Here is a 576,716-nt window from a genome sequence, read left to right as displayed (position 1 = left end):
TCAACTCTATATCCTAAACTGATCAAATGTGCCACACTATGTAAGAATTTTCCTTAGGAAAAAATCACCCAAGACCAAGAAGCACAATAACTAGCATGAAATAGACCAATAGAGTATGATCAGAATAACAATATGATATTCAATTGATTGTATAGTACACTAGAGGTGCATGTGTATAAAGGCCTCTAAGATGCATCTAGAATGTCTAGGAGATGGCAATACAATAAGTCTTACAACTAGGCACATGTCCACCAGGAGTGGATTATCCTTCATTAAGCACAACAGTTAGTGCGATGATGAGAGGATAATCCTACAAACGTGTAGCATGTAAAATTATGTTGTAGACACCATGTGCTAAAATAATAGTGTGAACAACTATGTTGTCTACATGATGACTAAGTTTATTATACAAACTCCAGTGTTGTAGACACCATGTGTTAAAATAGAGTTACTTACTCCTATGTTGTCAACAAGACATCTCATATGAGTACGCAAACTCTTAGGTGTCTAACCTAAGAAATAATAAAATAATGTGTTTATCCTAAGTAAACTTATGTAAAGCATAAATAATAATTATTTACACTAACACCGCCCCTTAAGTGAAACTTAGGGGAATGCACTTAAGCTCAAAAAAGCTAAGATGAAATGCATAATGGGTCTTGGCTACTAGGCCATGTTAGGTGCCCAAGTACAATGCAATGAAATCTCTTTAAAACTAGAGAAATAGGGAAAACCTCATGGGAAAACCCCTCCCCCAAAAAGAGAGATATGTACAATATAGAAGAGAAGGATCATGTGACCCCCCCTGGTGAAAAATCCTTCACCCCCAAGAGATCTCGCAAATGAATATACTTGACTTCTATGAAGGACTTGGTGAAGATGTCAGCTACCTACTGCTCAATAGGACAATACTGCAATACGATGACCTGTTCATGGATCAGATCTCTAATGTAGTGCATATGAACCTCAATATGTTTGGTGCATTGATGTTGCACTAGATGTTTTGAGCTTTCAATATCACTTTGGTTATCACAATGGATGGTTGTGGGTCTAGGTAGATCAAATCAAAACTCCTTCAGAATCTATTATAGCCAAATAGCCTCTATTATTGCATTCATAGTGCCTCAATACTCAACATTAGTCGATGAAAGAGAAATGGTGTTTTTCTTTTTACTCTACCAACAAAAGGGGCTAGAACCAAGATGAAACATATATCCTAAAGTAGATGTGTGAGAATCAATATCTCCTACATGGTCTAAATCTGTATATCCCACTAACTGAACTCATATACTAGCTACATAATGTATCCCATGTGTATGTGTACCCTAGATATAGTGCAAGATTTGCTTGGCTGCCTTCCAGTGAAGTTCAAGTGACTATTGCATGAAGCGAGAAACCATGTCAACTGTAAATGAGATGTCAGGGTGTGTATGTGTCAAGTAGATAAGGCTTTCAACCAACTATCTAACAAAGTCACATCAACAAGTGGAGTGGAACACTTAGTTTCTAACTTAACACCTAAAAGGAATGGAGTAAGTGCAACCTTGTAGTCACTCATGTGAAACTAAGCTAGAATATCAAGGTCATACTTCAGTTATGATAGTGTTATCCCTGATGAAGACTGATGTATCTCGATACCAAGGAAATAGTGTAGAAGACCCAAGTCTGTCATCAAAAACCTATCCTGTAATGTAGCCTTGACATTGTCAATAATGGACATTGTGCTCCCTGTAATGATCAGATCATCAACATAAAGCACAAGAAGCAAAGGTGAATCATCCCTCTAAAGAATGTAGACATTTAGATCAGAATGACATCTAGTGCACCCTGCTGAGAGAAGAAAGGAATCCATCTTGGTGTACCAAACTCTAGGAGCTTGTTTAAGTCCATAGATAGATTTCTTTAATTTCCAAACCATCTTAGAATCCTGGATGAATCCCTGTGGCTACTCCGTATATATCTCCTCATGAAGATCCCCATTCAAGAATGCACTTTTCACATCCATCTGATGAACAACCCATTTCTAACCTATTGCTATAGCAAGTGTCAAATGAATGGAATTCATCTTTGCCACTTGTGCAAAGGCCTCAATGTAATCAATGCTCGGTACTTGAGAGAAACCTTCTGCAACAAGGCGAGACTTATGTTTATCAACACTTCCATCCACTGAGAATTTGGTCTGATAGATCCACTTACATCAAACCAAATTTCTTCCCTTAGGAAGAGAGACTAAGTCCCATGTTTCATTTCTCATAAGAGAGTTATGTTCTTCCTCCGTTGCACTATCCTATTCTAGAATACCTGATGCTTCTTTAATGATTTTGGATCTAAATCAACTGCAATATAAGCATGTGGGAATGAGTTGTGCTATGATCTTGTATCAGAAGGATTCCCTGCCAATGGTCCTGCTGCACCAATTTCTGCTTGGACCATCTAGGTCTTATGGAAGAAGATGTTGTAGGAGTATCCTCAATCTCAACTATCTAATGCCTATATTTAGGTCAAGGAAGAACATCTTCCAAGTCACTATTTTCACTATCACTCTCTCCTATGAAGGAGGAAGAAGGAGGAGTTGAAGAAGAAAAGCTTGGACAACTTTATTCAAAATGTACACTCCTCTCATAGAATATATCATGTGTCTCAGGATCCATTAACTTGTAAGCTTTATGTGAGTCTACATATCCAACAAAGATGCAAGGTTTGCTTTGTGCTCCTGATACCTTGCATTTCTATGGAGGTATTCTAGCCCATGCTGGACAACCAAAGACTCTAAAGTGCTTAACCATAGGTTTCCTACCAGTCCATGCTTCAAAAGGAGTTACATCATTAAAAGCTTTATAAGGACTTCTATTATGTATATAGTTAGCACAATTCATTGCTTCAACCCAAAAGATTTGATCAACAGACTTGTTTTGTAGCATGCAAGTGGTCATCTCCTTGAGATTTCTATTTTTCCTTTCAGCAACACCATTCTGCTATGGCATATATTCTAGTGAATTCTAAAGGTAAATGCCCTCTTGAGTGCAAATTTCTATTAGTCTTGTGTTCATATACTCCCCCCATTATTTTTTTGAAGAATTTTAATGACTTTCCTTAACTATTTTCTAGATGAGCCTTGAAGTTGAGAAATTTTTCATATACTTCACTCTTTTGAGCCATGAAGAAAACCCAAGTAAAGCAAGAGTATTCATCTATGAAGGTGAATGCATAGCGTGACTTGCCAAGTGATGGCACTAGAAATGGGGCTGCCACTTCAATATGAACCAATTCAAGAACACATTGTGCTCTCCAAGACTTCCCCTTTTCATACAATTTTTTTGGATGTTTTCTAAGTGAGCCACCTGAACAAACACCTTCTAAAAATTGAACTTGAGGTAGACCATTAACCATTTTCTTTTTGTTAAGATATTGAAGATATTTGTAGTTGAGATGTCCAAATCTCTCATGCCACAGTTTTCTTTCTACATTTGAATGTAATAACAAGGCTTGTGCATTTGATGTAGGAACAAAGGAGGAGAAAGTGTAAAGCCTTGAATCATGATTGGCTTCTCCTATTGCAATCATAGAGTCATCCTTGATGCTTTTCACTACCACTAAGTTGGGAAGAAATTCAACCTTATTTCCATCTCCATAGTGAGTCATTTGGTAGATAGAAAGAAGGTTGGAGGTAAGATTAGGAACATATAGAATATCCTTGAACACTCACTTTTTCATTTCAACTTCACCATTACCTTCAACTTCCACCTTAGTATCATCACCTACAAAGATGTGTGGTACCTCTAAATGTGTCATGGAAGAAAAATATCACTTTGACGTACCCATATGATGTGCGGCACCTGAATCAATGATCCAATATCCTTGACTAATAGTTTTTGTGAGTAAAGCATGCCCTTTGCCTTTAGAATTGAAGGATGAAGTTCCTTTTCCCTCATAAGCATTAGGCACTAGAACATTTTGCTTCTTCATCATTTTCTTCAACTCATCAATTTGTTTATGATAGCACTCATATTCATTATGACCCTTCTTCTTACAATAAGCACACTTTTTCTTCTCCTAATTACTGTCTCCCTTTTTGTTGGTATTTGAGGAATACTTGCCTTGTTGATTTGATGTTGGTGTTGTCTTTTCTATATCCTCTTGTCCTCTTGTTTTTTAGTCTTCCACTTCTTGTTTTTGCCCTTTCCTTTCTTTAAACTTTGACCAGCTGAATTTTGAGAACCCTCATTATTAGCCACCAATGCCTTGGACTTTGATGACTTGAGAATCCCCATTGTTTGCAACTTAGTTTTTTCATCTTCTAACAATTGAGCATAATCATCAAAAATGATTTTCTTATAGGCAGCCCCTAATGTAGTCTTTGTGATGTTGAAAGAAGAAACAAATGTGGAGTACTCAGATGGTAGCTTATTATGAATAAGATAGATCAACCTGTCATTTTTCATAGGACTTCCACAATCATCTAGCTTTGTTCTTAATTCATTCACCTTAATAATAAAATTATTTATAGAATCAAAGGTTTTAGGATCTAGGGAGACAAGTTGATCTTCAATTTTGTAAACATCCTCCTCAGTCACTTGACCATATAGGTTTTTGAGGGCATCCCAAGCTTCCTTGAATGTATTATACTCCATGATTTGATAGAGGATCTTGTCTTCAACCCCCATCCTAATATCAATTAGGGATTTCCTATTTGCTAGTTCCAAAGCATTGATATCATTTTTGGATACTTGATCACCTGTTAGTTTAGGAAAGGAACCATCTACATATTCAAAAACTTCATTATGCATCAATTGACACCACATTTCAATAAACCATGTGGCATAGTTATGTGGTGTTAATTTTGAAAACTTAAGATTTCCTATAATGTAGGAAATGAAAGATAATAGTAGAAAAAGAGGAGCACAACACCAAGAGACACCTCCCTACTTACTCAATCAAGAAACCCCCCAAAATGAAAGATTTTGGCACTTTATACTCAGTGTGATTACAATAGCCACTTGCCAATTGTGGCCTTAGTGGTCTTTTGATTTGTTGTTTACAACCTTCTTTTGGAGTTCAAAACTAGAACATTACAATGTATCTTAGATATACAACAATTCTAAAGTTATATCAAATCATTTTAATACAGAAAATGATGTAATTCTAAAAGTGGTATTTTTGTCCACACAAGCCTATAATCTGATTGTAGATCTAGAAAGTAGACAAACAATTATTAACTTTCAAAAAAAAAAAAACCTGATTTGGAGTCTAGATGAGCCCATACAGAGCATTTGTAGTCGTAAAATGCAGGATTGGATAGGTACAGTCATGAAAAACTACAATTTTTGACAAATTCGTGCACCAAAACCAAAAAAGAATAGCACCACTAAAAAGTTCAAGAAATTCTACCCAAAATCAAAAAAATTGCACCTAATTTGGAGCCTGGATGACTGAGATATGGCCTCCCAAAGTTGGACTGTCAAATCAAAAATGAATCTGGAGAGCAGTCTAATCAAATAAACATGAGGTTAAATTTGACATCCAAATGGCCATCGCAATAGTTCTATTCGGCCTCTAGATGAAGGTCAGATGATTGTCAAATTTAATGACGGGGTTCATTGATGTCAACAAAAAAGTCCACTAGGGTGACGTGGCAGATAATGTTAGTTGTATTGTCAAGGTGATATCAGTTGTACGGTCAAGGTTATGTGGTGTATGGATAGGTATAGATTTGCTGATGGGGTTGCTGACATTAGGTCATCGAGTTATCAAAAAGTTGATGTGTTCTGCTTCCTCAAATTGTGTCAACATGGTTGATGAGGTGTTGATTAGGTGCCAGGTGGCCCTGCAAGAGTTTGTGTTGGTGTCGAAGTAGGTCCACAGGGGTACACATGTTCTAACAGAGAGTTTTTCATTGCATGTCAAGGTGATTGAATGTGGGATGGCCACATGGAGGGGTGGTTATGTAATGAAGCAGCAGCGTGGCATCATTGGAGAATACAAAAATGAAAGTCGTTAAATAGTTTCTAGTAGAGGATGCACAAGTGGGAGGGTCGCTAGCAAATAGTTTAGTGGTGGCCAACTTTCATCGTCGGCATTAGATAGGTCCACTAATAGGGGGAATAAACTAGTCCCACATCCACGGTGGGTGTTAAAAGAATGATTTTTAAAACTTTGATGTTGTGGAAGTTAAAATAAAGTTGAGACCACCTGTTGTGTAAGGAATCCGCCAATTTTTTGGGTTGCTTCACCGAATTTGGTTGTGCTAATGAGATAAACATGGTCGATCGGTAATGTGTTAAGCTATTGAATAAGGAATATTCCTCTTGCAAGGGCTGAGATTTCACCAACTGGTTCCTACAAAAAAAAAATTCTCTACAGACCTAATAGGATAGAAATATTTTCCAAAAATTGCTCCAAAAATAGCAAAATAATGCAGTGAAAAATAACAATGTAAAACAAAATAAATTACAGATCTAATAGATCATACCGTACTTGCAAATTGGGTCTTCAGGTGTTAGTTTGCAAAAAAAATTGCCTCAAAATTGACTATGGCCCAATATAGGTGAATTTATAGTCAATTTTCACTGAATCGACACTCCAGACATAATGGTGAGGCTCGCTTTGGCTCTAGATGCTCCCAATATTTGTGGATACTCTGGGTCTAAGTCAAGGTTTCCTCAAAGAGGTGAAGCAAGAATGGTCTCCAATGGCTTTGATATGATGCCTCTATGGCTCTAATACCATGTACGAATTTTCCTTAGGGAAAAATCACCCAAGACCAAGAAGCACAATAACTAGCACGAATATACCAACAAAGTATGATCAAAATAACAATATGATATTCAATTGATTGTATAGTACACTAGATGTGCCTATATATAAAGGCCTCAAAGATGCATCTAGAATGTCTAAGATTAAGCAATATGATAAGTCTTATAACCAAACAGATGTCCATTAGGAGTGGATTATCCTCCATTAAGCACAAGAGTTAGTGAGATGATGAAAGGATAAGCCTACAACGGTGTAGCACATAAAATTATGTTGTAGACATCATGTGCTAAAATAATAGTGCGAACAACTATGTTGTCTACATGATGACTGAGTTGTTTATGTAAACTCCAGTGTTGTAGACACCATGTGTTAAAATAGAGTTACTTACTCCTATGTTGTCAACAAGACAACTCATATGAGTATGTAAACTCCTAGGTGTCTAACCTAAGAAATAATAAAATAATGCATTTATACTAAGTAAACTTAATTAAACCATAAATAATAATTATTTGCAATAACACACTCAATGAGTTATAATTTAGGCCTTCAACCCAGTATACATCGTCACACTTGATCTTATCATTTAGTATAATTTATCCTTTACCTTTCAAATAACATGGTGCGTCATTTCCAAACTTGAAACTACTTCCTCTATAATGTACTAGCTTATCAAACTTACTTGTATCACTAGTCTCATGATGTGAACATCCACTATCAATTATCCATCTATAATTATTTCTTATATGTGAGATTAGAGCAATTTTCTCATGCATTTCTTCATCAGATTCATATTTCATAGAAATATACACAACTTTTTCATCATTATCATTAGTATAACTATCAATAGTTTCTTCATCAATACAATAGGATTTCTTACCTTTTCCTATGTAGTCTCTATTTCCTTGGTTGTCTTTGTTGTCTCTCCTTCCTTAGTATTTATTGTCCTTTCTTTCATCCTTTACTTCTCTTTCAGGATAACTTGCTACAATATGACCAACCTTGTTACATGTAAAATAAATGATAGGAAGTTTACCTTTTTATTTTCACTTTCCTCTTGGTAGCCTTTTAGCCAATAATGCCTCAACTTAATCATCTAATTCATTGTCACTATTCACATACTTTATTTTCTTCTTTCCTACTTTCTTTTCTTCTTTCCTCTAGATTCATCAAGAATCAATTTTTCTTTAAAAGCAGTTTTAACATTAATTAGTGTGTGAGTCCATTTCTTCTTTCATTAAAGACCCCTACTGAGTCTTTATACCCACTTGAACAATTTCATCATATCCTTCTAGTTCACCAACATCTATTAAAAAAATTAGAGTAAAAAGAGGAAGAATATCTTTCTGGAGGTCACCTTAACCTTGTTGACCATTTGTGTTCTAAGTAACATTGAGTGAACATAACAATGACGAGTGGAGTAGAGCAAGGTGGATTTTTGAATCGAAAGTTGGGTGGGAACATGGAGAAGACGGGAAATGGCAATCAGATTGTAGGGTCAGAGTAGGACAAGGATGGGAAATATGTTGATGCTATAGATGATGGGGACCCACATGATTTGCAGCCACGTCCAAGCAAAAAGAATATTTTTCATCCTTTTCCTAGGACTTCAAGAGGAGAGGCGCCAGGACCCTAGGGTTGGTGGATGAATCTCTTTGGAGTCAAAGCTTTAGGTAAGTCAATTTTCCCCAAAGTCATTGATAAATCTAATAAAGAAAAGGGGATCTTTGCTCTGGAAGTATCCACTAAAATTATCGACCACAACATCTTGAGCATGGCGACTATCCTAGTGGGTAAATTAATTGGACTGGACCAAACATTGAACTTGTTAAGATTTTTACAAGGAAAAAATGGGAGTTCAAAGGGTAGGTTGAAGTAATGGCCATGGCTAAAGGTTTTATGTCATTTGAGTTCTCTTGCCCTGAGGACTACTCCAAAATTCTATGTGCAAGAAACTAGTTGATGGGTAAGTTCACTCTCGTCCTTCAAAAGTAGACTTCCAACCTTGACCTAAACAATGGCTTCCTCATCTAGGCCCCGGTTTGGATAAGGTTACCAAATTTTCCCTTAGAATATTGGCATGAGGATGTTATGGAATAGCCAAATCCTTTGGATAACTTATTTCAATTGATCCTGATACTATAGCCAAAAAAAGACTTACATATGCTAGAATATGTGTCAGGGTGGCTAGGGTTCAGGATATGCCCCAAGTGATTGAATTTTAGTCATGGTTGGGAAGAAGGGTTCAGCAAATTGACTAGGAAAATGTTCCCTTCACCTGCTTCAATTGCAAAAAGGCAAGACATTAATTGAAGATTTGCCCAATCTTTAAAGAGAAGGTTAAGACTGGTAAAGCCCAGAACAAACTAGGTAAGAACAAAGCAGGTGCACCCAAAAAAGTGTGGAAGGAAAAAGCCTTACAAGGAAAGAACCCAAGGGGAGATGAAGGTAAAGATAAGAAGGATTTACCAAAAGATAGGAATAGTCTGGCAGATGTCAAAGAACCTGAGGAGTTGGACCACTCTATGAATAGCAATGATTTGTCTGCTATTCCTGAATCAATTAACCTTATGGTTGAGAAGGGTGGAATCCCCTCTTCTCATATGGGTGGGAAGTGCTCTACTTTAGATACCAAAGTGAAGGAGATTGATATATCTTTTGTTCTAGATTCTTAGGTAGGGCCTATTGGAGAACTGCAAGAGTAACCTCTCTCTTAGGAACCAAACACTAGCCCAAATAAAGGGATTTCCCCTGCAACTATGAATAGAATCCTTGAAAGGTTGTCATCTACTACCCTTGGGAACCTCTCCCAGTTAGAGGCTCTCTTTGACAGTTGTAAGGAGGTAAATGAGGCCCTTGGATATCGGTCAGGAAGAAAAAGAAGAACAGCAAGGATCCTTCCCCAGTCTCTTTAGCTACCACTAGGAGTAGGGTGAAAGCTAACCTTGGAAACAAATCCAACATCCCAAGAAGAAAAAGAAAGAACTAAATCAGAAAGGAAGAAACAAGAAGGAATCTAATGGATGGGATGCAAAGAACCATCTAGGAATCATGCACTTCAATCAAAGCACGAAGATCATTTCCTGGAAAATTCATGGGCTCAATGGAACCCACAAATAGGAAATAGTTATAAATATGGTTATGAACCATAGACCAGATGTTTTTTTAATCCAAGAAACCAAAATGAAGAAGGAAAAAATTGAGAAGATTTCCTTTGGGAAAGGCATGAAAAATGTGGCTACAAACTCGGAGGAGGCTTCGAGAGGGCTGCTTACCATATGGAAGGACTCTTTGGAGGCTAGTATCTTATTTAATGAAGGTAATATTTTTCTCATGAAATTTTTTTATCCTAAAGATCATATGAGATGGTTTTTTTTGAATCTCTATGCTTCTAATACCAAGAATAGAAAAAATATTTTTTGGATCAAAAATTTGGATTTGGTTAATAATTTAGGTGATACCAAAAGCATTATTATGGGGGACTTTAACACTCCTCTCTTAACTACTAATAAGTTAGGAGGGCTTCCACCTGATGTTGAAAGTAGACAACACTTGGTTGATTTGATTAAGGATATGGCTCTTCTAGATGTGGACCTTGGGGGTTGCAAGTTTATCTAGTCCAACAAGAGAGTTGGCTAGGATTACATTTAGGTAAGGTTAGACAGAGCTCTTATTTCTTTGGATTGGTTGGGCAACTTCCACTATAAGCTTTCTACTCTTGCGAGGCTTGGTTTAGACCATTCTCCTATTTCTCTTACTCTACACAAAATCAATAGAAAGAAGGCCTTCCATTTAGATTTGAAAAAATATGGTCAACTCACCCTGGGTTGCATAAAAAAATCAAAGAGTGATGGGATATTGAGGTGGATGGGACTGCCATGTTTAAGGTCGCTAAGAAACTTAGGTTCATAAAATTTGAGATTCACAAATGGAACAAATCAAATTTCATAAATATTTTTCAAGATAAGGAGAGGATCATTTGGAACCTAGTTGAGGTGTAGAACAATATCCAGACTTGGGGTTATGGTGATAACTTTCTTAACTTTGAGAATCTAATCTTGGTTGAACTACACAACATTGTTGGGAAAGAGAAAATGTACTAGACGCAAAGGTTGAGGTCGGTATGGCTCAAGGAAGGGGACAAAAATTCCAAATTTTTCCACTTGTCCACTATGAAACATCGGGCTACAAATAGAATTAGTGAGATCAAAATGGGTAATGGTACTTTAAAAGAACATAATGAAATTACAAAGGAGGCTATCAAGCATTTCTCTTCGATTCTTATGAAAGATCTCAACTTGGATGGTGAGGACCAGAATAAGGTTGTTAACTCCATCCCCAAGATCATTGGTAATGCTTAGAACTAGGTCTTACTAGCTATTCCTAAGTATGATGAAATCAGAAAAGTAGTTTTTGATCTTTTGACTGAGAAGGCCCCTAGCCCTAATGGTTTCCCCACTTTATTCTTTCAGTTGTATTGGGATATTATTCATGTTGATATTGTTAAAGTTGTCCAAGAATTATTTGGTGCTAAAGACCTTCTAAAAGAAGTTAATGCTACTTTTCTAGTTCTGATTCCTAAACTTACTAGGGTGGATTCCTTTGGTTCTTTTAGGCTTATTAGTCTCTGTAACTCTTTTTATAAGATCTTTGTGAAATTTCTTGCTAATATACTTATCAATCTTCTTTCAGAGATCATCTCACCCCAACAGTCGGGCTTTGTTCCTGGCAAGAAAATTTTGGATTCCATCATGGAAGTTCGTAAAGTTATCCATTCTTTGGAGGTGGTGAGGTAGGAAGGGTTTCTTCTCAAGCTAGATCTTTCCAAGGCTTATGACAGTCAAAGGAACCAGCAACTATAAATATATTTTTCTTTTTCAATGAAAGCATTTTTATTTTATTTTATTTTTTATATGTATTTTCTCTGATCTAAAATATTGATGTACATTCCTACAATACATTTAACTAACTTCACTAACCACTTTAGTTCCTTCCAACCAAAACATTATTTGAAATTCTAACAAAATGTCTTTATAACCAAATGTATCAATTTCAAATGGAGACACACATTTTCTCTTAGAATCATTTTAGAAACAAAAACATAACTTTACTCATTTCTATATACTATAGGATAGTGCATGATATATAAATTTCTTTAATCACTGAATGTAGCAACATATCAACAAGTACAGTCCACTTATACAGTCCACTTATACAATTTTCCAGCTTACAAGCTGTCATAAAACACAATATTGGGAGTTACCCAAGGGTGACTCTCCCTAATACAATAAGAATTCACTTGGAAGTATGTTTTTGTTGCACATGAAAATAAGACAACATCCTTCTTCTCTTCAAGTCTTCAATCCATAGATCACAACCTGCAGTACAACACACACAAACAAGCCCATGGTACTCTCCTCCCAACCTTAGGCCTTTTAAAGGCCACCCCCGAGTAGGGAGAACCTTGACTAGGTGGACATACATTACTAACAACCATTTACAACACAATGTTCACATTACAAAACTGTTCACACATTTTACAATTGACAAATAAAACCACAAAAATTCCCAACCAAGGTAGACCACTTAGGATCACATGTAGATCCATCTGAAGGGGTAAGGGTGGAAAATGAATGTTGAGGAGACTCCACCTGCAACTATGCCTTCATTAGGCTATACACTTTATACACATGCCTTCACAAGGCAACCCAACACCACATACATGCCCTCACATGGCATCTTTACAATACTTATAACTCCAGCAAGGTGGCATATGGGGCCCATAACACCCATATGGCATCCCTCTCCTACTCTAGGAGGGACTCTCACCGAACACTTTCCCTATGCACCCCTTACCCTCACAAGGCTCTCTTTCCCTCCCAAGAGATGAGACTCACCTTGTCACACCCAAAACAGAAAACTGCAACAAGAACATATGAATTCACAACACAAAGTAAATCACAATACACACATACACCAAAACTGAAACATGGTCCCTCAACCTCACACAACACAACATTACAACACACCATATTACAACTACATTACAGAAAACTCACATGCATAACATAATAAAAATAATCTACTTAAGAACAAACTTTCATAGCAAGGGTACATAAGGTTACCAACCTAGTTTCCAAGCAAATTTGAGCTCCCTCTCTTTTTACCAGCAATCCTCCTCCTAAGCTATCTTCTTCTCCTTGTTTTTTTCCCCTTTTCCAAAATTTTTACCCCACTTAGATTCTTTTTCCAGATCTATCCAAAAATTCTCCCCCCAAGAACTCTCCAACCAACTCTCTCTAAAGAATGTTTTCTTTTGATGCTTAAGTTTCCAAATTCGGCCAACTTGGGAATACACAATTTTTGGGTGCTCTTTTCAATTCCTATGGAAGCTTATAATACTTAAAAATGCCCCTACCCCCTAGGTATATCATATGGGCTTTAAAATAAGACCTCAAACTAGCCCTAGGGATGGTGTAAACCTCCTAGAAATTCACAAAAGGTGTGCATTCGACCTAGCATGGAAAGAATCCCTCTTGGACCCATAAATACACCTAGGGAAAAGAAATCCTACCAAAACACTCCTTGGTTCACTCAACCACCTACCATCGCACTAAGCATGCTACAAAGGAGAACATGTGTCAAGTGACACCACAATACACACAACACACTTGGCAAGCCATCAAGAAAAACAAATTTACTTTTATAGAATCACAATAATACACACAAATTGGTTTTACAAATAAAATACAAGGGTAAAAAGGTTATACCCTCCTTAGGGTTAACCTTGGTTTTTCCAAACACCTAGCAAGGTTCTCCATAAATCCATGGGCTTCTTTCCTGCACACTTATTGCAAATATCAGTAGTCCAAGAATAAGGTGATAAAATGATAATGTAAATATAAATCACATAGATTCTATCATCAATGAATAACATAACTAATATGAAATATGTATTTCCATTCATATCACATTACACACTTCACATTTGTAGCAATTCTCTAATCTAGATAGTAAAACATTATGATCATTTATTCTTACAGAAAATTATGGAATTAATCTACCTTAAGCAATGCATCAAATATAATAATATAAGTATACAATTCTAGTTTATTCAAATGATACATGAATTCTCAATGTTACTCTAAATATGCTAAGACATGATAATCTAGCACCATATGGAGACCACAATTCAAAAATCAAACATTCACTTGAGTATAACATAAGCTTTAATCATGACATATGGATCATCAAGAAGGTAAGTAAGCATATCTGAATAACATCATAAAAACTACTTGGAATATTAGTGTCCTAGTAACATCATAAGGAATCATCATATAGCCTAATGATATAGGTATCAATGTCCCAATAACATAACATGAAATCAAATAGTCTAAGGATCAAAATATCAATGTCCATAGGGGGTAATAATGTGTCATCTAGAGTCTAACTATCAAAGTCCAAAAGAAACAAAATGTCAATAGTGCTATGATGGTCGGGGCGGGACATGACATCCTCCCCCTCTAGGCATGAACTTCCTCCTAGAGTTCATCAAGTAGATAGGGGTAGTCACATCTCATCTGCATCGTGTCCTCCCATGTGGCTGTGACCTCATCATAGCAATCCCATTGGACCTTAACCTGGTCCACTTCTCTGCCTCGAAGTTGAAGGGTCCTGCGGGCCAATATGCGAATGGGCTCTAGGGACAACTGGCCATCTGGTGCTACCTGCATAAAACCCCAATCTATAACATGAGATGCATCATAAATATACTTCCTCAAGGAAGAGACATGAAAAACATCGTGGATGCGTGATAGGCTAGGTGGCAAGGCTAAGCGATAAGCAACTGGTCCTAAGCTCTCCAAAATCTCAAATGGCCCAACAAATCGAGGAGCAAGCTTAGAGCCCTTCCCAATATGGATTGGACTCTTGTGTGGACGCACTCTCAGAAATACTCTATCTCCCACCATAAAGGCTCGATCTGTCCTATGGGCATTAGCATACTTCTTCTATCGGTCTTGAGCTTCCCTGAGATGTTTCCTAATCAACAAGACTTGCTGCTCCATCTCCTTGACAATCTGTGGTCCAACTGTTACCCTGTCCTCAATCCAATCCCAACTTAATGGTGTCCTGCAAGGTCTGCCATATAGGGCCTGATAAGGTGGCATGCCCAAAGAAGAATGGTGCCCATTATTATAGGAAAACTCTACTAGATGCAAATACTCCTCCCATTTAACTTGATTATCCATCACATACATGCGCAACATGTCCTCTAATACTTGGTTAACTCTCTCAGTCTGCCCATCTGTCTGAGGGTGGTATGTTGTGCTCAAGTTAAGCTTAGTCCCTAGGGCTCCCTGTAACTCTCTCCAAAAGGAGGATGTAAATATAGAGTCTCTATCAGAAATAATCTTGCGAGGAATTCCATGGAGTCTCACAATGTCTCGCATGAATACTTGTGCTACTGTAGGAGCAGTGAAAGTGGTACGTATAGGTGAGAAGTGGGCCATCTTGGTCAATGTGTCAACTGTCACCATGATGGCATCATGGTGATGAGAAGACATAGGAAGACCCACAACAAAATCTATAGAAATAACATCCCACTTCCACTCTAGAATCTCATGAGGATAAAGTAACCCACCAGGATGTCCATGTTCTGCCTTAACTCTCTGGCACTCTAGGCATCTAGCAACTATCCCTGCAATATGCATCCTCACGCCGGGCCAATGAAAGAGTCGTCTCAAGTCTGCATGCAACTTCCTAACCCCTGGATGTGCCGCATAAGGTGCCCTATGAGCCTCAAGAACAATAAAATCATGCAATCCTCCAGTAGAAGGTACATAAATGCACCCTCGGTGACGTAGAAGTCCATCAGACTCTAACACATAGTTGGAGAACCTCCCCTGAAGAGGCCTCTGAGATATAATCATCTGACACACATCCCTATAAAAATCATCCTCTGGTAAGTGTTGCATTATTCTCCCCCTCAAATCTGTGCTGGTGACCATGGATGACAACTTATGGCGTCTCCGACTTAAGGCATCTGCAACCACATTCTCCTTCCCCTTGATGTAGTGTACATCAAAGTCATACTCACATAAAAACTCCATCCATCTCCTTTGCCGAGCATTAAGGTTCGGTTTAGAGAAAATATACTGAAGGTTGTGATGATCTGAGTGGAGTTCAAAATGGTGTCCCAAAAGGAAATGGCACCATCTAACCAAGGCATGTACTACTGCTGCGAGCTCAAGATCATGGGTAGGATAATTGAGTTCATGAGTCTTAAGTTTCCTAGACTCATAGGCTATAACTCGCCCATTCTGCATGAGTACTGCCCCTAACCCATCCAATGACGCATCAGTACACACTAAAAACTCTGTAGAGGGATTAGGTACTACAAGAATAGGAGCACTAGTGAGGGCCTTCTTCAACTCTTGAAAAGATCTCTCACATTTTTCTATCCACTCAAATTTCTTCCCTTTTCTCTGGAGAGAAGTAATAGGATGTGCTATCCTTGAGAAACCCTCCACAAAACGCCTGTAGTAACCAGCCAACCCCATAAAGCTCCTGACTTCTGTAACTGTCGTCGATGCTGGCCAGTCTATAATGGCTCTAATCTTTGATGGGTCAACTAAGATCCCATCACCTGATATCACATGACCTAGGTAGTTGATCTCTGTGCAGAAGAAAGAACACTTTGGCAAATTGGCGTATAATTGATTATCTCTCAAGCATTGAAGGACTTGTCTCAAATTTTCTTCATGCTCCTGTTCATTCCATGAATAGACCAATATATCATCCAGGAATATCACCACAAATCTATCCAAGAATGTATGAAATACTCCATTCATAAGGCTCATGAATACAGATGGGGCATTAGTGAGACCAAAAGGAACCACTGTAAACTCATAATGCCCATATCTCGTGCGAAAGGCAGTCTTATGGATGTCACTCTCCACAATCCTCAACTGGTGATATCTTGACTTCAGATCAATCTTTGAAAACACTCGAGCACCTTGAAGCTGGTCAAATAAGTCATCAATTCTAGGAAGTGGATAACGGTTCTTAATGGTTAGCTTATTAAGTTGGCGGTAGTCTATGCACAACCTCAAGGATCCATCCTTCTTCTTGACAAAGACAACTGGTGCTCCCCATGGTGAGACACTAGGACAAATGTGCCCCTTCTCCAAGAGTTCTTCTAGCTGAATCTTGAGCTCATTGAGCTCATTACTAGTCATCCTATATGGAGCTCTAGATACTGGTTGGGCCCCTGGAACCAAATCAATATGGAAATCCACTGTCTTGGGTGGAGGCATACCTGATAATTTAGAAGGAAATACATCTCTAAACTCTTGTAACACTGGGTAATCCTCGAGACATGGCCCATTCTCCTCTCCCTCAAGATCATTAATGGTAATAGCATATAACTGACACTCTTTTTTCATACATCGCTTAAGCTGCATAGCGGAGATCATGCGGAGGGACACAGGTCTCTGAACGCCTGAAATCACTATAGGTGTACCATGATCATCATTACACTCAACCTCCTTCTTCCTACAATCCACCTTGGCATGGTGAGCACATAGCCAATCCATACCAAGGACTACATCATATGATCCTAAGGGGGTGATACATAGATCTACACAAGTAGTGATATCCCCAATTTGAATAGGACAATTCCTGACCATGGATCTAACCAATACCTTAGCACTTGAGGCTAACTCTACATCCCAGCTAACATCTTGCTTATTTGCCACCAGCCTACAATGCTCCACAACTAAGGGTGATACAAAAGAATCAGTAGCTCCTGGATCAAACAATATAGATATACTACTACCACCAATAATACCTATAGCCTCTATCACGGTAGCCTGATGCTCAGCCTGTCTGTCATCTATTGCTGCAAATACCCTATGAGAATGTCCCATGTCACCCACTGTTGGTTCAAATGCAGCTACCCTCTGTCTATGTGGACAATCCCTAGCAATGTGACCCATGCCACCACAAGAATAACAAGGTTCGCAGGTCTGAGTCTGTAATCCTGTAGATCGGGGCTGCTGGTGTCCCACTGTCTGAGTAGATCTACTAAAACCACCTCTAGTGGGCTGCTGAGTCCGTGCTGGAGGTGTATGAGAAGCTTGTGATCTATGATCCTGATGAGAACCCTGTGCCTGCCTCTACTTGGGTTTAGTGCCCTGGTATCCCTGTGGAGGCTTCTGCCTCTGATCTTGCTATGATTGGGGGCCTCTAAAAGATCCTGAAGAGTGTCGTTGATTTCCCTTCCATTGTGACCTAGGTGGAAAGGGGGTAGTACCCCGACGCTGAGATCTATCACGAGTATCCTGATCCTTATTGCGTATATCCTCTGCAATAAAAGCCCTCTCCACTGTATCTCTGAAGCCTACTGGTGCTGCCATGCGAACCTATCCTGCAATCGAGGGATTAAGACCTCTAATGAAACAGTTAATTCAGAGCTTCTCATCTCTCATATAGTCAACATAAGGGAGGAGCTCTAAAAACTTATTCTCATACTGTGTTACTGTCAATCCCCTCTGTTGTAAGTCATGGAACTCATCAATCTTTCGCTGCCTGTAATGCTCTGATAAATATCTCTCTTTGAACCTTTGTAGGAAGGTATCCCAAGTGAGAGTGTCCATATCAATATCCCCCATAGCCTTCTCCTCATCCCACCATTTGGAGGCTGGTCCTCGCAAAAGGTGTATAGAAAAATGGGCCCTTACATTACTCCCAAAAGGACGCACCACATAACATCTCTCCAAACATAACAAGAAGGATTCTGCCTCTGAACCATCTGTGGACCCATGAAAAGGGGGTGGCTGAAGACGAAGCAATTCTTTAATCTCGTCTCCTATATCCCGAGGTGCTCTCGATACAGGTCAAAGTTCTACCCCTGCTGGAGACTCAGGTCTGTGGACAGACTCCCCCTCGAGCTCAGCATGACTCCCAATACGACTAGGTGGAGGACTCCTTGTCCTCTCTCTGATAACAGTCCTATGCTCCTCTGACATTTGCTGACTAGGGTGAGCTACTGCTGCAGGCAACCTCTGTTGTACTACACCAATAAGATTTTGGATAGCATCTAAAATGTCCTAGCTGGGGTTCCGGGGCTGTTCCCCCTGTCCAATCTCTATCTCTGGCCCAACCTTAGCTTCTTGTGCCATACTAGCACCATGCTCTACACTGGCATCCTGCTCTACCTGTGCATCTCGTGCACGTCTACCACCTCGTCCACACCTATGGGCGTTACGAGTGACCACTGGCATCCTACAAAAAAAAAAAAGAGTTTAAGAGTCAGGGTCAAGAAGCTTTAAAGTTCATTATTGGAGTCTCAAACAACTAAGACAAGGTAATTCCTCTTTTTTTTCTTCTTTTTTTTGTGAGGAATCATGGCCAAAGTCAACTTAGGGTGGGTGTCCTGCCACCATAGTTGCTTAGCCAACGTCCCACATTGGTTAGATATATTAAAGTGTTATCTTCCATTGCATATGCATATATGTATATTTATTTATTTATTCATTATTTTTTAATATTATTATTTTTAAAAATATTTTGTTATTATTTTTTTTTTTTTTTAAATATTTTATTATTAATTTTTTTTTTTAAATATTTTTTTTAATTTATTTATTATTATTATTATATTAAATTATCATTAATAGGTAACTTCATGGACATGAAATTATAATAGCACTTATTCATGATTACTAACACATTACCACTTAGTTGCTTCATTATCAAAAACTTATTTAAATAATTATCTCTTAAGTAGTTTCAATAAAAAATAAAACTCATGTGGGCAAATAAAATAAGTGCATTTTAAATTTGTGTAAAAGAGGAAGATGGCATGGTGGGAGTGGGATTTGAACACATGACCTCTTGAATTTCACCTTTTCCACCCACCCCACTAACCAACTTTCCCTCTTTTACTTCATGTTTTCAAAAGAAAACATTTTAATAAGGGGGATCCCATTTGAATTTGGGTCAAAGAGTCAACTTATGATCAATTTGAAATTCATTTCTTTATCTTTCTCTTCCAACCCTAACCCTAATTCAAAATTAGGGCTATGACAAAGTATAAAAGTAATTTTTCCCTCTTTCTTATGTTATTTTTCATGTTCCTTCCATAGGGTTTCAAACCCTTATGCATTTCTTTGTTTTTCCCTCTTGTTATTGTGTGTATGTTTCTGTTTTTGTTTTGTTTTTTTTTGTTTTTTTTTTGTTTTTTTTTTGTACAGGTACTTGAATGCTATTGAAGATGGAAGCAAGCTTCCATGGAGGATAAATGATGTGTATATGTTTATCTTTGATATACACACACATATCCTTGTGTGGATATATGTTTGAGATGGATAGAGCTCAATATTTGTAGAGGGATCCATGTTCAGCCATGCATGAGTTCTCTGATATATCCTATGGCATTATTATGGCCATAATTTGTTGCAGGTTTTTTTTTTTTTTTGTTTCATGGATATAAAGATGAGCATTTTATTATTAATTTCTTGTGCTAGAGTTTACTAAGAACCAAGAGGAGAAAGATGCACTTGTGAAGAAAGGTACCCATTATCTCTCAAGTTCCATCAAGCCTCTGTGGAGATTTTTGCTCTGTGCCATCATCAAATACATTACTCTAGATACCAGGTTTGATTGCATATGCACTTACCACTTCATGCTCCTCAACCATTTAAAGTATGAGGAAAAAATCTCTATCCCCTTTTACCTTTACTCATCCATGAATGATAATATTAATGAGTATAAAGAAAAGAAAACTAGAAATCTAGTGCTTCATGTGGGGTTTTTTTGTTAATCTATGAATACTTCAAAGCTAGGACTATTAGTAAACAAATCAAAGATAGGAAAGAGGGCAAGAAGATAAAAGGGGATTCTAATGAGTTCGAGGAGACTTATTCACCTTTGGATAAAGAGGAAAGCCTTGAAATGCACATGGATTTAGAGGACTTTGGGTACCCGTAGAATGGCTCAGGGAAAAAAGCCCTCAAAATTGACAACAAGGAGAAAATTGGGCACCTCGAGCCCACACAAGATATTGACACTTCTTTGAATAGGGATTATAATGAATGGGTTGAAGGGATGGACGCAGGTGAAGAAAGTGTTGGGGAAGAGGAGAGAATCAGGGAAGGGGAAGGTAAGGAAAGAAGAGTAAGAGGATCATCACTATCAAAGTGTCAACAAGCAAAGAGAAGGAGGTCATGGTGTTAGGGAATTGAAAAAGGAAAACCTCGGATGACAACAAGGATAAACTAGGGGAGGAGAGTGAGAAGGTGGAAGGGGACCCCATTAATAAAGAGGGACTTGAACAAGGCTACAAGGACTTTGGCACTAGTACCTATAGATGCTTGATCATGGGGAAGGATAGGAATGTGGTGCGGAGGAACATTGACTCTTTTTCAGCCAATATGGGCATTAAACTGGAGCTAATCAAAACTCACATCAAGGAAAATGAAGAAGGAAGAATCCAACTATAGGAGTTGATTGATCCTGCTCTAGTCATCTCAGTGACATCACTAAGAAGAATCTGGACATGGATGTCCTTAACAATATGAAGAACAATGTGGTGGATAGCTTCTGAACCACTAAGTGGCTTTTCCATGAAATTCTTGACCTCAAACACCAAATGAGCACTCTAGAAAGGTAGACCTATAGCTTAAAGAACATGGTCAATGAGGATGAACAAAGCATGGATAGAAGGGTGGAGAAAGTTAACAATAGAACTCAAGCGATGGATAGGACAATGCAAGGTATAGTTGAGCAAAGCTCTAGCATCCTCAAGGACAATGAGAACATCAAGATGTTCATCCACTATAGGGACAATCAGAGCATTAACAGGGAGTAGGACCCTAAAACCCACAACTTAAAGGATAGGACTTTGGAGGAAGGTGCAAGGAAGCAAACTAGATCCAACACTAGGAAAAAGGATATCCTAGCCACAGATCAGGAGCTTTCTGAGATGAAGGACATAGTAGGCAAGCTATTAGAGATGAAGATCAATGCAACTGAAATGTTGAGAGACATCGTCTAAGTGCCCTAGCCTTTTTTGTGTAGCCCTATTTTTTTGGCATCTCTCCCTGGCTTTAGTTCTATTTATTTCTTTGTTTAGAGAGGTATTTTTTCTTTTTTCCTTTGGGCTTGGTTTTTAGCCTTTTGTGCTCTATTGTAGACTAACTTTTTATGTTTAGATTTTAGGGCCCTTTTAAAGCCTATTTTCCTTAATCAAAAACATTAGGTGGTGTGTAATTATCAAAATTTTCCAACTCAAAAGTTGTGAATCTACCAACTAGACTATCCAATGTCAAATCAGTACCAAGTGTACATCTAAGTTATTATATTGTAGAAACTCTAATAGCATATATAGGAAGTAAAGTTCTCAATACCTTGTTGATCACTATTTCCTTAGATATGATACCATCAACACTCTTGATTGTATTCACCACTTCTTTGACTCTTCCAATATATTGTGCCACATTTTCACCTTCTTTCATCTTCATGTCATCAAAATTTCCTCTTAAACTTCATGCCTTAGCCCTCAACACATTTGTCTTCTCCATAGATCAATGCTAGCTTATGCCATAATTGCTTTGCATTTTCACATTCTTTCACTTCTTCAAATTTAGAATATCTTAGGGAGGATGCAAGTTCAATCATCATTTGGTTATGCTCATGCTTCTCTTTTATTTTCTCAACTATCATAGGTCTAAGAACTTTAACATACTCATTCTCGAAATAGTAAAGTATATAATCTCCAATACCAGAAAAATGCAACTTCATTAGCCTTTTCCATGTTGAGAAATTCTTCTTTCTCAACTTGGGTACCTCTCTCTTATACATCTTGATCTTTAGCTTTAATTCCTTCAAACTTTTTCATAAACACCAATTCTCTAATACTAATTGTTAGAATATTTAGAATAGCTGGGGGGGGGGGTGAATCAGTTATCCTCAGGTCCATATGTATAAAATCAACTTTTAACAATCCTAGCAAGCTCAACCAAATTCATGAACAACATAGAAAATAAAATTGTTCATCACCATTCAACTTAATCATTCCATCTTGCTCTTTGTTCAGTAAGTTTTGACTAGTAGAATAATATCATAGTTAACAAGATAGTTCAAACTTAAAATAGTAAGTAGCATAAGCACATAACAAACATCTACACAAATATATGATGCCAGTATTTAACATGGAAACCAAATTTGGAAAAAACTACCAAGTAACATGTTGCCACTTTTCACTCTTCTAAAGTGAGCTCTGTTAGGAGCCAAGCATGTTAAAGGTTAACAAACACATTATTAGGTGTGGCCCTATTAAAGGATTTAAATCATTATGTTAGGGTTAGCCTTGTTATAATGTCACCTTGTTGATGGATTTACAAATGACTATTAGTTCAACCTTAATGAAAAGGATTTTACTACTACCACAATGATTAGAAAGTAACAACTTGGTTTGATCTAATAACATTTAACTCACTTTGCAAATTCAAATCTTCATTGAGCTAAATACTAGTTCATTGAGTGGACTCCATATCTCTCAATAACCTAGATCTTCTTAGCAATTACTCAAGAAATCCCCCACATCAAAAACTTTGCACTTCTCCTTTGCAAGTCTATTCTCATATGCCTCCTTAAATAGGTAGCTTTGATCTTCTATTATAAAAAAAATTCAATGAATCTAGCCATCTTATTTTCTTCTTCTTCATTATTGAAATTTCTAGAAAGTTCTCTTCAAATCTTTTACGTGCATTAAATAATCCTTATCATCAACATATTTTTATTATTTCAAGAACTCAACTATGCTAGCTACAAATCTCAATTCTTTTCCAAACTATTAGTTTGTTGTCACTTGGTCATAAATACACTTGGTTGCTTGGTCATCACTGGATCACTCAGTTGTCACTAAATTGTCTTTCTCAATTTACAATGTGCAACTCAATCATTACTGTCACCCAGCCAATATTGATGCTTGGCTAACATTGTTCCTACTTAGTAATACTTAAGTTCCTTAATCTTCTGCTTTAAATACTTGGTTGCTTCACAACTCTTTTTCTTCTCAACTAATCTTTCTTCATTTCTTATTGCAATTAATAAACAACACATTATCTTGTCAAGTACTACCTTATCAAGTTCCCATTGTAATTCTATCACACTTTTACATTTCAACTCAACCTTTCACAAGGTCATCTTGTGCTCTCTTCTTTTCAAATCCTCTTCATCAATCAAATGATATGACTCTCTACACTATTAGTAAATTTTTTACCATTAAGGTTTGAAAAATTATTCCACAATTGTAGTTCCAATAGTTAGCACCCATAATTGGATGGTTAATTAGGACCTATTAGACCTATTTTATTGATTTCAAGATCCAAATGTGTTTTATGCTTGATTCTAGAAAGTTGAACTATCATTTATTTCTCCTTTTCACTCTCTCTAAGCTTTAGTTCAAATTTGATCCCACTCCCTAGGGTACATGTCACCAATAGCAACATGTCCCTAGGTTTTGGGACATAAATTTAACTTGAGGCCAAACGCAATGGTTTCTCTCTTAGTATTTCATTTCATATTTAAATTTATATTCTTTATAGGGGTAGCCTAAGGCAAAACTCCTTTATACAACCTTTTCCCATTTTTTCTACATTCAAAAATATGGTGGAAATATGTTACAAAGTTGTTAAATTAAATTTGAGAAAATCTGGTATAGTTGGAAGGTATTTGAAAATTTCAAACCAAAACATCATGAACACACCTCCACTATTGTCATGTTCAGAACATTTTGATCTTAGATTTATCTCATAAGTTATATTTCAATTCTAGTTTCTGGTTTGCGAACTCCACTCTCTAATAATATGTATTAGTTTGTTTTGATCATTTTTAATGACTTTTCTAATAGATCATTTATATTACTTGATCACTCTCATTTCATTCAATTGTATTCCTACTCTATATTATTAGTTAGATCCTATTTGCATGATATACTATACATGAACTTTGTATTAAATCTTTAAATTTGATAGTTGGATTTTCTTTTCTTTAAAATAAAATTGTTAGCTTCCTTAGGTGAATTACATATATCTTTCAAAACATGTAAAATTTAATTTTTCTTCCTTGTTCACATTTTTTTCTACTTTAAGTCTCATTTATAACATTATAATTAGGAGAAGTCTTAGACTTATGTTTTCTTTTGGTCTCAAGCCTTCTATTTTCTGTAGGAATATTAGTGAGACAAATATGCATCCTAATGACATAAATCCTACTATAGAGAATAAATCTTATCCTTCTTCAAATTAGGGAGATGAAGTCTTAAGAGTCCCTCCTATGAAAGTTCAAACACTTTCTAATGGCTTTTTAAAAAATGAGAAATTGTTAGGAAAAGAAAACTCTAATGTTGAGATTATTTTTTAATTCATAAAGATGAGCATGGTGTTAGCATCTTGTATAATATCTCTCATCTCATTGATAAAAATGTCAAGCCTATGAAAGATTCTACTCAATATCTAGGTTCAACCTGGCCTACTTCTAGAATTGAGACCTCTGTCTCTATTTCTATATTTTTCTACTCCCATATGTAGGAAATGTCATTGAATAGTAGGGAAAATCCTCTCTATTCATAGGCAATAGATATAATCCTTCTTGTTCAAGGGATTTCTCTATCTACCTATGCTCCCCTTATCATGACAACTTACATTCAAAATCTTAATCCTACTATTAGCATGCTTAATCCTATTTCTACTATTCCTTCAAGTGTTCCATGTGTTTCTTTTCCTTCAACAATGTCCACTTATAATAGTGTTCCCTTTTCATATTCTACCATTCCTTCCATTTCCCATAATGCTCGAAGAATTTCAAACATATCTCCTCCTATAATTATTTCTACTAATTCTACTATTAGTATCTTGGTTTAAACTATATAATCATTTCAACAACAAAATTATTCAATGAATCAATCCATGTTCAACATTCCTATTTATGACATTTCTATCCCTTTCTCCTTGGACATTGTCTATGTCTTTAATCTATAATACATGGAGATTCCTCATCTTTAGACTTATTATGGTAAAGGTGATTCTTTGACCCATATAGAAACTGTTTAAACATCATGTAGTGAATTTTCTCATGATAATAGGTTCATGACTAAACTATTTACTAGAACACTCTAAGATAAATCATTGCAATGGTGTTCTTATTTTTCTCCTTATTTTATCAATTCTTTTCAAAAACTTGCTAAAGATTTTAATAAACATTTTCAAAATAAAATTGGTCCTAAGATTTCTTTAACTACTTGAATTTTTTGTAAAACAAAAATTAAAGAGAAAGTGATTAACCTCATTGGTAGATTTAAGCATCTACGTAATCATATCTCTTATTGTACATGTCTAATATTGGTCTAGAAAATATTTTCATTTCTATTTTACATAAAAATCATTAGAGATAAGTTTTTCTTTCTGAATTTTCCTCTTTTACTCAACTATGTGTAGTGCTTCATAATTATCATTTTCAAGTGAGTTTTAAGGAACTACCCCAATTTATTAGGTTGATAATATTGATGTCGTATCCCAAATTTAAAAAAAAAATAGAAACTAAAAAACCTCATTACGATCAATAATTCATCGAACAATATTGATGAGAAAATGGAAAAAACATCCAAAGGTGTGGCTCTCCATGTACTTTTAGACCTTCTTCTCATCTTTATTAATTTTGGCATAATGTGATGTTGAAGTTAATTAATACTAAAGTTTTACCTCTTTTTCTTGTTAAACAAGTTGACACATTTAAACATTTTTCCAAATTATCTAATCACATAGCTTTTTGTCAATACTCTCATCAACTCAATCATGATCACTAAAACATATTTCCATTTAAAATATATTACTCAAGAACTCATTAATTTTAAAAATATAATTTCTAAGAGGTGTTAATGATTTTTAAGAATCCTAATTACATGATGACAATGGTGTAAATTCATGTAAATCTCTCTCTTCAAAACTCAATAAAATACTTTTTTTTCTCATTATTATTGATTTTTGGTGATGAAGTAAAAACTATTAGAGGAGTGATATTCAAATGGCACTCCTGACTATGGCGATGACTAGGGTTTCTCCCTGCAATATGCCTGGTGGTGACCGCAAATGGAAGGCTCTCTCTCCTTTGGTTTTAAACAAAAATGTTCAGGTTAATGGTGGTGCTAAGAGCACACAAGGAAACGAGAAATGGATGAACACAAGGACTGAGTCAGGAAACATTTCTTCTATGGGTAGGGATGCTGCACAAGCAAAGATAGGGGTTGGTTTTATTTTTGCGAAGGGCAGGGATTCAAATGCCTCCATAAAATAGATGCTCCTCCAAAATGATGGACATAGGTCCTTAAACAATGGAGGGCCTGGGATTTTTGTTGCAGATTTTAGAACGAATTATGGAAACTAGGTTGCACAATTCAAAGATTGCCCAGAGAAAAATGGGAAACAGCAACAGAACTATTGATGGGGGCAAATGTGTAGGGGTTTTTAATGGTGGAAGCAGTAAAAACAAAAAAAAATTCAATCGCAATGGCAGTAAAGGCGACAATGTGACTAATTTTAATGCTGATAGGGGTGTTTTTCATGATGATGGTGTGGAATAGGCTATAGGAAACAATGAGGAAGAAGGGTTTTTTGGAGTAGAAAATCACAATCACCATGGAAGGCCCCCCTATGCAACAAAAAGAAGGGGGTTTGTCTATAGTTTTAGACACAGATGCAAATGAGGAAGTTGAGCAAAATGTTTCAATCTTTTCTGCGTTTGGATTAATCAGAAGGTTTAGTGGTTTGTGGCCAAGCTTGAGTGAGTTGCACAAATAGATTTCAGAGAACTGGGGACCCCTTTTAACAAGAATAATTCAGATTTACCCTGCAGCAAAGGGGTTTTTTATTGTAGTGTTTGAGAACACCCAAGATAGAAAGATGGTCCTATGTGAGCATTTTTTGTGTTGGGAGGACCAAACTACCCTTATGCTGAAACCATGGCACCCAAATTTTTGGCCAGATACAGAAGGTTTTGATAAAGTCCCAATATGGGTAAGACTTCCCTATTTTCCTTTGAACTTATGGTTTAATTCATGTTTGGAAGTTATTGGGAATACATTAGGTGAATTTTTAATGGTTGATGAAAGCTCCTCAAACCTTTTACATTCCAACTATGCCTAGATTTTAGTTGAAATAAATATTTCAAGTGGATTACCGGAAGACATTGAGGTCAAAACTTCAAAGGGTTGTTGGTCTCAACCCTTAGATTATGAAGGCATTTCATTTAGATGCAGGAGATGTCACTGAGTGGGACATATGGCTTCAAAGTGCTCAAAAGTGAGAATTCGGCGAGAAGCATCTTGGTGGAAAGATAGTGAGGAACAACACTATACGGTTGTGAAAAATGTGGAAGGGGGTGAGATTCAAAAGAGTATTTCCCAAGTTTTTATAGAATCTCCGAAAAGGTTACATTTAGCAACCATGTAGGAGCCTTGAAAACTAAATAGAAACCAATCAACAGAGGGAGGAATGGGCAAGCAATAGGCTTATGCAGGCATGGAAACACCTAAAGGACAGGAGAAGAGAAAGAACTATGAAAAGATTGTTGCTCAAGAGACATTACTAAGAAAGGATAATGAAGGAGCTTTTCCTTCTTAGATGCAATTGGCATGGTAGAAGAAAGCTAAAAAGGTGGAGGATGGATGGCAAGTTGTGAAGGGAAAAAAGGAGAGACCGGGGATAAAAGAGTCATTCGAGATGATTCTCCGGACGCAGTCTCAAGGTAAAGGAAAGATATAGTTCTTAGCCCTTGTTTCAATTTTTGGGTCTTTCTTGTTGCGTTGCTTTTTTTTCCAGTTGGATGTATTTTACCTCTTCGTTACTGGTTTGGGCCAAGATTAACCCAGTTTCATCTTTCAATAAACTCTTATTATCAATCAAAAAAAAAAACTCAATAAAATACCAACTTCAAGGTTCTGGGAGGTTATTTTTCAACTAACTAGTTAGCTCAATTGAAGATAAATATTTCTATTTAACAAGTACATTTTTTTTCTGGTGGAGGGTGGAGGGATATCTATTCATGTACCTGTAAGAGAAAAGGAATGATATTTGAGTCATTTCCTTTCAATTCCTCACATGGTGTGTCCCTTATCTCTCCCTCCACTAGGTACATTCTCATAGGCATGAAATCAAAATCAGAGAAATATAACATATCTAAATCATCCCTATTTGTTATTTTTGTCCACCCTTCCTTCTCCTAATCACTCAAATCCTCAATTTGAATTGGTTTCTCTTCAATGGTGGGAAAATTCTAGGTCTAAATTCTCATTTCCTAATCTTTTGCATCCCTAGCCAAGAATGTCCTCCTGTTTAATGGGACCTATTCACTCGGATCCTCTTCCCCTTCTTCTAGATATTCCAATATATTTTTAGGGATAGACAGTGACATATTGCTACTCCTCTTCTTCTTCTTCAATATGGCCAACAACTATTATACCAATACTCTTCTTCTTTAGAACTGATGGGGAGGCTTTAGAGTGAGCTCAAGGCTCTTATGGGTATCCTTCATTCTCTATCACTCTCTCCTTCCTCTTTTTTATTTCAGTCTTCTCCTCCATCTAGAATTAGAATATCTCCTAATCACGTTAATATATTATTTTAGGTCTTACCAAAGACTTCTCTTTCTAGGTGGGGGTAGTGACCTTCGCACCTTTTCCTTTCTTAGGTCATGTTTCTACTTTGAGTAAGGGTACAGTAGTAAATGGGTCTAATGGGAAGGGTCTGTGTACCCAATCTCCGATCATTTTGATCACATGTTGAAGCTCAGTGTTGTATGTCATCAATTTCTTCCCTATCCACCTTGGCATTCATTATTGGGCAATAAAACACTTTATCCTTAGTATAAGTTGGATCTAGAATGTTGGGAATACCCTTATTCTAAACTATGTTGGATATATGTGGCCCTAAGACCTTTTCTGCTAGTGTTAGATCCATTTTGCAATAGTGTTGATTTGGACTTCATAATCATCCACACAATTGATCTAGTGATTTATAATGGATGCATTCAGTATGAAATCCCTCCCTGCAACATGTTTAAACATTCCTATGTTGTCAAAATATGGGTAGGTCACTGGGTACTCCTCCAAGGGATACTTATCCCATTCCACCTCATAAGAAACAATATCTTTCTTTTCTTTTATCTCATAAGCTCCAATGCAAATAGGCCATACCGATGTCTTCCTATGTTTCATGAAGATCCTAGCCATCCCAATCTATTAGAAGGATAGTGTGGTAGTTTCATTGGGTGCAATACTACTATGTTAGCCACCTGGATGTATGTTGAAGTATGCAACTGAATAAACTACCCTCCAACTTGGGTAACCTTGGCCATTTCTTCAACTAATAACATCTTCATATAATCCCCTTTAATGCACTGGATTACTATAAAGATAAAGGGGTCATTAACTATTTTGGATTCTAGGATGTTATCTTGAAGCTCTTTCTACACCAACTAAGGGTACACAATATTTGGCCATGCATTATCATCTTGTATACCTCCCCTCTTAGTAAACCCTGGGTATTCTATGTCAGTAGAAAGAAAATACACTACATATATATGTAGAAGCGAAGGTCAATTTTGACCAAAGTAAACTAGTCATCCAAGGATTCACTGATAATATTGCCCCAATCAATTGTATTGGCCCTAGTTCTAATCTTCTCAATAAAATGAACCATCTAGATTTCCAGGCAGCTAGGTAGAGGAGGTCCCATTACTTTTCTCAACACTATTATGAAATGACCAATGTCTACAATTGTATGGCCCATATTCATATCAACTTTATCATGATTTCTATGCAAGGTCTGAGTAATCAAATACTTCTCTTATACTATAGAATTTTCTTCTTCTTGGTGTTCCTTATTCCCTTATCTTCACTCTCATATAAAATATCATAGAATTCATCCAAGATGGGTAGATGGAATACTCTATCTATGTTGTCCAACCATATGTCTAGGACAATTTCTTTGATGACATTGTTCAGTACCTCCTCATCAGAAACATAATGTTGCACCAGAGTCATGATCAATTATGATGATTACACAGTAGGATGTAATGCAACATTGACAAGTTTGTTTTGTATTACTATTGAGATCATCTTTGATCTCTCATGTGGTTTTTTGCATAGTACCAAAAACTTGTTCCAATCAATATGTCCCAATTCCATGTCCCAAATCTCTAAATGTAGGTTGATAAATCTTGACTTATTTGGCAACCCTTTGAACTTAAAGGTCACTAGTTTTGGGGATATCTTCAATTTCAGTACTAGAAATGAGCTGGAATCCATGGTTACTTGCATTAAAGCATGTTGTTAGTAGCTTTTTTTTACAGTTGAAATGAAAAGATGACTCAAAAAAACCTCAGAGAAACCCTTACCGAGGACTTAAACTAACAAGAAAGAGAAAAGGGGAGTTGCACACATTACATGGGTGCACACATGGACAACCTATGCAATGTGCACTAAGTGGAAGCATGTAAAAAATTTAAGGGGGGGTCATGTTGTACAAGTGCACACATGTGCAACATGCATAGGTTGGTTGTTGTGTAGAAAGGAAGGTGTGAATGGGACAAAGGGACATGTGTGGGTTATGCACATGCACACTTGCACATGGTGCGAGGACACTCACACTTAGTGAGTGGAGTTATAGACTCTACAGAGATGATGAGCTGATGAGGAGTACAACTCAAGGTTCATCGGATACTGATGAGACATTCTGATCTCTTCTCCCTCCTTATAGGTGATTGGAGTCTCCATGATGTCAGCAGACCTATGTAACTGCATAAATGCACAAGTATGCACCTTTTTAAGGTGCATAGTAGTTGGTAGAAGGGGGGGTTTTCACATGTATGTTCATGTGCAAGTGCACATCTATATAGAAAAAAGAACTTAGTGAAAAAACTAGGAAATAAAACAACTAAAATGTCATCTCTAGTTTCTTAGTATCCCAACTATCGAGACCTCTTAGGGGAGGCCTTATTTTGAAGTTCAAGATGTTAGGTTATGCAGTGGAAAAAGTATGGGGTGTCCCTATTTTTGAATTCAAATATGGAGTGTGCATTGTGTAACCACAACAAATAGCCCCAACAAAAGGAAGAAATGACAAAGGCATTTCTTTGTCTGCAAGAAATATAAAACCTTGGTCGAGTTCCATCCCCAATTTTAGATGTCACAAGAGGCTATAGATTATTTCAACCAATGATTAAAATTCTTATTCATATTTATTGTGTGTTCAATATCTTAATCCTAATTCTTAGGTGCTAGTCACCACAAGTGTGCGGTGGCATTAAACTAATCTTTCACTAACCAACAAGAGCTTAAGTAATCCCCATGAGCCATTTTTTTATCATTATTTGACTAGATGTAAGAATCCATTCTAAGGACTCTTTAATGAGTCATTGTAATTGTCCTTTTAAATTTTGGTGATCAAATTGATACCCTCATAGATCTCATGTATTTCCACTTGATTCTTCCTTGAAGTTGTTTATTTTTATGATATAGTGGTTATGTTGTGTTATCCTCACTTGATTATTTTCTTTCTTTCTTTTGGTTAGTGTTGGAGTTCATTACTTTAATTTTTTCTTCTTTTTTTGTGGTAAGACAATGATTAGACTATGTGGTCAAAGTTGTTTGAGAACTTTCTTTGGTTTTGCTAGCTTTATGACTCTTGCATTCCTCTTTTAATGAATTCTGGGAAACTCACATGCCAATAGGTGATCTCCATAAGCTCATGGGAAGAAACCTTAACTCATACTAGATAGCTCAAACTACTCTTAGCTACTAGTCATTGTTGTTGAGAAAAACCTGTATAATCATTTTAAATGTGCAAAGTGTTGAGAACGATCATTTTAGAATCTAAGTTGGTGACTAGAAAAAATTTTGTTACCTACATATGACACCTATATGTAGGTTTTCATAAGAAAAAAGGTCATTAAATTTCTTTGATGAATAAATACTTCTCCTATAAATTGAGGCCATTTTGGATGGTCCACTTAGTGGGGGAAATCCCTAGAGCACATTGACTCCCTAACTCAAAGACACAAGTACAAACAAACAAAAAACAAGATAACTTGAAAAGACTCATGTTTTCATGTACCAAGCTTCAAAATAATGCTTGAGAAACTAGTCATTGATTTTAAATGGGATCAATTCTCCTTCTAAAGTACCCAGCCTGAAAGTGTTTTCTCCTAAGATCTTTGCAATTCGATAAGGAGCAATCCACAACTATTGAAAATTAGTATGACTACCTAGTTTTTCTTTTGCCTTATCCCACGTGAGGACAAGATCATAGAAACTAAAATTTTTGAAAATTTATCTCTTGTAAATCCACTACTTGAAAATACCTTGATATTTTCTCATGTGTTCCAATGTAATAGTTCTATTTTCATCCAATTTCAAAGGGTTTGTCGGCCTGACTTGGACCCTGTCTTCATTTTCAACATACCCTCTCATGAATTTTAAGATGGAAATTTTTAGATTCATGGAAAAATAGATCCTTGACCATGGATGAGTAAATAAGGTGATGTACCTAAGGCATTCTTGAGTCTGAATCTATCAATCCATAGTACATATTTCAACTATGTGTGCCAATCCTTTTGGTTTTCATCCAGCAATTATTTCACCATAGCAATCAAGTTTTTGTTTATAGACTCAACAAATCACATTCCTTAGAGATAGTAATTATAAGATAATTTAATCTTGGTCCCATTGCATGAGCATCAATGATGCAAAAGAGGTTTTTTTATCACATACTAGAAAAAAGGGCATTTCAAACCATGTTACAATGTGTTCTAGGAAACTGGTGAAAACCTAGGTAGTGCAATTTGGAAGCATTTCATATTTATTCATTGAGTGTAGTAATTTGTTAAACTAAGAATGTAATTATTTACCATTGAAGAAGGAAAATTTAGTGGTTCAGTGAAATTGATCCCCAACTTGGAGAAGGGAAATATCTAATACACTAGTTATAATGGCATTGTGGGGTTCCTTTCTTTGTTTGTGCTTGTCTAACATACATAGTAGGAATGAAAATGATCCTATATATCTTTGAAAAGCATACGCCAATATTATTCTGATCTTAGGATTTAATGTATTGTAGGAGCCATGCCCAATACCATATTTGTCATGAAACTATTCCAAGACCTCACTCACCTCATTGTGGTTTAAGCATTTTAAGCATATGGCTTCATAATTTCTTAGTATAGATGTCCATCATTTATCATGTATGATGTGCATTTAATCCTTAGTACTCTATGTTTAGAACTATTCATCCTCTTGGGGCATCTATTTTGCAACAAATGATAGATTATGTCTTTGCACTAGATGTGTAAAATGATCGCCTCATTAATATACACATATGCAATTAGGACCTTTTCATGTTCAGTGACAATGATCATCTTGGTTATACCTTGCCCTTAGATCATCTTCATGGGTTGGATCTTGAGTTTGAAATCCTGTAGTATGGCCATTTATTTTCATCTCCTTTCTCGTAGCTCATTTTGCATTAGTAGGGACTTGACTGTGGGATTGGGCATAATGGCATAGATTTTTACTAGTAGGATATAGTGCCTAAATTTCTTAACTACTTTTACCAAGGTAGAGTATTGATTATCCATATTTGGGTAGTTTAGCTTAGAATTATTCAAGGGACATCTCATAAAGGCTATGGACCTGTCATCTTCACCATCCTTCTTCTAGATTAATATGTCAAAACATGAATATTCTGAAGCAAAATAATACACCTTGAATAGAAATTGGTAATTTAGGCTTGCAAGCATTGGCGTAGTAGAAATTATCATTTTAATATCTTTAAAAGACTTCTTGCCCTCAGGTGTGCAGTCAATTTTAAAGTTATTCTTGAGCATGTCATTGAGGGGATGCACTATCTCTGAAAAATCACTTATGAACTTTCGTGCAAAGTTAATCTTCCCAAAGATATACTTCAACTCTTTCCTACTATTGGGGTCAACAACTTGAGAATTGCCTCAACCCTTTCTAGATCAGTGGAGATGTCAATTTCAAATCTTATATGTCCAAAAATTTTACCTTTGGTGACCCCAAATTAACACTTCTTGGGGCTAAGCAAAATCTCATACTTGTGACATCTATTCAATACCTATGTTAGATTAGCAATGTGATCGGATCGATTATTTGAGAATAATGTGAGATCATCCATGTAAATTACTACAGACTTGTTCAGTAGTCCTTTCAATACTTCATCCATTTCATGTTAAAGGGTAGATCTAATATTAATCAGTCTAAAAGGCATGTTCTTGTTTGCAAATGTTCCCCAATTAGTTTAAAGGAATTTTTCAATCTATCTTTTTCTTGAACCATCACTTAGTTGTAGCCAAAGTAACCATCCATAAATGACATCATCTTAGACCCATTCATAATTTGGAGCACTTCATCAAGTGAGGCCACCCAGTAATTATCCTTTTCTGAAGAATAATTCAAGTTTCTAAAATCCACATGTTCCTTGATTTCTCCACTTTTCTTATTTACTAGAACCAAATTTGTGACCTACGTGGAGTGAAAAATTGGAAAAATAATCTTTACATCTAATACTTTATGCACCTCTTTTATGATTAGTGGCTCAATGACTATATTTATAGGACATTACCTTTGATGAAATGGATTTGCATCTAGTTTGAGAAGTATATTATGTACTATTACATCTAGATCATATGTTTTGAGGTCCTTGTAACTCCATGTTTTGACATCCTTATACTTTTCCAGTAGTTGCAACATTTATTTCCTTTCCTAGTGATTGTAGACCTTTGCAATCTTTAACATTCTGGGGTCTTTGACAGAACCCAGATTGTATGAATCACAATTGCCATTTCCATCCTTGAGGAGAGGTCTTTTATGTCTTGTAGATTCATATTTATCAAATATATTTTCAAGTTCAACCATCCCTCTATTAATGGTATTTGTTTTCAAATTTATTATTCCATTAACATCCTCAACCTCTTCCTTTTCTTTAGCTTCTTATGGTTTGTCATCGATCCTCTCTCCTTTAAACATTCTACTACTCATGAAAAATTCCAAGATGTGTTGATCATATACAAAGACTTGGAAGTTTTTTATGTTGTCAAGGATGGACCAGGATACAATCAATTCCATAGAAAATATTTTAATTTTGGTTTTCTCTATTGGTTGTAATTCACTAGCTAATGTGACCAATGCATCCACAACTACATTTCTCCTTTGGAGAATCAATCTTATATTAAAGGCTTGAAATTCTTCCACCAAATCCCAAAGTCTTATCATTGCATGAATATGTTAACCTAATTGTCTTTTATCACCAACTAAGAATCTCCCTGCACTATGAGCACTCTCATGGATTTTTCTAAGGCTAGTATAAGACCTTGAACCAAAGCTTCATAATTTGCAACATTATTAGTACATTAAAATTGTTAGCGATATGTTGCATAGTAGGACTTACCTCTAGGGCTAATTAGTACCATCCTAGTTCCTACTCCTTTTTTGCATTTAGAACCATAAAATCATAGGTTCCATACTCCATCTATGTCTTTGGTTGGTTTCATGTTCATCTTAGTCTTTACCTTGGATTTTAACTTGTCCTTGAAAGACTTGAATGTAGGCCTCCATTCCATCTTGCCTTGGGTAGCATTCTTGGTCTCTACAAGCATATTTCTTTGTGTAATTTTGGATAGAGGTTTGTTGCACTCTCACTATTTCTCATGAATTTCACTTATGAGTTCAATGACTTTATAAGTTTCATCTTTAAGTCTAATAACAATGGATTTCTAGCCTTGACCTTTAACAAAATATCATCACCTATAGATAGTTACCATCCCTTCAAAATTTGATGGAAGCCCTCCTCCATCTAAAGAACTATCATTCCTTATTTGAGAGGAGTCCTTTAGGAAATGAATATTCAGTTCTTAAAATAATATCATTGGCGTTAGGCCCACTACTTTTGTCAATAATTTTTTTGCTATCGATTTCATGAATTTCATTTGAAATTGACCAGTTACCAACTAGTAGTATAAATCATAGGGTTGGTAGGGTGATGTCTATAATGAAATCAACATCTTGTACCAAACTTCTTGGAGATGCTACTTTTGATAGTACTTTTGATACAACATCTTAACAACATGACCATTCAAATTCATAATGTCTTTCCCAATGAAGGTGGCAAAAAGTAGGTAGCAAGTATATTTGGATCAGAATCTTGTCCAAGATATTGCATGTTAGATATCATGTTGCCCATGAATTTTTTGAAAGTGCTATCATTAAGTGAAAACTCTTATATCCAATCTACAAGGATCCCCTCAAAGATTTCCTACAAATCTAATGCTAGAATGTGGTATGACCACAAATCATGCAAGTGAAAAAGGACATCATTAGGAGTGTTAACCTCGATGACTATTGTCTTTAAATTAGGTCCATGTCGATCTTGATTTGTTTATTCAACCCCTTCTATGGCAGCTATAGTTGGGGGAAATTATTTTAGAACTATCCCCCTAGATACTTTGTCTATTCTATACTCAAAGGCATCCTATACATTTCAGGAATATCCACCACATGTAGGTCAATTACATCATAAATTCTTGGATCGCCTGTGAGTTTTATGTGCACATATCTTAGTATGCCAATTACTTTGACTTCAATCTTATCTAATTGTATTATAACTATATTTTTAGGTTGTGGTACTACTCCTAGCCATTGCGAAATTGAGAGTGACATGATGTTGTAGCTAGCACCTGAATCTATTAGACAGTTTTGTAGGTTACTTCCAAAAATCTAGAGGCTTAGAAAAAATAGAGTTGCCTCCAATTTGTCTTTAAACATGGTAGTCATAGTCTCTTCTATATTAATATTTGAAGTGGGTGTTTTCTAAGAACCAGGGGCTATTGCGGACTTTGCAATGCTTTCAAAATGGCTTCCCTTTGGCTAGGCCAGCTTTATAGCATGTCAAATATGGAAATGTTATCATTTACTCTCTTAAGTTCTTTAATATAATTGTATCTCTCTAAAGACAATGTTAGATTCCTCGTGGGAGGATTATTGAACATGTGGGCCCCTTGGATTGGTGTTTACGGTGACACTGTGTTTTTACTTTCCTGTGGCTCTAGGGGAGTAAGGTGTGACCCTAGAAGGATACCATCAATTAGTGGTTCTCTCCAACTACGTAAGTCATAACTTTTCCTATTTTCATTGTAGAAGGAAAACATTTTTTCTATTTTTGGCTCATCTTCATGGTTGAAAGGAAACACAAACTCCTTGTTTGTTTAATTCTCATCCTTTGTGGAGGTGTATCATAGGATTCTAACACCATTGCATTGAACTAGATAAAAGACGTGTTTTAATCTTGGTAATTTTAATTTTAGATGTTATTATCATCATAATAATAGTTATCTTTGTTGTTTTGTGTATTTTTGGTAGGTCCAACAAAGTGTGCCTCAACAAAGTTGACAAGGTTAGCATTCTCAGTGGGGATGCTACCATTATTGAGATGAGTATTCTACTAGATTTTTGGATTTGGTACCCCTATCATTCTTTCTTGCACATTGTGACTATTCCCACCATTGTTATTGTTATAGGAACCATAGGTTCTATTTTGGTTTTGTGCATAATTATTGTTGTTTTGAGCAACAACTAGGTATTGATAATTCTGATTTTGTCCTCAAAATAACTTCATCCTTATCAGGTCATTAGAGATTTGTTACATTGTTTTCTTCATGACCTAAAACTCATTGACCATGCTATTAATTTTAGGTTTAGTTAATGGAGTAGGTTTTTGCTCAAAAAAATTTGTTTTTGGGGGCACGTACCTCAAATGTGTAAGTGTTGTTGGTGGAGCACCAGCAAATTATTCTGGGGAAGTAGAGATGTATTGCATGGAAAAGGTACCAAATGGCTGAAATTGAGATAAATATACTTGTGGTCTTGCTAGATATGGTGGCATTACTCCAGTGGTATTCTCTAGCAAGGGGATCTTCATGCTTCCCCCTTGATTAGGGTTGGCTTACTTGGTGAAAGTGATAGCTTCTTTGTAAACCTTCTCAAGGGTATCAATGTTTGTAGTGGGAAGCCTTCTTCGAAAAATAGTTATATGTTGATCCATCAAGTTAAGATAAATTTCTATTGCAACTTTAAGTAGAACTATATAAGGGGACTCCATCATTTGGTACATCATGTGGAATCGATGATTGAATTTAGAGATGGTGTTTTGGGGGTCCCTCTTAATGGAAATAAATTGATGGTAAAATATAATCAGATTGATGAAAGCTTTGAATTGGTCCAAGAACATAGATACCTAATTGGTAATAGAGGTTGACGACAAATTTACATATCAACTAAATATTTTTTCACCCAAGGTGTAAGGGAACAAGTGAATAACCATGTCTTCATGCCGAATCCGCTTCCTTTTGAAAATTTCTTTAAAACTTTAACATGGTCCTTTGATGTTCATGTCTCTTGATTAAAAAAAACTTTGGGAAAAATCTCTCAAGGTTTTTGGAAAGTTCATGATGTTGCCCTTGTTGGCTAATCAATAAAACCTAAGCATTGGAAAAGAAGGTCATTGGTGGAGGTGGTTAATTTTTTTGTTGATGGGGAGGTCTAGATTATGTGGAAATGAACAGTTGTGAAGTGGATGTTGGTAATATGAATGGTAGAGGTGGATGAAATTTGGGAATCCCTTTATCACTATGAGACTTTCAAAAACTATCAAGTTCTAGGAACTTTTACATACCTAGACAAGCATGTGCTCATGTTTAATGTGATGTAGTCAGTCGAATGCTCTTACCCTTCTTCTGGATCTTCCAATATAGTTTCAAGTATAGAGGTAGACATGGTGGCACTCCTCTTCTTCTTATTCAATCTACCCATGGACTACTATCTCAGTCCTCTTCTTCTTCAAAACTGATGGGGAGGCTTTAGATTGAGCTCGGGGCTCTTCTAGTTATGTTTCTTCCTCTATCACTCTCACCTTCCTCTTTTTTTCTTTTGGTATTCTCCTCCCTATGGAAGTAGACTACCTCTCGATCATTCTAGTATATTGTTTTAGGTCTTATCAGAGACTTCTCTGTCCAATTGGGGTTAGTGACCTTGGCACCTTTTCCTTTCTTAGGTGATGTTGGTTCTTTAAGAAATAGTTTACTGGGCAATGGGTCTAATGGCAAGTGTCAGTATACCCAATCCCTGGTCATTTGATCACATGTCGAGCTTGATGTTGGATTTCATCATTTTCTTCCATGTCCACATTGGCATTCATTATTGGGTGATCAAACACTTTATCCTTATTACAAGTGGGATCTAGGATGTTGGGAGTATCTTTATTCCAAACTTTGTTGGATATATTCATCCCTAAGACCTTATTTTCTAGTGTTAGATCCATTCTTTAATAGTCCTTGTTTTGAAATTAGTAATCATCTACACAATCAAGTCAGTGATATTCAATGGATGCATCAGGTAAGAACTCCCTCCCTTCAATGTGTTTAAACATTCCTATGTTGTCAAAATACAAGGGGGGCACAGGGTACTCCTCTAGGGGATACTTATCCCATTCCACCTCATCAGAGGCAATACCTCTCATTTATTTTACCTTATATGATCTAATAAAAATGGCCCATAACTATGTCTTCCTATGTTTCATGTGAATCCTCATGTAAGTTAACTAAGTTACCAAAAAATCTCTAGCAAGATCAATCTATCTAAAGGATAGTGTTGTAGTTTCTTTGGGCGCAATAGTGTGCTAGCCACCCAAATGTATGTGAAACTATGAAACTAAATAAAATACCCTCCAACTTAAGTAACCTTGGTCATTGCTTTGACTAATAACCTCTTCACATAATCCCCTTCTATGAACTGGATTACTATGAAGATGAAGGCTTCATTAACTATTCTATATTTGGGGTTGTTGTCCTAAAGCTTTTTTTCTACACCAACTAGGGGTACACAATGTGTGGCCATGCATTGGCATCCTGTATGTTTCCCCTCCTAGTAAGCGTTGGGTATTCTACCTTGTCAAAAGAAAATACACTACATATGATGTCATGTAAAAAGTGAGAGTCATTTTTTACCAAAGTCAATTGTTCATCCAAGGAGTCACTGATAATAGTACCCCAAAAAATATTGTTATCCCTAGTCCTAATTTTCTCAATAAGAGCACCATTCATGTTTCCATATGACTAGTTGCAAGAAGCCCCATTACTCTACTCAATAGTTATATGCAATAACCAATGTCTACAATAATATATCCCCTAGTCATATTGACTTTTTTGGGCTTGTTATGTGGGGTCTCAGTTATCAAATACTTCTTCTGTACTATAGAATTTTCTTCTTCTTAGTGGTCCATGTACCACTTGAGTGCACTGTCATATGAAATCACATAGTATTCATCTGAGATGGGTAGATGGAACACACTCTCTTTATTTCCTAGCCTTATGCCTAGGATAATTTCTCTAGTGACACTTTTACTACCTTCTCATTAGGAACATAATATTCTGCCAGAGTTATGATCAATTATGATGATTGCATAGAAGTAAGGTGTATCACAGCATTCATGAGTTCATTTGTATTAGTGTCAATTTCATCTTTGATCTACCATGTAGTTTTTTTTATAGCACTAGGAACTCATTCCAATTAATATTTCCCAATTCCATGTCCTAAATCTTTGAATGTAGGTCAATAAACCTTGACTTATTTGGCACCCCTTTGAACTTGAAGGTCACTAGTTTTGGGGATATCTTTGATTTCACTATTGAGGATGAGGAGGAAGCCATGGTTACCTATATTAAAACATGTCATTAGTAAAAATTTTGATAAATAAACATATGACTCATAAAGATCTCAAAGAAATCCTTAGTGGGGACACAAAACCAACAACAAGCTAAAAAGTCCCAAAAAAAGGGAGTTGCATCAGTGTGCACCTGCACAAGTACGTGACTTGTACAATATACACTAAGTGGGAGTGTGTAAAAAATAGAAGAGGGGGTGCATGCTTCACACATGCACACATGTGAAACCTATGTAGGTTGGACATTGAATAGAATAGATGGTGAAAATGAAATAAAGGGACATGTGTGGGTGCATGTGCGTACATGCACACCTATGCATGTTGCATGCATACCAGCATTTAGTGAGAAATACAGTTGGCATTGTAGAGTTGATGAGGTGTGAAAGTGTGAAACTCAGGACTCATTGGAAAAAAATGACCCCTTTTGACCCATTCTCCCTCTATTTATAGGCAACCGCAAGCCCGCTAATATCAAAAAACCTATGCAAGTATGCAATTGTGCACCTCGACAAGATGCATAGGAGTTGGTAGAAGTGTGGGAATTGTGCACATGGGAAAGTGTGCACCTACACTAAAAAAAGGACTTGGTGGAAAAAATTAGAAAATAAGATGACTAAAATGTCAGTGTAGTTTCTCGGTATCTTGACTATCGAGACCTCTTAAGAGAGACTCTATTCTGAAGGCAGGATGTTGGGTTACATAGTAGAAAAAGTATGGGGGTTCCCAATTTTTTACTTCGAAGTATGTGGGTTCCTCCATCTCATTCAACCAAATGTTGAGTCTACACAATCTTTTCCTTTTTCAACCCATGTTATTGACCATGATGATAAGTCTACACAATATTTTCCTTCTTACATCCAAATTTTAAATTCAACTAGTATCCCCATTAAAAAAAACATTTAGGGATTGTTTAAGAGAATTTTTAATGAAATCCACTACTTTTCGTTCATCAAACTTGTAACTTTACTATTTTGATATATGGTACTCATCTATATGGTTTCATTCTAATGAAAAATGTACATTTAATAAAATTAGAGTAAACTTAGCTTCCTTTGAAAGTTATTTTAGGTTCTTACATGGATTATATAGGAAGTATGAAGAATTTTTATAAAAATTATATGGAAACCCTTATACATATTGGTTTTAGCAGAACTTTATTTCTAAAGCCCATGTCCACCATGGAAAAATAATATAACTTGGTGAAATGTTATTATTAGGTCCACTCTATTTGAAAAGTGTGATTTCAAAGAAAGATATAGTGATTGAAGTGAAAAAAAAATTGTCCTAGGCCTACTTTCGAGTGTGGCAGGCTAATGTACATGACTGTGAATGCATTTTTAAAGTTGATGCAAATTAAAGAGGTTTAGAACCTACTAACTCATGAATTTTATAGTTTCAATTCAATAATTATGTCACTATTCTCTTGGTTGATAAGTGTAAAGTATTTGTGTGGTATTCTTTTTGAGAAAGTGGCCTAGTTAAGGCCTAAAAACTAAAACAACCTTCTTTTTTATAGATATATTCCAAAGGAACTTGTATCAAGTTTTGCATGTATTTTAAGGCTCTATAAAAGGTATTCATTTTTTTAGGGCAAAGTTCGGAAGTTTACAACCCAAAAAATAGTTAAATAGGGTTAGAAGGCCTAATCCCTCTTAATGAAGTATCATTGTGAGTTTTTTATATCTCTATCGAAGGTTGAAAAAGGTTTTTTGATGTATGTTAATCCTCAAAAAAACCAAAAAAATAGCATGACCCATTGATAGTATTTGTTCAAAATGTAAGTATCATTGAATCCATGTTTGGTTTCCTTAAGGATGCCTTGTTGAGTTGTTAAATGTAACCCACTTGTGAATATGGTAGCCCTACCCATTTTCTTTTGAATTTTATCTTATTTTCATCCTCTCCTTGGATATACATCACTTAGTGATGAAAATAATGATCTGTATTCAAAGCATGGTCCTTGTTTGGAACTATTATTGTTCCATCCATCATTCTTGTTATTGTTTCTCTTGTGTATTTCCCACCTTGCCTAAATAATACAGACTAAGATGGAAGGGTAGGTAGTATTCTTGACTAGTTCCTCCCTTATAGTGAATTCTTTTTGTTTTTATATTATTATAAGCATCCCCTATGGTTTTTCTCTTAATATCTATTTTGTTTAGATTTCTTATAGACAACCCATGTTTGTTTGTTGGCAAAAGGTGATAAAGGAATCAAATTGTCATGAAAATTTTATCATAAGAATGATATATTTAGTGACATGGAAAAGAATGATGACTAAGGATGATGAGTCACACACCTCATAGGATTTCTTGTAGGTTTTCTACATGGCTCGTGTAAATTTTGAGGCCTTGACAGGATGACTTGAGCAAGTTATGAGACCATAAATCATGACTAGTTGACTTATTGCCTACCAATAAAATAAAGTTGTAGTGATTTTTTGGTCCACATTTTAAAGATCAAATCTTTGGTGGAACAAAAAGGATTATATCAAGGATATAATGATATGTCTTTATTTCAAATGGTTTATAATTATGAATGTTTGCAATGTTTTTTTATTTATTTTGGTTGAATGTTCAATGTTCTTGAGGTCAAGTAAGAACTATTGGAAAATTCAATGGATGAGATGGATTTATTTGTTTATGTAGTTTTCATGATTCCTAAGGACTCCCTTGAATTATGTGTCTGATGATTTAACAGTCTACATTAACCAAGGTATGAGATTTATAGGGTTTTTCTAGTTATAGGTGATGGTCTTGATTTCTTAGTTGGCATGTTAGTAAAATTGAGAAAATATATTATGGATGGTCGCTAAACATTTTTTGGTAGAGTTGTGATCAAAAGGAGGTTGTCAAGGATATATAATGTATGTTTATTTTACATTCTTTGATTAGGATCAATAATTTTGGCATAGTAAGATGAAAGTTAAAAGTTAGGTACAGTCAAACTAGTTCTTTATCGAGGGTGATGAATTAGGAAAAAGATCATTTGTTGTGCAAGTGAAGGAATGATTGCAAAAATTTGAGATTTCTTATGAGTAAATTTTGCATATCTAGTGAAATTTTAATTTCTCATCTAAAGGTATTAGGGAGAATCACAATAAGAGATCTTATTGTACTTAATTGGAATTTACCTGGTCATAGTTAGATGCTACTATAGAATACAAAATAGTACATTATTGTATAACTTGTGCTTGGAATACATTGATTCTTCCATGGGATTATATCCCTTTCTATAATTGAGGAGTGGGATCAACACAATATTCCTTAATGTGTGTGCATTTCTCCCTTGGTACAAGCCTATAATTCTAACTTTGTATTAGTCTTAATGTGGATTCATGTTGCACTATGGTTTTCACCCTAGTGTAGGTTTCCAAAATAAAAATTATTTTGTAACACATTTTGAATTATTTAAGTTTTTTTTCCATGTTTAAATCATTGCAAATAATTAATAAGGGTTTTTAGTACATAAGGATTTCAAGAAATATTAAAGTCTTAGGACCAACTATTTCATACCCCCTAATTGCTTGCTATTTATTTATTCCAATTGGTATTAGAGATTGGTACCTTAAAGTAAGCATAAAAACTTGAGGGAGTTTCATAGATGTCATCACAAGAAGGATAGTTCAAAGTTTGATGGAAATTACTTCACTTTGTGGAAGAGTTGCATGATAATACATCTTAGATGCATTGATGAAGATTTTCATAGGATTACTAAATCAGTTTACAATGCTCCTACAAGCCCCACTACTCCATAAAAGATCATTTAAAAGATCATTTATGACAAAGAAAATATTAGAGAAAAGGAATCTTTATTGAGTGACTTGACAAATGTTGAGATGACCAATGTCATTGAATTGGAGATGTTAAATGTGATATGGAAAAAAATGGAGACCTTGCATGAAGGTGAAAAGGAAGTAAAAGTTACAAAGTTGTAGAGTTTAAAGGGGAAATATGAAATATTGAAGATGCATGAAGATGAGAATATTACATCATTCATAATTGGGGTAAATGAGGTTGTGACTTCTATTAGATTTATCAAAGGAACATTGGAAGGATATGTGATTTTCCCCTTCCTACAATCACAAATTTACAACCATTGAAGAGATTAGGGTTGTGACAATTGTAACAAGAGACAAGATGGTTGATAAGCTTACTAATTTTGAATTTAGTACTTTTGATGATGTATTACCTATAGTTAAGATTGTATTCAAGTCTAGTACACCTAGGAAGGACATGTAGAGATAATATTGGAGTAAATAATCCTCAAAATGGATAGAAATATATGAGAAGGAGAAGAAGAAAATGGAATAAGAAGATAGAGAGCTTAAAAGGTTAGATGCACAAATGTAAAGGATATTACCTAGAGCTATTACCTATAAGTTCAAAGGAAAATTTTGTCTCAAATGTTTTTCATGCAATAAGATAGGACATTTTACTTCTAGATGTCTAAGGAGATACTAAAAAATGGAAAAATGGACCTATTTTTGTGAAGAGTTACTTTGTTATGAGTAATGATGAACATATTTCTTGTGATGAATCTGATATAGTTGATAAGGGTGATGATAAATTTACTTTTTTCTCTAATGGAGAACACAATTCCAAGACTTAATATTTTGTGCCTTCTAGTTCTACTAATTTTGATGCAAGAGAAGATAAGTGAGTGATTGATAATAAATTCTCGCATTATTTAATTTGTGATAAGAAAAATTTTGTGAGAAATGTGAATTATGATGGTAGTATTGTGAAATAGGTAGACAACACTTGAGGAATTATCAAGGGTAGAGGTTTTATTACTCTATATAGAAAGAACAATATAGATGATGTATTGCATGTGAAAGGTTTGAGATAAAATATGCTTCATTTTGGTCAGCTAACGGACAAAGGATATGGATTGCATTTCACAAATGACATGTGGAAAATCCTAAACGACTATGGAAATGAGATTTTTACTAAATAAAATACTTGTTTATTTACTCAAATAGATGAAACATGGTTGTGGAATGAGATATTGTCATGTTAACTTTGATAATATTATGGAAATAAGTTCTACAACTATTTTTACAAATTTTCATGGGATGGAGAAATATGCTTGTGACTAAATTTCCAATGACATGTTACAATTTAGCCAGAGCATTATCTAATCAAAATGAGTGTACCTTTTATTAAATCCTTAGCGTTTATATTCGTAAAATTCAACAATATTTCATGATACATCAACTGGAAAAACAAATATTTCATGTTAACTTTGATAATATTATGGAAATAAGTTCTACAACTATTTTTATAGATTTTATAGGATGGAGAAATATGCTTGTTACTAAATTTCCACACACCTATTATAATTTAGATAGAGAATTGTCTAATCAAAATGAGTGTGCCTTTTATTAAATCATTAGCATTTGTATTCTTAAATTTGAACAAGATTTCATGATACATCAAGTGAAAAAACAAATCTTTTCTTTTGTTTTAAACAATAAGATATTTATATGTCATCAAATTTATAGCATGACTATGACTCTTATTCTTGTTATGTCATCAAATTTTGAGCATGAATGCCCATAATTTATCACCCCAGATATATTTTCTATTTTTAGAAAAAAACATGAACACTTTGAACCTCTTTCTCATTCCTCATTTTTGTGTGCATACTCCAAATTTCCTTTGATCTTATACAAAATGATGATATTGTAAAAGAGATTGCTTTAAATTTTATATATCAATACTTAATTATTTGAAAATTCATTTAACAATGAACTACATGTTTCTATAGGGGTTATGTAATTCTATTCTAGGTAATCCTTATGTATTTTCCTTTGTCATATTTCTTTTTTTGTGGGATTAGTGGGGTTTATAATGGCTTTGGGCAACTTAAGCCCAACAATTGAGATTAGTGTTGGAATTATTGTAATAGATTCTCATCGCATCACTGTTGAAAAAATGCCCTTCAAATTTGTTCCAAAAATGTGTCACAAGGTATGCCCTCATGTGACATTATGGGTCAAGTTCAAGATTTTGATCATGTGTGTGAATGGATAGAAAAACATACTTTGATAGGTTGTTTTGTGGGTAAAATCCCTCTTGAAAGCATGTTACAACAATTGGTAGCCGAATCTTAGACTCCTCATGGATTTTGGCTTGATAATATTCAAAGCCTTACCAAAGGATTTTTTATTTCATTTTTCCAATCCTTCCCATGTTGAGGATATCCTCTCTCATGAGCAATGCTCTATTTGGTCTTCCTTGTTGGTTTTTCAATGTTGGTCTAAAGAATTTTGTATCTCAAATGATAAGTGTACCATCTTAAATTGGAGGCACTCTATTTAGTGATAATTCAGCACACATTAGTGTGAGGTTATCAATTTCCTTGCTCCTCTCCTTCTTTCCTCTCTTTTCTATCCTTTCTCCTAGGTGGAATTGGGGTAAAGCCTAATAGATCCTCTATAAAGCTCCTATTTTCATGGTGTTAAGCTTGAGATAGGATATATCCTCCTAGGTATTCCCTTCCCTTTATTTATTCACTTGAAATATGTTCTCCACACTAAAACAACTATGTCTCAAACTCTGTGCCTAATTTATAGAATCTAGGAACTGTTTTGGGATCCTAAAGGGATCTAGGAGGTTGTAGGCCATGATTTTCGGGGATGCACTGCACCCCTAATGGGCTAATCAAGGATGCATTGTGTCTTGTATTGGGGCCTATTATGAATCCTCTATGCAGGTCTTGTCTCTGGATAGCTTTGGGGTCTTAATTTCTAGGTAGGTCATCCTATGGGAGTTAGTCGATTCCAAGCCCTTTATAAACCCCTCCATTTATTCATCATGATATCTAATCTCTCATATGTGCAATTAATCGATCTCTCAAGTTCTCCATTCTCCATCATTCTTCAAGCATTCAAGACATTCAAGTAACCTCTCCATTGAAGCTCAAGGATTCATGCATTCAAGCTATCGAAGGAGGTTATGCTAGATCTTATATTGCATTTTCAACACTCAAGATCTCCTTTCATACATTCAAAATCCTTTAATTCATCTTCTACATTTATCCTCTCAAGATCTGCATTCATCTACATTCATAAGGTGGATTTCAAGAACATTCATTCATGAAGTTTTTGGTTCACTTTGATTTTATTTATAGGGTTTTTTAAGTCAAAGCTATTGCATCTATATATTTGATTACATCCTAAATTCAAAACAATATTCATAGATTTACATTTCTTCATGTTAGATCTATCACTACTACTTCTAGTGTTCTCTCTTTATTTCAATTCAAGGTTAAGTCCTGAATTGGGGTTTGATTGAGGCAACCCCCCCTCCCAAAACAAAAAAATAAGAAAATCTTGTATTTTTTAGGTTTTGGATCTTAGATTGGCAAACAAGTTGTGGATTTGGATACCCTTTTTGGCTTTCTTTGGAGCTAAAAAATCAAAATCAATGTTGCATGCATTTCTTCAAAGTCGATTATATCACCTGTAATCCTTCAATGGTAAATAGATTACCCCTAATGATCCATTTTGACCCTAATAGATTGCCGAATAATTTCTAGTTTTTGTTTGTTGCACAATTTTTAGCCTAGATCTTCAACAATTTTTGATATCATTTGACAACCCATTTTCAAGTTTGTATTTTTTGGGGTATATCATCTTCCCCTTTTTAATTCCAAACTTTACATTTCAGCATTAAATTATCTATCTTCTTTCTTAAATCCTTTTAAGGTGGAGATGAGAGGAAAACTAACCCAATTTATTCATCCTTTTGCATTTAGGTTTACATTGATATCTCCTCTTGTGTTAATAAAATATAATCCAAGGGGTGGATCTGTTGGAAGTTTATTGAGAAACTGAGATACTAAGAAGGGTGGTGAATAAGGATCTATAAAAGTTTTATCCTTCAAAACAACTTTACTATTTGCACCATGTTAACCATCTCATATATAGTTTATGCATAACATAACTTGAAATATCAAATGCTGAAATAAATCTAGCTAAGTATCACATCCATGAAATGTAAACACATAACACAAAAGATTTGATGAACTACCCTATTAGGGGTCTACACTGTTAAAAGCTTTACAAGATTATTAGATCTACCTTCATTAAAGGATTTAACACTAATGATGAAGTAAGGGCTCTATTAGGAGATTTAAAATGGTCTATTAAAACCACTTTGTTAAGATATTTTCCCTAATTCAATCTGTCAAAATTGATTCAATAAATGATCCTTTAGTCTGTACTTACAATTGTTGATTACCGATCTTCTCCTTCCAATCTCTGATTTGATCTCTTATATGATATATCTCTACTTTGTCCTTCACTTTTATTAGGTCACTAACTATTTTCTTCACAAATTTTGCATGCAGCATCGAAAACCCCTTTACATAATACTTCACTCACTTCGCACACTTCGCATTATCATCCTCTATATCATCATATCAAAATAATGTTTGGATCTTCTCTTTTAGAAACATCTCTAGAGTCTTCTAGAATAAGATAAATGATCTAGATGTTTCCCTTTTTCCCTCTTCATCTAATTGGTTGCTCATTCCTCATAGGGATCGGTGATCCATGTCAAAAGATGTGACAACCATTTTAGAAAACTCTATGATCATTAAATGTCATTTACATGTCAGCTCAAAAATGGTTTACCTCAAACCTTGTACCATTCCAAAGATTTTGTTCACTTTGTGTTACTCAGCACACACTATCTCTAATGCTTAGTCGTAATTATTGTTTCTATCATTGCTCAGTCTTAACTTACTTAGCTCCTTCTGTATAACTCAGCATCTATGTTCTCTATCTTCTTGGCATTCATTGTGCTCAGGGACCAAAGACTTGCTTGACTTCTATAGATCTTGGCATATACATGATTATTTACAAGTCTTTACATGACTCGGGCTATATAGAGTAACTCAGTCGCAATGATGACTGACTAACTCTGCCTTATATGTGACTAAGTGTTTGACACTAATAGACCAAAAAACTTAGAGATACCAGCAATCTCCCCCTTTGACATTAGTAGAAAAAACACTTTGTCATGATTACAACTTTACATAATTACAAAAACAATAGTACTCTCCCTAAGCCTATGACTTTGTTCTTGTAAAACTTCAAAACTTCCTTTTACAACATAGTTATACAATGCATATGTTACATGAATAAAAATAGTTTGATTACAGCTTTTTCATACCTCCATTGCCTTCTACCTTTCTAAGCTGTATTTCTCTAATTAATCATCTTTTTCCATTCTTTCCCCTTTATTTTTGTTTTATCTACCATCTATCCATAACATTCCATATCATCTATACCCCTTATATATTTTTCTCATCTATCCATCTTGTTTTTCTCACTTATGTTTGTTATTGGGGTTGAGTAGATGGAATCAAACCATATTTATCAATGAATGGCTTATGGGTTTGGATAATCATGGAAAGAGCATGATCCCATGTGGTAACATGAGTCTTAATCTCCAAATTTGCAGCTAAGTCAATTAAGTTGTATCAATTGAAAGTTTAGGATCTCTACGAACTAGATCCTTTGCTGAAGCTAACTCTCATTACATAACCTCCAAGTGAGGTATCTATTAGAATATATAGTCCACCAATATAACTAGGTTGGGGGGGGGGGGCGGGGTCTGGGGGGGGGTTGTGAATTAGTTATCCAACTAATATCACAATTATCAACCTTATTAAATTTTAACCATATGACCAACATAATTAGAAACCGCAACAAGATACTCATACACAATAACACCAGATATGTTAACTAGGGAAACCCTTGATCAGAGGGAAAACCCCGATGTGTATGGTACCCACAAGATGATGTAATAATATAAATATTCTTTGTTAGAGGATGGACCCTATTAGGAGTCTATGAATACATTCAATACATATGATTCCCTATTAAGAGATTTTGAATCCCTATTAGGAGATCCCAACCCTGTTAGGAGTTGTAGAAGACAGTTGGACCCACTACCCAAACAACTTCAAGGATAAGACCAATGAATCCATTATCCAAATGATCTATGTATTATTCCTTGCATAATAATAGAAATTAAATGCACTTCCTTCCTCTTCCTCTGTCCTATCAACCGGACTTCTCCTCCTAATCTTGTAACTAGTTCACAAATATTGTATCCAATAATCCCTTGGATCACTTACATGCATTTACCAAACACTCTACTCCTTTTTGCACTTCACACTTCATATAATGATCACTACTCTTTACAATCAAGGAAAACATCTTTCCCTTATACCATATCTTCAAAATAATTCCTTGAGTCTTCCTTGAGGCTTTCCCAAATAATTATAATAAGATAATTAATTAATTACAATTACAATAGCATTGTTATCTCACAGTCTATACAAAAATTTACACATGTGATACTAGGTCTTTTACACTTGCTAACATCACCAATAGACTGTCCTTTGTCACTACCTGACTGTACATCTTCTCATTACATCTTAGATGAAAGATAAAAAAGAAAACATCAAGAACTACTTTCCAGATGTTCTATCTCTAAACTTTTCTCTGTAAGTTATGTACAACTTTCACACATCTCTGACTTAGACTCTATGTGTTGAACCACATCATTAGGACACTGTGTTGAACATGTCCATGACCGTACATCACCAAATAATCAAACCATTGTCTCGATGACTAAGATCTTTGTCTGCTACTCAACCAATCTTTAAAGAAACCATACTATATTGACATTAATGACAAACATAGTCATGAATGCAACATGTCAATACTTTTCAATTCTTAGGATACTCCCCCAAAGTAGTATCATCAGCATTCATGCTAACAATATCAACATAGACTAGATAAAGATAAGTTTGGCCCTGATTCTACTATATGTTGTTTATAGCTTGGCCAACCTCCCTTGTGCAAAAAATAATCTGTTATAGTACATTGAACTTGATCCTATTGACTGAGAGATAGAACTTCTTGATAGCTTTATGTTAGCTTGAATCTTTTGAATCTTTTCCTACAATTAATTAGTAAATCTTGGTACATCACAAGTAATATTGTACAGATTTTATACCTTCTTCACATGTTCTTCTAGGTTCTGTACTAGTGCCTGCAACTCTACTTTTCTTACTGCAATGACAGTAGAAACTTTCTCTATTACTTTCTTTTCAAAATTCTTCTCAGACCAAGGCATTAATTTTTCATTTGCTTCAATATTCTTAATGTTGACTTTTTCAAAAATTTGTACTAGATGAGAGATAATGGGGGTCTTTTCATCAATGGTCTATATATCAAAGGCGTCAACAAATATATCCTTGATATCATGCAACACTTGTTTATGTTGATGTTCTCTTTTCATTTCTTCTTGTCTTTTCTTTCTTACTAAAATATATTGTAGGATGATAGTTTGTTCAAATGTGAGATTAGTTAGATCCCATTTTGGCATTTCTATAACTTCATCCAGAGTAACAGTGTTATCTAGAGAACTGTCTTTTTTCTTCTTTCTATTTCCTTTCTTTGGAGTGATGTTTCTTGGTACATCTTGAATTAGAGTAGGTGAGGGGGTGTCACCACTCAGTCTCCCCTATATTTTAGTGCTAGGAACAGCAATAGTAGCACTCGACACTACCTAAGAAACTACATTCTCTTTCTCTTGTTCTACTTCATCCTGAGCTATTGAGACATGTGGTCTTGTTTGACCTATAGTAGATGGCTCTACATTTGTTTCCTTTTTTGGTTCCTCAGCCTCCAAAGTATTTTTTTGTTCATCAACAACTTGGACTAGAGTTTCTTTGTCCTTAGGATAGACCCTTATTTTTTTTAGAATAGGAGTGTCGGGTGTGGATGCATGAATAGGCGATATATTTCCTTTTGGGCTCAGCACACTTGAATCTTCTTCATCACTTTGATCATCTTCAATTGCTACAATTTATTATTCTTTCTTCTATCATTAGTCCAAAAATAAATACTCTTCCACAATAATTCATTTTGTTGTACAAAAACCTCAATTTTATTTTGTAAAATCATAAATGTTCTAAATTTAGGAACAAATTGGTTCCTATACTTCTCCAAAAATGTTGTCTTTTTCTTATTTGTCAACTCAGGCATAATTTTGGCTTATGTGCCTTCTCTTATTTGCTTCTCAATTTTAGTTGCTTGTTGCCACTTTTCGTCAAGTCTATTATACAAATCACTTGGAATCCTATTTTCAACTTCTATAGGTGATAGCTTATTGTTAGCCATCATTTCTAACATGGCCTCCTCTACCTTGGATTTATCATCATGACTCAATTTATCATACTTTACATATCTAAAACCTAATAGGCCTATAGAGTTTCTAATGTTGGAACATACATCGTTAATAGTTCTAGGCTTTGTAGGCATAGTGACTCGGTGATGACCAAGTTCATCTAACTCGATCCTCTCTGCATCTTCCTCTTCAGCATCTCTTTTCTCAGTCAACCTTCTTTTCTTCTATTGACCTATAGTGGCTAGCATTTTCTTCTTCACTACACTTGTGCCACTTGGTTTTGTGATCTTTACCACTCCTTTCTTTAATGGTGGTTCAGCACTAGCTATTGTTGCTTGTGGTGCAGGAGGAGAGAAGGGCTTAGTTGTTACCATTTTTGCATCCTTCCTCACCTTAGGCTTAGTGGTTTTTAGTGTTTTATCCTTCTTCACTAGTTGGGTGACAAGTGTTAGGGCTTTACCCTATTTTTTTGCACTCTCCTCCTCTTCCTCTACATCACTATCATTTTCTTTATCCTCTCCATGACCTTTTCTCATCATTAAAGGTAATTTTACTTTTGTTTGTGTGCATATCTTTCCTTCTAGGTCTTCAACCATTTTCTTCCTTTCCTTAACAGTAGAAACAATCTTGACACCTATAGTTATTCTGGCTTTTGCTTCTTCATATTTGCCAAAGAATGTTGCCTTTGAATCAATTTCTTCATTTAGTAGTGCAGAAATTATTGCACTCACATCATCAATCTCAATTTCATATCCAAAAGGTTTAAGCTAGGCTATCCTCAGCTTAATTGCCTATACAAATGTGTTATTAGTATCAACTAGAAAACATGCATCATTATAATGCTTCTCAACTAACAATGTTGACATCCTTAATTGTTTTCTCATCTTCTATTTGAATTCTTCAAAGTATCCATCAAGAACATTCTCAAAATTTTCTCCCAAATGTGTTATATACTCACTAATCTTCCTTGTAGTAGGTTTGTCTTGTTCCCATTCAACATTCTCAATAGCTAGAAAATAATTCTGATTATTAAGGAAAATACACATAATCAATGATCCAAACTTATATATTGAATTCTTTGCTTTCTTGATAGATATCAGGTTCTCTGCTAGTTGCAACTATTGTAACATGGAAAGATCATATTCATGATCTTGCATCACAATCTTCCATTCCTAATCAACTTCCATACATGGCACACTATTTAATCGACTTGACTGATAAAATTTATGAGAGATCACTCTTACTTTAAACTCGATCAATGGATTAGTAATGGTTGAAATAAATATGCCACGTCCATTCCACTCGGCCATGGTATTTGCCTGGACAACTTCTTAGCTTTGACAATGCAATGCTTCTTCTTATCAAATGTTGGATAACTAGTAATAGAATGAGTTATCTTCTTTGTAATCTTAACTGGTTCATTCTCTAACCACAACTCCATATCATGAATTCTACTTAGCACAACTTTAATTCATTCAATCTTAAATTTCTTGGAAAAACTATGGCATGAGTCAACCCTTTTCATCTCAACAATTTTAAACTCATCCTTTAATATTCCTTCATCACATAATTTATCATAGGCCACACGAATCTCATAGTCTCCAACTTCACCAATTTTGCATATATAACAACTTTGTATGTCATGGATCATAATAACCTTAGGTTGTATTGATGATAATGCACCCATTGAATCTCCTTTCATGAAAATTTTAGGATTAGCACGATACTTAGGTGGAGGAAAAATTTCACTTTTCACCGATTGAACATTGCTTATCTCTTCTCCTTGATTCTTCATTGTAGATGATAATGATGATGATGCCATTTTTCTTGTTTTTAACAATTGAAAATCAATATTTGATCACACTTCCATTCTAATATGCTTTCAATCACCTTAAAATTGTTTTGCAAGTTGCTCAAATTACTTTGTGCTCTCAAAATCTAAATGTAAGGTGTATAAAATTTCTTCAAATTCTTGATATATACCTCAATTCATTCAAGTTAGGGCCTCCATAAATGCTTTTTCCTCTATTAGGTGGAATCCAGCTGCCTTGGTCATTACTAAACTTTTGAACTCTGTCTTTATTGTATAGCTCGGTCAATACCATCTAACTGGCCTATACATCAGTTTGACATTGGGAATACTCGGTCCATATTGCAATGCTTGGTCAATACTTATTTTTTCCTTCAGCTCTCTCATCCTGATGATGGATCACAGAGTGTGATCCTAAACATTGATGCAAAAATTGTAACACAATCTACCCAGAAAACACAACTAAGAATTCTAATGGATTGTGGAAAACTACTATCTACAATACATATTGTTTTACTAATGCTCGATACACAAAATGTAGACAATTCTATTGTACTATTATTTCCATAGATTTGTTCTAATGCATCTTTTCTCATGCAGATATCAACTTTGGCACAATCTATGTTAGGGATTGATGTAAAATAAGTGATTAAATATATAGTTCTTTAAATACCTTTCTTGATCAGTTTGAGGTGGTGTGATCACCTTCTCCATTGGATTAGGTGATCTTAACTTCATTTGTTCCACTGCTTCCAACTTCTAACTTTTTCTTCCAAGTTTGATTCATCTCCTTTGTTTGTTCAGCATCTAATTTTCCTTTACCCTTGATGTGTTCATTATTTGGTATTGATGCTTACATCCTTTAGCTTTTATTCGCATGTCCAACCTTGTGACAATTAGAACAAACTTTCTTAGGTACATTGTCCTACCTTGTGGTTATCCAATTAGGTTTTGCCTATGATTTGCATTCATATGCTCTATGTCCAAACTTTTGACAATTGTAACAATATCCCTCAAATCTAGCTGTAGTATTGTCCATCCTTGATCTACATTCATGTATTTGATGTCCTTGCTTCTTACAATAAAAAAAGTAACTAGTAAACTTAGGTTTAGGGTTTTGCATACCATTATTGCCTCTACAATGTTTGTAGGTTGCCCAAGTTTACCACAATGATAGCATGTAGGTTTGACTTTTTATTTTGTATTCCTTAGCTCTCCACTCTTGGATGATTCTCCTTTTTTAGTAGATGATTGTTGCTTTATATGTCCTATTCCATAGGTGCTACCAGATGACCTAGGTGATCTCATCAGTCCTTCAAAGTATCTTATTGCTTCACTAGGCTTGTTCATCCTTTCCACAAGTTCTTTCTCAGATCTTAACTCATTCCTTAGTAAGTCACTCTGTGATCTCAGATTTTTTGTCTCAATGTCTTTCATATTTAGTTCCTAATTTGCAATCATCAGTTAATTCATCATGTATAGCTAAGTGTTTGTAATCTTTTGTACATTAAATTACCTTTCTTCAAGTCTAATAGCCATTTGTCTTTTGTCTTTTTCAGCCACAACTTTTTTTCTTCATCTTTCTTCTTTTGTCTGATCACTTCACATAGCCTTACTAACTGGATTTCATGTTCTCTTTTCAGTCCTCTGAATTCTTCAATATCATTCTTCTCTAATAGATCTGCAATAGCAACGTCACTTTCACTAGAATTTCCATCATCAAGTAGTCCTTTTGTATCAACTTTTTGATACAATGTGTCATTTTGTTGAATAGCCATATCTTTTCTCTTCATTAGGGATTTCCTCAGTTCCTCTCTTGCTGCTTCAAGTTGTTGCAGTATGAATTGGATGTCAATCACTTGGTTTTCAATAATCTTTCCCAATTTGTAAACCTCCATCTCCAAGATCTGGACTCTCAAGTTGTTATACTTCTATTAAGAGAAAAATTCTCTTATACCAATTATTGGAAGTTTATTGGGAAACTGAGATACTGAGAGGGGGTGAATCAGGATCTATAAAAAATTTATCCTTCAAAACAACCTTACTCTTTTCACCATGTTAACCATCTCATATCTAGTTTATGCATAACATGACTTGAAATATCAAATGTTGAAATAAATCTACCTAAGTACCACATCTATGAAATGTAAACACATAACATAAAAGATTTGATAACCCAAAAACCCTTCAAGGTGAAGGTAAAACTAGGTTGGGGACGACACCCACAAATCTTCATTACTGTAGTAACAAATTTAGCATGTTAGGACTACAATTTTGATCACTTATGATGATCTACCTTATGAGGGGTCTTCCCTATTAAAATATTTACAAGACTATTAGTTCTACCTTGATTAAAGGATTTAACACCTACAATGAAGTAATGACTTTGTTAGGAGATTTACAAAAGTCTGTTAAAACCACTCTGTTAAGAGATTTTTCCTAATTCAATATGTTAAAATAGATTTAGTACCTAATCCTTTGCTCTACACTTACAATTGTTGATTGCAGATGTCCTCCTTCCAATCTTTGATCTAGTCTCTTATCTAATATATCTTTATTCTATCCTTCATAGTTTCATTAGGTCGCTAACTCTATCATTCACAACTTTCACTTGTAGCATCCAAAACTCCTTCACATAATACTTCACTCACTTTGTACACTTGTATTATCATCCACTATATTATCATATCAAAACAGGGTTTGAATCTTCCCCTTTAAAGACATCTGTATAGTCTTCTAGAATAAGGTCAATAATCTATATGTTTTCCTTTTTCCCTCTTCATTTTATCAGTTTTTCATCCCTCATAGGGATCGGTGATCCGCATCAAAATTCGTAACAACAATTGTAACAAACTCTATGATCATTAGTTTTCATTTACATGTTGGCTCAAAAATGTTTTGCCTCAAAGTTTGTAGCATTCCATACATTTTGTTCACTCTATGTTACTTGGCACACATTTTCTCTGATGCTTGGTCGTAACTATTGTTCTTATTATCGCTTAGCCTTAACTTACTCAACTCCTATATAACTCAGCATTTATGTGCTCTATCTACATGATATTTACTATGCTTGGCTTATACAAAAAGTACTCGATGACCAAAGACTTGTATGGCTCCTATAGAGCTTGGAAACATGATTATTTATAATTCCTTACATGACTCGGCCTATATAGAGTAACTTAGTCGTAGTGATGATTGATTGACTATACCTTATATATGATTAAGTGTTTGATACTAATAGACAACAAAACTTAGAGATATCAACAAGATCTTGGTCTTCCCCCTTCATAAATGTGTGGGTTTTTCTTCTTCCATTTCACAGCCCTACATTAACTAATGAACTCAATGTGCTCTCTTATTTGAGTTTGGAGTTAGATTCTTACATTTTCTTGTTCACCTTTCTCCATAATTGGTGAACTCGACTTGTTCTCTTTTTGGAGTTAGATTCTTTGCATCTTCATCTTCATATTTTTGTTCTCTTGGTTGGCTTACATCTTGCATGATGAAGATCTTTTGGTGTATGGCTATCTTTTTCAATTTACTCCTTCTTGTATCTTTTTATGGCATGTATGATGTATATGAGAGTTTCATGCATTTTATAGAATTCATGACGCTTCATGCTCTTCTTTCTTATGATATTATGAGAATAAGTAGTACATATTTTTCTTCTTTCAAGTTTATGATTAGATCTTTATGTGGTTCGCTTATTTCTTGTTTTGATTATGTGCAATATTTAGTTGATAATGCTCCTAATTGCCTAACCCTCCTCCTCCTCTTCCATCTTCATCTCCTAGCACTTCTTAAACATATGTTCTAGCTCAAACCTTATTTCATTATGGATATGTTACCACATTCATTAATGAACTTTCTCCTCCTTCTACTCATAATAAGGGGAAACTTAAAGTTCCTTTTATTTCTTCTCTTGTTATCATTCCTTACACTACCTTTTCTCATGATTCTAGTAAAAAATATCTTCTTATTGATATTTTGACAAATAATTATCCTAAAAGATATTACATGATCACTAAACAAGGTTACAATGGCTTATGAATCGATATTAATGAACATGATATTAAAAATCATATTCATATATCTCTTAAGGTAGATAAACATGGTATTGGTTATTCTCCTTCTTAAATTGTGCAATATTATCATGGACAACCTCCTCTTCATCTTCTCTTACCTACTCTTGATCTTGATTATCTAGATACTTGTAGAGATTTGGATTTGAAGGTGTATATTCAAGTAGTTATTGTTGAACCAAAAAAAATAGCATTCCTCTTCAAGATTTTATTTTCAAATTTTCATGTCCTTTTCACTATGATAATTCTCACATGATTGTTGATTGCATCAATTTTTGTTTCTATATGCACAAGGTGCTACAATTTATTCATAACTTTACTTTGTCCTTCTTCTCACCTATTGGAGTGAATTCCCCATTATTTTATATAACGTGTATTCAGAATCTCCAAATAAGTCCCTTTTTCTTGTTCCTTTTTACTAGGGAGCAAGGATTACTTGTTCTTTTTTCTTTTTCTTTTTCTTTTTTCCTTCTCAGAATCTCTTATTTTTCCTATACATAGGCATCTTACAAAATCATATGTGGGAGAAAGAGTTTGTTAGCCTTTCTTTCAAATATTTTCTTGAATCTATTTTATCTCTTGTCTTCTTGAAATTTGGTGTTCTTGATAGCATTTCCTCATTACATGATGACATTCTTCTCTTACATCCCTTTTCATTGCATGGGTGGGTTTATTTCTCTGTTATGTTTCTTTTGATGTTATAATTGCATCATTTCCTCTCTCTATTTCATTTCTCTATAGATTTTTTTTGTTTAATGGAACATTCTTATCTCTAGATATGTATTGCTTTGTTACATACATGCCTGTGTATTTTTGCCTAGCAAAGTGTCTTATCATATCTTAGATCTTAACGCTTCTCATATAACAATAGTTTATAGCTTACTTTATCTATGATATTCTCTTCTAGCATCTTATGTTTCTTGAAATTGATTATCTTATGATGTTTGTATGCCCTCTATGGTGTAGCATTATATCTCCCGTGTTGGATATTAGGTGTTTATATTTTGTGCATGGCTATTGGTTTTTTTCTTATTATTGGTGAATAGATGTTCTTTTATTTAACTCTTTAAATACCCAATGTTTGTGAATAATGATTTGATTACAATAGTTGGGAAATCATAATTGAATGACTGACTTCCCTCTGAGTTTGTAGGTACAGCTCCCTTGAATTTTTTATTTTCAATGAATTTCTTTGTTCCTAATTCTAAATGGGGTTTTTCCTTGACCATAGAATAGGAGAGGTAAACCAAGTTAGGCCTAAATAGGAACTAACTCAAGAAAGGATTCAAGTTTTAATACTGATCAAATTTGTGAACTCATACATCTTATGAACCCACAAAAATTGGCAATATAGTAATGAAATCTATCTATGAATTAGCTACTTAATAGAATGCTTCTAACTCTAACATGAAAGGGACTAACTTAAGGAATAATTCTGGACATAATCTCTTTTAACCTTCAATAACACTATTATTATCTTCAGTTTGCTACATTGAATGGGGGAACAAAACTCTTTTTACTCCTTAACTCAATTCAACTAAAAGAGATATTTTAAACTATCATAAACAATGGAACAGTAAATAATTGATATAAAACACATTCAACTTATCTCTACAACATGAAGTATTTCACACCAAAAATTATTCAACCTTTCATTAATCTTTCAATTAGGTACAGATAGGATTGACCATTATAAATTGTAACTTAAACTAGTTCATCTCCTCAAAATGACAAATGGCAAGGAGCCAATCGTCTATTACAATCAAACTAAAAAAGGGCAGGATAAAGATCACTTCACCTTCTTTCCTTTTTCCAACTTCACCTTATAGGCTTTGGCAACAACAATGATTGGGATCAGCTCCTCATGTCTGTGGACATGGATGTTGGTGTAGCTCAAGAGCCACTTGGAGTGCTCTATGGCTAAGTCATTGATGGAATTCAACTGCACTTGCATTTCCTCCATATCCATGTGTATACATCTATTGAGATTTTGGAGCTCTGACACTCTATTTTGGGGGTAGACTTCTTTGTCAGAGTATCTAGATAACTGGAGAAACTCTTTTTGATAAGAGCAACTCCTACTACTCCTTTCCCTTGTCTACTTGTTTGAGAGTCAGTGTGCAATCCTTTCAGCAACTCATAATCTTTATCTTGCTCTTCTTTGACTTTGACCTCCTTTTGTAGTCCATCTTCTTCCATAAAGATCATCTTAGCTTTGAATTGCAAACTCTGTTGCCATTCAAAAAAGGGCTCATCTCCCTTCTACAAGATCTTGGCTTCCACTGCTTTCTTTGTCTTCATTTGGATTACCAAATTCAAGAGCAAGATGCAATCTTTACTCTTTGCCCTTTATATTGATAGATTAGCCCTATTGGACAAGATATTATCCTTTTCTATTTCCAACCTCAACATTGCATTAACAAGTTGATCTATAATTTCAACTCCTTTAGACTTGAGTTTCTCACTCCATTCCCTACAAATTTGCCCAAAATTTTTGTCTTCTTGCAATTGGGAAATGATAGCTTGGATATAAGTGGTTGTAGGGTCACTTCCCAAAATACTTGGTAGTGGGGAAATTAGTTTCCTAATGAAGTGGTTGAGTTCATGGATCTTCGGCTTCATCCTGACTTTGGCAAGATTGAGCCCTTCAGGTTCCTCCTCTATCACTTCACTTGTTGACTTCCACAAGCCCACTTTGGTGTCATGCTTAACTTCTCTGAGGTTCAGAGACTATAATGTGAAGTCATCTATAGTTAGGTCTTCAATTCTCCCCTCCTTGGCGAGCTTAGAAATCTCCATAGTTAAGTGTCATATATTAGGGTCTCAGTCGAGAATTGACAGTCTTCTGCTTCTTAACATTACTCAATGTCGACCCAGAATTGATAGCTAGAGAAAAAGTCTCTTTACTTGGGGCTCCCTCCTCTATCCTCTTCCTCTTTCTATCTAGAGTATTCTCAAGCCATGATTCAATGGCAATTACCTTAGACACAGTCCCGAGTGTATCCACATTGAACATTTTCCTCTTAACTAGAGTTAATGTCTTTGAAGCTAAAGAGAAAGGATTCTTTGGAGCCTAGGAAATAAGTTATGAAGCTTCTAGACCCTTCTCTGCTTTTTTTGTCTTCTTTGTTGCTTCATTAGACTTTGTAGATTCACTCTCACTACTCCCCCCATATCCAAGGTCAACCACTTGTATTTGGGGACTACTTGGTAGGAGTAATGGGGCACTTATGGATGGAATAGGACTATTGTCGAGTGAGAGAGCTACCATGACTACACCATCTTTCATCTCCTCTGCCTTCTTCTTTTTGACCTCTATTTCCATTCTAATCATTGGCACTAAACCATCCTAACAAGTTTTATCAAGTGGGATGTTCTTGTCAGGAGGTTGGTTGCCTCCACTAGTTAGTTGAGCAAGTCCTTGAGTGATAGGCAAGATTGTGCCTGAAGCACTACTATGAGAAGATGAGGTTGTTGCTACTTTTGAGGAAGACCAAGTGGATGCACCTTTTCTCCTACTTCTCTATTCTATGGTCCATTCCACCCACTTTCTAGTTCTCTTGTAGATTCTGGCCATCATCATATCTACATCCTCCACAGCATCTTCAAAAGGTTCCAAACTTATGGGAGTATTCCTCAGCTTGGTCAAATAAGTATTGCTATACATATTTTGACCATCACCTTCAATTCCATCTACATCTATATTCACCTTATACATTTTCACTTCATCAACTATCAAGCTAGTGAAGGCTCGATCATGGCTCTCAAACTCATCTTTGCAATCAGCCCAATAATCTTCAATTGTGGTGATATGCTTTATCACGCTCTCGATTTGTAGAACATCTCTGGCATACCCGTTTGGGTCAAACATAGGCCTCAGGACTTCATACATGTCTAGCTTATATTTCTTCTTGAACACCTTCATCATGTTCTTGGCATTGGACTAGGTGTCGCAACTGAAGGCTCAAACCTTCATAGGAAATTTGTATCCCTTCTTCTTCAGGCTTCCGCTCAAGATGTTCACTTGCAGAGCTTTTCATATAATCTCAATCAACATGATCATGTCACTTGGATACCTTAGTAGCTTAAGGAGAAACCCATCAAATGCTGCAAGATGCAAATAAGAAAATGATGAGAACTAAATAAAGTAACATCCAAATTCACTGAGGCAAGCACCTACAATGCATTGGTAAATTGCGAGCCTCTCATCGGGGAGGTCTTGGGTTTGAATCTACTCATGATTAACACATAATAATAACTAATCTTAATAATAATAATAAATAACCCAGGCTTCAGCCATTTACCTATCCAAAAAAAAACATCCAAACTGACTGATGGTGGCCATTGCTTTAGGGTTGAATCTTCTCTCCAGGAATCCTTGTAGTTCCTTGCAAATCCTTATGGTAAATGTGTCATTCACCTTAACATAATCTGCATAACTATTATGTAATTAGGACTTGATCCTAGTCAAACCATCAAAACCCACGAACTTGGTTGCCATAAGCTGATGAATAAGATTTTGAATCAAAAAGGTGAATAAAATGACTGTAAAAATTTGCCTAAGGGAAAAATTCACCCAGGAACTAAGAACTCAAACACAAGCACACAGTAGATCAAAGAGAGAGAGAGAGAGAGAGAGAGAGAGAGAGAGAGAGTATGATCAGAATGACAATGTATTCAATATGTCATGATTAGTGCAATGTCAAAGTACACTAGGAGTGCCTATATATAAAGGCCTCTGAGATACATCTAGAATGCCTCGTAATCAACACCATGATGTGTCATACAACCAAGCACATGTCCACTAGATATGGGTTATCCTCCATTAAGCACAGAAGTAAGTGTGATGATGAGAGGATAAGCCTACAAGGGTGTGACACGCAAAATAGTGTTGTAGACACCATGTGCTAAAATAGAGTTGCATACTCCTGTGTTGTTTACATAACAACTCAAAAAGGTGCACAAACTCCTTAGTGTCTCACAAATAAAAATAATTAAATAATGCAAAATAATTAAATAATGCATTAACCTAAGTAAACTTAAGTAAGTGTAATAAGTAAATACTTATTTACACCAACACCCCCCCTTAAGTGCAACTTAGGGGAATGCCCTTAAGCTTATGAACTAGGATGAAGATGCATAATGGGTCCCAGCTACTAGGCCATATTAGGTACCCATGTACATAATGAAATGCTAATCTCCCATAAAGTGGGGAAAGAGGGCAAACCTCATGGGAAAAACCCTCCCCCAAAAAGAGAGATGAAAGAGGATGCATGGATGCATGGAGTAATCAAGACCCCCCCATTACGACATACATCCAGTATATACAAAAGAGAATGAAAGAAGGAAGAGAGACAGAATAGGCTCCCCCCTCAAAAGAAGAATGCCGACAAGTGAAAGCTGCTTCGATGAAGAAGCTAGTCCATGAATGAAGAATGGTGTTCCTCCCCTTGGGAAGAAACAAAGGCAAAGGTAAAATCCTAAAGATGTGTGCTAGCCCTAAAACTCGCTCAAGTATCCCTGTATTGATGCTGAAGTTCACCCCTTCCAACTATGTTGAAAAGAACGAATGCAGATCGGTCAAGGATGGTTGTTGAACCTATTCCAATGAACCATATGTCTCCTCAACTGACAAAGAGACCTCCACTAATTGTTGTTCATTAGGATCCACAATCATGCCAACTTGTGAAGATTCATCATGTAGAGAATGGACATGAGGGTCAGAGTAAGCCCTCGCAACAACTGTAGAAGAATCACCATCATCAATGAGATGTAAGTCCTCAAGTTTGTCTCCCAAGTGAACTGAAGGTGGAGTTGGAAGATGAGATGTATCATGTTGTGATGGACCTTTCACTATGGTAATATAAGCATGTGGACTGGACTGATGTGACCTCTCACTGTAACTATCGACAGAACCCCACATGTCTGAACCTATTGAAGCACTATCATTGGTGTCACTATCAGTTTCCACTATGTATGATGTGCAGAGAGGAGTAGAGGAAAAGCTAGGAGAATTTTCCTCAAAGTGAACATCCTTCTCCACAAAAATCTCATGTCTCTGGATCCATTAGTCTGTAAGCCTTCACATTGTCTTCATAATCGATGAAGGTACAAGGCCTAGGTGTTGGTGCCTTGCAACTCCTGGAAGATAGGTTAGCCCATGCTGGACAACCAAAGACTCTAAAGTGACTCACAACCAATTTTCTTCCACACCATGCCTCAAAAGGAGTCTTTCCATGTAAGGTTGGATGAGGAGACCTGTTAAGTATGTGAGTAGCACTGCTAATGGCTTCAACTTCTAGTGTAGAATCGAGAGACTTGGCCTTAATCATGCAACTTGTCATGGTCTTGAGAGTCCTAATCCTCATAGCTACAACATCTGTCTTGTGCGGACTGAATGCTGGTGAGTTCTGAAGATCAATCCCCTCAATTTTACAAAGGTTCTTAAGTCTTCTGTCAACATATCTATTCTCATTGTCAACCCTTAATACTTTGATGGCTTTCCTTGACTTGTGTTCAAGATGAGTCTTGAAGTCTTGAAGCTTATGAACATATTCATTCTTATGATGAAGGAAGTGGACCCAAGTGAATCTCGAAAAGTCATCAACAAATGTGAGTATGTAGCAGCCTTGGCTGACTGAAGTCACTGCAAAGGGTCCTGCTAATACCATGTGAACTAGCTGAAGAACAACTGGAGCTCGAGAAGACTTCCCTTTATCATACTTCTCCTTGAGATTCATATCCACTGAACAAGATGAACATTCTCTTTTAGAAAAGTTGATATTAGGTAGACCTTTGACCATGTGTTTTGAGCAAAACTGATGAAGTGAGCGAAAGTCAAGGTGACCAAACCGCTCATGCCATAAGTTGATGTTTCAATTAGAGTGAGTTAACAAGGCTTGGCAAGGACTCTTAGGCACAAAGTGGGAGAAGGAATAAATCCTCTTGTCATCATTGACTTTCCCCACTGCTACCAATGAATCATCTTTTAGACTTTGCACCATCACTGAATCTGAAAGGAACTCAACCTTATGACCATCTCTAAGGTGAGTGATTTGGTAAACTGATAGGAGATTGGAGCTTAGATTTGGAACATAGAGAACATCTTTGAATTCCCCATCTTCCATTTCCACATCTCCTTTCCCTTCAACTTTCATCTTAGTATCATTTCCCATGAAGATGTGTGGTACCTTTGACTGCTTCAATGAAGAAAAGTCTTCCTTTGAAGAACCCATATGGTAAGAGGCACCTGATTCAAGTATCCATTCCAAAGAAGAATTTTTGTTTGCCATAAGTGCTTGACCTTTACTCTTTGAAGAGGTTGGAGTGGAATCCTTGGAAGTACCTGGCACTAGAATCTTGTTCTTCTTGAGTAGATTTTCTAACTCATCGATTCTTTTTGTCTTGCAATGATGCTCGTCGTGATTTGGCTTTTTGCAGTATGCACAAAAGAGTTTGTCCTTCTTTTCATTACTTCCCTTCTTGTTTGAAGAAGAATTGCCTTGTTGAGAGGAGGATTGTTGTGTCTTAGATTGTGTTGTCTGCTTCCACTACTTCTTCTTGTTGCTTTTTCCCCCTTGACTAGATTTTTGATCATCACTAGACACCAAGGCTTTGGTCTTTGATGACTTGAGAAGTCAAAAATCCACCAAGTGAGATTGTTCAACAATCAACATGTCTGCAAATCCATCAAAGGAAGGCTTCAAGTAAGCAGATCCCATGGTCAACCTATGAGTATTAAAACTTGAAACAAAGTTAGCGTACTTAGAAGGTAGCCTCTTGAGGATGTGATGAATTAACTTGTCATCCTTCATGGGATTTTCACAATCTTTAAGAAGTGCCCTATACTCATTGACTTTGATGATGTAATCCTAAATTGTGTCATAATTCTTAGGATCCAAGAGAAGTAGATCATCCTCAATCTGAAATCCCTTTTCTTCATCCACTTTACCATACAACTGTTCAAGTTTAGCCCAAGCTTCTTTAGATTCTGAACAATTTTTAATGTGAAAGAGAAGATTTCCATGTACACAACTCCTGATAACACATAAAGCTTGTTGGTCTTGAATTTGTCAATCAATGAGTTCTTTAGCATCAGTAGGTTTGGTAATTGTACCATCAACGTAAAGACTATATCCTTTTTCCATTAATCTACTCCATGCAATATCTTTCCATGTAGAATAGTTGCATGAAGTTAGAGGAGGACATTTAAAACTCATGATGCAGAAATGAAAAGAGCACAAGAGAGAGACACAAAAAACATAGTACACACCCCCCTTTTCACTCAATCAAAAAACCCCCCCAAAAAAGATGCTTTTGGCACTTTATAAGTAGTGTCTTTACAATGGGCCATTTGTCAAAATGAACAAAGTGGACTTTCTAATTTTTCTTTTAAAACTACCTTATAAGGCTTAAATTTGTCACTTAAACACTATAGCTTAGATTTACAACAATTTTGAAAAAGAATCAAAGCTTTACAATGCCAAAGAAGGCCTAATTCTAAAAGTGATAAATTTGTCCACACAACTCTAGAAACTAACTTCAGATCTGAAAAGTAGACAAAAAAATACGCACTTTCAAAAAACATAGAACTTGAAAAAGTGACCAGATGTGCCCGTATGGAGCTTCTGAAGTTGCAAAACGTAGGATTATGCAGGTACAGTCACCAAAAAATGTAATTTTTGCAAAATCTATGAACCAAAACCAAAAAACAACACCACCACTAGAAAATTTAAGAAATTCTACCTAATTTTCAAAAAAAATTGCACCTGAATCAAAGTTTGGATGTCCAAGATATTGGCTCGCAAAGTCAGGCTACCAAACTGAAATGCAATCTAAAGAAGGGTCTAGAAGGAAAACTGCAAGTCTAAATTTGACGGTCAAATGGCTGCCTCTGCAATTGGAAAATGCCTGGGTTTGACGGTCAAACGGTCATCAATTTTATCCTCATGAAAGGATGATGTCAGCAAAAAATTCACGCCCTAGGATGATGTGGCAGCTGATCGAAATGTTTGTACTGTATGGAACGTACACGTGTCTAGACGTGCGATGATGTGGCAAGTGCTACCAGGTTCCACAAGTGACGTGGCAATTCTGATTGTCACTATTGATGTGGTAAGGAGTTTGACATGTCAAAGTTTACACGTGTCGAGGTTCTCAACTGGCTGCATGGCTATTACGGATTAATCTGCATGGAGCCCAAGTGTCATAGTCCTTCGGTGGGTAGGAACTTCTGAAAAAATAGTCGGCAAAATAAACACAGCGATTGATGGAATCTTTTCCCTTGTCGAAATATGCCAAACGTGCAGGGGCCAGTGTTGTCGGGAGGTTATGCAAATGCCGATGATGGATCTCCCTTTTGCCATGCCGGAGTCTTCACCTATGCCACTGGGAACTTAAAAAAATGACACGGGAAAATGATTTTTTGTTCGTCAATTTTGGGAGTTTAATCCCACATCTGTGCTGTGTTGGAACTTGAGGGTTTTAAAATACAATGCAGCCCACAATTCAAACAAATTGTAAAGCCCGTCGGTGTTTGTGGTTGGGCGGGTCACTGTGTGGCCGAATTTTGATTTCTACGGGCGACGTAACCACCAGTGTTAGTAGACTTGCCCGCTGTTGGCTAAAACTAGGCGGATTTAATCCGTAGTATGGCCACAAAATTTGTAGAGTCTGAATTCGTACTGTGCCTATTGTGCAAAAATAAATACCCCTACGCTAAATAAAAAAATTCAAAAAAATGGCAAATCTGAGGTGTCACTGCCCAGGTCTGTTGAAAAAAACAAATTTTCTCTAAATTTTTCGTAAATATCCTAATTTTCTCCGAATTTTCGTAAATATCCTAACGAAAAAAAATTTGTAGAGAAAAATAAAAATGTAGATCTCAATAATTAAATTACAGATCTAAAAAAGACCATACTCATACTACAAATCGAGGTCTCTGGGTCCCGGTTTGCAAAAAAAAATTGCCTCACGATCAACTTTAGGCCAAGGTAGCCAAGTTTATAGTCAATTTTCATCGGTTCAACATTTTGAATGCAATGGCGAGGTCAGATCTGGCTCTAGACACTCCCAATTTCTAGCACTATAGATTCAGGCTGAGGTGATAAAGCATGTGTGGTCTCGAACAGCTATGTGATGAGAAAATCTCCAAGTTGCTCTAATACCATGTAAGAATTTGCTTAAAGAAAAAATTCACCCAGGAACTAAGAACTCAAACACAAGCACACAATAGACCAAAGAGAGAGAGAGAGAGTATGATCAGAATGACAATGTATTCAATATGTCATGATTAATGCAATGTCAAAGTTCACTAGGAGTGCATGTATATAAAGGCCTATGAGATACATCTAGAATGCCTCGTAATCAACACCATGATGTGTCATACAACCAAGCACATGTCCACCAGATATGGGTTATCCTCCATTAAGCACAAAAGTAAGTGCGGTGATGAGAGGATAAGCCTACAAGGGTGTGACATGCAAAATAGTGTTGTAGACACCATGTGCTAAAATAGAGTTGCGTACTCCTGTGTTGTCTACATGACAACTCAAAAAAATGCGCAAACTCCTAAGTATCTCACAAATAAAAATAATTAAATAATGCAAAATAATTAAATAATGCATTAACCTAAGTAAACTTAAGTAAGTGTAATAAGTAAATACTTATTTACACCAACAATGACAAATGCAACAGTCACAGGTGTTCAAAAAGCTATTTGTATTGATAGAATGAGAAATCAAAGAAATGAGGTAACTCTTTCAACTGCTTGTGTGCTTTTATATGAGAGTCTTGATTCATCTATTATTCTTCAGAATTCATGCCAAATGGATGAAATTTAAGAAAATACCCGTTGGATAGTAAATACAAAAGCTCAATGGACATTTATGGGTCCTTTCATTATTCTGTTGAGCACAACAGTAACTTTTTATAATCCTATTACTTATTTTTTTGTTTTCCTTTAAGTTTTGGAAAGTTGCCATTGGGGTACTTCATTGATGAAAATCTGCCACGTGAGATTATGACTATATCTTCTTTCCATAATGGCACGATATGTTCTAATATCATTCTGGCATACTCTAAATCTAGTGTGGGGAAAAAATTCACTTGTTAGCTCGATCTTTTATAAGCAAAAAATTGCCTGCATGGGTTGGGCACCTGCTGAGGAGAAGGAATTTTCCATTTTTCTGCTAATACTTCCTTATAGGTTGAATCTTCAACAATTGCATTTCTGGCTATTAAGGATGCTTAATTAAGGTGTACGGATCTATTTGGATAATATTTAACTTTTTTTTTACCTTTAGCTACTTTGTGGAGAACCATCTTCATGGGTTGGAAACCCACTATGGAGAAGATATTTTTAGGTTTTTTACCAAGGCTTAATGTTTGAATGATGATGAATCCAAATCATGTTTAGGAGATTTGTCTTGGATTCAAACATCAATATAGAATTATGCACCCTTTGCATGCTTTTAAGCTATATATGCCTCCAAGTGGTCTTTTTCAGGAAATCACCTTCATGGGTTGGAAACTCGTCAAAGAGAAGGAAATTTCCAAATTTATGCTAATGCTTGTTTATCAAGAGATGGTACATCACGAGAAAATAGAGAACATGTTTGATCTGTAATGAGTAAATTTGATCTCTATCAAATTAGGTACTAACTTACCCGACCAATCACAAGGTTAAACAAACACCCACCCGGCTATAAAGAAAGAGAAGGAAAATTGGGAAAATATGATAGAGATCACCTACCCTTTAGGGATCTAGACCTAGACTCAAACAAAAATGAGGACTAGACTCACTTCATCTACTACACAAAACTCACTTCTGTCGATAGGTTAGAAAATAAAAGTGGGGTAACACTTATGACTTATCTTTTTATTTTCTCACACTTGGGGGGAAAGAAGCTTTGTATATTATTTATCTCTCCTTCTAAGGATTTACTTTTCTATGCTTAAGTGGAACTTGTTTATTATGTGTCCTTGTTCTTTTTTTATGAAGAATTGTGTCTTGGCTATGGATTTCCTCTTTTTTCAAGAGGAGTATATTATAAGTGATCACCTCTTCTTTATCAAGTAAAGCTATGTCCATTATATGCACTTTTCCTTGTTTTGAGATCATTGTCCTTCATCCAAGAATCCCTATTCCACCTACATAGGGGTTTGAATAGGTGCATTCTTGTTCTTCTTCCCTTCTTCTTGGAGATGTTTTCTTAATCAAGTACTCCTCTTAGGTAGATGTCTTGTTGCTTCTCCCTTTTGAGGATCTTCTTTCCATAAGGGATATATCATTTTCACAATTTGTCTATATTCTAAGATTGTATGATTTAAGTCTCTTTTCTATGAATGTAGTCTACATTGTTTCTTTAAGGATATCTCCTTGTTGCGTAAAGTATGTATCCTCTTTCTCTTCCTTCTCATGTCTAGTATCTAGACATGATAAGGAGGGGGGCATTTATACACCCTCCCTAGATATAGTTTTTCTCTCATGTGGTATAAAATATGGATTTTGAGCATGGATTAGAGTACTTTATCCCTAAATTCTTGGTATGCTTTATAAGTTATTCTCAAATCTATGCATGGTTACTATCTCTTTCTCTTTTGCAACGAAAAACACGTATGCTAAATCTCATCTATGGGTAACACATAACAATTTGCTAAGTCCCATATGTGGGTAATGCATCCTAACATATATGCTAAATATTATATATGGGTAATGCATAAAAACTTGCTAAATATCAATATAAACAACACATTCAAACACAATATGCTAAGTCTCATACACGGGTAACACATTTTTACAGGACCATGTTGTGTTGATGCGAAGGATGTTGATCTATGGATGGAACTATGGTAGGTTGACTAGTGGGTTACCACCCTATTAGACTATTCAACATCATATTTTTTAGCAACTCTTTTTGTGATTGACAGTAGGGTGGACACTCTACCTGGTGAGGTGATCACTTTCTCTCCCTTCATTCTCTTTTTCTTCCATGCTAGAAGAGATAGATCCTAAAGCTATGTTTTTAATTATGTTTCTCTTTCATTTATTATGTCATCACTTATGCTCTTGTGATAGCTTTCCAAATATGATATTACTGGGTGGGACATTTCTTCAGATGAGGTCTCTTTTATTGGTTTATTTGGAATTTTTTCAGAGTACTAATCCCTTGGTGTGTCTTTCTTTTTATCTTTGTTTCTTTTGTTTTTATTTACACCCTAGTACATGGATGTGGAGTTAGGACCCTTGGTCTTAGGGTCTTATTCCCTTTGAATAAGTGATGTTCTACCTCATAGTAATTCATCAGATTCTTCTCTTCTTCTTCTCTCTACTTTACTGCAAGTGTGGGTCAGTCCACACTCTCACCAAAGTGGGGGCTAAATCTACCCTCTTAAATTGGAAGTGCTCCAATTCAGTGATGATTTAGCACCCATTTAGTACAAGGTCGTCAATCTCTTTGCTCCTCTCCTTTTCTCTCTTTTATATCCTTTCTCTTAGATGGTATTGGGGTAAAGCCTAATAGATCCTCTATAAAGCTCCTATTTTCATGGAATCAAGCAATAGGATCTATCCTCCTAGGTACTCTCTTCTCTTCACTTAGTCACTTGGAATCTTTTCTCCACACTAAAATGGCTATATCTTTAACTTTGTGCCTGATTTCTAAGATCTAGGGCCTGGTTTGGGATCTCAAAGGGATTCTAGAGGCTCTAGGCCTTTATTGTTAGGAACATAGTGTGCCCCTAACAAATCAAGGTGCAATGCACCCCTAATGGGATAATCATGTATGCAGTGCATCCCTTATTGGGCCCTATTGTGGGTCCTCTGTTTGGGTCTCGTGTTCAAATAGATTTGAGGTGTTAATTTCTAGCTAGGTTAGTCTATGGGAGTTGATCAATTCTAAGCCCTTTATAAACACCTTCATTTTTTCATCATGATATCTCATCTCTCATATGCGAAAGCACTCAATTTCTCAAATTCTCAAGCATTCTTCAAGCATTCAAGGCATTCTAGTAATCTCTCCATTAAAGATCAAGGATTCACACATTCAAGCTATTGAAGGAGTTTATGCTAGATCTTCTATTGCATTTTCAACATTCAAGATCTCCCTTCATACATTCAAGATCCTTTGTTGCATCTTATATATTCATCCTCTCAATATCTACATTTATCTACAATCATAAGAAAAATTTTAAACATATTTATTCATGAAGGTTTTGGTTTCACTTTGACTTACTCTAGGGTTTTTATGTTGAGGCAAATCTATTACATCTACATACTTTATTACATTCTAAATTCAAGAGCATATTCATAGATTTAAATTTCTTCATGTTATATCTATGACTACTACTTTCTAGCATTCTATCTTTATTTTAGTTTAAGGTTAATTCCTAATCTGGAGTTTGACTAAGGCAACTCCCCCACACACACATACTATAAGAAAAATTGCAGCAAAGAATATAACTATTTCCACATAACCCATAATAGATATAAAATAAATATAGAATTAAAATCCATGTGCAAAAGAATAGACAACATACCCACAAAAATTGTGACACAAGATATACCTTAAGAAACCTTCATTGAGGGAAAAAACTAGCCTCCAAAAGCATCAATCACCATGTATTATTCAGCAAAAATATCATTGCAATACAAACATGGAAGCCTTCAAAGCCATAGCCACAATCAAGCAATCCATGTGAACAAGCATAAATCCACACATCTCATGTCATGCTTCCAACTTTCACAAATGCCTCCTTAGCTAACCTGTCAAGCCTTGTCCCGCTTGACTCTTATCTTTTTTGTCTTCTATCTTCTCACACTAACAACTACCCTTGTGGCTGCTTATATAGTAGCAAGTCTCACAAAACCATCAAGTCGTATTATATAAACCATGTGCTAAAACCATGTGCTACTTAACCCATTGACCCCACATTTAATATTGGAATTTTAATTATTTTCCCTAATATTAAATAATTACAAAAAATATTATCACATTGTTACAATACAACTCATCAAGCATATCTCATAAGAATCTTTACACGGTACACGTCCATCTAGCTGCTCCTAGATACAACATTACATAATAAAATAAAATAATATAATATAACAATATTATGCAATGTGTGCAACACTCATTATCTCAAAAATCTCCCACTTGTTGTATACATTGCATATAGTCAATCTGTAGCCACATAAATGAACAAGAAAATAATTCCTCCCAACACATCCACCATCATGGATCAAAGTACACCATGTGCTCCATCATAGTACCCACAAAAAAATAAAGTATCTAGCATCTCAAATATGAATGAAGCCACCTTCTATTATGCCACTACCACCATAGATACAATCCATCCAAAGAGAAAGCCACCCAACTTGTCGCATTAGAATATCATAAAATCCTGTACCAACTAAAATTCCAATCACAAAAGCTTGATCCAAAGGTAACCACATGTATCCATAGTTGTCAAAATATACATAGCTGAAATAGCACCCACATCAAGTGTCAAACCAATCCAACTATCCATACTTCCAAAGGTATACCAAGTGAACCTCACATCATCAACATATCCAATCTATAACCTGTAATCACAAGACTCAAGAACAATACCTACGACATATACACCAATAAGCTCCCACTATAAAAGATAATATTGAATTTATAACCAATCCACTCATAACATATCAAAGAAGTGAATCCATGTAGTCTCAAGGACATCTACAATACATAAACTAATAATCTACAAGAATAAATCTCATTAAAAAACCTCCAATAGTCTCCCAAGTTCTCCACAACCAACAAAGGAAAGTGATAAAAGAATAACCATGTCACCTCTCACATGACATACATGAGCACAAACCAGTGATCACAATATCTAACCAATCTCAAATCCAATATAAGGAAAAATTGAACATCTAGTAAGATAACCAAGACCAAAGAGAAACCATACAAATCATAACCTGTATCATGTCTTTCTACACACACCTCTAAATGTAAATTGTGCAAGTATGATCTCCTCCATAAAAACCCAACAAGAAGCCACAACAACACCCAAACCACACCATATAACCAATCATGGATGTAAGCCTCTCACAAGAAGATCAAACTCATAAACCATTCCTAATCCAAGGAATATGCCCAATATAAAACCATCTCCCAAACTCAACTAGCATAAAAACAACATATGCAAATGGAGATAACCAATGCTAAACCATCTCTCAAATGAACCCTCTAGAACTAACTCATGTACCATAATGAGAATGCTCATCAAGATATCCAAGTCTCTAACCAAGACTCAACTAAGAATAATCTCCTTTCAAGTCCATATCAGGTGAATGCCCCTCAAAATTCCTACTGAAACCAACCAACTGTCTCAACAAATACTTCTCTAATCCAAGAGAAATCAACATCACAACCATCTCTAAGTATCCATGAGCACCTATAACCAATCAATTGATGCCAACTCCAAATACAACATAGAAATATCATGAAGTATCCAGCTTATGATCAATGTACTTAATACCAAGAAACTAAATCAAGATCATTGTTAAAGTTCTAACTATGGGCTCAGGAACATAAACATGACAACATGATTTTACCATCTCAAAAGAGACAACATGCTCCATATGAACATACTATAACATGTAAAAACTTTAAATGTGTATCAAGAGTATACTATGACATAAAAATGAAACCATCCTAACACCAAGGATAACATGTTGAATGAAAGCATAAACTACACATTTACCAAGAACCCTATGTGTCCTCAAGATGCAACCATCTCCATACACCATGAAGAAAACCATCTCCACATACCATGAAGAACTATCTCCACACACCATGAAGATAACCAAGAACCCTGTGAGTCCTCAATATCTAACCATCTTCACATACCATGAAGATAACCAATTCCACCATGCAAATGTCAAAGACACTTCTACAGAAACAAAATCTAAGACAAATCTCCAACATATGCAAACACTTAATAAATATATCAATGCCAATAACTCCCACTCAAGCATGGTACCAAGTCACCTATGGCATCATAAAATCCATCTCCTACATGAAAATCTTCCAAGTCTACACTCACACCAAAGTGTTAATACTATGTGAAACCAAGATCACTAAACCAAGAAGATACAAACCAAACTAGGAACTAATCCTACATTGTCACCCCATCACTGTCACAAGCTCCTACTAAACTGTGTATCCAAGCTATCCATGACATCATGATAGAAAAATTCATCCCCTAACCATGAGAATCAACCAAGGTGTCAAACCATCAAAGAACTCAAAGTGCACATCATGAGCTCCTCAAAAGAAATCAAATAACCATGATCATCAACCAAGAAGATATACCACCATAACCAAAATAGAAATTTAAATCAATGATCATCAAGGATGTACCTATATATCCAATCATGTTATGCCAAAATTCATGGCACCATGATCACATCCATGAATCAAGAATATGACTCTCAAAGTGTCCAACCTGTTAGCATAAAATAGTCAACTACAATCATCCACCATGACTAAACTTGGTAACAACATCTCATCCTTTCTACATGAAGAAAAAATTAACAAATCATGTGACTTAGGGCATAGAAAATCCAAATCCAAGCCACCAAACTAAATATGCATCAATAATGAAAGGTCAATAGGCAAAGGCAACTCATATCCAAGCTATAAATGTAACTTGTAAGTATAGACTGCTTACAACACTACACAACTTGTAGACCCAACAAATTATCATACATATTCAAACTAAACACTAATAACCATATCATCATGAGACCAATCTGAAATATAAACTGAGTATACAATGACATCAAATCTTAAATCTCTAAACACACAATGTCATAAACTCATAATGTTACCATAGTCAATATATAACATAAACTATTTAGATTAATATATCACCAAATAAACCATGTCAAACCTACACCAAATTTGAACCAATGTGTAGAGCTCTCCAGAATTTTTTTGTTGACTACTCGAAGTCTAAAATCTGACTCTATATGCCCAAGTTATGCCCTAGTCTATGCTTAAAATAAATAACATCGAACTTTTGGGCTCTTAAAAACTAACAAAATGTTAAAATCACAAAACCAAACCAACACCAAGTTGTAATGCTCTGAATTAGTTTTCCAACACCTATAAAAATTTTAAAATTTGATATCTTGAGAGAAAGTTATGATCGTTTTACTAAGACAATTTTTTTACCATTTTCACTGCAATTTTTTTTTGTGACGAAAATTTTGACTAGATTAAATTTGATGGCCATCAAGGGTTGAAAATAAAAAACTCTTTCATTTCCTCTAAACATGGCCAAACTAGGGCATATTATATATCAAAATTTATGAAAACATCGACTCAGATCCAATGGTGAGGTTTTTTTTTACACAGGAGGTCATTTCTACAAGCTCCCCCTAAAACTCTCATTTAAATGAAACATCTGAAAAACCCTTTTGTCCAACAATTTCGCATGCCCAAAATCTACAAACATATCATCATAACAACAAATCCAAAACCCTTGAATCTACAATAAATAACTCATATATCTTGACCTTTCTTTTATCCTCTCATACATTCTCATGGATTCAATCTAGGGTTACAACAATAAAACCATAGCTCTAATACCACTTGTAAGGAAACTTGCAATAAATAATATAAATGTTTCAACATAACTCATAATAGATCTAAAATAAATATAGAATTAAAATTCACATGCAAGAGAATAGCCAACATACTTACAAAAATTGTGACACAAGATATACCCTAGGAAACCCTTATTAAGGGAAAAACCTAGCCTCCAAAAGCATCCATCACCATGTATTATTCAGCAAAAATATTATTGCACTACAACGATGGAAGTCTTCATAGCCATAGCCACAACCAAGCAATCCATATGAACAAGTATAAATACACACATCCCATATCAAGCTTCCAACCTTCACAAATGCTCCCTTGGCTAACATGTCAAGCCTTGTTCCACTCAACTCTTGCCTTTTTTGTCTTCTGTCTTCTCACACCAAGAACCACCCTTGTGGCTGCTTACATAGTAGTAATTCTCACAAAACCACCAAGTGGTATTACATAAACCATGTGCTAAAACTATGTACTACCTAACCTATTGACCCCACATTTAATATTGAAATTTAAATTCTTTTCTCCAATATTAAATAATTACATGAAATATTATCACAATGTTAAATACAACTCATCAAGTATATGCCATGGGAATCTTTACATGTTGCATGTCCATCTAGGTGCTCCTAGATACAACATTACATAATAAAATAAAATAATACAATATAACAATATTATGCAATGTGTGCAACACTCATTATCTCAACACACACTCCCCTACCATCAACAAAGAAAAAAAATCCTTTATTTTACAAGTTTTGGATATTAGATTGGCTAACAAGTTGTAGATCTAGATACCCTTTTTGGCTTTCTTTAGAGATGCAAAATTAGAATCAGTATCGCACTCATTCCTTTAGGGCTGATCAAATCACCTTTGATGCTTCAACAGTAATACTGACATATCACTCAATGATTTTTTGGTTTTGCCTATCGCATAGTTTTCATCCCAAATCCCAAATTACAATAGTTTCTGACATTATTTGACATCATGTTTTTAGGTTTTTATTTTGTGAGGTATATTATCTTCCCCATTTTTATTTCTATACTTTATATTTTAGGTTTACATTATTTATTTTATTTCTTAAACCTATTAGAATATTTAGAGTAATTGAGAGGGGGGTGAATCAGTTATCCTTAGGTCCAGATGTACCAATTCAACTTTTACTAACTTCAAACAACTTATTCAAACTTATAAAACCACTCAGTCCATATAGCAACTTATCAGCAACTTAATATATTCATTCATCACTTAGCTCCTTGTTCAATATATGTCAACTAATAGTAAATAGCATGCATCACACATATATGACACTAGGATTTGATGTGGAAACCAAATTTAGGAAAACCACCAAATAACATGCTACCACTTTTCACTCTTCTGAAGTGAGCTTGGTTAAGAGCCAACTTGTTAAAGGTAACAAAACATATTGTTAGGTATGACCCTATTAAAGGATTTAATCACCCTATTAGGAGTGGCCTATTTAAAGGACTTTGGATCATTCCATTAGAATGACACCTTGATTGAAGAATTTGCAAAATGACTATTAGATCAACCTTGATTAAAAGATTTTCGCACCCACAATGGTTAGAAAGTAACAACTAGGTTTGATCTATGTAGATACGAATCACTTTGCAAATTCGAATCTCCATTTGACTCATTTGTTGGTTCATTGATTGGACTTCATTATCATCTCCTTCACTGATATTCTTGGAAACCCTTCAAGCAATCACACTTCACCAATCTTCTCACTTTTCCTCTACTACTCTATTCTTCACAAGTTCTCTACAAAATCGTCAATCAACAATGAACCAACCTTAGAAAACATCTCTAATGCCTCCTTAAATAGGTAGCCATAACTTTTTCCACTTAAACATCATCATTGATCTTAGGGTTTGGCTAGATTCAATGAATTTATCCATCATTTTATTTTTCTACTCTTTTCTTGATACTTCTAGAAACTTCTCTTTAAATCATTGTCTTTGATCGCATATCAAAATTAATCGGTGCATTTAATATGCCAGCTCATAAATCCCTATCATCTACACATTTTAACTAATCCAAAAATTCAACTATGTCAACCTCAAACTTGATTCTTTCACAAATTGTTAATTTTCTAACACTCAGTCATCGATGTATTCTTTTGCTCGATCAACACTGTGTAGCTCGGTCTCTACTATTCTGTCTCACTCAACTTACGCTAGCTCACTGGGTCTTCACTACACCTGATTGCTACTACATTTTCTTCTTCATCTTGTTCGACCATAACTAACACTCGGTTATATTGTTTACCTGTCTAACTCTTAAGTTCCTTATCTTCTACTTCAACTCCTTCATTGACCTAGTGAAACTATCACTCAGTCAAGCTTAGTGTTTTACTTGACTTCTTGTCTTCTCTTCTACACATCAACTCAACTATCTTCTTGACTTCATATGATGGTTAAACAACATATTATCTTGTTAAAGACTAATTGATCAAGTGTCCATTGTAATTTCAACATACTTGCTTCTCTTTACTCAACAACTTCACTAGTTCATCTAGTTATCTCTCTTTTCAAATCATCTTCATCAATCAACTAATATGGCACTTTACACTGTTAGTAAATGTCTCTCTAGTTGGTTTGACATCAATGATAAGATAAAAATTGTTCCAATTGTAGTTTCCAACAAAACCCTCTTAAGGTGGAGATGAGAGAGAAATAAACTTGAGTTATTCATCCTTCTACATTTAGGCTTGCATTGATATCTCCTCTTGTGCCAATCAAACCTAATCCAAGGGGTGGATCTTGGTCTTCCCCCTTCATTAATGTGTGCATTGGTCTTCTTCCATTTCATAACCCTATAATAATAAATTTAGGGTTCTTGGGTGGGTTGAGTTCCCTGGTCTCCTCTTCTTATGTTGGCCTTTCATGCAGACCATTGTTTAGTCTTTTGGCAAGGTAGCTTATCTTGTAACTAACTAATTTTTTAATCCTCGACCTCAAAAGAGGGTTTTTTTCAAGGTCAATCTTTCAAGGGACCTTAAAGAAAATATGGAGATTCAAGTGGGTAGCCACACCTTCACCCATAAGGTTCTCTATTTAAATATTCCTAGCACCTTCTATAGGTGTCATTCGGTGAAGCAAGATCAAAGATTATCCTCTAGTTTTGTCACGATCAAAGCCTCCTCCTAAGGAGTTTGGTTCTTGTCTATGGAAATAGGTTAAAAAAGTGAACAATGGAATATGGTGGTTCTAAAAGGAAAGAAATCATATACTTTAGCCTAGAAGAAACCTATCAATTCCTCTTCCAAAACAACTTTGGAAGATCCCAACCTGGCTTCTTCCTAGGTGGTATTCACTCCAATTTCAAACCTTTTCCGACAAGGGAAGGAGGCATCTTTAGGTTTTTCTCAACCATCTTGGGTCCGCACTTCACAGTCAACATCTTCTATTGGTGCTTCATAGTCTATGTGTCATTCTTGCAGCTCTTCTGGGCATACTAAGGTTATCAATAGTGGTTTAGACAAATGACAAGTCATCTTAGGGAGTGATTCTTTTCATAGCTTCAAAACTAGTTTAGAATTATTGTGCAACAATTTCTCCTCTCTAGGGGACAAGGATGAAATGGAATATTTTCTTTACATGAATTACATCTCATGGAATATTTGAGGTCTTACTGACCTCCATAGAAAGTATTATTTTTTAGATGTTCTTCAAACAATTTCTAGCCTAGATGCTCTCTATCTCCAAAAATTTAACCTTAGGGGGTGATGCTCTTCCTCGCTTTAAAACTAGTTTAGAATTATTATGCAATAATTTATCCTTTCTAGGAGATGAGGATGAAATGAAATTATTTTTTATATGAATTACATCTCATGGAATGTTTGAGGTCTTATTGACCTCCATAGAAAGTATTATATTTGAGATGTTTGTCAAAGGGTTTCTAACTTGGATGTTCTCTATCTCTAGGAAGTTAAAATTATTGGTGGCATGCTTAATGTTGTATGTCATGTTATTTAGTTGAACAACCTTATTATTTCTTCTCAGCACAAGGTTTCTCGAGATGGAGTCACTACTCTCATTTACCCTTGTTGGCATTATGTTATTATTTCTTAAGATTTTGATCTCATGTAGATAATTTTATGGGTTTTAATGTTATTAGATAATCATTCCTTTGTGGTAGTTAATGTTTATGCTCTTAATGATTTTGTTGAAGGATTAGATCTATGATGATGGTTTACATACTATTTTGCACTTGCAACTTGGATCATGTGTGGTGACTTCAATATGGTTGAGGTGGATGAAGATAAGGAAAAGATTTTGCCTTTTTTACAGATAGCTAGATAGAGGGAATCCTGGTAGAAGATGTGTAATAAATTAAGGCTTTTTATCCCAATACAAATCATCATTTCCCTAGTGGTATTTTCCATACTTAGTCTAATTATAGAGTTGGTTTTGACACAATTTTTAAAAGGCTCAATTATACTATGGTTAGTGCACAATGTTTTTCCACCTTTTCAAAAGAGGGGGAATGACATGTCATTCCCTTAGTTGACTTTTGTTGTCATAACACTTTTCTATTCTTTTTTTTTATCATTGAATGGTAGAAAACTAATATGCATGCTTCAAGAATTCAATTCTTCTTGAACATGTAATTTCTTAATCATTAACCCGCTATGGCCCACATTCAACGGGTTTGGACTCTGGAGCCTAGGCCACATTAGGATCTTTGCTGGATTAAGTAGTGGAATGATTGTATAGCTAGCACAAATAGATTCTTACAAATTTATGGTTTCCAAATTTCCATGTACAACAAGAAATCCTATGATGCCAATAACAAATATTTTTGTGTTACCACTATATCTTTGGCTTTGAATCATTTCAATTTGGACCTTCAAGTTAAGTTAGCCCACATTTGGCATAGAAAAAATTCACCAATACCTACTCAACTAGATGTGCTTAGATCATATTATGGCTTCCATGGCTTAAGGTTGGGGACAGGGCCTCTAAATAATTATTCTTGTCCATGTGGGCTTATCATACCTCCATAGGAATTAAGAAGATTAAAGAAGGTAATGTTATTCTTACCAAGCTTCCTAAAATTCTTCAAGATTTTTTTTGACATTATGAGAAGGTGTTCACAACGTAGAGAATTTGACCTACTATTGACTAAGCTATGAAATCTTGTATTATCATTGTGCCTAAGTGGCTCTTGGATGAGAAGAAGATTTTATGTGATCAAAAGATCACCATTAATGACCTTAGGGTTTATTTGGCTATTGGAATTAGTTAATGGTAAAATTGTCAAATTTTGGAACTTGATAATTCAATAAATTTTTAATCTAGAATATCGTTGGAACTATTTGATTCACCTATAATTTACAATGAAAAATGATTTTTCTACATTTGATTTCATAATTCTAAAATTGGAATTGGAATACCTCTACAACCATTTCTACTTCTAAGGTCTTCCCCATTTTCTGAACTTCGATTGAGTAAAAATGTTCAGAAGTTTCTAGAAATCATTGAAAACAATATAACTATGGATTCGTCAAAAGAGATTTTATTCAGTTAATACATGTAAGTCTTCTAGTTGTATCTCAATTATCGCCTCAAATAATTTCAAGATCTTAATTAATGAAGCCTTTAGGTTTCTTTTTCCTTCTCTATCAATTCTTGAAAATGTCTATACCTATGGACATCCTCTATCATTACTAGAAACAAGTGTGGACTACTAGAAGAATATTGCCCTTTTTGATATGTTCTCTCTCTTGTACTCAAGTAAATGAGGAGCTCCATTGAAGTTCAAATATCATGGATTTTAAGTCGTCTGTTTCAACCTTCTATTTCATGCCCTAATACATACACATTCATTCTCCAATTTTTGTTTGTTAAAATATTAATCTTGATTCATATTGCTCTAGTTCTTGGATCTTGTCAATTTCTCTCCAACTTCAAATTGTTTGGTTGATTTGGTCATCATATGATCTTGAATTTGTGTATGGAAATGACTAGTTCAAATTACTTTAGTGGGAAATAACTAGGTGGTATTACCAAAATGAGAAGTAGAACCAATAATTTATAGGCCATGGCTCTCATTGTATCATGCCCTCATTAATTTTTTAGGGAAACTATCTCTACATTTCTAGCGTATATAAATTTTTGAAAATAATGTGATCAGATTTCAAAAATTATAAAATTTCATTTAAAATCAATCTTTGTTTTAGTGGAATCATACTTGATTTTCCAATTCCACTTATTTAGACAGAAGATTCAAATCTAGGTTTCCAAGGTAAATGGAAATTAACAAATGGCTATTCTATTTTTAATATTTTGGAAACAAACTGAAGATGTCAATTTCGTAATTTGGAAATGCTGATTGTAGGTAAATTCCCACAAACAAATGGGCCCTTAAGGAAAATGCCTTTTTTATGGAAGATGATAAGGCCCCAAGATGCAATGTCTTTCCTTGTGAGTTCTACAATGCCCTTTGGCAACTTTTTGGCCCAAACCTTCACAATATTTACTTGGAAGATTATCAATTGTTGGGAAAATTTATTAACAAAGACCACATTAAGATCATTCCTAAAGTAGGGATCATAAAGACATTTTTAATTGGAGGCCTATTAATTTTCTTAACGTCTCCTACAAGATCACTTCCAAAGATTTATCTCTTAAGATATGCAATATTCGTCCTTTATTGGTTTGGCCTAAACAAGTTGGTTTCATTAAATCCTAGTTCATTCTTGATAGCATCATTATCGTTTGGTAAATTATTGAATGGGCTTGAAAGTCCAGAAAAGTTGTACTTTTTATAAACATCAACTTTGCTAAACCATATGAGTATATTGAATGGCTTTTTATTTTGTCTATGCTTCAATCTCTTGCTTTGGACCTAGATTCATTCAGGTTGTGCAGATGCTCTTTGGGGATGCTTCTTCTTGCATCAACATTAATGGCTAAGAATCTATGGATTTTGGCCTTTTCAGACCTATCCACTAGGGTTTTCCTCTAGCCCCTTGCTTACATTTTCTTGCTGTAGAAGGCTTCAGTTACTTGTTGGCTAATGTAGTCCCTTTTGGTCTTCTCAAAGGCATTTCCATGCTTGATTTGCCTACTCAACTTTCCAATGGGAACTTTGCAAATAATTCCTTTCTAACTCTCATTGAGGATGAGATTAATGACAAAGTTTCTCTTGGAAGTTTGGACACCTTTTGTCTTTCTTTTAAGTTTGTAGTTTAATGGAACAAGACTTTATGTCACAGTAAATTCTTTCTTCTTTTCTATCTTGGATTTCCCAATATGGCTAGAAATGGATTTGATATGGGGAAATATTTCAAATTCTTAGGCATTACTTTTGTCTTTCAAGTTTCTCTTGTTGACCTCTAGAATACAGTCATTGTTAAACTAAAGAAAAAATTGGACTACCAGATTACAAAACCTCTTTCTCTAAATGGAAAGTCTAGATTTTCTCTAACATTTTGGCTACTGCCCATGTGTACTATTCTTCATGTTGGGCTCCCTCCAAGGCCTCTTACATGAAGCTTGAATAACTCCTTCAGGATTTTGTATGGGCCTCTAGAACTTATCATCATAGGTGCCATAGAGTTTCTTGGGAGTATTGTTGTCCTCCCAAAGATTCTAGAGGGTGGGCTTCCTTTCAATTCAAATATAAGAACTTTCCTTATGTTCCAAAAGGATTATTCATGTGTTTACCATGGATGAGGCCTAGAAACTTCTTCTATGACACTACATTTCTTCAGGATTTCCTAATTATAGGTCATCCTAGAATGGGATTAGATTTCAAACCCTTCTTTTATGAAGGACCCAATTCATATCCAAGGTACCTTCATTGCCAAAAGTATTTGGAAACCTTGGGTAGATATCAAACCTTGGCTTCAATGGGATGGAGATGGGTTTTGACATGGGAATTCTATGAATCAACACAATCTTTATCGTCTTCTCTTATTTCTCTATAAGGTGTTTTACTTGCCAAGATTTAAGGGGTCAGTGCTCTACATTTTCAAAAATGAGGCACTAGGACTCCCAAAGATCTTTTTCCTAGATTCAAACATGGGATGATATCCAGGTCAATTTTTTCCTTGGTCGTCTATATCAGTGGACTTTTGATTTGCTTGTTTTAGCTTGGCCTATGAATTTTCTTCACAAGCTCGATATCTAATCTATTAAACTTGTGTGGAAGTATTGGAAGTGGTATCATTGGACTTCTCTTTCAAGTTATGAACCCAAAATGGGTTATTACTAGTTGATGCCACATTTTCCTATGGTAACCATTCTCAACCAATGTGTGCACTTGCAATCTTGTCAAAAAGCTTAGAGCCTTAGGTTTATTTTTGTTTGGTCCACCACCACAAAACCCATGGTTGTACACTTTGTTTGGTGTGTACTTTTTTAAGGGCTTCCCTTGGGTTCCAGACTCAAACATTTGGGGGTTCCTAATCTCAAATGTTGTTTTTGTGGGTAACCAAAAACCTTTCTTCATATTTTCTAGTTTTGTTAGTGAGCTCAACAATATTAGAGATGGATTCATAATTTTTTTAGACTATTTAGGCTTACTCAGTGACCCTCCTAGAGTCCCCCTCAAATTCTCTTAGATTTTGTACGCTTTCAAGATAGAGAATCAATTCCCTTTTTGGAAGGATAGGAATGATGCTATTTTTACTCACAACTTTCTTGACATAAATGTCTCTATGTATACTAAATCTTGTATATGTAAAAATATGATGATGCAGATTCGAGTTTAGGCTAATAAAGTGGCCTTGGAGGTAGCTCACTTGTAGGATTTATTATAGCATTTGGGTAATACCCCTTGTACATTGTCAAAGTTTCAATGAACTCTATTATTATTGACTGCACTCCACCTCATGGGTGTCATCATGGCTGGAACTCTTATGCATGTAAGTCCCAGACCCATTGTCCCAACCTCATTATTACTCTCCTAGTTGTGGTGGCTATGAGTGAAAGATTCGCTCAGCTTCTTTGACACATTATGACTCTTTCAAGAGGTGGTCCCAACCTTCTATTCCCCACTTTATTTGTGTTTCTTCTCATTGTCCTGATGTCAATGGAGATTCTACTTGGCCTATTAGCACCTCTTCCAAGATGTCATTTCCTCACTTGGTTCTAAAAATTTTGCGTCTAAGAAGAGATGAACGAGAAGATAAAGAAAAAATATTGAAGAGGTGGTATCTTCTAGACCACAACCCTAGCCCCCCTAATTTATGGGGTAAAGATGATCACCAGGATCCCCCCTTGGTCAGTATTGTAGTGTCCAAGATATGAACAATAACTAGGAACAAATATTCCTCTACTCAAAGATCAGACATCTCAACTAGAAGTCATACCACAACCTAAGACATCATTTAATTACCAGGCCAAAGATACTAAGTTTGAAATGGGTATGCACAATATACACACTAAACTCCTCTTTCAGACATGGAATCTACCCCAAAGACTATTATGCTAGAATGTAAACACTAGAAATGAGATTACTATAACTCCTACCGTAGGAAACAAAACCTGTTAATATTTTAGAAAAAAATATAAATGTGTTCTTGGTGGCTATAGGAACAACAGATAGCTTTGTATTTCTACCTATTGTAGGAACAATCACATTGAGTTTCTTATGAAAAAATAACTGAAAGCACAAATAGAAAACATTAATAGCTAACCTATTTGCTGAAAATGAAAGAGAGACAATTCCCTAAGCGAGACTCCTTAGGTAGTTTCCAATCAAACACACCACATTAAGATCACAACTTCATGAACTTTATTGATAAAAACTTGCACAGTACATAGAACTTGCTCACTATTACAACCTTGCTATTAGTAAACTATGAATTGCTCTATGTCTTTGTTTATCTGAGGGAGAACAAGACTTATTTATGCATATCCTAACTTCTAACTAACTATACAGCTATTCCCAAGGAATAAGGAAATACTTATTACAAATTTAATCTCTTTACAATGAAAAATGAACACGAGAAGAAAGACTAAGTTAGATCATTTTAAGAAGTTATTGAGCCATTATCCTAGATTGTTGGATCATAAAAGGCCTCCTCTTTTGGACCTGTGGAGCTTTAAAAAATGTATTAGATGGGTTTTATGCATTCCATCCAATGGAAAATGTTCTTCTATATGTTTCCTTTTCTATTTTTCAGGACTCCTTGTTTGACATGGTCCTACAACAATCTAAAGATAGCTACATATCCTCCTCGACAGTTGGCATCTGCATGATCTAATAAGTAGTCCTACAACAGTGGGTTAGTTCAACACAAAAATATCATATATAACTCATCATCCCATTCATGTGTTCATCAAGAATTAAATAGAATTAAAGAAATAATTCCTATGTCAACTACAGAACTCTTGATAATAATGGATACAAGAAAATACGTCATCTCATGAACTTAGAATTCAAAACATATTTCACACTACTTTCAAAATAGTAAGTAATTAACCATGAATAGTATAAAGACATATCATAATAGTATATAATACTTATTGGAAAAGGTCCACATATTATCCATAATTGAAATGTAAAGTCTATCCACCGATATAAAGTTCATAAAAGAGTGTCTGAAAACATGAGAAAAGTATTCTAAATATGAGCCTAACTATGCCAAAAATATGGCATATCATTCCCCTTAACCTAATATGTTGTTGGTCCCTTCGGTAGTTGGAGTTCATCCTCCTGGAAAACTCTCACATATCCACATTCATTTGTTGTCCACATCCATTTTTAGCAAAGCTCCAAAAGTGACCTTTCATTGCCTCTAGATCACGTCAATGCCTTTCCTTTGAATCCATGTCATACATGTCAATTTCACCCTTCATAGAAAGCAACGACCAAACAAGAATAGGGGGTTGAATTACTAATAGGAGACAATTCACTTTCCCTTCTAAACCATTCTATATGTATCGTTCATCTCTTATGGTAGCATCTCGAAGATGACTAGGGGAATGAGCTTCTTTCCTCTATTGATGTACTGGCGTATCTCCCCATCTGGCATAGTTGTGAATAATAGTAGCACAGAGATCATTACTAACAATACTATTATACTAATCTAGTACATTTATCCTAAGGGGTTCTATTATGGTTTGGACATTTGATTGGCCCATAACTTCTTCCAATCAAAATATATTACTTGCTTCTTCTTTGATTACTTTCTAACTAGAAGAGGTTGGATGACCTCTACATACTTGTATGAATGAAGATTCTTTACCCTAATGAACTCATTTTGAATCTAGGAGATCAAAGCATTGATATGAATGTCGCCCACAGATTATAACAGATTCCAGTATGTGTCTTGTGGTACAACAAAATCATGTAAGTAGAATTCACAAAGTAAATGTTCGATATGCTCAAGAGAATCTCTATATGCCTCATAGAACTCATAAGGAGTTTTTAGTGAGGGGTCTTTACATTTCCAAAGTCTAATCATTTGGAAATTTAAATACAATTCCTTAAGATACATTGCATATACCAGAGATGGTGATCGATATTCAAGCATTTGTAGAACTAATTTGATTACATAGTTAAAATTGTCCTTGATATTGGAAATCTCCACATCCTTGTCTTGAATGATTTTCTTCAACTTACAGATTTCCATCTCATATATGGTCTATTTATCAATTATCTCAATCTAACATTCCATCCCTATGGCAAAATTTGTTACATGAAGAGGTGGTTTGATTGTGTCTTATTTTTCTCCCTCTTCATGCATTTGCCCCTTCTCATGTTGATCATCCTGATCATGAGTTTTGGTTGGTTGTTCATTAGGGTTTATTGTGGGAATTTCTTCTTTCATCCCTTCAAACTCATTATTACCAAAGATATAATTAGCTACAACTTTTCTTGCTACATTTTCTGGTTGAACTAGATGCTTTGTTGCACTATCAGACTAAGTTTCTTGTGAAATGTGAGGTATATTTTCCTTTGAATTAAGTGGGACCTCACTAATTCCATCCCTATTTTTTTGAGCACCTCCTTCTACATGTTTCTTTTTTTCCTTTCCTTCCTCTGACATCTACACTACTCCTTCTTGAAGAGGTTCCTATGCCACTTGTTCCTACAAATGCTTTGCAAGTTCCTCCTATTCCATCCTGTCTATCCTTTAAGGAACTTATGCAATTATAATCACTTTAAGTAAATTCTCATCTAGCATTACATGATCCTCATTTTCTATAGGTACCTCCTTGGCATGTACTTTTACCCTTTCACCTCCTAATGTTGTCTGATTAATTCATCTTGTAGTTTCTCTGTAGCTTTTGCCAAATCATCAAGCTTGAGTCTCGGATTCATTTCTTCAACTAAAATATGTTCTACTTCCTCATGTACTATATGTTTAGAATGTGGTTAAGGAGAGGAGGAGACTATAGGTTATGTGGAAGAGGATTTTTGGGATGAGGAACTAGACTCCAGGTTTACAGTAAACTACACAAGTATTGTTTGGCAACGTATTCTAGTACTTCTTCTATGAGGAGTGAGTACTGACTTAGTTTTCTTGGATATGGTGGCTCTAGGAGAAGAGGTTTTCTCTTGTTGATTTTGTTTAATACCCTTCTTAGTAGTAGTTTTAGGGATTGGCTCTTGTGGAGGCTCTTCATACATTTTCCCTTTGCCCTTACAATCAGAAGGTCCAGCTTCTAAAGATGACGCTTTTGATTTTGATATGGACATTCTTTCAGACAAAGGTATGTGACCTAAAGAATCTAATAAGCCAAATGTGGAGTACTCAAATTGGGAAGATTCATATATAAGGGTTCCTAAACTTGAAAAAAATGATATTTATGGGTAAGAGGCTAACCCTTAGGGCCAACATTTTGGGGTTTAGGTCAGACCTTCTACAAACCACAAATTCCTCCCAGGTCATCTAAGAAGCATTCCTAAGTGACTTCTCTACAAGCAACTTAATTAAACACTGATGGGAAATAGAATTCACTCTGCCTTTGTTATACTCAACAAAAGAATTTTTTAAAGCAAATTGTAAAGAAACTTAGGAATATACATCAACCCCCTTATTGTAAATGAGACAATATCTTAAAATGATGAGAGTGTAAAACTAAAATTCTACCTTCACAAGTGATATACATTATGGTGTATGTTTCTTGAGGGATCCATTTTGGAGGAAGACTCGCCCTCTTCATTCCTTGTTTATCAGTATCAAGAGGAGGGTCTCTTGGTCGAGTAAACTCGACTCATACACTTCTTGCATCCTTCTTTTGAGGAAATAAATCCCCTTCTTATGGTAGACTAGTAACTTTGGCAATATGGTCAATAGAGGAATCAACTACCACTCATTTCACCTTATCCCTTCCATTATTGGATATTTTGACAAACTCCTCTACAATATCCTCATCAAACATGACCAAATTAAAAAAATAGTCAAGCCAGCCATACCTTTGAAATTTTAGAAAGTGCCCAACGTCTTGCAACAATAGATGGTGGTATGTTGGTTCATGTTTCATAGGAGAACCACCCATTCTATTCATTCTAAAATTCCCACAAAATATCCAACTAAATGCTCTTTCACATTAATTACTTAGAGAATTTTCCCAACCACAAAAAAAACTCTAATAAATTTTAGCCTATTACTGAAATTGTTGAACTACGTTCAATAAATTACTTAGGCAAGATTAGAGCTAAGTAGAGCAAAAAGTTTGAATATGTGATTGGTTTTGCAGGTAGTAAATAAGAAAGAGAGTGAATTTAAAGATAGTTAATAAGTTCACGTACAATTGTTTTGACAGAATTAAAACTATAAAATCTCCTCATATGAGGGGAATATCAATTTGTTTAATAATGACAAGCACATGTGACAACATAAGGTATAATGAGATAAGATAGTGGAAAAAAGGCAAATACATGTGAATTAATCAAAAAGATTGTAGCAAAAAATGGAAGTAATTGCTAATGTTAAATGTTTGGTTAAAATATGATAAATGAAAGAATAATTCAATATAAGTTAATTGTGAGTGTACCATTTGATGATGTGATTGATATGACTTTGTACTTGCATCTCATTCATTATAAAGAGTGATTTTAGAAAAAGGTGGTGTGATAATGAGTTGGAAATTAATGAAATGGAAGAAAGATGGATGAAGTGAATGAATATAGATGATGAGGTAGAGTGAAAAGAAATGAGGGTTAAAAGGTAACCCTTTTATTATGAAAATTTGTGTACCTTTAATTAGGGCCTCGGGAATTGAATTGAGACTCAATGCCTTTGGCTCACTTCTTGCATTTCTTAAAATTGTCTTAGAAATTCATCCCTATTAATGGGCATTTTGTAAGGCTTTAATCGGTGTACATTAACTAATAACTTAAATCTAGCATCATCAATTATGATGAGTTATACAACACCATTATCAAACACTTCAATTATCTCATAAGGTCCCAGCCATCTTGTCTTTGATTTCCTTATATCATGAATCATATAATATAGCCCAATCACCAACTTGGAACTTTTTCACTATGATATACTTATCTTTCCATTTCACTCTTTCGTTTTGAATCATCTATATGTGCTGCAAAGAAATCTTTCTTAACTCATCCAATGCATTTAGCTACATGATCCTCTTTGTTTGGGTTGTAGTAAGATTCATATCCAATTGCAAAGTTGTCCTACGAGTCTTATGCTCAAATTCTATGGGCATGACAACTTTCTTCCTGTGAACCATTTCAAATGGTGTGAATCCTGTGGTAATTTTCTAGGTTGTTCTATAGGCCCAAATAGCTTCAGGAAGTTTGTCAACCTAATCCTTTCTATGAAGGTTTACTATTTTCTTAAGGATGGCTTCAATGTCTCTATTAGTTATCTCTATCTGGTCATTGGCTTGAGGATGATAGGGTGTAGACTTCTTATGTCTTTTGTTGTATTCATTGACTAAGGTTGTAATAAGTGTGGAAGTAGATTGGGCCCTTTGATCTATTGTATTTTCTCTAAGGACTCCAAATCTAGTAAATATTTCCTCACAAAGGTATTATGCTACATTACTATCCCTAGCATGTCTCATAGGTCTAGATTATGCCCATTTTATAACATAATTAGTGTATACAAGTATGTAGGACTTACCATTTGATGGTGGATCAATAGGACCTACAAAGTCCACACTCCAGTTGTCAAAAGTTGTATTAACAACTTGTGGAAACAAGGGCATTTCATCTAATCTGGTTGGCCTACCCATCTTTTGGCATGTATGATAGTGTCTAGTGTACTTTGTTGCATTTTTATGTAATGTTGACCATAATAGCCAACATTTAGAATCTTCATTATTGTTTATTTGGCAGTAAAATGTCCACTACAAGGCTCATCATGGCATGCATGAAAGATTTCATAAGTGTCATCCTCTCTCACACATCTCCTCATGATCTAGCCTAGTTCAGTATAAAACATACAATTTGCAATCCAAGAAAAATTAAAACTTTTCTCTACCAACAATCTCTTCTCTTTAGATGAGAAATGATTAGGCGTTCTTCCTATAACCAATTAATTAGCCATATATTCATACCACAGTTGAATTGTTTGGATTGCAAACAAGTGTCACAATCATTTTGACTCGCTTCTTGAGTAGATGTAACATCTTCTAGAGAGTTCTACCTCCACCAAACCCTTTAGTAATTTACAACTTGCAAAAGGTGAAGGTCATTCTAAACATCTAATTATTTATTAAGGAGATACAAAAGAAGGCCTAGATAATTGGATTGATCTTTTTGTCTCAATCTTTGGTGAAACACTTTTCTAAATGAAAATATATAACCCTAGCCACTCTCAAACCTTTCCTCCATTAAATAGTTGTAGAAAAATTAGAGTGTAGACCTCATGAGGAATAACTAGCATGAATATTTGGATGGTTGAAATCTTTTATAGATAACTAACAAATATACTTAATAGTAAGGGAAGAGACCTAGTAGTCGCTCAAACTAACTTCGCCCACCTAGAACACTTTATTTGTATGTCAAAATTTGCCAATTTTTTGGTGAACCTCTGTAGGTGACTGAAGAGCTTAAAGCTAATGTTTAGGCATTTCTACATTTAGAAAGCTCTTTGTAGAGGCTATGGAGTGTGAAGTGGTCAAAAGGTGTCATTTTAAATCATTCACCTGATACCTGTTATGTTCACCCCCAATAGTCACTCACAAAAAAACTAGTACTTTTGGCACAAATTGACCAATCAACAACCAAGAAAGCTAAAAAAAATCAACTATTAGTACACGTGTGATTGGCTATTAGTACAAGTGTTATCGACTATTAGTACATGTGTTATCATTTTGGGGGGTTTTTTAAAAGCAGTAATTAGGGGGTATCTATAACAATATTGTATCGGTCATTCGACCCCACAACAGCTACTAGGTCTCTTCCCCTAGTTAACAAATGCACTTAATCATAGTTGACAACCATGAGGATTACCACATCCAATTCACATAACTATGCTAAATGTGCCACCGATATGTGCAAAAAATTATTATGTATTCAAGAGACTAAAAAATAGTACTCTAACTTATATAAGTTGGGCTTAAGATCATATAGACCAAACATCAAATTCTATGTATTAACTTCTAAATTTTAAGGTCAAATCCAAATATCATTATCCATCATCCATCAATCTTAAATTGGATAAATGATTGAAAAGCATTCATAACAAGATTTTTAAAAATGGTTATCTTATATATAAAAGAGGCAAACTAAACTAACTCAAATTGAGTTTCCATCTAACCACTTGATTTATATGATAATGTTAACATTCATAATCTATATCCACCTCATTTTTCCTAAATTCTATATGGACACTTCTTTCAAAATTGAAAAAGAATCCTTCACGAGTTCTACATTAGTCATTTTACATATTTACAACCAAGTTTGGTTTTTATCTAATGTACTTACCACACACACACACACACATACCTAAAGGCATAATTCATAACTTCTTTGTTTTACTTTAACATGAGAGGACAAGCTTTAGACTAAATCTTATTGGCTAAGAGCTAATAACAAAGAGGCTGTCAATTTCACCAAATTACACCCCGAGCTAAATACCTCCATCCTCATCCCTTATAATATCGGCTCTGGCACTTAGCAAGGCTCGAACCAATATGCCTTCTAAGAACCTTTCAACTTTACTATACTATAAAAGACTTTTTTAAAAGTTAAAAAAAAATCCTTATAATTACTTAATTTTCATTTATTATATTCACTATTAATATAAAATTATTTCTGTAAAAAGAAGAAAGTCCCCTCACAAACAATGAGTTAATGATTGTAGATCTTGACAAACAATGTATAAATAGACAATATCTCAAACAAATTAATTTCTATTAATATATTATTTTCAAGCACATAATGGTACATCTAATACATATAATAAATTTTAAAAATAAATAAAAAATAAAAAATAAAAAATATCTATATTAAAAATTAAATTAATATTCACACTTGAGAGATACATTAAGGTGAGGTTTGAACTTTAAATGCATGTGGAACTTCTACATGGATTATTAGAAACTGGTAATTTAGATGTTACTTGTATGATTATTATCTACTATATAAAAGAAATGCCTACAGCTATACAAAAAAATTAATAAATTTACTGCCAATAAGAGAGAATGTATTATATAAACATTAAGTTTAACATACAATAATAAATATACTTAACCTAGAATGTTTTAAAACATATGCACAAGGCAGCCCTGAGTCGATCTTGCCATAAAGACATTTAAACAGAGCATACAGTTTGATACTCTTGCTATAAAGATACCAGAGCAGTGACACACAAAAATATATACAACACGACCAGAATTAGACACAAAATCCTAGCGAAACAAGGCCAATGCACTTGCCGTAACTGGGTCATCTGAGCACGGCTCTACATTCAGATCAAAATTCCTCAACTGCTTAAACTTACCGGTTTCAGCATCTGATTCTTGGGGTGCCACGGGAGCGCTTGCACTGTTAATTGTACAACAAGTCACATCCCCAGGTGGGCTTGGCCCATCTTTCCTCACCATTTCAGCGAAGTCATCCCACTCAAAACAGGGCTTCCATGGAGATTTACCTTTGTTAACAGGACTGTCCAGAGAGCAATTCGTTCTTTTCCTTTTACAGAGCTTCCCCATTTCTTGGATTCTGTCTACCAAGCTGATAAAAGCTTGGATTTCATCTCCATTGTCATCTACTGTTGGAGAAAGTTTGGTCTCCTTTTCTTCGCTGCTCTTTTCAAAGCTCGTCTCCTTTAGTCCACTGTATTCCATGGAGAAGAGGAACAGAGGAAAATCAGACCAAGCTCTTACTTTCACCCAGAACCATCTCTACAGAGAAGCACAAGCATATGAAAAACAGGGTCACATGCAGAAACTTAAATGGAAGAGGACAAGGAGGTGAGAAGATTCCTCGAATATTTGGCTGAAGACTGACGTGAAAGAGAAAAGACCGTGTAGCAGGTACTTTGCAGAAAATGAAGCCACCGACGGGTGTAAATAGAAAGCGACCCGTTCACATGTTCGCGCACCGGACGGCTTGAGCAAGCTTAATTGTAGCAGAAGTCACGAGAAACAACCGTATGACATAAGGCGCTATGACGTCAACGGTGCAATTAATAGTTCTAAATTTTTTAATGATGGAGTCACATCTTTATGGATTACCTATGACAATTCTATATCTAAATTATAGATTCCTTTGCATTACAACAATTTAAGAGACAACTCATGTTCCGTGTTTGCATTTCCGTCGGTCTCCCGGTGCCGTTTGCATTTCCGTCAGTCTCCAACTTCTCTGACACTTCCGTCCTCTGACACTTCCATCCTCCGTCCGGCACCGGCTACGGTGCAACTTATTTGCACCGGCCGGCTGGGCAACGTCTATACAGCCACGAAAATGCACTTCCATACAAAGGAGAGGACTTAGTCAATTTTTTTAAAAGTTAGAAAAAGCAATGTAAAGGGAGTGCATTTCCGTCGCTGTATAGCCACGGGCCATCTGCCCCAACTACCGCCGCTGCCCCAACTTCTCTACCAAGTGATGGGATGGACATGTCAGGATTGATGGGACAACAAGTCATAAATATGTTTAACTGTGAAACCATTTCATAATTTTTAATAAATTACATCATATTTTATATTTTGAATTTTGAATATGGAGAAATTTTTTTAGAATAAAATTTTGAAATTGAAAAAAGATTAATTTCATAATTGAAATGAATTTAAATTTTTTTTTTAAAATAAATTGTATTTTATTTTTATTATAATAATAGACTTTATTATTGAATTTTATTTTGTGTCTTTACTTCAATAGTAGTACAACTAATAAAATATTGTTATTATTATTTTGAATATAGCATTCTAATCAACATTTAGTGTCATATTCTAATGTTTTTTAGATCACATTTTACTATGAAATAAGTACATTGTTGAATTTTTTTTAACATGTAGTTAAAAATGTACACCAATCATGTTTTTACCTAAAAGAATCTTTAAAAAAATTCTAGACACAAATAAAAAATGCACACAAATAAAGAACTCAATAGTATAACCATCTAATTTTTATAATCCAATGAAGACTCTATATCACTAAATCATGTTTCACCATCAAAATATGAACTTACTCTTCAAGAGTAAAAAAATTCTAGACACTACCATGTTTTTACTTAAAAAATCTTTAAAAGAATTTTAGACACGGATTAAAAAAAATGCACACCAATGAAGAACTTCTTTTTTCTAATGTAGAATATTTAAAAATTTTAATAAATAAAATTTGTAAGATTCCATTCGAAATGTTATAAATGAAGTAAAATATATATATTCGGAGTGTAATATATATTACGCCGAGATTAATCGTTCTCGAGGCGCCTATTTTTATTTAATCCCAAAGTTATTTTAATCGAAGTTGGGATTAATGAAAATAAAAATAGGCGCCTCGAGAACGATTAATCTCGGCGTAATATATATAGAGGTATATATAGCTAGTGGCAGTCGCGGCGCAATAGGAAAAATATTTACTTTTTATTTTTTATTTTGATAAGGTTACTATAAAATTGTTAATTAATTTTTAATTAGAGTTGTATGGAGTTAGTATAAAATTATGCTTCAAAATATTTTTAAAAATTTAATATAAGGAGTTTAATATAGATTAAAAATATATTTTTTATTTTTGGGATATTGTAATGTAAAATGTTATAGTCATACATAGATATATGGTTAGGGACAAAGTTACCATTATAGTTAATGTTAACCTTAGGGATAGAATTAGGGTTATGGTTAGCATTAGAGTTAGGGTTGGAGTTAGGGTTAGGGTTTGAGCTATGGTTAAGGTTAGGGATAGAGTTATGGTTATGGTTATTGCTAGAGTTATGGTTATGGTTTAGATTAGAGTTATGTTTATGCTTAAGGTTAGGGTTAATGTTATGGTCATGGTTAAGGTTAGGGTTAGAGTTATGGTTATGATTAGGGTTAGTGTTAGGGTTATAGTAAGGCTAACGTTAGGGTTAGGGTTAAGGTTTGAGTCAAGGTTAAGGTTAGAGTTTAAAGGGTTAGGGTTTGAGTTAGGATCAAAATTAAGGTTAGGGTTAAGGTTAGAGTCCAATTATGGTAGAGTCAAATCCAAAGTTAGAGTTATGCTCATGGTTAAGGCTAGGGTCAGACTTATGCTTATAGTTAGGGTTAGGGATAGGGTTAGAATCCAATTATGGTAGAGTTAGAATTAGGGTTAGAGTTAGGGGTAGAGTTATGCTTATGGTTAATGTTAGGTTTAGAGTAATGCTCATGGTTAAGGTTAGGTTTAGAGTCATCATTATGGTTATGGTTAGGGTTATAGTGGGGATAGGGTTAGGGATAGGGTTTGAGTCAAATATATCTTTTAATTTAATATAAGGAATTTAATTTAGATAAAAAAAAAAAAAAAATTTGGGATATTGTAATGTAAAATGTTATAGTCATACGTAGATATATGGTTAGGGACAAAGTTAACATTACAGTTAATGTTAACCTCAGGGATAGAATTAGGGTTAGGGTTAGCATTAGGGTTAGGGTTGGAGTTAGGGTTAGGGTTTGAGCTATGGTTAAGGTCAAGGATAGAATTATGGTTATGGTTATCATTAGAGTTATGGTTAAGGTTTAGATTAGAGTTATGTTTATGGTTAAGGTTAGGGTTAGAGTTATGGCCATGGTTAAGGTTAGGGTTAGAGTTATGGTTATGGTTATGATTAGGGTTAGGGTTATAGTAAGGCCAGGGTTAGGGTTAGGGTTAAGGTTTGAATCAAGGTTAAGGTTAGAGTTAGGGTTAGGGTTTGAGTTAGGATCAAAATTAAGGTTAGGGTTAGGGTTAGTGTCCAATTATGGTAGAGTCAGATCTAGAGTTAGAGTTATGCTCATGGTTAAGGCTAGGGTTATGCTCATGGTTAAGGCTAGAGTTAGAGGAAGGGTTATATTTAGAAGTTTTCTTATGGTCACAGTTATATTTAGGAGGGGAGTAAGGGTTGGGATTTTAGATTATATTTATTATTATATAAGGTGCCCTATATAATAATATGTATATTCCCACGCTCATGGATAAGGTTAGGGAAAGAAGTAGGACCATGGTTATTAGTGTTACATTTAGAATTTCATTTAGGAGGGCATTGTGTGCTATTTTTTCCCCCTATTCAACCCATCACTGATGTCTGATATGAGAGACCTTAAATGGGATAGGTTCTTTGCAAAGGGTTAACATCACTAAATTTGGCAGCTAACATTTTGTGTTGGCTCGATTTCTTCATTGACCACGCTGGATCATTTTTTCTTGGTTGGGTTGATTCATGCTGCGAGATTTGATAACTCTTATTTCTTCGCGAGCTATCTTCCCATCTTCCCAAAAGTGCAAGATGTTGCCATGCATTCCCATTCTAACTTTTCTTTATACGCTAATGTCTTCGAAACACTCTAAAGCCTAGAATTGCACAAGATGCTACCATGCATCTCCATTCTGATGCATCGTCATGCTACATTGTTTCTTCAATTCTCTGAAGCCCAAAATTGCATCATGCTACCACGCATTGCCTTTCCAACATTTCCTCACTCCACAATTCTTTCATGAGTCTTTGAGACCCAAAATTGTGCCACATGGAGGGGGTTCACACCTTTTGTGCTATCTTCTTCGTTTGTTGGGAGGAATTTCTTCACTACATCTTAATCATCCATTGGAAATAAAGCCAATCTTGATCGACGAATGTGACTTAATCCTTCATTGGGAGGAGTTTCCTTGTTGCATCTCAGTCATCCTTTTTGAGGGGAGAATCTACATCGACGGTTGTGATTTAATCCTTCATTGGTGAGGATTCACGATGCATCTATGCCGTCTATTTCGAGAGGAAGACCTTCATCGATGACCATCATTCATTTTTGGGGAAACCAAATTCCCCCTTGGGATCAACCTTGCATTTTTTGTGGAAGGTTAAGACATCATGTTATCTCTTTTCATAGTTTTTTGCTAGCAACATGAATGTCTTTCCTCTTCTTTCCATGAGTCTCCATTCTAGCGCCTCCTTACGCTGCATTGTTTCTGCAATGCTCTAAAGCCCAAAATTGCGTCATGCTACTACATGTCACCTTTCTGACATTTCCTCACTCTGTAGTGCTTTCGCGAGGCTCCAAGACCCAAAATTGTGCCATGTAGTGGGGGTCCCCACCTTTTGTGCTATGGTTACAATTTAGATTTTAGGGTTATGGTTAGAATCAAGGTCAATTCTAGAGTTTATAGAATATTTAGAGTTAAGATTAGGGATTAAATATACATGAGGGTTAGCATTGGATTGTATGATAATTAAAGTTAGGATTATAGTTAGATATATCATTTAGATTAGGTTTTAGTCAGGGTTTAATTAGACTTAAGATTAAGGTGAGGATCAAGGTGAAGTCTATATTAGGGTTCATATCATGGTAGGATTGAAACTAATGTTAGGGTTAACATTGAAATTATGATTAGGGGTAAGGTGAAGATTTATATTTGTTCATGATTGTGGTTTGTGCTAGGATTAGGGTCTAAGCTATTATTAATTTTATGATTGTACCTTTAGGGTTAGGGTTTTGTTTAAGTTTATGATTATGGTTACAACTATGGTTTATGGTTCAAGTTTAAAGTTGGGAATGTGATTAGGATCAGGGATTAGTAAATTTTTTAAGAGTTCGGTTATAGGTTTACACCATGGTTAGGACCTTGGGACTGGATTTAGAGTTTAATATCATGGTTATCCATATAGGTAGGTTTAGGATTTTGATCAATATTTTGGAGTTTTTTTTTACATTATGGTTAAGGGTTAGATTTTAGGGTTAGGACTATAACCAATATTAGTGTGTAGGTTTTTGGTTTAGATTATGGTTTGGACTAAGATTTTCGTTATGATTAGAGTTTAGAATATCAATAGGGATATGTTTTAGTGCTATAATTATAGTTTAATGTTGGATTATAGTTATATTGTACATCATTGTTGGGGCTAGGGCTAAGGTAGGGGTTGTTGTTAGGGTTAACTAAGGATGACAATTAGGATGGTTTATCTTTTCAAGTAGAAAAAATTGATTCAAAAACAAAGAAATTATACTTCGAAAATATTTTTCTATGTCATAATAGATTCATTTATTTTAATTATTGTATTAGTTAATTAGTTGTTTGATGTTTCAAAGTAAACATGGCTTATTTTATTTAAATTTAAATAATATTATTGTTTTGAATTGAATTTAGCTTAATTGTTAATGATCATATTTATATTTCTAATATTAACTCCAATTTGATCAAAGACCAAATATATTTTTGGTATTTTTGTAAACAAACTTGCTTAACACTTCCCTATTTCAAAGTTAATAAAATATCATTTCTATTGTCTTAGATTTGAGAGTAAGTATATTAAATAAGTAATAATAAATGAACATTATGATTAATATATTTCTAAAATAAAAATATATTACTTAAAAACTTGTTTACTTTAAATGAATAAAGTACTCATTTACTTGTAAATTTTAAAAATAGAAATTAATCTACATATATAAAAAATATTTATTCTTTTTCCTATTTGCATACAAATTAATTAAAATCTAAACTTTAATCTACATAAATATTTTTAAAATATATATCCATCAATAAATAGTTTAGAATAAAGTCAAATCTAAAAATTAGACACATATAGAATCTTTTTAATTTCTATATACATGTTTTTCTAATTTATTTCTACAAACATGCAATTGATATTTCTATTATCCATTTTTTTCCATTTAAAAAAAATCTAGATGTAAATAGAATTTTTTTAGATGCATGCAATCTTTCTAATTTTTTCTACATACATATATTAACATTTCTATTTTATATTTTGTTTTTACATTATGGTTATTTCAATCAAAATATGTAGATGTAAATAGAATTCTTTTCAAAAAGATTTATTTAAATTTAAATAATATTATTGTTTTGAACTGAATTTAGCTTAATTGTTAATGATCATATTTATATTTCTAATATTAACTCCAATTTGATCAAAGACCAAATATATTTTTGGTATTTTTGTAAACGAACTTGCTTAACACTTTCCTATTTCAAAGTTAATAAAATATCATTTCTATTGTCTTAGATTTGAGAGTAAGTATATTAAATAAGTAATAATAAATGAACATTATGATTAATATATTTCTAAAATAAAAATATATTACTTAAAAACTTGTTTACTTTAAATGAATAAAGTACTCATTTACTTGTAAATTTTAAAAATAGAAATTAATCTACATATATATAAAATATTTATTCTTTTTCCTATTTGCATACAAATTAATTAAAATCTAAACTTTAAACTACATAAATATTTTTAAAATATATTTCCATCAATAATTAGTTTAGAATAAAGTAAAATCTAAAAATTAGACACATATAGAATCTTTTTAATTTCTAGATACATGTTTTTCTAATTTATTTCTACAAACATGCAACTGATATTTCTATTATCCATTTTTTTCCATTCTAAAAAAATCTAGATGTAAATAGAATTTTTTTAGATGCATGCAATCTTTCTAATTTTTTCTACATACATATATTAATATTTCTATTTTATATTTTGTTTTTACATTATGGTTATTTCAATCAAAATATCTAGATGTAAATAGAATTCTTTTCAAAAAATCTAGATGTATATAGAATTCTTTTAATTTTTTACATACATAAAATCTTTCTAATTTTTTCTACATACATAAAAGAATAATTTCTATTTTCTATTTTTTATTTTCTATTTAAAAAAAAAAGCTATCATAAAGATTGATAAAAAAATTGATTGCATATGCATTCTTTATTTTGTGCACTAAATGCACAAAATAAACTATATAGATTAAAACTTCCCGTGTTGGGCATGAGAATATACAATAGAAATATCAGTTAGCAAGAATAGTCGGCCATAAGCAATCAAATCTACCTTGCCACTGGAAATAGCTTCGTTACCATCATCCCGATCATAACCCCCTGTAGCCAAAAATGTTCCCTTGAATGCTGTTCTTATGGGAATCAGGCTCTTTTTAGATGTAAATAGAATTTTTTTAGATGCATGCAATCTTTCTAATTTTTTCTACATACATATATTAATATTTCTATTTTATATTTTGGTTTTACATTATGGTTATTTCAATCAAAATATCTAGATGTAAATAGAATTCTTTTCAAAAAATCTAGATGTATATAGAATTCTTTTAATTTTTTACATACATAAAATATTTCTAATTTTTTTCTACATACATAAAAGAATAATTTCTATTTTCTATTTTTTATTTTCTATTTTAAAAAAAAAGCTATCATAAAGATTGATAAAAAAATTGATTGCATATGCATTCTTTATTTTGTGCACTAAACGCACAAAATAAACTATATAGATTAAAACTTCCCGTGCTGGGCATGAGAATATACAATAGAAATATCAGTTAGCAAGAATAGTCGGCCATAAGCAATCAAATCTGCCTTGCCACTGGAAATAGCTTCGATACCATCATCCCGATCATAACCCCCTGTAGCCAAAAATGTTCCCTTGAATGCTGTTCTTATGGGAATCAGGCTCTTTTCACTCGCTATTGTCGTCTGCGAATTATCAATCTTGGGCTCAAAGAAATGAGCGTACAATATCTTATATTTATTCAGAGCCTCTGCCATGTGAAGTCCCAGTGCCTCTGGATTTGAGTCATACGCTTCTGCATGATCCGAAAATGGAGAAAGCCGAATTCCCACATGCTCTGCTCCGATTTCCTCCACCACTGCTTCCACAACTTCAAGTGCAAATCTGCAACGATTCTTCAATGTTTCGCCATAGCCATCTGTTCGATCATTCACGCTATCCTTCATGAACTGGTCCACAAGGTACCCATGCGCCCCATGGATCTCAACACCATCAAACCCTGTTCGTAAAAGGACTAATTATGTCAACAAAAGGAACATTCTCTTCTTCAAACCAAGATAGATCAGAATAAAAAAACATACCTGCATCTATTGCATTCCTGGCAGCATTTCGAAAATCAACAACTATATTGGGAATTTCCTCTGTTTTCAGAGGCCGGGGAGGAAAGAAATATGCCACATCCTTTCAGTTCGGAAGAGGGATCTTTCCAGAGATTGGTTTGCTTGTGGAGGAAACTGGAGATTGGCCATTAGGCTGATAATCTGCATTCCAATGCACCCATTAAATACACAATACATTGTTTGTTGTGGAGGAGAGCCAACCAAATTGAAATTAATTAAAATTGAAATCTAAATCAAAGTAGAATATTATAACTAATTTTGAATTTCAATTTACATCTACATCTAAATCTAAATGAAAATGTAAATAAAAAATAGAAATCTCACCTGCAAAAATGTTACTCCAAAACTTCAATTTACTCCTATTCAAAAAATCCAATCTAATCCTCCAATAACCTCCACCTCTTCCTTCCTGCAAAAACATAAAATGAAAATGAAATGAGGAGCCTTGGTTTTATAACTTCTGAGAGGCTCCTCATATCCCCCAACAGACGTCTCTTCACATTCCACGAATTTGTTTCAAATTCCCCCACTCCCCGCAAAAAAAAAGCATGAATGTGCATGCAAAATTATATTTAACAAAAAAAAAAATCATATTGAAATTATTTCGCCCCTATTTTTTCGGGCCCTATTTTTTCGGGTCCTACTTTTTCGGGCCCTACTTTTTTGGGCCTATTATTTCGGCCTCCATTTGGCTTCCTATTATTTCGACCAGCTATTATTTCGGAAATTCTTTTTTAATTACGCCGAGAGGCGTTCTATACAATGGCAGCACAAATGCCCAGCACGAGAATATGCCAAGATTCCTGTCAATAAAAAAGAATTGGGAGCAGTTACAAACTTCCAAATTAAATATTAAAAAAGAATTTCCGAAATAATAGCTGGCCGAAATAATAGGAAGCCAAATGGAGGCCGAAATAATAGGCCATTGTATAGAACGCCTCTCGGCGTAATTACATAAAGTAAAATCATATTTTGATGGCAAAACATGATTTAGTAAAAATATAAACTTATTCTTCAAGAGTAAGTCCTTCATTGGTGTGCATTTTTTTATTTGTGTCTAGAATTCTTTTAAAGATTTTTTAAGTAAAAACATGGTTGTGTTTAGAATTATTTTACTCTTAAATAATTATCTTAAAATAAACAATTGCACATCAAAAATTATCATGTGTGGGATAAGGCATTTGATGTGAAAATAAGTTTATTTTAAGATAATTTTTGATAAAATTATCTTAGCATGAATTCTTCATATGTAGCTTAAAGTTCAAATAATTTTACAATTAATAAAATATTATTATTATTATTTTGAATATGCTATTCTACATAAGTATACAATCTTTCATTTATTAAAATATTCTACATTAGAAAAAAAAATTTAAAATTATTTGAACTTTAGGCTACATATTGGCAAATGTACAACACTAGATGCTTCTTATTATATGAACTTACTCTTCAAAATATGAACTTACTCTTCAAGAGTAAAAGAATTCTAGACACAAATAAAAAAATGCACACCAATGAAGAACTTAATATTATCATGTTTTTTACTTAAAAGAATCTTAAAAAGAATTCTAGACACAACTCAAAAAATGCACACCAATGAAGAACTTACTCTTGAAGAATAAGTTCATATTTTTTACTAAATCATGTTTCACCATCAAAATATGATTTTACTTTATGCAATTTTACTTCATTTATAACATTCCGAATGGAATCTTACAAATTTTATTTATTAAAATTTTTAAATATTCTACATTAGAAAAAAGCTATAAAAAAAAATTGAACTTTAGGCTACATATTGGCAAATGTACAACACTAAATAATGTTATACTATTTGTTTCTTAAAAACATGGTTGTGTCTAGAATTCTTTTATTCTTTAAGCGTAAGTTCATATTTTGATGATGAAATATGATTTAGTAAAAAAATCATAAGTATAGAGTCTTTATTGAATTATAAAAATTAGATGGTTATACTATTGAGTTCTTCATTCATGTGCATTTTTTTATTTGTATTTAGAATTCTTTTAAGTAAAAGCATGATTAGTGTGCATTTTTAACTACATGTTAAAAAAATTCAACAATGTACTTATTTCATAGTAAAATGTTATCCAAAAAAAATTAGAATATGACTCTGAATGTTGATTAGAATGCTATATTCAAAATAATAATAACAATATTTTATTAATTGTGCCACTATTGAAATAAAGACACAAAATAAAATTTAATAATAAAGTCTATTATTATAATAAAAATAAACTACAATATCTTTACAAAAATATTTAAATTCATTTCAATTATGAAATTAATCTTTTTTTTACTTTTAAAATTTTATTCTAAAAACATTTCTTCATATTCAAAATTCAAAATATAAAATATGATTAATTTATTAAAAATAATGAAATGGTTTCATAGTAAACTTTATAGTTAGAAATATATTGCTCATTCAAGATGAAAAAATATTTATAAGTATATATGACTTGAATAAAACAATACATATAAGTATTAGAATATGATTAAAAGCAAAAATTCATTTTCTGACATGTCTGTCCGACATGTCTGTCCCATCACTTGGCAGAGATGTTTGGGCAGCCTCAGAAGTTGGGGCAGCCGAACGGTGCAAATAAGTTGCACCGTAGTCGGTGCCCCTCTGTCCTCCTGTTTCATCTGACATTGTGTGTTGTTTCCAAAATTAGTATTCTTTATTGTTTTATATATATTCTTTATTGTATAAATTTAAAGTTTTGACTTACGTCTAACATGGCGAATGTGTTAGGTGTTAGTAGGGGTATTTTCAAATCCCTTATCATCATCTCCATTCTATTTTTCACTAAGATTAATCTCATTTGGGTCCATATCTTTCTTCTTATGTTTCTGCAGGAATTGATATATTTACACTTATTGTAAAAGGTGTGTCTTCTCTAAAACAGACCGTTTGAAAAAGAAAACAAGAACATTATTAGTTTAGAATCTAACCTACTAATCTACATTATTGTTGGGATGTGGTAAGAAAATAGTCATTTGTGAACAAATTGATATAGCAGTTTTATTTTTATTTTTATGATTAAATTATAAATTGTATGTTTTATTATGATTAAAATATCAAAATATTGTAGTCTTATAATAATTAAATGTTAGACTATTATGATTATTTTACTTTTAGTAAAATTAAATCTAAAAATATAAAGTATATTGATTACATGTAAATTTTTAAATTGATTTTTTCACTTAACAATATTTTGGATTTAAGCAAAGTATATGCCAAAAATATAATAGTTAGCATTTTTAAGCATTTCTAATTTTGTAATGCTAGAAATTTAATGGGAGATAAAAATTACTTTTTAGATTATAATTTAAAAAAATTTAAATATTAGTAAAAAAAAATATTTTATATTTTATATTTTACTATTTTAATATAAAATATTTAAAATTATTTTTAAATATTAGTAATTAAAATATAAAATATAAAATATAATTAAGATACTAAAATATAAAATATAACATACTATAAGTTTGCATTTACGTCAGTCTCGAACTTAAAATAAAATAATGAATTAGAAAATAAATTAGACTTAGGATAATCAAATCTTTAGAATTGTTGATTTGTGTAAAAGATAATAACATTCTTATCTTAAAATTGAGATAATTAATCTAACATTTCCGTCAGTCTCGAACTTAAAATAAAATAATGAATTAGAAAATAAATTAGACTTAGGATAATCAAATCTTTAGAATTGTTGATTTGTGTAAAAGATAAGAACATTCTTATCTTAAAATTGAGATAATTAATCTAATTTCTAAATGATTAACCTATAATTTTTCATAACATAAATAAGAACATAATTATAACCCCAACCATAATACTAATCATAAACCCTAAATGTTAATCTTAAGTGATACCATAATTTCATAATTTTAACCCTAACCTTAACCACAATTCTATTCATAACCATGACCATCAACCCAACCTTAACACTAAATCATAATCATGACCATGATATAAATTGTAATCTTAAAATTTAACCCTAATCAATTTAACTTATTCAATGTTGTCACGCACGTTGTGGGTGCTACTAGCTAATAGATACTCTATATGTTAAATACATCGAGATGCATCAAGGTGTTGAATTTTTTCATCATTCACTTTTAATATGCATTAAAAAAATTCAATGCCATAATCCATCTCGGTGTATTTAAAAAATCTACTACAATCAAGATTTTACTTTAAAAATCACTAAAAATGAAAATGAAAAAGAAAAGTTCATAAACTTAAATTGATTTGGATGCAACCAAAATATTGTTTAAATATGTTAAAAAATATAAAGATCATATTAACATATAAAAGTTAGTATTAAAGTTGGTAAGAATATAATAAGTGCTTCATTAACTTCTAATAAATTAGGGTTGTTCAGTAGATCTTAAGTAAATTTTAATCCTATTTTTTTTTATCTTACATAAAAAAGGGTCACTTGATAAATTGAATCCTAAATATAACCCTAAAATTGAGCCTACCTATAACCTTTGCATTAAAACCCTATTTTAAAACCTATTTGAAGCTTAATTTACATAAAATTAAAACAAGTTGGCCTAAATCCTAAATTATAATATTAAGTTTTAGATAGGTGCATATATAAACACATGCATGATAACCAGACCCTAATTTGAATACAAACAAAATCCCCATTTGAATCATAACCAAAGCATAGTTAGAACAATACCCTTAGTCCTAATCTTCATCATAATTCTTACACTAACCATAATTATAACTCTCGTCCTAACTCTAACCCTATTTCAAAAACTAACATGAAACCCTTTACCTAACCATAATCCTACAATTGATAAATCTTAATCCTAACCATATTTATAAACTCAAATCCCTAATATTAATCCTAATCATAACTGCAATTATAATACTAACCATTCATTGTAGACACACACACACACACACACACACACACACACACACACACACACACACACACACACAAACCTTAACCCTGACCATAAGAATGGATCCTAAAGATAAACCTTGATCTTAAAATTTAATTTCTAAACCCTTATTATAAATGATAAACCCTAAATCATAATCTTGAACCAAATCATAAACTTATATGCTAAACCCTTATCCTAAATTCTTAACCATGGACCTTAATATTAACCCCTAAATAATGCTAAATTATACTCGTATAAACCCTAACAATGTCATAACCCTAAATCTTACCCTAAAATTGAGCCTAATTATAACCCTTATACTAAATCCCTATTTCAAAACCTAATTGAGGCCTAACTTACATAAAACTAAAACAAGTTAACCCTAATCTTAAGTTATAATATTACATTTGAGATACATATATACATAAACACATGTACATACATGAAGCATGACCCTTGTTTAAAATGATATGTAACCCAACTTGAAACCTAAACCTCAACATTATCCTAAGAGTGATATAAATAATTTATTACCCTAATTGAACTCTATTAATACCCCCCAAAGTATAATAAAATTCTAACAATAAATTAACTCTAACCATAACAAAACTCTCAACTTTAAAAGTTATCTTCAACCCTAACTATAAATCAAAGATTTTCCCTCTAATTTGCACCTTATCCTAAGCTAACCTTAACTCTAACCTTAATTTTCCTTAACTCATAACATTAATTAAACTAATATATCCCTATTTTAACCCTAACTATAATTTAATCTAAACTTTAACCATAACCTTTAACCCAACCCTAACATTCATGATAACCATACCCTAATTTGAATCCTAACAAAAGCCCAATTTGAATCATAGCCAAAGCATAGTTACAAAATACCCTTACTCCTAACCCTCATCATAATTCTTATATTAACCATAATTATAACCTTCATCCCAATAATACCACTAACCCTAACCCTTATGATAACCCTATCCCTATATCTAACCATGATGTACACCCTAACTCTAAACTTATTTCAAAAACTAACCCTAAAACCATTTACCTAACTATAATCCTAAAATTGATAAATTTGAATCCTAACTATATTTATAAATTTTAATCCCTAATAGTAACCCTAACCCTAACTGCAACCATAATACTAAGAAACCATTATAAATGCATATGCAAACCTTAACCCTAACCATAACCATGGATGCTAAAGATAAAACTTGATCTTAAAATTTATTTCTAAGCCCTGATTATAAATTTTAAACCCTAAACCCTAATATTGACCTAAATCATAAACCTATATGATAAACCTTCATCCTAAATTCTTAACCATTGACCTAACTATTAACCCATAAATTATACTAAATTATAATCCTAAATACAACATTGACCCTAACAATTCCATAAACTTAAAACCTTTATCCTAATTCTAACACTAGTACTAAAAATAATGTAAACCCTAACCCTAATGAAAATCCTTTAATTCTAAGCCCTAATCTTAGACTAATTGAAACCTAAATCTTAACCATAATACTAACCATGATGTAAATCCTAACCTTGAAGATAATCCTAATCCTAAGCTATAATCTCAAACCTAATCAAGATTTCAATCCTAACCATAATACAAACAATGATTTAAATAGACACTCTAGCCATAGTCCCAAGCCTAACTCTAGGCCTAAATGTTAAACTTTAACCCTAACACCAACTCTAGATATAGTGATAATATTAACCATTCTATTAACATAATCTTTTATCCTAACCCTAGCAGCTAATATTGATCATGACATAAATTATAGTCGTAATGATAATATAAGTCCAGTGACCCTAACACTATCCCTAATTTAAATATTAACACTAAGCACATTTCTACTCGAAAACACATTAACACTAAAGCTTATCCCTAATTATTATAATAATAAATATATAGTAATAGTAATCCTAATACTAAACCTAACAATGATATAAATTGTAAAGTTATATTTTAAACATAATAAATTAATTATTCAATGTGTTATGCACGTAGCAGCTGCTACTAGCTAATATATACTCTATATGTAAAATACACCGAGATGCATTGAGGCGTTGAATTTTTTCATTATTCACTTTTAATATGTATTAAAAAAAATTCAACACCTCAATGCATCTCGGCGTATTTTACATATAGAGTATATATTAGCTAGTAGATGATTATTATTAGTAAATATTAAATTATTATGATTATTTATAATTCTATTTATTAACTTTTTTTAAAATATATGTTTAATTTAAATAAATTTTTAATAATAGTTATTCATATACCTTATTAATAATATGTATCTAATTTAAATAATTTTCGTATCAGTTGTTGGACCCTAATTGCCTTTAAGGTGGTTTGGAAAATGTTGCATTAGAATTCTATGTTTATTAATATAGTATAATGTATGAATATATATAACATTATAGATATTTTGATCTATTTTAAGAAAGCCAATGTGTTTTTGGTTCAAACAAATCATGTTGTATTTCTAACATGTGTGAGAGATTATAGTTATAAAAATATAATCAAAGTGATCCACAATTATCTATTAATCATCTAAATTAGTTATTTGTTCTTATTTATGTTATGAAAAATTATAGGTTAATCATTTAGAAATTAGATTAATTATCTCAATTTTAAGATAAGAATGTTGTTATCTTTTACACAAATCACCAATTCTAAAGATTTGATTATCCTAAGTCTAATTTATTTTCAAATTTATTATTTTATTTTAAGTTAGAGACTAACGGAAATGCAAACTTATAGTATGTTATATTTTTATATTATAGTATGTTATATTTTATATTTTAATATCCTAATTATATTTTATATTTTATATTTTATATTTTAATTACTAATACTTAAAAATATTTTAAAATATTTTATATTAAAATAGTAAAATATAAAATATAAAATATTTTTTTACTAATATTTTTTTTAAAAATTAACTATAATCTAAAAAGTAATTTTTATCTCCCATTAAATTTTTAGCATTACAAAATTAGAAATGCTTAAAAATGCTAACTATTATATTTTTGGCATATACTTTGCTTAAATCCAAAGTATTGTTAAGTGAAAAAATCAATTTTAAAATTTACATGTAATCAATATACTTTATAGTTTTAGATTTAATTTTACTAAAAGTAAAATAATCATAATAGTCTAACATTTAATTGTTATATTACTTTAATCTAAGACTACTAATATTTTGATATTTTAATCATAATAAAACATTAAATTTATAATTTAATCATCAAAAATAAAAATAAAATTGTTGTATTGATTTGTTCACAAATGACTATTTTCTTACCACATCCCAACAATAATGTAGATTAGTAAGTTAGATTCTAAACTAATAATGTTCTTGTTTTCTTTTTCAAATGGTCTATTTTAGAGAAGACACGCCTTAAAATAAGTGTAAATATATCAATTCATGCGGCATCCATTACACAACAATCATTCTTGATATCAACAATAGTTGGAGGAAATTAAAACATAAGAAGAAAGATATGGACCCAAATGAGATTAATCTCAGTGAAAAACAGAATGTAGATGATGATAAGGGATTTGAAAATACCCCTACTAACACCTAACACATTCGCCATGTTAGACGTAAGTCAAAACTTTAAACTTATACAATAAAAAATATATATATAACAATTAAGAATACTGATTTTGGAAATAGCGCACAATGTCAGATGAAACAGGAGGATGGAGGACGGAAGTGTCAGAGGAGTTGGAGACCAACGAAAATGCAAACGGCACAGTGCAAATAAGTTGCACCGTAACTGGTGCCTTTTGTCTTCCATTGCGTTGGGGTGTGGACCTTACACAAGACCAGTTTCAAGACATAGTGGAAAGAGCGCCCTCCCCCATGACGGTGTCCTCCCCTACCAAGGTTCTAACCAATGATAATGTTATCTCTAACACCCCCACCCCCTCCCGATTTTGTAGGATGTTGCTATGGCTCCGATGGATGGTAATCAGCGTGGAAAATAGAAGGACCCCTAAGAGGCTCAGAACCTGGCTAGCAATGAACTAAGGGAGAGAGTGTATGCCCTAGAGGAGAGAATGAGACTTTTGGTCAAATTTACTATCAAGGTGACACATGTTGCGGCTACTACTTTGCACCTTCTGAAAGACAACCAGGGAGGAGATTTGACCAATGAAGATTCCAAAATGTTGTTTGACTTCCTGGTTGAGGATTGAGCTAACGTCCTCCTCAAAGGGAAGAATGAGAAGAAGCCCAATTAGGGTCGTTTCCTCCTTGTGTTTTCTATGCTTTTAGTTTGTTGGTTTAAGAACTCTGTTAGTTTTAAGGCAGTTGTGCCTTTGTTTAAAAACTTTTTTAGTTTTAAGGCAGTTCTGCCTTTGTTTTAAAAAAATTAGTTTTATAGGCAATAGTAATTTGATGCCTACTAAAACTCTTACTTTGATCTTTCAAGTGATTTTTTTGGGTTTATGAGCTTCAAGGGATTTTTTTGACTATTGGTCTTCTACTAGTAATAGTCTGTTTTTTCTATTGTAAGGGCCAGCGCCCTTGTTTGGCTACTTTATAATTCAAAAACAATTTGAGTAAGAATACATCTAAATTACAAGTTTCCTTTGCTAAAATAATCATATGGAGGGATCAAGTTCATTAAGGGCCCATTTGGTTGTCGAAATTGGAGGGGAATAGACAAATCCAACAGCTTGAATTTGGTAATTCGGTGTTTGGTTAGGCAAATGAAAATTAGAAGTAGAATTTATTAATTATAATTTTAGCCCAAATTGGGCATGGCAGAATTCCCACTAAATAGGTGGAATAGGAATAACCTCTTCCCATTCCACTATTTTGTAAACCAAATTTTATATGTGGTCAGGTCCGGCTAATTTTTGGTGGGAAAAATTAGGGTTTGTGAAAGTCATGAAAACCATTTGTCATGTGCAGAGCCCATCCATCATTTTGAGCAGATGTTTTTGTCAGGTAAGCGGCCAAGAAATCAAGCTTATAGGGTGCCGCCAAGAAATCCAACTTATCATCTGTGTGTGCCAGGTACAAGAAGCTCGCCTTTGTTTTGTTTTCGCGACCAGAAGTAGATGAATAATATTTTGTTTTTATTGTCTTTGTTGGGGTTTGAAATGGGCTTTGAACTTTTCCTAAAGAAGAAGAGAGATTGTGCTTGCAATTATGCCTTGATTCTTTGTTTCTTCCACCCACTGTAAACATGTGCTTGCAATTAGGGCATTGAAACCTTGCTTGAAGAGACTTACATTTAGTTTTGTTACTCAAATAGTGATATTTAGCCTCTCCAAAACTATAATGAGGACAAACTAATTTGCAGAGCTTGAAGAGACAATGCACTGCCTTCTTCACCTCCTTGAGTAATTCGTAGAATTCAACCTCCAAATTATCATTGAGAAGTTGGAGTAAATGGAGAGGATTAGATGACCCACTCTCTTTCCTATTCTCTTTCAGACATTATAGGAATTCCATGGTGAATGGCGCCTCTTCTCAAATGACCCATCTTCTATATTAACTGATTTATTTATAGGGCATGAAGTAGAGAACAGTTAGATTTATCTGAAAAAAAAAGCACCAAGAAAAAAATACAAGATCAACAACTTTTATTTTCTTGCTTCACAAGTAATCATTTGAATAGTGCATAGACATATCGCATACGAAGATTTGAACGAATTCAAACCTGATTGATATTTATTAGTCCCTGCCTTTTAAAAGGCAGAGACTAATGTTTTCGTATGAAATATAAATGATTAATCTTCTTTCAAAACTTTGAATAGAAAAATATATCTATAGTTGAGAGTGTTTAACATTTCCATTTTTGACGTCATTATGAATTTCTTTCTTTTTCTATTGGTGCATTCTATTTTACCAGTGGTTTAATTAATTTTCTGGGAAAGAAAAATCTAATAAAAATCAAAAGAGAGAAAAATGTGGAGGGGAAAAATGTGCGGCCTAGTTGGTGGTCACACAATTCAATATTAATTATGTTTGTATTTGTATTCATTCTTGCATTCAAACCTGCAGTTGGCTTCGCTGGATGCAGAGTTTAGGATTAAATGCTGGAAGTAGCTTTAATTCCCCTTTGCTAGTTTTCGAGGACAAGGTGGAGATTTCTTGATCTGGTAGTTGTTGTTGTTGTCTGGTTCTATCAAAATTGGTTGTTTGTATTTGTTGGGGTGGGAAGCTCGAAAACTAGTCGGTAGGGTGATTTTATGTTGATACTGGAGATAATTTGAAATTGTTTTTTCTGTCTATGCTTTTTAAGGGTCTTTGCTGTTGTATTTTCACATCTTTTGTTGAATTTGGAGTTTTTGTGTTTGGCAGAATACGAGGGGATTTCTATTTAGGGTTCATTTTCAAGTCTGAAACGTCTGTCAGTGGGTGGCCAGATCTCTGGAGAAGTTTTTTATATAGGTGACTTTTAATTCGACTTTTTAAATGCACAATTATTGTTCTGTTTTAGAATGAGTTGTCTGAAACATGGTTGTGGCTGCAATCTTAGAATAAGTTTCTCTAAAATTGTAGTCTGACTCTGTGTGAGAATTTTTTCTATTGTAAGAGTATTTTTAGGAGGGTTTTGTGGGCAGAGGACTTTGAAGCATTTAATTAAGATGTTTTGATTTTCATTTGGCTATAAGTTCTGGGTGCTATTGAGTTTTAAAAATACATTTATTAATATGTTAAGAATTTTTTGATATGCTGGAGGGTTAAATGTATACCCGAGAATCCATCACATTTTCAGGATTCGATAACATTCAAAGCTAGTTGTCACGAATTTTGCTAGGTGGGTATTTTTTAGAAAAAGATTTAACTCATTGGGTTGCATCTAGTTTAAGGTATTTTGTTTACTTTTCATGAATCAATACCTGGACTTGTGCAGCACAAATTGTTTTCCATAATCTTATCCAGAATGTTGAAAGCTTCTTTTGGCAACATTTTTTATTCATATTTTCTTTATGAAGAGTGAGAAATTTATTTATTTATTTTGTCTGCAGAATATTCATCCTAACAATTGGATTTTTGTTGTTGTTTTGTGTCTTTTGCCAATACTCTCTTTCTCTTCAAAGGTTAAGAATCAAAATTTTGCCTATAAAAGAAATCATAGTTATGGAAATGGTTGTAATGTCTTTGGACTCAAGTTCTGAGGAGCAGAGTCAGAACCCTCTACACTCAAATGTTTATTCTGCTTATGCCAACTCCGTTCCTTTCTTCCCCCGGACTCATGCTCTCCAGATATCTTCAACAAACCCCATTTTCTGGACTTGACATTAGTCAGCTTTTTTTGTTCATGTTTCAATAGTGGTACATATCAACTATTTATTACATTAGTGTATATCAACAGCCAATAGTCTTAGAATCTGATCATAATCAGTAGCAGCAGTGCAAGGTAAAGTATAACCAAAATATTTTGAATCGAGCAGCAGGTTTCAAACACAAGTATCTTTAAAAGTTAAAATTTATGAATTCTGTTGTTTAGTCACTCCAAGTAATATATAAATAGAAAATTTTGTTAGATAAAAGTTAATTTTGTCAAAGGTGCAACTGTTCCCACAACCACTGTGTTTGTGGCGACTATCGCACTGCCACCAAATTGATGTCTGAGATAGTTAGAAGAGAGATTATTGTTAGGGATATAAATCGTTTCCATCATTTTAATGATAGATTATGTTCTTGTGGAGATTTCTGGTGATGGTTTTTTGCCAAAATTTTCTGGTCTAACTACAATTTTTGGTCAAAAAATTGGTTCAAACAATTCTCTAGGAAAAAAAATAAACTTTTTCGAGTTGTTTGAACTTAGTTTTTCCCTGTGCAGTTTCAGATTTCTTCAACTTATTTTCTAAGTTGTAATTGCTCTGTTTCAAACTGAAGAAAAAGAATTGTACCGAGTAGTATGTTGAGGATATTTTGGTTGCTCCGCTAACCCAAGGTCTTGGCTTTTTAATGTGGTTTTGCTAAAATAGATTATAGGGCAGGTATTATTCTTTTCGTTTTCTTCCCTTACAGAATGACTAGGGTTAGTGTGATTTTGTTTCTTGAGGAAATGGCTGTGCCCAAGAAGGAGGATATTGAAATTGATGAGGGCCTTAAAGCCACTGCATCATTTCTAGATTAATCCAGATATTCTCATTCTTAGGGCTTGCTTTTTTCTTTTTTCTTTTTTGTTTTGGGTGATTAATCTTAGCATTTGATTTCTGTAGGCTTTTCGTGGGGAACAAGTTCAAAGCGTCATGGGAACCGTTCACGTAACTTTTTCAGTAACATATATTAGATGATCAAAATGTCTTTATATTGGTTGAGGCAGTTGTAGGGAGGATATGTTTGATTTGTCTTAATTTAGATAGTCTTTAGTTTATGTCCCTTTTATACAGTTGTAGGGAGATTATGTTTGATTCGTCTCATTTTACATAGTCTTGATATAGTTTTTAATATATTTCCCTACAAATTCTATCCTTTTTCTCTCATAGGACTACTGGTAACAAAGACAATTTGGAAGTCACTTGTCATGGTTGTTTTTTTCTATAAAATGTAAGCTTTGTGTTTTACTCGTAGAGCTTCTAGTTGTCAAATGTCATCAGTTTCAACCAACTCCAGCTTTATTTTAAAGGAAGCCACCTCCATGGGGATTTCAACCTTAGTTTTTGCCTTTATCCGATAATGCCTGCAAAACAACCACGTTGTTCTCACTAAATCCTCTATGTTTGACCATGATGAAGGCTTCTATAGATCTTGTCTTATGAAATCCTATACATTTGATCATGATGAAGATTTGTGGAGATCCTATCTTTTACATCTGTCGCTTTGAGCTAATGTCAGTCGGAGTGACTAACTATGAATAATGTTGAACGAATTGTAGGGGGTAAAGAATTAAAATGTCACAGTTTAATTTGAATGCCCCCATGAAATTGGATGAAATATACATCAATAGGCTTCTAATAAATCCGTTCTCCTTGGTTGGAAGCATTTTCAAAGTTTCCATCTCCCATAGAGGATGCTTATATACCCCGGCTTCTTTATATAGTTTCAAAGATTCACGAGTCTATAATCTGATAGACTCAACTCTTTTTACTTATACTAGTATTCTCTCTGGATTTTATTTATTTATACAGATATCAAGCTTCTTTTCAATTACTTATTAAATATGCTCGGGCATGACATTGTTGTCAAATGTATATTTATTAAGGTAAATGCTTATTTCTGTTACAGTTTCCTTTGACATAGTCTTTCTATATAGAGCTTTTAAAACTACTATTGGTTTTTGATATATTTTAACCATCATAGGAATTATTAGCAATTGTTTGAGTCATGTTCATTCTGGAGTCACAGATGGAAAATGCATTCAATTATGATTGCTCATGAGAAGGGGCTCCATTATGTCAATAGGTTTGATAAGTAAATTTATTTAAAGTTTCACTATAAAGATTGTTTTAGTAGAGATGTGTTTAAATGGATCTTATTTCAAATATAATAGATGAAAATGATGTATCTTAGCAAGCCACTTGTACGAACAAACCTTATGATGCAAGTTTTTATTCCAATGTTTTCGAGTAAGTTTAATAGCATTGTCAACCTTGACATACTCCTTAGACTGGTAGATAACGATACCAAACTAATCGTCAAAATTATGATTTGAATAGAGAAAATAAATCTAATAACCTTATGATAGAAACTCACCACTAAAACTTTAATCCTGTAGGTGCACAAACATCTCTCTGAATTTTGTATGAGAATGCAAAAAATAGTCCTAGGTTTATTACAGACCAATAAAATAATCAAAGGAATATCCACAGAATCCCTTTCAAGGCATAAATAAATAAAGTAAACTATAGGAGACAATACATAAGTCTAAATCCTAACAAAGGAAAGAGAAAAGAACTTAAGGTGAAAATTAATTGTTTTAATTATGGAGGAATTAGAAAATTTTATTAATGTAATTGGTGAATGTGAATTGGAGAATTAATATTTAAAACTTAAGCAATTTGCTTTTAAAAATCTATGTTTAAGAAAATATATTAAAATAGGTATATTAATTAAATAATACTAAGAACAAAGCCAATTCAATCCACGTATCTAATACTAAAAATGATATTTAAATATTTAGTTTTCAAATAAAAATATAATCTATCAAAAAATTTACAAATATATAATCTAATTTTATTAAAACATTATTTTCTAAATCTTAAACTAAACTTACGACATATTCATTAAAACAACTTACAAATAATAATAATAATTTTAAACTTACATATTCAATCTATTAGTTTTTAATTGGACTGAAGTAAAATATTTATTTTAAAATTATAAAAACAAAATTAAGCTTATATTTCTACCGAGTTTAGAATTGAAGTATAAAAAAAAATCTCCCTTTCAATCCAATTCCAAGAGAAAGGTCCATGTTTAGTTCTTATAGATGCATCCACTTCTTAACATGAATAACATAAATAATCCATATGAAACTATCACCAACCATTTGAGCATTTTTTCCCACATTTAAATCTAGGTGTGTTCGTGAATCTTATGCATAAGGAGACCCATTTAAATCTAGTTGTCTTCATGAATCTTATACAAAAGAAAAGCCATCAGGGAAGGAAGTCAAATTTCTATTGCTGATGGATTCACAATATCCAATGAACCTTAGTGGCTAAACAAAGGCTTGTGGTCCCATACTAGTGTCTGAAATTTTCCATTACATTTAGTGCTTGCAAATTGTTAGTAGTTTTGCCAATGAAATGATTAACAACCACTTTTGAGGATCCATTAAAAGCTATAACGTGTATGTTTTTGGACAGAATCATCTCTAGCAGGTGGATTATATCCCTATTTAAGAGAAACCCAGGGTCATTGATGCGTAGACAGGTTCCATGGAAAATAAACTTATGCATTCCACAATGTTTTTTGATGTCCCATATTGGCGATTCTTTATCCATTTTAAAACTCAAATTTCATTGTGCTAAGATAACACAATTTAATAAAAGGTTTTTATTTCCATGGGCAAAATTGTTGGAAGAGTGATGACCTTGGACATTGCTTTTCTTGGAAGAAAATTCCAAGAAATTGAATAGAATTTGCAGCTTCATGCTATCAAGAAATTTTCTATCATATTTGTATGGCTTCCTTTTAATTTAATTTAAGTTTATTCTGATTTACTTTGATGTATTAATGTTAAGGCTACATAAACTGTCTCATTATCTGTGTAATAACTGTTGTATTTTATGAGCTCAAAATGGGCAATGTGCTTTACATCACATGCCCTCTGAACTGACTTCTTCTAGAATAATAGAATGTATGTTCTTATTATTCAATTGAATACTCTATATGTTTAGTTTCTGTTTACATAAACAGAATAAGTTCATAGTATATTGATGAAAAAATGGGGTTGTGAAGAAATTACCGTGTATGGACCTAGAGAAGAGCAGAAAGACATTAGTTCCAAATTTAATGGGAATCTTGGTTCATATAAGTCGTGACCCACTTCTAGGCTTGCTAGACTTAATTGGAATCTTGGTTCATATAAGCCATGACCCACTTAAAGGCTCGCTAGCAGTTGAGTGTAAATTTGATGGTTGAAAGAAGAAATAGAGATTTTGTGTTACAAAACGGCTTGGTTTGGATGACTTCTTATATAGGAGCTCTGCAACATTTATGAAATGGTGATTTTCACTGGAAATGAGAATAAATTCACTGATGGAATTCATGAAAACAATTTTACCCCAATGGAGGGATAATTTCAAATCCCTATTTTTAAAAATATGCAGTACCCTGATTTGAAAGCCAAAGTATGTTAGTTCTAGAATATCCTTTTATCAAGAAAAAAGCATCCCTGTTGTCTGATGTCAGTTCTAGAGTGCCTTTCATATTTTTTGCACTAGCATTTAAAGCACATCATAGCTTAAGGATTTTGCAAAGAGTCTGTTTACTTTTTATAGTATTTTATAAATTGTTTGGTACTGTATCTGATACTCTTATCTAATATAAAATTCTTAGGTTCTACTTATACTTGATACCAGTAACTCTTATATCACTTCGGATCTCATATTGACATCTAGTAAGGTAAATCCATTGTCATACCTTCTTCTTATGCATGGATATGTATTAAGTTTTGATGTTTAATATGTTTACATATATTCATTTTTCATATAGAGTAATAATTGTCTTTGATAGATACCTTTACAAATTAAATACAGTTAATGCTTAATGCAATTTATGTTGTCCCTAAATAGTACATGCAAAACAAGAGATAGCAAGGAGTTTTAATCCAATCCTAATATTTGATTTTTGTAGTGAAGACTAATCTTCTATAAATCATTTCATAGACTAATGATTATATATGGATGTAAGACTTAAGTTTCCTTTCTAAAACGATTTTTGTCAATTGTAAAAATAATTTATGTGCTATAAATCTATTTGATCTATTATTTATGTAATAGAATAGTACCAACTTTAATAGACTATTTTAGTTACGTAATACTATGTTTATTAACTAGAACTAGCACAAAACTGTTAATTTTTTGCTAGGATAGCTGCTACTTTATCCTCAATCTAAATGTTTATCCCAAGGTAAATATGAACATGGTAGAATATCAAGAGAATTAAAAAAGCCTTTGATGTTTTTGTCTTCGTTCCTTACCATCGAACGAGTCCCTATAGGTTGAACCAAAATACTGCAATTTATATGCTTTTAACTTCATATTTTGCCTCTCAAAGTCAGGGTTAAACCATGTGTGGTGCACTATGTCTACCAAATAAGACTCAAATTTCTTGGTCAAGTAGTTTCATGATAAAGTTGTTCTTCAACATCTCGCATATGGATTTGGTATGTATACCATTTTTCCACATACTTGCTTTCCATACTATATCTAGAATCATAGTCAGTTTCCTTTCTTTGTGTTATACAACCAAGATATTTCTCTCCTTCATATAGTTGGCTTAATCTTCTATAGCCTTCTATATTTCTGAACATTCTCATTTGCTTCCTTCTGAAATCCTTCAATTCTTCTAAAATCTTCTCCCATCGTTTGCCCATGGATTGATAAGAATCGTAGATTGTAAAAAGCCCTTGTAGTAACTTCTATGTGCATGACCCTCTTTCTATCTTAGGTTTGCAAAATATGTCAACTTTGACATGTCCGATATAAATATACTTGAACTTAAAAGAAGTCGCAAACTTGATCATAAGATAGGCTCGCATAAAACCTATTCCGAAAGTAGTTACTAGCCCTATAAAGATCATAATTTTCTTTCCTTACCTTAGGATATGAATATTGTTTTAATAGTACTCTATGAATATTGATATATCTAGACACATAGAGGTTAATAACTTTAATAGTGTCAAATAGTTTTATCCCTTCATTGTTTGCCATACTCTCCCTTATGTTCTACCTATTGAGATTTAGATATATGTTAGTGTAGGTAAAAGATTTAGCAGCTCAATGTTTTGTCCTGATACCAATTATAGCCTCCATTCCAGTTAACAAGCATCAATCTATAGCCATTTTTCAAAAACTAAAATTAAGATTACGGTGTTTACAACTAAATAGAACTATGGCTCATTCCATCCTCCATATAAGAATAATACATATATAAGATACATATCATACGTCTTACAGAATTCACTCAACTTTTCTAAATGCATGAATTTCAAATAATTTTGTCTTCTCGAATTTGTCTTCTTCATGCATAAGTGAGGATCAACATATCTTCACTTGAATGGATCAAAATCTTTCTCATGTCATGCCTTTCTATCAATATTTCTAGAATATGTTTTTATCAAGAAAATGTACCACTTTTATCCGATGTCAGTTCTAGAGTGGCATTCATATTTTTAGTACCAGCATTGAAGTACAACATAGCTCAAGGATTTCCTTTTACAGAAGTATGTTTATTAGTATTCTTTTCCAAATACAAATGTTTGACATCTATATATTGGAAAGATTAGAGCTTGACTTAAGCAGATCTAGAAAAAAATTCAAAAACTTGTTATGTGGTCAATATGTTAAAGAAGCTCAATCAAAATTATAACGAAACATTAGATTTCAATTCTTGTCTTCTTCTTCTTCTTTTGATTTCCTTATGGATATAATTAAGATTCATATTAATGAGTATAACTAACTTGAATAGAAATTACTACATTCGTATAATATGCTAAATGAGCATTTATTTACAACATAAGTATCTTTCAACTTATCTGTCATAATTACAAGATCCATTCTCTTAAATCCCAACTAAATGTAACAGACTTTAATGCTTACTTTAAAAATCTAAATCCTCCAATTATATTCGAGAAAGCCCTTGATTCAAAGAATTACAATTTTTGAAACATAGTGTAGTTTCTAGCTTCATTGCCAGCAGAAAGGTAATATTTTGGATGATGTTTCACATAACATTCAAGCTAGGAAGCAACTAGAGAACAAGGCATAAAATATCTCCGCTTTGACATGAAGATGCCACTGATTTGACTAATCTTTTAGTCATTGTATGGGATGATAGAAATTTTCCTTTCCTAATGACATTAAACTATCACATTTGTTATAGAACAAGTAACATTGCATAGATGAAAATGCATGAATCTAGCACTTACACAATACTTTTCAACTATAGTAGGTCATGCATCTTCAATAATAGACTCTAAAAAAATAACACCTAAATAGTCTAGCTTTAAAAAACTGCTTTATATTTAGTATTTTACATGAAACAAGATCTGTTCTGCATTGTTTCACATCTTATCTTTCCATTCTTAGCATTCACAACCTCTTTTGCCAATTATCTTGCAGGGGCTGCTTTGGGAGAACTAGACCTAAGCAATTTCTCATCGTATTTTGATCGAGATCTTAGATTTTGTTGCTATCCTTGTTCACCAACTTTTCGCATTTGCCAACTCATTCTTACTATTATCAAATACTGGAACAAACCCTCTACTTATCTTGAACAAACTACGAATTCATTTTCCTTTTCTAACTAAAACGATGGACACATACATAGCCACACCACATACATCAGGGCAGTCATCAAAAAACCCAATAATAGCAGAGACATACACATCAGATGACCTTTTTCAAACTAGATCAATTGATGATGCTCTTGACGATGTCCATTGCTTTCGAATCAACTCTTTTAACTTCAACATTGGTGATTGTTTTTTTGATACTATACAAGTCTTGCTTCATTGTCGTTATACATCTACTGAACTTTGTAATGGACTTGTTGACTACTTCTTGCACTCCCTCCATCATGGATCTAATGTAGCTTCAACTTCTTTGCAACATGAGCTACACCCTACCTTGCTTTATGATTTGCATAAAGTCACCGACCAAGCCACATACTTGCGAAGAATGCGACTCTCTGCAATTGAAACTAACACACAAGGTGAAACAGGTCTTTAGGGTGACACATTTTGTATTCATTGGTTGTCTCTTTGGCTAAACATACCCATATGTATTTGGTCATTGACACGCAAAAACCCATACCTCCACTTTAATAGAGATGTAGCACATCTTGCAATATCATTTCTTTTCCATGATGCTAACCCATTGGCTGGGCACTATGAACCTATTTTTTCAAGAAAAAGTAGTTGCAATATGATGCAAATTATGGATCAACTGATGCCCCCTTTATTGTCTCCTACAATAGATGTCCCACATACACCTGAAGAAGAATTTGCCCATCTTGGTCTAAAACAAGTCCCTGCATTTACTTCGCCATATGGTGAAAGCATGTTTGGAGCTATTGCCTTCTTGGTTGATAATCGGTTCGATGCTATTGCCTTGCGCTTGTTCATGGCCCAATCATTGGCTAATGCATTAAAAACAAATAACACATTTGCATTGCATTGTTTCCATATGTATAGACAGTTTGCAATGTCAGATGGTGAACTACTTTTACAGGCGCATGCACTAATTAGCAACATTGGAATACAATACGCTGATAGCCATTTGGAAGGCATTGAATTTTGCTTTTTATGGCTTTCATACATCTTTCATATAGCTATACATATTTGGCAACCAAATCCATTATCTAAAGTTCACGTCCATTGCAATTACATCGAACCAAGAGCAAGCATTAATTTGATTTGTTACAAAGATAGCACAAATCATTGCCACTATAGACCACTCCAACCAATAGAACAAAGCTTAATTCCACCCACAACAAATTGCAACAATTTTTTGCAAGTTGCAAATATTGCAACAAGACCGATTGAAAGAAGACCATCCCTTGTAGAAGTCTCCAACATTGCAAACCTTGGAGCTGTCCCTGGCCAGACTTTAAAGACGCGTTCATCTTTGAGACACTTGAAAGCAATGATTCGTAATAGGGAAAGAACCCCACCAAACATGCCCATCAATCAATGAATTGCTACCAACAATAGTGCCAAAGATGAACACAAGTCTACCTTTGAAAGGAAAAAATATGTCTTTCAAAATCCACGTACAATACAACAAGTGACAAGTTATCCATATCAATCTACATTGAACAAAAGACAACAGAAATCAATTAAGGTTTATCTACAAGAAATCAACGATACACCAACTAAAGCATGTACACTCTGTGAAATGTTATGCTTCAAAAAACACATTTGCAAAGTTACTAATGCATTCGTCAATGCTTTCTCTTCGCTCTCTATTCAAATCAATGACAAAATAATTGAATCAAACCAAATGATTTGCAAACACTGTGTAAATGCCATTGTACATGGCAATTTGCCTGATTATGCTACTCCATGGAACATCAAGCGAAATAAACAAATCTCTCTTGTTCAAAACTTAACTAGCCTAGAAGAAAGACTTGTGTCTTTGTGTATTGCTTTTGCACAAATTAGACGATTGGGATACAAAAGAGCGCAATATGGCTTGAATGGTACAATTATAAATGTTCCTATCAATTTCGATAAAGTGCAACATGCATTGCCTAGAGATATAGATGAGACAAATACTATTGCAGTTAGACTAAAACAAAAACTTCAATATGAAAATGCATATGCACAAGGAAATGTCAGGCCCGCCCATGTCATGAATGCTTTATCAATCTTGTCTAAGACACCACTATATACAAAGGAAAAGGTCTCAATAAATGAAGAGTGGCAGTTACTATTTGCAAATAAAAGAGCACAAAACGAAACAAATAGCACCATAGATATCGAGACAGATGCAAATGACATTGCCAATGAAGATGAAGATGAACCTGAACAAGAATCACTAATACATTGGTTTAACGAATCACATTCAGTCAATGATCTTCGTACATCAATTCTTGAAATTGCACCAGCCGAAGGCTTCAAACCTCTTGGCATTTTCCAAGATACTTATTCAGAAGAAATGAACTTTCCAACATTGTTCTTTGGATCTACAAAAAAATTTACATTCCAAAAAATTGTTAAGTGGGAGCTCATGCATAAAGACAACGACTTTTCAAGACATATAACAAACATATTTTTTAAAGCCATTAAAATAATTATTCAACAAATATCCTCGATAGCATGGGTTTGTATAAGGAAAGCTGAACTAAAAGGTGCAAAACTATATGCTAAGGATGTGCACAACCCTTGAAACCTTGAACAAATATTGAAATCTCCAATAGGTTTTAGATCTCTAGAGAGTATTCGAACATCTCCAGACTATTTGAAAAATACGAGGAAAAACATATTTGCAATGATTCGTCAACTTGGTCCTCCAACTTTTTTCGTCACATTGACAAGTGCTGAACACTTGTGGCAGCCATTGTGCAATGCAATTCAACATATTTCAAACATGCAACAACATAGAAAAAATGAAAACTTACATGATAAAGAGCTAGACTTTGAAATTAGGCAAAATCCAGTCCTTTGCAGTCGCTATTTCAATCATAGACTCAACGCGTTTAGGAAAATGATGCCCTCTTTGGCAAAGTATCTGATTTTTTTTTTGTTACAGAATTTCAAAACCGAGGCAATGAACATGTCCACTTCATGCTATGGATCATGGATGCACCTATCTTCGGACATTGCAAAAATAGTGACATAGAAGCCTTCATTGACAAGTACATTTCGTGTGACTCTGCACTGCTAGATCAAAATCTTGTAAAAATGCAAACACACCGTCATACGAAAACATGAAAAAAGTATAAAACATCCAATTTTAGATTTAATTTTCCATTACCTCCTATGAGACAAACAACAATATTGGAGCCATTGATAAACATTGATCCTAGAATCAAGGACAAAGCAAAAGTTTTTTCACACAATTACAGGCCAAATCTTACACGAAGGATTTCACATTTGACAATTTCTTGTATGAATTCGAACTTGAAGAAGCTGATTACATTTCTATGTTGCAAGCAACATTGACTCAAAAAATTGTCTTCCTAAAAAGACAACCGGCTGATATATGGATAAATGCATTTGCTAAAAAAGTTCCCGCACTATGGTATGCAAATACAGATACACAATTTATCTTAGATGCATATGCTACTGCATCATACTGTAGCTCATACATGACAAAAGAAGATAGAACCTTGTCACATGCATTCAACGAAGTGCAAAAACAATGCACTTATACTTGCAATGAAAAGACACATTTCATACGAAAGCTTGGCAATGCATTGCTAAACTACCAACAAATGTCCAGTCGTCAAGCAGTACATATTGCCCTATCCCTACCATTACGCAAAAGTTCAAGAAGCATCGTCTTCATCAATACCTCGCCGCCTGAAAGTAGAATTGTTATGCTAAAGAGACCTAAGCTATTAGACAAGGAAAAATATGACTCTGAGAATATTATGTATGCAACAGCAATAGACAAGTATATACAATGACCACAATTCTTCGAGAAAATGTCATTGGCAGAATACACATCTTCCTACTCAAACAACTCATTGAAGCTCCAGAAAAGAAGGAAACCACGAATCATATGCTATGTCAAATATAATCCACATATTGATCATGAAAATTATTGTAGAGAACAACTCATGCTTTATGTACCTTTTAGAGATAATGAAAACTCATTAATGGTAGGACATGAAACATGGAGTGCAGCATTTCAAGCACACAAACTCCAAATTGCTCATATTGAAAAAATGTTCACCTCAACAACAAATAGTAGATGGGGTGACATTGACAAAGCTGCAACAGAAACTATGAACAATAACCAACCAACAATAAACCTCGATACTGAACATGGCAGTACAAAAGTAGGGGATGAAATAGAGAAATATGACATTATGACCGATATCAAACATATAACAAACTCAAAGAAAAAATGTGGTACTACATCATCACTCTTCATAGAACTTTCCCATCCATTACTTCTTACAAACCAAGAATACTTTACCTTACGCCGACAACTAAATGAAGAGCAACAATCTATAGTTAAAGATTTCCTCATAAAAAAGAGAGCTGCACTTGACAGACCACTATACTTGTTTTTGACAGGAGGTGCTGGCACTGGCAAGACCTTTACAACAAAAGTCTTATTCCAAGCTATGATTCGAATCTATGATAGGCAGCTAACCAGTGACCCGTACAAGCCTAAAGGCATTATTGTGGCTTCCACAGGGAAAGCTGCATTCAATGCAGGCGGTGTCACTGCACATTCTATTTTCCAATTGCCATGTAACTCTTCGAAGATGTTGTCATTGGACTCAAACACTCTTGACAATCTAAGCAAGAGAATGGATCAACTACAGGTCTTGCTTATTGATGAAGTTTCCTTAATAGGTTCAAGAATGCTATATTACATTGACAGAAGGCTTCGAAAAATCAAACATACACTAACAAAACCATTTGGAAATGTTGACATCATATTTTGTGGTGACTTATACCAAGCACAGCCCGTTTGCGACAATTGGATATTTGAAGAGCCAACAATAAATAGTCAAAAAATCCCATGCACATTTTGGCTAGAATATGTCTTGTGTTTTGAATTACACAATGTTGTTAGACAAACAAACAAAAACTTCATTTCTATTCTAAACTGTGCAAGAACTGGTCACCAAAATGATGCAGATCTTAGCTACTTGAACACAACATGTTATCGGACACCTCCTACTGATCCGAAATTCCTGTACTTGTTCCACAAAAATGCAACTGTTGCCGACCACAACAAAAGAATGTTAGACTTGTTGCCTACTAATATTTATATATTTGAATCTCTCGATGAAACAGATTCACACATTGACAATGTCCAGTCCCAAGTGCAAAAAACATCATTGCTTGTTGTACTCTATCTAAAGCCAGGAATTCTAGTAGAGCTAATAGCGAGCAACCTTGACACACATGATGGACTGGTCAATGGCACCGATGGAATCTTCCAACTTCATACAACTCATGATGAAGACATTTTATGGATTCAATTCAATGACCCTACAATTGGCATGTCACGACGCAAAAAAATGCAAAGCTTCTACACAAGTTCTATTCCACCTTCTTGGACCCCAATAACGAAAATAGCTAGGAAAATGAAAGCTGCTACTAAATATATTATCCGAAAACAATTCCCTCTTCAACTAGCATCCGCAAGAACTATCCATAGAGCACAAGGCCTGACAATGGATGGACTCGCTTTTGATCCTCATCTAGTATACCAACACGGTCTTGCCTATACAGCTCTATCTCGTGTCAAAACCATTGAAACATTATATTTAATGCACAAAGTACAACATCGTAATTTCACAGTCTCACATAAAGTGAACAAGGAAATGGATCGACTCCGTAATCAAACATAGTGGAAACTTCAACACAGTCTTCATTTCCTATCACCATTAGAATTTATTCTATGCTCTTTGAATACTCGAAGCCTTCCATTACATGGAGAGGAAATTATCCATGACCATGACTTGCTCAAAGCAACTGTACTATGCTTCCAAGAAACAAGAGACAAGACACATGTACATCTTCAACTACTAAATCAAATATACAATTGTTATTCTTCACTTTCAATTCATGGTATATTGACTTGCTGCTCGAAAACAACTACAGTATTAAATACAAATTCTTTTGCAACAAATTATTTAGAATCAACCACCATTGATATATTGCATTTTGGCCATACTATACGAATCACTAATGTTTATATCACACCTATAGAAACAATCAATAATATTTCACATCTGATACTAAACATCTTCACATCATTGCCAACAAATTCCAAAATCATAATTATTGGCGACTTCAACATTGACATGCTACATGCTAGTAAAAAACAAAGAATGCTTCTAAAACTCATGCAACAATACAAATTTTCTTTAATAGTTGACAAAGCAACAACATTTGCAGGCACTTTATTAGATCACTTTTGGATACACAATATTAATCCCGAATTTGCAAAGTTCTTAATATTAGATACATATTGGTCAGATCATTTGGCAATATCTCTACAACTCCAGCTCTAAATTCCACATCTATAGCTTGAGGAAATGACAACATCTTAGCAAGTTAGATCCACATGCTACTCTAGAATACTATTATGAAGGATGCTTTCATAAGAGCATACATCTTTGACTTCTACCTGTTTAGGTAACTATTAGTTTTTCTCAAATTTGCACTTTCTATCTATTTGTTTCTTGTCAAGTTGCTTGAGTATTGTTCATTAAAATTTCTTCCTACTAGATTATCTCAAATGTGGATAATGGTAGTTTAATCTATGAATATGATGTTGTGCAGCAGGTAAAGGTAAAGCAATTTACATGACATCTACAATGATTTGAAAGCCTTTGGCAGGATTGGGCTTTATGTAAGGATCCAAGAATCTACAACTTTTGGCAAGGTTAACCATCTTCAGAACATATCAAAATACAGCCTTTTAATCAGTTTTCTCCAATCTTTGCTAACAACTAGTTTCAAACAGTTATACGCTTATGCCTACTTGAGTGATCTCCCAAGTTTGTCGATGATAGATGTCAGAAGGATCACTTAAACAATCATCCTACTGTGAAATAAAACTATGCTACAAATCCAAGGTGAAAGGAATAAATCCATCATTGCCTGTGAGGCCATAAAACTCTATGTGATCAGTACTCCATAGCTGTATTCTTCAGAATTTAAAATATTCCTTAAAATCAATTAGCTTACTCAAATGAACAATAAACTCAAAAGAATTTGGCAAGAATTGCGAAACCTTATTGACTAAACTCAGAAGAATTTGGCAAGAATTCGTTGCTCTGCAACTGCAACTTTATTGGGATTATGAATATATTGGTGACTTGTTGAATACCATTTAGATATCTGTAATCACAAATCAAACCTCTTATCTGAGATCAAGTATGAAATTTATTGTTAAACGTAAAATGTTTGTGGTATTTATTTAGCAGCAATAGAGTCCTTTTTTTATTCATTGCTAATTTTATTTTTTTGTTATTAATAAAAGGATACGTATGTTGCATTTTTCCTCAAAATTAATAAAACGATACATATGTTTGCAGCAACTATAGCACATATGAGTTTTATGCCTTTGCATTGCATAAGAAACATAACCAGGTTGGTTAATTGTCTTTTTTGTCAAACTCACTTGCCTATTTATCTTATGCCCAAAAAAAAATTCTGTCCAATTTTCCTGTCAACAGATTTACCATGGACTCATCAGAAAAAAAACAGAATGAAGCTAAAAGTAGTGCTGATACGAACCAGCTGCAAATGCAGACTTCAACACCCACAAAAAGGTATTCACATTATATACTTAATATTACATACCTTTCCATACATCCATTGCTATTTTTTACAGATTTTGTTTCTTTACTAATTTTAACTTTTGATACATTGTCTAGATCTTTGTTCACCTCCTTGTCTAGCTAGCAAAATGTTGCAGGTGATAGCACTGCCTCTCATGACAGACAACCAACAAAAAGGTATAAAATATTTTTCACTTCATTTTGATCTTATTACAGAGCCTTGAACAATATTTCATTCTTCTCATAGGCACATAACAGAAGAAAACAGTGTATCTAGCATAGCAGATATCTGTGCTACACAAACAGCTACTCTATTTGAAGGTGATGTCCTTGTCACTTATGGTCCTGCTTATGCCAAAAATCCGACAAGCCCAACAAAAGCGCCCATAGTTCATGCTGATCTCATTGACAACGATGGACACATGACCATAACATTAAACATTACCAATCAATTAATCGACAAGTTCATGACAAAGGTTTTGCCTGGAGCAAGCGTCCGCATTAAAGACTTCTCCCTCAAGAAGAAAACACAGTATGAAAGAGGTGATGCAGATTTTTGTATCCAGTTCATAGCTCAGACATCCATTGAAACCATTGACCAGGTCTGTCGCCACCAAAAATTGATGCCTAATACAAGAATATGCCAACTTATCCACTCACCTAATAACTACTCAATTGGCACATTGGGTGTTATAGTAGCAGCACATAAGCAGACGCCAAAGGAGTACGAGCTCCACGTCAAGGATGGGGAATCTATTTTAGACACATCCATTGTAATCTTCTCATTCTTTATCGAACTTCAAAGTTGATGCTTTTATCAAAATATAATCACTTATTATACTGACTGTCACATTTATCTTCTTTGCAGGTAACCGTGCCTGAATTCCACAGTCAAGCTTATACACTACTAGATGAAATCCTACATTCCACTACAACACCGCTCCTACTTCTCAAAAATGTCGTTCGTAGTGGGCCAAGAGGAACAAATAGCATAAAAACAACACCATCAACATATGTCGCTCGCCTCAACGATGAAAGTACATTAAAAGCACTAACAAACATCCTCTCCTCCACTATCCAAGTAACACAACAATACCACCTCTTGTCTACCTCTTCATAGCACTGATATCTAGTTGTCAAAACTCAAGAAGTACTCAGGACTTCCATATGCCTATGGTAATATATTAAGTCCTTATTAACTGCTATGAAAAGCATTTAATGAATATCAGTTGTAAATTTCTTCAATATCTTATAAAAGCACTATGACATGGTTATTTATAAGTCACGTTTGACTCTGTATAATTTGGCTGCATTTATGGTTTAGTTTAATGGAAGCATTTTTGGTATTTGCACTACTTATGGTTTTCCAAGCTTGTTTTTTTTCTTGATATGCTTTTACATTCTAACTAATCATGTTGGTTGCATGTATTGCCCTATTGGAGACATCTTACACAGCATTATACTGCATTCCATCATGGCAACTATCTTAAGTAAACCAACAATTATATTTAGTCTGTTAGATGTTTCTTGGGAAGCAATATATGTTTCAGTCTTTGCTATTTGTATTAGCAATCTGTATATATGTTCGTCATTAAGTAAACCACAAGTCTACCTCATTAGCCATAGTTAATTTCTTTTCAATATTTGTTTGTTTTTTCAAGAATGATAACTGCCATCTTAAATGTAATTATTCAAAAAAAAAAAAAAATCCAACACTTTTTCCAGCTTTAGGCATAAAAATACACATTTGACACTAGTGTAGGCATTTGACTTACTTTTTAGGCTGGCTCACTGATATTTTGGTTCCCAATTTTCACTCCATATTTTTCTATCATACTTGGACATACTTTTGAATCACTTGGTTTACACTAATCTAGTTTTCTTTTTCTTTGGCATAGAGGGTTAGCTCCATTTTTCAATCACGATAAGCCTAAAATCTTCAAAATTAGTATTGAACGATATACGAATTTAATTGAATCAAATAAAAAGAAAATATTTGTATACCACATTCATTACCCTTGTTTTCTTATAAATATTATTATCTTCACATTAAACAATCACTCGTGAGGCCATGCCAGTCATGCTTCTAAATTGTCTGCAGTTATTTTAAGCAAATATATACTATGTCTGTGATAGCTTTTCTTGAGATATTATGATGGAGAAATCATCACACCAGATCATTCATCCTTTCAACACTGCCTGTTAACTATTGTAAACAAATATATCCCGTTTCAAACTGAGTAAATGTAAGATAGTGTATATGTTACGGCATATCCTGTAGATACAAAAGCAACACATAAGTCAAAGCTTTAAAGAGGGGGATCTCTTCCTTTTCCTTTGAATTGTCAAATGTTGTAGTGTATTTTTAGTAAAGAATATGCAGTAGACAGATGAATAAAACAAAAAATAGGTTCAAAATGACCTCAATTTTCCCCTATCAATCTTGAGTGCTAGAATATGTAACAAAGATATTCAGTAGATACATCAACAAATTAGAACCAAATTATTAATGGAAGGGACCCCATATCTGTCCGATGAATCTTCTTTGTTAGATGCTGTAACAGAACAGATATGGTACCTGAACAAAACAGATACAATGTATCGAAACAAAACACAAATCAAGTTTTAATTGAAGGATATTGACTTTTCTTGTGAAATTATTTTGATGTCAAGAAACTGTGTCTAGTAAGGGATATCCAGTATACACAAACAAAACATCAATCAAGTTTAAATCGAAGGGAACCTCATATTTCTTTAGTGGAACTTAAATATCGTTTAGGGCATATATTTCTACATGGAAAGCTACCACGATTACAACTTGGCTTAGGATTGAAACAATCTCAATGGCACCATAGCATATGTACTGGTACCTTTTAAAAATTTATATCTAAATTAATTGTCAAGAGCATAGGGAATGTGATGTTGCTATGATATTTTATATTATTTGTTACTTCATTATTGTTTTTTGATGTGCTCCACACATGGTTTTAGTGAACGTCATGATATAACTCATAACTGAATCTTCTTTCATATACTAGGTTACTGGTACCTTGAAAGCAAAAAATGCTTATTTGCAACCTTACCAGCTGCTGTGCATAACATGCAACCAGCCCAGTTCGTCGGCGCCATCCTCAACCACTACAAATGGTCAATGTATTGCATGTGGAAAAAACACAGATTTTGCTTATGGACCCTTTCTACGATGTACTATAGAAACTGATAATAAAATTGTTGACTGTACCATGAGTGGGAAGATTCTTCAACAACACTTGCCGCAGCTTGCAAACATACCTTTTCACACCTACAAACAAAATATGTCAACAGTCGTCTACCTGCTTCGAACATTTGAGATACAAGGGACTTTCTCTATTGCAATGAATGACAATATCATCTCCATTATGGGAGAAACTAGCAGTGTAAGATAATTCATTTTTCTCTTCCTTTGGTTTGATCAAATTTTGATTCTTCTTCCAACTCTTTGCACTTAACAACTCCATATTCCAATGTGTTGCAGATCCATTGAACCTGCCACGCTGAAGTTAACTTTTTCTATCACTTGAAGGCTTCGATCCACATCAACATCTTGAACACATTGGAGACCTTGCAGATGTAATAGCAACAATATTTCCCCTCCATCCGAGATATACTATCAGATTTTGTGATAAATACACACGTTATGAGGAACAATATTAGGCTCGATTCATCTACTCACCTAGAACTATATAAGAAACACTATTTTTTGCTCTTTGCCATTCCGAAGACATAGCTCTTATGTTCATGTTTTTGACACAACTCTATTCAATGACTAGAAATTTGTCTCCTCTCTTGGCGAACAAACAAAAAACATCTTATCAACAACACAATGTCTAATATTTTGCTATTTAATGAAAACCAGTATTTGAACTCAGTTTTGAGATGTTATTATGTTTGTCACAATTCTTTATGTTATTTTTGGTCTTAAATTTCTCATCCCATCTGTCTGCCTCAGTCACAAAATGATAATCTATTACATACTTCAAAAATTAAATTAATTCTTAAAATGATCTGTTGTTGAACATTAATTCATACTGGTTCTTCATTTCTGGTTTGGTAACTGTATGGTTACACAGCTAACTTTTAAACGTAACTACAAATTACACTCCTGATGTATTATCCGTCTCTTATTTTAGGATTATGTCAATCTTCTTATATATTTTGCTTTTAACATTTATCACAGTCTATATGTAAAAAGTATATATGTAACTGTTGTAACCATTTGGTACTGCAGGTAAATTAAAATTCCTTGCTACTAGATTGTCTCAAATGTGTAGAGATATCTTTTCTCTCCCTCACTTTCTAAGAATTTTGCCTGTGATGAACGCTAAACAACCCTGCTTTGCACAAAACCAAGAAAATGTTGTGTCTGATTCTGCTTCATCTTCCTCTAATCTCATCTGATTTTTCTTGTAATATCTGCAATACAATATTTCGCTGCTTAGAGTAACACAATTATTGTTTCCAATATGAAGTTAGATATGTCCAATATCAAGTATCCATCATAGTGTAATAAGTGCGTGTATGACAATATGGAATGATGCAAGGGATGTATTCCAAATACAGTTGTGAAATAATGAAGACTTCATATATTGATGAATGGAAAATGGATTAAGTATGGAATATGATGGCATCTAATTAAGCTGGATATCTAATTATGAATGATGCCAAAGCGATATATATTGAATTTAGTGCATTGTATTTTACATAGTCTTGATATAGTTTTTAATATATTTCCCTACAAATTCTATCCTTTTTCTCTCATAGAACTACTGGTAACAAAGACAATTTGGAAGTCACTTGTCATGGTTAAGCCAAAGCCCATATTGAGTCAGGTAAAATTGTGTAGTATGAATATTGTTGGCCATGCTTTAAATCATCAACAATATTTGAACCTATGAAAAAAGTTGACTGAGACAGTTACTAAACTTGCCTAATTTTTGCTTCCAATATGCTCTATGTTACTTTTATATCTATCTTCATTTGTAATGAAGTCTACACATTTGACTATACATAGTTTAGAAACTTAGAAACATGTAGGCATGCTTTTCTTATTATTGAAATCTAGATTCATGATATAGGCTTTCATTTGGAGCCTTTTCTTATGTCTTCCTTTTCTAGAGTTGACATGACTATTATAACCATTAGTTTTTATTCTGCGTATTTTTCACAATAAGAAACAGACTTTCCAAATGGCATTAATAAACATAACTGCAAGCACTACATCCCAGCCAAAGCATGTCAACTTTTTAATTACATAACAACTGCTTTCATCTGTTTCAGGTCTGCTATGCTTAGACCTATTAATAGCAGCAGGACTCTGCTGAGCTCCCTGTTGCTGACTCATTAATGATGGCTCATCTTTAATTCAAATTATAACTATCCTATGTATCCCTCAATCTGCTGCCAACATTGTAATAGCCAAAAGAAAACTTGTCTTTTCTAGTTACTATTCTTGTATAATTGATATATTATTCTTGACTGTGTATTAATGGATGTATTGGTTTCTGCAGTATCTGTTATTGTTAATGCTTGTGTTTTTGATGAATGTACCTATTGGACTGTTGGTGCTGTCATTCATTAAGTGTCACGAAATTACAGTAGCCTTCATTTTTTTTATTAGAGATCAAAAAGTTGTCAAAAGTTTGGCGCAACTGTTTGTCGAGGGTCAACACATGAGTTACATTATACTTGATAGATCTCACTAGTTGAATTTTGTTTTAGATTTTTTGTATATTTATCAAGTTAGTAGTCCATTGTTGTTAATTAGCTTATGCATTGGCTTATAAATATTGGTTTTCCAACTGATGCCTTGGTGCGGTTTACATATATTAAATCAATACTCATTGTGTTCTTGAATAGCCAATGTTCTCTTCTGATCTATGCTACCTTGAAAAGGGAAACAAAGAAAAGGTGTAGGAATAATATATGAATATTGGAAGCACCAAATTCAATTTCTCTGAAAAACAAGGACGGCTATAAGTATAATAATATTATTACTAGATGTTGAAAAGCTGACAAATATTTGAAAAGCCGACACAATTTCTGAAACAATGAACTCTATCAATAAACCAATTCAAAATTGCTTGTTTGAGAACCTAGAAGAAAGAGTATATGCACAACCAAAATTTGTCTTGATGTCCTACAGTTCAAAAAATGTAATTATTTATTTCCCTTTTCTGGATTAAACAGTGCTTGAAACTTTTCAAACCGTATGATCTGAAAAGTTTCAAATGATGGTTCATTTAGTATGGTCCAAACATTGATGATCGGAAATGTTTGATGATGAAAAGTTTCAAATGATGGATAATGTAGTATGGTCCAAACATTGATGAAAAAATATTTCAGACACAGTTTCATCTAGAAAAATGAAAATACCAACATTATAGGCTGTGGAGATTACATGTCTCACAAAATGATTATGTGATTTATTAAAGAGAAGATATATTGGTGTGCTAATCGATGATCAAAAGTAAAATCCACTTAAGTGGCTAAAGAAGATTGGATACAAGAGAAAAGAGTTCATCATCAAATTCGTGGCAGTGGTAGAAATTTCAGGGTTTGAAGGTACCCTGCAACAAATTAAGCTTGGTTATAACTTCATACAAGTTATGGTTTCTAAGACTCACGTCTTAGTTTTAAGTAGTTCATAATATGAGGGCAGGATTAAAACCAATGCAGGCAGTTTTCTTTATGCTCAAACCTTGTTATATTTTGTATAATCTGCAATGCACCAGTAAGCTAATCTGCTGTTGTACCATGAAGGAGGATATGGCAATACCATTCCAGTACCAGATCTATTTGATTTTGAACAGGCATAAGTACTACTGAATTTGAAAGAATTTTGTGATGGTTTTCACATTGTTGGACACCAAATTTCCTTATCTTAAAGCCTTTCTATTCCTGTTGCTTCTTATAATATATTCATTGGCATAATTCCTTTGCTACAGTGCAAAAACTGAAATATATAAGGGTGCCTTGAATTTAATTCACCCTATAGTATAATTTTTTTTATCAAAATTGGCGACATTCAAATCCCTACTATTCTTCTGGATTAAATATTGTTACGTTTCTGACCATGATCTTGTTCTCTTTAACATCTTTGAAAGCTTGGCATATATGCCCATTTATATTTGTTAATATTGGGCTAAGGGAAGCCCATTGTAATTTCAAGTTTTAGTTCACATCCTCTTACGTAGAACCATGACCAGTGTCCGTATTTGATTTTGTCAACATACCTTATCATAATCAAATTGAATATGTTGTTGTCCTAGCTATTTTCAACAATCCTAAGATCAAGATCTATTAGAGATGTGCTTTGGCTTATGCCCTTAATTGCTGATATTTTTGCACTGATAAAACTCAATTTCAATGAATGAACTGTCATGGAAATGCCAAAAGATATGTTGATACTTGATACATGTTTTGTCCAAAATTAATACTTAAAGAACATCATTTGTTTATGATGAATTGCACAATAATGCATGATCTAATGCTCTTGATTGCATACATGTGAACTTTGCTCATGAATGTGTATTTCAGTTGCTTACAACGTGATAGTTTATAAATATGAAATCATTGGTTGTAAATTCCTTTAATGTTTATCAGTGTAAAAATAGAATTCAATGAACATAAAATTCAGTTTATTCCAATCATCTTTGACAAGCAATGTATATACATCACAGAACATTTACTCAATATAATGTAATGATGATGTATATGAATTCAAATACAAATAGTAAATACACTATGAAAAGATACAACCAAAGCCAGCAAAGCTGAGATCTATTGGTGACATCTTATCAAATCCATAACTGATGCTATCAAGTCTCCACCACTTTGCTTAACTAGTCTGGAAACTACTGTTAAAATACATCTCCATTTCTAAAATAAATAAGTGTTAAAGCTACCTCACTGGTTTCTACATTGGGTAATATAGGCAACAAAAAAATGGATGGTAAGCACTACAGAATGTAGTAGATATTCAACAACGTTCAATATACTAGATTGAAGCAATATGTTGTAAAACTCAAGGAGTCAAATTGTAATGCTCCAACCCAGAAATCAATTGCTGATTGGTTGCTAGTTAAATATTTTGATTATTTTTTCCATAATACAGATAGCTATAAGACTTCAAAATGCATGAAGATTTTAAATTTCTTAGTACATGCCAACCATTTCATCCAACTAGGATCTATTTTATTCAAATTATGTATATTTCCTAAGAAATGCTAGAAAAGCTTTCTTTATTTTTGACAGCTGCAGATGGGAAACACAGTACAAATAGTCTACTTTTCCAAATATATCAAATTTATTTCTCTATTCAAATATAAAATAGGCAGGGACTCCAGCTCCCACAGAGCCCTTGTTATTTTTGCACTTTAGGATTAGTGGAAATAGAATGGTTATACAAATAAGAAAGATAATATGCTAATAATTGAGTCAAGGAATATCTCAAATCATCTTAAATGTGAGATTGGAAGGCGATCAATGTTCATAAATAGGTCGTGAAGGTATCATGTGTTTCATTTTCACTTTAGAATTAGTGAAAGTAGAAGATAGCATGCTACTACATCATGGAGTGTTTAGATCCCAAGTACATCCAAATCAAATACATTGATATTTAGAAACTTGGCCTTGTAATTGTCTTACTTAGAGAGGATAAATTACTTTCGACAATATACCTTTTTTATCAAGATTTATAGTAGAACACCCAATATTGCAAATAAAATAACTATTTTATATAGTTGAGATAAAATCAGTTGGAATGTTTAAGTGCAAATTTGTTTCCATTTTTAGATACCGTAGATAGATTACTTGGTCTCATAGATATCATTAAATTTTTTGTTTTATTTCATTTTAAGCATCTTAGATTTCAAACCTTTTTTACATGTTTTTTGTGTTTTTCTACATGCTTGGGTATTTATAGTGTTAAAACCAAGCCTATCAGTTAACAATCTATGACTTATTTAAATGTTACATTGTTTATATTAGAAATAAGTGCACCGACATTAAAATAATATACATATATACATGCATATGTACATAATGAATAAGATTGTGATCAACATCTACTATTTGGTTTTTGAAACTATATCTAAAATAACAGATAGAAATACTATATTTCATAAATTCTAAAATTATACATATAATTGAATTTGTCTAAATTTGAATGAATCTCAAGCATATAATTTTAATGTCACCCCAACAGTTTAGCTATTAATAACATTTCTTGACTTATATTGGACAACAAAAGTATAAATTCTATATCTCTCAAGTTGAATGAAGTCTAAATATTTATTAGAAAATTTGAATTTTTTTGACATAATTTATTTTCAAGAAATACATTGTGTAGTTTTTAAAACTACTCACCTAATTTCTATCTAGACGCAAGAAAGAGCCTTTGATTGTATTTATTAAATAGTAATAAATTTTATATATATATATATATGTATGTATGTATGTATGTATGTATGTATGTATGTATGTATGTATGTATGTATGTATGTATGTATGTATGTATGTATGTATAAAATTAATATATTTATAAGAAATAAACAAAATAATATTATTGTCAAAACTTTAGCTCTAATTTATTAAAATATAATTATATAACTCTAACCTGAGCACAAATTGAATCGTACTCTTAATTAAACTTTAACACTAATTGAACCCTAACTTTAATTGTTCTATAACCCAACCTTAAGCCTTAATCAAATGAAAAGTCTGATTGAATCCTAATTGTAATTGAATCATAACTTTAACATTATACTTATTCAAAACCTTATTGAATCCTAACCCTATTTGAGTTTTTATCGAACCATAATTATTATCCTAATCTTATACCATAACCTTATTATGTAGAACAATAGAATATTTGTAAAACTCATTTTTATGGAGAAATAAGATTCATATTTTTTTGTCAAAGATGATATGTGATACACTCTTCATCCACCAAGATTCAAAGCTTTGAACGTGTATCCACCATATTCAATCCTTGATTGAGTTTAAGGTCTGTTTGGTTCGTGGAATTATAGAAATCAAGATTTCTACAATTTTTGATTTAGCCAAATCAAGGTTTTGCAAATTTCATTCCTATTTTTGGGATTTTACTTGAACTGTTTGTTTCACTCGAAAGATGAGTGAGAAGATACATTTTTATGCGTAAGCTTGGAGTTGCAAGCATACTCCAAAAAGTAGTCCAATCTATTAGTTTTACACTCCTCAAAAAGTATAACCAGGTTTTGATTTTCAATTCCTAGTTGCATGTAAGCAATCTGAAAACCTGGTTTTGGAACAAAATTAGAAATCCAGTATTCTAATTCCATTTTACCAATTTTGAAACAAATGCAAAAAAATTCAAATCCAGATTATGAAAAAGCCAATTCTTGTCATCTTAGGGTCTGTTTGGTTGTAGGAATTGCTGAATGGGGCATTCGTCAATGCCGGAATAAACTCTCTTCTGGAGTTCATGCATTCTTAAAATAAATTCTGGATTATCATTTGAACATGTTTGGTTGTCCTAGAAGAGGAGTCAGAAGATGTATATTTCATGTTTGGTTGCAACAATTAAAATAGGAATTGGAATTTTTTTTTAAAAAATTTTTAATAATTTAATTATTTTGAGGTCTGGTTATATCTTAAATATAACAACAATTATTTTTAAAAACTAAATTCTTTTGTTAATTATTTTGAAAACAAGTATCCCATTTTATAAAAAAAGTTGACTTTATAGTTAATGTATAACCCAACTTTTGAAAGTATTTAAAATTCAATAAAATTATTTTAAAATTATATTCAATGTATTATATAACTACTTATAATTAGTTTTTAAATTTTTTGTTTATTATTTTAAAAAATAAAAAAGTTATTATTTTAAAATGTATAGTTTTGATATCATTAATGTGGCATTTCAACTTAGTTTAAATAAAAATATTAAAAATCAAAACTTAAATATTTTAAAAAAATACAAATCAGTCATATTTAAATGATCTTTCAACATGATTTTAATTAAAAACTAGACACAAGATTTATTTGTAAAGATAATTTTATAAAAGTTGATAAAAGATCTCAAATTTGATATGAGTCTTTTTTGTCATTTTAGAAAAACCCTATACAAGTTCTACTTATGGATTTTTTTTGCATATGGTCTGAGCAAATAAATGCAATTACAAGGCAAAGGAAACATTGTAAAAAGTAAATTTCAGCCTTCTGAGCCTTGCAACACTTGCACTCTATTCCTCCATCACACATTGTACTTGTTGTTCCTTCATCACACCTTGTTGTTCCTTCATCATGCACAATACTTCTTGTTTGCGCATCACTAACCCAACCATATAATCCACAGCCATCATGTCCCTACAATAGAAAATCTTTATTAGTTCTTAGCATAATAATTAATTATTCATTATGCTAATTTTTAAGAAAATTAATTATAATAGCCACATTTTTACTATTTGAGCAACACCAAAATTTATGCCCAAGATTTTTTGGTGCATTAGAGGTCTTTAACAAACATGGGCCAACACCATAGTGACATGTTGGCTCATTCATTAAAGCTATCAACCCTGCAACATCAAAAGTAAATTTGTCATATGAAAATACACCCTACACAACATTAAATATATTAGCTTAAATCAATGTTTATAAATCGTATTTTCTCTTTACTTCATGGAATCTATATTGATAATACTCAAATCCAATAAAAATGTAAAGCAATTATTCAAGAGTTGTGGATGCCCAAAAATACCTATAATGATTGTGACTCATTCATGGGTGTATTAGGGTTAATCCAATCTCAAAAAGGGAGAAGGCATTATGGATACCTCTAGCGGAGGGATGGATCAAAATTAATTTTGATAGGGCAACAAGGGGCAACCCAGGTGTATTGGGGGTGTGGATGTATGGTAAGAGATCATAAAGGCAACATAATTGTGTTTACAACCAAACAATTGTCGAATGGTACAAATAAAATTGTAAAATGTTTTGCTGCCAAGGAAGTTATGGGGTTAGGAGTAAAAATTGGATGTCAACGTATACATTTGGAAGGAGACTCAGAAATCATTATCAATGGCATTAAGAAAAGAAAGATGTAGGCATGACATCTAGAGCAAAATATACGACAAATCAAGGAGCTACTTCTGGACTTCAAGGATTTTAAAGTTTCATACTGCTTTAGGGAAGTGAATAGAGTGGCAGATCAGCTAGCATATTTAGGTGCCAATACAACATTGGGTCCTTAATATGAAAATTTTGAGAACTTCCATCACCTTGGAGAGTAAATAAAGAGAGGAAACTTGATGGCCATTAGATTTAATAATCTACTCATGGTACCTCAATTTGAAGTCTGAAAGGACAACTCACAAGGGCATTAATCATCCCAGGGTAAGCAAAGATTTCCATGATACCAAGGTATCCCTCATGTGTGTCAAAGGAGTATTTGGTTTGCTTCAATACCTTGTTCCAGAGTTTTATGAGGATGTTAAATTCAGGCAGAAGGTAAGGAAAGATCATTGTTTTTCTCTGAGACAGAAATGGAGGCAAATTTTGCTCTTGGTTCAGATTCACAAATACAAACCTATGAAGGCCAGATATCTATGCGGTGCCTAAAGCACATTTTCGTTATCAATGACCCAAGCTTTCTGAAAGGAGTTTAGTAGTTATTCGAGCTAGAGTATCTAGATGATTTTTGGAATAGAAGGTCAAATTTGGATGTGGCATCATTGTTTTTGGCACTTTCTTTGATGGTGCGAGGATCGAAAGATGAGGTTCAAGAAATGGCTCCTGGGACTAGATGAAATTATTGAGAAAACTATTCTGGTTGAGGGAATTGAAATGGGTACTTAACCTTGGTGGTTGATTGGCAATGGGGAATCCTCCATTCAACTGTTGGTGGTGTGGATGTCTTCAAATTCGTAGGGTTTTCACATCCCCAAAGTAGAATAGGGATGGAAAATGATCATGGAATACTTGGCTAAGTACATTTGGGTGATGAAGGAGGAGGGGCAAGGGTTTGTGAAGGCCACACCGAGGAAGAGCACTTTGGCCCCTGGACAACAACTTCACCATTAGATTGTGAAGAAACATTAGCTAAAGGAGGGGGTGTCCACAACAGAGGGAATGTGGGTTGATGCTTCTCTGCTTTCAGAGGAGGGAAAAGGCAATGGAAAGCACCGTTGGATGGGTCAGGGATTATCAATGGAGGATGATCATGCAACCCCAACTTTTACTCATGAGGAAGCAACAAACTGATTCAAGGAGTAGCTGACAACGAAGGTGGTGATGCTTCTTTTTGTTATAAAGATCAGATAATGTATGGGTGGGTGTTAGTATTATCAAAGTGTTAATACTCTATTTTTTGTTTTGTTTATCTAATGGTATATGTAAGGGCAAAGGTAGCTGCAAATGTAAGGCTTGAAGCCATATTGCCACAATGTACTCTCTTTATTCATATAAATACAAACAAATATTACCAATAAAAAAAAAAAACTTATAATGACTGAGTGAGCTTCCCACTATTATATATTGTTTATGATAAAATCAAAAACACTATCATCAAGAGATGATTTGTTTATATTATGATACTTGCTAAAATGGGTCTTATAATCTAATATTAATTGATCTATAAATTTAGCTCTTCTACATCTCTCAATTGGATCATTTCAAGCCTATGTGTACCCAACTTATGCATCATAGTTCACCTTCAAAAAAAAGATATCATTATCATGTAAAGAAAAGTAGAAAGACAAGGTTATGATGAGTTCAAAATGACAATCATAAAATCAATATAAGCACTCTAGGACCAAGAGAGTAGATATTGTCTTGGAGATCAAAATACTATCATATAGGGCAAAGACTAGGATCAGAGACCATGATGAGCATAGAAGAGAACTCTCTTATGAGAAACACAGTGATCCCACTATCATAAAATTCAAGAAATAGAGTTGTATCAAATGGAGAAAGCAACTTAATAAAGAAAGAGTACCATTTACCATTAAGGAGAAGGCGAATGATTGAATCATGCAACTCAAGAAGGCTTAGGTAGGCTTTAGGCAATCAATAAATTATGCAATCAATCAAAAAATTAAACATTCAATTGAAATCAGAAGGGAAATCATGGCAATAGTTGAAGATCAAGTTTGTCCTTTGAAGTCTACTGAGGTTTTTTTAATTGATCACAAACATTGAAGCTTGATTTCAGAGCGAGAAGATTAATGCATTAGTTTGTTATCTAGGTCTTGAAGATGTATCAAATTGTTGATTTTATGGTGGCCTATGTTTCTTTTGAACTGCTTTCTTATATTTAAGATATGGACCAGAGGATTATTATTCTTTCCTATACAACTCTAGTCATGGTCTACCTAGACCATGGATGTGTAGCTAATGGTTCCATACTAAGTAGGGATCCTTGTAAAATATTTCCAATTGATCCCATCAAATAAGCTAATGCATTCTCACATCGATGTCAACAGATCAACCACCATTTATCTTGTGTATGGCTGCTATTAATCATCTAAACTCAATGTACACACTCTCAATCAACTTAAGCACACAAAACATAGCAAAACTAAGAACAAAAAAAAACCAAAGAAAATAAGCAATCAAAGTGAGAAATAAAATATCCACATCAACTGCTATTCTTGGTGACTAATAAAAAAACATATTAGATTTGAAGGTCTCAATGTATAGAAAGAAAATAATTCTACAACCATAGTAGCAGCTACAAGCATAGTAGGAGCTACTACAACCATAGTAGGAGCTACAAGCATAGTTAGAGCCACTTGTTCAATTTGTAATACCACCAATGGCATAAGGCAACATGTTCATAAAACATAGAAAATGTACAAAATAGTTCAATCAACCATATTTTGAAGGAAACCATATTCAAAGTTGATTCATAATGTATACAATCACAGAGTAAGAACGGAAGATTTATTTAAAGATAATTAAAATTATATAAAAATATCATAAGGCATGCTATCAAAAAACCATAATTAAAGGTGAGTATAATATAAAAATGTCACGAGGCATGCTATCAAGTAGCCATATTTAAAGGTGACCGTAATATAATCAACCATTACAAAATTGGTTGTTACAGTATCTAATCAAAATAGTTTTAACAAAAATCATACATATATTGTGTTTCTTCTAGACTCTAGATTCCTCCAGACTTAAGTAAATGTATTTGATTCTCTCTGGGATAGTCATTCTTAAAAATCCTTTTGCTCTTGTTGTTTCAACTAAAAATGCATTATATATCCTTATCATTGTATCTTTAGTAAGCCCGAGAATGGCTTTGAGGGCTTCATACATTTTCTCTAGAACTGAATCAAAATCTTCTTGATCCATTTTGATAATGTAAGGCTTTGACATGCCCTCATGGATCTTACTCGAGGCTTCATAAATTTTATTCATGGAACTAGCCATGGTTGCCTTCTTCCTCTTTCCCTTCCTTGATGAGAATGGTGATATTCTTTGTTTGGTAGTAGCAGTTGATTGGTGAGATTGAGAAAAATCATCATTTAAATTATCATCATCTGTTAAATGGAATCCCCACCATCATCTAGATTTATGGCCTCATCCATAATGTGCCCTTCTTCCATTTTTTGTGGTGTAGTAGTTGTAGTACGTTCTACCATGTCATTTCCCACAATAAAGGATAACTCATTGTAGTATTGGAATGGTTGCCTTTTGTAGACTTTTGCATTTTTCAATTCCTTCCTCTAAAATGTTGGCAACATGGAAGAAATGGTTATTTCACTTTCAATACTAACTTTACAAGATAAAATTTAACTTAAACTCAAATGAACTTCAAATAACATTTTACCTTCAAAAGGTCATTCCAAACACTATCTTCAACATCCACAGATTGTGTGGCTTCATTCCAAGCAAACCCACTAGTGTTTCTTAAATCTTTCATGATTCTAAATCCTACCTTCCATGTTTTCAATTTATTCTTCAAATTATCTTTGCTCAAATTCTACTTCAAATCTTCTTTCAAGCACCGCTCAATGGCGATCTAAGCTTCTTTTTTTGAATCTGCCTTCACCTTTTCGACCAAGTTGGACTTGCTCCTATAGCAAGTCAAGGAACTTTCATTCCATCTCTCTTGACCATAATACCCTATTCGAAGATGAAGGTACATTGTTGATTTGCATATCGTTAGCCATGCTATTGAACAAAACAAGAAGTCATCACCCATGCAAGCAACATAATATAATGCAAATACAACATGTATGCAAAAAATAAAGAAACATATAAGCCATAAAGAATGAATTAGTCCCCTTGGATAATAAATCTGAAAACTAACATCAGTCCTGACCCATACAAGATACTCAAAAGTGAAATATTGTACTGAAGGATTTGGCTACAAATTTTTAAATTATATAATTTACACTCTACATTGTTGGGAACATGGTATGTAGGAAGCACACATTCTTTAATATGGATATAAATTACTTAAAACCAAATAGAAAACAACAAACATCAACATAAAAGCAAATAGCAAACAACAACATAAAATCAAACATCAAATATCAAACAATAGACCATTCTTCAAATAAAAAACAACATAATAATAAAAGCAAATGAAGAGCAAGAGGTGGACTTAAAAGAAGCCTTTGGCTAGTGACAATATGTAGTAACAAATGGCATTCTAATAAGTTAAATATAATTAATACTTTACACAACCTATTATAGACTTGTAGACATAAACAACTATAGAATGAAATGTTCACTGAATTTTATAAACAACTATAAAATGCCCATTTTGTGCGTACGAAGGATCAATATTCCCATCCCTTATGCATTTCAACTAGCAATCTAGGGGATTTGAGTTTACAGCTATGGTCAAGGCAATTTGGGTTTGCACCTATGCCCCTCCCATATACATCTTGCATGTGGACCCTGAATCTAGGTAAAAATATTAAGAATCCTATCAAAGGTGAGAATCCACAAGTAGTAAAATATTCTTGTGAGGAAAGTATTTTTAGAGACATACATTCAAGATGTGATTTAAGGACACTCACTATCACCTAATATGGATACCACAAACATATATATGATTGTGAAGAAGCGAGAATGATGGAATGTGAGAGTCATAACTAATATGTACCAACTTCAAAATCTACAATTACATAATGTTTGTAACATGTATAGAGAGATCCAATCCAAGTTTAGAAATAGTTAGTCATAATAAAAGCAAAAAAATATGACTGCAAAAAAAAGTCAACTAGTGCCCTTACTTAACAAGATTATTTAGGGGTTGCTGCATCACATTATATAGTTATAAAGTTAATTTTGGTGGCAATGAACTCCATTATATAGTTATAAATTGCAGGTCTCAACAGTAACATACATACAAGAAAATAACAAACAACAACATAAAAGATATTTATATGAACTCCATGATCATATCATAGTTATAATTTCTGGGCATGGAATATACACTCTATACATTATGCTGCAACTAAGATATTTATTCAAGATATTCAAAAAACCACATTATTATGTAAGAACATTAACATAAATATTAAACAATATTATAATTAAAATAAAAATTTCCATTCATTGAAATACATTTACATGAATATCATGCATCATTCAAAGATCATCCAAATGTATAGAATGTCATAAATATGTGATAGCATGTATAATATGTCTCAAGTACAAATAATCTCAAGATCTATAGTCTTCCCATGTCCTCCTTGCTATTTCATCTCGAAACCTCCCCCAGTCATATCTATCTCGTTGAGTCATTCCATATGTCTCAAGTATTGGTCCCATTTACCCCCTCGCGCTCATCATCCTCTTCAATGTCAACTTCAGATGGAATGTCGTCTTCTATTGTAATGAAGTTGTGCAATATGCAACATGCTAAAACAATCTTTATTTGTGTCATGATTGCATAGGATTTTGCATGCCTCGATAGAAAATGTTACTTCAAAATGCCAAATGTACATTCTATTGTATTTCTAAGTGAGGAGTGTCAGTGGTTAAATAACTCTTGTGGAGTATTTATTGGATTATCTCTACAAAACTCCTTAAGGTGGTAGTGTGTACATCGATAAGGGGTGAGAAATCTTGGTACGTTTGGACATCCCACATCAACCAAAATATTTTTCCTATATAAATGCACATAAAGTATATTGTTATAACCTTGAAACATTTCTTGTAAAATTAACTATATAATTAAATAAAAGATGACTCCACATAACATAGGGGACTACTAGTGGATTTGATCTCGATAGAGCAGAAGCAAGAACACGATTATCTGTAGCAGACCCCTCCCAACCAACAAGATTGTATTGGAACTTATAATCAAACGAACACACACCCATAACATTTTGCGATAGATTGCCTTTCTTGTCATGATATTTAGCTTGTATGTCTACATCGACAATCATAGGTATATGAGATCCATCAATTGCTCCAATACAATCCTACACATTGTGAATTTATAATTAAATTTCAACATATAGAATTTCAAGTCAATAAAAGAAATATGTGCCAATAGGACAGTTACCTTGAAGTAGGAATCAAAATGGTCCTTCCCAAGAATTTCAGGAGTGTTTGGAGTAGCAAGTATCAAGTAATCAACATGTAGAGCTAATATAGCCCTTAATATCTTGTGGAAGTGTCAGCTTATTGTCTCTCCTGAGTGACCAAATTTATGGGCAATCTTAAGATTCCTCAAATTGTGGCCAAGGGTGTGGAGGAACATCACTAATTATTCTTCTAACAATATGTTTATCGTATCTTTAAAGCTTCCATTTCTCCTAAGAATTTTTGCTAGGCAAAAAAAAGGCTTTCCTACTCATGCAAATTTGGTCATGACAATCTGTCTCATTTGAATGAATAATATTCTTATAAAATGGAATTCTATCTCTTCTACGCTTACACCTCTCTCCTCTAGCGTCTTGTGTAGATGCTGCAATAGATATTACAAGGGTGACAAGAGCAACTACAACAGTAGGAATGATTCTATTCTTCCTAGCAACAAGTCCATGAATCCTTGGATCATTAGCAAGATCCATCAATGACCTAAATACACATCATAAACAAATATATCAAGATCCATCAAGATTCATTCATTTCCACACAACATTGATCATTGTCTAAGTTGACAGAGTAAATTATTGATGTCAATAAATCATTTGTGTGTACTAATGATTTAGTTCTAACTATACTATATAATTTGATAGAAAAATTCACTAACATATTATGAGGAAATTGTTAAAAGCAGAATCAGTAATCTCTTTCAAACATTAGTGATTCTAGATAGGTTTTAGAGATTTGTTTTTTAATGTCAGAATGCTCTTGCATATAGGTTTTGCAATTACATAACCCATAATAACTATTAGTTACATTCTTCAATAAGACCACAATTACATTTGGAACTTATATGTTGTCTATTCAACCTACCATTTCATGGAAAATTTAAATACCTATTATAGTCACAACAACAAAGCATGTAGTCAAAAATAGATGTGAGGAGCACTCTCATTGGAATCTTGCTCCTTGCCTATAACAGAGACAATGGGTGATTAAGGCCATGTTGATGGAACCTCATGTTTTGGTAACCCATAAGGTGGATTGGACATGGTTAAGTATGTTGACCATTAGAGTACTGAAAAAAGAAACAAGTCGGCAAGAAAATGGGCACAAGAGGGCTATGTATTTGTTGAGATTGAGGAGCCTAGAGATTGAGGAGCCAAGGATTCCAGAGGAGGAGACTGCAATGCAAGCTGAAGAAATTGTAAACTCTAACTCCATGAATTGCACAGAAGAAGAGTCTACCCTAGAAAAAGTTTTTGATATAGGGGAAACATGTATAGAACAGTTGCATCAAAAATGCATGGAAGGTATCTGTAATGGTAAAAATTGAAGGGACCACTTGCCCCTTTATTCAATCACTCAAACATGCAATGGTTTACTACTAACTTACTAATCAAGCCATTAATTACAAAATATTCTCACTAATCACCGACTAACTATTTTACTAATTAATTACTAACTACGACTTGGAAGAGTATCATCAAGGATAGAATGTAAAGCTCAACCATGTCAGATTAGACAACAACAAGTAGTAAAGTTCTATCCTTAAATGTCAAGATATATATATATATATATATATATATATATTTGCAAAAATGTGCAAGCCACTAAATATATTATATTTTTATAAAAGAACTGATTCAAAGCTCAACTGGGAAAGAATAAAAAAGAAAACCCATAATCCTTGATAAATACAAAAGATAAGAAACATCGATATTTACAAAATACCATATCGATGAGATAAGTTTCCTGATTACAATGAAGACCCAATACTTCCTTCAAAACCAAAATCAGTCATCCAATCAAGAAATTGTTAAAATTTCAAAAAATTGATAGTTAAGACAAAACCAACTCTCACTCTTCCATAGCAACATATGTAGGCATGTTGGATGGGGTTGAAACAGTGGCATCCTGAGTTTCCCATCCCCAACCAACATTGGGTAAGGGCTGAGGGGATGAATCGTAGCCTGACCCATGTGATACACCCCAAGGGGCCAAAGATACCGAGGCATCATGAGTGGAGAGAGGCTGGTTTGAATAAGAAAGAAGATGATCCCTCAACACACCTGAAGCATCTTGTAAGTTAGAAAATTGAGTATCTTGCAAATCCACAAACCATTTCTGAGAGACAGGAGTCAACTGAGACGAAATCCATGGAGTGGGAGATGTCAAGGCAGCCAAGTTTCTCGCTTAGCCACATGAAAGCCCAGAGCCCGTGCCATAACTTGTAGAGTATTCTTCATAGGACTGGAGCTCTATTTTTCAAACGATTTTTGGAGAGCCTCGTAAGTAACCAAAAAGTCATGCTTCTGCATGAGCTAGGACCATGTCAAGATATTTTTATTGATGGTAGTATGGTATAATGCTGCTAAGAATTATGAAATGGATTTATAATTGATTTTCTCTACATTTTTGTCTTCATTTATCTTCTCTACATTATCAGGAGCTAAAGTTTTAAGGAGCCTGCATTTTGTAAAATATTTCAAGAATCTAATAATTTAACTGCAACAACTAAAAGAGCACAATTGGAGTAAACTCAATGATGGTTTGAATCAAATAAATTAACATATTTAAGTTGGTGGGATATTAATGATAAAAATATTTTCCCAGAATAATGTTAATCAGGAAAGGGAAACTTATAATCAATATGTACCATGTATCAATGAAACATCATATACAAAATCCTTCTTGAAAACAAAAGAATTCACGTAATGACTGAACCAAAAAAATCCCATAGTGGTGAAGCTTAGAACTCTCTACAGTCTAGCATTCATTGTAGCTAGATTATTTTATTGGTTCTACGTATTAAACTTGTTTCAGTACAAACAAGCACAACCCATTGTGCAAAGAGCCCATTGGACCCATTGAGTGTAGGTTGTAAAGAAATATTTCATTCCTAAAATAGTTCATGAAATAATAGCAATACTCCCATCAGATCATCGAGCAAAACCAAATAGACTAGTCTAGTCCTCATTGTCACTAGATTATTTGATTCGTTCTGTGTATTAAACTTATTTTTTTATTGACAAGCACAAACATAGTGCTCAAAGAGCCTATTGAGTGTCATTTCTAAAGAGTGATTTCATGTCCAAAAAGAGTTCATGGATTGACCTGATATCAAAATAGAGTAAGGGAAGATGATTAAAATATTTCTTTGTCCATATTAGTGACCTGATATAATGTCAAAATAGTGCAAGGGAAGATGATTTATGAATTAGATCCTCAAAGTAAAGTTAAAAGTTGAATACATCAAAACTTTTCCTAATTGGAGTCAACTAGAACACTCCTTCCATTGTTCTCAGAAAATCAATTTTGGGAAGGACTGATTATCATGTCTTGCCAGAACATTGCCTTTCAAATAATTTGTAGCTTGTAGTAAATATAAGTTCTAACAAGCAACCCATTCTCATGTTAAACTTGAAAGATGCACATGGGAGGTTGACTAGTCTCAAATAAGAGAACTGACCAGTTTAAGGGATATACATAAATTTAAAAGAGCTAAATAATTATCATTTAAAAGCATTAGGAGCACTGATTAGGGCAGTGCTTGGTTTGAAAGAGGTGCATATCTTGTAAGGGTTACAAACTTTAGGAAAAAATGTAACCTTTTCTTCCACCATTGAAGATATGAAAGGGATCACGTTGATCATGTGATGTTCTCTACCCCCTATGCCTAACCACAAAATTGTCCCTCTCTACTTGGAGGGTATCTCTTGTTTGTCCTTTTCCCTAATAAGATACATATGCTGGCTAATTGTGCTTGTCCAATATATCTCTCTACTAATAGTTGATCTCCTCATAGGTTAGCCTCATCATACTCTACTTACATAGTAGCAACCTGCATCTATAAGTCCTCCACCTGGTCACTTCTCATGCCTTCAAGGCACCCTTCATCATCTTCCATTCGATATATATAGGGAGATCAATTCAGTTGCAAAGACATCAAGAAATAAACGAATTTAGAAGAAATCGGTATAAATAACAAAGGCTCTGTGGGAGCTGGAGTCCCTGCCTATTTTATATTTGAATAGAGAAATAAATTTGATATATTTGGAAAAGTAGACTATTTGTACTGTGTTTCCCATCTGCAGCTGTCAAAAATAAAGAAAGCTTTTCTAGCATTTCTTAGGAAATATACATAATTTGAATAAAATAGATCCTAGTTGGATGAAATGGTTGGCATGTACTAAGAAATTTAAAATCTTCATGCATTTTGAAGTCTTATAGCTATCTGTATTATGGAAAAAATAATCAAAATATTTAACTAGCAACCAATCAGCAATTGATTTCTGGGTTGGAGCATTACAATTTGACTCCTTGAGTTTTACAACATATTGCTTCAATCTAGTATATTGAACGTTGTTGAATATCTACTACATTCTGTAGTGCTTACCATCCATTTTTTTGTTGCCTATATTACCCAATGTAGAAACCAGTGAGGTAGCTTTAACACTTATTTATTTTAGAAATGGAGATGTATTTTAACAGTAGTTTCCAGACTAGTTAAGCAAAGTGGTGGAGACTTGATAGCATCAGTTATCGATTTGATAAGACGTCACCAACAGATCTCAGCTTTGCTGGCTTTGGTTGTATCTTTTCATAGTGTATTTACTATTTGTATTTGAATTCATATACATCATCATTACATTATATTGAGTAAATGTTCTGTGATGTATATACATTGCTTGTCAAAGATGATTGGAATAAACTGAATTTTATGTTCATTGAATTCTATTTTTACACTGATAAACATTAAAGGAATTGACAACCAATGATTTCATATTTATAAACTATCACGTTGTAAGCAACTGAAATACACATTCATGAGCAAAGTTCACATGTATGCAATCAAGAGCATTAGATCATGCATTATTGTGCAATTCATCATAAACAAATGATGTTCTTTAAGTATTAATTTTGGACAAAACACGTATCAAGTATCAACATATCTTTTGGCATTTCCATGACAGTTCATTCATTGAAATTGAGTTTTATCAGTGCAAAAATATCAGCAATTAAGGGCATAAGCCAAAGCACATCTCTAATAGATCTTGATCTTAGGATTGTTGAAAATAGCTAGGACAACAACATATTCAATTTGATTATGATAAGGTATGTTGACAAAATCAAATACAGACACTGGTCATGGTTCTACGTAAGAGGATGTGAACTAAAACTTGAAATTACAATGGGCTTCCCTTAGCCCAATATTAACAAATATAAATGGGCATATATGCCAAGCTTTCAAAGATGTTAAAGAGAACAAGATCATGGTCAAAAACGTATCAATATTTAATCCAGAAGAATAGTAGGGATTTGAATGTCGCCAATTTTGATAAAAAAAAATTATACTATAGGGTGAATTAAATTCAAGGCACCCTTATATATTTTAGTTTTTGCACTGTAGCAAAGGAATTATGCCAATGAATATATTATAAGAAGCAACAGGAATAGAAAGGCTTTAAGATAAGGAAATTTGGTGTCCAACAATGTGAAAACCATCACAAAATTCTTTCAAATTCAGTAGTACTTATGCCTGTTCAAAATCAAATAGATCTGGTACTGGAATGGTATTGCCATATCCTCCTTCATGGTACAGCAGCAGATTAGCTTACTGGTGCATTGCAGATTATACAAAATATAACAAGGTTTGAGCATAAAGAAAACTGCCTGCATTGGTTTTAATCCTGCCCTCATATTATGAACTGCTTAAAACTGAGACGTGAGTCTTAGAAACCATAACTTGTATGAAGTTATAACCAAGCTTAATTTGTTGCAGGGTACCTTCAAACCCTAAAATTTCTACCACTGCCACGAATTTCATGATGAACTCTTTTCTCTTGTATCCAATCTTCTTTAGCCACTTAAGTGGATTTTACTTTTGATCATCGATTAGCACACCAATATATCTTCTCTTTAATAAATCACATAATCATTTTCTGAGACATGTAATCTCCACAGCCTATAATGTTGGTATTTTCATTTTTCTAGATGAAACTGTGTCTGAAATATTTTTTCATCAATGTTTGGACCATACTACATTATCCATCATTTGAAACTTTTCATCATCAAACATTTCCGATCATCAATGTTTGGACCATACTAAATGAACCATCATTTGAAACTTTTCAGATCATACGGTTTGAAAATTTTCAAGCACTGTTTAATCCAGAAAAGGGAAATAAATAATTACATTTTTTGAACTGTAGGACACCAAGACAAATTTTGGTTGTGTACATACTCTTTCTTCTAGGTTCTCAAACAAGCAATTTTGAATTGGTTTATTGATAGAGTTCATTGTTTCAGAAATTGTGTCGGCTTTTCAAATATTTGTCAGCTTTTCAACATCTAGTAATAATATTATTATACTTATAGCCATCCTTATTTTTCAGAGAAATTGAATTTGGTGCTTCCAATATTCATATATTATTCCTACACCTTTTCTTTGTTTCCCTTTTCAAGGTAGCATAGATCAGAAGAGAACATTGGCTATTCAAGAACACAATGAGTATTGATTTAATATATGTAAACCGCACCAAGGCATCAGTTGGAAAACCAATATTTATAAGCCAATGCATAAGCTAATTAACAACAATGGACTACTAACTTGATAAATATACAAAAAATCTAAAACAAAATTCAACTAGTGAGATCTATCAAGTATAATGTAACTCATGTGTTGACCCTCGACAAACAGTTGCGCCAAACTTTTGACAACTTTTTGATCTCTAATAAAAAAATGAAGGCTACTATAATTTTGTGACACTTAATGAATGACAACACCAACAGTCCAATAGGTACATTCATCAAAAACACAAGCATTAACAATAACAGATACTGCAGAAACCAATACATCCATTAATACACAGTCAAGAATAATATATCAATTATACAAGAATAGTAACTAGAAAAGACAAGTTTTCTTTTGGCTATTACAATGTTAGCAGCAGATTGAGGGATACATAGGATAGTTATAATTTGAATTAAAGATGAGCCATCATTAATGAGTCAGCAACAGGGAGCTCAGCAGAGTCCTGCTGCTATTAATAGGTCTAAGCATAGCAGACCTGAAACAGATGAAAGCAGTTGTTATGTAATTAAAAAGTTGACATGCTTTGGCTGGGATGTAGTGCTTGCAGTTATGTTTATTAATGCCATTTGGAAAGTCTATTTCTTATTGTGAAAAATACGCAGAATAAAAACTAATGGTTATAATAGTCATGTCAACTCTAGAAAAGGAAGACATAAGAAAAGGCTCCAAATGAAAGCCTATATCATGAATCTAGATTTCAATTATAAGAAAAGCATGCCTACATGTTTCTAAGTTTCTAAACTATGTATAGTCAAATGTGTAGACTTCATTACAAATCAAGATAGATATAAAAGTAACATAGAGCATATTGGAAGCAAAAATTAGGCAAGTTTAGTAACTGTCTCAGTCAACTTTTTTCATAGGTTCAAATATTGTTGATGATTTAAAGCGTGGCCAACAATATTCATACTACACAATTTTACCTGACTCAATATGGGCTTTGACTTAACCATGACAAGTGACTTCCAAATTGTCTTTGTTACCAGTAGTTCTATGAGAGAAAAAGGATAGAATTTGTAGGGAAATATATTAAAAACTATATCAAGACTATGTAAAATACAATGCACTAAATTCAATATATATCGCTTTGGCATCATTCATAATTAGATATCCAGCTTAATTAGATGCCATCATATTCCATACTTAATCCATTTTCCATTCATCAATATCTGAAGTCTTCATTATTTCACAACTGTATTTGGAATACATCCCTTGCATCATTCCATATTGTCATACACACACTTATTACACTATGATGGATACTTGATATTGGACATATCTAACTTCATATTGGAAACAACAATTGTGTTACTCTAAGCAGCGAAATATTGTATTGCAGATATTACAAGAAAAATCAGACGAGATTAGAGGAAGATGAAGCAGAATCAGACACAACATTTTCTTGGTTTTGTGCAAAGCAGGGTTGTTTAGCGTTCATCACGGGCAAAATTCTTAGAAAGTGAGGGAGAGAAAAGATATCTCTACACATTTGAGACAATCTAGTAGCAAGGAATTTTAATTTACCTGCAGTACCAAATGGTTACAACAGTTACATATATACTTTTTACATATAGACTGTGATAAATGTTAAAAGCAAAATATATAAGAAGATTGACATAATCCTAAAATAAGAGACGGATAATACATCAGGAGTGTAATTTGTAGTTACGTTTAAAAGTTAGCTGTGTAACCATACAGTTACCAAACCAGAAATGAAGAACCAGTATGAATTAATGTTCAACAACAGATCATTTTAAGAATTAATTTAATTTTTGAAGTATGTAATAGATTATCATTTTGTGACTGAGGCAGACAGATGGGATGAGAAATTTAAGACCAAAAATAACATAAAGAATTGTGACAAACATAATAACATCTCAAAACTGAGTTCAAATACTGGTTTTCATTAAATAGCAAAATATTAGACATTGTGTTGTTGATAAGATGTTTTTTGTTTGTTCGCCAAGAGAGGAGACAAATTTCTAGTCATTGAATAGAGTTGTGTCAAAAACATGAACATAAGAGCTATGTCTTCGGAATGGCAGAGAGCAAAAAATAGTGTTTCTTATATAGTTCTAGGTGAGTAGATGAATCGAGCCTAATATTGTTCCTCATAACGTGTGTATTTATCACAAAATCTGATAGTATATCTCGGATGGAGGGGAAATATTGTTGCTATTACATCTGCAAGGTCTCCAATGTGTTCAAGATGTTGATGTGGATCGAAGCCTTCAAGTGATAGAAAAAGTTAACTTCAGCGTGGCAGGTTCAATGGATCTGCAACACATTGGAATATGGAGTTGTTAAGTGCAAAGAGTTGGAAGAAGAATCAAAATTTGATCAAACCAAAGGAAGAGAAAAATGAATTATCTTACACTGCTAGTTTCTCTCATAATGGAGATGATATTGTCATTCATTGCAATAGAGAAAGTCCCTTGTATCTCAAATGTTCGAAGCAGGTAGACGACTGTTGACATATTTTGTTTGTAGGTGTGAAAAGGTATGTTTGCAAGCTGCGGCAAGTGTTGTTGAAGAATCTTCCCACTCATGGTACAGTCAACAATTTTATTATCGGTTTCTATAGTACATCGTAGAAAGGGTCCATAAGCAAAATCTGTGTTTTTTCCACATGCAATACATTGACCATTTGTAGTGGTTGAGGATGGCATCGATGAACTGGGCTGGTTGCATGTTATGCACAGCAGCTGGTAAGGTTGCAAATAAGCATTTTTTGCTGTCAAGGTACCAGTAACCTAGTATATGAAAGAACATTCAGTTATGAGTTATATCATGACGTTCACTAAAACCATGTGCGGAGCACATCAAAAAACAATAATGAAGTAACAAATAATATAAAATATCATAGCAACATCACATTCCCTATGCTCTTGACAATTAATTTAGATATAAATTTTTAAAAGGTACCAGTACATATGCTATGGTGCCATTGAGATTGTTTCAATCCTAAGCCAAGTTGTAATCGTGGTAGCTTTCCATGTAGAAATATATGCCCTAAATGATATTTAAGTTCCACTAAAGAAATATGAGGTTCCCTTCGATTTAAACTTGATTGATGTTTTGTTTGTGTATACTGGATATCCCTTACTAGACACAATTTCTTGACATCAAAATAATTTCACAAGAAAAGTCAATATCCTTCAATTAAAACTTGATTTGTGTTTTGTTTCGATACATTGTATCTGTTTTGTTCAGGTACCATATCTGTTCTATTATAGCATCTAACAAAGAAGATTCATCGGACAGATATGGGGTCCCTTCCATTAATAATTTGGTTCTAATTTGTTGATGTATCTACTGAATATCTTTGTTACATATTCTAGCACTCAAGATTGATAGGGGAAAATTGAGGTCATTTTGAACCTATTTTTTGTTTTATTCATCTGTCTACTGCATATTCTTTACTACAAATACACTACAACATTTGACAATTCAAAGGAAAAGGAAGAGATCCCCCTCTTTAAAGCTTTGACTTATGTGTTGCTTTTGTATCTACAGGATATGCCGTAACATATACACTATCTTACATTTACTCAATTTGAAACGGGATATATTTGCTTACAATAGTTAACAGGCAGTGTTGAAAGGATGAATGATCTGGTGTGATGATTTCTCCATCATAATATCTCAAGAAAAGCTATCACAGACATAGTATATATTTGCTTAAAATAACTGCAGACAATTTAGAAGCATGACTGGCATGGCCTCACGAGTGATTGTTTAATGTGAAGATAATAATATTTATAAGAAAACAAGGGTAATGAATGTGGTATACAAATATTTTCTTTTTATTTGATTCAATTAAATTCGTATATCGTTCAATACTAATTTTGAAGATTTTAGGCTTATCGTGATTGAAAAATGGAGCTAACCCTCTATGCCAAAGAAAAAGAAAACTAGATTAGTGTAAACCGAGTGATTCAAAAGTATGTCCAAGTATGATAGAAAAATATGGAGTGAAAATTGGGAACCAAAATATCAGTGAGCCAGCCTAAAAAGTAAGTCAAATGCCTACACTAGTGTCAAATGTGTATTTTTATGCCTAAAGCTGGAAAAAGTGTTGGATTTTTTTTTTTTTTTTGAATAATTACATTTAAGATGGCAGTTATCATTCTTGAAAAAACAAACAAATATTGAAAAGAAATTAACTATGGCTAATGAGGTAGACTTGTGGTTTACTTAATGACGAACATATATACAGATTGCTAATACAAATAGCAAAGACTGAAACATATATTGCTTCCCAAGAAACATCTAACAGACTAAATATAATTGTTGGTTTACTTAAGATAGTTGCCATGATGGAATGCAGTATAATGCTGTGTAAGATGTCTCCAATAGGGCAATACATCCAACCAGCATGATTAGTTAGAATGTAAAAGCATATCAAGAAAAAAAACAAGCTTGGAAAACCATAAGTAGTGCAAATACCAAAAATGCTTCCATTAAACTAAACCATAAATGCAGCCAAATTATACAGAGTCAAACGTGACTTATAAATAACCATTTCATAGTGCTTTTATAAGATATTGAAGAAATTTACAACTGATATTCATTAAATGCTTTTCATAGCAGTTAATAAGGACTTAATATATTACCATAGGCATATGGAAGTCCTGAGTACTTCTTGAGTTTTGACAACTAGATATCAGTGCTATGAAGAGGTAGACAAGAGGTGGTATTGTTGTGTTACTTGGATAGTGGAGGAGAGGATGTTTGTTAGTGCTTTTATTGTACTTTCATCGTTGAGGTGAGCGACATATGTTGATGGTGTTGTTTTTATGCTATTTGTTCCTCTTGGCCCACTACGAACGACATTTTTGAGAAGTAGGAGCAGTGTTGTAGTGGAATGTAGGATTTCATCTAGTAGTGTATAAGCTTGACTGTGGAATTCAGGCACGGTTACCTGCAAAGAAGATAAATGTGACAGTCAGTATAATAAGTGATTGTATTTTGATAAAAGCATCAACTTTGAAGTTCGATAAAGAATGAGAAGATTACAATGGATGTGTCTAAAATAGATTCCCCATCCTTGACGTGGAGCTCGTACTCCTTTGGCATCTGCTTATGTGCTGCTACTATAACACCCAATGTGCCAATTGAGTAGTTATTAGGTGAGTGGATAAGTTGGCATATTCTTGTATCAGGCATCAATTTTTGGTGGCGACAGACCTGGTCAATGGTTTCAATGGATGTCTGAGCTATGAACTGGATACAAAAATCTGCATCACCTCTTTCATACTGTGTTTTCTTCTTGAGGGAGAAGTCTTTAATGCGGACGCTTGCTCCAGGCAAAACCTTTGTCATGAACTTGTCGATTAATTGATTGGTAACGTTTACTATTATGGTCATGTGTCCATCGTTGTCAATGAGATCAGCATGAACTATGGGCGCTTTTGTTGGGCTTGTCGGATTTTTGGCATAAGCAGGACCATAAGTGACAAGGACATCACCTTCAAACAGAGTAGCTGTTTGTGTAGCACAGATATCTGCTATGCTAGATACACTGTTTTCTTTTGTTATGTGCCTATGAGAAGAATGAAATATTTTTCAAGGCTCTGTAATAAGATCAAAATGAAGTGAAAAATATTTTATACCTTTTTGTTGGTTGTCTGTCATGAGAGGCAGTGCTATCACCTGCAACATTTTGCTGGCAAGACAAGGAGGTGAACAAAGATCTAGACAATGTATCAAAAGTTAAAATTAGTAAAGAAACAAAATTTGTAAAAAATAGCAATGGATGTATGGAAAAGTATGTAATATTAAGTATATAATGTGAATACCTTTTTGTGGGTGTTGAAGTCTGCATTTGCAGCTGGTTCGTATCAGCACTACTTTTAGCTTCATTCTGTTTTTTTTCTGATGAGTCCATGGTAAATCTGTTGACAGGAAAATTGGACAGAATTTTTTTTTGGGCATAAGATAAATAGGCAAGTGAGTTTGACAAAAAAGACAATTAACCAACCTGGTTATGTTTCTTATGCAATGCAAAGGCATAAAACTTATATGTGCTATAGTTGCTGCAAACATATGTATCGTTTTATTAATTTTGAGGAAAAATGCAACATACGTATCCTTTTATTAATAACAAAAAAATAAAATTAGCAATGAATAAAAAAAGGACTCTATTGCTGCTAAATAAATACCACAAACATTTTACGTTTAACAATAAATTTCATACTTGATCTCAGATAAGAGGTTTGATTTGTGATTACAGATATCTAAATGGTATTCAACAAGTCACCAATATATTCATAATCCCAATAAAGTTGCAGTTGCAGAGCAACGAATTCTTGCCAAATTCTTCTGAGTTTAGTCAATAAGGTTTCGCAATTCTTGCCAAATTCTTTTGAGTTTATTGTTCATTTGAGTAAGCTAATTGATTTTAAGGAATATTTTAAATTCTGAAGAATACAGCTATGGAGTACTGATCACATAGAGTTTTATGGCCTCACAGGCAATGATGGATTTATTCCTTTCACCTTGGATTTGTAGCATAGTTTTATTTCACAGTAGGATGATTGTTTAAGTGATCCTTCTGACATCTATCACCGACAAACTTGGGAGATCACTCAAGTAGGCATAAGCGTATAACTGTTTGAAACTAGTTGTTAGCAAAGATTGGAGAAAACTGATTAAAAGGCTGTATTTTGATATGTTCTGAAGATGGTTAACCTTGCCAAAAGTTGTAGATTCTTGGATCCTTACATAAAGCCCAATCCTGCCAAAGGCTTTCAAATCATTGTAGATGTCATGTAAATTGCTTTACCTTTACCTGCTGCACAACATCATATTCATAGATTAAACTACCATTATCCACATTTGAGATAATCTAGTAGGAAGAAATTTTAATGAACAATACTCAAGCAACTTGACAAGAAACAAACAGATAGAAAGTGCAAATTTGAGAAAAACTAATAGTTACCTAAACAGGTAGAAGTCAAAGATGTATGCTCTTATGAAAGCATCCTTCATAATAGTATTCTAGAGTAGCATGTGGATCTAACTTGCTAAGATGTTGTCATTTCCTCAAGCTATAGATGTGGAATTTAGAGCTCGAGTTGTAGAGATATTGCCAAATGATCTGACCAATATGTATCTAATATTAAGAACTTTGCAAATTCGGGATTAATATTGTGTATCCAAAAGTGATCTAATAAAGTGCCTGCAAATGTTGTTGCTTTGTCAACTATTAAAGAAAATTTGTATTGTTGCATGAGTTTTAGAAGCATTCTTTGTTTTTTACTAGCATGTAGCATGTCAATGTTGAAGTCGCCAATAATTATGATTTTGGAATTTGTTGGCAATGATGTGAAGATGTTTAGTATCAGATGTGAAATATTATTGATTGTTTCTATAGGTGTGATATAAACATTAGTGATTCGTATAGTATTGCCAAAATGCAATATATCAATGGTGGTTGATTCTAAATAATTTGTTGCAAAAGAATTTGTATTTAATACTGTAGTTGTTTTCGAGCAGCAAGTCAATATACCATGAATTTAAAGTGAAGAATAACAATTGTATATTTGATTTAGTAGTTGAAGATGTACATGTGTCTTGTCTCTTGTTTCTTGGAAGCATAGTACAATTGCTTTGAGCAAGTCATGGTCATGGATAATTTCCTCTCCATGTAATGGACGGCTTCGAGTATTCAAAGAGCATAGAATAAAGTCTACTGGTGATAGGAAACGAAGACTGTGTTGAAGTTTCCACTATGTTTGATTACGGAGTCGATCCATTTCCTTGTTCACTTTATGTGAGACTGTGAAATTACGATGTTGTACTTTGTGCATTAAATATAATGTTTCAATGGTTTTGACACGAGATAGAGCTGTATAGGCAAGACCGTGTTGGTATACTAGATGAGGATCAAAAGCGAGTCCATCCATTGTCAGGCCTTGTGCTCTATGGATAGTTCTTGCGGATGCTAGTTCAAGAGGGAATTGTTTTCGGATAATATATTTAGTAGCAGCTTTCATTTTCCTAGCTATTTTCATTATTGCGGTCCAAGAAGGTGGAATAGAACTTGTGTAGAAGCTTTGCATTTTTTTGCGTCGTGACATGCCAATTGTAGGGTCATTGAATTGAATCCATAAAATGTCTTCATCATGAGTTGTATGAAGTTGGAAGATTCCATCGGCGCCATTGACCAGTCCATCATGTGTGTCAAGGTTGCTCGCTATTAGCTCTACTAGAATTCCTGGCTTTAGATAGAGTACAGCAAGCAATGATGTTTTTTGCACTTGGGACTGGACAGTGTCAATGTGTGAATCTGTTTCATCGAGAGATTCAAATATATAAAGCTTAGTAGGCAACAAGTCTAACATTCTTTTGTTGTGGTCGGCAACAGTTGCATTTTTGTGGAACAAGTACGGGAATTTCGGATCAGTAGGAGGTGTCTGATAACATGTTGTGTTCAAGTAGCTAAGATCTGCATCATTTTGGTGACCAGTTCTTGCACGGTTTAGAATAGAAATGAAGTTTTTGTTTGTTTGTCTAACAACATTGTGTAATTCAAAACACAAGACATATTCTAGCCAAAATGTGCATGGGATTTTTTGACTATTTATTGTTGGCTCTTCAAATATCCAATTGTCGCAAACGGGCTGTGCTTGGTATAAGTCACCACAAAATATGATGTCAACATTTCCAAATGGTTTTGTTGGTGTATGTTTGATTTGTCGAAGCCTTCTGTCAATGTAATATAGCATTCTTGAACCTATTAAGGAAACTTCATCAATAAGCAAGACCTATAGTTGATCCATTCTCTTGCTTAGATTGTCAAGAGTGTTTGAGTCCAATGGCAACATCTTCGAAGAGTTACATGGCAATTGGAAAATAGAATGTGCAGTGACACCGCCTGCATTGAATGCAGCTTTCCCTGTGGAAGCCACAATAATGCCTTTAGGCTTGTACGGGTCACTGGTTAGCTGCCTATCATAGATTCGAATCATAGCTTGGAATAAGACTTTTGTTGTAAAGGTCTTGCCAGTGCCAGCACCTCCTGTCAAAAACAAGTATAGTGGTCTGTCAAGTGCAGCTCTCTTTTTTATGAGGAAATCTTTAATTATAGATTGTTGCCCTTCATTTAGTTGTCGGCGTAAGGTAAAGTATTCTTGGTTTGTAAGAAGTAATGGATGGGCAAGTTCTATGAAGAGTGATGATGTAGTACCACATATTTTCTTTGAGTTTGTTATATGTTTGATATCGGTCATAATGTCATATTTCTCTATTTCATCCCCTACTTTTGTACTGCCATGTTCAGTATCGAGGTTTATTGTTGGTTGGTTATTGTTCATAGTTTCTGTTGCAGCTTTGTCAATGTCACCCCATCTACTATTTGTTGCTGAGGTGAACATTTTTTCAATATGAGCAATTTGGAGTTTGTGTGCTTGAAATGTTGCACTCCATGTTTCATGTCCTACCATTAATGAGTTTTCATTATCTCTAAAAGGTACATAAAGCATGAGTTGTTCTCTACAATAATTTTCATGATCAATATGTGGATTATATTTGACATAGCATATGATTCGTGGTTTCCTTCTTTTCTGGAGCTTCAATGAGTTGTTTGAGTAGGAAGATGTGTATTCTGCCAATGACATTTTCTCGAAGAATTGTGGTCATTGTATATACTTGTCTATTGCTGTTGCATACATAATATTCTCAGAGTCATCTTTTTCCTTGTATAATAGCTTAGGGCTCTTTAGCATAACAATTCTACTTTCAGGCGGCGAGGTATTGATGAAGATGATGCTTCTTGAACTTTTGCGTAATGGTAGGGATAGGGCAATATGTACTGCTTGACGACTGGACATTTGTTGGTAGTTTAGCAATGCATTGCCAAGCTTTCGTATGAAATGTGTCTTTTCATTGCAAGTATAAGTGCATTGTTTTTGCACTTCGTTGAATGCATGTGACAAGGTTCTATCTTCTTTTGTCATGTATGAGCTACAGTATGATGCAGTAGCATATGCATCTAAGATAAATTGTGTATCTGTATTTGCATACCATAGTGCGGGAACTTTTTTAGCAAATGCATTTATCCATATATTAGCCGGTTGTCTTTTTAGGAAGACAATTTTTTGAGTCAATGTTGCTTGCAACATAGAAATGTAATCAGCTTCTTCAAGTTCGAATTCATACAAGAAATTGTCAAATGTGAAATCCTTAGTGTAAGATTTGGCCGGTAATTGTGTGAAAAAACTTTTGCTTTGTCCTTGATTCTAGGATCAATGTTTATCAATGGCTCCAATATTGTTGTTTGTCTCATAGGAGGTAATGGAAAATTAAATCTACAGTTGGATGTTTTATACTTTTTGCATGTTTTCGTATGACGGTGTGTTTGCATTTTTACAAGATTTTGATCTAGCAGTGCAGAGTCACACGAAATGTACTTGTCAATGAAGGCTTCTATGTCACTATTTTTGCAATGTCCGAAGATAGGTGCTATCGAGGATATTTGTTGAATAATTATTTTAATGGCTTTAAAAAATATGTTTGTTATATGTCTTGAAAAGTCGTTGTCTTTATGCATGAGCTCCCACTTAACAATTTTTTGGAATGTAAATTTTTTTGTAGATCCAAAGAACAATGTTGGAAAGTTCATTTCTTCTGAATAAGTATCTTGGAAAATGCCAAGAGGTTTGAAGCCTTCGGCTGGTGCAATTTCAAGAATTGATGTACGAAGATCATTGACTGAATGTGATTCGTTAAACCAATGTATTAGTGATTCTTGTTCAGGTTCGTCTTCATCTTCATTGGCAATGTCATTTGCATCTGTCTCGATATCTATGGTGCTATTTGTTTTGTTTTGTGCTCTTTTATTTGCAAATAGTAACTGCCACTCTTCATTTATTGAGACATTTTCCTTTGTATATAGTGGTGTCTTAGACAAGATTGATAAAGCATTCATGACATGGGCGGGCCTGACATTTCCTTGTGCATATGCATTTTCATATTGAAGTTTTCATTTTAGTCTAACTGCAATAGTATTTGTCTCATCTATATCTCTAGGCAATGCATGTTGCACTTTATCAAAATTGATAGGAACATTTATAATTGTACCATTCAAGCCATATTGCACTCTTTTGTATCCCAATCGTATAATTTGTGCAAAAGCAATACGCAAAGACCCAAGTCTTTCTTCTAGGCTAGTTAAGTTTTGAACAAGAGAGATTTGTTTATTTCGCCTGATGTTCCATGGAGTAGCATAATCAGGCAAATTGCCATGTACAATGGCATTTACACAGTGTTTGCAAATCATTTGGTTTGATTCAATTATTTTGTCATTGATTTGAATAGAGAGCGAAGAGAAAGCATTGACGAATGCATTAGTAACTTTGCAAATGTGTTTTTTGAAGCATAACATTTCACAGAGTGTACATGCTTTAGTTGGTGTATCGTTGATTTCTTGTAGATAAACCTTAATTGATTTCTGTTGTCTTTTGTTCAATGTAGATTGATATGGATAACTTGTCACTTGTTGTATTGTACGTGGATTTTGAAAGACATATTTTTTCCTTTCAAAGGTAGACTTGTGTTCATCTTTGGCACTATTGTTGGCAGCAATTCATTGATTGATGGGCATGTTTGGTGGGGTTCTTTCCCTATTACGAATCATTGCTTTCAAGTGTCTCAAAGATGAACGCGTCTTTAAAGTCTGGCCAGGGACAGCTCCAAGGTTTGCAATGTTGGAGACTTCTACAAGGGATGGTCTTCTTTCAATCGGTCTTGTTGCAATATTTGCAACTTGCAAAAAATTGTCGCAATTTGTTGTGGGTGGAATTAAGCTTTGTTCTATTGGTTGGAGTGGTCTATAGTGGACATGACTTGTGCTATCTTTGTAACAAATCAAATTAATGCTTGCTCTTGGTTCGATGCAATTGCAATGGACGTGAACTTTAGATAATGGATTTGGTTGCCAAATATGTATAGCTATATGAAAGATGTATGAAAGCCATAAAAAGCAAAATTCAATGCCTTCCAAATGGCTATCAGCGTATTGTATTCCAATGTTGCTAATTAGTGCATGCGCCTGTAAAAGTAGTTCACCATCTGACATTGCAAACTGTCTATACATATGGAAACAATGCAATGCAAATGTGTTATTTGTTTTTAATGCATTAGCCAATGATTGGGCCATGAACAAGCGCAAGGCAATAGCATCGAACCGATTATCAACCAAGAAGGCAATAGCTAGAAACATGCTTTCACCATATGGCGAAGTAAATGCAGGGACTTGTTTTAGACCAAGATGGGCAAATTCTTCTTTAGGTGTATGTGGGGCATCTATTGTAGGAGACGATAAAGGGGGCATCAGTTGATCCATAATTTGCATCATATTGCAACTACTTTTTCTTGAAAAAATAGGTTCATAGTGCCCAGCCAATGGGTTAGCATCATGGAAAAGAATTGATATTGCAAGATGTGCTACATCTCTATTAAAGTGGAGGTATGGGTTTTTGCGTGTCAATGACCAAATACATATGGGTATGTTTAGCCAAAGAGACAACCAATGAATACAAAATGTGTCACCCTAAAGACCTGTTTCACCTTGTGTGTTAGTTTCAATTGCAGAGAGTCGCATTCTTCGCAAGTATGTGGCTTGGTCGGTGACTTTATGCAAATCATAAAGCAAGGTAGGGTGTAGCTTATGTTGCAAAGAAGTTGAAGCTACATTAGATCCATGATGGAGGGAGTGCAAGAAGTAGTCAACAAGTCCATTACAAAGTTCAGTAGATGTATAACGACAATGAAGCAAGACTTGTATAGTATCAAACAAACAATCACCAATGTTGAAGTTAAAAGAGTTGATTCGAAAGCAATGGACATCGTCAAGAGCATCATCAATTGATCTAGTTTGTAAAAGGTCATCTGATTTGTATGTCTCTACTATTATTGGGTTTTTTGATGACTGCCCTGATGTATGTGGTGTGGCTATGTATGTGTCCATCGTTTTAGTTAGAAAAGGAAAATGAATTCGTAGTTTGTTCAAGATAAGTAGAGGGTTTGTTCCAGTATTTGATAATAGTAAGAATGAGTTGGCAAATGCGAAAAGTTGGTGAACAAGGATAGCAACAAAATCTAAGATCTCGATCAAAATACGATGAGAAATTGCTTAGATCTAGTTCTCCCAAAGCAGCCCCTGCAAGATAATTGGCAAAAGAGGTTGTGAATGCTAAGAATGGAAAGATAAGATGTGAAACAATGCAGAACAGATCTTGTTTCATGTAAAATACTAAATATAAAGCAGTTGTTTAAAGCTAGACTATTTAGGTGTTATTTTTTTAGAGTCTATTATTGAAGATGCATGACCTACTATAGTTGACAAGTATTGTGTAAGTGCTAGATTCATGCATTTTCATCTATGCAATGTTACTTGTTCTATAACAAATGTGATAGTTTAATGTCATTAGGAAAGGAAAATTTCTATCATCCCATACAATGACTAAAAGATTAGTCAAATCAGTGGCATCTTCATGTCAAAGCGGAGATATTTTATGCCTTGTTCTCTAGTTGCTTCCTAGCTTGAATGTTATGTGAAACATCATCCAAAATATTACCTTTCTGCTGGCAATGAAGCTAGAAACTACACTATGTTTCAAAAATTGTAATTCTTTGAATCAAGGGCTTTCTCGAATATAACTGGAGGATTTAGATTTTTAAAGTAAGCATTAAAGTCTGTTACATTTAGTTGGGATTTAAGAGAATGGATCTTGTAATTATGACAGATAAGTTGAAAGATACTTATGTTGTAAATAAATGCTCATTTAGCATATTATACGAATGCAGTAATTTCTATTCAAGTTAGTTATACTCATTAATATGAATCTTAATTATATCCATAAGGAAATCAAAAGAAGAAGAAGAAGACAAGAATTGAAATCTAATGTTTCGTTATAATTTTGATTGAGCTTCTTTAACATATTGACCACATAACAAGTTTTTGAATTTTTTTCTAGATCTGCTTAAGTCAAGCTCTAATCTTTCCAATATATAGATGTCAAACATTTGTATTTGGAAAAGAATACTAATAAACATACTTCTGTAAAAGGAAATCCTTGAGCTATGTTGTACTTCAATGCTGGTACTAAAAATATGAATGCCACTCTAGAACTGACATCGGATAAAAGTGGTACATTTTCTTGATAAAAACATATTCTAGAAATATTGATAGAAAGGCATGACATGAGAAAGATTTTGATCCATTCAAGTGAAGATATGTTGATCCTCACTTATGCATGAAGAAGACAAATTCGAGAAGACAAAATTATTTGAAATTCATGCATTTAGAAAAGTTGAGTGAATTCTGTAAGACGTATGATATGTATCTTATATATGTATTATTCTTATATGGGAGGATGGAATGAGCCATAGTTCTATTTAGTTGTAAACACCGTAATCTTAATTTTAGTTTTTGAAAAATGGCTATAGATTGATGCTTTTTAACTGGAATGGAGGCTATAATTGGTATCAGGACAAAACATTGAGCTGCTAAATCTTTTACCTACACTAACATATATCTAAATCTCAATAGGTAGAACATAAGGGAGAGTATGGCAAACAATGAAGGGATAAAACTATTTGACACTATTAAAGTTATTAACCTCTATGTGTCTAGATATATCAATATTCATAGAGTACTATTAAAACAATATTCATATCCTAAGGTAAGGAAAGCAAATTATGATCTTTATAGGGCTAGTAACTACTTTCGGAATAGGTTTTATGCGAGCCTATCTTATGATCAAGTTTGCGACTTCTTTTAAGTTCAAGTATATTTATATCGGACATGTCAAAGTTGACATATTTTGCAAACCTAAGATAGAAAGAGGGTCATGCACATAGAAGTTACTGCAAGGGCTTTTTACAATCTACGATTCTTATCAATCCATGGGCAAACGATGGGAGAAGATTTTAGAAGAATTGAAGGATTTCAGAAGGAAGCAAATGAGAATGTTCAGAAATATAGAAGGCTATAGAAGATTAAGCCAACTATATGAAGGAGAGAAATATCTTGGTTGTATAACACAAAGAAAGGAAACTGACTATGATTCTAGATATAGTATGGAAAGCAAGTATGTGGAAAAATGGTATACATACCAAATCCATATGCGAGATGTTGAAGAACAACTTTATCATGAAACTACTTGACCAAGAAATTTGAGTCTTCTTTGGTAGACATAGTGCACCACACATGGTTTAACCCTGACTTTGAGAGGCAAAATATGAAGTTAAAAGCATATAAATTGCAGTATTTTGGTTCAACCTATAGGGACTCGTTCGATGGTAAGGAACGAAGACAAAAAAATCAAAGGCTTTTTTAATTCTCTTGATATTCTACCATGTTCATATTTACCTTGGGATAAACATTTAGATTGAGGATAAAGTAGCAGCTATCCTAGCAAAAAATTAACAGTTTTGTGCTAGTTCTAGTTAATAAACATAGTATTACGTAACTAAAATAGTCTATTAAAGTTGGTACTATTCTATTACATAAATAATAGATCAAATAGATTTATAGCACATAAATTATTTTTACAATTGACAAAAATCGTTTCAGAAAGGAAACTTAAGTCTTACATCCATATATAATCATTAGTCTATGAAATGATTTATAGAAGATTAGTCTTCACTACAGAAATCAAATATTAGGATTGGATTAAAACTCCTTGCTATCTCTTGTTTTGCATGTACTATTTAGGGACAACATAAATTGCATTAAGCATTAACTGTATTTAATTTGTAAAGGTATCTATTAAAGACATTCATTACTCTATATGAAAAATGAATATATGTAAACATATTAAACATCAAAACTTAATACATATCCATGCATAAGAAGAAGGTATGACAATGGATTTACCTTACTAGATGTCAATATGAGATCCGAAGTGATATAAGAGTTACTGGTATCAAGTATAAGTAGAACCTAAGAATTTTATATTAGATAAGAGTATCAGATACAGTACCAAACAATTTATAAAATACTATAAAAAGTAAACAGACTCTTTGCAAAATCCTTAAGCTATGATGTGCTTTAAATGCTAGTGCAAAAAATATGAAAGGCACTCTAGAACTGACATCAGACAACAGGGATGCTTTTTTCTTGATAAAAGGATATTCTAGAACTAACATACTTTGGCTTTCAAATAAGGGTACTGCATATTTTAAAAAATAGGGATTTGAAATTATCCCTCCATTGGGGTAAAATTGTTTTCATGAATTCCATCAGTGAATTTTTTCTCATTTCCAGTGAAAATCACCATTTCATAAATGTTGCAGAGCTCCTATATAAGAAGTCATCCAAACCAAGCCATTTTGTAACACAAAATCTCTATTTCTTCTTTCAACCATCAAATTTACACTCAACTGCTAGCGAGCCTTTAAGTGGGTCATGGCTTATATGAACCAAGATTCCAATTAAGTCTAGCAAGCCTAGAAGTGGGTCACGACTTATATGAACCAAGATTCCCATTAAATTTGGAACTAATGTCTTTCTGCTCTTCTCCAGGTCCATACACGGTAATTTCTTCACAACCCCATTTTTTCATCAATATACTATGAACTTATTCTGTTTATGTAAACAGAAACTAAACATATAGAGTATTCAATTGAATAATAAGAACATACATTCTATTATTCTAGAAGAAGTCAGTTCAGAGGGCATGTGATGTAAAGCACATTGCCCATTTTGAGCTCATAAAATACAACAGTTATTACACAGATAATGAGACAGTTTATGTAGCCTTAACATTAATACATCAAAGTAAATCAGAATAAACTTAAATTAAATTAAAAGGAAGCCATACAAATATGATAGAAAATTTCTTGATAGCATGAAGCTGCAAATTCTATTCAATTTCTTGGAATTTTCTTCCAAGAAAAGCAATGTCCAAGGTCATCACTCTTCCAACAATTTTGCCCATGGAAATAAAAACCTTTTATTAAATTGTGTTATCTTAGCACAATGAAATTTGAGTTTTAAAATGGATAAAGAATCGCCAATATGGGACATCAAAAAACATTGTGGAATGCATAAGTTTATTTTCCATGGAACCTGTCTACGCATCAATGACCCTGGGTTTCTCTTAAATAGGGATATAATCCACCTGCTAGAGATGATTCTGTCCAAAAACATACACGTTATAGCTTTTAATGGATCCTCAAAAGTGGTTGTTAATCATTTCATTGGCAAAACTACTAACAATTTGCAAGCACTAAATGCAATGGAAAATTTCAGACACTAGTATGGGACCACAAGCCTTTGTTTAGCCACTAAGGTTCATTGGATATTGTGAATCCATCAGCAATAGAAATTTGACTTCTTTCCCTGATGGCTTTTCTTTTGTATAAGATTCATGAAGACAACTAGATTTAAATGGGTCTCCTTATGCATAAGATTCACGAACACACCTAGATTTAAATGTGGGAAAAAATGCTCAAATGATTGGTGATAGTTTCATATGGATTATTTATGTTATTCATGTTAAGAAGTGGATGCATCTATAAGAACTAAACATGGACCTTTCTCTTGGAATTGGATTGAAAGGGAGATTTTTTTTTATACTTCAATTCTAAACTCGGTAGAAATATAAGCTTAATTTTGTTTTTATAATTTTAAAATAAATATTTTACTTCAATCCAATTAAAAACTAATAGATTGAATATGTAAGTTTAATATTATTATTATTATTTGTAAGTTGTTTTAATGAATATGTCGTAAGTTTAGTTTAAGATTTAGAAAATAATGTTTTAATAAAATTAGATTATATATTTGTAAATTTTTTGATAGATTATATTTTTATTTGAAAACTAAATATTTAAATATCATTTTTAGTATTAGATACGTGGATTGAATTGGCTTTGTTCTTAGTATTATTTAATTAATATACCTATTTTAATATATTTTCTTAAACATAGATTTTTAAAAATAAATTGCTTAAGTTTTAAATATTAATTCTCCAATTCACATTCACCAATTACATTAATAAAATTTTCTAATTCCTCCATAATTAAAACAATTAATTTTCACCTTAAGTTCTTTTCTCTTTCCTTTGTTAGGATTTAGACTTATGTATTGTCTCCTATAGTTTACTTTATTTATTTATGCCTTGAAAGGGATTCTGTGGATATTCCTTTGATTATTTTATTGGTCTGTAATAAACCTAGGACTATTTTTTGCATTCTCATACAAAATTCAGAGAGATGTTTGTGCACCTACAGGATTAAAGTTTTAGTGGTGAGTTTCTATCATAAGGTTATTAGATTTATTTTCTCTATTCAAATCATAATTTTGACGATTAGTTTGGTATCGTTATCTACCAGTCTAAGGAGTATGTCAAGGTTGACAATGCTATTAAACTTACTCGAAAACATTGGAATAAAAACTTGCATCATAAGGTTTGTTCGTACAAGTGGCTTGCTAAGATACATCATTTTCATCTATTATATTTGAAATAAGATCCATTTAAACACATCTCTACTAAAACAATCTTTATAGTGAAACTTTAAATAAATTTACTTATCAAACCTATTGACATAATGGAGCCCCTTCTCATGAGCAATCATAATTGAATGCATTTTCCATCTGTGACTCCAGAATGAACATGACTCAAACAATTGCTAATAATTCCTATGATGGTTAAAATATATCAAAAACCAATAGTAGTTTTAAAAGCTCTATATAGAAAGACTATGTCAAAGGAAACTGTAACAGAAATAAGCATTTACCTTAATAAATATACATTTGACAACAATGTCATGCCCGAGCATATTTAATAAGTAATTGAAAAGAAGCTTGATATCTGTATAAATAAATAAAATCCAGAGAGAATACTAGTATAAGCAAAAAGAGTTGAGTCTATCAGATTATACACTCGTGAATCTTTGAAACTGTATAAAGAAGCCGGGGTATATAAGCATCCTTTATGGGAGATGGAAACTTTGAAAATGCTTCCAACCAAGGAGAACGGATTTATTAGAAGCCTATTGATGTATATTTCGTCCAATTTCAAGGGGGCATTCAAATTAAACTGTGACATTTTAATTCTTTACCCCCTACAATTCGTTCAACATTATTCATAGTTAGTCACTCTGACTGACAGTAGCTCAAAGCGACAGATGTAAAAGATAGGATCTCCACAAATCTTCATCATGATCAAATGTATAGGATTTCATAAGACAAGATCTATAGAAGCCTTCATCATGGTCAAACATAGAGGATTTAGTGAGAACAACGTGGTTGTTTTGCAGGCATTATCGGATAAAGGCAAAAACTAAGGTTGAAATCCCCATGGAGGTGGCTTCCTTTAAAATAAAGCTGGAGTTGGTTGAAACTGATGACATTTGACAACTAGAAGCTCTACGAGTAAAACACAAAGCTTACATTTTACAGAAAAAAACAACCATGACAAGTGACTTCCAAATTGTCTTTGTTACCAGTAGTCCTATGAGAGAAAAAGGATAGAATTTGTAGGGAAATATATTAAAAACTATATCAAGACTATGTAAAATGAGACGAATCAAACATAATCTCCCTACAACTGTATAAAAGGGACATAAACTAAAAACTATCTAAATTAAGACAAAACAAACATATCCTCCCTACAACTGCCTCAGCCAATATAAAGACATTTTGATCATCTAATATATGTAACTGAAAAAGTTACGTGAACGGTTCCCATGACGCTTTGAACTTGTTCCCCACGAAAAGCCTACAGAAATCAAATGCTAAGATTAATCACCCAAAACAAAAAAGAAAAAAGAAAAAAGCAAGCCCTAAGAATGAGAATATCTGGATTAATCTAGAAATGATGCAGTGGCTTTAAGGCCCTCATCAATTTCAATATCCTCCTTCTTGGGCACAGCCATTTCCTCAAGAAACAAAATCACACTAACCCTAGTCATTCTGTAAGGGAAGAAAACGAAAAGAATAATACCTGCCCTATAATCTATTTTAGCAAAACCACATTAAAAAGCCAAGACCTTGGGTTAGCGGAGCAACCAAAATATCCTCAACATACTACTCGGTACAATTCTTTTTCTTTAGTTTGAAACAGAGCAATTACAACTTAGAAAATAAGTTGAAGAAATCTGAAACTGCACAGGGAAAAACTAAGTTCAAACAACTCGAAAAAGTTTATTTTTTTTCCTAGAGAATTGTTTGAACCAATTTTTTGACCAAAAATTGTAGTTAGACCATGAAATTTTTGCAAAAAACCATCACCAGAAATCTCCACAAGAACATAATCTATCATCAAAATGATGGAAACGATTTATATCCCTAACAATAATCTCTCTTCTAACTATCTCAAACATCAATTTGGTGGCAGTGCGATAGTCGCCACAAACACAGTGGTTGTGGGAACAGTTGCACCTTTGACAAAATTAACTTTTATCTAACAGAATTTTCTATTTATATATTACTTGGAGTGACTAAACAACAGAATTCATAAATTTTAACTTTTAAAGATACTTGTGTTTGAAACCTGCTGCTCGATTCAAAATATTTTGGTTATACTTTACCTTGCACTGCTGCTACTGATTATGATCAGATTCTAAGACTATTGGCTGTTGATATACACTAATGTAATAAATAGTTGATATGTACCACTATTGAAACATGAACAAAAAAAGCTGACTAATGTCAAGTCCAGAAAATGGGGTTTGTTGAAGATATCTGGAGAGCATGAGTCCGGGGGAAGAAAGGAACGGAGTTGGCATAAGCAGAATAAACATTTGAGTGTAGAGGGTTCTGACTCTACTCCTCAGAACTTGAGTCCAAAGACATTACAGCCATTTCCATAACTATGATTTCTTTTATAGGCAAAATTTTTATTCTTAACCTTTGAAGAGAAAGAGAGTATTGGCAAAAGACACAAAACAACAACAAAAATCCAATTTTTAGGATGAATATTCTGCAGACAAAATAAATAAATAAATTTCTCACTCTTCATAAAGAAAATATGAATAAAAAATGTTGCCAAAAGAAGCTTTCAACATTCTAGATAAGATTATGGAAAACAATTTGTGTTGCACAAGTCCAGGTATTGATTCATGAAAAGTAAACAAAATACCTTAAACCAGATGCAACCCAATGATTTAAATCTTTTTCTAAAAAATACCCACCTAGCAAAATTCATGACAACTAGCTTTGAATGCTATCGAATCCTCAAAATGTGAGGGATTCTCGGGTATAGATTTAACCCTCCAGCATATCAAAAAATTCTTAACATATTAATAAATGTATTTTTAAAACTCAATAGCACCCAGAACTTATAGCCAAATGAAAATCAAAACATCTTAATTAAATGCTTCAAAGTCCTCTGCCCACAAAACCCTCCTAAAAATACTCTCACAATAGAAAAAATTCTCACATAGAGTCAGACTACAATTTCAGAGAAACTTATTCTAAGATTGCAGCCACAACCATGTTTCAGACAACTCATTCTAAAACAGAACAATAATTGTGCATTTAAAAATTCGAATTAAAAGTCACCTATATAAAAAACTTCTCCAGAGATCTGGCCACCCACTGACAGACGTTTCAGACTTGAAAATGAACCCTAAATAGAAATCCCCTCGTATTCTGCCAAACACAAAAACCCCAAATTCAACAAAAGATGTGAAAATACAACAGCAAAGACCCTTAAAAAGCATAGACAGAAAAAACCATTTCAAATTATCTCCAGTATCAACATAAAATCACCCTACCGACTAGTTTTCGAGCTTCCCACCCCAACAAATACAAACAACCAATTTTGATAGAACCAGACAACAGCAACAACTACCAGATCAAGCAATCTCCACCTTGTCCTCAAAAACTAGCAAAGGGGAATTAAAGCTACTTCCAGCATTTAATCCTAAACTCTGCATCCAGCGAAGCCAACTGCAGGTTTGAATGCAAGAATGAATACAAATACGGACATAATTAATATTGAATCGTGTGACCACCAACTAGGCTGCACATTTTTCCCCTCCACATTTTTCTCTCTTTTGATTTTTATTAGATTTTTCTTTCCCAGAAAATTAATTAAACCACTGGTAAAATAGAATGCACCAATAGAAAAAGAAAGAAATTCATAATGACGTCAAAAATGGAAATGTTAAACACTCTCAACTATAGATATATTATTCAATTCAAAGTTTTGAAAGAAGATTAATCATTTATATTTCATACGAAAACATTAGTCTCCGCCTTTTAAAAGGCAGGGACTAACAAATTCTATCCACCCAATCCTTTTTAAGGCATTGTCCACCTTCAAATCTTAAAAACTACAATAATGTGAGATTTTCCTTGGCTCAAGTATCCAAATTTATTTCTACTCCCACACATATGGTTTTTTTCATGGTCATGTCTGGGGTTAAACTTTTAATATTATAGTGTTATCTATTTCGCCCAAGTTTGCATAATTGTCTTGACCTTTTCTCTAACATATCATACTATTGGATCCTCAATGGCGTTTAGATGCTTTTGACTGCTAATATTCTATTACCCATCTATTTGGTATTTTATTTTATCCACAAGTTTTTCTCCTATTTAACTTTTTATCCACTACTTTTATGGGCTAATAATGTGACTAAGGTTTATATTCTTTCGAAATAACTTAGCAACTAGATTAAAGTTATGCAATATAAGTTAAGAAACACTATTAATGTATAAACTATTTCACATATCTTAAATACATCTATAAATAAAATGTGGCATAAATCTATTTGATCTAATTTTAATTTATTGTGGAGCTCTTTTATTTATGTAAGCATAAAATTTACATTGTTTTCTTATTTTAAATTTTTTGTTTTATTACTAAATACTAATATTTGGCATATAAGAAATCATCAAATTTAAGTTAAAAGGTAAGAGTTTTTGTTAACATACTCGTGTCATTAAACTCCAACATTTTTTGAAATAATTAATATTGAACACAATCTTGTTCACTTAAAAAAATATAAAATGTAGGCATAGGGCCTACTTATATTATATTAATCCAAAAATGAATATTTATAATGTTTTTGCACAAGTTTGTTTGTCATTGATAACCAATATCTAAAATGTGGTGGTAGATGCCTTTCAAATTCCCAAACCTACAAGCTCCCAAAAGACAAAATGGTGTTCATAGTAAGTAACATTTTCAACCATCATGTTATCTAACCCTTCTATTATACCTACTAGGTCCTTAGAAACAAAATGGAGCATAGGAAAAATCGTCAAAGTTATCATTTACATGATTCAATTTATGTTACTATTCTTAATGAAGTCTCATGACTAGTTGAACCCTTCCAATAGTGCAAACCCAAAGGTGTGGATAAGGAAGAGCAAGCACATTCTCACATAACAATTTTGGTAAGTTAGGCATATTAGTGAGAATTAAGGGGTATTTCTTCAGTGTTTTGGTCCCCTTATCCTCATAATGTAAAAGACCCCTAGAAATTTAGATACTATCCTTGTGTGCAACTATCTCAAAACATCATCCATCTTATTGAAAACTAATTTTTCATTGACCTTTTGCATTGAGTCTTTGCCATCTATAATGACTCCCCAACACCTATCAAAATGGATATGAACCTATATGCAATGTTTGTGTTACTTTATTCCTATGACCCATTTTTAAGAACATTTTCCCTAAAAGCCATTCAATTTCCTAGAGGAATAAATAATGATGGTTTAAAAAAAATCTTTAAAAAAAATACTATGTGATCTCCATCTAAAATTCCATCTATTTGTAATTATTATAAAGTAAAATAGGTATATACATTGTCTTATCTACGTGAGAATCTAATGCTCTATTAAGTTGCCAAATTCATTTAAAAAAGGATTAAAAAATAAATAATTCAACTTATATATCTATGGTTCATTAGTCACAATGATAAGTGCCTCCTAACCATGAGTGCCTTGACCACATTGAAAAAGGATATTACAAAGATTTCCACATTAAAACATTATTACTTTTTATAGGAATTTGGAACCTCATCATACAAAACATATAAAATCATGTTGGGCTACCAATCCAACTTGGATATAACAATCCAAATTCTAGATAATGGACATTTTCACATGCTCAACTAAATCATGTAATTAGTTATGATCTTTAAGTGCAGATATCATTTCTTGTCATGGTTTTCCATGATTAATATGTTGGAATCTTTCTAATCACTCTCCAACTTACAAGGAGTGCAACCCTACTATTTATCAACTATCATTTTTATTTCATGAATCAAACTATCCAAACCAATCTAATTGAATTGTGTTCATTCCATGATAAATAACCTTAAAGCGCATGAATAGGGAAACACCTCTTTCGATCATTGTATCCTCATAGTGGCTCACTAGTATTGTACCACCTCAAGTGTAGTTTCTAATTATTGACTATGTATTTTTATTTAACCAAATGTGATGAATAAACAAAGTCAAATCACTTGAATTTCTTGCTTTGAAATTCTTAATTGTATTCTCATCCTTAATCATAAGATCAAGACTTGAAATTTGACTTCATTGTATATCCTTATCATTAATGGGATAGATTCCCCTCCTCTAGTTGAACCCTTCCAATTCCTAACAATACATCGAGCCCTAAAGGTGATAGGGTAACCACACACAACACTATCAAATTTTAGTTTATATCTTTCATTTTGAAGTGGGTAGTAATTCATGTCTTATCTTTATTTGACAATTTCAACATCTTTGACCCCATTAATCATGGTTGAGTGTAATCTCCACCATAATTTTCCCAAAATTTTCTATCCCTAAGTAATTCTCCTTTTTCTTGCATCTTGGCAAGAGCTAGTGTTGACCTTGTGCAATCATAATCTCCACTTTATTCAAAAAGGAGGCCAATGATAGAATTTTATCTTGAAATAGAACTTTTTTTTATTTCCTTCCATAGCTAACGAACCCAAATTGATGGGATTTAAATCCATGTACATGAAATTTGACTCTATATATGGTAGTGGCTAGTCTTTGTTCAAGAAGACTCATAATACCATTTAAAAGGGCTTGAGACCATCTTAGCTTAAAACACAACCATCTCAAACATTCTTGTGCCAATGGGAAATATAATACCATATTATATACATACATACATACATACATGTGCGCGCGCGCGCATGTGTGTGTGTGTGTGTGTGTGTGTGTGTGTGTGTGTGTGTGTGTGTGTGTGTGTGTGTGTGTGTGTGTGTGTGTGTACACACACACACACACACACACATATATATAGAGAGAGATTATTAAACCTTTTTCAATTAAGGTAAACACATATTATATTTCATTTAAATAGTAAATAGTGTAGCATTAACACTACAACCATTAAGCATGGAAAGAAACATAAGGAACATTATAAAAAGTTTTCAATATAATGATATTTCAATCAAAATTAAATAAGAATATTAATAATGTCTATGCTACCAAGAAATCTATGGGATTTAAGGATATTAACTACTTCACTTTATTTTATTTTATTTGCAATCTTGGATCTCCTACTATAAGTCTAGGTCAAAAAGTCTAATATTTGAAGTAGTTTATCCTCTTTTATTAAAACAATCATATACCATCCTAAAAATTAAGAACCCTTGATCAGGTTATATTGTAGCCCCATTTTAGTATGTATGGGTTTCCTCATTGAATTCATTCTCTCTAAATGCTTACTAGACCTTCAAATTAATATTATGGATCTTATATTTATTCTTTTTTTAAAAAACTTTAGCTTAGTTCTTATTTCTAAGTGTGGAACTCTATTTTTCCTCCAATCAAATAATAAATTTAATCACCTAGTCCCTATATGCCTACTTATGGCATTTTTGACCTGTTCCAACCTTAAAATGAGTTGTGTTATGTAATCTTACAACTGCCCTATATTTCTAGCACCTAGACCAAATATTGACTCATTTTCCAAGGTGTGTTTCACCATTTCCAACATGCCCTTGAGACATGTCCCTGTTTCCACCATGTCCCTAAGGATTTGGCCCAAATTGATCCCAAAGTTCCATGATAGGGTTTTGGTGGGAAATTAGATCTTAGAATCATCCTGCCTGAGTTTTAACCCCCTAAATTATGTAAGATGTATATAAACACCCTATCTCTCCTCATTTTGATAACTAGGATGGCCCATTATCAAGTTCAAGAATTCATGATCAAGCAAGCAATTAGAATTCAAAATTTTCTATACAATTAAACATCCAAATCTTCAATACTTAAAATCATTCTTCTTCCTCTTCATCAAGCATTGTGGAAAAGTAAAACATCCAATTATTTCCTTTTAGGTTTGTTTGGAGATCAATCTATTGCATTAATATTTGTGATCACAATCCACTAATAATTATATTGTCAAGGTATAAGGTGATTTACAATTCAAATCTAGCCTCTATTTCATCTTTCCTTGTGCAATTTACTTTCATTTTTAAGTTTGATTCCTAAGTAGGGGTTTTACTAAGGAAAAACCTTCATCCGATCATATTTGGATCTAATTTTCTATGTATAAGAGAAGGTTATGAAGCTGCCATAATGTTGTTGAGTATATTGGAAGTTGTCAAATGATCCCTAGAAATTTAGTCAAAAACATCTAGGGTAAGTCACCATTGTCATTGTATTCAAGAAAATGTCACCATTCCCACAATGTTCTTTGTATTAATCCTATATTTGGCAAGAAGCCACATTGCAACCTCTATATCTCAAGTTTGCAACTGCATGCCATTTAAGGATTCTAACTATTAGGAATTCAGATCTAAAAACTCACTTCTCTTATTTCATTCTTAGGTGCATCCAAATTCTTTTCCATTCCCTTTTTCATTAGTATTCTTAGTTGTATTAAATCTATTTTTTTCTTATTTAATCTCTTTCATATTAGAATCATTCCTCTCCTTCTCAATTTTAAGAAATAAAGGAATAAAAATCATTGAAAAATAGATATCTTGTTGTTATCCTTCTTACCAATTGGTGTTAATCATATTTGTCTTCATTTGGTTTTATATTCCAAAATTCCCCATGAATTGATAAATTAGTCCTTTTATGTGATCCCCTTTCATATTGTACATTTTGGTGAACCCAACTCTTCCTACATACTTTTGTTTTGATGTCTAGATTTAATTTGCATGCGTCACATTGTTGCATTTAGTTTTATCAAATTTAGATGTAGTTAATTTCGACATTTCCTTCACATAACCATATTTGGAAATAATTTTAAAAACCCATTTTGTTTGTTAAATAGAAATCATTGAAATCCGCATAGATCCTTTCATTTCTTCTTTATTCATATAGTTTCATATAGGTCATGTGTGTTTGTTCATTGTAAATATTTTCTATGGATTAATTTCATTTTGTTATCCTAAGGACCCTCCTTCTCATGTAGATGTATTTTAAGGAAATATAATCATCATTTTCTCAATGATCTCCCTATTCTAGATGAACCATTACAAGATGATGTCAATTATTCTCTTGATATTTATCCATAAAGTTGCATTGGTGAAGTAAAATGATGTTATAGTAGAGGAAATTGATATGATCTCATTCCCTTAGGACACTTTACCTTTTGTTAATACCAATGATTCATCCACTACCAATAAAAACTTAACGAGTGACCCTTCTTTTAAGATGTAGCCCCTTATATAAGGATATTTTGGAGCAAGAGGGGGATATTGTAGCTATCTTTCTAATATCAGTTTACGTTCATTTGAGATCCCTTTTAGAGATGGGACATTAATGGAAGCTCCTAATCCTTATTCTAAATGTTTTCCTACTCCTGAGAATACCTTGGAAGAAGAGTATAATATCATGACTAATTTCTTGGATGCTATCTCTTCTAACTTTATAAACCAATCACAATCCATTCCTCGATCGAGTCAATGTTGTGGGTAGCAAAAATTCTATGGTTATGTCCATCTTCATCAAGATACCCCTAAAATTCAAAAATAAACTAATTATTATGGTTAAAGGTGCTCATCATATTAACTATCATGTAAGTTTCCACACTTATAACACAAGAACTAAAAGATAACCTACTTATTCATTTGTCCCTCCTCATCATGCTTCTCAATTGATGGTTACTCCTACATCTTGTCTTCTTCAAAATCTTAGAAAGGGGTATGATTTAGTATAACTCATGTCAAGATATCCATTTGGGATCTTCTTCATACTTCACCTACATATCATGAGCATTAAAATAAACCTTTCAAAATGTGATTTACCTCACCTCCTAGGAAAAACAACAAAACTTCCATTTTTTTTATTGATAAAATGCCTAAGCCATAGTTTTTTTTTTTTTAAATTACATTTTCTCCATTCAAATGGGTATTGGTAGAACAAAACGAAGTGAAGAAAACTTTCAATCTTGCTTGGGGAATTTTGTCCACTCATAATTTACAAAAGTTAAATTATAGTGGTGTTCCCCTATTTACAAAGAATACATCTTTAAAGGCACTCCCTTCTATTACAAAATGTATCTTTCCTCATTTGATTACATGATCTTGTAACTCTTTCAATTTTGATGGACCTTTTTTCATTAGTTTATCCATGTCTTGATTGAACTTGTTAACGTAAATATTCATACAGTGCTTCTTGGCCAAGATCATTGTTAGCTTAATCAAATTAAAAGGAAATCACTAATTATAACTAAAATGAAAATCCTTCCCAAAAAATTCACTCTTAATCTTTCATATTCATTAACTTAATAAAAAATCTAACTGATCTTACTCAAATACCATATATTCCTCATAAAAACAAATTCAATGTTAATTGGCCAATAAATTCAAGTAGTGCTTTTCCTAACCAGCTTATGCCTTATTATTAGCAGTAGTTTAAGAGGAGGAATTTTATTAATCTAGTCTACCAGAACACTTAACTTTCCCTTCTACCATGAAATTACCATGTTCTCATTATACCACCAACTAAACTTAAAGAAGTTTAACTTGTCTTACTTGCATGCAAAATTTAATGATAACGGGCTTAAAATTATCACCTATGTCTAAAAAAAAATAGCATGTCTAAAATTATTGATCCATTTTATGTCATTTCACAACTAAACATTCTAGGTTAATTGAATTAATGTTAATTTACTTGTCTAACTAAGATCAAAAGATAGATTTCCATTAATGTTGTGTCCATACTACCAGAAGATATCAATTTTCAAATTAATCCTAAGCTATAACTTAACCATTTTCACAACTTGAGAAGACCTCAGTGTTAAGGCTACCAGTCCAAGATTAAAATTCAAAAAACTGATAAACTTAGGAATTATTCTAATTAATCAACCTTATTACATGTCATTTATTGTTATTGAGATTCATCATAGTTATTTATGAAACAAGAAAAAGAGATTTGAAAGTTAATTATACTTATTGAGCATTTCTACCCTCATTTTCATCAAATATTAATACTCAATTAATCACACTTGCTAGCTGATATGTTTCCAAATTAATATTAAGACTTCTAAATTAATGATGTATATATAGTGATATTCCCTATTGTTATAGTTATAGATTATTATCAAGGAGTCCATTAATCTCTAAGCATGTGGCATTTATCATCTTTAGTGGGTGTAAATCCACTTTCAGCTATTGGGATTGTATTTAAGGTTAATTTTCTTAGATCTTTAAGAAGTTAGTCAATTTTGGAATCGTTTATTCAACAAATTGAACTTTCTTTTAAGGTTTCCTTGCATTATTTTGAAGTTTTCTATTGTGGTTTAAGATTAGTTGTAGCCCATATTATCCTGTTATTAATTTTGATTGATTTATATAAAAGTTTGTAAAGAAAATTTACTGGCTATTTTGGCTATGATCAGGTGGATTTTCAAATGGACTCTTGTGGTTTATTGCTTGAAGTCTAATATTAATGGTTTTATCTATTTACTGTCACCGATCCAAGATTAAAATTACTAGATAGACCTACAAAATTTTAATTTGAGCTCTCTCATTTGTGAATCTCTTTAAGTGTATGTCTACTTCTAATACTCCATTCATTTCACAACCATATACTCATCAATGGTCGTAGGGAAAAGTGTCAATTTAATATCTGAATCAGACTTTTAATGTTGAATTTTATGATCGATTACTTACGATGCTTTGTATTTAAATTGTTATTCCCATTTCTTGGGTAATTAGCATTGCATACGATGTATAATTGTCTTGAAATGAGACTAATGGCTTATATCCTCCATTACTCTATTTTATATACGTTAATTAAATACTTAAAGTATTAATGGTTACATAATAATCTTAATCTGAAAGACAAATATAAATTTCATGTTTTAATTTTGCCCTTCTAAGATTAACTAAATTGTCTTTCTTTGTATAGCTTTTGAATTCAAAACTAGATAAAAACAAAGCATCTGCTATATTTAATTGAAATAACCTATTAATGGATTTTATCCAAAAAAATAGAATTATACATAAAAAAATTATATTTCATATTAATTTTATGTTCTTTACATTTTCAATACTATTTTCTACCTTTCAAGATAAATCTGTGATTCAACTAGGCTATACATGGTTAACACATAAACTACTATTAGGAATTTTTACACTATCGAGTTCTTTGGAATACAAAGTATGTACATATATACATAAATTTCTTCATTGATATATTTCTCAAAATCTATAAGAGGATAGACCTATTGATGCCAAATAAAACAAACCCTACTATGACATAACCTAAAAGTTGAAGAACTACCTACTGCAACTGATCAGCAAATTATCCCAACTGTTATAATCAAAACCAAAACTAAGGCTACATCCCAAGTGCTAAAGCTACCTTACTAGTGTGAGCTCCTCATCTGAGTCTAAGTCTCTTAAAGGGATTCTTTTAGTTTTTTTTGCTATTGCATTTCAACATTTCTTGATTCTAGTAGCTCTATGGAGGAAAGAAAAGTTGAGATCCAATTTTCTTATGGTTTCGAAGATCCATACTAGGTGGCACTTTAAGTCTAGATTATTTAAGATATGTCTTCAGCCAATTACTATCACCTTCGACGCTATCATGCCAATGTAGAAGAAAATGAAAACTATGTTCCATCTCCAACCATACATCCTAAAAGTTACAAAGTCCTTGATGTAAAGGTTTGGTCACTTAGGAATGTCAGTGTATTCTAGGCCTCCTATAGGCCATGTTATATAGTCTTCAAGGTGGGGAATTTTCCAGGCGATAGTTGATGTTAAGCACCGCATTGCGTAAGCCCTTCAACCAAGTTTAGTAAAAGATCTCTTCAAATAGATAGATGATATCCCAAGGTTTAATCTTGGCATAGAAATCACAAGCTAAGAAACAACCAATGACATTGCTATTGGATCTCTAGGTGTAGCTATAATTAAAGTGCTTTTCCCCCATAGCATTTTTCACATCCAACTAGGTGATATCATCTACCTTCCTAAGAACCCTACTCCACCTCTCTAATATGATCATGTATGTAAAATACATGGTCCTATCCTCTCTAAAATTAAAAAGAGGGATGGTTGTTTCCATGACTAAACACTACAAAGCTAAGCAATATAACTTACTAAACTCTACAAAGCTAAGCAATATAACTTACTAAACTAATATCAACACTAATAATAAAAAGGAGGATATATAGAGCCTTTGAACAAATTCACATGCAAGCAATCCACCGAATCTACTACAACTTACCTAAAGAATCGAGGGACACCACTTTATCATGTAAAGAATGTGAATTTTTTAGTTGGTTAAATAATTGAAGTCTAAGAGAAATATCCTAAGTAGAATATAATATATTAAACGGTGCATCAAAGCACATCTATTTATGATTACAAAAAAGTGCACCAATAGAAAAAATATATCAATATGTATGAAGCTTAAAGCTAAGATCATATATATAAAATAAACCTAAGAATAATATGTTGGTCTAAACATTAAATAGCTCAAAGGTACATCATAAGAAAACAAAGGGATGAATAGGAAGAGGATCGCAAGAAGAATAGAAGAAGAGCTAAATATAGAGTATTGGGGGGATGAGGAAAATAATTAACACATAAATGAAGCCCATAAAGGATTATCTATAGAGAGAAAATAAACTAAGATCCTAAAAAGAAGAAACAAACTCTCAAAGAGCTTATCATACCAAAGATAGAGATCGAGCGGCAGGCTACTAGCTAATATTAACATCTGACCATTCAATGGCAAGCTAGATAGATAACCTAGTAGAGAAAGGCTAAGAAAGGCACATAAGGGAAAAAGAAGAGGATACTTGGCTAAAGAAAAGTTATGGCCACTAAACTAACAAATGCCAAATAAAGGATCAAGGACATAGACTAGGAACCTAAGAGGAAGAGAAACCACAACTGAGGGGAACATAACCAAGGATATACATACCTAAATCCATCCCAAATAAAACCCTATTAAATATAAACTACATCTACCCCTTTATTAGCTAATGTATCTACATCTTTATTACCTTCTTGAAAGATAAGATTTATTCTTATTTATTTAAAGAACTATCCAATATCTATAGTGCATATTCTAGTTTGATTGTAATTTCCAATTAGTCATACTTTTTTCCTTAAGGTATTTAGTATAATTTAAGAGTCTCCTTCAATTCCAAGGTTTCTTACTCGTATGTTTAGACTAAGTATTAATCCTTCAATCAAGGCCTCCAATTCAACTACATTATTTGATAACACCCCTACAGTTTAGCTCGTTTAGTCATACAGGTACCCCTATTCAAGTCAATAATACATCCTAACCTATTTGGGCTAGGATTCCCATGAGAAGCCCCATCAAAGTTAAGTTTAGCTTAACCTATAGGAGGGGGGATCCATCGGCATTCATCCCTCGCATTTTTATTTGATTTTGAATAAAGAATAGGTGGATTAATAAAGTTACACCATTTTTTTCACATTTTTACATCCCATTCAAAAAATGATCCTTCTTCCTTATAAGAATTCATGAGAATGCTATTGGTCACCTCTATAATACAAGCTTCCATCTTATTTAGGGATGTAGGAACATCCATGCTTTTGTTCCAAAGAATTCTTTGATTTCTCTTCTTCCATAATTCCTAAAGAAGAAATGTAGGTATTTAGAGCATAATCATTGCCAATAGTTCCTGGCGAAGTGGAAAATTTAAAAATAGGTGGTTAATAATCTCTGATTCAACTTCACATAAGGGGCATCTAGATGGACCCCTAAAATCTATTTTAGTAAACTAGTTTCCTATTAGTATCCTCTTCTGAAGAAAAACCCATAGGAAAATGCCTTCTTTAGGGAGACAAACCAAGTCCCAACAAATAGTGAGTGGAATATCTAACTTATCCCATTGTTGAGAGTTGACTATCACCTCATATGATCTTTTAAAATAATATGTTCCATCTTTTGAAGCATCTCAAATGAGTTTATCCTCCATGTCTTTATGATTGGCTTGTCTAGCATTTAATAGTTGTTCAAGTATTTATTGTTCTTGAGTCAACAAAGTTGTTTCTGCAAGGGATTTCCATGACCATCCCCCATATTGATTGTTTTTTAATTTATATTTATAATCACTTGCTCGTTGTCCCCAGAGTTTGGTGAGAGCGGCTTTGATGTTTTCTAGTAAGTTAAGACTGTCTAGAGGGGGATGACCATCCCAAGAGTCCTTCCAAAACAAGGCATCGTGTCCTAGACCTATATCCCAAGTAAGATATATTCCTTATTAGGTGATGACAACTCGTCATAAAATTATGAGTTCTAGATTTATTAGGGGGGTTCTCAATTTGAAAGAGAGATAAATGGGTTGTGTTGATCAAATATTTTTAATATAATATTTTTTCCCATTTATTTCCATTTTCTTGGTACATCCTCCATAAAAGTTTTGCACCTAATGCCTTGTTTTGCTAGCTCCATTTTTTAATATCGAAACCACCATATTCTTTAGGTCTATGGATATTGTCCCATTTAATCAATTTGTGTTTCCTCTTTTCTTCATTACCCTACCAAATTGTTTATTATTATTTTCTATTCATATTTCTTTTTACTCCTTTGAAGAGAGGGCGACAAGACATCCGATATGTAGGAACAATAATTAGCACTTCTTTGATTATGATTGTTCTACTAGCTTTAGGTAACCATTTTCCTTTCCAACTCTTCATTTGTTTATCTACTTTATCTGAAATAAGGTTCCAAGTTTTACCTCCTCTTAGACCTTTTTCTAATTTAATATCAAGGTATTCACACAAAAGAACTCCTTTTCTATATCCCATTAGATTGAAAATGTTCATTTTTATTTCCAGAGAGGTGTTAAGAATGAATATTCCTAATTTTGGAGCATTTACCTTTTGAATCGATGCCTCTATGTATGTATTTATAATGTGTTTAAAGTTTTGAGCCTCTTCCAAGTTGCTTTCTCCCAAAAGAATGGTGTCATTTGCAAATCATTGATGCATTATGTTAGAGACTTCCTCAGTTACTCGAATGCCTCTAATTTTTTGTTCTGACTAGGCCTTAGTTATAACTCTTCCAAAAGCATGTTCCATAATTATAAACAGGAAGGGAGAAATTGGGTCTCCTTTTCTTATTCCTCTTGAAATATTGAAGAAGCCTTCTAGAGTTCCATTAATAAGGAGGAATATTTTAGGTGTAGAAATACAATTATAAATAAATTAATCCATTGATGAGCAAAACCAAAAGCGTCAAGGGTTTTGCACATAAATCTCCAATCTACTTTGTCCTGAAATGTCCCTTTTCTAATTTTGTATGATATTTCAATCCTCTAATCAGATCTTCAAGATCAAACAAATAATATCACAAAGATCCACCAAATTTCTCAAGAAACCCCAAATCGGGTATGCTGAAAATAGTGCCAAAAGCTTCAGAACTTCACAAATTATTAATAAATCTGAAAATGGACATTCTTTTACAGAAATTTCAGCAGCATAACAGCCTAAAAAATGAAATTTCCAAATCCGTATAGCCTTTACACAACAGCTCACAAATGTAGGACAAAAACTATGCTCATCAGGCTCTCGAAATTAACACAAAAATGCCCGAAAACACCACAAAACACTAATAATCTATCTCAAAAGTTTAATCACATCCCAATACATATATTCAGCTCTATTTTAACACCTTAAAGTCTGAAATACAGCAGCAACCCAAACTGATATAAAATATTCAACTGAAAACACCAAACTCATACAAAAAACACATCCGAAAACCCACAAATCTGCACTGTTCAGCACAAAGGAAAACTCTGTATGAGCATGCACATGGAATGGCTTCAAAATCTCGTCCTTAGCCTTTCTAGAAACCTGCAAACTTCCGTTCTTGGGTCTCCCTAAAAACCTATAAACTCCTGTTCTTGGGTCTCCTTCTCCACAGGTTTGGCAGCCTCTGAAGAATAACAAAGAAATGAGCAAAATCAAGTTCTGGAATCCACCCAAAATGCCTCCAAACCCCTTAAAAGAGGACATAACCGTAACTCACGTCCAAGAGAGGTTAATGAAACATATTTTAATAATAATTTTCATTTATTAGTCCAACAGTTTCCAAAGATTAACCCCCTTTTTCCGAAACTTCACTTTCTTGGGCTTGCCTGCCTTAGCAAAGATTATTATTTTTTAATTATTTGAAAAGGGGACATGACATGTCCTATGATTTTTGTATGTCTAATTTCATTAGTATACATGAATTCTTGTTAGCTTGGATAGAGTGAATTTATTAGATAATTATAATATCATCAAAGACTAACCTATTTGGGACAAATCCAGTCTATTCTTTTGAGATAAGTTTAGGTAATACTTTCTTTATTCTATTTGTCAAGGCTTTGGATAGCATTTTGTAGATAGATTTACATAAGGCTATGGGTCTAAAATCCCCAAGATCCTCAAATTTTATTTTCTTAGGAATCAAAGCTTAAAAGGTGTTACTTATTTTAGTTAGAAGGCAACCTAAATTTATGGTTTCCTCAATAGCTTTCCATAAGTGATTGCCTAGGATATCCCAACACTTTGGAAAAAGAAATCTTGGAAACCATCTAGACCTAAAGATTTATCTCAATTGAGTTGGAAAAGAAGCTCTTTAATTTCTTCTCTGGTGAATCTCTTATTTCAATTTATATTATCTTCTACCACTACTAGTTTAGGTATATTACTTAGTTTTATTTTGCACTATAAGGTTTGAGGATTCATAATTGTTTAAAATGACTTTATAGTATTTACTAAAGTTTCTTTCTATTTCCTTTGGGTTTTCAGTTATATTTCCTTCTCTATCCTTAGTTTTAGTAATTTTGTTAATGCTTCTTTTGTTGATGTGCTAGAATGAAAAAAATATTGTGTTTTTATCTCCTTTTGACAACGAAGCCTCCTAAGATTTTTGCTTTCAATATATCTCTTCTTTGTTAAAATGTTTTCCTATTTAGGAAGTAATTATTTTTCTCTATTATATTTTTCACTGTCCATTCCTACTCTAATGACTTCATTGAGTTTTTTCAGCTCCTCTTCATTTTTAATTTTTTCTTTAAAATTATTATCAGAGTGGTTTCTATTCAATTTTTTTAAAAAAAATCTTTTAGTTTCTTCAATTTTGCAACAAAAAAAATTATTTTTTATCCTTCAAATCTTTCCTCTTGTCACCCTTGCTCTATATCTAGGAACCTCATTTTCTCACATTTAAAAGGATTTCTAGAAGGTTTGTGAGGATCTCCTATTTGTAATATAATTGGAAAGTGGTCGCAACCAACACTTGAGAGAATGGATAAGTTAAACGATATTTTAGAGAAGTTAAGTCTCCCTTAAAAATAAAATTGTTAAGTCTTTTGGCTATATGGCAGAATGTCGATCTTCTATTATTCCACATAAGTATCCCATTGGAAGTTGGTATATCCATTAGAATATTATCTCTAAACCATTTATTAAAATATAACATTACTTGAGAGATGGTTTTGGAGCCTCCATATGTTTCTTCTAAGCTTAGAAGTGCATTAAAGTATTCTCCCAGAAATATGTTTTCCCTAGAAGTTGTATCCAAAAAATTGTTGATCTCATTCCAGACCCTTAATTTTTCTGCTATTGGAATTGGTCCATATATATTAATAAGAATAAAACTAATCTCACTCTTGAACTTACTTACTCCCCTCCCCCATATAGTTATTGTTGGAAACTAGGGGGACAAAATTGATCTTCCTAGGATCCCATAGAATTCCAATCATGTCTGGAGCCCCATGTGATTCTATCTATTTAGACTTTTAGATTCCTAATTTTTTACTAAATTTTTTCGCCTTAGATTTACTAAGTTTACTTTCTTGTAGTAAAATTATTTTTATTTCAAAGAGTGATAAATTGTGCTTAATCAAGTGCTTCTTTTTAGGGTCATTTAGGCCCCTAACATTCCTTTTTGTAAGCTCCATGGCTTCTTGCGGAGGAAACTATCCTTCCTTGCATGCAATAGATCATTTATCTTCTTTTGATTACCAGTCAAGCCTATAGTTCTTTTAAGTTCAGTTAGTGATTTTCTACCTCTTTTTTTTCTTTTGTTTTCCACATATTGGATGTTTTATACCTTCCATGTTTGCTATAATTACTAAATTATCTTGATTGTTGATCATATTTTCACTCATAGCTATAGATTCATCTTCCTCACTATCACCCTGATCCTTGTCCAATTCATGAGTTATCCTATTACTAATTACATAATCTGTATTGTTTTCCTTGTCTATATTAATTAAGTGTTATGCGTTCATAACTTGATTCCCTTCCTACATTGATTTGTCATCTTCTTGCTATCAATTTAACCATTTGCGGATACCAAATTCATCCCAATATTAATTTATCTCTGTATTATTCTTTATTGTTAGAATGTTTAAAATAACTAAGAAGGGGTGAATTAATTATCCAAGGTCTAGATGTACCAATTGAACAAAAAAACACTTCAACTACTTTAGATATTAACATTCATTATCTCAGTTTCTATAGAAGATTATTAGTAACATCAATTAGCATTCCACTGTTGAAAATATAACAAACTTCTAGAATGTAAAACATTAACAGTAAATCTTCACAAATAACATCCACACAAGTTTGACTCTAGGATTTAATATGGAAACCCAATATGGGAAAAACCATCAAAAACATTTTACCTATCTTTTCACTCTTTTGAAGTGAGCTCTATTAAGAGCCAACCTTGTTAAAGGTTACAAAATACAATATTAAAAATGACCTTATTAAAGGATTTAATTACCCTATTAGGAGTGACCTTGTTAGATGACTTTAGAACATTCCATTAGAATGTCACCTTGATTAAAGGATTTGCATATGACTATTAGGTCAACCTTGATTAAAAGATTTCAATACTGATGCAATGGTTAGAAAGTAACAACAGGTTTTGATTTGACAAATGTAACTCACTTTGCAAATACAAATCATAGTTTGGCTCACATGTTGATTCATTTTCTAGCCTTCATTGTCATCTCTATCTCTAATTTTCTTAGCAACCCTTCAAGAAATCACTCTTCACCTCTTCTAAATTCTTCTTTAGCCTCTTACTAAGTTTTCCAATCAATAGCGTCAATAACTGCTCCGACCTACTAAGTCTTCACCAACTCTCCTAACCTCAACTCCTTCTAAAGTTAGCCCTCACACCTCCTTAAATAGGTAATTCTAATATTTTTCCACTTAAACACCATCATAGATCTTAGGTTTAGGTTAGATTCATTGAATCCTTCCAACATTTGATCTCCTCCTTTTTTTTCTAGATAATTCCTCCAAACTTCTTCTTGAATCCTTGTATAGAAATGTGCAAACATGGTTTCCCTTGATTTAAATAATCCAGGTCATCCATCTTTATCTTTAACGTGCTTTACATATTCCAAGAAATCAACTGTGTCAGTTGAAAACCATGATTTTCTCATAAACTATCAAAATGTTGTCCCTCAGCCAGCACTGTTCTTTGATGCTATGTCAACAGTGGGTTACTCAGTCGCTACTAACATTCTTGTTCAGTACATATACTAACACCTAGTCAATATTGATGCTCGACTGGCACTATTTCTTCTTGGCTTATACTGACACTCGGTCGACACTAGCATCACTTGGTAATCATTGCAAGTTCCTTAATCATCTACTCTTTTTCTCGGTCAAGCTTATGCATTTCGTGAATCTTTGATCACTTCTTCAAGGATTCAATACAACTATCATCTTCATTTGTAGCATGATTAAACAATCACTTTTTCTTATCAAAGTCCAACTAATCAAGTGTGCATTATAGTTTCTTTACAATATCAACCTTTCCTCTAGGTGTTATTGTTATGACCAACTTCTCAAATCCTCTTCATCGATCATCTAGATATGATATTTAAATTAGATAGCAAACTGTCTTACCAATAAAGTTTGATATCAATGACAACATAAGAATTGTTCCAATTGTAGTTTCCTATAGTTTTATAGCTTCCATGTTTGCTATAATTCCTAAATTATCTTGATTGTTGATCACATTTTGAACACTCATAGCTATAGAGTCATGTTCCTTACTATCACCTTGATCCTTTTCCAATTCATGAATTATCCTATTGCTAATTACATAATATGTATTAGTTTTCTTGTCTTTATTAATTAAATGTTTTACATTCATAGCTTGATCCCCTTACTATGCGAATTTGCCATCTTCTTACTAGCAATTTAACCATTCTTGGATACCAAATTTGTCCCAATATTGATTTATCTTATATTATTCTTTCCCTATTATGCTGAATGAAATTCTTGGCTACCTTTTCCCATCTGTCATAATAGGGTCTCGATTTTTATTGGAATAAGGTTACAGTTTTGAGCCATAATAATTTCATTATCTTGAGAATTTGATATTTCCATGACTATTTGGTCAATATATGATGCCTTCATGCCCACTTTTTTTTTCAGCATTTTAGTGAGGCCTGCTTCAACCCATTCTATTTTAGATGTTTTCATCCCGGTATGTTTATCTGTTGTTTTTTTCCTATCATTATCTGATGTTCTTGATTCTGCCATCTCTAATTATTGTCCTTGTTAAGATATTGTTACAACTTTTATTGTTGGGAGGAGTTTTTCCTCCCCTTGTTGTTTCTTCCACTTATCCCTTTTGTTGTCTCACTAGATCTATGGTTTTTTTTGTTGGGGTTACATCATCTCTTATGTATTGTTGTCCCCATTATTTTCTTTTAATATTGAGTTGTCTCTTTCCTGTATTGCACTTTTCTAATTGTCTAAAGTAACGATGTTTTCAATAATCCTTTCTAAAGTTGCATCCTTCTGTAATAATGGAGTGAATGATATTTTTGAATTTACTTGCTCCAAATATTTTATTGACTCTTGTATTATTCTTGGGTTGGGAATGCCATTTTCCTTATTAGTTTTCTTATGAGAGTTGCACTCATTATGCCATAACATTAGCTGATCACAAATGTCATTACAAATAAGAATAATTTCCTTGATAATATGACTATAAGTTCTTATACTTTCAAGAATTTCTTCTATGTATCTTTGTTGTTGATGGCAAGATACACATTGATCTTTTCCACCATCATTTTCCTCTTGGGTGCTAGTGCCTAGCATTTATGTTGTTGTAGTTTTATTAGTTTCAAAGTCTTAGAATAATATTTATGTTAGTTATATTTTATTAGTTCCTTCTTTAACTCTATTGAGTCATTCATTTTTCCCTTGACCTACTAAGACTAGATTGTTTGCTAGATGAATTTCCTTAGATTGTTAGGAGATGATTTATTCTTATTCCTCTTTTCTTCATTATTACGATCTTGATGCTTCCTCTATTCTTCTTCATTGGTTGTTTTCTCCCTTATAGAACATGATTTGGATCTTTCTTTTTTATTTCTTCTTCCTCCTTTTCTTTGGTTGGAATTAACATTTTGTTGGCTAATTTGCATCTACTTGGATGACTACTCATCTTGTGCATATCTTCCTTTGGCACTACACATTGAGGAGTCGAGCTTTTATAATTATGAAGTGACCTTCAGTTTGGATATTGCTTAGATGTTTCAAGATACTTCTTATATAAATTTGATTTCTTATGAATGTAATGATAGTCATTTCTAGAATTGAAGTTGTATAAAGCTATATTATGGATATGTCCATAATATGTAGTGATTGTAGAGTGCATATATATCTATTTGTAATAATTTTAAATGGTTTCAACTCCAAAGAATCAACCCTAATTTTAAATAAAATATTGATTTCGTTGAAATCCATGTAGTGAGGGTCAAAACCTGGGGTTTCTCCTATCGATTTACCTATTCAATTAACTATTTGTTGATGGAATTATTCAATAGGAATGTTCTTAGTAGCTACCTAAGTAGGAAGTAGTAATTTATTCACTCTTTCTATATCAAAGTTAGGTTTCCATTGTATAAAAGTAATGTTACAACCTTTAAAGAAACACAAAGTCTTATTTAGTAATACATTCTTAATCACTTTGCTTTTGCAATGAAGATAAACTATGAAATCAAAGAGGGAATATATACTTACCTATCTTTGGAACTACTTTTGTATCCATTCTAGAAAATTTGCTTTCTTTTCCCTTGAGCCATTCCAAATCGCAAATATGCCCAATGATTTACATCTAAACCAACGCTCTTCACTAAATTGGATGCTAATAATTAATATATCTTCATATATCATTTGCATGTTACTAGCTATGGGTATTGTAAATCTTAAATCATTTGTGCCCTTGGTAATCAAATCGGATTTACCTGCTATAAGATTTTTATTTTTATTCCCTAGATTTGATACATTGTGATTTATCGGTGATTTTCCTACAATATGTTTCTTGGGCAATTCCCTTTCATATAGTCTATTTCTATGATGTTGTTCTTTAGTTATTCCTTTATTGTTAAGTCTAGGGTTTCTACTTGGACCATTTTTATTCACTGTAGTTACTTGACTTGACCGTCAAGGGAAAGAACTCCAATTTGTTGATCCATTGGCTTTTTTTCTTAATTTTTTCTTAACTAGTGTATACTAGCCATCACCAAATAAATAAAATTTTGTGCTTTGTTGCCTAGGGTTTATTCCCTTAAATATTTATTTTTTCTTATGGTGGTTAAACCCCAATTTATCTTGTCCTAGAAGATGTTGCCATTGAGTCTTAGATAAGGGAAAAAACTAACTTTCCTACTCATCCAAACTTTCTTTACTCATCCAAACTTTCTTTTCTTTCCTATTTGGTACTGAAAAAAAATAATGCATGTAAATTTTGATTAGGATATGTTGGGGTATGGCTATTTGTGCATGTTTTCTTCACATTTTGATTGCTTTTCCCCGGAGCTGAGGTTGAGGATCTGGGCTTCAAAGCATTGTGCTTGTTTGGATGTTCAAGGATGGAACAAACGAAATGATTTATAGTGGTAAGTGGATTTTATTTGCTATACTTCATTTTGTTGAACATAAACATTTGTTCATTGATATTGGCAATAGAATTTCCAATTTTTTGGAGCTGAGCCATCATTGAGAACAACATAACTTTTATATTAGAATTCATAATTGGATGTATATATTTCTTTAATGAAATGTGATTATTCCCTTGTCTATGGCTTTAACAATATTTCTAAACAAACCTTGGGTATTACTTGTTGTGATGTGGAGCTTAATCATGCTTGGAGGTTAATTTCCCTCACTTTATTCGGTGTACTTTCCCCTCAAATTATTACTATGAGAGTTTGGGGGTAGTGCCACCAAGATGGAGGCACCCCTTGTAGGGTCCTAGGGTAGAGCCCTAAGTGTGCTCCCTATCACACTACAAGGTGGGGTCGAGGGGCAACACCCCCATAGGATTTTTTGAGGGAAACACCCCCAATGCCAAAAATGAATTTACTATTGTAAAAGGCATCAACTATTATTTTTCTATTGGACGAGTTATTCTAGCCCTAATTTTGTAAGTGGAAAAAAGCTTGTATGAAATAGCTTAGGTGATCTCATAATGCATGATGATATTGTAACTTATTGCAGTGGTGTTGAGCTGTAAGGGATTACAGATTGTAATCATGTTGTAGTCACTAGATAATAAGAATATTGGACTAGTTGTTGGTGGACGTAGCCCATGAGTTGGGTGAACCACATTAAATATTTGTGTTTTGTGTTCTCTTCTGTGTGACTTATTATTTTATGACATTGGTTGTATTTGTATGTAATTGTTATTTCTCTCCATGGTTAATCCTAACAAGTGGTATCAAAACAATGTGTCATCATTTTTTTTAGCTGTCCTCTATAGGAAGGTCTCATGATTGAGTTGTTGTGGTTGAGTGAGAGAAATGGAAGACAAGGGTAAGCTGAAGGTTGAGAAGTTTAATGGGAAGAACTTTCTATTATGGAAGATGCAAATGGAGGACTATCTTTATTAGAAGGATTTATGACATCCATTACAAGGAAAACCCAAGAAACTAACCGCTATGACAAATGGGGACTAGGATATTTTGGACAGGAAGGTACTTGGAAGTCTTCATTTATGCATGGTGCAATTAGTGGCATTTAATATTATGAAAGCTAAGATAATAGAAGAGTTAATACAAACCTAGCAAGGTTGTATGAAAAGCCCTCTGCTTCAAACAAGGTATTTCTCATGAAGTGTTTATTTAATATGAAGATGGTAGAAGGTGGATTTGTTGTTGATCATTTAAACGAGTTTAATATGGCTACCAGTCAGTTATCTTCTATAAATATCAATTTTGATGAAGAAATTAGGGCTCTCTTGATTTTGTGTTCTTTGCCTAAACGTTGAAATGGTTTAGTAATGGTTGTGAGTAATTATGTTTTTGGATCTAATACCCTAAAATTTGATGATGTGATTGGTATTATTTTGATTGAGGAGACTTGTAGGAAAATCTTAGGTGGATCTACAATAGGAAGCGTTTTGAATGCACAAAGCAAAGGCAAAATGATCGAAAGAGGAAATAATTTAGGAAATCGTGCAAAATCAAGAGGAAAATCAAAGGGAAAGAGGTACCAATCTAGGGGAACAAGAGATTGCTGGTACTATGGAAAACCAAGACATAAGAAGAAAGATTGTTGGACTCAAAAGAACAATGAAGGAGATAAACAATAAGGGAACAAGGAGGCAGATGTGGTAAGTAATAAATCTAAAGAGGATGTTTTGCTTCTTTACTCAGAAAGTGGTGATGATTCATGGGTTTTAGATTCAACGGCTTCATTTCATGCTAATCCTCATAGAGGTTATGTAGTGCCTACCCCTAGTTTACTTTCTAGTTATTATTGTTGAACTCTTTTAGGCCAACTTTATGATTATGTTCGATGATTAGTGGTATTTGATTTCCAAATTGTTTGATATTATTTCATACTCAGTTGATTATATGATGAGTTAGCTTGATACTAGTTATTTCATGTATGCATGATTATTCTTTCGATGATGATGCCAGTATACAATGTTTTCAGTTATCTCATGATGATAGTTAGATGGATTATTTATATACATTTTCTATGGATACTTACCCCATACTTGCATGTGTATAGTGTACCTATATGTTTCACTTTATGTATGATGTTTCTGATAGGGTTGAGGGAGGGAGTCATAGTCACTTGCTAGTTGGGATCTACATGATGTACCACTTCCCACCATTGCCTATTTAGTTTAGATTATATGTGTATGTATAGGTGTGGATTTCATGTAGATTGCAGGTATCGGGTATCAACTTTCCTGAATTGCTAGGATAAGCGTACCCAATCACATTATCTCAATGGTAAAAGAGGGAAGATAAATTCTTGAGTCCAAATCCTAACCTTAAACCATTTGTCCTAGAAAGTAGGGCAAGTATCTGAGTTGTTTACCTTTCGAATTCGTCAAGTGATGTAAATATGTGATTATAACCCTTGAGTTTGATCTAGTTTTTTGTACTTTATTATGGATTTTCATATTCAATCTTGTGGGTCTGTGATTATTTTCTATTATAATTAAATCAAATTAAAAGAGTATCTAATGATTTAATTTAACAAAAAAATTATTAAGAAAATTCAATATTTAATTATATTTAATTAATTGAGAAATTAATTAAATAAAAGGATTAAATTTAAAGATGTAGTTAAATTTTTAATTTTGGCGTAATTATATTTATTTAATTTAATAATAAAATATTTAGGAGTTTCATTTTTAAAATAAACTCTAAATATTATTATTAGCTAAATTAATAAATATTTTATTAAAACGTTGCGAGAGTTAATTAAAGAGAAGAAATAAATTAATTTAATAAAGATATTTTAATTAAATTATAAAAAGGTTGCACATGAAAATTAAAATATAATAAAATAATAAAAGAAAAAGGGTTTTTCACGTGATTACACAATCAAAGCCCTAAATTAGGAAACAACTCTTTATTAGAGATTTATAGTTCATTTCTTGATAATCGAGTTTTGGAGGAGCAATTTTTCGAGAAGGGCTTTAGAAGAAAGGGGATTACTTGTGTGCTTCATGTGGTGTTGTATTAGCATCAGATTCAGGTAGAATCTTGTGGATTATTTGCACGGTACTTTTATGTTCTTCGAATTCATGTCTTCTTCATGTTTGGATAAATTTGCTTTTCGAGTTTTAAATTTGGTTGAAACTCTTGTTGTAAAATTATCGTTCTTCATCTTTGAGACTATTTGTATATGATTTAAGAATTAGTAAACCCTCATTTGTTAAATTTTAGAGAATCTATATTTTGATATGAGTAGAGTTTGAAAATGAAACTCTAATTATTTATACAGATTTGGTTGTTTCTTCGTAATTTCTCCTATCAATTTATTCAGGGAAAATTCTTTACACACACACACACACACATATATATATAATCAAAAAAAAATTTTGGGGGGGAAGTTATTTGTTATTAATAAACAAAAATAAATATAATTAAATGACATGGTGGGTAGGGACACCAACCTTCCTCCTCTCCTATTTTCTCTATGATGGCGGCGATTGTGCTACTACATATGCAACAGATCTGTTGCCACAACAACAGGTATTGTTGTTGATGTAGTAGTACTCTACTATGACCGTAGCAGACTGCTACGACAGTAAAGTATAGGCCGACAGGCCTTTAAACACGTAATAAATATTATTTTTAAGTCTTTTTAATTGTATTAAGATTTTAATAATTAATAAATATATTGTAATATAGTTTTAAATTGTTAGTTTTTTAATGTGTTAATAATGTTTTAAATTATATTTAATTAATTAAATAATTATTAGATATTATTTCATGAATTTAGATTAAAAAATTATTATATTATTATTTAATGATTACGATGATTAATAATTGTTATTTAATTCCGAGTTTGGGAAATGGTTGTATGTTTTAGAACAACTAGATTAAAATGGGATTATTTATTTTAAATCTAATGTTGATCGAAGTAAATAATCATTGATTTGTTAAAACAAGTTCATTAATATGGGAAATTATAAACTTTTTCATGATGAAAATTTATGACAAAATGTAAACTTGAACCTTACTGTTAAACTAAAACTATATGTTTTCAAAACCAAACAAAACTATGAAACTACACTGCCAATTGTATGCTTTCTTGTGTGTTGGGTTTGAGGTTGACTTAGAGTGTTGACCAATTTCAGGATGTCTACTAGAGTATGGGTTATTGTTTGGTAATGTCATGTGATGTCATGGTTGTGATTTGTGTACTTGTTTTTGGATTAGTCCTATTAGGATGATTGTATTGGTGAAATCTATGATTTTGATCAGTCATTTTTTAGTACTTTTCAGTTGCTTGTTTAGGAACTAATGTGTGTTTTATGATCATATGAGACTTTTTTATTTTACTGAGCTTAGGATAGGTTATTTGTATGTCATGTTGGAAAGTGGCTTGCAATGGAGGTCAGAGCCCTAAACAGGCTATCTAGATAACCCATTGTAGGTTATGTTAATAAGTGATAACATTTCATTAAATGAGATTAAAATGAATTAATAAGTCATTGTTTTTCCTTGCCCATGCCTGAGTGCTAGTATAGGCTAGTATGGGAGTAGAGAGGATGCTTGGTTGTGACCTTGCTTCGTTAGTATGCCTTGTTAGTGTGAAAGGATATTAGTACCACATAGAGTCACTAGGGGGTCAGAGTCTAGTGAGGCTACCAGGGTAACCTTAGAGTTGACTCATGTGATGATATTTTCCCACTTACATAGTAGATTTCCTTTGTGTCATTTTTTCCTCTAGGTTTAGATGTCATTTGTGTCTTGGTACCTTGAGTTAGATTGCTTTCAAGTTCTCCTTGACCTAGATGTTGATTTTGACTTTTGGAAAATGTTATCCTATTTGAGATTTGAGACTACCTCCTCAGCGCGATGTGAGTGAAACCTTTTGGGTTATTGTGAGGTCAAGTGGTAGTGCTTTTTACTTTTACCATTGAGATCTAACAGTTTGATGCCTTGGCTAGAGTTCCTTGTTTTGTATTTCCTTTCATTTTGTTCTCGTGTATTATGATGGATGGTTATACCTATCGTATTGTATTTTATTTCATGGATCTTAAGAGATGATGTAATCTATTTTATAATGTATATTCTTTCAGCCTTCCATACCCTATGACCTGTATAGTGGATGATTGTGCATTCTGATTATTGCCAAATGGCATTCGAGATAATCTTATATTATTTAAATAGATTTGTATTTGTAGTTATTCTTTAATGTGGATATGTTATATATTGATTTTAGTATTAATTAAACTTAAATGTGATTCAACATCATGGGAGCCTTCAGAAACATAATTTGTTTTAGGGTATGTGTTATGTGTATGTTATTGCTTCCACTATATTATATTTGCTCTTGTTTATTATCTTCAAAAAAAATGTTTGGAAAACTTAGTGAAACTTTAGGTTAATTTCTTTTGGGTTTCCTAGCGGGGCATTACGGGTTATTTTGTTGATTATGTCCAAGGGGATTTTGGGCTAGTTTATTTGGGAGATATTGAACCCTATTAGATTGTTGGTAAGGAAAAAATTAAGATTGAGTTGCAAAATGAGAATCATTAGCTACTGCAAGAGGTAAGAAATGTTCCAATGATGAGTACATAATTTTAGCAAGGCAACTAGGTGATGAGGGTTGCATAGTTACTTTTAATGATAAAAAATGGAAAGTTGCAAAAGGTTCTCTTGTAGTAGAAAATGGTGTCAAAGTAGGCACCTTATATCTTTGTACAGGTCACACTGTTCCTTCTACTTTAATTGTTTTTTAGAAAAATGAATGTCCAGGAATAACCCTTTAGACCCAGTTGAGTAGGGAGAGCAAACATATGTTATATATTCTAATATAATACTATGGCATAACAAAATTGGGAATATGAGTGAGAGAGGTATGAAATTACTTCATTCGAAGAAAGTATTACTAGGTCTAAAATGTGTCAATATGGATTTCTGTAAAAATCATGCTTATGAAAAACAAAAGAGAGTTAGTATTGTGAAGAGTGGGAAGGAAAAAAAAGATGAGAAATTAGAACTTGTGCATACAGATGTATGAGGACTAGCTCAGGTATCTTCCCTTGGTGGCTCTTATTATTATGTTACATTTATTGATGTTGCAACTAGAAGAGTATAGGTTTTATTTCCTTAGAAATCTGATGTATTTGAAACTTTGAAGAAATGAAAACACTTGGTTGAGAATGAGGCTGGTAAAAAGCTAAAATGTCTCAAATGTGATAATGGTGGTGAGTATTGCAAAAAAAAAATTAAATATTATTGTTCCTCTAATGGTATTTGTAGATAGAAAATTGTTCCAAGGATTTCACAAGAAAATGGAGTTGCTGAACACATGAACATGACAATAATAGAGTGTACAAGGAGCATGAAGTTTCATGTTGGGCTGCCCTTAAACATGTGGATTGATTCTATCAATACCATTGTATATTTTATTAATAGAGGTCCCTCTAATCCTTTGGGCTGTGGTATTCGATAGGAAGCATTGACTAGTAAGAAGGTGAGTTATTCTTTTCTTAAAACCTTTGGTTGTGAAGCATTTGCACATATATATTTTGAAAATAGAACCAAGTTGGAAGCTAAATGAAAAAAATGAATATTTGTTGGATATGGAATTGGTGAATTTGGTTATAGGCTTTGAGATTTTGAAAATATTAAAATTGTAAGAAGTAGGGATGTCATTTTCAATGAGAAAGTGTTGTACAAAAGTATGTTGCAATAACATGAGAAGAAAGAAAATGATTATGTAGTGATGGATATGTTACCAAAATTTTGCATTGTGTAAAATTTAAAGTATCAAGCAAAAAGGGAGAAATGTATTTTGAAGAATACACATCTGAATTCAAAAGTTCAGTATTACATAAATGATTATTCATTTTTGTCCACAACAAAAATGCCATTTGTTTTAACCATGAAAATTGTTGAATTACAAATGTACCTCTCACACAAGACTGTGAGAGTAGCCGTCACTACAACACTATTTCCTATCTTATACAAGAAAAGTAATAAAGAGAATGAAGGTAAATACATGAGGGTCGAAGGGTGCCAGTCAAAGCCTGGTAATGACTGGTCGCTTTCTCCTTGCTAGTTTTCCATTGATGAGTTGCTTGCCAAGGTCCAAAGGATACTACAATATAAATAAGAGTGGGTTAGATCATTACGATCTAAGCAAAGATGGCATACCTCACCTCAAAAGAAAGAAACATTCATTCTTCCTTATCATTACACTTGTATAGAACAAAAAATAAGCTTTATAATTTAAAGAACAACAAGAGATATATCAGACATTACATTGTATCCAACTGTAAAAGATAAAACAACATTGCAGGTTCATGAGTCTCTCATTGAACAACAACAGAAATTAGTTCACAAGCTATGTTGAAATAACAAAAGAGTGAACCTTTGATAACAAAACAACATGGTCACACTAGTGATTGGAAGAATCATTTTGGAAAAAGTGTGACAAGATGGTGAAAATCATAGCAAACAACAATAAAGCAACAGAAGATGTTGTTATGATGCAAGAAAGATAAGATTAAATAACCAAAGAAAATGTTTGATTCAACATTCAATAGGTACAAGGAGATCAATAGGCATAAAAGATGAAAAGTTATAGGAGAGGAAAGAGTTTAGAGTCAACATCAAGCATACTTATGGCAACAGATTCAATTGGAGAGCAACAAACATTAGATGGTCATGCTTCTATTTTATTGTATTAAAGCTTGAGCAAAATGAAGAAGGGTATGCAATAAATTTATTAAAATAACTTATAGTTGAAACCCATGATTTTATCATTTTGTGCACCCAAGATGCAAGAGAACGCCAATAAATGCAACAAAAGAGATGTGTTTTTAACAGAACATTGCCATGTTTGCTCCAACTTTCAAATTGAAATACCAAATCAAACTGGTAGCCTAGCAGTGCATAATTTCATAGTTGAAAAGAGGACACAAAAGTGTTTTCGATAGACTCATCAAACAGATCCAGTCATGGCTAAAGCAACAAGATGAATGGTTTTCAAAATATAGCAAAATTAGGTAAAACAATCTCCAGAAAATGTTGAATAAATACACAATCAACTTCATGATTAACGGTATAATAATAATAAAAAGACCAAGTCTGAGTATTAAGAACTCACGACACATATCTGGAGTCTAAAATACAACAAGTTGAGATGCTAGGTACAACAAAATAATCCTACAATCTCCATATTTTTCCATGGTTGGTGGCCAAGGGTTTCAAGACAAGATCATCAAGCAAAAGATTTCCACGCAAACCCTCAAACCTCAGAGTTACGAAGTTTCTTCTTTCCTTCCAGAAAGATTGAATACACAAATGGCAAAGTTTAGGTCATAAAAGAGGCAAACTCAAAATTTTATTAATACCTATCATAATGCTGAGAATCAGAGGGGTTTTTATTTAATAATGAATAATGTTATTATCAACCAAAACTCTATACATTATTTAAGTTAGAAAGGTCTTCATTTTATTAAAGTAAATATTGCAATTATTTTTAAAATATAATTTAATATTATTTGAGTGATATTATTATAAATCACCTTATAATAGTAAAGTCTTAGATGCAATATCAAGCAAATAGAAGAGGTGGAGAGTTTTATGCCAAAAGGAGGTATCTTGGATCAAGTCTCCGTGAAGGAGTAATGACATTGATTAGGGGTATTGATTAGGGGTCAAGGTCACTCAAAAAGGAGAGTAGTGGGAGATCTTCATTATTGATTTTGAGTTTAATGACTTGTTCATAGAGGTTGAGCTAGTTTGAAGACATAAGGAGATTTTATAGGATTTTACAGAAAGTTTGGGAGTAAACTCGAATTAGGAGTTTGTCATAATTATTGAAGGGCTTCTATGAGCTTTCAAGGAATTTTCAGTGTATTTTAAGCCAAGTGTTGAGTTCCCTATGGATTGAAATGACTTTTTCAAAATAGATTTCCTCCTTTCATGGCTTCTAGATCCCATTTTTAGAGCCTTTTTTTTCTAGCATTCAACCACTGGAGGTGGAGTTGCATTTGTACTTAATGAGTTTGGCAACTCATTTTAGGGAGTTCTTATTATGGAGAAGTGGGCTCTTAGTGCTTTTCTCTATCCTTTGGCCATTTTTCTATATTTTTTTTGTAACTCAGTTGGTGATATATGTAGAGATCACCTTGGAGACCATTTTTGATGAGTTTTATCACCTTCTTGCTAATTATGGAGTTGTGTATTAGTGTGATTGGATCAAACTATTAGTGAAATTTTTCTTTTCCTTCAATTTTGTCTAACTATTATGCCTATTCTATAAAAAGTGCAATGTGTAGGTTGTAGATTATGTTACATGGATGTCATAGGTTCATTATTGTGAAAGTTATCTTTTCCTTCGTTGGGAAAGTATGCATCTATACTTTTTTGCAAAACACTGATGTGCATGCATCACAGAGGCAAGTTGTTTGAATCTATTGTTGATTTTTGGATTTCAACTATTAGAGTTTATCTGAATGTCATCAGTTCAAACTTTAGGTGCAATCACCATAGGTTTAGTTTTTCTTTTTTGTATCTTTCTATCTCTTTCCCCTCATAAGTTTTTTCCAAGTTTTAAGTCAAGCATCTGATAGGAACTGACCTAGAAACCTGAGGTCTCACTTCATTGCATGTCCCATGAAGAAGTGATTCCCATGTTATACCAGGATTACTGAACTCATCTAGTTTAGCACCGGCTGTAAATTTTGGTACTTAATAGGATGATATTCAAAAAGGTGATGTTCCAACAATCCCTCATGCTCCACAACAACCATAACAACAAATACCACACACCCCAGTGAATTTTAGATAGTCAACAAGGCTAAGTAGACGTCCAAAAAGATTTGTTTCCTCTTTATATTCTAATTTATTAATAGATATTGGTAAACCAAAATGTTGTGATGAAACTATCCAAGTGGATACAAAGATTTAGTGGGAGTCTACAATGACAAAAGAAATGGACTCCTTGCTGAAAAATTAGACTTGGGATTTATGCAAGTTGCCTGCAGGTAAAAGGGCTTTACAAAATAGATGGGTTTATAGGTTGAAAGAAGAGGATGGAGGTAAGAAAATATTTGAAACCAAGTTAGTTGTAAAAAGATTTGCATAGAAAAAGGGCATTAATTTTGATGAGATGTTTTCTGTTGTTGTTAAAATGACTTCTATTCACATTGTTTTAAGTATTGTGGCTATTGAAGATTTGCATTTGGAGTAGCTTGATGTTAAAACAACTTTTCTTCATGGTGAATTGGATGAAGAAATCTACATGGTACAACCACATGGATTTGAGGTCAAAGGTAAGGAGAACTTAGTGTGCAGATTGAAGAAAAGTTTATATGGCTTGAAGCAAGCACCTTGGCAATGGTATCTTAAATTTGACAGTTTTATGCATGAGCATGGATACACTAGGTGTCATTCAGATCACTATATTTATTTTAAGAGGTTGGATGATGTCAACTATATTATTTTATGTTTATATGTTGACGATACACCTATAGCTGAGTCTAACATGGATCACATTAAGGGGTTAAAACAATAGTTAACATATTCATTTGCTATGAAGGATTTGGAGTAGCTTGATGTTAAAATAACTTTTCTTTATGGTAATTTTGATGAATAAATCTATATGGCACAACCACAAAGATTTGAGGTAAAGAGAACTTAGTGTGTAGATTGAAGAAACATTTATATGGCTTAAAGCAGGCACCTTGGCAAACAATATCTTAAATTTGATAGTTTTATGCATGGGCATGGATACACTAGGTGTCATTCACATCATTGTATTTATTTTAAGAGGTTGGATGATGAAAAATACATTATTTTGTGTTTACATTGTGGGGACTTTACTAATGATTTACATGGCTATGTTGACTCAGATTTGGTAGGGGATATTGATACCAGACAGAGTACTACATGTTATGTACTTACTGTTGGTGGGACAACACTGAGTTGGATTTCTCAGTTGCAAAAAGTAAATGTTTTATCCACTACATAGGCAAAGTATGTTATTGCTATAGAGGAAACCAAGGAGATGATATGGCTTCAGTTCTTCAAGGAAGGATTGGGACACCCATAGAGGGATAATTATTTGTTTACAAATATCCAGAGTGTCATTCATCTTGAAAAGAATTATGCTCTACATTCAAAGACAAAATACATATAGTTGTTGTACCATTTCATTTGGTTAGTTTTGGATGATGGACAGTTAAAGCTGAAGATACATTCAAATGATAATCCAATAGATATGTTTACCAAGGCAGTGACAAGGGAGAAGCTAAACTCCTCTTCAAATTTGGTTGGTCTTCTAGACTAAACAAAATAAAAGAACAACAAAGTTCAGGGTGGTTTTACATTCTAGTGGGAGCTACATGTTCGTCCGTGCTATGATCAGTCTCCAAGTGGGAGGTTATTGGTACGGAGTCTAATTAGTCTCCAAGTGGAAGATTATTGTGATATGGAGCCTAATAAGACACAGAGGTTAATTTCTCTCACTTTATTCGATATAATTTCCCACTAGATTATTACTATGGGAGTTTGGGAGTAGCACCCCTTGCGAGGTCCTAGGATAGAGGCCCAAGTGTTCTCCTTATTGCAATACAGGGTAAGGTTGACAAGCAATGTGCTCGAAGCCAAAAATAAATTTACTATTGTAAAAGGTGTCAGTTTTTATTTTTCTATTGGACGAATTATTCTAGCCCTAATTTTGTAAGCAATAAAAAGCTTGTATAAAATGGCTTAGGGTTAGGGATTTCATAATGCATGATGACATTGTAGCTTCTTCTAGCGATATTGAGCTATAAGGGATTACAGATTGTAATCACTAGATAATAAGAGCATTGTACTCGCTATTGGTGGATGTAGCCTAGCAATTGGGTGAACCACATTAAATCTTTGTGTCTTGTGTTCTCTTATGTGCGATCTATTATTTTATGATATTGGTTATATTTGCATGTAGTTATTATTTCTATCTATGGTTAATCCTAACATTACTGATTGGAGTGTTAAAGCAGGTCTTGTTATTTTACCCACACTTATCAATGTCATGTTTGATGCTCTTAATTATATGTTAGGATTAACCACAAACAAAAATAACAGTAACATACAAATAGAACTAATATCATAAACTAATAGATCACACAAAAGAGAACACAAGACATAAATATTTAACATGTTCACCAAATCCCTGGGCTATGTCCACCAACAACAAGTCCAATATTATTATTATCCCATAATTTCAATCTGCAATCCCTTACAACTCAATACTACCACAAGAAGCTACAATCTCATTATACATTATGAAATCCCTAACCTTAAGCCTTTTTTAACAATTTTTTTCCACATACAAAATTAGGGCTAGAATAAGTTGTCTAATAGAAAAATAGCAGTCAATGCCTTTTACAACAATGAGTCATTTTTGGCTTAAGGGATGTTGCCCCGAAAACCCTCGCAGGGGCCTCAACCCCACCCTGTATTGTGATAGGGAGCGCACTTGGGGTGCAACCCTAGGACCCCACAAGGACTATTGCCTCTTGACCTTGTCTTAGGGGCGAGAAAAATAACAGTCAATGCCTTTTACAACAATGAGTCATTTTTGGCTTAAGGGATGCTGCCTCGAAAACCCTCGCAGGGGCCTCAACCCCACCCTGTCTTGTGATAGGGAGCGCACTTGGGGTGCAGCCCCAGGACCCCACAAGGACTATTGCCTCTTGACCTTATCTTAGGGGCGAGAAAAATAACAATCAATGCCTTTTACAACAATGAGTCATTTTTGGCTTAAGGGATGCTACCCCCGAAAACCCTTGCGGGGGCATTGCCCCTTGACTCCACCCTATATTGTGATAGGGAGCACAACTGGGGTGTAGCCCCAGGACCTTGCAAGGACTACTGCCTCTTGACCTTGTCTTGGGGGCGTTGCCCGCAAACTCCCATAGAAATAATCAGTGGGCAAACCACACCAAATAAACCCCTGAGTTTGATTATGCTCGACAACAATAACCTCTCACTTGGAGACTAATCAATCTCCACATCAATAACCTCCCACTTGGAGACTTATCATAGCACCACTAAACTTGTAGCTCCCACTAGAATATCAAACCACCCTAGACTATGTTGTTCTTTTATTATATTTAGTCTAGAAGACCAACCAAAGATGAAGAGGAGTTTAACGTCTCCCTTGTGACTACCTTTGTAAAAATATTTGTTGGATTATCATCTGTATGGATCTTCTTCATCTTTAATAGTTCATCATCCAAAACCGACCAAATAAAATGGTACTAAAATTGTATGTGTTTTGTCTTTGAATGCAAAACATAATTCTTGGCAAGATGAATGACACTCTAGCTATCTGTAAATAAATAATTATCCCTCTATGGGTGTCCCAATTCTTCCACGAAGAACTGAAGCCATATCATCTCCTTGTTTGCCTCTATAGTAGCAACATACTCTACCTCTATAGTGGATAAAGCATTAACCTTATGCAATCAAGAAATCCAAATCACTGTTGTCCCACCAATAGTAAATATATAACCTGTAGTATTCCACCTGGTATCAATATCCCTTACCAAATTTCTATCAACATAGCCCTATAAATTAGTAGTAGAGCCCCCAAAATGTAAACACTTATTAGATGTTCCTTTCAAATTTAACTACATTCCAATGCTCAATCCCTGGATTACTCATATACCTACTAATAACTCTCACTGCATGTGCAATATTTGGCCTAGTACATACCATGGCATACATTAAGCTCCCTATAAATTAAGCATAAGGTACCTTGGACATTTTAGTCTCATCTTCTGGTGTCTTAGGACACATCTCCCTAGTCAATTTCAAATGATCAGGTAAAGGTGTGCTAAAAACTTTACCACTCTCCATATAGAAATGTTGCAGCACCTTCTCAATACAATCAACCTAAGATCATGTCAATTTTATATTCTTTCTATCTCTACAAATTTTCATACCAAGGATTTTCTTTGCTACCTCCAAATCCTTCATAGAAAATGAAGGTGCTAACTGTTCTTTTAACCCCTTAATGTGATCCGTGTTAGACCTAGCTACAAGCATATCATCAACATATAAACATAAAATAATGTAGTTGTCATCATCTAACCTCTTAAAATAAACACAACGGTCAAAATGACACCAAGCATAACCATGCTCATTAATAAAATTGTCAAATTTAAGACACCATTGTCGAGGTGCTTGCTTCAAGCCATATAATCTTTTCTCCAATCTGCACACTAACCTCAAATCCCTGTGGTTGTATTGTAAATATCTTTTCATCCAAATCACCATGGAGAAAGATTGTTTTAACATCAAGCTGCTCCAAATGCAAATCTTTAGTAGCCACAATACTTAAAACAATACAAATATAAGTCATTTCAATAATAGGAGAAAATATCTCATCAAAATCAATGCACTTTTCTGTGCAAATCTTTTTACAAATAATACGGCTTTAAATCTTTTCTTACCTCTATCCTCTTCTTTCAACCTGTAAACCCATTTATTTTGTAGATCTCATTTACCTACAGGCAACTTGCATAAGTCACATGTTTGATTTTCTAGCAAAGAGTTCATTTCTTCTTTCATTGTAGACTCCCACTGAATCTTTGTATCCACTTTTACTACTTCATCATAACATTCAGGTTTCCTAGCATCTATTGATAAAATAGAATACAAAGAGGGATAAAATCTTTCTAGTGGTCTACTTAGCCTTGTTGATCGTCTAACATAATCATTTTCTTTCTTGTCATGTTGTTGCAACAGATCTTTGTGCAACACTTTCTCATTGAATATGACATCCTTGCTTTTTACAATTTTACAATTTTCAAAATACCAAAGCCTATAACCAAATTCATCAATGCCATATCCAATAAATACACATTTCTTTGACTTAGCTTCCAACTTGGTTCTATTTTCATAATCTATATGTGCAACTGCTTCACAACCGAAGGTTTTAAGAAAAGAATAATTCACTTTCTTACCAGCCCATGCTTCGTCTAGAATACCACATCCCAAAAGAGTAGAGGGACCTCCCTTCATAAAATACACAACATTACTGACAGCTCCCCCCAACATATTCAAGGGCAACCAAACATGCAACCTCATGCTCCGTGCACACTCCATTATTGTCTTGTTCATGCATTCAACCACTCCATTTTCCTATGGAGTTCTTGGAATCATTTTCTATCTATGGATACCATTAGTGGAGCAATAATCTTCAAATTCTTTTCTATAATACGCACCACCATTATTAGATCTGAGACATCTTAGCTTTTTAGTAGTACCACTCTCAACCAAGCATTTCTATTTCTTAAAAGTTATAGATACATCAAACATACATCTAAGGAAATAATCCCATACTTTTCTAGTTTCATCATCAATGAATGTAACATAATAACGAGAGCCACTGAGGGAAGATACCTGAGTTGATCCCCATACATCTGTATGCACAAGGTCTATTTTTTAATTTTTATTTTCCTTCCCACTCTTCACAAAACTAACTCTCTTTTGTTTTCCATACACACAACATTTAGAGAAATCCATATTGACACATTTTAGACCTAGTAAAACTTTCTTTGAATGAAGTAATTTCATACCTTTCTCACTCATGTGCCCAAGTCTGTTGTGCCATAGCATTGTATCAAAATCTACAACAACTATTTGTTCTCCTAGCTCAACTACAACAATTATTCCTAAACATTCAGTTTTCTCTAAAACAATTAAAGTAGAAGAAACAATATGACTTGTACAAAGATATAAGTTGCCTACTTTTACAAATTTTTCTTCTACAAGGAAATCTTTTGAAACCTTCCCATTTTTTTTCCATTAAAAGTAGATACGCAACCCTCATCACCTAATTGGCATATCAAAATTAAATTCCTACTCAGCTTTGGAACATGTCTTACCTCTTGTAGTAGCCAATGATTCCCATTCTACAAACTCAATCTTATATTTTGCCTTTCAAACAATTTGATAGGGTTCATCATCCCCCAAATAAACAAGCTCAAAATCCCTTTTGACATAATCAAAGAAATAACCTCTATGTGGAGTAGCATCAAATGAAGACCTAGAATCTAAAACCCATGAATCATCAACACTTTCTAAGGAAAGAAGGAAAGCATCTTCTTTGGATTTATTACCTACCACATTTGACTCCTTATTTCCATCTTGTTTGTTTCCTTCATTTCTCTTTTGAGTCCAACAATCTTTCTTCTTATGCCCTAGTTTTTCATAGTAATAGCAATCTCTTGGTCCTCTAGATTGAGACCTCTTCCCTTTTGATTTTCCTCTTGATTTCCCATGATTTCTATAATTACTTCCTCTCTTAGTCATTCTACCTCTGCTTTGTGTGTTCAAAGCACTTCCTAATGTAGATCCACTTGAGATTTTCCTATGAGTTTCCTCACTCATAATAACACCAATCACATCATCAAATTTTAGGGTATTAGATCCATAAATAGAATTACTCAACCATTAACATGCCATTCCAACTTCCAGGCAAAGAACACAAAATCAAGAGAGCCCTAATTTCTTCATCAAAATGAACATTCATAGAAGATAACTGATTGGTAACCGTATCAAACTCATCTAAATGATCTGTAATAGATCCACCTTTTGCCATCTTCATCTTAAATAAATGCTTCATGAGAAATACATTTTTTGAAACGGAGGGCTTTTCATACAATTTCGCTATGGTTTGCATCAACTCTTCCATCGTCTTTGTTTTTGTAATGTTAAATGTCACTGATGATGCCAAGCATAATCAAATACTTTTGAGTGCCTTTCTATCCAAAATTTCCCAGTCCTTATCTGTCAAAGTTCCATATTTTTTGGTTTTTCCTTCCAATAACCACCATAAACCCTTCTGATAAAGATAGTCCTCCATTTGCATTTTCCATAACTGAAAGTTTTGCCCATTAAACTTCTCAACCTTAAGCTTACCCTCATCTGCCATTGCTCCCATTCAATCGTGAGACTCCCACTCAACCGTGAGACTTTCCTATAGAGGATAGCTTAAAAAACAATGACAATAACTTGGGCTAAAAAAAATTAAAAATGTTGATATTCTAGCTTTGATACCTCTTGTTAGGATTGACCACAAACATAAATAATAGAAGATGCAAATATAACTAATATCATAAAATAATAGATCTCACACAAGCTAACACAAGACACAAAAACTTAACGCGATTCACCCAATCCCTGAGCTCAAAGTGAGATTATGTATATATTTTGGTGAACCTATCGCTATCATGCCTCATGTCTTTTGATTTGATAGTTAAATATACATTATATTCTCTTTGCTACATTGCACCACATTTTCAATTTCTTTCATCCCCTTGTTATGAGCTTTATCACTTTGAGGCCAACCTATGACATTCTAGTTAGAAGAAGTCACAGGCTCACAGCTTCCTTTGATCCTGACCCTTCTTTCTTTTCTCCAAATCTTGATGAAACCAATATGCATCCTAATGTTCCCAGTCCTGTCATGGAGAACAAATCTAATCATTCTTCCTATTACAAAAGTGAATTGTTAAGAGTTCATACCATGTTGACAAACTCACTCATGATTTTGAAAAATATAATATTGGTTAACTCAAGAGAATCATAATCTTGAGGCTATTTTTGATTTAGAACGATTGAGGAAGATTATTTGTCACGATGAACATGGTATTTACCTCTTACATCATATTTTTCATCTCATTTATTCTAATGTTAAAACTATTTATGAATGTGCTCAAGAAATAGGCTATGTTACATCTACTGCTCATGTTGAAACTTATTCATCTATTTGCACTTCCATTCCCAATTTTCTATGTACATGTTATAATCCTACACATGTGAGGCTCCCCAATTCTATTCTTCCTTCTCTTCCTATGAGTGTTCCATGTATTTCATTGCCTTCATCCATACCTTCTTATCATAATGTGCCCTTTTCATATTCCAATCTTCCTTCAAACCATGCTCTTGATATGCTTCCCGCTTCTTCAAATATTCCATCTATTTAAAAAAAAAAACACTTCCTAGAACTTCTAATATCTCTCCTCCTCTCATTTCTTCCACTCATTCTACCATTAATAGGTTAGCTCAAAACATGTCTTCTTTATAAAAATAACTTGATTATTTTATTTAATCCAAGTTCAATATTCTTACAAGTTTATGATTAACAAATCTACCCACATCTTAGATATTATTAAGGAGTAATGCACTAATCTCACAAGAGATCTGATGACTGGTAAACAAAATGTTGTAATACAAGGTGCTTGGTGATGACACAAAAGAAGAAGGAAACCATAAGGATCTCTTTAAGTTTCCTACAAATGATCGAAGCCATATGCTGTACGAGTCAAGTTTCAATATTAAATCTCCTATAATTTTTTAATCTTTGTTTGCCTCTAGTTCTACCTCTTTTTACCCTAGTGGGGTGTCATCTATCTTTAATTATGTCTTCTACGTTGGGGTTTGTACCCATTGCAAACTTTTTTGATCAATCATGTTTTTGATAAGAAAAATAGGTTTTACAAGGATCTTGAAACCCACCAGTTAAAACAAAGACAAAGGCTGATAACAAGCATAAAAAGCCCAGCCAAACAAAAACAAGTAGCATGAATGATAATAAGCAAAAAGCCCAACCAGATACAAAGGCCAGTTCAAATTACATCAATAAAGATAAAACATAAGAAGCCAACTCAATGAAACTAAAAATAATAGTATACTAACAACAAAAGACAGGAATAGATAAAACCTTGTTACTCCTCTGTCTTTCGCTCAAGCTCCTACATCGTCTGAGTAGCTTTATAAACTTTGTGAGTCTCCTATGTAATCTAATCCTGGCTCTTCTAGGCTTCCTGATCCAGGTTGCTCAAGGTGATTACTGTCGCCACATCCTCTTCCACCCTGGCTCTTTCCCTGTCCTTGTCCATACTGTCATCCAACAATCCTCTGGCTTTTAACATTCTAGTTAGGGACAAAATGTTATCATTGATGGAATTGAGGATGGAGATTATCTGGTTCGCCAGGTTGTGGTTATAGTTTTCCAGGTTCAGAATCCTCTTCTTAGCTAAACTGATTCTATCCTCCTCATTCTTTTGAATTCCTGAACCTGGCTCCTGCCTACTATTTTCCATTTGGCCAATTTTTATCCTAACCTCTTCCAATTCGTGGTAAAGCCATTTGATTGACCTAAAGTTGTCAATCATGCTATTGCGAGCATTATTCAACAGGTTCATACTCATTTCCCTTGCATTGTCCATTATTGCAATCATAGTTGGATCAATGAGTTCATCAAACTAGAGCTAGCCCTATTTTTCTTCCAGAATTTGGGGATTCATTACCTCTCTAACAATCCCCATCTTGGATGTTCTAACATTAAAATTCCTCCATCCATTTCGCCTAGCCTTAATAATCATTTTTGCACCCTCTCCTCCAATATTCTCCTTCTCCTACACCTGGGGATGAATAGGAGAAAGAGGGATAGCAGAGATATCCGACCCTGACCCCAAAACCTCCTCAACATCCATTTGTTTTTCCCTCTTCCTTTTCTTAGCAATTGGAGCCTCCCTCTTAATTTTCATCTCCTCCTCCTCATCTTCATCAGATTTTTATCCTCTCCTTCCTCTTTATCTTCACCCCCACCTTGGCCTATAATCTTTGACCCATGTCCTCTAGGGCTCTTCCTTCTAGGGATAATAGGTAAGGGCGAATTTCTCTCTGACTCTTTAGCCTTTATTTTAGAAGAAACTTTTTCCTCCCCCTCCGAGCTGATACTTTCAATATCCTTAGAGTCAGAGGACAAACTAGAGTTACCTGAGTCCTTTGAGGCCTCCACACCAGGCCGAGGGAATTTGCTTAAAGTCTTTTGTTAGCTTTATTAATTATTTCATTTTAGGGATTTCTCAAAACTTTATTAGCCTTTTTGATGGCTAACTAGTTGTATATAGTCCACATGACTTCTTTGTCAATGGTTTATTTTCTACATGTTCTTTGTAGGTAGTTTGCTTAACTCTTTTTTTTATCATGTTTTTATTCCTACATCCTTAGACTGTAGTTCTGTAAGGGTCAATACCTTTGTTTTGTTGTTGTTTAATAAAATAATTAGGTTCAATATGAATTGCATATTCAGGTCTTTTAGATGCAAGATAATCACGAGTTTGCGCACATGCTTTGTGCATAATTTTGAGGAGATTGGTTGCAACTTTCTTGATGTCAAGGTATTGAGATGTAATTAGTCACCCAACATTTCTTTAATGGCTCTATGGTTGATTCTTGAGACATGGTTACTCAATTATGGGTGTGGGGTAAATTGAATCCTAATTTAATCTAGTATTTGAGTAATGAAAAATCGACATAATTTTCTGTAATTATTTATGATTTACTTTTTTTTTGATCGTTAAGAGGCCGAAGCCAAGATTAATTATTATTATGTGTTGGTTAATTATTATTATTTATTAAACTCAAGTGGATTTGAACCCTCAAACCCAAGACCTCCCACATGAGAGGCTCACAATTTATTGTTGTGTTGTAGACTCTTGCCTATTTATGATTTACTTATTATTAATGTGATGTCCAATTTGTTTGTACTTTAAACTACATCATCGTAGCTTCATATTATGTTGTTTTAAGATTTATGAATTTGATAATTTTATAAATGATCTATATACATATATGTATAAAAAAAAATCTATTTGACTTGTATTATATATTTATTTTATATAAATATCTTTGTATTATTATTTTTCTTTTTTAAAATAAAATTATTTATAATATACATCAATTTAAAATATAAAATAAAAATATTTAATAATTAATTTTTTATTATTGTAAAAAACTATCCTACATTAGTTTGCAAGTAATCAATTTAGACACTCTATACATTGAGCCCACATCCCTCTCAATTCAACCCTATGGAACCTAACAAAGTGCATTGATCCACGAAGATACACATCCTTCCCAATTCAACCTATTCGAGCCTAACAAAGTGAATTGAGCCTCATGGAGGCCTCCCACCGTGACCTTCCTATCATTGCTTTTCATCAAGGAGAGACCACTTGCTTTTTAAAAAACATCCTAATCATGTTTCATTATTCAACGGCGCTATGATGTAAAGTTAAATGATATATTTCCTTGCAAGTCACGACAGAATTCAAGTGCTTTTCTGTTACTTTTTAAGTGGAGAAGAAAAGGAAAGTCGGCTCACACTGCTCTACATCAGCTACGGGGCTATGTAGTTAATATCCCAACAACTCAATTTTATCGTTCCGTTCACATTTACAGAGAAGGAACCACATTCTCTTATCAGTGCAGAGAGCTGCAAGCCGTTTAACCTCGGTCCTTCGTGCAGGGTTTTGAACGCTCCAGCAAGCCTGCAATAATCCGTCGTCCCGCCTTCTCCCTGCACACAATATTGTACATTTTTCAATCATTGTACATTTTTTTTAGCTCATTTCGGCATCTCCGCTATATTTGTTGCACTCTTTAAACATTACAAACCCTTACATAAAATGCATTGCATTTGCAGAGTTAAGATATGGCAGTCCCTCTGGAAGATGCCGTGGCAGCTCTCTCTACATTCTCTTTGGAGGTAATTAATTCTTATAAGCATTTCTTTTTTCCCCACTTTTCCTATTTGCAATTTTAGCGCTTCAGTGTATTCTGATCTGTTTCTTATGATTAAATAGTTATCCCTGCTATTAGTCATGGAGCTCAAATGACTCGTTCCAAATTAGCGTCGCTATTTACTTGTAACTGTCAAAGTCTCCTTTTCAAGTTAATCATGTACAATTCCTCTTGTTATTGTAGAATAAGCACGGTTGAAAACAAAGGTAGTTTGAACTTGCTTAGAAACGTCCAATTAAAAACGACAAAAGAAAAGGCGTCAGCTAGAAGCATTGAGAACATATGTTTTCTTCTGAAGTATTGAGAAGATATCTCCCCGTGGAGCCTTGAAAGCATAAATGTCTCAACATTTCTTTTGAATTCCGATAAAGATATGGATGATGGAATTATATGTTTATCAGGTCGCCACTTTGTGAATTACATCCGTCACCATCCTATCAATTAATGCCGTCGTTCCTATTGATCAATTCTATCATCATTTTTCAATCGACTAATTCTGTTGTTCAGATTATTCTCATTGTTTCGTTATGCCACTGATTTATCAGCTTCATTATATTTATTATTAATTTCCATTTCCTCTTATATCACCTCATCTTTAATTAATTAATTGATTCCTAATTTTTGGAAAAAAGAGGGGTAAAAATTTATTCACTCAAATCCAAGTTATAGAGCAAAAGCCGAAGGCCCGAAACAACATTACATACTCATGTCCTCTAGTAACATTTGATCTATGATCTCACAATACTTAGAAGGTAACTCATCCCTACCATTAATAACCCATCTACCCACATTCTCTGAAGCCCACTTTGCCAGGCAATCCGCCACTCTGTTCCATTCGCAAAGGATATGACGAAAGGAGACAGAGTCCAAGGAACTACAGAGACATTCTATAGATATGTGTTATGAGGGCCATTGATTATTTGTCTTTGTCAAATCTTGCACCAAAACGAGTTCCAGGACCCTAATAAAAAGCCAGCCAGGACTGTCTCCCTAAAAACTAGAGTATATAAATATTAACCCAGTAGCATTTTAAAAAACTTGCGACCCTTTGCAATAAGACCTTGTTATTACAAGGTAATTGGTAAATACTTGCTTATTAATAACAGAGACCGAAAGGTCAATTTATACAAAAAGAAGAGACGATGTTTCCTTAGGAAACGATCGTAAAGAATAGAAACATTCTATTCCAGAGAAAGCAAAAAACGAAAGCAAACTAAAGCTAAAGATATTTACAAGATAACCATTAACTAATAATAGACGTCTTATCTATTATTGTAATACCCTCCCTTAATGGTTAATCTATCTAACACACCAAGCTGTCCTCTGAATTTGACAAACTTATCAGGACCAAGAGGCTTGGTGAGAATGTCTGCAGTCTGATCTGAGGTAGGAACATACTGCAGATCTATAGTCCCGTCTTCAACCAGCTGTCGTATGTAATGACAATGAACATCCACATGCTTGGTTCGTTCATGGAAGACTGGATTCCGTGCTAACTTGATAACGCCTTCGTTATCAACAAACAGAGTAGTCGGTCACCCCAAGCATCCGACGAAGCCAGACAACTTCACATCCTGCCTTAACAGTCCCTCTATATTCAGCCTCTGTAGAAGAGAGAGAAACTGCCTGCTGCTTCTTGCTGGTCCATGTGACTGCACCGGATCCCAAACTGAACACATATCCAGATGTTGACTTTTTATCATCAACAGAGCCTGCCCAATCTAAATCTGTGAATCCACTGAGTTTAGGATTAGATCTCCGAGAATACAAAAGTCCATAATCAGAAGTGCCCTTCACATAACGAAGCACACGCTTTGCTGCCATCCAATGATCAGCCTTAGGAGCTGTCATAAAGCGTGAAATATAGCTGACTGCGAAGCTGATATCAGGCCTAGTAGCAGATAGGTAGATGAGGCTGCCTACTAGTTGCCTATACGTAGTATCATCAACGGAAGGAGAATCAGACTTGGCTGATAACTTGAGACCTTTCTCCATAGGTGTAGATGCAGGTTTGCAATCCTGCATTCGGAATTTGTCTAACAAGGCTCTGGCATATTTGGACTGAGAGATGAATATACCAGAAGACTGTTGCCAAACTTCAACACCTAAGCAATAATGCATGAGCCCAAGGTCAGTCATATCAAAAGACTGGCATAAGTGTTGTTTGATTCCCTGAATCAAAGATGCCGAACTGCCAGTGATGATCAGATCATCCACATAGATAACCAGAAGGATGATGTCACTGTCAGTAGTCTTGATGTACAGATTTGAGTCTGAAGAACTCCTCTTGAAGCCTTGATCACTGAGGTACGTATCAATCTTGATGTACCATGCCCGAGGGGCCTGCTTCAAACCATAGAGAGCTTTTACCAATCTGAGAACCTGATGGTCTTTACCAGAAACCTTGAAACCAGGAGGCTGCGTCATGTAGACCTCTTCATGGAGATCACCATTCAGGAAAGCACTCTTTACGTCCATCTGATGGACCTTCCAGCCAAACTGTGCTGCCATGGCTAAGACTAATTTGATGGTGCTCATCTTTGCAGTAGGAGCAAAGGTCTCCTCATAATCAATGCCCTGACGCTGAGAAAAGCCCTTTGCCACTAAACGAGCTTTGTACTTATCCAAAGTACCATCTGATTTGTATTTGATTTTGTAGACCCATTTGCAGCTAATGGGTTTCTTCCCTGGGGGAAGATCAGAAAGGACCCAAGTGTTGTTCTTCAGCAGGCTTTGGTGTTTAGATTGCATGGCCTGTTCCCACTCTGGAATTCCTTTAGCCTCGGAATATGTTTGAGGTTCAAACACACTGTGAATGTTGGCCATAAGAGCAAAGTTAACAGAATCTATAGTTTTGCTCTTTTTCCGAGTAGTTCTCCCATCAATGAGCTCATCATCATGAAGATCAGCAAGTGTCTTAGCCCACCACTTAGGCCGGAGAGGAAAATGACCAACAGTAGTACTAGGAGATGCTTGATCAGCAGGATCCTGATCAGAAGAATTTGGATCAAACTCAGGTGAAGCATCTTCAAAACGAGGTGATCCTGCAGGAGAAGCCGGAGGTGGCTGTACAGGTATCACTGGCAGGACTGGAGCCGTAGGAGCTACTGGAGCCCTCCCATCAGGTGGACCTAATGGAAGCCGAACTCCCAAATCATGAACCTGCATAGGCTGGTCTGCTGGATCAGGAACAGGAGAAACAGGCATGAATGGTCCTCGCTGCTCATCAAAGACTACATCGCGGCTGTATATGAGACGAGATGTCTCAACATCAATGAGGCGATAGGCTTTGTGAAGACTGCTATATCCAGCAAGCATCAGTTTCTAACTCTTGGCATCCAACTTGGTGCGTGAAGCATCAGGGATCCAAACAAAAGCAAGAGAGCCAAAAACCTTCAGGTGACTGATTCTGGGCTTGCGACCTGACCAGGCCTCTTCCGAAGTTTTACCTTTGATCGCCACTGTGGGTGACCGGTTCAACAGATAAATTGCAGTGTTAACTGCTTCTGCCCAAAAACGCTTCGGAACATGTCTGTGTTCGAGAATGGAACGAGCCATCTTGGTGATTGTCCTGTTCCGACGTTCAACTACACTGTTCTGTTGTGGCGTGTGGGGTGTGGTGAACTAGCGTTGGATGCCATGTGTATCCAAGAAGCTGGAGAAAACATTAGAACAAAATTCCCCCCCATTGTCTGATCTAACAGTAATAATAGATTTCCCAGATTCTTTTTCAACTAAGGGTTTAAACTTCTGAAATACAATAAATGCATCGGATTTCTTTTTAAGGAAATACACCCACATTTTTCTACTGAAATCATCTACAAACAACAGAAAATACTTGTACCCAAGAACAGAAGGAGTGGCCATAGGGCCGCAGATATCAGCATGAACAAGCTGAAGTACTTGAGAAGCTCGCCAAGAATCCCCACTGGGGAAAGGTGTGCGATGTTGCTTCCCAGCCTGACATGCGTCACAAACTCCAAGGTGTTGGGTTTGAATCTCTGGCAAACCAAGAACAAGCTCATCCCGAGCAAGTTGTGAGAGATAATGCACATTTAAGTGCCCATATCGCTGATGCCAAAGTGAGCTGATGGAAGATCGCCGAGCAGCCATAGCTAAGTCCTGAGAATCACCAGAATTAGTAAGTTTGAAAAGACCATGATCCTCAAGACCAACTGCAATAGTAGACTTAGTCGCCCGATCAGTGATGGTGCACTGATGTGAACTGAAGGTGACTGCCAAGTGTGGAGAATGTCGCAGCAACTGACTGACCGAGAGTAGATTTAGTTCCATCCCTGGAACGTAGTACACATCAAGGAATATGAGCTTCCTCCCAACAGATTGAATTTGAATGTTGCCTTTACCAACAACCGTGTACTCTTCTCCACCACCAAAGATAACAGAATCTGAATAAGGCTGGTAGTCAATAAACCAATCTTTGCAGTGAGTGAAATGTCGAGAGGCACCTGAATCAATGTACCAGGCAGATGACTGTACATGATCTGCGGGTCTTTTAGCCATGAAGGCGTAAAAGGCAGATTCCGCCTGCTCAGTGTGCTCTGCACTGTTCGCTTTGGGTTGCGAACCTGATTGCTTAGACTGGGCAGCTAAGTGTTTTCGACATGCAACCTTCATGTGACCATACTTGTGGCAATAGTTGCATTGAATGTTCTTCTTTTTGGTACCATCGGATGCTGGAGCAGAAGACTTCTGCTGAGATGGTTGCTGAAACTTGCCCTTATCCTTCTGAAAGGATTTCGCAGCAAAGACTTGCTCAATGGAGGTGGAACTGGAGCTGCTACCGAACTGTTGTTTCCACCGATCTTGCTAAAGTAGCAGGGTGCAGAGATCAGTGAACTTTAGATCAACACCAGTAGATGTGATGTTGAGAGTCTCGATAAAATGCTCATAGGAATTTGGTAAACTCCGAAGAGTGATTACCACAATATCCTCTTCCTCCATCTTGCGACCGATGGCAAGTAACTGATCACGGATTTCCTGAATCCGATTCAGGTGTGCCTGGAGCGAGGTGCGCTCATCCATGACAATAGAAAACAGAGTGTTTTTCAGAAAGAAGGCTCTGCTCTTGTCGGAAGTCTCATGAAGACCTTTTAGATGTGTCTAGATTTCGGCCGCTGTCTTGCCGGATGGAATCTGAGAAAGCTGGTCATCAGCTACGGAGAGTTTGAGAAGCATTACTGCCTCTCGATTGTTCAGATCCCATGTATCTTGATCAGGACCCTGAGAAGTCGGACGCTGCTTAACACCCAGAACAAGTTGATCGGTGTTTCGATATTCGAAGATTGCGATGATGCGCTGCTCCCAGGTTCCATAATTGCGACCATTGAATTTGGGATTATGCTCGAGCAGAATATTTGTCAGAGATGCCATGGCACGTTTTTCAATGAAAAACTGTGAAAATTTGTGAAGGCACGTTCTTCGAGGCAAAAATACGGAAGACCCAGAAGAATTAGAGAATGACCCAAAATAGAGCTCGAAAAACCCAAAAGGAATCTGCTGTCGTTTTCTGAATCCGCTGGCTCGAAAATTGAGGCACAAAAATCGAGGCACCCAAAAAAAACGGACGACAACCCAGTTGAGCTCTCGAAAAACCCACCAAGAATTTGCAAACAAAATTTTTTTCGACCCCAAAAATTAGGGTTTCAAAAAAAAACGGCCCTAGCTGAAAAAAGCTTGAAAAAACTTCAGATTTCTTGATGAAAAATGGTCGAATCTGCTTCCCAGAGCACGATGACAGACTGAGACGGCTAAGAGCATGAAGATTTGATACAGAAACATGCAGATTTTCACCCCAAAAACGCGAGTCTTCAAAAAATGGCCACGATTTCCACGCGATTTGCAGATCCGTAATTCGGGAATTTCTCCAATCAGAAAAACCCTAGGTGAGTTTTGGAGAAATTAGCTGAAATAATTTTGGAAAAATTTAAACAAATAATTTCAAGAAGAAATTATAAATTTTTCCGAAAAAATTTAAGTATTTAGCTCTGATACCATATTACGAGATAATTGGTAAATACTTGCTTATTAATAATAGAGACCGAAAGGTCAATTTATACAAAAGGAAGAGACGATGTTTCCTTAGGAAATGATCGTAAAGAATAGAAACATTCTATTCCAGAGAAAGCAAAAAACGAAAGCAAACTAAAGCTAAAGATATTTACAAGATAACCATTAACTAATAATAGACGTCTTATCTATTATTGTAATACTTGTTTTGTCGCAATGTCACATAGGACTTGACCGTAATTCCAATTTCTTTTTGTGAGGCTTGGCTTTTGGTAACATATCCTTAGGAAAACTCATCTCTGCTTCCGCTTGTCACCTCCGATGGTTCTCGTTCGTTGATGTGGCCCGGATAAGAAACAAGAGTAGTGGGCCATTGTATCTTTGATACAGTCTTGGCCAGCAACCACCTTGGAATCAAAGGCCACCACCTCGTACTACCATCTCCACATGCTCCATCATGTTCACTTGCCACTCTGCCTTTGCACAACTCCATTAATTACCATCTCCTAGTCTTCTAGCTCCAATAACCACAAAAGGAAGGCGAACGCTATATCCACAATTGTCCTATTTTTGTAGTCAAGATTTAAATATTTATCCCCCAACACCATTTTCATAATATATAACATCACATTATTCAATCTCCCATTTGATATCTTCGCTCAAAATGCAATTTGTCTCTCTTCTTGCAACCCAAATGTGTGGCTCCATGTCTCTTGTTGCAACTATTTCTCTTCATTCCATTATCAAAACATAATAATAAACATTGCACCTTGATTACAAACCTCCTCAGTAAAAGAGCCAAATGGTGGTGGTCAAGTTGGTGGAAAACATTACAAAGTGGTCCAATAGAGACTCTATGCAAGGAATGGTATCTCCTTTGTATTAAAGTGTTTCTTTGTCTCTACGTCATAGAGGAGGTGAAATTAATGAATCCTATCCTTGCATGGGATGCGATGGCTTATCAATTTAAAGCTAGTAGAAGTGTACTTTATCTGCTTGTGTACTTTTCTTAATTAGTGTGACCATTATGTTGGAGGTTGTTAGGTTGAATGATTTTTCTACCCATGATCTACAACAAATGTTCGACATAGGAGAGATTGGAATGAATTGGATATACTAGTAAATATCATCTTTGATTGCTTACATGATCACTGCCTTTAATAAATAAGGTGAGAGGATCGTTCAAGGAAAAGTAGAAAGGAGGGAGCTGCTTGGTAGAGATGATGGATATAAAGAGTGAAGAGGCCTCTGTGTACCAACATCATAAATATCTAGTAAGGCCAAAAGAGGCGGTCCTCGTAGAAGATGTGAATGTGGAAGTTGAACTTGAAAAGTTACCCAAGTTGTAGGGATTGGTTACCAAACTCAGCTTGGACAATGCATTGCGGGACCACATGTTTACATTTTATCATTTCTTGCCACATAAGTGTTTGGACCCTCTCAATGCAAGCCCCATTAACGAGCCTCAAGTTGGAGCTCTAAATTGTAAAACCATAGTGAGCTATAGGTCCAATGACTGCCTTGAACAGGTGCATACTAGAAAGGATATTGTGGTGCTTGTACATAAACATTATTTGTCTAGGATAGAGAGATGCATAAGCCTTGCAAAGGGGCAATTGATGCATGTTGTACATTGATGACTTGTGAATTGCTCACCCAAGTAGATGTAGAATGTCGTGATCTAGTATCCTTTTGTAGAAGAACTAGAACCTAAATAAGACATCCTTAGTAGTCTAGAAGAGCGCAACCTCAAGTCTACCAATGTTCGTTTCCAATTACTTTAGTTTGTCTTATATCAAACTCTCTCTACAAGTCCATAGGGGAGTGAGAGAGAAGGGCAACATCGTTGACATGGAGAAGTACAACAATCAAGACATGATTTAACAAACATCCCTTGCCCACACGTGTGATGTGAAGGGAACCCTTGAGATCACTGATGTAAGAACTAAGGATGATTGGGAAAACTTGTCCTCCTTGCTTGACATTGATGGTTAGAAAATCTTTTGATGAATTGCTCTTAAACTGACTGCTGAAATGAAATTAGCAAACTGAAGACAGAAAAGAAACACCACACAATGAGAGACAATGTGTAAAGATATGACGTGAAAACCCAGGATGGGAAAAAAACCATGGTATCACTACTAGGATCTACTGTCCTAATCCAGCCTCACAAAAAGTTCAATTACAATGTTTAAGTGCACCAACCCTAAGGAGACACCAAACTCTTCCTGATCAGAGCAACCACTCTGTTTATTTAAGGTACTAATGAAAGGATGTGTGCAACTTTTTTTTACTGATTTTACTGTAACATATGCTTCATAGGTATACAAGCAACAAGTATTATAAACTAAACAGTACTATCCCTCAGATAATTGGCCTCTTTTATCCATCATATCAATCTGCTGATAAACCTTTGCAAACTTAGTATCTTCAACAACTCAGAATTTTTGTCCACAAAATCAGACAAGTTTTCATAAGAACAATACTCTGTCTGCAACTTTTAGTAACTTCTGTTTAGCAGAACTCCAGCAAGCAAAATAATATGAATACGGAATTATCAGGTCTTGATTATTATGTGAAATGACTAAAAAAATATACCTGAAAAACTGTTTTGATTTCCTTCACCACCAAGGACAAATTACAGATTCAGTATACTCTCAGAAATATTGCAGAAGAAATTCAGTACACTCTCAATATCATATTAGACATAAAACTTCCTTTTCAAAGCTGCAAACTCATATTTGTTTTGTCAGAGTTGTTTGAAAAGTCTCTCTCTATTCACAGATCCACAGGCTATTTCATCAGGCTTTTATATTATCTTTCTTTTCAGTGACCTCTTTTCAAAACTTAACACACTCTTATAACTTTCATTGGACTCACACGATATGTTTTTATTTACAAATCCCAATCATACGCACACAGCCACTCAAACATTCTTATTCTTCATCTCTAATATTACACCTTCTGTTCATCTTGTTAAATAATCCTTGCCCTTTTCTCTATTGGGTGAAGAACCAGGTTAAAAACTTCCCAACACTTTGTCCATGCTGGCTAGAACTTCTTCAACTGATCATTGAACCTCCTAAAGCAGTTTGTGTTTGTATTATGTAAACAACAATAAACACATATGCACTGATGAAGCAGCAACACAAATTAAATGTGCAGGTGGCAAATATATAACTCTTTACAACTTTACAAATCAAACATAATATATTTGTCTCATTGAACTGACTTGAATAAATGTCTTTAAGCGACAGGAAACGACTAATTTCACAGGTGGCAATAACTTTTGTTTCCTTATACAATCTATTAAGCCTGATAGGTGTCTCATAATGCAATGTCTTGATTATTATCATTGATGCTGAAAGTGCTTGATTCTCTTTTAATACAACAAATACTAAATGAAATGTTATGTAATGTTCCCTGTCAGGATATTAATTTAATAATTCAAATTTCTCTATTCGAACTGTCTGTAAACTGGTTTAATATATTTTTCTTCTATATTTCTCCTCATCTCAATTATTAATTTCACAATGTTAATATTCTATGTATATGGTTTTCCATTCTTAGAGTCATGTCGTTTCGTAATTGTATTATATTAATAATAATCTAATTATATATTAATAACATAACATATATTATATTAATAATAGTATAAATTTTATTTTTTATTAATATTTATTATTATTAGTATTAAGAATATTATTTTTAATACCATTGCATTATATATTTACTTTATATATAACTTTTTTTGATAGGTGATGATTTTATTGATTTTAAAAGTAAAGCATTACATCTGTCAAAATAAGGCCTTGAGCATACCCCAAAAACATTTGCCACCTAAGCAACTACCTCATGACACATCAACCCCCAACACTACACACAGTTAGAAAAAAAATCATAGCCCTACTAGGAAAAATGGGCACGCAAACCAGACACACAGACCACCCCCACATGGTTCCTAGAAACCCCATTTAGCCAGCATTTCTTCACCAGATTCGTTGACCATTATCCCTCCTATGGTCTCCACCTTGGCTTTCTTACAGCCCAAAACAGGCTTTGGCACCTCCCTGAACATCACTCCATCATGTTCACTGACCGTACTGGGTGAATGCTTTCGCTTCCATATCCTTTCCTCTGCCAGCCGTTGCTGGTTGGCCTCCCACTGGTCCATAAATTCTCGCAGCTTCATCTACGTAGTTTGAGCTTCACTCATGTGCTGAACAATTGGTGTCACTGTTCCAAACACCAGGAAGGGTTGAAATCCTTCCCTTGCACCCTCCACCCTTCGCTGCTGGCTCTCCACAGTGTGAAACTCTACCCCAATTTCTGCCACATTCAACCACCTCCCAACACTCAGCCTCCAATTAGGTTCGATGCATAATTCCACCATATGCAGAACCTCATCCTTGTCTCGAGCCAGCATAAATGCCCATGCACAAAACAAAGAGGATATATCCACATCTGTTCGTGGGTGGTTATCACCTTCAATAAATTCTCCGCTGAAAAGCTTATTCAAAATTTGAATAAACTTGTCTTCATCCACCTTGGATACCTCTGACAGCCTTCTTGGGGTGATCTCAATCCTAAATCGAGGTGTTTGCTTCTTTTTGGGGGTGTCCGCAAAGAAATTCGCCTCTATTACTTTCGATTCAAAATATCCAGCACACAATATATGCCAAATAACCAGGTTACATGCATATAAAGCCCTTTTAACATCCAAAAAGTTCCTGGCATGCCACCTGGGGTCATCATTGTTTGGTACTCCAATCTCTGCCCATCTCATTTGGCCCAATTCCACACGTGCCACGCCTCTGAAATCTCTATTAGTGTGGGGTCCCGGGGTACCTCTTCATTAATTTATCACCTTGAGGGATCAAGGGATAGCAAGGGCAAATGTGGGAAATAATCCATCATTTCAGTTTTATCTATATCATTCTAATTCCCACATTTGCCAATTTGTCAGCAATTTGATTACCTTTGTGTAGTGTGTGTGATACTACAGTCTCTGAAGCCTCCCAAAGTCTTTCTGATGCGCCTGATATGTTTATCTAAAAACCATGTCTCCCTTCTCCCTCTCGTATTTTGATTAGCACTAGTTGCAGTCAGACTTTGTGTAACACCCAGAACAATCTGATCACTATTCTGATATTCAAAGATTGTTAACATTCGTTGGTTTTACGTGTCATAATTGTGACCATTGAACTTCTGATTTCCTTGGAGCAGAATATTTGTCAAAGATGCCATGACACATTCTTCAGTGAAAAACATGAAAATCTGTGAAGGCACGTACTTTGAGGTGGAAATAGAAGACCGAGAAAAAATGAAGAGGTACCCAATAGAGAGCTCGAAAGACCAATAGGAATATGTTGTTAGATTCTGGATCTGCTGGCTCAAAAATTGAGGCACCCAAAAAATAGATGACAACTCAGTTGAGCTCTCGAAAAACCCATCAAGAATTTGTAATTTTTTTTGATTTGGTATAGAAAATTAGGGTTTCGAACAAAAACAGTATGGGCTGAAAAAACTTCAAAACAATGGCAGATTTAGCAGGAAACTATGTAGTTGCTAGGTGCGGATTTAAGATAGGGATTTATACAAACCCTAGACGCCTCCAATAGGGTAGAGAAACGACCTTGATTAGGTCGAAAAATAGAAAAAAATAGCCACGATTTTTTTGAAAAAATAGGTTTAGCAGGCAGGCTCTGAATATTTGTAGATCGTGGCCCAGAAATGGCAGCAATATAGATGCGTTCTGCAGAAGAGAGGCCATAAAAATGGAGCTATGACCGCGTGTTGGAACTAGACAGAAGACATATGAACCAAACAGGAAAAAACAATGCCCAAAAATGAAAAAGACACCTAGTCCATAAACCCTATTCAAATTTTTCATTAAAACATATCTAGAAATGATGCAAACAAGAAAACATTTTTCAGAAGTCAAGGAAAAAATTTCATTCGATTTAAAAAAAAATGTTGTTTAAGTATTTTGCTTTGATACTGTATTACAAAGTAATTGGTAAAATACTTTCTTATTATTAACAATGATCAATAGATCATTATATACAAAAGAATAAACAATGTTTCCTTAGGAAACGATCATCAAGAATAGAAACATTCAATTCTAACTAACAACTAACTAATTATTAGAAACATTTTAATATTTACAATAGATTACAAATAGATAGCCATTAAATAATAACAGACAATAATAGAAGCTATCTATTATTGTAATACATAGAAGGCTGATTTGAGACACAAATTGTCTAGATCTGAAAGCATGGATGTGGGAAACAGGATCAGAGAGCTTTTGAGCAGCAAAGGGCAATGGATTTTTGGCAAGATCAGCACTTTAAAAGAGGGAAAAACTCAAAAACAGGCTTTTGTAAAGGTACTGCATATGTGCGGACAGCAAGTTAAGGAACAAATAAATGGGGTGAATATGTACATATATACAAAGGGGAAGTTTATTTACTTATAGGTGACATTTTTTGTCTTACTATAAGTTATCCAGAAAGCTTATGATGAATATAAACAGGATGTTTAAGTGCATTTATGGCCTTTGCAAACTGGGAAAAGTGTACGGAAAAACACTTAAAAAGTGGGCTTTTTAGCTTGCATTGCACGGTAGGGAAAAACTTGTTCTTTTTGGAGTGATTCAATCTTTAATCTTGATTGCATATGCAAAAATGATGAACTTCTTGTATATGCAACTTAGAAGAAATGTTGAGATGGAAATGGGAAGAACAACACTTTAAAAAAAAATACATACAAATCTGAAAATGAAATGAAAGATTTGCATAAACAAGAACAAACAAAAATATATACAAAAACTTGAAAAGAAAGCCCAAGAAATTTGAAAATAAACTTACCTCCTCTTGAGAAATGCAAGGCAAACAATATCTCAAAATCTTGAAGAAAATCTGTATCAAATCCAAGTGATTTCAGATTTAACAAAAGATCCAAAGATTGAAGCTATATAGGCAAAGAAGTTTTATTAATTCTTCTTCCAAATAAATGCATTCATGAGTAAATAAGGGATACTTGACAAATGTCCATCATGGAGGGCAAAAATGCAAAGAAATAGCAACAAGAAGGAACCATTCAAACCTGCAATTGATGTCTTTGCTTGAAGTTGCAAGAGAGATGCAATTCAACTCAAAAACGCCACTTCTAGGAGAAAAACAAGATTTGCTAAAGTGATTACAAGCTGCAAATAGGAATGTTTATACCCTAGACAGGCTTCTATTTAGTATTTAGCATTCACACATGCCAAAACACTGCTGTAGATAAGGTTTTTGATAAGAACCATCTTTAGGACGCCCTCTACACCTTATGTGATCAGGAAATATGGGCTTCAAAACATGTACATGCACCCCGAATTGCTGTTCTCAGTCTTTGGATAAGAAATGCAGGTATTAATGCCACATTCACATGTATTCAAAGGTAGCGATTATATGCAGATGCTTCTAAAATTGCCGCCCTGGCTTGGACAAAGAAAAACGTAGGTTGAAGTGTCCTATATGGGCTTTATGGCTCATGATACATGCACTTGTAATGATGTTTTTGGGAAACAGCGGATTTTCCCTTGCAAATGCATATATGACAGGCTTCAAACATATAAAAACATGCTTAAACACCACTTTATGGCAGCCACAAGTTTTGTTTTTTGCACATATATACCAACTATATTTGAAAAAATGTAATGATTCAAAAAACACTGTTTCAAGCTCATAGTAGGCTTTGGGAGGAAGGAAGCATGTGCTGTGAGTGTATTGCAGCTTAAAATGCCCATACAGGCTTTATAATGCACTTTGCACGCCTTAAAAATGACTTAAAAAATTGTCACCGTCAATGACTTCAAAAATCGCCACCATTGGTTAGGACGGGTTTTAAAGATGTGAAAGACAGGAAATGTCAAGTCTTTTAAAATATGCAGTTCTTTCAAAAGTCACCACCTTTGGTTTATAACGGGATTTGGAAATGAAAACATATCTAAACTCCATTACAAGTTGTTTAAAACTTCCAAAAACACCACTTTTCGTATATAGTTAATGATTTAACACATATAGGCTTCTCATGTGTAATTACAAACAAATTTTAAAAGAGAGAATTGGTGTCAGAACCATTATAAGGAATTTTTCGAAAATCCTTATAATTTCGTGACTGAATATTTCAAAATTCTTTGGGTCTGTTTTCTTTTGATTTTTTTTGAAAATCTGGGCATAGTCTTTTCTGAGTGCAGTTTATGGTGTCCTTCTTGGACAAACAGTGCCGTTTTTTACTTCACAATCCAAAAACGACTTCATTGGTGGAGGCCAACAGTGTTTTGTTTAACAAATCTGCCATTATTATCAAGAAATCTGAGTTTTTTAAAGCTTTTTTCAGCCAGGGCCTTTTTTTCGAAGCCCTAATTTTTGGGCTTGGATTTTTTTTCTTCTGATTATAGATTCTTGGTGGGTTTTTCGAGATCTCAGATGGGTTGTTGTCAGATTTTTCTGGGTGCCTCGATTTTTGTGCCTCAATTTTTGAGCCAGCAGATCTGGATTGCGACAGCATATTATTTCTGGGTTTTTCGAGCTCTCTTCTGGGTACTTATCCGATTTTGTGGGTCTTTCATTTTCTCACCTTGAAGTTTATGCTATTTGAGATATTCACATATTATGAGCATCTGTATCAGCAACATCAAAAGTCAGACTCAATTAAAAAGCAAGCCAATGTTGCCCAACACTCAGAGTTGAAAGAATCTATCTACCATGCCTTTATGGCTAGCATACCTACTGATCATGTGAAATCTTCTGCTTGGTACATAGATTCCGGTGCCTCTCGACATTTTACTCATAGGCGTGATTGGTTTATTGAATTCACTCCCTATTTTGACTCAGTAATCTTTGGAGGCGGCGAGGCATTCAATATTATCGGCAAGGGCCATGTTCAGATTTAGTCTGGAGGAAGAAGACTCATGTTCCTCAATGTATGTTATGTTCTTGGCATGAAACATAATCTTCTTTCTGTTAGTCAGATTATGAAGCACTCTCTTTAGTTGGATGTCATTTTCAGTGGAAATAAGTGTTCGATTATTGATCGTGCTTCTCGCACTACACTTGTTGTCGGTCTTGAGGATCATGGTATTTATAGGCTTGTAGATTTAGGCGATTCCCTTGAGCGTGCCTTCATTGCCAAATCATCTGCTCTCAGTAGCCTCTGGCATCAGTGATACGGTCACCTGAACATTCAATATTTAGCACAACTTGCTTGGGATGATTTAGTCCATGGCTTACCTGATATCCAGACCTAGAACCATCGCGTTTGTGGAGCTGGCCAAGCAGGGAAGCAACATAGGACACCATTTCAGGATGGTGAATCATGGCGATCATCTAAAGTACTCCAGCTGGTCCACACTAATGTATGTGGTCCTATTAATACTCCTTTTGTTACTAGGAACATGTACTTACTCTTTGTGGATGATTTCAGTCGCAAAATGTGGGTATATTTTCTTAAGCAAAAATTAGATGCTTTTCCTATATTTCAATAGTTTAAAGCCCTAGTAGAAAAAGAGTCTGGTTCCCTCATCCGTAGTCTTAGGACCGATAAGGGGGGGGGGAATTCTGTTCTTCTGCTTTCTCTGCCTTCTGTACTACTCATGGCATTAGATGTCATTTCACCACACCTCACACCCCTCAGCAAAACAGTGTTCTAGAGTGTCGAAATCGTACCATCACAGAAATGGCTAGGGCTATGCTAGAACATAGAAATGTTCGTAGAAAATATTGGGCAGAAGCAGTATCCGCAGCTGTCTACCTTCTTAATCGGTCACCCACCCTTGCAGTTAAACATAAGACTCCCAAGGAAGCCTGATCTAGTCGCAAACCTACGATCAACCATTTGAAAGTTTTTGGCTCTCTAGCATATGTATGGATTCTTGATGCCAAACGCACTAAGTTGGATTCCAAAAGCCAGAAACTCATGTTTACAGGATACAATCACACACATAAGGCCTACAGACTGATTGATGTAAACACTGATTGTTTAATCTTTAGTCGTGATGTTGTGTTTGATGAGGAACTCGAACCATTTCAGCTCTCTGCCTCCCCGCCGCATTTCGAGATTCAGTCTTCAGCAATCTTTGACTTGGGTCCTTCTATTTTATATGAGTCATTTGATGTTACTGATACACCACCTCAGCCACCTCCAGATAATACAACTCCTGCTCCAGCTCCAGCTATTCCGACAACATCTGATATTGGCTCCTCTACTCTTCGGCCAAAATGGTGGGCTCAAACGATTAGTGATCTTTGTCCTGATGAACTCATTGAGGGTAGAACCTCCAGAAATAAGAGCATTCAACACAACACAGTTAATGTTGCTCTTATGGCCAACATCCACAGTATCCCTAAGCCTCAGACATATGCAGAGGCCAAAGGAATTCCAGAATGGGCACAAGCCATGGATGCTGAGCTTCAAAGTCTTCAAAAGAACCACACCTGGGTTCTTTCAGATCTCTCCCCTGGGAAGAAACCCATTAGCTGTAAATGAGTCTATAAGGTCAAGTACCATGCAGATGGTACCTTGGACAAATACAAAGCTAGACATGTTGCTCGAGGATTCACCTAGCGTGAAGGCATTGACTATGAGGAGACCTTTGCCCCGACAACCAAGATGAGCACTATTTGCCTTCTTCATGCCATCGCAGCTCAGTATGGTTGGAAAGTTCATCAGATGGATGTGAAGAGTGCTTTTCTCAATGGTGAATTACATGAAGAAGTCTACATGACGCAACCCCCAGGTTTCAAGGTTGCCGATTCAGAACCAAAAGTATGTAGACTCCAAAAGGCTCTTTATGGTCTTAAACAGGCCCCTCGGGCTTGGTACATAAAGATTGATCAGTACTTGGTTGCTTAGGGATTTCAACGTAGCCCATGAGACAGTAATCCGTATATTAAACACTCTAGTAATGATATTCTTTTCCTTGTTGTCTATGTGGATGATTTGATCATTAGTGGGAGTTCAGAACATTTGATTTCAGAAATCAAACAAGATCTGTGCGGAACTTTTGATATTATAGATCTCGAATTGCTTCATTATTGTTTAGGTATTGAGGTTTGGCAGACTGACAATAGTATTTTTTTTTGTCTTAGTCCAAGTATGCCAAAAATTTGCTTGATAGGTTTCGAATGCTGGATTGCAAACTTGCCTCCACTACTATGGAGACTGGTTTGAAATTGTCCGCACAATCTAATTCTCCTCCCGTAGATGAAACACTCTTCAGGCAACTAGTAGGTAGTCTCATCTACCTTACTATTGCTAGACTTGATCTTAGTTTTGCAATCAGCTACATCTCATGGTTCATCACGAACCCTAAGACTGATCATTGGATTGCAGCGAAACGTGTGCTGCGCTATGTACATGGTACTTCAGATTATGGTCTTCTTTACACAAGGAGTGCTACTCCTCAGCTCAGTGGATTCACCGATTCCGATTGGGCCAACTTAGTTGATGACAGGAAATCTACTTCTGGCTATGTGTTCAGTATCGGATCTATAGCAGTTACCTGGACCGGTAAGAAGCAACAGGCACATGCACTCTCCTCTACAGAAGCAGAATAGAGAGGAGTTGTCAAGGCAGCTTGTGAAGCAGTTTGGCTCCATCCTTGCAGATATGCATAGTCCTCAAGCAGGTCCGACTTCTTTGTTTTCAGACAATCAGGGAGTACTCATACTTGCTAAGAACCCAGTGTTTCATGAACGAACCAAGCACATAGAGCTTCATTGCCATTACATCCAATAGTTAGTAGAAGATGGATCTATTCAGTTACCTACCTCAGAGCAACCAGCAGATATATTCACAAAACCCCTTGGTCTTGACAAGTTTGTTAAATTCAGGGGATCTATTCGTGTAGTAAATAGATTGAGCATTAAGGGGGGGTATTAGAATAATATTTATGTTTCTTTTTAATGCTCACTATTGTATCTTATTGTATCTCTATAAATATTAGAATGTTTCTAATATTTAGGTGTAGTCTAGAATAGAATGTTTCTATTCTATTCAACTCTTCTCTTTATATATATAGATAATTTGATCTCTGATTAATAAGTCAAGTATTCTGCCATTTACGTTTGTAACAAAAATAAGTAATCAGACTTAAAAAACCCACCACTACATTATAAACTCATTAAAAATTCATATATCCTCATCTGAATATTAAAAGATGGAGTTTTATTTCCATTTGCATGCAAATAACACCCATGATGTTATGCAATAGTTGATGAAAAGTCTGTTTAAGCGAGATTTTAATTAAAGAATAGAGAATATACTGTCAGGCCTTAAAAACCCACCTGCAGAGCGCTTAATTCCTTAATAACTTTTGATAGACAACTCTGATTAAAGCCTAAAATAATTTGAAATCAGCAAATTATAAAATGCAACACAAAACAAAAAACAAAGCATATGACCAAGAAAAATCAAGAAAAGATTCGAAGGTTGCCAAAAATCAAGTGCTTGCAGCAGGGAAGAAGAAACTGTTCTGACAAGTAAAGATGATGATAAGCTTGATGTTAACCTTAAAAAATGATGTTCATTAGACATGCAATTTAGGACAATTCAAGGGTTAATGAATTTGCCTTTTATAATGCATTATTCAGAACACCAAACTCAATGGAAACACTTCTGAAATAATGAAAAAATCGCATAGGGCTGTCAAATTTTGTGATCTCAGAATTGAGGACAACATATTCATCCAGAATTCACCATTGTGCTCATTATCAAATATCTGAAAATTTCAACTAGAAATTTCTTTAGGGGGTTTGACAATAATTGAAAATAATTGCAGTTTTGATGATGACGCAGCGATAGCATTCATTTTGCATCATTTATGTGGTGTTTTGACAAGGGTTTATGGACTGTAATAGTTTTATGTTGCTGGAGCTGGGGTTTCGAAATCCCATTTTGGTGATTGTTGCAAATTTTTGAAGGATTTGGCATATTTTGGTAGTGTTTAGCATTGTTCAGTTCGGGTTTGGAGGTCAGCTATATATATCAGAATTTCAAGAGTCATTTGCTGCATATACCAATTGGCTACTCCATATTTGGTCACCATTTAAGGCAGCAGTGCTTTCCACTTGGTAATGGGCTTCTGTTTATGCATCCGGGTATGTGTAATCTTTTTTATTAATCATAAAGCCTTATATTTGAAGGAACTCTTTTGTTGCTGTAGTAGTATCAAATCTGATATCTTTGTATTCTCCATTGTTATTCAAGGACAACTCATAAACTTATGGTGTGCTCCTTGATCATTTGTTTTCTCTTTTATTATTTATCATTTTTATATGTTTCTCTATGATTTGGTATTGAAAACAAATATCAAACACAAATTCGAGACTCATAAAGCAGATTTTAGAGGGTAACTTGCCGACTGTTTGATGAAATGTCAACCGGCTAAAACTGAAAATTCAAGCCAGAATTAGTAGGCTTTTTTGCAAGGAGTCAGAGGGCACATACAATGTAAAAGAGAAAGATTACTTTGTGTTAAGAAAGGGACTAATTGAGCCATTCAATCAAGCTTTCAACCAACATTTTTGTAAAAGCATGAGTAGATCAACCACACACATTGAGCACCTCAAATGATATTATGAAAACTGTTTGCAGTGAAAGGGAAGTGATAATTGTTTTTCTTTTGTCTCGCAGTCTACTTGTCTTCGGTGACTTTGTGTTGTAGGCTACTAGGTACTTGAAGCAGTTGTGGTGAGTCTGTATTGTGGATTCATGGAGACTCAGAATGTTGCCCAAGCACTATGTAAATATCTATGAATTACATATTGCGGATGATTTTTGAAGTTGGGACTACTCTTGCATGATTCCAATATAAGCTTTTTGAAATTCAACAGTGTATGTGCAACAAAAGGGCCACACTATGTGGCAGATCATATTTTTAGCTTTTGAGTGGTGTAACTGTATATTGTAGAAAATGGTGCAAGTATTGGCTGTGTGGTCAATTTGACAGCAAAGACTGGAGAGTTATTGTACTTTTAGTTATTATATCCACTGTCTGCTTTGTTTGGGTCTTAAAACGGAGTATCCATTGGTGACATTAACATTTGTAGAGATTTGGAGGCTTCCTTTGTTCATTTTTGGGCCTCTGATATAGAGTCTGCCCAAGTGGAAGAAATTCAAAATTCAGCTTCTATTGTTTTCTAGTCCTTGATGTAATTTTGCTGTTGTCTTTCATACATTTGTTTCTATGATCTATGGTAATTTATTGTATGGAGTAGCATTTGATCATATTTGAACATTGTAGAACTTCATTTCTCTTTATTTTAACTGATTATTTTGATAAATAACTTTGATTGTTTATTCTATTTATGTATTTTCACGTATTTGGTTCCTTTGAGTAAATTAATCAATTTAAATTACTTTAATATACATACACAGTTTATTCACATCCCTTTGATTTTTGGGAAATAATCTTGTATATTATAACCCAAATCAGGTAAGTGTGCAGTTCACTATTGTTTTCTTTCTTACTATTAATCTTTTTTGCCAGACTCTCTTGTCATTAATTGTATTACTGGTTTGGAAATTGCATTAGTCTGTAGACTAAAGTCCCTAAAATTAACATATCACCTGGAAGATGATTTGTTTTAGTTCCCTTTGCAGGATGATCAACCAGATGTCCAAGGATTATCTGTTATTTTATCAACTGGAAGATCTGCAACTCAAAGTCCAATAGGTGGTATTTTGGGATATTTGTTTCTAATCATTGTGATGATATCAGGATATAATGATTTAAAACTTTAATTGATACGGTATATTTGTTTGATAAACATACTTGATTTCAAAGCTAGCGTATTTTTGCAGGATTGTGAATGTACATATTTTCCATTTTACGGTGGATAGGTCACAGTTTGTAATGGCGGTTTTGGATTATTTTAGCTCATTTTTTCCTTGTAAATAATCTTTTCCAAATACTGTTTTGGTACACAAGATAAAATGTTGAAATATTTGTGGAACAACAGGCACAAGCGTGTGATAGATTTACAAAATCTGAGCGTTTGTAGATGCAGCTTGCTAAGGTTGCTCGAAAAATATACTGATATATGAACTTGAGTAGTACATCAATGGTTAATTTCAAGTAGTACATCGATGGTTAATTATATTTGAAATTAACCAGTGGTATTTTTGAATGACATAATTAATTTGTGGAAGGAAATAATCTAAATTTATGGCCAGTTTGATGAGTAAAAGCCTGGATGGTAATCCCCCATCTTTCTTATGCAAAATTGATGAATTTTACAGACTGTATTGGGAGGGTGAAAACTTCTGATTTGGGATCGAGTGCAGCTTGTTCCAATTAAAAGACCCGACTGAGCTTGTTCTTTTGAAGTGTTATAATCCATATTCTGAAGCAGACTTTTCACATTACAACCAGTCAAACTTGGTGTACATTTTCAACTTGGCTATCGGCATTTAGCAAGTTGCTGCACATTGAGATGGTGAAGAATTGGTGGGATGGTGGAAATTGTGAACATTCCTATGGGTTTTTATTCAATGTTTACTGAATTGTTGCTAGTTATCACTGGTTGTCATTCCCTATGCATGTCTTATAATTTGTCCTATAAATGATAACTTAGTTTCATACACATATGAAGTGGCTAAGTAGCTACTCAACAATGGTAATTATTGGAGGCATAATTATCTCAGATTGTGGGTGTTTAAAACTGCAAAGATTCTGCAAATTCTGTATCCTTTGAGTCAGACTTTTACTTCAGTCCTTGATAGCTAAGAATGGTCTTCTAATAATCTGAATATTGAGGAAGTTGACACTTATATATCTGATCCAAAAATTATCTACTTCTGCAATATATCAGTATGATGATATTGCTTGAGGATATAGCCTTAATTGTGTAATATGTGAAGAACACTGAAATCTTCTAATGCCAATACAATAAGGAACAATCAACCTTGATCAAATGGGAGTATTTCTGATATTAATTACAGGATATTGATACTTAGAGGAGCAGACTGAATTGTTACTGTGTGTCCTCTAACTGCACCGATAACCTCCCTATATATATCCTTGCTGATGGTATGTCCCTCAAAGGGACATATCCCTTCCTAAACTAGCATAAACTAACTTTCCTATAAGTTGGCGATCTGAAATATAAACACAATAACATCTAACTAACAATGTGTTAGATTAGTTAAGGGTTATAATGTTACTACTTGAGAAGTCGCCGGCTCCTAAGGAAAGTATATAATCTAATGCCAGCCTAATGATATATTACTTATTAGGGTAAGAAGGTCTAGTGTGGTCTGCACTTTCAGACCTGTATATTGTCAAGTTAAATATTTAACAAAAACATAGTCCAGGCAGATGCTGAGGATGTTTTCATAAGCAAAAATGGGAAAAATTGGAAATTTATTTTTTCGGTATTTTCTATGTATAAACTCTATTTTCGATATAAATGGATCACTTTTTGCCTTTTGGCTTGCAAAAACATCTACTGTTGCATTTTAATTGCTTTCAATTAAGTCACAATACTATAGGTTCTACACTAGGTATTGTAATCTGAATTCCTAATTCAGATCAGTGGTATCAAAGCTTGTTCGCTGCTGTATGTCCCATTGTACGCGGTCAGCTTATCGAAGGTTGGGATTGGCCACAAGAGATCTCTTAGATTATCTTCCTTTGAGACGCACACAGTTGTAGATGGCAAAACAACCACCGGAGGGGATGGATGAATCCTTCAAAACACTGGTAGAAGAGGCATTAAATAAACAACGTGAAGAAATGATGCAACAATTTTCACGGATGCTTGAAAAACGAGAGTTACACGCGAGTCCAAGCAATTCAAAATTTGGCGGGCAAACCCCATTCAAGGTGCAGGTAAATTTTGATATTCCAACTTTTCAAGGGAAAATTGATGCAAATGTTGATGACTGGTTGTCCAAATTGGAGAGGTACTTTTGTGTTAACAATTTCTCAAATATTGAAAAGATAACCTTCGCCCTCCTCAAAGCTAAGAATCATGTGAAGTTGGCATGGGAGATACACTTAACAACTGAAGAAACCCAAGAAGCTCAGGATGGACATGAATTTTCTATGTTATTTGATGGAAAACCCACATGAGAAGAATTTGTAGAGCATATAAAACAAGAATATTACCTTGAGGATACCTATTAACAAAAATATATGTAATGGCAATCACTCCGACAGAAGAAAGACCAGTTAGTTTAGGAGTACACCAACATATTTCATGCTCTCTCTGCAAAACTTGGCATCAAAGACTCAGAAAAACATCAGGTTCAGAAGTATAAGAGTGGTCTTCATAGACACATTCATACTAAAATGGATTTCTTGAATATAGAAACATTGTCCTGTGCTTTCAAATATGCATAAAAAATTGAGAAGTTCAAACAAAAAGGGAGGGAAAATCCAATGAACAACAAATGGAAAGGTAAAGGTAAAGGTAATAAGCCAATGGGAAAACAAATTGCTGAGGAACCATCTCCAAATTCACTAGCAAAGAAGACATGGGGGGTAAAGAAAATAGGGCAAGAATCAGTTATGTGGTGTGAAGTCCTTAAAAGCCCCTCTCATAACACTAAAGATTGTAGAACTATGAAGAATTTAATGATGGAAACCCATGAAGAAGCTATTGTACCCGAGGTGACAAATTTTGGAAAACAAAAGGAGGATGAACAAATCATTGAGGCTAACCCATATGCCTTCGTGGCCACTGCAAAGGTATTTGTTCGTGATGATGAAGAGAGATTATTCCATTCACAAATGTGGGTAGGAGGAAAAGCTTTACATTTTATTGTTGATAGTGGTAGTCAAAAGAATTTGATATCTTCTAAGACTGTAAAAGATTGAATCTGAAGAGAACATCACACCCGCAACCATATTCTATGGGGTGGGTGAGCCAAGGGCAAGATATTAAAGTAAACAAGCAATGCCATCTTTCATATTCCATAAAACCATTCAAAGAGGATGCGATCTATGATGTAGCTCCTCTTGATGTGTGATATTCTGTTGGGGCAGCCATACATGTATCAAAGTCATGGAATGTATGAGTCAAGGCCACGAAGTGTGACAATCAAATTAGGTGGACAAAAGTACCGGATTCCAAAGGTAAGTCTTGCATACTCTGCATCTTTGATTAGTGCAAAACAACATAGAAGGTTGATAGCCCAAATTGGTACATTTGTGTTCTTAATGATCTGTACTGAGGAACAAAAGAAAAATGTGTGTAATTCCCATTCCATGGTGTCCATTACAACAAAACAACAAAGATCAATGGACCAGATTTTAAGAAAATATCAGAATGTGTTTGAGTTACCAACAAGGGTACCCTCACATTGCCAAGTTAGACACTCTATTGATTTAATACTAGGAACCCCATTGCCTAATGAGCTAGTATATAGAAGGTCAGTTCTAAAAAATGATGAGATAAAAAGGCAAATACAAGAATTAATTCAAAAAGGACATATCCGCCCAAGCAAATCTCCCTGTGATAGCCCAATTGTTCTTGCAAAGAAAAAGGATGGTACATGGAGGCTCTGTATTGATTATAGATCATTGAATAAGATCATTGTAAAAATAGATACCCAATTCCTTGGATAGATGATCTCTTAGACCAGCTTAGAGGGGCAAAATTCTTCACTAAAATTGACTTGAAATCTGGGTAGCATCAAGTACCAATTGATCCAACGAATGTATGGAAGACTATTTTTAAATCTAAAGAGGGACTATTTTAATGGTTGGTGATGCCTTTTGGTCTCACAAATGCACCAGCCACATTTTTGAGGATGATGAATGATGTTCTTAGGCCATTCACTAACTCATTTGTAGTTGCATATTTGGATGTTATTCTAATTTTTAGTAAAACTTGGGAAGAACATCTGCAACATGTGGAACACATATTTTCTACATTACAAGACCATGGACTCTATGCAAATAAAGAAAAATGTTATTTTGGTATGCAAAGTATTAAGTACTTGGGATATGTTATTGATAGTGAGGGTGTTCATGTTGATCCTGTAAGGATCTAGGTAATTAAAGATTGGCCTGCTCCAAGGAATCTCACAGAGTTGTGTAGCTTCTTGGGGTTAGCTAACTTTTATCGTAGATTTGTGTTTGGATTTTCACATTTTTCTTGGCCTTTGAATCAGTCATTACGAGGAGGTATGAAAGCAAAATTCAAGTGGACAGGTGTTCAACAACAAGCATTTGAGGAGTTAAAACCACAATAACGAGACTGGCCACGAGTCGGGCGAGTCATCCGAGTTAGCGAGTCAAGTTACCTCAGCTGCGTCAAAATGACCTGTGACCCTAGCTCGGCGGCTCAACTCAGCTAACTCGGCTGACTTGCCTGGGTGACTCGGTTGACTCATCTGACTTGGCTGATTTTTAAGATTTTTGCCTTTGTAGTTACATAATCAATGTATGTTATGTATGTGATCAAATTACCTTCTGTTTTATAATGTTATTGTGTCTTTAATCTTTATTCAAGAATGGGTGCATGGAATTAATTTAAATCCAAAAAAATCTTTAAATTTCAAGGGTTTTATCACTTTGTTGAGTCACTGCCAAGTCCGAGCCGGGTCACGAGTCGAGTTACCCTTGCCGAGTTCGAGTTGGGTTCGAGTCTTGTTATTTTGGTTAAAACAAAAGTTATGTTCTGCACCAGTTTTATCTCTTCTGGATTTACAATAGTGTTTTGAAATACAAACTGATGCATTAGAATATGCCTTGGGAGCAGTCCTCATGCAACATGGACATCCAGTTGCCTACCATAGTGAGACTTTTTTTGATAGTGCGTAGATATCCCACCTATGATAAAGAATTATATGCTATTGTTCAAGCTTGCAAGCAATGGAAGCATTAAATATTGGTAAAGGAGACTCTCATCAACATAGATCACAAACCCCTTCAATTTTTGCAAACACAAGGCAAATTATAGAATGATAGGCATCAAAGATGATCAACTTATCTTCAACAATTTCATCTCAACATTCGTCATAAGAAAGGAAGCACCAATAATGTAGTAGATTGTCTGAGTAGGCCTCCAATTGTAGGAATAAGTCTGGTATTAGAATCATGTGGTCCCAAACAAAAAATTGGGCTCACTTGTATGGACATGATAATGAATTTTCTGATAATGAGAGCAATGTTTCTAGATTAGATTGTGTGTTTTTTTAGCATCAACGTTTCGGATCATACTACATGATCCATCATCAGGATGAGAGAATACCAGAATATGAAATATGCAGACCAGGAAACCTCAAGCAGTCCTAAAAGGAGGGGGAAGGAAGGGCACAAAAACCAAGAAGACCGACAATAAAGACACAACCAAAAAGAGAAAAGGAAAAGAATAAACAACAAGAAAGAGGCAAATGCAATACCATTAAATTTAAGAAAAAGAGTAAAAAAGGATCAATAAGATAATAGTGAAGGTGAAGCATATTTAAATAATAAGGATCAGCGTTAAAGAAGATTGAACACACAATTATGATAATAAATATATATGAGAGTATATATATATACACAAAAATAAATAAATAAACCTATGCACTTATATGTGTATACAAATATATAAAAGGAAATAAATCATAAAAGAAAATAAGCTTTTTGCTCCTTGGCTTATTTTCTTTTATGATTTATTTCCTTTTATATATTTGTATACACATATAAGTGCATAGGTTTATTTATTTATTTTTGTGTATATATATATACTCTCATATATATTTATTATCATAATTGTGTGTTCAATCTTCTTTAACGCTGATCCTTATTATTTAAATATGCTTCACCTTCACTATTATCTTATTGATCCTTTTTTACTCTTTTTCTTAAATTTAATGGTATTGCATTTGCCTCTTTCTTGTTGTTTATTCTTTTCCTTTTCTCTTTTTGGTTGTGTCTTTATTGTCGGTCTTCTTGGTTTTTGTGCCCTTCCTTCCCCCTCCTTTTAGGACTGCTTGAGGTTTCCTGGTCTGCATATTTCATATTCTGGTATTCTCTCATCCTGATGATGGATCATGTAGTATGATTCGAAACGTTGATGCTAAAAAAACTCACACAATCTAATCCAGAAACATTGCTCTCATTATTAATGGATTGTGGAAATCTGATAATGTTAATTGAATTTTCTAATGTTTATACTTAGCGTGTGGAAGGTAAACATGTGAATGATTATTACTTGCAAGATGGAATGCTTTGCCACTTTGGCCAAATTTGTGTTCTTGAGGAAGAATGTAAGAAGTTAATATGGGAAGCTCACTACAGTAAGGTTGCTAGTCATTTTGGAATAGGTAAGACTACTGCTATACTACAAAGATTGTTTTACTCACCAAATATGAAAATGATGTGATAGAATACATTCAAGCATGTACAACATGTGCCATTGCAAAGCCTGCAAATCGTAAGCTAGGTTTATATTTACCCCTTCCAATCCTAGATAAACCTTGGCATTTAATTTCAATGGATTTTGTGTCTAGACTTCCTACCACTAAACATGGGCATAATTGTGTATATGTTGTAGTTGATAGATTTTCAAAAATATCAATCTTGGTGGCTTGTAGAAAGGCAATCTTTGCAGAAGAAACTACAAAACTTATTTTTGAGCATGTTTGGGTTCATTTTGGGCTACCAAAAAACATTATTTCAGAAAGGGATTGTTGGTTTCTTAGTAAATTTTGGTCTTCATTATGGGCAATGATGGACACAAAACTAACAAAGTCTACTACTTTCCACTCTCAAACATATGGTCAAACAGAGGTTATTAATCGAATATATATTTAAATCTTGTGTATGTATCACTCCAAACATCCTCATACATGGGATGAGAGCCTTCTCTATGTACAACATAGCTCCAATAGGGCAATTCATAGTTCAACTGGCTATAGCCCATTTGAAGTTTGTCTCGGATATCTGCCCTTAGCACCAATAAATATTTCGATTCCTATTATGCAACTTGACTTGGTACCATGCTTGGATAAGGAGAAGGACAAAGTAATGAAGTTCATTGATAGAATTCATCATTTGCAGCAGAAAGTTCATGAAATTTTGGAGCAGATCACTAAGAAGTATAAACAGAGGCACAATGAGCATCGAACTCCTCATAATTTTCAGGTTGGGGATAAGGTATTGTTGCATTTCCAGAAGGAATGATTACAAGGCCCTCATAGGAAGCTTCGTTCTCTTTACTATGGTCCCTATATGATTATAAAGAAAGTTGGTGAAAATGCATTTGAACTCAACTTGCCTCCATTTTTGGGTGTTCACCCAATCTTCAATGTAGAACTGTTGAAGCCATATTTCCCTCCTTTACTAGATATTGCAGATGTTGTTGAAGAAATCAGTCATACAGAGTTGAATCCAAAAGCTGTTAATCCACTTCAAAGTGATCAAATTTGAGGAACCAAAAAATTTATATGTACCATGTGGTAAAAGCAGGACAATTTGTTCAACAGGGAAGATGGCTTATACGTGATCAAATCCAACTTCATTTTCCACATTTGATGCAAAGTGTAGATGAAATGGGACCCATTTTCTCTCAAGGAGGAAGGAATGATCAAAACATAGTCTAGGAAGATGCTGAGGATGTTTTCATAAGAAAAAATGGGAAAAATCCGAATTTTTTTTTTTTTCGGTATTTTCTATGTTCTAGTATTTTGCATTTTCAGATATCTCCAGGGCATTTTTGGGCTTTGGCGATGCCAGGAAGTTGTAGATATGTGTAAAACTTCAGACACTAAATGTAGAACTTTAGAAGATCTTTCCAGAAATTTTGATGGTTCGTGATTTCAAGCTACGAGTAGAAAGTTATGACTTCTACAAGTAGATGTAATTTTTAATATAGATTTTAGTTTTTATAGTTAGAGTTTACTTTGTAATTAATTAGCTTGTGGACTTTTTGTTTTCATTTCCAAGGGATAGTGGTGACCCTTGGGATCCATCAAACTTGTATAAACTCTATTTTCGAAATGAATGGATCACTTTTTGGCTTGCAGAAACATTTACTGTTGTATTTTAATTGCTTTCAATTAAGTCGCAATACCGCAGGTTCTACACCAGGATTTGTAATCTGAATTCCTAATTCAGATCAGTGGATTTGTGCATTTTATTATAAGTTGATTCCCTTGTCTCCCTCTCTTTGTTAACAAGTGAATTCTCAAATGTATGCTAGATTCCATTTGATTTTCATTATATTGCAGCTTGTAGAAGGTACAACCAGTATACTCATGAGAGGGCTACATGTTTATCTCAAACTAATATTCAATGCAGATTTGCAACAGCAAACCAGAAACAGTTACTAAATGGGAACTAAATACATTTTATTTACATTTATCGGAACATGTTTTTTCTAATAGAATAAGCCAAAAGAGATAAAATATGCCTTAGGAAAACCAAATAAGACTTCTGCAAAATCAGGGGACTCCACAACGTGGATATCTTTTGCCTCTCGATGTGGTCTCGTAACAACACTTTCTCTGGATTGATAAAACTGTTCTTTGCTGGCCATGCTTCCTGTTGCTTTCCCTTCACACAAGCTTCATAAAAGGATCCATTTGCCACTCTTTTGGGAAGGCCATGTCTGGTATTCAAACCATAGTTCCCAAACTTGGACTTGGCAAAGCTGACTCAATTCGTGACTCAGCTATGACTCACCAACAACTCAAAAAAATGAAACAAACCCTTGAAATTTAGAGATATTAACAATTTAAAACTTATTTCAGGCACTCTTTATTGAATATAACTTAAAGTTTAAAAACACTATAGCTTTATTAAATAGAAGACATACATAAACAAGGAACATAAATGACAAATCCATCACATACGTAAAGTGCAAATTGTAGCTGAAGTAAATAGAAAACATAGGATTATATGACATGGATATATAGAATTACAAATGTATGTAATTAGTAAGATCCATGAAACCAATGACATGAGATGTTCCATGTAACACTTATGTGTAATTTTTAGGTGTAAAGTTGTAAAAAGTAACACTATAAACAAGTCTACTTGCTCAAGCTCTAGCTCAAGCCTCAGCCTCATCCTCATCCTCATCCTCAGCGTTGGCCTCGACCTTGGTCCCAACCTCAGCCTTGACTTGCTGTGGAAATTTTCTCCTACTTATCTTTGAGTATCTTGTCTGCCTTCTACAAAGGCATCTAAGTTAGGTCCTAGAGGACTGAATAGCCATAGCCCCCACATGTGAGGTGGACTCATGATCAACATCAATAGTGAGTGTGCATGTGCGTGTGTGTTTGCCAGAACGTGCTCTATCCTCCTTTGCTATAGCCATAACCTTAACCTCTCTATTTTCTTGGTCAACCTAGTCAAGGTCCACCTAAGTGAAGACTAGATCAATAGCCTCAATGAGCTGCTCTAACTCTGGATTGACCTCCTCTAGAGTGATCAGAGAGGAGTCAATGTCCAAAATCTGTCTGGTCTTAAGACAGAGGTTATAATCAACAAAGAAAAGATCATTTAACCTCTCCACAACAACCTATTTCACCTCTTCGAGTGGATGTGCTCGAACATGGACCAATTGCACTCACATCTAGAAGAATTGCCTAGCTGACTCAAAATATGAATGACAATTTTTTGAAGTTTTGAGGTTGAGGGCCCAAACATTTGCCATCATCTATCACAAATAAGGAAAAGAAAAAAATTAGTCTCATTTACAAGTACAACTTAAAGGCTATATTACAAAATCAAAAATCAAAATGCATAACATATAAGCTATAAACTTAAGAATATATTTTTACTTGGCTGTCATTATGTCTAAGCATCTGTGCACATCTTGCATCTGTGCACATTTTGCTAGAGACAATCACCCCTTGATTATTATATTTATCTAGCCCAATTGTAGTTAAGGTTGCGCCATCACTATACATCTTATGCAATACTGTATATAGGCCGATAAGAACCTCCTCATTTGCCTTGAAGTCAGTACGGGAACAAAATGTTGGATTAAGGTAATAAACTGCTGCATGGATGGGCCTGTGAAATTGGTTTTGCCATCTCCTATCAACGATCTCTCAAATGGGGCCATACTTCTCCTCCACTCTTGAATACTTGGATCTAATCGCCTCCTTGGCCCTATCCATGCCCTCATATATGTAGCCCATATAAGGCTTCTCCCCATCAACAACTCGTAGGAGAACTACGAGGCGCTCAATCACCCCTAGATTATTATATTTATCTAGCTCAATTGTAGCTGAGGTTGCGCCATCACTATACATCTTCTGCAATACTGTATATAGGTTGGTAAGAACCTCCTCATCTACCTTGAAGTCAGTATGGGAACAAAATGTTGGATTAAGGTAATACGCTGCTGCATGGATGGGCCTGTGAAATTGGTTTTGCCATCTCCTATCAATGATCTCTCAAATGGGGCCATACTTCTCCTCCACTCTTGAATACTTGGATCTAATTGCCTCCTTGGCCCTATCCATGCCCTCATATATGTAGCCCATATAGGGCTTCTCCCCATCAACAACTCGTAGGAGAACTACGAGGGGCTCAATGACCTGCATATAATGTAAAAAAAATAGTGAAGTCATAAATTAAATTAAAAAAAAGCAAAATTACAAAGTTGCAAAACAAATAAAAATATGCATATAAATTAAAAGTAAAACTAAATTATTAAACAAGTAAATGCTAAATGTTAAATTGTAATAAATTTACCTCCAAAATTTCTTGAGAAGGTTTCCAAAAACCAACAATTGACCATCAACATGTAAACATTTGAATCTGCCTGTCTTACACCCACACAATGTTTTTTATAATTTTTGATGATACATTTACTCCTTTACAATGTGATTTAGTTTCTTGTTTGGATGATGGATATTCAGTCAACTTTCAGGTTTGATAAATATAACATGTGTCCAACAAGATCATTCTTGACATTTGACCTCTGAATAGGAGCTTATTTTTTAAGTGATATGAACTTTCTTCTTCAACAACCAAAATTTTTAATTGTTGAATATCTGATTATTTATATTTTTAAATAGCACATCATGTCTTTAATTTAGGTGTCACACTTGAGGTTTATTTTCTACCCTAGTGCATGTAACATTTTCTCCATTCCTCTTTAACTATTTTGCATTTTAATATGAACGAATGTGGTAAAAAGAAGAACCGCCTCCTTTGGTGGCCACACAAGTCTTTTTTTATTGTTTCTGATGTACATGTCCCCTTTAAGATATCATACTCATGTTACCCTCAATTTGTGTGACAGAGATCAAGTACTAAAATGTTTTATTATTTATCTTAAACCTCAGTTTCATCCATGAAGTTTAATTTCTTAGCAGATTAAATTTTGAAATTCAGATAATCTCGTAGCTTTTTTTATCAATCTCTTCATTTCTAATTTGTTTGACCAGATGTTGTGACTTCATTATGATTTTCTTCATTAGTAGTGCTCGAGATAGACTTCGGGTAGCATGGTTAGGTTAATAAATATATACTTGAAAATAACAAAGACTTATTAGTTCTTTGCTATTTATAATGTCTCTAGTCTATTTTTCAAGAAAATATGCATTCTTTTCCATAGGTCATTTGTCAAGCAGTTTGCATGTAGGCTTTGAAAGGAACTAAATTGAAATGTCTAGAGAAGATTCCGATTTATTCAAAAGTTTTTCCTTCACCGCTTGTTGTTTGATGGCTGACTTCAACATATAAATTGGTTTGTTATTCATGCATTAAAAAAAAACCAATCTTGGAGTCTATTAATAAGTGATTAGTGAATAATCAATAGACTTGTTATGAAATAAGATGTATCGAAGAGTCATGACAGTTGGTATCCTTAACCAACTTGAGTTCTATATGTAGGGATTGTTGAGAACAATGAGGACATGTTGGTAATGTAATACTTTGGGTACAATCAATAAAAGTAATATTCTGCCATTGCCGTGTGTTTTACTTTTCTATGACATTGTTGTTAATGTTGTTCTTCTGTTAACCACAAACTGGGTGCATTGATATGTAGTTTCTATGCTAAGATCACTTTCATATCTAGCATGTAAACACTTCCATATCTAGTGCATGAATACTTCCATATTCGACACATAACATTTCTGCTCCGTTGCCTAGTACAAACTTGGAGGTCTCAAAGTGACAGGTGAAAAGATGGAGGTATAATAGGTTGTACTTTTGACAAACAAGTAGTGATAACAAACAGTAACATTGAGGAGGAAGTGACTTGAGAGGATCAATTGACACAGGACCTCGTTCACACGTGGGATATAACAGTAGACCAGTACGTACAACGAGAGGCAGAGTAGAAGGCTCTTTCCATTGGTACAGTACGAGCTAGACTCATGGTGAATGATCTCTTGGGGAGCTTTCCGAGGTTACTGGCTCATAAACTAGTAGAAGTAGAACAAGAAAGAGAGGTCACCCAAAGAGAACAATGAAGATAACAAATACAACAACATTACATGAAAGGAACTGACGTGAAGAGGAACCCCAAGATACAAACAGATGCCGCACAATCGGTATTACTAAAAAGTAATGCTCCTCCTGCCGAATAATGACAAAAGGCACCATAAGGAATCACAGCTAGAGGAAAAAAAAGCTAGAATTTGATGATGCGTATGAATCCAACAACAGATAGAGAGACAACAAAGGTTGCAACGCCTTACGGAAGGGTCCACATAACTCACAAACCTAGTGAGAAATGTAAGGAGGGATTGCCATTTGGTAGTGCTGCCGAGACGGGATTAATGCTTCATTCTACCTCGAACGAGGTAGACACATATAGTCGGGGAAGCGAGTTGGGTGGAACAGAGCCATCTATGCACTTTGAAGCCGGTGACAAAGAAGTTTGGAAGGAGAGGTCACTGACTTCATAAAAAATATGGTATGTCAGATAAGAGGGCTGGCCATATCCGACGAAATAAGAATAGGGAAAATAGAGCTGAAGACCTCGAGAAGGAGGGAGTGCCGCTACCACCAAGGTATATACAAGAATAGTAGGAGAAGGGAAGTGTCATAGCCTAACGGTATGGGGGAAGTACCAAGGGGGCATGAAGGAATGATTGGCCCACCTAACTTCCAGAACACAGAGGTACCAATTAGGGAAGAAAAATGTCAGATACTCTAGACAGACAAAAACTCCCCAAGTTTAATGGCAATGGGTTAGAAGACCTAACATGATAGTGTAAGACATGTGTGACCATTTGGGAACTATTGGGCAGGAAGATGAAGATTATTGGGTAAAGGCCTTCCCGACTTCCTAGTGAGGTATAACCATTGATTGGTACACTAAATCATTTCATACTTTGAATCTATGGTGCTTAACTATTGAACATTGCCAAATGTCAAAGATAAACATTATGATCCAAAAGAAAATCATAACATTGAATTTATGAAAATACTTATAGACTTATAGTTCAATAATGTTTGAATCACGATTGAGTAATCTTAAGAGTGTTCTCAATCATCAATTGGATTATCTAAAAAATGTGGATCATAGAGGTCTTGAGTGGTTGCAAGTAATAGATCCTCATCATCATTGGAACCAAAGCGAGTTCCACTAGCATTAGAGGGTGTAGTGTTGACCTCCTCGTCATCTACATCAAGCAATGTGGCTCTAGCAAGATCTTGCATCGTCATATCCATGTCAGTAGATTCAGGTGCCACATCCCAAAGCTTCTTTGCCCTCTTATTGTATGTTGGTTCCTTACATGATAGCGCAAGTAGATGTGAACAAACACCAAGTCTTTTGCTTTTTTTGAGCCCAATCAGTTATGCTTCATTAAATGAATAAAGGAGTATGTACGCCAATTTCGCTCAGTGACAGAAGAGGTAGCAACCAAGAGAGAAAACAAACAAAACAAAGTGTTAAAATCTACAGTGCAAGTGATCAAAAAACATGAAAAACACTAAAATTTAAAAACTTACTTGTGATAAGATCTTTATGGCAAGAGGCTAGAGGTACAAGTAATCTTTACCATTGAGGTACCAACATGTAATACCATCCATTCTGTTTTAATTATTCACAACCGTAGGATCTACATCTGTTCCTGAGATGAATAATACAAATTCTGTCCTAACATTTGCCCCCACCTTTGAATTGTTGAAGATCATACTGAATGCCTTCTTATACCCACTAGCAACCTCAACATCTCTATAAAGTTCCACCCTACCCGAAATAGAAAGTACATCTGGGCTATAATACCTGGGCGAGAGAGCATAAGCTAGGAGACGCAAAGGTGTAGTCATCTAGAAAGTACATCTGGGCTATAATACCTGGGTGAGAGAGCATAAGCTAGGAGACGCAAAGGTGTAGTCATCTTGTTCTAGCAGTGAAGAACAATATCTTCAATTTCTTTGTATAAGGTCTCTGTAGGGTGATTCTCACTCCTTTGTATGATCTAGGATATGAATAACGAATGATATTCATTTAAGTTATCTTGATGTAAGTTATGTAGATTAAATTTTTTAAAAATTTAGCTATCTCTTAATAATAATATTAATAAACTAGGATAGAGGTTTGCATTATAACTTACCAATTTGACTTTCTCGAACATGGTGTCCATGGCATCATAGATGTCCCCCAAGCATGGCTGATTTGCGTCGGCAAACGTAAGCATATATATGATAGACTTGGTGAATCCAATATGTAATTCAACCGAGTCCACCAATCATCATCCAATGTCATTGCCTTGACCTTTTGGGCCCTTGTTGTATTGAATTGTTTCCAAATGCCCCATTGGTTGGTAGGCAACATTTGTGAGAATGCATCCTTCACCCTCATTGTGTTGTCTAAGGACAATTGTGTGTGATGCAAAGTGGGTTTTAGCCACCTAAAAACATGTTAATAGTAAGTTAGTAACACATTTAATTATGTAGAACACGACAAATGATTTTTAAAAAATGAAGTAAATAAATTAAATTGTAAAATGTACCTTCAATAATTCCAATTTGGAGAAAGTTCTGAAAATTGCTTGTGACATATGGTGGTTTGTCACAATCATTTGAATCGCCTCACACATATATATTTGCTTCATTCAATCTATTTGGGTGCCAATAGCTTGTATCACCAAATTGAGGGAATGGATGGTGCACGGTGTCCAAAAGATGTGATCATATCTAGCCTCTACTAATGCACCTGCAGCCCTGCAAACTTTTGCAAACTTTTGCCTTGTTTATAATAACTTGGACAACATTATCACTACCCACTGCTTCTATGGAACCGATGAGAATCTAAGCAATAAACTCAACATCTTTTACTTGACCCTCACAGTCAATTGCCTTCAAAAACATTGCCTCTTTGGGGGACACAACAATAACATTAATCAAAGGACTTTTTTGCAATCTTCTCATCCATCTGAGACAATAGACGCACATGTTTGACCCAAGTATCTCTTATGGGTTTTAGTTGGGTTTGTACATTCTCTCTCTCATTGTGCAATAAGGTGGTGTACACCTTTTCATGTCCAGGGCCTTGGTAACTAGAAGGTGCATTATTTATTGCTTGCATCATCTCCCTCTTATAAAGTGATCTAACTAAGTTGAGTGGAACAACATTCACAAAGAGGCAATGCCCAATTTTTTCATCAATTGTATCTCTCAACTTATTTTGTTAATGGCCTCTCATGTGGGTGATGATTTTTGGTTCTTCTATGTCATCATCATCCCTAGAAGATATAGGCAAGAAAGGATGTCTAGAGGCTTGGTGAGTGGGTGGTGTCATTGATTTTTGTTTCCCACTATAAGCACCGTGTTTCCTTTTTGAAATTAATTTGTCAACATTTTCTTGTTCTTTTACATATGCTGCTATTTTCCCTGGTGGCAACCCTTTCTTATCTCGCCCGTCACACATATTAATCCTTTTACCCCTAGGGCTCAAGAAGTTTGACTCTAGAGTAGGAGCTTCTATATTGTACATTGCAAAAATTACATTTCCAAATGAACCCCCCCACCTCCAGTACATTGTGAAATTCTTGTAGTGTGTCTCCATAAAGGAGACCTTTTATCAATTTTAAATTGAGATCCCTCCCCACCCATTTAGCTTTGATTACTCATTGTTGCACTTGCAATCATATAACAAAAACGAAAAAAAAAAACTTCAAAACTTCTACAAAATTTGAAACTTTAAAAAAACTTGAAACAATGTACGAAAAAACTAAAGAAAATGGTTCCAATGCATACTTTCAACACTGAAATCTTCCTTTATGAAATATTTTTCACTCCAGAATCAATCTCCTTGGATTTCAATCAGTTCAGTTCAAACTTGCAAGAATGAGATAACAAAATGAGAGACCAAATGAGTGTAAAATGATTTTGAGAACATCTAGAAGGGGCCGTTTTAGGGTTTCCAGCAAAAAAAACAATTAAAAATTGTTTTTATAACATGTTTTAGCTCCACATTTCTTTTTTGGGCAGTGGGTCCGTGGGGGTCCCCGCGGATTCATGGGCGGTCCCTGACGGATCCGTAAACGACCTTATGGATCAGTGTGGAATTGCAGACCACAAGTCTGCAGGGATTCACAAGGTCCTTTACAGACCCTCAGCAGATCCAAACCCAGTACAGACCTGGATGTTGTCTTCAGGCCAGACACACGTATCCGGTAACGTAGCATAGAACTCAGCAAGGAGTTTTTACTCTTAACAAATATGTTCCAGCATACACTGTCTTCGACACTCAGAAACTCCACTCAGAAACTCCATGATAAGGGATAAAACGAGTTTGATCCTCAACTGTAAGGAGATACGGAAGATACGCCCTATCAAGGTTTCTATCAATTCTGAAATGTTTGGCAACATCTAACTTTTAACTCACACACTCACTCCCTACATTGCAATGGCAGCATACAAATAGACCTGGCAACTACCTAACTCCTCAGCAAACTGATAGTGTATTTCCAGCATTCAGGAACAATAACCAATATCTGAAATATCCAAATACGGTTCAGACTCCATCTTAATGCCTCTGCACAATATTAATGTTTCCCACAATTGCAATATGGAGTCTCAGGCTCTTGGGAAGGCTCCCATGACCAGCATCATTCATTCAAATCCTATTCATATGGAGGAAAAGCAGCTATGGTGGAGGTTTCCTTCTGTTTTGACGTCCTTTACAACAGAAAATACATCCTTGGTGTCAACTGGTTGCTTGTCTTTTTGCGTCAACTTTTGGACCTCACTGTGTTCCAGAGAACTGTTATAGAATGTAGAAAACTGATATTCCCTATTTGATATTACTAAACAATGGTTTAAAATAAACAGTACAAATTCATGCTCAACCAAATCAAAGCCCCATTGATCAGCACTTGTCTCAAATGAGATTCCTGAAGCTTCATGCACTAGAGGAGAATGTTATTCATGCTGTCAAGAAATGATATATCTGGCACGGCAGTAATGAACAAGCGTGATAAGGAGTTAGGATTAACATCCATCATATAATGAGCCGCAGACAGAAGTTTAGCATATTCCTTTCCCATGTTTAACCAAAACGACTCCCCAACTTTCAAACCAACAATTTCAATCACCCATCACCATATAATAAATTATAATAATATCCAAAATTAATCATTTGCCCAAATATTCAATCTGTAATATTTGGCATCCAAATGAACTTCAACAAACAACTTATCAAAAAGGTGAATTAAAGTTACCAGATATTAATGGGGAATCCATATAGAAGCAATAGATAAACCTTCGAATCTCAATAAAAGATGGAATACCTATCTATAAAACTCTTCTATGAGATCTCCAGATGAAAACTCCATCAAACTGAACAATAATGAGTAACGGTGAATCCTGAATTGCATCCACTCCACAGATGGAATTGGTTTCTTGTCCAACCAGCCAAAACCCAAGTGTTTCCGACCTTCGGTTTCCTAAACCGAAAGCCAGAAGCTCTCAGATTTTTTCAAGAGCAATAATAAACCAAGAATAATGAATGAGCCTCTCACTGCTCATTTATAGCCAACTGGGGAAACTTTTAGAATTATTTACAAGATTCCTTCTCCTTTTCATATTTAACTTTAGCCTGCGAATAAGTAAATTGACTCTTCAATTTTCCTTTTAATATAAAATAAGTTACTATAATGACACTACGAAATTAAAACAAGTCATTAAATTTATTTATTTTCAAGAACTTAAATTTTAATCATCTAATTAAATTCCAGGGTCCAAATAAAGGGGAGATTACACTATTGTACCTGACATATTTTTCAGTGTTGTTGACCAATTTTTAGTCATTTGTTGAATTTTTTATTATTTTCTTTGTTTATCAGTTAATTATAGCTAGGAGCTTCTAAAATATATTTATTTTCACTATTGTAAACTTTAGATGACCGTTCCATTACATTTTTTGTTTCTTTTTAATATTATAATCAGTGATAATATTTTCAGATTTTTGCCTATTTTACCACTTCTTGGACAAATTTTCTCTTATTTCTACCAAAACCACATAGGAACAAGATCACCAAGGCATGCCAGTTTGCTATGATAAGAACTATTTTCCATCCGCTTGACTCAAACCTGACATTAATACAACAACATGGGGCAAAATTAGGTGATTAAGGCTTCTTGTGATGGACATCATTAATATAACTGGTGTAATGACACTGATCCGCTATGTATCAGAAGAGTTATATAGCTTTATTACCAAAATATTTTTGTAGGTCAATGTATGACATTATATATTTTAATTGTCAAGTCTTCACTAAGAAGTAAAATGATTCAAAGTTATAACATTTAGTTCTAAACTTGTCCGGTGCATATTTATCACAGTTCTGTATATTCTTATAGTTGCTTTATGATCAAAACTTTAATGGGGGCATTAATCGTGTAATAATTATCATATTGTAATATGAGAGAACAATATAAACAGATGGTTGAAACTGTAAAGAAATCTTTGAACAATTTAAGTCTTATAAAATGAATGTTGGTTTCTTGTTTGCAGGTTATGATGATGTTCCTGCTTATCGTTTATCTTTGCTGGAGGATACAAAATCTATTAACCAGCTGGTATATTTGCTTCTGTTCTCTTATTCTTTTTCAACATTTGGAGTATGTTTTCCCAAAAAATATAGGTTACATGCTAATGCCGGATCTAGCTTTTTCTTGCTAAGGATAGTTCTCCTTATTTCTTTTCCTGTTTCATTTGAATGAAAGCTTGACGAGTTTCTATTTTCAATTCATTTTTTTGTCAATTATAACTGTAACAATCTCATAATTTGGACCTGGATAATGTTGATCATAAAAGTACATAATGTTTGTTTGTTGTTACATTTCTAGAATGTGCTGGTTCAAGAGGGAAAGGAGATGGCAGCTGTTCTTTACACCTATCGCAGCTGTGTTAAAGCTCTTCCCCAGGTCATTTTTTCAGTTTCATTCCTGTTCTGGAATGCCACCATATTTATGAAACAAGTCTTCAATTTTTGGTTTAACTATTATTGAAAATGTCTTGTAGATGGACTATTCACATTTTGATAAAAAGTTATTAGATGAATCACCTTCTAAAGAATCTTTCGTCAAGTACTTATCTTTGTTAAGGCACCTCCTAAATATTTTGCATAATATGCCTGTCTTTTTGCCATAAGTAACTGACACATTTAGCATGTCTATGAGTCCTTTGGGATTGGCTTTGTTGGTCTTTTGCGAATGATTACCTGAATATATTGTCAAAGTAGGATTTAAAATAATTAGCTATCAAAGGGAGTGTATTGAGTTCAAATGGTGTGAAGTTGGGAACTGTGAAGTATTTAACAAATATAAATTATCATTAGTTTCATGTTGGTGGTTTTAACACAATTAGGAATATGGGTAAAACTCTTATTAGACTTTGTTTTGTTTGCTTGTAAGGTTGTTTCATAGACAGTCAACTTGACTTCCTTATGTAAGCCAATTTAGTAGATTTAATTATAGTTTCAAAACTTGCCCAAAACTCACAGGAGTCGGAAGTCACACAGAAGGTTGAAAACTTTCCCATTAACTCACCTAATGGTTGTAAAGTTTTTCTTAATTTGCTATGTTTTTGTGTAGCCACTAAGGTCAATCAGAATTGGGTCTTTTGAGTTTTATCAAGTTGCGAGTTTTGGAGCTATAAGTACAAGTTTTGTCCATTCAAGAATTGGTATGTTCTTGACGTATGGGAATCTTGCTTGTATATGTAAAACAACTAAGCATCTTGTGGAAGTTTGTGCTAGTGTTCTCTGATGATATTCTGGTAGACAACAAAAATTGAGAAGACCACCTTCAATATATTGATGAGGTTGTGTATTGATCTGGACTTAAATCTTCCTCAGAAATACTGAATGCTTAGTATTTGACATAAAATCAAACAGTCCATAAGCAGCCTAAATATGCTCTGGTACCACTGTACTATTCTGAAGCAATTTTATCAATAGGGAAACTGCAATATCCCTTTCCCGATATTATACCAAAAAACCCAAGATATGTAATTGCAGATTTAAATCCGAATGGTAAACCAATATGCAATATAAATTCCAGAACTTTAATAGATTTATAACCAGCAGATTTGAATACAAGAAAACTCAGAAAAGTTCGTTTATTTCCTCCAATATTCAGAAATACATATATGCACCAAGAGTTAACACAAATAACCGCCAAATATGTTACTGTATTATACAACAACAATACAATAACACTCAACAATCCAGAAAATCTAATCTTATCAATAGAAATAACAGTCAGATTGGCAAATGTAGATAAAACCTGTAAGAAGGCTAGGTTTGTGTCCAACTTTCAAATGCTTCTTCAAGGTTTTGCGTCCTAAAAGAAATAATCAACAACTATTTCCAGCTCCCAGATTAATATTTGTTTGAATATTATAATCTTCATATATCCTCTCATGTGTAGCTTGTTGTACCTTTATTACTTTTCCCAATGAGATGCACGCTCATTCAAGCAATGTGGGATAAAACAACTTTTTTGTCCTTTAGTCACTTAAGTGAACATAGTACCTTTTGAAAATAAAGTGACAAGTTAAATGAACTTTAATAGTCACTTAGTCAGTAAACCATATAGTCATTAGGCATTAAAATAACTGACCAAATGAACTCTGATGAGCATGTGCAATAGCTCGTTGGAAAGCTCTCGGTGAGACGCTTCCAACCCAACACTGAGGTACCGAAAATACTGAGCTCTGATTACTTACTAAAAATAGTAAGTATCTGGACAAATTGCCGAAATTGCTCCGATGGCTCTGGAACTGGAAATGTCTAGGCCAAATCTCGAATTGAACCCCGTAAAGAACCTTTTCGCCCCCGAAACCTAGGTGAAGTGAGCTAGCCACACAGAATTATAATGTCCCAGAAAAAGGGGACATTACAAAAACTGAATAGTAGAATTGTAATTTTGTCAAATAGTTCACAACACCACTGAAACAATATTAAACCACTGTATAGATAGATTCAGATTTTGAACATAACCAAGGAATTCCAAAACTGCCTTGATGCTTTGATAACCCTTTATGAGAGTTTTACGTTTCACATATAAATTAGCAATGCTAGTAAAATTCACCGTTCACATGAAATAAGATTCGAAATCTGATAACAATAATCCAACCAAGCATGTTCATCCTAAGACTACGAACTAGGCGTCAGTAAGTGTCTTCTCATTACCAGTCATAAACAAATCCATACAAGGGCTAGAAAACAACAGTCATCGGTTTTGTTTTAATCACCCACCTAATAAAAAAATTCAAAATGCAGTATGGTATTGGAACAGACCCGTATAGTTGCCAAAAAAATGCCGCTGGGCGTCTACAATGTTTCACAAAGTCGTTCTGATGTTGGGGCTGACTCTCATCCACATGCTATTGATGCTTGTCTAACTCGCGGTAGGAAGGTTGAAGACGCAGTGAGCCCGAATGATGGAGTTAATGCCTTCACTAATCTCGAGTGTCGTTAGCTACTTCCAAGTTGACTTCCCAAACTTGACTGGATTACTCCGCCTGACCTCCCTTCATTCTTACTGATTATACCTCCGACTGAGATATCTGGCCGCGGTAAACTCTCTACTCTCTGAGCGTTCCATAGACCATGTGTTTCCTACGTATGAGTCTGGAACGAAAACTTCTTCTTGTTATTCAATTAGTATAATGGAACTTCCAAGTTGTGTTTGAAATGGCCCTTTTTAAAATGATGTTTCTTGTATCTCCCTGCTGTGTGCCTATTCACTTGTTGATCAACTTAATCTTTTGCCTATTCCATATACTAACACCAGCACTCACTTCCCAAATAACAAATTAGAAGTAGAAGTAGAAATAAAAGTTATAAGTTTAAGTTGCGCTTGAAGTGGAAAGTTGAACTATATTTTCGTTGCACATTGTGAAGCAAGATCTTTAGAAGTGCAAGAGTTGATATCCATTGAATGAATAACGTAAGTGCGTTTGTGATAACTAGCATATCCTATCATAAAATTAAGTAAAGTCCATGATTAAGAAGGACTCTTGAAATCATTTCATGGTCTTATTTTGCAAGCTTAGCATGAGAGATGACCTTATATCAAGAGAGGATTGAGTGTTTGGTGTTTCTCTTTGAAACATTTAGTATTTGATTCTACATGTTGTAGTGGAACAAAACTCACATCAACAATACTCACTCATATATTTGAACTTCTCATTATACATTTTCCTTTACGGGAAACCCTTAAATGTAGTATGAAATCAGCCCTCCATCTTTGGGTGGGTGTAGATTTTTGATTTAAGGTATGGTGGTAGTTTGTTTTTTCTAATAATTAAATTATTAAGTAAACAATTCATAATAAACTCATGTAGTCAAATTATGCCATACGGCTAAGATTTCAATTAATAAAAGTAATATATAATAGACTCTTATTATTTGGATAATCATCCCCTTATGGCCACATATACCTTAACCAAATCTAAAGCTAAAATGTATCTTAAAAGTAAAGCCTTAATGATGTTATTAAAACCTACTTATGAAGATGTTTTGACTTCTAGTAACATTATGCTATTACAATATATGGCCTAAATCAAAGGTTAGGCTAAAATTTATATTAAAATGGAGCTGTTTAAAAAGTAATTAGGACCGACTTATGAATAAGTCTGGGGTTATAATAAACATTATGTTGTAAGAGCATTTTTATGACTTGTTATGCACAATCAGATTCTCACAGTTGACAACATGCAGAAAAGGGCGTAATATGCATATCATTTCTCAGACTTTTGCCTCCCATGTTAGATTAGTTCTTGTCAAAAGCATCTCCTAGTTGGTTCCTAGCCGCATCAAATTTCAACTATGCTTGCTATTTTTGTAGCTCTCTTTCAATACAAATACAATCTCTTTGATGATTAATAACCAAAAAGAGAAGTATCAACATGTCACTTTCAAACTTTAGTATTCAAATATTCCAACCTTATAGACTTTTTAATGGTTTTCCTTATCCTGGAAGGAACAATGGGAAAAATGCAGAAAATTTCGTCTCTTTGTTGGGTTTTGTTTGTATAATAATTTTATTCTAGTAGCTGGTGCTTTAAAATTTTAACCAGTTGTCCTCCAAGAGGTGTCTAAATAATTAATGAGGTAGACTAAATTCTATAATTGGTTCATGCAGCTACCAGACTCTTTGAAGCAAAGTCAAGCAGATTTGTACTTTGAAACTTACCAAGTTTTGGATTTGGAAATCAGTCGGCTGCGTGAAATCCAACGATGGCAAGCATCAGCAGCATCCAAAGTAAGGCTTCTTTCTCTTGATATCTTGTTCACTAATATTGAGATTACTAAAGCCTTGATTAGGAGTTGGTATCATGAATTTCAGGTTGTTTCTGATTAGGACTGATTAATTACTTATATTTGCATAGCTGGCAGTTGACATGCAACGTTTTTCTCGGCCAGAGAGACTAATCAATGGACCTACAATAACCCATATGTGGTATTCACTTGTTTCCTTTTTTTTTTTCACTTTGAAATTTACATCTTTGGTTGCAAGTGATGAAAAATTTCACATTCAAATGGTTTGTTAATTTTGCATTAAAAATTTAGTTCATAAAACATTATAGAATAATTTTCTAGCTCTAGTTTTTGATAAACTGGGTTTTTTATGAGTTTTGATAACAATATATTCTGTTTGTGTTGAATATCTATTAGAGACATCTTTTAGAACATATCCTCTCTTTTGATAAATAGAAACATATCATTAGCATATAGTTGGATATTTAGAAAAGAAGGTATCATATGACATATACTTCTGGTGTTAAACCTTGCTCCTTAATGAGTAGACCTGAACATATGTTAGTAATTTCTATACAACACACGCACATATACATATGCATAAATAAAGAATTGTCTAATTCCCATATTAATTTCTTCCTAATCCTTTTGGGAGAGTTTGTGATCAGGTTTTTAGCATCTGTGGGAGGACTTCCTGGGGCTCAAGTTGTCATGCGATCAACTTAAGCATTCCTCCAGCTATGTCATCATCTCCCCACAATTCCTCTCTTCTTAAGGCCTTATGGATTTCCAATACTTGGCATCTCTCTCTCTCTCTCTCTCTCTCTCTCTCTCTCTCTCAGGTCTTATGAATACCTTACTTTGGGTGTATCCATCCTCACATATGCATATCCATAATTCTAAAAGTATATACCAAGTTTCTATAATGGACCTTCGCTAAGACAAACTATTATGTATATTGTTATATTTCAATTGAATAAATAATAAATACTATTATGAATCAATTTAAAATATGACAAAAAAATGAATTATGGTAATAATATTGTTCATGTATAAAGTGACATTTATTTTAATTGTTTCCCAAACACTTAATAAATCAAATAATGACAATTATATGTTGACAAGATATATAGCCATGTCATAACCCGAAAGACCCATTCAGGGGTCACATCACCACATGCACGTATTAATATGCAGCAGCCAAAGGACAAATGTACCAAGAAGTGAGGAGATTGGGCAGTCACATCGAGCACGGAAACCTTTCCACTCCTTTGTAGTGGCTGCACATCCGACAGGTCCGCATTGCAGAGGGTACGTATTGCAGAGGAAGGCATACTTTGTGAGGAGAAGGCACGAGTGGGCCCCACGGCCGGGTATGAGCATTTCTCATTATTAAGACATTTAAATTATGTAGGGGTATATTGATCAATCAATATCCCAAGTTATTTAAATAAGACCACGGTAAATAATAAATATAACTAAAATGATATATTTGTAGAAGGATATAAATATAATTCCATCTTTGGAAAATAAAAAGGATATATTTGTAGAAATTAAATAAATTTTGTGTTAACTTATAAAGTTAGCACCATGAAGATTGAAGAGACTCGAAGCATGGAGCATATAAGATATTAAGATCTCCATTGTCCACCATGGCCAAGAATTAATGTGCCAAAATATTCTCATGTTGTTAACATATGCATATGTGATTGGCCTTGGATCGAGGATGTCCTGTCCAAGAAGGACCTTAAGGGGTGCGCTTCTGGGAAGATGACAAGGTAGCTATGACCTAGGAAGTCCGATCTAGAGACATCCTTAAGATTGGGGTAGATTAGAGGGGAAAATAGTATAGATAGAATTATTATTATTGTGTTACTAACTAATTTGTTTGTAGGATTGCCTAAACTGGTCAACGCTACTACCAGGGACATTACAGTTTCAGATGCCTAATCTTTGTCTTAGTTCCTTAGTAGGAATTATAGCATCCAATAGAATGTCCTTTCTCTATTCTCTCTTTGCTATTTGATGCTAATTAGGATTTCTTCAGTTAGCAGTTGAGGACTAAGTTGTGATCCGACTTGCTATCTACTGAAAGTGGCTGCTATCTCTTTGTTGTTCAATTGATTCTGATTACTTCAATTGATGCTTCTATTCTATCTCTTAGATAGACTAGAGAGTTACATAGGATTCTCACTCTAACCATTTGCTGTTCACTTTTTTACCAATTTTGATGTTCTAATCAAGGGAAACCCAGCTAACAAAGAAAACACATAAAAATCATTCAGACATGTTTAACACTTGATATATCTCGAGGAAACCTAGCTAGGGTGAAAACCACAGTGTGAGAATGATGATAAAAAAATGTGTATTCTTATGGAATATGCTCTGTTAGGAGCTTGCTCAGTTAAGGGTTACAAAAGCACTGTTAGATGCTACCTTGTTAAGGGATTTCCCTCGAGACCTGTCAAAGTCATTACCCTGCAAGAAGTGACCTTGTTAGAAGATTTTGAACATTCTTTAGAATGCCACCTAATTAGAGGATTTTACAAAGGGATCTGTTAGGATCCACTCGATTAAGGAATTTTACTGCTACAATTGTTAGATAATAATAGATAGAAAATGATTTGGAATTTGCACTATCTTTGTTAGGTCAGATCTAGTTAAGCTCTATAACTCAACAACAAACCATACTCTGCACTTTGGCTTGATTGCATTCATTTTTGCATCTTCCTCTATGATCGCAACCTTCTCCAACTTTGCATTCCTTTGCAATCAACAATTAGTTCTTTCTTTCTTTACCCTTAAGTAGAAATCCATTCCGTTGCCTTAAGATCAAACCTAAACCTAGATCCAACAATCCAGATTGAACACAATGAATCTAACCATTCATTCTTTATTTTCTCCTGAACACAATGAATCTACATTCGATCTGTACCTTGGGAATCATTCCAACTCCATAAGTGGTTTTGACCATGTAGAAACTTCTTGAAGAATCTTCCTCAAACGTATTGCCTTGATTATTGTGTTGTCAATTCCTTCCATAAATCATACATCAACCTTGTAGTACCTCTCGTGTTTACAGTCTGTACCTTGTCTATTTTTGATTCGAGAGATACTTGTTACTCTTTTTATGTTCTTGGAGATGATCTGAGGGTCAGATGTTATACTTTGTTTTGGTACCATAGATGCTAGACTGCTATGTTGTTCAGTTTATCATATTTGCATGTTGATGCTATTTTGAGATGGCAGCAGATCTATGAGGATATCTAGTTATATGGTTTATTGGACATATTCATTGATCATGTTATGAGATGAATTTTATGCTATGGTTATTTTCCTTCATTCTTGTATCTTTACGCTTTTTGCGAACGTGAGTGATGTAAATGAATTAAATAGGTATTTTAATACATGTTGCTTCGGCTATGATATTATATGCTACTGCACTTGATCGTGTATTTTAGTGTGCAGGAATTATATCCCTGGCAATGGCACATGGAGTTAGTGATTCAACTGTTCATGTTTACCAATGTCGTCCTTGTATGGTCGACGTATCCTTATTTTAGTTATGTTAATTAAAACCTTTTGGTGGTTAGTAAATCCGAAGTCATTTGCATTATGTGATTAGACCAGTGAGCATGTCTGTGCATTTAGAGGTTCGCTCTGTCGCGAAAGTGTTATGTGTTTTTCTGTGATTTTGGGTTTTGAGGTTTTAAATCTTTTTTGATTTAATTTCTGGCAGCTTTGCCTTAGGTGAATTTCCGTTACGGATAATAATTTGTTTTCGTTTGGGTCGATTTGGAGTTTAGCTACTCCAGCTGGCTAATTTCCAGAATCAACTATTCACTATTGGAAAAGTGGGATTATTATTCACTTCTCACTTTTCAGAAATAGAATTTGGTGAGCAAAATTGGAAATCCTCTTTTGAAGGATTCTTGTTTTGTTCATTCTGGGAGCTGTGAGCGTGGGATTTGCACGAGGTTGGTCTCATTGGATTCAACTAGGGGAGTTTATGCTTTGCTGTCAGTTTCAACAGTTTCAGCGGATTATTTATTTTATTTTGCGGGTTTCAGTTTCGGCCCCTTTTGCTGCTAGGTACCGTTTTAATGTTTTTCCTCCGTTTCTGCTTTTTTTTTTTTTTTCTTATAGCAGTATGTTGGGAGGTTGAGAACTAGTGTTCCCCTCTGTTTCTGTTCGTTGGTTTTGCTCGGTTGGTTGGGTATGAACGTTTTCCCTGTTTTTGAAATGGGGGTTTGGGTTTTTGAGCCGTTATGCTGGCCGTTTTTGCATACGGTATCCAATTTCGATTATTTTTGAATTTTTGGGGTTTTTGCACCCAAAGGCCAAATGGGTTTTAATTTTGAAATTTTTTCAAAATTTGGGGTTTTTACCTCGTTTTGCGTGCTGCCTTGTTTTCTCGGGTTTTCTTGGCACAATGTGGGTCGTGGAACTGGATGACCTGTTTGGATATTTGTCAGACCACTTTTGCATCTTTTGTTGCATTGGGATGCATGTTGCATCCGTCCTCTCGATTTTTTTTTGGTTGAGGGACTTTTTGCTTTGTGTTCTCATCTAGTCCTTTGTTATGATCTTCGTGATGGTGGTGCGCCACACACGAGTACGTGCGCGTACACTGTCGGATGACTTGCGAGTCCCGATCTTCCATGGTATTTTTGGAAGAGTGATCATTGGGGTTGGGTTGGGAATTTGCATGCCTACGGGCACTCATCGTTGGATGAGCATGGGTAGGGTAGGGTAGCATATGGAGGGGGCTTCTATCTCCGCAACCCGGTACCTATTTCCTGAGGGTTGGCGTGTAGAAGCTTTGTAATCAAGTGATAATTAAATCTAAACATTGGTTGGTAATAAACTTAAAGATATTAAAATGATTCGGGATGTGCTCCTTCCGTTGGGAAGTGGAGAGCTGCCAGTACCAGCTTGGGCTTGTCGATGCCAAGCGACTCTCCATGATGTTAGCCCTTACATAGTAGCCCTCTGAGATGTCTGACCAGGACCTATAGTTATGCATTGTCTTTGTCTTGGATTCAGTCATCATACTTCTTGGCGTGAGTGTTAGCCATGGATGTTTGCTTTGTGTGTGGGTGTGGTTGGTTCATTATCTCCATCAGCATGGCGAGTGTGGACCTACGGGTGCCATGTGGTTGGGAGGCGTAGCTACCTACACCACTGCTAGGGACCGGTGTACAGAGATGGTCTATTGTCCTCGTGCGACCGTTGCTGGATGTGTTCACGTGGTACTTCGGTTCTAGAGTATGCTTTTCTTGTGATTTATGCTTTCATTGGGATGTTTGTGTATCATGTTGGGGGATCTTAGTTTGATGCATTCCTTATTATGATGTGTAGCATATGATAGATAATGTATCTGCCAGTAGGATTATCTTATGCTTTTTCCCAGCATGTTAGATTTCTTTTGCTTTTGTAGCATGTTTAGTAGTGACATTTCTGCTATGAAAGTACTGACGATTCGATCGGTAGCTTGGAATGTTATGTGCAGGGGATGGCTAGGGCCCACGATGGTCTGATGACGCTATTATGGTTGGGAGGAACCGCGTACTTAGTTTGGTTATTTTGCTCGTTGTGATGTTATTTATGTTTTAATGCAATGTTGCTTTCAGTATACTGCGATGTTTCTTTCTGTTCTTTCTGGGCTGATTTGAGTTGTTGCGCGAGGATGCAAGTCTTTGCGCGAGCTTGTGCACTTCTTCGCGCGAGAATGCATCTCTTCGTGCGAAATTTTGCAGTCTTGTATTTTCGCGCGAAAAACAAGGGCTATTTAGGCTTGTCAGGCAAAAGTTTGGAAGTTGGTTTTGGATACCCTTTTGGGTTTTTCAACTTCCTAGTTCAAAACAGATTTACTAGGGGGTTTAAAATATATCGTTTAATACTTAAGATATATTTTAATATATGCGACGATTCATTTGAGATAGGTTCTAGACCTTTGCGGGCTAAGATAAAGATTCTAGGAAATTTTAAGGCTTCAAAAATTTAGACTTAGCCAAATTTCAGGACTTCAGGATTTCAGCCTTAGCCAATTTTCAGGAATCCGCTTTTGTCTTTCAACTTCGTTGATCTCTTATGTTTTTTTTGGGTTTTGTGTTAGTCAGTGGTGATGTTTGGAGATCCGTTGGTGTTGGTTGTTTGTTAGCCTTTCGTTGTAGTCTTTGATCTGTGTAGGTTGTTACCTTGTACACTTACACTTGGTTTTAAAAAGAAAATTCTTGCTATATTTCATCCTTGTTCCCAAGATCTTCGGGCGGGGTATTACAAACCTTCTAGTTGTAAAAGACAAATCATCGATCCCAATAACAATTTGAATCTTATGATCGTGCCTTGAATCTTCACAAATTGTTCTTTGTTTACCAATAAGCCTCTTTGTTTACCTATTCACATGTTCATTCCTTTGTAACCGTTCGTCCTGTTCACTCTAGTTTACCAGTTTGTCCTTGTTTATCTATTCAACTATCTTGTTCACCTATTTACCTATTCTTGTCAACATGACTTCTTGATCACCGAAATATCCTTACCTTTGATTCTTTTATGGTGCTATCTTAACCATATCGTCTTGACATCATCCTCTATCATATCCTATGATCAATTCAACTGATTCCTTACGGATTTGAAGAAACATTCAAATCATTTAACTGTTCATTATTGACTGCCTTAACAGTGACCCGGTGTGACTCCATAACACATGGCTTACTCAGGTGCTATCATAGAATTAGCTTCATGACACATCACTTAACCTTCCTGTATGATAGCAACACTAAATTCACACAACTCTTCCTTTGCTCCAATCAATTTGTGGTAACATGCTAAAACACTTATTCTAATAGTCGACATCGTTGACAACACTATAACTGATTTACTTGTCATCAAATCTTGTTCCAATCTTCATCAACTCTTCGTCATTCATAGCCAGCAATCTATTCATGATATTTCCTCAATAGTTATACCAACAATCATCATCACTCCATTGCCAAATCAGTTATGCCAACAATTGTTAATATAGGAATGATTATTATGTAATGTCCTTGTTTTGGATCTCCATTTTTCCTTGTATTTTCTCTCAAAATTTGAATAATAATGTTTCTCATACTTGTATTGTTGACTTCTTGCTACTCTTACTATATCTTTTAAGTACTCAATGTATTTACTATTGTTGCTTCCAATGATGTTATAGCTATTTCTGATTTGTCTATATAAGTTCACAGAGTTATGTTATTGCTATTTATAATCACGATCCTTAAAATTGTGCATTTGTCCTAAATATAAATGTGCCTGATCTGAACTTTGGAAATATGCAATTGGTGAAACTAGCATTGTTTCTACTTTTATTCCTTTTGTTCACCTCCTTATAACTTAAGGTCATAAGATAATTTATTGCCAAGTTGAATTTGAAATACATTCCCCTTATGTGCCTTAGCGTTGATATTTAGTTGATACACAGTTTTCTACAGATCTGTATATTTTTTTTATCATCAAAGTATTTTGCATCTCCTCCATGTATTATATGCTTGTGTTCATTTGCATACTGCAGCCTTTATTATAAACTACGATTTCTTTATACAGACTGTGATACCTTTGATAGACGCTGATGTCAATGGTTTGCAATTCTGCTTCGGTGATAACATTTACTGAAAGCGTCTTTTTTTTCTCCATGTGTTCCCTGCTATACTTCTCTAATCCTCCTGTCTTTTCTTCTTAACCACGAAGTATAAAAGGGGTAAACTTTTATTAATATACCTCTTATCATTTATTCACTCTCTATTTGTAGTCGTTTGTATCGTTTCTATTTGTCGACACTTCCTTCAGCTTCCTTCTAGACTTGCACTCTGATCCATTTATCTATTTATTACCCCTCCGTCAACATCAGTAATCACCAATTCAAATTTGTGCATTATGCTTTAAGCATTACTTATTATTTCTCAGCCTCTTATGTGAGATAGGTACTTAAACATTTTATTGGTGTCAGTCACATTAAAGCCTTCTCTGGATACATGTGTGATTTCTTTAATTGAATTGCAGTTAAATGTTATTATCAAGGTTGCACGGGGACGGGGGTACTTAGGCTACTGTACGGGTACGGGTATGGGTACAACTATTTTTCAAAATAGGTGACAGGGGTACTTGGGCACGAAGAACTTTTTAAATAATATAATTTAATATTCATAAAAGGTCGGAAATTATGAGTCATGCCAATGGTTTTTCAAAACAAGAACAGTAATAAAGTTTGCAAATGTAATGTGTTATTTCAGTTTTTTTTGCAATATGTTTGTAATAATAATTTTAGATAAATATTTAGATGCATAACAGTGAAGACAGACTTTAAACATGAACAAGAAGATCATAAATCATATAACAAAGACATATCGCAAATTATTACTTTTGACTTGAACAGTGATAAAGTTTACTGTTAATTAGTATTGTATCAAAGTTTCAAACTGATTATGTATTGAATAAAGCTTGATAATCAATAAGCTGGTACCTTAAAAAAAACTAAAAAAAAATCAGAAATCTTAATCAAGGTCCTTAACTATGATGCTCTTCACTGAGTCCGTGGGACTTGGGGTATGCGTCCTAGGGGTGTGGGTACGTGTACCCATGCAACCTAGGTTACTCTTGTTCTTTTATGGCAACCAATAACTACCATGGCATCCCATCCTTTACGAACAAGGATTATGGATTGTTCAACTTTTGATACTTGAATGTCATACTTACGAAAACTTTTGCTGGGTATGTGATAATATATAAATAATCGACCAGTATGCATCCAACGTCTGCCATATTATTATGATGGCCAATATTGAACTGCCCATTCTTTTGCAATTTTGTCTCTTTTAGAGACTTCACAAAATTGAGGAAGTACTAGTGGTGTAAGGTCAAAGTTGGGGACATTACAAAAAGACGGACCCTTGGTATGTAAATTCAACAAAATGAGAAAAAAAAAACATATTAGCCTAGTAGCTAAATTGTCTTGATACTGTGTAGGACTGTAGAATTGTTTTACCAAAATCCTAAAACCTCTATTCTATTCAAGACCTTTGCAATCAAACTAATAACTTGAAGCCCTTTATCCACACAAAGTTACAAATGGACTATTGAACATGAATATAAATTGTCATTCTCATTCGATTACTATACAAAAGAAATCACACATATGTGGCCTCTTGGATACATGAGTCACGATGAGAAATGTCTGTCGGAAATTGAGTTAATTGAACTAAGATGGGTGCTAAATCAATATAGGAGAGCTGCTAACTTGAGATCTAGAGGCATGGATGGTACCTAATTGTCTTCAATGAAAGAAATGTTTGTTTATTTATTTAGTTTGATAGATAAAAGGTCTAAAGACCCATAGTTTTTAGAAAACATAAAAAATCCATCTTATATGATTTGAAGATTTTCAAGTGAATAATCCTTAGAGTTGACTTTATGATACTTTATTTTGTCTCCAAATTTGATTTCCATATTTATAGCTTTTCCTTTTCGAAATCCTGCAACTTAAACTTGACTAAGATAAATTGTTAGAAAGCATGAATCTTGATACGCAAATAACAAATTTAATTAAGATTTACATGTATCCAGATTGAACAAAAACAAATTTAACTTCAGTTTTAATCATGGAAATCACCTATATTATATTTTATATTTGGCAAAGATAATTGAAAAGGATTTCAATTCAATCTCCTCATTATTTTGACAAATGGAAAAAATTAACATGTTATTGAGATTGAGCCACTGAATCAGAAATTTCGTCGAAAGGATGATTTGGCTTGATATATTCGAGACTGATATTTTCAGTATCTTCCCACAAGCCTACTTTATCCTCCTTGATATACTGATCTATCCAGTCATGCCCTGAAGGAAATCTGACATAAAGAAAATACATCAGAAAATCAACATTTCTTCTAACAATAACTTTCCTTGTTGAATCTCCTTCAATCTTTTGTAAATACAATGGGATATAACGGAACATTGTTCCTACCCCTCATATTAATATGATAATTACAAGGCCTTGGAATCATACAATTTTCATTAATGTTGATCAAAACCTTTTCAAGATCACCTACTAACATACTCTTGAACAGTCTCCTACATAAGAGATCTATTCCAAACTTTTCAGCTTCTACTGAATGGACCATAGCTACAAACATTGAAGTGATATCCGTAGGAACTCCATATCTATTTAAGTTGACAAATTCTTTTCCCAATATTCAATATACTGCCCTAGTTACCAGAAAATGGGTTGATAATAACATATCTTTGAATATGGTACCTATTACAGGTCCATCAAAATCTGGTTGAATTGGAGGCCCTCGTAGCTTAATTATGGTTGCCATAATTAATCGTGATTTTCAGTGAGCCTATATGAGTCTAAACACCCAAATATCTTTTATAATAATACCAAGATCAATAGCATATGAAAGGGCATAAGGTCAACTGAGTCGGATTGAGAATGAATACGAAATATTTTCATATTCAAATGAAACTTTATATGTTAGAGAGCATTTTATTGTTACGTATTATTGAAGAGATAAAACTTTATCATATTTCCCTGGAAAAATCAAAATATATGAATGAAAATATATAATCCTTCATTTTTTGTTTGGAAGATTTGCCCTTATTCACTTTAGAAGGAAATAAATGAAAACCTAATAAGAAGAACCTGGACACAGAATAAACTATCAATAGAAACAAACCTAATCTAACTCTCGACAGTCTGAGGAAAGAAGAAAAACAAGACAAAGAAAGAAAACATAAATTCTCCCTTATGGATAGAAGGAAAACAGAGGAAGAAGAGGGAAAAATACAAAGGACAGACATATTAGGAGACATTGTTATGTTTGAGAAAACTATTCCTGAACATGCAATGTTTCATGACATGTAAATCCCAGAACAAAAGATAAGACCATAAAAAGGCCAGAGAACTAAACAAGAGAGTGAAAAAGGAAGAAACCAGAGAAAATCACAGCAGAAAGGATGAGAAGAAAACCAGATTCATCAAGACACAAGACCTAATTTAAGAAAAACTTGCCCACTATATACTAAGAGACTAAAGAAAAAACACAGAGAAACTGACAAAAGTCAGAATCTTACTTAATAAAGAATCAGTCTAGCCGAACGGCTAGATGACGATAGGCTAAAGGAAAAGACAAAAAGGATTCTGAGAGATAAAGACTGAACAATATATAAGAAAAAACAAAAGAGGCTTTAACTACAAACGAATCCTAATAACTACAAAAAGGCCGAGATTAGATAGCCTGGAAATACTATAGATTAAAATGATTGAAGGATATTCGTTATTGAGGATCTGAAAGAATTTGTTTCGTATACCTCTAAAATATTGTCTATGCTTATTAAGTCGGATAAGAACTAATTAATTAATCTGAAAATTTCCAACTTAAGCAACCAGATATCTACAACTTGTTCTAAAAAACTCTCATAAGTTTAGAATGATGTTATTTGTACGAGAACACCTAAATTAAAAAGTCTCGAACATGCCCCTATAATCAAGTTTATACCTATGATTAATTTGTTATTTTAGATCCTTTGATGCTGTACTTAAAATCACCAAATTCTGAGTTCATGAATTGGGAATTGAAGATCTTATATGAATTCATGTCTCATTAAACAAAATAAGATACTCTTACCCTTTTTAAAAATTAATTGTTTATAACAAATCTTAATACATAAAGTCACCTAAACCTAAATTATTATTTCTGAATAAAATTCCAATTCTGATTTTAACACATCTAAACTTATTGTATAAAATAAACTAATTTTAATCTTCCTATTCGTTCCATTCGATCTTGATAAAATCCAGAATTCAAAACCAAGAACATATCCTATAAATATTATCACATTACCATCAAACTGAGATCTTTTTAAAAAAGAAATATAGTGATATGCACAAAGATACTACAGATGTTTTTTGTATTTAACTATATTATAAACAGAGTATACAAACCCAAACTTATATGAACAATGTAGGATATTGGTAAAATACATCTAGGTACAAAATCTTCTTTCTGCAACTAACCCCCTAAGAGCTAATAAAACTTAATACTAACTTTGAGCAATCTTTATAATAACAAACCATGTCAGGTACTAGAGCCAAATATCTACAAAACACTAACAAGCTTCCAAAAGATCATAACTACTAAAAGCTAAGAGAAACCTAATGCAGATAGTCCTTCAGCTCTCTGAGCGTCTAATAATGAGGAGTTCTTCATCAGTTTCTTTGCCATCCGCCATTGTTCCTTGACCAGTAGCTTCCTCTTCCCTTGCCTTCTTCGGATTGCTCAATCTTTTCAAGCGTTGGAATTGAAAATTTAATGCGTTGTGGTCATCATCATTAGATAACAGTGAGGGGCCAATTTTAGCTTTCTTGAAGATTGGTAGTAACCAGAAATTGTTCCTTTCTTTGATTACATTACACCACCGCAAAAGAAAGAAGATTTTTGCTTCCATTTCAGGCCAAATCTCATCAAATATTATTTGATCTCTAATGGTTAGTACAGGATTTTTGGGAACCTTTGCCCATTTAAGACTCCCTTTAGGCCAGTCCTATGATTGATAATATATACAGCTTGATGCAAACCTTTCATCCATGTTGGATTGAAAATATTCTCACAAAGCTTTACTGTATCCAATTGGGCCACTCCAGCTCTTAGAGAAACTCATATGGAGCATACTATGATTTCACTATTCGTTCTCCATGAATTCTGTAATTGAAATGTCTTTCCCCTAAATCTCTACCTACTGCAAACCAGACCATATCATCTTGGTCTTGGAGAATCTTACTCCATCTTTCTAGTTTTACTGTGCCCATAAAGGCCATAGTTCTGTTCTCAAATTGATGGAAAAGAACTACACCCGTATTCATGGCACAAAATCACAGTTGCAATTTTGACACTACTAACACCTGATAACGATATTGACTCCAGTAAACACCAGGGAATCATTAACACCAGAAATTCCAAAAACCATTAAAATAGAATGCTTATTGAAGACGATCTCGAAGAACTAAATGATAGCTAATAAATGTGAACTTTTTCATTATGCTTAAAGTTCTCATAAAATCAGCCTTGGTTAAATTGCAATCTTTTGAAACAGACAGATGAACTAAATTGCACAAAAAGAGGGAGAAATTTGATTACGAGATACCACAAACAACTAAAAATATGATTATTTCAAAGGAGGAACTAAATCCTCTATATGGAACAATCATTCCCATCCTTGATGTTCGGACAAGTTCTGTTTGATTTTGTCGTTAGCGTGGATGACACATCTGATTCTTAAGCTATCCTTAGAGATCAAGGAAGCAATTATGAATGTATTGGTTTGTGAGTGAGTTTTTAGTTTATTTTTATTATCAAGGAAACCTTATTTGCTCTGAAAGTACAATGTAGGCTTAGAAGGAAAATAGGTAAGAAGATATTTTAAAATTAATTATCATCTTAGATTTTAGCTGGATATTCAAAAGATATTTGAAAATTTATATAGACTCTTTATCTTTTTATCTGTTTATATCTAAATTTAGATTCCTATATTGGAAAATAAGACTATTTATTTGGTATATTTATAAATATTATTTTAAGTTAAATATAATCAAAGTACCTTCCATCTAGACTATATTTTGATTTATTAATTAGCATCTTATTATCTTGTACAAATTATTAAAATGATGATTCTCTTAAGAGGGCTTACTAAAAAGAATAATTAGGATATGCTAGGATAAGAAACTTAATTTTTAATGTTACTTATAAGAATATTTTCACCATTTGCACCCTTATTAGCTAGATCATTAGCTTCTTTATTACCTTCCCTACATATATGTTTTATGATGACTTTTTCATATTTATCAACTATAGATAGGGCATATTCTAATTTGGAGTTAAGAATCCAATTAGGAGTCTCTTTTTTCTTAACGCATTTAGAATAATTTGCGAATCCCCTTCAATAACTATTTTGTTAATTCCTATTTCTTGACATAAGATTAATCCTTCTACCGAGGCTTCTAATTCTGCTAAGTTATTTGACATTATACCCAAAGGTTTGACCCTTTTAGATAAGCAACACCTTTATTTGAATATATGATATAGCCTAAACCTGCTATGTTTGGGTTGCCTCTAGAGGCCACATCAAAATTTAAACTTGTCTATCCTGTTGTGAGAGGTTCCCATTTACAATATTTCCTTTCTATCTTATTAGCTTTGGAGTATATCAAAGGTGGATTAATAAGATTGCACCAATGTTTTCGCATTTCTACATCCCACTCGGAAAAGGATCCTTCCTCTTTATAGGTATTTCTAAGATTATTTGTTTGAGTAAATTTAATTTGTGCATGTTTGCAGTTATTTTTATATGGTGAATTACATTGGTGGGTATAAGTTACAGCAATGTTACTTTTTTGACATAATTAATGTGGGGCTACTGCATCCTTAAAGCAAACAACATAGAGCCTGTGTACAATGTACAACTTATCATTATATTACATCTAATAATCCCTAGTATATTTCCTTTTACATTTTTTCGCAATTCTTGAATGGAAAACTTAGGCCAATTCAACTTTTGCTTACATGAAATATAGTGGGTACAAAATGCTATTGTATGTAATGCTTATCTTTGTAAGCTTCCTATTCATGTAAGGCTTTATTGATTGGGCTGGGTATATGTGTAGGCTTGTTTAGCATTTAAACACTTGAAGAGTTTATTTCTGGTCCATGTTTAGGCTGCTTGATATTTTGTTGCAGCGTGATCATATGAAAAATGCAAAAGGATGCATAACTCAAAATTATATTCTTAATCCCTAATTTAACACAGTTTACTTTTTTAATCAACCTTGGATGAAAAATTGAGGTTAGCGTAACATATTCTTCTGTCAAGTATAGTAGGCACAAAACGATATTGTAAATATTGTAATGCTTAACTTTGGAGCATTCCTAATGTAATACTTTAATGGTTATGTAGATTATGTATGAATATTTGTTTAGTTTCTTACCACAGTCGAGAGTTTCTTTTCAGGTCCATGCTTAAGCTGCTTGATGTTTTGTTGGAGCTTGATCATTTGAAAAATGCAAAAGCCAGTATACCTAATGATTTCTCTTGGTATAAAAGGTATTTGCTTGGAAGTCTTTTTTTATGATTTGGTGTGGAATGTATCTTTGCATACTTTTGTAATTTAACGTTTTTAGGAATTTGTGTCTTTTATGTTTTCCTTAAGATATAGGAGTTAAGGTATAAAGAGAAGGATAAGAAAGATTAGGACAATGACCATAACTGAATATGAGGTGTTAATGGTATTGGTACTTATATTAACAAAAGAAATGAGATAATACAACATCTTTATTTTAATTATAATTAAAATCAACCTGATAAGTAAATGGCACTTGATATTGATAATGTAGGCGTAGTTGTGAGTCATACCTGTTTGTTGTTCAAGTAAGCTTAATAATTGGCAACTTGTACTTAAAGTTGACACTATTTAGTATTTTGTTATTGAGTCTTCGTCTGTTTCATCAGTGTGCCAACTTATATATAGCCATACTTTCTCACTGTAATTTCATTTTCTGTTTGCAAATCTTGCTGATATACATTGTGTTAATATGGGCATTGTAGCTAGTAGTGTGCAGAGTTTCTATTGTTAATAGTGGAGAGGCTTTAATTAGTTGTTAATAGTGGAGAGGATTAACGTGCAGTTGTGTGAACATGTGACCATTGGAGAGCTGTGATCTCTGTGAATGTAGATAAATCAAAATATAAGGGTGATAGTTGTTGTCATGTCCCCAAATTTTAATGCAATTATTAAATTAAGTTAATTAATTAATTGGTCCCAAAATTTAAATAATATATAAAAGGACCTTTAATTAGTTACTTTAATTAATTAATATGGGGCCCAAGTTAATAATATTTATATTTGTGGTTCCAATTGATTTAGTATATTTGGGACTCATTTAGATTTTAGTTGTTTCCGTAGGTGTTGCCGTCGGCTATTTTTGTAAACCCTCAGGAGTTCCTTTGAAGGGTATTTAAGTATGACATGTAGGTAGTAGTTGTCATGCGATTTGGATTATTTCTTTGTACTATGAATTTCTGTTAGAGTTCTCTGTTGTTCTCCATTTCGGAAGTGAAAGATCTTCCCTACTTGGCCAGTTCGGTTTTGGTGGGACTCAACCCTAACCCTATTCCGATTCTCTGTATTACTTTGCTTCGGATTTGGCACATCTGGAGCACCATCATTGTCTGCTATTATATATTTACATGATTTAGATTGTGCATCTTTATGTTGATTTATGTTTGTTATTGTCGATTGTCTTAACTTGTATTGGATTCGACATCATGGAATGCACACACACATACTCCAGTATTCCTTGGCGCAAATCTATCTCCATCTGTACGGACTGGTAGCCGTATGACCCACCAACAACCATCACCCTGCTGTACGCCATCACCATACCTTTGCCGTATGCCAACACCTCACATTCCCTAGCCCTACGGTCATTCTTCCACATTACCGTGTGAGACCTAGCCAACATCACCGTACGGTCACATTACCTCCACCGTACAGACTTACACTCCACCTGCACGATTTGAATCTTTCCACTGTATGGACATACAATTCCAACCTCATTGTATGGACAACTTGCTATCACCGTACACCACTCGTTGGTCTTGTAGGAACAAGGAAAATTCCAGTTGATTTGCCGCATGCAAGGAACTATATACATTCTTTTACCAAAAATCTGAGGCCAACGGGCATAGGAACATTATAGTGGCATTAGAGTAATTGCCTTCGGGTTGAGATCCCCTTCGGGGTCGAGATCCTATTCGGACCGAGATTGCTTTCGGATCGAGATTGCCTCTAGACAGAGATCCCCTTTCGGCTGATATTTCCTTTGGACCGAGATCGCCGAGATCCCTTTCGGGAAGTCATCTCCTTCAGTTTGAGATTCCCTTTGGGTCGAGATCCCCTTCAGCCTAAGATTGTCTTCAGATCAAGATTGGCTCCGGATAGAGATCCCCGTCGGGTCAAGATTGCCTTTGTCGCCTTTGGGTTAAGATTCCCTTCTGGTTGAGATCCCCTTCAAGCCAAGATCACCTTCGAATTGAGCTTGCCTTCTGACAGAGATCCCCTTCGCGTTAAGATTGCCTTCATCGCCTTTGGGTTAAGATTCCCTTTTGGTCGATATTCCCTTCGGGCCGAGATCGCCTTCGGTCTGAGATTGCCTCCGGACAAAGATCCCCTTTGGGACAAGATCACCTTGGGTTGAGATTGCCTTTGGATAGATATTCCCTTCGGGTCAAAATTGCCTCCAGATAGAGATTCCCTTCAGGTTGAGATTACCTCCGGACAAATATCCCCTTTGTGATGAGATCCCCTTCGGGTCGAGATCGCTGAGATCCCCTTCAGAAAACCATCGCCTTCAGGTTGAGATACCCTTTGGGCTGAGATTGCCTTAGGATAGAGATCCCCTTTGGGTCGAGATTGCCTTCGGACTGAGATTGCCTTTTGACCAAGATTGCCTTGAAGATGAGTTCACCTTCGGGCCAAGATCGCCTTTAGGCTGAGTTCGCCTTTGGGCCAAGATCGCCTTCAAGCTGAGTTCGCCTTTGAGACATTATAGTTATTGAAATGGCTTCTTGAAGTGAAAAATATTGCTTCACTAGGCCATTGAGAACAAAGGAAGGACATGGACGTTTTTGACAGGTGACCTGAAAACCTGAAAGTGCTGATTGGCATTAGTAATAACTTATAAATAAACAAATTAATATTAATCAATGCTTGAGGTATTTTGTGCACTCTATGAAAGCCTGTGGGCAATCTGGGAATAATATCAAATTGTAAAATTTTAAACAGTTTTTGAGCTCTTCCAAAGGCTTCTTGATGTGTTGGGAATAATTCCAAACTACTTGGAGTGCTCAAGATTGGTTCTCAGTGACTTTGGTTTATGCCAATGAGCCAAGTTGGCATTCATGAATATAGTGATGCTTTCAATATCAGTTTTTGACCTTTTCTGCGCTCTCCATAGTTTTTGGTCAAGTAGCCTCTTCTTAGTAAGTCACTTGATTGAATCCAACCATTACCCCAAGATTTTCATTGTCACATTGATATGATCATGTAGTATCCAGCCCTGTCTGTTATTTGTCTTTGTGCTTTTGATGATTGCTTGTTTGATAAAATAAGATTGAGCAGATAGAAACTGCAGAAACTTAGATTGATAGGTATGCAGATTTATAATTGAAAATAAATAAAACAGTCTTGCAATTTTAAATGTTTATTCTCAGCTGCAATTTGGAAGTGCAATCTAGAAATCAAACTGTGAAGATCTAGATGTACAAGTCTGAGTAGATGTGTTGGGAATAATTCCAAACTACTTGGAGTGCTCAAGATTGGTTCCCAGTGACTTTGGTTTATGCCAATGAGCCTAGTTGTCATTGATGAATATAGTGATGCTTTTAATATCAGTTTTTGACTTTTTCTGTGCTCTCCATAGTTTTTGGTCAAGTATCTTCTTAGTAAGTCACTTGATTGACTCCAACCTTTACCCCCAAGATTTTCAGTGTCACATTGATATGATCATGTAATATCCAGCACTGTCTGTTATTTGTCTTTTTGCTTTTGATGATTGCTTGTTTGATGAAATAAGATCGAGCAGATAGAAAGTGCAGAAACATAGATTGATAGGTATGCAGATTTACAATTGAAAATAAATAAAACAGTCTTGCAATTTCTAGTATGTAAGTTACTTTTTTGGCCAAGTCTGGAGACAGCAGAGGGGATGGGTATATAAAATATAGGGAAATTTTGAAATATTTAGAGAAATTTGAATACATACATTGCAGTTATATGAAAATATGGCACTTGAGCATTACAAAACCCTAACATACAACATTTCAGTAGAGTTGATACTCAATATGCATTCATAATTCAAAATTTATTGTCAATATGCATGTGATATAAAAATAATAATATACAAAATGTGCAAAGGCTACACTGCTGCCATATAGCTTCATATTCAATTATGATACAAAAATTAAAATAGGAAAAAGAAAAGCACACTTCTGCCTCCATTCTGCGTTCGACTACACTTAATTAAAATTAAAATCCTTTAAGTCTCTACCGCTGTCATGCTCCACCACATCCAACTGTATTTTTCTTTTTAAAAATACAAATTGTCTAGATTATAGATTAGGAGTTTTGTGAAGAAAAAGGATTAAAACTTGATTGATCATTTTTTAAGGGTTGAAGTTGTTTTGGCTGATATATTGTCTCACATGTGGTCCAAGAATGAGTTTTATAAAGGGAAAAAATGCTTTTATATGTTGTGAGGTTGCCTAGCCTGTCAAGGACTCCCGTCCGTCCTTGGGACGATCAAGGAATTTCTAAGGCACACTCTGTCGCTGTCTGAATGTCCACAAAAGAATTTGCAACTGTCCCCCAAGTTTCAGAACATTTTCACTAAATTTTGAAAAATTGGGTATAGGAGGGGACATCTCTTGGCCATGCCCAAGGCCCTTGATTGTTTCTAGTATGGGGACAATGGTTTTAGAGCTAGGGACATGTCCTTGGGTGACATACATTAAATGACTAGTAAATAAGGTTCCAAAACCCTAGCTTCCTACACAAAATAGCACTGAAATGGACCACTGGAAATGAGAAGAGAAGAAAAGAGTGGAGTCCCCAAACTCAGTTACCAACATTTTGAAAGCCCAAATGCCCTCTCCAAGAACCCCGACACACTCACTTCAGAAAGTAAAATGAGAATGAAGTACAACCAGCCTCAAACAAGTTTTAATGTCCCCTATCTGGCTTACAATTGAATGGTAAAATATAATAATCAAGTCTAAATAGATAAATGAATCGCTAAGAATAAAACAATATATATCGATAATATAATAATGTATTATTAATGTAATAAATATATTCCTTTTTAATTAAATATAATATATTTTTATTAATAATATGACATATATTATTAATATAAATGCCAATATAATGATAATAAAGCACTAGAATAAACATACTGAGAAATAAATAATATATGATAAAAATATAATTATAATATAATAAATACTTGTGGTCTTGGTCTTTAGACCAAACAAAAAATATGGTGAGCACAAAGTACCCAAGTTAGAAGTTACGATAATATTATATGCACAAAGCCTATATGGATAAACTTAGTCATATTTAGTCAAAGACATTAATGGTTTGGAGACATTGATATTGACTATCTCAGTGGGGCATTAGATCTGGATAATTGGGCACTAATATTACCAGAGACAATAAAATTAATAATACCTAGTATTATCTATTAAGGAATTACGCAGTGGACGTTTTTCAGATACAGTCAATTACTTAGGACATGTCAGATAGGACCGTTGGAAGGTAATTAGGGATCAACAAGGAGGAAGGAGATTACAGAGTGTGCAGAAGCAGAGAGCTGTCTGGTAAACAATTATTATAATCTTTATAATATAAGTTATGCATGTTAAAGAAAACAATATTGAATCAGCCAAACAAATTATATCCTATTTTCCCCTCAAGGAAAGATTAACTGAATGACAGTTAAACTAATGCAGCAATTGGAGGGAAAGGTGCGATTTCTAGAAGTCCTATAATCATTGGCTAAAGAGATACAATCTGTTAAATGAAGAGTCACAAGTATCTTCTTGATGGCATATAAAAGGAATTTCAAACATCAATTCATAATCATGATTGATTATTTGTATTTCTTATTTCTTCCATAATTGGATTGCTCTGTTTGAGCTGTAGCCTTCTTAAAGCAATTTAGTTGCATATATTAAATGATAATCGATCAAGAATGTAAAGACCCTTGCTCAAACTGCTCACAATTTGTCCAAATTTGCTGCTTGTAATTTTGTCAAACAAATCACATGCAACCCTGTAACTTGCTAATCTGAATGCAGAAATGTTATACCAATGATATTCAAGATATTACTAATTGCAAAGGGTCCTATGATGTTGAGACAAGGTCCTTGGTGCAATGCAGATTTCTATTTTGTATTTTGAAATGTAATAGATGTAGTATCATGACCTAAATGTGCAGCTACAGCTCATAGACATTATATCAAACAATTGACATACACCCTCTGATTTAACATTCAATGCTCAAAACAACAAGTGATAACTTAAAAAAATGCAATTGTCTAACAATGAAGTTAATGCCAATGCCAAGACTCTTGGCTTACAACTCATATAATAATTCCAAACAGGTCTGATACAAAATGTTCAACTACAGCAGCTACCACGAATGCACATAAAATATTGTTAAACTTGTATGAAGGAACCTGGAACATGCAGTGTGCTGTTGATCAAATGCTGATGACCACGCTGATGAATTAGCAACTGTGCTGCGCCCAAAAATAAAATAAAAAAATCTACTCCCAAACCAGTTCCAGCTCTGCCAACAGGTACAGCCGTACCTGCACTGGCTGTACGGCTCCTAGCAAAAATAAATGCTGGAGTTTTGGCTGCCGAAAATACCAAAAAAAGGGGCGCTTAGGGTGGTAGAATGTCCTCCCAAAATTATAAAATCAGACTCCTAGCTGGTTGGAAGTTATGAGCAAAAATATATGCCTTCGTTTTATAACAGAACCTGTCAAAAACGCCTCAGAAATGCCCTGATTTATATCCAAAGTTCTTCCAAACTAATCCTCTTGATGTATCAATGAAGCACAAGTTTACTTGCAACAAAAACCTCAAACCCTTAATCAAGTCTCTATCCAAAACTGAATACATCAATGAAGCTCAACATGAAATGGCTGAATACCACTTCCAATGTGCAACCCTTCAGAAGGTCTTTCACTTCCTCAGTTATGCAATCTCTTGAGAGGTATCGTTCTCAAGGATTATGCTGAATATTTGCAGACCTGGATGGTGCCACAAATGCTCAAAGAGAATGGTATTAGAATCATCAATTCCCGTCTGTCCAAATGAGAGGCCAAGCCCTCTATTTATTTACTTTTCTAAGAAGTTACTAAGGACTTCTAGAAGCATCCTTTTCTAAGAAGTTACTAAGAACTTCTAGAAACATCCATTATAAAATCCCATTATAATGCACTTTTATAATAAATAACTTTATAAAAAAGTGCAACTCAACTTAGAATTATAACATGTAGGCCCTGTATAAAATGATGATAAAATATAAATAAAATAATATCTCCAAAAGCATAATGAGCCCTCCAATCACCAAATAAATGCCAAAATGACTCTCTCATCAATCCCATCTGCCTATGAGAGTCTGTAATAGGCAAATCCACGAACAATGCCATGTCGTACTAAAGAGGGGACATTACAAAGAACATAACCAAGAGACATTGCCATTTTGATCAATATATCATAAAAGTGATTGCCTTAAAGTGGGAAGAGAAAGGGATCACACATAAGAAGGATTCAGTGCTATTACAGGAAAAGCCTCCAATAGAGAGACATAGACAATTACAGTCAGCAAGCAAGACATTCAAGTCATAGAAATTACAGCCAGCGCAGAGGGACTTGTTAATGTGAGGTTTGTTCCATTACAACATGTAGAATTGGATACTTAATGTTTCAAGAAGAAACACCAAACACTCGATCCTCTCTTGATATAAGGTCATCTCTCATGCTAAGCTTTCAAAGTAAGAACAAGAATTGACTTAAAGGTTCCTTCTTAATCATGGACATCACTCGGTTTTATGATGTGATATGCTGGTTATCACAAAGGGACTTGCGCTATTCATTCAATGGATATCAACTATTGCACTTCTAAAGATTTTACTTTATAATGTACAATGAAAACATAACTTGGTTTTCTAACTTCCACGTCAAATTAAACTTCTAGCCTCTATTTCTACTTCTACTTCTAACTAGGAATGAAAAGAATCATGGATGACTTGGACTGTACTAGGTGTAATCTCACCAGTGGCTCCACCCACCTATTGCAAGCTTGTAGGGAATACACAGATGATTTTCACATTAATATCCTCTCTCCAATTGCATCATCTGGATGCAAACCAAAGCTTGAACATCAATTGAAGTTAAGTGTCTTCATTGGCTTATCACACAAGGCACCCTTACCATTAGCAAAAGGGTAGCGGCCCAAATTTTTTCAAATCAAGCAAGTAAACATCCACAACAACTTCCATTCAACTAAACTAATTCAACACAAAAGTAAGTCTACTCCAAGTGAAAGATTGAGGAAACCATGCAATACTAGAAAGCAATATCAAGTAATACACCATGAAGAACCAAAAATGAACTATCAATCACTTCGACAAGTATTACAGCAATAACCTGATCAAGTCTCTCCCTTGGCTACCCTACTCTACTCTAGCTCGCTAATCTTTCCTCCTAGCTCTAATCTAATCTCATCTCATCTCATCTAATCTAGTGAATGACAAATGAGAAGGCCTTGGCCTTTTATAGTTGCTCAATTACAATGAATGGCTAAGATCGATTGGTGTCAAGGGCCGAGATTTCTTCCTACAAACCCTAATTAGGGTTGCCAAATTTTCAACCAATTATATGAAGGCTTCATTTATGGCCCAATAAGAAAACTACAATGATTTTGATAGCCAATGAGAAAATAGGACACTTGACACGATTTGATTGTTTGTGCTTGAAGCTGAAATTTTCCAATTAGAGGAGGCAAACAATTGCCACCTCATGATCCTTTGGAATTCCTTATGGGATTGACTTGAATCGCTTACATCTTCATGAGCCCGTGAAGTTGATCTCTCTTGATTTTCCTTGGATATGTCCTCATGTAGTTGGATCCTCTGTGCTTTCCTAAATTTCCTCTTGATCTCAATTTGACTTTGCAGATTGATGACTTGACCGTGAATCCTTCCTTCTGACTTGATTCCCTAGATTGAGCAATCTCCTTGTAGTATCCACTTGAAGTTTTGAGGCCTTGATCATCACCTTTCCCTCTAGCTCCTCCTTTGGCCTAATGATGGAGCGCATGTGCACCAACAACACTACGACTTTCTAAGATTTTCCAAGAATGAATTTCCATTCAGTCCTTCTCGAATTCACCTTCCAAAACTAAGGAGAAAGCATTAATCCTGTGGAAAATATTTGAAAATGAAATAACATCAGTAATAAATAAAATTCATCCCGATTAAAAACCACCCATTATGCGAAGTTGAGGCAAATCTTAATCTCACCACAATTCCAAACCATCTATTATTATTATTATTATTATTTTAATTTATTTTTCCTTGAATTTTCGTCACTTTCTCTCTCATTTTTTTAGGAGGGTAGGATGGTGTTGTCGATTAACAAAAAAGATAGTGAGCTGGGGAAATTTTAGAAGATGCCAAATTTCCCAAAGAGGGAGATTCCAGAAGATGTGAAATTTCACCAAGATAGAGATTTTAGAAGATGTGAAATTTCCACTGGACATGGTGTTCTCAAAATTTCTCATTTCAACGTTCCTTAGTGATCACTTGCTATATAATTGTTCATGGTGTTGCCGCCATGCCATAAATTGATCTTCTAATGCCTTAGAGGATGGCAAAACTTGGGATACTCAATGTGAGGAAATTTTGGAAGATGCAAAATTTCCCCAAGAGGGAGATTTCGGAAGATGCGAAATTACCCAAGCAGGAGATTCAGAAGATGTGAAATTTCCTTGGGAGGAAAATCCTTTTGAAAATGATCAATTCCCTCCCCTTATTGTTCTAAAATTGCAATGCTTAAGTTGCCATTGAATAAAGTCTCGAGTCTTGAGACTTTTTGGGAGAAACAAGGAGGTAGGGAAATTTCAGAAGATGTGAAATTTCCCCAAGAGGGAGATTTCTGAAGATGCAAAATATCCTCAAGAGGGAGATTTTAGAAGATGTGAAATTTCCCCAGTAGTTGGTTTATTCACAAACTCTGTCCCCCTTCTCAAACATAGAAATCCAACTCTTCTAGACTAAAAATTCACTCTCTGCTCAGACTTAGACCACGAAAAATTCTTCAAAGTGGCACCAAAGTGCCTTTACAAGCCCTTGGCAAAATTTGCTTCCTAGCAAGCTAAAATTGCTCAAACTCGCCCTGTACTTGGAGACTTGAAAAAATGTTGCCAATCAAAACCGCCTAAGACAAAGAGTCCTACTTGCTAAAACGAAAAGAGGGGTTCCCCATTTGTAATTGGGCAATTGTGTGGAAACCACACCACAAGACTTATCATCACTATTTCATGGCTCACTTATGTTATTCTTGAGTGTCATTGAAAAAAATTATTTCAACTTAGTAGAGCATCCAGGACACTATCTCTATTGTAAATCTTTGAACAGACAATCCATTGAAGCTTTAAAGGAGAGTTTATAAGTTACACTCGGTAGTAAATTGCAAAAGAAAGAAAGATATAAAACAAAAGAATTCACATCATTCACGATCTAAGCAACTAATGCATATCAAATCGGAAAGTATTAAAATTGTTAATCTTGAGCATTTGGGAAAGAATCAAATTCATTTTCATGACGTACAAGATCATTTAGACACATCCACAAAGGATATAAATATCATATATATGTTGGTATTCATGAGAAGAGTGAAATGTAGGAGGATGGTATGAAACAACAATTGCATACACACACAACCCTCTTTTTCCAGAGATCATTCAATAGATTAGAAATGGGAACCAGATCGCTAGTAAACTTCAGATAGAATATATCGTTTAAATTATATTGAAATATCATTTATTCATTGAAATTAAAGTATAAATGCATAGTCCCAACATTTTTAAGAATTCACATAAAAATACATTGCAAGGGATAGTAGAGTAGTTGCAATTGGATAGTCATAATCACATTGTCCCAACAAGGGACATTATAGTGCTATTAGAGCATAATTCTGCCATCTTGTGAGTAGAAGCTTATGCAAACTTAAGTGAGAAGAACAAGGAAATAAAAAATGAACGACGTACCCAATGAGATGAGATCTTATGTGGAACAAACAAACCAAGCTTTGATAAGTCAAATGGAAATATCAAACTAGGCCCTTCTTTAAGCGTTGCAAAATATGTGAAATTCAGTCAATAATTTGAAAGGTCATCCTACCCAAGTAAGAGACACTAGCTCAAACTACTCAGAGAATAATGTCTCTTCCACGACCAGGATATACCAAGAGAAGAGGAAGGAATAAAACAACCAATGACTAGAATTGAAGACATTGCAAGAGCTTATGGAGCACTAGAACCACACATTAGAGAGGTTGTTCTGTTCAAAACTTTTTGTGAAGACAAGACGAGAGGTACCTAGGACGCGCATTAACAAAGAGCTTAAACACAAAGTAAACAGAGTATCACTTCTTAATGATAATGGATTGGAGAAAGTCACAGCTGATGCATGGCTGCAGAAGTTAAATACATTCTTCACCTTGAGCCCCATGATAAAGAAGACACACTTCACTTTGCGATACCCCATTTGGAAGGAGCAACACATGAATGGTGGCATCATGGGCTTATTTACCTAGGTCACCATGATGTAAACTGCTATGCGAAACTTTGCTAAAGACTTATTAGTAGATTTGATGACAAGGACCCTAAATGGTACTTCCAAGAACTGACCCAACCCAAACAAACTAGAACCGTTGAATTCTTGCAAAAGACTTATTAGTAGATTTGATGACAAGGACCCTAAAGGGCACTTCCAAGAATTGACCCAACCCAAACATACTAGAACCGTAGAAGAATTCATACACAAATTACAAGGGTTATTAGTTATAGTCCTGGGCCTCTCCCAAAAGAGACTCACTCACATGTTTATAGAAGGCCTTAAAGATTCCACCGAAAGCCTTGTAAAACCACTTGAACCTCAAAACTTGAAATAAGCCATTAGAAAGGCATTGAAGGTTGAATGAATTCTGTGAAAAGAAAGATCTAAGAACTTTCCAACAAAGATAGAATAGAGGCATGAAGATTTGAAGAAAGATCATAGAGACAAAAGAGTGTTATTTCTGCAAAGGACAATGTATTATGATAATAGATAGTTTCTATTATCTCTGTTTAGTATCTAATGGTTATCTTTTATAATCTTCTGTAAATATTAGAATGTTTCTAATATTTAGTTTTTTGAATCTGGAATAGAATGTTTCTATTCTTTACAATTGTTTCTAAAGATTGTATAAGTGTCAGACTCTCTATCCACTTGTGAATGTGTCAGACTCCCTCTAAACATCAATCTTCTAAGCTTCTTATCCATACTTGCCTTTAACAAAGTGTGAGACTCCCTCTGAATCTCAATATCCCCTTGAGTCTAATATTGATCTTCCTTTTCTTGCAATAACATTCTCAGAAAAGATCAAGGCAAATAGCTCTTATAGTACATATGAAAATAAAAGAATAAGAGAGAGACTAACATAATACACAAGAATAATTCTGCATAATGATATAATATCATTCCAATCTAATATAGATAAAGATCTAATTTAAATATATACTTTGAACATATATAGATATATATATATTCAATCTTCTAAGTATATATCTTTAATCTATATACATTCACTTATATTTATATTATTGCTTATGATATTTGCAAAAATTAAATATTTGTATTAACAATTTATTATATGACAATAATACACAATATTCTTATTTACATGTATCATATCTTATAGAAATTAATATTTATCGAACTATAATTAAATAACATATGAATGTATCCTCTATTGGTCATCAATTCACACTTTTAATAATTACTAAAAATTCTAACTCATATATCTAATGATCTTTGAGTTTCATTCTATTTCTATTGTAATCCAACATAACTGTTTATTACACTATTGCTCCTATATTTATATAAACATTTTCCTATTATCATTTTATAATATTAAGAGGATTACATATGTTCGTTGCCTTAACAAGGAGATTATGTTACCTTAGTTTACCTTTTAAGTGGTCCCGACACTCTGTGTTTCACAAACAGTCTCCTCAGTCTTTTGACCATCGATTGGGGTCTCGTTAACCAATTTTATCTGTCGTCCTTGTCTGGGGTGAGCGGTCTGGTTTACCTTTGGTAGCGAATGTGACATCCTTGTTACTATCCTTTGCCTATGGTGATTTGCTCGTGTCTCTACTTTGTGCGGGTTCTGCATTGACTATATCATGCTTCCTTTTAAACTTAATATCCAAGTCCCTTTTATAATGTATTTTCTTCTATCATCCTTTCGGTACTCATTGTGCTTGGTCTGCACTGGGACTGCTCGACTCCACACCTTTCTATTTTCCTGTTAATCAATAACTGATGCCATGTGTACAATTGGCATTCGATTCATGTCCTTCTATGTCTGCTTTCATACGGTCATTCCCTTTATAGTATATCTTTTTTTTCATAGTTGGTTTAGTGATCTTTACCACTGGTTATTTGTCTGCAAGTCTATGTCGACATCTATTTGAAGATGGGTCTACTCTTGAGTGCATCATGAGGAAGATATTTCATTTGCTCTTCTTCTTTGCTTTCATTATCATGGAATGCTTATTGTTTATGGTGATAATGCATGTGGAGCATGGTACAACAGGAGTGATATTTTAATTTTGACTTGGTGAGGCTTAAAGTTCAAACTATGGCCTGGTTTGCACTTACTAAGAGTCCCAACTTCAATACTCAAATGCACGGGAAGTCCCAACCAGCACTATACACTGGCTTGCTGGGGATTGTACATAATCATAGGTATCATTCAAACATCAGTAATCAACAGATGAATGTTAGCAGGCAGTGGTGAACGGTTAATCCAGCAGACTTGTGTCAATTCCAAACAAAACATACCCCAATAAAATAGGGCACAAACAAACCTTCTGAGTCGTCCAAATTTTAAACAGGTCTTGATTGTATTTCACATGTTTTGATATTCTGTCTCAATTCTTCAATGAATGATTCGAAAATTTCAAAAGCGTATGGTAAGAAGTGCTGACCTGAATTAATTTGAGCATCCTGCATTCCATGAAATCTTCCTCCTTTGTGTGTAGCTGAACTCCAATTTTCTTTTCTTGACATTGCCCCGTCATCCAATTCCAATTTCTGGGCAATATCTGAAATATTGTATCAAAATTGATGTTGAAATGTCAAAACAAACTGTATTTTCTGGTTCTTATGTAACGTAAAAAATGTGCGGGCATTGATGAAACCTGTGAGTTTGCTTCTACTGTGATTTGAAAAACAAATGGGTGTTCATGATTTGTATTTTGGTTTTCCTTGTGTTGATAGCTTTGTTATTGCTTCCGTTGTGAAGAATGACAAAGATGTCGCTGTTAATGAAAAGCAATTGTTGCTAACAAAAACTGACAGCTACGTTTATGCCTATGTTCTGAACAAATATCATATGGATGTGAATAATATTTCTGCTTTTGCTTGCATACAGTAAACCCTCGATAATTTGGTGAATTATTAGTTTGCTGAGAATGAAATAATGTATCCAATCAGATGGTGATAAGCCTTTATATTCCTGAGCATTGGTTTTAGGATATTAGTTCAATGTCTCAATTAGTCATTGACTTGGTTGCATCCAGTCCACACGCAGTGTTGTAGACATTTTGGAGTCGGCGATCATAAATTGTTTGAACAGTTGTCTGATTCCAAAGAGATTGTTGGCCTACAAATCAAGTTCATTCCATTCTTTCGATACATGTGTAGCCTAGCTTTGATACCATGTTATTTTAGGATTGTTTCTGCAAATGTAGAATCATAGCCATTGTAATTGATGATTTCCAAATGCAGATTTGGATCTCATATAAATATGAGAGGAGACATGTCTCTATGGTGTAATCATCATTTAAATAATATTATATAAACATGAATAATAATAATATATATATATATATATATATCTATGTATTATGTTTAATAATGTATATATGTATTATATACAATAATATATTATTATTAATATGGATAAGTATATATACGAAATGATGATTACCAATAACAATATTCTATATCAGATTGAATCAATCCAACTGAAGCTACAACTTTAACAATTTCAACTGGGTTGTCTGTTTTTTCTGGATTGCACAATTTTCGAACCAGCGGATCCAAAAATTGACAACATATTTTTTCTGGGATTTTTGAGCTCTCTTCCGGGTCATCCTTCAAATTTTTCAGGTCTTCGATTTTTTTTGCCTCGAAGAACGTGCCTTCACAGATACTCATGCTTTTTCATTGCAAAACGTGCTATGGCATGTCTGACCAATATTTTGCTTGAGGAAAATCAGAAGGTCAACAGTTGCAGTTATGGTATGTGGAAACAAAGATGCTAACCATCTTCAAATATCACGACAATGATAAGGTTGTTCTGGTTCACATCAGTCTTCTCAGCAGAGGTTCTCTGCTTCAGCTTCAGAGGTCTCTGGGAGAAAGAACATTCAATGCAACTATTGCTACAAGTATGGGCACATGAAGGTTGAATGTCAGAAGCGCTTAGCTGCCTTATCTAAGCAATTTGGTTTGCAGCCCACAACAAACAGTACAGAGCGCTTTGAGCAGACATAATTTGCCTTTTACGCTTTTTTGACAGCTTTGTGCTCTGGATAGATTAACTATTAAGGGAGGGTATTACAATAATAGATAGTTTCTATTATCTTTGTTTAGTATCTAATGGTTATCTATTGTAATCTTCTGTAAATATTAGAATGTTTCTAGTATTTTGTTTTTTGTTTCTAGAATAGAATGTTTCTATTCCTTACGATTGTTTCTGAAGGAAACATCGTTCAGTGTCTTGTATAAATTGATCTCTTCGTCTCTGTTAATAACAAGAAAATATTTTCCAATTACTTTGCAATACAATGGAGCAGGGGACATCAATGTCAAAGCAAGGAAGCTACCAAGGTATTTTTTAGTGGCTAATATTCGTCAATTGGCTAATTTTAGAAATTTGTGGCTAGTAATTGTGGCTAATATTCCTCCCAAGCTTCGCTTAAGGGGGGGTGTTAGAGTAATTATTTGTTCTAACTTATTAATTAAATCACTTTGATTTAATTAATTAAGTTGCCTATTACTCTAGTTTGCTTAAGCTATCTTGTAGGTGCATATAATTAATATTTTATTAATTATATTGTGCAACCTAGCTTTTTTAGGCTTTAGGTTACCCTTTTTAGGGTTTTTGATCTCCTTTTATAAGGATTGATCTCCTTTGTATTCAATTATCTTTTCCATTTCTGAAAATACATTAGCATATTTTTCAGAGCAAAACCCTTTGCCTCCTCTTGTCTTTTTCTTCTGTGACAGGTTTTTGCATGCAGGGATTCGAAGGCTTTGTGAATTTGATTGGCTTATTTGCTCAAATCCTTCATGGTATCAGAGCCAGATCTGCTGTAGCTTGTTCAGTGTTTCAAGAAAAAGGAAGAACAAGGGTTTGGCGGATTAGATCTCGTGTTTTTTTGGGCTTTTTCTGAGAAAACAAGGGAGTAACTGATTTTCAGAGCAGTTCGAGGCCAAACAAACCTCACGGATGGATTCAGAAGACGTCAAAACCCCTGTTTTGATATAAAATTTGTCCGATTTGGACAACATTGATCTGGGAGGCAATTTTTTTTGCCGTACAGGGCCGTACGGCCTCTGCACGCAATCCGAGACGTGAGAAATTGCAAAAAAAAATTAAAAAGCTGCGGCGGTTAAAAAAACCGCTTGCGGTCACCGAGACCGCTAGCGGTTAGTGGTAACCGCCTACGGTAAGCCGCTGGCGGTTCGCTGACCGTAGCGGCTCCCGGCGATCGCTGCCGCTCTGTAGCCTCCGCCGCCGGAGGCACCGCCCACCCACCACCGCGGCCACCAGCGGCTCCGCCGCCTTCCTCAGCTCCGCCTCCACCCAGTGGCGGTGCTTTTTTTTTTTAATGAAGTTTTTTTGTTTTTTTATTATTTTTATATTAAAAAAAATAATTTTTCATGCATTTTCAGAGGCCCTGTTGGTTTTTTCTCCGTAACTTGAGCATACGGACGTATTTTTTCAATCCGAAAAATGTGTCGGAAAGTTGGTTCCAAGACGGAGATGCTAGTATAGGTGTTTTTGAGTTTTGATGTAGTTTGGTTTCCTGTTTTGGCAGTCAAAGCCGAATGTTCTGTTTTGCACTCCGGGAGGCGTATCTTGAGCTTCCGATCTCCGATTTTGGACTTCTTTATATCGCTGAAAAGCTCTTTCTGTGATCTTTTCAGTGATGCTGGTTGTTGTTCCAGACTGTGTTCCAGGCACATCCTATTCAGTCTTTTGCATTTTAGCATTCTGGTGGATATCTTGATTATTTCAGGTTCGGGGATCGATTTTGTTGCTTCAGTTGCTTCGTTTTGGGCTCTACCTTATGTTGTTTCAGCCTTATGTCTTTTCTAATCATTGTTGATATTCATTGTAAGCATTTTTATGCAACGCACTGAGATAAAGTGCCACTCTTGCGTTTCGGGATCCTTTTCATCATTGTGATTCGAACAAAATCGATCCCCGGACCTAAAATAATCAGGATATCCACCAGAATGCTAAAACGCAAAAGACTGAATAGGATGTGCCTGGAACACAATCTAGAACAACAACCAGCATCACTAAAAAGATCACAGAAAGAGCTTTCCAGCGATATAAAAAAGCCCAAAAAAACACCAGATCTGATCCGCCAAACCCTTGTTCTCCCTTTTTCTTGAAACACTGAACAAGCTACAACAGATCTGGCTCTGATACCATGAAGGATTTGAGCAAATAAGCCAATCAAATCCACAAACCCTTCGAATCCCTGCATGCAAAAACCTGTCACAGAAGAAAAAGACAAGAGGAGGCAAAGGGTTTTGATCTGAAAAATATGCTAATGTATTTTCAGAAATGGAAAAGATAATTGAATACAAAGGAGATCAATCCTTATAAAAGGAGATCAAAAACCCTAAAAAGGGTAACCTAAAGCCTAAAAAAGCTAGGTTGCACAATATAATTAATAAAATATTAATTATATGCACCTACACGATAGCTGAAGCAAACTAGAGTAATAGGCAACTTAATTAATTAAATCAAAGTGATTTAATTAATAAGTTAGAACAAATAATTACTCTAACAGTAATTTGGCTATTAATTTAAGATTTAACGCAACCTAAATCATCATATTTTTATCAATTTTAGCTCTAAAATATTTAAAATCGCTCAATAATTTATTTTATTAAAAAATTTACATTCAAAGATTCGCCATAATATTCGATATATGACTAGCTTTGATTCACCTAAATATTATATATTATTGAAGAAATTAAAATTGATTCACCAATAATTATCATAATTATTAGTTACTTTAGGGATATATCACCAATATATAGTTTTCATTATTGATTAAAAATATAATGTAATGATCCTCATAATATTCTATGAGTTAAAAAAATATTCAATTTTCGTTTGTAATATTCTATAGTGATTAATGAAATTTCCATTATTATTGAGATTCACCAATATTTTCTATACAAAAATTATGATTCCAAAATAATTGCCAATATAAATAATATTTTAAATAGGAATTTTGAAATATTCATAAATAGAAATATATATATATTTTCAAAATAATGAAAGATTCGCCAATATTTTATATCTTTTTTTGGAGGGTTTTTTTTTTAAAGATTACCCTGAAAAAGACTGTATTAAAGAAAGTTATAGATTTTAGATGTAGAGGCCCTTGGGGACAAGTAGCTAAGTGTGAAAAGAAGAGTCAACTCCATAGAATAGAAGGAACACCTTAAACAAACAAGGAAGGAACTCCACGTAAAGCGAAGCATGATCAAGGGAATCTCAACAATATTCATTTAGAGAATGAAGAAATGGGAGGCAATTGGAGCTTCGAGAAAGTTCAACCATAATCATGCTTTAATATGAAAATTTATCTTCAATCGATAACAAATGTTAAATAATATATTAATGTAAATAATTTTGATTATTAATAAACATTTTCAAGGTACAATTTAAATGAATGGAAAGAGTGGTAATTAAGGGAGAATCGCTACGGAACCCTATTACAGTACTAGTAAGAAGAACCATTATAAGGAAATTCTACTACACTGTAATTCAGGGAGAACTGCTAGGGCACCTTATTGTTAGCACCTTCCCAAGGTTGCAATTAGGGGAGAATTGCTAGGGAACCCTATTACAGTAGCATTTTAGGGAGAACTGCTACTAGGGAACTCTACTGCTGTGTGATTAAGGGAGTACCGCTAGGGCACTACATTGCAAAGAGACCCAGGTTGCAATTAAGGGAGAATCGTTAATGACACTTTGTTATAGCGACAGTAAAGGGAGATCCACGGTAAGGACACTCTACTATGTTGTAAATGAGGGAGAACTGCTGAGGGCACCATGTCACAAAAGTAGTAAAGGAGAACATTATCTAAAATATTAAACTCAGTATGAGAGAAGAGTTCCAACATTTTCTTTTTAGATTTTCATAGAAGGGGTCAACCTCTCTCAATTTACCTTTTTAGAATGCTGGAGTCAAATAAAAAATTATAGAATGCATTTAAGTCTGTAGAAGGCTTCCTTTATTAAATATTTGCATTGCAATTTATTCTTGGCACCCAAATAGTCTTATTTATTCTCTCTTTTTTTTGGAGGGTTTTATATAAATCCATTGATGTATGGCTACTAGATATGGGAGCACGAGCCACACACTGAACCCATTCAACTAAGAGCCAAGGATTGAGGGTAACCCATTCTGCCAAATTTTCTTGGGGCATTAATCTCTACTTCATTCCTATATGATATCAGATTCTTAGACTTTGCAAGATATTATTTCTAGTGGTCTCATTAAGAATGCTCTAACTTTAACAAGATACCAAGGGCCCATTGACATTATTTTAAAACATGCAAATTAATGATAAACATAAATATTTAATTTATCGCTTTTAAAATTGAAATCATTTGTCTGCATGAGATATTGAGCCAACAATATCCATTGTTTCTGCCGTTATGTCTAAAAAGATAAACACTAATAATTGGCTTAGTTGCTGCCTAAAACATAAAACTCATTCCAAATCACTTCAAAAAAGGGTTTAATGTTTATCTAATTATTTGAGCCCTAGTAAACATTTGACACAACCGTCCCACTTGATTCTTTGCCTCCAAAGTTCCCTAATCCCAACTCATTAGCCGAAGAAAAATTAACGAAATAGGCGAAGTCCACCTTGCTGAATAGTTAGGAAGGGGATATTACAATCTTCCTTTTCAGGAATTGCTTGATGATAGAATTGCTTCTCATCAAACAATCTCAAATATGAAGATTGCAAAACTTGCTTATTCTCGCATCTTGCATCCTCCATTAGCAAGTTGTTCCACCTGACCAAATATTCTTTAACGAACCTTCTTTGATGAGCCACTCTTTGGTGTCTATAGCGGCCTTTGAAAATTAGTGTCATTTTCCCTTCTTATCTATTGGTGCCAGCTTAGTTGTGGGAACTAGATTGTTGGGTGCCTTCTTGAAGCTTGGCTACATGAAAACACATTATGAATTGCACTGGTAGTTGGTAGTTGAAGCCAATAGGCAATCTCTCCAACCCATTATGAAATTTTGAATGGACCACAAAACCTGTGCTTAAGCTTCTCCTCTTCACTCTTCTTGAGAGTAGATTATTTTTATGGTTGCAATCCCACATTAACCATGTTCCCAACCTCAACACTACTTTCTACACGATGTTGATCAACATACAACTTCTTCTGATGTCTTTACCCTTCTATAGTAAGTCCATTGCCTTGGTGTCTTCTGTTCCCTTAAAATAAATCCACAAAGTTGGGTGTCTTGTATCCATACAAAGCCATGAATGTCATTATCTTGACATATATGATTCGTAGTATTATGGATATGCTTACCAAAATGCAAACATTTGATTCAAGCTCTTTGCTATCTAGAAATGTAGTTGCTAAGGTACCCTTCCAGACATTGTTACAGTCTCTGTCTATCCAACTATTTGTGGGTGGTAGCTCCTACTAGGAGTGAGCTAAGTGCTAATCAATATAAAGTAAACAACTAGTGGAAAAAGATACATTGGAACTTGCTGCCCCTACCATTGATAATTCTTTTGGCATGCCATGCAATCTAAAGATCTCCTTTTAAAGTAAATAAATAACATGTAAAGTTGTACATGTTGAAATAGAAAAGATACGTGCAAATTCGGTCAATCTGTCAACCACCAAATAAGTGAAAGAAGATGATATTAGCAATGAGTGCTGCGCTTCTTGCCTGGTCGTGCTAGAGTTGTCGTGCCCAAGCCTTTCTCTGTTCATTTTGCGATAGTGGACGCTCGTCGATTTTGGTAGTGGTTCGTTTCATTGTTTTTTTGACTGCTTTTTAGGTTTTGGTTGTTGGGTTTGGGCATCTTTGGTGTTGGGTTTGTTGTGGGGCTTTTGTGTTAAATTTTTGGTTTTTTTTTTCCTTAATAGGGGAGCCTATGGTTTCTAAGTGTTTGGCGGTTGCTAGCTCTAAACCGCCTCCTAGGCCTTTTTTTGGAGTGCATGCGAAGCAAACTGATTCATTTTACACAGGAGAGAGTTCTAAATTAACAAGGTGAATGCTTTTCTTCTGCATTGAAATAATTGTCCAGTCGTTGTAATTCCTCCTAAATTGGTTATGAAGGATGTAGATTATTGGAGTTGAGATGCATTAATCTGGAGATTCTTATGCATCCACATTCCTTTGATGATGCTTGAGGCACAAATTCATTGCATATGGTAGGTTGAAGGTGATTTTGAGCTCACGCTAGCCGCAAACAACTATTTCTTGTTTGTCTATTCAAATATGACATACAAGAATTAGGTTTTTGAGGGAGGCCCATATTTTTATAATCATGTGGGTTTGTTGTCAAACTCTGGCATGGAGGGTTTAATTTAGTAGAGGAGATGCCTTCGAAGGTTCTTGTATGGGTTTGTTTTTCAAAGCTCTTGCTTGAGGTTTGGAGAGTAGATATCCAGAAACAAATTACCGCTTTGATTGGTAAGCTTTGGTGCGATCGCTCAACAAACCCAGGATAAAAAGGTTAATTCGTTTGCTCGCATTTGTGTTGGGATTGGTTTAAATAATCTTTTGCCAAATTCTTTTCAAATTTCTGTGGGTTCAAGTTCATGGATTCAACAACTTGATTGCGAGTCCTTTCCCTTTTGTTGTCAGGTATGTCATGAGTATGGTCACCTCCAACATCAATGCCCTCAAGTTATTAAGAATACTGGTAATTCTAGTGGCTCTCCTCCTTTAGTTTCAAAGGTAGATAAAGGAGATAAGGGGAAGGTCCCTATGTAGGCAAATGACCTAGATAAGGATGGTTTTGTGTCTGTTAAACCACGTGCCAAGGGGAGAGGCCAAAAAGGATCCTTCAAGGATCAACAACCCGATGAAAAATTTAGTTGTTTTGAGGCTTTGAACACTTTGGCCTTGGAGGAAGGGATTCTAGTTGAGATTTGTTCTTGGTCAACTACAAGTATGTTTATTGGGTAGGAAAAGAAGTTCCCTCATTTGAGTTAGCATGTCGGCTCACCGTAGGAGGATTCTATTACTCTTGCATTGGGAGTCCCCTGTCCTCCCTTTAACTTACAGGATGACATTAGACTGGTGGATTTAGGTAAGGAGGTGCAAATGGGTGGAAAAGGGAAAGAGCCATTGTTAGATTTGGGTCTACATCAATGCCCTCATAATAAAGCTCTAGTTGATAATTTGTCTAGAGGTGACCGTAAAAAGGACTGGGAGAAGATTATATCTACTAGGGATTTGTCAGTGGAATTTAGGGTGGTTGAATAACATCCTTAGACAAAAAACTATTGAGGATTTGGTTGTGGTTCATTCATCATGTATCTTTCATGTTCAGGAGACCAAGATTTTGGTTGATGACACACTTTACTGCTTCTCGTATGTGGTATTTTGGTTAGTGTTGATCAATATATTGGTTCTCAGGGTAAGTTAGAGGTTTGGCCCTTTTTTGGGATCCTTGTAAGATTGTTTTGATTCGGTGGATTTGTAGTCAATCTTCTATCTCCATGATTGCATCTTCCTTAGGTTCTAGTGAGATTATTCTCATTACTAATATTGATGCTCTAGTTGATATTTGTGGTAAAATTCATCTTTGAGCACACATAAGGTATATCGAGTCATGTGGGCCTTACTTCCCTTGATCCTAGGTGGTGAGTTTAATTTAGTTTTGAGTTTGGAGGAGAAAAGAGAGGGGCTCCCTAGGTCAGGTCCAAATCATGATTTGTTTCAAGCTTAGGTGGATTCTCTCGGTTATGTGGATGTTAAGCTGTCTAATTTGACTTTTAGCTGGAATAATAGATAGAGTAGACAAGAGGCAATCTCAAAGTGACTAGATAGTGTTCTTGTCTCATGTTCTTGGGTATGTGATGACATGGTCACTAGCTCTGAAGTTCTAGATTGGAGAGGTTTTTAACACTGGCCAATTAACTTTTTTACCTCTTCTTTTACTTGTCCAAAGAATTGTCGTTTTAAATTTCACCTTATGTGGCTTCGGGGCTCCTTCTTGCTCCTCTCGCATCTTGCATCCTCCATTAGCAAGTTCTTCCACCTGATCAAATATTCTTTAATGAACCTTCTCTAATGAACCACACTTTGGTGTCTATAGCGGACTTTGGAAATTAGTGTCATTTTTTCTTCTTATCTATTGGTGCCAACTTAGTTGTGGGAACTAGATTGTTGGGTGCCTTCTTGAAGCTTGGATACATAAAACACATTATGAATTGCACTAGTAGTTGGTAGCTGAAGCCAATAGGCAATCTCTCCAACCCATTATGAAATTTTGAATGGACCACAAAACCTGTGCTTAAGCTTCTACTCTCCACTTTTCTTGAGAGTAGACTATTTTTATGGTTGCAATCTCACATTAACCATGTTCCCAACCTCAACACTACTTTCTACACGATGTTGATCAACATACAACTTCTTCTGATGTCTTTACCCTTCTATAATAAGTCCGATGCCTTGGTGTCTACTGTCCCCTTAAAATAAATCCACAAAGTTGGGTGGAGAAAGGGTGGCTTTGCTAATGTTACAACTACGTTTGGCCTTAAGAAGAAGTTGCAATATGTCAAATATTATCATAAGAGATGGAAGACGTCTTGTTTTGGTAACCTTCATTTAGGAAGAGAAATTCTCTTGATAGTCTTGCGGCGATTACTCACCAAATTCAGGATTATGGATTCTTAGGGACTCTTGGAAAAGCTGAATCCTAGGCTGTACGTGATGTGGAGGAATGAGAACTCTGAGAGGAGATTTATTGGAAAGAGAAGACTTAGATTGATTGGCTACGGGAAGGCGATAGGAATATTGGTTTCTTTCATCATTTTGTTTAAGCTCATCGTAATAAGGCATATATTTCTTCTCTTGTTTCCTTTGAAGGGCATTCGATCTCTTCTTTTCAGGCTATGACTCACAAGGCTCGTCAATTTTACTTTGCTCTTTTTGCCGAAGATTCCTTCTAGCTATTGCGGAGGATAATTTGATCCTTTCTTGCATTGTAGGGCATAATAGAGCAATAATATGATTAAAGATAGTTAGTTTTGGGTTTAGGTAGTTAGGTAGCGAGGGAATGTGTAGGTTGGTCTCCCTAACCAACCGACCTCTATTTAAGAACATTAGAGCATGAATGATGTACTTGTTGTTTTTAGTAATCAATAAAAGAATACTAGTTTCCCTCGCCAATATTGGTATGCTCATCATTGCTAGTAAATGTTTATGTTGATATTGAATTCATGCTTTAATTCTCTTTCTGGTAACAATTCTACATGCATTCCCTCACTTGTCACCAATGCGAGGAATGACTCTTATTCGTTCGATTTAATTGCCACAATTGGAAGAAATTTTTGAGATGAACAAAGGTAAGGCTCCGGGCCCAGGTGACTTCTTTTTTGAATTTTTTCTAGAGTCTTGGGATATTATTAATTTGGATCTTTTGGAGGTTGTTAGGGAATCTCTTTGTAATAAGAAAATTCTTAGAGCCTTGAATTCTACCTTGTTGACTCTCATCCCTAAAAAGAAAAGTGTAGACAAACGTGAATCTTTTCAGCCTATTGCTCTTTGGAATGCGGTGTATAAGATTATCACTAAATTGGTTGCAAAGCGACTCAAAACTTTTCTTCCTATTGTGAGTTGTGAGTAACAAGGGGGTTTTGTGGCTAGTAAAAACATTTTGGATGGGGTGTTGGTAGCTTTTGAGATTATTCACTCTATGGAAACTTCTAGGATAGAATTATGTTTATTGAATTAGATATGGCCAAGGCTTAATGTTAAGAGTGAAATAGGGTTTCCTTCAAAAAATTCTCTTAGCCTTTGGTTTTAGTGCAAATTAGGTGAGGTGGACTATGAGCTATGTTACATCTACCTCTTTTCCAGTTATTGTTAATGGGGAAGTTTCTAAGGCCTTTGGTGCTTCCGGAGGCCTTCTCCAAGGGGATCCTCTTTCTTGTTTATTATTTTGGCTGAGGGTTTGGGCCAGTATCTTAAATTTTGTGTTGCTTAGGGCTTGATTCATAGGTGGCAATGCGACAATGGATTGCCACAACTCTCACATGTCAAGTTTGTAGACAAGATGTTGCTTATGGAATTGGATCGTTTTTGACAAGTTGAATCTTTTAGGGAAGCTTTGGATGTTTATCTTGTAGCTTTAGGTTAGAAGGTCTATTAGCACAAATCCTCCATTTTCTTCTTCAATACCCCTTAGGTCATTCAGAGGTGTATTGGTGACATTATGTGGTTTCAGATTAGGTCCCTTCCCTTTGTTTATTTGGGCTCTTCTCTTACTGTGTGTAGACACCTTATGTCCTCTTGGCAGATTTTGCTTGACAAGCTACATCAGAAGGTTAATCATTTGACTCACCATTGGTTATCTACTACTGCTCGTTTGAGTCTTTTGAGGTCGATTATTCAAGCTTTTCCTATTACAAATGTTTTGTTTAGGTGGTTCCGATGTATTATGTTTTGGAATTCGATGCTCTCTCTCGTTAATTTGTCTTTAGTAGGAACTTATTGACTTTGAAAATGAGCCCATTTAAGTGGGGAACTCTACGCAGACCTAGGAATGAGGTTTGCCTTGACCAACACTCCACTATTTTAAATGGGAAAGTTCTTGTTGCTAAGTTATATTGGTGTTGGTGCACTAGGCAACATCAACTTTGGGCCTTTATTCTCAATTGTTAGTATCTTCCATTTGTTGATGTGTTTGATATCCTTCACTATCCTTTGATTGTAAGAGGTTCTATGATTTGGAGCACTTTGAAATTTGGGGCTCAGTTGGTTAAGCATGGGCTCTTTGGATTTGTCATACATGATCTCAAGTTCTTGTTTGGTTTGATTCTTAGGATGGTCATCCGTCTATCCTTTCTTCTCATCCCCAACTTCAGGCCCTATGTGATACATTTATTGTTGCTGGTTGGGATATTGTTGACCATTATAAGGTTGCTTATATTGTAGGTTGGCAATTTGTTTTGTTGGAAACATCCTTTTGAATGACATCCAAGAGGATCTGAGGATGATACACTGGAGTTGTCTTAGATTTAGGGAGTGTAATACCATGTTGGAAATGATGTTTTGGCTTGGGCTAGCAATGATTTGTTTGGGAGGTTTTTTTGTTTCTGTATGGTATGTTGAGTTAGTGCGGTAGACTTTTGGGGAAATTCAAGTTCCTTAGTGGAAACACATTTGGTTCAAGTTTTCATGGCACAAATGCAAGTTTTTCATATGATTAGTGGTCCACAATCGATGTACTTGGGATAATCTGTGCAAGCGTGGCTTTCAGGTCCCTTCGATGTGTGTGTTGTGTTGCAATAGTGAAGAAAGTGTCTCATCTATTTTTCTAGTGCTAATTTTACTACATATGTGGCACTTTTGGTGGAATGTTTGGAATAGGTGAAACCCTGATTCATTTTTGGTTTGTATATGGTCTAACCAACCATTGAGGAAATAAGGACCAGGAATAAAGTCCCAAGGTAAGTTTAGGAGGTTTGAATAGGTAGGATTTGGAATGTGAGTCAAATTTTGTCAATTAGGTCCTGATAGGCAAAAATTGCTTAGAAAATGCTCAAATAGGCTAAATATGGAAAAGGCCTAAAAGGGGCAAGATGTGTCCAAAAGTGGTCCTTAGGTGTCTTAGATCCATTTGATAAGGCTTCAGAACAAACTGGTCAAGTTTTAGGGCTCCACTTGCAAAATTGCAAAAGTTGTCAAAAAGTTGCTTATTGACAACTTTGCAATTTTTGTAAAATTGCATAACAATGTGCAGTTTTGGAAAGGAGCAAACGTGAGCAGTTATGGTTCGAACCTAGGGACTAGGTGGTTAGGGGAAAACTATAAGAACACCTTACTACTCAAGGCTTTAGAACAAACTGGTCAAGTTTTAGGGCTCCACTTGCAAAATTGCAAAAGTTGTCAAAAAGTTGCTCATTGACAACTTTGCAATTTTTGTAAAATTGCATAACAATGTACAGTTTTGGAAAGGAGGTAACATGAGCAGTTATGGTTCGAACCTAGGGACTAGGTGGTTAGGGGAAAACTATAAGAACACCTTACTACTCATTTTCAAGGGTTGGTCAGACATATGTATAGACAACACCTGTGTGAGGAAGGTTTTTGTGAACAAGAATGTACCTTTAAAGGATTGAGTAAAGAAGTTGGATTGAAAAGCTTATTGTTTTTAATGGAATAGTTGCTTGATTCCATGTGTTGATTATGTGCATACTTATTTTGGTCTCAAGCATTCATTTGATAAGGGTTAGAAAATTAGTTAGATTTTGTGTTCTTGCTCTCCAGTTTTGCGTCACCAGCACTAAAATGGCTATGGCTTGAACTTCCATGGTCAAAACACCATGGCCTTTGGAAATCAAGTAGTAGCCATTGTAAATAATGTAAATAGTGTTTTTGGGGTCTATGGAAGTGAAATAGCTATTTTTACAACGAGCCCTAGGCAAGCAAGGAAGGCTTGGTAAGGTGCAATGAAAGCTTGAATGGGAGTTTCGATGAGAACAATGGGTTGGCACGTGCCAATCTTTCTTAGGCAGTGAAGAGGTAGGATCTTAAGGTTACATAACTTAGAGGAGGAGTTTGGAAGTGGAGTTTGAAACCATTGGGGAAAGATTCATTGTCATTGCCTTTAAAACCCTTAAAATGAGGGTTTTCTGAAGCCGTACTCTATGGACATCACAAAGATCTAAGACTTGAAGAATCTTCAAGTTTAGGTCATAGGGAATCAAAGTTCTGAAGACACCAAGTGGCCTTGTTAAGGGTGTTTGGGAGTTATAGCTTGTTCCTTGTTTTTAGCAGGCTAATAAGGGCTCCTTGGGCTACAAGGCTAAACAGGTTAATTTGAAGTTGTGGGTGTGTGAAACTCAAAAGAATGATGCTGAATGGTAGGAAATATGACAAGAACTCATAAGGGTGGTTTAAAGTTGATTTTGACCCTTTAGGTGTACACGGTGAAGTTTTTGTACAATGGGCCAAATAGTGCATAGTTGGTGAACTGAAGTTAGAGGATGGAAATTTGAATTGTAAGGTGAGTTTCTTGGTAAAAGGGGATTGGGAAGGAGTCCTCTAGGTTGGGGTTTGGGATAGTAACCCTAAGTAGGCTAGGAGTAGCCTTGGAAGATAAAGAAAACTCTAAAATGAAGAAGCTCCCTATATTGTAGGCTGGCAATTTGTTTCGGTGGAAACATCCTTTTGAATGACATCTAGGAGGATTTGATGATGATACATTGGAGCTGTCTTAGATTTTAGAGTCTAGGGAGTGTACTACCATGGTTGGAAATGATGTTTTGGTTTGGGCTAGCAATGATTTGTTTGGAAAGTTTTTGTTTATGTAGGGTATGTTGAGTTAGTGCAGTAGACTTTTGGGGAGATTCAAGTTCCTTTGTGGAAACACATTTGGTTCAAGTTTTCATGGCCCAAATGCAATTTTTTCATATGGTTAGTGGTCCACAATCAATGTACTTGGGATAATATGTGTAAGCGTGGCTTTCAGGTCATCTCGATGTGTGTGTTGTGTTGCAACAGTGAAGAAAGTGTCTCTCATCTATTTTTCTAGTGCTAATTTTACTACATATGTGTCACTTTTGGTGGAATGTTTGGAATCAACCATTTTGGCATACTTCTTTGGTTGAGTTATTTTGTTCCATGCGACAAGGCTCCTATCAAGACTTTTCTCTTCACATTGCTTGGACTCTTGGCCCTTCTTTTATTGTCTCACATATCTAGTTGGAGAGGAATCTTTAGTCTTTCAAGATGTGTTGTTGGAGGTTCATTGCTTGGGTGGTATAATTCTCCATTGTTTGAGAAAAACTGTTGCAGCTATATGTAATTTGTTTGAGGTTGTGGATCTTGATGATGTTATTTGCTATAACCATTTCCATGTTCCTCCTCCACAAGGCCCACTCATGTGGAATAGATATAGCCACCCTCTTTGGAAGATTAATGGGGCGGGGAGATGGAGTCCACCTTTGCAGGGCGTTTTAAAAATCAACACGGACGGGTCTTCTTGGGGAAACCTAGGTTTTGCAAACATTGGTGGAGTTGGTGGAGATAGCTTGGGATTGTTCAGTTTATGTATTCTATTTATAAAGGTCATCATTCTAACAATATGATGGAGGCTATTGCTACTTTGTATGTTGTGGAGTGTGCTTGTGCTCTTGTTGGATGGAGCATGCTCATTGGTGAATCTGTTTTGTAAGTGGTGATGCATCTGTTGACTTGGCACCATTCAGAGGATGTTAATTGACAATTAGCTTTGGTTGTTACCTAGATTCTTAATTTGTGTGCTTCTTTGGATTTTGTTACCTTTACTCATATCCACAGGGAGTGGAATTGTGTAGTGTGGCCAAATGGGCTACTGATCACATGCAAAATTGGAATATTGTGGATAAGAGTCAATGTATTACAATAATAGATAAGTCGTCTATTAGTAGTTAATGGTTATCTATCGTAAATATCTAATTAGCTTTAAGTTTGCTTTCATTTTTTGCTTTCTCTAGAATAGAATGTTTCTATTCTTTACAATCGTTTCCTAAGGAAACATCGTCTCATTCTTTTGTATACATTGATCCTTCAGTCTCTATTAATATCAAGCAAGTATTTTACCAATTACTTTCGTAATATGGTATTAGTGCTAATACTTAAATTTTTTTGGAAAAAATTATAGTTTCTTGAAATTTTTCCAAAATTATTTTCGCTAATTTCTTTAAAACCTGCCTAGGGTTTTCTACCTGGAGAAATTCCCGAACTATGGTCTGCAAATTGTGGGCAGTTTTTTCTTGGCATTTTCCGCAAAACCTAACTTGGCTCGGCTCGCCTTCTCAACTCACGTTTTCTACAACTCCTGTCATCTGTAACTTGCGGCATTTCCCTCTGCATCCCGTGCAATTTGGTGCTCAACTCGTGACTGGTCTCGTTTTTTTCTTGGCTGAAGTCCTTGCAAAATTGCGGAACAAACGGCTCACGTTTTTTTGAGGTCACAGGCAGTGTTTTTTGAGGGAGAAAACTCTGTTTTGCAAATATCTCCTTGCCTATGCTGTCTGAGACAAAAATGCCCCTATTCCGATCAAAATCAGACAGTTTTTTGGACTGCAAACACTTTTTTTTTGCAGATTCGACCTCCATGGCCGTCGACTGAATTTTTGCTCGAAACCCTAATTTTTGGGGTTGCAAAAATATTTTCATTTCAAATTCTTGATGAGTTTTTCGAGAGCTCAATTGGGTTGTCTGTTTTTCTGGGTGCCTCATTTTTTGTGCCTCATTTTTCGAGCCAACGGATATAGAAATCGATAGCATATTCCTTCAAGGTTTTTCAAGCCCTCTTTTGGGTCACTCTCCGATTCTTTTGGGTCTTCCAAAATTTTGCCTCGAAGAATGTGCCTTCACAGATATTCACAGTTTTTCATTGAAAAATGTGCCATGGCATCTCTGACAAATATTTTGCTCGAGCGTAACTCAAAATTCAATGGTCGCAATTATGGCACTTGGAAGCAGCGCATCATCGCAATTTTTGAATATTAGAACACCGATCAACTTGTTCTGGGTGTTTACGAAGCATCTGACTTCTCTGGGTCCTAATCAAGATACATGGGATCTAAATAATCGAGAGGCAGTGATGCTTCTCAAATTATCAAAGACTGATGATCAACTTTCTCAGTTTCCATCAGGCAAGACAATTGCCAAGATCTGGACACATCTCAAAGGTCTTCATGAGATTTCTGACAAAAGCAGATCCTTTTTATTGAAAAACACTTTGTTTTCTATTGTCATGGATGAGCGCACCTCACTCCAGGCACACCTGAATTTGATTCAAGAAATCTGTGATCAGTTATTGCCATCGGTCGCAAGATGGTGGAAGAGGATATTGTGGTTATCACTCTTCGGAGTTTACCAAAATCCTATGAGCATTTTATCGAGACTCTCAACATCACATCTTCTGGTGTTGATTTGAAGTTCACTAATCTCTGCACACTGCTGCTTTAGCAAGATCTGTGGAAACAACAATTCGGTAGTAGCTCTAGTTCCACCTCCACAGAGCAAGCCTTTGCTGCGAAATCCTTTCAGAAGGATAAAGGCAAGTTTCAACAGCCATCTCAGCAGAAGTCTTCTGCTCCAGCATCAGATGGTTCTAGAAAGAACATTCAATGCAACTACTGCCACAAGTTTGGACACATGAAGGTTGAATGTCGGAAATGCTTAGTTGCACAGTCTAAGCAATCAAGTTTGCAACCCGAAGCGAATAACGCAGAGCACACTGAGCAGGTAGAATCTGCCTTTTACGACTTCATGGCTAAAAGACCTACAGATCATGTGAAGTTGTCTGCCTGGTACATTGATTTAGGTGCCTCTTGTCATTTCACTCACCGTAGAGATTGGTTTATTGACTACTAGCCTTATTCAGACACTGTTATTTTTGGTGGCGGAAAAGAGTACATGGTTGTCGGTAAAGGCAACATTCAGATTTAGTCTGTTGGGAGGAATCTCATATTCCGTGATGTGTACTATGTTCCAAGGATGAAACTAAATCTACTCTTAGTCAGTCAGTTGCTGCGACATTCTCCACACTTGGTAGTCACCTTCAGTTCACATCAGTGCACCATCACTGATCGGGCGACTAAGTCTACTGTTGCATTGGGTCTTGAGGATCATGGCCTTTTCAGACTTATTGATTCTGGTGATTCTCAGGACTTAGCCGTGGCTACTTAGTGATCTTCTGTTAGCACACTTTGACATCAACGATATGTGCACTTAAATGTGCATTATCTCTCACAGCTTGCTCAGGATGAGCTTGTTCTTGGATTACCAGAGGTTCAGACCAGGTGTGTGATTCTTGGCGAGCTTGTTAGGTACTTCAGCTTGTTCATGCCAATATCTGCGGCCCTATGGCCACTCTTGTTCTTGGGTCTAGGTATTTTTTGTTGTTTGTTACTGATTTCAGTAGAAAAATGTGGGTGTATTTCCTTAAAAATAAATTAGATGCTTTTCCTGTATTTCAGAAGTTTAAACCTTTAGTTGAAAAAGACTTTGGGAAATCTATTACTACTCTTAGATCAGACAATGGGGGGTAATTTTGTTCTAATGCTTTCTCTAACTTCTTGGATACACATGGCATCAAATGCCAGTTAACCACACCCCACATGCCACAACAGAACAATGTAGTTGAATGTTGGAACAGGACAATCACCGAGATGGCTCGATCCATGCTTGAACACAGACATGTTTTGAAGCAGTTTTGGACAGAAGCAGTTAACATTGCAGTTTATCTGTTGAACCGGTCACCCATAGTGGCAGTCAAAGGTAAACTTTCGGAAGAGGCCTGGTCAGGTTGCAACCCAAAATTAGTCACTGAAGGTTTTTGGCTCCCTTGCTTTTGTTTGGATCCTTGATACTTCACGCACCAAGTTGGATGCCAAGAGTCAGAAACTCATGCTTGCTGGATATAGCAGTCTTCACAAAGCCTACCGCCTGATCGATGTTGAGACGTCTCGTCTCATCTACAGTTGTAATGTAGTCTTTGATGAGCAATGAGGACCATTCATGCTTGTTTCTTTTGTTCCTGATCCAGTAGACCAACCTATGATGGCTCATGATTTGGGAGTTTGGCTTCCATTAGGTCCACTTGATGGGAGGGCTCCAATAGCTCCTGTAGCTCCAGTTATTCCAGTGATATCTGTACAGACACCTCTTGCTTCTCCTGCAGGATCACCTCGCTTTATAGATGCTTCACCTGAGTTTGATCTAGATTCTTCTGATTATGATCTTGTTGATCAAGCATCTTCTAGTACCAATGTTGGCCATTCTTTTATCCAGCCTAAGTTGTGGGCTAAGACACTTGCTGATCTTCGTGATGATGAGCTCATTGATGGGAGAACTGCTCGGAAAAAGAGCAAAACTACAGATTCTGAACTTTGCTCTCATGGCCAACATTCACAGTGTGTTTGAACCTCAAACATATTCCGAGGCTAAAAGAATTCCAGAGTGGGAACAGGCCATGACGTTTGAACACTAGAGCTTGCTATAGAACAACACCTAGGTCCTTTTTTGATCTTCCACTAGGGAAGAAACCCATTGGCTGCAAATGGGTCTAAAAGATCAAATACAAATCGGATGGTACTTTGGATAAGTACAAAGCTTGTTTAGTGGCGAAGGGCTTTTCTTAGCGTTAGGGCTTTCCTATTGCAAAGATGAGCACCATAAGATTAGTTCTAGCCATGGCAACACAGTTTGGCTGGAAGGTCCATCAGATAGATGTCAAGATTGCTTTCCTGAATGGTGATCTCCATAAAGAGGTCTACATGACATAACCTCTTGGTTTCAAGTTTGTTGGTAAAGACCATCAAGTTCTCAGATTGGTGAAAGCTCTCTATGGCTTGAAGTAAGCTCGTCGGGTATGGTACATAAAAATTGATAAGTACCTCAGTGATTAAGGCTTCAAGAGGAGTTCTTTAGACTCAAATCTGTACATCAAGACTACTGACAATGACATCATCCTTCTCGTTATTCATGTTAATTATTGTGGATCTCTGATAGATAAAACAGTTACAAAATAAATGCTTGCAGAGAATATCTTACTTGAATAATGCAGAATGTATTTACTTTTCTTTTGGCAGCGATCACAGTATTATCTTCCTTCTTCAAACTGTAATTGTAACAACTGAAGTGCTATATAACTGATGAAATAATAATAACAACAGTGAGCAATGCTTATACACTATTATTTATTGATTGTAGGTACTTTGAATGCCGTGGATTGATTGCTTTCCTTGCGGCAGAGTGCTCATATATATATGTGAGTAGAGGACATGACTCCGAAGAGGCATATCTCTACGTGGCCCATATGCCTCTTCGGAGGCATGTTCGTTTACAACGACAAAAACAAACTTAATATATATGTGCCCGATAACAACAATATAACATGGCACGATAATGAGTTGTCTCCCAATAATAAAGGAGCCCAATCATAATGAAGGCTGGCGATAATCAATGAAACTTGATCACAGTATTGCCGATAATACATATAATATTACAAGGATGTAGGCATATATATGTGTACACACACACACACACATGCTTATATCCATGTGATTTATGGAATTAGCAGTAATTTTTAATATATCAAGTAATCCATGGTTTGGTTCTTCTGACGCTAAACATTAACACTCCCTCTTTAGCAAGGGAGAAGTAAGACATCAATAAGTCAGAATCATCATATAATCAACACAATATGAATAGTAAATGATCTCTACTTGCGCTTAAGCAATGTCTAGAGATATCCATTGTGATTAAGTTTCCATGATCTCTACTTGCACTTAAGCAATGTCTAGAGATGTCCATGATACACTCATAATCTTTACTTGCACTTAAGCAATGTCTAGAAATGCACATATAATCTTTACTTGCACTTAAGCAATGTCTAGAGATGTCTAGAGATGCCCATTTAATCTCTATTTGCACTTAAGCAATGTCTAGAGATGCTCATATAATACACACACAGGTTTATTATTTACAAGATCATCACCTTGTAAATAATTCCCTTCAAATAAACATGTCCATGAAAGATTGTCACCTTTCATTACATATCAAATGCTACTAAGTAACCAATAGAAGCATAAACTTAAATGAAATATATATTTTATTTCAAAAATTTATCATTACAATTAATCATACCAAGTTTTTCTTTGAAGTATTTCAGTTTCACTTTAGCAAGAGGCTAGTTAAGGATATCAGCGATTTGCTCAATTGTACATATGTATTCCAATTGAATAACTCCTTGATTCACCATATCTCTGATGTAACAAAATGGAACTTCAATATGTTTGGAGTGGTTGTGAAATATTGGATTAAAAGAAAGCTTAATACAACTTTGATTATCACAATAAATCACAGTGGCCTTCAAATGACTTTTGAAGAGATCTGATAGCAACTTTCGTAGCCATATTGCTTCTCTAGCACCCAAGGAAGACGCAATGTACTCAGCTTCGATGGAACTCAATGCTGTGAAAGTTTTTTCCCGACTAGACTAAGAAATCATACCAGATCCAAGACTGAAACAATATGCTAAAGTACTCTTCTGCTCAACGGAGCTTCCAGCCCAATCATAATCTGAATATCCAAGTAGTTCAATGTTGACTTTGTCATATTTGATTCCCATTCCAATTGTACCCTTTAGATATCTCAATATGTATTTAGCTGCATGTAAATATATCTTCTTAGGAGCACACATAAACTGACTCAAGGTGTGAGTTGCATAGCATAGGTTAGGACGAGTATTGACCAAATACATTAGGGATCCAATAATTTGTCTATAGTAAGTAGGATCTGCAGCCTTAGATTTGTTCATATCATCTTTTAATTTGTGTAGATTTATTTCCATAGGAGTAGCATCTGGTTTACATTTCATCATTCCAAATTTGGTTAAGATATCAATTGTATATTTTCCTTGATTTAGTATAATACAATTGTCTTGTTGTCAGACTTTTAATCCTAGAAAGTAGTGAAATAACCCTAAGTCTTTCATTTCAAATTCTGCAGTGAGTTCTTGCTTACATTTCTTTATGAGATGTTCCTCACATGTAATTAGCAAATCATCAACATATAATACAAGAATAATCATATCATCACCTTCAGTTTTTAAGTACAGATTTGGGTCAGCTTCATTTTTGGCATATCCTAATTTCAATAGGTGATTATCTATTCCTTCATACTAGGCTTTGGGAGCCTGTTTGAGTCCATAAAGTGCTTTCTTTAATTTACAAACACGAGTCTTGCTATCATAAGTATTGAACCCTTCTGGTTGTTCAATGTAAACTTCTTCTTCAATCTTGCCATTGAGAAACGCTGTTTTGACATCCATTTGATGCACTTTCCATCCTTTAGATGCTGCAATTGCTAGGATTGTTTTGATTGAAGTGTACTTGGCAACAGGGGTAAAGGTTTCTTCATAATCAATACCTTCTTTCTGAGAGAAACCTCGGGCTACAAATCTTGCCTTGTATTTTTCAATACTACCATCTGTAGCATGTTTAATCTTGAATAACCATTTGGAAGAGACAACTGATTTGTTCTTAGGTCTTGGTACAACATCCCATACGTCATTCTTCAATATAGAGTTATATTCCTCAATCATTGCTTCCTTCAATGATTGATGTGAAAGTGCTTCTTCAACATTTGTAGGTTCAGATTTTATGAGTTCAGATAGTAATGCAACATAACAAGATTGATTTCTAGTCCTTTTGCTTTCTTGAATTACTTCATCTGGTTCAACTTGATTTTCTTTTAACATTTTTCTAGGCCAAAGAGGTCTCTTTTTATTTTTATTGCTGATGTTTTCAGGTTCTATATGTTTAGACATGGAAGAGAAGTCAGAATCATCCTCCCTCTCAATTTGTGTAGGTTGATCTTCTTCAGAAATAGATTCATCACTATTACTAGAAATTTTAAAAGCTGTCTTTTTCAGATATTACATCTTCGCTAATTTCAATTGTTCTTTGCCTAGGAATGTAGATCCTGTATCCTTTTGTAGTTTCACTATATCCAGTGAATATTCCCTTTTTCTCAGAAGGCTCCAATTTTGTTCTTTTCTCTTTTGGTATGTGAATATAGACTGGACATCCAAATATTCTCAGTTGGCTTAAATTTGGTTTAATGCCTATAAATACTTCTTCTGGGGTGGTATTTTCTAATATGGAGTGAGGGCATCGATTTTGTATGTAGACTGTAGTATTAGATGCTTTAGCCCAAAATGAGTAATGAAGAATTTGATCATGTAGCATGGCTCTGGCTGATTCAACAATAGATCTATTTTTCCTTTCAGCTATTCCATTCTATTGAGTATTATAAGGTATAGAAAAATTCCTCTTAATCCCAATAGAAATACAAAAGTTTTTAAAGATATCAAATATGTATTCACCTCTGTTATTAGACCTTAGCGTTTTGATTTTTTGACCTGATTGATTTTCAACTAAGTCTTTGAACTCTTTAAACTTGGATAAGACATGAGATGACTCCTTTGGTTTCAGAAAATAGATCCAGGTTCTCCTAGAGTAATCATCAATGAAAATTATATGATAAAGACACCCATTAAGAGAGGGGATTGACATAGGACCACAAATATCTATATGAATCAATTCAAGAATGGATTTAGATTTATGATCACTTTTGGGGAAGGAATGTTTAGTATTTTTACCTAATGCACACCCTTTACAAATACTTGAATGATCTGCTTTCAGATTAGGTAGACCTTTTACAATTTTCCCTATAGATGATAAGGCTGGAAAGTTGAGATGACCTAGTCTCCTATGCCAGATTTCAGAGGAATTTGACTTATCATTACTAATGGTTAAGTTTAAATTAGGATTTTGGTTATTATGAAGCTTATAAAGATTTCCATCTCTGACTCCAATGGAGATGGCTTTCTTAATAGTTGAGTTCTTAGGCCAAGATAGAACTCTATCTTCTTGAAATGAATTTTGTACCCTTGATCAACAAGTCCAGAGATGGAGACAAGATTTCTTTTGATCCTTGGTACATATAGGACATTCTTGAGTTGAAGTGTTATTCCAGAATTCAGTTGTATAGAACAAGAACCAATTCCTTTAATAGGGTGAGAGGAATTATCTATAATGGTTACTTCTATTGATTCATAATTTGAGAAGGTTTCAAACTTATCGTTAAATCTGGTGATGTGATAAGAAGCTCCACTATCTATGATCCAAGTATTGTGATTAGTGTTTAATTCGCTTGAGAGGTCCAAGAGGAATGCATAATTTTCTTTATCCACTTTCTCAACATTTTCTTCTTTAACTTCTGCTAAAGCTGCTTGAATTTTCTGCTTTTCTAGACATACATAATAAGAGTGACCAAGCTTGTCACATTTAAAACATCTAACTTTGGACTAGTCACGTTGTTTGTGAGATTTGTGATTTTTGTTGAAATCCTTCTTGTTATTCTTAAACTTTCTTTTCTTATTTGATTTGGTGTATAGTGCTGAGATGTCTCCCTCTTGATTTGAACTTAGTCCCCTGGAAGCTAGTCTAGACTCCTCTTGAGTGCATTCATTCTTTAGTTGATGAAATTTTGGAAGTTCGGGTTGTGAACTTAAACCTTGAATGAAGGTTTCCTATGATAGAGGAAGACCTCTAAGAACAATCATGCTTAATTCCTTATCATCCACTTGGTTTTTCATAGTTGCAAGTTGAATTTTTAATTCAGTAATTCTTAAGAAATATGAGGTTATGGATTCTCCACTTTTCAGCTTTATATAAAGTAGATCTTGTTTTAAAGTTAATAATCTACTTGTATTGTTGATTTCAAATGTATTTTGAATGGAGGAGAACATTTCTAATGCAGTTTGAAAATTAGCTATAGATGAAAGTATATGATCCTTTACTGAATCTATAATGATCCTCTTTTTCTTTATTATTATGCCTTTTCCATGTTACTTTCTCAGATTCACTTTTAGGCATGGGTAAATTTGATTCAATGTATTTTTCTAATTCCATTTCTCTTAGCACTATTAATAATCTGATTTTCCAAGATGAGAAGTTTGATGCTTTATCTAGCCTATCTTCTATTCTTACGTGATTCACCATTTTAATGCTTTGATTTTAAAACCTCTTTCTTTAACTTTTGAAATCTAGATTAGAATGAATACTTTGCAAAAGTTTTTCTATCAGTATAGCTCTGATACCATGTTAATTATTGTGGATCTCTTATAGATAAAACAATTACAAAATAAATGCTTGTAGAGAATATCTTACTTGAATAATGCAGAATGTATTTACTTTTCTTTTGGCAGCGATCGCAGTATTATCTTCCTTCTTCAAATTGTAACTGTAACAACTGAAGTGCTGTATAACTAATGAAATAATAATAACAACAGCGAGCAATGTTTATACAATATTATTTATTGACTGTAGGCACTTTGAATGCCGTGGATTGATTGCTTTCCTTGCGGTAGAGTGCTCATATATATATGTGAGTAGAGGATATGACTCCGAAGAGTCATGTCTCTACGTGGCCCTTCAGAGGCATGTTGTTTACAACGATAACAAACAACCTTAATATATAAGTGCCTGATAACAACAATATAACATGGCACGATAATGAGTTGTCTATCGATAATAAAGGATCCGGATCATAATGAAGGCTGGCAATAATCAATGAAACTTGATCACAGTATTGCCGATAATACGTATAATATTACAAGGACGTAGGCACATATATATATATATGCTTATATCCATGTGATTTATGGAATCAACAGTAATTTTCAGTATATCAAGTAATTTATGTTTTGCTTCTTCTGACGCTAAATATTAAAAATTTATGTGGATGATTTGATCATCACTGGTATTTCGGCATCTTTGATTCAGGGAATCAAATAGAATTTATGCCAGTCTTTTGATATGACTGACTTTGGGCTCATGCATTGTTGCCCAGGTGTTGAAGTTCTGCAACAGCCTTCTGGTATATTTAGCTCTCAGTCCAAATATGCCAGAGCCCTGTTAGACAAATTCCATATGTAGGATTGCAAACTTGCATCTACACCTATGGAGAAAGGTTTCAAGTTATCAGCAAAGTTTGGTTCTCTTTCCATTGATGATACTACATACAGGCGACTAGTAGGCAGCCTCATCTACCTCTTTGCTACTAGGCTTGATATTAGCTTCATAGTCAGCTATATTTCACGCTTTATGACAGCTCCTAAGGCTGATCATTGGATGGCAGCAAAGCGCGTCCTTCGTTATGTGAAGGGCACTTCAGATTATGGACTTCTGTACTCTCGAAGTTCTAATCTCAAACTCAGCGGGTTCACAGATTCAGATTAGGCAGGCTCTGTTGATGATAAAAAGTCAACATCTGGATATGTGTTTAGTTTGGGATCTAGTGCAGTCACATGGACCAGTAAGAAGCAGCAGACAGTTTCTTTGTCTTCTTCAGAGGCCAAATACAGAGGGATTGTTAAAGGAGGATGTGAAGATGTTTGGCTTCGGCAGATGCTTGGGGATATGCAGATGTCACCAGTAGGATCGACTACTCTATTTGTTGATAATGAAGGCGTTATCAAGTTAGCACGAAATCCAGTGTTTCATGAACGAACCAAGCATGTGGATGTTCACTGTCATTACATATGATAGCTGGTTGAAGATGAGACTATAGATTTGCAGTATGTTCCTACCATAGATCAGACTACAGACATTCTCACCAAGCCTCTTGGTCCTGATAAGTTTGTCAATTTCAGAGGACAGCTTGGTGTTTTAGATAGATTAACTATTATGGGAGGGTATTACAATAATAGATAAGTTGTCTATTATTAGTTAATGGTTATCTATTGTAAATATCTAGTTAGCTTTAAGTTTGTTTTCTCTAGAGTAGAATGTTTCTATTCTTTACAATCGTTTCTTAAGGAAACATCGTCTCATTCTTTTGTATAAATTGACCTTTTGGTCTATGTTAATATAAAACAAGTATTTTACCAATTACTTCCGTAATACAATGATCTTTGCACCAGTCTCAACAATTTGACCACTTAATGGATTTTGATAGGGCTGTTTGATGCGCCTTCTTTGTCTTTTTTCAGATTTGAATAAATTTTAACCCCCTTCTATTTTTACTACCAAATAAGTACAATCTTTTCGTTGTATTTTAGCTAGCCTTGTGATGAAATCTTGGACATACAATCCCATTTTTTATTAGGAATGTTTAAGGGTAAAATAAGAGAAGCTGAAAAAAGTTTGTTCATTCTTATTTTGCTGGCCAGTGGGACACTCTCTGACATATTCAAGGACTTCATTTTTGTGTCCTTTCCAACTAAACCTCTCTCAAATCTGCCTATTGATATTAAAGAAACCTAGGTGATCAGACATAGGCGCATCATGGAAAGTCCTCGATATTTTCACCGTAAGTTGTGAAGACATGAAATAAATTCTATTCTTATAGATTTACACTGATGTCACATTTAGACTCCTTAGCATCTTGAGGCTTACTCTTTCAGATGCTCAAGACCTCTTCAAGGTTATGCATATGCTCGTCGCAAGTCTTATTGAAAATTAGAATGTCATAAAATAAATATCAAAATAATTTCCTCAACTGTTTCATAAACACTTGATTCATGTAACTATGAAAAGTGGCTGGAACATTTGTCAATCCAAAGGGCATCCCCAAAAAATCTGAAATGTCCAAAAAGACACCCAATAACAGTGTTCTCAATATTCTTTTTCCTTATTTGCATTTGATGGTACCCTGACCTCAAATCTATCTTAGAAATGTATTGAGCACCATGAAACTCATTAATCAATGCATTGATCATAGGAGTTAGACATCTATTATTAACTGTCTTTTTGTTCAGTGCCTTGTAATGAATACACATCCCATTGTTCCATATTTATTCCTTATTAAAGCTATTGCTGATGCAAATGGACTCTTGCTGGGTCTTATGTGCCCCATCTCCAGTCACTCCTTAATTACCTTTCCTTTTCATCATTATGCCTTATAGGATGTCAGAAAGTTGAAGTGATTACTGGTTTGTCTTCCTCCTCCGGCTCAGTAACATGTTCTATTGCTCTCTTAGGTGGAACCCCACGAGGGATACTCCTGGACACCTATGCTTGGATAGAAACCTTTGAATATTGATGTTAATTGTTGTTTTTGTGGTTTGAATTTGTAGGAATGGTTGGCATGATGAGACATTTTTTGTGATGTTCCCTCCTAGTTAGACATCTGTTTTTCTACAGGATTAACCTATCATTTAACCCTTGTAGGCGAATTGGGCTAGATAGAGGGTCCATTGAGGCAAAGACCTAGTCAGAGAATGGGTTATACTCTACTCCAAAGCTCAGTAGTTTCAGGCTTGGCCTTTGTATGGATTTCAAGGCTCAGTTTCTCATACTATTTATAGAAAGTCAGGAGATTATTGAGAAGGCCCCTTACTATTTTTAGCAAGGCAGTCAGATGTGTAGTGGATGCAGCAGTTGGCTCCCTCATAATCATTAATAAAATAATACTTTATTAATAATTATTAATTAATGGCACATTATAAATTAATGTTTTAAGTTGAGGGATCAATTCATCATTAAAGGGGGCCATAGTTTTTAATAATTTGGACGCCTAGCCAAGGAAATGCAATTATTAGTGAAGTGCATAGCTTATTATTTCAGTAAATGTTTATAAATGTGCCTTTTGGTGGGAAATCAACCTCCTTCATAAGAAGCTTATAAATTGCCAAGAGAAGGTTGAAAGGAGATTATTATTGAGCATTTTGTTTTCCTTCATTTATGAGCGATTGAAAGAAAAAAAGGGTTTTTGCAATTCCAGAGCTTTTTGGGCATTGGAAATCACAGCTTCTTCATTGTATCAGCTTTTTGAGATTGTGAGATATCATCTGAAGATTGCTTATCTGTTGGCTTCATTCAGACGTCAAGGTTGTGCTGATTGGAGAAAGATTAATCAAGTGTTTCAAGCAGCTTCTTGGGGAAGAGCAGACGATTACAAGGCAGTGTTTCAATGCATTGCTGGGCATATTTATTGCACGCTATAGTGTCTTTTCACTCTAGCCGCATCAATTTCTCGTCTAGGCGTTATCATTTGAGGTAAATCGCCTAGCTTTTTGGGTCCAAATCTTTATCTAGGGTGGCATTTATTGTATTGGATGTTATTCATGTGGAATATGAAGAGAGGAAACCTTGCAACTATAGGAAGGGCACCATATCAGGGCTGTTGCAGCCTTCTGCAATAACAGAAATTTATAATACAATTCTATTGCTGCATTCTGGATATGTATATTATTGTTATGCATTTATATTCCAAAAACACAAAAAAATTACAAAAATCAAAAAAGACAATAAAATTCCAGATTACTATCTCAGAAGAACAGGGTTTCAATTCCTTAGGACATGTCAGCGAGGACCATTGGAAGGTAATTAGGGATCATTTAGGAGAAAGGAGTTACAGATACTGCAGAAGCAGAGAGCTGTATGTTAAACAATTAGTATAATCTTTATAATATCAGTTATTCATGTTAAAGAAAACAATAGTGAATAAGCCAAACAAATTATATCCTATTTTTAAACTTCTGTCAGAGTTGTTTCCTACCATCCTTTGGGTTTTAATCAGATTGTTAGTGCAACTAAGTGACAGGGAAAATGTTAAGAATATTAGCTTAATGAAATTGAAGCAAAATATTAGTTATATGTTTCTTATGTCTGATGATAAATCAGTATATTAAATCTGATTATACTATATATGTATGTATTTACTTATACTCAAACTCATATATATATAAATCTGTAAATAAGTAAATAACAATATATAAATCTGTACATATATGCATGTGTGTGCTTGTGTGCGTGCACGCGCATGTATAATCAGATTTAATATACTGATTTATATATATAAATCTGTAAATAAGTAAATAACAATATATAAATCTGTAAATAAGTAAATAACAATATATAAATCTGTACATATTTACTTAAACTCATATATATATAAATCTGTAAATAAGTAAATAATAATATATAAATCTGTAAATAACAATATATAAATCTTTACATATATACATATGTGTGTGTGCGCGCACATGTATAATCAGATTTAATTTACTGATTTATCATCAGACATATGAAACATATAATAAAATTATTATATGTCTTATGATAAATCAGTATATTAAATCAGATTATACATGCGCGCGTGCACACACACACACATATGTATGTATGTACAGATTTATATAGTGTTATTTACTTAAACTCTCTCTCTCACACACACACACACCTTATCACCATTCAGAATGCTGATCAAGTTATTATAAGTCTGAATACCGTCAAGTTAAATATCGATCTGACATTCAACGATATTGCATAGACTATAACATGAACCGATGCATGATTGGACACTAGCCTTAAATAAGTTTAGTTTATGATGCATGATCAGACAGTAGCCTTAAATAAGATTTAGTTTATGATTAATGTTATTGCACTTGATCGGTGCTTCTTAATAAGTTTTAGTTATGTGTTGATGTATGGTTACGTAGGGTCATACCCCTACGTAAACATACCTCAACTCATATATATATGATATGCATTTGTGAGTTCTCAATACAATCAATTACAAGGCATTACTATCTCAGTAAAACTCAGATCTGCATATTATATATATACTTGAAGATTTCAGAACATAGATATTAAGAAGATCAGAAATCTTCAGATAAGGTTCATTATTTTTTCAGTTCAAGTCTCCACCAATAAATGACCATAAAACTTTACACTTTACATGGTATTAGAGCCAAATTGGTAGAGAGACTGTCAAATTCAAAATAACAATATGTCAAACAATGTGAGAGTAGAGGACAGACTTGAAGGAGCAGCAAATTTCTTCTCATGGAAAATACGAATTATTACAATTCTTGAGGAATTAGAACTAGAATCTTTCATTGAATGAGATATCTCAATACCTGAAGATGAGGCAGAAAAGGCCACTTGAAAAAGACGAAATAATAAAGCCAGGAAAATCATTGTTGGTTTAGTAAAAGATCATATTTTTCCATCCATCTCAAATCTCAGAAAGGCATTTGAAGTATTTAAAACAATTAAGAACACATTTGAAATCAATAACTCAAGTAGATTGATTACATTAAAAAATCAACTGATGAATAAAAAAATGAATAAAGGAGAATCAATTTCATCCTACTTTGGAAAAATTTCTGAAATAAAAAATCATCTAGCTTCTATTGGAAGCAAAGTAGAAGACCAAGAACTATCCATGATAGCACTTAGAGGATTACCTATATCTTGGGAAGCATTCATCCAAGTTGTTAGCAAACCTTCAATACCGGCTTATAATCAATTAAAAAATGATTGCACATTAGAAGATTCAAGACTAATTTCTAGAGGGATCATTTCAAATCAAGAGGGAGAAAATCAAGCTTTTTTCTTAGTCTCTAACAATAGAGGGAAAAAAAAAAGGAAATTCAAAGAAAAGAAATATGACAAAAGGAAAGGGAATAATAATTACAAAAGAAATGACTTCTCCAAAGTTCAATAATACAAGTGTGAGAAATTCAGACATACCTTCAGAAATTGTCCAGAAAGGGAAAAATCCAAGCTCCTTAGCTGCAACAAAAAAAGATGAAAATATATTATTCTATTCTGCTCTATCAAGTGAGATGAAATCCAACGAAAATATGTGGATAATAGATAGTGGTGCTTCTAGAAACATAACAGGATTCAGAGATAAGTTTAAAACTTTTGGAAATTATCTCATTGAAGGAGTCACCATTGAATTAGGTCTTGTTCTATACAACTAAGAATTGGGGTTACACTAAAATTGAAAGATGTTCTTTTTGTACTAGGCATAAAAAAAATCTAGTATCGATCTCTGGACTTGTTGATGAAGGGTTCCAAGTCACCTTCAATGAAGTCAAAGTATTATACTGGCCTAAAAACACTAATCTCAAGAATGCCATCACCATAGGGACTAGAGATGGGACCCTATATACACTATGCAACATCCAAAAAAAATCTCAAAACCATGAAGTGACAAATTCTAATAAGTATGGCATAGAAGGCTTGGACATATTGGATTTAGTTCACTTCCAAATATAGGAAAAATCACCATTGGATCTCCTAGCCTAAATTCAAATCATATAGGCACACGTAAATGATGTGGTCTAGGAAAGAATATAAAAAGACCTTTTCCTCCTAGTGAACACAAGTCTAAATTAGTTCTGGAATTAGTTCACTCTGATTTATGTGGACCTATGCCAACACTTTCTCTAGGAGGATTCTCTTATTACATAATATTCATTGATGATTTCTCCATGAAAACTTGGATCTATTTTTAAAAGGTCAAAGAATCAAATGAGGTCCTATCAAAATTTTAAAGAGTTCAAAGAAATAGTGGAAAATCAAACGTCAAAAAAATTAAAAAGTTAAAGATCAGACAATGGAGGAGAATATACCTCTGAAAACTTCAAAGATTTTTGTACCTCTGTTGGGATTAAGAGGGAGTATACAGTATCTTATAATCCTCAACAGAATGGAGTAGTAGAAAGAAAAAATATAACCATTGTTGAAGCAGCAAAAACTATGCTTCATGATCAAAATTTACATTTCTCATTTTGGGCAGAGGTCACCAATACAACCGTATACATTCAAAACAAATGTCCACGCTCTATACTAGAAAATATAACTCTTGAAGAAGTTTTTACAAGAACTAAACCTGACATAGGTCATCTTAGAATATTTGGTTGCCTTGTTTACGTTCACATACCTAAAGAAAAAAGAACCAAGTTAGAACCATCTGGTAAGAATGGAATATTTGTTGGGTACAATGAGAACTCCAAAAGTTAGAGTCTATGTACCCAGCCAAAGATCAGTTGAAGTGAGCAGAGATGTCATATTTGAAGAAAACGTTGCTCTAAAAGTATCTACAAGTACAAAAGATGAGCCCATCACAAACTTAGATGAGAATCTACAAACTGAAATTCAGAGGGAGAACATATTAGAAGAGAATGAATCATTACCAGATATAGAAAATAGAGACACTACTAATATAAAAAAAAGGCCATTATGGGCAAGGAAAATGATTGAAGAAAATAATGTTGAGCCAAATGAAATTTCCAGGGAAAGTAAGAAAACTAGAAACAATTCTTGTTACTAAATCTAAACCATCAACTGTTTAAGAAGCCCTAACTTGTTAAGCTTGGAAGGATGCTGTGGTTGAGGAATATCAATCCATATTACAAAATGATGTTTGGGATATTGTACCTAGACCAAAAGACAAATGAGTTGTTTAATCAAAATGGTTATACAAAATCAAATATGCTTTTGATGACAGTATTAAAAAGCATAAGGCAAGGTTTATTGCTTGAGGTTTTTCTTAGAAGGCACGCATTGACTATGAGGAAAAATTGCTCCAATTGTTCGCTACTCTTCTATAATAACAATTATTGCAATTGCAACATCTAAAGGATTAAAGATACATCAAATGGATGTCAAGACTGCATTCTTGAATGGCGTCATAAATGAAGAAGTATATATTGAACAACCTGAAGGTTTTTCTATAAAAGATAAGGATAAATATGTATTTAAACTCAAGAAAGCTCTCTATTGCCTCAAATAGGCACCTCAAGCTTGGTATGAAAGGATAGATAGCTACCTCACCAAATTAGGATACTCAAAGAATGAAGTTGATCTGAACATATACTTCAAAATTTCTAATGATGACATGTTAATACTTGTTTTATATGTTGATGATCTATTGATAAAAGGTAATGATCACTTGATTGAAAGATGCAAACAAGATCTTATAGCTGAATTTGAAATGAAGGATCTAAGCCTTCTACACTATTTCTTTGGCCTAGAAGTCTATCAAAAGAAAGACCACATTTTACGAAATCAAGGGAAGTACACTTAGGAAATGTTGACTAGATTTGGAATGATGGATAGCAACCTCTAACAACTCCGATGGAAACAAATCTACACAAACTAAAAGAAGCTGTGAATTCACAATCTATTGATCCCACTCTTTACAGACAGATCGCTGGATCACTTATGTATCTTTTAAAGGCGCTATGACACAAATGTTCTACGTTATTGTCCTGGATTTTGTCACCACAAAATGTTGGTAACAACATGAAACTTTTTCAAGCTAGTTTCGTGTTTCTCTAAGTTTGAATTTGATATTCAATTGCTTAATGTTGATCAATTGATCCATTTCAGTTTGAATATCAAGTTGTTTTACTGAAGGCCTTCGTCAAGTCATTTTTGTTTCGCTTTCTGTCGAGCCTTTGCTTGATTTTTGAAGCCTTTACAGTCCGTTCTTTGCTTTTGAGTTTGTGTTTGCTTGTTTTTGGTTCTTTGAATTTTCTCATGTTATGCCTTTTGATCTCCCCTTCGATTCGGTCTAACCTAGAGGTCAATCGGAGTTGTCAGTCAAGAGATATGGTCATTTTAGTGTCTCAAAAGTGGACATTTTAGGTGCAACAGCACGAATAAAAAAAATGATGTTATATTTTCATTTTGACATTCACTTTTTTAAAAATATAACATTTTATTCACTTTTTGTTATGTTTTGAAGTTACTTTTCATTTAAATTTATAACTTAAAGTGACTATAGTGCACTTTAAGTTATAATTTTAAGTTTTGTTACTTTTTAATTTTTCACTTAAAGTGACTATAGAACTATATAGTTACTTTTTAAATTTTTGATTTTTAAATCAAATACTTATATAAATGTCACTTTAACTTAATGTTTGTGACTTATATTGATTAATGTAATGCATAAATGTTATTTTTGACCCATATTGTTGACATTTTTATAAAAATAAGTGAAATGCATAACTTAAAAGCCTAAAAGTGGACATTTTATGTGCATATGCATGTAAAAAATCATGAAAAGTGAAAACTTTTTATGCTAATGTATATGAAAACTCATTTTGAGGACCTTTTTCAAGTCATTACATCAAAAGCTTGTAAAAGTGGACCTTTTTGATGCAATGACATAAAAAGTTGAGTTTTCATACTTGTGCATGAAAAATGTGAGATATGTTTATAAAATATGTAAGTGACTCCAAAAAGTGAGATTTTGGAGACTTGCACATTTTAAAATACGTAATGGGCTTCAAAAAGTGAGATTATATCTCAAGACATATTTTAAAACATGCATTGGACTCAAAAAGGTCCTGTTTTGCCTTCCAACATGTTTTAAAATATGTAATGAACGTAAAAATGTCCTATTATGTGAAGAAAACATGTTCTTGCTCCAAAAACCTCCTATTTTGATCATAACTTTTGATTTTCTCCATAGATTTGAATGAAATCAGTTGCATTCATCATGTTTTGGAGAAGTGATCATTTTGCCCTCATCAAAAATCAAGCTATTGCACCCAGAAACGTGTTTGAAACTCCCAAGCTAGGGCATGTTGTTTGTATAAAACTCCATAAATCTTCAAAGTTTGATCACATTTTTGTATGGATTCAAATCGTTTTGGCCCTATTTGCTGATTACATCACATCGTGATCACCATTTTTGTATTTAAACATCAAATCGTTTTGTTTGGAAGATCACATTTTTTTGCTTGGAGAAACACGTTTTTGCTTAAATTGGGGTTTTAATCCACTCTTTTGCGTTTTGAAGCCACTTTTTTGCATTTTGATCCATGTATATCCATTTGGGGAAGTCGTTTTTGCATTCACAAGTCAAAAATGACTTTAAAACATGCATTTTTTTAGTCTCGTTTTTGCAAAAACGGCTCAGATTTTTGAATTAAAAAGTCATATTTTTGTTCAAAAAACTCAAAAAATTGCATTTTCAGCCCATACATTTGATCAAAAGGGATTGTTTTTGAGTTTTAAATGCATGATATTGTTTTTGGAGACCATTTATTTGGCACTTTCATGTCAAATCCGACCATTGAATGTCCATTACACGCAAGTGCGGAAAAAGTCAAAAGGTTGTTTGAAAATTCAGATTTAAGGGATAATTGATCTTAAGACTATAAAACTTGCTATTTTAGCTCTTTCTCCTTCATTTTTGGCACTTAATCTTCATGCAAGTGGACTCTTTCTTTCTTACTATTTAATTTGTGTTTATCTTGCTATTTCCATGCATATTTTAGCTTGAAATTGCCCATTTGTCCATATATATGCCATGAAAAGTGCATTTTGCTTTTAAAAAGGATGAAAACTCTCATTTTCACACTTTTGGAATTTTTCCAAACTCCAAATTCGAATTTGCATGTTGAAGTGGTTTCCTTGTTGACATGTTTGAGTATTTTGCCAAAAGCATGTGTTTATTTTGTGTTTGTTTTTATGTTTTGGTTGTTTGCATTTCGATTTTTTCTCCATTTGGAAGAAATTGCAAGTTCTTTCCCAAGAACTTGAGCACGTTTCACTTCACTCCACTTTCCATTTCCATGTCACAACACTTCATCTCTCACTCAATGAAATGTGATTACATATTTTTCATCCCATTCGAAATCCACATATGCATGTAATCCCATTTTCTACTTCCGTTTTCACCCATCTCACCTTTCATTTCCATTCACATGCACGATTACATGAAATGTCTTACGTGTAATTGCATCTAAAAGGTCCAATTTTGACTAAAAGTCACTTTTTGAAAAGTCAAAAAGATATCATTTTCTCCTCTCCATATGCATTCACACTTCCATGAGCAAATACATGTTTCTGTATTTTTCCATGCTTTCCATCTTAGCCTTCATCCGCATATGCATGTAAAGCGTATCTTTCACTCACACTTGCATCTCATTTCACCCTCCACCTTCCGTTACATGTTGCAATTACATGTAATCCATTTTTCGTGCAATGACATCTTGAAAGCCCAAGCCACTTTTTGAAAATCAGCAATTTTCATTTACACGCATTCCCATGCGCCAAGCACTTTACTTCAAAAAAAAGAAAAGAAAAGGAGTTAAAAGTGCTGATGGAAAGTTGTTCTGAGTGTACATCCGAACATCGTCAAGAAGGTTTTCAAATTGTCAAAGACTCCAGTTTGTGCTGATTTACAAAGGAGAATTCACGACAACTTGAGCGAGAAAAGAGGGGTCATGTCAAGTTTCCACATGATAATGGACAATTCATCAAAGAGAGCTAGAGGTTGTCAAAAGACGCAACACTATGGTTATCAACGTGAATGTAGCAGTACAAGGTACAGGAACTCCCAATCCTGTTATCATCTAGGATTGCATCGTCAAGTATAAGGCCTTTCAGAATTGTTCTTTTCTCTTCCGTCTTCTTTCTTCTTCTTTCATATTTGTAGTTATAGAAGATGCATTACATGAAAAAGTGTAATTACATGTAATGCAAGTTACATGTGTATGTAAAAGATGTTATGTGAGTTGCACGTGCAGTTGCATGTAACCCTATATTTTCTCTTGTAGTTAGACTTGGTCAAAGTTGGTTGAGTTGCTCCCACTTTTTTCTCCCCCTTTTTCTCAACTTCTTTGCCTATATAAAGGAGTGCCCCCTCATTATAAAAATTATCTTTTGTTGTATGCAAGAAAGCTCTGCCACATTTGTGCAAGCACAACTTTGATTGTGTAGTACGAATTTGGGACAAAAGTGAATAAAATAAGCAATTGGATTCGAAGCTTTGACTAGAAGCAATTGTGATAGAACAAATTAGAAGCTTTGACTATAATTTGTGCCTATTGTCTTGATTCATGTTATTATTGTGTGTTCAATAAAAGAGCATAGAAAAGAGTTAAGAAACAATTGAATCCCGAGTTTTGACCAGGAACAATTGTGAAAATCCATAGCTAGAAGCTTTGTTTGTGGCTTATATTTTCATCTTAATTCGCAAAATAGTTAGATTGTTCTTACTTTTAGGAGTCTTTGTGCCCTAATTGTAAACATTTTACCACATAGAAGTACAACAGGACTTAGAGCCAAATTGGTATGTTTTAGCTAGCCTTTGAGTTAGTGAAGATTTATCGGTATCACTGTTTCCAGCTCTTAATAGAAGTGTAGTTAGAGATTTACCTTGGCCATTATTCGTTCTACGAGTAAGTGGATCCTTTCTTGAAAGTTAAGAAGAAAGGATATTAGTAACACCTTGTTTAACATCTCTCGACTTCTTGCTTGGCTTGAGGTGATCCAAGGAATGGTGAGAAGGGGGACCCTTCCCTTTAAGGTAGGAGAGACTCTATCTCACACGCTATGGCTGGTCATCCTATTTTGCGACTGAATTTTTACCCAAAACTGTCGGTTGCAAAATATCCACCCAACAGACATGTTGACTAGATTTGGAATGATGGATAGCAACCTCTAACAACCCCGATGGAAACAAATCTACACAAACTAAAAGAAGCTGCGAATTCACAATCTATTGATCCCACTCTTTACAGACAGATCGTTGGATCACTTATGTATCTTGTAAAGGCGCTATGACACAAATGTTCTAAGTTATTTTTTGTGTGAACCAAAGAAGATTCATTTAATGGCTGCCCAACATATCTTGAGATATCTATGTGGGACTATTGGTCTTGGTTTGAAGTGCAAAAATGTAGAGATGAAATTTGAAGGATATACTGATTCTCATTTGGCTTGTTGTTCCATAAACCGCAAAAGTACTACAGGGTGTTGTTTTAGTCTTGGATCAACAATGATATCCTGGTTCAGTAGAAAACAACCTACAATCGCCTTGAGTTTCACTGAAGCTATGTACATGGCAACATGCATAGGAGCATGAAAACAACCTACAGTTGCCTTGCACCTCAACAAGGGAATTGAAAATCAGAAAACTCAGAAACCCTTCACATGACAATATAAAAAGCATATAGATAATTGGATCCTCGAGTTTCATAATGAGAGCCATATTTATAATCTCCATAATGCAACTTAGCTTCAACTACACACTTTCACTTAAAAGCTTTTTTGCTTTATACTTGGGCACATAATATAATTTACAAAATTCCTTTTGGCTCCCATAAATGACCTTTTCAAGCATATCATGGTATTTTGACATGTGAGGTCATTGTTTTTTCTGCCCATGATTTAAAACTTTTCAACTTGTTTCCAATGAGCTATGATACTAAGGTGGCAAACATACAATACCAACAAAAATATCAACCTTAGCATATTTAGTTGAATAATAATAATAATTGACCATAGGAGTGATCCTGATGAAGAAAAATGATGAATGAACTTGACATGGTGACTTACTAAAAATAGACGTTCCCTCCAAGATTCTTGGGGCCCAAACGAGAAGCTAGAAATAAAAATTGAGAGCATGACTCAAATCTTCTAACTCAACTGATTCATCAGAACCAATTGATGACTTACCATAAATAGTAAGTCCCTAAAAAATAGAGCCAAAACTCACCATAGTTCACTGGAAAGCCTATAACTCCACAACAAAGACCCTCAAACCCCACTATCTACTCATCAGGGTTGCGATGATGAATTGACCAAGCCAACTACAGGAACCAAGTAAAAATGAGGACATTACAGTCCTCCCTCCCTAAGATTGCTTGTACTAGGCAATCTCAAAGAAAAAGAAACATCATAGTCTGCCTGGATCCCAAGGGTAAATTTGTGTGATATCACAGTTGTGCACAGTAAGACTATTGTAGCACTAACACCGAAATAATTGACATCAATAATAGGATCATCTGCAAACCAACTGTAGGTGTTGATGGAGAAAACAACTCATCGGAACTCAGCCCAATTGAAACACCAACTCCGTCAACACCTAAGTTCCATTAAACTAACACACCTAACTGCACTGTGGAGATGGTGACAACCATAGGTACTTGAAACACTACCACCAACTTTGCCAAATGTCTTGGGTGTGTGGGTATTGCAAGTGATTTAACTCGCAGGTGTTGGTCCCATCCCCAAAAGATGGTGCTAACCCATCCCATAATGGATGGTATGCAACTAGAGCCAACCCACACCTACATGAAACCAAATCCTCTACTAGTGGGTCAAAAGTGAAATAATGAGCACTCCTCACTGTGTAATGTGAGTAGAAAGCTCCAATCTCCATTAGAGGCTCATCATAACCAAATTGAGAATCAGGAGATGACTCCAATCTCTGACTTCGAATAACTAGTCGGCTAGTATCCTTATCAACCCTCTCAACCAAACTGACCACAAAATCCCCATGGGAAAGCTTTGTAGTCAAGGTCTCTACAATCTTTCCCACCAAACGTTGTATATCATGATAGCCTTGAATGAGATTATCCTCAGACGCTCTGTATGGTCCCTCCCACAAATCCGAAACACTCAATTAAATACTCCATGAATGACTCTGTTCAGTACAAATTACATGTGGAATCGTCAACCTACTCCCCTGCAGTCCACAATTGATCCCTCTGAAATCGTGGGACTGCCAACTGTACGTTATCATTAGTCGTATGAGATGAAACAACAAATTTTTTCCCAATAGAAGGAAACAAATCTCCATGAGAACACATCCCCACATAAAGTGATATCTTGCCCAAGTCCTGTGAAGGAGAGGGAGTATTGTTAGGTTTTGATGCACACCCCTCTAAAGAATCCAATACTGCCATGCTAACCATTGAAGAAACTGGCATAACTGGAATCACTCCATAATCCTCCATTGATGCTCTCACCCTCTGTACCTACTGCACCCATATCTTGGACAGATGTAATTGCCACATAATCACGTCCCTCATCTGCAATCGTAGAGGCAAACTCACCACCAACCGCTACAATTTGCAGCTGAATCAGGTCTGGGGGTGGTATCGATTATACCCTCTCTAAGAGAGACCTCAACCAACTGTGACTGTGACTCTTGGATAGCCAACTGAGCATACTGAAGAGAATCTAAAGTCACCTCAAGCTCATGGGTGAGCTGAACCACCTCCTCTTTCCTTAACAATGTCTCCTAACAGGTGCTCCCTCACTCCAGAAAGTAATCCTTGTCAGCAACTAACTATGAATAATTATTTTTTAAGATCCTGATAGTCTCTCAAAGCACATGAACCTTTGCTAGGGAAATACTACTAGCACCATACTCAATTGACATAGGAGCACCCCAACCAGATGCTGCTAACATCTAACTAATAGCATCATAATGCTTAAGAACTATCAATCACCTTCAACTGACTAATCACATGATGCCTCTGTAACCCTCGACTCCTGTGGAAGCTATGTGCCTCACTAACTGTGCTTTGATAGGAGACTGAATCTAAACTACTCACCCCATGATCGCTAACATCATGTGCACTCCCATCCTTGCACACATCAATAACCGATGTACAACTTGTCAATACCTCTACCAATTCCTCATCCAAAGAAGTGGAAGCCCTCGCAGTATCTAACTCCTGCATGTCTCGACTTCCCCCTCTATAGTAAGTCCCCGTAAACATTGATAATGGAACCCATAAGAAAATCCCTTGGAGCCATTACCTAACATCTGGCAAGGAATATCAGAACCACAACAACTCGTAGCATCCTCAAACTAATCATCAGGGGTGTCCATGCTATCCAAATCAACAACTCTTGACTAAACATGCTTTGTTGTCACCTGAACCTACATACATGATTCGATGTCATGCTGTGAATCAATAATGCCAAATCCTAAAGCAACCTTTAGTGACTCCGCTGTAACAACTGGATCACTAACACCAAAAGTGGGTGACTCCATGCATACATTGGTGTCCAGCTGGAGAAAGCCACTGCCTCCTCCACTGAATCATCATTGTGACAGCTACCATAGATATTAATTCTCACACCCTCTACACAGTCTCCAATAACAATCCCCTCTTGAAGAGACTCTAAATGATCAATAGTAACAATTGCCTCAATAGTCTTTGTACTATCCGCAACAGGAACTCTATAATCCTCAACCTGTTGAAGCTCAGTGCTATTGTCCACCAATGGCACTAACTCATCCACATGTCTTTGTGCGGAAAGCCCATCACCAAGACTACAAATAGGACTAGTGGGTGTCATCCTGAACACAGGTTCATCCGCATCATGAACACCTATTGGGGAAAACTCATGCCTTCTTCCCTGCATCCTCAGTGCTGGTCTGCTAAAAATGGAAACCATGTATCTCGCAACCCCATCCACTGTCATCGGATCCGAAAATCTCGTTTCCTATCTCTTTTGATGAAGCGCAAATCTTTCCATGCTCTCCCTCAAAGCATTTATTTCTTGCTATTTTACACATTGCTTTGTCGTTTTGCAGAACTACTAGGCCTCTTGTGTCTATCCATACCTAGAAAATGCAAGAGTGCTGGTCACTCCAAATGCAATAGCAGATCTGAATTAATAAGGATTTTCCTACCCCACAGGATGGCAAGAAATAGCTCTGATGCCATTGTAATAACCCCAACTAACTATAACTTTAACAAATAACAATTTCCATTCTGTTTCAGTTGTTTGACATTTCGTCAAACACTTTGCAAGCAAACTTTGGCTCTTTTGGTTATACTAATGAATGCAATGATGTTTCTTTGTTTTGTCCAACTAAGCATGCGTTGAAATGTTACAATGGAAGTTGCAAATGCAACATATGATTCACAGCACTATGCATTGGGATTTTTAACTTCACAATTAAAATACCATGACTCTGGAATTAAATGTCAAGAATGCTTGTAGTTTTATTAATTGACAAACTTATATGCATTGAAGTAAAGCCAGATTACAATTCGATTATCATTAAATAAGCAAAGAACCTGGTAATGTCAAGTATGATAAGAGAATGGGTGTCCAACTGCCATTCCAAACTAATTGCAGCCCTTGCAAATGTAACCGCAGCTCCTCGGAATTCCAAATGCAGGTCTAAATGTTGAATGCAGACCCTCCAACTATGAGCGCAGGCTTTAATGGAACAATTGCAGGCCTCAAACATGTAACCACAAACCCTTACAATGCAACTACATGCCTGAATAGCAGATTGCAGGTACTCTTATTATGAACACAGCCTTTCTGGGAAGTATAACGCCGCCAAAACAGTAATGACAGCCAAGGATATTGCTAAACTACCCAGTATGAAGGACGACAACCCTACAAAACTCAGAATGCACACCCAATCAGAAATGTAGGTGTGTTCAATGCAAATACAATCTCCCAATCAAATCGAATCTCTCAGCAATGGATACAGGAATTAATAACAATTCCAAATTTACCACCAAATGATAGACTTCTCAGATACAGTGAAAACAGTAAGAGAAGCCACAATGAAATTCTCAGAATTCACAAGAATCCAATCTCTACTATACTTCAGCAATGGAGAAATGCTACAACTTAGGACCAAACCCTTATACCTCAGCAAGGGAATATAGAATCAGAATACTCAGAAACCCTTCACAGGACTATATAAAAAGCACATAGACAATTGGATCCTCAATTTTCATAACGAGAGCCATATTTATAATCTCCATAATGCAACTTAGCTTCAACTACAGACCTTTCACTTAAAAGCCAAGTTTGTCCACATATTAAACCCTGATTGTCCCTTCAGGGCTAAGAGTAATGCTAACCTTTTGATGTGGGCATTCTATGAGGATTCCAAATCTGAAATTTTAGACTAGAAATTTGATCATGAGGAATACTATGCAGAAAAGGTTTAATATGAATTAGAAAAGTTAGGAAAAATGGATGCACATGAAGAAGACGTTAAGCTAGAGCAGGCACGTCTCACTAGTATTATGAACGAATACTCATTCAGGATGCGTAGAGTTTTAGTCGGTCAAAAGGTTATCATGTTGGTCAAAAGGTTTGGATATAGGCGTGTTACGCAAAATTTCATTGATGCTAGACTGGTTGAGAGGCATGGGATTCATATTGCAGAATTTAAAGGATTAAGGGTGAGTTTTAGATGGTTACACTCTTTAGTGTAGTAGGATGATTTCAGGACTTTCTCCGGGAGTGAATAATTATTAATTTAAAGCAGATTTTTATGTTGTTCAATGTGCTTGCATAACCACGTGAAACGACATAAATAATTGTTTCTCTCCCAACCATAAACGACATACGACTATCATCTCCCCTGAGCACTTATCTTCTAATTTTGATCTTTTGTAGGATTGTGTGTATGTTTGATGGCAAGAGAGGAGGATTCAATCTTCCTTTATACCTATCTTTTGTGCCAGTTCACCAAGAGTCGTCACTCTTCCTTGTGCACCCCATTAATATAGTGATTGTTAATTATCAACAAATCCGTTCATATAAATGAATCGGCTCATATAAATGTCAAAGGCCGGTAGGCCAATTAGACATTTATGTTATCTACGTCAGCCTAAAGGAATCCTATCATAGCTACAATAACATTAACCAATCTATCACCCTTAATGAACATCCTCAGAAATATATCCAATGCGAATCTGATTATAAAGGTTGCTGCCCTTTGAACGCTTGATAGTTTTCTTCATTTGCTTGCTTCCCGCTACTATGCCACATCACCTTCTCTCCATGTCCGAACCTTAGTTGATTTCTTCATGCACGCTGATGTCTCGAGGAGAACATTGACATGGAGTAGAACCATGTTTCTTGATTATTGTTATTCTTTCCTCTCAATGGGCAAAGTCCATCATCATCTTTCTTTTGTTGTAGTAGGTCTATTCCAACACATTGGTTTGTTTATTCTTTTATGGACCAATCTGTGATATATTTCTACATCAACCAATCTATGATATATTTCTCCAATTTCGTCTCTTTAGCAGACTTCAAATAATTGAATTTTGGATTGGTCTGATGTGCAAAAGTTGGGGCTATTACAGAACCTGTCAAAATGGCCAAGGTGTCTACAGAACAAGAACTTTCAGCCACTCATCATTTGAAGCAATAGTTAGAAGTTTATAAGTTACATGTGGCCACTTTTAATTATTTGGTTCCCTCTTGCGTTTTGGTATTGCACTCTATAGACATCTCTTTCCTGCGACCCTTGGTATTGTCATTTGTTTCATTTCCTTCTTGTCTGGAGGACATCTCTCTCTCTCTCTCTATGTTGTAATTTATCATTACCGACGGGTATGTTAATGTGCTGTTCGCTTGGGGAAGCTGTGAGGAAATAGGTTTTTAAGTTGTTCGGGATTATCGGGAAGCTGTACAGAACCGCATGTTAGAAATTTTCCCTTATTCTAGTTTTAGATGAATGAAATCAATTGTGACATCATTTTATAACTTTATTGACTCTAATCTACAACTTCGGTATAAATCTTATGTGTATTTAATCTGTTTATTTTTGCAATCAATAGTTGTTTACCAATTGGGCAGTAAACAATTGCCATGATAAAGATGCTGTATCTCCAGTATTGGTATGGCAGATATTCTGCTTGAAACATAATTAAAGAAGAAATAATTATATTGGTTTCCTGTGTTTTTACCTATGGAAATATGATAACTGTTTATTTCTATATCAATTGTAATTAAATGTATTGGATGCTCTTTGAGGCAACATTTTTGAAGAATCCTAGTTATTCATTTCATATTCTATTGACAAAGCTATTTGATATTCTTTACAACCTAATTAGTAGGCACTATTAAATGAAATCTTGCAATGGTAGTGACGATTTTAATAACATGCACTTGGAAAGTACAGTAGCCTTGAATTTTAAAGGTGTTAAAATAATTTTAGTTTGTAAAGTATGCTCACTTGTGGTTTATTTAGACAAAATCACAACATGGACATTGATTAGCTATATTTCTATGTTTGCCATCTATTATTGGTCAGGACATTCACACAAGTTAGTAGCCAATGGCAAGATACAGATTCAATGAGGGAGGAGTTGGATGATTTGCAGGTTGAGCACTTAACTGAACTTGCAACGAGCTTAGTTGTCTCGTGGTCATCCTTGACACACTGAGTTTTTCATTGTGCGAGAAATGTACTCATGGATTCCACATAGATCTTTTGCTATAATTTCTGGGTTATTAAAACATTTTCTTAAATTTTTATCATGTCAGCTCTCTCAATGATATGTTGATGTTGACGATTCAGTTTTGGAGATCCCTATTCTAAGTTATTTTTGATTGTTCTAAAAGTAAAACATTACTTACAGATATTTCTGAGTACAAGATGGGCTATTCTACTCAACATACAGGTGGAACTCTTTCGAGTGAATAAGTATCCTATATAAAAATTTGCAGAAATATGTTGTTCTCACTATAATCAATCTTTTGTTCAGCTTCCTTGGCCTGATGGTATAATAAACGCTTATTTGTTTGTTACCTTGACTCTGAGAAGTATTGAGGACATACTCCAGATGCTTATCATTTTTTGTGTTGAATCATTGGAGGTGGTCTCTTCTCTTTTATTCTCAGAGCGTCATGCTCTTCTCAGAGTGCTACCTGTACTTGTGGTTTTAGCAACATCATCTGAAAAGGAAGGGGACAACATTCTAAAAAAAATAAAGATAACTCGTCTTATTAATATATTCAAGGTAATGAATGTTTTTGAAGTTCCTTTTCTATGCTGCTATTCATGCTTACAAATTTCTGTTCTGTAACTAGTTATGTCTAAATGAATGTGTTAGGTCACTGATTATTGTATATTAATTAAAAGAATATGCATAAAATCAACAATCTACAAAATCAAACATTTTTCAGTTTTTAAAATTCTCTAGTCAGTATTATTTGTTCTCTTATTTTGACATTTCTGTTGAAAATTGGTTCTCTTTTATTTATAGAACAATGATGATGGAAACTAACTATATTGTTGGCATTGATACATACTTGCTGAAGCTCTTGTGGTAAGCAAGGGATCAGACTTCCATCAAGAATTGTTTTATTAGAAACATTCTTCTAGTGACTTTCTCCCTGACTGGTCAATTGTACATGGAATACCTTCAATGATCAGACATGTTATCATATTGAAAATGCCTGCAGAGCAGATCTGGTATCAGAATCTGACATGAGTTAACCCACATTACCATATAATACATTGGTACATGATTTTACTACATAAGACTTTAGTATAAGACATGTGTTTATTTGCAGCTTGTGTTTCTCACATGTGACCAAGTCATCGCTCTACCACTTAGGTTCCACTGAGATAGCTAATTACTATACCACTAGGCGGTAATTAGAATATATGGTGTGAAACATGGCTAGGTTAGGTTACACAAATGTGCCCCTTTTCTAGCTATAGATCATGTGATCCGTGCATGACATGTAAAAATCATGTTAATCATTCCTAGCTCAATATTCATCTTGATCCATAACTGGACTCATCTAAGTTGCATCTGATATCAACAGGCTCAATTGGAGCTATGTTCCATGCTACAGTCCTTCTTGTCTCATTTTCCATCAGTTCAAGCACTTAACACATGATTTTTCCTACTAATGTTTTCAACTCAGTATGCATGTACGAGTGTTAGTACCCAGTTTTGTTATCACAATAATCACTCTTTTATTTATACATTTATCATCCATACATTTCATTGAAACATGACTACAAACTAGCCTTGTGCAATTAGCGCAATTCCTTTTTGAAGGTGCAAATTTCTATCCTCGTTCATTTATGCATTGTTCCTTTCTATAGAAGTCTTATGACTAATCTTAAGAAAATGTATGTTGATTTTTTAATTCTTAATTAGGTAATTGTGGCTTTGATATAAGGTCGCCTCTCTACTCGGATGCCATTGAGTATTTATGAGTCTCTTAGTTGTTTGAGATAATATTGCCTCTTTAAATAGAATTATAGATTTGTAATTACGTCATCACATGTTTTAAGTGATGCAAAAACATTTAGACATTTGGTAAATGGTTTACAAGGTCATTTAATGCTCCTTTTGATACTTTCACCATATCATATTAACATTAAATTAAATAGTGGTTTGAGAATAAAATGGAACAATGGAGAATGAGGGTATGCTGAGTCAGTGGCGTTCTCACTAAGCACTTGGTGTTTGGGGCAGAAGGAGATATGTATTGCCAATACATATTTTGTTTCCTCTGTCCATATTGTCATTAATTTGAAAGTTTTGCCGTTATTATGCTCTTTTTTGATTGTATAGCCATTAATAGTAGACATTATTAGTTTCATTCTGTCCTGCATGGTTTCAATCTTTAACTTTCTAAGATAGCATGAGAAAAGAAATTAGACTTTTTGTCTGGTCTCATTTGGTGATTTTTTGTAAGATAGTTTTTTTTCCAATCTTTTATCCTTGATTCCAATAAACTACATTTCTGGCACCATTGACCATAATTTAGTTTTTTTCCGAATCTTTTATCCTTGATTCCAATAAACTACATTTCTGGCACCATTGACCATTATTTTGTGTACAAGGGGACATTAAATAATTGTTTTCTTACAGTCATTTTCTGACAATTCGCATAGGGTAGAATGCACAAATTCATAATCCTTTGCAGTGGCAATTATATTGATTCAACCTAAGTTACATTATGGGTAATTCATATTGAATTTTATTAATATCTCAGTTATTACTTTTCAGAGGGACCCTGTTATTCCGGCTTTTCCAGATCTTCATCTTGCGCCTGCAACAATGCTGAAAGAACTCTCTTCATATTTCCAGAGATTCTCAAGCCATAGTCGTTTAATTTCTCTTCCTGCACCACATGAAATTGGGCCACGTGAAGCATTGGAATATCCTTTTAATGAAATATAGCTACTTTTGTGATAATGAGATAAAATCAATTATAGTGCAAGTCTTGAAATATAGTACAGGACAAACTGGTAGGTACCTTCTTCTAGTTAGTACTTCGTCTGAATAATGCTGTGTCCTTCATTTGATCATTTCTCATCATATAGGTCCATTAGTTAGACTAAAAAGTCAGGTTGTATCATCTGTTGCAATACATAAGGTTCAGTTATGTGTTTGAATTTCATTTATTATGATATAAGGTTCGTATCTGCACAGACTTCATAAGATCAAGTGACACGACAGCTTTCTGGTATGAATATTGGTTGTTTATGTTAGGTTTAGTTCCTTGTACTTTCTTAATCCTAGCAAGTATCAGCGACAATATTCTGTCCTCAGTCATATTGGCGCGATCCGTTCCGAACATGATGACTTTGCATTGCGTTTTGCAGCTGCAAAGAATCAGGTGTGCAACTGCTACACTAAGCTCCTTTAATCCTCAAGGATAAGATTTGTTTTTTACTTTTATGAATAACTTCTGAATTTATGCTGAGAGTAATTGGTATTTGTTGGTATCTTGAATTTGGAAAACATTAGTGATTTCATTCCTTATTGACCTTGTATCAAAGTGGACAATGGCTTAATTTTCCGTGGGGTGTCTTCTGCATGTCAAGATATGCCATTTTTCAAAATGTTCAAATTGCATTTGTAGCTTTTTGCAGATTTGTAACATTCTCTGATCCATCTCTTTTTCAGCTTTTACTTCTGAAGTCTTCACAGGGCATTGATCTTGAAAGGAACAGGGAAGTCAAAAGCAATATGTATGGTATTGTTGTTGAAGGTTTTCAACTTCTTAGCAGGTGGATTGGTCATGTATGGGAACAATGTGCATGGAAGTTCTCCAGGCCTTCGAAGGATTCTATTCCTCTTGATCCAGATGATCTTTCTGCAAATGTTTCAGATTATGAGAAGGTAATACATGCAATGTAGGGAATTATCTTGGGAGTTAATCATAATTCTTAGAAATGGAAATGGTTTCGAACATATGGATCCAGATTAACTGTGCCTACTTTAATCAAATTTCTAAAAATACTCTAAGTTAACTGAATTATGTCTTATAGAATTAAGGTTTATAAAATGTTTAAAATTTCTAAAAACATAGTAAATTGCATCTGAAGGGACTTAAATTACACATCAACTTGTAACTGGTGCATCTAGTGACATTTATTTGGAGAAAAATTCAACTCAACTTGGAGGATGCTCTCAATCTTTTTATTTAGGGCATGCTTGTAGATTCTTAGAGATTTCTAAGATTATTACTGCAGTATTGTTATGAATGATGGGAATGGTATAAGAAGCTTTTGGTAGCTATTATGCATTTAGTAAAGTCAGTCTTATGTAAGGCATTCTACATGAGTTTTTTTTTGACCAATAATGAGGGAAAATAAAAGTGGAAGTTTCCATTATCTTCTTTGCTTCAGATTCAGAAAAGTAATCTTTGCAGATGTAAATGTCTTTATTGAGGGTACATGGTGAGTAGTGCAAGCAATTTTATGCTAGAACTAAGAGATTATAAATGATACCATATAATGAGTCATCAACATAAGGTTAAGTCAGAATCAAACACACATGTAGCCTTGTTGGAATATACAGCAAAAATGATTTTTTTGTGTTGGTTTCGTTATACCAATGTCAAGTAATGGTTTTCATAATTTCATTGCTTTGTTTTTTAAATGTTATAGTTTGGCCCCCAGAACTTGTCATCTTGGGCCTGATCCAGCTTGGATACAAATTGGGGTTGCGGTCTACATTGGGATATCTAGAGTTTTGTTCAAGCTTTCTAAGTGAACTTAGAGTGATCTTGGCAAACCCATAAAGATTTTGGCATTTCAACACATCAAGATTTTGGCCTTTCTTTTTTCTTGGCATTCAACTTCGACCTTAATTCCCAAAAATGCGCTGCCCCCTATCATGCTCTACAACCCAAAAAAAGGATTCTAAGACATTTTGAAGACAAAAATGAAGTCATTTCCTTTATTGAATGCAATTTTTTATTATTATTCATCGTTGGTGTTTCTTGCCATTGCAACTTGTACTTATGCTAGGATGATGGATTTATTAGGGTGAATTGGGTACATCTGTGTATGTTCATTATATATATATTGTAGATATTCATATAATAATATTTAATAGTATAATATATTTTAAATAATTGTTGAAGACAAATATTAATTTTGTTTAATGATATAATATTTACATATTCTACTCTATAAATTATACAATAAGCTCTAGTATTTAATTAAATATTGTAATATACTATTTAATAGATATTTTAAAATAGGGTATCACTATCTTTTAACTATTATAGTATATTATTTATGCTCCAAATATTAATAATGAATGGAATTCATTTTGCATTGACAAGGGAGAGTCTTGGGGAACAAGTGATTAAGCATCAAATAAACTCCATTGAATTGCCCACTATATGAAAATGTCAACTTTATTTTCATAGGAAAATTCTAAAAAATTCTCCATTTGTGGCATTGTAGCATGAAAATGAGAGAAACTATCAATTGTACCATTTTAGTTTTTTTCTTGTGTAGAATCGTTTGGGAAAAGCTAAGTTACTGATAGAATCAAATAGGTACAACAAATTTTTGGTGGAATTGTTTCAGCATGAAAAAGATGACCATAATTGAATCCATTTGCATTTTTGCTCAATTTCAATCTTGAGATGTTTTGTACTTGGAACTAGTAGGTAAGTCTGCCAATTCGGTAACTTATGCATATTTATTCCTAGTAGTGCATTTGCAAACATGATAAGATAAATTTATTAATGTCTAACACGAGACCAACAAGGGTCTAAGGGACTAGAAACAATACAACAAGGCTAATGCCAAAAAGCGAAGCACCAAACTGTATTCGCAAAAAGACTAATAAAGCAAAAGAATAGAAGAAGAAAACAAGAAAAGAAACTAAGTACTCATAGATGAGAAGTAGTCCAAAGCTGAAGGGTATGGTCTAGGGTGAGAAGGTGCCCTGGACCAACATTTGTGGGATCTGCTGAATGTGGCATGGTACTGGTGAGTGTGTTCTTTGTGAGGCCTTACTGATTTGGTGACTCGAAATAGGGTTGAGAGATTGCTTCGTTTCCCTTGTAGGAGACACGATGGGTGGGAAGGAGGTGATGAGCTGATCTGAAGTCTGTGTCAATGGGAACTAAAGCTTGTAGAGTGTGATCTTGAAGCCGCAAAGTCTCCTGGAGATAAAGTGAAAGACACCGCTGGTGAGTGTATTTGAAAAATGATGAAAGGGACCTGCACACCTTGAACTAGTAGTAGAACCTCCATTTGATCTCGTAGTAGATGGGACAATGAAAAATAAAATGGGTCTCAGTCTCCACCTCCCCAACGGGGTAGATGCAAGAAATCCTGTCCTCTCTATCGAGCAAGTGGTTAGTCTGGATATGAAGTGCTCGACATACAAGGCCATCCTCGGGTAGAGTCCCCACTGAGGGTTACTCCAAGTTGTGTTAATGTACAATTTGTAGATGTCAAATCTAACATGCTCATTCAACTCTTGCTGTAGCGGAAGGAGGTGAGTGGGGGCGTGCAGAGAGAACTGGAAGGCGGGAAGGCATTCATCACAATACCAATTGAGCCAAGAAGGGCAGAGCCCTGGGCGAACTAGCAATGGCTTTGCAACCAGGATCAGAACCAGCGACTGCCTTCGAAGAACAGTAGGGCCAAAAATTAATACATGCGACGACCCTCAGAAGAGTCAGCAAACCTCTAAAGTTGATCTAGAAACCAGATGAAATAAAAAATGGTCTCCAACCTGAAAGGGTGAGCACCAAACTCGGCTAGAACAATACTTTGGGGTGTAAACCGATGGCATCAGATAATTCGCTAAAGAAAAAGGGTCTAAACTCTCTCGAATGAAGCCCAATTTGACTCCAAGAGAGAAGGCCCCCAGAAAATGGAACTATAGAGGATGATTGACTTTACCAAAGAGTCCAAAAGGGACATCTTGGTTGTGGCATCCTAAAAATGGCAGCTGAAGCGCTGTCTCTCGATCATTGGAAGGGAGCTGAGTCCTTTACTATCCGAGAGCTGCATGGTTAGTCTTAAATTGAAATGAGGTTTGGAAAACTTAACTCCCAAATAAGTGTAAGAGGATGTGATCTTGATCTCTACGCCCTTAAAGTAGAAATGAAGATGTGAGGTCTTCAAGAAGTTGAATACCATAACTTGAGTCTTACCCAGGTTCACAACTAGCTAGCGTGAGTTACAAAAGGAGGCCAACCCATCAAGAAGACGTTGAAGCTCCTTGGGGAAAGAAGCTAGGAGAACCACATTGTTAGTGAATAGAATGAAGATCAAAACTTGGTGCAAGTAGCAACCATCCCCAGGGAGTGAGAAGTCCTGGAGGAAAGCCTCGAGCTTGTCAATATAGATACCAAAAAGGGTGGGTTAGAGAGAACCCTGCTTCACACGCATGGTGCTATGAATACTATGTGAAAATTCCTAGAGAGTGAGGCTAAAAAGGGCGTGATCGGCAAGGGGGAGGCAAGAGATGGTAAAGCGACTGATGGAGGGGATGGAGAAAGTGCTCGAAAGAGCATAGTCAACAACACTCACACCACTGTAGCGAGGCCAACATGTAAAGAGACCAAAACCAGACAAGCAACAAAGTTTGTTTAGAATCACCAGGCTCAAGGACTCGCATAACTGTAGTAAATGGAGGCCATATTGAGGAAAGGATCCCCAACTGTCCATGGAAAAGCACTGCAACCCTAGGGTTTCCGTGTCAGATTCAGTTGTGGAAACCGGATTCGACCTACAATTGTGATGGGGTGTTTGAAAGTTTCTAGTCTGTGCATTAAAATCTCCCAAAATGATGACGTTGCCCATGGTCAAGAATCTAACAATATGCTCAAGAAGGTCCTCGTAAGGGTCACCCCTTCATGCTGTCTACTGCATAATATGAGGACGTCAAAAGAAAATAGCATACTTCAATGTAGATATCGCTATATTGTGATGTCGACTGATGAGTATGAATCCACATAAGCCTGGTGGAGCTGTCAGAGCGAACCATGGAAGTAGTGTTGAAAAGGTGACCTCTGACCAAACAAGCAACCTCACCAGACCCCCTGATCCCATCAGAAGACCTGATCTCATCCCTAAAAGAAGACGGCCACTGAAAGCTGAAGATGCTTGGAAGAGGACAAACAACGCTTTCATGGGTTTCCATAAGGAGGATGTTAGCGGAACCAGGAGCATCTTGGAGAAGACTTGATAAGGACCATAAGGTATTGTTGTCATTCCAACAGTTGATATGCAGGGAGCTACTGAGGGGCCTCATCATGTCCAACTATCATCGCAAGCATCATTTGGCCTTGGAAGCCAACCTTGATTCCTGATAATGACCTGCTTCCAGTTGCACATAGCGTTAACAACTAGACCTCTCGAGTGTTTCAACTCAACCACTTGGGACTTGGTGAGGTCCTCATCAAGGTAGATCTTGGGCCAAAGAGAATAAAATTTCTATTTGCCCAAAGAACGTGAAGATAATCCCTAGGCAAGAGAATCCTGAGATTGAGAGTACTGTCATGACCAATATAGGCACGCTTTAGTGAATTGTCTATGATTGAAAGCTACTCATAGAGAAATGAAATATCAGTTGAAAGAGGATCAGAGGTGGAAGGGGGGAGTTCCTAAACTCATAGGTTAAGCTCATTGGCTTGTCTATCCCTCTCGTTTGCAAGCTTGGCATGAACTATCTCTTCGACATCTGAAAGAGGTGTCGTCTTGCTGATGTTACAAATCGAAGCCCTGGATTGGAGTTGTTCTGTTTCAGTATTGAGAGATTTTTGCTGGCTATCCAATTTGGTTTGCTTATGAATATAATCTTTGGTCTTGTAGGCTTGTTGAATATTGGTGTTTGCCATCACGTTAAGATTTGTGGTATCAGAGATAGCAGTGGAGAGGTTGGTAGAGATATTTACAATCTATAGAGTATTGGATTCGACAACTAATTTGTATTTTGTTATCAGTCCAGTTGGTGAGTCGATGTTGTTTCTTAGCATGACATTTTAGTTTCATGCTTGACCACTTTTGCAACAAGCCACTATTAAGTGAGTGGAGTGGATAATGGTATTTTTGGTTGAACATGAGTTGTAGAGGAAGAATCCATGGAAAGTAAACCACTAGCCAACCACCAGAGCAAAGCATAAAATAAGCATTAATCCACACCCGCACAAAGCTAGCATGAGCAAGCAATCGACAAGACAGAAAAAAAAAATACAGGCCGCAACAACAACGAAAAGATGAGAACACACAACAAATGTTCATAGGCGAATCCCACACATTCACCATCTGCGTCTCTCCTTTCAAAGTTGGTCTGTGCTGATGCTTGAAGATACAATGGGTTTTAAGCCAATAGAAAGAGAAATCAGAACAAAGATGAAACTGGGAATTGGCAATAGGAAATTGGAAACTGCGAGTAGAGCAGGAGGCTACGCAAAGGAAGCAAATGGAGCAATAGTGGCGAGCACAAGGAAACATGAGCAAGTCGTAGCACAACCTCCACAAGATCCTACGATTGAAGCAAGAGAAAAACAACAGCCGGAAAGAGCGCGATCCGTAGTAGAAAAATACGACAATCCCATTCTTAGAAACAAACGAACAAAACCTGACAAGAACTCGATGAGAAGATAGTAGTCTACAGGGAGGAGGTTGAACTGATGAGTAGAAGAGAAGAAGGAACACCTGAGCATCGACGGGTAAGAATTAGAAACATGAATAGGAAAAACACAGGACTGAGTCGAAGATAATCCACGAGGGGAGCACAAACAATAGCAGAAGAAGAAATCGGTAAGTAATTTAATTCGCATAGTTGGCACGCAAGCAAATTCAATGGGCATGGCGGCGTTGCAGGATTAGATATGCCGGTAGTTGAAGAAAACTATCTTTTTTGGCACTCAATGAAGGTTGGTGATTTAGACTGCTTAGGATGAGAAATAAGTTATTGCTAAAAAATTAATACCCCATAAAGGTTTTTTTGAGTATATTGTTGTCATTGACAATTTAGTTATGTTAGAGTATTTGACTACAATGAAGGACAAATTCTATTGATGATGGGATAGCTCTTGATTGTTATCATTATGCACCTACATCATACATTCTTGAAAGTCTAGCGCATTTGCAATGGTCTGTTAGGTTTTGTGTTGAGTTTTTGATGTTTATAGCTCAAAGATAGTATTGTATTCTTTTGCCTATCATGTTTTTTGGTATTGCATTCTATTGCAATTGGTAGTTACGGTTGGCGATTTGGAAGAAAGTTGCACATGAAGTACATTGTATTAAAGTTTTAGTGAATTTGGTCAACCAGACAAAAAGTTAGAAGCAACAAAGTGTACATTGTGTTAACTTGTTGACTGTGCAAGAGTTTTTGGTTGATCTGCCAAAGAAAGGAAACCTGGATCAGCTATAGGAAGCATGTGAAGGTAGTTTGAGATCAGTTGAGTTCAATGTGGGAAACACATTGCCTTTTATTACTCTTGGTTTGATGTGCTAGTGTTAGGACCAAGCTGACTGCACATTTGATTTAAGGAATTTATCCCTAGCTGATTTGTGGACATTGAAACTAGACTCTAGGCTAGCTTGAAGGTTTAAATAATATTGTAATGCACATTTAATGCCAATCTATTCCATTCCAATGGGATGGATATGGAGCAGTTACATAAGTTGTTTACTCAATAAAGAGAAGCATCTATATTAGGAAGTTTGTAAACTATGATGTGTATCCTATACACACAGCTAAGACTGTTCTAAACCAGATTTGACAGATGATGTAGCTTGAGTTTGGAAAGTCTGCATGACATATTTTTTGTATTTCCTATATCTTCTTTGTATCAGAGGTTGATTACTCATTATCTAAGTTGATGCTTACGTCTTTGGATAAGCGAAAATGTGTATTCTATAGATTGGTGTGTGCAGATTAGGTTGGAGACTAATGTCTCCTTCTTAGGTTAAAATTTGTGTGGGTTGTGTTGATGTGAGTTTCGTGACCACTCTAGTATGCAAAATAAAGTACCAAGTATTCTACCCTCTCTTGAACAAGTAAACTCTGAATACTAAACAATATGGCATTTGTGTGATCAAATAAAGCGACCCAAAGGTTTACATTGTGATCAAGCAACTTTGTGTTGGATATAACTTAGTTTTGTGATGTGATATGCTGAGTAATCATGTGGGGACTTAGGCTATTATTCCTTTACTTTATCAATTCTTCTCCCTCAAAGTGGCTGGAACTTGGAACACTAACTTGACTTCAAGTAAATGATGAAAGGGGTGAAGGGTTGAGAGAAATTTACTCTAAGGGACAATAATATCAATGTATGATGCCTAGATGAGAGAATTTCTTTACTAAGCTTTGCTTCAGCAATGGAAACAACTACACATAGATGATGCAATCTTCAAAGATAACAAAGGATTTTCGCATTGCCAACATTTATCCGAATTCCCAATGCTGGTGCAGTCGAAATGAACCATTTTGATTGAAACTAGTACTTAATTAAGTTTAGACTAACCTCACAATGTGACTTACAATCAACAAGTAGCAAAAGTTATGAACATAAAATTCATCATTCATCTTCACATTTCTCCATTTCAACTGATGAACTTTTACTTAGAGAAGTAGAAACCATGCAAAATATTGAAGCAACAAATAAAGAGCCACCATGTCTTCAATGAGAATTGTATATTGTTGAGAAGATGGTGTGTTGTACACCTTCCATAATAATGCGTATTATTGTAATATTTTATTATGTAAATGTTTCACCTAGGAGCACCTAAATGGACATGTAGATATTCCCATGAAATATTCTTGGGACCACTTGGTGATTTGTATTGTAATGTTTTAATATTATTTGATGTAATTACTTAATATTGGTGTAATGTTTTTCCGGAAATGCCTTTTTGAAGGCAAAATAATTAATTATTTTATAATAGTATCAACTTTATATACCAATATATAATAATTAATATAGTTTGTAAATAAAATAATATTAGCAATAAAAAACTATTATTTAATAAATTAGTTGTTTGTTTGGTTATGGATTTTACGGGATTTGCACCCAAATTCTAGATTATAAATAAACCTCTGTGTAGAAGGAAAGGGCAGGGATAGAAGATTCAACAATTGATCAGTATCTTTGATACAGATTGAGGATTCAAATTCAAACTCCTTTTGTTAGAAATTCAATGACTGGCCTAGTGGAGATGTGATGTGGTTGTCTGTACATGATATTGTGTATATATATATATATATATATATATATATATATATATATATTTTCTTTCCTTGGGTGAACGTTAATGCAATACTATCTATCCTTTTGGGCTGGAAAGGAACAAACTACCATGTGGTGATAGAACCATTGTTAGAACAATTAGAATATAAATCAAACATTCGTCGGAGAATGAATAGTCTAGATGGGTTAATATAAAATAACATTGGATATGTTGTGGATTCAAATGAACCTATCAGACGTTTGGTTCAAAAAGAATATTCGGGTGCCATCTTCTAGAGACCACATAGAGCAATATAAATTTATTGTTCAGAATAGCATTCGAATCAATGTGGACTTCCTTTAGGATCACATTCAATTGGTTGTGGCATCATTTTTCCTAGCAAAAGAAAGATATTTCTGGGTAATACAAACCATCAGGTCTAGAAAGGAGATAGAGATTTATTTTGACCCATTAGAGGCTACCGCATCCGAAAAACGTCAAGGTGTTATTATTTGGTGGCAGTTTGTTCTTTTTTTTTTGTCGTCTCTCTCTTATTTCATACCTGAAGCAAATGAAGTGTGGGTGTAGTGGTAGACGTGATTGCTATTCGAACATTGAGAAGATTCCAATACCACCAAAAACATTAGGTGCATGCTTTTATAATATTTTCAGTCTCTTAGTTATGTAAAATAATTCAATTACAGATATTGTATTCCAAATTCAAGTAATTGAAAAGATGTGGACATTACTCCAAATTTAACATTGTGAAATCCAAAAGTTTAGAAAACCTTACAATATTTCACTTTGAATGATTCTTAGGATTCAAGAACTTTACAATTGGGGAAATAATTAAATTAAGTACCCAATAGTGAATATGGGTCAAAGAGGGGTTTGGTAGCACATGGTTTATGTAATATGATTTAGTTTTATTGTGGGAGCCTGTTTCTGTAAAAACAACAAGGGTAGTTGTTGAGGTTAGCTAGGTTAGCATTTGTGGAGGTTGGAAGCATGGCATGGGATATATGGATTCAAGCTTCTTCGCATAGGAATACTTGTTTATGGTAGGCACTTCAAAGGCTTTCATGGTGTATTGTAGTGGATGCATTGTTGAATAATACATGGATGATGGAAGCTTCCGGAGGTTGGGTTTTCCCCTCATTAGGGTTTTCTCAAGATATATCTTATGTCACATTTTTGTGGGTATGTTGTCTATTCTCTTGCATGTGGAATCTAAGTGTTTATTTGCATAAGACCTATAATGGGTTATTTGGAAATTATCATAAAGTTGACTACAAGTTTCCTTACAAGTGGTATCAGAGCCATGGTATTGGTTGTTAGCATGGTTGTATTATTTTGCGAGATAACGCAAATCCCGCAATATATTGTGATCTAATGTGCAAAGTGATCTTATTGCCAATAAAATTGATGGTGAACATGCACAAAGAATTGCCCCTTTTAAGTGAATATGAAAAATGTAAGGGTTTTTGGGCTGTTTTGTTTTGTTTTATCACCAATATGCAATTTAACCACCAGGTCAATTTGTTGACTAATACCATCTCCACTCTCCACCATCACTTTTCTTAGTGCCCACGTCTAGGTATCAAAGATCGAGGGAGGTATAATGATGAGCAGAGGGATGTTGAGGCTCTATTTTTATTACAACCAATTGGAATTCAACTAATTGAAAAACGTGTGCTCTTGGAGCAATGTTTGGTGCAAAAAGCATAATTCTGCTTCATTTGGAATTAGAAGGTTCTATTTCTCCATTTGTAGGAGATCTCTCCTTGTTACACACTTCAAATCTCTCCAACAATTCTTTTAGCAGATGGATTCCTTCTTAGCTTGGCCAGCTGAAAGTGTTGAGAGCACTCAACCTCATATATAATGGACTTTAGGGTTCAATCCTCAAGTCCCTTGCCAATTGCTCTCAGCTTCAATGGATCAAACTTTCTGTCAACAACTTGATGGGGAGCATACTTGCAAAATTTGTTGCTTTGTAGAAGTATTTTGAGGAAGAGTTTGAGTGGAGGCATTCCAAATTATCTGTGGTGTTAAATTGCAACATTTTAGCGTCTATTTTGTTGGCAATAAGCCTTTTTTTTATTGGTCGTAGTCACCTAGGGACGGATGACAAAACAAAAGGCCATTATTCATTTTGTGAGTTGTATGTTGTTTTGGCAAATCAAAAGCTTCCAAGGTTTTGAAAGGTAATTAGAGGGATCTAGAGTGACTTTTAGTGGATTTGAAGAGGTTGTTGAAGCATAATCGGGTTCACAAGTAATTTTTCAATTTTTTTTTTCTTTTGAAAATCATTTTCTGCGCTTTGTTGCATGTAGGTTTATGCGTGCCCTAAATTCTTATACAGCACAATGAACAAGATTTAATGCCAATTTTTAACAATGTTTCCATTGTTTTGTCAAGAATCTCATATTTTCTTAAAAAATTTAAGCCCTAACACTTTTTTCCCCAAGTTTCAACTATGTCCAAAATTATTGAAACTATTTTAACTTGTTTGCCAATTTTTTAATTAAAGTATTATATTTTATTCTGCGGTTTCAATTTTGTATGTATAGGTTGAAATGTGATTTAAATGGCAAATAGAGATTCACCCACAACTGGGTTTGTTGTAGGTTCTACCAGTGCCTTAGTAGATGCATGCCCATCTAGATATGTAGGCACACGTCCTAAAAAGGTTAGAGATAAGGTTTGGAAGTATGCCTTTGAAGGAGCCAAAATTAATAGCATAATTTGCATAAAGTGTGAAAAAGTAATAAGTGGAGGCATATACTGCTTGAAATACCACCTTGTAGGCATTGCGAAACATGACATGTGGGTTTGTAAGGCATACATAAAAGAAATAAAACGAGAAATGAATGCCTTGCTTGTTGCCCAAGAGTACGAAAAAATGCAAAGGGAAAGGGCAAAACTATCTGCGAGGGCAGCCATTATTGTGATTGGACATCATAGGTGTAGCCTTCATTGTTTACAAAGGACAAGATTTGTGATTTAGAGAGGCAGGCTATGGAGGATGGTGGATTCACAGTGGGATTGGATGACATTGAGGAGGATGAGGAGTCATTGCCAATGTCAACACCATCTACATCCAAGATAGAGGTCGAGTGACAAATAGTTGTGCAGAGGGATGAGGCACAACCATAGAAGACTTCTAGGACTAAACCCCCTACCCCACCAATAGTTTTTACTAGAGCTTCTGGGAAGGGGAAGAGGAAGATGTAGACTATTTTGATGTTGTATTTACTTATACTTTTACAAAGACAATTTGCTAGTTTTACTTAAGAATTCAGAATATCAGACTATGACTACTGGCCCTCAACATTCCACATGAGGATGCCTTTTTGTACCCTATTTGCATTCAAACATATCTAGACTCAGCTTGTTTGTTTTGTTTACCCATTTACCGTCTAATTTGATGCATCCTTTCATTGTAACTTAGCAAAGAAATGCATTTTTAGTTAAATTTAAGCAATTTGTTTATTTGCCATTTTTTTGTTGATAAATTGCTGATTAATCTCTAAATTTTTGCCATTGTTTTTGGCCCTTGGCGATAAGTTACCAATTATGGGTTCATGGTTTAGCTGATTCACATTCACTCTAGACCTAGTTAAGATGGAAGATCTCATTAGAAAGCATTTTCCTCAGTTTTCTGCAAAATGGTGTAAGAGACATCCTATATTGTATTGAGGCTTGAGCTTCTTATAATGCTGAGATCCTAATCTTTGTATGGTCACATAGAGCCAAACATTGTCACCAACCTCAAAATATGGGGAGCGTCTTTGTTAATTACTAGGGTCGTTGAGTGTACATTGACTTCCAAAGTCATAATTAGTTTTGTGCAATTGCATTCCTACTCTGTTCAGTCTTTTGAGGACAGAAGAAAGTCAACTTGTTTCTTGAGCAGAAGATTCAATGGAATAATTAGGAAAGGATTATTCTGTTGATTCTTATAGAGGATGAAATCAATGGTTTCTTGAACCAAAGAGTCAATAAAATATCAAAGGAAAAGGTCTTAATAGCATTGCAAAATGGATACTCTGGTGAATCTCCTGGGTATTGCTGGGATGATTCTGCGCGACTTTTTATAACTTCGCAATTATTTCTTTTGGCACTCTTTATTTTTACTGTTTATAAATGCAGATATATCATATATGACCTAAAATGTCCACTCTTACCTATTTCCATTCCTGTCTTACCTTGTTGGGAAGAGTGAGTGAAAGTATTAACATTCTATTATATGATATCATGAGGGACTCACTAGTGTTTGTTTCTTTATCATTCTTAATTAGTAACATGTTTATTTTACTAAAATGTTGAAAGCTGACGAATTGTAGGCTAACATATATCATTTAAGCTCTGTATAAAGAAAATAAAAAGTTTTAGCATTCAGATTCGATGCCCACTATATAATGTAACCCCTTTTATGATTACCTCATTATTTTGAACTTTGTATTACCTGCCAGATCTATGTCATAAAGGCCAGATATTTTATTAGATAAATGCATTTATTTCAGTGAAGATAGTAAGAGCTTAACCAGCATGTAAGCATTGAATATAGGAAATGATAGTTGAATGTAAGTTTAAGAGAATTAGTAATAGTATAGAGTTTTCCTTGTCCTTGATGCAAGCAATGGATGTTGAATTTCTAATGATGGCAGGTTGTTCGCTGCAATTATTCTTATGAAGAGAGAAGGGCAATGGTTGAGCTCACTAGCTATATAAAAGGAATCGGTGCAATGATGCAGAAATCTGATACAGTGATTGCAGATGCTTTGTGGGAAGCGATTCATGCTGAGGTTCAGGATTTTGTGCAAAATAAGCTGGCAACTATGCTGAGAACAACATTTAAAAAGAAGAAGGATCTTTCACGGTAATTTTAATCCCTGATACAATGACTTTTAGAAATATTACTTTAGTAAATGCTGTTCCTTTTCCTTGCTGCCATTTCATTTCTACGATCTATATTCTAGATTTAATAAGCTAACCATATAGGCTCTCAATGCTGGTGAAATAGATATAAGAAGTGGGTTGGAATGCCTTGAAAGATGATATTGGTGTGTTTCAGATTTGCTTCTGTTAAGATTTATCCATCATGAATTTCCAGGATTTTGTCAGACATGAGGACAATAGCAGCAGACTGGATGGCAAACACAATCAGGCCTGAAACTCACCAGAATGCTTCACGACGAGGGGGTGATGACAATAATGGGGTATCTTTCCAGCCAAGGCCTGTGGCACCAACGGCTGCTCAGGTTCACTTCTTACATTGGAACTGAGTACTATTTTATGATGTTAATCTGCTCCTATTATAGAGACTTTAAAAGAAAGCTATGGAGCTCATGAATTGAGTTTCTTGTTCCTATCTTTGATGCTGGGTTAATGCTTCTTTTACTGCACTTAGAGAATAAAAACAGTACAAACTTCTTTCAAGCAGAGTTAATGTTGAACCAGGAAGAATGCTTATACTAATGTTTAACATTATAATTGTTAGGAAATGGGTATGGGTCTACCTTTGATCAGCACAATTCATTGTGACTCTTTCTTGATAGTTTTATTTTTGCGCTTAAGAAGTTTGATATCATGCTAGGAAGAAAGTCCAAAAAGAGGCCTAGTAATGGAATAGGAAACACACAAGGAAAGATAAATAAAGAGGGTCGACCAAAAATTAAAAATACAATGTGACAAAAGGTAGGTGGCTACCTTGGAAAATTCTAGAGAGCTAAGAAGAGATGAATAAAATAGAGAATTGAAGTGGTTCAAGGAATTCATACAAACTCAATAGTGTTGGAAAGCTTATTTGAGGGTTCAAAAGAAGCTTTAAAGAGTTCTTGTGCATCATAAAGTAAACATGTACTCCTATAAGGGGAAAAAAATATTAACAAATATAAATTGATATGAGTTATCTAGAATCTAGATAAAATGCCTATCTAGATTCTAAATAAAATGCCCATCTGAAGCTAGTTTGATTTTGTTTAAATACAAAGATTGTATTCCATTTTGCAAAACTACTATAGTTAGAACAAAAGAACTTTGCATGTTGTGTCAATATGCTTGTAATTGGCTCTAAATTATTTACTTGTCAAGTTTTGAGTAGTTATTAGGCAGAAGTTCTTGGTAGTTGGTGACGGTTATGTTGTGCTTGGCAATTGTGAGGTTCTTTAAATAGGTTTCTCGTAGTTAGGGAGAGTATGATTATTGCTTAATCATTTTAGTAAGATTCACATGAATAAAGATATGCTTTTGTTATTCTATTTGGTATGCATTCTTCTTTACATTCTTTTATGCAAGTATGAGTTTTATTAGATATAGGAGTAAAAGTTGCCACTATCATGTTAAAGGCATTTGGTTTGATTTAAGACATTGATGCCCTGAGACCGCAATACAGGTGTGGTTCTCTGGATCAAACGACCAGACGATCTCTAAGGTTAGTGGAGCAAAGAAAGAAACTAAGGGTACTATGAGGTAGTTGAAGAGACTCCATCAATGCATAGTCAAAGGCAAAGTCATACTTGAAGAGAATGTCAAAGTTGAACTCTATGTTGGAGATGCACTTGGGAGAAAAATATAACATTCAACTTGTTACGAACAACCATATGGAGGAGGAATTGGTGGAGATAGCTTGACACCATCCTTTACTTGAAGAAGTGCACATTCATCTTATAGACCAAGTTTAGTACGAAGAAATAACTAAATTCCTGAATTCTGAAATGGAGTTAATACTTTTTGGAAGATGAAGATAAGGAAGCATATGAGAACACTTTCTAGGCATCAGACGTGAACTTGAGTCTAAGACGCTCAAGTTGTAGGTTGTAGAGATAAGAGGCTTTGTTGGTGGAACTAATGGTGTTTGGACTATTGTGATTTTTAAAAGAGGCGACGGTTTCGATGTGCTTGAAAGTGCCCAAAGAGAGAAGGAACGTCTTGACCATAATTTGTTGACAAGGTAATAAGCACTACACTCACATTGAAAAGTGGTGATCCTCCAACAAGCTCCATTATTGAGTTAGAAAATTACTAAATGGACAGTTTTGAAGTCTTGAGTTTCTCAGTCATGACAACATTGAACAAAAATGTGGATGAGAAATCCCCTTTTCCAAATCTGTAGGAGAAGCTCTCTAATTTAATGCAATATAACAAGCAAAATTTAATATGAAATCAAGCTTGGTAATATGAACACACTATAATTTGTTCTTCGGGGTTTTGCATAAAGATTAATACATGAGCAAACATGACTTATTTGTTTCCGATCTCAAAGGCTAGAGCACGAGACTTTGAAGAACTTTTATCCTCACCATTCAATTTTCTCAATTTATAATAGGTAAAATATAAGCAAAAATACTATCTAGTATCAAAGGATTGAAAAAAAGATCTTTGGAGTTGTACCAATGATTAATTTGATCTTGAAGTAAAAATAAATTAAAACTACTAATAAGCTAATATTATAAAGAGCTACTTTATTAAAATATGCTAAATTGTTTTTATTTACATGTGCAAGTCTTAAGTATCTGTAATTAAGAGTATAGGTAGAAGGGCTTTGATGTTATGCCCCCTTGTTATAAATGAACGAAAAAATGAAGACCTTTACTCTATTTTATTTTGTTTAGGAAGAAAAAATAAGGGAAATAATTTAACAATAGTATTTTAAATTGGGCTGAACCGTTCATTCAAAATGACAATTTAAATACCATTCTTAAAGTGGGAAAAATGTTTATTATTTAAACGAGGGAAAAAGTTAACAACAAATTGAGAGCCCAAAAGTGGCACGTATAAAGCAAAGGAAAATTCTGAAAGCAAATTAATTTATTTGTGATTGTATTGAGTTCCATTATAAATTTAGCAGTCAAAGACGAAAACACATGGTGTGGGAGATACAAAGAAGAAAACCCCTCTTAGTTTCCATTGTGGATTTGTGGATAAAATCTCTCGTCCATTGGTGGTGATTTTGTTTGGGAATCACATTTGAGCTGCTTGTTGCAATTTATTCCATCTGAGACGATTTACATTTGGAATAAAATCAACATATTATCAATATTATTGGGGATTGAGGTCACATATAGCTGTGGCTACTTTATATTTGGTCCTCCAACTGTTATTAATGTTTCACTAGCAATTTTGGCAGAAATTTCTTTACATTTTATATTTCCCATCCACTACTCTACAACTTTCAATCATAGGCAGCAACACCTTTGCTTCGGTTGTACATTTAAAGAAGCATGCAGGCCTGCACTGTACAGTTTTTCATTACTGTTACAGTCTACACCAGCATTTGCACTAGTTTTAGACTTGTATATCACCCTTGTATTCACCTATTTGCAATCCTTTACCTGCTTGTATAGCTGTAGATTGATTTCAGAGGACTGTTATTATTTGCAAATTTAACTGAGTCTTTGCTAATCTATCTTTTTCTGTTCAAGAGTTTAATGCTAATGATTTTAGCCGTTATTAAAATGAATTTTATTTGCAATGAGATTCGAAGGGTTACATAATAAATTTGGTAACATATATTGTTGGATCTAATGATTAATCTCTGTTATTTTCATGACTGAATCTTTGAATTAAACGTGAATTTTATTATTGCTGATCCTACTAGTGTAGGCTTTAGTTGTATATTATTGCCTTTACTTTTCAGTTTATTTTAATAATCATTAAATAACAAAAAACTATACTTGAAAGTTTCCTGACTGGTGACATTACATTGGACTTTTTTTTCTTCGAACTGGTCTTTAATGAGGAATATATGTTTATCAACTAGTGAACAGAAGGCACATGGTACATGCTCAATTTAGATTCTATATGTTAATATGTCCATTCCTCTTGCAAGGATAACTTTTTTAGAGGCTCATCATAACTTGTACTTATTCTACATCTGTACAACATGTTCCTTGTTCATCTTATCTTGTCTTCCCATGACTCTAAATGAATGTTTAAATAACTTTGTTGAGGGTTTTTAATTTATCCATCTGTTTCCACATTATCTTTTAAAAATATTGTACAGAATATAGCATAGGCAGGTGTATTTGCAGCTGTTTGTGGTATAACATTGCTGTTCCTGGCCAGCATGACTTGATAGTCTGGTATATAGTTTTGTCTTCAAATATATCATTCATCAATTGTAGAGGGGTATAATGGTGCATGAAAAACTTCATTCTGCAAATGCTTCTTTGGACTTGATTTATTTATTGCAAAATTTACTTGTTCTGGGTAGAATTGAATGTGCACCCTTAAACCATTTCCATCTGGATCTAAGACATCTAATAGGCATGATCAAAACTTTGGTTTTGGACAATATCTTATTGTTTTCCTGCTTTGAAAATTGAACTTGATATTTTTCTTGAAGTGGGGATGTGCTATGCCTTTGTAAACAACAATTTAAGGAAGCCGAAAATGACATGAAACTATAAACAATGCTTGAACAACCAGCCCCCTCAAGAACAATCTGCATATCCAACCTATGCAGTCCACAACATCCATTAGTGTTAGTTGCAATGACTATGATCAATGATGTGATATTAGAGAGTCAGAGTGAAATTGCATAAATCAAAATAGCTCTTTGGGTCATATGTATAACTTCTAACATTAAATACACACCACTCAATATAAAGTAGATCTTACATTCATGCTATGCTTTTCTTACATAAATTTTAACCTCTGCATGTGCTGGTTTAACTGTGGATAAACTTTGAACAACTAGCCAGCATTAATACAAACTGTGAATTCTAATTTTGCAGTCCATGGCATCCTTATCTCAGAGTCGCAACCGCTTGGATATGTTATAAGAGTCATAGTGAAATATTAGGGTAGATGGCAAATGATTTAAGGTGCTCAATTCATTTTTTGTGTGGTTATAATAGCTCCCTGTGTCTATCTTATGCATCCTAGGATTATTATGTTAAATTTCTCTAACAAACATAATGACCTCTAGAATTTTGGTGCAAGGGTTGAAATTTCTTGAACTACCATTCACATTAAATAGAAAAACAATTTAGAAATTTAATCTTTGCAGTCCATGGCATCCTTGGCATAGAGTTAAAATGGCTGACATAGGAAACAAGAATGAAATATTGGAATACCGGGAAAAAGTTATTAAGGCATCTTTTTTGGTGTTATACTTAATAACCCCATGCCTCTAAACTTTTGAGATTAACTGTAACCTATATTCAACATTCATATATTTTTCTGGCAATCAAAAGAGAGTAGTATGCAATGCTTATAAGTTTTACTTCTATTCACCATAAAACAGCATGGGATACACTTCATGTATTTCCTTTGTTTAAGCGTTTGTTTTTTCTTTACTTATAGCTGGCAATTATTTATGAGTTCCATTTCATATCATCTTAATGAATGAAATATATTTGAATGGCTCTTGTTTAGGACAAGGTTATGATATAAAATATTTCGATTAAGAAACAAACATGTTTTGAAGGGTCCTTGAAACCAGATTTTGGAGGAATTTGGAACCTCAAACAAGAAGCTGCATAGAATAGAGAAAAGACAATCAGCAGCCCTACAATCAACAAACAATCAGCAACCCTAAAAGAGATACACATTGTAAGTACAGGCTGATCCAAACAAGAAGCCAAAGCCTCTAGAAACAAAGAGGGTTTTTAAAGGGCTCCCTAAGCTGGAAAAAAAACAAGGGTTTGATCAGGCACCCCTAACCTAAAGTATGGGTTTTAACAAGGCTGCCACAACCTTAGTGGGTTTTAACATGGAACCCAAAACTATCCAAGAAGAAGTTGGCTGAGTCATCCCAACCGAAAAACATCTTCTCCCCAACAAAATTCCTCTCAACCTCTATAGAAAGTGATCCTACCTCCATAGGAGGAAATGAAGAAGAGTCAAATCCATTGGAGAATTGCAACTAAACCAACACTTCGTCCAAGCAACCTTCAAAACGAGTCGACCGCCATGAGTTCCACTTGCCAACATGCACATCACCACATTCATAGGTAGTTTGTCCACCTCAATAGAAGTTGAGAGAAAGGAAGAATGAAACAACAAGATCCAAATTCACATGGTGACTAGAAGGAGACACTCCAGAACCAGAGGAGCTTCATCTCCATAGGAGCCAGAAGTGGAGGAAAAATGAAAAAAATCTAGCAAAGGCCCATAAAAAATGACAAGAAAAGACGTGGGGTTCCAATGAGGGAAAACATCGCCCCAAAAGCTAAAGACCTGCTAAACCAAGAGCAAAAGAAGTCAACACAGGCCCTTTAAAATTATCAATGTCCGATTGACTACACAAGCACCTACCAAATAAACTAAGAGAGCAGAGGCCTCGCCCATGGAAGGGAGGACCCCTTGCCATCCAAAAAATCTGCATGAGATAAATAGAACACCAACATTGACAAGCTCCAAACAAACTGCATTAAACAAAACTTGCACAACACAGGACGAATACAACACATCATGAAAGTTAGTGTCAACCAAAACAACCTCTTCCACCAAGCAACTGTCAATAAACGAAACTCCCAAAACCGTCCACCCTCTCTTCAGAGAAAAACATTTATGAACAATTCCCAATGAGACTTGGCACAGAGAGATAAAGGAAACCCTCTCAGAAACAACCAAGGAGAGTCTAGGGTAGGGCATAATGTTACCCTGCATCTACAAAGCAACCACCACAGCTGGGGTTAGAGAAGAAAAAACGAAGAAACCCAACTCAAACGTTCCCTCTGAATGGTCAAATTTAAGTATAGTAAATATTGAAAAACCCACAAAAAAACTTAAAAAGAGTCTCCAGACAAGAGATCCGTCTTTACCAGGCTGTGAAAACCTTGCACCAACCAGCTTACCTCCATTATACTAAAAACCACTTTATAGACACCAACCGACTTCCATTATATTGACAACCACTCTATAGACATAGCCACTTGACACAGGCAGAGGAGAAACAAATCCACCGAAGAGAAGAAAACCCTAGTGCAAGGCGAACAACACAATGGCCAAAGAAGAGACCACACAAACCAGTTAGCACCCTCGCAATGCCCTGAGAGTGCCTCTATCAGCTACAAACGAACCCAGCAACGAAGCTCCAAAAGAACCACATCTAGTGATGTGCACCAAGAGAGGGGACAATGCAAGGGAACAAAAGGAAGCCAACTTCCAAGGAGAAAAGCCAGGGCCAAAACCACCATCATCTTAATCATCAGATCCGTCGTCACCCTCATTTTGCATTCAAAAAATTTACCACCATTCCTTGTCCCGCTCTTACCTCTGTTTATCTTCCCCATTCCACTTAGTTAGAATTGAAGTTATATTTTGATCAAACTTTGTTTATGATATGAAATAGTTACCTCTGTTGAGATATAAATGTTTGATATTTTGCGTGCAGGTACATTGCTTGCAATTTTTGATACATGAGCTTGTTGCTGGTGACAATCCAAAGAAGACTGGAGGCCTTTTCAAAAACAATGATATAGAGATTCCTCTAAGAGATATGAGGGAACTAGAATTTTTTTTTCACAAGCTAACCTTTTTCACTCATATCATGGACTATTCCGGTATGTATTCAAACATTATCTATCATGAACATCACATTGATTTTAAGTTTTAATACAATATTATTTTGTTTGAGTTGCCTTTTGTTTTCTTATGTGGTGAAATAAAAAAAGTTGCTATCGTTTTCTTACTTCCGACTATGGAGGCCATGAAGCTTCAAGAGAAGTTTTCTTCTGTTTGCAAAACTCTGTTGCCCTTTTAACAAATCCAACATATCAAAAAACAAAGCAGAGCCGGTGCAAAGGAGCTCAGTTGTAGGGTGGAGGATGCATGCAAACAAAACAGCAGAATGTACGGAGAGGAGCTGGTCCACTTTTTCTGTTTATTGTTTTCTCTGATTATTAGGTCCTTTTGTGGAGAGGAACTGATCCACTTTTTCTTTTTACTGTATTAAGAGAGAGTCACCGAAGTATAGAAGAGAGGAGAAATAGTTTAATCTTAGTAGCTTGTATCTTAAGCAAAGGCAAATTATAGACATTTTGGAAGAATCTGCGACACATTGGGATGTTGATTCCAGGAATGCCACCGAGGTTGAGTCCAACAACTGCCAAGTCACAATCTTAATTGATTGTTGGAAATCTATCTTTATCCAATATTTTATTTACATCATCTAACTCTTCCTTTACAGTCTCAAAATCTGAACTGTCGTTTTACTTTTTTTTCATCACAAGTTTTCATTATATTTCTAAAGAATAAACAAAGCCGGTTAGCCGCAGAACTTGAATGAAAGCTTTTCTTTCTTCCTCTGAACCTTGCAAAGACTGAGTCACCCTATTTATTTATAAAATGGTTGGTGGAAAGCTGCATTTGATTTTTAATCTTAACAAGTTTTACCTGACTGGAGATGACATTATGAGAGTGTACTTTGTTTCTTTATTAATCAGTGCTTTTAAGGGAAAACCTATCCTAGTTATGGGCTCAATATTATGAACATCATATTATATTATGATTTATCACATGAATTGGGTGACGAAAAATTAGATGGATGATTTTTAAAATTCATTCTGACTATTTAAGGTTGCAAATTAGATTTGATAGATGATTTTGTTAATTAGTGAATTTGTTAATTTGTTAAGTTACCATCTAATATTCTTTTTCAGATATGATCAGTGTTCTTGAGTTGTTTGCAGCCACCATAGTGAACCTAACGGATCTCAGTTTCCTTTGGTTCAGAGAATTTTACTTGGAAACTTCTCGTGTGATCCAGGTAAATTATTGATGACATTCAATCAATGCAATTTTTGTAGCTTCTTTTGAGATGATCTTTTTGAATTTATAACTTTTTTGTTGGCACGTTGAAGTTTTACTGTTTTAAACATTTTTGAGATTAATAAATATCTAGCATTTTCTTTTAACTGTTCAATATTTGGAGAACCAATAATATTTAGAAATAGTTTTGATTTAAGTTTTTGGACAGCATCTTGGTATTTGATGTAAATGACATTATAATCCAAACATCCGTGATGATGATCTTCAAATATATGATAGTAGTCTGAAGAGTATTACTAAATGGAACTACCAGGCATAGAAAATATACTACCTTATCACAGTCAACCATAAAGCATACATCATCTCTATAATCTTCAACCAATTTTGGAGGAATTCGGAACCTGTTCTTCATCCTTTCCTTGAAATCTTCAAAATAATTTCCAAGCATGAGCAAATCCACATGATAATATACCAAAATAGCAATTCCTATATGGAAGTATACTTAAATATTTTGAGGGTTTATGTACTTGGGTGAAGGATGAACTCATGTTCGTTATTGGAAAATGAAATTGATAGATTGAGTGAAAAGACCTTTCTTAAAACCAATCCTCTGTTATTGGCACAAATATTATTGTATAATTTTATCATTGCTTTAAAGTTAGAAAATAACGAAGTTTCTATTTTATCACTTACTTTCAGGACCTTGAGTCGAGTGACACTTCAAAATTCATGCATAGAAATGTGTTTAGATTATTAAACAAGTCTTTTTTTTGAGTTATAACATAAAGTTACTTTTTAACAACTTAATTTTACTAATTTAAGTGTTATCCCTTTTTCACTGTCCTAGTAAGCTTTGAGAAAAATAGGCAAAGGATCTTCAACAACTTAACACTTTAGAAGAGGACATAACAGAAACCACATCATATACGATCTTCTTCTATAGCAATCAGAAAAATAATGTTCCTGATCCTATTAGACTAATCCAAGAATAAATGATATGCAACCCTGTCCCCATCCCGCCGCTAATGCTTCTCAAAATCTTCTCAACAAGGAACCAAACCCAAGCTTCAATATCCTCCTACAATAAGCAAGAACAAGATTTTCAGATGATTAATTAACAAGTAATGAATGACTCCATCCCAAGATCCCTATCTATAGGCAAGTGAGCAACAGGCAATTCAAAACCCACTCAAAGCTTCCTAGCCTCCTTTCTTGGTACTATATAATTTGCCAAAACGAAAATAATCAATGCACAGGCATATTCAGGGTGGCATAACACTTTTCTAAGCTTTCCATGCTTTTTGCTGTATTAAATTTATTTTACAGTGAACCACAAAAATTAAACACTTTCCTCTAATGAGCCCAGTTGACCATATGCTCTGCAAACCATGACCAGGACAATTTACCAGCACTGCTAAACACATTTGCAATGTCCTATACAACCTGTTCAAGGAAGTTTTTTCTCAATTCCAAGGTGTGAAGCCATATACAGACGAGTACCCCATGGCATTATAAATTTAATATATTTCGATATGGAATGTGTACATTACTTTCCAAACATGTCATAGGAATTTGATTAAATTTTGAAGCCTAGCACAGTGAGATTTTGAAATAATTGAAGTCCAAGTCTGTCCCAAAACAGAATAAGCCAAACATTATACATTATAGGAAAATGATATATTGCCCACATTGCATCAAAGCAACACCTTAAGGACAACGTTGGGAGCTTGATGCTGCTGCTTGCATAATAAATCTAATGCATAATTAAAAATAAGAATTAAACAGCTAGTATTTTTGAATTTTCTGTCCAGTCAAATGTTTTCTTTTTAATTGACCATTTTATCTTCTTTTGTTTTGGTCAGTAATAATATTGTTTTTAATTAGTCATAGAAATCATCATTACATCTTTACATCGTAAAGTTTTGGGCAAAAAAACCTTTGACATCACCTAACACTGGATACAATATCATTTGCAGAGACTTGCTTGACGTTTTTGAAACCAAAAATTCCCAATTCCCATTTTCTTTGTTCCACTCCCCCTACACTCTGTAATCTGTTTGACAGTACAAAAAATGACTACCCACTAAGACAGTAGGACTACTCTGGAAATGAAGCCATTAACATCTGCAAATTTCTCATCCCACAATTACCAGAGCCCACTGCTATTTACAATCCATTGACATCAGTACACATTTCACAAGCCATTATGGCTCTGTACAAATCAAAGGCACAATACGTTTTTAAGCCAGTAAAACCCTGCATGTGACAAAACTTCCAAAAAACCAGTATTTAAAACCAAAAAGAAAATTCTTAAACATCCAGCAGGACCCTATTTGACCACCTTTATCTCATCAATACCTCTGCATTGCTAGGTTCAGCACGAGATGCCCTGTTCATCCTCTGTCTCCTTGGTATACTCTGCTAATCTTCTGTAAAGATCCAACCCAGCACAATACTAGTCTGAACTAATCCAGGCCTAAAATAACATGGGTAATGACTCTAATCAACCAGAAAATTCTCCCGCAATATGATCATAACAGCAAATAAGGAATGAGAGTTATTCAGAATTTAAATTCAGAGTTTTACAACATATTCCAATCAAACGTCCCATCATATATTTCAACTCTTTCACGGGTTTCTCATTTCATTAAGACTTATGCTATCAAATATATAGAGATCACACACACTCTCCCAAAGTTTGGACAACAGTACTGACCTTTTATGCAAACAATGGACATACAAGAAAATAGATATTGGAACCTGCCATTTCTGTGACTGGACTGGCTGTTTGCACGCCCCTGGGTTGGGTTGGTTAAGTGCCTCAGGGATCTTGCTGCCATTAATAACCAAGCCATGGGATTGCCGTATCAGACCTGCTCCTGATCGGGTGTGATTCCTGCTGTCAGATGGTCTAGCTCTCCTATGTTTCCCACGGCTGTGACTGATACGAACATAACATCGTCCTCCTGTATGTCACCCGTATCATACCCGAGGTTGCATTGTACTAACTGAATACCCTGTCGCTCTCTCTTTCTGCAGTGAAGGACTGGGATACTCAATGCCGCTGACTCCCATGTTACTGACCTGCACTGCTATGTCCAATGTCCTTGTCGACTGACTGTCTGCCTACTGCACTCATACGTGAAGTGATCTCCAAAACCTTGCTGTCAGATTCTGCGGCCACTAGGTAGCATCTAACAATTTCCTTCCTGTGTATGCCTGCTCCAACAAATGTGCTCCTGGGTGCAGTCCCAAAAAGAGTGATATGTCACCAAACAAACTCCATACTAGCAAGAATGAGGTCTCCAATGAACAGCTTGGGCTACATCCAACTCTTCACACTTGCCTTAAGGGGTTTTGTCCTCAAGGGCAACTAGTCACGTTCAAGCAACTTCTGTTATTTTGAACAGTATTATATTTCGTGGTGTGAATCCCAATGTAACTCCTTGCTTTTATAACCTTGATGTGAGGGGAAATGCAAACAATTAGGCAATGTGGGATAAAAGCCAATTTCATGTTTTAGGCACTTAAGTTACTTTTGTCATAAAGTAACTTATAAATCAACTTAATAAAATAAAGTGACTTAACTATAGGAGTTCCACACTAAAATATTTCCCCAACGAAACCAAATAGAATCCTGTTATTGGCTGGCATCCTCAAATTAAATGCCGTTAGCCTATCTGGATGGAGAGATAGACCAACAAGGCACCATAAGACCTAGTGCGGAGAAGGGGACATTACATCTTCTCCCACCATTGTGTTGATTTGCCTCAAACTCTTGCTGACGTATAGCCAGCTTCAATTCCTCCCATGCCGCAATCACTTTTGTTCTATACTCATCCTTGTCCAGTATGCCTGGCTGCTGCCCAAATGGAATGATCCCCTCCTCCCTTGCTTCCACCAGGTCCTCAATTCCTTCAGTTATGCTGAAGCGGACACATGAAATCGCCCATTCAAACACCGAGTCCAGTCCTAACAGCAATTCTTTGTCAATCAGAGAATGCAAATCCACTTCATAGCTCCGCTCCACATTATTCGCCACCTATAGCCCCCATGCAAGCACTAGAGAAATGATATCCATGTTCAAATGATATTGATGTCTTGCATTAATGAATCTCTTGCCAAACAAATCTATGGCTGTTGTAATCACATCTTCCCATTTACATTTCAAAAGTTTCTTCAACTGCTGATCTGTCACCAAGACATAAAAGCCTTGCTACTGTCGAGTTGTAACGACAGTAAACATGGCACAAAATCAGTACCTTTGTAACATACTTCAAACTTTCAAAATTAGAAAATACAATTTTTTTCATAAGCTTTACGATTTCTTTTAATCACCTGGCTAATGTCAGATATTTTTCTTGCACTGTGTTATCTTGGAGCCTAGCTGAATATAAACGTATCTCTAGTGTGTTTATATATCAAGAAGTGCACGTGTTGTGTGTGCCTATATGTACCTCTTATACACACATACATGCACACTGATAAAAGTGATAAGAATATAAGCCGAAGAAAATATTTGAAACAAGATATGCCTTGTGATACAATGGTTCAATCATGAATTTACACATGAGCAGAAATGGAAATACATTTCTCAGTAGATGCTTTCTGTATTGTTCCTGTGATATTTAGGACAAAAATCTTATACAGTCATGCCTTTCTGCATTTTATTTATTAATTCACATTTTTGTCTCAGTTCATCCTGAAAGATTGTGTTGCCATTGTTCTACAATTAAAATGTCGTCCAGGTCACATGCCAACTTGATGGTGTAATGTGGCAATATCCTTGAGTAGAAAATAAGTTTATCATATGTGAAAAAAAATGTAAACATTGTGTGAATAAGTGTAATCCTCATGTCTTAGGCACGGTATTTACAATGTTAAGTGCTAATTTGTCATGACTAATCATCTCCATTAAAGGCTTGTTATATACCAACTACAAGTATTCGACTTTTACTTTAGAATGATGCCCATTCCATGTTGTTATGATGTATTTATTTGAAGTTAGAATTTTCTGGTGGTATAAATGTTCTTATGCACTACTACACATCATTCATCATTACTATTTAATAGCACTATATAGTAATTATCTGCTTTTACACCAGTTCCAGTTTGACATACTTCTTACACAGGTGCTGATAATATATTCTCTCATAGGAAGACTAGGTACTGTTTGAACTTCGAAACATTGATTTATCTTTGTTTTTCAGTTTCCTATAGAGTGCTCTTTGCCATGGATGTTGGTCGACCAGATTATAGAATCACAAGATGCAGGGCTTCTAGAGAGCCTTTTAATGCCATTCGATATATATAATGATTCTGCACAACATGCACTTCATGTGCTAAAACAGCGGTTTCTTTATGATGAAATTGAGGCTGAGGTATGATTTTGACTTTTGATATAATTGTGTTGTATTACCAATTTATATTTCTTTGACAATTTCTATTAATTTGTTGAACAAACCATTGATCTTCCAGAAGACGAAACTGATTATCTAGCATTCGTGAAAGGTTGACTCTTGAATTTAGTGGGCATTCATGCCTCTTAGCATTTTGAAATAGACAATTGCACAGCAGTAGTAAGAGAAAAGTTGTTAGGAGTGAAAGATAGGATTACCTACCATGAACATTCGATAGATTTTGATGGCATCATGAAATGCTCTTCTCATTTGCATTAAGAATGCAACATATATTTGTGTTGATATTATGATAGGCACTATATATGCAATTAGTTCTGGATCATAAAACCATTAGTTGAAGGGAAGATTAATTACTGTGGAGTTGTTGACAATATGTCTGATAAGAGCCGCATTGCAATAGGCAGTATGGAATTAAGGATAGGTATACTATTTTATATTGGGATGTAGCTGAAAATTTATAATGGAACAGAGCTATTATATATAAATATGTAGTCACAATGAAATGTGTATGATAGGAACTGATTGATGTATGACAATCAGCAGATCATTCTTTCATTATCCAATTTTGTTATCGAGAGGGTTTTCATCCTCTAGCCAAAAGGTGAACAACAATGATCAATCTTCAAGAGTGGGTTTTATGGATATTAACAATGTATATCATTCTTCAAGCTCAATTCTTTTCATGATTAGTTATTTTCTATTTTTAGCATTTTCAAAGAAGTCAAGAATTTATTCTCTTTTAAATATAATGTTTCACCTTTCCCTCTTGTCCTAGCAACACTTTTCATTACACTTCAAAAAATCACTTTTAGGTGCTTTTTAAATTGATATTGAAATATAAGTTATTTTTTGTATATCTAAAATTGCATTTTAAATGGAACTTTTAAATTGTTTTTGTTAGAAAAAGGGAACAGACATATACTAAACACTTATAGCAATACAGAAATCATATGAAGCACAATGATGATGTGCATTACCCAAATGAGTTTATTACTTAGCTCCATTATATAAATGCATAACAAAATAAAATATGCAAATGCAAGATCAACAGTATAGAAGATCTCCAACAATGAGGCATGATCTCATAATGATATGATAATGTTTGACAGCCTGAAATCTTTGTGAATAACACATAATTCAGGATCAACGACACGTGTGGTTGTTGACTCTAATCTTCTGGTTGACAAATAATTACTTCCACATACTAGCATAGTAATATAAGACGAGGAGCTCTTTAATTATAGTGTAGGGTTTAGGGTATAATAGAAGATAAGTATATTAGCTGTGACCAAAATTAGGTTGACGGGACTAGAAAATACATCAGTGAACAGTAGAAAGTTCTAGGAATAGATCATCCTGGGAAAGTAAAATAAAGGAATGGAATCATGATAAACAAATGATGATGTGCAAAACCAAAACAAATGGTTATGAAGGCAATACAAATAGTCATGGTGGGGCGAACAAAATCCAGAAAGGGCAAGGGCTGATATAGACATGCAATAGAGCAAATATCACCCTCATTTGTTTTTTCACCACATGTTGATTAGCTCTTTTTTTTTTTTCACATGTCGATCCATCTAGTGCATTTTCTTATGCCGATTTTTAAATAAATTTTGGTTCCTTTGTTTACAGTGCTTGGATAAGAATGGTTTTTCATGTATTGCACAAAATCCAAAGTCCATTTTTCTTTTTTAATGTGAGATTTATGATTTTATAGTGTGAAAATATCTTACAAAATCCTTTTAGTAGGGTAATTTCCCATTGTTTTATTCTACATGAACTATAAATTTTCTTCGTGTGGAAAACTTTTACAGTATCGATTAGAAAATTCCTTCTGTCACCACTTTCATGGTATAAGGGACATATTTCTGTGTCAGTGTGGTCACTAGGAATTTGGTTTAGAATGAAATTAGTAAAGTACGTCCTCAATCAATTTGAAATGCTAGAATCATCCCCTAAACTAAACACTGGCGATGTAGTCTGCAATATAAAATATACTGGTTTTGACTAAACTTCTGTATTTCAACAATTATACAGGTAGATTTATGCTTTGATCAACTAGTCTTCAAACTCAGTGAGAATATATTTGCATACTACAAGAGTCGTGCTGCCAGGTACATTTATATGTATATTGTTGTCTATTTCAATCTGGATGCAAGTACTCTTCATCAATGAAATAATGATACCATTTCTTTTTTATTGATCTAATGAATTCAATTTTATGCACAGCAAGTTACTTGATCCAGCATTTCTGTTTGCCTCTGACAACGCAGACAAGTATGCTGTTACACCTAGACGTTATGATGCCTTGTTTAAGATGCGTCGTGTCAAGGTAAGATGTGTATTTTATCATTATATGTAAAGTATATGTCATTTGAGATCTGGTGATGCACATTTCGATTTAAACAGAATACTAGACAAAGTCAAGTGAATTCTGTTAAAACAATACTGGGTAATGGAATATTATGACAGAAGACCATTATTGAGTTATAAGTCAAGGAAAAGGAAGATTTCTCAAAAAAGTGTACAACACTCTCACAAGAAACAAAAGAATAGTGGTGTCCATTGCCACAGCAGATGTTGCCTTAGAAGGTAGTTGAGCATATTCATCTGCTCAGGAGGCTCCTATCAATAATGGTGTTCTTCGTCCCCGGCGAATAGTTTGGGAAATAGGGATGGCTGTTCATATTGTGGGAGTTTGATCTTAGAAGTTAAGAAGCTTTGATTTCTTTTAGGCCTGTTCTTACCATTGGTCACCTTGTATTATTTGTTTGTATTTAAATTTTAAACATCTTGATTTACAAGCATTCATCTACGGTTCAGTATTTTATGAAAAATGTCCACATCTTTAGATACATAATTATTTTCCTATTTCTATTGGAGTGTAACAAGGCTTCCTACGTTCATTGTATGGTTGCTACTGTGTTGCAAGAATTTCCTTGATCAATGCTGGTAGAATGATTAAAGTATATTAGTATTTTTGTCACTCTTAAGAGCCATTTAAGTTGTAATATGGAATTCTGTTTAGGATTGTCGACTAATATTCCAAATATTTGTGTACCATTTGATTCTCTTGGTTTTTGCAGTTTTAACTCTTAAGCAACAAAATTAACTCCATGTACAGTTTTTTAATTCTCTCAAGATTTGGTTTGTTTTCTGTGCAGCTACTCGGCAGAAGTATTGATCTTAGATATTTGATTGGCCAAAGGATGAACAAAATTTTCAGAGAAAACATTGATATCTTGTTTGAACGTTTTGAATCTCAGGATATATGCGCTGTTGTGGTATGAGATATATTAAGAGATTAGTAAACACAAAGTGTATGTATAGAGCTAAAGGTAACTAGTTGTATACCTAATGTTTCAGTAGTAAATCACTATCTCTTGGTTTCAGGAGTTGCAGCAGCTGTTTGATGTCTTAAGGCTTACTTATCAGCTCCTGGAAGAATATTTAACAATGGACCCTTTCCGAGTCATGTTAAATGAAATGTCTGAGAATATCTCCCTTGTCTCGTTTTCTGGTCGACTCGCCTCCCAGGTTAGGTTTATTATACTGTTCTTAGATTGTTTTACTGGCTATCCAACTTCAGTTTTCCTTTTTAAATACACGTGGATGTTGTGCACACTCTTATTTGATTTTTGTGTGTGTTTGTCAAAGCATCAAAGTTTAGCATTTACAGGATAAATCATTTTAGTATTTACTAAAATCTAATTGTGATATGGTTGCCTTGTTGGAAATTCTTCTAGTTACTGGAAAAGTGTTTCTCCAATTATTAGTAATCTATGCATCAAACTTCCACCTATTCAACCACTGATGCTATTTTATCCTTCTCATGTTGTATTCATTGCATATCTGTATTAATGGTTAAAATTTAATATATTGTCCATCCATGGTGTTAGCGTCCTGGAAATGCAAGTGCATATAGGCCACAATAGATAGGAAATTTGAGTAAGCTTCAACACTTATTTAGGAGAAGGCCATCTCCTAGCCATGCTATCCTATCTCTAATCTCACTAAACTAGATGATAGATGGAAAAGTTGTCATAGCCAAAACTTGCCGAGGTCTAAAAACAAAACCGGGAAGACTCAGCAAAACACTCGGGAGCTTAAAACATTGATTAAATTTAACTAGAAATGCAGTTTTTTGCAAAATTCAATGAGAAGATACATCCAATGAGTCAATAATTGAGAACACAAAAGAAACAAGCTTAGTCTAGATATATTTAAACACGAAGTGTGTACAAAATCTCATTTTTGGGAGGGGATGCTAATGGCCTGAAGCAAATTAGTAAATAATTTATGTAAAATTAATAGTAAATACATCATTACAATTACATCATCCTCTTCCGAGCTCTAGTAAAAAGTAAAGGAGAGGTTGAACTAGAGGGTCTAGTCCTAGAAGTCTACATAGGGCATGATTGTGCCTCCTTGTTCAGTATGTTTGACTCAGTTTGTGGCTCGTCCTCCATTCTGGATTTAGCTCTGCCTGTAGCTTCTCTTGGCACTAACAATGACTACACATTCAACTCAATGTCATCTAGTGTGAAACTAAATCCACCCACCTCCTACATAGCCTGCCTCTCCAAATCATTGATGTCATCCTCTTCAAAAACTACCTCAAATCTGCTTTAAACCTGCTTCAAATCGACAAAAATCAGTTTGCAAGTCTATTTTTCTCCTCTCAGCAAAATACAAGTGAAGAAATAAGAAATGAAATTGATTTGGGCCATTTTTTGCCTTTAAGTGCTGTTGTACAATTATGACCGAGTTTTTAACAAAACCTCAGCAAGTACGCGGCAGGTTTTTGCCAAGAATTCAGCATGTTTGCTGCCAATTAAAGATGTAAAAACTCTCTAGGCCAGAAAACATGACAAGTACTCTTCCAGTAGTACACCTATGAACCAGATTTTACAAGAACACAGCCCACAGATATTGCAAAATCTTTAACTTGTCTCATATGAAACTTTTTGGCAGCTTGATCGAAAATAGGATCAGCAAGTGGGCAGAAGGGAAGTTTAAGAGGGCAAAAGTGCAAGTCAGTTTCAGACCTAAACATTCAACAATCGATCATTGCATGACTTTGCGGCACATTATTGAAAAGAGTTGGGAAGTTAGGGGTGAAGTATTTTGCTGCTTCGTTGACTTTAAAAAGGCATTTGATACAGTCCCTAGGGACAAGTTGTGGCTCAGAATGAAAAAACTTGGGATTGCTTTACACCTTAGAGCTGCTGTTCATAGGCTGTACAATGAGGTTAAATTCAAAACCAGAACTTCTGTTGGTAACTTCTGAATGCTTTAGGAGCGATATCGGGGTCAAACAAGGTTGTCCCCTCTCGCCTATGTTATTGGTCTTTATATTGACAGGCTGGAAGAGTGGTTAAACATGCAGGATGGGAAAAATGCCCAATTGGGGGAATTTGTTATTAGGCTGCTCCTTTATGTGGATGACCTTATTTTGATTGCCAAATTTGCCCGAGGTTTGCAGGAGCATTCACTTTTCTCTTGAGAGTTTTTGTACTATGGCGGGAATGCAAGTCAACATCAACAAAACTAAAATCATGGTATTCTCCACTAGCAAAAAGCAGAATCAGCATAAGTTTTATTTTAATGGCAACACTCTTGAAGAAGTTATGGATAATAAACATCTCGGCATGGATTTTAACAAGAATTTTAGATGGGAAAGGTGCAAGAAAAAATAAAATCTGGGTGTTTGGGGGGACTTTTATGCTCTTCAAAACAGATGTACAACAGCTGAGGTTTGGGATTGGAAGACTATTCAAACCCTTTTTAGTCTTTTCGTGTTACCGGTTGTTCTTTATGGTTGTGAGGTGTGGGCTAGCAGCACTTCCATTTCCCAATGGAAACAAATTGAGGGTATTCAAAAGTGTTTGATTGCTAGCAAGTGCAAACTAAAGTGCACAGTCCCGTATGATATCATGGTAAGTGAAGCAGGAGCTGCACCTATTGAGGCTATCGCTATGATTTCCCTTCTATGTTATCTTAAAAAAATTCCCACAATGGAATATGGTAGATGGCCTAAGATTGTCTTTAATGATGTTTTGTGCAAAAGGAAGAAGACATGGATGCAGCAAAACATTAAGTGGTTGAGTAGATGGAACATTCATTTCAACACATGTCCTACGAATAGCAAAGATATTAAGGCCTTCGTTCTAGATAAATTTATAAGAGAAATTGGCGTAAAGGATTAGGCAGAAAGAATAAATATTATATCAGCAAGTTTAATGCCATGGGTGACAAATTTGAGAAGCCTTACAATATTGCTCAGAAAGCTAAACTTCTTATTGCTTAGTTGAGAACTAATTCGCATCAGCTCGACAGTGAGACTGGGCATTGGAAAAAGCCTAAAGAGGCTTGGGATGAACGGATCTTTACCTTTTGCAATTCTGGAAATGTGGAAACTGGGCATCATTTTGTTGTTGAATGTGCTGCTTTTAACAACAGCAGGGTCAGATTAACGGATTTCCTAACCGCTTGTTCTTGAAATAACTTATTCAGCAGGGAGAACATTGAAAAGATTGGGGACCTCATCATCGTTTTATATAGGGAAAGACTTGATCTGCTGAAAGCGACAGGCTGTCCCTTAGGCTATGTTTAGTCTTGCGGACGTTAAAATTTTCTTTCTTTCTTTCTTTCTATTCCAAAAGAGGAACAGGCAGTTTTAGGTACCCAATGCACCAATTGGGTGCTAAAGATTACAGCTCAATCACAATACTGAGATTTGCAGACCCCTTGTGACCAAGGGCAAGGAGGTATAATATATTAAATGCTCCCGAGGCACACTCAATCCACAAAGGAAATATAGACCATAAATTGCTGCAGAGTGTTGAGGGCATGGGCAATTTTCTTTTCAGACATCCCCTTTAAATGGAGATCCTTACATTCGTAGTCCACCCAAAGAAGGAAGGGTGTTCCATAGACTTTGATTTGACAAGTAAATCCAATGGATGAGTTTAAAGCAAATTCTATTCAAAAGAAGGCCTCTTATATAATGTTCCTAAATTGGGATTTTAAACAAGTTGCAAATTTTATTATATATTGTGGTCATGCAACTGAAAATAAAATATGAGTTCTGTAAAATTATATACTTCATTATTTATTATTTTGTGAATATTTGGAAGACTGTAAAGTTGAAAAGAACTAAGTTTAAACATTAAATCTATATTAGTCCTAACCCTATGCTGACCTGCACAATGTTGTGAAGAACTGAATTAACTACCAAATAAACACTGTGCAGCTATTCAAACTGATTAATACTAATAACTCCTAGATGCCAGGAAGATCAGAGCAGAACTAAGGCAAAATTTATGAATAGATTTGCAGGAACTAACCAGTTTGAGCCTAAACTGCAGACAGCATAATGTCATTTCAAAATTCTACAACAATGTTCTTTCAGATCTGGATTTCAATTGGATGTCATATCAGCCAGCAGTAGCCGCAATATATAAGATGTAATATAAACCAAGTATACTGACTGCCAGTTGCCACAGTATATAGGGTGTAATTTAAAAAATGTAATTTACAGATTTTTATTTATTTAGTAGCAATACAAAAGTTTACAAAGAAGCTCATTGTGAATCACTTCATGCATAATTTGGGTATGAATGGTGTTGAGTTCTATGTGTGAAGGCTGAAAATTAATGTTATGTTGATTGTTGGTCATGTCAACTCCAACAAAGTTAAAACCCATCTGTCCAACATTTTGCAAACTGTTTGACAAAATGGTTGTGCTTTGAAAGCTGTAAGAACTGCAAAAGCTGGTTCAGCCAATTACGTACAGTAACTTGTTCTCAGTCAAGGTATGCTATGTGCTCCATTTATTATAATACAATTGGATTTTACTAAAATACTAGTGTAGCGAAATATCCGCTACACTTCTGTGAAGGCTAAGAAATAATTTTTTGTGCATCAATAACCTATTCTCTTTCTTTAGGAGCATTAATTCTTCATGAACAATTGGTTTTAGCAACTATTTTTATTTTTTAGAATCATTATTGATGTTTTCTCTTGCGGATTTCTTCCATAAACAGGAGTTTTTTGGCATGATACTAAATAGAGGAGTATCTTGAGGCTATGAGTTCGTGCTTGAGGAATTTGAATTTGATAGGGGATATTTGTTGGAGAGTAGCAGCTAATCTATTGGGAATTACAAGTATCACCAATTAACTGCAGTATTCACAACTCCAGATTCGGGTTGCCAATTGCAAAGGTGTTTATGAGAGTAAATTGAGACCTAAGAAAGCATAAGCTCATGCATTGTGTTGTTTTAGAAACTCCTTGGATTGGAAGAAGTAATATGGCAGGCAAAGGCACAAGATAAACCTATAAAGATAAAACAATATGAGAAGAAGGTTAAAGCAAAGCAATCATATAAAAGAGGGAATGACATCTTTTAGTAACCTAGTAAATCAATAATGGAGTAAGAATTAGGAAGAATCATTAGGAGAAGAGTTTACTGGTGTTTAGTTCATGAGGTGGTGATGTCAGTGTTCAATAAATTAGTGAATTTAAATATACACTCTCATGAGGATCTTCAAGTTTTGTGAACTGGTTACACATTTTCTTCTTATTATGTCAGAGGACTCTTTGACATCCTAGTGAAATGAAAGGTTGAGAAGAGGGATGCTTTGTTAACATGGAAGGAATAAGTCCTTATTTTTTAAGAAACAAGCTTCAGAACTTGAGAATTTCATGAACATTCTAGTTATTAAATCTAGCGATCAGGTGCTTAATGAAATGTTTATGAAGTTTTGAGGCTTATTTTATATGTTCCTTATGCAATTTAAGAAACAGGCTACATTTGTAATGCTTCATAGCAAAGTAACGAGAACCGGAATCGGATCAGAATTGGCAAGGCCGAATCGAATCGTGAATCAACCATGAATTGGAATCAAATCCGCCATGAATTGACAAATTAAAAAAACCCTTGAAATATAGAGATTTTAACAATTTAAAACTAATTTCATGCACTCTTTATTGAATATAACTTAAACACACTATAACATCATCAAATAGAAGTTAACATACATAAACATGGAACCTAAATGATAAATCCATGACATATGTTACTATGTTACATGTAAAATGTAAATTGTAGGCTGTAGCTGAAGTAAATTGAAATCATAGGATCATAATGATTCAAAGCATAGAATGTATGTAAGATGAAGATCCATAAGACATCAAATCATAAATGTATGAAGAATCTAAGATTAAAATCCATGAAACGTATTTCTATTAGTATCGGTAAACAAAATGAAAACCCAAGGCTCTAGCTCAAGCCTCATCATCATCCTCATAATCGGCCGCAGCCTCAGCCTCAACCTCATTGTCAGCCTCCGAATACCTTGTTTGCCTTCTAGAAAGGCTTTTAAGGTAGGTCCTAAAGGATTGCTGAGCCATAGCCCCTGCATGTAAGATGGACTCACGAATAACATCACTGGGGCCTATGTCTATGCATGTGCTTGTGCGTCTACCAGTTCCTAAATGTGCTCTAGCTGCCTCCTCTGCTATGGCCACAACCTCAGCCTCTCTATGTTAATTCTGTAACTCTGATATATCATACTGGTCTAATTACAGATGGTCCATATTTGTTCTTGCATAAAATCCCTTGGTAAGTTAGTCCTATAAATAATTGACTTCTCCTTAATATGGATAGGTGTCTCCTTTGGGCAACATAGTTAAGGACTAACTAATCATCTCGATTAGTTAATATATTAACAATATGTCTCCTTGTAAAGTCGTTGATTTTAAGAGAGCAATTAAGGCCGACTTTGGAAGGGACATGTCCTAAGGACATGCCCCTTGGTTACTATATTTAAATAGGGTGTGAATGTGGATAAAGGACACACAAGAAATACTAAGTCTAGTCCTTTAGCATTCATTGCCTCTTACGAATTATAATAGATATAAATATATAGTTGTAGAATTATACATCCTTAAAGGATATTGTATATACCGGTTGGTGTTGATAAAGACCATCTCCAACAAAGTACAAAGGCTTCATATCAGATTTTGTTGTTTAGAATTTGTAGAAACTTTACATGGTATTAAAGCTCTGGTAGTCGAACCTATACTTTGTGCAAATTGACAATCAGATTTAAAATATTTAGCAACTCTTTCTACCTTCAATGACTAGCACAATCAGGCCCGAAGATAGGTCTAATGGAAAAGAACACTTCATTGCTTGAAAATTCAAAATCATGATGGTTCTTGAAGACAATGATGTAATACAATTTGTTGATAAAGATTCCAAGCAACTTGATGCTGATCCTCATAAAACGAAATGGATTAAAGGAAACAGGAAAGGCATGCAAATCATATTAGATGGGGTTAAGAATGAAATAATACCATGCTAATGAAACATTAGACAAAATTTAATATGATGAATGCATTATTAAATGCATATGAGGTTAATAATGCAACTAGAACCCTTGCACTAAAGAGGCAACTAAAGCATATACAGATAAAGAAAGGAGAATCTATGAATTCATACTTCCTAAGGGTGGCTAGTCTAAGAGATGAACTTGCAAGTATAGGGACCATAATTGAAGACAAAGAGCTAACACTTATGGCTGTACATGGATTACCGGACTCATGGGAAACCTTCTCACAAGAAGTAAGTGCTAGAGACAATCTCCTAGACTTCAATAGATTAAAAGGAGATTGCCTTCAAGAAGAATTTAGGAAACTTAAGAAAGGAGGAAAATTGAAAATTGAAGATGAAGAACTTCATGCTCTCAACACAAATTATCATAAAGGTAAGAAGAAGCACTTCAATAAGAAGGGTAATCAAAGAAATGGCAAACCTAAGAAAGATTTATTCAAAATAAAATGCTTCAAATGTGAAAAATTTGGACACTATAGATCTAATTGCCTTGAGAATACAAAGTAGCAAGTAAATTGTACAAACGTTACCAGGAAAGAAGAAAACTAAGATCTTGAGAATCATGTATTGTACTCTGCACTATCAAATGAAGTATCAAGAAAAGCATGGGTAATACTAATTGATAGTGGACCATCTCAACACATTACAGGATACAAAGAAGTACTAGATTCAATATTAGAAGAAGTTGATGGCGAAGTTACCATTAGTGATAATTCCTCTCATTCAGTCAAAGGAATTGGGAATTGCACCTTGAAACTAAAGTCAGGTATTTCTCTACATCTCAAAAGAGTACTCTATGTATTAGGAATAAAGTGGAATCTAATCTCTGTTACAACACTTGAAGATGATGGACATAATGTTAAATTCATGGACGGTAAAGTAATGACTTGGTCTAAGAACTCTTCATTTAAGAAATCAAAGTTGATTGGTCAAAGAAAGGGATTCTTGTATGAATTAAATACAGATGCTAGTCAACCTATTCAAGCCTTAATTCATGAAACTGCTGATATAAACGAAATATGGCACAGAAGGTTAGGACATCTAAATTTCAAAGCCTTATCAACTATGGATAAGGTGGTTACTAGTTTACCTAAGTTGAATATAGATCATTCAAGCATATGCAAAGGATGCGCTCTGGGTAAGAACACCAAAAGTCCATTTCATGATAGTACTAGGGAAATTAACAATGTTTTGGAACTAGTCCACTCAGGTTTATGTGGACCTATGTCTGTTCTTTCTCTTGGAGGATTCTGTTACTATATACTTTTTATAGATGACTTCTCTAGGAAAACTTGAATTTACTTCTTAAAATGTAAAGAATCAGAAGAAATCCTTACGAGATTTAAAGAATTCAAAACCTTAACTAAAAACTTATTAGGCCACAAAATTAAAACTCTTAGGACTGATAATGGAGGGGAATATACTTCAGTTTTGTTTAAAGAGTTTTGTAAAGCAGGAATTAAGAGGGTGTATACTGTTCCTTATAACCCATAGCAAAATGGGGTAGCAGAAAGGAAGAATAGAACAATTATAGAAGCAACAAGAGCTATGATATTTGATCGAAATTTAGAATATTATCTTTGGGTAGAAGCCTCTTGTATTGTTGTTTATATTCAAAACAAAAGTCCTCACTCCCACCTTAGAGATAAAAGTCCTGAAGAGGTCTTTACTAATGTTAAACCTAATATAAGCCATATTAGGATATTTGGGTGCCCAGTATATATACAAGTTCCAAAAGAAAAGAGAATATAGCGAAACATCTAAAGCATATAGGATTTTCATAGCTGGTCACAAAAACATTGAACTTAGTAGGGATGTATTATTTGAAGAAGATTTAGCATTCAAAATAGCTCTAAGTTCTGAGATTCCTCTGCTTTACCTAGTTCTGAAGAAAATCATGAATTTGAGTTTTAGAGGGAGAACATTGAAGAAATTGAAGATGAAATTCAAAATCTTAATCTTGAGGAAACTCAAAATCCAAAGTAAAGACCACTTTGGGCCATAAGACTGTAGAGGAAGCACAAGACTTCGCTGCACCATCTGAAAACTTTAGAAAAAACAAAAGACCCAAAAGATTTTCTAGTCATGTAGCAAACATGAGTAATTTATCTAAATCAGAACCTACCAATGTTTCAGATGTTATTAAACATATAACTTGGAAAGATGCTATGATGGAAGAATACCAATCCATTTTTAAGAATGATGTTTGGAAAATTGTTCCAAGGCCTGAAGGAAAATCTGTTGTTTCTTCTAAATGGATATTTAAAATCAAGCATGTTGCTGAGGGTAGCATTGAAAAATATAAAGCCAAATTCGTAGCCAGGGGATTCTCTCAGAAAGAGGGAATTTATTATGAAGAAATCTTTGCTCCAATTGCCAGATACACCTCTGTAAGAGCAGTCCTAGCTATTGCAACATCGAAGGGATGGAAAGTACATTAGATGGATATAAAATCAACATTTCTGAATGGAAAGATTACAGAAGAGGTATATTTGGAACAACCTGAAAGATTTCAAACTCATAACCCTAAAGTCTTTGTTTGCAGGCTCATGAAAGCTCTCTATGGGCTTAAAGAGGCTCCAAGGGCATGGTATGAAGGAATTGATAAGTATCTCTCCAGTTTAGGATTCTCCAAGAATGAAGCTGATCCAAATCCCTATTATAAAAAGGATAAAGATGATGTGATAATTTTGATACTATATGTTGATGATTTACTAATAATAGGTAATGATCATCCTATAGATCAATGCAAGAAAGATCTAATCGAAGAATTTGAAATGAAAGATTTATGACTCCTTCATTACTTCCTAGGACTGGAAGTATCGCAGAAGTCTGACAGCATCATACTTAATCAAGGGAAGTATACATTAGACATCTTGAAGAGATTTGGAATGTGAAACTGCAAACCGACGTCTTCTCCAATGCAGACTAATCTACACAAACTTAAGGAAGTAGTTGCAGAATCACCCTTCATAGATTCTACTCTTTACAGACAGATGATTGGGTCTCTTATGTACTTGTTAAATACAAGACTTGATATTTGCTATGCTGTTAATGCCTTAAGTCAGTTTATGTGTGAGCCAAAGGAGATTCACCTAGTTGCAGTCAAACACATTATGAGATACTTACAAGGCACTCTTAACCTTGGACTCAAGTATGAGAAAGTTGACTTGGACTTACATGGGTACACAGACTTAGATTGGGTAGGAAGTGTTATTGATAGGAAAAACACTTCAAGATGTTGTTTCAGTGTAGGCTCAGCAATGATATCTTGGATATGCAGAAAGCATGCATCAGTACCATAGAGTTCCACAGAAGCTGAATACATTGCCACAAAATTGGCCTCTCGGGAGGCAGTTTGGCTTAGAAAGTTACTTGTGGGATTATTTGGTCAAGCTATGAATCCTACGATTATTCATTGTGATAATCAGAGTTCCATCAAGCTTTCTGTGAATTCAGTTTTTCATGATAGGTCCAAGCATATTGAAATTCCTTACCATTATGTAAGAGATATGGCAGATAGGAATACTGTAAAATCAGAATACATTTGCATTGCAGATCAGACATTAGATATTCTTACAGAACCTCTCTCTCTCGTGAAGATAGATCACTTAAGGAAAAAATTTGGTATGGTTGAATTATAATACATTTGTATTCTTTAATTATTAATGAAATAATTTTGAGTTAAAATTATTATTGTCAGGCTATTGACTGTTATGGGCTCCACCATTTGTATTCATTATTTAAGAGGTGACAATCTCTAAGATAATGAACACTTGTATAAAAGACATTATGAGAGATGATGATTTGTTAGATAATGTGTTGAATAGTAGAGAACTACTTTTAGATCTGGATGAGTTCAAGATCACATTGTGATATGGAGATTTCTATGCCTATGAGTCACAACTTCATAAAAGAAGAATTTAATCATTCTCAAGATTTTATCCTGTGAATTGGTTGATCTTAACTCATAATCATATTGTGATATACGCCTACTAGTACCTATGAGTCACAACTTGGATAAATGAAGAATTTAATCATTCTCTGGATTTTATCCTATATGTTGCATTCCATGCAATACTATTATCACTAGTATAAGTGATAAGTCATATCGCAAGTATAGTAATATGACATTGTATCATGTGTTCAATGATACCACATGCTTAGAAGATTCAGATAGATATAGAGTATCAATCTATGCTTATTCATCTTAATTGATTTTGCTAGGTATGTTATCTCTCAGTATGATTATCAAGTTAAGAGGGAATGTTAATTCTGTAACTCTGATTTATCATACTGGTCTAATTACTGATCATCCAGATTTGTTCTTGCATAATATCCCTTGGTAAGTTAGTCCTATAAATAATTGACTTCTTAATAGGTATCAGCGTCTCCTTTGGGCAACATAGTTAAAGACCAACTAATCATCTTGATTAGTTATGTCTCCTTGTAAAGTTGCTGATTTTAAGAGAGCAATTAAGGCCGACTTTGGAAGGGACATGTCCTTTCTAAGGACATGCCCCTTGCTTTTTATATTTAAATAGGGTGTCAATGTGGATAAAGGACACACAAGAAATACTACGTTTGCTCCTTTAGCATTCATTGCCTCTGACGAATTATAGAAGATATAAATATATAGTTGTAGAATTATACATCCTTAAAGGATACTTTATATACCAGTTGGTGTTGATAAAGACCATCTCCAACAAAGTACAAAGGCTTCATATCAGATTTGGTTGTTCAGAATTTATAGAAACTTTACACTCTATCTACTTGGTCAACCCACTCATGGTCTTCCTCAGTGAGCCACTCTGATTTTGGATCAGTCTCCTCCAAAATGATCGAAGAAGAGTCGGCGCCTATAATCTGTTTGATCCTAAGACAGAGGTTGTAATGGACAAAGACAAGATCATTCAACTTCTGCACAGACAACCTATTTCTCCTCTTTGAGTGGATATGCTCGAACATGGACCAACTACGCTCACATCCAGAAGCATTGCTTGGTTGACTTAGAATACGGATGACAATTTTTTGAAGTTTTGGGGTTGTGGGCCCAAACCTTTGCTACCATCTATCTAAAATAAGGGAAAACAAAAACAATTAGTCTCATTTATAGCTTTAAAATTACAAAATCAAAAATTAAAATGGACATATTATAAGCCATAAACTTAAGATTCAAGAATATATTATTTTTACTTGGTTGTATTGTTGTTTGACCATCTATGGCCATCCTGCTAGATAAAATTGGCCCTTCTTTATTATTGAGTTTTTCTAACTCAATGGTTGCAGCTGCACTATGCTCATCACTACTCAACCTCTGGATCATTGTATATAGGTCGGTGAGAACCTCATCATCTGCCTTAAAGTTAGGATGGAAACAGAATGCCGAATTTAGATAATAAGCTGCTGCATGAATGGGCAGTGGAGGTTATTCTTCCATCTCTTATGAATGATCTCCCAAATAGGGGCATACTTCTCTTGCACTCCTACATACTAGGCTCTAATTGCCTCCTTGGCTCTATCCATGCCCTCATATATGTAGCCCATAGAGGGCTTCTCCCCATCAATAGTTTGTAAGAGAGGTAAGAGGGGCTCAGTGATCTGCATATAATGTAAAAAAAACATGAGTCAAAACTTAAATACAAAAATAAAAGTAAAACTAAATCATCAAACAATTAAATAATAAATATTAAATACTAAATACTAAGTGTTAAATTGTAAGAAATTTACCTCAAGGATTTCTTTAATAGGTTTCCAAATGCCATCCTCATCAAAGATGCAAGCTGCCACATCTAATCCTGCAGTGATCATAACATAGGAAGATGTAATCCACTCTCGCCCAACAAACATGCTCCTCAATTCTTCCCTTGATGTCAACAAGGACTGTAGTGTGATGAAATTCGAGGCAAACCTTGTGATGCTTGGACAAGCTAACTCCCTGCCTCATGTGTAGTCTCTCATTGTGCTAAGGACGAATGAATGATTGTAGGTAAACTTGCATATATTTTTTGCCCTTTCTACACATGATTTGACCCACTCAAGCTTGCCAATATCCTCCAACATGAGGTCAAGGCAATGTGTCGCACAAGGAGACCAAAATATGCTGGGGTGCCTCTCCATCAAATGTTTACCTACAACAATTTTAAATTAATTAGAAATTCAAACATTTTAAGAAACTTAGAATTAGAAAAAGTTCAAAATTCAAATAAATTTATTCTCAGAACTTGAAAAGTTAAAAGTTTACCTGCAACAACATAACTTGCTACATTATCCATCACCACCTACACCACATTTTGTTCCCCCACATCTCATATGACTTCTTCAAAAACCTCACATAAGTATGTTGCATTTTTAATTTTGATAGAGCGGAAGCATCAATGGATTTGAGGAACATGGTATATCCTACAAAGTAATGAATTATCATGGATCATCAAGAAATTTGCAATAAACAAATCAAAATTTTTATTATTCAATCCTGATTCACAACTCAACAATGTATGTAGGCAAGCAGAATGATCAATCACCTCCACAGGAAACAAGAAAATTGAGGAGTGTCTTATTCCTCCTATCCATCCAACCATCAGTCATGATGGTGCAACCCTTTTCGATCCACTCCATTCAGTGGTCCTCAAGCTCAACCTTTATATCCTCTACTATTTCATCTAAGACGTATCCACTCAACTCAGCCTTAGTTGGGGCTTTAAACCCCGGACCACAAATAGCAACCGCATCTATCATGTTTTGCCAATAAGGACCCCTATCACAAATAGATTATGATTAGAAATTCAGATGAAAAATCATTATGTAAGCTTGTAAAGTGAATCTATGATTAATCAATGAATCATAAAACAAGTAAATATAATTAAATTTTTACTTTAACCTTAAAGATAACAAATAAAAAAAAATCAATTACCTGGCTGCAATAAATGGAATGTTGCAAAATTACCAAAACTTGCAAATTTCTTTTCTGGCAGCATCATGAATCTTTTTGTTCAAAAGTATGCTCTCTCCTTGTTCAAAAGTATGCTCTCAAGCATGGGTTGTGAGCCAAGAGTAGGGCGGGGCACAAAGTAACTATTCAATTTGTTCTTCCGCACTCTAGGCTACAATAAGTTGGACTTAATCTCAGTATAAGAACGACTAACACTAGCTTTAACACTAGCACAAGCACTAGAACTAGGACGAAAAGGAGACTTAGAAGAACCCTCTCCAACGCAAACTACGAATGCAGATGCTGATGCGACTATGGGAGCATGGGAGCCAATAACCCTTAACCCTTCAAGTTGCCTTTTCTTATTTAATTTCTCTTGTTCATGTTTTTCCAATGCCACCAAACAAGTGTGTTTTGCTTCAGTAGTTTGTTGAGTGCAAATTGTAATATCATGTCCAGGTATAGCAGCAATGTGGTATTCAAATCTATAAATACCTCCAGAATTTATATATTTACAAAACATAGATTTCATTTGAAATTTTGTTCTTCCAGGAAAGTCTTCAATATATTTCCAACTTTCATCTTTTTTACCCATTGTGGAAAATGAAAGTGAAGGCTGCTGCAATAAAAAAATTCAAATAAAACGTCAAAGTTTCAAATTGATAAACAAAACAAAACAACCTACTTTGGAATTTAGTAAAACTAAAAAACACTCAAGATTTGCAAATAAAAAAAAAAAATTAACAAAAAATGAATGATACACTAACATGCAAAAAAATGTCATCACTTACTTCTTGCAAATGAGTTGAGGAGTGTGGCTATTGACTTCTTAATGCTCCCAATGCAATCTTATGGCCTTCCCAGACGGACTTTTGATCTCTTTGGTGCTCTTTCGTCTTGCTAGTTCCAAACCCGTGGTTTTTCTTTTTTTTTTTCTCTCTCTCACTTTTCCTCTCTTCTACTCATGCTAAACAATTAGAAGGCCCTTTAGGGTTAAAACAAAGAGGAAAGACAAAAGAAAATATTAAAAAAGTGTGTTTTATAAAAAAATGACTTCACGTTTTGGGTACCCATGTGGCCGACTCCTTGAGGCGATTCATGCGATTCATGCCAAGAAATCGGCGATCTAATTCACCAGCTGCTAGAAAACTGGCAGCCATGAATCAAATCACCAAACCGGCAATTCCGATGATTTCATGATGATTTTTGTTACTATGCTTCATAGCATTATGTCAATGGCGGATATTATTAATATTATTGGAAGGCTTTAGAGATTGAGGTTTTGTAGTCTTTCCAGCGAGAGCGACCCATTATTTATGCACGGTATTAAAGTTTTGAGCGTTTGATTTAAATTCCAATGTGGGAGTTGCAGTTTGGTTATCTGCTTCATATCTCAATGGTTAACATGATCTAATAAGAGCAGCAAAAGACTCTTCAATGTTTCTGATTGGTGCAATATCTAGTTCATATTGATATTACCATGATTATTAATCATACTGGATGGAACTAAATAAAGTTCCTAAATTGGGAATTGGAAGAGACTGAGGGTGACATCTTAAGTCATCAAAATATTGCTCAGACTCAGGTATCAACCAGCAGCATGTAAGAGATTGAAGAATTGTAAATGAATCACAAAACTATAGCAGAGATGGGAATATTAAGCAGAAACAAATATAGCAGTGAACAGCAAGTTGAATGCCTTATAGTGGGCACAAATGAGTTATGTCTGATGCAACTATCATAGCAGCTCTAAGACAGGAAACTCAGACATAGGAGTCCTGAGTTGCCAACCATTAAATAGAAATGGTTGCTGTGGGCTCTGTATTGGATGGTCCTCAAATAGAGTCATTTTAGCAGCTAGAGGTTATTCAGCTGTAATAAGCATATACAATCTTGAAAGAAAAAGGTTTCGGTCATGGGGGTTGAATGCGAGTCTGGTATGCTACACTCTTCATTCCTTTTATTCAGTTACCCCTGCTCTGTGGCAGAATTACCTCTATTTTCCTATACCTTCGAGTAGCAGATTCTAAGATTCTGGGTTTTATAGACAGCTCTTAAATATTTCAGATTGTTGTGTATTTCAGATCGATTTGGTGGAAATCATGAATGTTGGGGACTTCTATGACATTGTCGTTCATTTCAGGTTGACTATTATTGCAATTGAGGTCAGTATTGGGAGTTCATTTCTGATTTTTTAATGTTCTTTAGGAGTTCTTGTTAGATCTATGTTACAAATCAATTTATAACTCCAGATCAGTTAATGCATGAATAGGAATGTCCCATTATTGAACTTGACAACAAAAACACTTGTAAATACAATCTGCAATGTAATATCAAAGGGAAAACTCATACATACAATGAATGTGTTTAACATAATGCTTGAATACCTTAAGTGAGGAAGAGAGATTTGTTTTTTACAGAAAAAGGGGGTGCTACTACTGTGGTATCAAAAGACGTATCTTGCCATGCTGAAGGGTCCAGTAAGAAAGATGAATACAAGGGAAGATCAGAAAAGTTAATTTTTTTCTCAAAAGAATTTAATGACACATTTAATGATGATCAGCTAAGGGACTTGCAGAAAAAAGAATATAAGTAATTGGTTGTATGTAATTGGATTACTATTGGAGACCATGAAATTTCTTGATGGCATTGTCTCTTAGTTGAAGGAACTAGTCTCATATTTGTCTAAAGTAGACCAATCAGATTGGAGGTGAGACCAATGATATTTGTCCATAATAAGCTTATGGAACATTCACATGAGGAGGTGAGACTTGCATTTGCTTCTTGTCACAGAAAGATCACAAGGATAAGAGCTCATATAGGAACCTGTAATGATGACATAGTGAATAAGGTTCTATAGCTGATTGTGGAGAGCCGAAGTGGGTTACGTGATGTCAAAGCCCCAACTTTTTGTTAGAGGGCTAAAATTTTAGAAACATGGAAAGAACCAAATCATTTATTAGTATGGTGGATCTCAAAGTTGATAAATCATAAATTGATACAACAAATGTTTAAATAGATTTTAACCAAAATTAGTAAACTGCATCTAGACAAATGTGAGGGCTTACACAAACTATGACATCTTAAGTCTTATATGAGGATGATGATATTTGTAAGTGGTTGCAATCAGACTTGTTGGTCATTTGGAAAAAGGAGCATAATATCTCACCTATGGCTTATGAGCTCTCAAAAGGGTTGATAAAAAGGTTATTGGTTGCAAGGTCTCCCTCTAAAAAATAAGAATCAATTGAGAAGGGAGCAGATTTGTTTCACATGTCAAGAGACTTGGACACCTAATCATAATTGTGTGGTTGTTAAGGAAGTTAAATCAGCCAAAGTAGTTTGTACCAATACCGAAGAAGATAGGAATTCCACACCTTTGTTCCAACGTAATAACAGTACACAAATGCTTTTGAGGAAATGAATTCAACTATTGTTAGAGGTAAGGGATATATAAATCTCTACAATGGTGATTTGGAAGTTTTGATTGACAAAACATTTTGATGAGGATGATCTTACTCAGTGGGAGAGCAAGTTAAAGATTCGAGATGGTTCTAGTGAAGTGCATGAATCTTCATATGGTGAGAAATAGCTTGAAAATGAAGCCATAGCAGCAACCTAAACTGCGAATGCATATCAATGAAACAAGGATTCTGAGGCCTATGATAACATTGAAACATATGATGAATTGTATGTTTTTAATAGTTGCAGCTCACTTATGCATCATAATATTCTGGATGCCAATAGTAATAACTTTAAAGGCTTCAAATTTGGTGACAGTGAATGACATCGAGGATGGCCATTTGTTAAATGTTGAAATGGGTAAGATCAACATGTTGTTGGAAGCTTTACCTTACGAATCTGAAATTGTTGCTACAGATAGCGAATTGTCTATTTGCCAAGGGGCTGTCCTAACATGCAAATTAAAAATATACCAAGAAATTGACACTCAAAGAGCTGTTTGGAGGACAAATTGGAAAATACATTTCAAAATGATGATGTTTAGTGTTAAGAAATGTACTTTAAAGAATCAGCTAAAGGTTATTGATGAAATGATTGTTACAGCATTTGTACATTATGAAAACACTCACAAAATTATTGAAAAACTCAATTGGAAAGCTTAGGTTGAAAGGAGACCAAAGGGCATGGTAGGTGATTCTTATCTTGCCCACTTGTAGTTGGTCAGAGTAGCTCTTGAATAAATGGAAGCTGAATATTTGTATTTCTTTTAGACAGGGATCATATCTTAGAGATTCCTCAAGTATATCCTGATAAATTGAAGGAAAGGGAGGATGAAATCAATTTAATGTCCCTATTTTTAGTGGGTTACCGCAGTTGGCCTAGTCAGTTCATCATCGCGACCCTTGTGAGTTGCCTGTGGGATTCAAGGGTCTCAATTGAGGAGTTATTAGGCTTTCTAATGGCCTATGGTTAGTTTTGGCCCCATTTTGAGGGACTTACTATTTTTAGTAAGTCAACAGTTGGTTTCGATGAGCTTAGTTGAGTTAGAGGAGTTGAGTGATGCTCACAGTTTTTATTATTGGCTCCTGGTTTGGGCTCCAAGAATCTTGGAGCGAGCATCTATTTTTAGTAAGTCACCCTGTCAGGTTTGTTCATCATTTTTCTTCATCAAGATCACTCCTATGTTGTTAGATATGGTTTCTGACGCTTGTTCGGTCATTATCGCAAGACGGGCGAATTATTATTATTATTCCACGAAATATGAGGTTGCTAAATATGTTAGAATATCATGATATGGTTGGAAAGGTTGTTTTTTAGGAGCCAAAAGGAAATTAATAAATTATATTATGTGCCTAAGTATAAAGCAAAGAGGCTTTTAAGTGAAAGGTGTCTTGAAGAAGTCATCTTTGTTTATTATTCTTGTAATGGAGGAAAAACAACTCATAATTCCACATCCACATAATTCAATAATAGAATATATTATTAATAAATATAGAAAAAAAAATCTATAGTTCCATTTTCTAATAACTATTAATAATATATAACTAGCAAATAATCATATATATATATATATATATATATATATATATTTATATATAAAATTAGCAAATTAATATATAACTAGCAAATAAAAATGACAAAAAGTTTTTTTGCAATGTCTAATATTTGCTATCATCTTATAACATTCATAGTTAGGACGCTAACCTTTAGCAAGCAAAATTGAGCAAACAAAGATGTTAAATTAAACACAAAGATATTGGTGATTAATTAAGAATATTGAAAAAATCTAAAATGAATATGTTAGTTTATTGATTAACTTATCACTTATTGTAGATGCTTTAGTTTAGAAAGTTATTATTAAGTTATTTGGCTATTCTTTTGTGTTTAAGAACGACTTAAAACTAAGGGAACATCCACCAGCAAAAGGAAGTTATTCAATTTTCTTAATTTAATTAGAGCAATTGTAAAGATTGATCTAAGCTAATTTTAGTTTTATGAAACTTATATACAATAAATTCAATGTTATTCTAATTGAAATAATAATGATGATAATGTTTTAAAATGTTTTTATACTGCGAGTTGGGTTACACCTGCCGGGTCAAAATGACCTGTGGCCTTGACCTGCAAAGTCATCAAATATCGTATATTTCTATAAGGTATTTTTATTAATATACCTTGGCTAGCCAAGTCATGACCGAGTTCGAGCTTGGTCACGAGTCAAATTGCCCTTGTTGAGTCAGAGCCGAGTCAGAGTCTCGTTACTTTGCAACATATAACCAACTTATGATTTGGATAACTGTCCCAAATGATTAAGTAATAAATTTTTGAACTAGCTAGAACCTTGGTATGAGTTTGGAGTAAAGGATAAATTTAGTTGGTTGACAATGATGTGTTTGAGGTAGACGTGGTTGTATATTATGGTAACTCACTCTTTGACATGAGTTTTGACTAGACATTTGATAATCTACTCTTCAAGTCGAATGAGGAAGTTCTTTTTGGCTACAGTGACGAGAATAGATTTGATTGGAGGATTTGGGACCTAGGTGCAATAACTAGTGACGAAGGTTTGGTCACAAGACTAGGATAGTGGATTAAATTCTAGAGATAGTACTGTTGCCCACATCCTCATCACTTACACCTAAGTTTGGATTTTAATTTACTAATGAGTTGAATGTCTTTTTTGGTTCAATCGATGTAGTTTGTGGTTGAGGATTGATGGTAGGTATAATTTGATGATGAGAGATGGATTTTCAGGTATTTCCATACTCATGATTCCTATGTATTAAATGCTATTTCAGATTGTTTATTGTCGAACTATCTCCGTTGTACCAGTAATATTGACCTCAGTCGTGGACTAGTTTGATTTTGTACACTTGAAGATTTTACTGTAGCTAGTTGTGGGATATTCTGTGGACACAACTCAATTATTTTTTACTTTTAGTTGGGAGGATTTGGATTATTGTGGTCACTTCATAACATTAGTATATGTGCTTTCACATGATGATGGGTTGATTGCAGTGAGTTGGGTTTGTTGGAATCATAGCTCCCAAACTTGGACTCGGCTTAGACTTCGCAAGACGACTCAACTCGTGACACTATAACATCATCAGAGAGAAGCTAACATACATAAACAAGGAATATAAATGATAAATCCATCACATACGTAAAATGTAAACTATAGTTGAAGTAAATAGAAAACATAGGATCTTATGACATTGATATATAGAATTATAAACGTATGTAAGTAGTAGGACTAAATAAAAAAAAAGTCTATCAACTCACATCAAATTTTCCATGCAACATGTATGTGTAACTGTAGAGTGTAAAGATGTAAATAGTAACACTGTAAACAAAAAACAAGTCTATCTCCTCAAGCTCTAGCTCAAGCCTCATCCTTATCCTCGACCTCGGCCTCAATCTCAGCCTCAGGCTCTGTGTATTCCTGTCTTCCTTCTACAAATGCGTTTAAGCTAGGTCCTAGAGGACTAAGTAGCCATAGCCGCCACATGTGAGGTGGACTCATGATCAACATCAATAGTGCGTATGTGTGCGCCAAAATGTTCTGTATCCTTGTCTGCCATAGCCACAACCTCAACTTCTATATCTGCTTTGTCAACCTCGTCAAGGTCAACGTTACTGAAGATTGGATTAGTAGCCTTAGTGAGCAACTCCAACTTTGGATCGATCTCCTCTAGAGTGATTGGAGAGGAGTTGGTGTCCAAAATCTTTCTAATCCTAAGACAAAGGTTGTAGTGAACAAAGACAAGATCATTCAACCTCTCCACAGACAACCTATTTCACCACTTTGAGTGGATGTGCTCGAACATGGACCAATTGTGTTGACATCTAAAAGTGCTACCTTCCTGACTCAAAATATAAATGACAATTGTTTGAAGATTTGGGGTTGAGGGGCCATACATTTGCCACCATCTATCTTAAATAAGGAAAAGAAAAAATTTAGTCTCATTTACAAGTACAACATTAAGGCTATATTACAAAATCAACAATTGAAATGCATAACTTATAAGCCATACACTTAAGAATAATTTTTACCTAGTTGGAATTTTGTTCGAGCATGCGTGCACATCTTGCTAGATAAAATCATCCCTTCTTGATTATTATATTTGTCTAGCTCAAGGGTTGTGGCTGAGGCTGTGTCATCACTATGCATTTTTTGCATCATTGTATATATATTGGTAAGAACGTCCTCATGTTTCTTGAAGTCAAGACGGAAACAAAATGCTAAATTAAGGTAATAACCTGCTGCATGGATGGGCCTATGATGATGGTTTTTCCATCTCCTATCAATGATCTCCCAAATGGGGCCGTACTTCTCTTCTCCTCCATACTTGGATCTAATGGCCTCCTTGGCCCTATCCATGCCCTTATATATGTAGCCCATAGAGGGCTTCTCCTTATCAACAACTCGTAGGTGAACTACGAGGGGCTCAATGACTTGCATATAATGTAAAAAAAAGTAGTCAAGTCACAAATTGAAAAAAAAAAGCAAAATTACAAAGTTGCAAAAGAAATTAAAATATGCATATAAATTAAGAGAAACATTGATTTTTTCAACAAGTAAATACTAAATGTTAAATTGCAATGAATTTACTTCAATTTTTTTTGAGAAGGTGTCCAAAAGCTAGCCTAAAAAAAAATGCAATTTGCCACATCTATCCGAGCAGTGGTCATAGTAAAGGAAGAGGAAGTCCACTACACCCCCAACAAACTTGTGCCTCAAATCTTCCCTTGATTTCAACAAGGACTTTAGTGTGAGAAAATTTGAGGCAAACCTCATAATACTAGGATGTGCAAACTCCTTTTGCCCCGTGTATTGCCTTATTATGCTAAGGATCAATGTATGATTGTAGACGAACTTGTAGATATTTGTGCCCTTTCAATGTAGGATTTGACCCATTTAGGCTAACCAATATCCTCCAACATGAGCTCAAGGCAATGGGCTACACATGGAGACTGAAATTTTTGGGGTGCCTCTCCATCAAAAGTTTACCTCCAACACTTTTAAATTAATTAAAAATTTACATATGTAAAGAAAACTTCAAATAAATTTATAGATGTCTCTCCATCAAATTTTCCAAACTTGAAAAGTTCACTTGCACCAACAAAACTTGCTACTCTCACTAATTGCGCCACATTTTCCTTGTCCACCTCTTCTATGACTTCCTGAATAACCTCACATAAGTATGTGGCGTTTTTAACATGTGAGGAAGCATCAATAGATTTTAGGAACATAGTGGATCCTACAAAATTTAAATAGAGCAAAATAAATAATGATCATGGATAGATCAACTAATTGAAATTTAAAATTAGTCAATAACAATGCATGTGGGGAAGTCAAATGATCAATCACCTTCACGGTAAACAAGAAAATTAAGGAGTGTTTTGTTCCTCCTATCCATGCAACCATTTGTCATATGATGGCAGAACCCTTTTGGGTCCATGACTGTTGGTGGTCATCTAGCTCAAGTTTCATATCCTCAACCATTTTGACTAAGAGGGGGCAAGTCAACTCAACATGAATAGGGGATTTAAACCCTACACCACAAATAGTTATGGCATCTATCATGCCTTGCGAATAAGGAGACCTGTCACAAATAGATTATGATTAGATGATAACTCATTATGGATCTATGATTATACAAAGTAGACTTCAACTTCAGAGTCTCAAATTGAAAGTATGAAATGAAAAAATTAACATTGAACTTAAAACAAACCAATAAAACATAATCACTTGGCTGCAATAATTGGAATGTTGCGAAAGTAATAAAATTTGCAAATTTGCTTTTTTGGTAGCATCATGAATCTCCTTGTTCCAATGCATGCTATCAAGTGAGGGTTGTGCACTAGGAGTAGTGCATGGCACAAAGTAATTATCCAATCTTGGCTTTCGCATACTAGGACAAAATGTAATAATACTACTATCAAGAGGATAAATAGTAGCACTAGGACAAAATATAATATTACCACTATCAGGAGCACAAGCGCAAGCACTAACACTAGGATAAAAGGGAGGTCTAGTAGATTCCTCTCCAACACCTGCGGATGTGAATGCAGAAGCATGGGAGCCAATAACACTTAACTCATCAAGTTGCCTCTTCCTAGTTAACTTTTCTTGTTTATGTGTCTCTAATTGGACATAACAAAATCGTTTTGCCTTAGCAATGTGTTTAGTGCACATAGTAATAGCATGCCTAGATATGCAAACAATATGATATTTGAATCTATTGATGCCACCATAATTTATATCTTTATACAAAAACACATTGTGTTTGATTATTTTTCCTTCTTTGAAAATCCTTGATATATTTTAAAGCCAGATCCTTTGGAGGCATTGTGAAAAATGAAAGTTAAGGCTGCTATAATACGAAAATTCAAAATTTTACGAAGTTACAAACTAATATTAGAAATCAACAAACACTACATATTTTTAGAAAATTGTAAATAGATGTTTGCAAATTTGTTCTCAAAACATTGTACGGTTTGCGACTTTGCATTTATTCTACTTCTCTTATGGAGTTTAATAAATAACATCAAGATTTACAAAGTAAAACTAAAAAAGTTTAATAAACAATGATTAAGAAACAATGAGGAATACATTAACATACAAAATAAAATTAACACAATCTAGAAAGTTTAACTCTTACCTTTTGCAAATGAGTTGAGAAATGTTGCTATTGACTCCTTAATACTTCCAATGCAAGTTGACGACATACCCAAATTGTTTTGTGATTTCCTTGATGCTCTTCTTCCTTGCTGGTTGCAAACGTATGGTTTTTCTTTTATCTTCCTCTCTAGCATTTTTTCTCTTTCCTCCCTATTAAGCACTTAGAAGGGCTTTTAGGGTTATAAAAAGAAAGAAATGTAAAAGAAATCATTAAAAAAAGGTTTACAATTTTTTTGCTTTTTGAAAGCTGATTCTCCATGCCTTGCTATCGAGTTATGGACAAGTTTGGCAAGTTTGCTAACTTGCGGAGTTAGGCAAGTCATAGACAAAACTTGGCGAGTCGAGTAGATGGGTTACCATTACTCGACAAGTCTAACTCAGCTCACCAGATTACCAAACTCATTTATCTTGCGGAAAGCTTGGGATATCTGGTTGGAATACTTGATTTTCCTACACTAGTACATGTAGGTGCGAATTGCTTGAGGGCAAGCAATCTCTGGGAAGGGAGGACTTTAGGGACATTAAAAGTCAATTAAATAATTAAGTTTTAATTTGTCAAATTGTATCAAACTTGACGAAAACTTAATAAAATCATTTAATAAAGTATTACAATGACTATATTGGTGAGCTTAGTGAAAAATTAATAAAGTCATTTTATTATTATTTTCCTAAATTCAAATTAAAAAAGTGGAATAATAAAGAAGCAGAAAGGAAGTGAAGAGGCATGGGGATGTTTTATTAAAGAATATTGAGAGGCTCATTTTGGATATGCTTCGTTTTTGATATTTTCTCCTAAAGAATTTGGGAGCTTTGGGCTTTTAATTCAAGAAATCTAAGGATGAAAATACTTGGGATTTCTCATTAATTGGATAAAAACCTAGTTCCAGTTTGGAGGTATCATTCATGTGTCGCACGTCGCATGTTGCATTTGCAAATTGTTTTCAAGACAAGTGTGAAAGGTTTATTTAGAAATAAGGATATACGTAAAGCATTTTATATGATTGAATGGATGGATACCTAAAGTGTTTTATATGTTTTCAGGCACCTTACCAAACCATGCACCATATCTTGACGCTGTGGGCTATTATTGAGGAAGCTCGACATTGCTTGGCGAAAGTCTAATGTTGCTTTGTAGACTTTCGTAAGTCTTTTGATTCCATCTTGCAGGTGGCCCTTTTTTAGAGACTTAGAGACATTGGGATTTTGAAGATTCTTTTGACAACTATAGTGAGGTTATATGAGAGTGTAGTGGACATATTCAGGACTCCCGAGGGCTTCTTAGTTCCTAATCAAAGCTTTGTTGGGTCGAAGCAAGGGTCATTTCTTCCCCCCACCTTGTTTGGCATATATATTGATGAGATCAAGGCTTTTCTCAGAGATACTTCACTGCCCAATGATGGTTGCGATTTGCATTAGGTCTTGATTGTTAAGTTCATGGATCTTCTACAAATGTATATTCAGATTTGATTGAGGCAGATATTACTAATGTTTACTGTAGGTCCAGTCCTCTATATTCAATCTTGGATGATTAATAATATCTCTGCTATGTAATTCTGAGGAAGTAAAATGCTTGGAAGATCAGATTGTTGTGTATGTGTGTCTTCCAAACTGCATTCACAACCTGTACATATATCCTATCTAGAGGGTATGTCCCTCAAGGGACATAACCCTTGGCATTAACAAACAACTTGTTATCCCTAAGCTGACAATCTTTAGTAAGTAAATTAGTTATGACTGACTAAGTTAACCAAGAACAAATAAGGTATTTGTCTAGAAATCGCCGACACCTTTAAAGACTATATTAAATTGAACGCCATTTATTAGGAATATATCTAGGTTTATCATCAGAAGAGCAAGTACGGTCTGTACGATCAGACCTGTAGGTTTATCTAGGTTATATTCTTAACACTTCCTCTTAACCTGATAATCCTACAGAGAGATATCATATCTAGCAACATCAATACAGATGTTTAAGCAAGAATTAATACTCTATATCTGTCTGTCTCTTCTTAGTATGTGATATCATAGAACACATGATACAAAGTCATATTACTAAATTTGTGATATGACAAATCACTGCTACTAGTGATAAGACACATGTTGTAACTCATAGAAACTGGTATTTCTATATCACAACGAGATCCTGAGTTTAAGATCTACCATAATACAGGATAACCTTGGAGAATTCTAAGATTCTTCCTTTATCCAATTTGTGACCCATGAACATACCAATGTCAATGTCATAACATGATCTAAAACTCATTTGAATCTTACAGTAAAATCTACTCTTTAGTACATTATCTAAGATATCGTCATCTCTCATAATGCCTTTTACACAAGTATTCATTATCTCAGAGATCATCACCTTTTTAAATAATGATTACACATGGTGGAGCCCATAATAGTCAATAGCCTGACAAAAATAAAATTATCATAAGAATACAAAATAATTCAATCATTCCTAGATCTTTCCTGAGATGATCACTCTCAGAGAGGTTTGGTAAGAATATTTGCTTTCTAATTTCCAGTACTTAAGGATGAAGTCTAGAGAATAATTAAATTCTCTCTTTATCCGAGTTGTGATTCATAGACATCGAAATGTCTCTTTCACAACACAATTTTGAATCTATTCAAGATTTGCCAGTAGTCCTCTACTAATTTAAAAACACCATAAGATCATTTGATATCACATCAAATTCGTGTTGGAAGATTCTTTTCTATTATTGCAAACTGATGCTGCAAGACTATTTGCTGAAAAATACTTCCACACCATGATGTTTATAAAAGTTGGCCCATCAGATGGTTGCGCACTTTAGATTTTCAAGACTCCTATTGGATATTAAATCTTCTGAGCTCCTTATTCAAGGTTGCCTTGATGAGATGTCAGACTCCCTTTGAATCCAAACTTCTTTCCTATAGGAACATTCTTCAGAAAACAAAATCAAGGCATTTACTCTTCTTATAAGAAATACAAATGAAAGATATTATAGACATAAGGTAGAAGACGAGCTCAAGTACAATAGATACTTATCTTTGCATCATAACCTTGATGAAAGCTTTTGTACTTTATGAGTATACACCATCTTGACATGGTACACTCAGTCTGAGTTTGTATAACCTAGATCCCAAGGAGTCAACTCGATCTTCTAAGTACTCTCTCTGACATATAACCTTCTTATAAGTTGATACTTATGATTTTTGCTACAAATTCTTTATTACTCGGGAATAAATAAAGCATGGTATACTCCCTCTGAGTCAAGATTCGTCATTGTAGATCATTTAGCTTCTCCTTTTGTCAAGAAGGCATACCATGCTAATGATCTTAGTGTCATAGCATGATGTCACTTTATTTCGTCCTTTCTAAGAGAACCAATACTAATAATCTGAATAGTCATATGGTTATATAGAATGCATCTTTTCTAAGTCCACAATCATTAACACTCCCTCTTGGACTTGAGGAAAGATCAGAAATGCCTTGAGTAGAATGTTTTGATATTGCATATGATGTCATGAGTATTGGCCTCCTAGAATATCAACGATATTCACCAAATACTCTTTGAGTAATGGCCTTCCAGAATGGTAGATAGTCACCAAATATTACAATGAATTTTGTGCTTGACTATAGTTTCCAGCAGCCTAATGTATCCTTCTTTAATATTCCCGACCTGACAAAGCCTTACCAAATGTATCTCCCATCTAGAGATCACAACCTTCATTTCTGGCCAATACCATAGAATTAAATATGCTAGAATCCGATTTAGCTAATTTCAAGACTCCCTCTTAGCTAGGGAGGATTCAAAATATTCACATAATCACTATGGCATTCTCAGAGGGTGATATTGAACATTATGGACTTTCTATGATACCATCTTGCATACTTGCAAAGGATGGATCTACCTAGCATTGCCCACAGAGAGGGAGATATGACTAAATGTATCAATGAAGCAGTCTACATATCTCTCATCTTCCCATTGCATTCCTCTTATGAAAAGTAATTGCTCCTTAGTAGAAGAATACTTAGATACATCTGGTACTCTAACTTTGGTGTCATTGTGACAGCTTTTCATAGAGATTAATAACAGTCCAAGAGAAATATCAATGCTTGAATCATTCATGATTCATTATCCAAATAATATAGCATGAATTAATAACAACATGAAGGATTGAAGAGCATTATTCAACCATAAAGAATACTTATCTCTTTGTACTTCTTGGTCCGTCCGTAGTCAACATATATAAGCATTCAGCAACATAGAAGTCAGACTAGATCACAAGCTCTAGTCCATAGTATATTCTGAAATCCTTTACTCGTATTGATCTTGAAGTAATTTCAAGTGCAGACCCATCTCAGTTCATTACGTTTCCATTAAAATGTGAAGTGTTGCTAGTCAGAGTACTGAGACTTCCAAGAATATCAAAGGTACCGCTCATTTGTGAATCCTGCTGCCTGTTGACACTCAAAACTTGCAAATTGCTGCTATTTTGAGATTGTTTGTGAATTTACAAATGTAACAATCAAAACATATGGGTCAAAGGGTTTCACGTTAGCTGCTTCGAGAGTCTCTAATATTTCATAAACCAAAGGAATCTTTCCATCCAAATGAATTCAAATACTCCAATAGCATGATTTCCCATTGAGCTATCAGAAGAGACAACTCTGAAATTCAACCATACTTTGACGACTCTTGTACTGGGCTCAAATTGCAGATTTTTGGTTTAGACCATAGTCATCTCCCTTAAAACGACCCAAGTCTGCTTCAACAAATATACGTTTCTCAGACAATGAAGATGAAGGTTTCCTACGATAAAAAGTTGTTTGCCTCTGAAAGCAATCCGATTCCATATATTAATCTTCATGTCTATAATTTATCGAGTTTTATCATTTCCGTATTTGGGGAAATATCCCCTTGGTTGTCATTTACATCCTCTAACTTTATATTTTAAATGATGAGTCAACACTTAGTATATACATTCCTTCACCTCACTTGTTCTTCCTTTCTTGTTGACTGAGATGTTCACTCGCTTTGTGTGAAAGAGCTTGCCTGCATGTAGGTAGGTGTCACACTAATATGTGTCGTATCTACCCACTCTGATTAGACTGGCTACAACTTAGAATTGTTATGTTGTTTTGTTTTCAGGTGATGCCTTTGCAAATAGAAGTTAGTGAATTAGATTGCCACAGATCTTGAAGTGAATGGATACACCTTTGTCTGCATAGTCCTGTGTATCTGTAGTTGACGGTGAAAACATTTCAACGTCCAAAGCACTAGTTGCTTTCAACATTTGTGCAGACCTTGCCGTAAGTTCTTCACCGAGCTCTAGTGTAGCCTTGCTGTGAATGCCAAAATGCTTCCAATCACTATTCTCATTGACTGGAAGTAAACTTAATTTTTGTTTTGATTCTTGTGCAAACTAATTTTTAGAGGTCTGCATCTATCAATATTTTCTCTATTATTGTTTGAAATGTAACTTCTCTTATATTTGCAACTTGGCTCTGATACCATGTTAAGTTCATGGATCTTCGACAAATGTATATTTAGATTTGATTGAGGTAGATATTACTAATGTTTACTGCAGGTCTAGTCCTCTATATTCGATCTTGGATGATTAGTAATATCTCTGCTATGTAATTCTGAGGAAGTAAAATGCTTGGAAGATCAGACTGTTGTGTACGTGTGTCTTCCAAACTGCATTCACAACTCGTACATATATCCTATCTAGAGGGTTTGTCCTTCAAGGGATATAACCCTTGGCATTAACAAACAATTTGTTATCCCTAAGCTGGCAATCTTTAGTAAATAAATTAGTTATGACTAACTAAGTTAACCAAGAACAAATAAGGTATTTGTCTAGAAATCGACGACACCTTTAGAGACAATATATATTAAATTGAATGCCATTCATTAGAAATATATGTATAGAAGAGCAGGTACAGTCTGTAGTATTAAACCTATAGGTTTATCTAGGTTATATTCTTAACATTGATCTCCATCCTCCTTTTTGGTAAGGATGTGATTCTTTTGGCCTTGTCCTCGTAGAGTATAGAGACTTCTTAATGGCCTTGATTCATTTTGGAACCAACTACAGCGGGTGGTGAATTTGGGCAAGACACGGATCATTGTCTTCAAGTACTTGAAGACCTCGCATCTGGATTTCTACTTTCAGGGTCAGGAGATTGAGATTGCCTCCTCATACACATACGTTGGGTTCAAGTTCTTTGGACCTTTGAACCTCGCTTCAACTCAAGACTTTCCATTCAACATAGGTTGAGCAAAGGGACGGGCTCCCTTTCCATTCTTGAGAGACAATGCTTTAGACACCATTTTTAGGAAACTTCGTCCAAGCTGTCCCTCTTGGACTCCGTAGTCATACCGACAATGCTCTATAGGTTTGTGTGTGGGAGACTTCTCTTCTTGACTCGGATTGGGCCTCTATTGAGCGTGTCTAGGCTTGGTTCCTCCGGTGCATTGTTAGATGTCATTGACTGACTCCTCACAACATTATTCTGGCATAGTTCAGGGCTCATCCCTTCAGGCTTGGCGCAATTGTCGACCTAATTTTGTTTCTTCACCGTGCCTGTGGCTTTGTGGATTCTGTGGATGATCGACTCAGATATTCTTACTTGGCCTATTGTTCCTCTATTGCGGTTGTAGACTTTGACCCCGCCTCTAGAGCTCGTTGCTGGTATGCGTAGGTTACTTTTCTATTGGGTTCGATTAGGATCAACATTAACAACCATGCTTCCTTTTTAGTTCATGTTGGACGCTTTCGCTCACCTCTTCCCTTCCTAATATGACTTGAATGAACATGTCAGACTTGATATCTATAGACAACACATCACCACGACCTGGTGCAACCCTAGTGGGGGGTTACGCTCGACAATAGCCTTTTATGCAGAGATTTTTTTGGATATTTGTGATGGGATTATTGTTTTCCCTGGCTGCCTGTCTCGGCATTGGTGCCACACCCTACACATCTCTCTGGGGTCCTTCAGAGATGGCTCCCACCGGCTTCGGATCCAAACTGATCACCATATTGATAGAGAGGACTGGGTCTGTCGTATGGGCACCTTGGTAGAGGTTGAGACAGACAGCTGCTTCATCTTTTGTTGCCCTACCTAGTACAAGATTAGAGGGAGATTTTATTGCTTTTTCAAAGAGTGCAGATCTCTGACAACTTTTTTTTGACTATACAAACCAGAGGTGCTTGGCACTTTACCTTCGTGAGACTATGAAGCTCCACGACCACGCCCTACAACTCGTATTCCCCTAGAGTAGACCTCCAATCAACTCATCGCCATCTTTTTCTTGCCCTTGTCTCTGCCGCGGGCGGTGAAGCGGCTATCCATTGCCTCTACCACTAGACATTCCAGATCTACAAGATCCCATAGCAGTTCTACTTGTTAGCAACACTTCTCCAATAGTTCTCAGCATCAAGGTTCTTGTTCGCCTTGGCACATATCCTTCGGTGCTGGATTTCTTTCAGCCTAGGAAGGATCCCTAGTCCTTGCCTTGGTGTTGGGTCCGTGTTTACCATACAGGGTAAACAAATACTTATTGCATTAATAGTTTAGAATGTAACACAAAACAAATACTTGTTGCCCTACCTACTACAAGATTAGAGGGAGATTTAATTGCTTTTTCAAAGAGTGCAGATCTCTGACAACTTTTTTTTGACTATACAAACCAGAGTTGCCTAGCACTTTACCTTCGTGAGACTATGAAGCTCCGCGACCACGCCCTACAACTCGTATTCCCCTAGAGATAGACCTCCAATCAACTCATCGCCATCTTTTTCTTGCCCTTGTCTCTGCCGCGGGCGGTGAAGCGGCTATCCAGTGCCTCTACCACTAGACATTCCAGATCTACAAGATCCCATAGCAGTTCTACTTGTTAGCGACACTTCTCCAATAGTTCTCAACATCAAGGTTCTTGTTCGCCTTGGCACATATCCTTCGGTGCTGGATTTCTTTCAGCCGAGGAAGGATCCCTAGTCCTTGCCTCCGTGTTGGGTCCGTGTTTACCATACAGGGTAAACAAATACTTATTGCATTAATAGTTTAGAATGTAACACAAAACAATACTTTATTCATATAAGTAGATATGCAACTCCAAGTACAACGATGATTCGTAAATCCATTTGGACGGTGTACATATACTTCCCGAAGGGGTGACTCAATCGTCACGTGACCTTTCAGATACTAAGTCAACCCGTTGGCTATAATATAGTTTTTACCGACATCCCCCCCAAAAGAAAAGTCATCTCTGGATGACAAAATAGAGACAACTTAAATTACTAAGTATATTGAGACTCAAAATTAAATAAGTAGAGGGTTGCATCCTTGGTACAACTGGTGTGATAGACGTCCTCTGTACTCGGAGCTCGTTCAGCTGTGCCAGCAACTCATGTACCTATTGTGTTCGAGCATCCAAATTCGTCCAAGCATCCAAATTCAGTTTGGCTTGCATCTGGAGTTCTAGTGCTCTCTTCATCACGTCGACTATCTTTTGGAGCTCCACTTTCTTTTATCCAACTCTTTCTTTGCATCCCTCAACTGAGATACAATTGCTGCCTACTCAACAATGAGTGTTGTGCGCTCCTTTTCCCAAACGACCTATTGAGTGGTCAAACTAGCTTGTACTTAGGCTAGTCTAGTAGCTGTCTCCTCTTGAGCCCTTATTGCTGCTACCTGATCTACCTCACTCTTGTGCAGAGCATAGTACACCTCGCGATACACCTGTACTATTCCTCGTGTGAGCTGCTCAATTCTACTCTCCACCAAAGGCTCCTGATTATTCCACTCCTGTCGCATCTCTGGGGTCTCTATGTTCAACCATCCTCTTGCCTCGAAACATATAGAGAAAGCCGTTGGACAACCAACTCACATAAATGCCAAGACCTGCTCTAATTCCCGTACCACAAACTCCAAGGTGCGTCTTTATGTCGAGACTACTACTCGTCTACCTCAAGTCAGTACATCTGCTAAGTATGTCTTGATATCCTCCTCCATAGCTGTCAAGGAGTCAGATGGCATGGTGTGCTCTATTGCCATTGCTGTCTCTACCGCTTCCAACATCCTCTCAGCTTTGTTCCCTATCCGAGGTGGGGTTGGTGGTGGCTCCACTACGACGGTAGGATGACTTTGCTGGTGCTGGAGGATTTGTCACCTCAGGTACTTCTTTCATGGATGAGATAGTGACAAGTGTTGGCACTACCGGTTTGATGCTGAATCTCCTACCCAAATACCCACTCAGCTCTTGCTCACGTAAGTCCTCAACTGCAGCATCCTCACTGATGGCCAATAATGCATTGTCTATCATCACCACTGCATTAGATCCCACGGGTGTCCTTGAACCCTCAGTTGCTTCCGCCTGTGTAGGTACCTCTATCACTCCCTCCTGTGTCTATACCTCATCATTGGGTATAACTGCGGTTGTATATGTCTCAACCCCTATCTCTAGTAGAACTAAGGCTGTAGCTGGCAAAGCCTCTCGGTCAACTGAAGGCTCGACAACCCTTGCAGGTAATAATGCTTGTTGGGCTGATGGCCGGGGTGTTGGTCATGCTGTTGGTCTGGCTGCTATGGTGACTGGGGTCATAACCACATGTTGCCTAAATTGTCCAAATCCTGAAATGTGAATGCCTGTTGGAACTAAGTGAGAGAGAGAAGTAGTTGCGAGGGACCTTGGAAACAATAGTGGTTGCATTGTGATAACCTCAACATCCTCATCATCTTCCTCGTCGTCCACCTCCTCCTTTGAGTCATCAGTATCTTCGGAGGATGTGTCCTGCCTCCCAATATCAGTGTTCCCATGCTCTGAGCTCTCCACCTCCATCCACAGCCTCTTCTGTCCGATGGCCTTCTGCCCTCCTGGAGTATCAAGGTGCTTCCATTGCACTATCGGAGTGTCTCCTTGTTCTATTGGACCTGTCTTGATCTCCAATCTATTAGTATGTATCATCTGTGCTGTGGCGTCGATAAATAGACTGATGGCGTAGTGTGGCATATAGAATGTTCTATATCTGACATTATAATATAGTTTTTACTGACAACAGTCTGTTGCTTCTTTTGTTTCTTTTTTGCTCTTTTCCAGACACCGTTTGGTGTTCCTGTTGCCTGTCGCTTCTTTGTTTGTATGCTTTCAGTCCCTTAGACCCTTTTTGTGGTCTCTTGTTGGACATTAATAAATTTGTTTTATGTTATCCATGCTTGAATGGATTGAAAAATAAGGCAATTGCATTCAAAATGTTTACTTCATAGATATCAAGTGGTGAGTTCATAATAATACTTGAATCTATTTATATGTTTTGTATGCCAGACTTAAAGTTATCAACATCAATATGGTCTTGGGTGATTAGTAGCTTAATGTGCAGTAAATGTTTATGAAGTTCTGATGCTTATTTTGTCTGCTGTATGGCATTTAAGAAATATGCTACATTTGTGATGCTTCGTAGTATTATGTCGCTGGCAGATCTTATTAATATTATCAGAGATTGACGTTGTGGGATCTTTCCAGCTAGAGCGGCCCATTATGGATGCATCGTATTAGATTTTTGAGCGTTGGGTTAATTTCCAACACGGGAGTTGCTATTTGGTTGTTTCTTCCATATCTCAATGCACATGATCTATTAAGAGCAGCAAGAGAGTCTCCAACATTTCTGGTTGGTCCAACAACCAGTTCATTTAGATATTGCTGTGATTAGTAATCATACTGTAGGAAAGTAAATGAAGTTCCTAAATCAGGGATATGAAATGGCCATGTAAATGAAGGCTGAGTATGCTGGTGAATGCTATTGGAAGAGATTGAGGATGACTGGTGAATGCTATTGGAAGAGACTGAGGATGACTAGGCCATTGAAGCATTGGAGACTCAAGTATCAAGCAGTTGCATGCAAGACATTGAAGGATTGCAAATAAATAACAATACTATAGCAGAGACAGGAATAGCAAACAGGAACAAACATCTCACTGAACAGAAGTTTAATGTCTTATAGTAGGCATGAATGAGTGATATGTGATACAACTATCAGAATGGCTCTAAGACTGGAAACTCAGACAGATGAGTCCTGAGTATGCCAACCTTTAAATACAAATTGTTGCTGCAGATTCTGTATTGAAGGCCCTCAAATTTAGCAGCTGGAGTTTCGTCAGGTGTAATAAGTGTATGGAATCTTGAAAATAGAAGGTTGCAGTCAAGCGGTTGGATGTGAGTATCTGGTGTGCTACATTCAGCATTCTTCTTATTCAGTTTCCCTTTCTCTGTGGCAGATTATCCTTACATCTGTTGTCCTGAACCTTCAAATAACAGAGTTGGTTAGTCAGAATCTTATAGATTACTTTTAAATATTTCAGATTGCTGTGCATTTCAGATTGAGTTTGGTTGAAATTAAGAATGTTGCAACATCACTGTTCATTTCAGACCGAGTACTATTACAATTACGGTTAGTAGTGGGAGTCTAAGTTTCAAATCAGTTTGTAACTCCTCTGTTATTGTGTGAGTAAGAACGGTCTATTCTGAAACTTGGCAAGAAAAACACTTGCAGATACAATCTGCAAGCTAATATCAAACGGAAAAGTTATGCATACAATCAAAGTGTTTGATGTAATGTTTGAATACCAAAAGTGACGAAGAGAGAATAATTTACAGTAAACATGGGGTGCTACTACAAGTAATTTGCCTAAAGTATGAATTCATTGGATCCTCCCATTCTAGAGCTGTCCTTGGGTAACATTATCTGATCCTTCCACTTGTGACTATTGGTTGGTAATTGTACAAACATTCTGCTGCTATAGATACTCTTATTGGTAGTAGCTTAACAATTTGTAGTTTATTGTCCCATTCTTCAACTTTATTTGTTTGTTTATATTTATAAGCTTTATATATTTTATATATTTTTATAATGTTCATCTTATTACAACATTATATCCCTAAGACTCTTTTCTGGTAGGATTCAATGAAAGATGATACATTTTTTCTTAATTTAGGAATGGATTTCCTTGAGAAAATCTTTAGGCATTTGTAACTGGCTTATTTTATAAAGAATAAACTTTAGTTCAGCAACTCAAATTGTTCTAATGGCGGCAAAGGCATTTTTTTTGGAAATATTACTGCAAGGATATATTTAGTTGAAACTTTAAAGAAGGAACAATATCTCATTTCATTTTCTCTGGGTATGTGTGTGTTCTTGAACTCTTCCTTTTGCAAGTGGTCTCTTTTGGTCCTTACAAGGTGTTTACATGGCATGGCTTTGTTTCCTTCTTACAAATGATAGAAAAGACAAGGTTTTCGTGGTGATGCCCAAAATTTGCACTGTAATTATTCTCACATTTGGAATTTGAAATGTGGCTATAATGCATGAATTGTTGAAAAGTTTATTTGATATTTGACTATTCATTCAGGTTTAGTTGACCATGGTGTGATTTGGAGTTGATTTGCTGATATTGCTTACTTTTTCCTATCAGATTTTTGCAGAGATGCAAAATGATTTTTTGGTGAATTTCATCTTCTGCAATACCACCCAACGTTATATTCGATCATCTAAAGTATGCCAAAGGCCAATACAGCGGCCACCTGTACCTCATTCAAAATCTAGTTTTTACTGTGGATCATCTGTAAGTATAAGCTTTTGTTCGTTGCGGTCCAGTATAAAGGTGGCTAGATTTCAATGTCATTGTTTCCAATTCAATAAAATTTGCACTGTATTCACATAGGAAGTCTAAATGTCTTGCTATGAATTATTTTGTTGATTTCACCAGCCTTAAATATAACATGTTCAAATTGTCACAATGGTTAGAAGTTAATTGCACATCTTACTTACTGATAAATAAAATAAAGGCATATTGCAATATTTGTTCAGGTAGTTGCACCAAACAAGACATAATGTTAGAAAATAGATGAAATATGACGTTAATGTAAATTTAATGTAAAAGTTGTTCCAATGCTACCTCTATGGCTTGTGAGTATTGACATTTTCTAGAACTGATCTGTACCATACTGACATATTTTAAGATCAAATTATTCTATATAGTCATATCACAAAGATATTATTGCTTTTCTTTAGTCTAATATTTATCATTGGACTTAGTGTTAAGTGGAGGGATGCTATCTTTGATGAATTTACAATTTATGCTGATTTGGTTCTCTTTGCTTTAAGATATATTTAGTTTAGTGCATTTCTAGAAATGTTGGCCCACACTATTATATTGATAATTTGGTTTTTGATCTTAAGTTGTATTTTCATTGTTTGCTTAGGATTGAAGATAGATTTAAGATTGATCTCAAGTGAAAATATTAAGTGTAAATTTCATATAATTTACATGTTGTACTTGTCACATAATATTGATCATTGAAATCAACACTTTCATTATTCAACTGAATTATCTAAATCATATAACCTTCAAAAAGTCAAACCTGCAGCTTGTTTTAATTTCAATGTTTTCTCTTCTTTTGACCACAATCTATTGTTTATGTATTGTCTTTCTCATTTTTATTTTTTCACCATTTTCAGATTTTTTGTTTAACATTTTCTGTCATTGGAAAAGTCCATTACCGTTAGATGAATGAGAGTAAGAATCCAAAAAATAGGTACTGACTAAACTTTGTTTTATTGGTTCTCTCAAAATCCCCTAGTATCAATGTCTGTTTGGTTTCTAGGTTCAAGGTTGTTTCTCAGGATTTGCTTGGGTGCTTGGGTTGTGCCTTGGGAAAACTCCAACTAAACTTGGATGAGCCATAGGACACTAGTAGTCGATGGCCACAAAAATATTATTAAAACACTTCTTCATATTCTTTTAATCAAAATATTCTTCCAAAAACCACAAATTTTCCCTAAACCGAGGGCATGCCATTTGTTCTCATTCACTTCACAAACACAAAAAAAGATCAAAACACTTTTTATTTATTTTCTGCCTCCAGGTTTTCATTGTTTGGTGTCAAGGTTGTTTCATTTTCTTCAAAGATGAGGGCTATAAGATATTTAAATATACATTAATTCAATTGAAATAGTTGCATAATGAAGGTTTATCTGTTGAACATGAGTGAGTCATATACATATTTTTTTAAATTTTGAACATTTTTCTGTGATGAATTTTAATATTTTTTAATGTATTTTTGAAGTTGAGATATTTTACAACTTTTTGTGCATAAGGGTTGTGATAAGATATTTGAAATGTTTTATGACAATAAGGGGTTGTGATGTCAGTTTTATCTTTATAGTTGTAGGGTTATAAATTTCTCTTATCACCCATGCCTTACTTGAGACTCCTTTTATGGTACTTCTTTTTTGCTACCATATGGTCTGTTAAAGGGTTTTGGGCTTTGGTTTACATTTCCACAGAAAATTTGTGCTTTTGCCTCTTATGACAATGGAGCTTATGCAAATTGACTTTTATTTAGTTTCTGCAAATTCTATAAGCTGACTTTTATTTAGTTTCTGCAAATTCTATGTGATTAATCTGAGATAAAACCTTCTCCTATGCTTGCTGAAGATGATCTTCCTTGTTACAGACTTGAGATAAGAAATGTCAATAATATATTTACTATTCTGAAATCTTTTATATCTGCAAGTGTTTGAATAGGGCTTCTCGCTTAAAGGAGCAGACTTTATGTTCTTTGTGTGTCCTTTAACTACAACCCCACCCTATATAAATATGCAACCAAATTGCATGTCTCTACAAGAAACATGTCCCTATCTAGGTCGGCCCTGATTAGTTTCCTTGAAATTGGCACCCAAAGGACAAGACCTTTAGTTAATGTTTAGCCTGACTAATTTGACAAAGATTAGACTTATCAAATTTATCCAAGGGAGATGCCAATTTCAACTAAGACAAGACAAATATTTATATAGCCTATCATTAGAAGGTCATTGAATTCATATTCAGATTTGTACGATCTGTACCATCAGACCAACATGATTAGAAGTTACAGAATTAACAGAGTGAAGACCAAGGTTGAAAAGGAAACATTAGAGCCAATTGATCAAGAGCAAGGTCATTCAAGGAAGGGTTGAAGTCAAGTAATCGCCAGCAATAATGAAGAAAGGATCAGACATTCAAGGTTTGAGAACCAAATCTCCTAAAGTCTGATTCTGATTGTTACAGGGACAGCAACCTAAAGTCCGAAAATACCCTCCCAAGTTTCGGTGATCATAGAAAATCCAAAGTATCAGGTGCTTCAAGGAGTTTGAATAGTGTTTAGGGTTCAAGACCAGATCCCCAATTAGATGTTGTTGCAGATGTAATAAAAAACAATTATCAGCAGACCAAATGACTGGCAACCACATTGCTTCAGGCATAGGGTCTGCAAGTGTCTTTCAGCTAGGGTGGTGATCCTGGAGATAGGGAAAAGAGAGTCCAGAAAACATCAAAAACTGTAGTACATGATCTAGATTGTTCGAATATAAAGGTTTGAGGCTGCAAAGAAGAGTCTCAGACTTAAGTTTGAGGACACCCTCTCTTAAATCCAACCTAGGACGAAGCAAACACACTGATTTTTTTAATCCAAAATCAGACTGTTTAAGTGAGAAGTTATCCAGCTGATCATGACTCAGATTTGTCTTTGGAAGCCATATCTTGTTTTGTGGTGGGAAGCATGATTTTCACTTTCAGATTTTCAAAATGTCCTTCCTAAGCCATGTTTTTGTGAGTTTATAATCTGATTACTTAGTTGGAGGACAAGTCAGACCAAGTTTGCTAACTTTTGTCTTCAGACTTTTGACTTTTGGACCATGCCCTTGGACCTTTTTCAAACTTCATGGTTTATAGACTTTGGTGTTCTAATTTTCCAAGTCTAGGACAATGGGGAATTTAGATTTCACCTTCCAATTTGAGTATCTTCAGATTTTCAGGCTTATGTCTTCAAATTTTAAACTTAATTTTGCATCTTTAATACTCTGATTTCTTAATCAGAAAGTCTCAAATCATTATTGAAATCAGGGATACAGAAGTCTGAAGTTTGTTTTCTCAATCAGATTTGTTTGAAAAATATGTAATGTCCCCATTTTTGCCAGCATCAGAGTTAGAGAGATTAGCCTATTATTGTGATCCTTGTAGGCTAATTATTGTAAATAGAGAGTCTCTTGAGGTAGTGGCTTGGCTTGGGAGGGTCTTGTCTTCTCCACAATTCAATAAGCTACAGGTTGGTATTCGTTTGGCTCAGATTGGACTTTATTTGAGCTTAGATTTGTGTACTTATTATTTGTGGCAAGTCAGGTGTTGATTGAGATGGACCCTTTCTATTTTTCGAAAGTGCATTTGGTCACATGGAGAAATAATAGGTGCGACTCTTATTTCAGACGACATATTTAAATGATGAGTATTTGGGAGTTATAATATTTTTAGTGGCCAAATTATTAAATGGCTTATTATAAAGTTATAATTTAACTTTATAACTTCCCTTAAGTTGAGGGTCGAGTCATCATTGGAGGGTGCCATTTATTTAATTAATTATATGCGTAAGCCGAGTATTAAATGTTACTAAAAGAGTTGCGTAGGAAAGTTTCAAGAGCTGAGTTCTTTTGGGAAACTTTCGTAGTTTCTGAAGTTGAGTTCTTTTGAGAAACTTTTGTAAACAAGGGATTATAAATATGAGCTTATTTCATTGGAAAAAGCACGCTTGAATATATATTTGCTTTTCTTGTCTTTGTGACACTTCTAACGTTTTGATTTTGTGCCCTTGCTGGAGTATAGGGTTTCTGAAATTCCCAAAATTGCATTTGCAATTGTTCTGCAATTTCACTGTTGAGATATAGCTAAGTTTGCCTTACTTCTCTAACTATTTTATCACTGTAGCTGAGAAGTTTGAATTGGTGCTTCCTCTTTCTGTAGCAACTGTGGCTGAGGAGCAACTTTTCTGGTGATCCTGTAGGCCAGCAAATTGAATACCCTAGCTGTTGTAATTCTGGACTATTATTATGGAAGAACGAGCTGCTTATGAAAAGATTGTGAATCAGAAATTTGGCGTCAATGCCTCTTGCTCGTGAGTGCCTCCATCTGTGACTGCACTTGCAGCACAAAATTTTCCTCCGAGGCTGTGTTTGGCATCATACCTGGACTGCTGTAGCTGCTATGTTTTGGGCAGAGATTTGTTTTAAAGGAAGCTGGGCATCCTTGGGTTCCACGTGACTGTAATGTTCAGGTTCTTCATACCTTTTAATTACTATGTTGCAAAAGTATTGGTTTGAATTAATAAAATTTTGCTATCAGAATTGGCTATTGATGAGAATTGTAAATCCAGTCTTTCAATATATGAGGAAAATCACCATGACATTATCAAAATTCTGATTTTCAGTCGTAAGCAATAAACACTAAAAATTCTTTTGTTTGCTCAAGAAATCCGGTAAACTTATCATTAGGGGTTTTACTTGGGGTTGAGGAGATTCCCTTCTAAATTATATTACTCAGTGTATGGTTTGAGGCTTTCCTACAAGTGTTTTGGGAAATGCCAAGCTAATGTTTATAAGGTAAATTGATATTTGTTAATAACTAGTTAAGGGTTATTATAGACTATAAGCATGATATAGGATAATAGCTGATGGAAAGGTGAAGAGGGCTAGTTCAAGGAGATCAAGGTCAAAGGTGGATAACACTTCAGGATGACAAGAAAGTTTGGAGAAAGAAAAGAAAATTTGAAGATCAAGCTTGAAGGAATCATCTCTAGACCAAGCCTTCATCAAGTAGGGACATGGGGACAAGTTAGGATTTAAAGACAAGATTGAATCCATGGATGAGTTTGGACGCAAGAAAAAGAGGAATTTGAAGACCATGAAGAAGGCAAGTTCCATCAAAGAATTGTTTGATACTAGGAATGTGAAGAAAGCATGTGGAGTGATAGACAAAGAAGAAATAGTTATGGAAAGATTGTCATGAGATTAAGATAACAGGGAATCCCAAACTATAAAGGAGAGTTAGCTCAAGGTATTAAGTTTAAAGGAAGCCTAGGCACTTTAAGAGGATCAAGATCAAGATATCAAGATAAGAGCAATTTCGAGAATGTTCGAAGGAGAAGATTTCCAAAGAGGAGACGATGAGAAATAGAATTGAAGCAAGTATTGCTAAAAATAGAGGTGGCATCCACTCATCCTCATCATATAAAATTATTTAAGTGTACAGGGGGAAATTGGCATCTTTGAATTTTCTCATTGGCCCATAAGGTGGCACCTTATTATCATTGGATGTACTTTTAATACCTTTAGCAACACTAATTAAGGTTTTCTATGGGTAAATTGGGGCCATTGGTTTCAAAATGGCATCCTCTCATCCTCATCATATTAAATTATTTCAAGTGTACAGGTGGAAATAACCTTCTAGAAGATGATTAGAGTGGATGACTTGGCATCTTTGTATTTTCTTATTGGCCCATAAGGTGGTGTCTTATTATCATCGGGCGTACTTTTAATACTTGTAGCAACCCTAATTAAGGTTTTCTATGTGTAAATTGGGGCCATTGGTTTCAAAATGATCCTAGCCATTCACCATATTTGGGGCTCCTATCTAAACCCAACTCTCATTTGTAAAGGGAGTTTGTGGAGAATTAGCACTAAGAAAGTGCCATAATTGGAATAAATTATTGAAGTGTGGTGATTTAGTGAAAACTGTAAAGTGTTGTGTGGTTCTTTTATCTCTCAAATTAGTTTAGAATTTTCTTCGAGTATTGTTGATGTGCATTTATGACCTGCCAATAGTAGAACAGAATATTGAGATATCCTCTCTTCATTAAAATCCTTGTGTATGTTAACATTGCAAAAGCTCTGTCATGTCCCTTTTGCTAGCTAGTGAGTTATGATGTGCCATTAACCTGTTTTGCCTTGGTCCCATGAGAAAACTAGGTTTTCTATATGATCAGAGCAATTTTTGGCCTAGGTGATTTTACTTGCAAGCTAACTGGGGTTGTTTTAGTGGGGTTTCGAGACACTATTTTTAGCAACACGGTCAACATTCTTGGCATTTCAGGGTTGGACTTGGAGCGCCTTATCGAGACCTTTCCAACGAGCTATTACACATACATATCCGAGTCCATTTGATTAGAGATTTTAATGCCTGAAGATTTAACTGATTTATTAAGGTGACTTAATAACTTAAGCTCATATTCGTTAGTTCTATGGCTATCTAGTTTCTTGTTTGAGGTTGTTGGTTCTCTTATCCCTTAAAGCTTTTATTTTGTGGTTTGCATTAGTTCTTTCTTCTTTCAATGCTTCCTCTTCATATTGCTTGGTGTTTTTTGGTTTCTTTGCTCCTTTGTTTTTTGGTACAATTGGTTGTGGCTCCATTCGAAAGCCTTTTGAATTCACTTCTTGTGAATTTCTTCGTGCTTGTCATTTTGACTTGATGTTACTTTATGATCTTGTTGGCTCTTTGTTGTACGGGTTCAGGCCCTATCCCGCTTTATCTAACTAGAACTTAAGTGCATATTGTTAATGTCACTTTATTATATATGGGCACTTTATTTCCTTAACTAGGGGAAAGGTATTATTTTAAAAAGGAGATAGAGAAACATGAATGGAATGCGAAGAGTCACCTCTCTGTTCTTAAAAGGGAGGAAGGAGCTCATTTCCAACATACTTGGGCTTGTGATTTGTGTTGTGAAGTTTTCACACCATCGCCCCAAAACTTTGGGGACCCCCTTTTTTCTATCACCTTGGCAATAAATAATTTTTGAAGTTGTCCGAAAAATTTCTGATTTTAGAAAATTTTACATCTTGGACACCTTCAGGCCAGGAGGGAGGAGGTTTAGGTTTGTTCTTTTATACTTGGTTTTAAGCTTGTTTTTCCGGAACAAGTAATTTTATCCTTAGGCTAAACAAATTTCAAAGCACTATACTTGGCAGGATAAAATTACAAAATTTTGGGGACTTGGATGATTTTATTTTGAAAATTGGATATAATTGTATAATCTTTAGCATTTTCAAAATAATTTTTTAGATTTATTTGTTTCAAAAAAATTTAAATTTTTGGTGAAAATTGATTTTGTAATGGTGAAATTGAATTGAAATCGGTTTTAGATGCAATGAAAAAATGATTTATTTCTGTTTAAAAAGAAAAAAAAAAAAAAAAAAAAAGCATGGAAAAATCAATTTTGGATTAAATTGCAAAAATTGACATTAAATGGATTAAATTTGCCTTGAAGATTTTAAAGTTTTTAAAGAAATTAGTAATTTAAAATTGAAAAAATCAATTTTGGTTTGTAAAATCCGATTTTTAATGATATATTAATTACTAAATCGTCATTAAATGAAAACGTTTAGCATCTCCAAGGCTTTATTAATTTTATTTTTGCAATTTTGGTACAACTGGCAATTTAATAATGCAAATCTTATTGTGGCAAAATTATTTTATGGCTTATCATTTAATTGGGACCAGATTGTGCACTAATTAATGTTTTTTGATTTTTTTTCCTCTTCTAGGTGCAAATTGGCTAGCTAGGGAAGGCAAGTGAATTGGGTATAAGAAGGCTCTCCTTCCCCTTGTCTCCTCATTCTTCCATCTTCCTCTTCCATGCTTGGAGTAACTCTTCCTCCTTGGACGATTTTTGGCCAAGGCCAGATTTGCATATCGGAGTAGCTCTTCTTCCTTTGCGATTTTTTACAAGGCAGTTCTTGGCGATTTTTATAAGGCAGATCTGATTTTCCTTGCCCTAGATGATTCTTGATTGATGTCTGATTTTCATAGAGAGCTGGGAATTTTGTGTAACCAAATTTTGCGGAGCTGCGATTTTTGTGGAGCCAAATTTTGTGGAGTTGCGATTTTTGTTGAGCCGAAATTTGTAGAAGACAAGATTCTGATTTTCTAGAGGGGCTGTGATTAAGATTGGATAACTTTGTTGGTGAAGAAAACAAGTGATAAAGTCTGATTTTTTTGGCACATGCATGGGCAATTTCAAGTGGACAAAATTCTGATTTCTTCAGCTAGGGCATCAATATTTGCAAGGGGCTTGAAATTGTTAGGTCTGATCTGAACTTTAAAAAAGACCCGACCATTGTTAAAGGTAAGTTCAATTCATTTAGAGTTGAAAGTGGTCCTTAAGCAGATTTCGCTCTTTTGTTCTTGTCTAGTTTTGTTTCCCTTTGTTCTTCTTGCATTCATCATCCACCACTTCATCATCCCATCCTAGGTTGAAGATTGACAAGGGTAGAATCTATGATAGGACATTTGAAGGGGCAAAAATAAGCTAGACCACCCTAGGAATGAAGTTGGGAGATATAAGTGTAGTCCATCCTAAGGTAACGAAGGGGCAAAAATAAGTGGTAGTCCCACCCTAGGTTGAAGATTGAAGATTGATAAGTGTAGTGATAGGATTTGGTGAGGCAGAAATAAGTATAGAATCCATCAATAGAAAGAAGGTTGGAGATTGATAAGGGTAGTCCATATCACTTAGAATGAAGGGGCAGAAATAAGTGTTTAGGATGGTAGATGTTAGTGCAAGCAAGAACCCTAAGGGAACAAACATTGACAAAGACAAAGAGGATATGATGCCCAAAACAACTTTCTTATCGAAAATGAGGCGAATAACTGATACCAATGTCGGTAAAGTAAACATGATACAGGTAAAGGACAGACTAAAAGAAGGACAATCCCCCATGGCAGAGAAGTTTTACAAAAGTAGGATTGGGTACAAGAAGGCAGGAAGGGAGTCGTCAGATCATCAAGGCTCACTATGGTAGATTTCAAATCAGAATACGACGACCTCATTGTGCTTTTCAGCCGGATCATGGGCCCAACTCAAGGTATGCAATTCGAAAACTTTGTGTACTTTTGTATTGTTGAAATTGCAAATGGAAAGGGCAAATTGATTGGGCTAGTATTATAAGTGAAAATCTAGAATTAAAACTTAGGGCAGTGCAAAACTAGAAGCAATTCCACATGAGGTCCTAGCCCTTCTATTTGATTGCAAGCTGAAAAGGTTGAAGTATGAGCTTTGGTGAAGAATGAAATCGGGTGAAGGGCAAATTTGATTGAAGATTGAGACTCAGGGAGCTCCACAATATCAAGAAAGAGTGGATTAGTAGAAGAGATTTGAAAATATTCGAGGCTAACCAAGGCTTGGCTATTCGTGCAAGCTAGCTTGGTTGGATTCGAATGGGAAGGTTGGAAGACCAAGAAGGTTAAGGAAGGCAAGGATAATGGGGAAGGTTAAGCTCGATTTCAAGGTAGTGGCCCAAGAGCAAGGCTCTCAAGTTGCAAAGAAGTTCACATCCAGTTTGATTTCACCATTCGAACTTGCTTGTACTTGAAGATGCCAATTCTGATATATTGAGAAGTTACTACACAATAAAGAGAACTTGATAATCTCAACGTAGTAGTCCTCTGACAACCCTTTTCAACAAATTAACATCTGCAAATTGCATATATATATCTCCAATGCCAAAGCTGGGTGATTGATAAATCCCAAAATGGTGATCGATTTCCCTTTTAAACCCTAACGTAGCTTCTAAATACCACACTTGGGCACCAAGGAAGGCTGTGGCTGGTGTTATTCAGGTACAAAAACCACTAGAATGTAATATTTCGGCCCTTTAAGCTACATTCCTAATAGTGGTATCAGTTTAACTATTCCTTCTAATAACCTTCATGAATTTGAAACTATCATTCACCAAATTTGATAATTTGTAGCACGATGGTGACTGCAAGTCGAAGCCATTCCTTAGTCGTACAATTTATTGGGTATCTCACTAATTCAAGGTGCTGAAGTTGTGAGAGTTTACAATTCTCTAAGCTCAAATCTGAAACCCTTGTTTCGAATTCTTCTTCACAAAAAAACAAACACGCAAAGTCATAATGAGTTTTTTCTTGCATTGAATGCATTTATAACTTCAATATCAATCAACGAGTAGCTTGTTGAATAGTATTTTTGTGAATTAAAACTAAAACTTAGGCTTTTTAACATATTTGTTATTGCTGTCGTGATTTGAAATATAACAATTTATTATATTTCCCTTCATTTGGTGCACAACAAAATCACGTAAAGTATATATTATTGATCACTTATATCTTGCCTTTAGTTTGACTTTACATTATTCCTCAAATGCACTTTATAATTTAGCTTTATGATCATTAGATAGCCCGTTATTGATAATAAAGTCAATTAACATTTAATGATGTGCACTGCTAATTAATTATTAATAAAGTATTACTTTATTCATAATTAAAATGTCATAAATCCAAAGATACTCATTATTTCTTAATTTTTTTAAAAATAGGAGGTAACCCACTGCTTTCACAGCTAACTAGGATGCCTTACTAGAAATAGTAAGGGTCCATCTCTATCAAGCCTTGAAGCCTTGAATTACTAAAATTAGTAAATCCTTGAATTCCGATCAACAAGGGTGCTAAATGTCGCCATTGCAATTGAAGCCGATCCAATTGCCTTGCCAAATATAGAAATGTTGCATATGTGACTTTCTAAAAAAGTAAGTGTACCAAACTGAACCAAACGAAGAGGAGATCCTGAATGCCTTTTTACTCAAGAAGGGGAAAGAGCGTCTTGTGGTGCAGAGCACGAAAACACTTGGTTTATATTTTGGTTTTCATGTTCGTTTTCACCTAATTAGGCTAGAATAAACAAACCTTGGATGAAAAGTCCATGGTTGTCAAAGAAAGACACCATTTTGTTTACTTAAGGCACTTTATGCAATTTATAAGCAAAAGTTGCTCATTAAGAAAATTTGGGATTTTTAATGCTTTTGGTCAAGAAAGCCTAGGATTAGTTGTTTTTAGTTGGTTTTAGGTATGTTGGAACCTTTTCCAAGTCCTAGAAGTGGAATCAAGTGAAAAATGTAAAAATTGCACTTTTTGTGCAAAGTTGCATTGTTGAAAGTTGTAAAAGTTGCTCAAATTTGCAACCTAGTGAGAAAAGGGTTATAACTATTAAAATATTGGTTGTTACCATTAAAATAGACATAGGAGATATATATACCTCATTTTGTGAGGTCTGGAGGGCATTAATGTACGGATTGGAAGAAGTTGCAAGGAAGAAAATTCAGTTTTCGAGTCATTTTTACTGTTGTTTGCACACTGCATGAACTACACAGACTGTCAGACCAGATCTAATGGATGTTTGAGATAGAGCTTTGAATCAACTTTCTTTTTCTTTTGGTCTTATCGTTCTATGTGTTTTCTAACTCAAGTTATTGCATTTTTAGTGAAACTAGGATTTTAGAACAACATTTTGGTGCACACAGCAAAGATGGGCCTCGAACTGCAATTTCCCTATTTGGAATTTCATGGCCACTTGGGAAATGGTAGTTAGTAGGGTCCTTGTGAAAATTCTAGGGTTTCAAGATTGGAGGATGTGTTTTGTGATTTTTCCAATCAAGCCCTAGGTCAAGTACGATGAAGGATTTGACCTCTTGTAGCGTGATGATTTATGAATGGTAAGAGTTTGGGACTTGGTGAAAGGCTAAGCATTTGGAAATAAGTTATTTTAGTGTTGCCGGTCATTCTTGAGTATTGAGTTCATTTCCATGACCTTGTTTCCTATTGGTTGCTTTGTAAACCAAGCTTAACTTGATCAGTTAGGTCTGTGTTGCTTTGTGAAGGAAAGGGAATGTTGGATTGGGGCTAGAACTTGATGCTTTGGGGTTTGAAGTAACTTTGAAAAGGGTATTCAAAAACCTAATTTGTTTGGGTCTTGTTTGAAACTTTGTGAAGTTAGATCTAAAAAACCATTTCGGGAGGGATAAAAGGGGCTCACAGGGCTACTGGGCCAAATTGGGGTTTGAGGCTTTGTGCAAGTGTATGATTCAAACTAGTGGTGTAGTTTGTGTTGAATAGGTGCCCTAATTCCATTTAATATCTTAGAACTCTTGGGACAAACTTCTAGGGTGTTTTACTAGTATTGACCTAGTTGTGGGGATTGGTGCAAAACCCATAAAGTGGGCAAGTTTGGTTCTTTGTCGTTGGATTCTTGGTGAAATTGGAGAGCGTATTTCTTTGATCCATTGGAGGGTTGGAGTGTGCTGAAACCTTGTAATAAGGTTAAAGATTTGATAACCAGTTGGTGATTTCAATAGTGGGAACCCGATTTGAAGCTTCTTGGTTGTGCTCTCTGCATCATCCTGCTCCACCAATTGGTAACACTCTAACCATCTGACATGGGCTACTAGAGGCAGTGATAGGCTGATTTAAACAACCTCTGAGAACATTACATTATTGTTGAAAGGGATAGTTTCACTAGTCGCCTTAGGATACATGACTTAAAATAGGTGTGTGCATCATTTATGAAGGGCAGAAATATTGTAAAAGTAGATTATTAATCAATGCCATTGCAGTGCTCCCTAAAGTGGAGTTGATTCTAAAGGTAGTGGGAATATGAGAAGGAACTGAATGATGCAATTGTTGACATTCTAGTCATGTTTGTTACTAGGACATACACTTATTCAGAGTGTAAGCATATACCGAGCTTATTGTACAGTTAACAGTGTTAACCAAGCATTTTAGTTACTACCTAGTTCTACAATTGCTACCGTGTCCTTTGGACAGATTTCAATTTGCACGGAGCAATTACTACTATGATGATGATTAGTAGTGTAAATCGAGCATTTTAGTGTCTGTCGAGTTTACTAGTGCAAACCGAGTTGTGCAGTGCTTACCGAGTTTGCAGTTGATGTGATGCGAGTCCAGTGTTAACCGAACTACTCAGTGTTAACCAAGTGACTCAGTTTATATTGAGCTCATAGTGATACCATTGATCGAGCTATGCAGTGTGAATCAAGTGATTTAGTTTATATGCCGAGTTTCATAGTATTCGCCAAGTCACCAATGCAGATTGAGTTCAAGACTACTTGGAAGTGATCAGTATGGATCGAGCTTCTACGTCTAGCGAGTGCATGACGATGCCGAGCATTGATAGTGGATGCCAAGTATCAGAACCTCACTGAGCTAGTGTTTAGAATCCGAGTTTCTACACTTTGGCCGACTTTGTAATATTTGTGTAAACTTGTATTGTGGCCAATTTTGTAATTTGTAATTGGATTGGTATATATGTAATGTATTGTGTTACATCCAATGTATGACAATGAAATGGAGGTAATGCGATAATCAGAGAAGAGCAGAAGAGCGAATTACGATGGCTACAATAGTATAATTAGCAACAGAGATTTATCTATCACAACAATGTGATTTGTACACTTCGAGGAATCTCATTCATCAAACCAAGTTGCAGATTAGAGATTAGCTATTGCTTCATCCTAACAGGTGGATCAGTCAAATCCTTTAACAAGGTAGACCTAACAGTCTTATGTAAATCTCTTTACCGAGTGCATACTTCATTGCATGTGGACCTAGCAATCCTTATTGCTCCTAACAGGGCAGACATCAGAAGTGATCATTGTAAGCCTTAATAGGCCAACTTTATATTGCAGTACTAAAGCTTGTGGGTATCATCCCCACCCTAGTTTTACTTTCTATTTGGAAGGTTTCTGGGTAACCAAAATTGTGTTTCAAAAGTGTTATGTATGCATTTATGTTTTCATTTTCTCATGCATGCAATTAGATTAGAATATACATGGAGGATTAATTGCTAATTATGGATTAAGTTTTATTGGTTATTGATTCACCCCTCCCCTCTCAATAACTTAGCCTCATAATATTTCCAACAATTGGTATTAGAGCTTTTTGGTTCTCAGAGAAAAGTTTAACAACTTGAGCAAAGATCAAAGGCAATGGAGGTATTCAAACTTGACAAGGCTATTGACAATGAGAAGCTAGATTTGGAATTGGCTATTGGACAACTCAAGAAAGCAAAAGAGCAAGTCTCTCAATCACTAAAAAGAAGGAAAGATCTTGCAATCTAGATGAATGATCCACTCTACATTGAAGAAAGAATTGAAGACATCCATTCAAGCAATTTAGATGAAGCTAATGGAGCAATCAAAGAACTATTTGAAGGGAATAATACTCTTCAAGAGGAAGAAAACTAAGAAGAGAGCAAGAAATTCAGTCAGTAAGATTGTGTGAAGTCATGGAAGAGAAAAACAAGATAAGAGAAGAGATAGAAGGAAAGAAGAATGAAATTCAACACCTATCCCTTCAGCAAGCAGACTTCATTAATCAACTCACCAATGCAAATGAAGAAATCATGAATCTAAGATTTGAGAATGAAAGATTGCAGAATGATCTAAACACTGAAAGGCAAACCAATGAAAGAATGATAAAATCTCAAGTAGACATGAATTAGTTGAATGATGAAAGTCATTACAAACAAAAAAGAAAAGCAAGAATTGAATATACCGAAGAAGGTGAATCATCCAAGCAAGGAGCTTAAAAGAATCAAAGACCCACTTGCAATCACCGTGGTAAGATAGGTCACACATCAAACATATGTTGGAGCAATGGGAAAACAAAATTCAATGGAAAATGCTACAATTCTAATCAACATGGTCATAAGGCAGATGAATGTAAAGAGAAATCAAAATTTGAAGGCAAATGTCACAAATGTAAGAAGCATGGACACAAGTCATCAGAATGCAAAACTAAGATACTAAATCCAGCAGAACAGATTGTTAAAGCTATATTTGGTTGGGACTACAAACACTCGATGGAGATGTCATTAGTGTGGAGAATTTGGACACATCGGAGTGAACTGAGAGAAACATCACACGAGGAAAAGAGATACTACCAAAAGATGCTTCATTTGTACAGAACTTGGTCATCTTTCCAAAAAGTGTATGAATACTGGAAGAATTGAAGATGAAAAGAAGGCAAAAGCTGATAACATCAGAAAGCAGATGAGACAACAATGGGTTCCAAAATCTTCTGAAAATGCAATTCCAAGCAATGATGATCAAGTCACTCAAGAATTGGGTGACTCCACCATTTCCACTTGATTTCTCAAAGGAGAAGTGGAACTAGGGTATTGAAGAAGACATCTAATATCAGTTCTAGTTGACAAGACAAAAGATCCAAATCAGCATTCAAGATGCAAAGGGATCACCAAGTAAGAGATGACAACCACTGTTGAGTTACCTTCCTTACTTAGCAAGGTTGGGTTACAAACTCTACTGAGCAAGGTCGAGAGTAACTAAGTCTTATGTGGTTACCAAGTCATGAAAGACTCTATCGAGTATTCAATGCAAGTGAAGTGGATGGCAATTTGTCATTTGAGCGAACAATCGTACTAGGCATTTATGGCGAAATTTTATAAAAAGGGTGAAATCAAAGTCATTTCTCACTGTGAATTTTCAAGAGCTATTTGCGCAAAGTGATCTTCAGAGCATTCAAGCGATTTGAGCGAATTGTTACCAAAAGTTTTTGTATTCTCTCAAACCCTACCAAGTAGAGATGGCGTCCACCAACAACAAGTCAAAGAGAGGTTCAAACATGTTGGTTCGAGGTGTGGAATTGAAGGCATCGGATTTCAAGTTGACTTCAGTAGTTGCAGAAACGCTAGATCTGAGTGGAGCGCAATCACAAATTCCATCTAAGGTACTATTTTGATTAAGTAAAAGCAGGTTTTAAAGGACCCGAAACTTGTACAACAACAGCGTTTTGGAAACAAGCAAGAGAAAAGAACTACAGAGAAAAGAAAGCAAGACCAAGCAAGAAACAAACCTCAGACAACAAAAAAGAGGTCATAGAGGACAATGCTGGAAAAAACAGCAAAAGTCCAGCAAAGGAATAGCAACCGACCAGCTAAGGAGTGTTGATTAGATTCACAGCCTGGTCCACCAGAGAATGCATGGTTTCAGCGACAACTTTGACCTTGTCTTTCCTACTGGTTTTCTCAATCTTCTTCGAATGGGCCCGGGTACGCATACTTGGTCCTTGAGAATCAACCCCCAAGGGAGAATCCTGGTCTTTACCTGCCTCATTCTTCTTTAGGAAGGTAGAAACATTTTCCACCATCTGCTTAAGCTATTTGTCCATGTTGCCTAGTCTGGATTCAAGTTTTGACACCTTCCCCTGGACACTATTAATATCCTTGTCCATAACCCTCTGTTTAGCTTCCAACACAAGAATTTTATGCATCAAATTTTTAACTTCTTCAGCATTTCGTATGACGTCCGAGAGTTTGTCAATATGCTGTCCTAGGGTTCTTTCCCCTCTCGCTATTTTGGAAAATTGTTCCATTTCCTTGTTTAGCAGAAACATTTTATGCTTTAAGATGCCAATGTCCTTCTGAATAGAGCCCGGGTTGCCAAACATACCTTTAGAAAACCCTAACCCACTATCACCCCCTTCAGATTTAGAACCCTGCTCATCAATATCAGCATTAGAATCATCTTTAACTTTCTTAGCTTTTTTATTGACCTGATACTGCACAGGCTTCCTTTTCCTCTCCAGGTGTTGAGCCAAAGGCTCATCATCAGAATGCATAGACACTCTCTCATCTAGACAACCCTTACCTTTACCTTTACTGCCTCCCCTGTTTTTGATGTGCTCGCGAACAATTTCTTCAACAAAATCACTTTCCCTCTCCCGGTCAGAATCCTGCTTCTCAGTATTCTTCTTCTTTTTCTTATTGCTGCCACCAAAACCAATTTTAGGGCTAGCCAGACCTCCTTCAGCCTCATCTTGTGTAACAGAGTCATATACTCCCTTAAGTATCTGATCTTCCACTTTAAGATTCCATGGTTTCTGGATTTTTTTAGATTTGAGCACATTTATGATCAAAACCATAAGCCCTTCATGGCATACATGTTGCCTAGTTGGGTCACCCTCAATGGCTTGAGTAGAAATGGCAAGAGATTGCAATAGGTAGGAAGGAAAATTCACCCTAATATTATGTCGAAAATGGTTTGCAAGCACAAAGTGATAACCATACAATTTGGTATATTGACCATCCAAAGTTAAATATTCCATAATGACAAAGAAAATAAACCGCCACGGACGAGACACAGAAGCCGGGTTAAAGTAAGAAGTACCAATCTTAACTAGATAGTTTCTTTCCTATTCGGTCTCAACAAAATCACCAATTGCCTTGTCCGATATCTTCCTTTCGCTTTAGAAATTCATCCCGTCCAAATCCAACCCAGTAGCGTCCGCAATGGTCTCAACCGTAACCTCCATCCTCTGATTCCCGACCAAAATCGAGCCATCCTTGCAAGATTTTACAAACTGGTGCGTGATAGCAGGATTATTTCCTTTAAGTCTTTCCATGTAGCTGGTAAAATTGCCACGCTTGAGGTTATCCCAAACGTCTGGTTTATTCTTCCATTTTGCACAACTAGGCGGTTCGACCTGTTTTCGCTTTCCCCCCATAATCTCTGCAACAAACACCCTAAATTGCTCTAACTGAGAAACCCCAAACTCTCTGCAAGATGAGGCTTTGGTTTCCTCACACTGAAGAACCCCAATCACCCTGCAATCACCACAACCTAAACATTGATAGAAAGAAGTAACCCATAATCTGTGTGAGCTGCCTGCATTTCCAAAAATAATTGCCCACTTCACTACAAAGAGGTAAAAATCATAATTCCCTGATAGTGTCATTATTAAAAGATGTTTGTTGGGATTTCCATTTGTCATGCTTGACAAACTCACGGCATCAGCAGGTAAAGTGGCATATGAATCCCATATGATTTTTTGATCATTATAACACACCACATTGGAAAACCAATCGGCTAAGCCATTTGCTTCCCTATAATTATGGGAAATAGTGCAATTTTGAAAAGAATTAATAATATCCCCAACCTTAGATATAATGTTACTAATGTTCCATGATGGTGGGTATATCTTCTTTAAGCAATTTATAATGTTGAGGGAATCACCTTCAATCCAAATATTTACCAGATTCAAGTCTTTGGCATACATAAGACCATAAAGAGCAGTTGAGGCTTCCGCAACATGATTGGTTTGACACCCCAAAGGTATAGCCATACCACCAACAAAATCACTATTAGAATTCCTAATCACCACTCCACAACCAACAAGGCCCAGGTTTCCTTTCGATGCCCCATCAAAGTTCAAATTAAACCAATTAGTCGGAGGACAATCCCATCTAGCACTTTCCCTTGGGTTAGGATCCTTTGTATCCAGAATTAGGCTCCTTATATTCCAATTATTCATCACCCCCACATCCCAATCATTAGAAGGTTGCTGTCCCTCACCGCAAATTTTGATATTTTTGTCCAAAAGGACCTTGATATAATGGAAAACCTGAATAGAGTTGGATTCCACTCCTCTGAAGATCCTATCATTATGTTCTTTCCATACCCTCGAGCAAAGATAAGGAAGTATAAAATCCCACAATTTAATAATCAGAGGGTTCTTAGAAGGAGCTTTCCAAGACAAAAAGAACAACGGGATAGTAGCATGAGGGACCTAGTCCATATTCATTAAGTCCCAAATTTTATCCCAAACCTCAGTAGTAAAGGGGCAATGGAGCATTAAATGATCCACCGATTCCTTATCATTCTTACAAAGAACACACCGATTAACAATGAAGAATCCTCTCATCTTGAGATTATCAAGGGTTAAAATTTTGTTTTGTAAAAGGATCCAAAAAAAGATATTAATTTTAGGAGTCATACCGTTTACCCAAGCCATTGCCCAACAGGGAACCTCATAATCTTCAAAAGAATTAGCGAAAGCTGACGAAGTAGAGTACCCACCACTAGGATCCTTTTAATCCAAATCAGAACATCATCTTCATGGTTCAAACAATAAGCATTCAAGCAATTAGCGAGCTTAGCAAGATTCAAATCCACGCTAAGAAGATTCACCCATGCGTCATTCTTCTAGTAATCACTAACCAGAGTACCAAACTAAGTCTTGCACTGCTCCATAAACCCATTCCATCTTGGATCCTCACAGAGGGGGTAATCCAAAATCCAAATATCTTCCCAAAAAAGTATCTTCAAACCATTTCCAGCCTTCCATTTGACTCCTTTCCTTAAAATGTGTTTAAATTTTTGAGCATTCTTCGAAATCTGAGATCCCCCTTGATTAGAATCAGAAAGAAGGAAATGCTGAAAATCAAAGTTATTCCAATTATATTTATAATCCCAAATATTCCTCCATTCCCCCTCTTCCTTATGCCATCTCCAAAGAAGTTTAGCCAATAAAAGTTCATTCATAAAAGAAAAAGCCCAAGCTCTCTCTTCCCCTTGGGAATGCAAACATTCTCCTAGGCAATAAGAGGAAGTCTCTTTTTAGTCTCCATAACTGTCCACAAGAAAGTTTTTTGTATTTTCTCAATAGCAAGTGCAAAGTTTCTCGGGATTTTAAAGACACTCAAAGCAAATATCCAAGATGGGTAAGTGGAAGTACTCACCTGACCAGCTAGCTCAGTAGATTCCTAATGCTTTGATGGAAAAGATTAAGCCAAGATGGGAGCATGCCATGCAAACTGCAAAAGATATATATGAGCAGACCTTGAGGCAACTCATGCCAAATTTAGATGACAAGGAGGTGAAGGAATTTTTGAAGAAAAAAGAAGAAAAGCTAACATTGAGATTCAACACTAGTCTTATCTTGTTGAAAGATATAGAGCATGTTATGAAGAACGCTACAAATACATGGAAGAATGTCTATCTTCTTCACAGGCCGAGTGATTTTGTAGTTAGTGTAAGCGATAAGGATGATGATAATGATCAGGAGAAAGATGAAGAGAAAGATGATGAAGAGGTGACTCATTTTGACAATGTTGATGATGAAGAAGAATAGGGGCAGTAAGCTACCAAGGAAGATGCATAAGATATTGAGGAGACCGACCCAGTAAAGATTGCTGTAGTGGTCATAGCCTCACTTCCTCATTCTCCTATGAAATCATTAGAAACACCAAGCCCGGAGAAAGCCTCAGCAAGATTGATTGTGACCAGCATTGAAAGCACAAGCACTCAATCAATCTCTGCACCTGTCCAGCTCAGTACTTGATTGATAATAGTGCCAAGCACTTCATCTACCGAGCAACACGTTCTTCCCTCTACATCAGTTTTGGCTACATTAGGTATTTCTACTAGTATTTCAATGAGTGTAGTATCCACTTTTTCAGCAAGTTCTACCATATCTACAATTGTTTCCATTCTTACCATGCAAGTAATACGTGCAAGGATAGTTGAGACCAAGCCTCAATCCAGCACAAAATTTTTGGGAAAAGGCAAAGAGAAGGAAAAAGATATAGATCTTGATGAGGAGATTGTCATTCCTAATTGGGACATTTCTAACCTCAATCCTGATCAAATGCAAATTTTTGGAGAACTTCTTCAAAAGAAAGCTAAGAAACAAAGCCTTACAGAGGAAAGGAAGAAGGAATTTAAGATAATTGAGGATGCTAAGAACATCCTAGCAAAGGCTCTAAGCATAGAAGTTGATTCTTCTCAACCAATTTTATATTAGTTAGCAGAGGCAGTCTAAAAATATAATTACGATTTGGATGGATAGGACAAATTGTTGCAGAAAGCTGAAAAAAAGTTTGAGAATAAAGTTTTAGAACTTATTGCTCAACAAATTGCCATTCATCAAGTAGAATTATCTACTATTTTAGGCTCTCTAGAGACCTTTTGCATCAATGTATCTTTTCTTTTTGGTAAACTATGTGATACATCAATTTTCACAAAAGAAATAAGAGATAAATTGTCAAAAATTTATGAGGATCTAAAGGCAAGTGCACAATAATTGCAACTTGACCCGAGTTCAAGCTCTGCCCACTTCAATTAGATCAGATTTTTGACAGATGTGCAGGCAGAATTGTTGAAAGAAGAGGCAAGAATAAGATCTACATTGATAGATATTCAAAATATGATTGTCCCAAACATGGATGCATTGTAGAAGCACATTGTACATTCAAAAGTGCTCATCCATGACAATAACTTCTCTATTGCAGACCATATGATAGAATTGGCAGCAGAAGTGCAGATTGCATTGCACACATGCAAGGTGTTGCAAGAGAATTGGGATAAGATTTTGGCGTTCATCCTGAAGTTACATTCAGATTTCTTGTCACATATTGGCATTACTGTATAAATATATAGCATAAATCTTTGGGATTAATGTCAAAAAGGGGGAGAAGATTGGAAAAGATGTAAGGAGAAAGGGAGAAGATTGAAAGAAGATTGATGAAAAGTGCAGATTGCAAAGAAAATGCATATTGTATAAAGGGGAGAAAATGTATTTAGATGCACATATCAGATGTATAGTATACTATATATTATATATGGGGGAGCATTACCATGTACAGAAATGTATCTCTTACAAAACCAATTTTGAAAAATCTCAAAAACAATATTATCGAGTTGGAGACATAAGGTGATGGATAAAGATGTCCTTGAACATTCTTGAATTCAGTTTTGACTGATAAGTGTTTTTGTTATAATGCCAAAGGGGGAGATTGTTGACATTCCAGTCATATTTGTTATTAGTGACACACTTATTAAGATTGTAAGCATATACCGAGCTTATTGTACAGTTAATAGTGTTAACGAAGCATTTCAATTACTACCGAGTTCTACAGTTGATACCGAGTCCTTTGGACAGATTTCAATTTGCACCGAGCAGTTGCTATTATGGTGATGATCAACAGTGTAAACTGAGCATCTTAGTGTATGCCGAGTTTACCAGTGCAAACTGAGTTGTGTAGTGCTTACCGAGTTCGCAATTGATGTGATGTGAGTCCATTGTTAACTGAGCTACTCAGTGTTAACCAAGTGATTCAGTTTATATCGAGCTCAGAGTGATAGCATTGATCAAGCTATGTAGTGTGAATCAAGTGATTTAGTTTACGAAGTCACCAGTGTAGACCGAGTTCAAGACTACTTTGAAGTGATCAGTATGGACCGAGCTTCTACGTCTAGCGAGTGCATGACGATGGTGAGCATTGATAGTGGATGCCAAGTATCAAAACCTCACCGAGCCAGTGTTCAGAACTCGAGTTTCTACACTTTGACTGACTTTGTAATATTTGTGTAAACTTGTATTGTGGTTGACTTTGTAATTTATAATTTGATTGATATATATGTAATGTATTGTGTCACATCCAATGTATGACAATGAAATGAAGGTAATGTAATAATCAGAGAAGAGCAGAAGTGCGAATCACAATGGCTACAACAGTATAAGGAGGAGCAAAGATTTATCTATCACAACAAGGTGATTTGCTAACTCAGAGGAATCTCATTCAACAAACCAAGTTGCAGAGATCAGCTACTGCTTCATCCTAGTAGGTGGATTAGTCAAATCCTTCAACAAGGTAGACCTAATAGTCTTACGTAAATCTCTTTACTGAGTGCATACTTCATTGTATGTTTGTAAATTGTTTTGCAAGGTGGACGTAGCAGTCCTTATTGCTCCTAATAGAGCAGATCATCAGAAGTGATCATTGTAAACCTTAACAGGCCAACTTTATACTGCAGTACTAAAGCTTGTGGGTATCATCCCCACCCCAATTTTACTTTCTATTTGGAAGGTTTCTGGATCACTAAAATTGTGTGTCAAAAGTGTTATGTATGCATTTATGTTTTCAGTTTCTCATGCATGCAATTAGATCAGAATATACATGGAAGATTAATTGCTAATTATGGATTAAGTTTTATTAGTTACTTATTCACCCCTCCCCTCTCAGTAACTTAGCCTATCATAATATTTCCAACAGCAACTTTGACTAAGAATATCCTCATAGAATCCATTGTAATTGTGGGCCAAAAAAATGTTGTTCATATCATAATGAACAATACTAAAAATTGTAGACAAGTTGGTTCTAATTGTAACTACATAATTTGCAGTATTCTTGGTGACAACTTGTACCACATTTGCCACCCTACTTGTGCTAAAGCTTATGAAATACCACACAAATAATCTGCATTCTTCTCCCAGAAACACTTATCAACTTCATGAACTAAAAAAAAGTAGTATCTTGTTTGTTTTCTATCAGTTTAGCCATCAAATATGATATTGCAACCGATAAACCTCCAAATATCCTCTTTCTCATTAGTAATTATTTATAAAACATCCTCATTTGACATCAAAATAGTTTCTAAGAAGTCGTAAATAGAAGAAGACTTGAATCGCCGACCAGCTACAATAATGGCATCAGACCAATGCTTGCTAATAAGGGGATCTAAAACACACAAATACAAGAATTTGAAAAATAAACAATTGAGAAAAAATAAACCTATAACAAAGCTGATTTTTTTTTAAAACTAAAAGTAATATGAAAATAGGACTGACCTTGTTGTATTGATGGGAATGCCATAAAATATCAAACATTGACAAATGCACTCCTTACTGCCATGTCATTGTTTTAAATTGTGACTTTCCAAGAATGGGAAATTGGGAGTATTGTGTGACACAAACGAAACTGCTTGATAAATAACTCTAGTTTTAACACTATTAGAACCCAATCCACTTGCAACTGATGAAGTGGAATATGTAATTCTTTGTTCGTTTTCCTTAAAATTTGTTCCTTTTATGAAAGAACACTAAGTGCATATATACTTTCTTCATATGCTTAATTTCAACAATGAAACACCACATTTGGTTATGCCAGCAAGGTGATGTTTGATATGATTACTATTTGCTAGAAAATCCACACTGCAACATTTGCAATTTATTTTTCCTTTTCTTTGTGACCAACTCGCATTCTTCCACAAAAGGTTCCTTCCTTTGTAATTTTGACATGCTAAATTTGTAATTCTACATAGTGAGAGATTATAGAATGGAAGGTTTAACCGAAATTTAACAACTATAGAACTGAAAATACAACTATAAAATGTGAATAAAATGAAGATCTTAGATTTATCTTGACTTGATGATTAAAATCAAAATTGGAGCGTTTGAGCTCTTTGAAGTTGAAAATACCAGGAAAAAGTAAAATTCGAACACCTTTTTTTAGTTTTCATATGTAACATGTATAAAAATACAACTATAAAATGTGAAGAAAATGAAGATTTTGAACTTACCTTGATTGTTGTAGTTGAAAATAGAGTATTTGGAACTCAAATCTAGCACCTTGTCTCCACTCCTTATTTGCACAAATCTGCCTTTAGTTTAACTCGATAAACTTCTTGCACAAGAATGTTTAGTTTCTTTGAAAAATGAGCTAAAAATTAGGCAGATTGGAGGAGATTGAAAATCTTTTGGAAGCAAACAGGAGAGTGAAAGTATGTTCATAATTGAAGAGTGTGTGTAACATCCAGTTTTCCCGGGTCTTAGTTAACAACTAACATACTCAAAGAAATATAGTTATCACTTCATTTTCATAGGAAGTCAGTTAAATCAGTTTTGTTCATATGAAAGGGATTGACAGTTAAAAATAGTTAAACAAATTTTTCTTAAACTAAAAACTTAAAACACTATCAAATGAAATTACTATAGAAATTGAAATCCACATACCATGAAAGCTGAGGTCGAAATCAAAACTAAGGATGCTTCTGCAACCACCCGGGTTAGTCCGGAAATACCTCTATAACAATATCATGAACCGACTTCTAGCCAATATTGTTAAATCAAAATCAAAAGACGATTATCATTAAATACCGCTATATAAAATTAGGGCATCACTTACCATTGTAATCATTAGGGCATCGATCACCATTGAAATCTTTTAGGGCTTCTGATACCATTGATTCAAATAGGGCTTTCGATAGCACGGATTTAATTATGGCTTCTGATACCACTAATTCAAATGGGGCTTTTGATACCATGGATTTAATTAGGGCTTCTGATACCACGAATTCAATTAGGGCCCCATATCCCACTGTATCATTTAGGGTTCCAGTCATCACTCAATCAATTAGGGCTTCGGGTTCCTTTCCTTCCAATTACATAACTGTGACAGTAACTCAAGATTAGAAAATATACTTATATTTGATATTCATATAAATGAAAAACAATCCATAAATCAATCTCTTGCATCTAGGTGTAACGATAAAATAACTCAATTATTCTGACCACCTTGCATATTAATCATAAAAGTAAAGTTACCTGTTCCGATATAAACAATTGGATGCATAGCTTATCTTTGTTCGACGCAGGTCCGACAACTTATGGAATGGTGAAACATTGTCAGGGGCTTAACCACCCAATCTCGAACCAAATCTTATCGCCCACGCAATCTCTAACGAGAAAGACCCTTCGTACCCGGAACAGACAAGGGTCATCTTGCCATCCACTGGACGTCCTAGTATTTAACACACCATATGACTTGGCAACAAGAGATTAGAATAGTAGAATTATGCATGAGCTATTAAATATTTCATATTAAAAATGATAACAATGTTATGTCATAACTGATACTGATTTCATGTTATTGCAGATTCCTTTTTCTCACCTCATCACCCATTTTACTTGGCTACACGACTGGGTGAGTCCCAGGTGTTCAGAATTCTCAGAACAATCGGTTTTGTGAATTATATTAGAAGATTTCAGAATTTATTGTTTAATTAATATAATATAATCATATCTGACTTCTCTTTTGCGTTCATGCAGAATCATTCCACCTATTCACAATTTCATCGGTGGTGAATCCTAGGTGTTAGAGAATCTATAAGTATTCTAATCATGTTTTACTGAAAGTAAGTTAAGCAAAAATTGGAATTTCTTCAACTAAGAAGTTCTAGATGATAACTTGATCGTAATTTAAATCACTTATACATTCCATCTGGCATATGAGACTCATTAATGGGAAGATCATCCTTGCAAACTTATAGATCTCCTAAAATAGGTTAGTGAATCCATGTTTTTCCATTGATGTGACTTCGGTCTTCATGTCCGTCTCATAACATTTCGTTAGAACAATCATCTCATGATAGAATGCAATAGCTTAATATGTAAAATCCACATCATGCGTATTATACATGTATAGCAATGTGTCAAAGGGTAGAAACATGATATACTATGCAAGATCATCATACATCAAATCAAGATCATAAACATCTGTAACAATTTATAAGATTCTTATCGAGTAGCTCATCATTCATCTTTAAATATCTAGAAGTTTATCTTTTCCATTTCTGTGACTTAGGCTTTCATGCCCATCTCGTCAAAGTTTACATCTATATTGATAGTTTCAAATATGCAAGTGTGTTTACTCCATACCGGAGCACATAATGATTCTGTCGTTTAATCAACATCAGAAAGGATTATGGTTCACAGTTTCGTTTTCCTTCAGTTCAAGTTCAAATAGGTAACAATTTATTTCTGTCATTAATTGCATAAAGAATTATTTAGCCATCATCATGGATTTTGATAACATTTTATCAAGATTATAGAAATTGTTTTGGATTGCGCAAGCCTTGGCATCTGGACCCAATTTAATGTTCTCATTCTCTACTGAGAATTGCCCTCCCTCCTGGGATAAGGCACATGTATCATTTTGGTCCTGCCATCTAAGTATTCTGGTGGTTTGAGTGCCGCAACAGTTATTCTCCAAAATAACTAAAGGATCTGGACAAACAAAAAAAAGATCTCATGATCGGCACATCTGCTTATATTACCTTGGTCAAGGATTTCAAAGTTGGGTTCATAAACCCGATCTCCACCACTCGACTTGCCAATCATTTTATCTTCTTAATTATGTTTCGTCTTTCTGATATTATAGTTTATACATTTGTCCATTTTATATCGTTTCAGCCTTCTCGGCTATTCTGAATGATTTTCCAATTTTGATTGCAATATTTAGTTATGCAAAATAAATCTTTTTCATCATTGCATTTTCAGTTGCTCTAAAACAATTATAGAAGTTGCTAAAGTTATGATATTTGATCAAAATCTAGAATATTATCTTTGTATTTACTAAGATTAAACCCAATATAAGTCATCTTAAGATTTTTGGGTGCCTCGTACATATCCATGTTCCAAAATAAAAGAGAACTAAGTTAGAACCCTTTAGGAGGAAAGGTATTTTTGTAGGGTATAGTGAAACATCTAAGGCATATAGGATTTTCATACCTGAACAGAAAAGTATTGAACTTAGTAGGTATGTAATTTTTGAAGAAAATCTAGCATTCAAAAGAGCCCTAAGTTCTGAAGAACCTTCTCCTTTACCTAGTTCTGAAAGAAATAAAGAGTATGAGTCTCAGAGGGAGAACATAGAAGAAACTGAAGATGAAATTCAAAATAAAAATCTTGAAAAAACTCAAAATTCAAAGAAATGACCACTTTGGGCCATTAAAACAGTCGAGGAAGCACAAGACTTTGTTGCACCTTCTGGAACAGTCAGAGAAAGCAAAAGACTTAAAGGATTTTCTAGTTATACAACAAACATGAATGATTTGTCCAAAACTGAACCTACTAATCCTTCAGATGCTATTAAACATACAGTCTGGAAAGAAGCTATGACAGAAGAATACCAATCTATTATGAAGAATGATGTTTGGGAAATTGTTCCAAGAATTAAAGAAAAATCTGTTGTGTCTTCCAAGTGGATATTCAAAATAAAGCATGTTGTTGACAGTAGCATTGAGAAATATAAAGCTAGAATTGTAGCCAAAGGATTCTCTCAGAATGAAGGGATTGATTATGAAGAAACTTTTGCTCCTGTCGCCAAATACACCTCTGTAAGAGCAATCTTAGCAATTGTAGCATTTATGGGATGGAAAGTACATCAGATGGATGTAAAAACAACATTCCTAAATGGAAAGATTGTAGAAGAAGTATATTTCGAGCAACCTGAAGGATTTGAAACTCATGATCCTAACATTTTTGTTTGTAGGATCAAGAAAGCTCTCTATGGGCTTAAATAGGCTCCAAGAGCTTGGTATGAATAAATTGATAAGTATCTGACCGAGTTAGAATTTTCCTAGAATGAAGCTGATCCAAATTTATATTATGAAAGAGATAAAAATAATATGGTAATTCTGATATTGTATGTTGATGATTTACTAATAACAAGTGATGATCATTTTATAGATCAATGCAAGAAATATCTAATTAGAGAATTCGAGATGAAAGACTTGGGACTCCTTCATTACTTCCTAGGACTGGAAGTACGACATAATTTTGACAATATCATACTTAATCAAGGGAAGTATACATCAGATATTTTGAAGAGATTTGGAATGTGGAATTGCAAGACTATGTCTTCTCCAATGGAGACTAATCTACATAAACTTAAAGAAGCAGCAGCAGAATCAACTTCCATAGATTCCACTATCACAGACAGATGATTGGGTCCCTTACGTACTTAGTAAATACAAGACTTGATATCTGCTATGCTGTTAATGACTTAAGCCAGTTTATGTGTGAGCCAAAGGAGATTCACCTAGTTGCAGTTAAGCAGATTATAAGATACTTACAAGGTACCCTTAATTTTGGACTCAAATATGAGAAAGTTGATTTGGATTTGCATGGATTCACTGACTCAGATTGGGGTGGAAGTGTTAGAGATAGAAAAAGTACTTCAGGATGTTTCACTTTAGAATCAACAACGATATCTTGGATATGTAGAAAACAGTGTTCAGTAGCTTAGAGCTCCATAGAAGCCAAATACATTGCAGTAGCGATGGCCTTTCGAGAAGTAGTTTAGCTAAGGAAGTTACTTGTGGGATTATTTCGGGAAGCTATGAATACTACGATTATTCATTGTGATAATCGGAGTTCTATCAAGCTTTTGGTGAATCTAATGTTTCATGACAGGTCCAAGTATATTGAAATTCCTTAGCATTATGTAAGAGATATGGTAGACAGGAATACTGTAAAATTAAAATACATTTGCATTGCAGATAAGTCAGCAGACATACTCACCAAACCTCTATCTAGAGTGAAGTTAGATCACTTCAGGAGAAGACTTGGTATGGTTGAATTGTAATCCATTTGTATTCTTTAAATTATTAATAAAATAATTTTATTGTCAGGCTATTGATTGTTATGGGCTTCACTATTTGTATTCATTATTTAAGAGGTGACGATCTTTGAGATAATGAACACTTGTATAAAAGACATTATTAGAGATGACGATCTCTTAGATAATGTGCTAAACAATAGAGTTCTACTGTAAGATCTAGATGAGTTCAAGATCATATTGTGATATAGACATTGCTATGTCTATAAGTCACAATTTGAATAAAGGAAAAATTTTATTATTCTCCAGGGTTTATCCTCTATTCTGCTAGATCTTAGCTCAGGATCATGTTGTGATATGGAAAAGCTAGTACCTATGAATCACAACTTGGATAAATGAAGAATTTACTTATTCTTTGGAGTTTATCTTGTATATTGCTTTCCATGCAATATCATTATCACTAGTGTAAGTGGCAAGTCATATCACATGTATAATGATATGACATAAGTATCATATGTTCAATAATACCTTATGTGTGAGGATTTAGATAGATATAGAGTATCATTCTATTCTTATTCATATTATTTGATGATGCTAGATATGTTATCTCTCAGTATGATTATCAAGTTAAGAGGGAGTGTTAATTCTGTAACTCTGTAATCATACTGATCTGATGAAGCAGATCATACAGATCTGTTTATACATATGATGCCTTTGAAAGGCCTATAAATATATTATTCTGTTCTCTAGGATAATCAGCGTCTCCCTTAGGGTAGTCTTGTTTAGTTAGCACTGAACAAGATTAGTTATCTTGAATGCTATTTAGTTTAACTCCTAATGGGTGCCGATTTGGAGGAGACAGTCCTGGCCGACCTAGAGAGGGACATGTCCCTTGGGCTCCATATTTATAGAGGCTATGTTTGTGGATAAAGAGCACACAACAATTTCAAGTCTGACTCTTTAGCATACATTACCTCATCGATTTATAGCAGAATATAAATATTATTTGCAGAATTATTATCTCCAAAGGAAGAACTCATATTCAATCTGAAAATTGAACAAGACAATCTCCATCACACTAAAGGTATTAGATCAGAGATAGTTGCAGAATATTACAGAATATTTTACATCAGAATTTGCAGAATTTTTACAACTTTTTAAGGCATTCGTCTGTTGCTTTTAATGTATGTTCATAATTGAATAGTGTGTTAAATTTTTTAAATTGTTCGTGACTTTTTAAGGTATTTGTCTGTTGCTTTTAAAGTATGTTCATAATTGAAGTGTGTTAATTTTTTTAAATTGTTGGTGACTTTTTAAGGTATTCATCTGTTGCTTTTAAAATATGTTCATAACTGAATAGTGTGTTAAAAAATTTAAATTGTTGGTAAAGTATGTTCATTATTGAATAGTTTGTTAAAAAATTTAAATTGTTGGTGACTTTTTTATGTATTCATCTGTTGCTTTTGTTTAAATGATTTTTGCATACCCACTTGTCATTTAGAGTCATTGAGTCCAGGCCTGGGACTTGTGAGTCTACAAAAGGCCTCGAGTCTAGAGCTTGGAATTGGTATAGCAATCATACCACATTGGTTCTTTTGGCTCGTTTTACAAATATATATCCACCTTTTGGGACATGCCAGATTCTTATTTAAAGGAGCTGCTTTGACCTGTTCAACATTTCCCCTGCAAAGGATAATTTGGCTTTTCTTTTTGAAGAAATGGTCTAGCTTCTTGCACTTTAGATTTTTCTATTATTAATGTACGTTATTGAGTTATAATAATGTTTGACTGTACACATGGTTATCATTCTTGACAAATTCTTTTTGTTAATGTTAAACTAGACTGTTACTTTTTATCCTTTTAGAGAATTAACTGGAAGTACCATTTTACCCTTAAGAATTTGGAATTTATCAATAATTATTTATATTTTTCTGACTGTCTACAGGAACTGAACATGGCATATCAAGCTTCTGCCCAATTGTATAGCAAATTCTTTGGCTTACCTCACATGCATGCAATAGTCAAATTGTTAGGTTCAAGATCACTTCCTTGGCTTGTTCGGGCACTTCTTGACCTGCTTGCACATAAGGTGGGTCTTCACATCCTAATAGAACAATCCATTTAGTGGAGTACACAATTTGAAAATCCCATTGAAAAGAGGCTTACGCAATTAAGGTAAAATTTTAAACTAATTTAGTATATCATAAAGAATGTTATGCGCTAATAGGTAACTTTCTTTTTCAATTTTTTCTTAACATTCTCTCGGTTGCTGCATGTATTAAATGACTTTTTTTTTGTAAATATTGTATTAAAACTTTAAATATTTCAGCCTGAGTAAGATTTTGAATTGAATGTTGTCTAGGGGTGAGTTATATAATTCATGATGTTGTCTATAGGTACACTGACCTAAGTTACTGGATCCGGTACAGGTTCAAGTATGTGTACATCGAATGACAATTTTCCTTCTTTTGGGTATGTTGTACACAAACTTCAACATGCACACATTTATGTATGTATATATATTTACATATGCATGTGTGTGTAGATATATGTACATATATATGTACAAAAAACTTAAGAAATACTCAAAATTGTAAATACATTTGATAGTACATGCTAGTGATAAAGATAAATATTAAATGCAAATTGATAGTTCAAAATTTCAATATTGGTATTTATATGACATGCCATGTACTGGATATCATATATGTCTAGGGTCATGATTCAAAGGAAAATCAGTTGATTAAAAAATTAAATTAAATGCAAAAAAAAATCTCTCCAATCTTCATCGATCATCGAAAGGATTTAGATCAAGTTCATCATTTGGTTCAAGTTCAATGTCATTTGCACCACAAGTAAATGCATTGCTGTTCCCACTTTGCAAATCATCTGTAAGTGTCTTGTCATTGTCTATAGTGACCCTAGCCAGTTCTGCAATAGATGTGTCCAAGTTGGTAGGTTGTGTCGCAATGCTTGGTTGACGCTACCTTGTAGTGTTCGACACAAATTGGAATGGGCATAAACTAAGTCTTCTGCAAATTTTTTTACAACAAATTGGTTATGCTTCATTGAGTAAATAAAATAATATGTACTCCAATTTCATATAGCAGAAGGAAAAATTGGGAGCTGTTGAAATGAGAGAGAAAACTAACAGACCTTAAAAATAGCAAATGCGAAATAAATTAAAGAATGTGAAGTACTAAAGCCTACAATACAAATGTAAAAAAATTCAAAATACTGATAGAATGTTGATAGCCTGAGGCTGTAGGAACAAATAATCTTGTGTATGAAGCTACTACCATGTATGAGCATTAACAGTGTATTGGTCTTGGAGAGCACAAATACTATGATCTTGTCCTGAGATGTACTAGATAAAATCTTCTAACATTTTCCACCACTTCTGGATCTGAGAAGAATCACTTGAATGCTTGCTTGGCCATGAGAAATTTTGAAAGTTCTATATGGTATAGTTACTCCCCGGCAAACCAAGTATCTGTGAGCTGTAGTATTTGTGAGATAATGCATATGCAAAGAGGTGCAATTGTGTGTCCATCTTGTTCAGCAGTAATGAATGATTTTTCCACACCTTGGGAAAATGATCAAGTCAACGCTATCATATAGTTCACCAAACATGGCTGATTTGTACCAGCAGAAGCGATCATACTCACGATAGGATCATTGAAGCTCAAGACATTCTACACGAGCTCACCAATCCTCATCTAGGATCAAGGATTTGAACTTGTGCACCCTATTTGAATTTCATTGCTTCTAAATACCATTGGTTGCTAATAGCCCTGGAACCCTGGAACCCAATGCCTCTTGCACCTTCATAGTTCATCTCAAAATGATTGTCTGATGTAAATTTGGTCTCAATAGCTAAGGTTCACTTAAAAGTTAGCTTACTATCACTTTTAAAATTTATTAAATAGGTTAAACATGGCACACACACATGCACGCACACACACATATCAAGTTAAATAACTAAAGCAAATTTACCTTAAATAATTTTCAAACCAAGAAAGTCCTGAAAATGCTTTGTGAGATAGGGTGGTTTGTTATGTAACATTTCAGTTTTTGTAGCCTTTTGTGTATAGCTTTCACCTACTCTATATGAGTGCCAATTTATGGTATCACCAAGTTTAGAGGGGTGTACAATGCACGGTGTTCACAAAATGCATTTATAGCTTTTCTCAATCAAGGCACCTGCAGCTTGCAATTCTTCATGTTGTCTGTAATGATTTGGACAACATTTACAGGACCACTGTCTCTATGGTCTCAATAATGATTTTAGAACTGAATTTTGTATTCTTGATTTGCCCTCATTGTTAACTACCTTCAAAAAAATTGCCCCTTTGGGAAACACTACAATAACATTTATTAAAGGTTGAATTTTGTAATATTTTCATCCCTCATATTAAATAGATACACATGTTTCACTTCAAGAATCTTTGATTTGTTTGAGTGATTCCTCTACAATTTCTTCTGTTGTCAATAAGGTCATGCACACCTTTTCATGCCTAGGAGTCGTATAGTTAGAAAGTGCTTTATTGATTGTTGCCTGCATTTTCCAACAAGATGAGGATGTCATCAAGTTGAAAGGAAGATATTTAATGCTTTAGATAGGATATATGGCAGATTATATTCAGTACCAACAAGGACATATAATAAAACTACCACCATATGAGTAATATAACTTTATACCACGTAAATGCAAGGGAAAATAGTTTGATTTATTCATAACCAAAATAATGCATACATTTTACATGTTCAGGAGTTCTTAATAGATCCTCGGTTGGTTAAGGAGACCAACTGGCGCAACCCCTTGCTACCTAACTATCCCAACCCTCTACTAACATTCCTTAAACATATTGTAATAAACTATTGTTTTATTATAGCTCTACATTATTCCCCCTCAAGGAAGTCGTCTTCTAGATGACTAAATCAAAATAAACAGGAAAGCTACACTTCTAAGATGTAGGGTGGGAAGGCATCCCTGAACTTGAGGTGCACTGCTCCTGTAGAAGTCGTAGATCATGTTCTGCTGCTAATTGCTTAGCTTGGGCTGCTTGTAATAGTCGTAGGGTGTCCATCCAGTCCTTTCCTGCCAAAGCTAGCTTTTCTGCCTGAGCTACTCTCTCTAAATCACATTCTTCCTTGATTTTTCTTGCTGTCTACTTAGCTTGTTGTAGTTCCAAGAATGTCGTCTTGAAAAATCCCTCCACCTGTGCTAGTAGTTGCATAAGAGGTGGGTGTTTAGTAAGTGTACCAATGATGCTACTTGCTTTCCATATATCTTTTGCTTCTTCTTGCTTTGTTCTACTTTCCATGAGGATGCTTCAGTCTTCATTACACTGGTGCATAATTTTAGAAGGGATTTTGCTGCCTTGATAATTCCTGAACATGAGCTATCTTCAAAACCTTTTTGTGAGAATAAACAACATTTAAAGTACAGAGATGGAGCAAATTGTGTGCAAAAAGACGTGCAAATAGAGGAAATTAATCTAGATGCTTGTATGAGTTATGAAATGCATGACTGTTGGGGTCTTCCATTCAACAAAGATCACAGTGCACCTGATGACTTCTCGAAGGCAAAACAGAAGTCAGATACCAAAGACTGCATTGGTGAAGCAATTAATACAGAAAGGGATTAGATGTCAAGGCAAAAAGATTATTTAATACTTTCGATTGATGAAGCAAATTATGATCCTAAGCAAGTAATGAAGGGAAAGAATACCATTATCAAAAAAAAAGGAGTTATTGCTTGATAAAAATTAGGTGTTTGATAGAGGAAGGGATCAAGATTCACTTTTGGGGGACCTTTGGCCACGCAATTTCGCTTTGCATCAGGTTGAATATGATTAACTTGTCCAAAGTTAGTGGAATCTCATTATGCCCACAGGGGGCATATGTCCCCAATAAGAGCCACTAATAGAGCCCTAATTTTTGCAAATTAGGGTCTCCATTTGAGAAATAATGTTGGAAACCTGAGGAAATTCCATCATCAAAGGGCAACCAATTGTTTATAAAGAATAAGAAACAAAGTAACACTCACAAAGTGAAATTAAATTTTTGAATTACTATGAAAGAAACATATGTAGAATTTATCATAATTAAGAAGTCAAGCAGAATGATTCGTAAAGACTATTGAATGAGTACTATTGAAAGCTAGTTATCTAAGAATGATAAATGGAAACAATGCTAGCAAACATCCATAACTCAGCAAAACTCCATTGGAAACAAAGGGCTGAACAAAATGATATCCGTGACATAAAAAGGTGCTTGAAGAAAGCAACGATAAAGGGAGCATTTACTTGGATAATAAGTCACTCACAATTGCAAAAACATCAGTGACAAACAGAAATTAGACATATGTGTTGTTAATCAAGGATAACATACGAGCATGACTAGATGTATTTCACATGAGGAATTATTGAAGCAAGCAAATGTATCAAAGCAAGGTGAGTCCACAAGCTTACAAGTATCAAAGAATATCGAATGACTATTGCAGAAAGGGTGCAATTAAAACATAAATCTATAAAGAATGATTATGATAAAAATAATATAATGGGTGCTTTAAGATTCATAAAAAGAAAAATGAAGGGTCTTTACTTAACCTTAAAAGAGCCCAATAATCATAAAGATGTGTTTAAGGTTACTTATTAAAAGGAAGTTGATTAAAATAAAAAAAAGGTATGAAACTCTTTCGAGAGGTCTCTTCATCAAGAGACATAATGCTTATTTGAAATAATTAGATATAAATTGAGATTACATCACTCACAAAGAAAGGAAAGCAAGCCAACGGTGTTAAGTATTTAACCTAATAATATACAAGTTTGAAAGTGCAGACTGCATTAGACCTTCTTATCTTATATATATATATATATATCACAAGTGTTATGTACTCTTCTAGAGAGCCAGCAAATTCTAGGAATTGTTTGGTAATTATTAACTAATCTAACACATTGTATGTGATAGCAAAAGTTATGACTCTCCTCCTAACCGGCGATTTTAGATAGGGTTATAATTGTTAACTTGGAAGGGACATGTCCCTTTGAGGGACATACCCTTTAGAATCGATATTTAAGGAGGTTATTGATGTAGTCTTGAAGGACATACAAGCATAATTCAGTCTGCTCCTCCAAGCATCATTATCCAGCAATTGATATTGCAGAGATATTCTCTTTTAATATCAGATCAAAGTCGACTATTCCTTCTTGTATCGGCATCAAATAAATTCAGTGTTCTTCAAACATTTCACATTTAAGGCTATTTCCTCAAGCAAATAATATACTGATCTATTGCAGAAGAATATAATTCTCTGATCAGAATTATAAGTGTAAACTTCATCAATATTCAGAACCTAGAAGACCATTGCCAACAAATCAAGGAAGGAAATAGATGTCCAATTCAAAGAATTTGTAGAATATTTACATGGTATCAGAGCTCTGGTAGTCAAACTTAGGCTCTACAAAATTCAATTATTAGACTCCATTTATATCTAGCAAACTATCTTTTATTTTCAATGGCATATTGAATCAAACCCGAGGATAGGTTTGACGGGAAAGAACACTTTGAAGCTTGGAAGTTCAGAATCATGATGATTCTTGAAGAGAATGATGTAAAACAATTTGTTGATGGAGCATCCAAACAACCTCCATTTGAACCTCACAAATCTATCTGGAGTAGAGGAAATAGAAAAGCTATTCAAATCATTTTAGATGGAGTAAAAAATGATATCATACCTATGCTTACAAAACATCAAACTACTTTTGATATGATGAATACATTACAAAATGCATATGAAGTAAACAATGCAACTAGGGTTCTTGCACTAAAAAGGCAACTGAATCACATTCTGATAAAGAAAGGAGAATCTATAAATTCTTACTTCCCAAGAGTTCCCGGCATTAGAGATGAACTATCATGTATAGGAACCACTATTAGTGACATAGAATTAACACTTATGGCTATAGATGGATTGCCAGATTCATGGGAGACATTTGCACAAGGAATAAGTGCCAGAGATAATCTTCCGGACTTTAATAGACCCAAGAACGATTGTCTTCAAAAGGAATCTGGAAAACTAAAGAAAGGAGGGAAATCGAAAACAGAAGATGAAGAACTTCATGTTCTTAATACAAACTCCTATAAGGACAAGAAGAAGCATTTCAAGAAGAAAAAGGGAAATCAAAAGAATGGAAAACCCAAGAAAGATCTATCTAAAATAAAGCGTTTCAAATGTGAAAAATTTGGATACTACATATCTAATTGTCCTGAAAATTCCAAACAACAAGCAAATTGTACAAATGTTATTAGGGAAGAAGATACTTATGATCCTGAGAACCGTGTTTTGTATTCCTCACTATCAAATGAAATTTCAAATAAAGTATGGGTAATTGATAGTGGGTCTTATAGACATATAACGGGTTACAAAGAAACACTAGACTCTTTATTAGAGAAGGTTAACGGTGAAGTTACCATTGGTGATAATTTAGCACACTCCATTTAAGGAATTGGAAATTGTACTTTGAAATTAAAATCAGGAAATACCCTTCTTCTTAAAGGTGTACTCTATGTACTTGGAATTAAAAGAAACCTAATCTCAATTACAACACTTGAAGATGATGGGCATAATGTTGCATTCGTGGATGGCAAAGTATTAACTTGGGCAATGAATGCCTCCATCAAGAAAGTGAAGTTAATTGGTTAGAGAAAAGGATATTTGTATGAGTTGAATATAGAATCTAGTTGATCTATTCAAGCCTTAGTTCATGAAGCTGCAAATACAAATGAAATATGGTACAGAAGATTAGTACATCTAAATTTCAGAAGTTTATCAACTATGGAGAAGATGGTTACTAGATTACCTAAACTAAATAAAGACCACTCGAGTATTTGCAAAGGGTGTACTTTGGGTAAGAACACCAGAAGTCCTTTTCATGATAGTACTAGAAAAACAAATAATGTACTAGAATTAATTCATTCAAATTTATGTGGAGCTATGTCTGTTCCTTCTCTTAGAGGATTTTGGTATTACATATTGTTCATAGATGACTTCTCTAGGAAAACATGGATTTATTTTTTAAAATGCAAAGAATTAGAAGAAATGCTGCATAGATTTAAGGAATTCAAAACATTAACTAAAAACTTTTCAGTGCATAAAATTAAAACCCTTAGAACTAATAACGGAGGAAAATATACCTCTAGACTTGTTTAAAACGTTTTGGAAAAAATTGGGGATTAAGAGGGAGTACACTGTTCCTTATAATTGAGAACAAAACTGGGTAGCAGAAAGAAAGAATAGGACAATTATAGAAGCTGCTAGAGCTATGCTTTTTGATCAAAATCTAGAATATTATCTTTGGGTAGATTCCTCTTGTACTACTGCATATATTCAAAACAGAAGCTCCCTCTCCTATCTTAAAGATAAAATTCCTAAAGAAGTATATACTAAAGTGAAACCCTATATAAGTCATCTTAGAATTTTTGGGTGCTCTTTATATATCCATGTTCCAAAAGAAAAGAGAACCAAGTTAGAACCCTTTGGGAGGAAAGATATTTTTGTAGGGTATAGTGAAACATCTAAGGCCTATAGGATTTTCATACTTGGACAGAGAAGTATTGAACTTAGTAGGGATGTAATCTTTGAAGAAGATCTTGCATTCAAAAGAGCCATAAGTTCTGATGAACCCTCTCCTTTATCTAGTTTTGAAAGAAATAATGAATCTAGGTCCCAGAGGGAGAACTTAGAAGAAACCGAAGATGAAATTCAAAATATGAACCTTGAAGAAAATTCAAAGCAAAGACTACTTTGGGCAATCAAAACAGTTGAAGCAGCTCAAGAGTTTGTTGTACCTTCCAGAACTGTCAGAGAAAGCAAAAGACCTAAAGGATTATCTAGTTATATAGAAAACATGAGTGATTTATCCAAAACAGAACCAACCAATCCTTCTGATGCTATTAAACATACAGCCTAGAAAGAAGGTATGACAGGAGAATACCAATCTATTATGAAAAATGATGTTTGGAAAATTGTTCCAAGACCTAAAGGAAAATCTATTGTTTCTTCCAAGTGGATATTTAAAATAAAGCATGTTGCTGACGGTAGTATTGAGAAGTATCAAGCCAAATTTGTAGCCAGAGGATTCTCTTAGAAAGAAGGGATTGATTATGAAGAAATCTTTGCTCCTGTTGCCAAATATACCTCTGTAAGAGCAGTCTTAACAATTGACACATCAAAGGGATGGAAGGTAAAAACAACATTCCTAAATGGAAATATTTCAGAAGAAGTATATCTAGAGCAACTTGAAGGATTTGAAACTGATGATCCTAACACTTTTGTTTGCAGGTTCAAGAAAGCACTCTATGGGCTTAAACGGGCTCCTAGGGCCTGGTATGAAAGAATTGATAAGTATCTCACCGACTTAGGATTCTGTAGGAATGAAGCCGATCCCAATTTATATTATAAAAGAGATAAAAATGATATGGTAATTTTGATACTGTATGTTGATGATTTACTAATAATAGGTGATGATCATCTCATAGATTAGTGCAAGAAAGATCTAACTAGAGAATTCGAGATGAAATCGTTACTTCCTAGGATTGGAAGTACTGTAGAATTTTGACAGTATCATACTTAATCAAGTGAAGTATACATCAGACATTTTAAAGAGATTTGGAATGTGGAATTGCAAACCTATGTCTTCTCCAATGGAGACTAATCTACATAAACTTAAGGAAGCAGCAACAGAATCACATTCCATAGATTCTACTCTCTATAGACAGATGTTGGGTTCGTTATGTACTTATTAAATACAATACCGAATATTTGCTATGTAGTTAATGCCTTAAGTTAGTTTATGTGTGAACCAAAGGAGATTCGCCCAGTTGCGGTTAAATACATTATGAGATACTTAGAACGCACTCTTAATTTTGGACTCAAATACGAGAAAGTTGCCTTAGACTTACATGGATTCACTGATTTAGATTGGGGTGGAGATGTTAAAGACATAAAAAGTACTTCAAGATGTTGTTTCAGTTTAGGATTAGCAATGATATCTTGGATATGCAGAAATAAGTTTGCAGTAGCTCAGAGTTCCACAGAAGCCGAATACATTGCAACAGCAATGGCCTCTCGAGAAGCAGTCTAGCTAAGAAAGTTTCTTGTGGGATTATTTAGGCAAGCCATGAATCCTATGATTATTCATTGTGATAATGAGAGCTCCATCAAGCTTTCAGTGAATCTAGTTTTTCATGACAGATCCAAGCATATTGAAATTGCTTACTATTATGTAAGAATATGGTAGACAGGAATTCTGTAAAATTGGAATACATTTGCACTATAGATCAGACAGCAAACATACTCACCAAACCTCTATCTAGAGTGAAGATAGAACACTTCAGGAGGAGACTTGGTATGGTTGATTTGTAATCTTTAAATTTTAAGAAAAAATGATCTTATTTTGTAAGGCTATTGACTGTTATGGGCTCCACCATTTGTATTCATTATTTAAGAGGTGATGGTCTCTGAAATAATGAACACTTATATAAATGATATTATAAGAGGTGACGATCATGTACTAAAAAATAGAGTTCTACTATTAGATCTAGATGAGTTTAAGATTGTATTGTGATATAGACAAAATTATTTGTATGAGTCACAATTTGGATGGAGGAAGTAATTTAGTATTCTCCTAGTTTATCCTGTATTCTGGTAGATCTTAAATTCAGGATTATGTTGTGATATAGAAATACAAGGTTCTACGAGTCACAACTTGGATAAATGAATTAAAATACTCTTCAGATTTATCTTGTAATTTATCACTAGGAGCAGTGATTTGTCATATCACAAATTCAGTAATATGATATTGTATCATGTGTTCTATGATATCACATACTAAGAAGATTCAGATAGATATACAGTATTAATTCATGCTTATTCATGCTTATTCATCTGTATTAATTCATGATATCTCTCTGTATGATTATCAGGTTAAGAGGGAGTGTTAAGCATTTAACTTGATAATATACGGGTCTGAAAGTGCAGATCGAACTAGACCTTACCTTAAATATATATATCACAAGTGTTATATACTCTTCTAGGGAGCGGACAATTTCTAGGAATTGTTTGGTAATTATTAACTAATTTAACACATTGTGTTAGTCAGCAAAAGTTATGACTCTCCTCCTAATCGTCAATTTTTGATAGGGTTATAATTGTTAACTTGGAAAGGACATACCCTTTAGAATTGATATTTAAGGAGGTTATTGATGCAGTTTTGAAGGACAGACAAACATAATTCAGTCTGCTCCTCCAAGCATCATTATCCAGCAATTGATAGTGCAGAGATATTCTCTTTTAATATCAGATCAAAGTCGACTATTCCTTCTTGTATCGGCATCAAGGAAATTCAGTGTACTTCAAACATTTCACATTTGAGGCTATTTCCTCAAGCAAATAACATACTGATCTATTGCAAAAGAATATAATTCTCTGATCAGAATTATAAGTGTAAACTTCATCAATATTCAGAACTTAGAAGACCATTGTCAACAAATCAAGGAAGGAAATAGAAGTCTGATTCAAAGAATTTGCAGAATATTTACAAACGGTTGAAAAATAGTCAATGAGATATATAAAGAGAAGTAAGGAGGAATAAAATGTTTATGCAGTTTTGGTATATTTGATATTGTAAATGCAACACATACTTATTATTGTTATTGTTTAATAATTATAGTTTGAATTGGTAAGTGTTCAGTCAGTAAGTTGGTAAATATTTGATTATTCTTTATCATCACAATATATAGTTTGATTTTTGATATTTATATATATTATAAATATGTATCAATTTAAGATATTGTTTTTATTTTGGATAGTAACATATATTATTATATTTTATATTATAATATGGTAACAATATTATTAATTATATCTTGATGATATATTATATTATAATCTATATTGTAAGTTCATTATATATTTTTACTTCAATAAGATTATTAATTTTGATAATTATTATCATCTATTAATGTTTATTTTCTTACTGTCATCTATGTAATAACCCTCTCCAGATTTTTACCAAAAACCCATGATAACAAATACAGATTTAAATCCGAACGGATAAAACCAACATTCAATATAAATTCCAGAACTTAATTCCACTTTAAAACCAGCAAATGTGCATACCAGAAAACCCAAAAAAACTTATTTATTCCTCCAATAATCAAGAAGTACATAATAAACTAAGAATTAACAGAAATAACCCAAAATGCGCTACTGTATTATAAACCAGCAATACAATAACGTGCAATATCTCAAGTAATCCAATCTTATAAACAGAAATGACAGTCAGATTGGAAATGTAAATGAAACCTGTAAGAAGGCTAGGTTTGCGTGCAACCTTCAAATGCTTCTTCAAGGGTTTGCGTCCTAGAAGAAATAACCATCAACTGTTTCTAGCTCCCAGATTAATATTTGTTTTAAATATTCAATCTTCATATATATCCTTTCATGTGCAATTGGTTGTACCTTTATTGCTTTTTCCAATGTGATGTATGCTCATTCAACCAATTTGGGATAAAACACCTTTTTGTCCTTTAGTCACTTAAGTGAACATAGTACCCTTTAAAATAAGAGTGACAAGTTAAATGAACTTTAATAGCCACTTAGTCAGTAAACCATAAAGTCGTCAGGCATTAAAATAATTGACCAAATGAACTCTGATAAGCATGTGCAATAGCTCGTTGGAAAGCTCTCGGCTAGACGCTTCCAACCCAGCACTGAGGTACCAAAAATATTGAGTTCTGATTACTTACTAAAAATAGTAAGCATCAGGACAACCTACCAAAATTGCTCTGATGGATCTGGAACTGGAAATGTCTAGGCCAAATCTCGAACCGAACCCTGTAAAGAACCTCTTCGCCCTCAAAACCTAGGCGAAGTGAGCTGGCACACAGAATTATAATGTCCTAGAAAAGAGGGACATTACAAAGCCTCCCCTCTCAAAGATTGCTTGCCCTCAAGCAATCCGCTCATACTTGTGGAAGCCAAATGTCAAGATCCCATACTCGCCTCGAGAATGCGGTTTTACTCCTCAGCCGATGTACCCCAACATATATCTCCCCCAACTCAAAATGGTGAAACCGTACAATAGGAATTAATGTGTCAGATAACTGAATGCTAGGATCTCAAGTCTCACCATAAAGGGACACCAGCTGCCAGGTGTTGCTGCCTTGTGTGTTACTACCCTCAATCAGAATGAAAGCCTCACTCCATGAGTGGCCCTGTGAGTTTCTACTGTCAAGAGATGATGGGAGCTCGACAATATACTAGTATTCACCACAAGATGATAACATCCAAACTCTCCTCCTAGCTCCCCGATGAAAGGCAATGCATAAGGATGCTCCCCGTGGATCCCAAGTGAGAACTCGTGCGCTGTTTGATATACCTCTGACCAACTCTTGTAACATCTGCACCGATGTTAATGATAGATCGGACCAATCTGACTCAATCACTATATCACCCAGGTGAAAACGAAGTAATCCTGATCTTTGGATCTCTGATATGTCAAAAGGCTGAAACACACAAATCATAGTCACAGCATAATCCACTAGATGTAAGATACTATTAACACCTGGATCCCCGATCAACCAATACATCGTGTGAAACCTGTTACCACCTAGATCCCAAAACAATCGAACCCCACATCCATTCGCCATATAGAGGTAAAAATACCTAGTAGCGTCTATAACACAACGTCTCTCTACAACTCCCGCTAAACTCCCATGAATGTGATAACTAACCAAACCATCAGGCCAACTGACACCATAGTCGTCTTGTAACCATTTACCCATAAGAGAACTTTGTAACATAGAAGTAGCAAACCATGTTGGATACATGTTAGCATGATGTATAATCGACAGCTTTCCTTGCAAGTAATCCCCCACAAACAGCTGAGTTGGATGCTTGCATCCGCTAATCCCACCTTCCAAAGATGGTGAATACCCATCCCACAAAGGATGATATAATTCTAGAACCAACCCACACTGATGCATCATCAAGTCCTCCGTTGTGGATCAAAAGAAAAATGATGAGCACTCCTCACTGTGTATTCGCTGTAAAATGCTCCAACCTTTGTCAATGGCTCATCACTAAAAACACTTGAATCAAGCAGTTGATCCCTCTGACTCTGAAAATCAACAAGCCAGCATCCAAAATCAGCTGCATGGAATGAAGTGATAGATTCGCTTCCAAGAGATGTAAACAAATCAACATGAGTGCTATACTTCCAATCAGATGACACTCTGCGAATGCCTTGTGTAGATGACGGAGTAGCATTGTGAACTACCACACAACTCTCAGGAGAATCCACCATTGTGACACAAGAGCTACCAATAAATTGTTCTGTATCAACTGTCATGGCACTAACCTTAGGAGAAGTCGATACAACTAGTGGTTCTCTATTGTTCTCCACCAAGGTACTCATCCCAGCTGAAATATCTATCATAGATGTAACCACATCCCTACTACAACCCATGGATATAAAATTCTTATCAACTGCCTCTGTATGTAATTGTACTATATCTGCAGTTGGTGGAGACTGTGCCAAACCCAACTCCTTTGTAAGTTTCTCAATCTGTAATTTTGACTCTTGAAGGGCTAACTGGGCACTCTACAAAGAGTCCATAGTCACCTCAAGCTCATGAGTGAGCCTATCCACCTTCTCCTCGTTTCCTTGCAATGCAACATAACAAATGCAATCCCACTCGAGAAGAAAATCTCTATTTGCAAGTAGTTGTAGGTTATTTTGTTTCATCATTCCAATCGCTTCTCGGAGTGCATGTATCTTTGCAAGGAAAAAAATACTATAACCATGCTTATCTGTCAAAGGAGTACTCCAACCATAGATGGCCAACATTTGACGAGCAACATCAAAATGCTTGACGGTTGTGGCAACCATCCTGTCATTAACCTTCAATTGACTTGCTAAATGATGATTCCCTTGTGACGAAACAATTCCACACAAATCTTCCAATTTGTCATCCGCATTGTGATATGAGGCTTAATCAATGTCACTCACCAAATGATAAGCAACGTCGTGTATGCTATCATCTAGGCACTCCTCAATATCTAGGATTTTGTTGCTATGCACCTCATAGGATGGCTCAACTGACGAGGTAGAAGCTGCTGATATAACAATATCTCCACACTCTTCCACTTCCAAGGTGGCTACGTGTCCATCCACATCATGATCTTGGGATTCATTGTCATCAAATGAATTTTCTGATTCATTTTCTAAGGTCTGATTTTTGCCCTCCATAAGGTCAGTTGTATGATGGTCACTAACTGCTGGGAATTCATCATAGAGGCTTCTAGATACTATAGGGACCTCTTGTTCCTCTTTCCTTTTAGTACTATTATCAAGTTGATCAATGGCTTCCTTATGTAAATTTTTGTACTTGTCTTTTGCAAGGAGGTCTTGAGCCAATGCATGGTATTTGTTTCTCATCATGTCCGTCTTGTTTTGCAGCTCTAGCTGAAGGTCCACATGATCAATGAAAGGAAATTCTTTTTGAAGCTTTGGTGGGAATTTGTTATAATCATCGTATAGTCTCCTTACTTCCGTTTTACATTCATAAGGATCTTTGACTTGCCCATCACGAGTATACCTTGAATTTTTATTTCTTTGAAGGTCTGTTGTAAGCATGATTTGTGTATTCAACAACTTCTTGTCTTCTATATTTCTATCTCTGCACTTGTTATACCTGATCACAAGACCCTTTTTTGCAAGCGGGCAATGGAGGCAATTCTACCTGTTGTAGCTTAAGACAAAATGCAGCTTTATTCCAACCAGGACAACCCTTCTAAATAATTACAGATAAATAAAAAACTGCAGGTAATATTAGAAAATGATTAATACTGTACTAATCCGCCCTTAAAACTTCCTTAGAAATATTGAATGTTTGGCATTTGACATTATATTTAACATTTCATAAGCAGCCTGAATATACCCTGTTGCCACTGTACTATTCTGGAGTAATTATATCAATAGGGAAAACTGAATAAATTGTGATTTTTTCAGACAGTTCACAGCCCACTGGAACAATATTATCCGCTGTATAGATAGTTTCAAGTTCTGTACACAACTAAGGAATTCCAAAACTGCTTTAATGTTTTGAGAACCATTTATGAGAGCTTACGTTTCACATATAAATTAGCAAAGACAATAAACTCTCTCTTCACATAAAGTAAGATTCGAAAATCTGATAACAATGATATGACCAAGACAATTTATTCTGAGATTTCGAACTGGGCATCATTAAGTGTCTTTGCATTACCACTGTAATAATTTTTGCTGAACCTTCCTTTAACACACACCGCTGTTCTATGTGAGGAGGAATTTTGTTAAACAGTTCATATGCAAATTTTTTAACAATGTTTCTATGTATATCCGTGTGATGAGTCTCAAAATATTATATTGCATGAGCACTGGAGCTGTAAATCCTAGTGGTTGTCAATACACGTTCTCAGCCATTCAATAAATCGCCATTGAGTGTACTCAACAAAGAGAATAGTATTCGGTGTATGAGCATTCCAATTTGTGTCTCCTTTCACATGTAAAAGATTACGAGGAAGCCGCAATGAAGTAGGAGATATCAACTAGAAGATAGTGACTCAAATGCTTCCAATTCCCAACATGTTGCACTCAAGGAGCCGATTGAAAGGATAGCCTGCACTTGTGCTGAGGCGAGGAAAACCTGAAACATTCTGGAATTGATTATACAATGTTTGACATGGTTGTTTCATGCTCTGACTCTGTTCAAATTCGCAGCTTCTTTCACTCTTATACCAAACTTTTCTGCTCGCCAACAATTTTTAACAGATCTAGCGCTTAAATTGCTGGACGTGATGCGAATTGGACCCGTATGGTATTCTGCTCGTTCTGCTGCTAGGTTTGGGTGTTTTGACGTCGGCTCACAGTCCAAGTTCTACGCTGAGGCACGAGAACACCACTAATCTCCCTGTCCACCGTGTCTTACTGCAAATGATGGGTTAATAACCCTTGCGACTCCCAATGAACCAGTCACGTTTCTTTTCCAACTCGCAGCTAACCTGGTATTTGCAGTTTCTTTAAGTCGTCGTTGGGCATTCACATGTGGCAAAAAAAAATGCGGCTTCATGCACACGAGGTCTGTAGTGTCGCAGGTAACCATAAATATTGGTGTCTAATCCCAATTAGTTTGTTGTGGCATTTTCATGGTGTTTCTGTGATTCCAATGAACTCCCGACTCCTACTTTGCCATCCATGGGTCCCAGTTTGTTATTGAGTATCAGAATACCTCTTATCGAAATCACTTTACTTGATGGTCGGTATCACATTACAACTCCTCACTGCTCGCACTAGTATATAGAAATGTCGTTCATTCCTCAGCTAGTATGAAATACCTTCTACTATCGTCAACCAGCCACTATACAATTTACTCTACCAGCTGGAAAATTCGAATACTAGAATTTTAGAATATGAAATGATAACTGTCTTGATTTTTCCTTACCTTCCAACAACTCGTTTTCTTTTGATAAAACTAATGCTTGCCGTAATAATATTTTCAGAAGATAAAGTTTTAATTAACTCTTTCGAGAAGAAATTTAATGAGGCCCTTTTTCAGCAATCAAACCAAGCTGTTATAAATACCACTATTATTGAACCTCACAAGCTGGCAAGACCTTTGGCTCTGATACCATTGTAATAACCCTCTCCGGATTTTTACCAAAAAACCGTGATAACAAATGCAGATTTAAATCCGAATTGAAAAAGCCAACATTCAATATAAATTCCAGAACTTAATTCCACTTTAAAACCAGCAAATGTGCATACCAGAAAACCCAAGAAAACTTGTTTATTCCTCCAATAGTCAAGAAGTACATAATAAACTAGGAATTAACACAAATGATCCAAAATGCGCTATCGTATTATACAACAGATATACAATAATGTGCAATATCTCAAGTAATCCAATCTTATAAACATAAATAATAGTCAGATTGGAAATGTAAATGAAACCTAAAAGAAGGCTAGGTTTGCGTCCAACCTTCAAATGCTTCTTCAAGGGTTTGCGTCCTAGAAGAAGTAACCGGCAACTGTTTCCAGCTCCTATATTAGTATTTGTTTTAAATATTCAATCTTCATATATATCCTTTCATGTGCAATTGGTTGTACCTTTATTGCTTTTCCCAATATGATGCACGCTCATTCAAGCAATGTGGGATAAAACACCTTTTTGTCCTTTAGTCACTTAAGTGAACATAGTACCCTTTTAAAATTAAGTGACAAGTTAAATGAACTTTAATAGTGACTTAGTCAATAAACCATAAAGTCATCAGGCATTAAAATAACTGACCAAATGAACTTTGATAAGCATGTGCAATAGCTCATTGGAAAGCTCTCGGTGAGACGCTTCCAACCTAGCATTGAGGTACCAAAAATATTGAGCTTTGATTACTTACTAAAAATAGTAAGCATCAGGACAACTTGCCAAAACTGCTCTGATGGGTATGGAACTGGAAATGTCTAGGCCAAATCTCGAATTGGACCCCGTAAAGAACCTCTTCACCCCCGAAACCTAGGCGAAGTGAGCTGGCACACAGAATTATGATGTCCCAAAAAAAAGGGACATTACAATCTACCTGTTGAATCTTCCTTTTTAGAGGAAAATGTTCAAATGAGGGACGTGATAGTCCTTCCCTTCCAAAATCACTTGTCCTCAAGCAATTCAAAACCTTTAGCACAAGAGGTGTCTTCTTGAGCAGAACTTCAATGACCCTGAAATCGCAATTGAGGTTAGAATCGCATTATAATATTTGTCGATGAAACGTGAAATATTTCATCATAAATGCAATTTAAAATGCTACTAAATAATTCAAAAGATAAAACTTATCTTGATTTCTCCTTTGGTAGGTGTAACTTTTATGGATGCATCGTCGAGACTATAAAGTTTCCTTCTTAATTGCCTTCTATGTGTTTTGAAGTACATTAAGAATGATGTGAATCTCTGACACTCACTAAGAATCATACACTAAGATATATGCAAACACAAAATATGCAGACAATATATATACACTAATGTATGAAGACACAATGTAGACACACATTATACACACTAATGCATGAAAACACGATGCAGACACAGAGCATACACATATTAAAGCTTTGGTCAATTGAAAATTTCCTTCCCTTAATTACAATTTTAAATAAGCTTAGGTCAAGGACATTTTTCACAAAACATACATCTTCGCAATATTTTGAACCATACACTCAAGGTCTAGATTGTTGTCCCCACTACCAGAGTTAATGGTGACTAGATCCTTGGCAGATAGACCTCCATCATTTATTATTACTTAAACAAGAAAACATGTATAAAATCATTAATAACAGGAAAGTATTATTTACTTCTTGTAAGTCTATAAATCATGGGATCCTAATTCCCAATTTATGCCCTTCTCAAGGAGAGACTTTGATCGGTTGCTTAGCCTCTTGGGGGAGTGCTTCCTGGGGCTCTTGTTGTCCTGCACAACTTAGAACAACTCTCCTGCTATGCACCATTGCTTCACAATACTTCTCTCTTTAAGGCCTTCTGGAGAGTCAATCCTAATATATCCATCCTTCCTAGGAGAGAGTTCTTTCTCATCCTAGGCCTTATGGATACCTGCTTTGGGTGTATCTGTCCTTCTCAGGAGAGGTATTACTCATCCTAAGCCTTATGGATAACCATACGGGTATATCCATCCTTGCACATGCATTTGTTTAATTATATACTACTTCTTCAAAGAATAATTGATTCCCGGCCTTACTTCCATAAGAATATTCATTTATAGAATATCTTGCGAAGTCCTGAAGAGAGGTTAGCTCATTGCCTTAATTCCTTCTCGGAATTATAATGCATTGTTGTCCTTTTTTTAGTAGCGAGTTGGAGGAGTTTATTTCTTCTTTCTCTTGATCTCCATAAATTCAATATTCTGATAGAATTTATCGTTAACTGTAAGAAATCATTAAATCTTGATTGTTCTTGTATGTTTTGATTGTCCTATTGTTAAATACTCATATCCTTGTCATGTCCCTTTTTTAGATCCATCTTAATATTGCCAAATTACCAGAATTACCAATTCCTCTTACTTGAATCATTCCCTTGACCACTCATTGCTATTGATGTTCTTTCTTTTGTATATTCTGCCAGGTACATGTTATGTCTTGAGATGAATGCTATTTGGTAGATTCCACTAAGGTTAAATGAATTATGTGTTGATGGACCTCAGATTATTATTTGTCGAGGGGCTAATGTTTTACTTTTTCCACAAGTCTTTACAAGGTTATCCACAATTTTTCTGTAATGTCTTGTATAATTTAATCACTGGCTGCAATAAATTATCCACAATCTTTCTACCATTTTTCATAAACTTCACTTTTGATAACAATCATTATTTAGGCTTCACTTTTCAGGGTGGCAGGATCAGGTTCTGATACCACTGTAATGTCCCCATTTCTAAACATATGAGAGCGGATACTGTTTTCTTCCTATAAGGGACTTCTCTTTAAACCAAATACTTTACTCATAAAATAAAACTTAATATTTTGATAGCTTATAGGAATTATATAGCTGACACTACCTATATAATGTTGTTGATCTTATAAAATGGGTCTTCAATACTTCATTCAATGTTCAGTCCTCTTCTATTGATCAGCGATTAACTACTTGGGCCATATACCATACTGCAATATATAACCAGATCCTTTCGATGTATAAACTTATGCAATATAAAATTTCTCTATGGTTTGTGCTTAATCCCACAGATTGAAGCTGGTGATACTCCTTGTTCACTAACTGACGGAGCTGAACCAACATGTACATGTCGATGCTCTCATCAATGATTTCTCTGAATCTAGGATTCTGTGAATTGGATTAAATTGTTCAATATTGTCTGCTAACTATGATGCTTTAGCTTTAGGCAATTATGTTATTGTTGTCGCTTTTCTTCTCCCGATATCTTCCAATGATTAACTTATGTGTCTCGTTAGTCTCTTATATCGTTGACTATGTTGACAGTATTGAATAATCCTTTATTCATATGTAGCTGACTGTATTCGACCTGAAAATAATGGCTATGTATTTCTTTTGATTACTGCTTAAATAGATGTCCAAAATTATGATTAAATGGATTGAATCCAATGTATTTATTGTTTGGTAAATAGAAACCAATTTGCTGCTTCCTTCCATGCCTTCCCTATCATTGCCTCCTTCAAATCACTATATGCACCATCACTTGATAATCTACATATTGATAAGCATCATTGGATAATCACTATATTACCAATTAGTGCAAATGCTATTGTTCCTTTGCTGGGAATGAATGTCGATTGTTGCGAGATCTCTTAATATTATTGATCTTCAGAAGTACAGTTGTATTTGATACGAATATCAGTAAGTTGGGAGAGATTGAATCCTACCACTAATTTGTTAGCCTTTGATCTATATTCATCGTAAGAACTTCTTCAGTCTATTTACTTATGTAATTACAAATACTTCTTGTCACCGGAAATGAATGTTTTTGTTGATTTGGTAATTGAAACTTATCTTTTGTGCTGATGCATATGTAATATCTTATCCTGGCTGCATGTAATTCAATGCTCTGTCGCTAAGCCATGGCTTCTATGAATATGATTACTAACTTATGTACACTGCAGATTTTATTATTTCCATTTTGGCTATAACTGCAACTATAGCTCTGTACACAAACACGTTCTAAGATATATATCACTAGAGATTTCTTCTTCTGCATTCTCTCAGATGCTGTGTATAAATTGCTCTCTATTCACTATGCCTGTACTTCTTTTCACGGTGGCTATGTTAACATACCCTAACATTGAATCAAGTATCTTTTTTTTCCTCTTTCTGCTTTTCCCATTCGATGTGTAAATTTTCCGATATATCCCTTCTTATCTGACGTGACTCCTTTATCCTAAGTGTTGAGGTGCCATGTCAGCGGAGACGTTCTTTACTCCGTATGAAGACTTGTTATTGTTTAATAATTTTAGTTTGAAGTGGTAAGTGATTAGTCGGTAAGTTGATAAACATTTGATTATTACTTTGATTTTTGATATTTATATATGTTGGGTGAATATTTTGCAACCAACAATTTTGTCAAAATCTAGTCGCAAAATAGCTAGACCAGCCACAACATATGAGACAGAGTATCTCTTACCTTAAAGGGAAGGCTCTCCCTTCTCACTATTCCTTGGATCAACACAGGGTAACCAAGAAGTTGAGAGATTTTGAAAGGGTATTACCAATATTCTTTCCTCTTAACTTTCGGGGAAGAATCCACTTACCGGCTGATCGAGTGATGGGCAAGATGAAATCTCCAACTACACTTCTATCTAATAGCTGGAAACGGTGATATGATAAACCAACAATAACTCAAGGGCTAGTTGAAAGTGTACTAGTTTGGCTCTAAGCCCAGTTTTAATCTATTCTATAATAATAACCTTTACTATTAGGACACAAAAACATCCAAAACTAAAGAATTCTAACTATTTTTGTGAATTGAGAAAGCAATACAAGCTACAGTCAAAGCTCCTAGTCTATGTACAACCGCAATCGCTCCTAATCAAAGCATCGTCTTTGATTGTTCGTTAATCCTCTATGCTCAATTATTTAAATCATACAATATTAATATTAATAAAAAAAGAGACACAAATTTCAGCCAAAGCTTCCAGTCAAAGCTTCAAATCCAATTGCTTCTTTTATTCACTTTTCTCCCAAATTGGTATTACACAATCAAAGTTATGCTTGCCCAAGTTTGGTAGAGCTTTCTTGCATACAACAAAAGATGGTTTTTACAGTGAGGGGGCTTCTACTTATATAGCAAAAGAAGTGAGAGAAAGAGCGAGGAAAAGGTGGGGGGAACTAAACCACTTTGACCCGGTCTAACTAGGAAAGAAGAATTACTAGATTACATGTCTAAAGGACATGCAATTAGATTACATGCATTTGATTTATATGCGATTGGACTACATGCAATCCATCTTTTGCGTCTGTAAAGCTAGAAAACACTTGAAAAAAACGTTGAAACTATTAATTTGGAATGAATCAATCCTATAGATTGTCGACAAAAGCCTTGTACTTTTTTATGCAATCCCGGATGATCACGGGATTGGGAGTTCCTACATTTTGTACAACTGCATTTACTTTGATAGCCTCCTATTTCCCTTTGATGAATCGCCAGTTGTCATTTGAAAACTTGATGTTATCAAGCTTTCTACTGTTCGGCTTGTTGTGGATTGTCCTCTGTAGAATAGCACATTCTGGAGTCTCCGACACTTTGAAATAATTGTCAATGATGTCTAGATGTAGAATTAGAACAGTTTTTCCCATCAACATCTACAACTACTTTTATTTTTATTTTAGTTTTTTTGAAGCCAAGTGCTGTGCGCATTCCCACACAAACTCAGGTTCCAGGCCAACCATTGGGAAAGTGGAGAACAAATGAGTTATTGCTTTGTTAGATTTCAAGCACTCCTTTATTGGATGTCTTCATTCTTTGAAGAAATTTTGACATATCTTGAAAAGTGTGTCGTAACATGAAGATGAAAACATCTTCCAATGAGATTAGATCCATTAAAACTTTGGGATTTTGAGTGTGGATGATGGGTCTATCAATGGACAAGGTATACAAAGTATCGATTGGATACTCATGGAACATATGTAATGACTAGAAATGAATCGGAAAGTATATGTATTTGGATGGAAAGGGCCAAAGTCGCACTTAGAAGGATGGATTGCATGTGGGTAATGATGGGTTTTCATTTGCATGGCCAAGAATGCAAGCTGGGTGCATAGCGATGCATGCAAATGACAACTTTGGTATTTAAAAGAGTGACCTTTTACCAAAATCGTGTTCTCTAGAGGTAATTACATGTAATTACTTGAGGTACACATGTAATCGGGTTCGAAGGATATAAATGCATGTGTAGGAAAATGGACGTAATATGCATTGACATGGAAAGATGAAAGGTGAAAGGACGTGGATGCACTTGCATTCTTGGGTAGAATTTCACAACTTCCAAAAAAGGAAAACAAGTAAACAAGAAAACAAAAACATGCCTCTTGCTATTGACTCGGACAAGACAAACTTCAAGATATTTTTCTACATGCAAACTCGTTTTTGGAGCATGGGAGGATTTTAAAGCATTTGCAATGAGAAAACTTCAACTTAGCTAAAGAAAAATTGCAAAAGATAGGGCATACTTTTGAACAAATGGACAAAGATGAACCAAAATATGCAATATAATTGCAAAGTAAGCAAGAAAAGACAAGTAAAGTTGAAATCTTGTACTTGGAGCTCAAAGAGCCAAATGTGGAAGAAAGAGAAGTTGAAATGAAAGACTCTTCTCCAAAATCGAAATCTTCAAGTGCAAATGCATGCAACAACTCAATAGCTTTTGACTATTTCAAAGCTGCAAATGTGATCCTCGAAATGCAATTACATGAGGTGATTTTACATATAGATGCAAAAACATGATTCTTAACACCTCCAAATGCAAAACTTTTTTTGATAAATTCATGTATTCAGGACATCCTTTTTGCATGAATAGGTTAAAAATGTGGCTTCCAAATGCATTAATATGCATTAAAATTTAAAACTCAAAAACGTTCTGTCTAGATCCAAACGCATGGGCTGGAAATGTCATTTTTTGTGCGTTTTTTGGTAGCAACGTGGCTCCAAAATGCATATATATTGGTCGTTTTTGACCTGTTAATGTGAAAACGTCTTTCCGAAATGCTAAAACATGGATCCAAATGCAAAAATGTGGCTCTCTAATGCAAAAAATTGGATGAAAATCCAAATTTCTGGGTGTTTTTAGCAAAAACATGCACTAAAAATGCATGTATTTGAGTTGTTTTTGGCTTGGGAATGCAAAATCGTGGTTTCCAATAGCATTTACATGTATTAGAATTCCCAAACGCAGTCTATGGAGGAGTTTACATGTTCAAAATGCATACAATTGAAGGTTGGGAAAGCAAATTGCACTCCCCATGGGCAAACACATGTTTTAAAATGCATGTAAATGGAGTTGAAGGAGCAAATCACACTCTATCAGCCCTATTGTATGTTTTAAAACATGAAATATGTAATATACTTTGGGCATTTTTGGCCTTGGAATGCAAAATTGTGGACTTGGGATGCAAATACACGAGTTTTAAGTCCAAAATTGGATTCTCCATGACACATTACATGTAAAGTTCATTGGTTGGAAGTGCATTTAGATTAAATGGACTCTTAGAAGTCTATTGCATATTTCAAATATGCATTTACATTTTTAGAATTGGACTCTAAATATGCATTTGCATATTTACATGTTCTAGTGCAAATCTCACTCTCAAGAGACAATTACATGTGAAGTGATTTATATGTAAAGGGAACTTTTCATGCAAAGTGGACTCTAGGAAGTCTATTACATGCATTTCTAGTGCAAATTGCATTTTAGGAATGCATTCGCATAAAAACATGTAAGTTGTGTTTGCAATAAAAGACCAATTAAGCACATGTTTAATTAATTTTTAAGTCAATATTACTTAATTGGGTCAAAAATAATATTTACACTATATAGTTTATATATTATGTGCAAATATTATTAAAAAAGTAATATTTAACTTAGATGTTTTAAAATAAAACATAAAGCAATACTCATAAATAAATTAAATCATGCAGTTAATAAAGTTGCTTAAGTGAAATTTTTTAAAAGCAACTCAACATAAAAATATAACATAAAGTTCTCTATAGTCACTTAAGGCATAAAGTCTTATTAGAGAACACAAAATGAGGGACATGACAATTGTTCTGAGAGAAGTTGTGCCTAGTTATATACTCTCCCCATGTTGTGTATATTAACCAATGGTAGCATCCATATGGCTATATTGGTGGTTCGACTCCCTCCTGTAAGCTCTCTCTTTACCAAGTCTACGATGCACCTCCATTCTCTAGTGGCTATGAAATTCTTTTTCAAGACTATCAAAAGGAATTGAAAAAAAACAGTGCAATCTATGTCTATAATGGTAATACTCATAGTTGATTAATGAAATTTATCAGGAAACAGTAACGATTGTCACAGATTTTAAATTTGCAATTGTACTCTTTTCTCTCCTCCCCTTTATCTCATTCTTTATTTTTTGTTGTTTCTTTCTGTTGTTGGTGCTGTCCTTTCTTGGGCATCGTTTGGTGTTCCCGCTGTGAGCAGGTTACTTGTTTGTTGTTTGGCAGTTCCTTGGAACCTGGTTGTAGTCTTTTGTTTGACATTAATAAATGTATCTATCTTATTTCTATGCATGCAAAATCCTATGGCTTCCATTAATTTATAAGGAGAATCATTTGATGAGGACAAGGGAATCAAGATTCTGTGATTTCTAAGATGTTTCAATTGCATGCAGACACTTTTCTTAGGATTTGATTAACAAGAAAAAAAAGCAAATCAAGATTGTTAGATTTCTCAGATGTTTCCAGTTACATGCAGACATTTTTGTTTGGATTTGATTAACAAGGGAAAAAAAAAGAAAGTGAAGATTTTTAGATTTGTAAAGATTCTTCAATTACTTGTGGCTTTTTTAATTAATGTTTATGCTGATCATTTGATAAACACCTTTAGTAAAGGGTTCCAACTGGGATTGCAGGTGCCATATTCTTTACAATATAATTAAATCCAGATGCGCATATTATTCAAAATTGATGCACTAGCTAACTTCTCCATTGAATATGTATGACAGATTACGTCTCTTGTACCGAATATTACTGAATTACAAGAATCATTGCCAAAATCCATGGGTCTCCTTCCCTTTGATGGAGGAGTTGCAGGTAAAATTTTGACATAATTTCAGGTTCTTTGCTTTGAAACATTGAATGCCTTTATGTTGCTCTTTTTTGTTCCAAAAATGACAAAGATGAACTTTCATTCATAATTGCACTTTTATAGCATATAATTTTTTTGTTTTTCTTGTATTTTATGATGACATCGAAATGTTTGGATGAGATGTTGTCAATCCTGATATTTCCTTTTTTATTGAATCTGAATCCTGATATTACAACTTCATTTGTTCGATGCTTGATGATATTTTTTAATCTTTGTAGTAAAATTTTGTCATTGAATGAGAAGTACATAATTGTAATCCTGATCTTTCTGGATAATCTATACTAAGAAACATATGGGTACTTGGGTTCTTTGGGTATGGGTACAAGAACGACTATTTTTTAAAATAGGGAATGGGGTTACTTGGCCACACCAATTTTTTTTAAACATAATTTAATATTTTATTGAAAATCTTAAAATACGAGTCATGACATTGAGTTTTCAAAACAAAAACAGTGATAAAGTTTGCAGATTTAATGTGTTGTTTTCAATTTTAGATTTGCAATATGTTTGTAGTAATAATATATGCTAAATTTTTAGATGCATAATAGAGAAGGCAACCTTTAAACATAAACAAAATGATTATAAAATTCTGACTGGAGCAGTGATAAATTTACTGTTAATCAGTATTGTATCGAAGTTTGGAACTGATTACATATTGAATTAAGCTTGATAAACAGCAAGCTGATATGCAAACAAAAAGCTGGAACAAAAATCACAAATCTTGTTCAAGGTCCTTAACAATGATTCTTTGCACTGATACCCATGGGGTATTTGATATATGGGTACGTGTACATGGAACATGTGTTGTGTACCAGTGCCTGGTACCCATTCCAGGGGTATGGTTAGTACCCATGCAACTAGGACTATAACTATCTTACAAGATCTTTTATGTGATTTCATCGAACTTTTGTTGAATCACTTGTGTTCATCTGTAGTATGCATTAGACTTCTCTATTTGTGATAATCATTCGGTCAGAAAGGTAATACTCAATGTGACATATGTATCAATGCAGGGATGGATCCAAGTCTTTATAACACAAGACTTTTTAGGTATTGCGTGTGCACTTCCATTTGGTTTTAGACCTCTCCATCTTTGACATGCCAGCTATCGAATTGCTTGTCCTCAAATCTTCAAATATGTCTTGTATATTTGCATCATTCAGCCAGGAGGCTGTCACCTAGGCGAATGCCCGCCAGCAATTCCTCACGCTGCTGCTTGTGCCGGACAGAAAATTTGGTTTGTGGACCTGTTTTCCTGCCTCCAGCATCTGCATTACACTAACCTGCTTGTAGGGGGTCGAGTGACAGAGCAGCCAACGCTGGACAGAGAGCTTCTTTTCCGTCAGGGGGAGCTGCCAGGAATCTTCCGTTCCTGAGATGTCCAGATTTTTCCACAGAGCCTGCGGAATTACCACGCCTAAATGATATATCATTTAATTCTAGAAGTCCCATGGAAGAGCTCTGCATTTTTGGTGACTGGAGGTTTTTATACTGTCATAGGTAACTATAAATTGACGCGAATGTTGATATAGTTGGCTTGGCAAAATAGTTTTGTTTGCCAGAAACACAACTGCTTTGAGCTTGCTGAGAGAAGGCTTTAAAGGCTTGGCATGAGAGAAAAAATCCATTCCACAGGGTCAACAGCTGGTTTTAAGGTGGTGACAGAAGGCTCCAAAAGTGTCGACCTTAAAGGTATTTTTGATCTGTTAACAAATCCAGCTCTTAACTATGCCCTTGGCTTTGAATGCCAAGTATGTTTTTTTTTTCAGTCAAACTTGTAGACAGGGCTGAAACCTTCGAAATCCACACTTTCCTAGTAATTGCACTTAAATCATTTTACACTCTGAATTCAGTCGAAAACCATCATCTACCATGACAGTATTATAATCAATTTAATTGTAACATTTCAAACCCTTGATGTAATGCGTCTGGAAATTTCCATGCATCATGTTAAGAAATTAGGTGATGGTTTTGTTTTGTAATATGTTTAGGCTTTAAACTTTTATCTATGATAGTGAATGGAGGAAGTAAACTATAGGAAACAGTGTCTTCTACTTTAAGTCTTTTTGGAATTGAGTTTGGGAAGGCTTTATGTGTAACAGAAAAGTGAGGATGTGAGCAATAGGAAACGTCATCTGTTCTATTTTAAGCCATAGATCCTCTTGGATCGTCAAAAAAATTCTAAATTTGTGCATATAAATGGGTTGTATATGTGTCAGTTTAGATCTTAGGAAACTTCCCATCACAATTTGAAGAGAGGTTTATCATGACACATTGTTCTTTTTGTTGTCTTACAAAATGTGAACAAAAATGGTAATAATAACTATTTGCAATGTTACACATAGGATACAGTAGCATACTGGGTGAAACATTATCTTATACAAACACCAAATCCCTAAATTCCTTTAGTAGTGATAACTCCTCTGATGTCTCTTCTCTTAGTAGCTTAAAGGGTTCTTCCCAAAGTTTCAGCCATCAAAATGGAAATTAAAAGGGTTAAGAGATCACTATTCTTTATCCTCCTTGATGATATAATGAAACCTGATGACCTATCATTGGCCTCCATTGAAAAAAGCAGACCACTTCGATTTCTAAAAAACTAACCACAGTGTCATTTTTAGTGAAAAGCAAACATTTTGAGAATGCTGATTTTAAAACATCTATCAAATTTGTTGTAAGCTTTTCTGACATAAAATTTAAGTGTCATACTTTTGGCTTTATTTATTGTGATCAAGTGAAAAATATCATAAGTGATATTGGTTGTTTTAGTGATATCTCTATTAGGTAGAAAACGCCCTTGATATGACATCTAAAAGGAAATGTCCTAGTCTTAGAAATATGCATTTTCAAATGATTTTGTGCACTAAACTGCCAGAGTGTGTGGTCTAAAATCAAAAAGAGAGTGTGGAGCTGCATTTTTAGGAACAAGAGTAATGAAAGTGTGATTGAATTCTTTGAGTATTTCCTAGTTATTTTTATTTACGTCAATAAGGTGACAAACATCTTTCCCAAATTACGCTAGAAGTGTTGAAAGATGCTTGTTGGGAAATCATCTATGTTGCGGGCTTTATCTTTTTGCATTGGAAAAAGATTGAATTTGTAATGTCTCCATTTTTTTGTGCATCAAAGTTGATGTATTTAGCCTATCATTGGGTCCTTGTAGGCTGATACTGGTGATTAGAGGGCCTTGTTGTGGTGTTATTTGGCTCTTGAATGACTAATTGTGGGTTTTGGCTCCATTTTGAGGGACTTAGTATTTATAGTAAGTCAAGGGATGGTTCCGATGAGCTCAAATCAATTAGAGGAATTGAATGATGCTCTCAATTTTTAATTTTGGCTTCTAGTTTGGGCTCCAGGAATCTTGGAGGGGGTTAATTCATCGTCTTTCTTCATCAGGATCACTCATGGGCTGTTAGATTTCGATTTTGATGCTTCTTCAGCCATTTTTGCAAGATGGGTGAATTATAATTATTATTTAATTAAATATGCTAAGGTTACTATTTTTGCTAGTATTGTATATTGGTCACCTTGGTGTTAGAGCTCGTTGGAACTAGGTTGAAAAGTTTTAAATCTTGGGCACAAGAAACAATGACCTTGTGCATCAGAATAGCATGATATTGATGTAAAGGTCATTTTTGGAGGCAAAGAATCTTGGTGTTGAGTGTGAAGAAGAAGCTTTTGCATTAAAATGATTATAAATATAATGCCTTGCAAGGACAAAACCATCTCATTATATGGTTGTCTTAATTGAATTTGAATTGAACACATTTTGTAGATTAAATTTTGTCCACTTCAACTGTTGGTATTAATGAGATTTTCATGTTTGCTAAGGTTTCAACTTAATATCAGCTCTGTGACTAATGTCTGGAAGTCATATAAATTATATTTTCAACAGATTTTCTTTAACGCATGCTTTTGGCATAAAGTGGTCATCAATGATCTTGAATGAAGACATTTTCCTGCAAATGAGCACCCTTATATACATATCTATCTTTACAGTCTCAATCCAGATGGGTATTGGAAGTGTCTAACATGTTAGCACTTTAGGGTGATCATATATTATTGGAACAGGCATTTCTGGAGAATTAAAAAGAATATTGAGATGCGTGGAAGATATTTCATGGCATGTGCAGCGAATTCCCATACTACCATTGTTCTCGCACTTCTTACATATGGCAATGCTTATATGTGTGACAGTTTGATGCCCTAACTCCTATCATTATAAGTTACCTTGTTCATATGTCTAATCTACATTGTAATACAATGCCCTTTTTCATTTTATATTCAAACATTTGTCACACTCGAAATAGACATCTTTGATGTATATGCCTTATAATAATTAGATATGCATATTAAAGTAAGCAAATATCTTATGAATTTTATGTGAAAGTTTACCCTTTTATTTTAAATAAGTTTCATATAAATCCATCTATTTGTTATTTATGTGGCCATTATTTTGAGCATTAGAATAGTCAATTAATAATTTATCTTCTAGAAATATTCATGAATTTTTCTTTTCTGATTAATAGATAATGATAGAATTATCTCTTTTAAAGTTGCATGATGGAAATGAACTCTTTCGATTTCTTATTGAACTGTTACGAATATTATTTGTGAACAGGTTGTTTGAGGGTTATACAAGAGCAAATAACATGGATTTCTAGTTATCAAAGAAAAGGGGAAGTTCTCCATTGTTTGAAGGAAATTGGAGCCATTGTTTCATGCATGTCACTCCTAGATACAGTTTTGGTAAAGTACTTTCTGATCTATGTTAAGATACATAATTATTTTCCTTTTAATTTTTCTTAGAGAACATGAATGAAATAAAATTCTACCTTGTCAAATATATATGTATAATAAAATTCCTATATAAACAAGGTATGAGGAAGACTTACGAATTTTTGCAAACTCTGACTTAAAAGGTTTGAAAATCTGCCATAAAGACCAAACCAATAAGGAATTCGTCAGCATAAGATCTGAATTGTAATTAAAATTGCATAAATCAATTTAAGGAGTTCCAGTCGCAAATTCCTTAGCAGCAGGTGTAAAATCAGATTGGAATTGAGAGAATTCAGATCAGAACTGAGACAAATCCCTAGCAGAAGTAAGACGGAGTTTATCAAAATTCAAGACATATTCAAAGCGATTCAAAGGTGATCCTCAGCAACAAGTGTGATTTCTGCCCTAATGGGCAAATTTGTTCAAGAATTGATTGGCAAATTCCTTGTCAAAACAACAGATTGAGAGGCAACAAGGTGATCTGCGTCCTACTAAGAGCGAACAATTCCAGCCTGTTCTGCAGATTTCATATTTCAAAAATCAGAATTGTGTTAACTTCTCCAATAGACAAGGTGAATTCAAGTCTCATCATAAATGAACTCAGAAGAGAGGAAGTAATTATTAGTAAGAAAAAACGAATGAAGGATGCCGAACATTATTCATATAATCTTCTTAATGTGAAGGAACTCCTATCTGCATGATCAGATTAATTCTTCCCGTTGAAGCTCTAGGGCATATATTGCACACAGGAGAATGATGCAATCTGACATGGTAATTCGTTTGGAATTTTGGCTTCATCAAAATTTCTCTCCACTCAAGCAACATGAAGCATCTAAGGCATCAATTGGAAAGCAAAATGGTTGTGTATGGAGTAACTGCCCATCTGCGAAAAATGGCTTCTGATTTGCAAGATCCTATGTATGAAATCAAATTAATTCTTACGGTTGAATCATATAGTAATTTGAATGAAATATATATAAATGGCAAACACAGAATGGTCAGAGGATGGATATAATACCCACAATAGTAAAATGATTCTTCGGCTATGCTTATCAGCTAGGTAATAAGATACCATCCATCAGTCTGCAATTTATTGAGATCAAACGGAAATCCCAGGTTTGTTACGATGAACATTGGATGGAGGAAGCATCGAGTACACATGAAATAATAAAATAGAAAACTTAGCATTGATTGTACTAGACCATATATAATCCTATCGCAGGTGTTAATAGATGAAACAGATGATCTACAACGTCTATCAATATAAGACAGTTAGCGATTATGAACCATTACAGTGACTAGGATTGAATTATGAGATTGGCTTTAAAAAGAAATTGTGTTCAATAGTTAATGAATATATGGACATTGGAAAGAGATTACAATTCTATAAGAACACAATCAGCCATTGAATACTATTGAGGAAGCCCACCATAGCCAAAGGGACATGTTGACAATTGAATTTAAAGATTGTAATCCAAGTACTTGAAGATTGATAACAAAGTCTGGTCCAGATTCGAAGAGACAGTCATAAAATTCCCTGCTAGACATCGTGTATTATTATTATTATTATTCATATGCTGTCCTCTTCATTGAAGAATAACATTTAAATGTCAAGCCAATTAGGTGGTGAGATAAGGTTCGAATGAAATATTTTTAGGGTCTAAAATTTGCAATGGCTAAAAGTAAGTTGTGAATATTATGTGGAAGAGTTCGTTAAAACTCAACAATGTACATAAATGTGTGGACATATATCAAGCCAAGTGTTTCCATGACTACTATATGTGGTGCAATAACCCCAACCGGTTATAACTTCATCAAACACCAAATTCTTTTCTGGTTTAGTTGTTTGACATTTTGTCAAATACTTTGCAAGCAAGTTCTAATACCACAATAATATGCCTTGTCAATTTGAATCTCAACTTGTAAATGAAAAATGTGCACTTACAGCCAATTGGTATTTTGTCAAACACTTGGCATGCATACTATTATGTCAATCATGGAAGATATAAATATCCACATTACATCAAATATATAAATTTGCAACTTATCACTCCTTTAGTGAGATATTTTATAATTCAATGCTTAACATAATATTCCAAGGCTCTTGGTTTTGCAACCCCAAAAAAGTTGAGTAGAAATGACATTATAAATCTGATATAAAATGTGCATCTACAGCTACTTATGACAGCCACCTTTACAATGCCAAATGACCAATTTAAATGATGCAAATTGATTGTAGAACTTGATATAGAAATTGCCCAATGAATGAAATGAAATTGCAACCATAATCAAGCCAAGTACTGTAGTGTGGGTATTGTTCACGACACTGTTCACATCACTGTTCACGACACTGTAGCAGCCAGCAATAAATGTATTCTCCAATTTAAGGAGAAATAGAACTCTAGAATGAAGCTCTCTTGAATGCCAAATTCGGTGGATATTTCACCACATGGTTGCAACATTGAAAAATTGATGCTCTCCAATGGCTAACTGAAATTAGTAACGCTTAGTTTCTTCTCTCAAGTTTATATCAAATGCAATTGACAATAATCATATGCCGAACAATGAAGCTCTCGCCTCTATTTATTCTTTTCTTTCACCCTTCTACAAGGAAATAAAATGTTATTTAATTGCACTTTGTAGAAGCTTCCCCCTTTCCAATATAATAATTAGTTGTGCTTCTAGAAAATGCACTCTCTAGAAGCTTCGCCCTTTCCAATACAATAATTAGTTGTGCGTCTAGAAACTTAAATTAATTAAATATAAAGTCACCTTTAGATTTATTTATTTATTTATTGACTTTAATTTAATTTATTTCTCCACTTAGCCTTCAGAGAATGAAAAGCTAAGAACTCCATTGAGGGTCTAAAAGATGGGGAACATTACAGTCCACCCTCCCTGAAAGTGCTTGTTCTCAAGCAATCCAACAACACAATGAACCCTAACCTCCAGCTGGATCCCAAATGAAGTAGTACGTGACATCCCTGTGGACACTAAAGCAACTGCAAACCAATATCATTAGGACCAACCACATGTCTTGTAGCCTAGCACCCAAAACTTGTGTTGATGATGTAGAAGTCAAAATTTCACCGGAAGGCAACTCTGTAGAAGATCTATGAAACCTCGTCTTCCCTGTATCCACCCACATAATATATACTGGACCGGAATCCTAATCATCACCAACATGCATTGAAAAAGATGTAGCTACAGGTGAATCATATGCACTCATGCCAACTGTATCAACAATAGGTGTAGCCACATCAAAATATATGGACACAGGAACAACACTAACTGTTGCAACAAAAAACTGAACCGAATCTGCAATTGATGAAAACTCATAATCATCAACATGTGCGCCATCATCAGAATAAACATTAACAACTGCATGCACACTGCTAAACTCCTTGTTGGATGGTTAAAGTGACATAGAAGTGGTTGCTGATGTGATAGTATCTTCGCATGCTGCTACTCCCACTTTTTCTGCATCACCATCAAATACATGATCTAGGGAACTCATGCCAACAAATGCATCATCTAACTTGACCTGACATGAATCCTCATCACTGTCATGTCCCCACTCTAGCTCAGTCTAGCAGAGACATGTGAGTCAGCTTATTATGGGGTCTTGTAGGCTGACAGGGTTGGATAGAGACCCAGTATGGTTATTCAGTGTTGGGGACTTGGTGTTCTGGCGGTTATTGATCAGTTGGGAGACGTTCCTTGTTTTTAGGAGACAGTTCCTACATTTATGGGGTTCATTCCTACTTTTTAGGAGGTATGATCATGCACAGGGTTGGATTTGCGTGAGTTTTCTCTTTGGGCTCAGTTTCAGAGGGATAGAGCTTGTTTCCTAAATTTTAGGAGCATCCCTAGATTTTAGGGATGAGACTGCCAATGGATCCTTGATTTCCGACTTCAGTCATAGATAGGTGACTAGATGATTTTATGGTTTGTGATGTCAGTTGGGCATTTTGTAGCTATTTGGGTTATATTTTTTATATTTCCTAAATTAGCGTTTAATAATTAAATAAGGCTAAGTTAATAGCCATTTTGGAGTAATAAGGGGTTTTTGACCTCATCTGGATGCGTACTCCTTTGTGTGATAGCTTGTTGGAAAGGTCTTGAACTTTTCTAAATCTTTCTCTTTGGCCTCAGGGTGATTCAATGAATGGATTTATTTCTACGGAGAAAAATGTCATTTTATAGTAACATGGCCACTTAAAAATAAGACTTAATTCACTTTTGTAACCCAACGCCTTTTGGAGTCACTTTAGGGTTCGATTTGCTTTGGAAGGGGTTATAAGGAGATGGAGGCGCCATTCCTCAGGATATCTTATGCATTTTATAACTTGTTTACAAATTTGCTCTGCTTGGGCGATATTATTCTGGGACACAAACTCCAGGGTATTTACTGGCTGGGACGTAACCCTCAACAGTATTTGGTCTTGAAATTTTCAGTGGTATCCGCTGTTATCAGGGAAGGAGGACGCCATTTCAGCTTGGGCCTGTAGTATTGTTTAGCTGGGCGTGATTATTGGTACATGGGAAAGTGAGCCTTGCAGTAGTAGCCGCCATTTGCAGCACTTTGAAATATAGAGAGTCGGTTAATCAGCAATAGACGTATGCATGTTCACAACCCTTTTTCATCAGCCAATTTTGGCGTCATTGTTAGGGGAAATGCAGTGGATCCTTTATTTGGCTCTATAATTCAGAGATCTGCCTGATACGATTTGTATCAATTCTGATTTTATTGCATATTGTTATTTAATTTTCAGACTCTTTTCATATCATTAGCTCCTCATTTCTACGTTGAATAATCATCAAAAATGCAAAAACAAACAAACTCTTCTGCATTTCCCTCTAGTTCTACAAGAAAACTTTAATAAATAGGAAAAACGAAATTAAAAGAACAAAGAATATAATAAAGCTACGGCAGATTAGCAGCAGAGATCCATCAGGGATCTTTCAGTGGTATCAGAGATCACATCCTGCCAGGCTGTAGGGTTTGTGAGAAATTGTCACAACAGATTTTGGCATCTGGGTATTGGATAAAAAGTTTTGATAAATCATTTCGGCATCTGGGTAGTTACTAGTTGGTGGATTGAATACAAATCTATGCATCCTGGTGGAGAAATACACAGGTTCTACGAGCGCAGGAGAAACCAGTGGCAAGCAAAGGCCACCAGAGACACAAATACCAACTATGGGTGAGGCGCAGGGTGATGTTGGCGACGACATGCCTACAGAGGCAGAAGAAAGAGATGGTGCGGACCCTATTCACTACTCAGCCCAGGATTGCTCAGGCTTTAGACAGATTACAGGATACCTTGGAGCGTTTGGAGATGGGTGGACACCGAGGCAGGCAAAATAGATCAGTTTCAATGGCTAGTAGTCAATGCAGCCATCAGTCCCATTCTTCAGTTGGGAGCTCCTTTCATTCCAGTAGGAGGCATCGCCATCATACACCTACTTTGAATAGGCCATTGCTTCCCCAATTCATACCAGGTGAACGGCCAACACAGGTGGAACCACCAAAAGTGGGGTTTCAGGAGTCAGTTTTGGCGGCCATAGCTGATCAGTTTTAGTGGCTAGTAGTCAGCGCAGCCATCAATCCCATTCTTCAGTTGGGAGCTCTTTTCATTCCAGTAGGAGGCATCGCCATCATACACCTACTCTGAATAGGCCATTGCTTCCCCAATTCATACTAGGTGAACAGCCAACGCAGGTGGAACCACCAAAAGTGGGGTTTCAGGAGTCAGTTTTGGCGGCCATAGCTGAGTGGAGAGCTCTACCTCTTGAGGTTAGGGACGTCTTCCCTCTTCCCCAGTATTGTGCACAGCATAGAGATACAACCGGGTTCAGCAGAGATCATGGTAATAGACTACCATAGCAGCAGCAGAATTATGACCTAAATAGAGCTACTGGGAAGATTACATTGGCCCCATATGACAGCTCAGGAGACACTAGCGCACGAGCTTGGGTCTACAAGCTAGACATATACCTTTCATTGAGGCCCATGCCTGAGCATGAGGCTATTCAGTTTGCTGTGTTGCATTTAGAGGGGATTGCCTATGATTGGTGGCACCATGGATTGGTCACCCAGGATCATGCCTCAGTTCACTCCTATGTTGAGTTCACCGAGTGACTCATTGCACGGTTTGATCATAAGGATACAGAACTTTATTACAAGGAGTTGGCTCACCTTAAACAAATTGGTCATGCAGAAGCCTACATTAATGAGTTCCAGCATATTGCAATTATGGTACCTGATATGCCCCACAAATGTAGTGTGATGTTGTTCATTGAGGGTTTGCAGGATAGGCTAAAAGGGTTGGTACGTGCTTTCCAACCAGCTACTCTTAAGGAGGCTATTGATGTGACATTGAGACTGGATACTGTTCCCACTTCTTATCAGGCAAATAAGAAACCATTTAGAGATTCACGGCCTACACAGAAGGCCAATATGTCACAGAACAAAGGAGGGTCCTCATCTAAAACTCCTTGGATGAATCAGGAGACGAGGAATGAATTGAGGAGGAAAAAGTTGTGTTTTTCCTGCAAAGAACCATGGGAACCAGGATACCGTTGCATCGGTAAAGGAAAGGTTCATTTGATTGAGGTGACTTCTGAGTTAGGGGATGAGGAGGTTCCTGATACTGATATTGAGGATAATACAGAGGATGTTGAGCAGTTTCAGACATAGTTGGAATTAGATACCCTTGAGCCTATGGCATCAGCTAAAGTAGCTATGGCTACCCTCTCCAGTTATCCTAAGTTTCATTCCTTCCGGTTGAAAGGTACACCTAAGGGTAAGCAGATCACCAGTTTGGTAGACACAGGTGCTACGCATAACTTTATTGATCAAAAATTAGTTGAGAGGCGTGGCTTACAGTACGAGGAGTTCGGTGGTTTTGGAGTGAAGGTGGCTGATGGTGTCGTCTTGGGTTGTACCAAGCGGATTTTACAACTTAGTATTCAGATGGGAGATTATACTTTGACTGATGACTTCTATGTGCTTCCCATAGAAGATTATGATGTGGTTTTGGGCATGCAGTGGTTACAATGTATTGGGCATTACATTATTGATCACCACCGTATGCAGTTAGAGTTTCTTTCTGGTGGGCAAAAGGTGATTTTGAGGGCAGCGTCAGATGGTGGAACTAGAGAGGTGACTTCTCGCAAGATGGAGACCATCCTTAGGCATAATGATGTGCTTTGGGCTACACACTGTTTGGTTAAATCCAAAACACCCATATCTCAGGATGACCGTGTATTTCATGTGGACATTCAGTCAGTGATGGGTCGTCACGGTAGAGTGTTTGGTGATATACCTCTTGGAGTACCACCAGATAGAGGGTTTGAGCATGGTATAGAGTTGGAGGATGGAGCAAAGCCAGTGATTACTACCCCATACCGTCATCCTAGAGCCTATAAGGATGAAATTGAGAAGACTATTCATGAGCTATTGGACATGGGTTTCATTCGGCCTAGTTCCAGACCCTTTGCTTCTTCTATAGTGTTGGTTAAGAAGAAGGATGGGACTCTATGGATGTGTGTAGACTATAGAGCTTTGAACAAGAAGACAGTAAAAAACAGATATCCCATTCCGTACATTGATGAGTTGTTAGATGAGTTACATGGGGCTGTCTACTTCTCTAAGATTGATCTTCGTTCAAGCTATCATCAGATACGTGTACGGGCAGAGGATGTACACAAGACTGCATTTCGTTGTCACTACGGGCACTACGAGTTTCTGGTAATGCCTGTTGGCCTTACCAATGCACCAACTACTTTCCAGTCCTGTATGAAGGATATCTTCAACAAGCAGTTGAGGAAATCGGTTCTAGTGTTTTTTGACGACATATTGATTTACAGCAGTACTTGGGAGGACCACCTCAGACATCTCGAGGAGGTACTTAGCATAATGGAGAGTCAGTCTCTATTTGCTAAGCTCTCCAAATGTGAGTTTGGATTGAGGGAGGTGTTACATTTGGGTCATGTGATCAGTGCTGAGGGGGTGAAGGTGCATGAAGAGAAGATTCAGACGATTTAGAATTGGCCTGTTCCTTAGAACATTACTGAGTTCCGAGGATTCCTTGGATTGTGTGCTTATTATAGAAGATTTGTGAAGGGTTTCTCGCAGCTGGCAGCACCTTTGACAGAGATCTCACTAAGAAAGGGGCTTTCAGATGGACAGAACAAGCACAAGGGGTCTTTGATAGACTCAAGGAGGTTATGAGTACTTGCCCTGTTTTGGCACTACCTGATTTCTTGCAGCCATTTGTCCTGGAGTGTGATGCTTTGGGTTTGGGTATAGGAGCAGTGTTGATGTAGAATAGACACCTCATTGCCTATGAAAGCAGGAAGCTGCAAAACAATGAAAAGTTGTACTCTACCTATGATAAGGAAATGTTGGCTATTATGCATGCGTTAGCCAAGTTCAGACAGTATCTTGTTGGTAGCAAATTTGTGGTGAGAACAAACCATAACAGTCTGAAGTATTTCCTAAATCAAACAGAGCTCAATGATCGACAACAAAAATGGGTTAGCAAAATTCAGGCTTATGACTTTGATATCAAATTCATAAAGGGGAAGAATAATACTGTGGCTGATGCACTCTCTAGGAAACCTTCATTGGCTGCCTTATATTCATTGAGCGAGATTTCAGCGGATTGGAAGGCTCAACTTTTAGTTGAGTACTCCAAGGATTAGTATGCTTGTGAGATCTTGGAAGGGTTGATAGTGGATGATAGATACAGTGTGGTAGATGATATTATCTACTACAAAGGCAGGGTTTACCTTGTTCTAGGTTCTCAGTTGAAGGAACAAATTTTGCATGCTCTCCATGATACTCCTACAACAGGACACCTAGGATATGGTAAGACTTATAGGGCGGTTCGTGGGAGATGCTCTTGGAAGGGTTTCAAAGATGATGTTTTACGCCATGTCCGTGAGTGTATGACTTGTTAGCAGAACAAGTCGGAGCATACCTACCCAGCGGGATTATTGCAGCCATTACCTATACGGAACAAAAGTGGATGGGGATCTCAATGGATTTCATTACAGGTCTTCCTAGGGTTCAGGGGAAAAATTGCATTTACGTTGTTGTGGATAGGCTAACAAAGTGTGCCCACTTCTTTCTGATTGCTTTAGATTTTATAGCATCTCAGGTGGCTGAGTTATTCTTCAAAGAGGCGTTTAGACTTCATGGTCTTCCCAAGACCATTGTGAGTGATAGGGATAGCAGATTCATGAGTTCCTTCTGGTAGAAACTTTTTAGGCTAGCAGGTACTTTGTTGACACCTAGTACTAGTTACCACCCTCAAACTGATGGGCAGACAGAAATAGTCAACAAGTGGGTTGAGGGATATTTGCGTAACTATGTGTCAAGACAGCAAAAAGCATGGGTGCGTTGGTTGCATTTGGGTGAGTATTGTTACAATACTACGCATCATATGTCCATTGGCATGACACCTTTCAGAGCTCTCTATGGATATGAGGCATTATCTTTCACTGATTTGGCATTTAGTGACTGCAGAGTTCCCTTGGCTGAGGATTGGTTACAGGAAAACCAGGATATCATGACATCTCTTAGAGAGAATTTACAGTAGGCCTAGAATCAACAAAAGATGTACGCTGACAGGCACAAGATTGAGAGAGCATTTGAGGTGGATGATATGGTCTTTTTGCCCTTACAACCATATCGGCAGAGCACCCTAAAAAGGGGGGGAGCTGAGAAGCTCAAACCACGTTTTTATGGTCGATACAAGATACTCAGGCGAGTGGGAGAGTTTGCATATGAGGTTCAGTTACCACCTGGCAGCAAAGTTCATAATGTATTTCATGTATTTTGCCTGAAAAAGGCCCTTGGATAGCATATTATAGTTTCAGCCGAGTTATCTCCTATGGATGAGGAAGGTAAATTGATTTTGGTCTCTAATGAGATTCTTGAGGTGAGGGAACGGCGACTGAGAAGCCGAGTGATTCGAGAGTATTTGGTTCGATGGAGAGATCTTCCCATAGAGGATGCCACCTGGGAGGGTGAGAGCATTTTACAGCATCCAGCATTACAGTTGCTTGTGGGCAAGCATCTCCGAGATGGGAGGACTGTCATGTTCCCACTCTAGCTCAGTCTAGCAAAGATATGTGAGTCAGCTTATTATGGGGTCTTGTAGGCTGACAGGGTTGGATAGAGACCCAGTATGGTTATTCAGTGTTGGGGACTTGGTGTTCTGGCAGTTATTGATCAGTTGGGAGACGTTCCTTGTTTTTAGGAGACAGTTCCTACATTTATGGGGTTCATTCCTACTTTTTAGGAGGTATGATCATGCACAGGGTTGGATTTCCATGAGTTTGCTCTTTGGGTTTAGTTTCAGAGGGATAGAGCTTGTTTCCTAAATATTAGGAGCATCCCTAGATTTTAGGGATGAGACTGCCAATGGATCCTTAATTTTCGACTTCAGTCACAGACAGGTGACCAGATGATTTTATGGTTTGTGATGTCAGTTGGGCATTTTTTAGCTATTTGGGTTATATTTTTGATATTTCCTAAGTTAGCATTTAATAATTAAATAAGGCTAAGTTAATAGCCATTTTGGAGTAATAAGGGGTTTTTGACCTCATTTGGATGCGTACCCCTTGGTGTGATAGCTCGTTGGAAAGGTCTTGAACTTTTCTAAGTCTTTCTCTTTGGTCTCAAGGCGATTCAGTGAACGGATTTATTTCTACGGAGAAAAATGTCATTTTATAGTAACATGGCCACTTAAAAATAAGACTTAATTCACTTTTGTAACCCAACGCCTTTTGGAGTCACTTTAGGGTTCGATTTTCTTTGGAAGGGGTTATAAGGAGATGGAGGTGCCATTCCTCAGGATATCTTATGCATTTTATAACTTGTTTACAAATTTGCTTTGCTTGGGCGATATTATTCTGGGACGCAAACCCCAAGGTATTTACTGGCTGGGACGTAACCCTCAGTAGTATTTGGTCTTGGAATTTTCAGTGGTATCAGCTGTTATCAGGGAAGGAGGATGCCATTTCAGCTTGGGCCTGCAGTATTGTTTAGCTAGGCGTGATTATTGGTACATGGGAAAGTGAGCCTTGTAGCAGTAGCCACCATTTGCAACACTTTGAATTATAGAGAGTCGGTTAATCAGCAGCAAACGTATGCATGTTCACAGCCCTTTTTCATCAGCCAGTTTTGGCGTCATTGTTAGGGGAAATGTAGTGGATCCTTTATTTGGCTCTATAATTCAGAGATTTGCCTAGTACGATTTGTATCAATTCTAATTTTACTACATATTGTTATTTAATTTTCAGACTCTTTTCATATCATTAGCTCCTTCTCATTTCTATGTTGAATAATCATCAAAAACGCAAAAACAAACAAACTCTTCTGCATTTTCGTATAGTTCTACAAGAAAACTTTAATAAACAGGAAAAACAAAATTAAAAGAACAAAAAATATAATAAAGCTACAACAGATTAGCAGCAGAGATCCATCAGGGATCTTTCAATCACATTCCACCTCAGTTGTGCCCAACTCATGTAGTATCTCATAAGAAATGTCCCGCAAATATCAAAGCCGCAATTGTGTCATCGCATTTCACTCTTCAAAAAAGCGATATCATGCCTTGCTAAAATCTTGGATTCGAAATTAGTTGGGTCATCCGTTTGTGATTTTGATTCATCTCATTCACTAGCACATCCAACTGTTTCACAACACCTTGTATCTCAGAATCTTCAACCCTTGGTGGAGAAGTACGCCCTCAATAGGTATAATGAATACAAAACCTTCTGTTACCATCAATAACGTTGAAAACCAAGTCCTCTAGCTGTGGGTCAAAAGAAAAGTGATGAGCACTCCTTAGAGTGTAATGCCGATAAAAACTCCCAATCTTTGTCAAGTGCTCATCATCATCAAAGGGAATCAGAAGACGACTCCAATCTCTGACTTTGAACTATTGGTTGGACAGGATCCTGGGCAACCCTCTCAGCAAAACCAACCACAAAATACCTATTGGGAAGCATTGTAGCCAAGGTCTCTAGAATCTTCCTCACCAATTGTTGTGTAGCACGAGAGCTCCGAATGAGATTACCCTCAGATATACTATATGAAACCTCCTGCAAATCCGAGCTCCCAAGCAAACACTCCATGAATGACTTAGTACAGTAGAAATTATATGTGGAAGCATCAATCTGCTGCCCCACAGTCCACAGTTGATCCCTCTAAAAATGTGACAATGCTAACTGTCCAATGTTACCAATTGTATGAAAAGAAGAAATAGTTTCACTTCCAGTAGAAGGAAGCAAATCACCATGAGAGCCCGTATCCATTGATGCTCTCACCTACTTTGTACATACTATGCTCATATCTTGGACGAATTTGTTCACCACATCATCATGTCCCTCATCCTCAACCATACAAGCAAACTCACCACCCACCATAATATGTAACTGAACAGGGTCTAGGGTTGGTGTCAACTGTACCTGTTCTAACTCCACGACAACCTCATCCAACTGTGGCTGTGACTCCTGAAGAGCCAACTGAGTATACTGAACAAAGTCCGTGGTCAACTCAAGCTCCTGGGTGAGCTCAGCCACCTCCTCTTTCCCTAACAACATCTCATAGCAGGTGTTACCCCACTCCAGAAGGTAATCCCTTTCAGCAACTAATTGAGAGTAACTATGCTTCAAAATCCTAATAGCCTCTTGAAGCGCATGAACCTCTTATAGAGAAATAGTACTATCACCATGCTCATCAAACATAAGAGCACCCCAACTAGATGTAGCTGACATCTGACGGATAGCATCATAATGCTCAAGAGCTAAAGAAACGTTACTATCACTTACCTTCACCTGACAAGTAACATGATGCCTTTGTAATCCCTGACTCCTATGCAAGCTCTTTGTCTCACTAACAGCACTAAGATAGGAAACTGAATCAAAACTCTCCACCACAAGATCGCTCATATGGGTGCTATCTTCCTCGCACAATTCTACATCTGACATATAACTGCCATGTACCTCAACCAACTCCTCATCCGAAGAAATGGAAGCCCTTGCCGTAACAATCTTATCGCATGTCGCAGCTTCCATCTCAATAGTAAGATCCTGCAAGCATCGATCCTGGGACTCATACAAAACCTTCTCAAAGTCATCACCCAATATCTGACAAGGGGTGTCATACCACATACATCGCATAGCATCATCAAATGGATCATTAGATGTGTCCATATTATTTGCATCAACATCTCCTAACAAAGCCTCAATTACGGACTCCTGACTATACACACATGACTCAACGTCAAGTTGTGAATCAGTAATAATAGAGCATAAATCCACATCTACTGACTCCACTGAAACACCCACATCACCAACATCACAGCTAGGTGAGTCTATACATGCCTCGGTCCCACCTGAGGAAGCAACTGCCTCCTGCACTGTAGTAAGACCATGAGATCTCACATACAAATCTCCAATAATAATCCTGTCCTCGAGAGAGACAAAAGTATTAGTGGTAACAAGTGTATCAATTGTCTCTGCACTATCTGTAGCAACAGCTCTGGGAGCGTCAACCTGCTGAAGCTCCTGCTACTATCCTCTGTTGCCATTGACACAACCACATGTCCTTGTGCAATAAGTCCATCGTCAACATTGTAGATAGGACTAGCAGGTGTCGTACTAAATATAGGTACATTTGCGTCAGGGACTCCTGTCGGCAAAAACTCAAGTTGTCATCCTTGCAACCTTGATGTTGGCCTTCTAAAGGCGGAAACCATATACTTCTTGCCCTCTCAATTGTCTCTAGATTCAACAAGCTCTCCGCCAATCTATGTTGATGAAGCTTAAGTTTCTTCATACTCTCCTGCAAAGCATTCATCTTCGCACTAACTTCATCATTACTCTATTGACTTCTAGAATTGTCAGTCCTCCTATATTTGTCTATGGCTAGAAACAACAAGAGTGCTGATCACTTTGATCACAATAGTAGATCTGAAATATAATAATTTTCCTACCCCATAGGATGGTAGGAAACCGTTATGATACCACTGTAATAACCCCAACTGATTATAACTTCATCAATCACCAAATTCGTTTCTAGTTCAGTTGTTTGACACTTCGTCAAACACTTTGCAAGCAAGCTCTAATACCACAGTAATATCCCTTGTCAATTAGAACCTCAACTTGATGATTTGTATGTCAAGGAAAATTGTCAAACACTTCCAATATAATCTCTATGCTTGTTGTTTCTGAGTTTTAGACTGATTATGGTTGCTTGAAATGATATCAAAGGGAATCTAAAAGCCTGTAATTGATTACTACTATATCTAAGAAAAGAATTAAATGCATATGCAATTCTCTTTTGGTTTTTCAAATGCATATAGATGAATTCTAAATGAAAAATGTGCACTTACAGCCAATTTGGTATTTTATGAAACACTTGGCATGCACGCTATTATTTCAATCATGGAAGATATAAATATGCACATTACATCAAATATATAGACCTGCAATTGATCACTACTTTAGTGAGATATTTTCTAATTCAATGCTTAACATAATATTCCAATGCTCTTGGCTTTGCAACCCCAAAAAAAACTGAGTAGAAATGACATTATAAATCTGATATAAAATGTGCATCTACAGCTACTTATGACAGCCACCTTTACAATGCCAAATGACCAATTTAAATGATGCAATTTGATTATAGAACTTGATATACAAATTGCCCAATGGAGGAGATGAAATTGCAATCATAGTCAAGCCAAGTACTGTAGCGTGGGTATTGTTCACGACATTGTTCACATCCCTGTTCACGACACTGTAGCAACCAGCAACAAATGTATTCTCCAATTTAAGCAGAAATAGAACTCCAGAATGAATCTCTCCTGAATGCCAAATTCAATTGAAATTCCACCACCTCAAATGGTTGCAACACTGAAGAATTGACGCTCTCCAATGGCTAACTGAAATCAGAAACCCTTAGTTTCTTCTCTCACATTTATATCAAATACAATTAAAAATAATCGAATGCCTAACAATGAAGCTCTCGCCTCTATTTATTCTTTTCCTTCACCCTTCTAAAAGGAAATAAAATATTATTTAATTGCACTATCTAGAAGCTTCTGTCTTTCCAATACAATAATTAGTTGTACATCTAGAAACTCAAATTAATTAAATATAGTCACCTTTAGATTAATTTATTTATTGACTTTAATTTAATTTATTTCTCCTTATTTCTCCACTTAGCCTTCGGAGAATGAAAAGCTAAGAACTCCATTGAGGATTCAGAAGATGGGGAACATTACATGTGGATTATCCTTAGACAACATAGATGTAGAAAATGAGTCATCTTATTCATTGGCATCATTTCAAAATTTATTTATGAAATTGAATCAAAATGAGTTATGGTCAAAATTCTAAAGAATTCACAAAAGACATTTGGAGCCAATCGTTATACTTTTCTTGAAGAAGCTTGTTAACCAAATAATATTATAGTTGAGATCTTTGAAGATAAGTCTAATTGGAATTCAAGATAAGGAGAGGTACGTATTTTCTAATTATTATATCTTGAGAACTACCTTTATTTATGTTTGTAGTTAATCTCTTATTTGTATTTTTGTACTATAAGGGTTATTTGTTTTGATCTTTTCTGAAGATGTTCTTGCAGGAAAAGGGAGATTGATATCAGATTTAGAGGGAGTCTGATTTTTAAAGAGGTAACCTTGAAAGAGAGGGAGCAGATAGAGGATATGATTCAATCAACCTTCAGTGATCTCGATCAAACTGATTCAGAGGGAGTTAACCACGTTGTTATGGATGCTTCAATATTAAATCTATTATAGCAGTCAAGAGGACTGTGATTCATGAATATACTTCATGAATGTGATTTTAATGGGTCTACCCCCTGTGTACATCATGTGGAAGTGACAACTTCCAAATGATGTCACTTGTTTTTGCAAAATTTATTAAAAGGTGACGATCTTACAATAATTAATTTTCTTATGCAAATCGTGATAGATTATACTTTGCATGGTAAGCATTATGAGAATGTGTGTGCACATACCTTATAAACTTCTTTTTGAGTACATGGTGAATGTTATCCATATTGCTATTCTGGAAGGCTATTACTTAGAATACTTGGTGAATATCACTCGTCTCGATGTTCTGGAAGGCCATTACTCATAGAGTACTTGGTGAATATCACACAACTTGATATTCTGGAAGGCCATTACTCAAAAGAGTATTTGGTGAATATCATTGATATTCTGGGAGGCCAATACTTATGATATCATACGTGGTATCAAACATTTTTTGAGTAATTGGTGAATATCATGCATTCTGGGAGACCAATACACATGGTATCAGTTGTGATATCAAAAAATTTTGAGTACCTGGTGAATATCGAATTTCGATATTCTAGGGGACCAATACTCATGATATCAGATGTGATATCAACCCTTATTTGAGTATTTAGTGAATATCATGTGTTGATATTCTGGAACACCAATACTCATGATCAAAATGGTGGATATCTTCTGATCAAAGATATCCTTAAAACTTGTCATCCTTAATATTACCAATGGTGTGATATTTGTTTTGTGTTTATCCTCCGTAGCTAAGAGAGAGTGTTAATTTTTGATAGCTTCAGTTCGATAAACTCATTAGACTAAAATTGAAGTTACATATATGTGATATATCTATGTATGAGATGTATATATATATATATTTGTGTGTGTAGTTAAATAGGATATTATTATTTGGTAATATCTAATTATTGAATAGACATGTCCTATGAAGGGACATGTCTCTTATAGCCTTTGTTCATATAAATTAGAGGTTGCTTCCATTTGGAACACACATACACCGAACAGGTAGTGCTTAGTACATTTGTAGTGGTCATCGAAAAAATCAACAAATTCCAATTCCAATTTTCGAAATCCTTTAGCACACAAATTGCTTCCCAACTATAGTGAACACAGAAAGGGAAGACATTGTGAAATCAGATTGCGAAACCCATAACAAATCCATTTTACAATAGCAATGGATTGAAAGTCACAAACTCAGAAACCCTCACAAGAGATAGATAAAAAAACAATATACAATTGGATGCTTTTCTCATCAAATGGGCTCGTATTTATAATCCTTCAATCACACAAGGTTTCTCAAATGCAACTTCACTTAGGAAGCTTCCTCAACACAACATCATTTTATAAAATGCCATATAATATAATCTATTAACTTCTTTTGGCTCACAAAAGTGACTTTTTCAACCATATCATAACATTATCACACATAAGACCACTGTTTCTTGTGTTTAAAACTTTCCAACCCGATTCCAATTAGCTACACTAGGGTAGCCAAAGTACACAGTAGCAGCAAAAATAACAACCTTAGCATACTTAGATGAGTAATAATGATAATTCACTCGGCTTGCAAAAATGACTAGAAAAGCATCAAAATCAAAATTTGATAACATGAGTAATCTTGATGAAGAAAGATGATGAATGAACCAAATGGGGTGACTTATTATAAATAAACGCTCCCTCCAAGATCCTTGGAGCCCCAATTAGAAGCCTGAAAAAAAAAAAAAACCTAAGAGCATCAGTCAACTCCTCTAACTTAACTAAGCTCATTGGAACCAATTGTTGACTTACTATATAGTAAGCTCCTCTGAACTAAGCCAAAATTCACCATAGGCTGTTGGAAAGCTTATGACCCCGCAATTGAGACCCTCAAATCCCACTGTCAGCTCATGAGGGTTACGATGATGAACTAACCAAGCCAACTGTAGGAACCTGCTAAAAGTGGGGACATTATAGTGCTCCCTCCCTAAGATTGCATGTCGCCAAACAATTCTAGAGCAAAAGTGTACACCATAGTCCACCTGGATCCCAAGGGTGAACTTCTGCAATATCACTGTCACATACATCTGGCCCCTGAAGCACTAGCACCCAAATAATGCAAATAAATAACAGAATCATTTGGAAATTGATAGTAGGCATTGATGGAGGTAACAACCCATCAGAACTCATCCCAACTGAAACACCAACTCTGTTAGCACCCAAGTCCCCATCCAATTGACACTCACACATAATGTCTCTACGGAGATGGTAACAACCTTAGATACTTGAATCACTACCACCAACTCAAACTTCTGATAAACCATCCTGGGTGTGTCTATACTGCAAGTGGTCTAACTTGTAGCTGTCGATCCCATCTACAAAAGATGGTTCTAACCCATCCCCTAATGGATGGCATGAAACTGGAGGCAACCCACACCAACATGAAACCAAATCCTCTACCTGTGGGTCAAAAGAGAGCTGATGAGCATTCCTCACAGCGTAATGCCGATAAAAATTCGCAATCTTTGTCAAAGGCTCATCATTATCAAACTGGGAATCAGGAGACAGCTATAATATCTTACTCTGAAACAATGGTTGAGTAGGATCTTGGGCAACCCTCTGAGAAAACCAAACCACAAAATCCCTATGGAGAAGCATTGTAGTCAAGGTCTCTATAGTCTTCCCTACCACACGTTGTTTAGCATGAGTGCCCCGAATGAGAGTACCCTCTAATTCTATGTATGAATCCTCCCACAAATCCGAACTCTTGAGTAAATACTCCGTGAATGACAGCAATAGAAATTGTATGTGGAAATATCAACATGCTTCCTCACAACCCACAACTGACCCCTTTGAAAATGTGGCATGTCCAATGATATTGTATAAAGATATAGATTCGCTTCCAGTAGAGGGAAGCAAATCACCATAAGTGCTCATCTCCACCGATACTCTCACCTACTCTATACCTACTGCACCCATATCCTGGATGGATGTGACTGCCTTACCATTACATCCCTCATCCCCAACTGTGGAAGCAAGCTCACTACCAACCACCACAATATGCAACTTAATTGGGTCAGAGGCTGGCATGGACTGTACTTGCTCCAACTCCATAGTAACCTCATCCAAATGTAATTGTGATTCCTGGAGAGCTAACTGAGTACAATGAAGAGAGTCCATAGCCACCTCAAGCTCATGGGTGAGCTCAACCACCCCTTTACCTAACAATGGCTTATAAAAGGTGATACCCCATTCTAGAAGGTAATTCCTGTTAGCAATTAACTATGAGTAATTATGCTTCAACATCATGACAGCCTCTCAAAGTGCATGAACCTCTACTAGGGAAAGACTACTAATCACTGTGCTCATCTGACATAGGAGAAACCCAACCATTTGTGGTAACATCTGACGAATTGCATCATAATGCTCAAAAGTTGAAGAGATGGAACTGTCACTCACCTTTTGCTGACTGGCTACATGATGCCTTTGTAACCCCGTACTGCTATGCAAGCTCTTTGTCTCACTAATTGCACTGTGATAGAAAACTGAACAGAGTTTCTTACCACATGTGTGCTACTGTCCTTGCACAGACCTACAACCGAGATACAACTGCTTGGTACCTCAACTAACACCTCTTAAGAAGCGAAAGCTCATGTAGCATCGCACTCCTTGCATGACTCTACTTCCGCCTCAACAAAAAGTCCCTGTAAGTCCTGATCCTGGGATCCATCCAAAACCTCCTTGGAGTCATCATCTAATGTGTGGCAAGGAATATCATATCCAATGCAGCTCATAGCATCATCTAACAAATCATCAAACGTATCCATACTATCCATAGCCACATCTCCTAACAGATGCTCAAGTGCCATTACCTAACTCTGTACACAAGACTCAATGTTATGCTGTGAATCAATGTTACTGGTTCGAGTTCAGGTTCAAGTTTGCGTTAAAAGAACCAGTTCATTGTTACGTGAAAATCTTCAAATGGGGTTTGGGTTCGTTTGGGTTCATTAGTACAAAAACATCTATATATATATATATATATCACATACATATGTATGCATCCTAGAAAAATGAATTAAGATAAGAATGCCACGTAGTATCATAAAAACAGTTTGTTATTGAGTCTCCCCTTGGCCCTTCGAAGTAGGCAAATTTCAAACTGGTTCTTGGTCTTGGGCCCAGTTCCCTTTTGGGTTCCACTTGGGTTTAAAGCCAAGCAAGTTGGTTAGGGCAGACCCAAGAAGACTAAGTGCGAATCAAGTATAGTTCCATTGGGAACATTCTATAATTTAGTGCAGAAAATAATATTACAGAATTTGAATAAAGATTTTTAACATTACAAACATAATATTCTGAAAATTATATATTTATAACATCAAATTAAACTAGCCCTCAAGATTTCTTCCAGTGAATTTTTTATATCAAATTGTTGATAATGGACCTTGTTTGAATAATTGGAAGCTCTATATAGTGATAAATCATATTTGAAACATTAAACAACATCTTCAATAGGTGAAGAGAGTTGCAAGCTACTTAAATAATATTTTTCAAGTGGGATGCTAATTATAAACAAACAAACCCTTTGTACAATGAAAAATAAATAAGCATTGGACAACTTGGAAAGTAGGAATGATATCAGTGTAGTTAATCCCAATAACATTGACAAAGTTTGTGACCAACTAATCTTAATTCATTTTTCTAGGCTGCATATAAATATATATGTGTGTGTGTGTGTGTGTGTGTTTTGTACAAATGAACCCAAACCCCATTTCAAGATTTTGACATGCCAACAAACCAGTTCTTTGAACCTGAACTTGAACTCAAACTTGAACCGATAACTTATTAAAAACAAAAAAAATACTATAAACTTGTAATCTTAGTATCATATCTATTAGCAACACCAAAATATTAAAACGATATCGAGTTCAACTATCATTGTTTAGACTTTCAACAATTAGAACTTTATGCTAAGTTTCAATCATGTAATGGATTATCTAAATCTTCATCTTCTTCATCAAAGGCATCAGTTGGTTCACAAACATTGTCAATGTTACTGGGATCAATTGCACTAATAAAATTCCTGCTTTCCAAGTTTTCCAGTGCTTATTACGTTTTCATTGTACAAAGAGCTTGTTTGTTTATAATCAACATCCTACTTGAAAAATGTTATATAAGTAGCTTGCAACTCCCTTCACCTATTGAAGATGTTGTTTAATGTTTCAAATATGATTTATCACTATACAAAGCCTCCAATTATTCAGACATAGGCCATTATCAACAATTGGATATAAAAATTTCACTAGAAGAAATCTTGACGGATAGTTTAATTTGATGTAATAAATATTTGAACTTCAAAAAAGTTTGTTTGTAATGTTAAAAATCTTTATTCAAATTCTGTAATAATTTTTTTTCTGCACTAAATTATAGAATGTTCCCACTGAAACTGTACATGGTTTGCACTTAGTCTGCCCTTGTTCATTCTAGGTTTGACCCAAAGGAACCAGTCTACTTGGGTTCAAACCCAAGTGGAACCCAAAAGGGAATTGGGACCAGGAACAAGAATCGGTTTGAAATTTGCCTAGTTCAAAGGGCCAAGGGGAGAACTAGGTAACTAAGTTGTGAATCAATAATGCTAGAGCATATCCAACACCTACTAACTCCTCTGTAAAACCCAGATGACTAACATGCACTGGGCCCACCTAAGGAGGCAATTGTCTCCTGCACTAGAGAAAAACTATGACAGTTGACATATAAATCCCCAATAACAATCCCCTCCTTGAGAGAGCTTGAACAATTAGTGGTAACTACTGCCCCAATAGCCCCTACACAATTTGCTGTAACAACTTTGGAATTGTGAGCCCGTTGAAGTCAGTGTTGCTGTCTACCAAGGGCGCCCTAACACATCCACATGTCTCTGTGTGGAATGTTTGTCATTGAAACTATGGATATGACTAGTAGGTGTCATACTAAAGACAGGAACATCTGCATCATGGACACCTACCAAGGAAAACTCCAGCCTTCTTCCCTGCAAACTTTGTGCCGACCTAGTAAAGGCGGAAACCATATACCTTGCTGCTCTATCAACAGTCACTGGATTCGACAACCTCACAGCCAACTTCTACTCGCAAAGCTTTAAATTTTTCTTTACTCTCCCGCAAAGCAATCATTTTCTCTCTATTTTCACACTGCACTGCCAGCTCTTGGAACTAGTAGGCCTCCTGTATCTATCCATAGCTGGGAAAAGCTAGCCTGCTGGTCACTCCAAATACAACAACATATCTGAAATAATTTTAAATTTCCTACCCTATAGGATGGCAGGAAACTGCTTTGTTACCACTGTAATGAACCCAACTAGCTCTTACTACTGAAACTGAATAATGATAGCATTCTCACTTAAATTGACTTGCGATTTTTTATTTTTAGGATATAGAGCTTTCTATATCAGAACTGTTTACTAAATGTCATATCAAATCTAAAGAAATCCCTATGCAACAGATAACCATATGCAGTGAATGTTAAACATTTATGCTCGTACTGGATTTTAGAAAATATAACAAAACTGTAATTCATTACAGAAGACAAACATCAAGGAATTGCCACAATTTCCTTTCATTTACAATCAAAATGCCAAACAGGATTCCTTACAATTTGAAGATTTTCTCTATCTACTGCTGCAACATATATTAGGATAATTACAGTAGAAACATGATGAACCTGGAAATGTTAGTGTTCAAATTGCAGTCCCAAACAGTTTCCGCAAACTTCCACATGGACGCAGCTCCTGGAATGTGCAAAGAAGTCTTGAATGTTGAACGTTGCCTGCTGAGAAAACCACCCTCTTACAGACCATGCACCAAATCCTGGCATCAGACCTGATGGCATTAAGTGCCACAAATCAAAGGGTTTGCAAGCATCCAGACTTGGGTATAGCAGCAACTTGATTAGGGCCCGTTTGGTGAGTGGAATAGGAATACATATTCTGGAATACGTATTCTAGAATAGAACGTATTCCTATTCTCCGTTTGGTTCAGCCAATATTTGATGGAAATTCGCGGACCTGAAAATTTATGTTTTCGAAAATAAAATAAAATGGAATAGGAATACGTATTCCAATACCACCTATTTTGGTGGAATTGCAAAACCCCATTTTTGGGCCAAAAATGGAATACGTATTCCATTTTTACTTCGTATTCCAATCCCGGTTTGGTGCATCCAAACAAGGAATTCGAAATTTTTGGAATACGTATTCCTATTCCGCTCACCAAACGGGCTCTTATACCCAACAAAACATCACCAAATGGGGATTTTCTCACATGCCCAAATCAGAAATATTGGATGTGCAGGACAGCAATAAATATGCCCTCAATGCAAGTCAAATTCACTCCTCACAACTAGAATATGAACACCCAAGTGTGCAGATATAAATTGTAAATATACACATGGATTTAACTCCCAATTATCATCTGTCTGAGATCGCCTCAATACCACAAACAATTACCAGCCAGCAAGGTAAATAGGCATCCTAGGCTAGAGAAGCAAATCTTCAAAATCCTCTAGAACTGTAGAATGCCACCAATATGAAATATCTAGGAAAGAGTTGACTTACTTTGTTACTTTGTAATGAATCAATCGTCCTCCAATCATAGTACGAACAGTAGGGTGACTGTAGTAATTTGTAATGTTCCCATTTTTGCTAGCATTGTGTTTTGAGGGATTAGCGTATTATTGTGATCCTCGTAGGCTAATTATTGTGGAGAAAGGGTCTTTTGAGATAGTGGCTTGGCTTGAGAGAGTCTTGTCTTCTTCACAATTCAATAAATTACAGATTGGTCTTCGTTTGGCTCAAATTCGACTTTGTTTGGGCTTAGTTTTGTATACTTACTATTTCTGATAAGTCAAGGTTTAATTGAGATGGACCCTTTCTATTTTTTGTAATTGCATTTGGAAACATTGAGAAATAATAGGTGACTCCTATTTCAAATGGCATATTTAAATGATGAGTATTTTGGGAGTTATTGTATTTTTAGTGGCCAAATTATTATTAAATCATTAAATGACTTAATTCTAAACTTATAATTTTACTTTATAAATTCACTGAAGTTGAGGGTTTAGTCATCATTGGATGGGGCCATTTATCTAATTAGTTATAAGCCAAGTCAAGTATTAAATACAAAAGGGTCAGGAATTGTTATTCATTAACAAAATCTAATGGAATTATTATTAAATCATTAAATGGTTTAATTCTAAAGTTATAATTTAACTTTATAATTTCACTTAAGTTGAGGGTTGAATCATCATCGAACAGGGCCATTTCTCTAGTTAGTTATAAGCCAAGTATTAAATACAAAAGGGTCAGGAATTGTTATTCATTAACAAAATTTAATGGAAGCTTCTAATTATTGTTGTGTTGGTGAAGCTTCTTGAGTGGAGTTCCGTTAGAGAAACAAGTGGGTTTTGGAGATTATAAATATGGGCACATTGTAAAAGGAAAAGCATCTGTTGAATATTATTTTATTTCGTTGCCTTCGTGACATTTCTAAGTTTTGGCTTTTCATGCTCTTGCTGAGGTATAAGGGTTTGAAGTTTGAATTGTGTATTGATCCTACAGCTGAGGTATTGTGGATCAATCTCGTAAAGTATTGCATCATCCAATCTATTATTACTGTTGCTTGGAAGAAGATTGCCTGGGAGTTCTCGTATGTAATTATGAGAACTGTTTTAAATTTGAATTTGAGTCTTCCACTTATGTACTTACTGTGGCTTAGAAGACAGTGATCTGTGGGTATTAGCATTTGATTTACATCTGCAGTTAGGAAGTCAATCAATTGGAATTTATTGTTCGAGATTGGCGTCCAATGAATGGTGGTTGTTGGATTTCCTGAGGATCCCTGCAAATGTAATTTCATTGCCCATAAGGTATATGCTTTCCAAATGACAGCCATCTCTCTTATATTAGATAAAAAATGGATAGACTTGTCCCTTCATGGGGCATGTCTATTCATTAATATTTAATTAATATAATAGTTTGTTATTAACTATACACACATATATATTGGAACATATATAAATATCACATATCTAATATATATAATATATATGTAACTTCAGTTTAGTCTCATGAGTTTATCTAATTGAAGCTACCAAATATTAACACTTCCTCTTACTTAGGGAGAATAAACACATGACGATATATTATCTCAATGTAATATTAAAGATATTGGGAGTAATGACCTCTTGAATGTCAACTCATTTAATATTCACCAAGTACTTTGTGTAATGGCCTTTTGAACATCAATTTGCATAACATTCACTATGTATTCAAAATGTTCATAAGGTAGCTGCACACGCATTCTCAAAATGCTGACCATATGAACATCTACCATGCAAAGTACAATCTCTCATGATCTGCATAGACATCATAAGATATCCATCATAATAGAAAATCAAGTTATTGTAAGATCATCACCTTTCAATAACTTCTGCAATACAAGTGATTATCATTTGGAAGTTGTCACTTCCTCGTGATATACATAGGGGGTAGGCCCATATAGTTATCAAGGATATTTATGAATTACAGTCCTCTTGACTATTACAATTTATTGATCACTGGAGAATCCATCACAACATGATTTACTCCCTTTGATTCAATACGACTGAGATCACAAAAAGTTGATTGAACCATATTCTCTATCTGCTCCCTCTCTTTTAAGGTAGCCTTCTACAGAAATATCAAACGCCCTCAAAATCTCAATCTCTCTCCTTTTCCTGAAATTACTTTATTATATATCAATGTTGACCCTCGACAGGTGAGTGTCCTTGATCTTTGAACTAAGGGTCCCACCACCAATGGGACTTAACTTTCAACTTTGTCCTTTCTTAATAATTTATTCTTATGGTTTCCAAAGGTTATAAATTGTATTGTCCCCTTGGATTTTACAGATTTCTTCGATTCCACATCCACTGACCTTGATGTAATCTGGAGTGTTATCGTGCACTTTATTAGTCTTCATACACACTATTCAGTCCTTTCTTTTTCTTTTTCTAAACACCAATAAATAGGTTTATTTTTTCAATAATACGTCCAACCTGGCATATTATATACCTACCATAAGAATGCCGCTATGCCAATAAATTGGGAGATCTTCTTTTGTTACAACCTGTGTGCATTCTTTATGTCGCTGCATGTATGGTACTTATTGTCTATTAAAACAAGTCGCTTTCATAGTGCTCATTCGTCTCATGGCCTACAATAGTCATAGCTAAAGCTTTTCCAATCCGTAAAAAAACATATATATATATATATCCTCCTTACAAATGCAATGCTGACTGTATATTCTTTACTCCTTACAACAGTTTGTTTCATTTTCCCTTAATGATAATGCAGTGCCTATTACACTGTGTGGCCTTTTGCAAGGAGTCTTATACACTTAAGCAGACAAAGTACCTCTCTACCGCTCATGAGTAGCTCAGAAGGAGTTGGCTACCCATTTGGAGGCAGTTCAGGAAGAGTTGGCTGAGCTTGGGATAGATATGGCTACCAAGGAGGACAACTATGAGGATGCAGTTGGATGCAAGATGGCATGAGAGTGATGAATTACTAGTATAGTTAGAGTAGACTCGTGTTGATAGAGCTATGTTTGAGTCTTGCCTAGCCAGCTCCATGGAGACTATGGATGCTAAAGAGAAGAATCTCTTGGAGGCAACGATAATGATGAAGCACACTATGTAACGAAAGATGGTAGTAGATTTAGACTTACAACTAAGGATGTGGCAGGTATATGAGTTGTGGGCTCGCTTGGCAGCTTTCACACCACCACCTACCTACATCTTCGGGGACACAATCTTTGCCTCCTCGATCTTCATTTCTTTTTGTCTTGTATAGTTGTTGGGTTTGTATCAATTTATTTTGTTGTATGTTGTCAAAGGAGACGTCTTTTTTTCCAATGGGGATGGGATGATGTTTTTGGGAAATAATACTAATGTTGTTAAGAGCTATTATGTTTGTTAGTGTAACCGGGGGGTAGGCGATTCACCTAACACCCCTTTGAATCTATATCTACACTCTCATATGGAATAGATCATCATTGTGTATGGAGTAATAGTGTCTTCTGGAGTTAGATACTTGTATGTTAACTTTCTAGCATTAATAAGTAGTTGGTAGTTCTCTAAATATTGCATTGTCTTCTATTGTGTTACATTCCTTGTTATCTGTATTATGTGTTAACACACTCTACCCAAAGTGGTAAACAATGGATGAGTGGAGTTGAGGAATGTAGATAGGCAGGTCGAAGATAGTTAACACTTGGGCACCAAGACTAAGGGTAATACCAATTACCTCAAAAATTCCTATCTTTGAGTCTAGAGCTAAGTTAATTACACAAGGAAAAAGGGATCATCATCCACATACAAGATACTTACACCACAACTCAAGACCATTACCCCATTCTGGAAAATGGCCCAGATTTTTGGAAAACATGTTAGAAGGTACTCTAAAATCAGCCTCTATGATTAAAAATCACAAAGATAAATATCAAGGGCATAACCCTATGATATAATGTAACATCTAACCCCTTGAGCGTGTTCTTCGAAGTCAAATCTCATCAACATCAGGCTAACAAGTCCAAATAGTTTACAAGTCACGACATCCACCGCAGCCAAGGCAAGAGTCCTTGATGAAAAGGAAGGGTGGCATTTGAAATTAACTATGTATTTAGGGATGGAATGTTCAAGGATAGTAAATCTAATGGACTATTTGCACAATGGTGTGGAACTGGCTACCTTTTAGAAAATATTGGGGAATGGTTGCAAGATACATACAAGGGCCAAGTAGGTATAAAAGTTTTACCTAATGAATTATATTCTCGTAGATTGTTCTGAATTAAAAATTAAAAAATGGTTTCTTTATGGTAAGAGTATAGAATATAAAGGAGCTGCCTTAAAATTCCTTGAATGGTCTCTAAATTTTAATTCTTCTAAAGTAGGAAATTTCTATTTGATTTGATGGATTAAGATGGTGAATCTTCTTGGGGAATTGGTGCATTCTGAAATACTAAAAGCAATAGCTAATCTATCAGGTAAATTGTAGGGATAGAAGAGGATTTTCTATCATGTTTGGATGTTTTGATTGCTGTAGAAATGGATAGAATCATAGATGGAAAACTCTTTCTTGGCAAAAACTTACCAAGCCTCAAAAAAACTTGGGAAAAATTCAAGAGCCTAAAAAATAGCTTTTGTTTACCGCATAGGTTAATTAAGAATTGCACATAGACAATGAAATGAACACGAACAACAGAACTCTTCTTATTATTATTCGCATATGCCAAAGACATTACATTATGCTTGAATGATAAGATGAATACAATGCTTCTGAAGGGGTTATAAATACTTTCCGAAGAAGTTTCCCGAAGGAATCCATCTACCACATACAACATGTCGCTACATAACAAAAACCTTTCTGAAGGGACCCGTCGGCTACATAACAAGAACCTTTCCGAAGGGACCCGTCGGCTGATACACAATTTCCTTTTTGAAGGTACCCGTCGGCTGATACACAATTTCTACCGACGACAACTTTAATTTAATTTAAAAACCAGTTATTTTTGCAAAATTCAATGAGAAGATGCATCCAGTGAATTAATTAATGAGAACACAAAAGAAATAAGCAGAGTTTATACATATATATGCAATTTGGGTACAAAACCACATTCTCATGGGGAATGCTAATGGCGGGGAGCAAAATGGTAAATAGTTTCTATAAATTTACAAGCAAAAACATCATATGATAATAGTTCAAGAGTGAGTTTGAGCAATTTTATCCTATTGAAAAGTAATGCTTGTCTTGGGTGTGAGCAAATGGTAAAGCTAAGTCTCTTAGGACTTAGGAATACATAATTGAGCCCAAGTGATTTGGAAAAATGAGTTAGAATCATTAGAAAACCCTTGTTGTAGCTTTAATTTGACCTCAAATAGCCAAGCCAGTTTGTAGGAGATAACACTATCGAAGGCATGCTAAATCCAAAAATTTGGCTAAGCTTGGAATTTTTTGCAAACCCTCAAAATCTAGAATCTAGATTTCAACTCCAATGAAGTTGATACCTATCTCAAACATCTTGACAATATTTATACAAATATAACTTAAATTTTATATTTGTATAATTCCTCTTGCCCTTGAGCTGAAAAAATGACTAGATACTCTTGCAAATAAGAAATGAGCTTCAAAAATGACGATTTTTTTCTCATTTTTAGACACTAAAAGAAACGCTGGCAAGATTTCTTTTCAAAAACATGTTGGTCTTTTGGTGAGTTTTCCTAAAAACTCGCCCTCAACCTACGAGTTTTTCTCTAGGAAACTTTGCGAGCAATTTGTGTTTTTTTCATCTATGGATAGAATGACTAAATCTTTAAAAACATTTGATATTAAAATCAAGTATACTACGTATACTATTAATACTATGTTTTGTTAGAGCCTTGAGCATAGTAGAGTTGAAACAATAAACCCTTGACAAAAATGTCCTCTCCCAGAACTAGAAGTTATTATCAAATTTAATGAAAAGATGGGGTTTAGTTGTTGAGGATCAATCAAGGGATCCTCATCAACGCATAATTCTTGTTACTGTCCATAAGGACAATATGGATAACAACTTAGATTCAATTGCTAATAGCTACTCTATGAAAGATAATAATGAGTAGAAAGAGTCTATCAATATGGTTGTTGGGAATAACAACCAATAGGAGCATAAAGACTGTAACCAAAACTGTGAGCTCGAAGGATAAATTGTTGAGGATTTTGTAGTAGAAGATGGTGAAAACATAAAGGGAAGCCCTAAGGGAAGTGAAGGAGACTAGGAACAAGGATGTAGAGGAGATCAATGTAGCTAGGAGTGTCAAAGGAATATAGGAGCATGGTAGTTAGAGAAACCCATCCATCTCTAATATGTCTAGTTTGGGAGCTCAAACAATATTGGCCACAAACAAAATTGTAGTAATGTCGAAGAAGCAAAAGTTTCCTAAATTCACAAGGGATAGGAAGGAAGGTCCTATATGGCATTGTTGAACGTGAAACAAGTTGGTCAAGCAATAGGGTGATAGAGCATGATGAATGGGCTTGAAAGTTTTTAGAAACTTTGCGTCAAGTAGCTATAGATTGGTACCTTGACATTGATAAAACAAAAGTGTGTGAGATGAGATGAAAAAAGAATTTCTAGGAGAATTCCAATTAATTCTAGGGGACATGAAATTGTGGAAGAGATCTATAGTATGAGATTAGGAAAGAATGAGGCCATTAGAGTATACGGTCAGTGACTAAAAGAACTACTAGGGAAAATGGGTACCCAACCAATAGACACCTTGAACAAAAGATGGTTTGTAGGACTTAAACCCTTCTTCAAGATGAAGATAAAAAAAATTCCTCTCAACATCATTTGCAGATACTCACAACTGAGTCATGAACCTTGAAGTGAAACAAAAGCTCGATGAAAAAGAAGAACAAGTCATCGGATGATGACGACTCCTCAGATGAAAGCAATAGTGACAGAGGAGTCCAAAAGAAGGTGCAAGCCCTTCAGTTTGATATGCATAGAATGATGGAGTTCAATTTAACGAAGGAGAGCTCCAGTAAGAATGATGAGGGAGAATTATAGTGCATAGATTGCAAGGTGTGCGAGTGTGCGGCATGGTTTAGGCCCATCTTGCCAGTGCCAAGTAGACAGACAACAAAAAAAGAGGATGGTATGGAAGCCTCTTTTTTGGTCAAAATAGCTATGGAGTGACAACTAGTGGTTGAGTGGGATCTAAAGCCACACATGAAGCATGTGTACCAGTTAGGAGGTCGATCGGTATCCACACCTCCATTGACACCTTCATCAAGGATGCCCTTTCAGCCTCCTCAGTCCCCATTTTTTTGTATACTTGTAGTTTTTCCATTGTTCCCATTTTGTCGTGCATCGTCAAGAGATAACTTCCTTTTTTTGCTTTGAGGGGATGGGGTGGAGGGGTTGGGGGGATGATGTTGTTGAGTAACTACAAATTGTTAATACGTGTTAATGAGTTGAAGGGGTAGGTAGTTGGGATTGTTGTAATGCTTGGCATTGCAACCCTTCGACTCTTATATATGTAACGAATTTGCACCCAAGAGGAGTTCAATTTAACGAAGGAGAGCACCAGTAAGAATGATGAGGGAGAATTATGGTGCACAGATTGCAAGGTGTACGAGTGTGCGGCATGGTTGAGGCCCACCTTGCCAGTGCCAGGTCAACAGACAACAAAAAAAGAGGATGGTATGGAAGCCTTTATTTTGGTCAAAATAAAAATGGAGCGACTAGTGGTTGAGTGGGATCTAAAGCTGCACATGAAGCATGTGTACCACTTACGAGGTCGAGTGGTATCCACACCTCCATTGACACCTTCATCAAGGATGCCCTCTTAGCCCCCTCAGTCCCGATTTTTTTGCGTACTTGTAGTTTTTCCATTGTTCCCATTTTGTCGTGCATTGTCAGGAGATAACTTTCTTTTTTTGTTTTGAAGGGATGGGGTGGGGGGGGGTGGGGGGTGATGATGTTGTTGAGTAACTACAAATTGTTAATACGTGTTAATGAGTTGAAGGGGTAGGTAGTTGGGATACCCTTCGACTCTTATATATGTAATGAATTTGCACCCATGAGGGATCATCAAATCATATCATATGAGAATAGATGTTGGCATTGTGGTAATTGTTGTTATACATAGTCAGGACATCGTAAGCATTTTATGAATAAAAAATGAAGCTCGTGAGTTCTTTGCAGTGTTGTGTTGTGTGTTCTTCTTTCACATTACAAGTTACTCGTGTATTTATTAAACTTGTTTACACTACAAGGCAAACAATCACTTTCTTATTTTCTTCATATTCCTCTCTTCTTCTTCTTTTAATTCTCCTTTAATTCCTTGCTCTCCTCTATTCCTTCTATATTTCCTTTCATATGAACTCTCCTCCCTTTAATATTATATTTTGAGCAAGTAACAACTCTTCATTACACATCTTTTAACCTTTCATTAAATTTAGTTAGTTTATATTTTATAATATTAATTAATTAATTAAATTATTTATTTATTTATAATTTTATTAATTTCACATTTCAGGTCCAGGACATCACAATGGTACTTTCCATGAAAATGTCGGTTGGACCAAACTGCAATGCTACACTTGCGCATCATATTCCCTTTGTTGGGCACTTCGTGCATTTTCCTGTACCCAATTAGTGACAGTTTATTGTCTGCATGGACAATCAAGTAAAACAAGGAAGTGTGTAACATAAACAATGAACATTGGTAACATTGAGATGTCATTTGTTCTCTTCCTCTTATCATGTTTGAATAGACTTAGGAGGTGTTGTTAAGGCTAGAGTATTAGTAAATTTGTAATTATCTTAGGGCATTAATTCAAACCATCTTTTGATTCATTGTATCAAGTGCTGTAATTTATTTTCTTTTTCAGCCTTTTGTGTAGGTTTCCCAATATTTTCGCATGAAGCATTTCATACATTATATAGATTTGTATTTTTTTCATTCATCTTTAGTGTGTATGTATGCCTAAACATTTATAATTGTTTGGTCATATGGAAAGCAAGTACTGCACTCATACTGGTTCTTTTATGGATTGAAATTGTTCCTGAAGAAGATTAAGTGATGATAATGTTTGTGAACCTCATTTCCTGTATTTGTTTTTACTGCATTGACAAAGTTAAGGAATGGCTTGTTATCTTAGGGTGCCAGGCGAACTTAATTGTTCTTGGAAACTGAATTATGAATGACTGTAGATATCATTATTAGTATATAGTTTATCAGGGATTCTATTGACTTCTAACAAAAGTGGTTTACATTGCAGAGGGAAGTTGAAACAACACAGTTTATGCAAATAGCACCATGGTTGGGAATACTACCCGGAAAGGATGGCCAGGCGCAACAGATTCTTGCAGAAGATGGAAATAGTCCTCTTATAAGTCTTTTCAAATCTGCAACAAATGCAGTTATTTCTCTTCCAGATTGTTTAAGCCCATCCTCTTTTCTTACAATGTGCAAACAAGCTGAAGCTGCTGGTAAATATATTACATTTGAACGAAATATATGTATAATTTATGACAATTGCAGATTTATTGGTCACTGTTATTTCAGTTTCCATACTTTTAAAAAATTTAATCAGTTTAGAATTCTAAACTTGGACTTGTATAAACTTTTACCCTGGGCCACAGCCATATAAATTTCAATCAATACCTATACTATTTCCAGGTTTATTAATACCAAAGAAAATATTTGCAAGACCAATAGGATTTTCCTACTTGCTGCAATATAGTATCTGTAGCAATACTTGCAAATGCGTTTGCTTGTTTATGATATACTGGTGTGTAGTGAAAACTGGTATGAACGCAAAGAATGTTCTCCCTCTCCACCAAATCATATAGATGTAGTAAATACCCAAAATATTTATGGAAGGACAGTTAGGCTGAATATAATTTACGAACGAAAAAGTGAGGAAAAAAAATCAGTGTGGATTTCCTAAACCATATTCCAAGAAAAAGGGTACTAGGAAATCAAATGTCTGAGCCAACTTGGAGTCAGCACATGTCTCGTTATTTGTTTGATTCCAGATCAGATCAGGCGAGAAAAACACTGTGCTTCAAGATGAGAAATACCTGAGATAATCAGGTAAGTGCATATGTATAAGTACTATCAAGTATTTCTACATATTACAAATCCTCAAACAAAAATCGGAAAGCATTTCATTGGATTTCATTACTAGCATTCCTAGGTTCTAGGGAAAGGATTGCATTTTTTTGGTAGTAGATCAACTAACCAAGTACTCACAATTATTTGCCATCTCCTTAGAGTTCGATGTGCTAGAAGTGGTCAAGCCATTCTTCAAAGAGATATTTAGACTTCATGGTCTACCAAAGAATATAGTGAGTGACTGAGATAACAAATTTCTTACCATATTTTGGACTGAATTTGTTCAATTTGTCAAGAATGAATTTAACACCAAGTACTAGCTACCATCTGCAAACAAATGGAGAAAGTAAATAAGTGTGTTGAAGGTTACTTGTGTAGTTGTGTGGAAAAACAACAAAAAGATATGGATCAAATGGCTTCATTTAGGAAAATATTGTTATAACATCACATTCTGTTTGTTAGTTGGAATACCACTGATTCAAATAGGGCTTCCAATACCACTGATTCAAATAGGGCTTCCAATACCACAGATTCAATTAGGGTCTCGATACCACTGTATCATTTAGGGTTCCAGTCATCTCTCAAATCAATTAGGGCTTCAGATTCCTTTTCCTTTGATTGCTTTACTGTGACTGTATCTCAAGATTAGAAAATATACTTATATTCGTTATTCATATATATGAAAGTAAAATGATGATAGCAATGAAATACGTCAATTTAATCTTACCTCCTCATAAATAAAAAAGATAATACCTGTTTCCGATAAACAATTGAATGCATGGCTTATCTCTGTCTGACTCGTATCTGACATCTTGAGAGAGCTGAAACATTGTCAGGGGCTTAACCACCCAACCTCGGACCACAATATATATCCCCACACGTTCTATAATGAGAAAAGCCCTCCCTACCCGGAATTGACAGGGAACATCATTCCATCCACTGGGCATCATGATATATAACTCGCCATACGACTTGGTAGTAGGAGATCACCATAACAGGAATATGCATGAGCTATTAATTAAATTCATTAGGTAATTATTGAATGTCATAATTGATATTAATTCATACTATTAAGGATTCTTTTCTCACACCATCACCCATCTTCTCGGCTACATAGCTAGTTGAGTCCCAAGTATCCGGAATTCTCAGAGCGAATGGCTCCTTCATTTATTCATCCATCATTTCATATTCTATGATTATGTTCTTAAGAGTTCTCAAAATGTCAACATTCTTGTAGTTCTTTTCAACAGGTTCATCTACACTTCCTCACCATAATCAGGCCATCAGGCCGGTGACTCCTTGGTGCCTGAACAATTATCCTTACTGTTATGTCTTGCACCTTATTCACCTTATTCTGGCTCTCAGCCTGATGAATTTCCTTGGTTCTCTGTTTTTGATAGTCAATTCAGATTTAAACAATATTCCATACTGTATTATAACTTTTATCATAGAAGGCGGTCATTCAAAGACTTACTAATTATTACATGTTCTGTTATTATGATGATAATAGTCTTATATCTAAACAATATTATGGCAATCGATTAAACTTGAAAGTTTAAAATAATCTTGAAAGACTACAATCGGCTTCATCCAATAATCCTGCATCAATTATAAGTATAAAGGCAGACTGAAAGAATTACGTATGGCTCTATTTACTGATTTGAACAATATCTCATCTCTGTTTGATCATTAGTTCCATATCTCATAGTAAATGCTATCAAGAAATTAACTCCTCCTTAAGAAAAATTCAGGGAGATTGTCCATTTGGTTACCAATCCAATTATCTGATTTGAATAGCAATTAAGACTAAGGTGTTTGACTGATCTTCATCAGTTTATAATGATTTTTGAAAGATTGAAAGGTTTTACAGCAAGAAAAACTAGTCAATCTAGCAATGAAAGGACAAGCTGGAAATGAAAGGACTAACTGGTAATGAAATACGATGGGTTTATGTACAGTTTGATGATGCAAAAAGACAAAAATAATTGCCAAGACATATATGAAATCCTGTATGTCTACCTACAGAGATAACTGTATATTTTAATTCAATAAGAAGAGGAAAAGTAATCGTTTCTTTTGTGGAATCCTAATCCTGTCTTACGTGACTTAATGTTGTGATGATGTGGCACGGGTTCTTGAGACAACTCTTCATTTCGCAGCAATATCCTAGCCGTATGCCCCTTTCTTGCTGCTTCCTCTGCGACTGATTCTGGATGCTTGGTTGAAGGTTTCAAAACGAAAATATGGTTCACAAGGCTGAAAACAATAATGAATGCCAAGGCTTGGAAAAGGACAAGGTACCAAGTTACATTCGAAATTCTAATAATATAGACTTGAGCTTGTCTATACAACTTCCATCAGTTACAAGAAAACCATCCAAATACCAATCAATCAAATTATAAAAAGAAGGAAAATAATTAAAAGATTGGAAAAGTTGAACGATTATAAAATTCAAATCGCCAAATATTAAATTGAAAGGGAATAAGTTATAATAATTCTTAAGTTATTATAATTCGAATACTATTAAAATCTTACATGCACTTATAAACATCACTTAATTGATTATTAAATTATAATGGTGCTAAATGATTTTATATTTAAATATACGTTTATAAATAGTTATTAAAAACAATATAACGAAAGATAAATTAAAATCCTTTTAAAAATTAAAGTACTTAAGAGACATTTTATATTTTAACTCAATTATTTTATTTAAATAACTCATGCGATTCCACAGATGTATCCAGTTTCAAATTTCTAGGTCCTTTACCCATCTGCTAGTGATGGTGATGCCCTGCCTAATTCTTTTTAGACAATGCTTCCACCCCTTCGACAAGCTCCTTGCAAGGAATTTCTCTATAATTAAATTATAAATTATAAATAATCATATCGGTTAACCTTTCATCTTAATTCCATGAATTTGCGATTAACGAATAATTAGCATGTCATCTTCACTTGAAACCATAACGACTAACTATCTTACCATTTTGCCAAATTATATCAAATTAAACTGCCAACTAACTTCATGTGAACCTCAACGTCTATATTTCAAGCTAGGTCAAAAATTGGGATGTAACATAGTGGTTGACGAGTACGTCCAATGGGAGATAGAGCAGAGGGCTCTCCTACCAATACGATACGTGTCGAACTCATAGTGAACAAGGTTGTGTATGATCTCCTCGGGAGTTTTCCAAGGCTGGTGGCAGTAGAGGAACATAGAGAAGCTGAGTTGAGGGAACAAAGAAGGCAACAAGCATTGCAACGATTCTATGAAAGGATTCACAAAGCAGAGGAACCCAGGGATACAAGCAACCATAGAAAAAACCCCTAGTGGAGGAATCGGGAAACACAACAATCACAAAACAAACCACTTATTAATGCCCCTCCTTCTGAATAGGGATAGGAGATGCAGGAAGGAAACACAATTAGAAGACACAGAGGAAGAAGCAAGGCGAGTATTATTGGCACCACAATAAGCAAAAAGGAGGCAAAGACTACATGATCTTGTCCAATAAGTACAGAAAGGATCATAAGGTAGTGAGCAAGCCGTTAATGGGGACAAAGAAAGAAGTTTAGACGAGTAAGTAGCAGACTTACTAGAAAGTATAGTAAGGGGAATAGAAACGTTAGCCATCTCAAACAAACCAACCATAAGGAAGATAGAATCATAAACTCTCGGGAGGTGGTAGTCCCATTACCACCAAAGCGGCAGAGGCAGAGAGCCTAAGAGAAGGGAAGTATTACAATCCAATAGAAGTATACTAGTAAGACAAGGCAGAGAGAATTTGCAACAAACTAATCAAAGAAAGATGTCGAATGCACCAAATAAACAGAACTCCCCAAATTTAAAGGCGAAGGGATCAAAGAACCCCATAAGGCAGTGTAAGACATGTGTGACTATATGGGAGGCAAGAGGACAAGATGATGAGGATTACTAGTTAAAGGCCTTTCATGTCACCCTCTAAGGAATTGCAATCGACTGGTACACAGACTTGGCAGATGAGGAGAAGGCAACATGGTCCACCTTGAAGAAAGCCTTTGAGGTAGAATGCATGTAATGGCAAAGTGTAAGTCACAAAAACTTTCAAAATGCAAAACGTTTTTGCATGTAAAGTGTACTTGAGGTATTTTCAATCAAAACATACCTCCTTTCTACTCATACATCGGTCGTTTTTGCGAGAATATGGCAAAAACATGATTCTTCAATGTCGAAACAAGCATCCAAATGCAAAAGCATGCCCTTGTTGTTGGTTTGTTTGAGCTGGAAATGCAATTAAATGGCCTCCACATGCAAAAACGTGACTGGAAACATGGATTTCGTGACTCCAAAATGCAGATTTTTGGGTGTTTTTAACAAAAATGAGGCTTTGAAATACATATATAAGGGTTGTTTTTTACTTGAGAATGCAAAAATGTGTTCCCCAAATGCATATTCATTCATTAGAATGCAAAAACATGACCCTCCAATGCAAAAATCTGGATAAAAATCCAAATTTCCAAGCGTTTTGGTGAAAACATGTCCTAAAGATGCATGTACTTAGGAATGCAAAAATTTGTTCCTCAAATGCATTTACATGTGTTGGAATGCAAAATTGGGGTCTATGGATGCACTTACATGTTTAAAATGTATTTATATGATGGTTGGAAGTGCAAATCGCATTCTGGATGGGCCATTGCATATGTTATTTTCCTTCCTAAGTGCAAATTCCATAGAGGAGGCATTACATATCATGTACTTGGACATTTTTGGCTTGGGAGTGCAAAAATAGGGCCTTGGAGGGTGATTACATAAGTTTTTAATGCAAAATCGAACTCTCCAAGGCATATTACATGTAAATTTCATTGGTTGGAAGTGCATTTACACAACTCTTAGAAGTCCACTACATACTTCAAATATGCATTTACTTGTTTAAAATTGGACTCTAAATATGCATTTGCATATTTACATGTGAAAAGACATATAATTGAGTTAACACAACTTAAGTGACCAATTAAGCACGTGTCTAATTGATTTTTGAATTAATGTCACTTAATTGGGTCAAAAATAATACTTACACTATATAGTTTATATATCATGTACAAATATTAATCAAAAAGTAATATTTGATGTTTTAAAATAAAACATAAAGTAATACTCAAAATTAAATTAGAATTGTGTAGTTAATAAAGTCACTTAAGTGATAAATTTAAGTGATAAAGCAATTTAAAAACATAACATAAAGTCAATTTATGTTATATCTTTCAAAAAGTGAATGTGAATATTAAAATATAACATGGTATTTTAAATATACAATTGCATATGGAGAGTCCACTTTTTGGGCACTTAAATAATCATATCTTTTGACTGCCAAGTCCGATTTAGCCCTAAGATATATCAAATTGAAGGGAAAACCAAATACAAGAGATTGGACGAAAAAAAAGACTAAAAGCAACTAAACACATGCAAAAACGCATGAAAGGGCATCGAAGGCTTCAAAAATCAAGCATAAGATAAATAAACTCAAAAACGAAAAAGACTTGACGAAAGCCTTCAGTATAAGGATTCATTATACAAATTGGTGTCGATTGGTTGATCAATGTTGGCCAATTAAATAATGAACTATCTCAGAGAAATACGAAACTAAGTTTTAAAAGTTTCATACTTATATCTACATTTTGTGGTAACAAAATGTAGGACAACAGTTGGCTATGTCTGGGGAATGTTACTCGTTTGTTCTTTGAAACAAAGAGTGACATAGAATCCAATTCTCTAAGTGCCTTCATCCATTCCATTAGGCTATAGAGTCAGGCGACCAAAAACAAAAAAAGATCTAACATGACTAAAGCAAAGTAAAAAAAAAACTAGCTAAAAATAACAAACTTGTGCAAATGCACTTATTAAAAATAAAGAAAACCTACCTAATTAACTCTAGCCAACAATGCAAACTTTGAAACCATTTTGGGGTTCAACAAAATGGCTACCTTTTTTCAACAGCTTGCAATGTCTTGCATGTTGACCGACTTCTTCATATTGATGGAACGCGAACAACAAAAGCAATGTTGCCAATGCCTGATGTAACACTTCTTGGAAGAGACTGAAGAATTCACCCTTTTGAGATGAGTCATGTGTATTTTTGTCCGAGATAGGTCCATGAATTAAAATTGCTCCTCTAGAATTGATCATGCTTCTTTGGCTTCCTCTTCAATTGTACTTTTAGGTTCAAATACATGTGGAATGTCTAGTTTTCCGTTAGCCTCCAACCAAGTAAGATGTCAGATTGGACATCCTCTTGATCGAATAAATTTTGGATTCTTCTTTCTAACTGCAACTTGCTTTACTGGTTCATCAATCACCAACACCTCAAGATGCTCATAAAAACCTCGCTGAGGTGTTTCTGATAATGAACATACTACACTGCCTGCCTCGACACACTGTTCACAAACTTCTAACTTGGGAAAGTCTTTATTGTTTATGAAAAATTCCTTTTCAAACTTCAGGGTAGGACATTTATACAAAGTGTACTCAAGTTCATGACCTTGAGATACACATACATCATTTTCAGCTTGATTAGAACTTGCTTGCATGTCCCTTTTTATGACGTGTTTATTTTGAATATTGGAAGAAAAAATCTCCTTCCTCATCTTTTCATCTTTGGCCTTCTGAGATTGTGTACACCAAATATGAGAGTCACCAGCTATGTGTGCTTCCTTTTCCTGGAAGAGAATAGCAAGATCACTAGCTTCGAACATAGGATGCTTCACTGTTGTCTTCGCTAATGGTTCCTCAATGGCAAGTTTATTTGATGGTGAAATTAACTTTTGTTGATTCTTAACAATAGAACTATGAGGAACAATTGGAACAGGCCTCCTTTGTACATCTTCCTACAACATACCTTCAGCTATTTTCTTTTTGAGGGAAAGTAACTCGTTTGCTAACCTTTGCACCATAGGATCCGTCCTTGTGTTGGAAGAAAATGAATTTCTTAACTTTCCAACAAGAATAAGATCATCTTCAATTTCAATTGCCAATGCTTGTGTAGCTACAAGAGTAGTAGGGGCTGCTCTCCTCAGTAGAAAGCAAACATCAAGAATTTGAGCATTGACAAAGAAACACTTTAAATTTTCAGTTGTAGGTTGAGCAGCAGCTGGAATTTTTCATGTCAATTTGTTGAAATGAGCAACAAATTCACGCATAGGCACACAAGATGACTTCTTTAGCTGAGCAAGTTGGGGCAACAATGCATGAGCATCTTCAGGAGGCTTGAATGTTTCCTCAAACTTGGTTATGAGAGTAGCCCAAAATAATACATGGTGGTAAATGGTAAAACCAATCAGCAGCCACGCCTTGGAGAGTTTCCACGAACAACCTTACAAATGTGTCCTCATATCCAATAGCATTAACACCACATGCAATGTAGAAAGCAACAATATGTTCATCATGATGTTGTTCATCACCAAAGAACTAGGGAAAATTCTTTCGCAAGCCATCATGAAGATCATGTAGAGGTGGAGGTAGATTCTACAGTCCAAAAGCATTTCCCCAAGGACCTCAAGGACCTTGGGTCATTTACATGTTCTTGGTAAATGCTTGAAACAACTTACAAAAAATAAAATTACAATGGATATTCACAATGAAAAAGGACACAAGTCTACTTAAAATGAAAGCATGAGGCTCTCAAATGCGCATTGTGTCCCCAGCAAAGTTGGCAAAAATTGTAGGGTGGATATTTTGCAACCGACAGTTTGTTTAAATTCAATCACAAAATAGGTAGACCAACCACAACATATGAGACAGAGTCTCTCCTACTTTTAAGGGAAGGCTCCCCCTTCTCGTTGTTCCTTGGATCAACTCAAGGTAAGCAAGAAGTTGAGAGATTTTGAAAGGGTGTTACCAATATTTATTATTATTTCTTCTTGACTTTCAAGAAAGAATCCACTTACCCGTAGAGCAAGTAATGGGCAAGATGAAATCTCTAACTACAATTCTATCTATTATTTGGAAATGATGATACCTATAAACCAACGCTAACACAAAGGTTGATTGAAGGCATATTGGTTTGGCTCTAAGTCTTCTTTTAATCTATTCTATAAAAATAACCTCTACCATTAGGGCGTAAAGACTTCCAGAAGTAGGGAATTCTAACTATTTTTGTGAATTGAGAAGGCAGTACAACCTACAATGAAAGCTCCTAGTCTATGTATCACCACAATCACTCCCAATCAAAGTTTCAGCTCAAATTGTTTCTTAACTCTTTATGCTCAATTATGTAGACCATACAACAATAACATAAATCAAAGAAGACAAACACAAATTACAATCAAAGTTTCCAATTTGCACTATCACAATTGCACTCAATCAAAGTTCAACTCCAATTGCTTCTTTGTATTCACTTTTCATCAAAATAGTACTGCACAATCAAAGTCATGCTTGCATAATTCTTCAAAGCTTTCTTGTATACAATAAAAGATGATTTTGACAATGAGGGGGGCACTTGTTATATAGGAAAAGAAGTGAGCAAAAGTAGGAAAAAGTGGGAGTAACTCAACCACTTTGACTCGATAAAATTAGGAAAGACGAATTATTGGATTACATATCTAAAGGACATATAATTGGATTACATGTGATTGCATTACATTCAATCCATCTTCTGCATCTACAAAGTTGGAAAACACTTGAAGAAAATGTTGAAACTGTTGATTCTAAATGAATCAATCCTTTAGATTATCAGCAAAAGCTTTGTAAATCGTAATGATCACGGGATCAAAAATTCTTGTATATTGCACCACAACATTTTCTTTGATGAGTTTCTAGTTGTCATTTGAATACTTAATGTGATCAAGCTTTTTTTTTAGTTGTCCTGAATTCTCCTTTGTAGATTGGCACATTTTGGAGTCTTTGACACTTTGAAAACCTTTGCAATGGTTTCTGGATGTAAACTGGTATGCTTTCAAAACCTTGGAGTTGATGTTGGTTTATCGATATCACTGTTTCCAGCTATTAGATAAAAGTGTAGTTAGAGATTTCATCTTGCCCATTACTCGCTCAGCAGGTAAGTGGATTTTTTCTTGAAAGTCAAGAAAAAAGAATATTGGTAACACCCTTTCAAAATCTCTCAACTTCTTGCTTACCTTGAGTTGATCCAAGGAACAATGAGAAGGGAGACCCTTCCCTTAAAAGTAGTAGAGACTCTGTCTCATATGTTGTGACTGATCTCTACCTATTTTGTGATTGGATTTGAACAAATAGTCAGTTGCAAAATATCCACCCAACAAGTTCACTGCCTTCATATATTCAGCTGCCTTAGTTGGGCTTCTCAAATTTATAGATTACAAAAATACCTTTGGCCATAGAAATGTTATCATAAACAAAATGAGTATGCTTAACCTTTGTGAGTAATTTTTTTTCATTTTCTTGAAGTTGTCGACATTTCACAAAAGTTTACTGGAAAACAAACTTGTTTTTCACAATTTTTCACCCCAAGTTGTCGTCTATCCATCTCAATATGCATAGGTTTGTCTTGAGTTTGTGGTGGGTTCATCATGAACAAACTGGTTGACCTAAGAGTGAACCACGGTTAAACCCAAAGTCAAATCGAACCAAGATCAGTAGCTGATTCAAACCAAACCAGTACCAAACCCTAAGATCAGGGAACCTAGCGACTTAGGGCAAGGCTAAATTTGTTTATCAATTTTCAACTATTTATATCATTTTTCATAATATGTTATTATGTTTTTTTTAATCAATTTTATATAAGACAATTTTAGTCATGAATTATTTTGGAGAGCTTTTACTGCTTTCTAAGCTTCATCGAAATTTGTATTGTTGTCAAATGTAAACATAAACTCGAAGCTTGCAAGATAGGGATCAATTAATACATTGACGAAATTGTTGAGTTTTTGAGCCCAAAAAAATAAAGATAAACAGCAATAAGGGAGAGCAAAATAGATACAAGTCACAAAATTACTCTGTGAAAACCTTTCCAATATTGAGGGGAAAAGCCTAGCCACACAACAAAATATCACTTTATTGATAGTATAATGTTCAAGTGCATAATGTCCTTCGCTTGTCGCGATATTTATGACAATTAGAGATACTCTTCACATTACAACCGAAGGTCTCTTGAATTTCACAAAACACAACTCTTCATTGTCAAATACACAACTCTTTCTATTTCCATGCCTCAATGCATGGTGTATGACACATGTCTTAATATTTAATATTACTATTATTATCATAAATGTCCTTTTCAGCTGAAGGTGACCATAATGATAATAACACCCATATTTCTAAAGATCTCTATCGAAGCTTCAATCTTTAACACTCCCTCTTAGCGAGAGAGAGATCTTTAGCTTAAATAGTCACACAAGGTTGCAACCAGAAATGTCAAAGATAAATTCTAATCGCCTATATTCTTTTAAACAAACTTAATTCATGGAATCACTCAACCGGAAAAACTTGCAAGAATCACAACCAACTTTCATCACAAACTCTCTCAATGTGATGTTGTCATGGACTCTCTCAACATGACAACCAACTCCCATCATGGAATCACTCAACGTGAACAAATAGTAAGGTTTATGACCAACATTTCATCACGGATTCTCTCAACATGACTTCTAACTCCCATCACAGAATCTCTCAACATGATGACTTCATGGACTCTCTCTACATGATGTTCACTATGAAACTCTCATAAGTGAAAGAGTTATCAAGTTGACCTTATAACTATTATTAATTTCACATGAATCAAAACTCATAATCAATAATGAAGATCACAATTGAGCTTTCTTTCCAACAAGAGTCTCAAATTCTACAATACCACAAAGATCAAAAGTGTGTATAAGAAAGCATGGATACCATAAAAACTCCCTCTCAAGCTGAACATCTCCCTCTGAATCACAAGATCCCTCTAAATCTCATATGCAAATATGTATCATCAATTCAATTCAGTAAGCAACATCTTCATCTAATTGCATCCTGCAAGCAAGAGAGATCAATAAAATCGGTCTTTCATAAACATATACAAATACTGAAAAATGAAGAACTATTTTCAACTCTGGAATAGAAATTCAGTAATCATAGTATACTTATCTCAACACAAACTGTTTTCCATGCAAATTCACTGTAATGTTCTGCAAATTCTGAGTCTTGAATCCGACTTATAATTCAGTTCTGAGATTGGCTGAGAATGATCTTCTTAATATTATCAATATTAAGTATGTTGTTGAAGGTTTATCTTGAATGTAGATTCAATGTTCTATTTCCAAACTGATAATATATAATATTGCAGACTTATTGATTGCTGGAAGTGAGATGCTTATAGGAGCAGACTGTTGTGAATTGTGTGTCCTCTAATCTGCATCCACAACCGAATATATAGCTTGCTAGAGGGTGTGTTCCTTAAGGGACATAACCCTTCACTTGACATTTAATAATACCTCTTCCTGAGTCAGCAATTTCAGGAGACTTAGTTTAGGATTTAACTAACTAAACATTAGTTTAGTCAAACACAAACAAAGACATCCCTAGAAAGTCACTGGCACCTATAGGATAAGCAAGTATAAATATTAGATGCCAATCTTAAGATATATCAACACTAAGAGAGGTACGGTCTGTACTGTCAGACCTGTAGGATTATATTGGTTAGAATCTTAACATTCACCAATATTTTTAGCTCAGCAGGATCTGCAGGTGCTGACACCTCTGATATACTGACACTAATATGGAGCTGCATATATGATCATAAACAGAATAAAGCTGAACAACTATGAAAGGAATTTTGGTCCAATCAAATGAGTATGCAATCCATTATAAGTTTCACAATTGTTATAGAAGAGGCATTCACTTTCGGCTTCAGTTAATGTGGACATCATTGGTAATCTTTGACTGTTTAAAAAACTCTCTATGCAAAGGCCATATGTATATTCAGTCAAAGTTTCTTAATCTCTGAGTCCTGTCAACTCCCCCTTTGCTTTTTCCCAGCAATCATGCAAGTTTGATACTTAATACGACTCTAATGACAATGCTTGAGAAACAACATCTCAGAATGATCGCTATTGAACAACCTTCACACTATCTCTAATGACAGAACAATGATATGTTGTTGAAATCAAAAATATTTAACGCAATATGCTACAGCCTTAACACCATAAGCTAGAAAATGTTTCACTCACGCTTGAAATCACGATGCGCTAATATAGTCACTTCCTTTAAAAATAATAGTCACAAATAATGATTGCTTCAATAGCAAGAGGGATAGTACACACTGCCAACGATAATACCTAGATAGCAAGCATGTTGGTAGTAACCCAAGCCAGACTATATTTCGTTAACTTCCTCTTGAGATGGTTTGGCAAGATCATGAAGTGTTTTGTCCATTTAGTGAGTGTAGAAATCCACAACAGTGACCCTGGTCTGCTGAAGCATTATCTCCAGCACCCACACTGCACATGCGCAACACTTTCTCTCCTCTTTGCTGTCTTGTTCAACATCCTGCTTCTGATTCAACCTCCAAGGCAGCACATGATGTGTTGTGTAGTACCATTCAAGAAGATGATGACACCTCTTCCTGCTTGAAATCCTCTATGTCTGCAACAATGGGAGCTTCTATGGGTTCAAATTTTGGTGTTGCTTTTCTGCCCTTGTTCAGCTTAGGAGGCTGGGGAGATGTGTTGCAGGGAGAATCCAAATAGTTAATGCCCTCTTCTTCCTCATGCATCTCATGCTAATAGCAAGCAATACAATACAACTCCCAGCCCAATAATAACCAGGTCAAGAGAATAACAGTCCTTACTAAAAGCCGATGAAAGAAAAATATGAACACGAGTGTTGAAGGAAAAAGAACCGCCAACACAGATACACGAAATGAATTGATGACAGTTACACTTATATCCTTATCGTCATCAACATCAAAATAGATTATGGAACTGACATGTGATAAATAAAAATACAAAATCAGTCCAATATAAAGAACTGACGGTCAGCGCTTGAAACCATTGAAGAGTCACGTAGACACATACCAAGAAGCATAATGATACAACTTGACATTATGCAATTTAACATCACAAGAACATGAGATGATAGTTACTGGAGTAAGAGTGACACTGCCAGACTTACTCCTGACCAGGACAAACCTTCCACAATATTTCAAAAGAATAAGAAAAGGAGCATTGATGACACAACTAATGCTTGCAAGTGGATTGTGACCTTCCAGATATTTATGTGAAGATGAACTTTGAGACAACCAAACGCCGTGAAATGTGGAACATGAAAAAGACAACTGGGAAACAGCACAGTTCGAGCATAAAAATAACAACCAAATGCTTGAACCCATGGCTCAAACACAACCAATTTTCCTCCTACTACTATAGTTACCAATTCTTTAAATGACTCCATTCTGGTGGAGTGTGGTGATCCCACGCCTCATCAATTCAAAACATGTCATAGAGCCTACAACCCATGCACCCCATTGTACCTGCCAACGTGTCTTGCGCTTCTCAATAACACAGAGACAAGCACGCGGAGCTTCTACAGCCTGTTCATGAACAGCCATTGTTGGATCTGGAAGTGCAACCCACACAGCATCCACAATTTCAGCCACATGTACATAAAAGACTGATGGTGCATACTTTGCCATTTCTTTCAAAATCAGAACCCATGCATCTCCTATAACCACGAAGGTGTTCCCTTTAATTCCTTCATTCTAGAGATAAAGTTCTCTATCGCGGCTACAATCTTTAACAGAAACTAAGAAAAGCTATGACCTGAGGTTTACAACAGTTATTTCTATACCAATTCATATATTTCATTTTGATGTATACAACATCCTATAAACTTCCCTTTTAAAAACCTGGGAATTTGGAGAGCACACATGATAATGAAACCAGTATTAAAAAATTAAAATAATCTTGTTGAAAATCAATAAGGAAACTATGTCCACAAATAACACATGACCCCAAACTTCATACATGATAATGAAACAAAGTGCCAGTATTCAAAAATTAAAATAATCTTGCTAATAAATCAAGTAGGAAACTTCACACGCGCATGACGCCAACACCAAAATTAAATATTCAATAATACCATATTCTTTTATCCAAGTATAACAGTAATAAAAAAATAGAAAGTTTCAATTGCACCTTTTCAATGTTTTCATTGTGACGAAAGGTCAAACAGATAGAAAATCATAAATGACTGTAGTTGCAGCATACATTTCTTACAACTGTATGCTTTTGTTTGACTTAAATATGATTCCACTTCACAAGGTACAAGTGCATGCAATACAAGTGCATGCAATCATGCTTTTGATCATTCCATACATGTATGCTCTCATTCTATAATTGGTTGCACTCTTGCTGTTGTGTGCAGTCATAGAAGCACACCTTAATGAAAAGGGAAACACTGTATGTTGCCATTCAACAGGGGTAATTTCTCATAATCGCAAAAAATTGACTGTTAATGATTTGCCTTTTGGAAAAAGGCTGACATTTTTTAACAAAACATTAGAAAGGGGGACATGTTCTGGTTTTCTCTGGAGTAAAGGGAACAGCCAGGGGACATCCCCTGCTGTTGCTACCACCAGCTGGCAATAAGGACAGGGATTGAGGGCTAGGGGTGCAGACACATACCCATGTATCCCTGCTTTTTAATTTTTACTAGAACATATATTGTGAATTTGAAAGCCTGCTAAAGTTCAATGGTCTTCGCATATTTTTGCAGATTCATTTTACACAAGCAGTATACAAACAGGAAGTATTTTGGACTACACTCTTGCTTTCATGAGTGCCTCCTTGGATACGGTTCGTGGAAAATGGGATCCAACTCCAAAGACAGGTTTCATAGACATTACCTCATCAAGGGAGTTCTCTCGCATATACAGTGGGCTTCAGTTTGTAAGCATCTACCTTTTCTGGTTAATTTTGACATAAGCTGCATAGAGGAAATGAACTTGAGATTAGAGATTCTTTATAATTCATTTATTTCATGAGGATTGAATTGGAAATCTTAAAAGGTAGGTAAATTGATACTTATTTCACAAAAGTAGTGAGTATTCTTAATTTTATTATGCTCCTAGATTGGCCATATGGCTAGAGTGCAATATATATAGTTATTATTTTATCTGAAATGACTGCCATCTTGTGATAATCAAATAATAAATTTCTTAGGAAATAATGCCTAGATAGAAAAGGTAAACAGCAAGAATTGTAGAAGCAAGGTAGCTATATAGAATACAAATCGGTAAAACAAAAAGAAAGTTAATAGGCAATTTTTATTTTTTTAAATGTTGAAACAAAATGAACATGTTGAATTATTGATAAAATAAAAGAAGTTGGATAAAAAAATCTCACTGTGAAGTTAAACGTGCTATAAATAATGTGGGCTGTTCAGCCTTACACAGTATAAAATAAAGAGAAAACAATCACTCAATGGGGTTCTGTAAAGAAATTCTAATGCACCAAATTGGTATGTCACTTGGTAATGATGTAAAATTCTACATGAGGGTACATCATTTAATGCACAAAGTAAATGGGAATATAACTTAAGAACATGGAATGCTAGTTACACATTTAGTTTCCAAAAAGATATGTGCATACCATTCCTATGATATGCAAATCAGTGCATTGAACTATGTATTGGGATCCGTCATCTGTCTCAAAGTTGCATTGAAAGATAGCAATGTCTCAACTACAACTGACAATCAATAAATAATGTATTGGGATGGTTAAGACTACCAATTGCTACTAACTACCAATTACCAACCAAATGTAGTCAAGAACTAATCTCTCTCATTACTAAATATAACAAAGTTTATTTAGCCAACTACAACACTTTCCCACTACTTCAGCCCTACATAAATGTCTTCGAGATGACTGAAACGAAACTAAAGGCTGGACAGAAAAATATTGAAGACATATCCACTGAGAAGGTTGAGAAGATGTCACTAGCTGCATGGAGGATGTCAGGGTAGAACCCTGAGAGGGTTGTTATCATAGCTGGAGGCATTGGTTAGCCACCACCTCCCTTTGCAAGTCACCTTCACCATGTAGATAACCTACATCAAACACATCTTAGTTTTCACCAACTCCTGATCTGTTGCCAAATTCTTGGTGAGCTGGCAACCTTGTTCACCAATCAGCACATCCTTTTTGGTTAGTTGAGTGGTCAGCTCCATCAATTGTTGCATCTCTTCTTCCAGATAAGTCTCCTGAACTCCTACCTTCTCCAGTGCCAAAACCCAATGTCCACTTGAGCCAACTACTCCTATGACTTTTAAATCTACGCAACCAACTCCTTCCTCACCTCCTCGGCTAGGCAAGGAGCTGTGACTAAGTGGCTTAATCCATTTAAGCCTCATGCCTGCGGTATCAAAGAAACAGATCGAGGAAGCATAGCTCCATGCCATGGAGCATTCAAACTTAACAGTACTCTCCCATAGTGACCACATACTCTTGGTCATGGAGGATGTGAAGCATCCAACATCTCCTATGTCCACACAAGGCCACCCTTGAGAAATGAAGCATCAAAAAATCTCTCCTTTGCATTTCACCTGCATTAAGGAAAGAATGCACTGTTTCATTTATACTACAATACTCAATGTCCAAGGCTTGTCAAATATCCCCTATCATGTCCATGCAAGTAGCCATCTCTTAAGTTGGCACTTGTATAGCTGAATTGAGCCAATGGGTCCATTGGGGTTGGGTCTACAACCATAAAATATGCTTGTCCCAATCATTGGATGCGGACTCTTATCTCCCTACAAGTGTGACTAGTGATTAGATAGGCTTGCCAAGCACCTTTGGGGCCATAGGTACAAAAGGCTCCACTACAGATTGTGACTCCTCTTGAGTAGGTATCAGCTTTGGAAGTGGAGACTTTCGCTACTTGCCTTGCTGAGTGTACATTATTGGAATAATTATTCTCTCCATCAATGTATTCTCTTGCCTCCAAACAGTCTCTGAAAATCAGCTGAGAGAATCGACTATAGGAACAGATGGCATTACCCCCATCATTTGCAGCCAACTATCAATTGTCTCCTCTAGCTCCTCCTTTGCAATTGTCCCTTTAGCCATAAATGCATTTTCAAAATAGACAATTTGTACTTGCTATTCACAAGCTTAATAGTCTATTCTAGGGTAATTTTGAGGATGCAATACAACATACAAAATATGAACAAGAGCACAAGGTGATGCAACACACAACTACTAGATTCGAGATTTTTTTACTCATGTAAACCTAGTAGCTACATGCTTCCATTGTCTAGTGTCGATTAACAGTTTGTCTTACTTGATTTGGTTTATACCTTGACTCTTAATGTGCCCAATTTAGTGAAAGACAAAGTAGTTAACAATAGAATTTGTCAATGTAGGTGTTCTATCAAGGACCCCTGAATTGAAAAGCTGCAACTCCCTAGTGTGCAAAGATTTGCAATGAATGTTAGTTTTAGTAGATCAGCAAGACTTAGGAGTATGCTCTTAACCCGAGAGCAGAAGAGGTATGACCAGATTGCCCAAAACTTTAAACAATCCAAGTGAGTTTCTGATGATGATTCATAGAGCTTCACAGCTATGAAAGCACATGAGTCACTTTTAAGTTCTTCTAACACCTAAATGCAGTTTCTTCAATCTACTGAATGCAAGAAGCAGCAATGCAAGACTATCTAACAATGCATGTTGCATAAGAAGAGAAAGGATGATCAATTTAGCAATGCCCAAATTGCCCAAGTTACTAAGGTTTTACAACAATTGTTTGCTTCCTACTCAGCAGCTTACAATAACCAAATCCCAAACTTCTCACACAGCCATGAAAATGCACATGAACTAACTTGTATAGAACAGAGGAAATGAGATAATACTGCAAATGCGGGAAATAAAACTTATAACCACTAAAAAGAAAGAAATGAAACCCAGTTCATTTGCAATCCCACAATTTTCATTAACACATTTCATTCTAAGCACCATAAAAGAACTAACACTAGATTACCATGAACGACAAAATCAAAATATGGACGCAGAGCTTCACACAGTAGTCCCAGCTATAGGGGTTTGCCCACATCAAAATTTTGCCGATCTAGTTTACTTTTCAAAAAGTTACATTTATAGGCCCTTTTAGAGTTGGCGAGTTACATTTCATGATTACTCAACATAGCATCTTTCAACATTCTAAAAATAGGATTGACTAGATATGTCATCCGTTACAAAGTTTTATCCTACAAGGATGTCAAATATGGATACAATGTCAAAAAGTGAGAGAGAGAAGAGGTAACATTTGTCACATCTTTGTAGGAAGAATGTAATACTTTGTCAGAACATCAATTCTTCTCTGGAGTTACGGCTTTGGCTCTGTAGGCCTTCATTGCATCAGTTACATTCTTCAGCTCATGGACACGTGGGATGAGAATATTGTCAGCTTTGATCATCCAATAATCATGCATTTCTGTCAATTCTTCCACTCTGGAGATCCTTGATTGGAGCTTCTCCGTTGCACGCTTTAGAACACAATCCATTGCTGAAAGTTCTGAAATCTTGGCCAATTGGAAATTTAATGGATCAGTAGCCTCTTCAACGAATGCCAAAAACTTAGTTTTCATTCGTTCAATGTCTACCAACTGGCCATTATTGGCGACATATGATTCAGTGTGCAAAACCTTTATATGTTCATAGACATCTTTCAGCTCATGCTCAGACTTCATTTAGCTCTCAATTTTAAATTCCAACGATTGCTTCCAATGAAGCAATGGTTCTTGGCCTGACTTGAGTATCCTGTGGGTCACAACAACATTCATCTTCATGTCAATCACCTCTTGCAACAAGGCTAATTGCTCAGTTAGGCTCTTCAATGCTTTGTGCATTGAAGTCTGATGTCTTGACACTACTTCTTTCAATTTGTCAGTGTCTACTAGCAGATTCCCAAGGTTCTCAGTAAGAGGGGGACCTTGGGCCTTCAATTCATCAATCTAGGCACGGCCAATTTGACCAAACTGCCTCTCCTGTTGTAGCTTAAGTAGCAAATTATTGTTTTCCTCTGCACTTGGGTCAAATGTGCTTGTAGAGGTACTTCCAAGTGCAGCTTTCATGTAGTCCATCAACTCCTTATTTGAGGCTTTGAGTACCTCTTTTTCTGACCTTAACTCCTCCAGTCTATCCTCAATCTTCACATTTGTTGATTTCTAGATGCTGGAATGCCTATGTCAACAGTTCTAATCTGAAAATCATTAGGAGTTAGCTCATGAAATCTTCCCTCCTGAGGCTCTGCAATTTCCACTAGCATGTGACCAGTGGAAGAATCCGTGGCCAAAGATGCTATAGTCTTCTGCTTCTTCGCCTTCTTTGATGCTAGTTGAGCTGAAGTTGCTTGTATAAGAAGGTTCTCAGATTGAGCACTTTCCTCATATCTCCTCTTCTTCTAATCAATAGTCTCTTCCAACCAAGATTTGGTTGAAAGGACATTAAGTGTTGACTGCAAGGTTGTAGGATCAAAGAGCTTCCTCACAATTGGAGGTGTCACCTTACTTTGGTTGGCTAAAGGAAAAGAAGATGCTTTAGTAACAAAGAGGGCTAGAGTATTACCTTGCTGAGATGCCCCTTGCTCTTGGCCATCCAAAGGATTATTGTCACCATCGAGGTTGATGATTGGCATAGGGGAGGAGGCCTTCTCTACTAGTTTCTCCTTCTTTTCTTTGTCTTTATCTTTCTTTTCATCTCCAACCTTTCCAGTATCTAGCAAAGATCCTCCTCCATAGGTTGGAGTGATTTGAACATTCTTCTCAAGAGGTTGGTCTCCTCCTCCACCAACAGATTGTGTTGGTCTGGCTGATGTTGATGTGGCATGTAATGTCCCCAGTTTTGCCAGCATCAGAATTTCAAGGAATAGCCTATTATTGTGAGCTAATATGGTGGTTAGAGGGTTTTATTAGGGATAGACACTTTATGATGGGGCATAATTTCATATTATAATATTATAATAAAGTGAAAATATAAGAATATCTTTTATCTCACATTGGGGAGAGAAGTAAGTGAGCTCCCACAAGGAAAGAATAAAGGGGGCATGAAAGGCTCTTTTCTTATCATCCGATTATTGTCATTTACATTTGATGAGTTGTATGGAGCCAAGGGTTTTGACATTTGCCACTAGAGAATGGAGTTCTTTTGTGTACCTCCATTTGAGCTGGTGAAATACCCAATGAATTTAGTATTGGGAGGACATCATACAGGTGTTTTATTCGAACATATTGGTGAAAGATCCTTCAAGGGGCTGTAGTTGTTAGAGAAGACAAATCAGTCTTTTCATTGTGTCAAATTTGTGGCCTAGGGCTAGATTCGTGGAGTAAGATTGAAGGAATAAGTTGGATATTGCTACAGTAACGCCGCTACAGTATCGCTGCTACAGTGTCATCGCTACAATGATTTGCTACAATAATTCGCTACAATGTCGTTGCTACTACAGGAACTCACTACAGTAAAAATCCAAATTTCCTTGAGCAATTCTCTAGGTTCCTATCTATTTCATTTGTATTGCATGGAGGATAGATTTGAATATTTTAGTGCATGTGTAAGAATTTAGAAATCATTTGTAATCTGATTTATATCAGAGTTTTACATCAGAATTTGTTGCCCTAATGTCTTATTGATGTAGATGCATATTTTCTCATTTATAGTCAATGATCTACGTTTCGAAAAAAATGCAAAAACATTTATTGTTGGTTGTTTGGAGTTTTGCAAGCATATCAATTAAGTTTGGCATTTATATATATCCCTTCTGTGCAAAGTGTTTGACGAAATTCTCAGGTTAGCAATTTGGAAATAAAAATAAAAATTGCACGAGATATTATAGTGGTATCAAAACTTGCTTGCAAAGTGTTTGACGAAATGTCAAACAACTAAATTAGAGAAGAATTTGGTGTTTGATGGAGTTATAATCAGTTGGGGTTATTACATGGCAGCAATAGTGGATGTAGCAGCAGATGATTGGGTTGTTCCGAAAGCTACTCCACTAGCAGAACTTGTGGTTCCAGTTCTCTTCTTCCTTGGTCTGGTCCATTTCACCCATTTGTTCGCCCTCTTGATGATATCGTGCATCAAGACTTCCATTGTATTGATAACAAGGCTGTCAAGCAGAGTTGATACTATAGGAATGTTCTTGATTTGCTCGTAAGTTGAGGGACACATGTAAGAGTCATCATCTGCAAGATCACTAACATGAAAAGTGTCATTATACAACTTAATTTCATCTAGTGTCAGCCTAGACTAGTACCTTTCTCTAGTTTGGTACTCATCATAACTTCCAACCCAATAGTCTTCAGTATCCAGAACATGCCTATGAGCATACCCTAGCTTCAGATGATATTTTACAAAGTTAGTAGGGTCATACTGGGGTCTAATTATCTCATAATCAATCAATTTAATTCTACTTTCAAAGTCTTTAACTGAATTTCGAGCATCAGATCTTGAGGCACAAGAGTAAGGTCCTACCACTATTGGAAAAGGAATTCTGACAATCTTCTTCACATTCGAACATAAGGTGTTTACTTCTAGTATTTGTCTGCATAACTCAACAAGAACTACCTTATCTTTAGGATGTCTAGGGATCCATTTCGGGAAGTCATCGAATGCACCAATCCTCGGGGAGGAGAAAGATGGAAATTAGATGAAACAGCATCCGAACTGGCTGACCGCAGATATGGCTTCTAGTGAAAACCTTTGCTCAGGGCACCCTTGCAATTATCGGCACAGCCTCATTGTGAAGGCATCATTTACCTTTACATATCCTTCAAAACTTTGTAGTTGGAGATGGGGATAAAATTCATACACCTTGGTGTTTTCATCAAAGTCCTCAATACTAGGAAGACTAGGCCAGAGATGATGTGTGGCTAAAGCATATCAAATATGATGACATGAAGAACTGTCTGAATGCCTTCACCGAATTTAGCTAGGAGGCAAGCTCTTCACATATAATCTGAGCCCAGTCAATTTGTAGTCCTTCAACACAAACAGCCTGGACCAGGTAGAAGTTATGCTCAATAAAATCCAAGATCTCCTTTCCTTTTAATGTTAATAGCAGTGCCAAGATATCAACAATTTACCTCTTTAGATTGGTTCTAAAAAGATTCCTTGGCATCTTACTCTTTTCGCTACGAGGAGTCTAGAACCGTGTTCTCTACATATCTTCTCTCCTCAGAGTCTTTTTCTCATTAAACATCGATCCAGATGAAGGGAAATCAATGTCACAATACTCTTCCCTCACTGGGATCCTAAAGGCAGATTGCATCAATTCCTTACTCACAAAAAGCAGGATAGATTGGTCGGGCGACAATATTTGCTTTGTCTTCGGATTGTATCTCTCGATACATTCTTTTACCAATTTGCACACTTGCACAACCATGGGGAATCAGGCAGCTTCAACTAATCCGCTTTCTTTCAGTTTCTATGTAATTGGATGGATGGGTTGGGTATTAAGTCTTCTGTGCAGATCACCCAGGTTGTAAAACTTGAAGGAAGTATCAGGAAGGTACTTTAACTCACTCTCTAATCCAATTAGACGTTCATAACCTGCTGCTTTGATTGTCATTAGCTTATAGTTTTACATAGAGAAGACAGATTACTTTGACAAATTAGCTGTTATGAGACGAGGAACTCTGTTTGGCAAAAATCCAATCATATAGACTCGGAGATTTGAACATTGGCGCCACACGAACAAAATAACTCACAACTAACAGTCGTAACGGTTGGATTTTCTATAAATTGGGTAGATTAACAGCTCTTTAAATCACTTTACCTCTACCCATATGATGATTCACAAATTTGATGACATAAAATTCACTTAAATTTCATGTAGTAGCAAGATTATTCACTTACCGAACCAATTGGTTCTAGCCTACTGGAAGTTACTCTTTTCACTTGGGAATCCGGAACAAAAGTTTGCACTAAAATTCTCAATGTGTGGGGAAGGAAGCATAAACCTATCTTTCTGCAAGCTTGCCTTTCCTTTGATTTGGGATTGCATCACGAGAAATACTCCTTCAGTGCCCTAGATACCTTATCACTTTCTTTTCCGCACAAAGCTTTCCTTTGTTATTTATCTCATTCCTTGAAGAAGCCGCAAAGTGAACTCTTTGCCTTGAGGGCTTGGACTATTATTTTCTTTACATCGGGTTTGCACTTCACGAACTACTCCATTGGAAACAACTTTGTGATATTTCCAAAGAATGTCTTCGCATTCATATTTAGTATTTCCACATTTGTTATCTTTTGGGATAGAAGCTCCATATTTTCCTTTTGACGGAAAGTATCATCAAGGCATATGTTTTTCAAAGATTTGAATAACTAGAAGTATTCTAGTGATTTGGTGGCTATTCCTCTTCTTTTTCCAACATTGCTTCGGAAATGAACTGAAAGACATTCGCTTCCAAGGGGGAAGCTCTAAGGTCGATGGAAGTTTGTTTCTCTACACAGAAACAGATTCTGACTTCAAATTCATACTCTGAGAGTCTCATGGCTATAGATCCTCGTTCTTCTAATCATCTCATCATGAACGAATCTTTAAATACACCTGAAGATATCCATATACTTTGCTATTTGGGATCTTAACTGACGAAGTGCGCCAACAAAGGGAATTCGATAGCATGGGCTAGAATCCATCATGCTAGTGATAGGAGTTAATTGGAGAACTAAAGTAGGCTTCCTTCTCATTGGGAAGATGCTCAAATAGAAACTCACCCAAACCTAGATCACTTAAGACCCTGATGCATAGAAAAAGCAAGAAACCCATATAGCGGTGCTGGGGGAAGCGGCCAAGGAAAACCCGAATAGAACACATAAGGCAAGCCTCGAAGATATGTTTATGAGAAGAGAGCCACCTAGGGGCTACCTAGACAAGGACTCAAACATAAATGCAATGAAAACTGACCAAGCTAGAAGCAAAAGGAGATGGACTGAAATTTGGCAACATTTAGTTAAATGCGAAAAATAAACAATATAAGTACACAAATAGCTTCAATAGGATAAAACTCATAAACATGAATGCTATGGTAAATTAAATGGAGGACTCCATAAGTTGCCGCAATCTCCACCCTTGAGCCTATGTGAAATACAAAGTGTACATACTATCCAAAGCAATTTAACTCATCACACATAACGAAATACACATGTGAAAAGCATAATAAGTTTCATTGAGTAATGAATTCTGGATTTAATGGTAAAACTAAATTTTGGAGGAATAGTAATTTCAACAATATGCAAGCATGAGAATTACCATTGACTAAAAGTAAGAGCCAAGATACGTTTATACTATTTACAAAGCAACTATTGCATGAAAATAAACGAAATAAATTAATTGCCTCTAATCTAGTAATTTATTGTGCATGATGGTGACCCTACTTATAATGTGCACAGTAGAGAATCAGAGAACTATATGTTAGTGGATCTGTAATTGCATTATCCTTGTTAATGCTAAAATTAATTTGTAACAATATATGGCAATTTACTACATGCAAGACTCAAAACATTTTATAATTGCGTCATTACATTCGTGATTTTGTAATTACCAAAAGTTGTTGTATCTTTTCCTGTGTAAGCTTTAGAAAGCATGTCTATTCTAATTTCTTGCTGTATCATGAAATAATTTTATAAGTCCTAACTAATTGCAGAAATTTTAATATGATTTTGGCTTTTGTTTATGGTAGATACTGCATTGCTTATTTTCCAATATATACAATAGTTTATTTATCTGGCATGTTTTGTTCATTTATGAATTGTTCAATGCATGTTAACACATTTCCTGTGGCTCCATGTTTTACTGACATGTTGGCAGAGTTGCTTGGTTTGTTAATACTGTAAAGGTCCATGTGAACTGCAGATGTTTTGTGGAGAGCCAATTGAAGAGTCAATAAGCAATCAACAACAATTTGGTGATTCAGTGGCATGGGGAGGCTGTACAATAACATACTTGCTCGGTCAACAACTCCACTTTGAATTATTTGACTTTGTATATCAAATGCTAAATGTTGCAGAGTCAGAGAGTGTAACAACAACTTTTCCTACTATATTAGAACGATCAAAACAAATACATTATGGACAGGTACCTACTCTATTGCTTATTCGAAGTCTTGGGAATGCTTTTACATAGTTAAATGAGCATGCAAACAACGTGATGGAAAAAAAAATGCAACTTTTAGGCAAGATAGTCTTTATATTACGAAAACTAGCTTTTTCCTTTTCTGTTATGGTTTTCACGTGTCATGGCAAATTCAGGTGTACAAATGTGCTTAACAAAAATGTTTGATTGAGTAAATTTTTATTTATCTTCACATAAAAAGATAATTAAATAAATGTATTATTTCCTATACTTTCTGTATAGACAAGTACTTAAGAACAATCCTTAGAATTCACTCCAAGTTATGTATGCTTTGCTATTTTTTTGTGGAAGTTAAGATGTCAAAGGATCATCCCCCATGCAATATAAAGCAGTTGATTCCTTTTGTGTGCCACGTTTGGCAACAATAAGATTGCATATTGACGAGAAAATATTGTCATTGTCTCTTGGATCACAGGCTCAGATGCTAGCTATTCTGGATTTTATATAGCCATATTTTTCCTATTAATTTTATGTTTACTGATATAATATAAAGACATTACTCTCAATTTATATGCAAGAAAAGAAATAACACGGAGCACTGTCCAAAGTGCAAAAGAATGCAAAATGTTTCTAAGGAAGATTACAAATGCGGGTGAAACCCTAGGTCTGGGTAAAATAGAATTGGACATGATTTGTGCATGAAGATGTGAATGGAAATGGAGATGAAATCATTACTGTTGATGTCACCAAGGAGATTGCAGAAGACTGGGAAGCCCTCGCAAAGTTAGGTATCATATGCAGATTTGTAGGTGCAAGATCACAAAAGAAGAAATTTTTGAAATGGATCGATGATACAAAAAACATAGCATGTCACAAAATTCATGCAGTGTTTGCCCCTTTGGGTAACAGATCATACACACAAGAATATATAGTAATAGAAAGAAATGTAATGCAACACAAAGTATCAGAGAGCTCACCAAGCCTTCTTGATTAATATAAAAAAGTATTTACAGTCATATATCATAAGTACTCACAGTGCCAACACAATTATTGCTCCACAATCATGATTATTCTTAGACTCAAGTACATGACATATATAAGTGTTGAAGGGGTGCAACTACCACTATCATCCTCACTCCTTCAGCCATTTGTATGATATGTTGCTCGACATTGTTTGACTCCGAAATGCCCACCTCTTGAGGAGTCACTACCAAATGCCTGACCGGTGGACTCTCCCTCTCCAAATCTCGTGCTACAATGGATCTCTTGCCTTCCAAATTGACTATCTCCTAAGGGGGTATCTCCCGCCACAGTGAGAGGGTATCAGATCCAACTGGTGGCATAGGTGCCATCAAAAATGAATGAGCCAAGTGCTCACATTTGTCCATTCCTGTGATGGAGTGCCACTGACAATCATCTCTTTTGGCTTCTCTACCTTCCTACCAGCACTGGCCAACATTTCCTCCACATCATCCTATTGTGTGTCCTTAACTACATGCTGCTCCACACCTACCAATTTGATCTCAATAGTCACCCTTGCCTCGGCCTCAACAACCTTCATCGCAATACTCAGCGTCTCCTCTTACACCAACTCCAACTCTTCAGGGACATAAACTACTTCCATATGCAAAGCAATTGTGCTCACGGCTGATTATCAGCCTCTCTCACGTGCACTCTAGAAGGTTGGATAGAAAGTGGGGCATGCAGTTGCCACAAATCCAGATACTGGTACGCTAGCATGGTGGTACCACTTGATGGAGGTGGTTTCAACAAGGTTGTCTTAGAGAGAAGCGATCAAGTAAGCAAAACTCGTGTGGGACAACCACCTGAGGGTGTGGGTGTGGCCTCCCTTATAGCCACGATAAAATATAATGTGTCTCCCTCAACTATTTGGGTACCTCCACCAACCATCTAGAGACTACCTCCACTCAAATCCTCACTAGAGTCCTCATTGTCACTGCCCACATCATCCAAACTTGAACTCGCACTCGAAAACCACTTGATGCTTCCTTTCTTACCCTATAGATGCATCGCCTCTATCCAAATGCCACCACTAAAAAATAGAGGGTTCACCAAGTGCCAAAGTACACTCTAGCTTGACCTCTAGTTCATCGTGTGGTAGCTGTATGCAAGTGGTGTCTAGGAAAAAACCAATGGCACAATGTGACATATAGAAGGTTTTATATTGGAGTTTTAGGAACTCATAGATCCTTTCAAACAGTATGGATGCCTAGTCGTACACTATGTCATTACGAATGCTATTTGTAAGGATGTTTTGCGATTCTATGTCGAACGCCTTCCTAGAACCCATGAGCTGAATCTTCACCACATCCATCAGGTAATGCCACTCTCAAGGTGCAATGAAAGATTTCTTGATTCCTCAAATTTTAGAGGTGCTAGTAAGGGATTCCATTTCTTCTATGTCAACACCTTGGAAATGAGGAAATGAGTTGTATTAAATGCTGCTCCTTCTCCTCATGAGTGATTTTCTTGGCCTTCATCTCAATTTTTTGCCATATCCTTCCTAGAATACCAAAAACCCTCATAAATTCTGCTATTGAAAATGTAATCTTCAAGTTGTATCCCAAGTACCCTAAATTGCTTATACAAGCATGTCTATCGAAAGAATCCACGAGCATTTGAAGGGCCCCGTCATAGTCTCTAATACAAAAGAATGGCATCTATATCACCTCAAGAACTTCGGTAAGCTTCATTTGTTGCTTCACAAGGTCTATGTCGAGTGTCTCCTACCACTTTCAACACTCCAACCCATTCAATCCCGCAAATACCACACTTTGTGCCCTAACATCATCCTTCTATGTGTGAGTTTGCATTTGTATCTTCAGCCTCACCTTCTTCTTTCTTGAATCCATGTCCTTTCTTCCTACAACTTTCACACTAAAGGACAATACTCTCGCATCCCTGTTCATTCCTAAAGAACTATTGGAGGACGATTGTAAATGCTTCTTCCAATATTTTTTTCTTGGTGTGCTTGTATCCATCAACAATGGTCCCTCCATTGTTTTGTGAATATGCTACTCAAAGAACAATTAGGTAATTTTGTGCACACATCTTCTACACAATGGAACTGAATTCCCACGCTACCAACCTCTTAAATCCTTTGTCATTTTGTGAATATGCTACTCAAGGAACGGTTAGGATAATTTTGTGCACACGCTTGTTACACAATGGTACTTGATTCCCACACTACCAACCTCTAAAATCCCTAGTCGTTGTTTCATTGGCTGCCTTATGTGTGATTTTGCTACTCACGAGAAAGAATGCGTAGGTTACCCTTTGAATTTCCTGACTTCTACTATTTACTGCGGTAGCATATTCTTTGACTCACCATATGTATTAACGAAGATGTTTCCTTCTCATGGATGTAAGATATTTATATCATAACTATTTGCCTGTAATGTCCCCAACTAGAGACATCCTTAATTTACTCGACAATTTCAAATTAACACTTAAAGTTATATAATTTATATTTCATATTTGAAATTTCTCTCTTGACTTGTGACTAAGTGTAACTGATTCTCCCTCATTCATATATATATATATATTCTTTTTTTTTTCTTTAGGGCCCCTCTCCTGAAGTTTTTAATGTTTCCCCTTAAAGGCCTCATAAACCATATAATGGATGCTCTACCCATAATCATCTAATACTTGATGATCAATACATATCATATATCTAATCCTTTCATATACTCATATTCCATTTCATCATATAGTCTCCTCGATGTGCTTCCCTTGTCTTCCTTCAATTCTATATAGTTTTGATCGATAGTTCCTATATGTCCTCTCTGTACTTACAGTGAATCAATAATCTCGGTTTTGGAGGAGGATGGAGTCTTCTATGTTGGACCTTATCCTTTGGTCTTCACGTTACAAGTAATGTCGGTCGATGCAAATTGTGTCTACTGTATGAAGGCTACGCAAGGGTCCATCCACTATTCTGTCGATTTGGTGTTTGACTGTTCCTGTCTAGACTTGCTTTGTATTTAGAATTCCCTGTTTGTTCCTTACGCTGAATGGTGCCTTTTCATCAATGACGTCTTATCATCAAACTGAAACTTTTGTGAATCCACAGATATTGATTTTACCTTTGAAGATGGTAATCACAAGTTATTGTTGTAGTCAGGTTCAGATATTATTTTGCCCATTTTCTACTATCGACACTTCCTCCTCTCTAATTTACTCAATCTCATTGGATAGTGATGACCCAGTAAATTCTCTTGTTGATGGTGGTTAAAATCCCTCCTATGAAAGCTATGGTCTTCAACGAGACGAATCATTGCCTCTTTGTTCATCATTTGCGTTAGATGATATTGTTTACTTTTCCACCTTCCTTGTTGTCTTCCTAGTTGATGATGTTTCTAGTCGATGTCCACCACCCATTTCTATTTTATTTATTTATTTATATCTCTTTAATGATCCTCTCTCGAACAGTCACATTTTTAGGATTTATCTTAAAGCAACTACTCCCTAGATATATAAACAAAAGATTTTCCTCCTCCCCTATATTAAGATATTCTAATTTATATCAAATTGGAAAAGACCTAGAGTTAAAGATTCATCGATAGGTAACGTTGCTCCAATACCTAACCAAAGAGCTACTGCGGTACCGATTAAGAATACTGTTGTAGCTACTGGACGACGAAATGGATTTTGGAATTGATTCACATTCTCCAAGAAAGGAATTGTCAATAGTCCTGCAGGTACTGAAGCCATTAAAAGGACACCTAATAATTTATTAGGTACTGTACGAAGTATTTGAAATACGGGGAAAAAATACCATTCGGGTAATATTTCCAAAGGAGTTGCAAATGGATTTGCCGGTTCACCAATCATTGATGGTTCTAGAACTGCTAAACCTACGGTACATGCAATAGTACCAAAAATAACTACTGGAAAAATATATAAGAGATCATTGGGCCAAGCGGGCTCGCCATAATAATTATGTCCCATGCCTTTAGCTAATTTAGCTCTTAATACAGGATCATTCAAGTCAGGTTTCTTTGTTATTGGGATAAGTAGATTTTTATGAATGAATATGAATCTATCTCCCGAAAGAACCGGACATGCCAATTTTGATCATCCGGCTCGAGCAATAGTTGAAATAAAAATGATGAACGACGTATCGTTAGAATCAGTATAACTAAGAAGATCTATGGAAAATTCATAATTTTATTTTTTCGTATGCTCAGTATCCAAGTAAGCTCACAAATTTGATCATGATCAATATGCCTTTTGGATCATCTTATTCCTTGTAATCTGTGTTTATCTAGACCCTCACAATGTATTTTGCATACAAGGTATTGACTTGTTACTGATCTGGCCTTTTTCCTTCTTTAGATCCCTTCCTTTACTCCGATAATTTACCGTATTGAAACGCAAGGGAAATGCATGCATTTTCATACTATGAAAAGGAAAGGATAAATTTAAGTAATAAATTTGAGTTCTGAAATGTTATTACTATTACCTGGATCTCACGGAGCCTAATTCGGATTCGATCATAGAAATAATTCTCTTATAACACAACAAAGTGTTTGCCTTTTGCCCAGGTTCTAAACCTCTTATTTTTGGAAAGAAAATTGGGATAGAGACACATTTCGATCTGAATCTTTATATGACAGATCCTATAAATTGATCTGCACGGCCTAACTAATAGTTCAAGTCACACACTCCCATAATCCATTTTCTCCATTTGAGATCAGTATCTACTTCAATTCTTTGTATTAAATATACTTAATACTTAATAATACTTAATAATTGAAAGGAGAAATCCGAGAAACATGTTTTTCGCGGCAATGATCTATTAGAAAAAAAGAAAATAATAGGTTTTCAATACTGATTCAAAATGTAGATTTCCTTTTTATAAAGGACCTGAAATACCTTGTTTGCGGATCATTAGAACATGCATTAACATAAATACAGCAGTAAGAAGGGGTAATATGAAAGTGTGCTTCCAATGGTTAATCGTTAACTCTCCAGGATGCTTGCAATCCAATATTCCTTGTGAGCCCAAAAATTCTTTCACATTTTTTTTTATAAAAGGGGACGATGCTCTTGATTCTATCAGATCTTTGACATATAACCCTTTCATATTTCTTATTTCTTTCCATATTTGATGAAAAACGTACGCTTGGGAAATTTCTTTTCCTTGGCATTTGGATTCGACGTTTTTGCTAATTGGATGATTGCTATTGAATATTTTTTTAATTGTTTCAAAACTTCTACTCAATTGCATGCAAAATTCCAAATTTGACTCGATCATATTGAACATACTTATTTTGAGATCAATAAGGAGCAATTTCACCCTAAAATGAATAACTTTCATAAAAACCGGCAATTTCTTCCTGATGAAGCGAAGACTTTTCTTTTGTAAACACGAACGCCAAATTTTGATTTGAATCCACTCTTTTTTCAATTTGGATTTTATGTTAGGAGAAGGTTGATCCATTCTCTGTTTAAAATCAGCTTTCAATTTATTATAAATATCTAGATTGAAGCGATACTCCTCATTCATTTGGTTGATTCGATCATTCATTGTGATTGTCCAATCATCTGGATCTGGAAGATCCAAATTTTGTTCCATCTGAATTGAAAATGGTTCATCTTCTACTATTTCTAAAGAAAATTGAATATTAGACGTAGGCCTAGTCCGAATAGTTTTTATTTCTTTCCTAGTATCTAGGTTGATTTTTTGCTCAAACTTTTGCTCAACCTTTTCCTTTATCGCCTTTACCATCTTTTTTATTTCTTTTCCTATCTTTTGTATTTCATTTAGAAATTCGCAGATAAGATTTATCAATTCGCGGATAGGTTCGATAATAGGTTTTGCCCGATCGGACGTATAATTCCAAATGCATTTGCCAATAGGTTCCCAAAAAGAAGGTACGTTTGGTGGATTACCAAAAGGTGATTCAATTTCTGTACCATAGATAGTTAAGTATCCTGTTGTTTTTTTTTCAGTCTCAACAGAATTAGGTTCATACCAAGGTTTTAAGCGAAAAGGATATACAATCTTGATTTGAATACCTTCTTTGATGTAATCTTTTAGGAACTTTTTCGGGACATCCGGGTCCATCAATTCATATCCATCATAATTACATTTGAGATATGATTCCTTTTCCATGATTTTCCAATCTTGCTCCCATTCGGGAACTTGAAACAGTAAAATACGACCAATATTTTTAGCTATTATCAAATAACTTTACATCCTAAACTTATTTAATTGTAATATATATTAAATTTAGTTATCATTTATCTACTTTCATATTTATTATTTATATTTAAATTTTAATATTGTTATTTATTAATAAAATCTATTTTCGTAGATGGGATATTACATTATATGATATATAATATTAATAAGAATATTTTCTTTCATCATAATAATAATTTGTATGATAATATATTGTAGAGTATTATTATCATGATTATTTTAATCAAAAAATAACAATAAATATTTTTTTTTATTATTGCTATTTGTTCATTTAGTTATTTACTATTATCTTTAATATTATTTATTAAATTCAATCTTAGGACTAGGGTCATTACAATCCGCCCTTCCCAAAATTGCTTGTCTTCAAGCAATTCAATACCATCTCCTTATGATTTGAATCGACGGTCCTGCAACAACAATTTTAAATTGGGATTAGCTAGTTTTAAATATAAATTGAAGTATCACAAGATTAGATTTCAAAGTACTAAGATCAATTTAACAGAGGAACTTATCTTTATATATTGTGTGCTTCACGATCCTTCCTTGTCGTTCTTTGACCCATGACAAGTCTTGATTAGTAATCCTCATAAGTATTGGTAGAGACTATCTCCTCCCAATCCTTATGGATACCCTTTTTTCTTTTCTTCAAAATCCTTAAGGAAGACTTTATCTTTCCTTTAGGCCTCAATGAGTATCCCTTTGGGAAGTACTCATCTCTATGATCCCTAAGAGAGACTTTATCTCATCCAAGGTCACTAGGGATATTCCTTTAGAATTATCCCTCTCTATTTAATCCTTAGGAATCTCATCCTAAGGCCTCTATGGGTATTCTTTTAGGATTATCCATCTCTATAATCCTTGAGAGAGACTTTATCTCTCCCTAAGGCCTCTATGGATATCCCTTTAGGATTATCCCTTTTGTAATCCTTAGGAGAGACTTTATCTCATCCTAAGGCCTTTATAATATTTTCTCTATAGTGGGGTGCCTTAGCAGTTCTCTCATAATCACAGTGTAATAGGGTACCCTGCAGCAATTCTCCCTTTACTATCACTATGATAGGGTTCCCTTAGCAGTTCTCCCTCAACTAATTCTGCAATAGGGTGCTCTAGCGGTTCTCCCTTAATTATAGAGCAATATGGTGTCCTTACCATAGTTCTCCCTAATTGCCCTCTTAGGAAGGTGCTAACAATAGGGTGTCATTAGCAGTTCTCCCAATTGCCACTCTTTCCCCTACATTTGCAAATGTAATATATGTTTTTGTAATGATCATTAAATTGAAATAATATGATTATGCTTTTCCATAGCTATCTTAAATCTTTACATCTCTCATCATATTTGGTTTATCATTTTCTCCATCATAAATTTGCGTTCACTCTTTTTCTATAGGATGCAAAGATATGCTCTAATACCACTGTAATGTCCCCAACTAGAGACATCCTTAATTTACTCGACAATTTCAAATTAACACTTATATAATTTATATTCCATATTTGAAATTTCTCTCTTGACCTTGTGACTAACTGTAACCGATTCTCCCTCATTTGTGTATATATATATATATTCATTTTTTTTCTTTAGGGCCCCTCTCCTTAAGTTTTTAATGTTTCCCATTAAAGGCCTCATAAACCATATAATGGATGCTCTACCCATAATCATCTAATACTTGATGATCAATACATATATCATTTATCTAATCCTTTCATATACTCATATTCCATTTCGTCATATAGTCTCCTCAATGTGCTTCCCTTGTCTTCCTTCAATTCTATATAGTTTTGATCGATAGTTCCTATATGTCCTCTCTATACTCACAATGAATCAATAATCTCAATTTTGGAGCAGGATGGAGTCTTCTATGTCGGACCTTATCCTTTGGTCTTCACATCACAAGTAATGTCAATCAATGCAAATTGTGTCTACTGTATGAAGGCTATGCAAGGGTCTATCCACTATTCAATTGATTTGGTGTTTGATTGTTCTTGTCTAGACTTGCTTTGTATTTAGAATTCCCTATTTGTTCCTTACACTGAATGGTGCCTTTTCATCAATGACATCTTATCATCAAACTGAAACTTTTGTGAATCCACAGATATTGATTTTACCTTTGAAGATGGTAATCATAGGTTATCGTTGTAGTCAGGTTCAGATATTATTTTGCCCATTTTCTACTATCGACACTTCCTCCTCTCTAATTTACTCAGTCTCGTTGGATAGTGATGACCCAATAACTTCTCTTGTCAATGGTGGTTAAAATCCCTCGTTTGAAAGCTATGGTCTTCAGTTGGACGAATCATTGCCTCTTTGTCCATCATTTGCGTTAGATGATATTGTTCACTTTTCCACCTTCCTTGTTGTCTTCCTAGTCGTTGATGTTTCCAATCAATGTTCACCGCCTATTTCTATTTTATTTATGTATTTATATCTCTTTAATGATCCTCTCTCGAACAGTCACATCTTTAGGATTTAAGAGATATGTCTTAATCAAATAAGTTTACATCTTAAACTTATTTAATTGTAATATATATTAAATTTAGTTATCATTTATCTACTTTCATATTTATTATTTATATTTAAATTTTAATATTGTTATTTATTAATAAAATATATTTTTGTAAATGGGATATTACATTATATGATATATAATATTAATAAGAATATTTTCTTTCACCATAATAATAATTTGTATGATAATATATTGTAGAGTATTATTATCATGATTATTTTAATCAAAAAATAACAATAAATATTTTTTTTTATTATTATTTTTTTATTATTACTATTTGTTCATTTAGTTATTTACTATTATCATTAATATTATTTATTAAATTCAATCTTAGGACTAGGGTCATTACATTGCCTTCAAGTATCACCCATAGGCCCAACTTCCACCACTGTAGGGATTGTACACAGTACGTCCCACAGGTCTGATGCTTCTCAGCACACTTCTCAATGGTTAGTTTGTACGTCGTGGGGTAGACCCATGGTACATATGGTAGCTTCTCTTCCCAATCTTCCTGTTCTACCCTACACAATTTCAAAATTACCAACACCAAGATTGTTGTTCGTGGCTTTGGCCTAGCTATTCACTCTCGAGTAATAGGGTCTTGACAAGGAATGAAAGATTTTAAATTATATGATTAGCAATCGGATGACATAATTTACAAAGTGGCCCCTCAGTCACTTATCAATTGTATTGGAATATTGTACCTTTTTATAACATTTTCATAAATGAACTTGGTTGTACTTAATGCAGAGTTGTCAGGTAGGGCCCCTACCTCCACCCACTTGGTAAGGTAGTCTATTGCCACTACAATATATCTGCATTGTTTGGCTCTACTAGCCTTCAGTGGCCCTATGAAGTCCAGTCCCCACCTCTCGAATAGCTCCTGTGCATGTGAGGGCTTCAGAGGCATGAAGTCCTGCTTTAATGGTTTCTTAACCCTCAAGTAGTTGTCACAACTCACACCCACTCCCTAATGTCATTGGATAGCATATGCCACCAGAATTGTGCAAGCAACACCTTCCTCGTTGTTGTGTCTAGTACCATGTGTTCACCCACCAGACCTTCATGTACCTCCCTAAGGACATTGGGGACCTCTTCTTCTATAACACACCTACACAACACCTTATTCAGCCCCATCTTGTACAGTAGCCCATTAATCAATTGGATCATCATACTTCTGAGGACAAACTTCCTTCTCTCTCCAAGTGGCATATCCCTCAAGAACCGGGATGTGGACAAATACGCATTGATGGTAGTGTCCCATGCAGGCAATACTGCAAAATGGAACAGGTGTGCTCTGGGAAATTATCATTCACACCATCCAATGGTTCTCCAAACTTGATTTAGGAGAGCTGGTCTGCAATCACGTGACTCTTCCCTTACCGTACGATGATCATAAAAGTGAACTCCTCTAGCAACAACCACTTGCTTACCCTCCCCTGGATGATGGGTTTATTGACCAAGTACATCAACGCCTAGTGATCCATGTAGAATGTAAATGGTGTCACTAGTAGGTAATGCCAAAACTTCTGAATGACAGACACCATTCCGAGTGCCTCTCTTTTCGTCGTGCTATAATTCTTTTTTTTCCTTCCGTAATAACTTGCTAGCAAAATAAATGGGGTGATCCAACCAATAGTCGCCCACCTAAGCCAATATAGCATCAATAGAAAAGTTTGACGCATCCACACAGACATGAAACTCTTTATTCCAGTTTGGGTATGCCAAGACTACTACACCCACCATCCTTGTCTTTAGTTCTTCAAAGGCTTCCCCCTACATTGACCCCCACATGTACTACTTACCTTTTCATGTCAACTTACCCAATGGGTATGAGACTTGGGACAAATTATTGATAAATTGCCTATGATACCCAATGTGCCCAAGGAACTACTTCACTCCTTTGGTGTCCGTGAGGGTTCCATCTTCATGATTACCTCTACTTTGTTTAGGTCAGTTTTTAGTCCAGCCATACACACAATGTGCCCAAGCAACTTTCCCTATGTCCCCATGAATTTGCACTTTTGGGGGTTTAGTGCTAACCTTGCTCTTCTGCATCTCTCCATGCACTCCCAAAGAGCTACCAAGTGTATCCTGAGCATTGTAGATGGACCAATTGTCGAGGAACACCTTGAAGTTCCCCACAAACCTTTTATCAAATATATGTAGGATTATCCTCTAGAACGTGGTGGGCGTAGACACCGTCCTTCACCATGAATGTTGTCTTCAAATATATGTAGGACTATCCCTTTTAAATGTGGTGGGCATAGACACTGTCCTCCACCACGAATGTTGTCTTCAATTTTTCTTCTTTCATAGTGGATCTCTGATTATACCCACAAAATCCATCCATAAAGGAATAGATTTCATGCTTTTCAACTTCCTCGAGAATGCTATCAATGAATGGAATGGAGAAGGGGTCTTTGACCGTGACAACATTGAGACACTTGAAGTCCACACGTATACGGATTTGATTCATCTCTTTCTTTAATGAGATGACGATGGGAGACACCATTCACCCATCTAGACTATAAAAAGGGTACCTACGTCACGCATGCAATCTATCTCTTCATTGACTCGTACCACAAAGTTCTTGCTCATTCAATACGATCTCTTTTGTATCGGTATAACCCGAGATACCAATGCGATGCAATGCACACATAACTCTAGAGGTATGCCCTTCAAGTTTTTATATGTCCATGCAAACACAGTTTTATATTCCATGAAGATTTTGAATGTTGCAGCCTTGAAAACTTGATTCCAGTCGTCCCCCACTAGAATGTTTCTAGGGTTCTCTAAATTGCCAAGATTTGTAGTCTGTAGTGAAGGCTTCTCGTACTGAATTGTTGTCTCCAAGCTAAATTGTTGCATTGGTATCTCATTCACTTGGGCCTTCCCTTTTGCATAATCTTCGTACTCTAGTGGGAACAAGTCCTCTGCCCCTTTATCTACCTACAATGTATTTATAATGGACTAGTTCATAATCTTTCATTTGCCAATGGAAGAGTTTGTTCATTGAGTCCATATCATCCTCAAAGCATCCCTCTAGTTCTAAAATGCCTTCCTCATTAGGTTCTATCCACCTCTTTCCCTCATCTATCCCATCCATTCCTCCTTCAGACTCAGACTCTAACGATAATATCAAACCCTCACTCACCATCTGTGTTTTGAGATCAATTGTGAACTTCCTCCTAGACTTGTCTATTGATAGGGTGTTCCTTTTCCAATTATGGTTCACTTTTCCTGCAACCAGCCACCCTCTCCTAAGGATCATGTCATAGGCTTTCGTTTTGAGTGGGATTACCATGAAGTCCAAGACAAATGCCTGAGTGCTATCCATTGCCCTTTGCGCCATCAACATCTCAACTGGCTTGATGTCATGTTGGTCCACAACCACCAGGTGAAAAGTTGATGACCATAACGTAGGTTGTCCCAACTTCTTTCGTGTTTCTTTAGGTATTACGTTGATGTCCAACACTCTGTCCCTGATGGTGTCCATTAGGATGGTGCAGAGAATGCCCATCTCCACCAACACAAGATGCCTACCACTATTTACTGTTAGTGCATACACAAGAGTACTTATTTTTCTTTTGAACCGTACACGAAGGATTTGGTGTACCATCCTTTATGGGATGGGTACTAACCATCTTCATCAGATAGAAGTAGTAATTGCATGTATTTGACTCCATCTTTCAAGTCAAATAACTTGCAAAGTCAGCACATCCATGCTAGTCTATCAAAAGTTCGAGATAGTTATTGTATTGCAGATGCCTTCAATTATTGGTGTCTCTACATAATAGATGGATGTGAGTCCAGTGTGCTTTGGGACCCAAGTGATGACAAGGTTAGCAATGCAATTTGAGTGGGTCTCATTGATTGGCTTCACCACGTTTGGCATGGTAAAGTTGAGATTAGAGTTGAGCAGCAAAAGTGAAAGGATATTCTTCATGGTAGGCTTCTATTTAGAGTTTGGGATTCTTCCAGTGCATCAGTATTTCAGACAAAGCTTACAAGGGAATTCTAGGTATTTATGCAGAGAGGAGTGCCTGTGGTTTTATTTTGGTCCTCATGTGCATGAACTCTTTTACATGCATAGTTCAGTTGCACACTTGTTACATAACATGTATGACAGCTCACCTTGAGTACTTTTCGGAAGTAAATTTTGTTATCCTGCCAAGTTGCTTTCTTTTAAGTTGTTTCCTCCTACGACACTTGTTGGTATTGATCTGGTTTGGAAGGTACTATCAATAATTTTGGTGTTGGCATTACAAGAGCTAGTTTGTATCAGTGCGAACATTATACAATTCCGCCTTTGGGATCTGGGTGGATGAGTGTGTCATTTTGCTTATGGGATTGCTTGGAGACAAGCATTTTCAAGGAGGGTGGACTATAATGTTCCCTTTTTGAGATGATATGGTTTATGGTTGGATTAGCCTATTATTGACCCTTGTAGGCTAAGATTGTTTATTAGAGGGACCCAATTGGTAGTGGTGGAGGCCTATTCCCATTCCATAGGTCAGAAGTGTTAAGGATTGCTCTTCATTTGGTTTAGTTTGACACACTTATTATTTATAGTTTTTGACTATGTCAGGGAAGGTCGATATTACTTATTATGGTAGGATCTGAATGGGCTGTGTTTGTAGTGTCAATCCCTAGCACCTAAGCAGATATTCATGGAATTACCATCTATTGTAAATTATTTTCACAAAGTTACTATTTTAAGCAAAGCCCTTGGACACATGCTATATGCAATTGTCCTGCTTATCAATTGATTTGGTGAATAATGATATTTGTTCAAGTTATATTAGTTATTAATAAAGGTGATCTGATTAATAATTAATCATGAAAGGCAAATTATAAACCTATAAAGTCACTTTATGCACAATGAGGGCAAAAGCCTCAATTTAAGTGACTTAAAAGTGCATTAATTGAATATGATTTTGGGGGCCAAAATTCCAAATATTTAAAGCAATCTATAAAGTCAATATGATAATATAATATATATCATTGAAATGATATTAAAAAGCATTTATTATGCCCTTGACTTTGGGCACCCATATTGGAGAATTATTATAAAATTATTATGCAACCCTAAAATGAATTTGAAACAAAATTAAAAAGCATGAAGGTATCAACCAATAGCGAGAAGTATAAAAATCAAATCAACCTCATATTCTTAATGATGTTTGAGTTGTGCATTCTGGAGGTCTTGCTTGGAGAAGGAACTAGCTAGGGATTCAGCAATATTTTAACATTAGGAATGAATACTCAATTGATTTCAGCTACAAGAAGTTGTAGAAATCAGCAGAAGATTGCTTAAAGGGTTGGCTACATACAGTGGTCATATTTGAGCTTAATTGGTGAAGTTTTGAAGATTTTGGATTTGGGTTTGAGCATGTGTTCAAAGTTAAAGCCATCAATTTTCCACAATCCATCATATAGTTAGGTGCAATTTCTGGAAAAGCTGTGTTCAAAGGTTTATCAGTTGCGAATCCCAAATATATAAGTTTGTTGCATTTGTTTGTTGAAGAATTTATCTATTGCTGATATTCATCCTTTTAGAGGGTTTCAAGGTAGGTGTTGGCCTGATTTTTCACCCTCTTTGCCTGATGTATTTTATAGTGAAAAAAGCCCTAATCTTGTGCCTTAAAATTTTGAAATTAGATAAAATTATGGCTGAAATTTATGAAAACCCTAGTTCTTTAGACTTTTTTGCCTTAACCTTTGAAAGCCATTTTTCAAAAATTTTAAGGTGTACCACATTTATCCTAAGGGTGGGCTTATGTAATAGAAGACCTTGTTAAAGTCTGGTTTAAGCTTTCGCTAATTGTGTTTTGCCCACGTTTTGGCCTAATCACTTTATTGAAATACCATATGTAAATGCGAATTTTTGTGTCCATCAAATCAATGGCTACCGCATTCTTGCAATTTGAAGATGCGCGAGGATTAAGTATTGTGGGGAAGCGAAAAGAGGACACGTGGCATAGTCTGACAATAGGGGCCCACCGTTTTGAAGGATAATGTGGAGGTGTTCTCCGTGGCAGTTGTCAGATGAGTACGATTGGAGGGCAATGTTTTATTCGTCAATTAAGCTGACATGGTACTCCCAAGGTACATGATTTTATAACCATTGATTTATGTGAAACCAAAGGTTAGCGCATGCCCGCACTTTTAAGTTGCACGAAGGATAAATAATGCGGGCACACGGAATGAAAACACATGTCACAGTGGGGCCAAAATCTTGATAAGATGTTGAGTCTACGAAGATTACGAGGAGGATTCTCATTGGTCCAAGTGGATGACACAAGTTCTGAAAAGCACAGTTTTATCCTACCGTTGATCTCGATCAGATCAATGAGGGGTGCTTGCCCGCATTGTGAACCTGCATAAAGATTAAGTAAAGCAGGAATGCAGATGAAGACATGTGTCCCTGATGATGTCAATATCCCTGTCTCGTAAGGTTAAAAAGTTTTGAATTCTGTCAACCGCTGATCTTCCCAAGATCAACGGTTGGCGCAAGCCCACTTTTCAAAGAGGCTCATGGGATAAAAAATGCAGGGATGCGCCAGTTTGACATGTGGAAAAAGTGATGTCAACTACTCACTAGCCTAGGAGGCGACATGGGACACACGAACGTGGAAATTTTTCAGAAGATACTCACATGGTAAGATTTTATTGGTTATTACAGCTGACTTAGTTAGCTCAAGGTAGGATAATTTGTATCCATTGATCCAATCAAGATCAATGGTTCCTGCATACCCACAATTCCAAGATGCAAGAAATATAAGCAATGCGGGTAAGCGGATTTGTGACATGTGTCCAATGTGGGTCCAGTTGTTACCAAGGCGGATATTGCATGACAAGATGGAGTATTTAATAAGCCAATTGTTTTTCACTTTTTATCTGCTGTCATAAAAGGGTGTAATTTCACATGACCGTTGATCTAGAGAAAGATCAACGGCCAGCACATTCCCGAAATATTGAGATGCAAGAAACTTAAGGAATGCGGGCATGTGCCTAATTGACGCGTGGCAGAGCTTTAAACCAGTAAATCAAATCTACTTTTTGAATAAGGACCGTCGGATCTGAGGAAATCAACGAATGATATTCAAATTTGTATCCAACATGCAAATAACGGCTAGAGGAAATTAATTCTGTGCATATCTTATTTGTGTGATGAAATAAAACTCACGTATTCGCCATTATTGAACTACCAAAGCGCAAAAAGAGTGTTAGAGCATAAAGAATTTTCAAAGCTAGGGCACGCAAGTTTTTGTTTAGCGATTCAGTGAGTTGTAGTAAGAATTCTATAGAGAAGAAGTGCAAATTTCAGCAGGTAAGTGCTTTGTGACCTCTCAAAATTAAGTGTTTGTTGTTATACAATTTTTAGGGTTTATTTCAAAATGCCTCCCCAAAAGGAATTCACGGGACAAATGGATTATTTGAAACGTTCTGTACATGATTTTCTAGAGCAATTCCCTTTGTCTGTGCATGAAATAACTAAGGGGAGGGAGCTTATTCCAAAAGACCCTAGGGTAATTGTAGCGGAGGGTTTTTATGACAAAGCAAATTGGGTAAGAGATGCTCGAGTATCTATGGGAGGCCTAGAATTATTTAAGAAATGGTTTTCAGAAAGAAATTTAGATACCCCTATGAGCAATGTCTAGGAATTCGACTTTGGAAAATTGACTATGCCCACAGTTTTCTTTGATAGTGATTTGTTAGTTGACCTGGCTAAAAAGTATGATCCTATCACAAATTGGGTTAAGAACCATTCTGGGGCAAACCTTTTTAAAGTTTGCCCTGAATTAATGAGAGAAGTTTTCAATTTGAACCTCGACCATGCTGTACATGAGAAAATTGTCATGGTTAACCTCCAGGCAAGATATGATGCCCAAGCAACATACTTGAGAACAGGGCCACTGCAGGAGCATGCCGCTAAGATTGGAACACTGTCTGTGATCACTGCTAGCACACCTGAGCCGTTACTGAGAAGACATTTTAACACTAGGGCTCAAGCATTGTATTTTTCTCTCTGCAAGATCTTTGGAATGGATGAAGCAGAGCAAATCCCAGGCTGTATTGTTTACATTATAGCTCAAACTCTTCAATTTGGGATGGGCACAATTCTTGATTTGGTTACTTTCCTAGCACAAGAAATTCATACTGGTTTAATAGGGATAGCCCGGGGGAAAGTAGATAAACCATTCTGCTAGTATTCATTGCTCATGTATATATGCTTATATAAGGGGTATACCTTCTTCTCCAAAGGTATGAAATTGGAAATAACCAAGGATGGAGATAGGAATCCAATTCAATTGTGGAGTGTGGATATGACCTTAGAGGCCAGAGATGCCAGTTCTGTAAGGTTTGACAGATATTTTGCATCAAAACTCAGAATACTCTTGAGAGGAGACAGCCCTAGGATTCCACAAGCATTGTTAGAAATGGTTAGACCTAAGGACTATGCAACAGGGCTATTGGTTAGTCACAATTGGGGGGATATAATCCCTTATAATGTCTCAACAGTAATCAGAGTCTATGGTTTTTTGGGAAAGCCACATGTGCTGCCATTTCATGTGCCCTTGAAGATAGGAATAGTTGAGCTGTAATGGCAAATAGGCACTATAGATGAGAGGGAGTTGCCTAAGAAGGGTACCTTTTTTCCAATTGTTACTGTGGTGCATGATTTTTTCTTTGTGAGGAAAGGGTGGAAGCACCTGAATTTGTTCCTAGATAGATATAACATGGCAGAATCTCATGCCAAATTTATTGATCCTGAAGGATTTTATGACCTCTTAAGAGAGGGTAAAAGCTTCCCGCATGGTGCAACAAGTTTACTATCTGGAGGATGTGATCAGGAATGTTTTTACTTTGCAAGAGCAAGAATTGAGAAAGGAGAAATGGATAGTATTCAGCAAGACCCTAGAACCTAGAATTCATTAATGCTTTTGACCCCCATTATGACCCATTGAGAGATAAAAAATATTGGGGAGCCAAGATGCAAGCATTAATGAATAATTTTGTTGTGATTATCCAAACTATGAATGAGAAGAAGGCCATATATGTTGAGACATATCCAGACAAGGTTGGAGAGGTGCAAAGGAGGATCAACAGTAGAAATGCAATGGCCCCTAGCCAATACAACTTGTAGAAAAGGGCAGGATATGTAATGATTCAGAATGTGCAACAGGTTCCTCTTCAGCAGAGACCAAGCCCAAGAAGCCCATCTGCAGCCAGTGCTCCAAAAAGACAAAAATTAGAGCAAGGGTCTTCTTCCCAAGTGGAGCAATATTCCCCAAGCCAATCCCCAGTCAGAACTGATGATGAAACATCTCTAAGGGAGCAGCTTAGACAAATTGGTGGAGAGGGAGATGTAACTGTTACTTCCACAGATTTGGAGATTGGAGAGCCTCAAGAACCACCTGCACCTTCCTTGGATCTCATTGTGGCTGATTATCAAGGTAAGGACATTGATCCCATAGTTGCCCAAGCCTCAAAAAAATTTATTAATGATGAGAATTTTGTAAAATCTAGGGCTTTTGCTCAATTTTTGTGGAGATTAAACATGGGAAATTTTGAGAAAACTTGTGAGAAGATAAAGGCAGAACAGCAAGACAAACCTGACACTACTATTAAGGAAGAGGTAAAGTCTAAATTTTTGAATGACTTTGCTCAATTTACACCTGAGGTTGGGAGGCAGATAATTAGACAGTCAGGAGTCCTCCTCCTACCAGAATGGGATATAGTGAATGCCATTGTTTTTGATTCAGTAAGAAAACAAAAGGATGTTCAATTAAGGACTGAGGAAGAGATATTACAGGCTCACAAAGGAGTCAAGTTTAGTGACAACCACCAAGCCCTTGTTATTTGGTCTATGGAAAAAAGGAACAATACCAGAATGCATGAGATTTCTATTGCAGAACACACTAGTGCATTGACTGTAAACAGGGCTGGTGAGGTTGGTAGTAAGAAAGTAATTGGAATGGCTGCAGAAATGTTAAAATTTGGCAGCATGTTGTCTGACCAAGAAGACAAATATGCACAACTCAATGCTAGATTTGAAGAGGTTTTAAAAGCATATGAGGAGAGGGGCATGCAAATACAGTCACTGGAGAATCAAGTAGCTCAAATGGAGAAAGTACTTGGAAAAAGGAAAATGGAAGAAACCAGTAGACCTAGAATTGCATACCCCCCAAGGCCACCTGTTGAACCCTTGAAATCAACTCCAATTATTGAAATACCACATACCTCGAAAAGGACTCAATTCTACATTGTAGAGGACTTTGAAGAGGAAAAGAATAAATTATATGCATTGCATGTGGAACTAAATAATCAGTATGAAGAAAAGTTGAGGCAGGGTGTCATGTATATGGTAGACAGAATTGAGTGGCCATCATTTTTTGATTTGCTAGCAAGGATTGCAGCCATCGGGGATGAATTGAAGAGAAATGAAGCCATATTCAAACCCCTTGTACAAAAATGGATAGAAAGGAATAATGATATTACTATAATGTGTATATCTATCATTCAGCTATCTTATCATCAAATTGAAAAGATTTTTGACTTGTTAAGTAAATTGCAAGGTTTTGATGACAAGCAAGATTCCTTTCAGAAGAGGTTAACAATTTGTTTTTCCAAGTATTTTGTAGGAAATTTTGATTTATTTCCTTGTGCTCTAAAGAGTGTTGATAAAGTGAAAGATAAGGAAGAATGGAAAAGAGAGTTGGATGAGATTTTTTGTGAAAGGATAAATAAAATTATAAATGAGACTGGTCATTTGTTATGGGCAATGACCAATGAGGAACTGGTAAAGATACAGATATTTTATAGTGTTGTCAGGAAAGATCTTGTTGATTTAGAGGCAGTTGCAAATTCCTTGATCACTGTACATAGGGAGGTCTTGAGTTTTGATTGGCCACATGATACTACTTTTAATGAGTGGAAAGATAAATTTATGTCTGTAGAGCAGATGGTACAAGGTGACGAGGCAGAAGATGATGTTGAGGTAACTATCACCCTTACAGTTGATGATGAAGACAAGGAGGATCCTCAGGTTAAAGTAAGTTTGCAGGTAACTGAAGATGACTCATCACTTTCAAGCTTAATAGCTATTTACTCTGAGGATGCAGAATAAATAAAGGATCAGATCATATACTCTTTGTCTCAGCTAACGAGAATGTACAGAAAGGGACCCACAAAAGGAATATTTTGATGTGTAAAGTCTTTCTATTGTCAACAGTTTTGTCCTTTTTGTGACAGGTGTATGTAAGTATCTTTTTGAAGGACACCTGTCAATTACATTTGCCCTTTGCTTGTTGCAACTCATGCCTATATAAATGAGTTTTCAAGGCAATGTGAGGGTCCGATTTCTAAGGCTTTCAGTCATATGCTTAGTTTGTTTTTGGTCCAAATAATTTGAGCAAGCTTTATGATGTATTTTCTCTGTAAGTTTCTGGGAATACATTAATACAGAATGATCTCTGTGTTTCTTCCTAAGGTCATTCTGAGTTTACTGCAAATGTATACAATTTTCAAATAAAATGAATACAAATTATGAGCTGTCCCCATACCAGTTCTTTCTGAATTTTGTCTCCTTTTCATTACTTAGCTATCTTGATGTTGTATGAGTAAAAACTTGTTCAATTGAATGCAATCCTTTAGGTTGTATATCTTTTCATCACTGCTATTAATTCAATGAATTAAGTAAGAGCTTTGATGAATTTGATAAGGTTGCTGTAGTAATGGGAAGGATGTTTTGAATGATGAATTCTAGTAAGAATTGCTGATAATATTTGTTGTAAGGCAACAAATTAGATCTATAGATTTGTAGTAGACTCTAAACCCTATTGGATTAGGCACTGGTCAAATTGATTCAACTAGAAGAGAAATAGATCATAAATGGATATCAAATGCAAAATTTACAATCAATTTTACTTTTATTTCCTGAAGATCTTCAAAGTTGGTCAATACTTGTTTGCATAAAATATTCTAGCCTTAGTTAGCCATTATTGCAAAGAATACTTGCAGATCTACAAAAGACTTTATGACCAAATCTGTTAGATGGGATGTATTCTGTTTTAAAAGTCACAATTAGCTGTGTGATTATGGATTGAGGATGAGAATCAGAATGAAACTAAGATAGTTTTCATACAACCACAGTCAGATTGAGTCATCCCTTAGGTATACCCACCTTGGTCTTGCAGAGCCTAAAGAGAAAGAAACCATTCTTGGTTTTGTTAATGTTGGATCCAAATGGTTTGCAAGCGTAATTGAAAATATGAAATGGCTAATCCTTAGGTTGCATAAGTGTCATCATTTTGGTATTGAAGCACTCTATTGCTCAGTAGTTTTTAAAACACCAACAGTATGTATTACCTATGAGCTCATTAATTGTAAATCCTAGATTTTTTGGGCATTGTTGTTTTAGATAATAGGGGTTATTTAATAAAAAGTCAGTAATCATTATATTGTGAAAATTCTGAGTATTCAAGCTGGTATAAAAAACAGGAATTTTCAGCTGGGTATTTTCGATGCAATTTTTGTTGAGTTGGAAAAATTATTATTGCAATATATTTTATTTCTGGCATTATATTGTCATATCAAACATTGCAAATATACCGTGCTCATTCATCAAAACAAACACAAACAAGGCAGATTAATTGTATTTACAAAAATCTGCTTCGAGAGGGTTCTTACATTCAGCACAGGGGACTGTAATGCCCCTTTCCTAAGTCAGAATAGCACAAAGAGACCATTAGCCTATTCATGAGATTCTTGTAGGCCAATGAGTGAGGCTAGGGAATCCTAGAGGTGTCATCAGAAGCAATTTTATCCTCAGATGGTATTAAGGAGTGCACTACCTTTTTTCGGAACCCTTTCAGCAAGTCACTATTTTTAGCACTTGCTATGTATTGTAAGTTTTGATGCATGTCGAATAAAACCAATTTGGTGTTTGGACACACTATTTTAAATTTTTTACTATTTTTAGTGTCTGTTTTCAGCATTTGGACATGGGGTAAAGTTTTACTACGCTCAAAGAAATACATTTCAATTTTAATCACCTAAGTCTTTTATACTGTCACTTTATTACTCAAGTGACTTGTACCCCTTGGCCTAGTAACACAACATTGTTTTAAAAAGGGTCCATTTGACATCCTAAGTTAACACTTAAGGAGGAGAAAATTAATATTTTATTTATTCCCACACGGCTTGGTAAAGGGGACAAAGCTATTGGGAATGATATAAAAGCAACTTTGAGGAGCTAATTTGGGGTTGTTGAGAATTTAGATATTGTTATGCTTCTGATTTTTGCAGGAATTGCAACTTCTTCTTGTTTTGTGAGGACACAACCCCTTGCAGGCATCATTCCTTGCATTGTTGAAAGAGACAGTCTAGGGAATTGAATTGTTGAATTATACAGAGATCATGCTGAGCTTCAATGGTGTTTGGTTGATCATCATCTTCAAATGATGGTTGTAGATTTTACATAGAAAATTCAGAGTTCCTGATTGAAGGAGAGTTGGGAGGTGTTATTTTTGTTTGTTCCTGGCATCGTTGGTTGTACTTCCTTGGGCTGGCTGTGCTACTACGTAGCTAGGTGTGAGACTTCCCATAGCTGGTCATTTGGGGTTTGCATGCAAAAATCTGCTATTTGGGAGGCACTTTGAGTATAGTAAGATCTGATTTCTTTATGCCATTTCAGTTTGAGGAGTTTTAGTTGAATGTCTAGGGTTTTCAGTGACATTTTCTTATCGATCTGTTGCTGCATTCATTTTCATTTATCAGCAATTACCTTTGAGAGATAGATGTTTGTAATAAGAATTCACCATTTGGGTATCTCAAATTTTATATCTGCATTGTATTTACAAGTTTATTGCATATCATAAGCAATCTTCAGTGCGATGATGGTGACAAACCCCCTCTCAATTAGATAGCTGCACCATTTGTTACTGTATTGATTGAGTTGGAGTGGATATGCCTCACTCAATCTGTTAGTTATCTTTGAGAGTACTTGTAAATGTAGGTTCGAGTTGCATGCATGTAATTTAAAGCTAGCCCTTTGCTTTGGTTATATCTTGTTCATTGGTGTTCAACGCAAACCAAATCTAGGGTGGTTACTTCATTTAATGCTTGAATTTTTAGAAGCATCTCAAAGAGAACAAACAGAATAGCAAGAAGATGGTTAAAGTTGGGCAGATTATATGTTGAAATATCAAGCTTTGGTTGATGAATTTCATGCAGCCACGCCTTGTATATTTTTGTTACGTACAGAAATAGATCTCAAGGAGGTAGAGGACAAGGTCTTAGTATAAAGTTGCAATAAGAGTGGGCAAATTGACCATTACAAGGCTTAAGTTACTAGTAGGTGTAGTTCACATTCCCAAATACATATCTTAGATACATGCTTTCAACACAACTCTATGATAGAGGTTAGAGGCCATAAGTATGCTACTCTTCATTTAGATGGAGGAGCTCATTAGTGGAGGTACTATGGGATAGTAAACTTGGGACAAGATAGTATTGTCTCAAAAGTTGACTCTACACAAAATGTTAAAACTTGATTGATAATTTTGATTGGGACTTTGAGCTACATTTTAGAGAGTTTACCTGGTTGAGAAGGTGGGATTTGTTGACTCTTACATATTTGATTTTCACAAACTCCTAGTCATGGTCATATATGTTTCTAAGCACAGGTTGAGTGTTCTATTTATGGATGAACTGACAGCACCTCTTTGTGGTTGAGTTAAAGTATACGAGGGTATTCCCTCAACTTGGTGCTCCTCTTACAAATCTAAGACAAGTTTATTAATGTCCAACACATGACCACAAAGAGGGCCCATGGGACTGTCGAAAAGGCAAATGACCAACTTACAACAGGATGCCAAAAGACATCTAAGAAAAGAAAGAAAAGAAACGAGAATAAAACAACTACAACCAAAAATGCGAACAACCTGCTAGCTGTCTTCGAGCGACAAGAAGAATTCCAAGACCGAAGGATAGGTCCTTAGGCGAGAAAAAGCCCCGTGCCATCACTGAAGAACTATGTGAGAAGAGGAAGAGAAATATACTGAAAAAACTTTCTATGCTGCCTCACAGATCTAGAGTAGCCAGAAAAGCGGGGAGGGGGCTGAGTTGACACTTAGTACCCTAAGTTGGCTAAACTATCTCGAAACAAGAAGTAATGAGCTGGTCGGTGTGCAGTCTCGAGGGGAACTGGTGTTGAATGGAGTAATCTCAAAGTCTCAAATCCTCCTAAAGATAAAGCACAAGGCACCATTGGTCAATATATTTGAAAAAAATGGGAAGAGACTGAACTCTCCTAAACAAATAGTAGAATCTCCCTCTAATCTCATAGTAAATAGGGCAATGGAAGATGAAGTGAAATTCCATCTCGACCTCCCCCAAGGTACAAAGCTGACAGACCCTGTCCTCTCTAGCAATATGATGGTTTCTCTGGATGCGAAGCTGGTGAGACTTATTCTGAAGGAGCTTCCAAATGGATGGAGGTTAAATTCACATTCAACAAATTTTAGGAGGCAATGAGCACTTGCCCTACCTTGGCATTGCCTAATTTCTCTTAGCCTTTTGTTTCAAGTGCGATGCTTCAAATGAGGTATTAGAGAAGTTCTGTGAAGAACGAGCACCCAATTGCGTATGGGAGCAAGAAGCTCCATGATGTAAAGAATTTATATGCCATCTATGATAAGGAGATGATTGCCATCATCCATGCATTGGCAAAAGTCAAGCAATATTTGGTAGGTGAAAAATCTGCAAATAGAACAAACCATAAAAATGTGAAATACTTCTTAGGATAGGACATATGTGAGCGACAACAGATGTGGGTCAACAAAATTTGAACATATAACTTCTAACATTGAGTATGTGAAAGGGAAGGGGAGTACCGTAGTGGTCCATGGTTGCTCTTTCCAGAAAACTTACTATATGCTCCTTGACAGAGATTAAAGCTGATTGGAAGGCTCACCTTAGCTGAATATTCCAATAACACACTTTCACACGAGTTTATGGATGGCAAAATATAGGATGATACATACAAAGTGCTAGATGAGATTATTTATGTTACAATAAAGAATATGAGGGGGGGGGCGGTTAATCAGTATTCCAACACTTTTAACCCAACTAAATATTTCAACACTTAACCATATACATGCACAAATGAATAAACTGAAGAGTAAAGTACACAACACCAAGAAACTCATAACACCATGATTTATTAACTAGGGAAACCCTGGCCAAGGGAAAACACTGATGGAGATGGTAAACACAAGATAGTGTACTAATCTGAAAATTCTTTGTAAGGAGAGTTGACCCTATTAGGAGTTTATAACATTCATTTAGTACATAAGTCCTTGTTAGAGGCCTCAACCCTACTTGGAGTTGTATTACAATGGAGCTCACTATGCATACAATGATATGCAATCTATACAATGAGTGATAGATACATACCGAAATTGACTGTACTGATATTTTCAATATCTCATTACTCCTTTGTGTATCTCACATCTCATTATGCCCATGCAACAACTGATTGTGTCTAGACTCTACCCATCAAAAAATCAATATACCATCATACATAAAGCTCGCATATCATGTGCATACCATAACCATACTTCACATTATCAAAATGCCCTTCTTATATACCCCTCTGATTAGTCTGTTTAGTCGGCCTTCATGATGAAATGTGTAAACACTTCCAAAACATTTTACCAAAACTTGCTGACTGCGGATTATCATCTAGGATGTCATCCCTACATTGCCAAGTAATTGAATTGACAAGGCAATTCAATTCCTTAGGCCAAAATGCCCAATTTCTGCCTTATACCCTGTACTCTGCAATATAAACCTGTCTTCATATATTCATGCCAAAACATATGCCAATTGATATACTGACACTGTTGAACATAATTAAATCATATGCAGCCTCCATACTATCACAATACAAAATTGTGGCCATTAATACTTATCCAGTGGAGCTCGCTGACTGAAACTGTACCTCTTCTGACAGTAATCCTGAATTACTCAGGCATATTTCACATCCAACAAAAACCAAAACTGTACTTAAGTCCATGTGACCTTACCTTCCTGTAGGGTTTCCATAAATGACAACATCCATGCATTCATATATCTGCCAACTAGCCAACAATTTACTACACGGCAGAATTTAATTGGTACCTAGATCAAAGTTGAAGGAGAAAATTTTGAGGGCCATTCATGACACTCCCCTTGCAAGACACCCGAGTTACTTCTAAAACTACCAACAAATCAGAGAGACATTTTTCGTGGAAGGGGCTCAAAAATGATGTTTTGTGTCATTTTTGTGAGTGCAGACTTGTCAGTGGAAAAGTCAGTATATTTTCCCAACAGGTCTATTTCTGCCTTTACCCATCCCAGGAAAAAGTGGGAGTATGGCAATGGTTTCTATCGCCAGGTGGAAGTCCACAATGTGCTGGGGGATGTGGAAAATGATTGCCCATTCTCTTGGATGGCCATGCCTAGGAATTTCTAACATGTTATTCTTCACAACTGATCAGTATTATGTTGCTCTTTTGTTACCTTTATTTCTTATTCTTGAATCCTAGTTTCACTTTTTTGATTGTATTTCTGAACTTCTATTTAACATTTACAAGATCAGCTGAGTTTTTGTAGGCATAACAGTTCCTACCTCAATTTTTGCCTGTTGTTCCTTTCTTCTGCCAAGTACTACATTGTCAGTGGACCTTTTCTTTCCACCAAACTTCAGTTTTTTGGAAGACATGAAATAGAGAGTTGATCTTTTATTCATTGTATAGTCTATGATTAACTGCCTACTGCATATGATGATCAGTCAGTGTCCTGCCTTCCAAAATCCCTCACTAGATCAAAGGTGACAAATCCAGGACCTTACAATTAGGATACAATACATAGAGAGAATCCAATTTGGCTATTTTGTTGTAGCAACAAATAAGGGATAAACATCTCCTTCATTCACATCTTGGCTCACAATTTCTTGTCTTAAAGTATGTTGCTTTCAACAACTTCATTGTCTCCATGAGTGGTCAATCTTGCCGCCAATGAATATTGGTGCCGATTTTCTCTACAGAAGATGTCATTACCTGATTTTCTTACATCAGTAATCAGCAGTGCTCAAATGGAACCAAATAACAGATTAATGTCTTCCAGGTGTTTACCTTGTACATGCTACTAGTTGCTTCCGAGAAGGATTCTCCTCTTTTATTTGAACTTCTCACTCTCTGGTTACCCTTATGAATGAAGAGACCGGTTAACTGTGTATACAACGAGGTCAATATTACTTGTTTATATAAACAAAATACAATTAATGCACTCTGACTGCTGAGTTGGTCCAATCAGCAGGAAGTCATTATATAAGAAATGTAAAATTCCATTTTTTGTGCATTTTAAATAAACAATTAGCATGCTCTATACAATTGAAAGTTTTCAACAGATACATCAAACTGGAATAAGGTATACATGTAAGTTTATTAGGTAATTTTAATTGTACAGGGTATTGCTTTTTCAGGCTGGATGTGCTTATGATGTCAAATTAGTGAGTCATAATGTCACCCTAAGTATTTTTTCGTTTCCTAATTGTTTGTAAACCCCTTGTATCTTAGGATATATTATGCAATTGGTCTTATGTTTTGACTTATTTGGCTTCCTTATCCATAGTTGCTAAAACTTTTCTCAATAAGCAAATGAGAATTAAATCCATGTCTTACAAGATATTCAGTGTAGACTGCTATCAGGTGAAATTTCAATATTATATGCAATTGGTGCTGCCCCCGAAACTAATTTATTTCTCAAGGCCTACTCTATTTGTCTTCATCTTATTTGATGTACACAAAGGCATAGAGGGTGGATCATTAATTAAATAATTAATGGTACAAAGGGCAAGGTAAAGCAAGAAACCAATGGCTTATAGATTTTTCTGTATTTGTTTTTGAAGTGAATCTAGGTATTTTATAAAACAAGTGGCATTTTTTTCTGCTAAACATCTTTATTTTAAGATTAACACCAATCAGTTTTTTAATTGGATTGTGTTATTAGATGTATACTCCTAATCATATGTATACTGGTTTCCATCTACCTGCCAACTTATTGTGTCCTCTGTATCCGTCATTTCTGTGGAAGGATTTGGAGATACTTCTTGAAAATGCTAAAAAGGCAAGAAGGCTAAACAATCATGTTTTCTCAATGTTGAAAGCACGTTCTCCACTTGAAGATAAAATGGCATGTGCAATCAAACAAAGTGGTGCCCCAGTACTAAGAATGAAATACTCCAACACCTTATCTGCATTTGAGACATTGCCACAAAAAGGTAAATTTTGTCATGTGGATTTCAAGTTATTTGTTTCACATTTTCTCATTATAGTCTTTTTTTCTGACAAACTCATTTGTGTTCCCTGACAGTTCGTTTTATGGATCCACTGAGCAAAGAGCAGAGCAAGCTATCAACTCCCTGATCTTCTAATTATAGAGTGGATTCATTTTTTATGCCATGGGTTAAGGAGCTACCAAGCGAGCTGTTATATTTTATAGTATTTGGGATGGCTGATATTGGCAGCTGTCATGCAAAAATTCTAAACATTTGTTGGTTTCTGGATCTCTTCAATTTTTCTTTTTACCTTTCAAGGTATATTTTTGTAAAGCACATTTCTTCAAATCTAGTAGAGATCTTTCTTTTGAGTGGCACGGGCCTTAGGTTTATCGGTTCTAAAGGGCATGGGGCACTTTTTAAACCATTGTAATGACTTGTTCATCAGCATCATTGTTCATTCATTTGGAAAATATATGAAAGATATACTCTGCAACTAAATAATGCATTTCACAATTCTAAGCGTTATATTCATTTTAACTTAAAAAGATTATCTCTCTACCATACTGAGATCAAGATTCATTACCGCTATGGAATAATTCGCAGGCCTAGAATCTCTCTTCAAAAATCCAACAGACAATCAATATTTACCCAATTTAGGTGTGAAAAGTTAGTAGAAGAGAATATTTGTGACTTTCCTTAAAAGGTAGTTCACTTCTCACTTCTCTTCATTAGAAGAACGAATTTACTGTATTAAAATTATCTTTGACCTAGATTTGATACTTCTATTCTGATGAATAAATCCATCAAGATAAAGACAATTTTTTCAGCTATAAATCAGAGAAGCAGTTATTTCACTGAGCTGAAAGAAGACTTGCTTAGACAAATTCTATTGCGATATGGTGTCTTTTCTTAGAGGAAAAAAATGGTTTCGTTCCTAAAGATTATAGATCTAATTAATTTTCATATTCACATAATTAGTAGTTTATCTCATATTTAAGCTGATAGACTTTTCTTAAGGGGGTTTTGCTCCCAGAAATTACATTTTTCTGCTGGCAAATTGTCAGCCCGTCCAGTTTTTCTATTTTTCGATAATGAATCTTGCCTTTCATTGCCCACTTTCTGATTCTTATATCTATCCTGTATATTTCTAATTCGATCTGCAATTTTTATATTCTACCTCATTTGATGGGTTTTCTTCAGCCTTTGTTAATAAAAAAAATTCTCATTCACAGTGGCATGGAATTTTTCCTATTGCTTCTGTATGATCAAATCATCTTTTGCTGGCCCTGTTGGGAATTTTGAAAATCAATTTACTATCCGGCAAAGATTTCATGCCTGCAGTTTTCCTGTATTTTCTATTTGGTAGATTTATGTTTGCCCTCGATAAGGGTTTCTTGGTACAGGTCTTTCCTGAAATTTTCCATCTTTCGGTTATACTTTAAGTTCTGCTGATAGATGTTTTTCGTTGTCTTAATGGAATCCCATTTGAAGGGTTCATGCGATGTGTGGATGGCTCAACAACAAGGCTATGGAAAACACAGTGGTGTTTGTTTTTGAAAGTAAGATGCAATGGTTTAATTTGTCAAAACCTATGCGATTGTCTACATACATTTTTAGTTAGTCTCATGTTACATAGCTCACACTTTACTAGTTTTTTTTCAGAAGTAGTTCATTGATCAACGGATCAACCACAATTGCAAAATTCTATTTGAAATGAAGATTTACAATATAAAAAATTAGGGAAAGCTTTAATTTAAAGATAGGCTTGTTTTAAAGTTAGATTTTAAATCGTGTTATTCATTCTTTTGCCTAATTATAGTTGAGTTTCTCTGAACATTAGAGTTTATGGAATAAAAATAATCTTCTTTGTAGACGTGGAAATCTTGAGCTATATATTAAAACATATAGGAGAGAAGGTTTTAGTGTGGCCATAGTTAGTAGCAAGGCATGCAGACTGCAACTTCCGAAGTAACATGATATCTGCAGTTTAGAGCTTTCATACCTTGCCTTACCACATAAAGCAAAAGAGATTATATTGGGTTAGCACTCATTAATCATCATTATTCAAATTCACAGATATAAATGAGTCTTCAACAAGTTGTGTAAATATTTATTTGAATTTTTCAGTCTTTTAATTTGTCAAAATGTGTGGTTAAAATTACCATCTAAGAAAAATGCCACAAGAATCTCAAGGGATCATTGTAAGCATGAGGTGCACTTGTGTGCTTTCTAATTCCACCATTGTCTCATTATAATTATGTTGCAATAGTGAGCCTAAATCTAAACATAAACAAGATTTGCTAGTTGCAAGATAGTAGCTCCAAAGTTCTAGTGCGAATTCATTTTAGAAAAACCTTTTCAAACAAACTTAATTTTTTTAAAGATTTATAATAAAAGCATAGGCTATGAATTTAGAAAAAGTTGCTCTTTTTAACTACTTTAAGGTTATTAATAATGTCTCAAGCAAAAGCTTGCTAGGGTGATAACTTTATGAAGTTTTCTTGGGAGATTCATTCCCATCCATTAGCACAAAGCTTTACTGTCTACAATGGTTTTTTAGGAGTGGATGATGGGTTAATAAGGGATTTTATGGGAATTAGACTTTCCATTCTTGGAGAAACGATTGAAATGGAAAAACAAGGTGATGGATTGTTAATAAAACAAAGTAAATCTTGTGAAATATAGGTGTTAGCATTATTCCAAATGGAGATGCTTGGGTCACTTCTAGAATGAGTGTTAGTGTTCCTTCAAATAAGAAGATTGGGGCTTTACCTTAAGTGAATCTACCTAACACAAAGCCACATAGTGTTGACAGTAACCCTAATTCCAACCAAACTAAAAGTCTCCAACCTCTGAGACAAGTTCTCTAGAGGCACTTAATGTATGGATTTTGATTCCTTGTATTGATATTGTTGATTGTATATTGGCTAAAAAGGCTTGAGACTTGCATTCCTATATTGCTAGTGTCCAAGTATGGGGAGATTTTGTTAATGTTTAACAATTGCATCGAAAATCACAAAATCAATGGTTTGGTATTTTGTTTCTTCAAGTAACATCTACTAGCTCTTTTGTAGTTGTTTTCATTTTTTTTGAAGCTTGAGATAGGGTTTTGGAAAATCTATGGGTTTGAATTGGAAAAAAAATTATTGTCGAATCTTGGAAACCCTCTTTTGTTCAAGATTGAGAAATCCTTGAATAGATTCCCACATGGTTTAATTTACCTAGACTATCATGACTTTGTATAATCAAATTTTTTAAAATTAATTGGCAATGCCTTAGGTACTTTTCTAATGTCTCATTTTGTCTTTGAAGATGGCAATTTTCTTGTGAAGATTGGTGTATTGATTAAACCAAATATCAATTTACCTAGAACTTGCAGCATGAAATCTATAGTTGGTATTTGAAGGCAAGAAATTGTTCAAGATCCTAAAGTTTTTGGAAAACCTACTATTATAATTGATGCACCACTACATTTGAATTTTAAGTGCTCGGCTCATGAATTTTTTGAGGGTAACTTCTAATGAACAGAAAACCTTGTCTGAACAATGCTTGAATTTAGACTCTCTATCATGGATTGAGATGCAACAAATTATGTTGGATCATGGCTATAGTTTGCTTCTTTACAACAATAGAAATTTTCTTCCCCTCGTCATAAGGGCTTAAGTGTTACTTTGGTTAGTAATTGCAACTCTAAGCTGAATTTGGGAGGTGGGGCATCCACTGTCATCCATGTTTCCTTGAATACACAGGCTAACAAAGAGTCTAAAAAATGAATATATTGTAGATCCATTTGTTATAGGAAAAGGACCTAGTTCCAAGTTTGAATATATTGTTGAGTGTCAGTCCACATTTGTGCAAGTCTCTAGTATGAATTTGGAAAGTGAACATGCAAAAGATACAATGATTAATTCTAATGATGGTAATCTCATTACTTTCAGTCATGGATTGTCTATTCCTCCTAATGTTAATCATATTGATGTTTTGCCTGGAGATTTGGGTAATGCGGACGATTTAGATGACGTGCTTATTACCCATAATAATTCAAAAGCATTCTCCAAGGCTTCTGATAGGTCCCTTTTGGTCTCTATTGGGCCAAATGTCTCTATGGACGTCATTTGTGATGCTTCTAATCTACCTTCTTCTAGCTCAGTCATATGTGTTGATATCTCATTAGATTCAATTTAGAATGTTTAAATGTCTCCCTCTCTTGGACATTATGTGGTTACCAACTTGGATTCAAAAAATATTTCCACTAATGTTATGAAACATCTTGTTCTCATGGAACTGGAAATTAAGACTTTTTATCAAGATGTCCCTCATTGAGGTCAAAATTGATATCAAAACAAAGTTCTCTTTTAAACAAAAATTTACATATTGCTTTTGACCAAGAGTTGATCAATAAGATCTAGAATAAAACATATAGATCAAATACTTCTCTGGACTCTTGTGTTTCTAATAGAGCGATTGAGGCTATTGATACTAGTTTAGTCTCTTTTCAAAAAGAGACTTCAATTCCAGTCTCTCCCTATCCCTTTGAGGTGCTTTCTACTTGGGAATATATCAAGATTGAGATGGTTTTGACTAAAATTGGCAAGGACAAAAACAATAGTCCCATCTATCAAATTCATCTTTCCACTTCTCCACTTTCTTGGGGAAAACAAAGGGGCAAAAAGTTCAAGAGCTTTAAAACTCAACAAGAAATTGATGTTGATATTCAAACTACATTGGTTTCCCCTAGTAAGAAGGAAGTTCGAGAAGTTTAGTCCTCGTAATACAAGAGCCTCAACTACTAAGAGATGTATGTAGTAGGAGTTTGTTGGGGAAGAAGTTGATCCCAAAAGTACTCTTGAGAAAGGGGTAGTGGAATCCTCACCTCAAGGAGTGTCAAGGTTTTATCTTGGAATGTTAAGGGCTAAAATGCCCCTAACAAAGGATGCTTAATAAAGCATCAGTTAGAGAGCATTATGTTTGATATTGTTCTATTTGAAGACACTAATCTTCACTTGGAGATGGCTAATAAAAATATCTCCTCTTGGAATATGGGTAAGTTCTTTGTAGGCAAGGCATCAAGGGCTTCTAGTGGACTAGCAATTCTTGGAAAGATCATCGTGTGGAGGTAGAGTTGGTATCTTTGATACAATATTTCTTGGTGGTGTTGATCAAGAGTAATTATTTAAATTTAATATTTTCATTAATTAATGTGTATGTGTTGAATAATACCAAGGGTAAGTCTGATCTTTGGAAGCATTTGTTTGAGATCTGTAGGTCTCTTCAGGGGGATTTGGTTGTTCTAGGTAATGATGATGACAAAATGGGGAGTATGGTGCAAGGGCGCCCTAGGGGTGGATCAATGTGGTTCCTAGTTCTTGTAGTCTCATGTGATTTAATAAGGCCTTACGAGCCATTGGAATCATTTGTTCATTTTCGTGTTCTACTCTTTGAATTTGTTTCTCTTTAGGACATGTAATGGGTCAAAGGTGGTCATCTTTGCCCAATCAAATTCAAATTGATTGCAATGTTTTTATTTGGTCGTTTCATACATTTTTTGATATGTTAGAGGTCATAAAGTCACATTCATGTGACATGCAAAACATTGTAAAAATTGTCAAGTTGCTCACAGATTTGCTTGGTAACTTTGACAACTTTTCAAAGCACTCCTTTAATGGCTAGGAAGTTGGAATTTAAATTAAGGTGGTTGATCCACATTCATGAGGTTGATTTAAGACCCTCTGAATGATTTTGGAATGGAATGGTGATTTCATGTTGTTTAGTTTGCATATTGATTAAATGCTAAAAACCAAACATGTGAACATTTAAGGTGTTTCATTAACCTTCTTTTTCAAGTGGGATGAAATCTTTTGGTGGTAGGGTGAGAGAGATTCATTGTTTAGAAGTTAAACGAATCACAAACTATTGAAACCCTAAGGCACTATTTTCATATGGGAATAGCCTAACATTCCATGATTGGAATTGCCTCAAACCTCGGTGAATGTTAGTCCTACATGTATTCTACATGTTGCAAAAGTTTTGGAGACCATTGGAGTAGAATGGAGATTTTGTCATGATGCCCTAGGCTTGGCATTCATATGTGACAAGCCAGTTTATGCATGAAATTGTTGTTAGTGGATGTTTGGTGCAGTGTGCGTATGGAATATTGGGTGCTCTAGGATCCCTTGGAGTCTATAGAGCCTTTGATAAGTGCAATTCATCTTGCAATGTGAACTAGTGAGAGATAGGGGTAAGTTTATGTTGTTTAGCCCTATTAGGCCTAATTGACATAGTGGTGGTTGACTTGATCAAAGGTATAACCCAAAAGTTGTTTTGTAGTATTTCATAGAGTTCTCAAATGGGTACCTAAAAATGTGATTTTTTTGGTACCTTGTTCAGAGATTTTGGGAAAGGTAGTCAAAAAACCAATTTTGGAGGGCTAGTCCTAGTAGGTCTCCTAATAGGACAAGTTGGTGGAGATTGGTTTGTGGGGCTTTGTTGATAGTTCTAAGGGGTCAATTGGCTTAAGCTACGCTTTTATAGATATAAGAATACATTTGTACAAGTGGTTGAGCATGCTAACGATAAGATCATGATTGGCAAGGATTTGGTCACTTAATAGAACCTTAAGGGGCTTGATGTGAGCTGTATCGCCTCTTGGATGTTGTTTTTCTCTAAGTAGGTCGGTCTAGGGAAGGGGCAACTAAGAATAGACAAGAAGTGATGTAACCTTTGGAAGGTTACGAGGTAGGACCACTAGATGATTCCTTAGTAAGGAAGTGGAAAAGCATAACTCAAGGTTTCTAAAAGCATAAGTGAAAAATCCTTTGTGTCATATTGGTATCATAGCCACTTGGTGGTTTGGATTTTGGTGTATTCAGACAAAGGAATTTTCTCAGAGGTTCGCAACATACCTTTGAAAAGTGTAAAGACTCAAGACCTTGAAGAAATGGAGAAGAGGATAGAGGAAAAGTGGGAGGCTAAATTCCTAGAAATGGTGAAGAATATTAAGTTGAAGGGATGTCAACAGGATGACTAGAGTGAAGAGTTTGAAGAAGAGGAAGAGAAGGTTGAAGAAGTATCAAAGACGGACACAATGCCTCCATAGGAGATATCTTTTACAAATATCGTCAAAGATGCTCATAAAGAGAGTGAAGAAGTGAATATGGATGTTCACACATTCAGTGGAAAAAGAGATGGGGATGAGTTGACAGAATGAATAAAATCCATGTGCACATATTTTGACTTCAAAGAATACACAATTAGCAAGAAAGTTTTCTAAAACAAGATTGAGGGGTTATGCATTAGTTTGGTAGAACTATATCAAAAATAAGAGGGGAAAACAAGGAAAGAGCCCTATTTCCAAATGGGAAAAAATGGTGGCCTTACTTAGAGGAAAGTATCTACCTATAAATTATGATTACAAACCACCAGAAAGTTCCATAATCTCAAATAGAGGGAGATGGATGTGTCAACATATACTGATGAATTTCATGAATTGAGTATGAGGGCTAACCATATTGAGAATGAAAGGGAAATGGTGACTAGATATCTAAATGGCTTCAATATTGGCATCCAAGAGCAAATTAGTCTAATGGTTCCTAACATAGTAGATAAGTGCCTTTGAATTAGCATCAAAGGAAATATATATGTTGAAGAGGAAGAGTGAATAGAACACTATAGGAAGAAGAGACTGAAATTAACAGAGGAATATTCCATTTTGGAGGAGAGCACTCAAACAAGAATAGGGAACAAAATAATCAAGAATCTGGTAGTGATTCAGGACAACGAGGTGGAGTTTCAAAGGATGGAGGGGACCTAATGGAAGGGGTGGGAGTGATGGACAAGGAAGAAAATCGAGTGTTTTCACAGGGAAACGTTACAACTATAGCCAAGTGGGACACACAATGAGTAGATGTCTGGAGAAGGCCTCAAGCTCTTAAGGTGGGGAGAGAAGAAACCAACTAGTTCAAGAGGATAATTTTCAACATGTCAATTCTTCAATAGGGCATGCAAGGCCAAGACTTGATTGAGAAAACCTCATGTGGAAAACACTGTTGAAGGTACCAGAGAACTATGACACCCCTCAAAGGAAGACACTATTCAAGACCACATGTAAGTCTCATGGAAAAATTTGCAATGTAATTGTTGATTCTAGTTCCAGTGAGAACATTGATTTAGTTGAAATGGTAGATATGTAAAAATTTAAAAGAATGTGCAGGGCCAATCCTTATAGAGTGTCTTTTTTAAATACAAGGCAACATGTTTTGTTTTATAAACAAGCATTGGTAGAGTTTGAGATAGGAGACTATAAAGATAAGATAATATGTGATATAATTTCTATGGATGCATGTCCTTTTCTACTAAGCCACCCATGGAAGTTTGATGTCAAGGCCCAACACGATGGAGAGAAGAATTCAACATGATGGAGAGAAGAATTCTTATGTGATCACTAAGAATGGAAAGAAATATTTGCTATACCCTTTACCTAATCAAGAAGAAGAGAGGAACATAGGTTCTAGTGTGATGTTGGTGACTGGGAAGGAATTTATGGAGAGCTTAAAAGAAGAGGACAGTCAAGGGTATGAATCAATATTGAAGCTAAGAGATGGTCCTAACGTACAAGATAGGAAGAAGACGGATATTCCCAAGGAAGCTCAAGAAATGTTAGACAAGTATAAAGAGATAATGGAGAGTGGCATAATTTATTCTTTACCCCCTGTGAGGGGTACTAGCCATCAAATTGATCTAATCCTTGGTGCTACACTTCCCAATAAGGTAGCCTATAAGATGACATCTACTTAAAATGACGAGATAGCCAGACAACTTCAAGAGCTTTTGGATAAAGGTTTAGTGAGGAAGAGTCTCAACCCTTGTGCAATACCTACTATCCTAGCCCCCAAAAAAATGGTAAATGGAGAATGTGCACTAACTCTAGGGCCATTAATAAGACCACTATAAGATATCACTTTACTATGCCAAGGATTGAAGAACTAATAGATTACCTTAGAGGAGATTGTTATTTATATAAGATTGATTTGAAATTAGGATATCGCTAGATAATAATTAGACAAGAAGATTAGTCGAAGACATCATTCAAGACTAATGAGGGCCTTTATTAGTGGATGATGATGTCGTTTGGGCTCTCCAATGCTCCTAGCAGTTCTATGCACCTCAAGAATGAGGCTTTGGTGGAATTCATTAGAAGATTTGTTGTTGTATATATTGATGACATACTTATTTTTAGCAAGTCTAAGGAGGAACATTTCAAGCACTTGGATCATGATTTGAGTAGACTTCATGAGGAGAAGTTGATGATCAACATGGACAAACGTGAGTTTATGAAAACAAAACTTGTTTACCTTTATTTTGTTGTATCTAATGGATGTCTAAAAATGGATCCTTCAAAGGTGGAAGTTGTTCTTAATTGGCCCACACTCAAGACATTAGGACATGTCAGAAGTCTCCTGGACTATCCACCTTTTATATGAAGTTCATTAGGAAATTTATTTTTATATGTGCCTATATACTAGACACTATCAAGAGGGGCACAAAGTAAAAAAATTCTTGGACATTAAGGGCAAACCAAAGTTTTAATCTTATGAAGAAGGTGGTAGATTTATGAACCTTGAGACCCCTTGATTTCAATCAACTCTTCGCAATGGATTGTGATGCAAGCAAACAATCCATGGGAGCGGCCCTCAACTGGGAAGGAAACATTGTTGCATTCTTTTTAGTGAAGTTAAATTAAGAAAAACAAAAGCATTCCACATGATTTGGAACTTCATGCTATGGTGTAGGCCCTCAAGAAGTGGATGCATTATCTCTTGCCAAAAGAATTTATTATGTTTATAGATAACCATGTCTTGAGTTTTCTCAATGGACAAGAAAGGTTAAACCAAAGACATATCAAGTGAGTTAAGCAATTGCAATCCTATACTTTTACCATCAAGCATAAGAAAGGGGTCTCAAGTAATATGGGAGATGCTTTGAGTAGAAGGATTCTTACCATCCAATAAATCCAATTACATAGCATGGGTCTAGATTCACTAAAGTACCTATACAAGGAGGATATTGATTCCAAAGAAACATATGAGGTTTGTTTGAATTTTTCTAATATATGGCATGTTGAATGTTCTTATTAGATATTGCAGGAAGGGTTTATTTCCAAGGGACACTTGTTGTGTGTACCTAAATGCTCCATGAGGGAGAATATAATCAAGGAAAAACACAATGGCAACCTAGGTGGACACTTTGGGATTGACAAGACATTGGAGCAATTCAATAGATTCTACTTTTGGCCAAAGATACAATATGTTGTAAGGACATTTGTTGAAAAATGTCCAATATGTCAAAGGGGAAAGGGAGTTTCTACAAATGCAAGATTGTACTAGCCACTTCTTATTCCTACTAGGCCTTGGGAAAGCCTAAGTATGGATTTTGCATTAGGTCTACCAAGACACCTAGGGGATTTGATAGAGTCTTTTTTATTATGGATAGGTTCACTAAGAAGGCCCATTTTGTACCTTGTAAATGTACCAATGATGCCTCTCACATTGTTGGGCTCTTTTTCAGAGAAGTTGTTAGGATCCATAGTTTTCCACTTAACATTGTCACTATCAAGGAGTCAAAATTTGTTGGTCATCTTTTGAGGACTCATTGGAAGAAGTTGGGACCTCAATTATCTTTTACTTCAATCTACCACCCTAAGAATGATGGGAAAATTGAGGTTGTGGATAGGTCCTTGGAAAATCCCTTGAGGTGTCTCACCAAAAAACATGGACAATCTTTGGATCTAGTGATAAGGAAAGTTGAATATGCCTATAATGATTTAGTTAATAGAATTATTGGCAAGATTCCATTTGAAATTGTTTATTCCTTACAACCTAGAGCCATACTGAAACTCAGAGATCTCATTTGCATGGATAGAAGGAGTGCTCAGGTGAAGAATTTTCTACCACCATCAATGATATCCATAATAGGGTGAGGGTCACTTTGCAACAAAGTGTAGATAGATATAAGTCCAAGACACACATCAAAATGAGGGAGGTATAGTTCAAAGTTGGAGATTTAGTAATACATATCTGAGGAAATAAAAGTTTCCAAAGTGTTAACCTACCATATTACTCATGAATAAGATCGGCCACTTAAGGATTCTCCACAAGTTTGGAAATAATGTCTATGAAATTGAACTTCCTCATGCTCTTGGAATTTCTCCCATCTTCAATGTTTTTGGCTTAACTCTTTTACAAGGATCTTAGATAGAGGATGGAACCATAAGACCTACTAGTCAACCTCATGTCAATGATTGGGTAAAGGATTTATCCCCTGGTCAACCACTGTAGTTAAACAAAATCATTGATTCTAAAGTGCTTAAGTATACAAGGCAGGGAACTTATAAGGAATACCTAATTTCTTGGAAGGATCTTCTAGATTCAAAAGCCACATGGATGACTGCGGTAGACATTCTTAAACATGGTACCACTTTGGAGTGACTTGCAACTCAAGGTACTTGGGATTATTTTTTCCTAGAGGCTATGGTGCAAGGGCACCCTAAAGGTAGATCCATGTGATTCGTAGCTCATGTAGTCTCTTGTGATGTAACAAAGCATTATGAGCTATTAGATTTATTTTTTCATCTTATTGTTTTACTCTTCAAGTCTGGTGCTCTGTAAGACATGTGATGGGTCAAATGTGGTCAACATTGCTCGATTGAATTCAAATTGATTGAAATATTGTTATTTTTTCATTTCATATTGTTTTTGATAGATTAGATGGTGGAAGAGCACCTAGAAAAACATTAGGAAATTTGGGCAACCATGAAAACATGATGGATTCCAAAATATCATAGAGAGTAAATTATGATGTGTTAAGGCCTATAATGGTTTTTGAATCTAATAAATCAAATGTAATGGCAAATTGTCATTTTGGATTTTGTAGTTGGCTTACCATAGACAAGGCAACGTTATGATAGTATTTATATGATTGTGGATAGATTTAGTAAGATGGCCCATTATGTACCTTGCAAAACCATACATGATGCTTGTTAGATTGTTCACTTTTTTTTTCAAAGAGGAGGTTAGAATCCATGGACTACCTATGAGCATTGTTTCTGACAAGGACACCAAATTCATGAGCCACTTTTGGAAGACATTTTGGAAAAAGCTTGGAACTAACTTATCTTTCGAATCTTTCTATCACCCACTGATAGATGGCCAAATAGAGGTGATTAATAGGAGGCTTGAAAACTTGTTGAGGTGTCTCAGAAAGGAGTATGGTCAGGCATGGAACCAACTCATTGGATAGGTTGAATATGCCTAGAATGGCGTAGTAAATAGAACAACTGGTAAGAGTCCTTTTGAAATAGTTTATGGTTTGTATCCTAGAGGGGTGTTTGAGTTAAGAGAGTTGAATGGTTGTGTATATAGTAGTAGCTATGTTGAGAAATTTTCCCACTCTATGAAGGAAGTCCATGACAATGTAAGAAAGGCTCTAACTGAAAATGCTAAAAAAACTTAAACAAAAGATGGACGTAACAAAAAGAGATGTTCAGTTTAAGGTGGGAGATCTTGTGATGGTACATCTAAACAAACACAAATTCTAGAAAGGGGTAACACACAAAATTCAAATGAGAAGGTTGGGTCCTTTCCCCATATTGGCAAAGTATGGCAACAATGCTTACAACCTTCAGCTGTCACCCATTTCAATGTTGCAAACCTAGTTTTGTATAAGGGTCCAACTCCAGATGTTGATCAAAATCTTAAGAGGTCATACAAGATGTGGAAGACCTGAATTTCAACCTTGCTCCACCTATTCAAGAAAATATGATACTTGATACATAAGTTTATAAGAAGACTAGAACAAAGGAATACTTTGAACATCTTGTCAAGTGACTTGGACATGATGATGTTGATGATACTTGGGTCAGAGAGGTAAATTCAAGAGGTTGAGCATTGACTTCACCTTGCTCAATCCAAGGATGGTTTAACTTCTTTTTGTTTAGAGGAGTATGGTGCAAGAGCACCTAGTCAAACTCCTTGTTTTGATTTCTAGTTGTGATTTTGGTCATGTACTAACTCTAGCCAAATCAAGAGTGTGATTTTGGACCTTTTGAGCTCATGTTTATTTTCTCCTAGATGGATTGTGTCTAGTTCAACCCAGTCTAGATGTTCTTTGTTTTCTTTGTTGTTTAGGGTTTTTGAGAGAAAACTAGGGTTATGGGTCTTATACCCTAGAAACCTAAGATAGGTATGGTTTTAAGAAATCTTGTCCTTTATGATATTTTACATAGGTTGGAGACTATACCTTGTCATTTGGAAAAAGTTGGGGAAAGATGTCAAAAAGATGTAAATTGTGCAAAAGTTTTCAAATAGGTCCAAATGGATAAAATCATGTAAATTGATGCTTTGAAGGCTAAATCATTCCTAGAAATCATAAATGAATCCTAGTGGACAAATTTGGAAGTTTCCAAATGAAAGAATTCAAAGTTTCTAAGAAATGCAAAAAGTTGTCAAAGTTGTTAGCGACTTTGAAAAGTTGCTTGACAACTTTTTGATAGGAAAGTTGCATAGCACAAGAAAGAGTTTGATGGTTGTTCTAAGATTATGCAACCTCTTGGGAAACTTATAACATCACAAGGTCAACCCATTCCATGGGTTGGGAGTTGTAATACAATTTTTTTTACAAGTGAATCCACAAGATATAGTTTAGAATTTGACAATTTTTTAGTTCTTTTGATTGCGTGTATGGATTAATGGATTGAAAGGTTGATTTGTGTGTTTTATCCCTATTATTCATGTTGGTGCAGAAATTTTCATTTTAGAGTTCAAGTTGATCAAATTTCATTTGTGCATAGTTAGGAAATCATTTGCATATAGACTATTTGTTGTTTTTGCTTTGACGGTTTTGTGGAAAATGGCTCCCCCATGAATCCTCACCATGGAATCATCATGGTTTTTGGGGATATGGAAGCGAAGCCCTTGTACAGTGTACATATAAAAGGAAAGGCATGGAAAAGTTTGGCAACTATTTTTAAATTGATGCCCTAGGTGAGCCTTAGATGCATGGCTAGGTGGTCACAATGCTAGCAAGTGGGATTTGATAGATTAAATTTTTTAGATACTTCAATCTGAGAGTTATAGAGTGAGCATGGAAGGATGAGGAAGCCTTATGTCAAAGGAGAAGGTTCCAAGACCATTTTTTCCATATATTTTATCAAACACTAATGAATGTTGTTTTGGAATGTTAGAATCCCTTGTGTATAGGCATAAAAATAGCAAGGGAGTGTACGGACAGGTTGGGAACTTGAGACCCACAAAATAGCATAGATTCTCCAAAAGGGTATCCATGTCTAAGATTAGTTTTCCACTTTGTTAAGCAAAATTTGGAATGGTAGCCCAAAACCTGACTTTGGAGGCCTAATTCAATTAGGACTTTTTAGGACAGTTTTGTTAAGATTGAGGAAATCAATAGGGAAACCTATGGGAAATGAGTCCAAGAGGGTAGAGTTAGTCCAGAAAAAATTAAGATGCACCCCACACTCCATGATGAAGGCAGGAAGAGTAAGCTTGAAGAAATGGTGAGTTTGAGGAATATGAAAGATGTCCCTAGGAAGGTAGCAAGTGTAAAAACCTTGGTGTAACTGGAGAGTGAATTGTAGAGGGTAAGGTAGATATCTGCTTGGGATTACAGTGACATAGGGGAACCCTAATAGGCTAATAAGAGAGCCTAGTGACTCCTTAGGAAAGGAAAGGACAAAGCAAGGAATCTAGCTTACATTAGATTGGTATCAAAGCCTCAAAAGATTGGGCTTGTGGTTGGATGTATTAGACTGAAGAATTAGTATGTGAGACAACAATGGTGACTAATGCAAAGCTAGATAAATAAATGGGTGAGAAATAGAATCCTTGAAGAAGTCATAGAAGAAA

At 35.1% G+C, this 576,716-nt stretch overlaps 4 protein-coding genes and 1 pseudogene across 5 annotated transcripts; 1 reads left to right on the top strand and 4 right to left on the bottom strand.

Moving 5' to 3' along the window:
- Window positions 1-14,291: 14,291 nt before the first annotated feature.
- LOC149577414 (uncharacterized) lies at window positions 14,292-14,720 on the bottom strand. The gene is made up of 2 exons (XM_089796347.1): window positions 14,598-14,720; window positions 14,292-14,477 (listed from the first exon to the last, which is right to left on the bottom strand). The coding sequence occupies exons 1-2, from the start codon at window positions 14,718-14,720 to the stop codon at window positions 14,292-14,294; spliced, it is 309 nt and encodes a 102-aa protein (XP_089652473.1).
- A 39-nt stretch (window positions 14,721-14,759) lies between these two features.
- On the bottom strand, window positions 14,760-18,167 carry LOC149577413 (uncharacterized). Its single transcript, XM_089796341.1, has 5 exons — window positions 18,065-18,167; window positions 17,069-17,869; window positions 16,274-16,426; window positions 15,392-15,793; window positions 14,760-15,277 (listed from the first exon to the last, which is right to left on the bottom strand). The coding sequence occupies exons 1-5, from the start codon at window positions 18,165-18,167 to the stop codon at window positions 14,760-14,762; spliced, it is 1,977 nt and encodes a 658-aa protein (XP_089652467.1).
- Window positions 18,168-95,954: 77,787 nt separating this feature from the next.
- Window positions 95,955-96,745, bottom strand: LOC149577412 (uncharacterized). The gene has a single exon (XM_089833729.1). It carries the CDS (start codon window positions 96,604-96,606, stop codon window positions 96,169-96,171), a length of 438 nt encoding a protein of 145 aa, XP_089689855.1. The 5' UTR covers window positions 96,607-96,745; the 3' UTR covers window positions 95,955-96,168.
- Window positions 96,746-104,218: 7,473 nt separating this feature from the next.
- LOC149577411 (putative 12-oxophytodienoate reductase 11 pseudogene) lies at window positions 104,219-107,522 on the bottom strand (annotated as a pseudogene).
- A 113,626-nt stretch (window positions 107,523-221,148) lies between these two features.
- PIR121 (transcription activator) lies at window positions 221,149-562,314 on the top strand. Of its 2 annotated transcripts, XM_089823811.1 has the most exons (33): window positions 221,149-221,224; window positions 221,342-221,406; window positions 221,519-221,581; window positions 242,296-242,368; window positions 261,573-261,637; window positions 261,908-261,985; window positions 266,213-266,332; window positions 266,460-266,530; window positions 281,374-281,466; window positions 340,962-341,031; window positions 341,290-341,354; window positions 341,475-341,670; window positions 343,684-343,835; window positions 344,203-344,296; window positions 344,587-344,802; window positions 357,800-358,011; window positions 358,246-358,393; window positions 365,476-365,644; window positions 366,773-366,849; window positions 372,062-372,232; window positions 374,309-374,385; window positions 374,501-374,603; window positions 375,436-375,555; window positions 375,665-375,808; window positions 412,215-412,364; window positions 443,345-443,488; window positions 469,213-469,300; window positions 473,977-474,104; window positions 506,844-507,054; window positions 522,381-522,553; window positions 532,512-532,733; window positions 561,615-561,801; window positions 561,894-562,314. In XM_089823811.1, exons 3-33 carry the CDS (start codon window positions 221,528-221,530, stop codon window positions 561,944-561,946), a joined length of 3,924 nt encoding a protein of 1,307 aa, XP_089679937.1. In that variant the 5' UTR covers window positions 221,149-221,224; window positions 221,342-221,406; window positions 221,519-221,527; the 3' UTR covers window positions 561,947-562,314. The 2 variants fall into 2 exon arrangements, with proteins under 2 accessions (XP_089679937.1, XP_089679940.1); XM_089823814.1 differs by having other exon boundaries at window positions 221,196-221,406; window positions 266,467-266,530.
- The last annotated feature ends 14,402 nt before the right edge of the window (window positions 562,315-576,716 follow it).

Source organism: Cupressus sempervirens, chromosome 1 (genome assembly GCF_028749045.1).
Source record: "Cupressus sempervirens isolate cs-2001-9-10 chromosome 1, ASM2874904v1, whole genome shotgun sequence".
In the NCBI taxonomy this organism is placed as follows: domain Eukaryota; kingdom Viridiplantae; phylum Streptophyta; class Pinopsida; order Cupressales; family Cupressaceae; genus Cupressus; species Cupressus sempervirens.
This window is presented reverse-complemented; position numbering and strand designations above follow the sequence as displayed.

What these genes read in the sequence shown, in the direction of transcription:
- LOC149577414 (XM_089796347.1), bottom strand. Translation starts at nt 14,720, where the DNA reads ATGGTGGGAGATAGAGTATTTCTGAGAGTGCGTCCACACAAGAGTCCA. An exon ending in TTTTGGAGAGCTTAGGACCA is followed by an intron (nt 14,478 to 14,597) that starts GTTGCTTATCGC and finishes GGTTTTATGCAG; the next exon opens with GTAGCACCAGATGGCCAGTT.
- LOC149577413 (XM_089796341.1), bottom strand. Translation starts at nt 18,167, where the DNA reads ATGGCAGCACCAGTAGGCTTCAGAGATACAGTGGAGAGGGCTTTTATT. An exon ending in TGATAGATCTCAGCGTCGGG is followed by an intron (nt 17,870 to 18,064) that starts GTACTACCCCCT and finishes ATACACCTCCAG; the next exon opens with CACGGACTCAGCAGCCCACT. An exon ending in ATTTCCTTCTAAATTATCAG is followed by an intron (nt 16,427 to 17,068) that starts GTATGCCTCCAC and finishes TCTTCTGCACAG; the next exon opens with AGATCAACTACCTAGGTCAT.
- PIR121 (XM_089823811.1), top strand. Translation starts at nt 221,528, where the DNA reads ATGGCAGTCCCTCTGGAAGATGCCGTGGCAGCTCTCTCTACATTCTCT. An exon ending in ATGATGAAATTGAGGCTGAG is followed by an intron (nt 372,233 to 374,308) that starts GTATGATTTTGA and finishes ACAATTATACAG; the next exon opens with GTAGATTTATGCTTTGATCA. An exon ending in CAAACAAGCTGAAGCTGCTG is followed by an intron (nt 507,055 to 522,380) that starts GTAAATATATTA and finishes ATATTTTTGCAG; the next exon opens with ATTCATTTTACACAAGCAGT.
- LOC149577412 (XM_089833729.1), bottom strand. Translation starts at nt 96,606, where the DNA reads ATGGAATACAGTGGACTAAAGGAGACGAGCTTTGAAAAGAGCAGCGAA.